General features: G+C 45.9%; 1 protein-coding gene and 1 long non-coding RNA gene across 2 annotated transcripts; one reads left to right on the top strand and one right to left on the bottom strand.

The window, feature by feature from the left end:
- Positions 1 to 54116: 54116 nt before the first annotated feature.
- On the bottom strand, positions 54117 to 486685 carry diaph1 (diaphanous related formin 1). The gene is made up of 28 exons (XM_085995955.1): positions 486581 to 486685; positions 401182 to 401208; positions 379151 to 379303; positions 377344 to 377445; positions 370226 to 370356; positions 364173 to 364259; positions 363146 to 363206; positions 362010 to 362149; positions 357560 to 357668; positions 353651 to 353761; positions 352350 to 352468; positions 338498 to 338614; positions 312826 to 312941; positions 312538 to 312602; positions 307312 to 307491; positions 288288 to 288770; positions 276216 to 276330; positions 271762 to 271770; positions 173297 to 173395; positions 172890 to 172984; positions 171065 to 171166; positions 168095 to 168334; positions 157978 to 158107; positions 150972 to 151096; positions 141979 to 142143; positions 137483 to 137615; positions 92498 to 92587; positions 54117 to 60347 (listed from the first exon to the last, which is right to left on the bottom strand). The coding sequence occupies exons 1-28, from the start codon at positions 486683 to 486685 to the stop codon at positions 60175 to 60177; spliced, it is 3582 nt and encodes a 1193-aa protein (XP_085852081.1). The 3' UTR covers positions 54117 to 60174.
- On the top strand, positions 485256 to 486705 carry LOC147114270 (uncharacterized). Its single transcript, XR_015079396.1, has 3 exons — positions 485256 to 485548; positions 486274 to 486464; positions 486611 to 486705. It is a non-coding gene; the product is annotated as an uncharacterized LOC147114270 (long non-coding RNA).
- The last annotated feature ends 25579 nt before the right edge of the window (positions 486706 to 512284 follow it).

Genomic DNA, 512284 nt, shown 5'->3' with positions numbered 1-512284 from the left:
GTGTCGGCTTTCCTCAATAAAGTGTCTATTCCTCCTGTGTGAGTCTGGATGGAGGGCTTTTAGCGTTATGCAGCCTTTAAGGGGCATCAAAACCAAGCCGGCTGCTGTCCTCATCCAGTGTCCACACAGCATAACAATCAGCCTTGGCTGGTCATTGCCCCTCCCTATCTCAAGGGGCGGGATTGAGGTAACTTGTAGAACTTCAAAGAGCTGAGATCTGTTAATTCGGCACTGATCAGGGATCAAACCATTGACCTTCTGGCCTGTGAGCCATAATAGTCCTTTGTGTGCCCTTTTACAGTACGAACCTTCGAAGGTTGTGAAATACTCTGGCACTTCCTCTGCTGCAGAATCTGCTCTTATTACATCGCAGGCAAGATTCCACAGCACTAGCTGCAACATAGAATCATACAGCACAGAAGGAGGCCATTTGGCCCCTCGTGTCTGTGCCAGCTCTTTGAAAGCACTATCCAATTAGTCCCATTGTCCCCTCACTTTCCCCATAGCCCTGAAAATGTTTCCTTTCCAAGTACAGGAAACTCTCGTTTAAACGGCACCTAAATATCCAGAATTCTTTATTAACCAGCAAAATTCTCACCCGAAAACAACACCTCAATAACCAGCAATGTTCCCGAGTCCAAGTCCGAGTCTCCCGCAGTGGCCGAGTTAGTCAGTGGGGGGTAGTTCTCCAAACTGCCACTACGCGGCTTCTTGGCGCTGTCGGAAGTCGGAACACCTCAATAACAGGAGTCTGACTCTCCCGCGCTGCTGGTAGTCTCTTCTGGTCCGCCATTTTACAGGGGTACTGTGTGTCTCCCACGCTGCTGGTAGTCATTGTATTGCATTACCCTCAACTGGCAGTACTGTACTTAATCAAGCATCTTCCACCATCCATTTAACACAACATTCTGTAGGTGAGTACCCAATTACTATATACTGCACATTTCTTGAATTTTTATTTTTGTTTGTTAAAAATAGCCTCGGTAGATAACCCTCTGCGTCATCTGGAATTTTTGATCAACCGGCAACACGCCGGTCCCGTCGGTGCCGGATACCAAAGAGTTTCCTGTATATATCCAATGGACTGGTCAGGTGGGCAGAACAGTGGCAAATGGAATTCAATCCAGACAAGTGTGAGGCAATGCATTTGGGGAGGGCTAACAAGGCAAGGGAATACACAATACAGTACATGGTAGGACACTGAGAAGTGCAGAGGAAAGGAGGGACCTTGGAGTGCATGTCCACAGAGCCCTGAAAGTAGCAGGACAGGTAGATAAGGTGGTTAAGAAGGCATACGGGATACTTGCCTTTATTAGCCGAGCCCACGGACAACCTCACGATGCTTCACTTCTCCAGCTTCCACCCTAACCACGTTAAAGAAGCCATCCCCTATGGACAAGCCCTGCGAATACACAGGATCTGCTCAGACGAGGAGGAACGCGATGGACACCTACAGACACTGAAAGACGCCTTTGTAAGAACGGGATATGACGCTCGACTTGTCGATCGACAGTTCCGACGGGCCACAGCGAAAAATCGCATAGACCTCCTCAGAAGACAAACACGGGACACAACCAACAGAGTACCCTTCGTCGTCCAGTACTTCCCCGGAGCGGAGAAACTACGCCATGTTCTTCGCAGCCTTCAACATGTCATCGATGACGACGAACACCTCGCTAAGGCCATCCCCACGCCTCCACTACTCGCTTTCAAACAGCCGCCTAACCTCAAACAGACCATCGTTCGCAGCAAATTACCCAGCTTCCAGGAGAACAGCGACCACGACACCACACAACCCTGCCACAGCAACCTCTGCAAGACATGCCAGATCATCAACACAGATACCATCATCACACGTGAGGACACCACCCACCAGGTACATGGTACATGCTCATGTGACTCGGCCAACGTTGTCTACCTCATACGTTGCAGGAAAGGATGCCCCGGAGCATGGTACATCGGCGAGACCATGCAGACACTGCGGCAACGGATGAACGGACACCGCGCAACAATCACCAGGCAGGAGTGTTCCCTCCCAGTTGGGGAACACTTCAGCAGTCAAGGACATTCAGCCTCCGATCTTCGGGTAAGCATTCTCCAAGGTGGCCTTCGAGACACACGACAACGCAAAATCGTCGAGCAGAAACTGATAGCCAAGTTCCGCACCCATGAGGACGGCCTTAACCGAGATCTTGGGTTCATGTCACGCTACATGTAACCCCACCTGATGCAGGGTCATCCAGACTTGAGTCGACATTGGCTTGTTCTCTCTACACAGATGCGGCTGGACCTGCTGTGATTTCCAGCCAAAAAAAATGTTTTTTGTCTGTTTTTTTGTTTTTCATACAGACCCCAGCATCTGCAATATTTGACCCCTTGTGACCCCACCTCATTGTTCTTTGATGTAATGTTTCCCTGACTGACCTGTTTGGACACCATTCACACCTTTGACTGCTGTGATTATCTCTCTGCCGAGGTGCGATAAATGGCAGTTGTAAAGGTTACCTGTAAACATCTGACATGATTCTCTGACTATATAAGCTGTGTCTTTATGCATTTCTCCACTTCACCTGAAGAAGGAGCAGCGCTCCGAAAGCTTGTGATTTCAAATAAAGCTGTTGGACTATAACCTGGTGTTGTGTGATTTCTTACATAGAATATAAGAGCAGGGAGGTTATGCTTGAACTGTATAAAATACTAGTTCGACCTCAGCTAGAATACTGTGTGCAGTTCTGGTCACCACATTACAGGAAAGATGTGATTGTACTAGAGAGGGTACAGAGGAGATTTACAAGAGCGTTGACTGGGCTGGGGAATTTTAGCTATGCGGAAGATTGGATAGGCTGGGGTTGTTTTCTTTGGAACAGAGGAAGCTGAGGGGAGACCTAATTGAGGTGTATAAAATTATGAGGGGCCGTTTCCCTTAGCAGAGGGGTCAACAACCAGGGGGCATAGATTTAAAGTAATAGGTAGGAGGCTTAGAGGGGATTTGAGGGGCAATTTTTTCACCCAGAGGGTGGTGGGGGTCTGGAACTCACTGCCTGAAAGGGTGGTAGAGGCAGAAACTCTCGCCACATTCAAAAAGAACTTGGATGTGCACTTGAAGTGCCGTAACCTACAAGGCTACGTACCAAGAGCTGGAAAGTGGGATTAGGCTGGGTGGCTCTTTGTCGACCGGAGCAGACACGATGGGCTGAATGGCCTCCTTCCGTGCTGTAAATTTCTATGATTCTATGGATTCCCTTTTGAAAGTTCCCCCACCCTTTCAGGCAGTGTATTCCAGATCATCACAACTCACTGCGTAAAAAACAAATGTCAGCTTTTGTTCGAGCGGCTGTGAAAACCACAGTGCTAAGTTCTGAGCCAACCAGAAAATATAGGTGGCACTGCCCGTGTCGAACATTCAGCTCTCATTCGTAATTTAGGACCGCTGAGGTAGGCCTTAGAACGCCATTCATTGAAGTGGCTGTCAGCTCCTCCAGAGGCACTGGCACCATCTCAAGGTAATGCTTCACAGTGATACTACAGTAGTGTTAATGCAGCCTGAATCAGAGCAATGCTTAAACTTACCTCCTTACTAACGGGAGAGTATGTCCGTAAGTCTGAAGAACCAGGAATGAAGCACAAAAATATTTACTGATCACATTTTTTTTTTTTTTATTTGTTCATGGGCTGGCTCGAGGGGCCCTATGGTCTAATGCTGCTCCTAATTCTTATGTAGGAAGATCTTGAGCTCGATTCCTGGTAAAGATTGTGAACCTTGCTGGAATCTGCATGTGGATCAGGTAAGGGCAGAGTTGGGTGCAACGGTGACGCCCTCCCTGCTCGAATAGCCTGCCAAATCTCACTGCCAATGTTCGCACAAGAATGGCCATTTAAGCAAGGAAAGCCGGTGCCTGTGAGACTGTACCCGGTACGGATCAATACCTTCATGAGAAGAAGCCAGGGAAAGAAAACGGTTTCGATCAACAGTTACTTTAACAGTTATTTCACCACATGGACTGCAGCGGTTCAAGAAGGCAGCTCACCGCCACCTTCTCAAGGGCAACTAGGAATGGGCAATAAATGCTGGCCTTGCCAGCGACACCCACATCCCGTGAACGAATCTAAGAAAAAACGATCAAGTTTAGGTTCTTATAGTTTCCACAGAATCACCTTTGTCTAGATTTAAGATGGGTTCACACAGATAACTTTCAAAACCACGCCCTAAACCGAGTACATGAATAGAACGCTGAGTTTTATCCTCCATGATCTTTTAGCGCTCCTAATCCCTCATTCTTATTTCAGAATAGGGGAAGTGTATGAAAGCAAAGGCACACCTGAAAGGGTTAACTATTCAAAGAACTAAGCAGCTTCTCATTTTAACTACCATCTCACCTTCACCCACATCAGCCCATTCATCATAGATTTAGACTGAGATCCAACAGCTACGGAAAAAAGCCAACTTTGAAAATCTCAAGAGAAAAGCAAGAAGCGTTTCTGTAAGTACCCAGCAAGACCAGAACCAAATACATCCTGCTTTATCACAACCTACTTTGACCTCGGTCCCTATCACATATTTATTTTCTTCTTTTTTTTAATCCACAATTTTTGTTTGGCTTTTTATTTCTTCCCTCCCACATGGCAGCTGTCTTTCATTCTGCCAGCGCAATTCACACCCCATCTAGAGCCATCCTTTATTCCTTAACCTGTCCCATTACCACCTCCTCTCGCCTTGAATATCTCTTAATGTCTCTCAATGTCTCTCAATCTCTCCTGCTTTCTATCCTATCACTGACCTTCCCTTTTGTTCTATCATCTCCTCCCCCTTTTCCCAGCCCCTAAACCTGCTTTCCATTTCCTGCTTTTTTTCCAGTTCTGACGAAAGGTCATCGACCTGAAACGTTGACTCTGTTTCTCTCTCCACGGATGCTGCCCTGGCCTGCTGAGTTTTTCCAGCATTTTCTGCTGTTATTTCGGATTTCCAGCATCCACAGTATTTTGCTATCCTACTTTGACCCCAGTTTACTTTGGCCAGTGGAAGAGCTCGATTCATTCTGTTCCTTGCAGATCATGATCCAGATATTGTATTTATATAGTGCCTTTTTAATGTAATTGAGAGACATGAAGGGAAGTGCTCCTAAATGCTGCAGCCATTATGGGGAGTCTGGAACCAGGGGTTCACAGTCTCAGAATAAGGGGTCGGCCATTTAGGACTGAGATGAGGAGAAATTTCTTCACTCAGAGGCGGTGGATCTTTGAAATGCTTTACCGCAGAGGGCTATGGAAGCTCAGTCGTTAAGTATATTCAAGACGGAGATCGATAGATTTTTGGATATTAAGGAAATCAAGGGATATGGGGATAGAGCAGGAAAGTGGAATTGAGGTAGAAGATCAGCCATGATCTTATTGAATGGTGGAGCAGGCTCAAAGGGGCCGAATGGCCGACTCCTGCTCCTATTTCTTATGTTCTTATTGAAGGAGGAATGTTGGCCAGGAAGCCAGGAGAACTACTTGGTCCTCTTTGAACAGTCCACCTGAACAAATAGAGGGAGCCTTGGTTTAATGTCTCATTGCCATCTCCCTCAATACTGCACTGGAGTAACAGTTTAGGTTATGTGCTCAGGTCCTGCGATGGGACTCAAGCCCACAGCTTTCTGGCTCAGCGGCAAATGTGCTACTAAAATCATAGAATAATACAGCACAGAAGGAGGCCATTCAACCCATCGAGTCTGCGCCGGCTCTTTCGAAGTGCAATCCAGTTAGTCCTACTCCCTCGCTCTTTCCCCATATCCCCTGCAATTTTTTTCTCCTTCAAGTATTTATCCAATTTTCTTTTGAATCTGTATCCACCCCCCTATCAGGCAGTGCATTCCAAATCCTAACCACTCGTCGCGGAAAAACCTTTTTCCTCATTCCGCCTCTGGTTCTTTTACCAATCACCTTGAATCAATGCCCTCTCATTCTCGACCCTTCAGCCATTGGAAACAGTTTCTCTGTATTTACTCTTATCTAAACCGCTCATGATTTTAAACACCTCTATCAAATCTCCTCTTAGACTTCTCTGCCCATCCCCAGCTTCTCCAGCCTATCCACGTAACTGTATTCCCTCTGCCTTGGAACCATTCTGGTAAATCCCTTCTGTACCCTCTCCAAAGCCTTCACGTCCGTCCTTCCTAAAGTGTGGTGCCCAGAATGTTTCATATAGGTTTCGCATAACTTCCTGGCCTTTGTTCTCCATGGGCAGGATTTTCATTGGGCCGTGGAGGCGGGATTGGAGGCACGTGGGGGGTTAAAATCTCAAAATCCAGGGGCACGAACCCATCCTGCCTCCATGCCAGTTTCAAAGGAGGCGGATACCCGACCTGTGCTGGGAGCCGCCTCCCCGAGGCGGGAAGGGGATTAGTGCCAATTAACTGCCTGTTAACAGATAATTAAGAGGCAGTTTTTAGCCTAATCCCTATTTTTATTCCTGAAGTGTGGGATTCCCGACGGCTCCAAACCACGCCAAGTTAGCGAGGCGGGCCGTCGGGCTGAAGGGCTTGGAGGGTTCGAGATGTCCGGTGTTCAGGTGAGTGATGGGTGCATGAGTGCAGAGTTAAGTGTGTTTGGTGTGTGTAAAGTGTTTAAAGAAGTTTTACTTACCTTTACAGCCTTCCTTCCTTCAGGTCTCGGGAGTCCCTCATCTCACCGGCACAGAAAGCAGAATGGCCGCGAGCTGTCAAAAGTTGCAGCATTCAGCTTTCTGTTCTGGAGAGATCTCTAAATCATCCTGAGAGGAAGGAATTAACTTAGTGTACACATTGTCAGTGTTTGACAGCGTCAAAGAGCTGATGTCATGAGCCTCCTAGTGGGCTGGTGAAGACTGGTATTGATGGAGGCCTGGTCCTCTCAACTGCAGCATGTGCTCGGCCCAACACAATCTGTTCTGGGGAATCACAGAAATCACAGAAACCCCACAGTGCAGATAGAGGCCATTTTGGCCCATCGAGCCTGCACCGACACATATCCCACCCGATCCCCGTAACCCCTACACCAACACATATCCCACCCTATCCCCGTAACCCCACATATTTAATCCCCCTAACACTAAGGGTCAATTTATCATAGCCAATCAACCTAACCCGCACATCTTTGGACTGTGGGAGGAAACCGGAGCACCCGGAGGAAACCCACGCAAACACGGGGAGAATGTGCAAACTCCACACAGACAGTCGCCCGAGGCCGGATTCGAACCCGGGTCCCTGGTGCTGTGAGGCAACATTGCTAACCACTATGCCACCGTGTGGATGAAGGGAAGGAGAGAAAAATAAAGGAATTATAACTCTCAAAATAAGTGCTTTCAGTTTTAATATTCTTGGCTTTTCCCAACTGATGGAAGTCACATCCCCTAAACTGGATTATTTTCTGGCATTACTCCCCATCCAAAAAATAAAGTCTTTAAGTATCATATATAAAATGGGGTTGTGCAGTCTGAGCCCTGTTATTAGTGGGTATGGGCCACAGCTGTAACTATCCCATTTCAACACCAACTGGCAACCTAACTGGCATGGGACAAATGTCAGATTTCGGAGATTGGAACAGACTAAGGGGGGGAAAATTCGGTTGCTTTGCCCCTCCTGTTCGCGCCCCAGCTGCGATCTTCGGTAGCGCCCCCTGACTTACCACCTGACGGCTATGTCCGATGAGGTCAGGGGGGGCCTACCTGCGGCCGGGGTGGCGCTATTTAAAGATGAGGTGCCGGGCGGCCATTGTTTTTGCTGGCCGCCTGCCAGCACCTGCCTCCGCTCCCATCCCCAGCCTCCTGACCCGCCCCCTCCCACCCCCCGCGGAGTGCCGGCTGCGCTCTGTGAGCCTGGCACTTCTCTTGAGTGCCGGGTTCTTTTGCTGGCACTCCCGACCCCTGAGGGCCCAGCTGGGCCCCGGGTCGCACTGCGCAAGGCCCCTCCCCTTTAAGAAGGGGAGGAAGGCCTGCAATACTGTGGCACATAGCGCCACGATATTCCCTCACAGCGCCCCAAGACGGAGGCGGGGCACTTCCAGTTGCTACCACTCAATTTTGGCCGCGGGGGCGCTAATTTTTCCGGGGTGCTAAAAGTAGCGTCCCAGTGAAGTTAGCGCCCCAAAGGGGACGTGATTCAATTTCTCCCCCAGGCTGTTTTATTCTGTATCTGACCTGGAAGTGCTTCAGGCTGACACCGGATGCCTGATATGAAGAACTGTTGTATTGTCCATTTCTAATATTCCTCTGCAAACAACACTTACTACTACAATTCACTACTGCAGGGAGTAGCTGAGGCGAATAGCAGAGATGCATTTCAGGGGAAGCTAGATTGGCAGGTGAGGGAGAAAGGAATAGAAGGTTATGCTGATCGGGTTAGATGAAGAGGGGCAGGGGGAGGCTGAGGTGGAGCATAAAAACCACTACGGACAAGTTGGGCAGAATGGCCTGTTCCTGTGCTGTAGATCCCATGTAATATGTAAGTTTTTTTTAAAAAATGAATTGAAGGCTTCATTCTCTCCCTCCCCAGGATGAAGCACAAAATGTTCCTTCGACAGACTTTTAATTAATTCCGGAATACTGCGTACAGCTGCTAAACATGACAAGAATTATGATTCACATCAGAATTATTTTTTCCACTCGTGAGTCATCACTTTAATGGGCAATCAATTTTCATTGAATAAATTTAAAATACACTCAGCAACAGCAGATTGAACATGGTACAGACAGCATTAGTCTGAGATCTTCCATGTTTGTTCCATTATTTAGAACGTATCTATACAGTTGAATGAAGAACTTTAAGCTGACAGCCCCAGAACTTAAAAAAAGAGTCAGTATAGAATGCAATATCTTTATATCTTCACATCAGTAAAACTATCAATCAGAGCCTTAGTGGGTTTTCTACTGCAAAAGTAAGATCATTTTGTTGGAAAATTATCCATATTTTGTGATTGGATATCATGATGCATGTAGTTTTATAAAGGTCACAGTGATGAGTCACCAATCTAATCCTGTGAATCTGATAAGGTCACTGTGTCTATAATGATGTAGAACAGAGACCATTAGCAACAAGGTCACATATTTTCTTTGGATCAGAGAAGGCTGAGGGATGATTTAATTGAGATGTATAAAATTATGAGGAGCCAAGATAGAATGGACAGGAAGGACCTATTTCCCTTAGCACAGAGGTCAATAACCAGGGGGCCTAGTTTTAAAGTAATTGGTAGAAGGATTAGAGGGGAGTGGAGAACTTTTTTCACCCAGAGGGTGGTGGGGGGTCTGGATCTCACTGCCTGAAAGGCTGGTAGAGGCAGAAACCCACATTGCATTTAAAAAGTACTTGGATATGCACTTGTAGTACCGTAACCTACAAGAGCTGGAAAGTGGGATTAGGCTGGATAGTTCTTCTTCGGCCGGCACAGTAACGATGGGCTGAATGGCCTCCTTCTGTGCCGTAAATTTCTATGATTCTATAAATATGCACACTGTAAGAAATCGTGAATTGGAATAAATTGTGAATTGTAAAAGAAATAATGGTTCTATAAAAGAAACAGGTTTGCCTCGTTCAGCAGCCAGGATAAGCTGATGACACAGAAGAATTCCAATCATGTCAGATAAGAAGTTGCACAAAGAGCTGAGGCCGTTTACAAGGGCATAATGCAGAAACAGGCCTTTGTGTAGGCATAGCTAGGCCTGATAAGAGGTCGAGTAAGGAGCCTTATGATAAACAAAACTGTCTAGGAGAAAGTGCAAGATGTCCAAACAGGAGATAAGCACAGGAGTGACCTCAAGAGTCTGGGAGGGTCTGCATAAGGTACCTACTCCTCTGTAATTGGACAATTGAATGGGTAAAAGTGATTAAATAAATGATTGACGCGAGGTATCCACTGACCCCCCCAACGATAAGGTATATAAATGGGCAGCTGAAAGGGAAAAACAGGCAGAGAGGGGAAGGGTTTCACCGAGGTGGATTCATGCTAGCTTCGGCTTAACACCACCGCCAGCCTCGGGAGAGGACCAAAGAGGAAGAGACCACTGCCGCAGGCTGCAGGGATCGGAGACCACCGTTCGGTCTCAACATCCGTCTGTCCGCCCATCGGTTCTGGGGCCAGTAAACCATTCTCATTTGTTACGGGTTGTATGTCTACTATGTCTATCCTGATTGCGTGCTGTATTTAATTATATTTGAACTGCCGCTCCTTAATAAAATGGCCTATGACTCCTAAGACCCTTTGGGCAATCTGTGTGTGACCTGTGATCCAAATCTTACAACACTTTATCTGATTTATTCCACAAATATCATTTCCAATCAGTCGCACAGTTAACATTTTAAACTGATGAGGAATTGAACACCTTTTGGTGCAGTAGGTAATGTTCCACCAGGAGTTATATTGAGTAATGCCAGATCAGATAGATATCGTGTTTAAACTCTGGTCTGTGCTCGGTTGATCGATCTCAGAATAGCTGTACCCTGTAAGGGCATTAAAATTGTCCCTAGGCTGGGGAAGAGAGTAATAAATCAGTCAGAAAAGAAAAAGAAAGAATTTGCATTTCTATAGCGCCTTACATAACCTCAGGATGTCCCAAAGCACCTCACAGCCAATTAAGTAATTTACTGAAGTGTAGTCACTATTGTAATGTAGGACTCCTGATCACTAGCCAGTGCCTGGGAAGGAACAGTACTGTCTGCAGCCTATACTCAATTATATGCAACCCCAAGAAAATATTCAATAGGTCAAATGCATTGTATAAAAATTGTCATGGCCAGTAAAGATAACACGATTTATATTAAACTCATGAGAACGAGCACAAATTACTTGCTCCTTTGTTGTCCCGATTCATGACTTATATAAACATCAGAATATAAGGAAGTACAGGGCGGGGAAAGACTATGCAGCTCATCTAAAACTAATACCTTTCAATCGTCCACTCCCTCAAATATACAGGAACATAGGAAAGTACAAGTCACTTACATTACCTGATCTGGTGTTCCCATATGGTAGCCATGTCATTTGGTCGAAGACTGTTCCCGATCTTAACCCTTCTAGCATTTGAAGTCGCTGACTACAGGCCAGTAGAAAAGGTTGTACAGTTCAGGAGGATGTAGAGTCTCAGAAAATCAAAACAATGTAGCAATCTAAATTAAAATAGACAAAACCATAGAAAGCATAAGAAGAAATACAAGAACGCACAGCAATGAAGGAGCAAATCTGCTTTCTATGCTGCTGGTTGAGGGAGGAATGTTGGCCAAGATGGTATTTCCTAAATGGTGAAAGATTGGGGAATGCAGATGCTCAAAGGGACCTGGGTATCCTTGTACATGAGTCACTGAAAGTGAATGCGCAGGTGCAGCAAGCCATTAGGAAGGCAAATGGTATGCTGGCCTTCATTACAAGAAGATTTGAGTACAGGAGTAAAGAAGTCTTACTCCAATTATATATGTCCTTGGTGAGACCACACCTGGAGTACGGTGTACAATTTTGGTCTCCTTACCTAAGGAAGGATATACTTGCCATAGAGGGAGTGCAACGAAGGTTCATGAGATTAATTCCTGGGATGGCGGGACTGTCGTGTGAGAAGAGATTGAGTAAACTAGGCCTGTATTCTCTTGAATTCAGAAGAATGAGAGGGGATCTCATTGAAGCATACAAAATTATTACAGGGCTTGATAGGGTGGGTGCTGGGTGAATGTTTCCCTTGGCTGGGGAATCTAGAACCAGGGGCCACAGCCTCAGGATAAAGGGTAGGCCATTCAGGACTGAGATGAGAAGAAATTTCTTCACACAGAGGGTGGTGAATCTTTGGAATTCTCTACCCGAGAGGGCTGGGGAGGCTCAATCATTGGGTATATTCAAAACAGAAGTCAATAGATTTCTGACTAGTAAGGGCATCAAGGGATATGGCAATGGGGCTGGTGAATGGAGTTGAGGCAGAAAATCAGCCATGATCTCATTGAATGGCGGAGCAGGCTCGAAGGGCCGAATGGCCTACTCCTGCTCCTATTTCTTATGACAACAGAACAATGGAATTTTTTATGTCAACCTGAACCTCCAGAAGAGGCAAGATGACATTTCTAACAAGGCAGCGCTCCCTCAGTACTGCACCGGAGTGCCAGCCTACATTGTGAGCTCAAACTACAGGTATGGGTGTGAAGGAAAAGCCATGATTCAGAGAAACACATGATACCATGAACATATTTCTAATATTATTAATAAAAGACATACTGGGTTTAAAAGACACAAGTCTCAGCAGACAGGCTGCAAACAGGCTTCTGAGATAAAGATCAGTTGATAACAAAGTTGTAAACAGGTTTTGAAATGGGAAAGGGATATTGACCAAGAAACTAAGACCCTATTGAAAAGCAAAGACTTGCTTCCAAAGAGTCTAGAGTTTGGAACGAACACAATGAGAATGCCCAGTTTAAGTGTTAAGAGCTAACACGTTGGAACAGAAACACAAACATTAAAAGAGGCATTTGCCTTTGAAAACATGACATCAAGTAAAATAAACATTTGCTGGTCAAATAGTTTTATGTTAAACTTGGAAAACAGGAACCATAAGATTAAATATGCAACCAATTGAGATAGCTAGAAATGCATGAAACATTCAGTTGAAGTGTCTTTAATTTATAGTCATAGTAAATGTGATACCAACAAGGACACTTTGAAGATATGACTCCAATAGAGACACCAAGCAATTGCATTGTGTTTGTATTGAACTTGGAGCAGTAAAGAAAGACACAATGTCTGGTAAAAAGCAGTAAAACCAATATTAAGAATTGAATGGAAAGCATTTTGTAAGAAGGACATCAAACAAAAACCATAGCTGTCATTGTTTTTATGATGGTTTTTGAAACACTTAAAAGGTAGAGAAATAATTATGCATGCAATAGTTGAATTGATAGAAAGAATAGAAAGCATTCGAAAGAGGTATCAATAAAGACAATTAGCTGACATCAGCAGAAAACATCAAAGAAGAAACCACTGCTAAAAGAGTATAAAATAAGAGCTTTTCAAACAGAATGTCAGAATTCGCTGAACGGGCCAAGCGTTTCTCAACTTTACAGGCACCATCTGTAAGTTTTTAACTTTGAGTCTCGGGTAAATCAAGGTATTGATTTTTGGTGGATGTTCTGGACTTAGAAATAAGTTAGAAATAAGAAATGTAACGAAGTAAAGATTTGAGAATAAGGATCTCTGAGAAATAAGAAATGTAAGCTAATTGTATTTTGAATTGTTAATGTTGCAACTGATTCAACAGATGTTAACTGAATGTCGGCTCTTAAATAAAATGATATATTTTTAGAATTGTCTCAAAGAGTAATTCTGTATAGACTCGCGAACCCACAAATTCTGTACACTCTTTTATAAGGAGTTGCAGAATTCTGGGGGGGTATTCCGGACCCTTATAATATCCGGAAGGTTACAGTCTAGTTCAACTTATTAAAAGTACTATCTGGAGGATGGTAACATCTTTAATTGTTCCGTTCCTTTAGGGAGAGATAGCCTGAACCTTTAGACCCATTTGAGCGTCTTATGGAATTCGGCTATCTCTATCTTAAGTTGAAGGTGAACGTCTGGGGAATACGCCTGATCTGGGGTAGCCCAAAAGGGCTAGGACTGTAATTATCCCTTCATGGGCTTCAAATACCTAACCTTCTGGCTCAGAAGCAAAAATGTTACCAACAGCACCATAAATAGAATAACTGGTCATTGCCATTTGAGTCAGCTGTGGCACAGTGGGTAGCACCCTCTCGCCACCGAGTCAGAGTGTTGTGGGTTCAGAGTCCCACTCCAGAGACTTGAGCACAAAAATCTAGGCTCACACTCCAGTGCAGTGCTGAGGGAGTGCTGCACTGTCGGAGGTGCCGTCTCTCAGATGAGACGCTAAACCAGGGCCCCCTCAGCTGGACGTAAATTGGCTTGCCACACTTCCGACATTACATGAAGCATTTGGCGACATCTCCAAGAGATGTGATGAGGTGTTACACAAATGCAAGTTAAATGTTGCATCACCGTGAAACGAAAGATGGTTAAACAGAAGGATAGAGCAATATCGCCGCCCTAGTGATGAAAATGGAACAGTGCAAAGTGGAATTCCCCTATGCAAGGTCAATACATTATGGGAGATTAATGACAGTATTACTGAATAAATTATTAACATGGTATTAGCACTGAATGGGAATTCTCTAATTCCTGACTTTGCAGCTGGCTTCCTGAAATAATGTTGGCGTGGGACGATCTTACTTGCAAACACGGGTCTCAGAGATTACAGAGATAATATTAAATACATTGCCCTTGAATCCAGGAAGGACACACCAATCCATTGTAGCACCACCCATCAGTATGTTGCTTTCATCTTGTGAGCTTTAAAGCTTTGATTGTGTTGCCCAAGATGACACTAAATCTACCAACACCACCTGTATTATAAAGCTTGAAAATAAAATCTTGGTCCTGCTGGCTTTATTTTCAGCAACCCCTCCTATCTCTATATTCGACCCCTTCCTGACTTCGGCTGGCGTTTGATTCCAAGGGCACCAGTCACCCTCCGGCTCCTTGTCCAAGTGGCCATTCTCCATGCATGAGCGTCGACAGGCTATTGAACCATGGGGGTTATCACAGCCTATCCTATCCTCACCCAATGCATGTTCAGGAGAAGTCAGTGGAAGGTCTTGGGGGTCGAGGCCCACTCCAGAGACTTGAGCACGTAATCGAGGCTGACACTCCCAGTGCAATACTGAAGGAGTGCTGCACTGTCAAAGGTGCCATTTTTCAGATGGAGCGTTAAACTGAGGTCCCGTCTGTCCTCTCAGGTGGCTGTAAAAGATCCCATGGTACTATTTGAAGAGCAGGGGCGATCCCCCCCGGTGTCCTGGCCAATGTTTATCCCTCAACCAACATCACTAAAACAGATTATCTCGTCATTATCTCATTTCTGTTTGTGAGATCTTGCTGTGCACAAATTAACTGCTGCATTCCCCTACATTACAACCGTAACTACATTTCAAAAGTGCTTATATGTTCATTCTCGGGATGTGGGCATCACTGGCAAGGTTGGCCTTTATTGCCCACCCCTCCAAGTTGCCCTGCGAAGCTGAGGATGGGCAAAACTGAGTGGGGATTGGAGTTTCATATAAGCCAGATCTGATGAGGATGGCAGGTTTCCTTCCCTAAAGGATATTAGCGAACCAGTTGGATTTTTTTTTTTTACGACAATCAGACAGCTTCATGGTCACTTTTACCGACACCAGCTTTCTATTTCCAGATTTTTCAACTCAATTCCATTTCTCAAACTGCCATGCTGGGAGTTGAACGCATGTTCTCTGGATTATTAATCCAGGCCTATGAATTACCAGCCTAGTAACATAACCACTACACCAGCGCACCAGTCATGATACAGTTCTGTGTGTACATCTTTTGCTGCAATCACGAATTTCTGGGGGTTTTTTGTTGTCATTTTGCCAACATTTTCCCAATGGAAATTAACAGAACATGATTGCAATGACCACAGTTCCAGGCATCATTTATTAATTAATTACGCTTGGGCACATTTAACTGTAATTTAATAGGGGGGAGGGAATTGAATCCAGTGTGAGTAACAGTGAACATGTTGCTTTGGTTTAATAGCTATTTGCTGCACCTAGTGTTAATCATCGAGGCAATTTGGTCCGTAGCAAATCATTAGATAGCATTACGAATGGGATCAGATGTGTGATTGCCGTGAAGAAATCGGAGTGGCAAATAGCCTATTGAGACCTGACGTGCCAAGTGACAAGATTATCTGCAAACGTCTGATTTCAATTTGTTGCTTTCTGCAAAATAACGTGTCAAATGCTTGTGCAGAGGATTTGTGGGGTGGAATATGTCTGAAAACGGTGCGCCTGGACGCCATAGTCTGGCGCAGTACTGAATCATACAGACCAGAAGGTCCCAGATTTAATCCCGAGCTCATACGGAGTTAGCTTTCCTCAGCGAGAGGGGCAGCGTAGGGAAGGAGCTACAACAAGAGGCCTCAATGCCCCAGGGCTTCAGGGGGTGGGGAGGGGGGAGCGGGGGGTGGGGAGGGGGGAGCGGGGAGGGGGGAGTGGGATGGGGGAAGTGGGGAGTGGGATGGAGTGGGGCGGGAGGAGTGGGAAATCAGCCATGTTTCCCTTTCCGAATGTTATTCTTTGAACCATACAGGAATCATGGAAAATGAAACTATTATCTTCAACTGTGAACCATCTACTCCAGTTCAATTTCCCTGCCTTATCTCCACATCTTTCTACTTCTCTATGCATGGAGGTAGAGGGTTTGGCTACAGAAAAGATTTACGAGAATGTTTCCAGGGATGAGGGACTTCAGTTACATGGATAGACGGGAGAAGCTGGGGTTGTTCTCCTTAGAGCAGAAAAGATTGAGAGGAGAACAGAAAACGCTGGAAAAACTCAGCAGGCCAGGCAGCATCGGTGGAGAGAGAAACAGAGTTAACGTTTCAGGTCTGGGACCCTTCATCAGAACTGGAAAAAGCCGGATATGTAACAGGTATTAAGCAGGTGCAGACAGGGGGGGAGGAAGGAATTGAAGGAACATACTGTGCTTTTCTAAGAGGCAGGAAAGATAAAATGTTGCAAATGGGAATGGCAAAATCATACAGCATGAAAAATGGGGGCAGGGGTTATAGTTTGAAATTGTTGAACTCAATGTTGAGGCCAGGAGGCTTTAAAGTGCCTAATCGAAAGATGAGGTGCTGTTCCTCGTGCTTACGTTAAGCTACATTGGAACAATTAACTCTGTTTCTCTCTCCACCGATGCTGCCTGGCCTGCTGAGTTTTTCCAGCGTTTTCTGTTGTTATTTCAGATTTCCAGCATCCGCAGTATTTTGCTATTATAAGATTGAGAGGAGATTTGATAGAGGTGTTCAAAATCATGAGGGGTCTGGACAGAGTAGATAGAGAGAAACTGTTCCCATTAGCAGAAGGGTCGAGAACCAGAGGACACAGATTTAAAGTGATTGGCAGAAGAAAATGTCTTTACTCAGCACGCGGTTAGGATCTGGAATGCACTGCCTGAAAGGGTGGTGGAGGCAGACTCAATCACAGCTTTCAAAAGGGAGTTGGATAAGTACCTGAAAGAAAAACATTTGCAGGGCTACGGGGAAAGGGCGGGGGAGTGGGACTAGCTGAAGTGTTCTTGCAGAGAGCCGGCACGGGCTCGATGGACTTCTTGCCATGGAGAGAGTGCAGTGAAGATTCACCAGGGATGGCAGGAATGACATATGAGGAGAGATTGGATCGATTAGGCTTATATTCGTTAGAGTTTAGAAGAATGAGAGGGGATCTCATTGAAACTTATAAAATTCTAACAGGACTAGACAGACTAGATGCAGGAAGGATGTTCCCGATGGCGGGGGAGTCCAGTACCAGGGGTCACAGTCTAAGGATAAGGGGTAAGCCATTTAGGACAGAGATGAGGAGGAATTTCTTCACCCAGAGAGTGGTGAACCTGTGGAATTCTCTGCCACACAGGGCAGTTGAGGCCAATTCATTAAATATATTCAAGAAGGAGTTGGATATATTTCTTGAGGCTAAAGGGATCAAGGGATATGGGGAGAAGGCAGGGACAGGGTACTGAATTTGGATGATCAGCCATGATCGCATTGAATGTCGGAGCAGGCTTGAGTGGCCAAATGGCCTACTCCTGCTCCTATCTTCTATGTTTCTATGATCCTACGTCCCTGCGGAATATGGGTGTGGGTTAAGGCTGATCAGCGACACTGGGAAGTCCTCTGCTGTTGAAAACCCTGCTGACCGTCATGGTTTCAGCTGGCACATGTGGGTGAGGTACTGGTCTGCCCCAGTGTCTACGCAGCCGTATCCCAGCATGAGTCAGCGCCTTCAGGAGGGGGATGGGTGGGGGGGGGGGGGCGACAGGGTAGAAAGAACCTAAGTTATGAATTTGAACAAAACACAAGCAATTTATCCTCCTGTTTTCCATTTATCTGCAATTGACTCTTCAGTCAGTTTACTTGAGGCAGTCTTAGGTTCCAGTTCAGAGAGGGATAAGGCATGTTTTGCACCCATCAGAAAGGCACATCTGCTGGTGATATTTATATCCGTTTGACAATAACCTTTGTCAAAATAAACAGGAGTAAAGCCTAACCCAATTATGCCACAGGGAATAAGGAACCGTGGGCTTATTTAATGGCTATTTGAATTCCTTTGTGACAACCACTTGATACTCTGTTCATGATTTCTGACAATCTTGCTGTTTCTATTACTGTAGTGAAGCATTCCCTTTGGAATCAGTCTCCCCAGCATGGATTTGTGAAAGGTAGGTCATCCCTGACAAACCTGGTTGAATTTTTTGAAGAGGTGACTAAAGTAGTGGACAGGGGAATGTCTATGGATGTTATTATATGGACTTCCAGAAGGCATTTGATAAGGTCCCACATTAGAGACTGTTATCTAAAGTAGAAGCCCACAGAGTTGAGGGCAAATTATTGCGGAAATTTGCTGAGTGGCAGAAGACACAGAGTAGGAATAATGGGTAGGTACTCTAATTGGCAGGATGTGACTCATGGTGTCCCACAGGGATCTGTGTTGGGTCCTCAACTATTCACAATATTTATCAATGACTTAGATGATGACACAGAAAGCCATATATTCAAATTTGCCGATGACACAAAGATAGGCGGCATTGTAGCCAGTGTAGACGAAAGCATAAAATTACAAAGGGATATTGATAAGATTAAGTGAATGGGCAAATGGATTTCAACTCCTCAGATTATGAAGCAGTCCATGCCCGCATGCAACAAGACCTGGATGACGTTCAGGCTTGGGCTGATAAGTGGCAGGTAACATTAGTGCCACAGAAGTGCCAGGCAATGACTATCTCCAACAAGCGAGAGTCTAACCACCTCCCCTTGACATTCAACGGCATTACCATCGCCGAATCCCCCACCATCAACATCCTGGGGGTCACCATTGACCAGAAACTTAACTGGACCAGCCACATAAATACAGTGACGACAAGAGCAGGTCAGAGGCTGGGTATTCTGCGGTGAATGTCTCACCTCCTGACTCCCCAAAGCCTTTCCACCATCTACAAGGCACAAGTAAGGAGTGTGATGGAATACTCTCCACTTGCCTGGATGAGTGCAGCTCCAACAACACTCAAGAAACTCAACACCATCCAGGACAAAGCAGCCCGCTTGTTTGGCACCCCATCCACCACCTTAAACATTCACTCCCTCCACCACCGGTGTACCGTGGCTGCAGTCTGTACCATCTACAAGATGCACTGCAGCAACTCGCCAAGGCTTCTTCGACAGCACCTCCCAAACCCGCGACCTCTTCCACTTAGAAGGACAAGGGCAGCAGGCGCATGGGAACACCACCACCTCCAAGTTCCCCTCCAAGTAACACAGCAGCCTGACTTAGAACTATATTGCCGTTCCTTCATCGTTGCTGGGTCAAAATCCTGGAACCTCCCTACCTAACAGTACTGTGGGAGTACCTTCACCACACGGACTGCAGCGGTTCAAGAAGGCGGCTCACCAGCACCTTCTCAAGGGGCAATTAGGGATGGGCAATAAATGCTGGCCTTGTCAGCGACGCCCACATCCCATAAACAATTTTTTTTTAAATGTGAGGTCATCCACTTTGGACCTAAAAATGATAGAACAGGGTAATTTCTAAATGGTGAAAAGCTAAAACCAGTGGCTGTCCAAAGAGACTCGGGGGTTCAGGTACATAGATCATTAAAATGTCATGAACAGATACAGAAAATAATCAAAAAGGCTAATGGAATGCTGGCCTTTATATCTAGGGGACTAGGATACAAGGGGGTAGAAGTTATGCTGCAGCTATACAAAACCCTGGTTAGACCACACCTGGAGCACTGTGAGCAGTTCTGGGCACCACACCTTAGGAAGGATATATTGGCCTTGGAGGGAGTGCAGCGTAGGTTTACCAGAATGATACCCGGACTCCAAGGGTTAAGGTACGAGGAGAGATTACACAAATTAGGATTGTATTCCCTAGAATTTAGAAGGTTAAGGGGTGATCTGATTGAAGTTTTCAAGATATTAAGGGGAGCAGATAGGATAGATAGAGAGAAACTATTTCCGCTGGTTGGGGATTCTAGGACTAGGGGGCAGAGTCTAAAAATTAGAGCCAGACCTTTCAGGAGTGAAATTAGGAAACACTTCTACACACAAAGGGTGGTAGAAGATTGGAACTCTTTTCCGCAAATGGCAATTAATCAGAGGTCAATTGTTAATTTTAAATCTGAGATTGATAGCTTTTTGATAACCAAAGTTATTATGGGATATGGGCCAAAGGCGGGTATATGGAGTTAGATTGCAGATCAGCCATGATCTCATTGAAAGGCGGAACAGGCTCGAGGGGCCGAATGGCCTGCTCCTGTTCCTATTTTCCTATGTTCCAAGGAGCCTTGACAGTATCTTGCCTGGATGAGTGCAGCTCCAACAACACTCAAAAAGCTCAACATCCAGGACAAAGCAGCCCACTTGATCTGCACCCTATCCACCACCTTAAACATTCACTCCCTCCACCACCAGCGCACCGTGGCTGCAAGTGTGTACCATCTACAAGATGCACTGCAGCAACTCACCAAGGCTTCTTCGGCAGCACCTCCCAAACCCGCAACCTCTAATGCCTAGAAGGACAAGGGCAGCAGGCGCATGGGATCACCACCACCTCCAAGTTCCCCTCCAACTCACACACCATCCTGATTTGGAAATATATTGCTGTTCCTTCATCGTCGCTGGACCAAAATCCTGGAACTCCCTCCCTAACAGCACTGTGGGAGTACCTTCACCACACGGACTGCAGCGGTTCAAGAAGGCAGCTCACCACCACCTTCTCAAGGGCAACTAGGGATGGGCAATAAATGCTGGCCTTGCCAGCGACGCCCACATCCCGTGAACGAATATAAAAAAAAACCGATCAAGATTAGTTTCTTTTAGTTTCCACAGAATCACCTTTGTCTAAATTTAAGATGGGTTCACACAGATAACTTTCAAAACCATACCCTAAACTGAGTACATGAATAGAACGCTGAGTTTTATCCTCCATGATAAGATCTTCTAGAGCTCCTAATCCCTCATTCTTATTTCGGAATAGGGATAGTGTACAGAAGCAAAGGCACACCTGAAAGGGTTAACTATTCAAAGACTAAGAAGCTTCTCATTTTAACTACCATCTCACCTTCACCCACATCAGCCCATTCATCATAGATTTAGACTAAGGAGAGTCTGCAGCCTAGCAACAGGGAGATCGAGGCAGAAACTAGTTCACTGTGTTGTTGGTACAAGCCCAGCTTTTAAAGGGGCTGCATTTTTAAAAAGAAATAGAAAATGTTCTCAATCAAATTCAAAATATATATTTTTTTAATTACTAATTCTTTCATGCATTTATATTTGGAGTCTGGCACTCTCGATACTACAGTTCTGGTGCTGTCTCGTGTCACCCGAGAGTTAGATATATAGCCAGTTGCATTGTTAAGCTGATTCCACCAGACATGTAGCCATACATCTTAAAAAAGAAAAACTAGGTCATACTAGAGGGAAGGACATGACATACCACAGCAGACTCCTACCCTCTGGCTCAATTCCAGAGCACTGAATGTACCAAAGAGGAAGGGGCAGCTCGCTCTCAGCTCATTTTTTCCAAATGGAAGAAAATAAAACGAGTGTTATCTTTCTGGATTCGACACGACATTGCAGCTTAATAACACAGAGAATGCACACACACGCTTAGAAGGGAAGGGAGGTCAGGGAAATATATGTCTGTCCCAATGAAGAGGCAAAATAATTTAATTATAAATATATTTCTAAATGGTTTTTTTTAAATGGTCAAATTCCTGCCTCACCAGAGACCTGTCATTGTGCATCTGCCTCCCTCCAGAGCTGCTCTCCTGATCTCACTGTTGCTAGGCTGAATGGTCCCCTTTTAAATCTATGCCGACTCGGTCCCCAAGCTCTGGTCTAGTCAACGTGCACCTGGGCTCGCTGGACTTAGGTAAGTGGGATATGTCCCAATGGGGAGAGAATGTGAACTCCGTAATGAGCAAAGAAAAACTCTACAGGTAAAGAAAGGAAGGCTTGCATTTATACAGAACCTTTCACCAACTCAGGACAACCCAAAAAGCGTTTTACAACTACATTTTTGAAGTGTAGTCACTGCTGTAATGTAGGAAATGTGGCAGCCAATTGTGCACAGCAAGCTCCCACGAACAATAATGAGATAATGACCAGATAATCTGTTTTAGGTGTTGGCTGATGGGTAAATTCTGGCCAGGATACCGGAAGAACTCCCTTGCTCTTCTGTGAATAATGCCTCACGACTGCACAGAAGTGTCAGCCTAGATTATGTGCTCAAGTCTCCGGAGTGGGGCTTGAACCCATAATAGGAACATAGGGGCAGGAGGAGGCCATTTAGCCCCTCGAGCCTGTGCCACTATTCAATGAGATCATGGCTGATCTGTGACCTAACTCCATATACCCGCCTTTGGCCCATATCCCTTAATACCTTTGGTTAACAAAAATCTATCAATCTCAGATTTAAAATTAACAATTGATCTAGCATCAATTACCATTTGTGGAAGAGAGTTCCAAACTTCTACCGCCCTTTGTGTGTAGAAGTGTTTTCTACTTTCATTCCTGAAAGGTCAGGCTCTAATTTTTAGGCTATGCCCCCTGGTCCTAGACTCCCCAACCAGCGGAAATAGTCACTCTCCATCTACCCTATCTGTTCCCCTTAATATCTTGAAAACTTGGATTAGATCACTCCTTTACCTTCTAAATTCCAGGGAATACAACCCTAGTTTGTGTAATCTCTCCTCGTAATTTAACCCTTGGAGTCCAGGTATCATTCTGGTAAACCTACGCTGCACAACCTCCAATATATCCTTCCTAAGGTGTGGTGCCCAGAACTGCTCACAGTACTCCAGGTGTGGTCTAACCAGGGTTTTGTACAGCTGCAGCATAACTTCTACCCCGGTGTATTCTAGTCCTCTAGATATAAAGGGCAGCATCCCATTAGCCTTTTTTATTATTTTCTGTGCCTATTTATGACATATTAATGATCTGTGTACCTGGACCCCCCAAGTCTCTTTGGACCTCCGCTGTTTTTAGCCTTTCACCATTTAGAAAGTACCCTGTTCTATCCTTTTAAGGTCCAAAGTGGATGACCTCACATTTGCCTACATTGAAATCCATCTGCCACAGTTTTGCCCATTCACTTAATCTATCAGTATCCCTTTGTAATTTTATGCTTCCATCTACAGTGCTTACAATGCCTCCTATCTTTGTGTCATCGGCAAATTTGGATATGTGGCTCTCTATGTGATCATCTAAGTCATTAATAAATACTGTGAATAATTGAGGACTCAACACAGATCCCTTCTGACTTAGAGGCGAGAGTGCTACCAACTGAGCCATGGTTGTAGATGACTCAGTAGACTTAATTAGAGTCTCGCTAACATCGTGATGATTTCTCCTTGTGCCAGACACCCCAGCTGATCAGATAAGGCAATTGTCTCTTAGCAATTGCAAACTCCCACTGAAATGATCAGTACAAGTGGTCACTTAGAATGATTGAAATAGTGTCAGATGGGCTATGGTTTTAGAAAAAGCAAAGTACTAAGATGCTGGAAATACAAAATTAAAACGGGAAATATGAAGGGTTGAGACAGAGTAAAGAAATCGAACTGTTTCCAATGGCTGAAGGGTCGATAACCAGAGGGCACAGATTTAAGGTGATTGGCAAAAGAACCAGAGACAACATGAGGAATAACCTTTTTACGCAACGAGTGGCTAGGATTTAGAATGCACTGCCCGATAGGGTGGTGGGTACAGATCCAATAATGGCCTTCGAAAGGGGATTGGATAGATGCTTGGGGGAGAGAAAATTGCAGAGGTATGGGGAATGAGCGGAGGAGTGGGACTAACTGGATTGCTCTTCGACAGGGCCGGTGCAAACTCGATGGGCTGAGTGGCCTCCTTCGGTGCTGCACTATTCTATGATTCTCTGTTTCTATGAAACACTCAGTCGGTCAGGCAGCATCTGCGGAGAGAGGAAGGTAGGGTTAATGTTTCAGGCAATGAACTTTCATCAGAACCCCGGTTTGCAAAGTAATATACACATGAAGAAAATTACATAATTGGCAAGAAAAGCATTAAAATGACCAGAACAGTTAACATTTTCTGTTTTTGAAATCACTCCGATAATATTTCTCCTGGAGGCCTGCCCTGCTTTCAGATGCCTGGGATTTGAGTTTGTGGGGTATCCCATGTCATTATATCAGTGGATAAAGCATGGAGAATGTAGTTTAAGGCTGCTTCCACATAGAATCATAGAAGTTTACAGCACAGAAGGCGGCCATTCGGCCTATCGTGTCTCGGCCAGCCGAAAAAGAGCTATCCAGCCTAATCCCACTTTCCAGCTCTTGGTCCGTAGCCCTGTAGGTTACGGCACTTCAAGTGCATATCCAAGTACTTTTTAAATGCGATGAGGGTTTCTGCCTCTACCACCCTTTCAGGCAGTGAGTTCCAGACCTCTGGGTGAAAAAGTTCTCCTCAACTCCCCTCTAATCCTTCTACCAATGACTTTAAATCCTTGCCCGCTGGTTATTGACCTCTCTGCTAAGGGAAATAGGTCCTTCCTCTCCACTCTATCTAGGTCCATCATAATTTTATACACCTCAATTAAATCTCCCCTCAGGACATCCCAAAGCGCTTTACAGCCAATGAAGTACTTTTTGAAATGGAGTCACTGTTGTAATGTAGGAAACGAGGCATTCTCCTGAAGGTCCCACCGAGGTGTGAGTGTCTGTGCTGGTGCTGGGTGCGCTTAATTCTGCTGACGCTGCGCCCTCAGAGGTTGCAGGTTCCTCTGAGGAGTCTTCTGGCTCAGGCTCTTCCTCCTGGACAGTGAGGAGGGGGGCTGTCGATGGTCCTGTGGGGGAGTAAAGGCATGAGGTGGACATGTGATATAAACGTTGCATGCACATGGAATTGTGCAGATGATCGTAAGTCAATCTGTTTGAGCATCAGAAGCCATATCAGTCACTTATGCAATGTAAATGAGTGAGTTGCAAAACTATTCCGTCACCAGCTTGCTCTGATGCGCCCATCTGTCCGTCCCCCACTTCCACATCCTCCTCGGCTCCCACGATCTCTCGGGCCACCTCCTCAGCGCTGGTGAGATGGGCTATTGAAGGTGACCCTCCTCCCGTCTTCTCCCTTTCCTTCTTATTGTGGGCTCTCTTTTCCTGCAATGAGGGACACAAGTGGAGTTTGAGTGAGAATGATGGAGTGAGTGTAGAGAACCCATAGCATAGATGATTAGAAGGACACAAAGGTGGAGTGAGGTCCCAATACCAAGGGCCCTCCCTGTGTGTTGTTAATTGTTGTCATAGCATCACAGTGATAGGGAGTGTGAGGGCAGCGTAGTCGAATAGTTAAGTGATTGTGTACATAGAGAGAGAGGGAATGGTTAAGGGTGCAAGGGTAAAGTGGGATGTGTAGGAGTAGGTTGACAATGCAGAGTGCTGGTGCTGAGAGGAGATGAGGAGCAGAATGAGGGTAAAGGTGATGGTATACTCACTTTTCCTGTGCGGACAAGGTCATTGAACCTCTTTGGGCACTGCAGCTAGGTTCTGCTGCACATCGATCTTGCACTGACCTCCTGAGCCAGTTGCAGCCACACAGCTTTGGTCTGGTGGGGAGGTTTTTTCCTCCCAGAGGAAGGAAACAGCACCTCCTTCTGAGCTCTGGCTCCATCCACCAGAGAATGGAGGGAGTCATCATCAAACCGAGGCGAGGCCTTGAGCCTTGAACTGGACATCTCATGAGCACCAAACAGTTAGAAGAGTAGCATAGATAAGTCTAGAGGCAGAAAATGAACCATGGCTGTTTGGAGCCCTTAAATGCAGCTGGATAAATGACGTCGTCAGAGGCGAGTTTCAGGCCCAAAAGACTCATTGGGCCAGGGGCGTGCACACACTGGGAATCAATTGTCCAATTAGGGCAAAATAGCGAAATTATTCCGCGTGACAGCGGAGGCGGGATCGGGACCCGCCGACCACCTGACCCACCACCAATGGCAAAATCCAGCCCACAGAGTCATAACGGCACAGGAGGCCATTCGGGCCATCGAGTCTGTGCCGGCTCTCTGTGGAGCGATCCAGTCAGTCCCATTCCCCTGCTCTATCCCCGTAGCCCTGCAAGTTTATTTCCCTCAAGTGCCTATCCAGTCTCCCCTTGAAAACATTGAGTATCTCTGCTTCCACCACTTCCATCGGCAGCGAGTTCCAGGTCCTCACCATTCGCTGCGTAAAAAAGTTTTTCCTCACGTCCCCCCCGTATCTCTTGCCCAAAACCTTAAATCTGTGTCCCCCCTAGTCCTTGTCTAGCCTATCCAAACCCATCATAATCTTGTACACCTCTATCAAATCACCCCTCAGCCTCCTTTGCTCTAATGAAAACAAATCCAGCTTCTCCAACCTGTCCTTGTAGCTAAGATCCCCCATCTTAAAAAAAAGTATATAAGAACATAAGAACATAAGAAATAGGAGCAGGAGTAGGCCAATCGGCCCCTCGAGCCTGCTCCACCATTCAATAAGATCATGGCTGATCTGATCCTAACCTCAAATCTTCTATCACTCTCCATCCACCCGAACCCATGTGATCTCCCAGGAGAGGCAAAAAACCAGATAAAGACCCAATGGCCAATTTGGGAGAAAAAAATCTGGGAAATTCCTCTCCGACCCATCTAGGCGATGAAAAGCAGCAGTGATTGGCATCAGGGCTGGAATACTTATAGCAATTAGACCTTGTGGCCTTAAAGAGTCAGCCCACATTATATAGTGCCTCAGCATCAGAATAATACGGTATGAGTTACATATTATAATACTCTTCTCGTAAGGTGACATTTCTGCCAACTTAGCATTAGTAACACCACAGGAGATCTGACAGCAATTATAAAAAATATTTGCTACCTTTATATTAAATGTCCTGTCCTTTTGAGTAAACCAGTTATTTTAACTCATCTAGTTTTACCCTAGCTAAGCTTTCTTTTCTTTTTTAATCTGTTGTAATGCAAAATTCTGCTGCAATCTCCAAAGTGTTAATAGCGCTCCTGTGTGTCGATTTGATGCGTTTCCTTCCTCCAACCATAATTTCAAAAGCATCGTGGCCTAACATGGAAGTCATAACAGTGAGCTGCGTTCCACACAGATTGTACAGGAAAATTGGAAACGACAGGCCGCGAACATTTCATCCGCTTAAAGGTTTTTCTGGGCCGAGCTCGTTAACAATTCAGCACTGCAGCAAATGAGGAGAAAGGGCGGAGTGAGGAGAAACAGAAAACTGGGAGAAATCAGAGGGACGGGCAGATGATAGGACCACATTATATTTTGTTACTAATGTAAATCGGTTCAGTGACAATGAATGAGAAGATTAATCAGGACAAAGAGTGCAGGTGCTGTAGTTCTCCTACTACCTGGATTTATTTCAACACACAGCACCCCCCCGTCTTCCACCTGATCATTTTCACTTTCAGTATTGATAATCCATCAGGACGAACAGTGCCCACCTATTGCATGGAATGTTCACCCTCCTCTTGATGCTTCGGTACACATGACAGAGCTGTAGTTGAGCACGCAGGCACAGCATAAGTTTACATTGTATTACATACATAGTATTACATAGGATTTACAGCACAGAAACAGGCCATTCGGCCCAACAGGTCTATGCCGGTGTTTATGCTCCTGCCACCCTTCTTCATCTCAGCCCATCAACATACCCTTCTATTCCTTTCTCCCTCATGTGTTTATCTGGCTTCCCCTTAAATGCATCGATGCTGTTCGCCTCAACCACTCCCTGTGGTAGCGAGTTCCACATTCTCACCACTCTCTGGGTAAAGAAGTTTCTCCTGAATTCCCTATCGGATTTATTAGTGACTATCTTATATTTATGGTTCCTGGTTCTAGTCTCCACCACAAGTGGAAACATCTTCTCTACGTCTACCCTATCGAACCCTTTCATAATCTTGAAGGCCTCTATCAGCCTTTTCTTTTCTAGAGAAAAGAGTCCCATCCTGTTGAATTATTCCCGATAGGCATAAACTCAGTCCTGGTACAACTGTCGTAAATCTTTTTTGCACCTTCTCAAGTTTATCGTGTGAGCCAGTGGTTCAGTGGGTAGCACCCTCGACTCTGAGTCAGAAGGTTGTGAGTCCAAGTCCGACTCCAGAGATTTGAGCAGAAAAATCTAGTACTGAGGGAGTGCTGCACTGTCAGAGGTGCTATCTTTTGAATGAGACATCAAATCAAGGCCCTGTCTACTCTCTCAGGTGGATGTAAAAGATCCCATGGCACTATTTCAAAGAAGAGCAGGGGAGTTCTCCCCGGTGTCCCGGTCAATATTTATCCCTCAATCAACATCACTAAAACAGATGATCTGGTCATTACCACATTGCTGTTTGTGGGAGCTTGCTGTGCGCAATTTGGCTGCCGCGTTTCCTACATTACAACAGTGACTACACTTCAAAATAAAGTACCTCATTGGCTGTAAAGCGCTTTGGGACGTCTGGTGGTCATGAAAGGTGCTATATAAATGCAAGTCTTTCTTTCTTTCTCGTGCATGCTATCTTAGTTGGTGTACTGATGTGTGCAGTGAAGCACCAAGCTCCTTAAACAGCCTAGCACAGTGCCGTATTCCGACTTTACAAGGTTAACCTTTGCTTCTGTTTAACTTAATTAGGATCCAATGAAGCGACTACTTCATAAGTAAACATCTCTGTTCAGCGACTTTGAACTGACAAATTATCTAGGCTCGTGTATATAGATATCTATAGATATATATCTAGATCTAGCTCTATACATAGATATCTATAGATCTATAGATATAGATATCTATCTAGGGATATATATATATATATATAGATATAGATATATAGATATAGATCTCTATCTAGAGAGAGATAGAGAGAGAGAGATAGATAGATATCTATATATATAGTGTATATATAGCGAGAGATAGATAGATATCTATTATAGAGAGAGATATATAGATAGATATATATATAGATAGAGATATATATAGAGATATATAGATAGTATATATATATATATATATATATATATATATATATAGAGAGAGATATATAGATAGAGAGAGAGAGAGAGAGAGAGAGAGATAAAAGTCTCTTGTGGGAGGTAGCCAAGGGCTCATGGCATCTATGACATTCTACCCAAGTATGAAGCAGTGCTATCAGCAAGCAGTCACATTGGGAGGGGGTGGAAAGATTGGGGGCAAGGATGGGAAAAGCCTAACGATTTCCACATCTAAGGAAAGCAATTTGAATATATAGGAAGGATGTGAAGGTTATAGAGAAGGTGCAGAAAAGATTTACCAGAATTGTTCCAGGGCTGAGGGACTTCAGTTACGTGGATAGACTGGAGAAGCTGGGGTTGTTCTCCTTGGAACAGAGAAGGTTGAGAAGAGATTTGATAGAGGTGTGCAAAATCATGATGGGTCCAGACAGAGTAGATAGAGGGAAGCTGTTCCCATTGGCGGAAGGGTCAGGAATTAGAGGACACAGATTTAAGGTGATTGGCAAAAGAACCAAAGGTGACACGAGTGGTTAGGATCTGGAATGCACTGCCTGAAAGGGTGGTGGAGGCAGATTCAATCATGGCTTTCAAGAGGGAATAGGATGAGTACCTGAAGGAATAACATTTGCAGGGCTACAGGGAAAGGGCGGGGGAGGCTTTCGATAAGGTCCCGCATAAGAGGTTAGCATGTAAAATTAAGGCACATGGGATTGGGGGCAAGGTATTGACTTGGATAGAGAACTGGTTGGCAGACAGAAAGCAAAGAGTTGGAATAAATGGCTCTTCTTCCGAGTGGCAGGCAGTGACTAGTGGGGTACCGCAGGGAGTGGTCCTTGGACCCCAGCTATTCACAATATATATTAATGATCTAGACGAGGGAACTAGATGTAATATCTCCAAGTTTGCAGACGACATAAAGCTGGGTGGGCGTGTGTGCTGTGAGGAGGATGCCGAGAAACTCCAGTATGATTTGGACAGGTTGGGTGATTGGGCAGAAGCATGGCAGATGCAATATAATGTGGATAAATGCGAGGTTATCCACTTTGGTGTCAAAAGCAGGAAGGCAGATTATTATCTAAATGGCAATAGATTGGGAGAAGGGGAAGTGCAACGAGACCTGGGCATCCTTGTGCACCAGTTGCTGAAGGTAAGTATGCAGGTGCAGCAGGCGGTTAAGAAAGCAAATGGTATGTTGGCCTTCATAGCGAGAGGGTTTGAGTACAGGAACAAGGATGTCTTGCTGCAGTTGTACAGGGCCTTGGTGAGGCCACATCTCGAGTATTGTGTGCAGTTTTGGTCGCCTTATCTGAGGAAGGGTGTTCTTGCCATGGAAGGAGTGCAGCGAAGATTCACCAGGCTGATACCTGGGATGGCAGGAATGACGTATGAGGAGAGATTGGGTCGATTGGACTTGTACTCGCTGGAGTTTAGAAGAATGAGAGAGGAATCTCATTGAAACTTATAAAATTCTAACAGGACTGGACTGACTAGATGCAGGAAGGATGTTCCCGATGGCAGGGGAGTCCAGAACCAGGGGTCACAGTCTAAAGATAAGGGGTAAGCCATTTAGGACTGAGATGAGGGGGAATTTCTTCACCCAGAGAGTGGTGAACCTGTTGAATTCTCTACCACAGAAGGCAGTAGAGGCCAAATCATTAAATATATTCAAGAAGGAGCTGGATATATTTCTTAAGGCTACAGGGATCAAGGGATATGGAGAGAAGGCAGGAACAGGGTACTGAATTTGGATGATCAGCCATGATCTCATTGAATGGCGGAGCAGGCTCGAGGGGCCGAATGGCCTACTCCTGCTCCTTTCTTCTATGTTTCTATGACTAGCTGAAGTGCTCTTTCAAAGAGCCGGCATGTCTTGATGGGCTGAATGGCCTCCTTCTGAAACATAGAAGATAGGAGCAGGAGTAGGCCATACGGCTCCTTGAGCCCACTCCGCCATTTAATGAGATCATGGCTGATCATCCAAACTCAGTACCCTGTCCCTGCTTTCTCCCCATATCCCTTGATCCCTTTAGCCTTAAGAAATATATCTAACTCCTTCTTGAATATATTTAATGAATTGGCCTCAACTGCCGTCTGTGGTAGAGAATTTAACAGGTTCACCACTCTCTGGGTGAAGAAATTCCTCCTCATTTCAGTCCTAAATGGCCTACCCCTTATCCTTAGACTATGACCCCTGGTTCTGGACTCCCCGGCCATCAGAAACATCCTTTCTGCATCTAGTCTGTCCAGACCTGACAGAATTTTATAGATTTCGATGAGACCCCCTCTCAATCTTCTAAACTCCAGTGAGTATAAGCCCAATTGACACAATCTCTCCTCGTACGTCATTCCTGCCATCCCAGGTATCAGCCTGGTGAATCTTCGCTGCACTCCCTCCATGGCAAGAACGTCCTTCCTCAGGTAAGGTGACCAAAACTGCACACAATACTCAAGGTGCGGTCTCACCAAGGCCCTGTACAACTGCAGCAAGACATCCTTGTTCTTGTACTCGAACCCTCTTGCTACGAAGGCCAACATACCATTTGCCTTCTTAACCGCCTGCTGCACCTGCATGCTTACCTTCAGCGACTGGTGCACAAGAACACCCAGGTCTCTTTGCACTTCCCCTTCTCCCAATCTATTGCCATTCAAATAATAATCTGCCTTCCTGTTTTTGCCACCAAAGTGGATAACCTCACATTTATCCACATTATAGTGCATTTGCCATGTTTCTGCCCAATCACCCAACCTGTCCAAATCGTACTGGAGTTTCATGACATCCTCCTCACAGCATACCCTCCCACCCAGCTTTGTGTATTTAATTGGTCTGCCATTTCTTTGTTCCCCATTATAAATTCCCCGGATTCTAACTGCAAGGGACCTACGCTTGACTTCACCAATCTTTTTCTCTTTACATATCTATAGAAGCTTTTATAGTCAGTTTTTATGTTCCCTGCAAGCTTACTCTCATAATCTATTTTCCCCTTCTTAATTAATCCCTTTGTCCTCCTTTGCTGAATTCTAAACTGCTCCCAATCCCCAGGTTTGCTGCTTTTTCTGGTCAAATTATATGTCCTCTCCTTGGATCTTATGCTATCCCTAATTTCCCTTGTTAGCCACAGTTGTCACCTTTTTTGTTTTATTTTTATGCCAAACAGTGATGAACAAATTCTGTAGTTCATCCATGCGATCTTTAAATGTTTGCCATTGCCTATCCACCGCCAACCCTTTAAGTAATATTCTCCAATCCATCCTAGCCAACTCGCGCCTCATACCATCATAGTTTCCTTTATTTAAATTCAGGACCCTAGTCTCTGAGTCAACTACTTCACTCTCCATTTTAAGGAAGAATTCTATCATATTATGATCGCTCCTTCCCCAAGGGGCCTAGCACAACAAGATTGCTAATTAATCCTTTCTCGTTACATAATACCCAGTCTAAGATGGCCTGATCTCTGGTTGGTTCTTCAACATATTGATCCAGGAAACTATCCCGTGTACACTCTAGGAATTCCTCCTCCACAGTATTGTTACTAATTTGGTTAGCCCAATCTATATGTAGATTAAAGTCACCCATGATAACTGCTGTGCCCTTATTGCACGCATCTCTAATTCCCGTTTAATGCCATCCCCTTCTGTGCTGTAACTATTCTATGATTTCTCAGGGAATAGGCTACCAGCAATGCATACATACAGCAAAAATACATCAAAGTGCTCACACAAAGGAAAATAAAGATATTTCTTTAAAACGATCGCATTCTTTATGGTTCACTTGATAATTCCATTGCCCAATGTGGCAGGGAGCCCAGATTACATCCCCAGCCTGTACGGAGTTAGCTGATCTCAACTAGGGTCCGGTTAGGGGTGTTGGTGCCAGAGCGGCAACATTCCCTCTCCTGATTGTTATTCACTGGCTTGCTGGAATGAATCTTGCTCAGGCAGGATTCCCACAATGGTTGAAAAGTCTTCCGTGCAGTACTGAGGGAGCGCTGAACTGTCGGATGTGCTGTCTTTCGAATGAGCCCCGTCTGCCCCCTCGGCTGGACATAAAAGATCCCATGGCACTATTTCGAAGAGGAGCAGGGGAGTTATCCCCTGGTGTCCTGGCCAATATTTATCCCTCAATCAACATCACTGAAACAGATTATCTGGTCATCATCACACTGGTGTTTGTGGGAGCTTGCTGTGCGCAAATTGGCTGCCACGTTTCCTACATTACAACAGTGACTACACTTCAAAAAGTTTAGGCACTGGTTTATAAAGCACTTTGGGACGTCCGGTGGTCATGAAAGGCGCTATATAAATGCAAGTCTTTTTTTCTTACACTTGCGTTATGAAGACTGGTCATTGGGGTGAGGTACAGGTGTGCACCGGACCAGTGTGAGTCACTAGCTTAATGAAACAAGTAAAGAAGAAGAACATTTACTGAAGAAAAAAATCAACCGCTAAGGAGAAACATTTAAGTGAGTCCAACTCTGTGGAGACCCAACAACCAGACTGAGCAGAGGATGCAACATCTCTGCAATCATTTAAGAAATAGTTTGATGCTACATTGGGATTCTTCCAGGATGGATTAATCAAGAGGGGAACGAATGGCCTTCCTCATCTGTAATTATCTAATTATTTGGATCTGGATAATAGTTTGCATTGAGGCAAAAGAGTATTGAACTTCTTCAACGAGCAGATGAACTAGAATGACAGATTTTCCTTTCTGAATGTTGAATGAATACATTGGTCCATTCTCCTTAATAAAGACCCTTTTTCTTCCTCACTCAACACAATTGCTTGGGATCCAGTGCCCCCAACCGGTGGGAAATGTCAGGTCTTCTCTCTCGGGATATTGGTGCGGAGGCTCCACAAAAAAACCATCTCTCATTGCAGGAAGGAGTCTTTTGTTTAAATCTGACCTCAAGTTCAAAAATAGGATGTGATTTTGCTTTGATAGTGTTTCCTTCCTTCCATAGTGCTGTTTCCTTCAAACTAATATTTTTTTCTCCCACCTTAATTGGATATTTTCACTTTATTTATGCAACGTCTGGGGTGGATCCAGCACGGGATGCCAATTTTTAAGAGATGGTGTGCCGCGATTGGAACAATGAGCCCCCTGGCACCAGCCCAAGAACTATGCTAGTTCCGCCTCAAACCGACACATTGCTCATTTTATTCTGCAAGTTAGTCGTTTTTGTTTTGCAAAGTGCATAGCCATATATATATTTTTTAAATTAGGATATCCCCATTGCACCGTTGCTTGGTCTGTTGCAGACAAGGTTCCAAGGATGTTTGTGTCGAGCGCTCTGATATCAATTGGGGAAGCAGTTGGCATGTTAAAACTAGGCCAAGTCAACCTAGGCTGGAGTTCCTGATCACTACTCAGTAGCGTCTGCTGGGAAATACATTTGCGTAGGATTACATAGGATATACGGCACAGAAACAGGCCGTTCGGCCCAACCAGTCCACGCCAGCGTTTATGCCCCACTCGAGCTTCCTCCCATCTTTCCTCATCTAAATCTATCAGCATAACCCTCTATTCCCTTCTCCCTCATATGTTTGTCCAGCCTCCCCTTAAATGCATCTATACTATTCGCTTCAACCACTCCCTGTGGTAGCGAGTTCCACATTCTCACCACTCTCTGGGTAAAGAAGTTTCTTCTGAATTCCCTATTGGATTTCTTGGTGACTATCTTATATTGATGGCCTCTAGTTTTGCTCTTCCCCACAAGTGGAAACACTCTCTCTGTATCCACTCTATCAAAACCTTTCATAATTTTAAAGACCTCAATTAGGTCAGCCCTCAGACTTTTATCAAGCGAAAAGAGACCCAGCCTGTTCATCCTTTCCTGAAAGGCATACCCTCGCATTTCTGGTATCATCCTTGTAAATCTTCTCTGCACCCTCTCTAGTGCCTCTATATCCTTTTTGTGTGAGCGCTGAATGAGAACAGATCAGGCTCAGCTCTGTTGCCTTCCACAGCTGAATAATCTGTCCAACACTCACTGTCCAGAGTCAGATATCAAGAACGGATGCTTAGGTGAGGTGCCATAGATATGCAAGTGTCCCAGGAACTGTATCCCAGTTGGTAAAAGGACTAAATGGAAGTAAATTACTTATAAAAATATATTTAAAAAGGGGGGATGTTCTTGAGGGGACAAGGACAGAATCCATTTGGTTAGAGTTGAAGAGCAAAAAGGGTATGATCATGCTATTGGGGGTATTCTACAGGCCTCCAAATAGTGAGAGGGAGGTAGAGGAGCAAATCTGCAGGGAAATCACAGAGATATGCAAGAGCTATAGAGTGGTGATGTTGGTGGACTTTAATTACCCAAATATCGATTGGGATAATGCTAGGGTAAAGGGAAAGGAGGGGGAGGAATTTCTGAAATGTGTTCAGGAGAATTTCCTTGACCAGTATGTTCTTGGCCCAACTAGGAAGGAGGCATTGCTGGAGCTGGTGCTGGGGAATGAGGTGGGCCAGGTCGGCCAAGTGTCTGTGGGAGAACACTTGGGTACGAGTGATCATTGTATCATAAGATTTAGATTAGCAATGGAGAGGAGCAAGGACCAATCTAGAGTGGAACTTCTAAACTGGAATAGGGCTAACTTCAATGGGATACGAAAGGATCTAGCCAGGGTAAAATGGAACCAATGACTGACAGGAAAAACTGTAATGGAAAAATGGGTGATCTTTAAGGAGGAGATGTTCCAAGTACAGGCTAGGTACATTCCAACAAGAAGGAAGGGTAAGGGAACCAAAGCAAGGGCTCCTTGGATGACAAGGGAGATAGAGAAGATGATGAAACAAAAAAAGACGGTGTATGATGAATGACAGGTGAATTCTTCAAGGGAGAACCAGACCAAATACAATAAGTTGCGAGTGAAGATGAAAATAAGATTGGCAAAGAGAGAATATGAGAGTAGAATGGCGGTTAATATAAAAGGGAACCCAAAAATCTTCTACTGGCATGTAAACAGTAAGTGGGTAGTAAGAGGCGGAGTGGAGCCTATTAGGGACAAAGAAGGTGATATATGCTTAGAGGTGCAGGGCAAGGCTAGAATACTCAGAGTACTTTGTATCGGTGTTTACTAAGGAGGTAGATGCTGACAAAATATCGGTAGAAGTGGAAAAGGAAAAAGCAATGGAAGGGTTGAAAATTGATAGACAGGATGTACTAGAAAGGCTGGGTATGCTTGGAGTGGATAAGTCACCTGGTCCAGATGGCTTGCATCCCAGGTTGCTAAGGGAATTGGGGGAGGAGATAGCGGAAGGGCTTCTCATAATTTTCCAACCTTTCCTAGATGCGGGGGAGGTGCCTGAGGATTGGAAAGTGGCAAATGTGACACCATTGTTCAAGAAAGGGTGTAAGGACAATCCTAGTAACTACAGGCCGGTCAGTTTAACATCAGTGGTGGGTAAAGTTTTAGAAACAATAATCAAGGAAAAAATTTACGGGCACTTGGAAAGGTTTAAGCTAATTAAGGAGAGCCAACACGGATTTGTAAAAGGCAGATTGTGTTTGACTAATCTAATTGAATTTTTTGGTGAATTTACAGGGAGGATTGATGAAGGGAATGCAATGGATGTTGTCTACATGGATTTTAGGAAGGCGTTTGACAAAGTTCCACATAGAAGGCTGGTTAACAAAATTGAGGCTCATGGAATAGATGGGTCAGTGGCAGCTAGGATAAGGAATTGGCTTAAGGACAGAAAACAGCGAGTTGTGGTAAATGGCTGTTTTTCAGACTGGAGGATGGTAGACAGTGGTGTTCCCCAAGGGTCAGTGCTGGGGCCACTGCTTTTTTTGATATATATAAATGACCTGGATATTGGAATACAGAGTAGAATTTCTAAATTTGCCAATGACACCAAACTTGGGGGTGTGGCAAACAGTGAGGATGATACCAATCGACTGCAACAGGACATAGAAAGGCTAGCAGAATGGGCAGATGGAATTTAATAGAGAAGTGTGAGGTGAAGCATTTTGGCAGAGAGAGGCAAAATACACTAAATGGCACAGTTTTAAAGAGTGTGCAGAAACAGAGGGACCTGGGAGTTAATGTGCATAGGTCCCTCAAGGTGGCAGGACATATTGAGAGAGTGGTTAACAAAGCATATGGGATCTTGGGCTTCACAAATAGAGGTATTGAGTACAAAAGTAGAGAAGTTATGCTGAACCTTTATAAAGCGCTGGTTAGGCCACAACTGGAGTATTGTGTCCAGTTCTGGTCACCACACTTTAGGAAGGATGTGAAGGCACTCGAGAGGGTGCAGAGGAGATTTACCAGAATGATTCTGGGAATGGGGGATCTTAGCTGCAAGGACAGCTTGGAGAAGCTGAATTTGTTTTCATTAGAGCAAAGGAGGTTGAGGGGTGATTTGATAGAGGTGTACAAGATTATGAAGGGTTTGGATAGGCTAGACGGGGAAAGGCTGTTCCCACTAGTTCATTGTACAAGGACTAGGGGACACAGATTTAAAGTTTTGGGCAAGAGATACGGGGGGGGCGGGGGGGGGGGATGTGAGGAAAAGCTTTTTTACGCAGCGAGTGGTGAGGACCTGGAACTCGCTGCCGACGGAAGTGGAGACACTCAATGTTTTCAAGGGGAGACTGGATGGGCACTTGAGGGAAATAAACTTGCAGGGCTACGGGGATAGGGCGGGGGAATGGGACTGACTGAATTGCTTTAAAGAGCGCCGGCACGGACTCGATGGGCCGAATGGCCTCCTTCTGTGCTGTTATGACTCTATGACCTTTACATAATGTCTTTCATGACCTCAGAACATCCCAAAGCACTTTACAGCCAATTAAGTACTTTGTTGTAATGTAGGAAACGCAGCAGCCAATTTGCGCACAGCAAGCTCCAACAAACAGCAATGTGAAAATGACCAGATAATCTGTTTTTAGTGATGTTGATTGAAGGATAAATATTGGCCCCAGGACACCGGGGAGAACTCACCAGCTCTTTTTCGAAATAGTACCACAGGGTCCTTTACATCCCCGAGAGCGGTGAAAAGTCCTCAAGTTTAATGTCCCATCCGAAAGACGGCACCTCCAACAGTGTGGCACTGCATTGAAGCGTCATCCTAGATTTTGTGCTCAAGTCCCTGCAGTTGGGTCTTGAACCTTGAACCTACAAACTTCTGACTCAGAGGCACGAGCGCTTCCCACCTGAGCCAAGGCTGACGTCTATGCATTACAGGGAGTCAGGACTTCCCGAAAACTATACCACATATAGCGTAGTTCATTCAGCAATGTTCCCGCTGGTGTTCTAAAAATGTCATGGTTTATTTTTGTGACCCATTGTTCCGTTTCACATATCCTGTACTGGGAGCTAAAATAGTTCCAGCCTCACCTGCTGCAACTCCTGTGTGGACGCAGCTGTTATCAGGCTGCAGCACTTTATTAGGCTGCGTCCCTGCAGCAACAACAACAACTTGTATTTATATAGTGCCTTTAATGTAGTAGAACGTCCCAAGGCGCTGCACAGGAGTATTAAAAGACAAAAAAAATTGACACCGAGGCATATAAGGAGAAATTAAGGCAGATGACCAAAAGCTTGGTCAAAGAGGCAGGTTTTAATGAACGTCTAAAGGGAGGAAAGAGAGGTAAGCGAGGTGGAGAGGTTTAGGCAGGGAATTCCAGAGCTTAGGGCCCAGGCAACAGAAGGCACAGCCACCAATGGTTGAGCGATTATAATCAGGGATGCTCAGGAGGGCAGAATTAGAGGAAGGCAGCTATCTCGGCGGGGGGGGGGGGGGGGGGGTAGGGGGGGAGTTGTGGGGCTGGAGGAGCTAACAGAGATCGGGAAGGGGCGAGGCCATGGAGGGATTTGAAAACAAGGATGAGAATTTTTAAATCGAGGTGCTGCTTAACCGGGAGCCAATGTAGGTCAGCGAGCACCGGGGTGATGGGCGAACGGGACTAGTTGTGAGTTAGGACTCGGGCAGCCGAGTTTTGGATGACCTCAAGTTTACGTAGGGTAGAACGTGGGAGACCAGCCAGGAGTGCGTTGGAATAGTCGAGTCTATTAGGCTGAAATGTCCAGAGTGTTAAACATCAATTCTCCCTGTAATGACAGTAATGAAGTTTGAGCATAAAGTAGCTCATCTATTGAACAGATCTTACTATTCTTTCACATTTATCTGCTGGTGACGTGTTGGTCTGTATAGAAGTATCTAAATCAGCAAGCACAAAGTGGAATGACTGCTGTGAAGATTTATCTTGGTTTGATTCATACTCAGCCAAGCCAATCTAATCCTGTGCGTGGGCTGCAACACGACAAAGACTCACTGAAGGCTTGAAGTGTGAGTCACCATTCAGACTCATTTTAGAAACCAAAATAGTCATAAGGAATTAACTCTAGAATAAAGATCATTTGATTTTTTTTATCATATTGTCGGTTTCCTTGAATGCTTTTGCACAAGCAATGCTGCACAGTCAGAGATTTCATCTTTCGGAGTAGAAGTTAAACCGATGCCCTCTCAGGTGGACATAAAAGATCCCACGACAGGCGCTATTTCAAAGAGGCACAGGGGAGTTCTGCCCGGTGTCCTGGCCAATGTTTGTCTCTCAACCAACATTAAAATAAAACATTATCTGGTCATGATCACGGTGCTGTTTGTGGGAGTTTGCTGTGCGCAATTTTGGCTGCTGCGTTTGCTGCATTGCAACAGCGACTACACTTCAAAAGTACTTCATTGGCTGTAAAGTGCCTTGGGACGACCCGAGGTCATGAGAGGCACTGCAGAAATGCAAGTCTTTTTTCCCAAACAGCAAAAGGTAATGCCGCCCTGGTGGTGGGGCTGTTGAATCCACGAGTGTGATGGAGATGAGTTAGCCTCCTCAATTTAAGCAGAGTCGCCCTTGGATTTAACCTTGGACTGGGTTTTACAGTAAGCAAGCGCCGAGGACCTCCTGCTGGATGCAAACAGTCGCTACCCACGGTAGCTATTTTGAGCTATTACTGAGCACTGAGCCCTTTTAAAAAAAAAGAAACACTGACCTTTTTCACTTGCAACATGCTCAAAATAAAGAGCAGTTACTACGCCAACTGCGGGCCTCAAGAATTTTATAAGCAGAACAAAAATATATGCAGATAAAACCATGAATGACTAAAACTGAAATAGAAATTAAAATCGTGGAAATATCCACCAGCATTAGTATGTAAAGAATTTTTTTGGTTTGCTCTCCTCCCGCCCCTTCGAGGGTCTGGACTCATGCCGGGGAAAGATCCCACAGGTGACTCGCCCATTCTTCATGCACAAGTCTAGATAATGAGCGGCATGGAGCTATTTGGCTATGTGGGGCATCATGCCGAGCCCCATCCAGCCCTCGTTTGACTTTCACCCACGTGCACTCTGGAGCAGGGATCACAAGTTGGCAATCGGGATGGGGAATTTGCCCCTAGCTAGCCCAGGAGTACCGAGGCCAGCTGTGGCATCCCTACTACTGCCCCTGCTCGACCTGTCTGCACCCTGTGACATGGTTGACCACACCATCCTTCTCCAACGCCTCTCTACCGCCAGCAAGCTGGGTGGGACTGCCTGGTTCCATTCTTATCTATCCAGTCGTAGCCAGAGAATCATCTGCAATGGCTTCCCGTACCATTCCCTCTGGTACCCCCAAGGATCTATCCTTGGCCCCCTTCTATTTCTCATCTATATGCTGCCTCTCAGCGACATCATCCAAAGACACAGCATCTGTTTATACACGTACGCAGACGACACCCAGCTCTACCTCACAACCGCCTCCCTCGACCCTTCCACTGTCTCTAAATTGTCAGACTGCGTGTCCGACATCCAGTATTGGATGAGCAGAAATTTCCTCCAACTAAATACTGGGAAGACCAAAGCCACTGTCTTTATCCCCACCACAAACCTGGTTCCCTAGCCATCGACTCCACCCCTCTCTCTGGCAACTGTATGAGGCTGAACCAGTCTGTTCACAACCATGGTGTTATATTTGATCTCGAGATGAGCTTCCGACCACATATCCACACCATCACTAAGACTGCCTATTTCCACCTCCATAACATCGCCCGACTCCGTCCCTGCCTCAGCTCATCTGGTGCTGAAACCCTCATCCATGTCTTATTTACCTCGAGAGTTGACTATTCCAATGCACTCCTGGTAGACCTCCCACATTCTACCCTTCCTAAACTAGAGGTCATCCAAAACTCTGCTGCCCGTGTCCTAACTCGCACCAAGTCCCGTTTGCCCATCACCCCTGTGCTCGCTGACCTACATTGGCTTCCGGTTAAGCAACCCCTCGATTTTAAAATTCTCATCATTGTTTTCAAATCGCTCTGTGGCCTCACCCCTCCCTATCTCTGCAATCTCCTCCAGCCCTTCCGAGATATCTGCGCTCCTTCCAATTCTGGCTTCTTGAGCATCCCCAATTTTCATCGCTCCATCAGTGATGGCCGCGCCTTCAGCTGCCTCGGCCTTAAGCTCTGGAATTCCCTCCCTAGACCACACCTCCTCTCTAACTCTTTCTTCCTTGCTCCTTAAAACCTAGCTTTTTGTCATCTGCACTATCTCTCGTGGCTCGGTGTCAAATTTTGTTTCGATAACGCTCCTGCGAAGCACTTTGGGGGCATTTTACAACGTTAAAGGCGCTATATAAATACAAGTTGTTGTTGCCGAGATCAACTCAACAACTTGCAGGAACTGCTGATCCTGGAAACTTCCTGGTCTATGTCTTGTCACCTCACTGGCCCGTGCATTTACTCACTGAGCGACACCGGGAGCTTTTGACGTATTCATGTATGATTCTGGGAGCAGCACAAGTACATAGAAACATTGAAGATAGGAGCAGGAGTAGGCCATTCGGCCCCTCGAGCCTGCTCCGCCATTCAATGAGATCATGGCTGATCATCCAAATTCAGTACCCTGTCCCTGCTTTCTCCCCATATCCCTTGATCCCCTTAGCCTTAAGAAATATATCTAACTCCTTCTTGAATATATTTAATGAATTGGCCTCTACTGCCTTCTGTGGTAGAGAATTTCACAGGTTCACCACTCTCTGGGTGAAGAAATTCCTCCTCATCTCTGTCCTAAATGGCTTACCCCTTATCCTTAGACTGTGACCCCTGGTTCTGGACTCCCCGACCATCGGGAACATCCTTCCTGCATCTAGTTTGTCCAGTCCTGTCAGAATTTTATACAGCTTTCGACATTGTATAAAGTTATGTTTGCAGTGATAAGCACCAGACGCCTCAACTGCTGTTCCCAATGATGGGTGAAACTAGAACTAGGGGGCATAGTCTTAGAATAAGGGGCTGCTCTTTCAAAACTGAGATGAGGAGGAACTACTTCACTCAGAGGGTGGTAGGTCCATGGAATATGCTGCCCCAAAAAGCTGTAGAAGCTACATCATTACATAAATTTAAAACAGAAATAGACAGTTTCCTAGAAGTAAAGGGAATTAAGGGTTACGGGGAGCGGGCAGGAATTTGGACATGAGTTTAGGTTCGGATCAGTCATGGCCCTGTGGGTAGCGGAGCGGGCCCAGGGGCCGTATAGCCTGATCCTGCTCCTATTTCGTGTGTCTAATTCTGTTAGATTCAGGAGATGGTTCTGTGATAGTGGATTGGCGGTTAGGATCAGATCAGCCATGATCTTATTGAATGGCGGAGCAGGCTCGAGGGGCCGATTGGCCTACTCCTGCTCCTATTTCGTATGTTCTTCTGATGCACTCGGTGCACTTTAGTTAAAATCAGCTATAATCACCTGCAGCTGCTGAGAATATCTCGAGGAAGAATGACGTGATCTCTTGCCGCTAACCTTTACTGTCTGATAATTATACTGAATTGTTCCAACAGGATCTGGGACAGGTTACAATTAGCACAAAGGAAAAAATATGCAGGGTGCAGTTTACTTGGCTGCCTCAGTGTAGGAGACAGCAACTATCAATTGGCATGAGATTATTCCTTGGAGAAGAGATCTCATCTGAATTAACACTATAGATGGTTCAACCTTTCAGGCTATAGCTCAGATTATCCAGGCAAATATTTCAATACTACATCTGCCATATTGCATAGGAGTGGAAGAGTGACAAGACATGTGAAGGTAAGGGGTAGGCCATTTAGGACAGAGATGAGGAGGAATTACTTCACCCAGAGAGTGGTGAACCTGTGGAATTCTCTACCACAAAAGGCAGTTGAGGCCAATTCATTAAATATATTCAAGAAGGAGTTAGATATATTTCTTAAGGCTAAAGGGATCAAGGGATATGGGGAGAAAGCAGGGACAGGGTGCTGAATTTGGATGATCAGCCATGATCTCATTAAATGGGAACAGACTCGAGGGCCCGAATGGCCTACTCCTGCTCCTATCTTCTATGTTTCTATAGGAGCAGGAAAATACACAATTCTAATGATTAGTAAATATTTTAGTTTTTTTTTTTAAGAATCACTCTTCCCATTCCTGCCCCCCAACCCCTCTTTTGCCTGAGGTACTGGCTCATCTCACACTGGAGTAATTTCACATACTCCAGCAGCTCTCTAACTTCTCCAAGTGGATGTCCTTCATGTATGAGCTGGGACAGTGATCGTCAGTGGGATATGTTCCATGAGAGTCATCAGAGTTAAGCCCAATCCCATTCTCCCCATGATCTCTACACATATTCACGACTAGCAGGGCTCCCCTGAAGAATAATCATCTCTGGGATCCCTGGCCAACTTTGCCCTTGGTAGCCTAGGAACACGGAGCCTATTTTGACATCTCACGTCTTCCATGAACAAAAAGGCTACCCTTCACACAGTAGCTACCTCTTCAATCCCACCAAAGTCTCCTGATCATGCGATTGTTCAACTAAAGGCATCCTCTTTGACAACCTAACTCCAATCTGTGTCTTCTCTGGCCTGCAACTCACCATGACAGCAATACCTCCATCGAACTTCTCCACTATTGTCTTAACTGCGCTCGACGCTCTGATTTCCGGCACCTACCTATTGCACAAGGTCATGACATGTCCACCTCCTTTCCTGCCTTCAAATCTTTGCTCTTCACCATGCATTTATTACACTGACCCTGATTTCCTCCCCGCATAACATAGATACAGATAGATAGGTTAAGGTGTGGCTATGGATGTTATTTATATATGGTCTTCCAGAAGGAATTCAATAAGGTTCCACATAACAGACTGCTAACAAAAATGAGAGTACACAGAACTGGAAGAAACCGATTGACATGAGTAGGGAATTGGTTAGGAGTTAGGAGACAGAGAGTAGGGATAATGGGTATGCACTCCAATTGGCAGGATGTGACCAGTGGTGTCCCCCAGGGATCTGCACTGGGGCCTCAGCTTTTCACTATATTTATGAATGACTTCGATGAAGGAACAGAGAGCCGTATATCCAAGTTTGCTGACGACACCAACTTAGGTGACACAGTAAATAGTGTAGACGGGAGCAGAAAGTTGCAAAGGGACATTGATAGACTAAGTGAGTGGGTAAAACCGTGGTGGATGGAGTTCAATGTGGGGAAATGTGAAGGCATCCACTTTGGATTCAAAGATAGATCAGAGTATTTTCTAAATAACAACAACAAAACAACTTGTATTTATATAGCGCCTTTAATGTAGTAAAACATCTCAAGGCGTTGCACAGGAGTATTTTAAGACAAAAATTGTGACACCAATCCACATAAAGATAAATTAGGGCAGATGAACAAAAGTTTGGTCAAAGAGGTAGGTTTTAAGGAGCGTCTTAAAGGAGGAAAGAAAGCTAGTGAGGCGGACAGGTTTAGGCAGGGAATTCCAGAGCTGAGGGCCTAGGCAACAGAAGGCACAGCCACCAAAGGTTGAGCGATTATAATCAAGGATGATCAAGAGGGCAGAATTAGAGGAGCGCAGATATCTCAGGGGGTTGTGGAGCTGAAGGAGATTACAGAGATAGGGAGGGGCGAGGCCATGGAGGGATTTGAAAACAAGGATGAGAATTTTGAAATCGAGGCTCTGCTTAACCAGGAGCCAATGTAGGTCAGCGAGCACAGGAGTGATGGGCGAACGGGACTTGGTGTGAGTTAGGACACGGGCAGCCGAGTTTTGGATGACCTCAAGTTTACGTAGGGTGGAATGTGGGAGGCCAGCCAGGAGTGCATTTGAATAGTCAAGTCTAGAGGTAACAAAGGCATGGATGAGGGTTTCAGCAGCGGATGAGCTGAGGCAAGGGTGGAGACGGGCGATGTCACAGAGGTGGAAATAGGCGGTCTTAGTTATGCTACGGATATGTGGTTGGAAGCTCAATTCAGGGTCAAATGTGACACCAAGGTTGTGAACAGTGTGGTTCAGCCTCAGACAGATGTTAGGGAGAGGGATGGAGTCAGTGACTAGGGAACGGAGTTTGTGGTGGGGACCGAAAACAAGGGCTTCGGTCTTCCCAATATTGGAGAAAATAAATGGCGAGAAGCGAGTCAAGATGGCGTCCGAGACGGTCCGGCGCTAGCGCGCTCTCCCTGCATCAGGCGGCCCGCTCTCGCCGCTCGCTCCCGCAACCGGAGCGAGGTGTTCGGCGAGTCGGGCGGTGGCAGCGCAGCGCATCGGGAAGCAGCAGCAGCCACGTCGACCCGCTAGGGCACGTCGGCTGGCTGCTCCTCAGCGGGAAGGCATTCCTGGGAGGAGGGGAGCCGAGCATGGCGGCCAGAGGCCGGACCGGAAGTGGGAGAAGCAGGCCCGGGCGACCGGCGGATGTGTTCGGCGAGTCGGGCGGAGGCAGCAGCAGCAGCCACGACGACTCGCAGTCCGACTGGGAGGAGGGGAGCCGGGAATGGTGGCCAGAGGGTGAGCGGGAGAAGTAGGCCACCACACGTGGAGCCTAGCCGGCAACAGCGAGGAGGAGGCCGCGGTGACGAGGAGTACGGAGCGGCTGAGGGACATTGTGCTCCCACTGCCACTGGATGCCAAAGAATTGACTTACTGAGCACGGCGCTGTAAAAATAGCTGACGTGTCCCCACGGGGAGTAAGCATTCCATTGTACTAGTACATATGGCAAATAAAAAAATTGAAATTGAACTGTGAAGGAGCAGAGATTTAGGGGCCCAAGTACAGAAATCACTAAAAGCTGGTGGACCGATACAAAAAATAATGAATAAGTTTAATGGAATGTTGGTGTTTGTCTCAAGGGGTCTGGAATATAAAGGAGTGCGAGTTATGTTAGTTATATCAAGCTCTGGATAGACCCCATCTGGAGCACTGTGTTCAGTTCTGGGCCCCGCACCTCAGGAAGGATATACAGTATTGGCCTCGGAGGGGGTGCAGCGCAGATTCACCAGAATTATACTGGGGCTAAAAGGAGTAAATTATGAAGAGAAGTTGCATAGACTAGGCTTGTATTCCCTTGAGTATAGAAGATTAAGGTGTGATGTAATTGAAGTGTTTAAAACAATTAAAGGATTTGATAGGGTAGATAAAAATAAACCATTTCCTCTGGTGGGGGGGTGGGGGGAGGGAGTCCAGAACAAGGGGGCATAACCTTAAATTTAGAGCCAGGCCGTTCAGGGGTGATGTCAGGAAGCACTTCTTCACACAAAATGTAATGGAAATCTGGAACTCGCTCCCTCCAAAAAGCTGTTGAGGCCGGGGGGGTCAATTGAAAATGTCAAAACTGTGATTGATAGATTTTTGTTAGGCAAGGATATTGAGGGTGAAGGACCCAAGGCAGCTAGATGGAGTTAAGATACAGATCAGTCATGATATGATCGAATGGCAGAACAGGCTCGAGGGGCTGAATGGCCTCCTCCTGTTCCTATGCTCCTAGATGAAGGTGGCATTTAGATTATGTTAGCTCATCCATCCAGAAGGATCCTACAGTCCACCCAATCACGATAAGCAACTGTTTCCTAACTGACTTCACAGTTTTTGCCTTCACTACTCTAACCAGAGGACCATTCCACATGTTGAGCTCTTCGTGTGAAGAACTTTCCTGACATCATTCTGAATTTGTCTTTTACTAGCTGGAACTTGTGCCCCCTTGCCTGTCAGTATCATCTAAAGTCATGTTCCACGTCAATTTTATCTACACTGATTACCTTGGATCCCTTTTCTATATTGTCCACCTTTCTGTAACGCGCTGAGACATGAAGAACACTATGCAAGTGTTGCTCCCTGCTGTTGGGGGCAGTCTGTTTTTAGTGGTGTTGGTTGAGGGATAAATATTGGCTAGGACACGGGGAGAACTCACCTGCTCCTCTTCAAATGGTGTCATGGGACCTTTTACATCAACCTGAGTGGGCAGACAGGTCTTCGGTTTAATGTCCCATCTGGAAGACGGCACCTCAGACAGTGCAGCACTCCCACAGCGTCTGCCAAAAATATGTGCTCAAGGGGGCGATTTTAACCCTACTCAGTCGGCAGAAGCCTGGCGGGTGGGCAGTTAAAAATCGCCCTGGCTCTTACCTGTCCGAAAGCCGCCATGACCGCAAGATCTGCAATTTTAACCTGCTCTCCTGAGCAGGCGGCAAGGACACACGCCCGGAGCCAACAGGGTCCTTCTTTACATAGGCACGTTGCGGCCCGATGATATCATCGAGACCCGACTGTAATTTCAACTCTGGCCTGAGCGGGGAATCCACCTGGAGTTAAAATCGGGGCCCAAGTGTCTGGAGTGGGGCTTGAATCCACAATCCTCTGACTCAGAAGCAAGAGTGTTACCACTGCCGAGTTAGATCAAAGCAAACAGGACTGAATCACCGGAGCTTCAAAAGCCAGGCTGCCAGAGATCAGGTCCACGCGTGGCCCGCAGGCTGCCATTTTGGCATCCCTGAGCTGTAGGTTACAACACAGAGCAATTCTGAGTGCACGTGGCAACAGGCATAACATGCCTTGTTACACAGTAGAAAACAGCTGGGTTAAATCTAACAAGAGATGAGTTCTTTTGGCTGAAAAGTCCCAAAAGCAGTTCCAACCTTTTAAATAATTCAGATATTTTCAGGGTCAAGCAAAGAGCATTTCCTCCTTCCTTCCACAATGCTGATCACTGGAGACGAGGATCGGAGTAAATACTTTAACAAGGACACAACGTAAGAACTCCAGAATTAGGATTTTTTTCCCCATTTCCCTCCAAATTTCACCGCAGAAGGCTAATATAAGACAGCTGCAGTGTCCATATAATTAAGCCCACATTGTAGGATGTGACCAATTGAAAAGAGGAGAGATGAGGAGGCAAGTCAAGGATTAGTGCTTCAGTGGCACAAAGGGTAGTGGCAATCTGGAACTCTTCCCCCTTCCCCCCCCCCCAAAAAAAAAGTTGTTGAGGCGGGTGGTGGGGGGGGGTCAATTAAACATTTCAGAACTGAGGTTAATTAGTACTCTGTTAGGCAAGGGTATTAAGCGATACGGAACCAAGGCGGCTGGATGAAATCAAGATACAGATTAGCCATGATCCAATTGAATGACGGAACAGGCTCGAGGGGCTGAATGGCCTCCTCCTGTTCCTAATGATTCTAAGCTTGAGTTTTAAAAGGCTGACCATTATAGGAAGAAGGGACGATTTGAGGGAGTTAAGATCCTGGGAAAGAATTAAACTGATGTAACAGATGGTGTGGTGAACCTTGTTTCCACACAGTGAGGATGCAAGGAGCAGAAACATAGAAGATAGGAGCAGGAGTAGGCCCTTCGGCCCCTCGAGCCTGCTCCGCCATTCAATGAGATCATGGCTGATCATCCAAATTCAGTACCCTGTCCCTGCCTTCTCCCTATACCCCTTGATCCCTTTAGCCTTAAGAAATATATCCAACTCCTTCTTGAATATATTTAATGAATTGACCTCTACTGCCTTCTGTGGTAGAGAATTCCACAGGTTCACCACTCTCTGGGTGAAGAAATTCCTCCTCATCTGTCCTAAATGGCTTACCCCTTATCCTTAGACTGTGACCCCTGGTTCTGGACTCCCCGGCCATCGGGAACATCCTTCCTGCATCTAGTCTGTCTAGACCTGTTAGAATTTTATAAGTTTCAATGAGATCCCCTCTCATTCTTCTAAACTCCAGCGAGTATAAGCCCAATTGACCCAATCTCTCCTCGTACGTCATTCCTGCCATCCCAGGTATCAGCGTGGTGAATCTTCGCTGCACTCCTTCCATGGCAAGAATATCCTTCCTCAGATAATTTGGAACTTAGGCGGGCTACAGAAGGATCAATAACGTATGGTCTGCCTATGATGGCCAGATTGGAGGGGGTCAATTACTGCACTGATTTTACAGATTCTTACTTCCATGACTGTGCAGACATCTAAAAAGGGCGTTGTAAGATTGCAAAACTTGCGTGAGAATCAATACAGCCACTAGGTTATTACCCTCCTGAGAGCTTCCATATGTACACAGGGAACACCCCGCTTTACCTTTCTCCAGCAACCACCAGTAGAGCTAGGACTGTGCTCTCAGACGGCCTGTCTTGACACAGAAACATAGAAGATAGGAGCAGGAGTAGGCCATTCGGCCCCTCGAGCCCGCTCCGCCATTCAATGAGATCATGGCTGATCATCCAAACTCAGTACCCCGTACCTGCCTTCTCCCCATATCCCTTGATACCTTTAGCTCTAAGAAATATATCTAACTCCTTCTTGAATATATTTAAAGACTTGGCCTCAACTGCCTTCAGTGGTAGAGAATTCCACAGGTTCACCACTCTCTGGGTGAAGAAATTCTTCCTCATCTCTGTCCTAAATGGCTTACCCCTTATCCTTAGACTATGACCCCTGGTTCTGGACTCTCCGACCATCGGGAACATTCTACCTGCATCTAGTTTGTCCAGACCTGTCAGAATTTTATAAGTTTCGATGAGATCCCCTCTCATTCTTCTAAACTCCAGCGAGTATAAGCCTAATCGACCCAATCTCTCCTCATACGTCATTCCTGCCATCCCAGGGATCAGCCTTGTGAATCTTCGCTGAACTCCTTCCATGGCAAGAACATCCTTCCACAGATAAGGTGACCAAAACTGCACACAGTACTCAAGGGGTGGTCTCACCAAGGCCCTGTACAACTGCAGCAGGACATCCTTGCTCCTGTACTCAAACCCTTTCGCTATGTAGGCCAACATACCATTTGCCTTCTTCACCGCCTGCTGCACCTGCATGCTTACCTTCAGCGACTGGTGCACAAGGACACCCAGGTCTCGTTGCACTTCCCCTTCTCCCAATCTATTGCCATTCAGATAATAGTCTGCCTTTCTGTTTTTGACACCAAAGTGGATAACCTCGCATTTATCCACGTTATATTGCATCTGCCATGCTTCTGCCCAATCACCCAGCCTGTCCAAATCATCCTGGAGTTTCTCGGTATCCTCCTCGCAGCACACACACCCACCCAGCTTTGTGTCGTCTGCAAACTTGGAGATATTACATCTAGTTCCCTTATCTAGATCATTAATGTATATTGTGAATAGCTGGGGTCCAAGGACCGATCCCTGCGGTACCCCACTAGTCACTGCCTGCCACTCGGAAAAAGACCAGTTAATTCTTACTCTCTGCTTTCTGTCTGCCAACCAGTTCTCTATCCAAGTCAATACCTTGCCCCCAATCCCATTTGCCTTAACTTTACACGCTAATCTCTTATGCGGGACTTTATCGAAAGCCTTTTGAAAGTCCAAATACACCACATCTACTGGTTCTCCCTTATCTACTTTACCAGTTATATCCTCAAAAAATTCCAGTAGATTAGTCAAGCATGATTTACCTTTAGTAAATCCATGTTGACTTTGTCCGATCCTGTCACTGTTTTCCAAGTGCTCAGCTATTACATCCTTTATAATGGACTCTAGCAAATTGGAACTTTTCCCAACATCACAAAGACCAAAGCCAGCTTACTTGTTTTTGTTTTACCAGAAACTTCCCATTATACCCCTTCCACCACCTCCACCCCCCAATTCCAAACCCGCTCTTGGTTGTTTCCCCTGGTTAAATTCAATGGTTCACCATCTCAGTAACCTGTTTTCACGTCAAGTTGAACTTCCAACCCCACGTTATCAATCACCAAGACCGCCATGGGTTAATCGCCTGCCTCCATCCCCACTTACTCAAACTCTCATCCATGCCTCAGTCACTTCCAGGTTTGATTTCTCCAACACGCTCCTGGTAAGGCTCTCGAACTCCATCCTACATAAACTACAGCTTATCCAGAATTCGGTTTTTGGCATCCTATCCCATACTAAGTTCCACTCATTTGCCACCCCCATCCTAATCGACCTCCATTGGTTCTTTGTCCCCATATTGCATTGCTCTTCAAATCCTTGTCCTTCTTTACCAATCCCTCCAGGGTCCTATCTCTGGAACCTTCTCCTGCCCTACATGCCAGCTCACATCCTCTGCTCTTTCGACTCTGGTCTGGAATCATAGAAATTTACGGCACAGAAGGAGGCCATTCAGCCCATCGCGTCCATGCCGACTGAAAAAGAGCTATCCATCCTTTCCAGCTCTTGGTCCGTAGCCCTGTCGGTTACGGCACTTCAAGTACATATCCAAGTACTTTTTAAATGTGATGAGGGTTTCTGCCTCCACTACCCTTTCAGGCAGTGAGTTCCAGACCCCCACCACCCTCTGGGTGAAAAAAGTTCTCCTCAACTCCCCTCTAATCCTTCTACCAATTACTTTAAATTTATGCCCCCTGGTTATTGATCCCTCCAAGGGAAATAGGTCCTTCCTATCCACTCTATCTAGGCCCCTCATAATTTTATACACCTCAATTAAGTCTCCCCTCAGCCTCCTCTGTTCCAAAGAAAACAACCCCAGCCCATCCAATCTTTCCTCACAGCTAAAATTCCCCAGCCCCGGCAACATCCTCGTAAATCTCCTCTGTACCCTCTCGAGTGCAATCACATCCTTCCTGTAATGTGGTGACCAGAACTGCACGCAGTACTCTAGCTGTGGCCTAACTAGTGTTTTATACAGTTCAAGCATAACCTCCCTGCTCTTATATTCTATGCCTTGGCTAATAAAGGAAAGTATCCCGTATGTCTTCCTAACCACCTTATATATATCTACCTGTCCTGCTACCTCAGAGATCTGTGGACATGCACTCCAAGGTCCCTCTGTTCCTCTACACTTCTCAGTATCCTACCATTTATTGTGTATTCCCTTGCCTTGTTAGCCAAATACATTACCTCACACTTCTCCGGACTGAACATATCCCACTACTGAATGTAACCCACTCACTGCACTCAGCCATCAGTAGCAGAGCATTAAGACATCTCACAGCTCCCCCCTGTACTGAATAAGTTAATGTTCAGTCAGTGTGAAGCAGTGATCACCCAGGCCGAGATGATTCTCGAGGGTATTTTACTACAAGTCAAAACAGGCTAGTCTGATGTGCATAGGTCACCCACTGTTGAGGCCTTGGAACACTGCGTTCAGTTTGGGTACCATACAATCATGGAATCACAGAAAGTTACAGCACGGAAGGAGGCCATTTCGGCCCATCGTGTCCGCGCCGGCCAACAAAGAACCATCAAGCCTAATCACACTTCCCAGCTCTTGGTCCGTAGCCCTGCAGGTTAGAGCATCCCAAGTGCACATCCAAGTACTTTTTAAATGTGGTTAGGGTTCCTGCCTCTACCACCCTTTCAGGCAATGAGTTCCAGACCCCGACAACCCTCTGGGTGAAGACATTTCCCCTCAAATCCCCTCTAAACCTTCCACCAATGACTTTAAATCTGTGCCCCCTGGTTTTTGACCCCTCTGCTAAGGGATTCAAAAGACAATGGAGAGGGTTTAAAGCAGAAAAGGAAGAATGATTCAGGATATAGTGCTCTAGGCAACGAGGAGAGGCAGGAAACATGATCGAGGTTTTTTTGAAGATGTTGAGAAGGAACAGTAATGCAAGCAGATTTAACTCGGACAGCGAGTGCAGAACCCGAGGACGTGAGCATAGAATTAACAAGCCGCAAGACTTACCTTAAGATTAGAAGAACTGGAAGAGGTCAAAGGGCAAATTCCAGTGAAGCAAGTAACTGCAATTGGTGCAGGATTGTATTTGTATTGTACCCTGCCGGCATTGAACGGGTTTATTCAGTGAAGGTTTTTCTATTCCCAATGTGGAAGTATACCTGTCGCAGATCGACTGGGGCTGAACTGCTCAACTGACCTTCGGAAAAGTGGCCACCTTGAATCTACCTTTCAGACAGGCCTTATTACCAAGACTGCTTTGAGAGCCTCTGGTGTTTAAGAAAAAAAAGAATTTCCATTTAAATAGCCATGGCCTCAGGATGTCTCAAAGTGCTCTATAACCACTAATTTACTTCTGAAGTGCGGTATCGAGAGCAATGTTCACTCTAATTTCACCCCCCCCCGACCCCGTGCGCGATCCCTTTAACTGGCCAAGCGGCCCATTCATATTTCGTGCAGGCGCGGTTTCTTCAGTGTAAAAGCTGGCAAGCAGCCTACTCGGGACCTACGGACCGCTGAGCGGCTTAACGGGAACGCTGATCGAGAGTAAACCTCATCGGCATCACGGCAGCAACCAAAAGCACAGAGGATTTGATGTGGGGATACTGAAACCTCGAGGGAGTGAGGAGGGAGAGAGAGAGGGAGAGGGAGGGAGGGAGGAGGGGGAGAGGGAGTGGGAGAGGGAGGGGTGGGGGGGAGGGTGGGAGTGGGGCGGGAGGAGGGGAGGAGGAGGGGAGGGAGAGGGGGAGGGAGAGGGAGGGGAGGGAGCGGGGAGGGAGGAGGGAGCGGGGAGGGAGGGAGCGGGGAGGGGGGGAGCGGGGAGGGAGGGAGCGGGGAGGGAGGGAGCGGGGAGGGAGGGAGCGGAGAGGGAAGAGGGAGAGAGGGGGAAGAGGGAGAGAGGGGGAAGAGGGAGAGAGGGGGAAGAGGGAGAGAGGGGGAAGAGGGAGAGAGGGGGAAGAGGGAGGGAGGGAGGGAGGGGGAGGGAGGGAGAGAGGGAGGGGGAGGGAGGGAGAGGGAGGCGAGTGCGGTGATAGGTATCTTAACAAAGTCAACCATATTGCAGAACAGTGCAAAAGCAGTTGGATTCCTGCTAATAATAGCACCAAGGTACCACCGTGCAAAGAACCACAAAACAACGGAGCAGTGTGATAAAATACTTTTTTTTTTATTATTTACAATTCAAATCAGAAATCTGATATAATTAGATTCCAAAGCAAGAAACAAATCTCTATGAAAAAACAAAATCCTTGCGGGGGGGGGGAAAAAAACATTCTACTTTACGTTTCGTCATTTTCAATATAACCCTAGCAACCAAAGTCTCAGCTTTTGGCCCATTTTAGATCTCTGTGCCTGCACTCTGAAGTGAGATGAATCTGCATCTGATTAAACAAGACGTAAATACCTCAGGCCTCAAGTTTTCTTACTCTTGTCAACATTCTGAACAAGTATTTCTGTCACTTTCAAGTGGTTTTAAAAAAAAGACAAAAAAAGTGATGCTCATTTAGCTTACAGCTCCAGTGACATTGCGAAGGACAAATAATACTCATTGAATCCTTACAGCTCCAGTGACATTGTTAAGCTAAAATAAAAAGGAACTAGCCCTATTACTGACAAAAACAGCATAACTTTATGGAAATTTCCTCCCACCCCATCCTCTACTATAGATCATTCAACCTGAAGACAACATTCCGATTACAAAGGGTAACGAGAATAGATGTATTATTTTAATTTTTTTTTAAAAACAGTGGTTTGACAAATGTTTAAAAAAAGTTCCTGAGTAACACAACACTGAATGAATATCAATCTGGACATGTTACCCCATGGTAAGTATTAAAGGAAGTATACAGAAATTGCCATACTTGCAACTCTTGTGTTACTTAGTGCCTGGTAAAGCAGTTGGATTTGCTTCTTAATTGGACCTACTTGAAAATTAGGGATATTAACAGGTAGTTTTGATGGCACCCTACAGTGTATTATATTGTAAAGTACTGATTCATGCTGTGCTACAGGCTCATTCCAGTAATGACTTCGAGAAAATGCGTCTTAAGCAGCATAAATCACATCATCCAGTCGCCACTACTGTGTCCCTTACATAGTAATCACCCCAAATCCTCTGAAAATAGCTAATACTAGATTATATACTTTTTTATTTGTTAAAAAGATGCATGAAACAGGTGGGTAAATGGCATGGGGAGAACATTTAAAGAGTTATGGTATAAGGAAGTTTATACTCGGGAGCTTCCCTCCCTCCTCCAGCGCTGGCGAGTTACGTGGGTCAAGGTCACTTGGTGCATTTTACGTAAAACTGCTCTTGAATTTGTAATCCGAAGTGTTAGGCGATCACGGTGCCAAGGAATACCATCAATCTGGCTGCTTCCCTGGAAACATACACCCACGTGGGTCCCGTTTCCCGAATCATGATTCTAGCATTTCAGAAAATGCCGAGACCGGGAAAATACTATCGACGTTACTGGGGAGATCCTATATTTATATTATATTGCTATAAACTGGGTGCGAGCATGACATTCAGAAATTCTAAATCAGCTGACCAGCAACCTTTGCTAACTTAGGCATGTTTAGACTGTGAATAAGCAGAATCAAAATAATACATATCTATCTATATATATATATAATATATATGAAATAAATGCAGAAAATAAAACACCAATTTACAACCTTCCAGTTTTTTTCTATAAGTCAAGGAACAGAAATGTTGCAGCCTTTACATTTTCTTAAATGCAAAGAAATAATTCTAGCCCTGGCACCACTCTTTCAATAGTACCATAAGCATGATGTGAAATTACCTATAATCTAAATTAACGTTCAGGTCTACAGAGTCTAAATGTGTAAACCTACAGGATTTATATATAAATGGAACACACATAACTCTGATCTTTTAAAAGCAACAGTCAGTATGATTAAAAAGTTTGATATGTTCATTTAGATGAATTCTTATTTTGATACCACTGTTTCTTATGATTACCTCATCTGTGCCCTCAAAGTGCTTAAAAACATTTTTAGATTCAGGGGGAATTCTGGCATTTCCAATAACTTAAGTCGACCATAGCCCTATTTACAGTACAAATTCATGAATCATTCCAGCAGCACCTTTGTAACACTCAGTGCAGCTTTTCAACATAATTCTGGTGCATCCCGTGTTTCAGTGCGCACAGGCCTTAGGGAATCGGCTCGGTGGCGATGCATGCCCCGCTGGAATAGCTGGCGGTCACTCACTGCCTAGGCTCGCGTATGGAAGAGCGGCCACTTGGGTAAGGTGCCGGAAGGGCTGCCAGTGCGCCCAGGGAACTGTACCCCAGCATGTGTCAGTGCCTTCCAGAGCGGAGTAGAAACAATTGGAAGAGATGTTCCCTTGTGTAACTCGCACTGGAGTTAAAATCAGATCCAGAGAAATAACCCCTCCCTCAGCCCAAAAATGCCCTGTGCATAAGGACCCAGATCCTTTCTAAAGACAGAAGTCAGTGTACTACCATTTGCACAGTTATGAAGGAATTATGTCAGAGCTCTGTGAATCTAGTTACCATAAAAACGAGTATATGCGGAATATGCACTGGACTTTACTGCACCAGGGATCCATGTGTGAATTTTTGTTTGATTACAGAATTACTAATGAACTGCTCACTATCAGCAGAGAGAGAGGTGATGGTGGCGTGCATTGATTAACAGGCTGAAATTAACCACATTGAAACCCTAACCCATGCCACCATACGAACGTGCACATCTACTGGCTGCTCAGTTACCGGTCCTAACCAGGCTGTCAGGTGCAGTACTAAGCTGAACAGGGCCAAACTGCACTGACATAGAACCTGCAAGCGCACTTTTGAGCAGCACAGAATGGCCAGATGCGACAGGCACGGTTTGGCCAGGGGTTTGGCGGGGGGAAAGAGGGGGAAATGAGGCAATAAAAGCAAAGGCAAAATACACTGGAAAAAGCTATCAAACCAATACCTGGTTCATCAGACCTGTTTAACCCTTCTCCAGAACATTATACCCAACCTACTAAATGTTTATGCCAAGTACCAGTCATGCGTTACAGAGCAAGAATATCTCCTCATGGACTAGTACGTGAAAGGGGATCGAGGGGCAATAGCCATGGTATTTTGATTCTAATTATGGTGCAGGACAGCGCATATTCATTGTTAGAACAAAATCACTGGGCATACAGAGCTGATCAACAGGAAAGGAAGGAAGCTCCAATTGCACCTGGTCTGAAGTGGTGCTCGTGGCCTCAGACTGAAGCTTCACACTGACCATTATTCAATCAGGTTTTAATTCTGTATTGGCTTCTGGAATTTTGCCAGGTAGAGAGCTAAAATTGCTCAAGTCAGACTTGGCCCACAGCATCATAACCTGACCGCACATTGCTGCCGGGGCAAGTGATTGGTTACTGCTCAGAAACTGGCTTTTTTCAGTGTCCCCTTGGACCTTTAATGGAATACTTGGACAGCAAATCAAGCTACATGTGACAAGTAGGGGGTTTGCCGCCCAGGCCTGGCCAGTCAGGGCTGATATAAAAGTCGCTTTTAGTTTTCAGTTACTGTATGAAACGGAACATTTCAAACACCCTTTAGAAATCTCTGAAAAAATTACTCGCTGAATGTATCAAATCTGATTAATTTTCATAAAATGGTGCAAGTACAGGGTGCTGGTAGCTGGAGGGATTTTGTTCAAACTGGTGCACACAGGTTTGTTTATACAGGTGAAAGGGTTACAATTGCCTGATTCAGCCAATATCTGGAAGCCAGCAAATCATCGTGAAGGGGAGTTAATCAGCCACCAGTGGAAGTCGGCAGTTAGTGGCCGTCTGCTACAATATAAATCCTCAGCAAAAATAACCTCGCTCAGAATGGCTCGAGTGTGATCATCCTTTAAACTACAGGAAGATTTTGTCAGCCAAACAAGTTTTTCTTTTCAAAAAAATTCTGAAGGAATTTCACTTGCAAAGTAGGCGGTAAAACTCGCTCGACGGTCTCGGTGACGTGAGGTCGCACCGAGATCACTGGATATTTTCAAAACTCAGGGAAGTGCCGTATACCGGGGGGGGGGCGGGGAAATTCGGCAAACAAACAGAAGAAGAAGCAGTTACACGTCGCGAGGGCAGCTGTTGATCAAACAGATGTGAAAAAGGTTCAACACACGCTCCAGAGTTAGTCTACACGTACAGTAGTTAAGATCCTATGAACTGGAAGGCAACTCCCGTCGCTTAATGCAACCGACGGGCCTCAACAGGGATCAATCCTCAATAAATACAGCAGTACGTCACCGAATTAGTACGTCAGAGCCACCTAAAATAAATTAGCAGTTGATCATTCCTTATGATCCTGCGTTCACTTAGCAGGGCTTAAAAAAAAGTCCTAATTGGGAAGGTTTTAAAATGAGCACATTCTCAAAAAAAAACACCCCAGTAGTGGTAACCATTTTAGTTAAATAATGGAAGGCACCATTTCCTTCCGGTTCATATTTCCTCTCTGACCTCATCTTATGAGAAAGTAGCAGAGTTACGTTTTTGAAATTGTGAACTAATTTTGTTTCTTCATTTCCTCTCCTGCCCAGGAGTCACCTGCAGCGTGGATTTAAGATTTTGTCAGTGGAAGGAAACAGAAGTGGGCGGACCTTGAAGGCATAAATAATATTTTCTCAGGCAGTCCGGATCAACATGTGTAACTGTGACTTAGTAACAGATGCTGCTATATTAAAGTTATGCACTAATATGTGTAGACGATCCTTTACTATACAGAACCCTAGCTATGTGAAACTTTACAAACCTGGCCTTGGGAGAATATTAAAAAGGGGGGAAATTTTCCACAGGCTACAGCATAATAAATCCTGCAATATAGCGGAACTCTTATTTGTTATTGAAGTTTGCTTTTGGATCGTGCTGAGGAAGGATGACCATAGATGGCATGGCCGGCACAGCTGGGGTGTGGGAATATTATCCTTCGGGATTTCATCAGCAGACATAAAGTGCAACTTAGAAATGGAATCTGGAGAAAAATAACCTGGGAAGAATGGTCCAGCAAAGCGCTTAGAACATTAACATGTGAATAGGATGACAGGAATCACTTAAGGAGGTTTGCCCATACTAATTCAGTGGCGGGTTCAAAATAAGTAAAAGTGATCTAACCATAGATTTCAAAGTAGTGTCTGACCTTTTGGCAGTGGCTAATTTGTTATCCTTTCCTCCTGCTAACAGTGACAATTCCAACTTGTGGTCCTTATAACCCAGTGGCAGCCACCTCCAGAAGCTGTGTGATGAGCAGCTCCGTCTCGCTCAAAGAGCAAATGTGTGAAACAATTCTAACTTGTGAACTGGCAGTCCCAGCGCGCCAAAGTTTGAGTGGGGAGGGTAGGAGAGAGATAAAAGCGAGGGATTAGCAAAGAGGCAGTAATGCTAAAACTGGAGGCTTTTGGCATATTCTTGAAAGTAGCTAAAACTGACTTGATTTCTGCCTCCCCAACAGTGTAACATATTGACCATCATTAACAATATTTAATTTTTAATCTTTTAGCTTTACAGCACATTAAAAAAAATACAAATTTGTTTTTATACACTATAACCTATATGATGTGTGTTTAACCAGTGCTGCACACTTAGCTGTATTGTCAGCTCTTGTCCTGCATAAGATATTAATTGTCACATGTGATCTATGGCACAAGAATCCCTCCCCCGCCCCCCAATAAAATATTGTGCAATACTTTTAAGAACAGACGTGAATAGAAACACCTACCAATTTATTTTAAGTGGCCTATGAGGTTGATGTGCTAACAAGTTTCTTTTTATCTCAGTAACTTGAGTTAGAAATGAAACCCATCAAAGATGGAAATCAACAGATATGTTTAAAACTTGAGAAAAATAATCAAAGGCACCCAAAATACCAGAGGGACGCCAACACGAGACAAAACCTGCACTGCAGCATTGCCAAAATTGATTATCGGAGAACAGTATTAGGTGTTGAAATCTCAGCCGCCCAGCCCCCTCCCCCTCCCCGAACAAACCCCTTTCAAATCTACAATAAGCCACCTGTACACCGTGAGGGGAGTGCCACCATTTTCAGACGAGATAAAATTAGTCCAAAAAAAAATCCAACTGTAACACATTCAGATTATTAAAAAAAAAAGCATCAAGCCAAAAAAATGGATTTATGGCACCGGATTTTAAATTCCAGATACTTCCTATGGGTTTAACTGGAGCGGGTAAGAATGTCCTCCAGCATCTCGTCTTGTTCCATCGGCGTCGCGACATTCTGGTTTCCTTTATTTACTTTCTGCTTCTTACTTACAGTCTGACCGATGGCATCGTCCTTGGTAAGTTCTTTGGCTAGAACAGAAGTCATAGCATTGCCTCTTCGATTAGCTGGGGAAGACAGAGAACAAACGGTGTCAGCCTTTCTGTTACATTGCAATAATAATAATATCCTACAGGTTTAGAAAATTGGAGATCAGACTCCTGAATCTATGAAAACCCCAACATTTCAGATGCGACACTAGGATCCGTAACGGGTGCAGGACAGAAAAAATTAAAAACTCAGTGACAGTACGGACAACCATAAAATGACAACTGGCCACCAAAGGACTACACAAGCTAGACCTGGCTGCTATGATAACTCATTGTCTTTGATTACTGTAAATTAAAATGGGCAATTACATTTACATACAATATCTCACTGGTGCGGTCACGTGAACCGGTGCATTTAAACATATTTGGGGAGTCACACCAGGTTGTGCGTTGACCATGCTTCACCCCTGATCTTTGCACACAATTGCAGCACTTGGAACGGCTGCAAGCTGTTTGTTTAAGATTATCTGGAGTGGGCAAGCTTTTGTCACCGTTGCTTGCTTGAAGATAGTTTCACATCTGGGAACAGGCTAGAGAGGAGATTAATCCTTTCACTGACTAGGCCCGTCAAGTTAATGGTTATCTTCTGTCAACATAAATGGAGGGTTCGGATAATCACTATACTTAGTACCTCTGAAATAAACATGCAGGCATTATCAAACAGTTAAGAGTCACTGTCAGTAAAGCATGCTGGGAGTAGAGGAAACACAGAAGGGGGGGGGGGGGGGCAAGTTGAATTTTAAAAGATTAGTGAAACCACACAAATGCACAGCACGCCATTTTTGGATACACTTTTCACCGGCCTTGACTTGCAGAACGAATCTGATAAAAGTCACAATGTCAAGTGAGCTAAAAAGACAATGGGTCAAATAACATCATATATATTCCAAATCAAAGGCTCTGGATTTTTGTGCAAACTCAATTTTCATCACCTTACTCTTCACATTTAATCATCGCGGAGGCATTTTCACCCGGAGAGGACAACGCAAACCCCTCATGGGTAAAGCTGCATTATGTCACAGTCGAGAAACATAAATTCTAGAGCTCATCGAGACTGAAGTGCACCAGTAACAAACGTGGTGAGCTTCGCCAGTTTGCGACAATACAGACTACTTCACGGTGACGGAACTTCGCACCTTGAGAAAAAGGGGAAAGCGGACACACTAATGGAGGCCACCTAGCCTCATGGAAATTACAGCGCCAGTTGACTAAGCACGAGAGACACACTTGAAAAGAAAGGGCTTCCAATTTCCAGTCAAGGATTTCTGCATACTAAACCTAGCTCTCGGTGCTGCATTTCTATCGAAGGCTTATTACAGACAGTGGTCATGAGGTAGTCCATGACTCGGGACTGTCCTGCTGCCCCGATTGAAATAAAATGGGGAACAGGATGGTAGGAGGGTGCGGGGAAATAGCCAGGTCTCTTGAGGTTGATTACTATCTAGTAACCCTTACTGTAAAGTATCTCTGTGTGCATTATCAGGAGAGGACAGCATTGGGCTTAGCTTGGGTGCTCCCGAGGGTCAAATATTCTGACGACACTTACCGTCTTGGGTCACACATGAACAATGGCCATTTGGTGAGGTACTGTAGAATAGCCAGTAATTTCTCACTCCTCTCCCCCCTCCCGGATGGTTTCCATCCCAGGGTTTTAAAGGAAGTGGGCGAGAATATTGCAGATGCCCTAACCATAATCTTCCAGAGTTCTCGCGATTCAGGAGCCGTTCCTTTAGAACAGTTCACTATTTAAGAAGGGTGAGAGGGGGAAACCAGGGAATTATAGATCAGTTAGCCTAACATCTGTTGTCGGGAAATTACTAGAGTCTATAATTAAGGACAGAGTGACTGAACACCTCGAAAAGTTTCAGCTGATGAGAGAGCCAGCATGGATTTGTAAGGGTAGTTCATGCCTGATGAACCTGATTGAATTTTTTGAAGAGGTGACTAAAGTAGTTGACAGGGGAATGTCTATGGATGTTATTTATATTGACTTCCAGAAGGCATTTGATAAAGTCCCTCATAAGAGACTGTTAAAGTTGAAGCTCATGGAATTGAAGGCAAATTATTGACCTGGTTAGAAAATTGGCTGAGTGGCAGGAGACAGAGTAGGGAGAATGGGCTGGTACTCTAATTGGCAGGATGTGACTAGTGGTGTCCCGCAAGGATCTGCGTTGGGGCCTCAACTATTCACCGTATTTATTAACGACTTAGATGATGGGATAGAAAGCCACATTTCCAAGTTTGCTGATGACAAAGATAGGCGGCATTGTAAGCAGTGTAGATGGAAGCATAAAATTACGAAGGGATATTAATAGATTAAGTGAATGGGCAAAACCGTGGCAAATGGATTTCAATGTAGGCAAATGTGAAGTCATCCACTTTGGACCTAAAAAGGATAGAACAGGGCACTTTCTAAATGGTGAAAGGCTAAAAACAGTGGAGGTCCAAAGAGACTTGGGGGTCCAGGTACACAGATCATTAAAATGTCATGAACATGTACAGAGAATAACAAAAAAGGTTAATGGAATGCTAGCCTTTATATCTAGAGGACCCGAATACAAGGGGGTAGAAGTTAAGCTACAGCTGTACAAAGCCCAGGTTAGACCACAACTGGAGCACCGTGAGCAATTCTGGGCCTCACACCGTAGGAAGGATATATTGTCCTTGGAGGGAGTGCAGCGTAGATTTACCAGAATGATACCCAGACTCCAAGGGTTAAATGAAGAGGCGAGGTTACACAACTAGGGTTGTATCCCCTGGAATTTAGATAGTTAAGAGGTGATTTGATTGATCTTTTCAAGGTATTAAAGGGAACAGATAGGGTAAAGAGAGAGAAACTATTTCCGCTGGTTGGGGAGTCTAGGACGAGGGGACATAGTCTAAAAATTAGAGCCAGACCGTTCAGGAGTGAAATTAGGAAACACTTCTACACACAAAGGATGGTAGAAGTTTGGAACTCTCTTCCGCAAATGACAATTGATGCTAGATCAACTGTTAAGTTTAAATGAGATTGATAGAGTTTTGTTAACCAAAGGTATTAAGGGATATGGAGTTAGGTCGCAGATCAGCCATGATCTCATGGAATGGTGGAACAGGCTCAAGGGGCTAAATGGCCTCCTCCTGTTCCTATGTTGAATCTTATCTCAGTGAGAAGTTAAACAAAACGGAAACCAATAGAATGTTATCACTCAAATTATATAATGAACGACCTTCACCTTGGTGCAGAACTGCCTTGTTTCTTAAAGCGGAAACAAGTCAATAAATCATCAACAGAATGCCAATAAAATCATTAATGTTCCTGGATGAGCACCACTGAACTTGGCAGCAGGACAGGAGGAATGGGGAAATTGATAGCACACCACCTGATAATGACATGCAGAATTTCTTAAAGTCAGCATTGCAGCTGTACAAATCATCAGTAGGAGCTTGTCCCACTGTAGTGATCGGCTTGTCAGAGAGTCCTCGCGTTGGGCCAACCGCCACCCAAAGAGTCCAGAGGAAGATCCATCACTAGAATTTCACTAAAGTGTAATGGTGGGTGTGTGAAATTTTTATTATATGCCTAAGTGAACTGTGAAATCCACCCAGTCATACTATAACAGACCCAGGCCTGATGAACTTGGGCTGAGTCTGTGGGCAGCATTAGACCTCAATGCCATTGGTAGTTACACGTCTGCCACTGGTCGTGGTAGGGTAAACTACTGATGGTTATAGGTCTGCCACTGGTCGTGGTAGGGTAAACTACTGATGGTTATAGGTCTGCCACTGGTCGTGGTAGGGTAAACTACCGGTGGTTATAGGTCTGCCACTGGTCGTGGTAGGGTAAACTACTGGTGGTCACAGGTCTGCCACTGGTCATGGTAGGGTAAACTACTGGTGGTTATAGGTCTGCCACTGGTCGTGGTAGGGTAAACTACTGATGGTTATAGGTCTGCCACTGGTCGTGGTAGGGTAAACTACCGGTGGTTATAGGTCTGCCACTGGTCGTGGTAGGGTAAACTACTGGTGGTTACAGGTCTGCCACTGGTCATGGTAGGGTAAATTACTGGTGGTCACAGGTCTGCCACTGGTCGTGGTAGGGTAAACTACTGGTGGTTACAGGTCTGCCACTGGTCGTGGTAGGGTAAACTGCTGGTGGTCACAGGTCTGCCACTGGTCGTGGTAGGGTAAACTACTGGTGGTCACAGGTCTGCCACTGGTCATGGTAGGGTAAACTACTGGTGGTCACAGGTCTGCCACTGGTCGTGGTAGGGTAAACTACAGGCGGTCACAGGTCTGCCACTGGTCGTGGTAAGGTAAACTACTGGTGGTTACAGGTCTGCCACTGGTCATGGTAGGGTAAACGACTGGTGGTCACAGGTCTGCCACTGGTCGTGGTAGGGTAAACTACTGGTGGTTACAGGTCTGCCACTGGTCGTGGTAGGGTAAACTACCCGTGGCTACTTGTATGAAACTTTAACTATAATTGAAGTTTCTGAACAAGCCTCTTCATGTTGTGTCATTTAATGTCTTTCATTTGCACACTTCCTAGGGATTATTCAATTAATCCAACTGTCGTGTGTATAAGAGTTGAGAGAAGAAAGCAAATTTACTCCCTTTACTTTTTGCAAAGTCTTCTAATACAGTAAAAGACAAACTTCATCCTTCAGCCCCAAGGCTTTGTGGTCAGGATTCACTGTTAGCACTCAAGGGACTGAGCAGGGGAATTAGGAACAATGCAAGTAGGAGGGACAAACCAAATCGCAGTAAGGCTGGGAAGAATTTGCTGAACATCATAAGATCAGGATAGCCAAACATTCAACCTGCCATCCTTTGAGAAGCTTTGTCGAAAGTGGAGAGGGAAGTCGTCCCTGGATTAAGGAACCACCCACGAACATGAGCAATGTAGTGTGCAAGCAAGTGAATTAACTGCTTAAAATAACAGTCAAGACCCTTGTTTAAGAATACAATGAGGGTACTTAGCAAACTATGTCCATCCATTGTGTATAAAATTATGGAGGGGCCTAGAAAGAGTGGACAGGAAGGATCTATTTCCCTTAGCAGAGAGGTCAATAACCAGGGGGCATAGATTTAAAGTAATTGGTAGAAGGATTAGAGGGGAGTTGAGGAGAACTTTTTTGACCCAGAGGGTGGTGGGGGTCTGGAACTCACTGCCTGAAAGGGTGGTAGAGGCAGAAACCCTCATCACATTTAAAAAGTACTTGGATATGTACTTGAAGTGCTGAAACCTACAGGGCTACGGACCAAGAGCTGGAAAGTGGGATTAGGCTGGATAGCTCTTTTTCGCCCGGCAGAGACACGATGGGCCGAATGGTCTCCTTCTGTGCCGTAAATTTCTATGATTCTATCTCCTTTACCTAAATTTTCACTAATTGGAATTTAGGCTATAATACCTGATGTAAGAAAACTACTAGGCACTTGGTCAACTGTTTTTCAACATGGAGGTCTAGTTATGTCCTTCACTAGTTCCTGTTAAGAATGTCCTGCGCAAGCTGGGCCTGTGCCCGAGTATTTATACTCTCCCTGGACAGCGCCACCCACAGGCCATCAGTATTATTTCATAAGTCTTTCTTTCATGAATGACTGATTCATGTCAATACCTGTAGACACCAGCAGGGTTCAAATGGCCGGGTGTGGGGGGGGTGGTTGTAGAGAAGAAAATGACCTCAGATGAGTGGACGATTGTGGACTCTTCACAGACAAATGGTGCACTGCCACTGTCCACGCTCTCACATGAAGGCCAGCCATGTGGCTAAGGTGTTGAAGAGCTGCGGGTGTCTGTGCAATTGTACCCCAGCAAAAGTCGACATTCTCAGGAGGGGAGGATGGAAAACCGGTGAAACCCACCCCCCCACCCAAACGCTACAATACAATGAGACCAACTCCACAATAAACATCTTTGGGTGTGACCAAGTCGTCGCTATTGACTGCTGAATTCTTACAGCAGCTTTCAATTACTGTCAGACTGAAAGGAGGCAATCATTTATAGACCAGTCTCTCTAGACTGGCGATATGTAGGGTGGGGAAAAAAAATAGCACAATAGAAGTTTAACAGGAACCAGCTCAACTCAATGCAGCAAGCTTTTCCCTTTACTTATCTTATCAGCAGTTTGGCCCCACCACATCATTATAAAAATAGTGCACACCCTTCTTCAATATCACCCGAGCATGCTTGGTCATTCAGCCAAGAGTGGGCATGCAACCAATTCCCAACCCGCTGGCATTGCAGTTCCGCATCTCAGACCTTCCCACCCTTAACAGTGGGTCGAATTTTGGAAAAAACATTGTGACGAAAGTGCCAGGCATCTCAATACTTGTTTACCGGTTACCATAACTACTTCCTTTTTTTTAAAATCAAGAATGTTATTTTCGGAAGACATCAAGGGTAAATTTTGAACTTTGTTGCCTGGGCAGTAACCTGGCAGAATGGAATTCGCCTGATTTGCATTCAATTCAAATGAAATCAATGGACAGATTCTGTAAAGGGCCAGATTACTACCCTGGTGAAGTTTAAAATTACGCCCGTTGGCTCAAAAAGTCTTTGATTAAATAACTTGTATTGTTTTATGCCTGCAGAACATTATCTGCGCAGGTGATGCCTCTTTGGTCCTGTTGGGGTTAGTTTTTCGGCACTAAATATACAAACTTGAAATCTCTTAAGATTTCTGCTGTTTTGTCAACTTTTTAGAAACTATTAAAAAAATGCCCGCTCCCCAATCCTTCTTTCTCAATGTCCAGCCAGGTTAACCATTCCAGTTAAATATGAGAGAACTTTTGTAGATTTTCCAAATATTATGGAACATGAATTTCGCTTCATTTATATTTTTCACATTAAGAACTGCACTCCTTACTTCTTCATACCCATCAGAAATACTCGATGCAAGCAACAGAATATTAGTATCAACTGATAGGCAGAGGAAACGGCTGCTAGGGTGCGAACTTCCACTCTTACCGGAAGCACTTAAACCAAAGGATGGAAGGATCACAGATTGGAGCTGCAATGCCAGAGGGCTGCCGACCGGGATCGAGAAAACCGGGATGTGAACAAACTTGTGTAGCTTCGAGGCCGGGACGTTCCGGTTCTGTGCTCGCCAGCCTGCAACTTTTCACCCTTTCAAGTGAATCGTAGAATGATACAGCACAGAAGGAGACCGTTCGGCCCGTCGAGCCTGTGCTGGTTGGGACGGATGGGAAATTGTGCAGAAGTGGAAAACTTGATCGAACTGTGCTCTGTGGTTGCTACCCACAATATTTTCGCTTTGCAAAATTAAAAAATAATGTTAATATGGCAGGTTATGTATGTAGAATATTTCACTCTTAATAGTTTCACTTTTTTGCTCCAATGATGTTAACCAGAAAATGGATTTCCCAGCATTACTGAAAGGGTTAAGATTATGGGATAGGGATCCGGAACAAGCAAGAAAACATTCTCATTTTTTTTTTACCAGGTCACTGTCGTCACTGATATCAGAGAGAGACAACATTGAGTCTAAAGGAAATAAAGAGAAAATGTTAACTGTGCAGAAAATTTGCAACAGACACTGAAGTAGATGAACTTTCAGGATAGTTCCGTTTTGCCTGGAGGGATGAGGGGGGGAGGAGAAGGAGAGAAGAAAGTATCAACCCAAAACTGATCAATCGCCATTAATTCTAAGTAGATAATAACAACTGCATCCAAATTAAACCCTGTAGCGTGAGCCATCCTTTTCTCAAATGCAGCTCATATCAGAAAATCATTTAAATGGATATGCAGGCTGGAAGCCAAAAAGAGCCTTTGTATTAAGCAACGCAATGAATACACAACCGGCACATTCCCGAGCAGATTCGAATGATTTTGCCGTGGACAAATACTGACCAGTGTGTCATGGAGATAATTCAGATTTCATCAGATTCATTAAACGGAATAACAATCATTTAAGGTATACTTTGGGTATTCTGTTTATGGAGTGCAACTCTTAACCTCCCTTTCTGACCCATCTAATTTCCTCCCTACCAACCCAGGAGGTGCCAACTTGCTGGAAATACAGTTCCACAGGTGCCGGCTAGTCTTCAGCAGGCGGCCAAAGTATTCATCCTGCAGCCCAGACAGGGAGTGTCTGTCCTCACTCAACATCCATGAGTATTCACTGGATAATGAAGAAGAGTAGGAACACTGCCCTGCTTTCCCCTTTACTAAGCCCAACTGTAGTGTCACAACTGCTACCCTGGCTCGGACTAGCCAACCTGAAGATTAAACCTGGGAGCTTCCTTATCTATGGCTGAATTCTGACTAATATGACACACCGTGTCCGCAGTGGGTAGCACCCTCACCTCTGAGTCAGAAGGTTGTGGGTTCAAGTCCCACTCCAGAAACTTGAGCACCAAAATCTAGGACGACAACTCCAGTGCCGTATGGAGGGAGTGCTGCACTGTCGGAGCTGCTGTCTTGCGGATGAGACGTTAAACTGAAAAAAAGCAGGGAGTTATCCCCGGTGTCCTCGTCAATATTTATCCCTCAAATCAGCATCACTAAAAATAAGTGAGACCTTGCTGTGCGCAAATTGGCTGCCGCATTTCCTACTTTACAACAGTGACCACACTTCAATAAAAGTACTTCATTGGCTGTAAAGCGCTTTGGGACGTCCTGAGGTCGTGAAAGGTGTTATATAAATGCAAGTTTTTCTTTCTAACATGAGCAAGGATATGCCTTATCAAATAAAACTTGGGCAACGTTTCCAGAATATTCTTGGTAAGGATCACAAAGTTTCTCCTTTTGTTCGGGCCCCAAATATTGACAGTGCTTTAGCTGGACAAGGATCAAAAATATCTCGTTCCGTGGCTAAAAAGAGTTAGAATAATTTGCAGTAATAACTCAGAAATTAAATCTTCTGTCGTGCTGTGAAATGCAGACAGCAAATAGCAACAGTGACCGTTTCTCGACTGCACTCAAACTTGTGCACTGTAACTGCCAGGACACATATTTAGAGTCCATGTTAGAATGGAAAATGATTAAATAAATAATTTCTGTGAATATTCGCCAAATACTGGAATGCTTCCAGTAGCTTCGCGTTCAGTATTTGGGAACCCGAGTTTAAATCGATCTCAGGCTGGCAGAGCTGAATTCTCCTTTAATGGTTTTAAGGGTCTAAAGTTTGAGAAGTCTTAACCTAAATCTCAGTGGGGGTGAAAGACTAAATAAACAAACAGCACATAACCACTGGTAATTCATCACGAATTGCTACCAAATGTGCGGTGTCGCTTAAAGGCCACAGTGATGGCAGGAATGGGAACTGGAACATTCCACTGCTGCCTTGGCAGCGCTGTTTACAGTGGGGTCACCATGGGGCATTTTTGGAGATGTAAAGGGAGCTTTAATCTGCGCTTTAACCATGAATGATTCATGCATAGAGCACAATAAATGGGGGAAACATTCTGTTCCCTGCCCCGATGAGTCAAATATTCCCTTAAAATAGAATAAACCACAAGTCAGGAGAAATAACTGGTAATGCAGTATTGGAACCAAGTCGTAAATGACATTTCTATAATTTTATCTCAAATTGACAAATTAATTGGATGGAGTTTTGAGACTTCAAGGGGGGGGGGGGGGGCTAAAAAAACAAAGCGAATTTATTTATAGAATTGTTTTTGTTCTTTTTAAAAATGTAGCTTAATTACAAAGTAGAAACTTTTCATATCAACCATCAAGTCAGTTCGAAGGAAATTACTAAACGGCACTTAGAAACACAGTTATTTTGTCTAGATAAATATAGGATTGGGAAAAAATAAATACGCAGTTTTCTAAGAACAGATGTTTTGAGTGGTTCTTGCAAGTAATCAAGGTGGGGATTAATATAAAAAAAGTGAAACCGATGGGAATAACTCACCATCCTCAAGAGGATCAACGAATTGCTCCGATCAAATTCAAGATCATGCACTTCTGCCCGGAATTCGCTGGAAAAATGTCGACTTCACGGCGCCCGTCATTATTAATGCGTTAAAAAAACAACAGCAATTTGTGGCGAGGAAAAGATACACCATGAGTCGCGTATCGCCACAAATTGCTGGACGATTTTCTCCGGCCCCACGGTTAGCCTCGTAAAAAAAAAACATGTGCTTGCTGTCAACCTCCCAGTGAGCATCGAGAAATTGTTGGATTGGCGCTGTAAATACGAATGAATCTCGCCGCAGACATTTAGGGCTGGTATTCCATGTCGTAAGGACCAAGTCGTAAATGACATTTCTATAATTTTCATCTCAAATTGAATGACGTATGAGGAGAGATTGGGTCGATTAGGCTTATACTCGCTGGAGTTTAGAAGAATGAGAGGGGATCTCATTGAAACTTATAAAATTCTAACAGGACTAGACAGACTAGATGCAGGAAGGATGTTCCCGATGGCCGGGGAGTCCAGAACCAGGGGTCACAGTCTAAGGGGTAAGCCATTTAGGGCTGAGATGAGGAGGAATTTCTTCACCCAGAGTGGTGAACCTGTGGAATTCTCTACCACAGAAGGCAGTTGAGGCCAATTCATTAAATATATTCAAGAAGGAGTTAGATATATTTCTTAAGGCTAAAGGGATATGGGGAGAAAGCAGGGACAGGGTACTGAATTTGGATGATCAGCCATGATCTCATTAAATGCCGGAACAGGCTCAAGGGGCCGAATGGCCTACTCCTGCTCCTTTCTTCTATGTTTCTATGACCCCGCTTGTGGCGTGATTTATAGTCCAGACATGAAACGGAACCGTGGAGGCCCAGAAAGGGAACATGAAAGTTAACAGGGTGGCCCAGAAACAGCTGGAGCGGCGCATCCGGTGGCAAGCACCATGAATTGGATTTTTCCCTTCACCCTTCAGAAAAACACATGGTCTCGTCATTTATTTCACTGCTGTTTGTGGGACCTTGCTGTGCACAAATTGGCTGTCTTATATCCTACATTTCAAAAGTACTTCAGTGACTGTGAACTCTTTTGGATGCCAGAGGTCATAAAAGATGTTATATAATACAAGTTCTTTCTTTCAGACCATATGTGAGTAACACCATGTGATATCGGCTAATTTTAAATTGGATTTATTTGAAATTACTCAAGCTCCTAAGACTGCGAGTATGCTGGTCTTATTCTAGAGTAAGGAACTAGGAGCTGATTGTAATCCAATGGTCCCATGAGCACAGAATTACCCTGATCATACACTAGATTATTTAGTAGATCCAGATGTTCATGGCACTGTGCGGAAATGTGAATTGCATTTTAGGAATATGGGAGTGAACTGAAAAGTCATGCCTGCTCCCTAATCAGATTGCTATATATTAATTGTATCCAAACTAGGAATTGTTGAAGAACTGATCAAGTTGGCTGCGCAGGACACAAGTAAATGTTCTCCTCATTGAAGCATAGATCCAATGGGTGCAAGCAGCTCTCTGGTACCCCAGCCAATCACCATTTGTCAGCGTACACAGCGAGTGCCAGCAGGCTATTCGACATTCAAAGGCATCACAACAGAGCCCAATCTTCTCTTCACCCGATAGCCACATATCTGACTAATTTTTCTCCTCTTTAGCCCAAAGTTGCTGTGGTGTCTCCATCACCACCCAGCTTGAACCAACCTATGAGATCAAACCTAGAAATTATTTTACAAAAGCAAAATACTGCGGATGCTGGAAATCTGAAACAGAAACTGCTGGAAATACTCAGCAGGTCAGGCAGCATCTGTGGCGAAAGAAACAAGAGTTAACGTTTCAGGTCGATGACCTTTCGTCAGACCGGGTTCCGACGACAGGTCACTGGCCTGAAACGTTAACTCTGTTTCTCTCTCCACAGATGCTGCCTGACCTTGGAACTTATTTTGTTTACCTCAGTACCAGCAATTGGAAGCCATCAACAGCCTGATTGTTAAAAAGGGAACAAGACAGTGGCATATTCTCCTTATGATGTAGTTGATTTAATCTTTACACCAAGTATGAGTCCATATAAAAACACTGAACTTGCTGCTTTCTAATTTCCATGCTACAGAATACTAGAATAACTTGATGGGCAAAGTACCGAGTAAAGGATGTTTCCCTGGAGGGTGGATCAATAAGACGTCCTACTGACGGATATGGGATTAGACGGTGATGTAAGAAAACTACTAGGCACTTGGTCTGAGTATTAAACAAAGCTTTAATCAACTGTTTTACAACATGGAGATCTAGTTGTGTCCTTCACTAGTTCCTGTTAAGAATGTACTGCGCAAGCTGGGCCCGTGCCCGAGTATTTATACTCTCACTGGACAGCGCCACCTGCAGGCCGCTCAGTATTATTTCATAAGTCTTTCTTTCATGAATGACTGATTCATGTCAGACGGTCTGTTGGCCTTCTTTGGAAATAGGGCATACCTTGTCTTGAAGAAGGTGACTCTCTCTCTCTCTCTCCAAACAAAAGCTAGCATAGCAAAAGAAATACATTAGCTATAAAATATTAAACTAAATAGCACTTTAGATTAGCAGATTGCTAAGGACCTGGTGTTGTTATGGATCAGTTGGTAACATTCCTGCTGGGTCAGTAAGTTGTGTGGTCAAGTCCCAGAGTAGGATCAGGAAGGGCATCTTAAGGTAGATTTTCTACAGCCTGTACATTTAGATTGTTGCTGGGACAATCCTTTCTCCTGCCACATTCTCCAGCTATTTTTATTTTTGTCAATTAACTTAGTTATTATCAGCTCTTGATTCAAACCCACATCAGGACTTGAGTTTATAATGTAGGTACTGAGGAAGTGTTCTTCTTCTTCTTCGGCAGTCCATCGGAACCGAGGATGACTTGCTTCCACACTAGGTGAGTTCTCAGGTGACTGATGAGTCCAATGCGGGACCTACAGTCTCTGTCACAGGTGGGGCAGACGGTGGTAGAAGGGGCGGGTGGGTGGGGTACTTGGGTTGACGTGCGCTTGGCTTCTGCTTGCTCCTGGCGAAGAGACTCGAGGTGTGCGGCGCCTTCCTGGATGCTTGGCCTCCACTTTGTGCGGTCTTGCGCCAGGGATTCCCAGGTGTCGGTGGGGATGTTGCACTTTTTCAAGGAGGCTTTGAAGCGTTTTCTCTGCCCACCTGGGGCTCTCTTGCCGTGTCGGAGCTCCGAGTAGCGCGCTTGTTTTGGGAGTCTCGTATCGGGCATGCGGACAATGTGGCCCGTCCATCGGAGATCATCGAGCGCGGTCAGAGCTTCGATGCTGGGAATGTTAGCCTGAGTGAGAACACTGACGTTGGTGCGCCTATCCTGCCAATGGATTTGCAGGATCTTGCGGAGGCAGCGTTGGTGGTACCTCTCCAGTGCTTTGAGGTGCCTGCTGTACATGGTCCATGTCTCTGAAGTGAGGAAGTATTGCACTGTCAGAGATGCCATGCTTCAGAAGGGACATTAAAAGTCAAATTCCTGTCTGCCCGTCCAAGTTGACGTTAAAGGACCATATATTCGAAGAGCAGCACGGACCTCTCCCAATGTCCTGGCCAACATTCATCGCTGAACCAATCCCATTGAAAACAGATTGACTGGTAATATATCTCATTCCGATTGGTGGGATGTTGCTGGTGCAGGGCAGCTGCTGTGCTTACCCGCACTCACTGGACTTCAAAGTAATTCATGGTGTGAAGTAATTTGAGAGGTGGAGATGACATGGTAAATTGTTAGACAGTATTTCTCTTCTTCCATTAACTTTCTCTTGGCTGGAGAACATTAAATTCCAGCTTTAGTAACACCCAAAAGCAATGCAGGCTGCAAACGCAAGCCTAGAGACACATGAGCAGCAGGTAGTGCAGTGGTTATGTTACTGGACCAGTAATCCTGAGGCCTGGACTAATAATCCAAAGAACATGTGTTCAATCTCGCCAGAGAAATTGAGAATTTGAATTCAGTTTAAAAAAGCTGGAAATAAAAAGCTGCCATCAGTAGAAGTGATCATGAAGCTGTTGGATTAACATAGAAACATAGAAGATAGGAGCAGGAGTAGGCCATTCGGCCCCTCGAGCTTGCTCCGCCATTCAATGAGATCATGGCTGATCATCCAAACTCAGTACCCTGTCCCTGCCTTCTCCCCATTTTTTTTCATCCTTAATCACTAAGGCTACTCCTCCCCCGCTACCATTTTCCCTGTCTGTCTTGTAGACCTTACAGGTCGTTGTAAATAAACAGCCGATTCACAAACGCCCTTTAAAAAGAAGGAAACCTGTCGTCCTTACCCAGTCTGGCTTATACGTGACTCGTAACTGCCCTCTGAAGAGGGCTATCAAGCCACTCAGTTGTATCAAGATGGTCCACCACCACCTGATCAGGGTAACTAGGGATGGACAACAAATGCTGGCCTCGTCAGCGATGCCCATATCCCGAAAATGAATATTAAAAAAATTAAGCAACATAATGACCCGATTATGAGAAAACAGTGTTTCATACGCCAAGAAGTAAGGTAGTTCTCAGTGGATTTCAGCCGTGAACATACTTTCCAAGTTAATGATGATATTTCAACATACTCCACGTTGGTGATTCTATCAAAGTAAATATAGTGCTCAGGACAATTAGTAAAAATTGTTGTATTATTAAACTGATGAATCTCACACAACGGAGACAAGAAATTAAGAGCTTAAACACAGATTTATACTGTGCGCTCAAATGTAATTCCTAAGAACTAAAAACGTCAGTCTTGAGTGAATTTCCAGGACAGAGGAGCCTATTTTGGAAAGTGCGACTGCTGACCTGACCCGAATCTGCTTTCTCCCCTACCCTTCCCTCTCCTCTGATATTAAAGGTGATGGAAAGCAACGTTCCAGTTAAGCTGCGCGGCCGTCTGGAGGTCCCGCACAAGATGCAGGAAGGAAGGATGTTCCCGATGGTCGGGGAGTCCAGAACCAGGGGTCACAGTCTAAGGGTAAGGGGTAAGCCATTTAGGACAGAAATGAGGAGGAATTTCTTCACCCAGAGAGTGGGGAACCTGTGGAATTCTCTACCACAGAAGGCAGTAGAGGCCGATTCATTAAATATATTCAAGAAGGAGTTGGATATATTTCTTAAGGCTAAAGGGACCAAGGGGTATGGGGAGAAAGCAGGGACCGGGTACTGAATTTGGATGATCAGCCATGATCGAGCAGGCTCGAGGGGCCGAATGGCCTACTCCTGCTCCTATCTTCTATGTTTCTATATATCTCCTGTTAATAGAGGGAAAACGATAAATTTAGCAGATTAATTTCATTATCTTTTCTGGAAATGCAAATTTTTCTGGAGACACGTAGTAGCTTGCAGTTGGGCTGTTTGCAACACAGCCAACTCCCAGATGTACAGTGCAGTCCCAGCAACTGACATCACCGGAGTGGCCAAGGATGGCGGGAAACCACCCTCGAGGGTTTCTGCAGCAGCAAAATTGATGTTTGTAGAAAATCAATTAATTTAAAAGTAAATGTACCATTATCTTCTTTGGAAAAAAAGAGGGTGGCTGAGACTTTCCTTCCCCTTTAATTGACGAAAGAAACTTGCATTTCTAGAGCGCCTTTCATGACCTCAGGACATCCCGAAAGCACTTTAAGCAAATTAAGTACATTCCAATTTGCACACAGCAAGGTCCCACAAACAGCAATGAGAAAAGGGCCAGATAATCTGTTTTGGTGATGTTGGTTGAGGGATAAATATTGGCCAGGACACCGGGGGAAAAACTCCCCTGCTCTTCTTCAAATAGTGTCGCAGGATCCACCTGAGGGGCCTCAGTTTAATGTCTCACCTGAAAGATGGCACTGCGACACTCTCTCAGTAGTGCACTGGAGTGTGTGCCTAGATTATGTGCCCCAGTCTCTGGAGTGGATCTTGAACCCACAACCTTCTGACTCAGAGGAGCAAGTGCTACCACTGAGCCAAGAATTACACCTCCTGATTATTTAATAATTCTTAGGACAGCATAAGTGCACCCCTTAGACTCTCCTTTCCCTTTAAGCCAAAGATGGAATAATCCTTAGGAGCAGGCTCAAGGGGCCGAATGGCTTACTCCTGCTCCTATTTCGTATGCTCTTAAAACATAATAAATATGAGAGAATGTGCAATTCAGTAACAGTTGGATAGGATTATCCTTTCTCAATCTAACAGGAGTATATTCTGCTCTTTCATTTAGTCTGCTTGCCTGTACCCTGTTCATTTGTTCCCTCACAAAAGCCATAATATCTCCCTACTTTATTTTTTATTCGTTCATGGGATGTGGAGGTCTCTGGCAAGGCCAACATTTATTGCCCATCCCTAATTGCCCTTAAAATGTGACGGTGAACCGCTTTCTTGAACCGCTGCAGTCCGTGTGGTGAAGGTACTCCCACAGTGCTGTTAGGGAGGGAGTTCCAGGATGTTGACCTAGCGACTATGAAGGAACGGCGATATATTTTCAAGTCAGGATGGTGTGTGACTTGGAGGGGAACTTGTAGGTGGGGGTGTTCCCATGCGCCTGCTGCCCTTGTCCTTCTAGGTGGAAGAGGCCGTGGGTTTGGGAGGTGCTGCCGAAGAAGCCTTGGCGAGTTGCTGCAGTGCATCTTGTAGATGGTGCACACTGCAGCCACGGTAAGCCGGTGGTGGAGGGAGTGAACGTTTAAGGTGCTGGATGGGGTGCTTTGTCCTGGATGGTGTTGAGCTTCTTGAGTGTTGTTGGAGCTGCACTCATCCAGGCAGGTGGAGAGTATTCCATCACACTCCTGACTTGTGTCTTGTAGATGGTGGAAAGGCTTTGGGGATTATTATATCGGTATAAAATATGCACTGGTTATAAAAGAAGTGCGTCTCATGTAAAGGCTGTCTGCTGGGAGTGCAATTCATTGTAGGATAAGATTGTACTACAGTTCATTAGCAGCCTCAGAACTGAAGGCAGGGAGTGGGAACTGAGCACCAGACAATTCTACTTCATCTTCAACCATTCCAATACCCCAAAAGACGAGCAAAGGAAGGAAGAAAGAACGGAACAATCACGATAACCTCAGTATGTGGGATGGCAATTTGTGAATTGAAAAATGGATTAAGCGGAAGCTTAGTTTTTTCTAACCCAACAAACTGTGACTTGTGCGAGCTCTCCCGAGAGAATTCTTTAAGTGCATTGCTTTGTGGATCACACAAACAAGGTCGAACACTGCAGTAAATTAAAGGCTCCACATCCACGCCCTCATGTGCAAGCCAGCCTAAAACAAAGGCCACTGTTTCGTAGCAGAATTATGGAATCGGACCTTTAAAATCCTGTGCAATAAAAATGGGAATTTTATTGAGTCACAAGCCAGTGGGCCTGATTATTAGGGAACTGCAGCCTTTTTCGTACATTATACATAAAGCCACTGGTTTCCCGTTTTCACAGAAAGATAGATACTGTAGATAGAATCATAGAATGTGATCCCAACAGCAGAATAATCCCAGTATAAAAACGGAAATTGATATATTCAGTCACAGTATGGGGTACGGTAGCGTAGTGGTTATGCTACTGAACTAGTAATCCAGAGGCCTGGACTAATGATCTAGCGACGCAGGTTCAAATCCCACCACGGCAGCTGGGAAATTAAAACTCAGTTAATTAAATAAATCTGGAATAAAAACCTAGTGTCAGTAATGGTGACCATGGAACTAACGGACTGTCATAAAAACCCAGCTGGTTCACTAATGTCCTTTAAGGAAGGAAATCTGCTGTCCTTACCCGGTCTGGCCTATATGTGACTCTTAACTCCCCTCTGAATTGGCCTAGCAAGCAGCTCAGTTGTTACCACACGGACTGCACCACCACCTTCTCAAGGGCAATTAGGGATGGGCAATAAATCCTGGCCTTGCCAGCGATGCCCACATCCCATGGACGAATACAAGTCAACCACGCCCTGCTTACCAACTAATGCGGGTTCCTTCTACACTGACTATTCAATAACTACTCAAATCTCTCATCGATTCTCCAAACTGTCAGAAAATTAAGGCTTCACTCAGGAGTTTTAGTTTTTGGACTGCCAATGAACTTTACGCAATTTTTAAGTGCACATGCCAGCTGAGCTTAACAAATTGCAGAAAATTAGCTGCTCACTTTGAGTGCACTCTACTTTAATGATGAACGCTATCAATAGGGAAAAGGAAAATAAGTAATGCATTGAGTGAAGAGCTCTCTCAAGGTGTCAGCTGTGGGTCGGTGGGTTTGCACTCCTGGCTCGGCTCAGAGTGAGAAGGTTGCGGAGTCAAGTCTCACTCCAGAGTTCCGAGCACAAAATCTAGGCTCCAACTCCAGTGCAGTACCGAGGGAGTGAATCATAGAATGGTTACAGCACGGAAGGCGGCCATTTGGCCCGTCGAGCCCGTGCCGGCTCTCTACAAGAGCACCTCAAGCTAGGCCCTCTCCCCCTGCTGCACCGTCGGAGGTGCCATCTTCCAGATGAGACGTTAAACCAACGTCTGTCCTCTCAGGTGGGTATAAAAGATCCCATGGCACTATTTCGAGCAGAGCTGGTAAGCTTTCCCAGTGTTCTGGCCAATGTTTACCCTGCAACCAACACCACTAAAACAAATTCTATGGATATTATCACAATGGCATGTTGGCCTTTATTGCAAGGGGGTTGGGAGTGCAAGAGTACTAAAGTCTTGCTACAATTGTACAGGGCTTTGGCGAGACCACACCTGGAGTACTGTGCACAGTTTTGGTCTCCTTATCGAAGGAAGGATATACTTGCCTTAGAGGTGATGCAACAAAGGTTCACTAGATTGATTCGTGGGTCGTGGGCTAAGAAAGTTATCCTATGAGGAGAGGTTGAGTCTATACTCTCTGGAGTTTGGAAGAATGAAAAGTGTTCTAACTGAAACATAAGATTCTGAGGGGGATTGACAGAGTAGATGCTGAGAGATTATTTTCCCTGGCTGGAGAGTCTAGAACTAGGGGGCATAGTTTCAGGATAAGCTTGGCTTTTTAAGACTGAGATGAGGAGGAATTTCTTCACTCAGAGGGCTGTGAATCTTTGGAATTTTCTACCCAAAAGGGCTGTGGATACTGAGGCGGAGAGAGACTTTTGGACTCTAGGGGAATCAAGGGATATGGGGATCGGGCAGGAAAGTGGAGTTGAGGTTGAAAATCAGCCATGATCTTATTGAATGGCGGAGCAGGCTCGAGGGGCCATATGGTCTATTCCTGCTCCTAATCTTATTCTGTCTGTGCGAGCTTGTTGTGTTTCCTACATTACAACAGTGGCTACACTTCAAAAGTACTTCATTGGCTGTAAAGCGCTTTGAGACGTCCTGAGGTCGTGAAAGGTGCTATGTAAATGCAAGTCTTTCTATCTAAACTGTGTGAAAATAGAGTCTGAAGGCTGTCCTTAATCTGGCTCATCCTTGAGCACAGAGCTAGCCTAATTTCTTTGAGGAGTAAGACAAAGGTGAAATAAGGGCATTGTTGTACTACACACACTGCTTTGAGATTCTGCTCAGGGAAAAATGGGAGCTGTGCTCACTGGCATCTGAATGCGAGTCCAATTTCCATGTCAGCAAAGAGCAGATTGTCCAATTTTCTCCCAGCCAGCATAAAAAAAAAGACGGTTCAAGCTGAACGGAAAGTTGCCAGGAGGTACAATGGACTGCTTGTGACCTTGTTTAAACAGCACTTTGTATCGGTAGCAGTCATACCGCAGTGGATGTGAAGTCGAAGCGAGATTATCCGGCTCACTGCACTTTGGCTGACTTTCGCACCCGAATTAGTCTACACAGCTTGCACTGATGCAAAGACAAAACCACTTTGTGATGAGATCATATATAAAAAAAAGTCAGCTCTGGGGTGCTTTATGGGTGATATACGAGTAGCACATGCAAGCCTTTTTATGTATTAATAGGTAATGCAAAAACCCAACTCAGTCAGCCCAATTTTAGTTAGCAATGTCAGGAAGGGTTATTCTGCTCAATCTGGGAAAATGGCCCTTGGTTCGTAGGCCTGTGTCACTGACCCTGATCGTGGCCACTAGCAAACTGGAAAATCACTGTGCAGAGACAAACATCAATTTTCCCGTTAATATTGCATCTAACTGGCCAACTTTACCATCTGTAACACTCCAGACGGTTGGGTCTCTCTCTATATGCTTTTTGAAATTACTTCCTAGATTCCAGAGCTTCATGAAAATAAATTATTCAGTGCAAAATGGTTCAGTGCGCAATGATTACACTGCAAATCTGTTACCTGACAAAAAAACATGCGCCTTTTTTGACCCATCTGTAAATTTCATTTCCTGTCAGTTTTTTTTGTAAATACTCTTAACTGAAAGTTCATGCCTGAAAATCTCCCCAGACTGCCTCACTTGCGTCGACGCCATGAATGCTCTTCCCTGCAGACAATCTGCAGACTGCGCACAGCCCGAGCATCACACCCGACAATGTGAGCGTGCTCTGGCAGCTGATGTGCAGTGGGTGTGTGCACTGCAGCAATGTCAAGCCGTGCGAAGCTACGTCGAGGCTGCACGGTGAAATATAGTGCTGCAGCAAGGGACTAATGCGACAGACTGTGGGGCAGACTGATGGGCAAAAATATAAAAAGAGACCTTGTGAAAGGTCTGGAATAAAAGCAGTGCGAATTGCAAATTAACTGTGAGCACTGTGGCACCGTTCAAGAATCAGCTTATTCACAATACAGAATACTGACACCACATTACTGCAAGGGGATCAGAAAACCTGGAAGCTGCTTACTAAACAATTACACAAATGGGGACACAGCACTGGTGATTTGAAAAAATAGACTGGTACTTTGCAGTGAATTGTAAATAAAATTGAAACCGTTCCAGCAATTCATAAATTTCTCTAATTCTTCTAAAAGTTTATTAAGAAATATTGCGAATAAAATCACACTGGCTATGCTGTATGGTAAATGCAGCATCAAAGCCTGTAATCTAGTCTCAGCTTCTCATGATTTATGTCATCTTAATCCATTTAATTAGGCTACAGTTTTACAACTCACTCCCAGGCATCTAACGCAGTAAATGTATTAGCAAAGTAAAAACTGGGTTTCAAACAGAACAACAAAAGGATTAATACAAAAGTGTGAGGGGGCATTGCTAACTTCTTAAAATGTCACTTGAATCTCAAAGAAAAGCCTTCATCCTAGCATGTTCTCTTTTGCTCTGACTGACTGTGTCTGCAGCAGCTTCAGTCTGTAATGGAGTGTAATCATTAGGGATTTTCAGTGTGCTCAGCTCTTCCTGATTTATAGTATCTACGTGTTACTTGCGCAGAAACTGAATTAGATTACAGTATATTGATTTTACTCTGATGATGGTGTTTTAGTGGAGGTTTGCTTTTAAGGAGACTCAATTTGTGTTATATGCATAATCAGCAGCACCTTGTATTGCCATGCAGCGCAATATAATCAAGGTTATGCGGTGTCGGCATCCGTGCTGTCTGGATCCGCCTGGAGAAGCTTTCTGATTGGTTTGTCACAGGATCATGACTTACCTTTCAATAGCTGGTGACTGTTGCCTTATTGGGTCATTTCTGATCCAATTAGTTCAGTCAAATAAACAACCAATCACATTTCAAAAACAAAATTCTACGCAGTACATCTGCTGTGAGTTCAGCATTCCCTGCTGCTGTTTGACATGCAGACTATGACATTATTTAAGTCTATGATTAGTATTTATATTGAACACAGTCTGCCTGTCCTTGCTCTCACTGTTGAATCACCATTCCCATCCCCAACCACCCCTCAGCACTGGGCTGTCCAGCATGGTACGCTTGCCCCGTGCTGCTTCCTTCCAGGATCTGGGCTGACGCATAGCCTCTGTGCTCACCGACCCCGCACCCCTAAACTTCAAGTAGCACCACGGAAGATCCACCAGCCTACATAAAAGATCAAAGAGGCGCTTGTTATATGCTGCACTAAGGACTTTGGCACTTAAGTCTGACAGTGAAGGACTTGATCTCTGGCCTTCGAGCTCATCGCCTCAGCTGAATTTACACATGTGGAGGTAATGATATTAAGAACCAGGTGGAGAGTGGATACCAAAAATGTAATCTAATAGGCCAATTATATTATACTGTTGGAATTCTTTTGGCTTTGCAAGGAAGCAAGATTTGTAGCTACAACTAAACTGAATTTAGGCAAGTTACCTCAAGGTGGTAGGGATTCATCTCCTCACCAGAGGAGAACTAACCGCAACCCTTGATACCTGATGGCCTTTTCGAACACTATTGTTTAACCAGTGTTTGATTTAAGAGCGTAAGAAATAGGAGCAGGAGTAGGACATTTGGCCCTTCGAGCCTGCTCCGCCATTCAATAAGATCAAGGCTGATCTTCTACCTCATCTCCACTTTCCTGAACAATCCCATATCCCTTGATTCCCTTAGCATTCAAAAATCTATTGATCTCTGACTTGAATATACTCAACGACTGAGCCTCCACAGCCCTCTGGGGTAGAGAATTCCAAAGATTCACCACCCTCTGAGTGAAGACATTTCTCCTCATCTCAGTCCTAAATGGCCGATCCCTTATTGTGAGACTGTGACCCCTGGTTCTAGACTCCCCAGCCAGAGGAAACATCCTCCCCGTCAAGCCATGTAAGGATTTTGTATGTTTCAATGAGATCACCTCTCATTCTTCTAAACTCTAGAGAATATAGGCCTAGTCTACTCAATCTCTCCTCATAGGACAATCCCCCCATCCCAGGAACCAGTCTGGTGAACCTTTGTTGCACTCGCTCTATGGCAAGTATATCCTTCATTAGGTAAGGAGACCAAAAGTGTACACAATACTCCAGGTGTGGTCTCACCAGGGCCCTATATTTCTGGTATGTACCAGTGTGTATGAACAGAGCACTGATTTCCCTGGCCATAAAGTGTTGCAGAGCTGGTAGTATAACTCAGCTCCACGTTCCATAAATTTCTCTAGACAAATACTGTTTGAAACTGCTCCCAAGTGGTCTTGGTAACCTATGTCTAGATACGGTCACTTTATGGTGGCAAGGAGAATATTCATTCGGGGCAATTTGTATGGAAAAAAAACCCCCATCAGAACGTGTAATTTTTTAATTCCTCCTTTTCCTGTAAATCGTCTCCTCCCTAGAGGGCACAGAGTCCTCGCTGATGACCTTGCACTGGGGTAGAGTTCCACATGTATCATCAGCCCTCTGGTATCTTGGTCATCCTCATCGTTTAAGCCTAGGCAATGTGACGTAAGAAAACTACTAGGCACTTGGTCTAAGCGTTAAACAAAGCTTTAATCAACTGTTTTACAACATGGAGGTCTAGTTGTGTCCTTCACTAGTTGTCCTGAGCAAGCTGGGCCCATGCCCAAGTATTTATACTCTCCCTGGACAGCGCCACCAGCAGGCCGCCCAGTATTATTTCATAGAAACATAGACAGAAACATAGAAGATAGGAGCAGGAGTAAGCCATTCGGCCCCTCGAGCCTGCTCCGCCATTCAATGAGATCATGGCTGATCATCCAAATTCAGTACCCGGTCCCTGCCTTCTCCCCATATCCCTTGATCCCTTTAGCCTTAAGAAATATATCTAACTCCTTCTTGAATATATTTAATGAATTGGCCTCAACTGCCTTCTGTGGTAGAGAATTCCACAGGTTCACCACTCTCTGGGTGAAGAAATTCCTCCTCATCTCAGTCCAAAATGGCTTACCCCTTATCTTTAGACTGTGACCCCTGGGTCTGGACTCCCCCGCCATCGGGAACATCCTTCCTGCATCTAGTCTGTCTAGTCCTGTTAGAATTTTATAAGTTTCAGTGAGATCCCCTCTCATTCTTCTAAACTCCAGCGAGTATAAGCCCAATCGACCCAATCTCTCCTCATACGTCATTCCTGCCATCCTAGGTATCAGTCTGGTGAATCTTCGCTGCACTCCCTCCATGGCAAGAACATCCTTCCTCAGATAAGGCGACCAAAACTGCACACAATACTCAAGGTGTGGTCTCACCAAGGCCCTGTACAACTGCAGCAAGACATCCTTGCTCCTGTACTCAAATTCTCTCGCTACGAAGGCCAACATACCATTTGCCTTCTTAACCGCCTGCTGCACCTGCATGCTTACCTTCAGCGACTGGTGCACAAGGACACCCAGGTCTCGTTGCACTTCCCCTTCTCCCAATCTATTGCCGTTCAGATAATAATCTGCCTTCCTGTTTTTGCCACCAAAGTGGATAACCTCGCATTTATCCACATTATACTGCATCTGCCATGCATCTGCCCAATCACCCAACCTGTCCAAATCATACTGGAGTTTCTGGGCATCCTCCTCACAGCACACACGCCCACCCAGCTTTGTGTTGTCTTCATAAGTCATTTCCACATGAATGACAAGATTCCTGTCACAATGTGTATCGACAGGGCGTTCCATTGGGAGGGGGGGGGGCACCACAGCCGACACAGGTTCTGACCAATCGCCATACAGGGGCACTTTCCGGCAGGGTTCACTCGATAGTGATCAAGAGAAGGAACATCAAAAGATGTTCCCCCTTCGTAGCCACGGCCCAAACTGCTGCCCCAGTTTAGATCAGCTAACTCGCGTCAGAACTGTGACCTTCTGGCATTAGGTGGATATCTGCTTTCAGTTTGGAACGGAGCTCTCTGAACAACTTGAAGAGCCAAAGTGTAATGGTGTAACAGATCTTATGCCATGTAATATTCCAGTAGTCTTCAAAAACAAAAAGTCAACAGGCTTTGCTCAATTGTCTAAGCCTAAGCTGTTATATTGTCCGATTTGTGATTCAAAAGTTGAAGCAAAGTCGCTTGGACCCTTTACATAGAAACATAGAAGATAGGAGCAGGAGTAGGCCATTCAACGAGATCATGGCTGATCATCCAAACCTTAGCACCCGGTCCCTACACTGACAGCCATCCCACCCAAGCCCTATCCCCGTAACCCCACATATTTAATCCCCCCTAACACTAAGGGCCAATTTTTATCATGGCCAATCAACGTAACCCGCACATCTTTGGACTGTGGGAGGAAACCGGAGCACCCGGAGAAAACCCACGCAAACACGGGGAGAATGTGCAAACTCCACACAGACAGTCACCCGAGGCCGGATTTGAACCCGGGTCCCTGGCGCTGTGAGGCAACAGTGCTAACCATTATGCCACCGTGCAGCCTGTACTGGAAATACAACACAAAAGAATTTGTCTCCTTGAATTTCACCCACATCACTTTCATGCTCAAAAAAAAGTGAAATATACTGCAGGGACCTTCGAGGACAGAACACCATTTCTGCATAATAGGAAATTAATTGAAAACACGGTTAGGAAGGCTCTCGGATTGCTAAGTAAACTAACTGGTACGGAACTGAACCGTAAGAATCAGAAACGTTCTAAGGTTCGATCTTGATCTGTGCTGACTTAGCTGGTTGTGGATGGAGCCAGAAAGGGGGGAGGGGGCAAAAATTGGCCTGGGCACTGTCAGAATGCTGATGGGGGGGGGGGGGGGGGGGGAAATCACCCAGGATTCCTTCTCCTGATCACAATCTGTACTTGTTGATTGAGGACTGGAGAGGGCCCAACTGAGACACCACACAATCAAATCGTCTGTTAACTCACAGCACAGAGCCATTGAGTTCAGGCGCTGGAAGTTTACTGTTGCCATTGAACTCACCACAGTAATAAAAAATATATGGCCCGTTCCTTCATCGTCGCTGGGGCAAAATCCTGGAACTCCCTCCCTAACGGCACTGTGGGGGCACCTTCACCACATGGACTGCAGCGGTTCAAGGCGGCGGCTCACCACCACCATCTTATGGGTAATTAGGGATGGGCAATAAATGCCGGTCTTGTCAGTGACGCCCACATCCCGTGAATGAATAAAAAAAAGTCAGTTACCTTCAGGAAAGGAAAGAAATTGGCTGAAGGTTAGAAAATAACAAATATTCGTTAGGCGAGTATGTTGGGGTGGGGGCGGAGTACTGAGTGGGGAGTTCGGTGCTGGGTCCGCTACTGTTTTAAATTTGCATAAATCACTTGGTTTTAGAAACTCAATGCAAAGTGGTCAAATTTGCAGATGATACCAAACTAGGAGGGGCCACGGACATGGAGGAAGCAGCTCAGAAAGTGCAGAATGTATAGGGCCGAATGGCCTCCTCCTGTGCTGTACTATTCTATGAAGTAAAAAACACCCAGCAACACAACCCCTTGCAAACCTGGGGTTATGTCTGGCGAGAGCTGCCTGAGCCATCTAACATTAGAGTGACGTTAAGGTGGTTAACAGGCCTGTCAGTGATGATGGGAGTAGTTTGAGGAGATGAATTATTATGAGTTTTGCATAAGCCTGTCACACAGCACTGAAGCAAATTGGCTTAAGTGCGGCATTCACCCTGCGGTATCATATCGTCAGCCTTTGGGTAAACAAGTCTACTGACAGGCTGATGCAGCTGATGTTTAGCAGCAGCATATTTAGAAGTGCAGCTCCATTATTTAATGCTATTAGAACGCCATCAGCTGTTTCCTGTAATGTTACTAATTCAGCCAGTACTCATCCATGCATGTGGCACTCTCAGAAAACCTGATTTGGGTAATGGTCGTGCAGCTGAATCCAAGACTGAAAACCTTTCATCTCATTCTCAATGTCAGAAGGCAGACAGGCAAATCCAGCAGTATTATTTACTTAACTTTTCCCTGAAAGCCTTTCACGGTCTTAGTTTTCTTACTTTTATTTATATATCAAACTTGCTTGTGATCCAGCTGCCTTTCCCCAGTTCCAGTCCATTGTAACGACACAATAGTCTATTGAGTCAGCCACCAGCCCAAGTGTCTGGAACACCCTTTGAACCCATCATTTCGTATTGATTCAGGAAAGACTATATTAAGAAATAATGGATACTCTGTCTTGCCAACATGAAGACAGAGTGAATGAATGAATGAATATTAAGTCTGTTAATCTTTCTGCCTATTATCATTTTGGCAAATCAGGACATGTATAATCGAAGATTGCTATTCAAGCGTACTGTAACATTTTCTCCACCTTCAAAATTGTCCTTTTTTAAAAATTAATGTGAGCATCAAGGAAAAATGGATTTTGTTGCATTGTCAAAGTTGTATATCGAGAGCTCCCTGTACACTTATCAGTGCATCTCAGTCACCCCTTATCATACTGGCCCAGAAATTCAGGTCTCCACGGGTGAGTACGCACGGGGTACTCACCCGTAAGCCCAATGGAAGTGCCGATTCCGTGCATGCACTGCGCATGCGTGGGAAACCGGCACTTCCGTTCCCCTGAAAGAAGGGGTTCAGAGGTGGAACGCATGCGCAGGAGAGGCTGCGTGTGCGCACTGAACTTACGTTTTTTTTCCAGGTTTTCCCGGGAGGGTAAGTCTCCAGCAGTTACACATATAAAAAGCAGTCGCAAGGCCTGCTTTTAACAAGGTAAGTGGTGAATTAATTAAAATTAAAACATTTTTTCCACAGGTTTATTATTTTTAAACACTTTAAAGAAAGGTAAGTTTATTTTTAGCCCTGTTAGAAAATGTAATTAACTTTTTCAAAAATTTAATTTGTTTAAAATAGTTATTTTATATAATTTATAGTTATTTTAAAAATGTGATGGTTTTTTAAAAATTTATTTGAAGTTTTAGTGATGTTTTGGGGCTTATAGTATTTATAGGTTTGACAGCTCTTCCTGTCAAACTTATGAATGAAGCATTCCCTGCTACCATTGGCTCTCCATGGCCCACGTGATCCCAGGGGACGCATCGAACTAACTGCGCCCCTGGGATACGCAAGCACTGCGCGCCGGCAGTTGGAGGAGGCCCAGGATCGGAATCCCACGCGGGCCCACAGCACAACGGCAGGCGCGCTAGGTAAGTGCAGGTCGGGGGCTTGCACCCGCGGGAAGCCCCCGACCCGAATTTCTGGGCCATTAGATGTTTCAAGTCACCACTTAGTGTGTTACTGAGCCAGAGAGTCCAGAAGGTCCTCGCTTAATTCCAGGTGTGTGCAGAGTTAGCCAATTTGACCAAGCATAGCTTTCTGTTCACTAGTGATCCCTGCCATACAAACAAAGTGCACCTGTACAGGAGAGTTTGGCAGTGTACTGGACTTGAGGTTGAGAGTTCAAATCTCACCATGGCAACTTGTGAGACTGAATTTAAATAAATCTACTATTCTGTGGGCTAGCACAATTGTTGTAAAAACCCAATTGGCTCACTAATTTCCTTTAATGCCGGGAACCTGCTATCTTGTCTCTAGTTCACACTATATGGTTGATTCTTAACGCCCTCTGTAATGTCCGTCACGCTGTACTAACAATTGCTAAACAGACCCACTGCCACATTTTTCAGTGCAACCAGCCTCCATGGTCTACATCCCTCCATGGTCTCGCCCCTTCCAATCTCTAATCGCCTCCAGTTCCACAACCCTCCGAGATCTCGACACTCCTCTAATTCGGGCCTCTTGAGCATCCCTGATTTTAATCGCTCCACCATTGGCAGTCGTGCCTTCAGCTGCCGAGGCCCTAAGCTCTGGAATTCCCTCCCTAAACCTCTCCGCCTCTCTACCCTCCTTAAAACCTACCTCTTTGACCAAGCTTTTGGTCAGTTGCCCTAATTTCTCATTGTCTCGGTGCCAAATTTTTTTTTATAATGCTCCTGCGAAGCCCCTTGGGATGTTTTACTAGGTTAAAAGCGCTATATAAATACAAGTTGTTGTAATCGCAAAAACAAACAGGATCGAGGTCAGCTGTGATACCCTTCCATGACTGAGCAGCCCGACATCAGTAATCGGGTAAGTTCTAGAATCTATTATTAAGGAAGTGATAACAGTGCACTTAGGAAATCATAATATGCTTAGGCAGAGCCTTATGGTTTTATGAAAGGGAAATTGTGTTTGACAAATTTATTAGAGTTTTTTGGGGATGTAACTAGCAGGGTAGATAATGGGGATGTAGTATATTTGGATTTCCAAAAGGCATTCGATAAGGTGCCACATAAAAGGTTGTTACACAAGATAAGGGCTCACGGGATTGGAGGTAATGTGGATTGAGGATGGATTAATGGACAGAAAGCAGAGAATTGGGATAAATGGGTCATTTTCATAATGGCAGGCTGTAACTAGTGGGGTGCCGCAAGGATCAGTGCTTGGGCCTCAGCTATTTACAATCTATATTAATGACTCAGATGAAGGGACAGAGTGTAATGTATCCAACTTTGCTGATGATAGAAAGCTAGGTGGGACAGGAAGCTGTGAGGAGGACACAAAGAGCCTGCAAAGGGATATAGACAGGTTAAGTGAGTGGGCAATAAGGTGGCAGATGGGGTTTAATGTGGGGAAATGTGAGGTTATTCAGTTTGGTAGAAAGAATATGTTTTAAATGGTGAGAAACTATTAAATGTTGGTGTTCAGAGAATTTAGGTGTCCTCGTACAGGAAACACAGAGAGTTAGCATACAGGTGCAGCAAGCAATTAGGAAGGCAAATGGCATGTTGGCCTTTATTACTAGGGGGTTAGTGTACAAGAGTAAGATAGTTTTACTACAATTGTACAGGGCTTTGGTAAGACCACACCTGGAGCACTGTGCACAGTTTTGGTCTCCTTATCTAAGGGAGGATATACTTGCCTTAAAGGCTGTTCAACGGAGTTTCACTAGACTAATCCCTGGGATGAGAGATTGAGCCTATACTCTTTGGAATTTAGAAGAATGAGAGGAGCTCTCATTGAAACAAATAAGATTCTGAGGGGGATTGACAGCATAGATGTGGAGAGATTTTTTCCCATGGCTGGAGAGTCCAGATCTAGGGGGCAGAGACTCAGGATAAGGGGTCAGCCTTTTAAGACTGAGATGAGGAGGAATTTCTTCACTCCGAGGATTGTGAATCTTTGGAATTCTCTGCCCCAAAGGGCTGTGGATGCTCAGTCATTGAGTATATTCAAGGCTGAGATAGATCGATTTTTGGACTCTAGGGGAATCAAGGCATATGGGGATAGGGCAGGAAAGTGGTGCTCAGGTCGTAGATCAGTCATGATCTTATTGAATGGCGGAGCAGGCTCGAGGGGCCGTATGGCCTGCTCCTGCTCTTAATTTTTATATTTATACTGACTTGGAGAAGATACCAACGAGCTGCCTTGTCAAACCCTATCCTACATTGCTACATTATGAAATAGTTATGCACATTTAGTAATTTTATGCTAGGAAAGCAGACACCTACGATAATACTGCAGTTTAGAGCAAGAGTCAGAATTTAGGGATAGCCAGAGTTATTAGTTTGATGTATTGACTAGGAATTAAAACATCTGTATCACAGAAGCAAACTTCTAAATGCAATCTGCCAGTAACTGGCTTTGTAGCGAGTTTATTGTTTAAAAAAAAGACAGACAGATCAACATCTTACCAATTTGAAGCAGGTTAGAAAAAAATAACTTGCATTTATACAGCTTCTTTCACAACCTCAGGACGTCCCAAACGCTTTACAGCCAATGAAGTACTTTTTGAAGGGCAGTCACCATTATAATGTAGGAAATGCGGCAGCCAATTTGGGCACAGCAACAAGATAATGACCAGGTCATCTCATTTAGTGATGTTGGTTGAGAGATAAATATTGGCCAGGACTGAGAGCGAACTCCCCTGCTCTACTTTGAAATAGCGCCTTGGGATCTTTCTGTCCACCTGAGAGGGCAGACGGGGCCACGGTTTAAAGTCTCATCCAAAAGACGGCACCTCTGACACTGCATCACTGGATTATGTGCTCAAGTCTCTGGAGTGGGACTTGAACCCGCAACCTTCTGACTTCAAGGAGAGAGGGCTACTACATAATTTTTGACAAAGATAGAAAATAAATAACTCTACAATGTTACTGTCTTGTTCCAAAGACGGACTGCAGTATTAGTGCCTAAGTGCTATGCTGAAATATGAAGGAATTAAATATCAGTAATCAAACAGTTGCTGATCAAACTCAAGTTGATTGAAATAAAAACAGAAAATGCTGGAAATACTCAGCAGGTCAGGCAGCATCTGTGGAGCGAGAAACAGAGTTAACGTTTCAGGTCGATGACCCTTCGTCAGAACATACTGATGAAAGGTCACTGACCTGAAACGTTAACTCTGTTTCTCTCTCTCCACAGATGCTGCCTGACCTGCTGAGTATTTCCAGCATTTTCTATTTTTATTTGATTTCCAGCATCCGCAGTATTTTGCTTTTGTCAAGTTGATTGACAGTCATTTGGAGCCTCTAAACGCAGCTTTTTTTCTGACAGTTTTGAATTCAAGTCTGAAATTGTGCTCGAAAATAAACTGAGTTTCACTGGGATCTGTAAACTGTAAGTAAATAAATATATAATTTAAAGGAAACACTGAACCTCATTGAGCTTACAGTCTTCAAATAAGTACAGTACTGCGACATTGCTGCAGTACTGAAGATTATGTGGTGATCTGATTGAGGTGTTTATGATTAAAGGATTTGAAAGGGTAGATAGAGAAACTATTTCCTCTGGTAGGGGGAGTCCAGAACAAGGGAGCATAACTTTAAAAGAGCCTGGCTCTTCAGGGGTGATGTCAGGAAGCACTTCTTCACTCAAAGGGTAGTGGAAATCTGGATTGCTCTCCCCCAAAAAGCTGTTGAGGCCGGGGGGGGGGGGGGGGGGGGGGGGGGGGGGTGGGGGAGGTGGTCAATCGAAAATTTCATAACCGAGATTGATAGATTTTTGTTAGGCCAAGGTATTAAGGGTATGGAACCAAGACGGGTAGAGAGAGTTAAGATACAGATCACCCATGACCTAACTGAACAGATTTGAGGGGCTGAATGGCCTACTCCTGTTCTTATACTCCTAATATAAAAAATTGAAAATAAGGAAAAATTGGATAGTTGCCTGGACGCTAAATAAATGTTTCCCTTGTTTAGCTTTTGCAAATTATTTCTGAAAAATGAAATCAATTTGCAATTGCCTGGCCAAATGATCCAAGATCCGAGTTTAGAATGCAACGTGATTTTGAAATATCCTACGGAAAACTCTGAAGAAATTATCATGTTTATACATGTTTAAAGCATGTAGAATAACAGTGGGCCACGCGAGCAACGCCAAGGTCTGCAGGCCTTTCCCACCGTGTCACAAAACAGCTGGAAAGTCATAGTTTGTCACTAAAACTCAATAAAACTCAATGAACTTCTTCAAACCACTGCTTTACAATTTGATCAATTATGGCTTTAATAATTCCTATAAAAGAGTGTAGAAATCTTTGTGTACTGTATTGTAGATTAAGAAGAAGCTGAAATGCGTGCGTGTTCTCGTACTTACCAGCTTGCCGTGGACCTCTCTTTCTCCTGAAGGCGGCTCCTGACTGAAGGGCCTCCATTAGGCTGTCCATCACTCCTGTCTCATCACCCTCTGTGTACGGAACAAAAAAACAAGAAACGCAGGTCAGGCAACAGTTAATACAGTGGCACCACGAGGCAAATCGTCAGAAATCACAGGTGAGAAAACTGATTCAGCAATTACTGTGGTATGGATCATGAACACATGTTGCTGAACCGACTCCTTGGAGAGGCCAAAATTAGTAGAAATAAAGTACAACAACTTGCACTGATGAACTGAGCAAGTTAACAAATGCCCGATTCTGTATATATTTCTACAATATGTAACGCAGAAAATGACAATGTCTTTCAATGAGTTACTCATATCCCAATCAGTCATCTAAATATTTCAATACTTTCACCAACCCCCTCCCCCCCCACCCAGTTTTCAACTCCATGCTCCTCTTTCTTGCAGGCACGGTGTCTTGTTGGGATATGAATCCATAGTTGCCAACACTACCTATCAATATCGCACCCAAGTGGCCATTCTTAAAGTGTACACCTCGGCAGTAAGTGCCCGTCAGCTTTTTGATTGAGGGGGGCCCATCACAGCAGAGCTGGGCTCTGTTGTCACCCGACATACACACAAGCTTACTTTCCACTTGTAATCACTGGATAGCGAGCAGGGGTGGGAACTATGGCAGATCGTTTTCCTTCCAAGGAGAACTGAAGTGCCCCCGGTGAAAGAAGATAATTCAGCACAGGCAGGGAATCGAACCTTTAGGGTTTCCTGGTCTTTGTGACCTAGTACTGCACAGAGCAGTGAATTCAATCCACTGAGTAGAGGGAAAGGACTTAATGGTTTAAGCAGGCTCATCACAACACTGTCTCCTTTGAATTAAAAAGGGAGCTCTATATTGAGAGAGTTGCTGCAATATTCAGATACATTTCTCAAAGACTATATCTGGAAACAAAGCAGTTTCGAATAAGATTACTTGATCTCATGGTGATGTATGTACCCTATGCAAACTCAAGTACAAATCTAATTTAACAGTAGCAGCATATCTGACCATCTGGACTGCCAGAACCATCCTTAGTATCACAGATCTTTGCCCTTCGGGGAAATTAAATCAATCAGAAAAGACAGAAAAACCTCCCCCCCGCCCCCCCCCACTAACAAATGTCATAAAATGCTGGGAATTTGGAGCAGGTTGATTGGCATTTGAAAGAAAAAGTTTAATGTGCCCTTTCGCCAGAACTGAGTTAACCTTTTTTCTGTCAAATGTTGCTCGACTTCCAATGCATTCCTAGCACACACTGTTTTTATTTCAAAATTTGATTTTTGCCTCTAGAAAGGACGAGCAAACTATTTTACCTCATCATAAAGGCAAAGAAATTAACAGGGTCTGGCCATTTGAGGAGGAATTTCTCCACTCAGAGGGTTGTGAATCTTTGGAGTTCTCTACCCCAACGGGCTGTGGAAGCTGAATCGTTGAGTATATTCAAGGCTGAGATAGATAGATTTTTGGACTCACGGGGAATTAAGGGATATGGGGACAGTGCAGGAAAGTGGAGTTGAGGTCAAAGATCAGTCATGATCCTACTGAATGGTGGAGCTCAAGGGGCTGTATGGCCTACTCCTGCTCCTATTTCTTACACGCTGAAACAAGACTTAACATAATACTGCAAGTTTGTACCTTCACTAGTGAAGTTGAAAAGAAAAATTGTCTGTTTCCATTACATCCCAGTTACTTTCTCTCACTTTTCCACACTAACGCACACCAAATGCCTACTTACACACAAAGGCAAATTCAACCAGGCTGCACTCCTGGTGTGAAACCTTGCTAGATGGGGGGGGGGGCAGGGAATAACTCTGGGAGTTCTCCCGATTCAAAGGAGTCTACATATATTTTTAAACAGGGTTTAAGAACGGATTTCTTACTGTGGAAATGGCTTCTCAGTTAATGATTTCCGCCCCTTATTATATTTGAAGGCGGCATTAGCATTCCTACAACATGACCCCAAATTACTGAAAGGTTAAGAGAAGGATTTACTATGAATACAGAAATGTTCCATATGTCTTTCACTTATTAAACTATCAAATTCCGATCGCATTTTTGATGGGAGTAGGTAACAGGAATCCGAGACTGCCCTCCCCTACAGAGGATCACCCAGCCAGCCCTCAAAGGTGCCAACCATCTGTCCAGTGCCCCTTTCTCTACCTTGCAGGCATCATGGAAATAATGGCCAATTAAACTGTAATTACAGGGTGAGCCACAATTAAGGATTGTCCCCATAATCCAGAAATTAACTGGTTTTATACAACAGACTATTTAGAATCCCAAGACGAAAGGGAAAAAGCAAACAAAAGCAGCTGGCCCCTGCTCCTCCAGGGTATTCGATTTCACTTTACCACTGCACAACTTCTGTTAATCATGGCACATGTCCAATCTAAAGAAACCTCAATTTTGGGACATCTAGCTTAAGCTGCTTCAAATGGATTCTGCAAGGGAAAACATGCTTAAAGTGGGCTTAAGAATAGCTTTTCTGGTTAATCGTGCTGTCAAATGTGGATCGGAGACCAGAAAGGTGCCAGACAATCAATTTTCTGTACTGAATGAGCTGATCTCGGTTGTGAACAGTAGGGTTGTTACAACTGGCCTCAATGCATGTGGGTTAGGGAAGGAGGAAAAACATTACCGTGAGTCCTTAAGCTTGATCACTAATTCACAACCCCTTTAGGAGCATGCACACCCCCAACATCAGTTGAGGGTAAAACCAGGCTCACTTCTGTTGGCGTCAACGCCCATGGGTGAATAACCTGCCAAACCTTAATTGTTAGGCTCATACATGAAGCAACAGCACCTGGTTGGGTACTGAGGGTTCCAAAACTCGACTGCCCGTGTCCTAACTCGCACCAAGTCCCGTTCGCCCATCACCCCTGTGCTCGCTGACCAACACTGGCGCCCGGTTAAGCAGCGCCTCGATTTCAAAATTCTCATCCTTGTTTTCAAATCCCTCCGTGACCTCGTCCCTCCCTATCTCTGTAATCTCTTTCAGCCCCACAACGCCCACCCCTCTCCGAGATATCTGCGCTCCTCTAATTCTGCCCCTTTGAGAATCCCTGATGATAATCGCTTAACCTTTGGTGGCCGTGCCTTCTGTTGCCTGGGCCCTAAGCTCTAGAATTCCCTGCCTAAACCTCTCCGCCTCGCTACCTCTCTTTCCTCCTTTAAGATGCTCCTTAAAACCTACCTCTTTGACCAAACTTTTGGTCACCTGCCCTAATGTATCCTTATGTATTTGTCTTAGAACACTCCTGTGTGGTGCCTTGGGACTTTTTACTACATTAAAGGCGCTATATAAATACAAGTTGTTGTTGCTGTTGAGGGTCACACGGAGGGCTGTCATGGTCTGGAACACACTACCTGAAAGGGTGGTGGAATCAGATTCCACAGGAACTTTCAAAAGGCAGTTGGAATGTATTTGAAGAGGACCAATTTGCAGGCTTACGGGGCAAAAACTGGGGTGTGGGAATAAATTGGACAGTTCTTTTCTAAGAGCCGGCACAGACACGACGGGCCGAATGGCCTCCTCCTGTGCTGTAAGTGCTATGATTCTATGAGTGTGACTGCATCTAGGCTTCCAGCGCTTTCCAAGAGAAGAGAGGAGAAAATTGAGGGGCAAAAAATACTTTTCCTGTAAAACAATTATTTTTCAAAGCACTGAGCTGACAAATCGTTAACACTACCTCCATAAGTTGCGCCCTTTCAGCTTGACAATCTATCACACAGGACATGAGCCTCTCCTTTACATGTCTGGTTGCAGCCACAGTAAGATCAAAGAAACAGATTGAATTTCAGTTTTGTTTGAAAGGGAACCAACCACATTTCACGTTGTGGTTCTACTAATCTGTGCCCTGCATGTTCCTGCCACAGAATTAAACGTCAATTATTCCTTAAAGTGGTAAAAGAACAAATATAGTAAACATATTAAATTATAGTAGTCCCATCATCTTCAGTCGCTCTTAATTGTAATTAAAACCATCTCAAATCCATCCAAAATTTCCTTCCGATTAATCTCTTCCAACACTGAAACTATCTGACAGCAGCCATTCTATGTCTGAAATTCATATGGCATTTATGTGCATAATTAAAAGCAACTGCCAAAATTTCCTGTTTAAAATCTGCACCAACATCTTTTGAAGTCTCTGAGTATTTGACATTGTGCTGTTTTAGTGTAAACTTAAAAAAGCGAATTAGATCTTTCCACTTTGAACTCCGCTCCGATCTACTAAAGCTAACCAGCCACTACCTCGGCAATCTTCCTCGTGTTTAATCGAGATTTGTGAAAAACCACAATAACTGCACAGTTAGTCGCTGCAGTCACAGGAACTGTATGTTTATGTACGATTATCAGATAGCAGGCGCAGGAGGTAAAATGGTTGATTGCAGGTCTGTTTGTGTGTGATGCACAGCCATAGCAAAAATTTATCTAATTGCTTTGGTGTCAGGAATCTTTTCTTATGCAGATTATACCAGCGATTTGTTTTGAAAACAGATAAATCATCTAGATGTGAGTTACGTTGGCGGGGTAAGTCAGGCAAATTGTGGCTGGCTAGCTAGCTAATCAGCAAGAAAAAACCCAACTGTCTTTGCTGAATCTGGCTGATGATTCCTCACTCCCCCGTACTGTATACCTGTGGAACAAGCTATTTTCCCAGTTGATGCAGGCAGCAGGCAAGCTCCTTTCACAGGCTCATGGAGACCGTTACTTAGCAACAGTCTTTCGCAGCGGAGTGCATTGGGTCTCTGTACCAGGGGCAGCAAAGGCGGCGCTGTTAAAGGGAGACTGTCTGCAGCAAACACTTGTTAAAACTAACAGAGCCCACCTCGGAGATGTCACAGTGAACCAATGTTCCCCTTTAAAAGCTGCACAGCGCTCCAAGGGGTGCAGCGCAGCCGGATTAGCCAGCTTTTAAATTGGAACAAACCGCGCATGTGCTCAATTTTGAATGGGCCACGCACCCAGAAAAATATTACAGGGAACATTGCAGTGAACCCTTTAATAGTGTGCTCCATATGGCTGATCCACAGCAGGATTACACGATGGGTTGTGGCTCACTGCCAGGTTACAGGGAAGCCTGATTTTTGTTTTTGCGACACCAATTACTTCACAGTACAGCTTGATTTCCCCCCCACTCTCCCTTTCCCTTCTTTCCTGAACCGTTGGTTCCATGGGAGCTTCCTGCAATCTTGCCCCCACCCCCCCCAATCCAAGTGGTCATTCTTCACGTGTGAGCCGAGGCAGGCAGTGCCAGCAGGCTATTCGACCGCGGGAAGGCATCACAGCCAAGCCCGATGTTGTCTGTGCCTGATCACACACGCGCACTTTCCAGCTGCTGTCATTGGACGATGACGGGGAGTGGCATCCCTGCTTTCCAGTGAAACGGAGGCCCACTTTAACACGTTTGCCATTATATCCCCCCTCCAATCAGCTAACCTAGCGCAGACCAGGAACCTGGGACCACCTTGGTCTATGAGGCTGAGTACCACACGAGAAAGCGAACTTAGCAACTGAGTAATTAGGGAGACGTAATGGCACAACTAAATTATTCTGTGTTGTTAAAAAAAAAACTAAAAAAGCCCAGAACCTAATCAGACCAGATTGTAGTGTTTCCAGCTGACCACCTCATCACTGGCCTGGAGTTCATGATCTATCCTATGTTGTGGGCATCCCCTCAACCCCAAACAACCATTCGGCTCCTATATTATGCTGCACATCTTTCCTGATTACCTATCGTGTTTAATGCACATTTTCGCTTTAATAAGCGAACAGTAGCATAGTGGTAATGCTACTGGACGAGTAATCCAGAGGCCTGGACTGATGAGCCATAGACGCGAGTTCAACTCCCACAAATCCCGGCGGCTGGGGAATTTAAATTCAGTTAATTAAATAAATCTGGAACAAAAAGCTAGTATCAGTAATGGTGACCATGAAACTACCGGATTGTCATAAAAACACATCTGGTTCACTAATGTCCTTTAGGGAAGGAAATCTGCCGTCCTTACCCGGTCTGGCCGATACGTGACTCCAGACCCACAGATTGATTCTTAACTGCTCTCCGAAATGGCCTAGCAAGCCACTCAGCTGTCTAGAAGGCAGCTCAAGGGCAATTAAGGATGGGCAATAAATGCTGGCCGTGCCAGCGACGCCCACATCCCGTGAATGACTAAAAAAATTTCCAATCAAATATATGCAAAACTTTTACTCCACCTGATAATCCTAAGAGCCTCCAAATCATGTTACTGAGAAACTTACACCCAACTTTGTTTACCCAGGCTCGAGTGCATACTCATCTCCCTCAGGTGATGTCCCACTTATCCAAGTCAGGAGGGCTGTGTTGAAAAGTGGCAGCGGGCCAAGACTTAGGGACATGTGTAGAGTGGGTAAAGTTGGGGTCTAACCAGCTAAATGGATCCTATTTGCTTTTTTAATTGCTTTGCCATATTCTCAATATTGAAAGTGATCCTCCGAGGTTCCTTTCTAAATCCCCCGAAGCTAATTCTATTCCTTTGTATTAACATTTGCAGGCAATACTTTACATTTGTGTGCCTAATTGCTTGACTGATTTAAATCCTGTACATCCTTAACTGTATCCTCCATTCTCCCCACTCTCCTGCTTTGAGTGCTATCGGCAAATTTAACAAGCCTGCAATTGGTTTCTGTATTCAGGTCATTTATGTAGGCGAGAAACTACAGAGGTCTAAGCAATGATCCCTGGGGTACTTACCTCAACACCTTCCCCCAGCTGACACAACACCTTTCACGAGTACTCTGCGCTTGCTATTTTTTTTATTCAACTTCTTATCCAGCCCAATAGTCTGGCCTGGATACCCATAGTTTTAGTTTCATCAGAATTCTGTCCCATGGGACCTTGTGAGATAAACAATATCAGAGTTCCACTTCACTTGCAAAGTCTGAAGACCTCAAGCAGACCTGCCCCTTGCAATTCCGCAATGACTGTTACTTATTAAGCAATTGTTTTGTAGGTGCTCCTTCAGCCTATTTCTTAGAATGGCTTCTTGCATTTTATCTGCTGTTCACAGGTTAATAGGCCTCTAGTTGCCCACCTAAGTTCCATCCTTGGGTTAAGTAACAAGTGTTTGCTTTTCTTTTGGGTAACTGAATGCTCCTACTGAAAGGACAGTGTTTGGTTCCCAAACTTTTGCGGTTGGTAACCTTTCTGATTTGTTTTTTTCTACCGTAAGTTTTAAGAATTGGGTCAACTGATTGGTGGAAATATCTTTCATTTATTAAGCCAGCACACATAGACAGCTACTGTCCTAGTAGGCCATTCGACTTGAGCACAAAAATCTAGGCTGACGCTCCCAGTGCAGTGCTGAGGGAGTGCTGCACTGTCGGAGGTGCCGTCTTTCAGATGAGAGGTTAAACTGAGGCCCCGTCTGCTCTCTCGGGTGGACGTAAAAGATCCCATGGCACTATTCCGAAGAAGAACAGGGAAGTTCTCCCTGGTGTCCTGGCCAATATTTATTTCTCAATCAACATAAGAATAAAACAGATTATCCGGTCATTTTCACATTGCTGCTTGTGAGAGCTTGCTGTGCGCAAATTGGCTGCCGTGCTTCCTACATTACAACAGTGACTACACTTCAAAAAGTACTTCATTGGCTGTAAAGCGCTTTGGGATGTCCGGTGGTTGTGAAAGGCGCTATAGAAATGCAAGTCGTCCTTTTTTAATTTCTATATGCCCAGTGCTGTATTTATCTCCCATCCCATTTTTCTAATGCAAGTACACTAAATAAAAAAAGGCATGGCCTGACTTGCGTTGGCTATACATTGAATGGATTAACAACTGAAATGATAAAGATTCTGTCAGTCCTATTTGGATAAAAAAAACAGTACACAGTGTTGGCCCAGACCTGTTTCAGAATGCACATCAATCACTGGGGAATTTTCATGCCTTAAAAACAATTAATATGCTCCCTGACAAGTTCTTTAGATTCACTCTTGGCAAAATTGGAAACGGGTTAAGACAGAAAGGGAAGTATGAAAGAAGTAGGTGAAAGAACTTAGTTAGTTTGTACTTGCAGAGCCGTAGAAGTTTTGGGCAGCCCATTACTGGAAGGGCGTAGAAGCAATGAAACGAGGTGTATTGTACATTCACGAGGATGTTATCAGGGATGAGGGGTCAGAGTTATGGAGAGAGGCTTGGGATGGCAGGACTTTTTCCACTGCAGCGGAGAAGAGTAAGGAAGGACCCGTTAGCCTTCTTTAAGATTATGAAGGGTTATGATGAGCTAAATGGTAATAGATTCTTGCCATTGGTTGGCAAGCCGGTAGCGAGAGGTCAAGATGATCACAAAAAAGTAGTAACGTAAGAAAACTACTAGGCACTTGGTCTAAGCGTTAAACAAAGCTTTAATCAACTGTTTTTCAACATGGAGATCTAGTTGTGCCCTTCACTAGTTCCTGTTAAAGATTGTCCTGAGCAAGCTGGGCCCATGCCCGAGTATTTATACTCTCCCTGGACAGCGCCACCAGCAGGCCGCCCAGCATTATTTCATAAGTCATTTCCGCATGAATGACAAGGTTCATGTCAAGTAGTAAGGGGGAAAAGTCAGAAAAAACATTTTCTGCCACTAATCATTGTTGAACCAGAGTCTATAAATTCTTTTAATAGGGAATTAGATGGTTGTTTGAAATGAAGGAATATTCCAGAAAAAGAACAACTTGCATTTATATAGTGCCTTTCATGACCTCAGGTCGCCCCAAAGCGCTTTACAGCCAATGAAGTACTTTTGAAGTGCAGTCACTGTTGCACTGTGGGAAACGCGGCAGCCAATTTGCGCACAGCAAGCTCCCACAAACAGCAATGCGATAATGACCAGATTATCAGTGATGCTGGTTGAAGGATAAATGTTGGCCAGGATGCCGGGGAGAACTCCCCTGCTCTTATTCGAATAGTGCCGTGGGATCTTATCCGTTCACCCGAGAGGATAGATGGTGCATCAGTTTAACGTCTCATCTGAAAGACGGCACCTCCGACAGTGCAGCACTGCCTCAGAGTGTCAGCCTGAATCATGGTGCATGAGTCGCTGGAGTGGGACTTGAACCCACAATCTTCTGACTCAGAGGTGAGAGTGCTACCCACTGAGCCACAGCTGGCCCATGAATTCACAGTTTCTATCAATAGACAGGAAATAGGAGACCATAACAACTGTGGCTTAAAATCTACCATCTTTACTGTTGAACAGTAGCCCTTTGAAGAATTCTGAAACTCTAGTGGTTAAAAAAAAACACAAAGAGCCCTGAATTCATAGCCATAGATGTGTACAGGCTCGTGATACTGATTCGCAAAATATTGATTTCTGATTGAGGTGACCTTTATGGTCATGACTGGCATATTTATGATTGAACCCTCTTGACTGAACAAATTAAATTGAAATGGGAATATTAGAGCTCTGCAGAGTCTCAGGAGTGCTCTCTCTGTACTGAATGTCTTTTCAATGCATCGTTATATGCGGTTTTCACTGCAGCACTCTCTATACCACAACCTCTGGCCTATGGCTGTCTCACCGGCGACAACAAAAATAGAAATGCCAGCATCTCTCAAGAAATTACCCTGCAAGAGACGATGGAAAAGGTTGTGTAAATCAAAATAACATAAGAAAAATACTCAATCACCATGAATATCAAAGCTAGATTTTCAGAATTACTGTATTAGTGAAACTGCTTTTTAATCCTGTATAATTTTACGTGGTGGATGTTATTGCTCAGAAATTTAACAACTTCCATTGAAGCCATCCAGTTTAATATACAACATTCACTGGTCAGATATCGTAAAGTCAGGCAAAGCTCCACCTGCGTTGCCCAGCAAGGTGCCTCGACACCGCCACCCCCCCCGCCCCACACCAAACGCAGTAGAATCAGCACTACTGAATATATGTCAATCTTCCCATTTTATCACCGGCAGGTGTGAATCAGAAATATATTTCCCTCCAACTTTCTCTGTCTCGCTGTAGGCAAGCTTTGCTTGGCAACAGAACATACCGGAACGTGGAATTTAGGGCATGTAGAAGCACAGACATGGACACTGTCCCTGTGCGCTTCTGTGTCATGTTACTCCTTGTTAAATTTGGAAAGAATGCAATGGTTAAGGAAAAAGAAAAGTCAACTCTAAATTTGATTATAAGCTTGATTTTAGGGATGGGTAATAAATGCTGGCCTTGCCAGCGACACCCACATCCCACGAACGGATAAAAAAAGCGCTAATGTAACAGAGATCAGATCAATACTTAAAAAAAAAAATTCATTGGATATTGTGATTTGACGGGAGGGCAGCAGAGAAGGGGCAGAGAAGAGAGGCAAAGAGAGAGAGGGAAGAGAGGAGAGGCAAGGAGAGAGAGAAGAGAGAGAGAGAGAAAAGAAGAGAGAGAGAGAGAGAGAGAGGGCAAGAAGAGGGAAAGAGAGAGAGAAAGCAAGGAGCGAGGGAAGAGGTGGAGGGGGGGAAAACAGGTGAGGAGAGCAGAGGTGAGGAAGAGAGGAGGGGGGCAAGGAGAGTGTGGAGAGGAAGGGAGGATGGGTGAAAAGGAATGGGTCAGGAAAAAAGGGGTAGGGCCAAGGCAGAAGAGGGAATGGGTAAGGTCAAGAATGGGGAAGTGAGCAGGGGAGGGGAGAAGAATTAACATTTCAGGTCGATGTCCTTTCCTCAGAACTGACAAAAAGTCATCGGCCTGAAACGTCAACTCTTGTTTCTCTCTCCACAGGTGCTGCCTGACCTGCTAAGTATTCCCAGCAATTTCTGTCTTTATTGCAGATTTCTAGCACCCGCAGTATGTTCAGAGGACAGGGACCATGGGTTGTTCAGGATGTGCCGATTCTGAAAATAAATAACTCTGGTTGAAAGGGCACACAATATTTGAGCAATATCTACAAAAGTGCGTTTAAAGAGTGCCCCCATCAGCATTCACTTTTAAAAATCAATTTGAAGAACATCATGCTGCTTTGTCTATTTTGTTTAAAATATTTATATTTAAACATTGGTGACCTCATTAAGAAAATGACTTGGATTTACTGAATCAGACAAAGCGAGAAGCGGATTCAACAAACCCGGCTGATGCTGGAGCAGAGTGAGCTAATGGCAGTATCTCTATTCATACTAATCCAGCTCACACACTGCTGGGCCTCAGTGGCTTCCTTCAGGGCAGCTCTGATGGGATCATCGATTCTTCCAACATAAATATTCAGAGACAAAATTAGCAGACGCAATCAAAAGAAACTGCCTTAATGATCGCTGTAACTGTTATTTACAAAGGGCACTGACTTCATACAGGCACATCACACATCCCTGCGAATACCCAGAACGTGTGGGCAGTTGCGAAAGGAATGTGTGCCTGATCAGAAGACACTTGCGCATTTTTGAAGTATTGAGAGGACAGGAGGTTCAAGTCAGTCAGCAATACCATAAATCTCATATTCAAAAGGATCTCCAACACATGCATTGCCAATGCACAAACCTTTGTGTGGTAAACCACTTTTATCGTCCACTATTGTTACACTATAGTTATCACTGTTATATCGTTACTCTATGGTTATCACTGTTCACACTGTTGTATCACTATACGAGGTCACCTCTTGTCACGCTGTTATACCTGGGCTGACCACTGCTGACTCCGCCCATGGCTCCACCTACCTGCCCAGGTATAAAGGTGGTCGACTGGCTGGCATTCCTCCTTGTTGGATCCGATCACCCACGAGGGTGGGCTCTGTTATTTAGCCAATAAAAACCTATAGTTACTTTCTTAACTCGTCGCTTTTCATTGGATGAATTGATAGGTATATCAATTTTAATGGCTAAATTTTAAAATGTCGTTACTTGAGTAGCCAAACGACCAGCCAAACGACCAGCCACAACAGCCACAGCAGCCGGCCTGGCTGCGAGCACTCCGACCACCGTACCTGGATCTAAACCCACAGGCAGCAAACTCAGCCCTCGACTTCGAACACTGGCTGAGCTGTTTCGAATCCTACCTGGGAGAATCCGGCGTGCCTCAGAGATCCAAGCTAAGAGTTCTGACCGCCCAAGTGAGCCCTAAAGTATTCGCACTCATCCGGGACCTTACTACATATGAGGCCGCCATCAACCTGCTGAAACAACAGTACCAGAGCCCGGTAAATTCCATGTATGCCAGACATCTCCTAAGATCCCGCCCGCAACAGCCAGGAGAGTCTGTAGATGAATTTTTACGGGCGCTACAAACACTCGGCAGGGACTGTGACTTTAAAGCGGTAACGGCGGCAGAAAATACTGAAGATAATATCCGCGATGCCTTCGTGAAAGGCCTGCGGTCCGACTACTCACGGCAAAGACTGCTTGAAGCAAAGGACCTCGACCTGAACACAGCTGCAGCCCTCGCTCGCTCCCTAGAAGTGGCCCATCGGGACCTCGAGGCGTACTCCAGGTACTGTAATTCGTGACCCTGGGACTCGGGACCGACCCCGGGACCGACCCCGACCGCAATACCCCTCGCAGTGCCGCCCCTGGGACCTACCTCAGCGTCGGCGTCCCGGACGCGATCGGGACCGCCACCCCCGGTACCGGCTGCGACATCGGAGCCCCGCGATCGGGCCGCCGGCTGCTTCTTCTGCGGCCAGGCGAAACACCCGAGGGCGCGCTGCCCAGCGAGAAACGCGACGTTCTCAAGCTGCCTGAAGAAAGGCCACTTTGCTAAGGCCTGCAGAGGGAGATCAACAGAGGCCAGCAGTGCCTCATGCGAGTTGTGGGGGCGGCCATCTTCCATCAAGGCCACAGATGCCAGCATCCCCACGTGTGAGTTATGGGGCGGCCATCTTTGATCCAGGCAACCGACACCAGCAGTGCCTCATGTGAGTTGTGGGGGCAGCCATCTTCTCCGCCATTTTGTCCAACCTCGTGGGCGCTGCCATTTTACCCACCACACTCGACCGCCACCTTGCCTCCAGGCCCGACCACCGCCTCACCCGCAGACTACAGCAGCTCGCTCAGCCATACACTAGCCTCCGTCACACTGGACCAAGCCCGCCCGCATCACCTGTCCAAGTCCATGATGGACATCAAAGTAAACGGCCGCGCCACGACCTGCCTGTTCGACAGCGGAAGCACGGAGAGTTTCATCCACCCAGACACGGTGAGCCACTACTCCCTCACTGTCCGGCCAACGCGCAACCGGATCTCGATGGCATCGAGGTCCCACGCCACAGACATCAGCGGCTACTGTGTTGTGACCCTGTCGGTTAAGGGCACGGAGTATAAAAATTTTAAACTCCTCGTCCTGCCCCAGCTCTGTGCTGCCGTCCTACTAGGGCTGGACTTCCAATCCCACCTCCAAAGTGTCACTCTAGCATACGGTGGACCCCTCCCCCCACTCACAGTCGACAACCAGCAGCTTTTAAACTGCCTACCGCGTAACACCTGCGGCCTATCCACCCTCAAGGTCCCGCCACCTTCCCTGTTCGCTAACCTCACCCCCGACTGCAAACCCGTCGCTACCAAGAGTAGGCGGTACAGCGCCGGGGACAGAGCTTTCATTAGCTCTGAGGTGCAGCGTCTCCTGAAGGAGGGCATCATCGAGGGGAGCACCAGCCCCTGGCGTGCCCAGGTCGTAGTCGTTAAGACCAGCAATAAAAACCGCCTGGTCATCGACTACAGCCAAACCATAAACCGGTACACCCAGCTGGACGCATACCCCCTTCCCCGCATATCTGATATGGTCAATCAAATTGCACAATACCGAGTATTCTCTACCATCGACCTTAAGTCGGCCTACCACCAACTCCCTATCCGCCCTGAGGACCGCCAGTATACCGCCTTCAAGGCGAATGGCCGCCTCTACCACTTCCTTAGGGTTCCCTTCGGCGTCACCAACGGGGTTTCGGTCGTCCAAAGGGAGATGGACCGGATGGTTGACCAGAACGGGCTGCACGCCACGTTCCCCTATCTAGATAACGTCACCATCTGCGGCCGCGACCGGCAGGACCATGATGTTAATCTGGAAAGATTGCTCCGTACGGCCCAACCTCACCTACAATAAGGAGAAATGTGTGTTTAACACCTCGTGCCTTGCCATCCTCGGCTGCGTAGTAGAGAACGGAGTCATCGGCCCCGATCCCGAAAGAATGCGCCCCCTCATGGAGTTACCCCTCCCCCACTGTCCAAAGGCGCTGAAGAGAACCCTGGGGCTCTTCGCCTACTATGCCCAATGGGTGCCCAATTATGCGGACAAAGCCAGACCCCTCATGAAGTCCACATCCTTCCCCCTTACGGAGGAAGCGTGCGCAGCCTTCTCCCTCATTAAGGGAGACATTGCTAAGGCCAAAATGCACACGGTGGATGAGTCCATCCCTTTCCAAGTGGAGAGCGATGCATCCGACTTCGCCCTAGCCGCTACCCTTAACCAGGAGGGGAGACCGGTGGCCTTCTTTTCAAGGACCCTACAGGGCCCTGAGATCCGACACTCGTCGGTCGAGAAGGAGGCCCAGGCGATCGTGGAGGCTGTACGACGCTGGAGGCATTACCTGGCAGGCAAACGATTTACCCTCCTCACCGACCAGCGTTCGGTCACTTTTATGTTTAATAACAAGCTGAGGGGCAAAATCAAGAACGACAAGATTTTGAGGTGGAGAATCGAGCTCTCCACCTACGATTATGATATCTTGTACCGGCCAGGTAAGCTGAACGAACCCCCTGATGCTCTATCACGAATTACATGCGCCAACGCGCAAATTGATAGACTTCAGACCCTCCACAACGACCTCTGCCACCCCGGGGTCACCAGACTTTACCACTTCATTAAGGCCCGCAACTTGCCCTACTCCATCGAGGAGGTCAGGACCATGACCAGGAACTGCCAGACCTGTGCCGAGTGCAAACCGCATTTCTTTAGGCCGGACAGAGCAAGCCTGATCAAGGCCACCCGCCCCTTCGAGCGCTTGGGCATCGATTTTAAGGGGCCCCTCCCGTCCTCTGACCGTAATGTGTACTTCCTCAACATTGTTGATGAGTACTCCCGTTTCCCCTTTGCCTTCCCCTGCCCAGACATGACCAGTACCACGGTCATTAAATGCCTGAACGACCTCTTCGCCTTGTTCGGGTTCCCAAACTATATACATAGCGACCGGGGCTCCTCCTTCATGAGCGAGGAACTCCGTCAGTTCCGACTAGCGAGAGGTATTGCTGCAAGCAGGACCACCAGCTACAACCCCCGAGGGGACGGCCAGGTGGAAAGAGAGAATGCGACTGTATGGAAGGCCGTCCTCTTAGCCTTAAAGTCTAAGGGCCTCCCAACCTCCCGCTGGCAGGAAGTCCTCCCGGCAGCGCTGCATTCCATCCGGTCACTACTTTGCACTGCCATTAACGCCACCCCCCATGAACGAATGTTTGTTTTCCCCAGGAAGTCGACTACGGGAACCACGCTACCAACCTGGCTGACCTCTCCGGGGCCTGTCTTGCTGCGAAAGCACGTGAGGGCCCATAAAACGGACCCCCTGGTCGAGAGGGTGAACCTCCTGCACGCCAACCCCCAGTACGCCTATGTGGCATACCCAGACGGGCGGGAGGACACAGTCTCCTTACGAGACCTCGCACCCTCGGGCATTCCGGAGACACCACCTTTACCCCCCCCACCACCCCCCCAATTCCAGCCCAGGTAGACGGCATGCCGGAACCCCACGAGCCTTCGCCGACCACGCAGACACCAGCATTAACACCGGATAATGCAACACCGCCGCTGCGACGATCAGAAAGGCTTACGAGGCCTCCGGACAGACTGACATACCAGAACTGGTAGTACACTTCACCCCGCCGGACTCAAATCTAAACAAGGGGTGAATGTGGTAAACCACTTTTATCGTCCACTATCGTTACACTATAGTTATCACTGTTATATCGTTACTCTAAGGTTATCACTGTTCACACTGTTGTATCACTATACGAGGTCGCCTCTTGTCACGCTGTTACACCTGGGCTGACCACTGCTGACTCCGCCCATGGCTCCACCTACCTGCCCAGGTATAAAGGTGGTCGACTGGCTGGCATTCCTCCTTGTTGGATCCGATCACCCACGAGGGTGGGCTCTGTTATTTAGCCAATAAAAACCTATAGTTACTTTCTTAACTCGTCGCTTTTCATTGGATGAATTGATAGGTATATCACTTTGCACGGCTTCAAAATTATAGGGGGGGGGGGGGGGGGGAGGGTTTCTACAGTATTTACAGTAAAAATCACAAGAATAATTTATCACAGTGCCATGTAAATCTGACAGAAAGCACTTACTGTCGCAATCCACTTGAGGAACACCCACATACATCAATATGGTCTAGACAGTCTGCAGCACCAGTATATATAGAGCATGTGTGGGAACAATCAATTTTATTAAGGGTTTACATTTGTCATGTAAAATAAAGATGTCCTTGAAATTAGACTCAGCATTTAAAGGGCTGGTTGCTTACCATTTTCCCTGCGAATAGCAGCAGCAATTAAGCCATCTGAATAATGGCCCAGTTCCTGCTGAATTCGCAAAATCGCTGCAGCGGTGATGAGAAAACTAGTATGGATTGAATGTTTAGGGGACTAATGTTGAAATCATGGCTTTAAAATAAATAGCGAGATTCTCACTGTTGCACAGTGCTCTGAAGGGCTTGTTACTATTTGAAAATGTTCTTTCACCTCCTATGTGGGTGCAGGGGAGGGCGGAGGCTTGCAGGGCTGTATAATGAGTTCTACTCGGAGCTCCGGCATGGCAAGAGAGACCCAGGTGGGCAGAGGAAACGCTTCAAGGACACCCTCAAAGCCTCCTTGAAAAAGTGTAACACCCCCACCGACACCTGGCAATCCCTGGCCCAAGACCGCACAAAGTGGAGGAGAAGCATCCGGGAAGGCGCCGAACACCTCGAGTCTCTTCGCCGGGAGCAAGCGGAAGCCAAGCGCAAGCAGCACAAGGTGCGCACGTCAACCCAAGCACCCCACCCACCCGCCCCTTCAACCACCGTCTGCCCCACCTGTGACAGAGACTGTAGGTCCCGCACTGGACTCAGCAGTCACCTGCGAACTCATTTTTAGCGTGGAAGCAAGTCATCCTCGGTTCCGAGGGACTGCCTAAGAAGAAATCTGTAATGAGTTAGTCTGCTGGGAGAACCAACCTTGGTTTGCACTCAGGATTCCCTCAGGCGCCAACTTTGGCAGGGTCGGGCGGGTCACATAACACAGTTAACGGCACGTCGAAAAAAATCCTAGGTCGCAGCTCAGGCTCTCTACTGCTGATAAGGGAGAGGAGCTGCTGCATATAGTAAAGATGTCCACAGATAGTCACGAATATCAGATGGTAAAGTCATAGCGAGAAAATGCGTAAAGTAACTGAGAATTATTGAACGTTACAACATAGAAACATGCCATTTGGCATAATTCTGTTCCGCTCCCTATACCGGTTAATTTTCTTCCTTTTCAAGTAATTATGCAATTCTCTTTTAAAAGAATTGACAGGCTCTGCTTCAACAATTGTTTGCGGCAGAGAATTCCAATGTTTACCCCCATTTGCACAAAGCTTTTTTCTAACCTTCCCTTTAATTGTTTTTGTAATCATCCGACATTGTTGCCCCCCCTACTACCATCTTGCTGGCCAGTGGAAACAACCTCTCAGCGTTTACCTCATCATAACCTTTCATGATCGTGAAGGCCTCCATCAGGTCACTCCTAACCCATTGGAACCCCAAAAAAAAATGCCCCAACTTCTCAAGGCTCTCTTCACAACTAAGTCCAAATCAGCGGTAACATCACAATGATCTACACTGCAGCTTTTTCAGTGCTTTTATACCTTTCCTATAACGACCTGCCTAACAATGTTTCAACTGCGGCCTAACTAAGGCCTTGTACAAGTTCAACATTACCCTGCTTGGTTTTGTATTCTACATCTCTGGATACAAAACTGAGGATTCGCTTTGCTTTTTGATGGCCTGATCAACTTGTGCAGCCCTCATTAATGACCTCTGTATTTACAAAGTCCCTCTGCTTTGTATTTGGTTCAAGATTGTATTCGCTTTCCTTGTTCTTACTTCCAAAATATATTATTCCATATTTTTCTACACTGAACTGAATCAGTTACCTATCTATCCATTTTGTTAACCAATTAAAAGACCTGCAGACTTTCACAGTCTTTGTCACAATTTGGCACAACATCTGACTTGGTGTCACCAGGAAATTTCAATATTGAGCCTTAGTCTTGATATTTTGTGTACATAGTAAATGGCCCAAACTGAGCCCTGTGCAATACGGATCACATCGTCCGAGGCCAAGAGACTTTCATTCACCATTACACTTTGCTTCCTTCTTTCCACTATCCATCTGCCCTCATTGCCCTCAATTCCATGTGCCATTTCTTAGCCATAAGTCTCTTGTGTAGTATCATATCAAAGAGAGTCATAGTGTCATACAGCACAGGAGGCCGCCATTCGGCCCATCGAGTCCGTGCCGGCTCTCTGTAGAGCAATCGAGTCAGTCCCATTCCCCCGCTCTATCCCCGTAGCCCTGCAAGTTTATTTCCCTCAAGTGCCTATCCAGTCTCCCCTTGAAAACATTGAGTGTCTCCGCTTCCACCACTTCCGTCGGCAGCGAATTCCAGGTCCTCACCACTCAATGCGTAAAAATGTTTTTCCTCACATCCCCCCCTGTATCTCTTGCCCAAAACTTTAAATCTGTGTCCCCTAGTCCTTGTACCATCAACTAGTGGGAACAGCCTTTCCCCGTCTAGCCTATCCAAACCCGTCATAATCTTGTACACCTCTATCAAATCACCCCTCAATCTCCTTTGCTCTAATGAAAACAAATCCAGCTTCTCCAACCTGTCCTTGTAGCGAAGATCCTCCATCCCCGGAACCATTCTAGTAAATCTCCTCTGCACCCTCTCAAGGGCCTTCACATCCTTCCTAAAGTGTGGTGACCAGAACTGGATGCACCAGCGTTTTATAAAGGTTCAGCATAACTTCTCTACTTTGGTACTCAATACCTCTATTTATGAAGTCCAAGATCCCATATGCTTTGCTAACCACTCTCTCAATATGACCTGCCACCTTCAGTCCTGGGACCTAAGCACATTAACTCCCAGGTCCCTCTGTCCCTGCACACTCTCTAAAAATGTGCCATTAAGTATGTTCCTATTACCATCTCCTCTCGCCTTGAATATCTCTTAATGTCTCCTCACCTCTCACAGAACTTCCCTTTTGTTCTTTCATCCCCTCCCCCATTTACCAGCCCCCAAACTTGCCTTTTAATCTGTTTCATTTCCTGCTTTTTTCTCAGTTCTGACGAAGGGTTTCGACCTGAAACATTGACTCTGTTTCTCTCTCCACGGATGCTGCCCTGGCCTGCTGAGTTTTTCCAGCGTTTTCTGTTGTTATTTCGGATTTCCAGCATCCGCAGTATTTTGCTATCGTGCCATTAAGTGTATATGCTTTGTAAAAAACAATTAAAAAACCCCCATCCACTGCATTTCCGTTATTACTCTATTACTTCTTCAAAGAATTTTAAGTGGTTGATCAAACGCAACCTAACTTTAGAAATCTGTGCTGATTTGCCTCGATTGTTTCCCTAAGTGTTTAGTAATTTCACCCCCATATTATAGACTTTAGCAGTTTACCAACAACTGAACTGAGACTATCTGGTCTATACTTTTGCCTTATCTCTGTCTTTTTTATAGCGGCGAGTTGCATTCGCCACTTTTCAGCCCTCTGGCGCAGTTTACAAGGTATTGGTGAGACCGCACCTGGAATACTGCATACAGTTTTGGTGTCCATACTTAAGAAAAGACACACTTGCTCTCGAGTCAGTACAAAGAAGGTTCACTCGGTTAATCCCGGGGATGAGGGGATGGACATATGAGGAGAGGTTGAGTAGATTGGGACTCTACTCATTGGAGTTCAGAAGAATGAGAGGCGATCTTATTGAAACATGTAAGATTGTGAAGGGGTTGGATCGGGTGGATGCGGGGAGGATGTTCCCGATGATGGGTGAAACTAGAACTAGGGGGCATAGTCTTAGAATAAGGGGCTGCTCTTTCAAAACTGAGATGAGGAGGAACTACTTCACTCAGAGGGTGGTAGGTCCATGGAATATGCTGCCCCAAAAAGCTGCAGAAGCTACATCATTACTGTACATAAATTTAAAACAGAAATAGACAGTTTCCTAGAAGTAAAGGGAATTAAGGGTTACGGGGAGCAGGCAGGAATTTGGACATGAGTCTAGGTTCGGATCGGTCATGGCCCTGTGGGTAGCGGAGCGGGCCCAGGGGCCGTGTAGCCTGATCCTGCTCCTATTTCGTGTGTCTAATTCTGTTATCAGGAGATGGTTCTGTGATAGTAGATTGGCGGTTAGGATCAGATCAGCCATGATCTTATTGAATGGCGGAGCAGGCTCGAGGGGTCGATTGGCCTACTCCTGCTCCTATTTCTTATGTTCTTATGTTTTCCTTTCCACAGAATTTTGGAGAATTATAGTCAACGCCCCTGCTACTTCTCCTCCAACTTCACTCAGGGTCTTCAGCCAGTAACCATCAGGTCGGAGTGCTTAATTTTAAATAGTACCACAGTGCACAGCATGGATTTCTGCAACGGGCATCTGCAAATATTGTACTATTTATTTGAGATTAAGGAAATCATAACTATTATACGCTTGTTCAAAGCAGCACCAGCGATAGCTCCTATAGGATCACTTCCAGACCGTGCATCACACTGTATGGAAATAAATACCTTAACCCATTAAATACCATCTGGGCAAATAGAGACAGGTTTTAGGAATGGTCTTGTTGCTTTTAAGTTTTGACAGCTGGACCGAACATGGTCATATCTGAGCACTTGGCTTCTGCACATCTTCAAAGAGGCACTGGCTTTGTTGCAAAATGTTTGATGAACTTACTTTTTTCTCTACTTGACAAACACTACCAGTATCGATGTTGGATCATGCCATTGTGTTCGTAAAAAACAGATTTACAAGAGAAATGCAAGGAACAGCACCAACCGCTGTACATGGCCTTCTTTGATCTCACAAAGGCCTTCGACACTGTCAACCGTGAGGGATTATGGAGTGTCCTCCTCAAATTCGGCTGCCCTCAAAAGTTTGTCACCGTCCTCCGCCTGCTTCACGACGACATGCAAGCCGTGATCCTGACCAACGGTTCCACCACAGACCCAATTCACGTACGAACCGGGGTCAAGCAAGGCTGTGTCATCGCACCAACGCTCTTCGCGATCTTCCTTGCTGCAATACTCCATCTCATCCTCAGTAAAGTCCCTGCTGGAGTGGAGCTAATTTACAGAACAAATGGGAAACTGTTCAACCTCTGTCGCCTCCAGTCCAGATCCAAGGTCTTCCTATCCTCTGTCGTCGAATTACAGTATGCAGACGACGCTTGCGTCTGCGCTCACTCGGAGGTCGAACTCCAACCCATCGTCAACACCTTCACCGAAGCGTATGAGAGCATGGGCCTTACACTAAACATCCGTAAGACAAAGGTCCTCAACCACATAGTGCTGCCCCCCGATTATCAAAATCCACGACAAGGCCTTGGACAACGTGGACCACTTTCCATACCTCGGGAGCCTACTGTCAACAAGGGCAGACGTCGACGACGAAGTCCAACACCGCTTTCAGTGTGCCAGTGCAGCCTTCGGTCGCCTGAGGAAGAGAGTGTTTGAAGACCAGGACCTCAAACCCAGCACTAAGCTCATGGTCTACAGAGCAGCAGTGATACCCGCCCTGCTGTATGCCTCAGAGACATGGACCATGTACAACAGGCACCTCAAAGAACTGGAGAGGTACCACCAACGCTGCCTCCGCAAGATCTTGCAAATCCAGTGGCAGGATAGGCGCACCAACGTCAGTGTTCTTGCTCAGGCCAACATCTCCAGCATCAAAGCTTTGACCACGCTCAATCAGCTCCGATGGACGGGTCACATTGTCCGCATGCCCGATACAAGACTCCCAAAACAAGCGCTCTACTCGGAACTCCGACACGGCAAGAGAGCCCCAGGTGGGCAGAGGAAACGCTTCAAGGACACCCTCAAAACCTCCTTGAAAAAGTGTAGCATCCCCACCGACACCTGGGAATCCCTGGCCCAAGACCGCACAAAGTGGAGGAGAAGCATCCGGGAAGGCGCCGAACACCTCGAGTCTCTTCGCCGGGAACAAGCGGAAGCCAAGCGCAGGCAGCGCAAGGAGCGCACATCAACCCAAGCACCCCACCCACCCACCCCTTCAACCACCGTCTGCCCCACCTGTGACAGAGACTGTAGGTCCCGCATTGGACTAATCAGTCATCTGAGAACTCATTTTTAATGTGGAAGCAAGTCATCCTCGGTTCCGAGGGACTGCCAAAGAAGAAAAAACAGATGAGCCCGTCACCGAGATGAACCAGTTTCTCTGCTGTTCTCCCTCCCCAGTGAGCAAGTTGGTACTTCATCAATAGATATCATACAGAGACCCTTACAAATACAAGTCACTGAGAGTAATTCTGTAAATACTGTGGCGCAGTAATGCTCCAGCACTGAACAACCTTGGCTTGATGTGTTTATTACATTGTGGAACAGTGGTCATTAATCTCAGTCACTGAAAAACAAACTCCATAAATAATGTGTTTTGTTTTGCTTCCAAAGCTCTAAGAGGCTACAGGTGCAAGTTCATGAGCGATAAATTGTATTTGTACAAGAATGGAATTCTGCCACTTTCGGCAATAGTATCAAAACATGGAAATATAATTTAATGGTAAGGAAAAAAGAAAAAATCAACTCGTCCTAAGATGCAGTCCCGAGTGTCAGCTGTGGCTCAGTGGGCAGCACTCTCGCCTCTGAATTCGAAGGTCGTGGGTTCAGAGTCCCACCCCAGAGACTTGAGCACAAAACTCGAGTGCTGAGGCAGTGTTGCACTGGCGGAGGTGTTGTCTTTCGTATGAGACGTTAAATCGAGGCCCCGTCTGCTCTCTCAGGTGGACGTTAAAGATCGCATGACATTATTTTGAATAAGAGCAGGGGAGTTGTTCCCAGTGTCCTGGGCCAATATTTATCCCTCAATCAACATAACAAAATCAGATGATCTGGTCATCATCACATTGGCTGCTGCGTCTCCTACTTTACAACAGTGACTACACTTCAACACAGAAACATAGAAGATAGGAGCAGGAGTAGGCCATTCGGCCCCTCGAGCCTGCTCCTCCATTCAATGAGATCATGGCTGATCATCCAAATTCAGTACCCGGTCCCTGTTTTCTCCCCATACCCCTTGATCCCTTTAGCCTTAAGAAATATATCCAACTCCTTCTTGAATATATTTAATGAATTCCTACTGCCTTCTGTGGTAGAGAGTTCCACGGGTTCACCACTCTCTGGGTGAAGAAATTCCTCCTCATTTCTGTCCTAAAAGGCTTACCCCTTATCCTTAGACTGTGACCCCTGGTTCTGGATTCCCTGACCATCGGGAACATCTTCCCTGCATCTAGTCTGTCCAGTCCTGCCAGAATTTTATAAGTTTCAATGAGATCCCCTCTCATTCTTCTAAACTCCAGCGAGTACAAGCCCAATCGTCCCAATCTCTCCTCATACGTCATTCCTGCCATCCCAGGTATCAGCCTGGTGAATCTTCGCTGAACACCTTTCATGGCAAGAATATCCTTCCTCAGATAAGGCAACCAAAACTGCACACAGTACTCAAGGTGTGGTCTCACCAAGGCCCTGTACAACTGCAGCAAGACATCCTTGCTCCTGTACTCAAGCCCTCTCACTATGAAGGCCAACATACCATTTGCCTTCTTAACCGCCTGCTGCACCTGCATGCTTACCTTCAGCGACTGGTGCAGAAGGACACCCAGGTCTCGTTGCACTTCCCCTTCTCCCAATCTATTGCCATTTAGATAATAATCTGCCTTCCTGTTTTTGACACCAAAGTGGATAACCTCACATTTATCCACGTTATATTGCATCTGCCATGCTTCTGCCCAATCACCCAACCTGTCCAAATCATCCTGTAGTTTCTCAGCATCCTTCTCACAGCACACACGCCCACCCAGCTTTGTGTCGTCTGCAAATTTGGAGATATTACATCCAGTTCAAAAGTACTTAATTGGTTGTAAAGCACTTTGGGACGTCCTGAGGTTGTGAACGGCACTATAGAAATGCAAGTTTCTTCTTCCAAAGTAATGTAAGAAACTTGCATTTACACTGCATCTCATCACATTTGTCAGAATCGTCTAAAAGCATTTCACATGTAATGAATTATTTGAAGTGCAGGGACCCATGTTATGTTGCACATGGCAAATCCCACAAATTGCAACCAGATTAATGCCCCAGGAATTTTTTTTTTTGCTGGTCTTAGTAGAGGGAGAAATATTGGTCAGGACATGGGTCCAAGTCTCTGCTCTTCTTCAAAGAGCGCTAGTGGACCGGTGATGTTTGCCTGAACCATAAGAACAGGAGGATGGTAAAGTTTCAGGTTAACGTCTCATTCGAAGGACGCAGTACCTTGCAGAGCAAGTTTCTAATCCAGGTCAATTTAGAAGAGTGAAAATTACAAAAATTCCCAGCCAATCAACCTCGAGTTTCTACACTTCCTATCAGCTAGCTCAAAGACGGCACAGCCAAAAGGTCTGGGCCCACCCTCACACTTCTCTAAGTCAAGAATAGAATACAACAATAGAAGGAAATAAAAACCTGAAATATAGGGATCAATGTAGGCGCATGCAAAAAATATTCTATGACTAATTCCATTGATTGGTTTTACAAATACAACAATTCGGCACATGGCCGATTGGTCTCCTTCTGTGCCGTAAATTTTTATGTTTCTATGAACTCCAATAAGGAATTCAGGAGAAACTTCTTCACCCAGAGAGTGGTTAGAATGTGGAACTCGCTACCACAAGGAGTAGTTGAGGCAAATAGCATTGATGCATTTAAGGGGAAGCTAGATAAGTACATTTGTGCAGTTTTGGTCGCCTTATCTGAGGAAGCATGTTCTTGCCATGGAGAGAGTGCAGCGAAGATTCACCAGACCGATACCTGGGATGGCAGGAATGACGTATGAAGAGAGATTGGGTCGATTAGGCTTATATTCGCTAGAGTTTAGAAGAATGAGAGGGGATCTCATTGAAACTTATAAAATTCTAACAGGACTAGACAGACTAGATGCAGGAAGGATGTTCCCGATGGCGGGGGAGTCCAGAACCAGGGGTCACAGTCTAAAGATAAGGGGTAAGCCATTTAGGACTGAGATGAGGAGGAATTTCTTCACCCAGAGAGTGGTGAACCTGTGAAATTCTCTACCACAGAAGGCAGTTGAGGCCAACTTATTAAATATATTCAAGAAGGAGTTAGATATATTTCTTAAGGCTAAAGGGATCAAGGGATATGGGGAGAAAGCAGGGACAGGATTTGGATGATCAGCCATGATCTCATTAAATGGCGGAACAGACTCGAGGGGCCGAATGGCCTACTCCTGCTCCTATCTTCTATGCTTCTATGAGGGAGAAAGGAATAGAAGGTTATGCTGATGGGGTGAGCTGAAGTGGGGTGGGAGGAGGCTCGTGTGGCGCATGAACGGCAGCATGGACCAGTTGGGCCGAATGGCCCGTTTCCGTGCTGTAAATTCTATGTAATGCACTTACACATTTTAAACTCAAGTTTAAATATTTGCGTCAGTTTGGCACATAGGAATATAAAGCATCAGAAGAAACTATTCCAGTCCATCTGCCAATTCAGAAGTCTCTTGTACTCCGGCCACCATCTCTTTTTTCATAAACGATCTTAAATTTGGCGACACGATCCAATGCAGCCCTGGACAATCTGCAAAATTATACACAAACTCTCATGCCCACCAAGATGCGCTACGCACAGCCAGCCCACTAACTGCTGTGCAGTACAGGAGAAAGAAAAACAATATATACCCTGTACAACTAATGGCAACTGCTGAACAACTCATGGTCAGACGGTCTGCTCTTCCCAGCTGTAGGAGAAAGCAGCAAAGCAAAGCTGGTGGGGAGAATCCAGTGACTTTTTGGGGGGAGGGGGAGGGGGAGCATCCAACGGCTCTGAGGAGAAACCAAAGTACGGACTGCCTGAACGACTAATTTCGTTGGTCGCAATGAAAATTCATGCAAATGGAGAGATTATGCTGGGGGTGAGAGAAAAATCTCAAACTGAACAGCAGACATACCAGAGAGTCTAATTTCACTCGATCAGAGATTGTAATATTGTTACTGAGAGGTGGAGGAGCAAAACAGGCAACACTGGGCTGCCGAGGGAGAGCATTTTAAAAAGGAAGGCATTCTAAATGAGTTAGTGAGTAAAGTAATTTTTAAAAATGTTTGCAGTGTTGATGCTGCTTGAACTTTCTTAATAACTGTAGCTTAACAAGGGGTAGTTGGACACAAAGGGAAAGCAAGTTAATGCTAACAATTTTAATTGCAGTCGTATCCTGCACATTAATCACACACTAATGGATTATCGGACACTGCAATCAAAGGATATGAGGAACACATCCATGATATATAGCGCATTACAATGGAAGGAAATGGTACTTTATACAATCATTCATTATAATAAACAGTTAATTATCTGACCACCCACAGGTCCCATTAGTTTAGTTCTGGGGCTTTCTTGTATTCTCTAAACAAAATAATCTTTTGGGAATCTATTTTTCTCTTTCAAATGCTTATCAAGAATTTTTTCTTGAATTTAGTATCTCCAGCGACTGCCAGAGCAACGTGCTTGTAGGTCAAATAATGAAATGATTCCTGAGTTTGAACTGTACTGTGCAGCAGGACTTTAATTATTCAGGAAATTAGAAATGACTAGGTGATAATTATGTAATAAACTCCACACTTCCTGTGCGCTTTACAGCTACAGTTTCCCCATTTTGTGTTAACTTGTGATGTTGCTTCATTCTTTGAGAAATTTGTCTCCACACCCCCTCCCACCCTCCTCCGCAAGATGCAGATTTCTGCTTGGGGTGGGGGGGAATGGTTTCACGTGGGGCCTGGCCGACCGCGGTACCTTGTCTTCGTGAGAGCCCGGACAGCGAGTGCGTCGGCGGACCATTCAACCGTGTTGTGCATCACAGCCAAGTCTGCACGAGCAACTTCCATCAGTGGCCACTGGTTTATGATCGAGAGTGTGGGGCCTGGTTGTTTTTTTTTTGCCTCTCTAGCCCAAGGTCACGGAGAGCGCTCGTGATCACCCAACTGACCCCACCCCCCCACTCCCTCCCCACTGAGATCAGCACAAAGCAGCAATTTAACTCAGGAACTTCTGGTATATGTGCTACATTGGATGGTGCCTTTGCACACTCGGACATCAATGGATCTATTCTGTTGTTCTTCTAGACACCTCAGAACATTTAATACAAGCACAAGGCTGGGGTGACGATGTTAATCCCACGCCATAAACTAAGCAGAAGGGGCAATGGAAAATACGATGAAAAGAACTGCGAGTGTAGTGCCAAAAAGCACATTCCTTAATGGAAAGCACGCTTTGTTACTGTGCTCAAACAGGTTTTACAACAAGGAGATCTGTACAGACTCTTGAAGCGGATGAAAGCCTTAAACAAAAAGACAGGAGAGCTAAAGCTCTATTCCTTTCATAATCCAAGTCTGACGCAGAACGGGACAAGATGAATCAATACCAGCCTGAGTAATCCTTTAATATCCACAATAAAACTGAAGCGTAGGAAAAATGAGTCTGCCAAGAAAATCGATGCCTTAAAGGAACAGAATTTTAACGCGAGTGAAAACAGACAGATCTCAAACAATCCTCGGCGTCTAATGAAACTCCTCATATATAGGAACAGGAGTACGTCATTCAGCCCCTCGAGCCTGTTCCGCCATTCAATGAGATCATTGCTGACTCCATCCACCCGCCTTGGCTTCATATCCCTTAATACCCTTGGGCTAGCAAAAAATCTATAGATCTCAGATTTAAAAATTATTAATTGAGCCCCAGCATCTACTGCTTGTTGTGGGAGAGAGTTCCACATTTCGACCACCCTTTGCGTGAAGGAGTGTTTCCTAACTTCTCCCCTGAATGGCCTGGCTCTGATTTTAAGGTTACGTCCCCTTATCTGAGACTTCCCCCACCAGTGGAAAAGGTTTCTCTCGATCTACCCCATCAGTTCCTTTCAAATCCTAAAACCCTCAATCAAATCACCCCTTAACCTTTTATGTTTTAGGGAATACAAGCGAGTTTGTGCAATCTCTCCTCATAATCCAACCCTTGGAGCCCTGGTGACATTCTGGTGAATCTGCGCTGCACTCCTTCCAAGGCCAATACAGGTAGACTACCCTTTATCCGAACTTCCGAAAACCGAAACCCTCTAAAAACCGAAGGTTTTTTCGTTCAGCGTAAGTCGTGCGCACGACATGACCAGAGTGGCGCACGACTTACGCTGAGCAGGGCAGAGGGTCACTGAGTTCCCTTCTGGGTAGGAGATTGCAGGCCGAGCCGGGCAGTTGTGAAGGAGGTATACCGGGAGAGTGAACCCAACAATACAGCGGCCTGTGCGATATTCTTTTTTCCCCCCCCGCCGACCCCCACCCTTTCGGATAAGGGATAGTGTATCCTTTATCCGCACTTCCGAAAACCGAAATCCTCTGAAAACCGAAAGTGTTTTCGTTCAGCGTAAGTTGTGCGCACGACCCTGACCCCCCCGCCGACCCCGACCCCCGCCGACCCCCCCGCCGACCCCGACCCCCCGCCGACCCCCACCCCCGACAAATTTCCCAGTCTTATAAAATACCTTCCGAAATCCGAAATTTTCCGAAAACCGAAACACGGTTGCTCCCGAGGTTTTTGGATAAAGGATAGTTGACCTGTATATCCTTTGTAAGGTGCGGTGCCCTGAACTGTGCACAGTGCTCCAGATGCCTTTCCCCTCTCCGCTGTTATCCTTATGGGGCAGTCTGTCAACCTTGTACAATAAATGTGGACTCTCTAACGGCTTCAATTTAAGATTGAAAGCACAGATTTAAGGTGATTGGGAAAAGAACCAGTGGCGACATGAGGAAAACATTTCTTTTACGCAACGAGTGTTTAGGATTTGGAGCACACTGCCCGATAGGGTGGTGGATACAGATTCACTGGTAGCCTTCAAAAGAGAATTGGATAAATACTTGAAGGAGGAAAAAATTGCAGGGATACGGGGAAAGAGCGGGGGAGTGGGACTAACAGGATTGCTCTTCGAAAGAGCTGGCGCAGACTCGATGGGCTGAATGGCCTCCTTCTGTGCTGTACTATTCTATGATTCTATGTGGTCTAACCAGGGTTTTGTTTGGCTAAACTTCATCCCCTTTATATTTTAGTCCTCTAGTTATAAAGGCTAATATTCCGTTAGCCTTTTAGATTATTTTTCGTACCTGACTGCTACATTTTAGTGATCTGTCTACATGGACCCCATAATCTCTTTGGGCCTCCACTGCTGTTCCCAGATTTTCACCATTTAAGTAATATGCGGATAATTCCTTTTTTGGTCCAAAATGGATGACCTCACACTTACCTGCATTGAAATCGATCCGTCACAGTTTTGCCCACTCACTTAATCTATCAATGTCTCGTTGTAATTTTATGCTCCAGTCTACACTTTATACTGTCCTATACTTTCTGCCTTCCCCCCCACCAGTTTTTCTATGGGACTGTGGGTGGGCAGAGGCAGAAAGCAGCTTGCTGAAGTGGCGTTCCCGCTGAGGGAAACTGATAAACAGAGGAGATTTACAAGGATGTTGCCGGGAGTAGAGAATCTTAGCTATGAGGAAAGACTGGATAGGCTGGGTCTGTTTTCCTTGGAACAGAGGAGGCTGAGGGGAGACCTTATTGAGGTGTATAAAATTATGAGGGGCCTAGATAAAGTGGACAGAAAGGACTTATTTCCCTTCGCAGAGGGGTCAAAAACCAGGGGGCACAGATTTAAAGTAATTGGTGGAAGGTTTAGAGAGGATTTGAGGGGAAATTTCTTTACCCAGAGGGTTGTGGGGGTCTGGAACTCACTGCCTGAAAGGGTGGTAGAGGCAGGAACCCTAACCACATTTAAAAAGTGCTTGGCTGTGCACATGGGCTGCTCTAACCTGCAGGGCTACGGACCAAGAGCTGGGAAGTGGGATTAGGCTGGATAGCTCTTTGTTGGCCGGCGCGGACACGAAGGGCCAAAATGGGCTCTTTCCGTGCTGTAACTTCCTATGATTCTATAAACACAAGCAAACTGGGCGAAATGCAGCCTCCGCTGCGTTACTCTCCATTTGGACTCTTCGATTGTTGGGCATACGGCTCGCCTATGGGACCCCACGTCCAGCATTCAGAGTTTGGTGGAGGGGGCTCTTGAAGAAAGTTTTTGTAAGTGCTCGCAGAGGATGGCCATGGACTGGTCCCATCAGTGACATTAAAAATTCTCCAGAGATTAATAACAGGCAACTTGCCAGCCACTTCTTTCTTGCTCTGCTGCAGCAGCACCGCACCACAGCCACCCACCCCGCCCCCACTGCCTCGAAGTCTATCGCAGCAAGATTCCGCTGCCAGACTGGAGACGTTACTTGGTGGAGGCTGTGGAAAACTCACTCCATATGTAAATGACTTGTGGCCAGAACCATTGTTGGGGTCATACGAACATACGAATTAGGAGCAGGAGTCGGCCACTTGGCCCCTCGAGCCTGCTCCGCCATTCAATAAGATCATGGCTGATCTTGGGCTCAAAGCCACCAATTAATGTGCATTTTATGGAAACCACCAAAAATACAAAAATCATCCCATTACTTGAAGCTTTGTCCACCATAAATCCACCAAAGCTTACAAAGAAAAGTGGAAAGAAGAGACACACTGGGGGGAAAAAATTCAGTTGTTTGCGCCTCCCGTTAGCGGAGGCGATAATTAGCGCCAGGCGCTAAACTTTGCGCACGGCCGATAATGGCGCCCCAAACGGGGCGATACTGAATTTCCCCCCCAAGGACTTCAGCTAATTATACCCCGGAATAGCAGCGTATTATAGAAAGTGTTCTACTCTGTGTGCATCCAGTATCACTAATTCCTAGTCACTGGATGATTCACATTCCATATTCTACCATTTTCTAACAAGTACAACATACACAGCAGTAGGCCTGAAACTTACCAACCAATATATCTAGCTCAGCTCAACAGTCACCCTTGGACAGAACCTAAATTTAAATAGTAAGTGTTATCTCACAGCTTCACAAGATATCAATCTGTAGATTTAAAGGGCTTCCATTTTGTTTCCCTGCAAGGAGTTAAAAGACAAATATCCTCTTCTACTCGATGAAGAATTAAAATAGAGCAATACTTGCTAAACTGCAAGTATTAGAATGCCTGCAGGGATAATTAGTGCGCTGAGGATGGGGATTGTACAGATGCTGCTTTCTGGAAAGCCTTTGGCTGTGGATGCCACTTGACATGACAGCTATATAATTGAAATTAAAAGACAACTATGTAATGTATAAAAAAATGTGAATGTTGCAACTCGTCTACAAAACCAAAAAAAACCCCTCCCAATCATTGCAAACTGCTGTACACTTACAGAATTTTTTTTTTGAAACCACTCCTCCCCTAAACATTAAAAGGATAAAATCGCTATTTATACAAGAATACTATGGAGGGTCAGGGAGTAAAATACTGGGTCATCGTCCTCAGGGTAAAACAGTCAATTATTTCAACAAAAGGGCTAACTTTTGGACTTAAAATCCTGTTAGTTCCAGCGAGTAGACTGCCTTTCAATAATGCCTCCGCTTTAGGTCAAAGAGCAGCATTAAGTTCTATTGATGTGAAGTTGTCTTTGAATGTTGAAGATGCACTATTATAGTTACAGTAGAATGTTTTAATTTTGACTAATCCTATAACTACTTTTAAATATGGTTAATTGAAAAGGTTTTGCAAGGTACAACATTGAGCCACAGAGATCAGGGTGATCCCAGATTTGGCCGATATGTGACTCCGGTCCCACAACATGGCCGACTCTCGACTGACTTCTGAAATGGCCTAGAAAGCCGCTTAGTTCTCTCAAAACGGTTCTGTTCAGCGGAGGTCGATATATTCATAGCCAAGTTGCACCCCCACTGCTATGTTTTAGGAAATACCTGTCAGAAAATGGTAGTATTGACTTGTCAAGCAGGTCAGGAAAAAAGGCCGACCACCATCTTCTCAGGGCAACTAGGAATGGGCAATAAATGCTGGCCAGCAGAGAAAAAACACTGGTCTGTGATCAAGGTGGCACTGGGGGACATGCAATTGGCTTTGGTCTACTCAGCATAGCAGGAATGTTTTGCTATGTTAAAAGGTGCTATATAAATGCAGAGTTGTTGCTTGTGTTGTTGAAAGGGGGCTTATAAAAAGGACAGAGACTGAACCTACGGCCACTATCTAGCGACCACAAGGGACAGCAAGGGCGAACCACAACCAAGGTTAAGGCTGCCCTCAGCCACTGTGGATGGACAGCGGCCAAGGACAGGGTGAGGCTCACACGTGGAGAATGACCATTTGTGTTAAGGTATCAGAGGGTAGGCAGTAGACGTGGAATTGAACTTCCAGCTGAGTTGTCACTTTGATAAGAGGATGGGTAAAAGCAGAAAACTGGAGAAGGTTAATAAAACAAACAAATACAACTGCATGACAATCAAACATCCAGATAGAGACACTGACCTCTAGCCAAGCTGTTCCAGTGCAGCTGGCATCTATCCGACAATGTGGAAAACTGCCCAGGTATGTCCTGTCACAAAAGCAGGACAAATCTAATCCGGCCAATTTCCGCCCCATCAGTCTACTCTCAATCATCAGCAAAGTGATGGAAGGTGTCATCGACAGTGCCATCAAGCGTCACTTACTCACTAATAACCTGATGCTCAGTTTGTGTTCCGCCAAGTCCACTCGGCTACCGACCTCATTACAGCCTTGGTCCAAACATGGACAAAGGAGCTGAATTCCAGAGGTGAGGTGAGAGTGACTGCCCTTGACATCAAGGCAGCATTTGACCGAGTGTGGCATCAAGGAGCCCTAGTAAAACTGAAGTCAATGGGAATCGAGGGGAAAACTCTCCACTGGCTGGAGTCATACCTAGCACCTCGCTGATGACTGCAGTGTTCAGTGCCATTCACAACTCCTCAGATAAGGAAGCAGTCCATGCCCGCATGCAACAAGACCTGGATGACGTTCAGGCTTGCGCTGATAAGTGGCAGGTAACATTCGCACCACAGGAGTGCCAGGCAATGACTATCTTCAACAAGTGAGAGTCTAACCACCTCCCCTTGACCTTCAATGGCATTACCATCACTGAATCCTCCACCATCAACATCCTGGGGGTCACCATTGACTAGAAACCTAACTGGACCAGCCACATAAATACTGTGGCAACAAGAGGTCAGAGGCTAGGTACTCTGCGGCGAGTGTCTCACCTCCTGACTCCCCAAAGCCTTTCTACCATCTACAAGGCACAAGTAAGGAGTGTGATGGAACACTCAAGAAGCTCGACACCATCCAGGACAAAGCAGCCCGCTTGATTGGCACCCCATCCACCACCTTAAACATCCACTCCCGGCACACCGTGGCTGCAGTGTGTACCATCTACAAGACGCACTGCAGCAACTCGCCAAGGCTTCTTCGGCAGCACCTCGCAAACCCGCGACCTCTTCCACCTAGAAGGACAAGGGCAGCAGGTGCATGGGAACACCCCCACCTCCAAGTCACACATCATCCTGACTTAGAAGTATATCGCCGTTCCTTCATCGTCACTGGGTCAAAATCCTGGAACTCCCTCCCTAACAGCACTGTGGGAGTACCTTCACCACACGGACTGCAGCAATTCAAAATGGCGGCTCACCACCACCTTCTCGAGGGCAATTAGGGACAGGCAATAAATGCTGGCTTTGCTGGCGACGCCCACATCCAATAAAAACAAATTTTAAAAAAATGTTGCGATTGGAGGCTTCGCGGGTGGAATGCCTCCGTACTGTAAAATATCTATGCATTTACCTGGTGGCCAAGGAGGTACGGAGGCTGGCGATTCTGGGCCTCTCTGGGTATGTGCGGGCAGAGGCCCACGTATCCCAGGGACGCATGCAGTTCGCAAGCGCACCTGGGATCACGTGGGCCAGCCCAACCAATAACAGAAGGGAATCCCCAGACGGCAAATTCTAAGTTCAGATGCTAATTAAGTCAGCAAGAGAATTCTTGACCGATCGCAAGTTCCGGGTTTTAGCGCAGCCCCTACGGGGTCGCTTTCCACGGATGTCTATTAGAAACCAACAGTCTCCTACAACTACCTGGATTATACTGGTTAATGTTCTCCAGAGTGAAGTCAGTACGAAACAAATACACATTTTATTTTATTTTATTTTATTTAATCATTCACGGGAAGTGGCTGTCGCAGGCAAGGCCAGCATTTGCGGCCCATCCCTAATTGCCCTCGAGAAACTGGTGGCGAGCCGCATTTTTGAACTGCTGCAGTCCGTGTGGTGATTTTTTGTAGTGATTTGCTAAGCCATTTCAGAGGGCAGTTAACAGTCAACTACATTACTGCAGGTCTGGAGTCAGATATAGGTCAGACCGGGTAAGGACGGCAGGTTTCCTTCCCTGAAGGACATTAGTGAAACAGTTGGGTTTTTAATGACAATCTGATAGCTTCATGGTCACCATTACTGACACTAGCTTTTTATTCCAGACTTATTTTTATTTAATTAACTGAATTCAATTTCACAAACTGCCATGGTGGGATTTGAACTCGCGTCTCCAGACTATGGGGTCCATTTTCCTGGAGCCGTCAGGCGGGGTTTCAGGCGTGTGGGGGGGGGGGGGGGGGGGGAATCCCGAATTCGGGGGTCCCGACACCATCCCGCCCAAAACCCGCCTCCACGTAAGTTTCACAGGAGGCGGGTACCCGCCCCGCACTGGGACCCGCCGACGGGAAGGGATTAGTGCCAATTAACTGCCTGTTAACAGGCAGTTTTTAGCCTAATCCCTATTTTGAGGGGTGTCGTGTGGGATTCCCGACGGCTCCAAACCACGCCAGGTTAGAGCAGGCGGGCCGTCGGGTTGAAGGACTTGGGGGGGGTCGCGATGTCGGTGTTCAGGTGAGTGATGGGTGCATGAGTGCAAAGATAAGTGTGTTTGGTGTGTCTAAAGTGTGTAAGGAAGTTTAAATTACCTGTACTTACCTTAACAGCCTTTCTTCCTCTAGGCGTCGGGAGTCCATCATTCAGCCAGCACTGAAAGCAGAATGGCTGCGAGCTGTCAAAAGTGACAGCCTTCAGCTTTCATTGCCGGTGAGATTTCTAACTGAGTCTGTGGAGGAGGACTCAGGTTAGAAGTCAGACTGTCAGTGTTTGACAGCTTCAAACAGCTGTGAAACACTGATATTTCATCCGTCAAGACCTCTTGACAGATGAAATTTCAGTCTGTGACGTCACCTGTTGCCGGGTGGCCCTTAATTGGCCTGCTGAGCCCGCTGGGTGGGCTCAACAAGTTCAATCAAGGGAAAATCACGTGGATTGGCCGGACGTCGATGTAGGCGGGACTATAACCCGAAAGTTGTAGTCCCTCCTTCCCGACAGCTTAATGAAAATCGACCCCTATGAGTCCAGTAACATAACCACTATGCTACCGTACCCAAGTAAGTTAAGTGCATGAGTTCTGCAAATGTTTTTTGCTCTGTATGATTTCTGTAGTTTGACAGCAAATTCTAAGTTCAGGTGCCAATTAAGTCATCAGGTTGAATGGAACACAGCCCACTCAAACTTACAAAAACAAAATGTAGAAAATGGGTCCAAATTGCCTCAGCAAAACAACTGTATTTGAGCCAACAATAGCAAGTTTAAGCAAACCCTTCCTTAGAAATTTCAAATCAACCAGAGGGCAGCAGGCGCATGGGAACACCGCCACCTCCAAGTTCCCCTCCAAGTTATACACCATCCTGACTTGGAAATATATCGGCCGTTCCTTCATCGTCGCTGGGTCAAAATCCTGGAACTCCCTCCCCAACAGCACTGTGGGAGTACCTTCACCACACGGGCTGCAGCAGCGGCTCACCGCCACCTTCTCAAAGGCAATTAGGGATGGGCAATAAATGCCAAATGCTGGCCTTGCCAGCGACGCCCACATCCCATGAATGAATAAGAAGATTGCAGGTGGCAAGTTTTATCTTTAGGATTGTTCAACTTAATGCAAAGTTATTCAATGTTGCACAACGTCACTTTTATTTTTAAAACTGATCTATATTTAAATTTAGTGACTAAGTCGCTCAGCTTATATCACATGCAGTCACGAAACTGATGATTCAGGTTTTAGATGCCCTTTTGTCAGATAAATGTAACAAATGTTGCAGAATGGGCATGTAATTGGCAAATGGATTTCAATGTAGAACAGTGTGCGGTGGCTCATTTTGGATGGAAGAATAAGGATGCCACATACTGCTTGGATAATAAGTAGCGATGCAGGTTAATAAGGCCATTAAAAAGAGCAAAACAAAGTACTGAGGTTCATTTCTAGAGGGATAGAATTGAAAAGCAGAGAAGTTATGTTAAGCTTGTATAGGACCTTGGTTAGACCACACCTGGAGTACTGTAAATAGTCCTGGTCCCCAGATTATAAAAAGGATATAGAGGCACTGGAGAAGGTGCAAAGAAGATTGACCAGAATGATACCAGAACTGAGAGGTTATACCTATCAGGAAAGATTGAACAGGCCGGGGCTCTTTTCTCCAGAAAAGAGAAGACCGAGGGCTGACCTGATAGAGGTCTTTAAGGTTATGAAAGGGTTTGATGGGATAGGAGTAGAGAAGATATTTCCACTTATGGGCGAGACCAGAACTAGGGGCCATTAATATTAGATAGTCACTAATAAATCCAATAAGGAACTCAGGAGAAATGTACTGTATTCACCCAGAGAGTGGTTAGAATGTGGAACTCGCTGCCATAGGGAGTGGTTGAGGCCGAATGGCATAGATACATTTAAGGGGAAGCTGGATAAACACACGAGGGAGAAAAGAATAGAAGGATATGCTGATAGGGTGAGATGAAGAGGGGTGGAAGGAGGCTCGTGTGACCGGCATGGACCTGTTGGGCAGAATGGCCTGTTTCTGTGTGGCAAATATTTTTGTAAGACTGTGAAAGCTGAAAGCAGCAAGCAGCATTTGGGTGGTGAAGAGTTAAACCTCCTGGTGACGTTCCTGTGAGCATTCAGAACAGCTGACCTTCATTCGCCTTGCAACAGGATGCCCATTTATTGATTAACATCCTGAGCTCTGAAAGGATTTCACAGCTGAAACTGTAAATTCATATTACACTTCAGGGCACAGTGCCTGTGAATTACCAGATAAAATATTCCAAGGACTGGTCGTATCAGTGAACACGAAAAAGGCTGTTTCTCCAAATACAGCTGTTTTCGATCATACATTTGTTAAAACCCTCAGTTCATTTTACATACTGGGGTAATGGCAAAAGAAAAAGAGAGAGATCAAAGGATGGTTATTCATTGTCCGTACTCACTGAGAGAACTACATAAATGGAATATAGTCCTTAAGGAGTTATATAAAAGCTGGCAGATTATTCCAAGATGGATAATATGGGAACATTCTAAATTATCTCAGATTTTTTTTTTTTTAAAGTCCAAATATTAAATCTGTTATTCAACAGTGATGACGACGTTAACAGAGACATTTTGCTCCTATTTTCTTTTCAAAGACTATTCAGTAAAGGATATATGGCCCCCTTGTATTTTTACTGTCGCATCCCTCTGAAAACCATGGTATGATCCGCTGAGCCACTGGGGGAGGGGAGGGGAGGGTGGGGACATGTTTTGTAACCTTTGCACAATTCGAACCTCAGCATTCTTACATTCTGCCACCCAGCTTATGCGCAATCAACTGCTGCATAAACTCCTATTTAAATACTCTTAATAATTTATTATGCGCCGCCTGCTTCAAATCATTTCAGTGGCAAACTGTTTTCCTGACTGTTAGGAATCATCCTCCTTGCTGGCTGCGAATACTGCACCTTAAAAATACATTTTAACTGGCGACATTAAATGCAACCAGTAGATTTAGGTGTTTGCAGGTACTGCGATGGCAAACTGCACGCGACACTTCAGATAAAAGAAAAATCACATTTTATGCGTCATAATACAATGAGATGTTACAGCACAATGGGATATCTTTCCTGGGAGTGGCAGGAAGATGGTTTTAAAGCCATGGTTAATCCGGGGGGTGGCGGTAAGAGAGGTCTGTGTGAATAGAAGCGGGCCATCTCCTGGCGAAAAAGATGGTGCAGGGATTATCTCCGACTGAGCTGCTCCCTCACTCTGCTGAAAAGCTCGTGACATCCCGTGGGGAAGGGGGCAGAACTGAACCAAGAAAAGCCATTAAAAAAATATATAAGGGGCCACAAACACAGTCCGGGGGGGGGGGCCTTAAAGGCAAATCTCTGCAAATTAAAAATATTTTGTGGGGTCCACAAATGTGAACCAACATGTTTTGTACAGCGATTGTTTGCTGTTAAATGATAACCTTCCAAAATAAACAGAAGCAACAGAACCTCACTTTACTGCTGCTATGTCACTGAAAGGGGCACGTCCCAATATATAAAAGAAACTGGTTCAGCAGTTAACGTGCTCGGTCGTGCACACTCGTGCTGCCACCCTCAGGAACAAACAAACGACATCTTTCCAAAAGATATCAAAAGCAGCATTATATCGGATCGATAAATTATATGAAAAAAAATAAAAATGCATTTAAAGATAAAAAATGCTACTTTCACTATATTGCAGCTTTAAAGGCAAGCTTTTCAATAAAAAAAAATTCTGGGTTTCCAATCAATGTTCCCTTTAAGCTGCACGTGGCTGCGCAGCGCTCTTCACCGTGTCAGAAAACCGTGCACGTGCGGATTTTTTGAAGGGGCCGCGCAGCCACCCCCCGCCCCCGTCAAAAAAATTATAAGTAGCGTCGTTTCCAATGAGACCAGCCAGCCATAAATCTAAGTAGCAACCAATCCCAATATTCATAATTGCTCAAAAGAAGTTACTGTTTTGTGACACAGCCATCTATTATAATGATTTTTAATACATTGCTGCGGATATATTTTTGGAAAAAAAACAATTTTTCTGTATTTACCACCCCCCCCGCCCTTTTAAAGCTATTGTTCGTGCTCGTGTTTGATCTGTGCAGCCTAGTCAGCATAATAAAGTGCCGCAGTCTCTATATCTCTTTCCCTGACCTTAACTCTTGCTCCACCTCCTTTTCCCAAGGTGTTTTATTTTGCTGACGAGGTGGGGCGGGGGGGGGGGGGGGGTGGGGGGTGCGGATTTTCACTTCCTCGACAGCTTTAACTGCAGCCTGCGTCAGATATTTATCACCCAGCAGCACAATCTGTGCAACGGTGATAATCACAGCTTGCTTAATCTTACTGCTTTCCTGTGTCAGATTCACATTGGAATGGAAAAAATAAAACACAGCTAAATTAAACAGCGAGACACCAAATGCACCCCCCCCCTCCCCGCCTTAAACCTGCATCCCAAACAGAATGCGCTAAATACGACAAATGAACAGGAAGGGATAGCTAAAAGCACAGTGTCCTTGAATGCGAGTAATTCTTGTTTGGATGTATACGGTATTGTTTTTGTGCACATTGAGATTAAAGGATTAAAAAGGACAAGCGAGGGGTGGGGAAGAGAGAGAGGAGAATCAGAACATTTTCTTTTCCCGATCTGCAGCTGGTGACAGTACTGAACACTCCCGCCCAGTTCAAGGATGGTGTCAATCAGTATTATACAGTACACCCCCACCCTTCCCCTCCCCTCGCTTCTTAAACCCCAGTGCAAGCACAGTGCCATCTGGTGTAGCAACTCAACCTTTCAATTTTCCTACAAGCCATGATCATAAATCTAAGTAGCAAACAATCCCAATATTCCTTCCTGCTCAAAATAAGTAATTGCTTTCTGACACAGCATCTACAATAATGTTCCTATTGATTCTTTTTCAAAAACGTAAATGATTTTCTGTATTTTCTCCCCGTTTTAAAGCTATTTTTGTGCTCATCAAGTTGAATGATACTGCAGTATTGCAAACAGAAAGCGCTGATAAAAACGCTGCAGCAATTTTCCCTCTAATGTTTTTTTCGCGCACGGTCCCTTCGCTGCACAGTATCTTTCCCGGCGGCAACAGCTGGTGAGCGGCCCGTGGGGGGCCTCCCGATTGGTGCGCGCCGCGCACCTCGGCGAACGTTGCACAGTAGGTCTATCAGAGTCTGAAGAGAAGGCAGGTTAATATTCTGAGGGCGAGCTTTCATCAGATCTCAAAAGGTTGACCCATTTTTTTCTACGTTCAGACTTGCTGGCTAAATCCAGCATCTGCTGTTTATGAAGGAGGGTACTGCTGGTGAATAGGACACTTTCTACGTTAGGTAGCCAGTGTCATAGAAACACAGAAGATAGGAGCAGGAGTAGGCCATTCGGCCCCTCGAGCCTGCTCCGCCATTCAATGTGATCATGGCTGATCATTCAATTTCAGTACCCTGTCCCTGCTTTCTCCCCATACCCCTGGATCCCTTTAGCCTTAAGAAATATGTCCAACTCTTTCTTGAATATATTTAATGATTTGGCTTCTACTGCCTTCTGTGGTAGAGAATTCCACAGGTTCACCACTCTCTGGGTGAAGAAATTCCTCCTCATTTCTGTCCTAAATGGCCTACCCCTTATCCTTAGACTGTGACCCCTGGTTCTGGACTCCCCAACCATCGGGAACATCCTTCCTGCATCTAGTCTGTCCAGTCCTGTCAGAATTGTATAAGTTTCAATGAGATCCCCTCTCATTCTTCTAAACTCCAGCGAGTACAAGCCCAATCGTCCCAATCTCTCCTCATACGTCATTCCTGCCATCCTAGGTATCAGCCTGGTGAATCTTCGCTGAACTCCTTCCATGGCAAGAACATCCTTCCTCAGATAAGGCGACCGAAACTGCACACAATACTCAAGGTGTGGTCTCACCAAGGCCCTGTACAACTGCAGCAAGACATCCTTGTTCCTGTACTCAAACCCTCTCGCTACGAAGGCCAACATACCATTTGCCTTCTTAACCGCCTGCTGCACCTGCATGCTGCAGTCGATATCAACTGCTCCCAACCCAGATACAAAAGTAAAGCCCCGTCTGTCTGTATAACTCAAGTTAACAGGCAGCACTAGTCTCTCTAAAATCTGATAGGAAAGATCTGACAGATAGATAGACGGTATCTTGGAATCTTATGCCTATGTAACACTTAAGCACTGACTTAAAACAGTTACCATGCAGCACAAGCCGAAGTAACTTGAGTTTCCAAGTCCACTCGTGTGCACGGTTTGGCTGCCACTCCGGATCCGAGCCCATCACTTCTAGCTCCCCCTCCTCCTCCTCCTTTTCTCTTTGTCCCTCCTAGGCCACCCCTCTCCTCTCGTCATGCCTCCTTTCATTTCTCCCCTCTCGAGTATTTTGCCAACCGCCCCCCCCGCCAATCCCTACCCAACCCCTCAGGAGTCCTCGACCTTCCTACTCTCCCTCCGCCGTCCCAGGCTTGACTCCCTCTTAGATTAAGCCCACAGCTTCCCTCCGCATCTCTCTTGGCACCCTCCATAGAGCCCATCAAGGCACTCGTCGCTGCCTCCTTACGAGCAGCAACCCCCCAACTACCCGAACCTACTCTCACCAACTTTCCCGCCCAGCGCGCTCCCTGGGGGCTAATCTGGCCAATCTCCTTCTCGTCCCAGTCACCCCCTCTCAATACTGACCCTGTGGACTCTGCCAGCGGACGGGCTATCATCGCCCGTCTCCGCATCTCCATCCAGAATGTCCGTTCACGTTTGAACAAGGCCCTTTGCCATCCATGAGCTTACTGTGGAAGATTGCATTGACATCATGGTCTTAACGGAAACTTGGTTGATGGGCGACGACACCTTCCCCCTTAAATCAAGCCTCCCCACCACTTGCTCCGTCCAGACCGCTGTGGTGGCAGTTTCGCCCTGATCGCCAAAAGACACCTTAGTCTGTCCCCCTTACTCCTCCGGCACCTTCGCCTCCTTTCAGCATCGCTCCTTGTTCCACCCCTCCTGTCTCACCTACAAAATCCTCGTTCTCTACTGCCCGCCCAGGTTTCTCACCAAGATAGCTTCACTGCTTTCCTCCCTCAGCGTCTGCACCGAGCAACTGCTCATCCTCGGTGATTTTAACCTCCATTTCAACTCATCGTGCCCTCTTTCCTTTGAGTTCACTGATCTCCAATCATCCCTTAACCTCTCCCTCCATATAAACTCCCCAACCCACATTCACGGCCACCCCCTCAACCTTGCCATCTCATGTGGCCACTCTACTCCCATCGTGTCAATCACAGATAAGGCCATCTCTGATCACTTCCTTGTATCCTTCTCCACCCGCATCCCCCTCCCCACTTCCTTCTATATCCGCTCCTGGAAAAAGCTCTCCAAGCCACTTACAACGGCACTTTCCAATTTCCAACTGTCTAGCCTTTGGCTCGCCATTCACCATAACATTTCTGCAGCTACCTATCTGCTCAATCAAACGCTCACCTCCACCTTTGATGCCCTTGTCCCCACTAAAACCATGACTTTCTCTCGCCCTGGTCATTCCCCTGGTACGGCCCCCATCTCTGCTCCCTTAATTCCAAGGGACGCAGACTTGAATGTTTATGATGGACAACTGGTTTAGCCATTCATTGCCAGATGTGGCTAGACCACATAAAGCATCATCGGGTCCTCCTCTCCTCGGCCAAAACTGCTCACTATTCCAGAATCATCCTGGAATGCAGAGATAACCCCCGGCTTCTCTGCTCCATTACAAACCGTCTTTCGAAACCCCTCACCTCCTACAAGTGCAAGGAACTCATCGACTTCTTTGCCAATAAGATTGTGACCATCTGATCAGCTACCCCTGCCGCTTCCCCTAGCCCACCAAGCCAAACTTCGCCTAAGGGTCCCCCCACTGCCCTTGCATCTTTCTGTAGTTTCTCCTCTATTTCCCCTCATGCCCTCTCCGAGCTCATCGTCTCCGTGAGACGCCCCCTTCTTTTCCCTCGACCCTACTCCCACCAAACTGTCGACCACCTAACTTCACTTCCTGGCCCCCCCGTTAACTGATATTGTTAACGGCTCCCTCTCCTTAGATACTGTCCCCTGTTATAAATCTCATCATCAAGAAACTACTTATGAAATAACGCTGGACGGCCAGCTGGTGGCGCCGTCCAAGGAGTATAAATACTCGGGCATCGGCCCCAGCTTTCCAGGGACATTTTGTAAGACAAGGAACTAGTGAAGTACAACTAGACTTCCATGTTCTGAAACAAGTTGATTAAAGCCTTGCTTTATACTCAAACCAAGTGTGTAGTGAGTTTTATTACGTCAACCCCCTTCCCTTCAAATCTGCCGTCAACACCCCATGCCCTCAAGAAAAAAAAGTCTTGACCCCTCTATCCTTGCAAACTATCACGCCATCTCCAGCTCCGTTTCCTCTCCAAAGTCTTTGAACGTGTCGTCGCTTCCCAAATCCGTGCCCTTCTTTCCTGCAACTCTTTTTGAACCCCTCCAACCATTTGAATCCCTCCAATCAGGTTTCTGCTCCTGCCAAAGCACTGAAACGGCCCCTCATCAAAGTCACAATTGACATCCTATGTGACTGTGACCATGGCAAGCTATCCCTCCCCATCCTTCTCGGCTTGGCTGCGGCCTTTGACACGGTTGACACACTATTCCCCCTCCAACGCCTCTCTCCTCTGTCGTCCAGCTGGGTGGAACTCTCTTCGCCTGGTTCCATTCTTATCTATCCAGTCGTAGCCAGAGAATCACCTGCAATGGCTTCTCTTCGCATTACCTGGAGTCCCCCAAGGATCTATCCCTGGCCCCCTCCTATTTCTCATCTACAGGCTGCCCTTCGGCGACATCATCTGAAAACACAGCGTCAGTTTACACATGTACGCTGACGATACCCAGCTCTACCTCACCACCATCTCTCTCAACCCCGCCACTGTCTCTGATCTGTCACACTGTTTGTCCGACACCAAGTTCTGGATGAGCAGAAATTTCCTCCGACTAAATATTCGGAAGACCAAAGCCACTGTCTTTGGGACCCGCCACAAACTCCGTTCCCTAGCCACCGACTCCATCCCTCTCCCGGGTCACTGTCTCAGGCAGAACCAGACCGTTCACAACCATGGCGTCCTATTTGACCGAGATGAGCTTCCAACCACATCAGCTCCATCACCAAGGCCATCTCCGTAACATTGCCCGTATTTGCTCCTGTCTCAACTCATTTGCTGCTGAAACTCTCATCCATGCCTTTGCTACCTCTAGACTTGACTATTCCCAGGATCTCTCGGCCGACCTCCCATCTTCTACCCTCCATAAACTTGAACTGACCCAAAACTCTGCTGCTTGCACTAAGTCCCGTTCACCAATCACCCCCGTGACCTACATTGGCTCCCAGTCTGGCAACCCCTCGATTTTAATATTCTCATCTTGTTTTTCAAATCTCTGTGGCCTCGCCCCTCCCTATCTCTGTAACCTGATCCGGCCCTACAAATCCTCCGGGATCTCTGCACTCCACCAATCCTGGCCTCTTGAGCATCCCCGATTTTAATCGCTCCACCATTGGCAGCCGTCCCTTCAGCTGCCTGGGCCCTAAGCTCTGGAATTCCCACCCTGAGCTTCTCCACCTCTCTCTCCTCCTTAAAACCTACCTCTGACCAAGTTACTGGTCACCTGTCCTAATATCTCTACATGGCTCGATGTTTGATAACGCTCCTGTGAAGCACCTGGAGACGTTTTACGATGTCAAAGATGCTATATAAATCTAAGCTGTTAATTTTGTTGACTTGGCAACAAAACTAAGTCTAGGATTAAAATCTGACTGCAACAAAAATCTACAAGGAAGGATAAACATGGGAAAATCTCCTACCGGCACTCATGTCGATGATCGAATTCTTCTTCTGTTTCTCCTGTCTCTCCTTCTCCGCTTTCTCTTTGGCAAGTTTGGCTCTCCTGATTTTCTCTTCAGCTTCTTTCCGTTTCTTGTTCTCCGCTACTGATTGCTGCGGAAGTTAGGAGAGCACTTAAAAGAATGAATTACAATTCTGTAGCGCCTTTCAGTGCCTCAGGACATCCCAAAGCGCTTTACAGGCAATTAAGTACTTTTGACTTACGATCATTGTTGTAATGTAGGAAACACGGCAGCCAATTTGTGCACAGCAAGGTCCCATTAACAGAAATGTGATAATGACCAGATAATCTGTGTTAGTGATGTTGGTTGAGGGATAAATATTGGCCAAGACACCAGGGAGAACCCCCCATCTCTGGCTCTTCTTCAAAAAAGTGCCATGGGATCTTTTATACCCACCGGAGGGGCCTCGGTTTAATGTCTCAACTGAAAGACAGCACCTCTTTCAGTACAGCACTGTAGTGTCAGCCTAGGTTTTGTGCTCAAGTCTCTGGAGCGGGGCTTGAACCCACACACAACCTTCTGACTCAGACACAAGAGTGCTACCACTGAGCCAGGGCTGACACTGAATATGTCACACGGACCACAAAGTTCCAGGTTGAAATATCAGGTGAATACAGCGCTAATTATTTCAGATTTTGTGGGCTGAGTAGTCTCGGTGTCAACAGCTGCAGGTTTACCATAACTTTGCAATCCGTAAACTTCAAATCGTAAGAGCTCCCCTGGATGAATCAGTGTGTAAATACATTCCCCTGTACTAACTGAGCCACACGAACCGGAGGATCCTAGGTCTGATTCCTGGTCTATGCCGAACAAGCTGATCTAAGCTAGGCAACACTTGGGATGCTACAGATGGCTTCAGCCCTTCTAGGTTATGGAGGAAATCAGAGTTCGCATTCCTCATCACAATCCAGTGATTATTGCTAGACATTGCACAAGTACCTGAAGCTCTGTTGTGAGGCCCTCTGCATTTAAACAGCCTCCTAACTCTCATTGCTAGGTTCAGACATTAAGAATGGCTAACTGAGTAAGGTACTGGGGAAGGATTGTCCGGTCTATAAAGAAAGAAAGACTTGCATTTATATAGCGCCTTTCACGACCACCTAACTTCCCAAAGCGTTTAACAGCCAATGAAGTACTTTTTAAAGTGTAGTTCCTGATGTAATGTAGGAAACGCGGCAGCCAATTTGCACACAGCAAGCTCCACCTGAGAGCGCAGACGGGGCCTCGGTTTGTCTCATCCGAAAGGCGGCACCTCCGACAGTGCAGCGTGGGAGCGAAAGTCCGTATTACCCGAATACCCCGCTATCCTTTCTGTGAGATCAGCACATGCTGGGTTAAAAGTTCAAACAGCTTTCTGCGGCGCATGGGTTGGAAATTGGCTAAGAGGATTTTGGGGAAAGGATGTCCTCAGGGGAAAGATAATGGGCCGTATTTTGCGACCCCTGCGGGTGCGTATGAGGCGTGTACGCACCAGTAGGGGCCGCGCAAGTTCGGGTTTAAGCATGAGAAGCGCGTGCGCTAAAACCCAGAATTTGCGATCTGTCCGCATCCCTGGGAGATGGGCCGCTGCGGGTGGAGAGTTGCGCTGTTTGCCCAACACCCGCCCGCTGAAAGGCCGAGACATTCTTACACCTGGTTTTAAAAAATAGAAAAATAAAATTATCGCTCATTTATACATTAAAAAACACTGTCCAATAAGGAAAGTTTATTTTTATCCCCATTAAAACATACAAAAAATTAAATTTGTTTAAAATATTTAATTAAGTGGCATTTTAATTAATTTTAAATATGTAATTAAAAAAACATTATTTCATGTGTTCGTGTATTTTTTAAGTGCGTGCGTGTGCGCGCAGTCTGACGTTTAAAACAACGGAATGAAAAAGAACACGAAAGCAGTCCAACGTGCAGCACTCCCTCAAGTACTGCACTGGAGTGTCAGCCTAGCTTCAGCATAGACCAGGAGCCAAACTTAGGATCCTCTGGTTCGTGTGGCTCAGTTCGCACCAGGCAATGTAATGGTGTAACACTGCACCAGGAAGTGCCTGTAGCCACTGGGCCTTCAGATGGGCTGCAAGGCTCTATTCGTGTTTACAGGAGTCACAACATGACTCCAGCTAGGAGATGACCCAGAAGCCTGCCGTGGGAAGCAGATCTATTCTCCCAATAAGCAGCAGAACCAGAGTGCCTCTGAAGAGGAGGAGAACCAAAATGGCAGATCTCCATTGGGCCTGCAACATTGAAGCTTTACTTAAAGGCTTTTTATGCAAACCGTATTACTCGACCATCAAATGATGCTACAGTTGGCAAGTGCAGAAATTCAAAGGATTTGTTTTAAGGTTTTTTTGGGGGTTAACTTATGAAATGCATGGAGTTTCCAAACCAAGCTATTGGATAAGTGCACACAGGTAGCATTTGCCAGATACAGAGTGCACTCACTCAGGGGCAGACACCATTTACAGGAAACTCTCTTTTTACCGGCACCTAAATAACCGGAAATCTCTCTTAACCGGCAAAATTCAGGAGTAGGTTCAGGTAAGTTTTACTTCATATTAGTGGCCGTGTAACCAGGGTTCCTGGATCTGTGGCCGTGTAACCGGGGTTCCTGCACCTGTTGCCATGCAACAGGGACGCCTGGATCTGTGGCCGTGTACGGGGCTCTCGTACCTTAGTAAGTATACCTCTCTGTAATCTGGACTTTTTGATCAACCAGCATCACGCCGGTCCCAGATAAAAAAGAGTTTCCTGTACTTAAGCCCAGACAGCACAGGCTACCAATGCCAAGGGTTAGGGACCCCCCGTCTGTGTACAGGGTACTGCTGGAGGTTGAGAGTGTAGTGGTAAGCTTCCTGTTGCTTGTCCAGCCAGGGCTGCCCTACTGTTATGCTTGCAGGATTATCTAGACCTGAAAGGGAAAAATAACAGGCTCCATATCCCATGTCAGCCACAGCTCAGTGGGTAGCACTCTCGCCTCTGAGTCAGAAGGTTGTACGTACAAGCCCCACTCCAGAGACTTGAGCACAAAAATCTCGGCTGACACGCCAATGCAGTACTGAGGGAGTGCTGCACTGTTGGAGGTGCCGTCTTTTGGATGAGACGTTAAACCGAGCCCCCATCTGCTCTCTCAGGTGGATGTAAAAGATCCCACGGCACTATTTAGAAGAGGAGCAGGAGAGTTATCCCTGGTGTCCTGGCCGATATTTATCCCTCAATCAACATCACTAAAAAAAAAATTATCTGGTCATTATCATATTGCTGTTTGTGGGAGCTTGCTGTGCACAAATTAGCTGCCACGTTTCCTACATTACAAGAGTGACTACAATTCACTGGCTGGAAAGCGCTTTGGGACGTCCTGAGGTCGTGAAAGGCGTTATATAAATGCAAGACTTTCTTTCTATTAGTGAGTCAGAGTGTCGTGTCAATCATCAACAGTGCTCTGGGCGACTACACACTTGTCAGATTACTGAGTGTGCCACAAAGGGCTGACTTGGTTGTGAACCTCCACTAAAAGTGCCATTCTGGAGCCACCTTGACCCCAGACACCCCGTTTACTTGCCCTGTTACCCCCCGCCCCCCACCTAAGGGAGATGGTCACTATTTGGTTGTAAAAACCGTTGGACACTATGTACCAGGAACTTTTCAACAAAAGTCACGGTGAACAACATAATTCCCCATAAAATGTGCGAGTGGACTGCCGCTGTCCTCCTGACGAAAGCATGGACACACACCAGGCTCCACTGAATGGCAGTTCCATCCATTGGAGCGGTGGAGTTTCAGTAGCAGCTGCTTACCCTGTGCAACCCAGTCATGGTCAGCACCGAGCTCTGGATATATGAGGCATGCGTTCTCATGCCCAACCTCCCGATAATGCCTTCCAGCTGCAGTTGCCTCAATCTTAGAACTTCATCAACAGCTAGACGAAGGACAAATGCCTCCAACAGATCATTTTCATGATGTGCAAGCCACATAGCACCAGTGCCGTGCATCAGAGATACACATCGTCAACCAAATATCCAGTTCCTCAAGTGAAAGGCTTTGTCAAAGAGGCACGCCCCCCCCCACCCCCACGGCATTCAGTGACATGTCAGTGTAGGCCAGAGCCTGTCCTCCCTCCAACCATTATTTCTTCTTGCCACAAATCCATCCTCCCAGCTTAGTCCTGAATCTCACGCATGGACCAGACGAAGTCTCTTTGCTGCATGCCTAAGAATTCTGAAGCATGAAAGAAACTGGAGATGCCATTTTTGCCACAAGCTTAGCTTACATTTGGACTTTGCCGTCATTAAAGCAAGATGGAAAAAAATCAAAGCGCCCTTGGGCTCTTCGCAGAACTGTCCCGATGGAAAGTGTCCAGGCTGAAGATGGCATCCTCCAGGCTGGGACAGATTGTAAGATGATGTCCTGTACCAAATCACACGGGTCCATATCGCTTTATCTCTAGGCAATTAAACACTTACCGAAAACATACTCTTGAAGTTACTAAGATCACCAAAGAACTCCTCAACAGATGTATTCTTGGTATTAAAAGCGAAGTATAGGCCAAGATCTTCAAACTCCTCCTCCATGGTTTTATGCATCCCTGATAACTTTTCAAACTGCTCCTTTGCAACCTGTACAAAACTGTGCCAAGGCTTTGATTAAGGAAAAATGATCTTGATGTCTAACGTGGAACTCATATGTTGCACAATTTCTCAAACTTCACAGGCCAGTGTTTTTATTTTCACTGGGACAATTTCATTTAGTTATCACTAATGGCGAGTTGTACCGTAAAAATGAGCAACATTCTGGTGAGCATGCTGATTAAATAACTGCTAACTCTTGAGAATAAACAAAGCTCGATTAACTTCAACAATTTTTTCTGATTGTCCTGCTACTCTCCCACTGCACTGGATTTACATGCATTCCCACATGCCTGACTGCGAAGGTCTCCTTAAAGCACATAAGAAATAAGAGCAGGAGCAGGCCATTCAGTCCTTCGAGCCTGCTCTGCCATTCAATAAGATCATGGCTGATCTTCTACCTCAACTCCACCTTCCGGCACTATCCCCATAGTCCTTGGTTCCCTTCGTATCCAAAAATCTATCAAAGTATACAGACCATTACAGCTCTTTCCATTATATTAATACCTACTTGCAGGAAATTAAACTCACTAGCTACGTCTGAGAAAGTGGCTATCATACATAAAGAAAACAAATCCTAGAAATCTGAAATAAGAGATTATGCTGGATACACAATGCAGGTCAGCTAGCATCTTGCAAAGATTATTTTGAGGTTTGTCTGTGCCAAGTGCACAACTCATTGAAAAATCTAGAGTCTCAATAATTCTATATTCAATAGGTTTTTCTGTACTTTTTGACCCACTAGCACATTAATTCCGTTGCTGCATACTAATCAAAACCTTCTCTCCAATGATCGTGTAATCCACTCAAAGGAAAAGTGCTATCAGAAGTTAGCATGGGGATCTCCAGGAGTGTGTCACTTCTACCAAATGGTCCTCTGCACAGAACATTTTGAAAACTACTGTCGTAGATTACATTACAGATCTAATCCTAAGCCATCTGTGGTGGGGGAAAATTTTGGAATCTTTAATGAAAAATGAAATGACTAACTATCTAGATGAAGAGAAAATAATTAGAAGCAGCCAAGACAGATATCAGAGTAGATGACTACCCTCGACAAACCCGATAGAATTCTTTGAGGAGGTGATTGCTATGGTGGCTGGAGGAAATATAGTAGGCATGGGTGCATGGACCTTCAGAAAGCCTTTGACAGTGTACTACACAGGAGACTATTAGAGAAAATTAATGGGTATGGAAATACAGGAAGGGTAGCAAATCTGTTTAAAACTGATTAGAAGAGAGGAAACAGAGAGTAGGAGTTCAGGGCAATTTCTCAGTGATTGGAAATGGGTAGCTGTGTCCCACAGGATCCTGTTCTGGTACCGCTTCTGTTCACCGTGTACATCAATGATTTGGACTGGTTGGGCTAAATGGCCGGTTTCTCTGTTGTCATTTCTATGTAATACTTTTTACTTAGTATTTCAGGCAGCTTAAGGAGTGTGACATTGTACGCTGTTGTCCCACTTTTAGACACGAATAAGAGAGCAGGTCTCAGTAGGTGCACAGAGCTCCATTTGTACACAAAGTCCCACGGGCAGCAAAGCCGACTTTCCCTGCATTTACACAACTAATCACGTGTCCCGACAGCAGAAGGACAGACCCACGTTGCGGTCGGGATAAGGAAGCTAATCTTGTTGGCTATGTAGTGCGGCTGTGAAGGACAGACTGGGACCCCCTTGGCCAGCTGCACGCGTACAATGTAAAAAATAGATATAAACTTTTATGTGTTAGAACAAATACTAAGGTATCGGTGGAACTAGTCCTTTTCTGCAAGGGGGTGGCAGGGGACTAAATAAAATTGCGTCTCCTGCCCTATTGTCTGCAGCCTGATTGTGCCAGTTCTGATGGCGAGTCCCATTCATAACACTTGGTTTCATCTGCTTACTGTGCCTGTTTTCAGCATTTTCTTTTAACATTCAAATTCCCAGTATTCATGGATTTTCTTTAAGAAGAAATGACGTAACCATACTAACAATGACAAAGTCACCAAGTTGACTGACTCTGGTGCAGATATTTTAATACTGCAGCGTTTGCATTATTTATATTTAACCGTACTGAGTGGGAGCAAACACGAATAGCAGATTTACATGGCTCTCATCCCTGTGTGACATTTCGACCTATCCACTTACTCCACTGTTAACACCTGCACCCTCAATCCCTTTGACCCTGTCCAATTAACACCTCATTTCCAATTTTCTCTATCTCTCTTAAGGTCTTTGAACCTATGACCCTGCCCACTTCTCTTACCGCTCCTTGCTAAAGTGCCTTCAGTCTGGTTTCCTGTCCAGCACACCTCCTGCAATGACTTCCCTTCCCATACCTGCACAGGTACGTTTGATGTGCTCCAAGGTGCCATTCTCAGGCCACTCCTATTCCTAACATATGTGGTGTTTGCCCCATGGAGACACAAGCAAGCATGCAGTCTGCGTCCGTAAGTACATTGACAACACGTAGCTTCACCTCTCCAAACCAGCCCCAATCCCACGACTGTCACAAGGATTTTCTGCCTGAGCAAGCCACGGATGAGCCTGAATCTCCTAAAACAAATCAATGGCAAGAGTAAAATCATCCTTTTTGGTTCTCGCCAGAAACTCCGTAACCTAGTCCTCAAATCCATTCCCCAATCAGATTGCTTGCTCGTGCTAAACCGGACAGCGTGCATGGCTGCTTGACGAAGCTGAGCTTCAAGCCCCATATTGCAGTCAATTAATGAGCTTGAAAATGCCACCTCCACAATATTGCCTGCCTCAATCCCTACCTTATTCCATTGCTGCTGAAACCCTCATCCATGTCTTTGTGTTCCCCCCCCGCCCCCTCCCGGCTTGCTTTCACTCACACTCTTCTCGCTAAGTGCCACTTTACACAAACTCCAACTATGTACATATCCACTGCTTACATCCTAAGTCCCACTCATCTATCACCTGTTTTCTTGCTAACCCCCACTGGCTACCACTCCCCAAACATTTGATTTGAAAATCCTTGACCTCACATAGAAACATAGAAGATAGGAGGAGTAGGCCATTCGGACCCTCGATCCTGCTCCGCCATTTAATGCGATCATGGCTGATCATCCAAATTCAGTACCCTGTTCCTGCCTTCTCCCCATACCCCTTGATCCCTTTAGCCTTAAGAAATATATCCAACTCCTTCTTGAATATATTTAGTGAATTGGCCTCAACTGCCTTCTGTGGTAGAGAATTCCACAGGTTCACCACTCTCTGGGTGAAGAAATTCCTCCTCATCTCAGTCCTAAATGGCTTACCCCTTATCCTTAGACTGTGACCCCTGGTTCTGGTCTTACCCCTATGGTATTGTTCCGACCCATCTCCGCAACCTCCTCCTTCCCCACATTCCAGCTTGCACCCTCTTCTCTTCTGAGTCAGCTCACTCTCCTCCCCTTTACTATATCCCAACATTGGCCCAGGGCACTCCGTCATTATGGTCTTGCATTCTGGAATTCTCTCCTTAAACTCTGCCTTGCCTTATCACAGAAATCACAGAAACCCCACAGTGCAGATAGAGGCCATTTCGGCCCATCGAGCCTGCACCGACACATATCCCACCCGATCCCCGTAACCCCTACACCAACACATATCCCACCCTATCCCCGTAACCCCACGTATTTAATCCCCCTAACACTAAGGGTCAATTTATCATAGCCAATCAACCTAACCCGCACATCTTTGGACTGTGGGAGGAAACCGGAGCACCCGGAGGAAACCCACGCAAACACGGGGAGAATGTGCAAACTCCACACAGACAGTCACCCGAGGCCGGATTCGAACCCGGGTCCCTGGCGCTGTGAGGCAACAGTGCTAACCACTATGCCACCGTGCTGCCTCACTTTCGAAAGCCTCCTCTAAAATCAAATTCTTCAACCCGATCTTGTCCGACACAGATCCTTCATCAGAACTAACAAGTGTAACATTAAAGCTATTGTTTCTTTTTACAGAAGCGGATGGAAACAGCCAAGATATATATATATATATATATATAAAAAAAGGCCACTGCAAAGCTTAACAAATTGGGCTGTTATATCATTTTGATTGTTTTTGTACACTGTTGCAGCTCTCTGAACGGCAATCAAGTGAACCTAGCAAAACCCAAGAATAAATGGACTTTTATTCAAACTTCCTCATCACTTCATAAGTCTCCTGTACTTTAAACCGATGATCAATTTAAAATCAGTCAATTTGCTTTATCATCAAAGCATTTTCAAAAAATTGAAAGGCAATCTTCTTAAAAATTCTCACATTATCTGGTCTTTGAAAAATTCCAGAGCATCTATTTTTAAAGTACACAGCAGTTCAAAAAAAGGATTTTGCTCTTAAAAATGCGAACACAGTACTTTGGTCTAAAACCTTACAGCACTCGTTTTAAATGTTAGACTTTACCCTTCAGGCACTTCGAATGCTGTGACCTCAATTAATTCTGTACAATGTTCTTCAGTGCAGAATTTCAAAATCACATACAAGAGGATGTTGCTCATTCTGTCTCGACTTCACTCGGATCCTTTTCCTCATTTCATTATTTTTGCCCACCAAACCATCAATTACCAAATTAACAGGGTCAGCAAGTTTAAAGCTCCTCGCAACTAAAGGGGAGACGAGAGAAATTCATTGCTCACCAACTGTTACATTGAACTTGACGACAAAAGAGACTCGTGATACGTCGCAGCGCGAATACAAATGTCATTTTCCTACAAAGCTTGCCCTCAAATACTGCAACTTCAGAACACATTTCACGACAACTGTGTAGTTTAAGGAAGCACTGAAAAGTTCTGAACGATCTATAGCATTGGCAAAACAGTCGCAATTTTAACGACAATTCAGTTTACAATGCATGAATCACAGCGACAGAAGGGAGACAGACTCCTGTACATACCGGTGAATCGAATGCACTGAAACAATCATGCAGAAGTCAATAAGTAATGAAATCATGAATGCGGGCAACACAAGTTGCAAATCCTTTCCCTGTTTGGAATCAGCTTTGCTTACGGTGCTATTAGTGTTACATAAACTATGCTTTTAGGGACACTCCAGCATAAAGGTGCAGAATAAATAATTACTATTTTGCAATGGGTGTGCAAAACCATTTAAGAAAGTCAAACAGTGAAAGCACAGAATGATGCATCAGCACAAATATAAGGATGATGATGGAACAAAGATTTAGCAATGTGGAGATTAAATCATTGCCCTGCATCAATGCTGAACTGCTGCTTTAGAAAGAGCACAATCCCCAGTTCCTATCTATTTTTGGAAGCTGTTTGATTGCTTATGGTGAGTTTCATGTATCCCCTTGTATATTAATCAACTTGTTTCAGATTCAGAATTACTGGTGTTCCTGACCTACATACCATCATCCGCAGTACTGGGTAGGGAGCTATCCGCCACAAGATGGTGGATATTTGACTCTGCTCCTAGATTACCTTTCTTTGTTACTACCGGTCATTTGTCTTGCACTTGTTCAAAGTTGTTACTGGGTTAAAGTTTCCCTTTTGCACTATGTAAAACATATTAATTAAAAAGTTTAAAAAAAAATAGAACAATGTCAAATAAATATGGAACAAGAGGACAGTCCAGAGCCAGCATCTGACAGGCTAACATTTTGGACAGCGACCATCACCAGGACTCTCACAGGACCCGGCTCTGAAGAACCAATATTTTGATCTGATGAAAGGTCATTGACCCTGAAACTTTACAAAGTATCACAGCGTATTTACAGCACACAAGCAGGCCATTCTGCCCAACAGGTCCATGCCGGTGTTTTATGCTCCACACGAGCCTCCTCCCTTCTTCATCTCACCCCATCAACATATCCCCTTCTATTCTTTTCTCCCTCATTTGCTTATCTAGCTTCCCCTTAAATGCATCTATGCCATTCACCTCAACTCCTCCCTGTGGTAGCGAGTTCCGCATTCTAACCACACTCTGGGTAAAGTAGTTTGTCCTGAATTGCCTATTGGATTTATTCGTAACTATCTTATATTTAAGGCCTCTGATTCTGGTCTCGCCCGCAAGTGAGACCTGTTTCATCCTGTTTCTCTCCCCACAGATGCTGCCTGACCCGTGAAATCCAGCATATTCCATTTTTATTTCTCTACCAGATGTTGACCTCCCTGTTGTAAAGTCACATTACAAAGACTTATGGTTCTCAACTAAATATCGCACTGCCTTAATGCTCAAGGTAGTTTTTAAAAGGACTACTTTAGAATCATGTAAAGATAGCCATTGGGAAAGTACAATCTATTTCTGGGTATTCTGTTCAAACACTTGTGTTTGACCAAATTTGTAATTTCACACACTACATGCTATCACTAAAAGCATGTGATATTGTCCTTAAATTACATCAATGCCTGCATGACTTCAAAATTCCCTGGAGGCATTTGATCTGGGATTGAGACACCAAAAACCTACATTATGCTGGGCTCCAAAGCCCGAATAATGGTGACGTCTGAGAACCACATGCCTTTCTCCTTTGGGGTCTCGCTCTGAATGTCAGGGCACCACTTCTTGCTCTGGAGACAACCAAGTAAACTGTCTTCTGTGTCGAATCTTTGTGTTTCTCCAGCAGCCAAACAGATTGGCAAACTGAGGACGGATTGTTTCAAAAGCCGATAGGAACTGCTTCACAGAAAACAGTAGCAAAAATGAATGAGCTACTGTTAATTTTTTTTTATTTTTTAAGTAGTATAGGTTAGGGCTATGCAAGTGGATCGTCTCCAGTTCATTAAAACAGTGAGAAATGTGTCCCGTAAACCTCTTGCTGTGTTCTCAATTTGACTGATAACTGCAGTGTTTGGGACATTATTTTTATGCTCAGTATAACACCAATGTATCCCAATTTTAAGTTTAAAAAAAGATCAGGAGCTACCTGATGCCACAGTGGACTTGCTGCCACTCAGACCATGGCCCTAGAATGTCCCAGTTTTGACTTCCACTATGCGCTGCGTTATCTGATCTCAGGGCTTCAAGCGGTCTACTGGCCCCACTGCCCCTGGGTTTGGGAAGAGTAGTGTGCATGTTAATTGAGGACAGGATTGGGTGAGCTAACCTGCTGACACACGAAGGATATCCAATTGTCAGTGGAATGGTATCCTAATAAAAGTCAGCGCATACTGTAAAGGTGGGAGAAATAGCAAAAAAACAAAATCCTATAATGCGTAAGATTTATTACTGGTAACTCAAAACTTCACAGTATTTTTCCAAGAACAGCTCATAGTTACACTGTTACATCGAGCGACTCCATCAGTTTGACTCTAGGTACATGCGATCTTAAAATTTTACACGGGATCTACAAGAGAAAAAACACTGCACGGCATGTTGAATGGATTAACGCATTCATTTCAAATCAGCACATTATCTGCACGGACACGAGGAAGGTACCAAGATGCACATCACTCATGTCAGTCAGCATTTCAACTGTACCACTGTACGGAACCCAGTTGAAGGAGTAGCTCCTATGTCTGGTGTAAAGGGTCTAATAAGTCTGCTCTGGAGTGATGCTAATACTAAAGGAACTGTATCACAAAATTGGCAGCATAAACAAGCAATGATTTTTTCTGGGGTAAAACAGCTTTGCATCATTTACATCCCTGCTAGAAACAAAACATTCGCTTATTTAGCAATACATTTTTCACAGCTTCATTAATACAGCTCTCACTGCCTCTATTCTTGGATTCTTCATCTTCAGTAAGAGATAAGTGCCAAGAGCTTTCTCCACGCTCCTCTAATCCACACTGTGTCGAATGTACAAGTTAGTCTTTGAGCTGATGAATCTTATTCGCAAGTACAAACACATCCAAGTGTTTTTTTGTTCTCTTTTTAAAAGAGGAACAATTTGTCGTCTCTTACTCTCCAAGCTACTTTCTCCAGTCAGGAGAGGATCTGTGCCCAAACTGTTGAGTCATCTTTGCTTTTCTCAGATGCTGACAGATCCCATTGGATAATTCCAACATTTTCCATTTGTTTTTGACATTTCCTGTATTTGCAGCTTTTTCCTTTTTTTATCTCTACTGTTTCAATTCACAGCTCATTCTCTCTCTCAGATGTGCACTATTCATAGTACGATGACCCTAGACCAATAGAGCATTGAAAAATTAGAGATAGCAGGATCAATGTGACCCTTGCTAACTTCTTAAAAAAGAGAAAGGTCACTGGAACCAGTTAATTATTTGATTGCACTGCCTGGCGACAAGTCCCATGAATGGAACATAGGAACACGAGCAAGCCATTCAACTCACTGCCATTCCGCCATGTAATTAGATCTGTACCCATTACCTGCCTTTGCTCCATAACCCTAGATAACCATACTTAGCAAAAATCTATTGAAAATTTCAATTGACGCTGCATCTAGAGCTTTTTCTTTTTGAGTTGAGTCTTGTTCGGGATTCCCTCCACCAGAGAAAATAGCTTCTCTGTATTTACCCTATCAAATCTCTATCATTTTACAGACCTCGATTAGATTGCTCTTGTAAACGCAGAATGAATACTTTATAGCTCAGAGTTCAAAAATGTGCTGCAGTTAGATTTTTTCCCCCCACATGGCATGTGGTCACTAGTAAACCTGTTTAAAGGTGCTGGAACTCAATATTCATTAAATCTACAGTACAAGAACAATTAGCATTAAGATAGATTTTCCAATCTGCGCTATTGCAATGCTGGCGGTAACTCTGGCGATATCATAAAGCGGTGAATGCTGAATGCTCCCACCCAAATTCTATGTTTTGTTAAACATGTGAAGCAAAGGCAGGCAGGCGGCCAATGGCTCGCATCAATATAAATCAAATATGAAGAACGGCTCTAATTTAATTAAGCAAAGCGAAAGGATATTGTCATTTTCTCTACAAACTTGTCTTGGCCGTCGCTGGATTGTGGAAAGCTGTCGATGTCTTTCTGCAATGTGGCAATCTGTTTCCCCATCTGTTCGAGATTCTTCTGCAGCATTTCTGCAGAAACTGTAAAGAAGACAAACACGTTAACCTATCTTGAGCACTATTTGTTTTGCAGCTTCTTAAACATGCAGTGTGGGGAATTACAGGAAGAGAGAGTCTGTGCTGAGCTAGATAAGTGTACAGGTTGCACGAGGAAAGGCTCAGCTTCAGCTCCATCAATGAAAAGCTTGCTGATGGTGACTGCGCAGGCTCACGCGTGAAGAACTGACATATGGCTGTGGCACCAAAGAGCTGTCACGTCTCGTGGAATCAATCCACAGGAAGCATCATATCTGAGAACGACTGTGCTCTTGACCGATGTCTACATACATATACTGCCCGGCGAAAGTCACTGGACAGAAGTGGCTGATTTATAGAAACATAGAAGATAGGAGCAGGAGTAGGCCATTTGGCCCCTCGAGCCTGCTCCGCCATTCAATGAGATCATGGCTGATCATCCAAATTCAGTACCCTGTCCCTGCCTTCTCCCCATATCCCTTGATCCCTTTAGCCTTAAGAAATATATCCAACTCCTTCTTGAATATATTTAATGAATTGGCCTCAACTGCCTTCTGTGGTAGAGAATTCCACAGGTTCACCACTCTCTGGGTGAAGAAATTCCTCCTCATCTCTGTCCTAAATGGCTTACCCGTTATCCTTAGACTGTGTCCCCTGGTTCAGGACTCCCCCGCCATCGGGAACATCCTTCCTGCATCAAGTCTGTCTAGTCCTGTTAGAATTTTATAAGTTTCAATGAGATCCCCTCTCATTCTTCTAAACTCCAGCGAGTATAAGCCCAATCGACCCAATCTCTCCTCATACATCATGATGTGCCTCAATAAATCCGAGACTCAATGTTAGCGGAACAAAACAAGGCTTTTATTAACTTAGAAGGTAACACACAGTGGAGAGGTGTCTTCCATCCAGAGGTCTGCAGTACTGGATGTGAGGCACGTTGAGCCTGCTTACATAGGGGCCAGGTATGGGCGGAGCCCTACACACAATACAATACAAGGTGAGGAAACGGAACTGAGGTAAGGGAAATGAAACTGAAACTAAACCACAGTCACAGGCACAATCACACAGAGAATACAGATGAGTGATGAATGGCATATTTCATCACACATCATTCCTGCCATCCCAGGTATCAGTCTGGTGAATCTTCACTGCACTCCCTCCAAGGCAAGAACATCTTTCCTCAGATAAGGCGACCAAAACTGCACACAATACTCGAGGTGTGGTCTCACCAAGGCCCTGTACTATCCTTTCTCCAGCCCCGCAGTTTGGGGAAGGGTGAAGCAAGCGGGTAAATAAATACAATAAATGTTTCTCTTCCCGCTCCCACACGGTTAACTCTGGAGTCCCCCAAGGTTCTATCCTTGGCCCCCTCCCATTACTCATCTACATGCTGCCCCTCGGCGACATTATCCAAACACACGCCAGGTTCCACATGTACACTAACAACACCCAGCTCCACCTCACCACCACCTCTCTCAACCCCACCACGGCCTCTGATTTGGTATGCTGCTTGTCCGACATCCAGTATTGGATGAGCAGAAATTTCCTCCAATTGAATATTGGGAAGACCAAAGCCAGTCTTCGGTTCCTGCCACAACTCTGCTCCCCAGCCACCGACTCCATCCCTCTCCCTGGCCTGAGGCTGAACCAGACCATTCACAACCTTGGCGTCCTATTTGACCCTGACTGAGCTTCCAACCCCATATCCGCTCCATCTCCGAGACCGCCTACTCCCATCTCTAACATCAGCCGTCTCTGCCCCCACCTCAGCTCATCCGCTGCTGAAACCCCCAGCCAAGCCTTTGTTACTTCTAGACTCAACCAATGGTCTCCTGACCAGCCTCCCAACCTTGCACACTCCGTAAACTTCAGCTCATCCAAAACTCTGGTGGTCGTACCCTGACTCGCATCTAATCCCGTTCATCCATCACCCCTGTGCTCGCTGACCCACATTAGCAACACCAGAATTTAAAAATTCTCATCCTGGTTTTCAAAGCTGAACTCAAGAGGTGAGGTGAGAGTGACTGCCCTCGACATCAAGGCAGCATTTGATCGAGTGTGGCATCAAGGAGCCCTAGCAAAACTGAAGTCAATGGGAATCAAGGGGAAAACTCTCCATTGGTTGGAATCATACCTAGCACAAAGGAAGTTGGCTGCGGTTGTTGGAGGTCATTCATCTCAATCACATGACATCACTGCAGGAGTTCCTCAGGGCAGTGTCCTAGGCCCAACCATCTTCAGCTGTTTCATCAATGACCTTCCCTCCATCATAAGGTCAGAAGTGGGGATGTTCGCTGATGATTGCACACTGTTCAGCACCATTCGAGACTCGTCAGACACTGACGCAGTCCGTGTCCATATGCAGCAAGACCTGGACAACATTCAGACTTGGGCTGACAAGTGGCAAGTAACATTCGCACCACACAAGTGCCAGGCAATGACCATCTCCAACAAGCGAGACTCTAACCATCTCCCCTTGACATTCAATGGCATTACCATCGCTGAATCCCCCACTATCAACATCCTGGGGGTTTCCATTGATCAGAAACTGAACTGGACCAGCCATATAAATACTGTGGCTACAAGAGCAGGCCAGAAGCTGAGAATTCCGCGGCGAGTGTCTCACCTCCTGACTCCCCAAAGCCTTTCCACCATCTACAAGGCACAAGTCAGGAGTGTGATGGAATACTCTCCACTTGCCTGGATGAGTGCAGCTCCAACAACACTCAAGAAGCTCGACACCATTCAGGATAAAGCAGCCCGCTTGATTGGCACTCCATCCACCACCTTCAACATTCACTCCCTCCACCACCGGCACACTGTGGCTGCAGTGTGTACCATCTACAAGATGCACTGCAGCAACTCGCCAAAGCTCCTTCAACAGCACCTTCCAAACCCGCGGCCTCTACCACTTAGAAGGACAAGGGCAGCAGACGCATGGGAACATCACCACCTACAAGTTCCCCTCCAAGCCACACACCATCCTGACTTGGACCTGTATCGCTGTTCTTTTACTGTCGCTGGGCCAAAATCCTGGAACTCCCTTCCTGACAGCATTGTGGGTGTACCTACACCATATGGACTGCAGCGGTTCAAGAAGGCAGCTCACCACCATCTTCTCAAGGGCAATTAGGGATGGGCACTAAATGCAGGCCTAGCCAGCCAGCGATGCCCACATCCTATCAATGAATTTAAAAAAAAAATCGCTCCATGCCCTCGCCCCACCCTGCCTCTGTAACCTCCTCCAGCTCTATAACCCGAGATATCTGCGCTCCTCCAATTCTGGCCGCTTGTGCATCTCCGATTTTAATCGCTTCACCATTGGCAGCCGTGCCTTCACCTGCCTTTAAAAAAAATTTGTTTATGGGATCAGGGCGTCGCTGGCAATGCCAGCATTTATTGCCCATCCCTAGTTGCCCTTGAGAAGGTGGTGGTGAGCCGCCTTCTTGAACCGCTGCAGTCCATGTGGTGAAGGTGTTCCCACAGTGCTGTTAGGTAGGGAGTTCCAGGATTTTGACCCAGCGACGATGAAGGATCGGCGATATGCTTCTAAGTCAGGATGGTGTGTGACTTGGAGGGGGACTTGGAGGTGGTGGTGTTCCCATGCACCTGCTGCCCTTGTCCTTCTAGGTGGAAGAGGTCGCGGGTTTGGGAGGTGCTGCCGAAGAAGCCTTGGCGAGTTGCTGCAGTGCATCTTGTAGATGGTACACACTGCAGCCACGGTACGCCGGTGGTGGAGGGAGTGAATGTTTAAAGTGGTGGATGGGGTGCCAATCAAGAGGGCTGCTTTGTCCTGGATGGTGTCGAGCTTCTTGAGTGCTGTTGGAGCTGCACTCATCCAGGCAAGTGGAGAGTATTCCATCACACTCCTTACTTGTGCCTTGTAGATGGTGGAAAGGCTTTGGGGAGTTAGGAGGTGAGGCACTCGCCGCAGAATACCCAGCCTCTGACCTGCTCTTGTTGCCACAGTATTTATGTGGCTGGTCCAGTTAAGTTTCGGGTTAATGGTGACCCCCAGGATGTTGATAGTGGGAGATTTGGCGATGGTAATGCCATTGAATGTCAAGGGGAGGTGGTTAGACTCTCGCTTGTTGGAGATAGTCATTGCCTGGCACTTCTGTGGCGCGAATATTACCTGCCACTTATCAGCCCAAGCCTGAACGTCATCCAGGTCTTGTTGCATGCGGGCATGGACTGCTTCATTATCTTGGAGTTGTGAATGGCGCTGAACACTGTGCAGTCATCAGCGAATATCCCCATTTCTGACCTTATGTTGGAGGGAAGGTCATTGATGAAGCAGCTGAAGATGGTTGGGCCTAGGACACTGCCCCGAGGAACTCCTGCAGCAATGTCCTGGGGCTGTGATGATTGACCTTCAACTGCCACAACCATCTTCCTTTGTGCTTGGTATGACTCCAGCCAGTGGAGTGTTTTCCCCGATTCCCATTGACTTCAATTTTACTGGGGTTCCTTGATGCCAGACTCGGTCAAATGCTGCCTTGATGTCAAGGGCAGTCACCCTCACCTCACCTCTGGAATTCAGCTCCTTTGTCCATGTTTGGACCAAGGCTGTAATGAGGTCGGGAGCTGAGTGGTCTTGGCGGAACCCAAACTGGGCATCAGTGAGCAGGTTATTGGTGAATAAGTACCGCTTGATAGCACTGTCGATGACACCTTCCATCACTTTGCTGATGATTGAGTGTGGACTGATGGGGCGGTAATTGGCCAGGTTGGATTTGTCCTGCTTTTTGTGGACAAAACATACCTGGGCAGTTTTCCACATTGTCGGATAGATGCCAGTGTTATAGCTGTACTGGAATGAAGGGTTGGGATTTGAACCAGTTGAATGTCGCAGTCAAGCGACACAGCACGACAACCTAGTTTCGGTTGAAACTAGTTGAAGCCACAAATGGAACAGATGGTCAGAAACTGAACTACAAAAGGGATTAAGCATGTGGGGATATGAGAAGCTGCAATAACAAGGTTAAAATTTGCAGAACAATCGGGTTACGAAGTAACAACTGTCACGCGGATGTATGTAAGGTATATTTGATTAACCTTTGAGCCATGTCCAATCACGAGTCACTGACTCAGATCGGCCAAAGCCACGATGAAGCAAGAATGGACCCTGCAGTCCAGATAACTGGACAAACTTAGATAAAAAACAGAACTGAAAGAAGGGGCTTAGCTAACGATGTAAAGTTATAATTAGGTTGTTTTCGAAGGAATATAATTTGGGGGGGGGCGGGGTGGTGGCTGTTGCCAGGGAGCCGGATTGGCCAAGGAATAAGTAATGTACGGCTATCGGTGTGCTCCAGTCTTGTACTGTATATAAGCTTGTGAATTTTGTTGATCGGGGAGAAGGTGCTCGCACAGACCGCGGGGTCTGAGGTGCTTCTCCCAGAGCTCGGTTTTCAATAAACTGCACCTTTTACTTTACCACAGATTAGATGTGAATTTATTTTCACCCAACATGGAACAGCTTGGCTGTCCATCTCCCCAGTGGCACTGAACTCTGGGCTGGGATACAGTTCTGCCTGAACACCAAACTCTGGAATTTCCTCCCTAAACCTCTCCACCTCTCTCCTCTTTTAAGACGCTGTTGGTCACCTGTCCCAATATCTCATGTGGGTTGGTGTCAAATTTTGTTTTGATGATCGCTCCTGTGAAGCACCTGGAGACGTTTTACGACGTTAAAGGCGCTGTATAAATGCAAGCAGTTGTTGTTGTAGAAACACACAGCAGGTCAACTGGCACCATAAAGAAACCAGGTCCCATGCAAAACATTTACTTGCGCGTTCTTTCAAATCGGCTAGTGTGGTGATTCTGACTCTCCCAGGAGATTACATGGCTGCGGGTGGGGAGCGTTCTAATGACGATGCTTCTGGCATCACGACTGCGTGGGGCTGGCTTGATGAACCAGATGGGCCTTCCCTGCCCGTCATTTTTGTATTTCCCGGCATCATCATCTTTTTTTTTCTCCATTTTTATCTGAAGAATTGTTTTCCCCTTCAGTCGAAACAGGGGCAGCACGGTGGCATAGTGGTTAGCACTGTTGCCTCACAGCGCCAGGGACCCGGGTTCGAATCCGGCCTCGGGTGACTGTCTGTGTGGAGTTTGCACATTCTCCCCGTGTTTGCGTGGGTTTCCTCCGGGTGCTCCGGTTTCCTCCCACAGTCCAAAGATGTGCGGGTTAGGTTGATTGGCTATGATAAATTGACCCTTAGTGTTAGGGGGATTAAATACGTGGTGTTAGGGGGATTAAATACGTGGGGTTACGGGGATAGGGTGGGATATGTGTTGGTGTAGGGGTTACAGGGATCGGGTGGGATATGTGTCGGTGCAGGCTCGATGGGCCGAAATGGCCTCTATCTGCACTGTGGGGTTTCTGTGATTTCTGTGAAAAAATGCCTCAAAAGGGTTAAAGCAAACACTGCATATTGAAGCGGTGAAAAGCTTTTGATGGAACCACAGTGGGCCCTAGCGATGATAATTTTTACTGCAAAATGGATAAGTTTTAAAACCTAGTGCTCTTATTACTAATTGAAGTGCGCACAAATCCCCGTCAGTCTCTAGACAGTCACCCCTGACATCAGTGGGTTTGTATCAATCTCAAGCTATATGTTCCTTTTAATGTGATCAAGCTTTTTAGAATACATTAGAGAAACCAGAAATCATTGTGCAATGCCTGTGCTTGTAAAACAAATTGAAAGCTGGAGGCAGAGCTTTCAATGCTAAGTAGGTCAGTGGCAGAGATGGCTGCTATACCAGCTCTGATCAATGGCTACGCACTTTGCAGCGAGCGTTAATGGATGGCGAGAGTAATATTTTCTCCCTCTTATTATCTAGGTCACTCTCTCGATTTAAAAGCCTTACACATCCCTCACCTCGGCTTGCTTTTTCCACGTGGTTTAGCTCTTCTGTGAAGTGAATGACTTCGGGGTATTGTTCTTCACACATTTCCGCTAAAAAGTGCATCAGTGTCATCTTCTGATCAGCTGATTTTGTATCTTTTAACTGTTAAGAAAAGGAAGAAAAAAGTGTGTAACATGAGTCATAGCTTAAAAAGAAAGTCAGGAGAAGCAGAGGCTGCACTTCATTATTTTGGGAAAAGAAAAATGTCCCATCTCCCCAGTGGCACTGAACTCTGGCTGGGATACAGTTCTAGAGGTGCTGGACTCCTTCAAGTGCTTTGCTCAACTGCCCACTCTTCATTGTAACTCAGCAGCCCTGATATTTATTGTCATTGACGTCAGTGGAAAATCAAAATCGGGAGAGACGCAAAACGGGCTGTCGGTTCGCTATCGCCCGCTTTGCACTATCGCACCAATCAAAATTACCCCCAGTGAGTCCAGATAAAAAGTCACAGCTGAGAAGCATCCCATCTTCACCTGTCATTTCAGCATCTCTCCACTGGTGGCACTGGATAGGAGAGCAGGAGTGTTGAATCTGGCTGTTTAACTCCTTCCCCGGCTCAGAGGTATCAAATCAAATCAAATCAACTTTATTGTCATTGTTAGTGCACAAGTGCAGTACAACGAAATGTAGGCTTGCGGCTCCCGAGAGTGTACATTTAGATTAAGACATTTAAACATTCAACATACATTTGGCTTGTAATACATTAACATAAACATAACCATAATAAAGTGCATTGGCAGATGTGCAGGCTTTCGAGTTTATTTGTGGAGTTCAGTAGGATGACAGCCCTGGGAAAGAAGCTGTTCCTAAATCTGGTCGTACGGGTGCGAATGCATCTGTAGCGTCTCCCAGATGGCAGGAGGGCGAACAGACTGTGGCTGGGGCAGGTAGGGTCTTTGATGATGGACCGTGACCTCCGTAGACAGCGTTTCTGGTATATGTGCTCTATGGTCGGTAGCCGGTAATGCTTTGGGCAGTTTCGACTACCCGCTGCAGGGCTTTCCGGTCATAGTAGCTACAGCTGCCATACCATACTGCGATACAGTTTGTCAGGATGCTCTCTATTGTGCAGCGGTAAAAGTTAGAGAGGATCAGGGGTGACAGGTTACATACCTTCAGCCTCCTTAGGAAATATAGGCGCTGCTGGGCCTTCTTCACCAGAGAGGAGGTATTGAGGGACCAGGAGAGGTCTTCTGTGATGTGGACTCCGAGGAACTTAAAGCTGTCCACCCTTTCCACCACAGCCCCATTGTGGCCTACCTTACTACCACCCTGATTGAAATCAGCTAACTCCGCCCAGATCAGGAATTGATCCTGGGGCCTTGCTGTTCTGTACGGCTCAGCTCAACACAATGCACATCATCAACTAAGCCATAAGGTAAAGCTACTGATTGTAATTTAAAAATTGCAGACACTTCTGAACGAACATAGACTTTGAAAACACACCACTAGCCCTGGTCAATAACTGCCCTGCTAACTCGGTCAGAAAGGTACTATTGTTATTTTAGAACACTCTTGTAATACAAGTCTCCCAATAATAAGCACAAAAATGATGAGTTTTGCTGAAGAACCGACTGGCGATTTGATTGCAATGTACAGCAGAACTCCCGTGTGATGCTACCTTACAGCAGCGAGCAGTAGAGTAGGGGTTGGGGAGTGGGGCGGAAGGGGCGGGTGCTATGGACATCAGCATCTTGGATCAGGGAGAGAAAATAGCCCAGGGATGCCATTTCTGATCACTATTCAGGGACTGCTGTTGCGGGAATGCACGCGCGATGACTGGGTGAGAACCAGGTGGAGTTTGGCTCTAATGATCTTCCCTCACCCATGGTCGAATAGCTTGCTGATGTTCACTGTTTCGGCTCACAATGAGGCGTGACTGGTGCCCATGTTACTGCAGTCCAGTTTAAAACCAGGAGAAGGGAGGTGAAAAATGGCAACAAAAAAAAGTGAGGAAGAAACAACCTGAGGGGGAAAAAACTTCAGAATGACATTTTCAGACAACTGCTGACATTTTCCCTCCCTTATGTTGAGCCATGCCGTGCACCATTCGTAATAGAGGTGTGGTGAAGGCAAAGGATCTGCTCCCAGGATTCTACTCTCACCACCTGAGCGGGCTGCTTGTTTAGATGGACGACTGCGTGGGGGGAATAGCATAGGCTATTTCGAGAAACCTTGATGTGCTCCATCTGATCAATAAATTATGCGCGAAAGTATTGCAAAGCCATTAGCATTATTGGTTCCTTGCTTATTTCCCGGGCACAGCTGCCGATTAGGATTACTGTAATACATGTGGCACTCCTGAGCTGCGTGGTGCTATTATATTCCTGAATCATGTCTGAATATTAAAAACAAGGCTCGATTGTAGACATGAGGAAGATTTTCTTTATGTGCTGTGTGTGAAAAATCACAAATTTGTTTCCAAAGAATTTGTTGATGACGGATTGATGACATAGGTACACTTGGTGCACCCGATGTCATCATATCTCTTAACAGCAGTACATATTGAGCAGTTATTAACACAGGTTAAAAACAAATAAGAGCTTGTAGAAAAAGCCCAAACCGTAACAAGGTTGCTCTCCTTAGAGCAGAGAAGACTAAGAGGTGCTTTGATAAGAGGTGTTTAAAATCATGAAGGGTTTAGACAGAGTAAATAAAGAGAAACTGTTTCCAATGGCTGAAGGGTCGATAACCAGAGGGCACAGATTTAAGGTGATTGGCAAAAGAACCAGAGGCGACAGGAGGAAAAACTTTTTTACGCAACGAGTGGTTAGGATTTGGAATGCGCTGCCTGATAGGGTGGTGGATACAGATTCAATAGTAGCCTTCAAAAGGGAATTGGACAAATACGTGAAGGAGAAAAAATTGCAGGGATATGGGGAAAGAGTGAGGAAATGGGACTAACTGGATTGCTCTACGAAAGAGCCAGGGTAGACTCAATGGGCCAAATGGCCTCCTTCTGTGCTGTACTATCTATGACTCCAGTTCATTGTGTTGTCAATTTTCTCCTATAACTAACTTGGTGCCGCAGCAGCAAAGTTTCTGTTGCAGGCTCCAGGAATGGACTCCCCTTGAGACTGCAAACAAAATAACAACTTACCTCAAATATTTGTGCTAACACCCACTAAATGGTTAGAGTTGGGGGGCGGGAACTTTAATAATAATGGGGTAATTCCTGTACTGGGGAGATCTTTCATTCTTAATGTGTTTTATTCAATTTATATGGCACATTATAACAAAATACCTAATTTCAAATTAATCATCATCGACAGTGCTATCAAGCGGCACTTACTCACCAATAACCTGCTCACTGATGCCAAGTTTGGGTTCCGCCAAGACCACTTGGCTCCCGACCTCATTACAGCCTTCGTCCAAACATGGACAAAGGAGCTGAATTCCAGAGGTGAGGTGAGAGTGACTGCCCTTGACATCAAGGCAGCATTTGACCGAATCTGGCATCAAGGAGCCCTAGTAAAACTGAAGTCAATGGGAATCGGGGGGGAAACTCTCCACTGGCTGGAGTCATACCAAGCACAAAGGAAGATGGTTGTGGCGACTGAAGGTCAATCATCACAGCCCCAGGACATCGCTGCAGGAGTTCCTCAGGGCAGTGTCCTAGGCCCAACCATCTTCAGCTGCTTCATCAATGACCTTCCCGCCAACATAAGGGCAGAAATGGGGATGTTCGCTGATGACTGCACAGTGTTCAGTGCCATTCACAACTCCTCATATAATGAATCAATCCATGCCCATATGCAACAAGGCCTGGACGGCATTCAGGCTTGGTCATAAGTGGCAGGTAACATTCCCACCACAGAAGTGCCAGGCAATGACTATCTCCAACAAGCGAGAGTCTAACCACCGCCCCTTGACATTCAATGGCATCACCATCGCCGAATCATAGTCATAACGGCACAGGAGGCCGCCATTCGGCCTATCGAGTCTGTGATGGATCGAATCCCCCCCACCTTCAACATCCTGAGGGTCACCATTGACCAGAAACTTAACTGGATCAGCCACATAAACACTGTGGCAACAAGAGCAGGTCAGAGGCTGGGTATTCTGCGGCGAGTGTCTCACCTCCTGACTCCCCAAAGCCTTTCTACCATTTACAAGGCACAAGTTAGGAGTGTGATGGAATACTCTCCACTTGCCTGGATGAGTGCAGCTCCAACAACACTCAAGAAGCTCGACACCATACAGGACAAAGCAGCCCGCTTGATTGGCACCCATCCACTACCCTAAACATTCACTTCCTCCACCACCGGCGTACCTTGGCTGCAGTGTGTACTATCTACAAGATGCACTGCAGCAACTCGCCAAGGCTTCTTCGGCAGCACCTCCCAAACCCGCGACCTCTACCACCTAGTAGGACAAGGGCAGCAGGCGCATGGGAACACCATCACCTCCAAGTTCCCCTTCAAGTCACACACTATCCTGACTTAGAAGTATATCGCCGATTCTTCATCGTTGCTGGGTCAAAATCTTGGAACTCCCTAACAGCACTGTGGGAGTACCTTCACCACACGGACTACAGCGGTTCAAGAAGGCGGTTCACCAGCACCTTCTCAAGGGCAATTAGGGATGGGCAATAAATGCTGACCTTGCCAGCGACGCCCAAATCCCACAAACGAATAAAAAAAAACATTGTTGGTAGCACTCTTGCCTCCGAGTCAGAAAGAAGGTTGTAGGTTCAAGTCCCACTCCAGAGACTTGAGCACATAATCTAGGTCGATACTTCAGTGCAGTACTGAGGGAGTGCTGCACTGTCGGAGGTGTCGGCTTTTGGATGAGACGTTAAACCGAGGCCCCGTCTGACCTCTCGGGTGAACGTAAAAGATCCCATGGTACTATTTCGAAGATGATCAGGGAAGTTATCCCTGGTGTCCTGGCTAATATTTATCTCTCAATCAACATCACAAAAACAGATTGCCTGGTCATTATCACAGTGCTGTCTGTGGGAGCTTGCTGTGCGCAAATTGGCTGCTGTGTTTCCTACATTACAACAGTGACTCCACTTCAAAGGCTACTTCATTGGCTGTAAAGCGCTTTGGGACGTCCTGAGGTTATGAAAGGTGCTATATAAATGCAAGTCTTACTTTCTTTCATTGAAAGATTTATTTGATCCTGTTGTTCTAAGGGACCTTCACTTTACAGAACATCAGAGTAGATTAAATTACCAAATTCATTCTGCTGCAAAAAGACTATTGATTACCAGGGATGAGTTGCCAGAGGTGAATGCTGCTTCCACCAGGTTTGGTCACAAGTGCAAACGGAAGTCTTAATAACGATCACCTTGACAATCAATTTCTGACCTGTTATTTTATAAATTGTGATTTAAAAGAAAGAAACTCACAAAAAGCATGGACAGAATGGGAAAGTCGGCTAAACTAGTAAACATGATGTTCACTGGAATAAACCATTTAAAAATTACAGGACAGTAACATGGGAGATGCAAAATTACAGATTTCACCATGCGCACTCTCTCACCCGAGGGAGAAATAAGTTATTTGCTCAGAGAACATTACATAGTGTAGCGGTACAAGAAGGCGGCTCACCACCACCTTCTCAAGGGCAACTAGGGATGGGCAATAAATGCTGGCCTTGCCAGCGACGCCCACATCCCGTGAAGGAATATTTAAAAAAAAATCAAACTCCAGATATTAAGAGTTTAAAAAGAAAACTTGTGAATCTATCCCCTTCCTATTTTTCTTCAAGTCCTGACTCACGCTGGATACACAGTTTCTCAGGTGCCAGGAGCCCACCTGTACTTCAGGTACAAGTTTTGGCGGTGAGCATCAGCAGTTCTTTCAATCGTTCAGGGCACTGCAGCAGAAGCCAATCCTATTCTCATCTGACGACCACATAGAAGCACATTCCAGCAGCGGTCACTGGTACGTGATCGGCGGGGGCGGGGGGTGGTGGAAAACACCGTTGAGTAGCCTGGGGACACTGATGCCAATTATAATGACTCTACTGTTGAGATCAATACTCATTGGAGTTTAGAAGAATGAGAGGTGATCTGATTGAAACATATAAGATTCTGAGGGGGCTCTCAGAGGGTCGTGAATCTTTGGAATTCTCTACCCCAGAGAGCTGTGGAGACGGAGTCATTGAATATATTCAAGGTGGAGATAGACAGATATTTGAGCTACAGGGGAGTCAAGGCCAAGGTCAGATCAGCCATGATCTCATTGAATGGCGGAGCTGGCTCGAGGGGCCAAATGGCCTACTCCTGCTCCTGCTCCTGCTTCTTATGTACTCAGTCTAGATCAGGGGTCAAATATGGGACATTCATGGTCTATCTGGTTCAGTGTCTCCTACAAACTACAGGCTTTTAAAGCCATAGCTTGGTATCACTTAATCACTAATTGTATCTGCTCATCTATTGTTTTCAAACTGTGGACAGCCTCGGTGACCTCCCTGATACACCGGTGAACTGTAAACTCCGTAACATCGCCCGTCTCTGCCCTTGCCTCAGCTCATCCACTGCTGAAACCCTCATCCATGCCTTTGTTACCTTGAGACTTGACTATTCCAATGCTCTCCTGGCCAACCTCCCATCTTCCACCCCCATAAACTTAATCTCATCCAAAGCTCTGCTGCCCGTATCCTGACTCGCACCAAGTCCCATTCATCCATCACCCCTGTGCTCACTGACCTACACTGGCTCCCAGTCCCGTAACGCCTCAATTTTAAAATTCTCATCCTGGTTTTCAAATCCCTCCATGGCCTTGAGCCACCCTATCCCAGGAACCTCCTCCAGCCAAAAGCGCTGGAATTCCCTCCCGAAACCTCTCGACCTTGCTCTCCTCCTTTAAGACGCTCCTTAAAACCTACCTCTTCTGTCCTATTATTTCCTTATGTGGCTCAGTGTCGAATTTTGTTTGTTAACGCTCCTATGAAGTGCCTTAGGATGCTTTGCTACATTAAAGGCGCTATATAAATGCAAGCAGTAGTTGTTGTTGAGATGCCGCTGATTTCACCTGCTGCAGCCTGAAAGGAACCCATGGCGTAAAAGTTAGAGGCCATAGAAACATAGAAGATAGGAGCAGGAGTAGGCCATTCGGCCCCTCGAGCCTGCTCCGCCATTCAATGAGATCATGGCTGACCATCCAAATTCAGTACCCTGTCCCTGCCTTCTCCCCATATCCCTTGATCCCCTTAGCCTTAAGAAATATATCCAACTCCTTCTTGAATATATTTAATGAAATGGCCTCAACTGCCTTCTGTGGTAGAGAATGCCACAGGTTCACCACTCTCTAGGTGAAGAAATTCCTCCTCATCTCTGTCCTAAATGGCTTACCTGTTATCCTTAGACTGTGACCCCTGGTTCTGGGCTCCCCGGCCATCGGGAACATCCTTCCTGCATCTAGTCAGTCTAGTCCTGTTAGAATTTTATAATTTTCAATGAGATCCCCTCTCATTCATCTAAACTCCAGCGAGTATAAGCCCAATCGACCCAATCTCTCCTCATACGTCATTCCTGCCATCCCAGGTATCAGCCTGGCAAATCTTCGCTGCACTCTCTCCATGGCAAGAACATCCTTCCTCAGATAAGGCGACCAAAACTGCACACAATACTCAAGGTGCGGTCTCACCAAGGCCCTGTACAACTGATCTCAGGCAGTGCTGTCTATGCCCTGGTGCGAGGCTCGAGCTGTGGCTGCAGCAGGTGACATAGCTCAGTGACCGCCTCCTTGGTGAAGCGAAGGTGCCAGATACATTGCTCCCGAGTAAAGTTAATGTAGGGCACGTGCTCCCTGAATACCCGCGGAGGGTATGGCTTCCTGCGCAGTGCCCTCTGCCACCCTCTTATGACAGCTGCTTCTGCTCTTCGCCATCTTCCTTGCTGCTCCCCCTCCTCCTCCAGCCCTGAAGGCAGCCCTAGGAGACCAACCATTAGGGCAGCCAAACTATTTTGGAGGCAGCCGACAACAGCACATCAGCAAAATCTTGCTTTGTTTCGACAAAGTGAACTTTCCAGAGTGGTAAAACAGATCAATAAACACCCTAAGTTAAACAGGCAGTCCTGAAATGACAAACCACCAACTAACCTGCATAATCCCATTAAATATCGCCGGTGAGGGAATCTTCCTGCTAGTTAGCCCCACGTGTTGCTGTGAGAGTACAGCAGGCGGTGAGTAATGCACTGGGGTACAACGATAGTTGATGTTACGGTCAACTGTTAATTTTAAATCTGAGATTGATAGATTGTTGCTAGCCAAAGATGTTAAGGGATATGGGGCAAAGGCGGGTATATGGAGATGGGTCACAGATCAGCCATGATCTCTTTGAATGGCGGAACAGGCTCAAGGGGCTAAATGGCCCACTCCTGTTCCTATGATCCTAAAATGGGCCCTGCAAGGTGCGCACGACCCTAATTTAAAGAAGATATTCTGCTGTTTGCACTTTCCAGACATGTGCTCCCGACGCCAACGCATCTGCCTACACCAATATGGCGGGTGGCGCACTTCCAGCTGGAAATGTGCGTGCGCTTCCTGCCCACCATATTGGAACGTTAGGCGGTCGTTTAGTGCCAGAAAAACGTGCGCTGCGCGACCGAATTTCTAGGCCAATTCAAATTATGAATGCATAACTGTGTGGGGCAATATATATTGTATGTCTCCCTTAAATGCTGGTTTCAGAATGTTTTTTTCCTATTATGTCTTGCCCTTTTGTTAAATTCCAGCTTGTTTACTTGCCATTTTTAACCTTTATCCGGCAAAGGGAAGTGCAAACGCATTTGGTTTCTGGCAGGATTTTTTTTTTGCATAATTAATTGTGCCCACAAAACCTGGCATTTTCTCGCTGTTTAAAACTCTGAACGTTGGACTCTGGCCATCGGATTAAAGAAAGGCGCTGGCGGAAAATATTGGCACCTTACACGCTTAAATCTCTAAATTACATACAATTACCCAATTCTATCCTATTCTTCGACTGAAGGGACAACACAGGATTTGGCAAACAAGTACCAGAAATATTTGGCACCTGAAGCTCCAGAGGGAAAAGAAAACAGAAACCCCCCCTCACCCCACTTGCATCATTAAAGGCGAATCAAACGAGCAACACGTTAGGAAAAGGAGAGAAAATGCAATGGGACAAGAGAGGGAGAAACAGAGCCAGAAGCTGCTCACTGTGCGATAGTTATCACTTCCAATCCAAAGGCCAATAGAGATTCGATTTGACATTCACAGTCTAAGGATAAGGGGTAAGCCATTTAGGACAGAGATGAGGAGGAATTTCTTCACCCAGAGAGTGGTGAACCTGTGGAATTCTCTACCACAGAAGGCAGTTGAGGCCAATTCATTAAATATATTCAAGAAGGAGTTAGATATATTTCTTAAGGCTAAAGGGATCAAGGGATATGGAGAGAAAGCAGGGACAGGGTACTGAATTTGGATGATCAGCCATGATCTCATTGAATGGCGGAGCAGGCTCGAGGGGCTGAATGGCCTACTCCTGCTCCTATCTTCTATGTTTCTATGACTACGACCATGGCTAGTGGTTGTTCTTGGCTATTGGGTCATTCATTGCATTAGGTGCTGGCCGTGGCTCAGTAGCAGCACTCTCATCCCTGAAGCAGCAGGTTGTGGGTCCAAGTCCCATCCCAGAGACCCGAGCAAAAATCTAGGCCGACACTCTAGTACAGTACAGAGGGAGCGCTGCACGGTCAGAAGTGCCGTTTTCTGGATGCGACATTAAACTGAGGCCCCGACTGCCCTCTTGGGTGGATGTAAAAGATTCCGTGGCACTATTTCGAAGACGAGCAGGGGAGTGGCTCCCTGATCTCCTGGTCCATATTTATCTCTCAACCCTTATCACAAAAACAGATTATCTGGTCGTTATCACATTGCTGTTTGTGGGCGCTTGCTGTGCGCAAATTGGCTGCCAGGTTTCCCTAAATGACAACAGTGACTCTACTTCAAAGGTACTTTATTGGCTGTAAAGTACGTTGAGACGGTTTGAGGTTGCGAAAGGCGCTACATAAATGAAAGTCTTTCTTATTAATATCAAACTCTTTTCAAGCAACCCATTTTGAGAAAACTAAATGTGCAGTAATCACATTTTGACGGTAGCACTTACTTTGCAAAGGAAGCTAATGCTGAACCCAAACGCTCCGCCATTCCGTGATCCGGCGTTCATGAAGTTCCCCACCAGTAGAACGATTTCCATCAGCTTGGAAAAATTTTCACTGCTCCTCACTTCCTCACAGGCTGCTTTCACCGATACAATGTCTGGCTTAATGTTATTAACCTGCTCTTCGAACTGGAGCTGAAACAGAATGGCGTTCAGTCGGGGCCTCAGACGTGTCACAGAACTGATCTGCAATTGAAAAGAACAAAAATGGTTCACTGCGACCGATAAGGAAAACAACAAAATACATTAATATCACACCTTTGTGACAGGTTGAAGCAGTTGTGATCCCGAGACTTGAGCACATAATCTAGGGCTGACACGCCAGTGCAGCACTGAGGGAGTGCTGCACTGTCGGAGCTGCCGTCTTTCGGATGAGATATTAAACTGAGGCCCCGTCTGCGCGCTCAAGTGGATATACAAGATCCCGCGGCCACTATTTCGAAGAAGAGCAGGGGGAGTTCTCCCCGGGGTCTTGGCCAATACTTGCCCCTCAACCAACATCACCAAAACAGATGATCTGGTCATTATCACATTGCTGTTTGTGGGAGCTTGCTGTGCGCAATTTGGCTGCCACGTTTCCTACATTACAACAGTGTAGTGACCAATAGCATGTCATTCTATAGTGGACACTAGGTGGAGCCGTAGAGCTGTATATAGCTGTATGTATATAAGACTACACTACCCAGCTGTATAGGTATTAAGACTACATTACCCATGAGGCACTAGGCTACCCACAAGGCAACAGTCAAGATGGCAGCCTGCACACAGGAGCACACATGCGGCATCTCTCCAGATACTGTACCTAGAGAACGTGTACTGAATAAATGACTAGCTAGAAGCTAGCTGTGTTCATAATAAGAATGTCTATTTATTAATGAACATAACAAACAGTGACTACACTTTAAAAGTATTTAATTGGCTGCAAAGCGCTTTGGGACATCCTGGGGTCTTGAAAGGCGCTGGAGAAATGCAATCATTTCTTTCTTCTAAAGCAACACATAGCCAGGTTTCCTCGTTAGTAGCAATGGATTTTTAAAAAGCTTCATTGGCTGTGAAATGCTTGGGATGTCCCACGGTCGTGAAAGGTGCTATATAACTACAAGTTCTTTCATTCTTTCTCTATTTTTAAAAGCTGTGATAAAGGTCTCAGAAGGATAGGGTAGGGAATCAACCAGAGTTTCCACTTGTTTCTATTCAATGATTCATACTGGAAAGAGCATGCATGGATGTTGGGTGAGAACAAGGCTGGGTTCAGCAGTGCTGCCCTTTATGGTTTGATAGCATGCGGACACTCAGGCCTCGATTTTAACTGACCCGTGAAGTCGGGATTGGAGGCGTGCGGGGGGTTAAAGTCCCGAATTCGGGGGTCCCGACACCATCCCGCCTCCATGTAAGTTTCAAAGGAGGCGGGTACCCGCCCCGCACTGGGACCCGCCTACCCGAGGCGGGAAGGGATTAGTGACAATTAACTGCCTGTTAACAGAGGATCAGGCTGAAAAGCAGGGCTGAATTACACTGAAATACAGCAAAGTATTGATTTTTATAAACCACATCATTCAGAAGCACTCAAATGAAGAAGAGGAAATAAAATGAATTTGCTGAAACGTTTCCACCTGGGTGGAAATCCAAACACGCCCAGAGTTTTCACAATACTCTTTTTTTTGTGTGGAATTAAATTTTCTCGCAATGAAAGGGCATATTTGTTGGGAGGGAAAACGATTTACAATATTAATGTGCTGCTAAGCTTGAGATAAGAGGCACGGCAATAAAAGGTGATCAACTAGAAGCCGAGTCCCACAGTGCTTCATACGGTCTAATGTCACAGCTCTGAACCAGTTCTGCTGGGTGCGATCCAAACAGTAGCAGAAGGGAAGGAGGGAAGCAATTTTCCTTTAGCATAATCAGTGAGCATCATCCTTCGGTGACATTGTAAAGTGCAATTAATTCTGTTCACAGCAGGGCTTCCTTGTAACGGTCACGGATCAGGAATGAAGCCTCTTAACATTTACTGACAGCTCGTGGGCCAGTTTCACTACTGCTCTTGCACCGACAGTGAGTGGCTTTGGGCGAGCATCAATGCAGAAGTTGTAGTATGACTCAGGAATAACAACAGTAAACGCTGGAAAAACTCAGCAGGCCAGGCAACATCCGTGGAGAGAGAAACAGAGTCAACGTCTCGGGTCGAAACCCTTCGTCAGGACTGAGGAAAAAAAGGCAGGAAATGAAACGGATTAAAAGGCAGTTTGGGGGCTGGGAAATGGGGGAGGGGATGAAAGAAGAGACATTAAGAGATATTCAAGGTGAGACGAGATGGTAATAGGACAGGTAAAGAAACAAACAATGGCTCTAGATGAAGTGTGAAATGCGCTGGCAGAGTGAAAGACAGCTGCCATGTGGGAGAGAGAGGAAATAAAAGGAACAGGCACAAACCAAAAGTGTGGATAAAAAAATATAAAAATATAATAGGGGCCGAGGTTATGATCTGAAATTGTAGAACTCGATATCGAGTCCGGAAGGCTGTAAAGTGCCTAATCGGAAGATGAGGTGCTGTTCCTCGAGTTTACGCTGAGCTTCTGTGGAAGCTTTGCCATCGTATGACTCAGGAGTTAGGTTAGTAACCAGAGTGTGAATCACGCTAAAGGTAGTCTCATTAACTGGTACGTTTCATGCTGACTGCAGCAGAGTGCAGGGGTAAGTTTACACCTAATTCTGAATAAAAGTTAACACACTGTCGCCGGTTGAGGGCAATACAGGGGGCTGCGAGAGCAATTGGGTTCTCCCAGTTCCATTATGGCACTCAACAGGTGTCAGCCCAAGAATGATACGTGCAGCATAACTGTCCAAAGATGACTAACTGGAGACTATTTTTTCCTGTTTGTTCAGTTGTCATGGTGTTAGCAACTGATGAATACATACCACTACGGCAAACTGCTCTGGCTCAGAGAGATCATTGTATTCTTCTTTCAGCTCGGCTAATGCATTCAACTGTTCCTGCTGAGGAAGCTGTTTAATGAGGTTCTGAAAAGAAGATCGATTCATGTTATTATCTATAGTTCCAGTAGTATCTTAAGTGTGCCAAACTACAAGCGTAAGATCTTATACTGCACTACAGTAAACATGGTCAGTTGACCAGCATATAACCACTGGTGCATGATAATGGCTAACACCATTATAGCAGCCAATAACAACTCAATGTTTAAAGTTTGTTGCAGAAATGATTAGGTGTTTTCAGGCTCATTTACGGCGCAACAGCTGCTAAATTACATTTTATAAAATGTATTGACGTTAAGAGTTGCTCACTCATCCAGGACATCTTTCAGCTGGCTGGTGATATCAAAGAGACTCCCTTACATAGTACAGGAAACTCTCGATTTACCGGCACCTAAATAACCGGAAATCTCTGTTAACCGGCAAAATTCAGGAGTAGGTTCAGGTAAGTTTTACTTCATAAATAGTGGCCGTTCCTGGATCTGTGGCTGTGTAACCGGGGTTCCTGCACCTGTTGCTAAGTAACAGGGACGCCTGGATCTTGTGACTGGGGTTCCTGCACCTGTTGCTAAGCAACAGGGAAGCCTGGATTTGTTGCTGTGTACGGCGCTCTCGTGCCTTTTAACTATACCTCTCTGTAATCCGGACCTTTTGATAAACCGGCACCACGCCGGTGCTGGATAAAAGAGAGTTTCCTGTACTACTGGGTGTTTATTTTCCACTGTCAGGTGTAGAGACAATTAACTAAGAATTCTACATATTTCCACTGTTGGCGACTTCCCAGCCTCTTTTAGCTTTCCATTGTATTTGCTGCTCTCAGAGTCTCCTGGTCCCTGGCTACAAAATGGGGCAGGAAGTGAAGAGACGAGGAAAGGGAACATGGAGTTGCGACAAGACCATCAAAGGGGTCAGTTAAAAATGGTTAATAAATGACTACAACCATAGATCATATACCAATTCTTGGTAGCACGACTATATCGTCCTATTTCCCCAGAGGCTCCACATAGCAAAGGCTGGCGGGCCACTTAAAAACGCAAGTGCTCACACAAAGTCAACACAGACTACCCTAAGGAAGCAGTACAGAAGGAGAACCTGAGCCACGTGAAGCTGACAGCGGTGCCGTGTTTTGGTGACAACCATTTTATTCGGCAATTGTGCCCCCATCAGCAATCGCCGTGTGTTTTGCCGAGTACCTAAAGCCTTCGGCACAAGTTGCCGTCGACATGCTGTTCTGCCCGTGGAGACTGTTTTGACACAGGCAGCATACTGTAGGGGTCAATGCTGACAGGTGTACCAGAGGATGACAGCTCAGTTAGGGGCACGCTCGCGTGTTGACTGCAAAACTCCAATATTGCCCCTATGTTTTGGGATCATGCTCTGTTTCCTTTGCCTGCTTTACGGTTATCTGTGTAAAGGACAACTGGCAAGTATTTGGTTAGCTGATGTTTGTTTTTCATTTGGCCTGAACAGAGCCTTGCTTATCACTGGTCAGATAGCTGATTACAGATTAGGAGCAAACCTGGGATCTTCCTGATCTGTACGGTTCAGTAGTACAACGTGTAACACAATTATCCACAAAAGTCAGTGGGGAGCTAAGTGATGTAAAATATTGAAGACGGAACACAATTTCGTTATTATTAAAGAGATGAAAATAAATACCAACATCGATAAATGCTTTGCATCCATCCCACTCTTAATACTTGTGGTAAAACCGACGCTATAAAGCAGATAAAGGAAAAACTTGAAGACTTGCCTGGATCAGTGATTCTGTCAGAACCTTCTCATCCACCTCAAGAACCAGTTTTTTGATCTGATCATATGGCAAGCGGAAAGAACCCAAGAATATAGCTATACAAAACAAAACATATTACGCATACATACACACAGTACAATCCACATGTGCATTTAGACCAAAACAGATTAAGCAGAAATAAATCTGATCAGTCCAAACAGATCTACACAGAACACATTTCCATCAGTTTAATCATCATGAATGACAGTTTCAATAGTCATTTAGTAAATCTATTAACCAGCTTCGATTATTTTGTTTTGTCACTGAATAAAACTATTTACATTATTCTATCAGAGGCAAAAGTGGATTTGACTCATCCATATCACAGTATACTAATAAATACTTCAGCATTCCCTCCATGCACTTACACAGATTCTGAGCGGTTTTCCCATCCAACACTTTTAGTTCTTTCACTTTTTTCTTCTGTGTCGTTTTCCTGTCATCCATGTCTTGTTGCTCCTTCTTAGCTGTGTAGAAAAACAGGCAATATTACTTGGATTTGAAGTTCAAACGTTAAAGCTCACCAAAAGAAAATGGCAAATGGATATATACTACACCCACACTGTGAATCTGTGTTCAAAGTTAAGAGGGAACACAAACTGAGATGGGGGAGACACAACGAGGCTGAAGAAATTGGGGCCTATAACAAAACTCATGGATGTGTGATAAGGAAATAAAGTAACTAGAAGCACAAAGAGGAGGCAGGAGAATTACATTCTCTATTTTGTGTGCACCCTGCTTCTCCCAACTCCCACCCTCTAGGCTCTCGAGTCAGCTGTGGCTCAGTGGGTAGCACTCTCATCTCCGAGTCAGAAGGTTATGGGTTCAAGTCCAACTCCAGGTGACTTGAGCACACAAAAATCTAGGCTGACACTCCTGTGCCGTACTGAGGGAGTGCTGCATTGTCGAAAGTGCGGTCTTTCGGATGAGATGTCAAACCGAGGGCCTGTTTGCCCACTCAAAAAGATCCCATGGCACTATTATGAAGAAAAATGGGGGAGTTCACCACTGGCTAATATTTCACTCTCAACCAGCATTACATAAAACAGATTATCTGGTTGTTATCACATTGCTGTTTGTGGGACCTTGCTATGTGCTCATTGGCTGCCGTGTTTCCAACATTGCAACAGTGACTACACTTTAAAAGTACTTAATTAGCTGTAAAGTTCTTTGAGACGCCCCGAGGTTGTGAAAGGCAAGTTCTTTCTTTCTTTCTCTGCTTTTTCATGAGTAGGAACCTAGGGACAGAAGTAGGCTTGTCTAATCTACTGGAATTTTTGAGGATGTAACTGGTAGAATAGATAAGGGAGAACCAGTGGGTGTGGTGTGTTTGGACTTTCAGAAGGCTTTCGATAAGGTCCCGCATAAGAGATTAGCGTGCAAAGTTAAAGCACATGGGATTGGGGGTAAGGTGCTGACTTGGATAGAGAACTGTTTGGCAGACAGAAAGCAAGAGCTGGAATAAATGGGTCTTTTTCCAAGTGGCAGGCAGTGACTAGTGGGGTACCGCAGGGATCGGTGCTAGGACCCCAGCTGTTCACAATATATATAAATGATCTAGACGAGGGAACTAGATGTAAGCATGGCTTTGTCAAGGGACGATCATGTCTGACCAATTTGATTGAATTTTTCGAGGGGGTGATTAGGTGTGTGGATGAGGGTAGTGCAGTGGATGTGGTTTACATGGATTTCAGTAAGGCTTTTGATAAAGTCCTGCATAGGAGACTGGTCAGAGAAGGTAAGAGCCCATGGGATCCAGGGTGCCTTGGCACATTGGATCCAAAACTGGCTTAGTGGCAGAAGGCAGAGGGTGATGGTGGAAGGTTGTTTTTGTGACTGGAAGCCTGTGTCCAGTGGGGTACCGCAGGGATCGGTGCTGGGTCCCTTGCTGTTTGTGGTCTACATTAATGATTTGGATGTGAATGTAAAAGGTATGATCAGTAAGTTCGCAGATGACACGAAAATTGGTGGGGTGGTAAATAGCGAGGAGGGAAGCCTCAGGCTACAGGATGATATAGATGGGTTGGTCAGATGGGCGGAACAGTGGCAAATGGAATTTAACCCTGAAAAGTGTGAGGTGATGCATTTTGGACGGACTAACAAGGCAAGGGAATACACAATGAATGGTAAGATCCTAGGAAAGACAGAGGAGCAGAGGGACCTTGGTGTGCATGTACATAGATCCCTGAAGGCAGCAGAACAGGTGGATAAGGTGGTTAAAAAGGCATATGGGATACTTGCCTTCATTAGCCGAGGCATAGAATATAAGAGCAGAGAGGTTATGATGGAGCTGTATAAAACGCTGGTAAGGCCACAGCTGGAGTACTGTGTGCAGTTCTGGTCGCCACACTATAGGAAGGATGTGATTGCTTTGGAGAGGGTGCAGAGGAGATTTACCATTATGTTACCTGGGCTGGAGCGCTTCAGCTATGAAGAAAGACTGGACAGGCTGGGGTCGTTTTCCTTGGAGCAGAGAAGGCTGAGGGGGGACCTGATTGAGGTGTACAAAATTATGAGGGGCATAGATAGGGTAGATAGAAAGGAACTTTTCCCCTTAGTAGAGGGGTCAATAACCAGGGGGCATAGTTTCAAGGTAAGGGGCAGGAGGTTTAGAGGGGATTTGAGGAAAAACTTTTTCACCCAGAGGGTGGTTAGAATCTGGAACTCACTGCCTGAAAGGGTGGTAGAGGCAGGAACCCTCACAACATTCAAGAAGCATTTGGATGAGCACTTGAAATGCCATAGCATACAAGGCTACGGACCAAATGCTGGAATATGGGATTAGATTAGACAGGGATTGATGGCCGGTGCGGATGCGATGGGCCGAAGGGCCTCTTTCTGTGCTGTATAACTCTATGACTCTAATACCTCCAAGTTTGCAGACAACACAAAGCTGGGTGGGCGTGTGTGCTGTGAGGAGGATGCAGAGAAACTCCAGTATGATTTGGACAGGTTGGGTGATTGGGCAGATGCATGGCAAATGCAGTATAATGTGGATAAATGCGAGGTTATCCACTTCCTGTTTTTGCCACCGAAGACAGATTATTATCTGAACGGCAATAGATTGGGAAAAGGGGAAGTGCAACGAGACCTGGGTGTCCTTGTGCACCAGTCGCTGAAGGTAAGCATGCAGGCAGTTAAGAAGGCAAATGGTATGTTGGCCTTCATAGCGAGAGGATTCAAGTACAGGAGCAAGGATGTCTTGCTGCAGTTGTACAGGGCCTTGGTGAGACCACACCTTGAGTATTGTGTGAATTTTTGGTCGCCTTATCTGAGGAAGGATGTTCTTGCCATGGAGAGAGTGCAGTGAAGATTCACCAGACTGATACCTGGGAAGGCAGGAATGACGTACGAGGAGAGATTGGGTCGATTAGGCTTATATTCGCTGGAGTTTAGAAGAATGAGAGGGGATCTTATTGAAGCTTATAAAATTCTAACAGGACTAGACAGACTAGATGCAGGAAGGATGTTCCCGATGGCTTGGGGAGTCCAGAACCAGGGGTCACAGTCTAAGGATAAGGGGTAAGCCATTTAGGACAGAGATGAGGAGGAATTTCTTCACCCAGAGAGTGGTGAACCTGTGGAATTCTCTACCACAGAAGGCAGTTGAGGCCAATTCATTAAATATATTCAAGAAGGAGTTAGATATATTTCTTAAGGCTAAAGGGATCAAGGGATATGGGGAGAAAGGAGGGACAGGGTACTGAATTTGGATGATCAGCCATGATCTCATTAAATGGCGGAACAGGCTCGAGGGGCCGAACGGCCTACTCCTGCTCCTATCTTCTATGTTTCTATTTAGCCACTCGAGCCTGTTCCACCATTCAGGGAGATCATGGCTGATCTGTGACCTAACTTCATATACCCGCCTTTGTCCACCATCCCTTAATACCCTTTGTTAACAAGATCCTATCAATCTCAGATTTAAAATGAACAATTGATCTAGCATCAAATGCCATTTGTGGAAGAGTGTTCCAAACTTCTACCTCCCTTTGCGTGTAGAAGTGTTTCCTAAGTTCATCCCGGAAAGGCCTGGCTCTAATTTTTAGACATAGTAATATCCCAATGGTAAGAACATAAGAATATAAGAAATAAGAGCAGGAGTCGGCCAAACGGCCCCTCGAGCCTGCAACGCCATTTAATAACATGGCTGATCATCGACCTCAACTCCACTTTCCCGCCCGATCTCCATATCCCTTGATTCCCCATGAGTCCAAAAATCTATCTATCTCAACCTTGAATATATTCAAAGACTCAGCATTCACAGCCCTCTGGGGCAGAGAATTCCAAAGATTCGCAACACTCTGAGTGAAGGAATTCCTCCTCATCTCGGTCTTAAATGGCCGACTCCTTATCTTGAGACTTTGCCCCCTAGTTCTGGACACTCCAGCCAGGGGAAACAACCTCTCAGCGTCTACCCTGTCAATCCCCTTCAGAATCTTGTATGTTTCAATGAGATCACCTCTCATTCTTCTAAACTCCAGAGAGTATCGGCCCATTCTATGCAATCTATGGTGATACCTCGTCAAGTCTAAAATAAAAGGAGCTAATCGTCAGCCAGCTCAGTCAAAAAAGTGTTTACGAAATGTTGACGAAGGACACATTACAAGATGGGCTTAAAGTTTGGGAGCTAGGAGTCAAGAGTTTAGTCAAGATGGAAGAATAAACTAGTCGGGTGCACGAAGGTTCAGTTTTCCTTTGTCCATGGACAGTAAAGAACAGCAGCAGCTGGGACAACTACCAGTCTTTGTGCTCTCCATATGACATTGAACACAGATGGTTTTAAATCACACACATCTTAGATGTTCCACAATATTTAATCCTACTTTTGTGAGAAACCATTTATCTGAACGCATTTTAGTGTGGTAAAGCACCACACATCATGAAGAACAAACTGTGATTCATAACCAACTGAGCTTCGCTAGATATTGAGCAAGTGTGCGAAGTGTGAGCGAAGTATGGAGCAAGTGAAAGAAATAAATTTGTATTTATATTGTGCCTTTCACAACCTCGGGATGTGCACTTCACAGCCAATTCAGTTCTTTTTGAAGTATAGTCATGGTTAATAACGTTGGGAATCGTGGCAGCCAATTTGTGCACAGCAAGGTCCCAGACATAGTAACATCAGATAATCTGCTGGACCGAATGGCCTGTTCCCGTGTTGGTATTGTTGTTATTTCTATGTAAAGACAAGTACTCCTACACAACACATATACAGGTTGAAAAGACTGGGCGAAACTAAAAGTTGAATCAATTAACTGATATTAACCATATATAGGATAACATGAAATAAAATACAAGAGCAAAATACTGCGGATGCTGGAAATCTGAAATAAAAACAGAAAATGCTGGAAACACTCAGCAGGTCAGGCAGCATCTGTGGAGAGAGAAACAGAGTTAAAGTTTCAGGTCGATGACCTTTTGTCAGAACTGGAAAAAGTTAAGAGTTACAACGGGTTTGAAGCAAGTACAGAGGCAGAGAAAGGGGGGGGGTGGGAGGAAAGAACAAAGGGGAAGGTCTGTGATAGGGTGGGTGGCAGGAGAGGTTAAATGACCAAAGGAACGATGGTGCAAGGCAGAAGGGGGACAAGTAAAGAAACAAAAAATGGGGTCTAGAAGAGATATAAATGGGAATAGCAGAATCATCAACAACTGCCATCTGAAAAAATGGGGACAGAGGTTATGATCTGAAATTGTTGAACTCAATTTTGAAATATACATAGAATGAGTGTTAAAATCTAATTATTTTTATTCCAAATTTATTTCAGAATTACTGACCACACTACATAACTGGCTGATCCCAGTAATCTTCTTGCCGATCCAAGACCAAATGCTTGATACAGCTTCGAAAAGATGACAGTCAACTACTGTATTAAGTTTGGTTCAATACAGAGGATTCAGTTCACACACACACACACACACATAGTCTTTCCAGAGAAGGCCCAAGGACAAATGGGTGTTCAGCCCTGCAGGGCCGAGCCTGCATTGCATTATATAGCAGCGCAGTTATGGAAATAGACTCCAGGCACTGTAATTATCTGCAGTGCTCGAGTTTTCATCTTATTTCAGAGCACAAAAACACGTTCTTACGCAAGTGTAAACTGCATTACCAGTAACCCAGTTATAAAAGCCAGGTGTCTGATATTTCAGCTTTATCGCATTGATCGCCTTTCAGGAATTGCAAGCTATCATGCAACCTGCAAGCATTTTAGGATCTGAAAGGACCTACTCTAATTGAGTACAATGTGAAGGAAGTCTTGTCTTTATATAGCACCTTACACAACATCAGGATGTCCCAAAGTGCTTTACAGCCAATTAAATACTTAGTGTAGTCACTGTGTTAATATTTCAGTCTCTTTCCTCCTATAAGATGCTCCTTTAAACCTACCTCCTTGACCAAGGTTTCGGTCATCTGCCCTAATATCCCCTTATGTGGCTCGGTGTCAAATTTTGTTTGATAACGCTCCCGTGAAGGGCCTTGGGACGTTTTACTACGTTAAAGGGGCTATATAAATGCAAGTTGTTGTTAATGTAGGAAACGGGAGCCAATTTACGCCCAGCAAGGTCCCACAACAGCAATGTGATAATAACCAGATCATCTGTTTTATTGATGTTGGTTGAGGGATCAATATTGGCCAGGTCACCAGAGACCACTGCTGTACTCTTCCTCGAAATAGTGCCATAGGACCTTTTTTATACACCTGAGGGGGCAGTCGGGGTCTTGGTTTAAGATGGCACCTCTAACAGTGCAGCATTCCCTCAGAACTGCACTGGAGCGTCAGCCTAGATTTTGTGCTGAAGTCTCTGGAGTGGGACTTGAACCCTAAATCTTCTGACTCAGAAGCGAGAGTGCTACCACTGAGCCGTGGCTGACACCTTCTGTAGTATGGTATTGAGCCATATGGAGCAGTGGGGTTCCCACCTTCAAGCTTTAGACTCGATGGCCGGAATTTTGCCTGCCTGGGTGGGTCCGGTGCGGGCTGTGGCCGTGGCAGGTCACGACCCCGCTGCTAAAAATGACACTCCCTTAATAGGGCCTATTAAGCCCGCTCTGCGTGTTACCCAGCCCAATGAAATGGTGCGGGTCTGGCGCATTTTCAGTCGGGATCTTTAAAGGGGCCATGGCCACATTGGATTTAAATGTCAATGTAGCATAGCGCTGTCAGTGCACTACAGCGTTGGAGTGCTGCAAACATTGACAATAACTGCACAGAGGCAAAGAGCTGCACCCAGGTTCTCCCATGACTCCCTCCATATGCTTATGGAGGGAGTCAGAGCACGCAGGGAGGTCCTCTTCCCTTCAAATGGGCGGAAGAGACCTCCCCAGGACATCAAAACAGCCTGGTTGGAGATTGCAGAGGAACTCACCAGCAGGTATGTGGTCAGGGGGACCTTGAGTACAAAGCCACACTCACCTTTATCCTGCTGTGCCTCTCATCACATCCCCATCACTCTGCCTTCCCGACCCTACCCCTGCACATCCTTACTCACACCAACATACCTTGCACCTCCACCCATCCCCTTCTCTCTATCTACATTATTACATCCCCATCTCACTAGCCACCCCCCACACTCACCCTCATTTTAGTGCAATCATACCAACTAGCAACACACAAGGAGGCCACTTGGGTGTTTTATATCCAATGTTTATGTAAAGTTTCTGTTAATGTGCTGTCAAAAGTAAAAATCTTTATTTTCAACACTTTCCGGTCTTGGACAGATTTGTGTGCACCTTTGTAAGTGGCTTAATGAGTTGCAGTGAATAGTGAGACATAATGGTACCCCTCACAATGGTGGTGAGTGTGAAAGGAATGGCTTGGTCATTGCAGGGATGCTTTATGGTGTTGGTGTGGGGTGGTGCCAACCTGGTGCAGCCATATGGGTGTACAGCGTCGAGTGAAGTAAATCTGGCCATGATGCCACCCCTGGCCTCCCAGGCAGCAATGTGCTCGGGTGCTGATGCCCTGTGTCCTGTGCAGCTTCAGGTGATTGCGGAGAAGGTTGGTGGTGTTGTTGGTGCCGCTGGTGTTGGGGCTCATCGTGGTCAGATTCTGAGGACCAAGGTGTGACAGTATAAACGGCATCCACGCTGATGGAATAGATGGCAGGTGAAGCAGAGATGATAGAAGCAATCTGTCAATGGTGAGGAGGTTCTTCCAATGAGGTGACACTGGATGGCACCTTTGCTGGAAAGACTGCAGCCTGCAGAATCTGTGCTGGAAATGCAGTGAGAAACAGCTTCTGCTGTGGAAAGTGATCATCTGCCCGATGGGCGCTTTTATAGTACCTTTTAAGCTGTCAACTAATCAGCTGGCAGATTGGCCACTGAACTCTCACCTCAGGTTGACAGACGTGGTTCCCGAGCAATGTGTTTCCCGTGGCCATGCAGTTAAATTTAAAAGGTAAGGTGATAACCACTCTTAAGGGTCTAACAACTAGCTACTAATAATTTAAATTGGGTCGCCCGCCTCTGCCGGTCGGGTCGGGTCGGTGCTGACAGACGCACCTGGGGGAAAGGCGTGGGCGTGGGATGACACTCCCAAAATTAACAACTTTCCCACCCGACCCGCCTCCAATCGCGCCTGCTGCCACTCCGGAAAATTATGGCCATAGAATGACACAGCACAGAAGGAGGCCTTTCGGCCCATGATGCTTGTGCTGGCTCTTTGAAAGAGCTGTCCAATTAGTCCCACTCCCCTGCTTTTTCCCCAGAGCCCTGGAAATTTTTTCCCTTCAAGTATTTATCCAATTCCCTTTTGAAAGTTATTACTGAATCTGCTTCCACCGCCCTTTCAGACAGTGGATTTCAGATCATACCAACTCGCTGCATAAAAAAAAATTCTCCTTATCTTGCCTCTGGTTCTTTTGCTAATTAACTTAAATCTGTATCCTCTGGTTATTGACCCTTCTGCCACTGGAAACTGAAAATAATTCTCCTTAGGACAGTGTCAGCCATGGCTCAGTGGGTAGCACTCTCGCCTCCGAGTCAGAAGGTTGTGCGTTCAAGTCCCACTCCAGGGACTTGAGCACATAAAGCTAGGCGGACACTCCAGTGCAGTGCTGACGGAGTACTGCACTGTCTTTCAGATGAGACGTTAAACCGAGGCCCTGCCTGCTCTCTCAGGTGGACGTAAAAGATTCCAAGGCACTATTTCGAAGAAGAGCAGCGGAGTTATCCCCGGTGTCCTGGCCAATATTTATCCCTCAACCAACATAACAAAAACAGATTATCTGGTCATTATCACATTGCTGTTTGTGGGATCTTGCTGTGCGCAAAATTGGCTGCCGCGTTTCCCATATTACAACGAGACCTGGGTGTTCTTGTGCACCAGTCGCTGAAGGTAAGCATGCAGGTGCAGCAGGCGGTTAAGAAGGCAAATGGTATGCTGGCCTTCGTAGCGAGAGGGTTTGAGTACAGGAACAAGGATGTCTTGCTGCAGTTGTACAGGGCCTTGGTGAAACCACATCTTGAGTATTGTGTGCAGTTTTGGTCGTCTTATCTGAGGAAGGATGTTCTTGCCATGGAAGGAGTTCAGCGAAGGTTCACCAGGCTGATACCTGGGATGGCAGGAATGACGTATGAGGAGAGATTGGGACGATTGGGCTTGTACTCGCTGGAGTTTAGAAGAATGAGAGGGGATCTCATTGAAACTTATAAAATTCTGACAGGACTGGACAGACTAGATGCAGGAAGGATCTTCCCGATGGTCGGGGAGTTCAGAACCAGGGGTCACAGTCTAAGGATAAGGGGTAGGCCATTTAGGACAGAAATGAGGAGGAATTTCTTCACCCAGAGAGTGGTGAACCTGTGGAATTCTCTACCACAGAAGGCAGTGGAGGCCAATACATTAAATATAATCAAGAAGGAGTTGGATATATTTCTTAAGGCTAAAGGGATCAAGGGGTATGGGGAGAAAGCAGGGACAGGGTACTGAATTTGGATGATCAGCCATGATCGCATTGAATGGCGGAGCAGGCTCGAGGGGCCGAATGGCCTACTCCTGCTCCTATCTTCTATGTTTCTATATTACAACAGTGACTCCACTTCAAAAGTATTTCATTGGCTGTAAAGCGCTTTGAGACATCCGGTGGTCGGGAAAGGCGCTATATAAATGCAAGTCTTTCTTTTATTTACTCTATCAAAACGCTTCATGATTCTGAACACCTCTATTAAATCTCCCTTTAACCATCTCTGCTCTAAGGAAAACAACCCCAGCTTCTCTAGTCTCTCCACGTAACTCAAGACCTGCATCCTTGGTACCGTTCCAGTAAATCTTCTCCGCACCCTCTCTAAGGCCTTGATATCCTTCCTAAATTGTGGCCTAGCCAGTGATTTATAAAGGTTTAGCATAACTTTCTTGCTTTGGTACTCTGTGCCTCTGTTATTAAAGCCAAGCATCCCGTATGGTTTTAAAACAGCCTGTGCTTAATTAGCTGATTTCATCAGCCAGGATGCTGACAGGGATATTATAATTGGCCTCCGAGCTCATGGACTAGAGACAAGCTAAAGTGAAATATAGAAAAAAGGACACATGGTTCCTGCTCTAGATTGCTATCTAATGAGTCCTGCTGGGAAAATGCAGATAAGAGGATGCCTGCGGAGAACAGAATCACACTCGCGTGACTCCCCCTCCCCTTGTACCCTCACCCCATTTTGAAGTCTGCCAAAGCTCACTATCCAGGAGCAGGCATTGCGCACAGTGCTAGATATCAGCCAGTGCCTTGGGAATGACACCCCATGGAGATTTTGCATTTTCAGGAGAGAAGAACCGAAAAATGAAACTGAGGGGATAAAAATAATCAGAAACCATCTGTGCTGCTAATACAGGCCACAAGTTTAACCCTAAGCGATTAACAAAAATGCTGGTATGACTTTTAGTTTTAGCAGTTAGCATTCCCATCACCAGCAGAATCTTCACAATGAGGTCCAAAACACAATCATTCAGTATCTGAACTTTCCTTTTGTCATCTTGACCATTAGTCTTGCTCTGCCGCTGACAATTGTTTGCTTTCCACTAACATTTATGAGCAGCTGGAAATGCTTTCTGTCCATATACAAAGTCTGTAAAGCACTTAGACTAATTTTGATGAATTAGGGCTCACTTAAAACTGCTTAAAAATCAGGACCCGGATTAACGTCGAATTGGGTCCTGTACAAATCAGAAAAAATGCCGCTCTGGAAACCCCCTCCTCACAACAAGCAGCCTTTTCTCCCCACAGATCTAGCCCACTGATGTCATTTCTCTGAACCCATCCCCTGGCTTAAGTAGTTTCTCAACCCTTCCCCCTCTAAGGGAGTCCTCCCTCTTCCGCCCCGCTTTCACAGGTGCTTTAATCCCCCTCTACCCTGGAGGCTCTTCCACCTACCCCCCCCCCCCATGTTAAGATAGAATTCTGACTGTCTCACCAACCCTCAACTAAGATAGCTCCCAGCCTTTGCCCCACATCCGATCTCCCCATCTAAGGAGTTTCCCACACATCGCCGCACTCCCTCAACCCCATCCTTGGTAGTTTCCAGAGCTCTACTCCAATAAGGTCGCTTCTAGATTCCCTCCTCCTCCCCTATCTCCCCATTGTGAGGAATAAAAAGAGTTGTAAAAATAGGATGCATTTGAAATGGTGAAATATCAGGCAAAGTAAAATGTGAGAATTGAAAATGACCAATTTACATTGAGAATATAACACTCTCCTCCCCCCTCACAATTGAGGTAGTTTTCCATCTCCTCACCCTGTTGAGAGGCAGTCTCCCACTGCCGAGGTAATTTTTCATCCCAGTCAAGGGAGTCTTCCACCGCCCCCCCCCCCCCCAACTGAGGTGGTGTTCTGCCTCCCCCACCCGCCCAGCTCTGATAGTTTCCTGACCTACGTCACCCCCCTCACCGCCTCCCCTCTTCCTCCCTCCCCTGCCTTGGTCCAATTATCCCCTCAACCTCTAACTCTGTTTGGCCTGTGTGCACCACAAGAAATCGACTAGCAAAGCCGATATTGGAATGTTCCCTTTCAAACCATTTCAAGTTACTCAGGTTACATTGAACAAAATATCTAACTATGGTGATGTACTAGGTAAGGGATCACAGAGATGCTGGACTGAATCATCAACATGCAGGATAAGAAGCCATAAATAATCAGAAGCATTCACAGTATTCCGAATTAGGATTATATATTTAAACATTATGCCTGCATCAGAAACGCCACACAAAAGGTGCACATAATCTGAAGTTGTTTTTCACAATGGCACTTTACGATTGCATCAGGAATGCATCTCATTTGGAGCCATATGCTTTTTTGTACAATGAATGCCTTAATAGTACCATATGGTACATTTTACAGCAAAATACCTTCTGCTAGGCAATTTTGTACAGGGAAAATAGATTCAAGGCCCCAGCCAGTCCCCAAAAGAGTCAAACAGTAAATAACCTGGAGACATCAATTCTCTGCTTAAGATACAACAGCGAGTTGGTATGGACAACAGATTTCACTATGAGCACCATTGATGCTATAGCCCGAGGTAAGTCTCGTGTTTATGGCATAGCACCAGCAACCCAGAAGTCATTCAAATCTCATTATGGCAAGTTTCTGAAAGCAAGCAATAAATCTAGTCATTTGCAGGCTAGAACCAGAACACGTGAAGGTTACATTCTGACATGTCGCAAACGGAAAAGAGTTATTCAGATATTTTGAAAAATGAAAATAATCAAGATTTTGCAGTCTAGCTGTATTTCTGCATGAGACTTAAGGAAGAGAAGTTCTGTCCTTTCTCGACTTGTTATTTTGACAAAGCAGAAACAAATCTGATCTCCAAGGAATTTTGGAAGTTAGCCCACATATAGACCAGTTCTGTAACACACTGCGTTCCAATTGTTTTGAACTTGTTTCTACTGCGCATCTGACAGAAAATATGTCAACTAAATTTAGATCACCATGAAAGTTTTACCAGCTGTAAGCTTGCATTACTTTTAACGTTTGGAAAGAACCTGCGTTTCTGTTCTCTTTAAAATGCAACCAATTTTTGGGTGTTGGTGATCGGGTCCTGTCAGAGAACAGCAAGGAAACTGCAGAAAATGCTGGAAAAACTCAGCAGGCCAGGCAACATCCGTGGAGAGAGAAACAGAGTTAACGTTTCAGGTCGAAACCCTTCGTCAGGACTGAAAAAAACACAGGAAATGAAACAGATTAAAAGGCCAGTTTGGGGGCTGGGAAATGGGGATGAAAGAACAAAAAGAGAAGTGAAGAGACATTGAGAGGTATTCAAAACCAGACGAGATGGTGATAGGACTAGTAAAGAGACAAACGAAGGAAACTGCAGGTTACTTGAACCCGTCAGAGCTGCATTACTCTAAGCAACTAGCAATCTCACAAAAGAACAACTGCACCCATACGTCATTCAATTTTGTGGTTCTGCTGATGTCCACAAAGCTCTTAAACTTTATGCTCTCTCTTTAAGTCCACTGAAAAGTTATTTGGGCAGTTCCAATGGCCTCATCCATTTTAGCTCACTCGGTGCTCGTGAGCTTGGCTTAGTTGACAGAGCTCTCAGCTCCAAGTCAAAAGTCATTCAAGCCCCACTCTGGAACTTGAGCATGTGATGGAGGCTGACATTTCGGTGCAGTAACACAGGAGGGCTGCACTGGTGGAAGTGCAGTCCATCAAACGAAATGCTAAAGGTCTGCTTGTTCAGGTGGGTGTAAAAGATCCCATGGCACTATTTGAAGGGGAGCAGAGATTTCTCCTGCTGTCCTGGCCAACATTTCTAACGCAAGCATAACCAAAAATAAAAAGATTAGTCAGTCATTTGCCTCATTTGAGTTTAACAGCAATAATGATTGAACAAACAAGTAATTTGCTGCTTGCAAAGTGCTGTGGCGGACTTGAGAGGGAATTATGTCATTGCAAGCGCTTGCTTCCTTTTGCCGCTGACTGCTTGCCTCTGGCAGACTCCCTCCTCAACAAAGGCAGCAGGAAGTTCTGGAATGTGACCTTCTCTATGGCCCCTGACCAGGTCACTCCACGATCAAGCAACAGGAAGTAAAAGCCAGAACTGCTTTCAACAGGTTTGAGTCCTGAATTTCAAAAGTTGAAACCACAATATCTTCAAAAACCCCCCCTCCCAAATGTGTTAATTAAGAACAAATGGCAGAGTCAGCCCGCCACCACTTTGGCTACGGCTGTATTTAGTTACTGCTGTTGTTTAGGCTGTTGAAAATCTCAGAAACCTCATAAGAGCAGGGCACGTTTAAAAGCAGCTTTTGTAGCATGATGTCGGTTTTCCTTTTGTTCCAACTTTCACCCTATTTTACTCCTAAAAGGGCCGACTCTTGCTGAGGCGCAGCTCTTTGAATACCACCCGACCTAGGTATCGTGCCTGAACGACCGTTCCCCAAGCGTGAGCCTAAACAGCAAGTGTCGACAGATTAACTGCAGCCAAACACAATCCTGTCCTCACCCAACATCCTTACACGGCACGTTTTAATATTGGATATCGAATAAAAATGAAATTATTCGGTCCGATTCTCCCCCCTCCACCACCTCCCCATACTGCAGGTCACTGAAGATGATTGCAGGCGCTTGATTGCTACCCTGGTTGAAGTGCACTAATTTAGCACAGGCTGTGGATCGAACCCGGGGGCCTCCTGGTCTGTATGACTGAGCACCACAGTGGGCAGAGCAGTGATCCACCAAACGATCTGGGACGCCAACTTTAATACTTCCTCTATTTTTTGTTGTTGTTGAGGGCAAGAGTATCTAACTGTCCGTCTACTGTCGCTTCAGTGTGGTTCAATTAATACCAGCCTTGCTTCTGAGGCAGAAGGCTGTGGCTTCAAGTCCTGCTTTCTGCACACAATCTGGGTTGACACTACGGTGCACAACTGCATCCTCAGGCGGTGCTGATCGGAGGTTAAACCGATCGGACTGCCGTTTGTGAGATCGTGCTTTGTGCAAAACGGCTGCTGCACTTGCCCCCACAGCAACAGCCACTGCACTTCGACAAAACTCATAGTAGGTGAAGCACCCGAGAAAAAAAATATATAAAAATGTTCCTTCTTTTCTCAACCACTCCTGAACTAGAGAGAACATTAGAGATCTGGGCCAGTAATTTGTAGATGCTTGTTATAGGAATTAAATATGTGCAGATATAAAAAGACCAAGGACAACAAAAGAAAAGGCACCCTTTCATCTAAGTCAAAGAGAATTTATCTTTGTATATGGCCAGCATTTTAGAAACAGATGATATGCAATTTCCCAAAGATCAAAAAAAAAGCCCTTGGAAAGTACTTCAGTGGAAGTATTAGCGAGAGTCTAATCTGGCCCCCCAGAGGCTGCTTTTTCTTCCTCTCCTCCTTTTAATTAAACTAATGGCACAGCAGCTAGGCAGAGTGGTAATTTACTCAGATCACAGGTCAGAAAAGAAAGATTTTAGTTGATTACTATATCTCATTCATTAGTCCATGCAGAAGAAAATTCATCAACAGGTCTGCACACTCAGGGGGGAGGATGACTGTTATCTTCATCAAAGCAAAAACCAATCAATTCACTTCATTAGAACAAGATTGTGTGCAGGAGACCCAAGGAGAGTCATTAGAATTTCAATTCTTTCCTTAATTAATCTTTCAGGCAAGTAGGTCAGAATAATTATGTAGAAGGCCAACAAAGATTAGCATAAAATCCAGCTTCAGACTGAAGGAAATCTATCTTATGTTGAGCACAGCAAGGCTTCCTGTAAAGTTTAACTTGAACTTTTTTTTGCCATTAGATGGAACTTCATCAGTTTCAGAAGCTGAAGGTCCCACATCACTGATGCACTCGGAGAATTTGTTATGCCTTGACTTTCTGTGGGCAAAAATCAGGGAAAATCCATTGGCCTGCAGGAAAATTATAAAATGAAGCATGCTTTTCTGTCACAACATTTAGGTGACGAGTTGAGAGTGGAATGACTTACACCCTCAACGACGAGACCCTGAACTCCCGAGCCAGTATGCTCTCCATCAGTAAAACCGGCTACTTCCACCTCCATAATGTGCCCGTCACCACCCCTGCCTGAGCCCGTCTGTTGCTGAAACCCTCATCCATGCTGTTGTTACCTCTAGACTCGACTATTCTGGCCTCCCATCTTCCACTCTCCATAAACTTGAGCTTATCCAAAACTCTGCTGCCCGTATCCTAACTCGCACCAAGTCCTGGTCATCCACCACCCCTGTGCTCGCTGACCTACATTGGCTCCCATCCTGGCAACACCTAGACTTTAAAATTCTCAAACTCGTGTGAAAATCCCTCCGTAGCCTTGGCCCTACCTCTGAAACCTCCTCCAGCCCTACAACTCGCCGAGATCTGGCTGCTGTCTTTCACTCTGCCAGCGCATTTCACACTTCATCTAGAGCCATTGTTTGTGTCTTTACCTGTCCTATTACCATCTCGTCTCACCTTGAATACCTCTTAATGTCTCTTCGTTCATCCCCTCCCCCATTTCCCAGCCCCCCAAACTGCCTTTTAATCTGTTTCATTTCCTGCCTTTTTTTCTTCAGTTCTGAAGAAGGGTTTCGGCCTGAAACGTTGACTCTCTTTCTCTCCACGGATGTTGCTTGGCCTGCTGAGTTTTTCCAGCGTTTTCTGTTGTTATTTGAGATCTCGGTCTTCCTTCAATTCAAGCGTCTTGCGCATCCCTGACTTCTTTCGCCCCACCATTCGCGGCCATGCCTTCAGCTGCCTAGCCCCTAAAAGCTCTGGAATTCCCATGCCAAACCTCGCCGCCTCTCTCTCCTCAAAGACGCTCCTTAAAGCTTACCTCTTTGACCAAGCTTTTGGCCACCTGTCCTAATGTCTCCTCCTTTGGCTTGATGTCAATTTTTTTTGTCTGTGATTTTGCTCCTGTGAGGCGCCTTGGGACGCTTTGCTATGTTAAGGTACTGTATAAATGCAAGAAGTTGTTGTTGTTCTAACATACACGGCAACATTATATTACAGATACCGGTTTGAGGTCAGTTCGTACTGATAGAGGAGTCAGGCTGGAAGATAAGAATTATAATGCTGACACCACATCACACTAGCTCCACGCATGTGTGCATACAACAGTCAATTCTCTGCCATTGTATAACAGAGAATGGAGACTTCAGAAACTTAATTTTGCACAGATTGCAGTTGGAATTCAGCGAGTTCAACTACTTCTCCGAGGTGGTCTCACTCCACTCGCTTATGCTTGATTCGGCTGGCTTCACATTCCAGTCGTCGAGCTATTTGATGCGAAACCAAAATCCACTTTACATCAATGCAAACCATGAGCTGTAACTGGCTTGGCATGGCTTTTTTTTAGTCCTAATTAGAAGTTGGCAGATTGTATTTTAAGCAGCAGCAAAAAACGAAGACTTTTGTAGAAGGAATGAACAAAATTTGCAGGTGTGAAGAAGGATGCAGAGGATAAATATATCGAGGCCTGCAGTGACCTCGGAAATGATGAAAGAAACATCTGCAACAGCACCATGAGGCCCATACCAAGATGATTACAACAGGCCTGACATAAAGCAGTGTTTCTCAAGTCATAGATGGCATAAATGAAAAAGAAAACTCTAACTCCAATAATATCACAATAGAAATTACTCCGCCTCCTCCAGAACTGGTACGTAATAGTGTTGCACCTGAAATGTTTTGGAACAGAATTATTAAAGAAATTGCTCTTCCCCGACCCACCCATACAGATCCCAACATGTTTCACACTGGGCAATTGACTCCCTGCTGAAAGTACTTCGATGGTAATATAGTGGTTATAGCACAGGACTAGCAACTCAGAGGTTGAAAGTACAAATGCCACCAAGGCCCACTGACTCATTAGGATCACCTGCCAAACTCATCTGGTCTGCACATGACTTCAGTCTGCATCACGTGCTTTTTTTTTTACATTCGTTCACAGGATGTGGGTTGTCATGAATCTTATCATGACTCATGAAGTAACACTGGGCGGCCAGCTGGTGGCGCTGTCCAAGGAGTATAAATACTCGGGTGTGGGCCCAGCTTAAGAACATAAGAACATAAGAAATAGGAGCAGGAGTAGGCCAATTGGCCCCTCGAGCCTGCTCCGCCATTCAATAAGATCATGGCTGATCTGATCCTAACCGCCAATCCACTATGACAGGACTATCTCCTGAATCTAACAGCATTAGACACACGAAAACAGGAGCAGGATCAGGCTACACGGCCCCTGGGCCCGCTCCGCTACCCACAGGGCCATGACCTATCCGAACTTAGACTCATGTCCAAATTCCTGCCCGCTCCCCGTAACCCTTAATTCCCTTTTCTACTAGGAAACTGTCTATTTCTGTTTTAAATTTATGTAATGATGTAGCTTCTACAGCTTTTTGGGGCAGCATATTCCATGGACCTACCACCCTCTGAGTGAAGTAGTTCCTCCTCATCTCCGTTTTGAAAGAGCAGCCCATTATTCTAAGACTATGCCCCCTAGTTCTAGTTTCACCCATCATCTGGAACATCCTCCCTGCATCCACCCGATCCAACCCCTTCATAATCTTATATGTTTCAATAAGATCGCCTCTCATTCTTCTGAACTCCAATGAGTAGAGTCCCAATCTACTCAACCTCTCCTCATATGTCCATCCCCTCATCCCCGGGATTAATCGAGTGAGCCTTCTTTGTACTGACTCGAGAGCAAGTATGTCCTTTCTTAAGTATGGACACCAAAACTGTATGCAGTATTCCAGGTGCGGTCTCACCAATACCTTGTACAACTGAAGCAATACCTCCCTATTTTTATATTCTATCCCCCTAGCAATGAAAGCCAACATTCCATTGGCCTTCTTAATCACTTGCTGCACCTGCATACTAACCTTTTGAGTTTCGTGCACCAGGACCCCCAGATCCCTTTGTACTTCAGTACTTTCAAGTTTCTTGCCATTAAGATAATAACTTGCTCTACGATTTTTCCTGCCAAAGTGCATAACCTCACACTTTCCAGTATTGTATTCCATCTGCCAAATCTCTGCCCACTTACTTAGCCTGTCTATGTCCCCTTGCAGGTTTTTTATGTCCTCCTCACTCACTACTTTCCCTCCCATCTTAGTATTGTGGTAAACCACTTTTATCGTTACACTATAGTTATCACTGTTGTATTGTTATCACCGTTATCACTGTTGTATCACGATACGAGGTCGCCTCTTGTCGCGCTGTTATACCTGGGCTGACCACCTCCGACTCCGCCCATGGCTCCACCTACCTGCCCAGGTATAAAGGTAGTCGACTGGCTGGTATTCCTCCTTGTTGGACCCGATCACCCACGAGGGTGGGCTCTGTTATTTAGTCAATAAAAACCTTTAGTTACGTTCCTAACTCGTCGCTTTTTATTGGACGAATTGATAGGTATATCAAGTATCATCTGCAAACTTTGACGTGTTACACTCGGTCCCCTCCTCCAAATCGTTAATATAGATTGTAAAGAGTTGGGGACCCAGCACTGACCCCTGCGGAACACCACTGGTTACTGATTGCCAGTCTGAATATGAACCATTTATCCCAACTCTCTGCCTTCTGTTAGATAGCCAATCCTCTATCCATGCCAGAATATTACCCCCAATCCCGTGATTTTTTATCTTAAGCGATAATCTTTTGTGTGGCACCTTGTCAAATGCCTTTTGGAAGTCTAAATACACTACGTCCACTGGTTCACCTTTATCCACCCTATATGTTACTTCCTCAAAGAACTCCAGCAAATTTGTCAAACATGACTTCCCCTTCATAAAACCATGCTGACTTTGTCTTATTAAATTATGATTATCCAAATGTCCTGTTACTGTCTCCTTAATAATGGACTCCAAAATTTTACCTACCACAGATGTTAGGCTAACCGGTCTATAGTTTCCAGCCTTCTGTCTACTGCCCTTTTTAAATAAGGGTGTTACATTAGCAGTTTTCCAGTCTGCCGGGACCTTTGCTGAGTCCAGGGAGTTTTGGAAGATTATTACCAATGCATCCACAATCCCTACCGCCACTTCCCTCAAAACCCTGGGATGTAAGCCATCAGGTCCAGGTGATTTATCCGCCTTGAGTCCCATTATTTTACCAAGTACTACTTCCTTAGTGATTTTAATCGTATTTAGCTCCTCCCCCCCTATAGCCCCCTGCTTGTCAAGTGTTGGGATATTCTTGGTGTCCTCAGGATGTTTCTGTAACCTGGAACTAGTGATGTCACTAGAACTCATGGTTGTGAAACAGTTGATTAAAGCCTTGTTTTATACTCAAACCAAGTGCTCAGTAGTCTTTTAACATCATGGGTGTCGCTGGCGGCCAGCATTTACTGTCCTTCCCTAATTGCCCTTGAGAAGGTGGTGGTGAGCAGCCTTCTTGAACCGCTGCAGTCCGTGTGGTGAAGGTCCTCCCACAGTGCTGTTAGGGAGGGAGTTCCAGGATTTTGACCTAGCGACGATGAAGGGACGGCGATGCATTTCTAAGTCAGGATGGTGTGTGACTTGGAGGGGAACTTGGAGGTGGTGGTGTTCCCGTGTGCCTGCTGCCCTTGTCCTTCTAGCTGGAAGAGGTCGCGGGTTTGGGAGCTCCTGATTGCAAACCTCTGCTCTCAAGTGTGCATCTTCAATGTCAGACTGCTATCACCGTCTCTTTACGGCATTTTATGGAAGCATAAAATTACAAAGGGATATTGACAGATTGAATGAATGAAAACCATTTGCCACAGTTTTGCCCAATGTAGGCAAATGTGAGGTCATCCAACTTTGACCTACAAAAAGGATAGAACAGGGTACTTTCTAAATGGTGAAAGGCTATACACAGTGGAGGTCCAGGTACATAGATCCTTAAACTGTCATGAACAGGTACAGAAAATAATCAAAAAGGTTAATGGGATGCTGGCCTTTATATCTAGAGAACTAGAATACATAGAGTCATAGAGTTATACAGCACAGAAAGAGGCCCATCGTGTCCACGCCAGCCATCAAGCCCTGTCTAATCTAATCCCATTTTACAAGGGGGTAGAAGTTATGCTGCAGCTATACAAAACACTAGTTAGACCACACCTGGAGCACTGGGAGCAGTTCTGGGCACCACACCTTAGGAAGGATATATTGGCCTTGGAGGGAGTGCAGCGTAGGTTTACCAGAATGATACCCGGACTCCAAGGGTTAAGGTACGAGGAGAGATTACACAAATTAGGGTTGTATTCCCTAGAATTTAGAAGGTTAAGGGGTGATCTGATCAAAGTTTTCAAGATATTAAGGGGAACAGATATGGTAGAGAGAGAGAAACTATTTCCGCTGGTTGGGGATTCTAGGACTAGGGGGCAGAGTCTAAAAATTAGAGCCAGACCTTTCAGGAGTGAAATTAGGAAACACTTCTACACACAAATGATGGTAGAAGATTGGAACTCTCTTCCGCAAATGGCAATTGATGCTAGGTCAATTGTTAATTTTAAATCGGAGATTGGTAGCTTTCTGTTAACCAAAAGGTATTAAGGGATATGGGCCAAAGGCGGGTATATGGAGTTAGGTCGCAGATCAGCCATGATCTCATTGAATGGTGGAGCAGGCTCGAGGGGCTGACTGGCCTCCTCCTGTTCCTATATTCCTACGGCAAGCTAAATTTCACATCCACAAGTACATTTGCAAATGACAGGCATTTAGTTGGGTCATGGTTTATTGACTCTCCGATCTGTCATTAACTCATGTACTGTATAATTAAAACACAGTAAGTTGTACGGTTCAGAGAATCCAGGCAAACCGCTCACTATGGCGAAGGGTTCAGATACAAGATGGGATAAGAAAGGGGAGTAGTGCTAAATTTTTGAATTCAAAGGGTAATAAAGTTGCTGGACGAAGTACCAAGGATGGTCACTGAAATTTACTTTATACAACAGCAGCAGCTTGCATTTATATAGTGCCTTTAACGTGGTAAAACGTCTCAAGGCTCTTCACAGGAACCTCATGTCTTGGTGTCGAGTTCTGTTTCATAATGCTCCTGTGAAGTGCCTTGGGACACTACCCTAAGTTAAAGGCACTATAATAAATGCAAGTTGTGGTTGTTGTAGAAAACACAAGGGATGAGTACAGGTGGATTGGGTGAACACAAAATAATGCACGAGCCAGCAAGAATGTGCGTCCTATGCTGGTAACTCTTTGATGTGATCTAATTCGAAAGGAAACGGGGCTGATTGGTCACAACCCCATGCCTGTGTCGAGCAGTGCAGGTTCACACACCAACCAGCTCACAAACATGGCACCAAAATGAAAACAGCTCACATCAAAATGCAAGCTCATACTGACCCCTTTCAACTGAAAAATGCATTGCACCCTTGTGAAGTAAGTTCGTCGACATTCCCCATATACAAGTGCCTACCTACCAGATCCATCATAAATAATTAGTTTGGCAAAGTTTGCTCATCACATTTGCTTGAGAGTTGTAACAAAAAGAAGCAGTGCGACAATTAAAGCTGCAAAAGTATTTCATTCTGAAATGCGATCACATTCGCACTGAAAGCAGTCGCTGTGAAACCATTGCTTCTCCCATTTTGACAGATGTGCTGCTAAAATCCCTGAAGATTAAAACTGCCTAACCTAAAAACATCACCAAATCACAGCGCTCGCAGTGGAAATTACAAAGGAGCCCTTCAATCAACAGTGGTCCCCGTCAGTAATGCAATCCTTGGTCCACAAAGCAGCTTTCAGTAACGTGATGCTCAGCCTAGGACTGTGCCCCAAGATGTATAAATGAGGATGATTTATATGTAGGCTGCAAGCCTACATTTCGTTGTACTGCACTTGTGCACTAACAATGACAATAAAAGTTGATTTGATTTGATTTGATTAAAAAGCGCTACAGGACTGAGATGCTAGACACATCTTATAGTCTTTGCTGTTGAACTATTACACATTGTACTATTGGCAGCAGTTTACGGCTACAAATTTCTAGGTATGACGTACCCAAGGCAGCTGCATGTTACACACTATATATAACATTACTCCTTTTGATATTCTTTATGTTCTTTATAGTGGGGAGGAGGGCGAAGGAAACCAATTTACAAACATCTGGTTTCAATAGGAAGTCAGTGAGCCTTCGAGCTTGATGAGCTCTTTCTGGTTCTTTCTAGTTCTTTGTTTGCTCTGTGTTCTGTAATAACTTTAACATGTTCCTTTGATCTTCCCTTCAAAACCAACAGTTTGCTTTCTGAGCAACGTTTGGTTTGAAGTTCTATCTATCTATCTAACGGCAGAAGATGTTCAAATTGTACGATACAACATTCGACAGCTACCCTGGCTTTGAACCCTTGCATTCCTGCAAGAATTAAAATCTACGCAGGGAAAACACAAGACATTCAAACACCAACCACAGCTTGAGATATAATTTGCAGCACCATATTGGGACACAAAAATTCACAATTCATTTATCACAAATTTACAGAAGAATATTCACAGTCCCCATAACATAAGAACTAGGAGCAGTAGTCGGCCATTTGGCCCCTCGAGCCTGCGCCGTCATTCAATAAGATCACGGCTGATCTTCGACCTCATCTCCACTTTCCTGCACTATCCCAACATTCCTCGATTCACTTAATATCCAAAAATCTATCGATCTCTGTCTTAAATATACTCAACGACTGAGCCCCCACAGCCCTCTGGGATAGAGAATTCCAAAGATTCACCACCCTCTGAGTGAAGGCATTTCTCCTCATCTCAGTCCTAAATGGCCGACCCCTTATTCTGAGACTGTGACCCCTAGTTCTAGACTCCCCAGCCAGGGGAAACATCCTCCCTGCATCTACCCTGTCAAGCCCTGTAATAATTTTGTATGTTTCAATGAGATCACCTCTCATTCTTCTAAACTCCAGAGAATATAGGCCTAGTCTACTCAATCTCTCCTCCTAGGACAATCCCCCCATCCCAGGAACCAGTCTGGTGAACCTTCGTTGCAAGTATATCCTTCCTCAGGTAAGGAGACCCAAAACTGTACACAGTACTCCAGGTGTGGTCTCACCAGGGCCCTGTATAATTGCAGTGAGACGTCTTCACTCTTACACTCAAATCCTCTTGTAATAAAAGGCCAACATACCATTTGCTTTCCTAATTGCTTGCTGTACCTGCATGTTAACTTTCAGTGATTCATGTACAAGGACACCCAGGTCCCTCTGAACACCAACATTTCCCAATCTCTCGTCAATTAAAAACGACCATGACTCTTTTAGAAAAAGGTAACCTTTTAAAAAAAAAGAGAACTAAGCAATGTTCCCTTTTAAGCTGCGTGGCCACGCAGCGCTCCAGGGAACCTGCGCAGAGTACTTTCAATGCTAAAACCGTGCATGCGCGGTATTTTGAATGGCCCGCGCATCCCCTTTACCGCGGCGGCGCCAATAATAATTACAGGGAGCACTGGGACTAAGGTACCAACAGAACAGATAAGGATCCAGTCGGAGGAGATTTATCCAATGAACAGCGAATGGACCAGATGTCATCTCATGAATGACTTTACCTTTTACTTCGGATAAGCCTGTGTGAAGTGCTTTCCCAGCTTCATTACATTAGCTACTTAACAGAGGAACAAACTTTTGCAGCAGCTGCTGGCACAAACACAAAGCAACAAAGGACTTTGGATTGTCAAAGGGTTAAAATGTCAGTCAGCTTCCATTTAGTACTTCAACCTGTGACTGGTTCCCATTAGCTCCATCTGCTGTTTAAAGCACACAGATGTTTAAAGCCAGAGACACTCCAATTCAAAAGGCTTCGACAAAAAGTGAAGTTTCTGTACCATACTGTGCATTACAATTCAAAAAATTAGCATTTTGCAAATAAATTACAGAAAACTTCATTATAGCATGTGAATCAAGGTCCTAACTGCATAGTTAAAACTATTTTTTTTTTTTTTTTAAGTCTCAACTTTCTGTTTGCTTTTATATTCTGTGAAAATAATCACGTAATCCTATGTGGTTTCTGATGAGATCTTTTTTATTACTGACCAAGAACTCATATGTCAAATAGAACTACAAGAAATGCCAACCACAAAACATAGAAATTTACTGCACTGAAGGAGGCCATTGTGTCTGCGCCCGTCGAAAGAGCTATCCAGCCTAATCCCACTTTCCAGCTCTGGGTCCGTAGCCCTGTAGGTTACCGCATATCAAGTGAAAATAATAAAAATAAATGCACTCCAAACATTGTCGGCATTGTAACAGAACTGCTCCCTGCTGTTTCACACGGCAGTTCATCGATCTTAGGCAAAATTCTGTTACAAGATGCCAAAAGTTCAGGCAAGATGTGCAACTTGTGATCATTCAGCGAGAAGTTTTGTCAGTCAGGAGATGGCCACCTGGCACAGATTCCTGCGGCGTGTTTAGCCCCGGTGCTGTGAATTTGTCTTGCTGCATTGCAGGGTGGGATGTGAGGCATCAGTTGCGATACCAAAGCAACGCGGCACGTGCAAGGTCGTACCTGTGCGTTTGTTCAAAGCTTGTAGAAGTGACCCGAAAATACGAGCCGTTGTTTATGTGTGTGTGTGTGTGTGTGTGTGTGTGTGTGTGTGTGTGTGTGTGTGTGTGTGTAACTTGTCATAACGAGGGAAGGTCCATACAACTCAGCAGGCAGGTTCAGGGTAAAACAACATGGCAGCTCATCTTCGCCTCTGGTGCCACTTTGCCCCCGAGCTGAAGGAACCATCACTTAAAGTGGGTTAGTCAAGACACCAGAGACCGCCGTTGACTCGTTTATATTGAAACGCTGGTTGGAGGCGGATTTGGCTCTGCTGACAGCGTTTCACTATAAGATGCAGTATTTAGCGTCAGTTTAACACCTACACTTTTGCTAACTATGAACTGCTACTCACAGATATCAATCCCTTGAGTTGCACATGTGTGAAATATCAATCCCGTGGGCAGTCTAATTACAGCTATAGGAGAGAGAGAGATTTATTCCATTGTTATTTTCTCACTAGACAGGAACATTCCACAATACTGAAAATAAAATTACATAGGGATGAAATAGCACTTCATTGTTTGCACCGTCTATTTTATTCGAGCTGTCTAAAGCTCCAACACAATTCCCAACATCAGAACATTGCACTGTGTGTGGGAACTGTGTGCATTCTAAATTCACCCATGGTAAAAAATCCTCAATTCAAGGAGCAGCATTTAGGAGTTAGATGCTGTTCAAATTCCCAAACTGTAGCCAAGCACCATTTATCCCCATAATGTTTCCCCTCCTCTGAAGATGCCGATCGGTGCCGAGAGACATAACAAAGACTTGCATTTCTACAGCGCATTTCGCGACCACCGGACGTCCCAAAGCGCTTTACAGCCAATTAAATACTTTTGAAGTGTAGTCACTGTTGTAATGTAGGAAACGCGGCAGCCAATTTGCCCACAGCAAGCTCCCACAAACAGCAATGTGATAATGACCAGATAATGTTTCTTTTGTAGTGATGTTGATGGAGGGTTAATGTTGGCCAGGGCCCAGAGGATAACTCCCCTGCTCTTCTTTGAAATAGTGCCACGGGATCTTTTACGTCCACCTGAGAGAGCAGACGGGGCCTCGGTTTAACGTCTCATCCGAAAGACGGCACCTCCGACAGTGCAGCACGCCTTCATCCAAGTGGCTCTTCTTGAAGTACGCCCTCAGAGCCAAATCTGCCTCCAACCAGCGTTTCAATATAAACATTCTTGAAGCATCCGGGAAGGCGCCGAACACCTCGAGTCTCATCGCCTGGAGCAAGCGGAAGCCAAGCGCAGGCAGCGCAAGGAGCGCACGTCAACCCAAGCGCCCCACCCACCCGCCCCTTCAACCACCGTCTGCCCCACCTGTGACAGAGACTGTAGGTCCCGCATTGGACTCATCAGTCACCTGAGAACTCATTTTTAATGTGGAAGCAAGTCATCCTCGGTTCCGAGGGACTGCCTAAGAAGGAGAAGACTCCCTCAGTACTGCACTGGGGTGTCAGCCTAGATTTTTGCGTTCAAGTCTCTGGAATGGGATTTGAACCCACGACCTTCTGACTTAGAGGTGAGAGTGCTACCCACTGAGCCACGGTTGACACTTTAAATTTCCATAAGGCACAGACCACCTTCCAAGAGCTCATCCAAGTGGCCATTCTTGAAGTGCTGGCCTGGACAGTGAGTACCAGAAAGCTATTCAATCATAAAGGGTATAATGGCCAAGACTGATGCTGTCTCCACACCATGCAATTCCCAGCAGGGGGGTCAGTGGACAGCAATTAGAAGTGAGAATCCCTCCCATTTTTCCCCAAGGGAGCGAAGGACATTTGTTGCACCTCAACAGCTGTCAGACAGATTAGAATTCCTGCATTTTGTTTGGAGAAGAGCAGGGAGAAAGTTGGAGCCGCAAAAAATATTTATTCAATCACGTCTGACTGATGTGAATACATTGAACACAAATGCCTGTACATTACTGACGTCAGGAAAAAAAACACAAGAGCACGGCAAACTGAAATATAGGTCAGTCTTGTCCAGAGGCATTTTGTTTCAGTAAGATCCAATTATTTATACCCTTTACTTAATTATCTCCCATTGCGATGCCTACAGACAAAAAATAAAATTTGTTTCCATCTTTTCCGGCTTTCCAAACTCCAATTAAAAACATTGAAGTGCATTAGTGCAGTCAAATCCACACAAATGTAGATAAACTGAATATAAGCAGGTCACTGGCATTCAATTTCCCAAGTCACAATTTGTTCCAGATTTAGGTTGTACCAGCATAGCTATCCCTGCACATGTCATGTGGCCTAGAAAATGTAGAGTGGGCCGGGGAGAACTTGAAGCAAAATAATCCGAGTTGACGGATCGAAGGGCTTGGGGCGACTTGGAGAAGGGCAAGGGTAGAATCACTTGGAGCAGAACTATGCTAAGCAACCAATCCAAAGAGAATATTCATGACCAGAATGCAGTCACACAGTTACCAATTGTTCTGTGCAAACTCAACGGACAGATAAACAAAAAGGTACCATATTTTGCATACAAGAATACTGTCGAAACGAGAATCTTCAGAATCCACAATTATACTAATACAAGTCAGAGCATACAGAAACAGAACTCCGGATCGACTCCCTCCTCCACCACTGTGGCTGCAGTATATACAGGAAACTCTTTTTTATCCGGCACCGACGGGACCGGCGTGGTGCCGGTTTATCAAAAAGTCCGGATTACAGAGAGATATAGTAAAAGGTACGAGAGCCCCGTACACAGCAACATATCCAGGCTTCCCTGTTGCTTAGCAACAGGTGCAGCAACCCCGGCCACAAGATCCAGGCGTCCCTGTTGCTTAGCAACAGGTGCACGAACCCCGGTTACATGGCCACAGATCCAGGAACGGCCACTAATATGAAGCAAAACTTACCTGAACCTACTCCTGAATTTTGCCGGTTAACAGAGATTTCCGGTTGTTTCGGTGCCGGTAAATCGAGAGTTTCCTGTACCATCTATAGGAATGCACTGCAACAACCTTGACAAGCTTATTCTGACCGCTCCTCCATCCCCGGCAACCTCAGTTACAGAATAGGACAAGAGCAGTAACATCATGCAAACACCTTCATCTCCAAGCTCCCCTCCAAGTCACACACCATCCTAACATGGACATGTACGGCCGTTGGTTCTCACGTCACTGGGTCAAAATCCCGGAATTCCCTACCTAACACCATCGTGGGAGCACCATCACAAGGAGGACTGCTGTGGTTCGAGGTGAAGGCCCATCACCACCTTCTTGGGGCAAAACAGGGATGGGCAATAAATGTCCCGAGAATTGTTTTATTTTTTTTTTTAAAAAAGAGATTACCGTAAATTTTTGCATGTTATTTGACAAAATCATGGCCATTTTATGACTACTGAAAGGTACTAAAAGGATACATGGATGTAGTCACTGAGTTAGTGAAACAGCAATAGTAACTGTAAAATATAATTCTATGCAGCACTCCATATTTTAGATATTTCGTTTGTTCGCTACATTTACAGAAATGGCTATGGGAACACATTTATTGCCATGCCCACAATTCTCAAAGCACTGATTTACCGCATTAACCCTGAAACAAAAATCATTATTTATGAATGCACATTAAATAAAAGAATATTTTAAGATCGCAAAGCAAGAGAGCAGCTTCCAGTTATTAAGTGTTGGTGCGTACAACCTCAGCTTTTAGTAGTCATGGCAACTCAATTTATTACTTAAAGTACTGTGGCCACCAGTCCAGACAACAGGAAGAATTAAGCAGTTAGATCGACAGAAACTGCAGCTTTAAGCCCCCGAGAGCTTCGCTATTTGGAGTAAATGGTAAAGCAACTGCTAATTTTGGTGGTTTTGAAGCAATAATTTTACTCCTGACAGATTGTTAAAAGGTTCCACAATATGAAGTGTCCTCCACCGTCTGGGAATTAGCAAAATAGCAGGTCATCAATTTAAAAAGACCATTAACGGAACACAGACTGGAAACACAGACACAAAACTAGATTATACTGACTCTGCCTCCCTGTGACTCGCGGGCATGGCGCTGGCTTGGTTAACCAACTCGATGCCGATGGATCTTATGACACAATATGTGGCTTTATTCTGGAGGGGGCTACAAGAGTTCAGCGTACTTGAGGTCAGCAGCAAAGAAGTCCACTGAGGAGGAGGATATTTGGCATTACCTCACACTAAAGACCATTGTGCTGTGAACCACAGGATGGCACAGAAACTCTATACCAAACAAGTGACCACCATTAGTCATCTCCCAGGCCCCTGATGAGTTGGCAGGCAAGTGCAACGCAGGATGGAGTGCTGAGCCAATGAGATTGGGAAGGTCAGGCTCCCGATCTCATCCTCAATCAGTGATGGGTTAGCTAGTGTCGAGCTACTATGATTGGTCTTTGCGCCCTTGGGCATGGGCGGGTGAAAAAAAAAGATCTACTCATGCTTACTCTCCATTGATCCCTTTGGGAACTGCATGTGCAGGGACAGGGTTGTGTATGGCCATTATACCATCCAAGGTGAGTAGCTGGAATATCCACCATCAAGGCTCACAGACAGCAATTTGAAAAATTAAAGACTTGCATTTATATAGCACCTTTCACAACTTCAAAACTTCCCAAAGCGCTTTACAGCCAATTACAGTAAGTATTGTTTTGAAGTAGTCACTGCTGTTATGTAGGAAGACACAGCAGCCAATTTGTGCACAGCAAGATCACACAAACAGCATTGTGATAATGGCCAGATAACATGTTTTTAAGTATCGGCTGAGGGATAAATAATGGCCAGGACACCGAGGAGAACTCCCCTGCTCTTCTTCAAAGTAGTGTCACGGGATCTTCTACGTCCACCAGAGGGGGCAGGCAGGGCCTCGGTTTAATGTCCCATTTGTATTTATATTGCATTTATCACATTGGAAAGACACCTCAGAGCAGAGAATGAAATCGACACAATATGGGATGTGAAAGTGTAGGTAAAATGGAGTCAAGGGGCGGGGTTTATTGATTGATCATAAGAAGCAGGAGCAGGCCAATCGGCCCCTCGAGCCTGCTCCGCCATTTAATGAGATCATGGCTGATCCGATCTTGGCCTCAACTCCACTTTCCTGCCCGCCCCCCATAACCCTCAACTCCCCTGTTACTCAAAAATCTATCTCAGCCTTGAATATATTCAATGACCCAGCTTCCACAGCTCTCTGGGGTAAAGAGTTCCAAAGACTCACGACCCTCAGAGAGAAGAAATTCCTCCTCATCTCCGTCTTAAATGGGCGACCCCTTATTCTGAGACTGTGCCCCCTCGTTCTAGATTCCCCGAGGGGAAACATCCTCTCAGCGTCTACCCTGTCCAACCCCCTCAGAATCTTGTATGTTTCAATAAGATCACCTCTCATTCTTCTAAACCTGCTCAACCTTTCCTCATAAGACAACCCTCCCATCCCAGGAATTAACCTTGAAGAATAGCTGTGCGTGTGTAGTACCAAAGGTGCCTAGCAATGGTGGAAACCCTACCTCAAGAATCAGGACCTTGATAGGAGGAGGCGGGGTTGGGGGGGCAGAAGGGAGAAAATTAGTAGGAAAATAAAAACACATCTAAATGGCAATAGATTGGGAGATGGGGAAGTGCAGAGGGACCTGGGTGTTCTTGTGCACCAGTCACTGAAGGAGAGCATGCAGGTGCAACAGGCGATTAAGAAGGCAAATGGTATGTTGGCCTTCATATCAAGGGGGTTCGAGTATAGGAATAGGGATACCTTACTACAGCTGTACAAGGTGCTGGTGAGACCGCATCTGGAGTATTGTGTACAGTTTTGGTCGCCCCATCTGCGGAAGGATGTTCTTGCCATGGAAAGAGTGCAGCGGCGATTCACCAGGCTGATACCTGGAATGGCGGGAATGACCTACGAGGAGAGATTGAATAGTTTGGGCTTGTACTCACTGGAGTTTAGAAGATTGAGAGGGGATCTCATCGAAACATATAAAATTATGGCAGGCCTGGACAGGCTGAATTCAGAGAGAATGTTTCCAATGGCAGGGGAGCACAGAACCAGGGGCCACAGTCTAAAAATAGCGGGCAAATCATTTAAAACAGAGATGAGGAAGAATTTCTTCACTCAAAGAGTGGTGAGCCTGTGGAATTCCCTGCCACAGAGGGCTGTGAAGGCTAATTCAATAAATATTTTCAAGAGAGAATTGGATATATTTCTGAAGGCTAAGGGGATTAAGGGTTACGGAGAAAAGGCGGGGACGGGGTACTGAACTGGTAAGATCAGCTATGATCTCAGACGAAGATCAGCCATGATCTCATTGAATGGCGGAGCAGGCTCGAAGGGCCGAATGGCCTACTCCTGTTCCTATCTCTATGAAAACATTAGATTTAGGGTTTTATGGTTTAGAGCCTGTAAATTTCCTGACTGATGCTGTGTTGCACCATCTCCTCACTGCCTGCGAGCTACATAAGCTTACATTACAACAAGATCCTGCTGCAGGCTGCATCCCGAAATTGGATTAATTGAAACTCAGAATTGAAAATCATCATCTATCTTACACGGGATTGTTCGATTTAGATCTTCTAAAGGATCTGGACTTAACCCACCCAAAGGGAGATAGCAGGATTTTAAGCGCCCATTCAAATTAAAATTAAGATACCAGATTTCAAAAGAATATGCGTGTGTATCTCAAGTCATCAACCACAAGAAAATTACATTTCCTCAGAGCTCCAAGTTACATTTCTAGTGACAAGACCAGCATTTTTCTGCCGCAGTATCCAAGAGAAACGGCTATCCACAGAGCTTCTAAGTTCAGAACTTCTCTGTTCCCAGCTAAAAAGCCTTGATATGCAAGCATGAGCCAAGAGAACGGTCTGACAGTTCAGTTCATAAGGGCACGGCTAAATATGGCTTAGAAAGGCCACCTGTTTTATCTGTACTGTGTGTTAACTTAGCTTTGTGTCAGCTGTGGCTCAGTGGGTAGCACCCTCGCCTCTGAGTCAGAAGGTTGTAGGTTCAAGTCCCACTCCAGGGACTGGAACACAAAGCTAGGCTGACACTCCAGTGCAGCGCTGAGGGAGTGCTGCACTGTCAGAGGTGCCGTCTTTCGGATGAGACATTAAACCGAGGCCCCGTCTGCTCTCTCAGGAGATCCCGTGGCACTATTTCGAAGAAGAGCAGGGGAGTTATCCCCGGTGTTTTGGCCAGTATTTATCCCTCAACCAACATAACAAAAACAGATTATTTGGTCATTATCACATCGCTGTTTGTGGGACCTTGCTGTGCGCAAACTGGATGCCGCGTTTCCCACATTACAACATTGACTCCACTTCAAGTAGTACTTCATTGGCTTTAAAGCGCTTTGAGATGTCTGGTGGTCGTGAAAGGCGCTATATAAATGCAAGTCTTTCTTTGCCATAAACAATTAGGAGGCTACAATTGGCCTCAGAACACTGGATCAAGGAATTGTAGGAAGGTTGTATTAAAAGAAATGGCCGTGCTAGAGTTACCACTTCTGCCAGATATTATTTGACTGCTTCTGGAAGTGCCTGTGTGTGGAGGCCAAGTAAGTGTAGGGTTGTTCACAGCTGCAATGCCTCCCTCTATCCAATAGCCTGTCAATACAGGAAACTCTTTGGTATCCGGCACCGACGGGACCGGCTGATCAAAAATTCCGGATGACGGAGAGGGGGTTATCTACCGAGGCTATTTTTAACAAAGAAAAATCAAGAAATGTGCAGTATAGTAATTGGGTACTCACCTACAGAATGTTGTGTTAAATGGATGGTGGAAGATGCTTGATTAAGTACAGTATGGCCAGTTGAGGGTAATGCAATGCAATGACTACCAGCAGCGTGGGAGACACACAGTACCCCTGTAAAATGGCAGATCAGAAGAGACTGCCGGCAGCGCGGGAGAGTCAGACTCCTGTTATTGAGGTGTTCCGACTTCCGACAGCGCCAAGAAGCCGAGTAGTGGCAGTTTGGAGAACTATCCCCACTGACTAACTCGGCCACCGCGGGAGACTCGGACTCGGCAACATTGCCGGTTATTGAGGTGTTGTTTTCGGAGTGAGAATTTTGCCAGTTAATAGAGAATTCCGGATATTTAGGTGCCGTTTAAACGAGAGTTTCCTGTATTAGACTCATGTGAAACTGTACCCCCAACACGTCAGTGCCTTGGAACAGGGAAGAAAAAGGCGAGAGAAAATATGGTGGAGCAGTGTGATAATCACAATTCACAAAAATCAGCCTTTAATTTTTTACCATCTGGGCTGTGCCCCTTATGGCAGCCGTGGGTGGCAAGGGACAGAAGTAGCCTCAAGCCAATCCACAAACTCCAGGGCTCTGCCACATCCAAAGTGCTTGCAGAACATAAGATAATATGGCTGGTGTATTTTGTTTCTTTTATGACCTTCCCGAATGGATTTGTTACCGGCGCAATTCAGTGTCTCAAAAAACGTTAAATCAGTATTAAAAATCACCGGACGGGTGTTAGAGATGAAGAAAGGAGGGGGCTGTTTATTTATTTGGAATGACAGATAGTTTCACATCCGAGAGCATGATTAAAAAAAATAAATGAAAGTCATTATTTACTACTTATTGGTTTTGCAGCAGTTTGGGATTAATTTGAAAGATGTTAGATGCTGGTTTGCTGTTATTTTCGAAAGAATGGAAAATCTTAGCAGTGGGCATGAACTCTGGTTTTTGTGTGTTAGTAAACGAGTTATTTTGTGAACTATATTTACACAGTGAAACACCACAATGAGTAACACCAAAACATTTCTCTCTCTTGTTGAATTGTTTCATCTGCAGCAAGATTCTATGGTAATACGGATCATAAGACAGCATACGGGGAAGGATTGGGAGAAGAGGAAATTTCCCAGGGAGCTTGCTCTTGAATGTTATCCAGTAACCCCTGCTCAAAAGTGGTTGTGTGGGGATTCTGGGCAAGTGCTAGGCTCGGCTGTGGCACTCCTGGTCAAATATGCTGCTGACACAGTCTGGGGTTACACATGAAGAATGGCATCCTAGGTATCAGAGGGTGTCCAGCACGGTGGAGCCATGCCTAGGGGGATGGGGGAGCGGAGGGATGAGAAAAAGGAGTTGGGGGGGGGGGGGGGGTGCGGAATAAAGTATTTTTAAAAATCATGGCTTTGGTACAGTCTAAAAATAGATTTAAAAATTCAGCCAGTGTCTATAAGGAGTACATAATAACAGTGACTGCGCTTCACAAGTAATCCATCAGTTGTAAAGCGCTTTGGGACGTCCTGTGGCTGCAGTTTGGTGCTATATTAAATGGAAATTCTTTATTTTCCTTCACAAAGTCATACTGTTCAATTAATATGCTAAATATTATTACAAAATCAATATAAAAACTAGGCAAAAATGACCATGTAACCATGTAAAAATAACTATCCCACTGCATTTAATTACAAAGTTTTTTTTTATTCATTCATGAGATGTGGGTGTCACTGGCAATGCCAGCATTTATTGCCCATCCCTAATTGCCCTCGAGAAGGTGGAGGTGAGCCGCCTTCTTGAACCGCTGCAGTCCGTGTGGTGAAGGTACTCCCACAGTGCTGTTAGGGAGGGAGTTCCAGGATTTTGACCCAGCGATGATGAAGGAACGGTCGATATATTTCCAAGTCAGGATGGTGTGTGACTTAGAGAGGAACTTGGAGGTGGTGGTGTTCTCACATGCCTGCTGCCCTTGTCCTTCTAGGTGGAAGAGGTGTGCGCATTCTAATGTTAATAAAAGTACTATTTTGAAATGACTATTTTGAATTATGTATCACTTAAATCATTTGGACTGGAAACATTTATAATTTAGATTAATTTTAAATTTATTCTTTCATTAATATTAAACCACAAAAATTACAATGCTGCAGGTGTTTAAATGATTGACGTTGACAATGGGCGCCCTGGGGACGACTTTCTCAGGTCAGTTAATGTATTTTTTAGTTTGAAGAGAATTGGCAATTTTTTTTTCTAAATTGAATTTTGGAGTTATAATTACCTTATGAAGTCAAACAGAGATAAAATTCTGGTAGCCAGACTGGTTTCTCTTTCCCTAATCTGACTGTGGTGAATCAAGCTGGGAGTACAGTTTCCCAGGTGCAGCACCCTTCCAGTATATCCTCCAAATGGCCATGAATGAGCCCCACTACACTGTGCAAGACATGACAGCTGAGCTCCAAACTGCCCTTCCAAATATACACACACACTTTCCAGTGGGAGTCGCTTCACCAGGCCAACGTAGAACCTTGGAGCCCTGCGGAGGGGAGCTGGGGCAAAGAGGAAGAGAGAGAGAAAACAGGGAGAAAGAGAGAGAAATGGAAAGAGAAAGGGAGAGAGTGAGTATGGGAAAGAGAGAACAGCTAGCCAATAGTTTCAAAATCCGCTTCCAAGAACAAATTGTTATTTTCAGCTACTGCAGTAAACAAAAACAAATTTAAGGCGGCACTATTAAAAAAACTGAGTGTTCTCCCCATCAGACATAAAAACAGTATAAAATAATGTTGTCCAGGGACGGGGTTGCGCCCTCTGATCCATCACCGCCCCCCGCCGCTCGAGATCCGATTTCTTTCTATTGCAAAGATGGCGTGTCAGCATCAACAGGCTGAGGTCATACACTGACCGAGAGCCTGTCAGGGTTTTTTTTGGTCCGACAGTTCAAGAACCTCGTCAATAAGCCACTGGAGCCGCCTCGCTATTAAAAGGGGAAAATGCACTTTTTGTACAGGTTTTAAGCAGCAGTCCTTAGCTTCGTTGGCCAAAGTGCTCGACAATGCTCGTGGCAAAAACATGAATAAAAGCACAGTGCTGCTTTTCTTTTGAGTGTTACCGTTCAATAAACAATGTGGATTGTGTGTCCCTGGCTTTTAACACCAATCCAGCTGCTGCACAAGGACTGAAAGTGCATTAAAACCCATGGTGACAAGTCAATCTCAAAATAAGATTAGCCTTTTCATGAGCAGTCTAATTGCGTTCAGGTTAAGATGCTTCACTTTACATGACTGTGGCTACTGAGTTGATCCACAACACTGCTAGGCACTAATCCGGAGGTATAAAATTGCAATCTTGCGGTGTCCGTTAGGCTAACAGAGGGCTCCTGGGGTCCAGACTATTCTGTACTGCTTGTGGCAGCACCGATGGAGTTTCTCAAATACAATGACTTCTTAATCCAATAATGTATATTTTTTAAGGAACAATTCTTGACATTCACTCGTGCTTAAGGTTGCCGAATGATGGAATGCGTGAAGTGAAGCCTATGAAGCAGCTCCTTTATTCTGAAGCACTGAATTAGGAGCGGAGTCTGCCATCTGTTCACTGATTCTCTAATCCATCAACTTAGATTGTATTCATTCAAGGGATGTGGGTGCTGCTGGCAAGGCCAGCATTTATTGCCCATCCCCAATTGCCCTCGAGAAGATGGTGGCGAGCCGCTGCTGTCCGTGAGGTGAAGGTACTCCCACAGCGCTGTTAGTCAGGGAGTTCCAGGATTTTGACCCAGCGACGATGAAGGAATGACGGATATATTTCCAAGTCAGGATGGCGTGTGACTTGGAGGTGGTGGTGTTCCCATGTGCCTGCTGTCCTTTGTCCTTCTAGGTGGTAGAGGTCACAGGTTTGGGAGGTGTGACGAGATGTGGGATCGTTCTCTCACTTTATCTTAAAGACAGAGGGGTAGTTTTGACTTTCGGTGACTTTGATTCAGCCGCCCGTATATAGAAATGAATAAACGGAAGAGATGTCGCCCTGTTTACACTTTCACCCAAAGTCAAAGTTACTCCCAGATACTCAATGTTGGGACAAAGTTCCAAGCAGGCTGACAGCCATCTGATACCTCACTAAGCGACCACTCTTAAGAACTTAAGAATGAGGAGCAGGAGTAGGCCATACAGCCCCTTGAGCCTGCTCCGCCAGTCAATAAGATCATGCTGATCTTTGACCTCGACTCCACTTTCCCACCTGATTCCCATATCCCTTGATGCAAAAATCTATCGATCACAACCTTGAATATACTTAACCACTGGGGTAGAGAATTCCCAAGATTCACAACTGAGTGACACAATTTCTCCTCATGCGTCAGCTGTGGCTCAGTGGGTGGCGCACTCGCCTCTGAGTCAGAAGGTTGTGGGTTCAAATCCCCACTCCAGGGACTTGAGCACATAAATCTAGGCTGACACTCCCAGTGCAGTGCTGAGGGAGTGCTGCACTGTCAGAGGTGCCATCTTTCGGGTGAGACGTTAAACTGAGGCCCCGTCTGCTCTCTCAGGTGGACATAAAAGATCCCATGGCACTATTTCGAAGAGGAGCAGGTGAGTTATCCCCGGTGTCCATGGGCCAATATTTATCCCTCAATCAACAGAACAAAAACAGTTTATCTGGTCATTATCACATTGCTGAGCGCAAATTGGTTGCCGCATTTCCCACATTACAACAGTGACTACACTTCAAAAGTACTTCATTGGCTGTAAAGCACTTCGAGACATCCAGTGGTCATGAAAGGCGCTGTATAAATGCAAGTCTTTCTTTCTCAGCTCAGTCCTAAATGGCCAACCCTTTATCCTGAGGCTATGCCCCCTAGTTCTGGGCTCTCATATGTCAGTCTTATAGTGATTGTTTGGGGGGAGGGGGCTATTCCACTATGGAAGGGCATTTCAGCCAAGTGCAATCTTATTGAATGGCGGAGTAGGCTCGAGGGGCCGTATGGCCTACTCCTGCTCCTATTTCTTAGGTTCTTATGTAATCCTGTCCCCACCTGCTTACACATATTTAATCATGGGTCACTGGACAGCAATCAGGGGAAAGAGCCCTGACTGATTTCTCCCTCCCACCCCCACTCCCAACAACAATAACTTGTATTTATATAGCGCCTTTAACGTAGTGAAACATTCCAGGGCACTTCACAGGAGTATTATAAGACTGTGGGAGACTGCAGTCTCCTGCGTAAAGAAATAGGCAACACAGCGAGCTACAAGAAATAGGTCTTTACTCCAACTCTCAATACAGTACTGAATTCGTAAAGCCCGCGAACCTGTGATGACTCACAGATTGGTCACCTGCTGGAACCTGATTGGTTTTCCTTCTCTCAGCAGCAGGCGAGTCTGAACATGCCTTATTCCTCTCAGCTTGCAACTGTCTTGCGGGGGGAGGGGAATACAGCAGTTAAAAGGGGATTATACAGGTTTATCTACATACACACAGGGCTGGATTTTCCTAAGCCCCTGGAGTCGGGTTGGAGGCGTGCGGGCGATAAAAATCGGAGATCCGGGGGTCCCGACCCCATCCCGCCTCCATGTCAATTTCATAGGAGTCGGGTTGCTGACAAGTGCTGGAACCCGACTCCCAGAGGCGGGAAGGGATTAAAGGCAATTAAACTGCCTGTTAACAGGTAGTTTTTTGCCTATTCGCGATTTTTATTGCTGGTTTGTGGGCTTCCCGACAGCTCCAAACCACGAAAAGTTTTCGAGGCGGGACGTGGGTCTGAGGTCTTGGAGGGGTCGAGATGCCCAGTGCTCAGGTGAGTGAGGGGTGCAGGAGTGCAAAGGTAAGTGTTTTGCAAGCGTTTAAAGTGTTTAAATAAGTTTAACTTACTTTTACTTACCTTTACAGGAGTCCTGCATTCCGGTGTCGGGAGTCAGCTGCAAGAACCACAGAAGCTCCGATTAAAAAAAATTCAGCTTCTTGGTTTCTGCAGCAAAGTGATTTTAAAGTTATCCTGAGAAAGGACTGAGGCTGAATTAGCAGTTTTTCAGTGCTTGACAGCTTCAAACAGCTGTTAAACACTGATATTTCATCTGCCAAAAGCTTTTGACAGATGAAATGTCAATCTCTGACGTCACCTGTTGCCGGGTGGCCCTTAATTGGCCTGCTGAGCCCACAGGGCGGGCTCAACAAGGTCAATCAGAGGAAAATCCAGTGGGTTGGCCACATCTCCATGGAGGCGGGACAACAAGCCCGAATGTGGGTTTCCCACCTCCAACCCGCCCCCGTAGCAAAATCCAGCCCACAGTGTTTCCCCAATGTGGTAACGCCACAAGACAACATTTTTGACACCGAGCCACATATGGATAAATTAGGGCAGGTGACCAAAAGCTTGGTCAAAGAGGTAGGTTTTAAGGAGAGTCTTAAAGGAGGAAAGAGAGGAAGTGAGGCGGAGAGGTTTAGGCAGGGAATTCCAGAGCTTAGGGCCTAGGCAACTGAAGGCACGGCCACCAAAGGTTGAGCGATTATAATCAGGGATGCTCAAGAGGGCAGAATTAGAGGAGTGCTGATATCTCGGGGGGGTTGTGGGGTGGAGGAGATTACAGAGATAGGGAAAGGCGAGGCCATGGAGGGATTTGAAAACAAGGATGGGAATTTTGAAATCGAGGCGCTGCTCAACCGGAAGCTGCTTAACCCCCAGCCCAAGAGTGTCAATGAAACTTGGCTGAGGTCATGTAGCTCAAGATGGGTTAAAGTCTGGGGCCTTTCTGGTCTCTGTCACTCAGCACGAAACTGAGCAAATCATTTACCCACAAAAGAATGTAGTTGTATCAAAAGCCGTGAGAGAACCTTTGCAAAAGGACATAGTGGACACGATCCTGAAATCATGCCACAGAACAGCTGAACTTATACTTGCAGCGATCAGGGTGCTTGTGAAAAACATTTCAATTTGCTCCATCCTACTCTCCTGGCTAAAGAAATGTGCATGGAGGAATAACAATTATAGGCGAGAAGCTGGGGAAGAATTGGAAAGCTACCCTCCTCCACCCCCCCCGCTCCCCAACCTAAAAAAACAGAGCACTTCTCCTCACGTGTTCCTGAGTCCTCTTTTCATCAATTTACATAAGGCTGAGTCCTTATCATCTAACTGCAGGCACTGAGTAATGAGAATACCACTTGGAAATGTCAGCCAAGACAGACTTTGCAAATTGACATTTGAAAAACAAATTTAAAATTACACAGATCAAGAGCTGTAGCACCAAATCAGCAAAAAAATATATATATATTTTCTGAAGTTCAGAAAAACACATTACAGATTTAACAAAATGTCAGTTCTGGTCACATCACCGACGGTGTGCATCTCTGTGACACTCTTATGAATTAAGTATAGATGAGATAGAAGTATTTTAAATCTAGCTGATTTAGTGACACCAAAATAAATTTTAAGGACACATTTTTAATGGCTTGCATTTCATGCCCAAGTATCTCCCACCTCTGCTGAGGGGCTTCATTCCACAGTAGCAGAAGCCTCCCGGGCCCTCTCTCAGATGACCATTCTCCTCATGTGCGAGTCGAGATAATGGAAGTTTTCAGGATGGTCAATCATGGGGGTGGGGGTGTGACGGACATTATAGCTGAAACTGGCTCGCTCGTTCACCGATATCCACACATACATTTTTCAGCATGGGTCGGTAGGATCTCTGGCTGATTTTTTCACTCTCGGGCCTGGAGTTGAGGGGTCAATTGTTGCACCACACTGCTTGCGCCAGCCGAAGTCAATTAACCCAGTGCGGGCCAAGGATCGAATTTAGGACCTTATAGTTCCATAGTGGGCACTAAATTTACCAAGAGCATAGCCTTTGTGACAGGAGTACATTAAAAAACAAATAACCATTAACCTTTTCCATCTGAGGAAAAAACCTCCTTTGTTATAAGGCAGCTTTAGCATGGGTATAAAACCAATAACTGCTATGTCAGGAAAAAAATGACTATAATCTCAGTAGCATCACACATTGCTATAAATGATGGCAATTTATTCACACTAGCACACAGGGAGTCATGGTCTGATTATAGCAAGTACTTAGGGTTCCACCAGGCAAGGTGACAGTGACAGTCCATGATCAGGTATGGCTTTTCCTTGAAGCTGCTCCACGGTCACGGTCTCGCCTGTTACTGCTCCCCTCTATGCCCTTCTTCCGCTCTATTTCTATCAGATAGCAGTGTGAATCTAATGAATGCAGGAGTCACAGAAACGAAACAGCACGGAAAGTGGAAGAGAACGAGGAATGGGTGCGAGGGAGTGGGACCGGGGAACGGCAGAAACTAGGCTTAGCTGACTGTTTAAAAACTTTCGACCAAATCCCAAAGAGAAAGTAGGAACAGAGCAGGGAAAGATTTGAATAAAATCAAACTCAAGAGCAGACAGCACACCCAGTAGGGGTATCAGTCGGCAGGGGAGTCCAGAACCAGGGGTCACAGTCTAAAAGAGAAGGGGTAAGCCATTTAGGACTGAGATGAGGAGGAATTTCTTCACCCAGTTAGTGGTGAACCTGTGGAATTCTCTACCACAGAAGGCAGTTGAGGCCAATTCATTAAATATATTCAAGGAGGAATTAAATATATTTCTTAAGGCTAAAGGGATCAAGGGATATGGGGAGAAAGCAGGGACAGGGTACTGAATTTGGATGATCAGCCATGATCTCATTAAAGGGCGGAGCAGGCTCGAGGGGCCGAATGGCCTACTCCTGCTCCTATCTTCTATGTTTCTATAACCTACCCATTAAGTAAATTTGGGTTTATTAAAGCGACATTTGTCAGTTCAAAATGATCCCTTTGAACATTTAAACATTCACCAATTCATTACATAATCAGCAAGTACAGTGGCCTATGGGAGGATTTAAGATAATTGGCAAAAAAGCCAGAGGGGAGATGAGGAGAATTCTTTTTACTCGGTAAGTTATGATCTGGAATGCACTGCCTGAAAGAGTGGTGGAAGCAGATTCAAAACAGCTTTCAAATGGGAAGTGGATAAATACTTAAAAAGGAACAATTTACAGGGTTATGGGGAATGAGCGGGGGGGGACTAATTGGGTCCCAAAGTGCATTACAGACAATGAAGTACTTTTAAACTGTAGTCACTGTTGCAATGTAGGAAACAGTAATCTATCATGTGATCTTGGGAAACCTGGCAGTCCACAGCTATACTGAGCGCAAGAATAAACCTTTATTACCCGAATACTGTACGACCCTGCTTTGTCGGGCAACAGTAATAACCGTCAAACAGTAGGAAAATGGCCAAGAATGAGAAAGGCTTGAGTTTTTGTGTAAAAGACAAACAGAAAATTTATTTCAACATTTCCTGTAATGATTTGTTAGAACTAATGTGGTACGCTGAATCCATTTTGTGAACATCTGAGAAAGCAATATTCTGTTGTACACCTAGGGCCAGTAATCAACTATTCATTGACAGTAAGTAAACTTTTAGTGATTCCATCACAGTTATCCATCCATCAGTAGTAAGAATATCACAGGGTTACCAAACTAAGCACGTCAGCGAGCTCCCACGAACAATAAACAAAAGTAACCGAAACAGAAATATACGCACCCCATGACCTTTCAAGACAGCAGTCTTGTCTCGGGGGATCAGCTAACAGTTCTAAATTGCCTGCACTTTATAACTTCTGAGCCCCTTAATAACAGCATGGCCTTGTAATCACTCCCAGGTATCCGTTATCCTACAACTCTCAAAAGTATCTTTTACATCGTGCCTACCCCCCCCACCCCGCCCCGCCAAACCCCTGTGGGCTCCACACACAAGGAGTCCAGGCTTCGTGTGACCTTCTCTGGCTGGGAGGGCAACTCAGGGCAGCATTGGGTCCAATTTCCAGGAAACGCAAACAAGATTAAACGGTTAACGTCAACATTGCTGCTCCCTGAGGTACAACATATCTGAGAGGTACTGGTCTTAGAAGTCCAGCAGTAATGAGGTGAAACGTATCCCAGCTGTGGTAAACAGCTTCAATCTGAATGACCCCTTCGTGAAAGCTAAAGGTTTTTTTATTAAAAGTGAACTTTTCTTCATGCCACAAGAAAGTTGCATTTTAAAAATGTACAATGGCCCAGAAATTCGGGTCCCCACGTGTGAGTACGCGCTGGGTGCTCACGCGTAGGCCCAACGAAAGTGCCGGTTTCGTGCACGCATGCGCGGGAAACCGACACTTCCGTTCCCTTGAAAGAAGGGGTTCAGAAGTCGAACGCGTGCGCCGGAGAGGCAGCGCGTGCGCATCGAACTTCCGTTTTTTTTGCAGGTTTTTCCGGGAGGGTAAGTCTCCAGCAGTTACACTTTTAAAAAGCAGGAAGTGGTGAATTAATTAAAATTAAAACATTTTTTCCACGGGTTTATTATTTTTAAATACTTTAAAGCAAGGTAAGTTTATTTTTAGCCCTGTTAGAAAATGTAATTAATTTTTTCAAAAATTTAAATGATTGTTTAAAATAGTTATTTCATGTAATTTATAGTTTATTTTAAAAATGTGATTAAAAAAAAAATTTATTTGAGGTTTTAGTGATGTTTTGGGGCTTATAGTATTTATAGGTTTGACAGCCCTTCCTGTCAAATTTATGAATGAAGCATTCCCTGCTACCATTGGCTCTCCATGGCCCACGTGATCCCAGGGGACGCATCGAACTAACTGCGCCCTTGGGATACGCAAGCACTGCACGCCGGCAGTTGGAGGAGGCCCAGGATCGGAATCCCACGCGGGCCCACAGCTCAACGGCCGGCGCGCTAGGTAAGTGCAGGTCGGGGGCTTGCACCCGCGGGAAGCCTCCGGCCCGAATTTCTGGGCCATTATATCTGGCTAAAGCTTCCTCCCATCCTGCAGCTCCTGACTAGTGTTGAATTACAGTCTTACTGACACCAACACCTCCTCCTTTCCCCAACCCGAGGCCAAATCACAACTTCATGTATGAAAGACAAAGAACTTGCATTTGTTTAGTGTCTTTCACGACCTCAGGACGGCCCAAAGCACTTTACGGCAAATTACGTACTTTTTGGACGTGCAGTCACTGTTGTAATGTAGGAAACGCGGCAGCCAATTTCCACACAGCAAGCTCCCACAAACAGCAGTGAGATAACTGTCCAGATAATCTGTTTTAGTGGTATTGGTTGAAGGATAAATATTGGCCAAGGTTCCTTTGGGCAAGGTGATAGCGACAGTCCAGGATCAGGTACGGCTTTGAAGTAATGACATGGGATCCTTTACTTCTACCCGAGAGGGCAGACGGAGTCTCGGTTTAACGTCTCACCCAAAAGACGGCACACCTCCGACAGGCGAGAGGGCTACCCACTGAGCCATGGCTGACACCTGGCTTAAGCGCATGTGGCTGGCTTGAAGAAGCAAACCACATGAAACTGAAGCAAATTGATACGCCGCAGCCTGACTACAAGCAAGCCCTAAACTGCGTGAAGCTTTCAGGATTAACACTGCAGGACATTTGAATTTGAAAACGGGGATGAGAAACTATATTTTCTATGAGGGGAGGCTTGAGATACAAGGACTAAATCCAATGAAAAAGAGTAAGCCAAGAGGAAATTTAATAGCTGTTTCTAAAATTGTGAAGGGTTTTGATAAGGCAGCAGGGAAAGATTATTGGCTCTGGTTGGGGAGGCAGTGACAAGAGCTCATCAATTTAAATGAGGTGAGAGGATAGGAGAAAGGCAGAGTTGTGGCAGGATAGAATACTTTGCCACAGGGAGTTGTTGAAGCAGCGGGCAATGCATCAGTTAAAGGATAATGGGGTAAGCATTTGCAGCAGACGTTGATACAGGGCTATGGGTGGGGTGGGGTGGGGTGGAGGTGCAAGGCGGAGCACAGGGCAGTGGGATTAGTTTTAAATTGCTCTAGCAAGCACAAAGGGGCGAGTGGCCTCCTTCTGTGCTGTGAAGTTTTATAATCAATGTAACAGGATTCCACTATATATTTTTAGTTTACAGAGACACCGGGAATCATTTTGATCAAAAGAACTTCCCCCAGACCACCTCCTGTGCCACAAGCTTCTTTCGTTCTATATGAAAGTCAGTGACTTTATGCAGTTTCTTTTGAAGGGGCACCACTTTTCCTCCCTGCCCCACTCCCAACGGAATCATCTCGCTCAGGCTACCGGTGACGTGTGTAAATACTAAATCGAAGACTGTGGAATGGGCGGAGGACACACACTTGCTGCCTCCATGTGCACCTCCGCCGACACTGGAAATGCTTGCAAATTGGCAGGATAGGGGTGATTTAATTTTTTTGTAAATAACTCGCTCCCAATGGGTGTTCCATTTAATCGCTTCATTTTTGTTTTCTCGATACAAGGCACGACGATTTATTTTCCGCTACTTTTGTGCCAGTTTTGGGTCATACAACATTACTTTGTGATAATCACTCCGCAGCCTCTCGACGCAGCTGCACCACTAAGTTGGACTAATATTAACAAAACAATCAAAGATTAAAACTCTTAACAGTGCCTTTTAAGCTCCAACCAACTCTACGAACACAATGCACAAGGGGCTAGCGGTTCACGTTGAGGCCGACGGAATTCACTCACGTTTTACGTGGTCAGCACCACTTGGTGGCTTATTTTTTTGGGCTTACCAGTGTACCCCTTTTTCTTTACTCCACTATTGGCGACAGTACTTCAGCCGTGGTTCAGTTGGTAGCACTCTCGACTCGGAGTCAGAAAGTGGTGGGTTCAAGTCCCACTCCAGAGACTTGAGCACCAAAATCAAGGCCGACACTCCAGTGCAGTACCGAGCGAGTGCTGCACTGTCGGAGGTGCTGCATTTCGGATGAGACGTTAAACCGAGTCGCCGTCTGTTCTCTCGGGTGAATGTAAAAGAGCCTATGGCACTATTTTGAAGAGGAGCAGGGGAGTTCGCCCCGGTGTCCTGGCCAATATTTATCCCTCAAACAACATCTAAAACAGATTATCTGGTCATTATCACATTGCTGTTTGTGGGAGCTTGCTGTGCGCAAATTGGCTGCCGCTTTTCCTTCATTACAACAATGACTACACTTCAAAAAGTACTTCATTGGCCTGTAAAGCGCTTTGGGACTTCCGGTGGTCGTGAAAGGCGCTATATAAATGTAAGTCTTTCTTTCTTTTTCTAGCATTCTCTTCCGAAACACCGTGACCTCTGCCGCCTCTCTCTCAACCCCAACAGCCACCTAAACAAAAAACCTACCCCTTCAGTCGAGTCTTCGGTCACCGAGCTTAACCTCTGCCCCACTACCTGATCATTATCTACCGTCCTCCCTGTAAACACCGAGACATTTTATTACATGAAAGATGCGATATAAATGTAAACCGCGTGTCTCCAACTTGTGCCCTGTATTTAGTTCAGTTGAGTTTTGAGTTGAATACTTCTCTAACAAGGCAAACACAAAATGACGACCAATATGGGAGCCCTTGGCCCTAGTCAACGTAAATACATATTTAGAATACTTTGGGCGGGATGTCCTCCACCAATGAAATTTAAAAATAAAATTCCACCGCATATTTAGAGGGGGGGGCGGGGAAGACAAATATGAGAAATCACGCACCCAGATAGTAGTGAGTATTTCTTGGGGTCAGATGACTACAGATCTGATCTTAAGTCACTCCAAAGGCCACTGTTGTGACAATATAGCTGCTCTAGCACTCCGCACTGCCCTTAAGATCACTGGGGTGAGGCGTCCCGCCATGTTGGACTCTCCATTTGGTAAAACTGTTTCATTTCTCAATACCCAGATTCTCCCTTCTCAACGTAACCAAAAGCACTTCATCCAGATTTTTCTTTCTCTTCTTCAATTTTTCAGCAGCATGCTCTGCGATGAACTCCTTTACTGATTAAATGCCACATGGTAATTACCTCACAGATGTAATTATAATTCAGGGCCACAGCTGGGAATTCTGTGCAGCAAGCTTTACTTTTTAGAATCTTTATAACTCAGGAGTACCTGAGGCCTTATGTTCCATCTGCACTAAAATATAAAGATGATCAATTTTCATAATCTCACAAGGGAAAGTGGGCAATTCTGCAGTCTGACATCTTTCTCATTAGAATAAATTTGCAGATATACGGTTACAACTTTAGGGTCTTCACTCAGGTACAGCTTTGCTTGTCACCCCCCTGTAAGCAATGAGTGTCTGACTTTTAGGGGGACGGTCTGTACTGCTCAATAACTAACTAACTGTACAATAACGCAACCCAAAGGTGCAAGAATAGTATCTCGTGACCCGAACTGGATATTCATGCTTTTCACACGTGCCCCCACAGACGCCTCTCCGGTCTTTTCGAAGGCGGATCGAGAAGGCAGTTGGCAAAACAAGGCCTATCATAAAGCTGCTTTATTTCAAGGCAAATTGAACACAGAGCAAGTGATGTGGGAGGACTCTAATTCAGTCAGTACAACTTGTCTTTGCGTAATATTACAAAATAATGAGCACGCTATGTTTCCCCACATCGATGAGTTGACTTAAAACAACTTGCAACAACCATCCTGCATTCTAACCACTGAGTCTCGCGAGAGCATGGCCTCACAGCTTTCGGTTTTAAAACATGAGCGATTCTGTCTCAGTTTTAATCTCTCTGTGTTCACAACCAGAGGGGAGGAGATAAAGCAGATAATCCTTGCCGAACAACAAGAACAAGGACTTCTTAACACAAAGGGTGTGAGGCATTTAGCAATTGCTGAGACAAGCTAACAAACTACTGCGAAAGCAGAGAGGTCATGCTCTCACCAGATTTAGAAGGTTAGAATGTAGGTGAGTTGTTCGCAGAAAGCACTGAGATGAACTGATAGCTAAAATGCTAATGGAAAGAATTAAAAGTTCTTTCCTCAAAGACTGAAATGAATATTGCAGGAATAAGGGGAAAGAGCCGGGGAGTGGGACTAACTAGATTGCTCTTTGAAAGAGCCGGCGCAGACTCGGTGTTACAGGAAACTCTCTTTTAACCGGCACCTAAATATTCGGAAATCTCTCTTAACCAGCAAAATTCAGGAGTAGGTTCAGGTAAGTTTTACTATGTATTAGTGGCCATGTAACCGGGGTTCCTGGATCTGTGGCCGTGTAACTGGGGTTCCTGCACCTGTGGCCGTGTACGGGGCTCTCGTACCTTGGTAAGTATACCTCTCTGTAATCCGGACTTTTTGATCAACCGGCACCACGCCGGTCCCGGATAAAAAAAAGTTTCCTGTATTTTGATTTTTTATTTCCGTCTTTGAGGAAAGAACTTCAATTCTTTCCATTAGCATTTTAACTGTTGTTCAGCTCAGTGTTTTCTTTTTAAAAAAATGTGTGTGTGAATACCCAATATTTTAAGGCAACTCCTTCTGCAAATCCTTTTCTGTGGGGAAAAATGGACAAAGTTCCCAAAACATGACACACTTCTGTCGTTTCCACCTTGCTGTTTAGAATATTGCAGTCACAAAAATGATCCATTTTGAAGAAATCTTTACAACCCTAACTCTGTATTCAACAGAATAAAGTTATGCTTCATCGTGCAGCGTTCCAATAGTTAGTAAACCTGCAGAATGTAACGATCATTTCATTGTGTTTTTTTTTAAATAAATGAATTCCTCCTCAGTGCCCGTGGGTTATAGAGGGTATCTAAAAAAAAAAAAAAATCACTGAAACAATTTCCACTCTTGATTGCTATCCAGTATTGACCCCTGATAGAAAGGGCTGGGCTTGGGTGTGATGCCTTCTACAGTAGAACAACCAATCAATCAGCATCTAAACTCACAAATATAAACCAATTGGGTGAGCCAGTGGAGCCATACTCTAAACAAGAATCACCATTTTCAGGACAAGAGAACATATGGGGAAATGTTCCCCCCCCCCCCCAATTACTTGAAGCAGCAGTCTTGACATTGCACACTTTGCAATTTTCTGGAAAAGATGTTCGAGATTATTACACAGAAGGAAAGGCTCTCTGGGACTCAAAATGAAAGGGTACAACATTTGTTTTCCAGGACAGTAGTTATTTAGATATGATACAATGCCCGTTCAATAGATTTTTAAATATCCTCTTCTACAACATGCTGTAGCAGCGGTAGTCTGCAGAAGAAAATCAATAAAAGGGCGAACCATGTTTGAAGTCTTGGAACTGATTACACTACACTGAAAGGTTGTCTAATCAGTTAGTTGGCTGGCCTTGAAAGCTTTAATAATGTTACCCCTGTAATTCTGCAGCTACTGTGGCACAAATTGCATTTTATCTGGGTTATGTGTATTCCACAAAATGACTTTTTTTCCCGTTCCCATTCCTTATTCGCTTGCTCCTTACAGAGAATTCAGGAAGTAAACATACATTTTATACGGCAATCTTGCCAGTTGCTCTCTTCGCCATTCCCAAGGCCAGTGTAATTTTTTTTTAAAGTATAATAATAATAATAAATCAACTTTATTGTCATTGTTAGTGCACAAGTGCAGTACAACGAAATGTAGGCTTGCAGCTCCCGAGAGTGTACATTTAGATTAAGACATTTAAACATTCAACATTCATTTGGCTTGTAATACATTAACATAAACATAACCATAATAAAGTGCATTGGCAGATGTGCAGGCTTTAGAGTTTATTTGTGGAGTTCAGTAGTTATACAACTAGTTATATAGTCCCAAATGAACAATAAATTGCTAGAGATAAGAAAGACATCAAAAGAAAGGCTTCAAAAAGAGTGCACCACCTTCATGTAAAAGCATTCTGACAAACTTTTTACTGTTTAAGGAGAGAAAACTCAGTATGGGGGTTACGTGTCATTTTGGTCACACACAAGTGAGGTAAATGCTTTTTTTGACGCAATTTGCATTGTGTTGTCTGTTTGGAAACGAAAACATGTTTTGCCAAGTACTTTGTTGTGACGCCGATAGTGCCCCTTTAAGACTTTATGTAAAGTACAAAGGACATTTAACGCCCTCAAAAGGGAACCTGGGTTCCCATGGAGAAGTGATTGAGATTGTGCCCTTTGCTGTGACACTTGGTGTGCCTTGAAAGCTTATTAGTTTAAAGTAATCTAATTAATCACGATTTGGAAATGGGTTCATTCAGTTCTATTTCTTTTTAATTTCTTTTAACGTATACTTTTGTGCCTGCAATTTACAGAACATTGCCATTTCTAAATCAAAGTAAATAAAATAAAATAGGACATTTAAATCACAGCTGCAAATTACCCACTTCAATCTTATGAGGACAAATGATTTTCACAGGGTTCAAAATATTTTGCTTCTTTCACCGTGCTCATGAATTGCTTCCTGGAAATTCTTACTGCCAACAGTATTTGAAGCACTCAATTTAGTCTTCGTCGGACTTGAAGCTAACAAATTATTTACTGTTGAATTTAGAGTTTTTTTGTCCGATTACAAAATGGTACATATTCTATGCTTTCTCCCTCCCACCGTCCCCCCAATTTTCTCGCTCCCTTCTAAAGATGCTGATTCCTACTGCTTTATGTTTCCATGGAGGGGGAGGGGGCTGGATCCTTGTCAAATGGTCATTGTTCATATGTGAGCCAAGGCGGAGTGTATTAGCAGGCTATTTGGCTTTAGGGGGCATCACAGCTGAGCCCGATCCTGTCCCTACCAGGTTTCTACATGTGCACTTTCCAGAAGGAAGTATTAGACAACAAATGGAGCAGGAACCTTACCTCTTCAGGTAAGGGACAATGACGCTTCTTGAAGAGCTCCCAATGCCACATTGGCTGAAACCAAATATTTTAATCTTTAACACTCTGTCTTCTTAATAGCGACAGACTTCACCAAGTCTGAGACAACTCGAGTTCTCCATCTCATTGTTTTCAAGAGTATTCTAAAATTACGTGGAGTGACACACCCACAGACTTTGACACAATCTTTGAACTACATAATAATTCAACCCTCTTACACCCCAAAATGTTCCATACTCTCTTTCCCGCTTCACTAAATTCAAACGGTACACAGCTTCAGATTTAAGAAATGATTGGGGGGGGGGGGGTGGGGGGGAGCGCAAAGTGTAAGATTGCTAAAAGGGCCACCAAACGGAACAGAACAGTCTGATTTCACTGTTCTTTTCTTGGTGCATTCACTTCTTCCTCCCCACTCCACTTCTTGCAAGATCAGATTAATCCTGTAGCAAGCACAGCATTCCCACCATCCGTAGGACAAGCACACAGGCGAATAGACACTTTAACTTATTCGCAGCACGACCGGAAAGCCCAGCTCCAGCAGCATTAACCCAATCCCTTTTCACCAGGAAAGGAAGCAGGAATTAGAAATGATGTCCAGAGTAGGGGTTCAGAGGCAGAGGAAAAAGCAGACTCGAGCATGTTTTGTTGCTTTTGATTCAACCGAGTCATTTCTTTAAAGAATATATATTTTTATCCTTTCAAAAAAAAATGCCTGTGAACTCCAAGGCTGCTGCCGTGGTAGCTGGCACCAGGGACCGTCTTGCATGTCCACCACATCCTTTGTTGGGAGACAGTGCAGCCTCCATTGCCATCTCCTTGCCCGATGTGGCTCAGTTCAGAAGCACAGCGACTCAAAGCTGTAACCATCACTCCTCCATGGCACTGAGCATTAGTATGTCAATGCGACACCCGATGGCCATGGATTCCTGCATGATGGAATTGAAAATGGCCAGTCCAATTCACTGTTTTATTTGGAGCCAGAAAGCTAACGCGAAATGGAGCACAATCCATCGTAAATTTCAGGAGTGTTTTTCTCGGTGGAATAGGAGTGCAGGCACAAGCCTTTTCAAAATGAACGCAACATTAAAAGGCTTTAAACTAAGGCAAAATTTCATTTAGATACTTTAGTTATTCAGCTGCGTGTACCCACAAAGACAAGGCTATAATTAAGGATGGGTGACTGAACACCGTGAAAATTTTCAGTTGATCAGAGAGAGCCAGCATGGATTGTGAAAGGTAGATCATGTCTGACAAACCTGATTGAATTTTTTGAGAAGGCGACTAAAGTAGTGGACAGGGGAATGTCTATGGATGTTATTTATATGGACTTCCTGAAGGCATTTGATATAAGTCCCACATAAGAGACCGTTAACTAAGGCTGAAGCCCATGGAACTGAAGGCAAATTATTGACCTGGTTAGGAAATTGGCTGAGCGGCAGGAGACGGAGAGTAGGGATAATGGGTCGGTACTCAAATTGGCAGGATGTGACTAGTGGTGTCCCGCAGGGATCTGTGTTGGGGCCCCAACTATTCACAATATGTATTAACGACTTAGATGATCACATAGAAAGTCATATATCCAAATTTGCCGATGACACAAAGATAGGCGGTATTGTAGGCAGTGTAGATGAAAGCATAAAATTACAAAGGGATATCGATAGATTAAGTGAATGGACAAAACTGTGCCAAATGGATTTCAATGTAGGTAAATGTATGGTCATCCACTTTGGACCTAAAAAGGATAGAACAGGGTACTTTCTAAATGGTGAAAAGCTAAAAACAGTGGCGGTCCAGAGAGACTTGGGGGTCCAGGTACACAGATCATTAAAATGTCATGAACAGGTACAGAAAATAATCAAAAAGGCTAATGGGATGCTGCCCTTTATATCTAGGGGACTAGAATACAAGGGGGTAGAAGTTATGCTGCAGCTGTACAAAACCCTGGTTAGGCCACACCTGGAGCACTGTGAGCAGTTCTGGGCACCACACCTTAGGAAGGATATACTGGTCTTGGAGGGAGTGCAGCGCAGGTTTACCAGAATGATACCTGGACTCCAAGGGTTAAATTATGAGGAGAGATTATACAGATTAGGGTTGTATTCCCTAGAATTCAGAAGGTTAAGGGGCGAGCTGATTGAAGTTTTCAAGATATTAAAGGGAACAGATAGGGTTGATAGAGAAACTATTTCCGCTGGTTGGGGAGTCTAGGACTAGGGGGGCATAGTCTAAAAATTAGAGTCAGACCTTTCAGGAGTGAAATTAGGAAACACTTCTACACACAAAGGGTGGTAGAAGATTGGAACTCTCTTCTGTAAACAACAATTGATGCTAAATCAATTGTTAATTTTAAATTTGAGACTGATAAGATTTTAGTTAACCAACGGTATTAAGGGATATGGGCCAAAGGCGGGTGTATGGAGTTAGGTCGCAGATCAGCCATGATCTCGCTGAATGGCAGAACAGGCTCGAGAGGCTCAATGACCTCCTCCTGTTCCTATGAAAATACATAGAATATACAGCACTGAAACAGGCCATTCGGCCCAACAGGTCCATGCTGCTGTTTATGCTCCACACGAGCCGCCTCTCACCCCTCTTCATTTAACAACTGAGCAAAAGCACATGAGGCCTCGTAGCAGTGAGATTTACAACATTTGTGAAGGCTGGAACAGCTCTCAGCTTGGTTAAGCTCGTAAGATTACTTTCAGCTGCTCAGTTATAGAAATTTTCAAACAAACTAAATAATTGGCAATCTATAGCGAATTTCTAGAGCATCTGTAGAAAATCGAAGTGTTGCAGCCACACTCATATCAACAAGAACCTCGTAAACATGAGAGTTTGGACAAAGCGCAAAAAACACAACGCTAGGCATTTGCAATTTTCTTTTTATCATCAAGCCTCAATACTTGTAGAAAGCATCACATTTACTAGTTTTTTAGGGTTTACTCTCCTCCTGGCTGTCCGAAAATTAAAATTTTACTGGTATACAACAGGCTTATGCGACACATGGGTCCAAATAGCCGTCCAACATTAATGTAGGTTACAGCTCTCACTGCAGTTCCAGAGGGGATTACTGGATACATCTCGGTTGTATTTCTACAAAAAAGGCAGTCAACCATTTTGACTCATCTGACAGCTATTTAATTTAGTTGCTCGGAACGTGTGGGGTGGGGGGCGCCGGGTGCTGAAGTCTACCTTTCAGTGCTGTGGCAAAGGTTTAAAAGTCTTGTCTGCAGTTTGACACAGGATTCCAAACCTTAAGTGTGGGTATTTTGTGCCGTTAGATTTACAGTTCGATAATTTTCATTATCTCTGTGAAATCTATGATTTCTTATGATCTGACTATGCTTTTTCTGTAGGAGGTAAACAGCAACAACAACAACTTGTATTTATATAGCACCTTTAATGTAGTAAAACGTCCCAAGGTGCTTCACAGGAGTATATGACAAAAAAATTTGACATCACGACACATAAGGAGAAATTAGGGCAGGTGACCAAAAGCTTGGTCAAAGAGGTAGGTTTTAAGGGGCGCCTTAAAAGGAGGAGAGAAAGGCGGAGAGGTTTAGGGAGGGAATTCCAGAGCTTAGGGCCTAGGCAACAGAAGGCACGGCCGCCAATGGTTGAGCGATTATAAATCAGGGATGCTCGAGATAAGAGGAGCACAGATATCTCGGGGGGGCGGGGGGGGGGGGGGGGCTGGAGGAGATGAGAGAGAGGGAGGGAGCGAGGCCATGGAGGGATTTGAAAACAAGGATGAGAGTTTTGAAATCGAGGCGTTGTTTAACAGGGAGCCAATGTAAGTCAGCGAGCACCGGGGTGATGGGTGAACGGGACTTGGTGCGAGTTAGGACACGGGCATCCGAGTTTTGGATTGCCTCAAGTTTACGTAGGTAAAAGGAAAACTGCAATCTGAGATTAAAAACAAAGTACTGGAATTGCACAGGTTGATTAGCAGGTGACCAGTTCCCTTCCCTGAAGGGCATTAGTGAACCACTTAGGGTTTTATGACCATCCGGAAGCTTCCATGGTTATTTTTCAGTTGCTAGCCCACAAATTGCATGATTTATTAAATTGGGTTTCACAACTTGTCAAAGGGCGATCACGAGCTCTGGGTTGCGAGTCCAACACCAAAATCACTAGGCTGCCATACCTGTACGATTTGACAATTAGTCAGTTCACAGAATCACAGAAACCCCACAGTGCAGATAGAGGCCATTTCGGCCCATCGAGCCTGCACCGACACATATCCCACCCGATCCCCGTAACCCCTACACCAACACATATCCCACCCTATCCCTGTAACCCCACGTATTTAATCCCCCTAACACTAACCCGAGGCCGGATTCGAACCCGGGTCTCTGGCGCTGTGAGACAGCAATAGAGTCTGAAACATGGAAATAGTACTCAGGGAAATAAGTTAAAAATGAAATCGTCATCCGGCAATCCAGGAATTGGACATACAAGAACCTAGGAAAAAGGAGCAGGAGTAGGCCTGCTGCACCATTCAAGAAGATCATGGCATTATTCCCGCACTATCCCCATAACCCTCGATTCCCTTAATATCCAAAAATCTATCGATCTCAGTCTTGAATATACTCAACGACTGAGCCTCCACAGCCCTCTGGGGTAGAGAATTCCAAAGATTCACCACCCTCGGAGTGAAGAAATTTCCCTCACTCTGAGATTGTGACCCCTAGTCCTAGACTCCCCAACCAGGGGAACGTCCTCCAGCATCTACCCTGGCAAGCCCTGTAAAACTTTGTGTTTCAATGAGATCACCTCCCATTTTTCTAAATCAGAGGTCTAGTCTCCTTGATACTTGGAAAAGGAAACATTTTCAGGGCTATGGGAAAAGAGCAGGGGAGTGGGACTAATTGGAGAGCTCTTTCAAAAAGCCAGGACAGGCATGAGGGGCCGAATGGTCTCCTCCTGTACTGCAAGATTCTGATTCAATCATTTCACTTTACTTCCTCTCTGCATTTGTCTGCTTGTTTATTATTTTCTTCTCTTTCTGTTCCTTATTCTGATTCTACCAACGAGCTTGTCTGCCTCTTAGGTTTCAGTTCTGAAGGGCATGAACCCGAAATGCTGATCGAGTGTTCTTCCCACAGATGCTGACTGACCTGCTCAGTGTTAACAGTTTTTATTGTTTTTGTTTCAGATTTCCAGCATTTACAGTTATTTTGCTTTTTATTTTAAAATGAGTAAGTTAGGAGTAAAAGTCATGCAATGGGTATTGGGTTTGTGGAATAAGGTAGTACTGTACAGAATGCCTCTGAGGTGAGAAGCATCAATGGGTTTAAGAAGCCATGTGCGTGAGAGCGAGCGAGCGAGCCAGTGCGTGAGTGAGGCCATGAGCGAGAGAGAGCAAGCGAGAGCAAGGCCATGAGAGAGAGAGAGAGCGCAAGCCAGTGCGCGAGTGAGGCCATGAGCGAGCGAGAGAGAGCAAGGCCATGAGAGAGAGCGCGCGCGAGGCCACGAGAGAGGGGAAGAGAGCGCGAGGTTATGAGAGAGCGAGCGCGCGAGCGAGGCCACGAGAGAGAGGGGAGACAGACATTGAGGGATATGGTTAGCAGGCAGGTGGGATAGGTTGATCCATCAAAAAGGGATAATTGTTTTTCTCTTTTCTTAAAACTTTTCGAATATGTTCTGGACCCAAGCTCCCCAAAACTCAACATTCAAGTTAAACAAATTAAACACCAACACACACCGTAGTCTGAGCTTCTCAGAACATCAAATACAGGCTTTGTAATGTTAACTAAACCACAGAATCGAAATGCCCCATGATACATAAGAATATAAGAAATAGGAGCAGGAGTCGGCCATTTGGCCCTTCGAGCCTGCTCCGCCATTCAATAAGATCATGGCTGATCTTCTACCTCAACTCCACTTTCCTGCACTATCCCCATATCCCTTGATTCCCTTAGTATCCAAAAATCTATTGATCTCTGGCTTGAATATACTCAACGACTGAGCCTCCACAGCCCTCTGGGGTAGAGAATCCCAAAGATTCACCACCCTCTGAGTGAAGAAATTTCTCCTCATCTCAGTCCTAAATGGCCAACCCCTTATTCTGAGACTGTGACCCCTGGTGCTAGACTCCCCAGCCAGGGGAAACATCCTCCCTGCCACTACCCTGTCCAGCCCTGTAAGAATTTTGTATGTTTCAATGAGATCAGCTCTCATTCTTCTAAACACTAGAGAATATAGGTCTAGTCTCCTCAATCTCTCCTCATAGGACAATCCCCCCATCCCAGGAACCAGTCTGGTGAACCTTCGTTGCACTCCCTCTATGGCAAGTATATCCTTCCTTAGGTAAGGAGACCAAAACTGTACACAATACTCCAGGTGTGGTCTCACCAGGACCCTATATACCTGGCTGCTAAATAATTTTCAGTTTTCTTTGACTTACCCACCCGAAGGTGCAACACAAGAGTTAACGTGCAAAGTGTTGGTTGCATCAACTATGCAAGAACTGTCCCAAAGTTGAGTTTAAAAAAAAACACTCTATAAAAAAAATCACTGTCCATCTTCAGAAACTGAACAGACAGTTCCATTAAATCTTGTAAAAACCTATTAAAGAACAGCACTCTGGCATATAAATCCCAATTGATGTAATATTTTTCTTAGGTTGGAAGTGCTCCACAGCAGGCTGCTACATGTGTGTTCAATTAATGCAGCCATTAATAGGAGACGGAGGCCAGCTTCCACTGGAAGGTCGCTTTCATCCGGCTGTACAGATCACCCAGCCACGCAGAGGAGGCTTAGCTCATATCCAGGAAAGCACTGAGCACCTTTTAGAAAGCGCAACCCTTCCCAAACCTAACAGGGGATGTATGACCTGTTCGCTTACTTAGATATTCCAACCATCTCTGAGAAGAACCAGGTCACCCGCAAATCCAACGAGTGAGCGTCTAACCACTGCCCCATGACATTCAACGGCATTACCATCGCCGAATCCCCCCATCAACATCCTGGGGGGGTCACCATTGACCAGAAACTTAACTGGATCAGCCACATAAATACTGTGGCAACAAAAGCAGGTCAGAGGCTGGGTATTCTGCGGCGAGTGTCTCACCTCCTGACTCCGCAAAGCCTTTCCACCATCTACAAGGCACAGGTCAGGAGTGTGATGGAATACTCACCACTTGCCTGGATGAGTGCAGCTCCAACAACACTCAAGAAGCTCGACACCATCCAAGACAAAGCAGCACGCTTGATTGGCACCCCATCCACCACCTTAAACATTCACTCCCTCCGCCATGGCGTACCAGGCTGCAGTGTGTACCATCTACAAGATGCACTGCAGCAACTCGACAAGGCTTCTTCGGCAGCACTTCCGCGAGCTCTTCCACCTAGAAGGACAAGGGCAACAGGCGCATGGGAACACCACCACCTCCAAGTCACACACCATCCTGACTTGGAAATATATCGCCGTTCCTTCATTGTTGCTGGGTCAAAATCCTGGAATTCCCTCCCTAACAGCACTGTGGGAGCACCTTCACCACACGGACTGCAGCAGTTCAAGGCAGCGGCTCACCACCAACCTTTTCAAGGGGCAATTAGGGATGGGCAACAAATGCTGGCATTGCCAGCGACGTCCACATCCCATGAACGAATAAAAAAAAAGAAAAATCCTGGGGTGCTGGAAATTTGAAACAAATTCACAGTGGGAAGGTTAGTCAGCCCCTGGAAGAGAAGGACAAGCTACTAGTAACAGCTGACAAACAATTGTCACCTGAAACATGAACACACCATCTCCGCCAGACTGACTGACCTGCCCGCCCTTGATTTCCAGCACTTTCTGTTTTGTCGCTCATTCTCTTGCCTGTCTTTATTTAGCACAAACGGGAAAGACGGTTCAGAATTTCTATTATAACTTTCTTGCTGGAATTGATTTGTTTGCAATCTTTCTTCTAAATCTGCACACTATAAGGGGATTGATTTTTATTAATTTCAAAATGCGAAAAATAACACACACTGGTATACACAGTGGGGCAGTTGTCTGGGACGAGGCAATTGGGCAGGGAGGCCACAGGAGCTTATCTACCTCTCTGATTCTATCTTTTATGGAGTTATTGTTGGATTGGGTTGGGTTATTATCGTGCCCCCATCTTCCCTCTTACATCAAGCCTGTTCCTCCTGCTGCGTGGGTGGTGTGGAAGGCCTTGCTGTGCAGCTCTCCAAGAAGGGGGCCCACACTGCTTGACACATTCTAAATTCCAGCATGGGCTGTACTTCACTGCTCGCACTGGTATTTATCACATTGCTGTTACACTGAATGTTGGCTATAGTTGGGACAGGTCTTAACCACAGCAGGGGGGGAGGGAATGCCTGGAGCTGTTCCACTCAAAGGGTGGATAGGATGACCCATTCTGCATCCATTACCAAGATTGCTTACTTCCAACCTCTTCATTCCGCTCTCACCCATGCCTCATCCACACCATTGCTAACACCATTATCCACATTTTCATTACCTCCAGCCCAGACTTTTCCCAATGCTCTCCTCTCCTGAGCTTCACCCTACCTGTACCATCCAAGGACCTAAATATAGAATGTTCTGGGTTGAGAGCAGCATTATACAATTTTCTTTAAAAAAATTCTTAATACTTGTTAGGCAAGGGTATTAAGGGTTACGGAACCAAGGTGGGCAGATGGAGTTAAGGTACAGATCAGCCATGATCCAACTGAATGGCTCGAGGGGCTGAATGGCCTACTCCTGTTCCAACGTTCCCACCCCTACCAGTTTTCTGCACTCCTGAAGGCACGGACTACATTTGGGATGCAGTTCCAAAGGCTAGCAGTCCTCTGTCACTCACCCAAGAGGCCATTTGTCATGCGGTTTTAGACAAGAGTTGACACCAAGTCTACCTGTGTAGGAATGTCTAGTTCCTATCCAAAAGACTGAGGTCCACTCAGGCGATCAAATAAACGAGGTTTAATGAAAACTAACAGAGTTTAACGGATAACTACAGGAGAACATCGAATATAGGTCTAGTCAGTTCGGAGGCTCCAAGAGGACTGCTTGGGCGGTCCTGTGGCTGACGTCATGATGTCATCACGTTTTTCCCGCCGGTGGGGGATCACGTGATGAACAGCGTGACGTCATCGCGTTTACCCGCGCTATTAAAGTGATCGCGCTCTGTACATGTAAACAGTGAAAACAAAGATACAGACTCAGGCTGTAGCTAACATATTATTAAAGGGAATTATATACAACTGATCGGAGTCCCTTACTGGCTCCGCCACACCTGCAACATTCCTACCACTATCCTGGCTCAGATCTGCTAACTTGAACCTTGGACCTCCCTGGTCCGCATGGTTCAGCTCTAGATCAACAATATGCTGAAGGTATCTCTGTACAGATGGCGACTCATTTCTGGACGAAAGAAACCACATATTCTACCAAAGCAAGGTCTGAATCAAAGGATACCAGTTCTCAACAGGTTACATCCTCTTTGATTCAAAGGCTGATGAGAAACAAATAAAAGTGTTATGTAAAACTATTTTTACTAGCCAAAACAAGCTAGAAGCAAATGCAATGTTCTTTCATCAAAACAAATGGGTTTTCTGCTACAGAAGCTCATACCCAGTAGGGTCGCTGGCATTTAAAATAATGCTTTGTGCTATTAGGCACTGTAAGATGAATGGTTGCTGCTAGGGAACCAAACAGCATGGAGCCACGGCAATGAGATTTCATTATTGTGTAAAAACCACTCAAGAGGCCTCACCAGCCCACATTCTGAACAAAAACAGAGAAATCAGGGAAACGATTAAAGCTACAGTGCATTAAACTAGATGTATACCTTGATTCACTGGAGCCTTGTTTAGGCCAGAAGCTGGGAGTCTTTTGTCTTTTACTGACCCAAATTACAGTTAGGAGGGAGCTATTTGTTAAGCTCGCTTGAATAAGTATTGCTGCCAGCCGTTTTTATTAGGGACTGTAGCAATGGATTATTTTTAATCAAAAATAACTGTTTATTTGAAGAACATGAGATTAACATGTTCATCATAGGCAACATGAGAACCCAATGACAGATTCACTTTATCCCTCAATACTACATCTTTATCATTTTTTAAATAAAAATTAAGTGTATGAAATATGAAACCCTCTCTTTCTCCATGTGCTTCCATTGTTTTTATTTGCTTTTGGGATCTGGGCGTCGCTGGTAAGGCCAGCATTTATTGCCCATCCCTAGTTGCCCTCGAGAAGGTGGTGGTGAGCCGCCTTCTTGAACCGCTGCAGTCCCTGTGGTGAAGGTATTCCCACAGTGCTGTTAGGGAGGGAGTTCCAGGATTTTGACCCAGCGACGATGAAGGATCGGCGATATGCTTCTAAGTCAGGATGGTGTGTGACTTGGAGGGGAACTTGGAGGTGGGGGTGTTCCCATGCGCCTGCTGCCCTTGTCCTTCTAGGTGGAAGAGGTCGCGGGTTTGGGAGGTGCTGCCGAAGAAGCCTTGGCGAGTTGCTGCAGTGCATCTTGTAGATGGTACACACTGCAGCCACGGTACGCCGGTGGTGGAGGGAGTGAATGTTTAAGGTGGTGGATGGGGTGCCAATCAAGCGGGCTGCTTTGTCCTGGATGGTGTCGAGCTTCTTGAGTGCTGTTGGAGCTGCACTCATCCAGGTAAGTGGAGAGTATTCCAACACGCTCTTTACTTGTGCCTTGTAGATGGTGGAAAGGCTTTGGGGAGTCAGGAGGTGAGACACTCGCCGCAGAATACCCAGCCTCTGACCTGCTCTTGTTGCCACAGTATTTATGTGGCTGGTCCAGTTAGGTTTCTGGTCAATGGTGACCCCCCCAGGATATTGATAGTGGGGGATTCGGCGATGGTAATGTCATTGAATGTCAAGGGGAGGTGGTTAGACTCTCGCTTGTTGGAGAATCACACAGAATCACAGGTCATTAACAGATTAACAAAAATTTGCATTTATATAGTGCCTTTAACAAAGCAAAACATCCCAAGGTGCTTCACAGAGGCAGAATTGAACACCAAGCTGAAGGAGGAGATATTAGGAAGGCTGACTAAAAGCTTGGTCAAAGAGATGGGTTTTAAGAAAGGTTTTAAAGGAGGAGAGCGCTGGAGAAGAGGTTTAGGGAGGGAATTCTAGAGCTTGGGGCTTAGACAGCTGGAGGCTGCTAATGCTGGGGCAAAAGGTGTGTGGGATGCACAAGAGACAAGAGTTCTGGGAAGGTTGTAGCGCTGGAGGAGGTTACAGAGATAGGGAGGGGCGATGCCATGAAAGGGTTTGAACACGAAGGTGAGAATTTCAAGATCGAGGCGTTGGTGGACCGGGAGCCAATGTAGGTCAGCGAGCACAGGGGTGATGGGTGAACGGGACTTCGTGCGGGTTAGGATAGGGAGCAGCAGCGTTTTGGGTGAGCTCAAGAGCCTGGCTCAACCTGAGGCAGTGGCCAGGGAGAGGAGTGGAATGGAATTGGTGGTGAGGGGACGGAATTTGTGGCGGGGGCCGAAGACAACAACTTTGGTCTTCCCAACGCTTAATTGGAGGGAACTGCGGCTCGTCCAGGACTGGAGCTGTCTAACAACAGAGGCAATGGAAGCGTCGAGAGAGGTGGCGGTGAAGTAGATCTGGGCGTCATCAGTGTACGAGCTGGCGTTATGTCTTCGGATGATATCGCCCAGGGGCATCAAGAAGACTATTTGACACATCGTGCCCATGCTAGCTCTCTGAAAGAATTATACACTTGGCAAAAAGAGTGAGCGACCTTCTCCCTCACTAATGCTGCTCTTCAGATGACGTGCTAAAGCTGCCTTGTGAAAACACTCGCTCTAATTTTCGCATCTCTAACTACTAGTAATTGCTAAAGCAGCACTATAACCAAAATCAGGCGGGCAGGAGTGTGAGGGACAAATCCACGATGACGCATTTCATTTGTATACTGCACCACCACAATACTGATCAATAAAGGACCCTTGAGAAGGAGGAGAATGACGCGCGTATCATAATGACCTGCCACATGACTTGCACAGCGGTGAGCATACCAAGGAATACTGAGCAAACCCACCTTTTTGCAGGCGAGAGCATGTGGCAGCATGAAACCCAAGAGTATATCTGCTTTAGAAAAAAAAAAAAAATTGGAGGCTTAGGCTTTGACTCCAAAAGCAGAGGATTGAAAACAACACGAGGCCAAGCCGATGCAGATTGCAAGGCAGTTCCTGTAATGAAGAGCTATTTTTATACCATACTATTATATTATCAGTGATTTACTTGAGACTAAAGCCCGAAATTATTGTTGGTGAAATTAGCAGACACACACACACACACACACACACACGATAGGTTCATATGACATTCCTCTGTCTGCTATCTTAACAGAGGCGTTAACTGGTTTAAATTAAATAGGTTAATGCCTGCTTTAAAATACTGGACAGAGGAATGTCATACTAATATCTCTAATGGTCATTTCTCGGCTCAAAAAAGTGATACAGCAAGAGTCAACACATTGGTGCAGTAATTTGTTAATAGAATATGTACATACAGGAAACTTTGGTTTATCCGGAGGTTAACTGTCCGGAATGCTCGAGCCACCGGCAAAAATCAGGAGCCGTTTCGTTAGGTTTTTTTTCTTTTCGTTGCTTTTTTTTCCACCGGTCAGGCTCTGCAAGGTCTCGCTGAAGCTGTTGCTAAGCTACAGAGACGCTTGCAAGGTACGGCCGACTGTTTAGAAGCTGTTGCTAAGCAACAGGGTTTGTTGCCAGATACGGAGCTCAAAATCTCCGTATGTTTCAACATTAGCGCTGGTTTGTTCGGCAGTTTTGATCTAACGGCAACAGCTCGGTCCCGTCGGTGCCGGATAGCACAAAGTTTCCTGTAGGTGAAAGGACGACTCCAGAATGCAGGAATATGTACCAAATAAGGTACCAAAAAAAACCAGTATTTTCAAGGGGGAGAGGAGCATACCTCCAGAACCCCACACCCTTAAAAAAAAATCCTGTACTTGATGTATAGTATATGTTTCCCACATTACAACAGTGACTACACTTCAAAAGTACTTCATTGGCTGTAAAGCACTTTCAGATGTCTGGTGGTCGTGAAAGGCGCTCTATAAATGCAAGTCGTCGTCTTCTATACTCTCACAAAATTACTTTAAACCGCTAATTACAAGCATAAAGAAGACCATCAACCCCAATCAATAATTCAGGAGTTTACAGGTGCTGGCTGGCCTCCCTCCAATACCTCACTAGGTGCCAATTCTTCATGTATGAGCTTAGACAGTGATTAGCAGTGTATTCAAGTTTAATCCTGTCCTCAATTGACTTCCACAGATGCATTTTCCCATAAGGCTCCCAGGGTAGTTAGGCCAGACACATGTTGGCTGATTTTTACTCTTCCACAGACACCCGAGGCCAATTGCAGTCCCGGCTGAGAGCCACGAACTCAGCACACATCCTTAAGGATCAAGCCTGGGTCCTTCCTTGGTCGCATGGCTTCTCACCACTTGGGCAGTGCATTTATTCGCTAAGCCATCTGGCAAGCTAATAAAGGGGATAGTTCAACAGTTGTACAGTTGGTCGGCAACGAGAGTTGCATGGCTGCCATGTTGTTGCAATCTCTTTTCACCTCCATTCCCAAGGCAAAGGAAGTGTTTCGGAAAAGATGTTGCTGCACCAAGTGATTATATAGAATTTACAGCATAGGAACAGGCCATTCGGCCCAACTGGTCTATGCCGGTGTTTATGCTCCACACGGGCCTCCTCTCACCTTACTTTATCTCACCCTATCAGCAAAACCTACCTATCAGTACTGTGAGAGTACTTTCACCACACGGACTGCAGCGGTTCAATGCGGCGGCTCACCACCACCTTCTCAAGGGCAATAGGGATGGGCAATAAATGCAGGCCTTGCCAGCGATGCCCACATCCAGTGAATGAATAAAAAAAAAACCTTCTACAGGAGACTTTGGTTTATCCGGAGGTTGTATGTCCGGAAACCTCGATCTACCGGCAGAAATCAGGAGCCGTTTTGGTTTTTTTTCTTTTCGTGGCTTCTTTTTTTTCAACAGTCAGGCTCTGCAAAGTCTCTCTGAAGCTGTTGCTAAGCTACAGAGATGCTTCCAAGGTACGGGCCGACTGTTTGAAGCTGTTGCTAAGCAACAGTGTTTGTTGTCAGAAATGGAGATGAAAACCTCCGTATGCTTCAACATTAACGCTGGTATGTCCGGCAGTTTCGATAGATCGGCAACAGCTCGGTCCCGTCGGTGCTGGATATAACAAAGTTTCCTGTATTCCTTTCTCCCTCATGTATTTATCTTGCTTCCCCTTAAATGCAGCTATGCGATTCGCCTCAACAACTCCTTGTGGTAGCGAGTTCCACATTCTAATCACTCTCTGGGTAAAGAAGTTTCTCCTGAATTTGCAATGGATTTATTATTGGCCATCTTATATTTATGGCCCCTAGTTTTGGGCTCTCCCACCAATGATTAATTTTATATTACACAATTTCAGCCTGTGATTGCAAAATGTCATCTGTATTAGTCTTACTGGTTTGGCTTGCAAACTTTTTAAAATTAATATTTCAACCAGCTCCCACTGGACATTTTTATCTGCACATCTGGTGTTTGGATTTAAGAAACCAATGAGGTATGTGTGTCTGGCATCAATTTAAACTCTGAATTTCATATTACCGTTCTTAGACTCAGTATCCAAAGGAGCAGGAAGAAAGGAAACTGGCAATGGAGTGGGTCGAGCTCACTGACTTTTTACCTCAGGAACTTTGGCTTCATTGATGGTGTTTGTGTAAAATAACCAGGCAATTCACAAGCAGTACTTAAAAGCGGGTGTGGGTCGATTACACAGAACTGCAATTATATAGGGCCCTGGTGAGGCCTCACCTGGAGTAGTGTACACAGTTTTGGTCTCCTTACCTAAGGAAGGATATAACTGCCATAGAGGGAGTGCAACAAAGGTTCACCAGACTGGTTCCTGGGATCGGGGGGGGGGGGGGATTGTCCTATGAGGACAGATTGAGTAGACTAGGCCTATATTCTGTAGAGTTTAGAAGAATGAGAGGTGATCTCATTGAAGCATACAAAATTCTTACAGGGCTTGACAGGGTAGATGCAGGGAGGATGTTTCCCCTGGCTGGGGAGTCTAGAACCAGGGGTCACAGTCTCAGAATAAGGGGTCAGCCATTTAGGACTGAGATGAGGAGAAATTTCTTGACTCAGAGGGTGGTAAGCCTGACATCAGTAATGGGGAAAATGCTAGAGTCTATTATAAAAGGTGTAATAGCTGAGCACTTGGAAAACAGTGACAGGATCGGACAAAGTCAACATGAATTTACAAAAGGTAAATCGTGCTTGACTAATCTACTGGAATTTTGAGGATGTAACTGGTAAAATAGATAAGGGAGAACCAGTGGATGTGGTGTATTTGGACTTTCAGAAGGCTTTCGATAAGGTCCCGCATAAGCGATTAGCGTGTAAAGTTAAGACACATGGGATTGGGGGCAAGGTATTGACTTGGATAGAGAACTGGTTGGCAGACAGAAAGCAAAGAGTTGGAATAAATGGGTCTTTTTCCACGTGGCAGGCAATGACTAGTGGGGTACCGCAGGGATCAGTCCTTGGACCCCAGCTATTCACAATATATATTAATGATCTAGTCAAGGGAACTAGATGTAATATCTCCAAATTTGCAGATGACACAAAGCTGGGTGGGCGTGTGTGCGGTGAGGAGGATGATTTGGACAGGCTGGGTGATTGGGCAGAAGCATGGCAGTTGCAATATAACGTGGATAAATGTGAGGTTATCCACTTTGGTGGCAAAAACAGGAAGACAGATTATTATCTGAATGGCAATAGATTGGGAGAAGGGGAAGTACAATGAGAGCTGGGCGTCCTTGTGCACCAGTCGCTGAAGGTAAGCATGCAGGTGCAGCAGGCGGTTAAGAAGGCAAATGGTATGTTGGCCTTCGTAGTGAGAGGGTTTGAGTACAGGAACAAGGATGTCTTGCTGCAGTTGTACAGGGCCTTGGCGAGACCACACCTTGAGTATTGTGTGCAGTTTTGGTCGCCTTATCTGAGGAAGGATGTTCTTGCCATGGAAGGAGTTCAGCGAAGATTCACCAGGCTGATACCTGGGATAGCAGGAATGACGTATGAGGAGAGATTGGGTCGATTGGGCTTATACTCGCTGGAGTTTAGAAGAATGAAACTTATAAAATTCTGACAGGACTGGACAGACTAGATGCAGAAAGGATGTTCCCGATAGTCGAGGAGTCCAGAACCAGGGGTCACAGTCTAAGGATAAGGGGTAGGCCATTTAGGACAGAAATGAGGAGGAATTTCTTCACCCAGAGAGTGGTGAACCTATGGAATTCTCTACCACAGAAGGCAGTAGAGGCCAATTCATTAAATATATTCAAGAAGGAGTTGGATATATTTCTTGAGGCTAAAGGGATCAAGGGGTATGGGGAGAAAGCAGGGACCGGGTACTGAATTTGGATTATCAGCCATGATCGCATTGAATGGCGGAGCAGGCTCGAGGGGCCGAATGGCCTACTCCTGCTCCTATCTTCTATGTCTTTGTAATTCTCTACCCCAGGGGGCTGTGGAGGCTCAGTCGTTGAGTATATTCAAGCAGAGATCGAAATGTTTGAATATTAAGGGAATCAAGGGATATGGGGATAGTGCAGGAAAAGTGTGGATGAGGTAGAAGATCAGCCATGATCTTATTGAATGGTGGAGCAGGCTCGAGGGGCCAAATGGCCAACTCCTGCTCCTATTTCTTATGTTCTTAACCCCCCATAAAGTTTCTCTCCTACTCCCGTTTGGATCGTCACCCCCACCACCACCTTGGGATGATTTGCTATGTTGAAGGCACGATGCAAGTTGATGCAGTGAAAAGAAAAAACAGTAAATACACAGCGGGCCAGTCAGCATTTGAAAGAGAAAGATCCAAACAAGAAGCATCTAATATCATTTAATGGATGAAACCAGAGCATCACTGAACTGTGACCACCCCCTTGAAGATTCATCTGCTGAAACTTTTAAGGCTTAAACATTTCTCAGGGCAAAGTGACCAGGGCAAAAGAAGCATGTTTCACTCCAAGAGCCATCAATTATTTACATCTTTTTAAAAGAGGAAATATGGATTCCTTGTGATTCCCAAGCTTGAAGTTTCAATTTTCCTGGCAGAAACTAACCTGACTTTTTTTTTTAGGGAAGTACGGTGATACAGAATGCTTTGAGTGAAGGACAGAACAGGTACCGCTAATGATTGTGAGAATTACATGTTCAAATTAGCCGCTAAACAATTGAGCTTCGTCAGATATATCGCAGCTTTGTGATTTTGTGTGACACCGACAGTCGCTAATAGTTTAAATCTTTGACTAAAGGAGTTTCAGGTGCTGGGAAAGAGCAAAGAAACTGTAGTCATTTTCCCCAAATAGTTTTAGTAAAATTCATGAACATAAACTTTAAAAAAAAAAATGCAGATTAGTTGAAAAAAAGTTATAAGCGCAACAAAATGACTGTGTTGGTTTTATTTATATAAAAAAACACACAAAACCAGTTGTTATTTCCCCCCCCTCCCACCCAAGGGCTGCAGAACAACTTATGAACCAAAATGAAGTTACTTTACAAAAGATTGAGTGAAAGTAATAGAAAAATCTTTCCCTTCTCTTCATTCATTCTCAGGATATGGGCATCATTAGCAAGCAACGTTCCCGTTAAGCTGGTGGCTGTGCAGCAGCCTAGAAGTCTCGCGCACGCCGCTCGCCGGCTTTTAAATGGAAAAAACTGCGCATGCACGATAATCTGAATGTGCCGCACATCCAAAAAAAAACATTAGCTGGAACATTGCTGGCAAGGCCAGCATTTACTGCCCATACTTCGTTGCTCTGATTTGATACAACTGAGTAGCTTGCTAGGGCACGTGAGAGGGCAGTTTAGAGTCAATGACGATGTGGAAATGGAGTCATGTATAGGCCAGCAGGTTTCCTTCCCTAAAGGACATTGGTGAACCAGTTGGGCCTTTACGACAATGGTAACTTTTGTTTTTACCCTGACTCGACCGTCTTCGTAAAGCAGCTCGTTATTTCCAGATCTTGTTTTTTAAAAACTGAATTCATGGTGGGAATGGAACTCACGATCTCCGAATTATTAGTAGAAGCCTCTGCTGGAGTACCCGTCCAGTAACATAACCACGACGCTACCAGAGGCAATCGATTTAACACAGCAGCTGGTAAAACTGTACGTTTGTGCTACTGATTCTCAAATAAAATCCACATGGAGGGAAGCTGGAAATAAACAACCATTTTATTAAGTCCCATGTTGTTTCTAATTTATCTCAATATCAAACTGATGCATTAGGTGCCAGCTGTATATTCAGCACCATAAGGGATGTTTAGTAATGTACAACTTCATGGGTAAGAAATTATTTTTGTACACCTGTTAAGTGTATGGATGAAGAATATGAGTATCAAATGCATTTTCCCTGAAATTATCACCCAAGATCTATAGCAAGAATGCTTTCTGAAAGAGAGACAGGTTAATCTTCAGGTACAACCTATTTTAGTAAAAGGTCATACTTGAAACTTTAAACCACCTCTTCTCTTTCAGATGTTGAGGGACCTTGCTAATCTTTATTGTAGATTTCCATTATTTTTATTTTGTTTTATCCTCTCCACTCAGAATGGTTTCATTAAATCTCTCTTCAGACATCTAGGCTCTTTTGTGAAAGCAATGCAAAATGAATGAGTAAAGATCTCAGCTGCTTTGTATTAAGACTGAAAACCTGCCACCGAAGAAAAATGCATATCCCTTAAAATTAAACGGTACTCTCTGCTTTCTTCATAAACCACTGATGTTGGACCAATGCAATTGATTGCACGGAGAAAGGCAAGGCACCAGGACATGATGGATTATTGTACAAATTTACCATTTGGAATGGCCCCGAGTAATTACTTATTGAACTGGTTGAGAGTCGGTGTCCACTAGCTGTGACGAAGTATAGCAACTGGCAGCCAACGGCCAAATGGGAACAAGGGTAGACGGGAGATAGAGCAGAAAAATTGAGCTGCCCAGCAAAGCTTTTGATGTTGAAAACAATTAATAGATTCATTTTCTGGCCCAGTGTACCACAAAACTAACAGCAGTACACTTAGTTAACTCAAGTTGAACTGAAAGAATAAAAACCTCCCATGTTAAGTTTATTTATTTTCTCATGGCACTGCATGGTCAGTGTGTCATGGAACGATTAGTGTCCACCTCTAGTCACATGGCAGATCACCACCACAATGGCAAGAGTAGATGTAATGCACATCCCTGCAGCAAAGTCGAGTGTACTGATCTGGCCCAGTTCGTGCTTCTTCAAATCCTCAGTGAAAGAGTGCCATCAGTGGAAGCTTAAATCAAAGCAACTCTCACCTGTTTGCTCCCTTATGCTTGGGAACGGTGCCTTACTGCATTATACTGGGATACCTCGGGGAGCAGGAGAAGGCAAAGCACGTCCTCTCACCAACAGGGAAATTTGGAGCAGGTCAACTTGACAAGAGTATGTGCATGGGATCCTCTTGATAATGGGTTACAAGATTCCAGTTATACTCCAATCAGACACCATCACCTGGAGGTAGTGTCACGCCACTTGTCTAAATGCAATTTGGGTGACTTCACATTATAATGCAGAAGTTGCACCGATGGAAAGCCGAAGCCACAATGCACCAATATGTATAACTGGCCCACAAAAGAGCATCACAACCATTTGAAACTAGAGCCCATATTTTAACAGCGTGAGTGAGGTGTGTGAGGGCTGGGGTGGGCGGGAGGCACCAATAATGGCGCTGGCCTGAGGTCCGGCCTATTTAAACGCCCGGGCCTTTTACCACCTTCTGGTACAGGTGCCCGCCCGAACGACGAGGAGGCCGGCGGGTAGGTGCGGGATTTCACGTGGCAGGAGGCCACTGCCTGGGGGGGGCCCTAGGGATCAGCACCAACATAAGTAGTGGTGGAGGGAGATCCGGAGGTGAATGTGGTTGGGGAGGGGGGCGGGGGGGAAAGAGAAAGGAAAATCCAGGAGGCAAGGGAGACCCAAGGTTTCCTTGTGGGGCACAGACTAGCCCTTTTACTCCAACTGGCCAACAAGGAAACCATCAAAACATTATATATATTTTAACTTACCTGGGCCTCTTCCAGCCACCAGGTTTCACTGGTGAACTCGGCAATGAGTGTCACTGCTGCAACTGGCAGTAGAAATCACGCTGGGGTCCCAGTGATGCCATTGACACCGATAATTAGATATTGAGACCCCCGCCTGCCTGTATCGGACAACCCGGACGCTGGCGAAAACCCCCAGTTAAAATGGCGGCGGGTGCGGCCGCGTCAAGAATGTGACAGGAAGTGTCTGACCACCATTTTAACCGCCCGCCCCATTCCCGGGGTTGAAATGGGACCTTCGGAACTTGAAACTAATCAGATGACTAAGCATACAATTTAATTCAGTCGGCTCCAGCTATTTTTGAAAGAAAGAAGCTATTCACTTACTCCCACTGACACTCAGTCATCCTGCTGTCGCAGGCCAACTGCAGCCGAGATAGCATTCTTCCTTGCACAAAGCCACTCTGAGCTGGTCATGAGATGGCAGCCTGTGGCCAAGTTTTTCTTCCCCCGCCCCCCCATTCCACTCCACTCCCCTTCCTGGAGTCCACAGAGAGGAAATGGTCTGTGCTTCCAATTTTTGACTAGAGAAGAACAGAGATAGCAAACTTGGTGAAGTCGGGGAAAATGGGACCAAATGTACCAACCCTCACTCATGTCCCATGCTGCTGGTTAGATCAGCTTTGGATACAAATTGATTAATACCATGATAAGCTGGCAGACGAAACCAACACATATCCTCCCCTCTTAACCAGAATATTTGAAGCAAAATATTCTTCTGTAACTCTCTGTAGTCGTCAATATTTGAACACTTGATTTTTTTTAAAATTTACATTTCATTCACTTAACTAAAACTAGGGCATTTGAATAATGTTCAGCTCATCAAGTTTGTAAATTATTTACAACTTAATGCTAAAACTGAACAATGTCAGCTGTACAGGAAACTTTCGATTAACCGGCCACTAAATAACTGGAACGCTCTATCCACCGGCAAAATTCAGGAGTCGGTTCAGATAACTTTTTTTACTCATTTGTGGCTGTGCAAGCGTGTAGCTGAAGCTGTTGCTAAGTTACAGAGACGCTTGCAAGTTGTGCCGATTGTTTTGAAGCGGGTTTATTGCTTTAGACGGAGCTCTGAGCTCCGTATCTTTTAACTATAGCGTTCGGTTATCCGGCATTGTTGATGGACCGGCACCAGGTCGGTCCCGTCCGTGCCGGATACCAGAAAGTTTCCTGTATAAGGAAATAAACTCTACTTATCAAAATTAATCTGACATTGCACTTTTTAAAAACAATTTTGATTTACACACCATTTCAGTTTCTGTTGCCATTGGCAACTGATGAAACACAAAACCACAATCGGTTTCACTCTGTAATCTATTTAGTGCAATGATATATGTTTCAAAATTTTTTTTAAAAGCCAAAAAAGAGAACATAGGAACAGGAGTAGGCCATTCAGCCTGTTCCGCCATTCAACGAGATCATGGCTGAGATCTGCATCTTAACTCCATCCACCTGCCTTGGCCCCATATCCCTTTATACCCTTGTCGAATGAAAATCTATCGATCTCAGATTTAAACGTATAAATAAGCATTCTTCCCTGAACCTGGTCACAATACACAAATTTGCAACAGCTACTATACAAGGCTTTCCTCTCGCCCAGCTCTGTGAAGGATCCTGAATGAAATATTTAGCTGTATTGTCACTCCATTGAAACAAATATTTTTGCCCTTAGCTCCTGACAAGGTGGATTTGATGTGGTAGGTGAAATTTACACCAGCAATCCAATTGTACAAGGGCATTGTACAAACTGTGGCCTAAACGCATGGTGGACCTAGCTTTAACCAACAGCTCAGTTGATAGACTTAATGGCCAATGTCGAACTCAACCTTACAGACCAGAAGATCCCATTTCGAGCCCCAATTTTTCCAGAATTTGCCAATTTCACCCAGGTTGGCCTCAGCAACCCTTGCTCAATTCATCTACTTCACCGTCCATATCCATGTCCGCCCCCCAACACACTCCAGGTCACAGAGCCATCAGCCACCTTGGCCCTACTCTCTGTAGCTCTTAGCCTGAACAACTTCACCTCTCCATCTTTAAAAGTCTTCTCAAAACCCATCTTTTCTGTCGAAGCTTCAAGTCCTCTCTGAGTTCTCGCCCCGGGGCTTGACATCTGCTCCTTTGTTCCTTTTGTCCATTATTTTTCTTATTTTCTTACCCTCCCCTTCACGTAAAGTGCCAAGAGATATTTTCTCCATTGAAGTCACTATACGACGACAACATGCATTTACATAGCACCTTTAACGTTGTAAAATGTCCCAAGGCACTTCACAGGGGCGTTATCAAAAAATTTGACACCGAGCCACATAAGGAGATATTAGGAGGTGACCAAAAGCTTGGTCAGAGGTAGGTTTTAAGGAGCATCTTAAAAGGAGGGGAGAGCGAGGTAGAGGGGTTTAGGGAGGGAATGCCAGAGCTTCGGGCCCAAGCAGCTGAAAGCACAGCCACTAATGGTAGAGCGATTAAAATCGGGAATGCGCAAAAGGCCAGAAGGAGGAGCAGAGAGATCTTGCGGAGGGTTGCAGGGCCGGAGGAGGTTACAGAGATAGGGAGGGGTGAGGCCTTGGAGGGATTTGAAAACAATGATGAGAATTTTAAAATTGAGGCGTTGTAGGTCAGCGAGCACCGGAGGTGATTGGTGAACGGGACTTGGTGCGAGTTAGGATACGGGCAGCAGAGTTTTGGATAAGTTCAAGTTTATGGGGGGTCGATGATGGGAGGCCGGCCACGAGAGCTTTGAAATAGTCAAGTCTAGAGGTAACAAAGGCATGGATGAGGGTTTCAGCAGCAGATGAGCTGAGGCGGGGGCGGGGGCGGAGACGGGCAATATAAATTAAAGTTATTGTTGTTGTTGACGATATGCCTCCATACTATTGAATTAGATCCTGGTCCTACTCCCCGAGTTCCACAACCGGAGATTAGTAGCACGCTACAGGCAAGGACACGACTAAAACTTAGCCACAGAACTCCTTTCAGGTCATTTTTCAGGAAGCATGTACGTAAGCCAGAACTGTAAACTTACGCTTTTTAAATTAAAGTTCCACAAAAGGAATGCTACAATAGTCATCTAATTCGTGTAGTTAATTTTTAATCAATGTGCAGAAAATTTTTAATCAATGTGCAGAAAACTTAAGGCACAATGCAAGACCTGTGGGCAATCATGGATATAGCAAGGTTAATTAACAATCGTTTTCCATTTATTAAGTTGAGTATACTGACATCGAAAAAACTTAGCATATCGAGGGATTTATGGAAAATGTAGAAACAGTGATTCATTACTGAAATGCCAAGACGTTCTGAAAGCTGAAACATCAAAAGTATACCCCCAATTGGCTTTGTACACGTGCAGACATAAGCCGATCATCTCTCAGCCAAGTTTAAGGAGCAGGGCTTTGGAACAGCTCAGTGACTACAAATAGGATCGCAATGATCCAGGGGAGAGAGGGGAAAGAGAAGGAAACGGGGTAAATTTATTACTTATTAACATAATCCAGGTAATTTTCACATTTGAGATGAACTACTTGTAATGAAAAATAAAAGTTTTAAAGGGGGAATTAAGTAGCTGAAACAAAAGTAGTTTTACTATTTAGGATATGATTCACTCCACGGGCCTCCGCAGCAGTGGTTACCCTCTACTCAAATTGTTTGGATATTAGAAAATGTACATCTGCTTTAAATGTGGTCTATGCTTTCTCCTTACTTTAGATAGGTCCTCTCAACTGAGAGGTAGCTGCAATTATTGATGCAAGTTACTGCGGTCCCTGGAGCTTGCTTGGTTGCCTTTGAAGTTCGGAAAGAAATTTCTCAAGAGTAATTTTTCTTAAATTAGACCAAGTTCTTTTTCTCCTTTGTTTTGCCTCTCCCAGTTAACGGTCGGCAATACATTATTGAGAACAGCCCTGAATAATATATTAGAAATAAATGTAAAAATGTGGTTAGTCTGCTTAATGACAACAGTGGGGTTCAGAGAAAAGCGTGTACATGTGCGCAGATTAACCGGCACTGAAGGCAGTGCTGCATTTTTTATTTTAATTTATTTAAAAATTAAAAACCTTACGAGAGTCAAGATTAGCCTGAGCTCACCTGAGTGACATTGGGGGGTTGTTTAAAGTAGCACTCTAATTGCTGACTGTCACAGGAGCCAGCGCACGCCAAAAGATGGTTAACTCCATCTGTCGGGTTTGGTCTCCTCCAAATGAGCCACATACAGGAGCGGGGGGGGGAGGGGTGGGGAGGGGAAGGGGTGGGGGGAGGAAAGAACATAAGAACATAAGAAATAGGAGCAGGAGTAGGCCAATCGGCCCCTCGAGCCTGCTCCGCCATTCAATAATATCATGGCTGATCTGATCCTAACCGCCAATCTACTATCACAGAACCATCTCCTGAATCTAACAGAATTAGGCACACGAAATAGGAGCAGGATCAGGCTACACGGCCCCTGGGCCCGCTCCGCTACCCACAGGGTCATGACCGATCCGAACCTAGACTCATGTCCAAATTCCTGCCCGCTCCCCGTAACCCTTAATTCCCTCTATTTCGGTTTTAAATTTATGTAATGATGTAGCTTCTACAGCTTTTTGGGGCAGCATATTCCATGGACCTACCACCCTCTGAGTGAAGTAGTTCTTCCTCATCTCAGTTTTGAAAGAGCAGCCCCTTATTCTAAGACTATGCCCCCTAGTTCTAGTTTCACCCATCATCGGGAACATCTTCCCGCATCCACCCGATCCAACCCCTTCACAATCTTATATGTTTCAATAAGATCGCCTCTCATTCTTCTGAACGCCAATGAGTAGAGTCCCAATCTACTCAACCTCTCCTCATATGTCCATCCCCTCATCCCCGGGATTAACCGAGTGAACCTTCTTTGCACTGACTCGAGAGCAAGTATGTCTTTTCTTACGGGGAAAAGAAGTTACCCATTTGAAATACGTACACGTCATCAGTTTGAGGTTCTGAAGTGGTGATTCTGATGAGGGAAAAGATTCAAAACACCAGGAGACTGAAATAAAATCAGAAAATACTGGAACTACACAGAAAGTCAGTCAGTATCTGAAAGAGAAAAAAGACAGTTTCACATTTCAGGTGCAATCCTTCATCAGAACTCCTGAAGGGTCTCGCCTGAAACATTAATCTGTCTTTTTCTTTCAAATGTCGACTGGTCTGCTCTGCACTACCAGGATTCTCTTCACATTTTGGGCACTCAATGCTTCCCGAAGCGGTGAATTTAATATTTTGATTTTGCTACAGCTGAAATATCTTTCCTTGCGTTGTGCTGGAAGGCAAAAACCAGCTTTACTTTCCAGAAAAAAAAAAATCAGTAAAAATGAAGCATTAAATAGGACTAGTGAATCGGGCTCAGTGTGTGCTCAATGTGTATTGCGGAGGTTGAAACAGACATTTTCTGGGACAGAGAGGCTCTCTATATGGGTAAACGGCACCAAACAACAACCCTACTGTTTGAAACGTAGTATGTGTAGTGTAATATTTTGACAGCCTGCGGTCATGCAGCTGCAGTGAGTTTCATCCCCTGGATCATGGTCAATCTTAAATTCAAATTAAAAACCTAACTTCCCTTTCCTCTCTCTTGGGCTGCTGCCTTTGTGTAACTAAATTCGGCTTAAAAGCTGAAGCAAAGGACTGTCGGCATTTACAACTACAATGGCAAGTCTGCAGCGAGCAACGCCAGTGAGCATTTCCTTACTCAAACAATGTGACCTTTACTGGGTCTGATTACTCTCTCCTTTTCTCCTCTCCTCTCGAAGGTGCTGACCCATGCTGAGGATCAGATACATGAATGTTCTCTGGTAGTTCACCCGACTGGTCTATTATTCACCACACACACACACTCTGCAGGCGGGCTAACTCACCAGATGTCTGCACTTGAGACCTTTGCAGCAGGAGTTACATAGAAACATAGAAGATAGGAGCAGGAGTAGGCCATTCGGCCGCTCGAGCCTGCTCCGCCATTCGATGCGTTCTCTGCTTTCTCCCCATATCCCTTGATCCCTTTAGCCTTAAGAAATATATCTAACTCCTTCTTGAATATATTTCATGAATTGGCCTCAACTGCCTTGTGTGGTAGAGAATTCCACAGGTTCACCACTCTCTGGGTGAAGAAATTCCTCCTCATCTCTGTCCTAAATGGCTTACCCCTTATCCTTAAACTGTGACCCCTGGTTCTGGACTCCCCCGCCATCGGGAACAGCCTTCCTGCATCTAGTCTGTCTAGTCCTGTTAGAATTTTATAAGTTTCAATGAGATCCCCTCTCATTCTTCTAGACTCTAGCGAATATAAACCTAATCGACCCAATCTCTCTTCATATGTCACTGAGTTACTGGACAACGGCTAAGGAACAGGACCAGCAACACTGACATTCCAAATACCACCCCAACTAAGATCGACTAACCAAGCACAGACTGGGACTGTGTGGCTCAGTGCTAGAAATTATATTTTCTCAATAACAAATCATCTACATGCATCATGACAGAATGTATCTAGGTTATGGTTTTAACCACGTTTCTGTAAACACACTCGAGATTCAAATCAATAGGGGAATATGCTAGCAGCAGGATCAAACACGCCACGTCCATTACCCTTTTTAACCCACATACCCCACCTGCTCAAAGAGTCAGCCACAAGCTCAAAGTTTAGCAGGCCGGTGATAAAATGAGAAAGAAAGCGCCGAATAAAAACACAAACCTTGCGTTTGAACTGCTGTTAGGAATCTGAAGCAAGTTACACCAGCTCAAAATACAATTTTAGTTATTGTATATCTGCTACAAAACTTATTCAGGTCTTCAAAAGTAACCTGTCCCTGATACCCCTGCTTATGATATGGAGGATAGGAATATAAGTGATGGGAATTGTATTAGGTACAGCATCAAGCAGGCAATGCCGTTCTTCACATTCTACTTTAGTGGATTCTCAGAGGCAGCTAAGTTACTGGACAAAAGTCAGTCCAATAAAATGCTGATACAAGGGCAATTCAGTTTAAGTATCACCGCTGATTTAGCAGTAGTCAAAGCCTTTAGTTGTTTAGCTGCTCATACGGCTATTTGAGGCCAGGGGGGGGAAAGAGGGGGGTGCGAGCCTCTCACATGCCCGATTTATCGGCCACCCATTGCAAGCGAACTTTCTACGGATTTTATGAAGGGACTGTTGGCTCTTTTTAGTCAGGAACTAGTGTCAGCCGTGGCTCAGTGGGCAGCACCCTCGCCTCTGAGACAGAAGGTTGTGGGTTCAAGTCCCACTCCAGAGACTTGAGCACAAAATCTCAGCTGACACTCCCAGTGCAGTGCTGAGGGAGCGCTGCACTGTCGCAGGTGCCATCTTTCGGATGAGACATTAAACCCAGGCCCCGTCTGCTCTCTCAGGTGGACGTAAAAGATCCCATGGCACTATTTCGAAGAAGAGTTATCCCTGGTCTTGACAAAGGGTTTGATCTGAAACGTTGACTCTATTTCTCTCTCCACGGATGTTGCCTGGCCTGCTGAGTTTTTCCAGCATTTTCTGTTGTTATTTCGGGTTTCCAACATCCGCAGTATTTTGCTATAGTACTAGTTATCCCTGGTGTCCTGGCCAATACTTACCCCTCAGTATCACTAAAAAAAAAACATTATCTGGTCATTATCACATTGTTGTTCGTGGGAGCTTGCTGTGTGCAAATTACAACAGTGACTACACTTCAAAAGTACCTCATTGGCTGTAAAGCGGTCTGGGATGTCCCGAGGTTGGTGAAAGGCACTATATAAATGCAAATCTTTCTTTCTGCTAAATTTATTTTTAAAAAGTAGATAAAAGGTAAGCTCCGCAGCTGGCATTACGCAGCAGGTGGGGACGAAGCAAATGCAATGCCAAGTGACCACTTGGAGGTAATCCTCCGAGACCAGGTTGGCACCTTGCCCTTTAACGCGCCTGCATAAAGATTTCAGAGCAGCATTGAGGCACACAAACAAAAAACAGCCTAACAGCAGCATTCCAAGTCTCTGTACTTCGCTTCAACTGAATACATTAATGGAAATCACAAATCGTTTAATGGCTTTTCAGCCTATTACACTGGAAAATCAAGTGCAGCAACAAAAAACAATGTTGTCGTTTCTTTTTTCCCCCTCTGCAATCCCCATTATTCACAACAGTCCAAGGGAATCATTGCATATTTTTTTCTAAACACACTAGACAGGTGCAGAGAAGTGAAAACATTATTCTTCTCCAAGCGTTATTTGAATCCACAGGGCTGTCTGCAGCACCACTGCACTGAGCCACAATATCAAGTTAGCACCATCCAGCCTTACAAAGAATATTAATAATGTAGCAATACTGCCACTTTGTCTTCATCAGCTACTCCAACGCGGCTTCTCAGATTGCTCAGGAGCAGCATGCAACAGCCATCTCCAAAATAACCCAGAATTATAATGCCACTAAAACCTCCTCTGCTTTACAGGCCGTCAGGTGGCTTAGTATTAAATGCTGAAGTAAAATCGGAATCATTCTTTACAAACTCCATGCAATTTAAGTGTATTTTAAAAAGTTCTCAATGTACAGGATAATTATCTGAGGAAGGATGTTCTTGTCATGGAGGGAGTGCAGCAAAGATTCACCAGACTGATACCTGGGATGGCAGGAATGACGTATGAGGAGAGATTGGGTCGATTGGGCTTATACTCGCTGGAGTTTAGAAGAATGAGAGGGGATCTCATTGAAACTTATAAAATTCTAACAGGACTAGACAGACTAGATGCAGGAAGGATGTTCCCGATGGCGGGGGAGTCCAGAACCAGGGGTCACAGTCTAAGGATAAGGGGTAAGCCATTTAGGACAGAGATGAGGAGGAATTTCTTCACCCAGAGAGTGGTGAACCTGTGAAATTCTCTACCACAGAAGGCAGTTGAGGCCAATTCATTAAATATATTCAAGAAGGAGTTAGATATATTTCTTAAGACTAAAGGGATATGGGGAGAAAGCAGGGACAGGGTACTGAATTTGGATGATCAGCCATGATCTCATTGAATGGCGGAGCAGGCTCGAGGGGCCGAATGGCCTACTCCTGCTCCTATCTTCTATGTTTCTACGTATCACATACCTGCGATTAGGACGACATTTACATGTACTTTATCACAAGATTAATACAAACTAGATGACCAATACTTTGCACTCAGCTTTCTGCCTTTAGTTTGAGAGTTGTATAGTTCATGAGATGCAACCAACACTCAAGTACTCCCCCCCTGCCCGTATTCTTCATCTGTGAGTTTAGAAAGTGAGCGGCTGTGGACGATTTGATCATGGTGGACACTACAGCTCTGATCTATTCCTGCCCAATATATACCCACGCACACCTACGTCCCCACAGCAATCACTGGACAGCAAGCAAGGGATGCAAAACATCACGGAGTTATATCTTCCCAGGCCCGAGTGTACTGAGAGAAACTGTACCGTCCCCAGTCACCAGCCAGGCTAAGACTGACCAACTCAGCACAGGCCAGGGATTCAATGTGGAACCTTCTCAGTTTGCATGTCTCCGTAACATATCATGTGCTGCACGTCCACTTCACGTCACTGGGATGCATTGTTAAGTAGATATATAAATGTGAAGATGGAGATTGGCAAAAATATAGATTGGTTTAATGAAATACCAATTGCTCTGGACTTGGTCTAGATTCAGAATTGTAGATGTCAGTGTGGCAGTATTTTGTTGACCTACTGACAGATCAATATTTCATCCACGGGATGAAAGGAAGAGGTCTGTAGGGAAAAAATGTAAAATATTTGCTCCCTCATGTTTCACATGGGTTAAATCTTTATTGTAAAGATAACTCTTAGTGAAAAGTTGCTTTTGCGTTATGTTTCTATAGCTTGTGTTACAGGAGTGCAGTGTCCATGCGGCAGTTCCCTGCACTTGCATTGCAGAAAGAGACTCCCTGATCCCGATGACGAGACTTGGGTCCACGATTCTGCCACAGGGATACGGTGGCCGGTTTTAGCAATGCAAACACAGGTAATCGGTCGCTCTCTGTCAACTCGAACTCCGGGAACGGCAACGGTGAGCGCGCCAGAGCGGAACGGCAGCACGCCACGAGAGTGGAGGCGGCTAGCCGACGCCAGCCACGGGTATCGAGCGATATGAAGATTACCATCCAGAAGAACATTCCGTGCCAAATCTGCGGCTGCAACTCATTTCCTGAAACAGCACTGTCCGTGATGTGCTGCTGGTTAGATGCAAATGGAGCAACACTTGGGTTAATGATGCTAGTTACTGCACTCGATTGGCATGAGAACATTTTTTAAAAAGGCAGGAAAAATCTGCAATTCCCCAAAGAGATGCTCCCTGACCGAACAAGTGGTGGCATCAATTGAGCACATCTGTTCTCATCATGCCTGTCTTCCAAAACTGTGGATAAAGGATTAGCACACAAGCACTGCTCCACAGAAAAAGAAAAGGCTTTTTTCTCCCCCCATTCAACAGGGTGACAAAAGGAGATAAATACTTTATGTGGAAAGGATCTCTTCACCCCACCACGCTCCAACATTTTTCTTTTTTAAATCGATTACAACTCAGACTGAGTTTTATGGAAACATTTCTTTACAGCACCGCCGTTTTCTACAAAGATCAGCTGTCCCCATCACTACATCACTCTCACATTCCCAATAGAGCCATTTAACCTGAACAGACCCTCCACTGCTACCCAGATGCTGCTCAACTTGGCAGGAGGCTGACGCACTGAATGTAGAGTTCAACAGAAGCAGCTGTCCAGAAAAGATGTTTATTCAAATCAGACTGTATTGTCCTAATAGGCTAGGGAATACATTACGTTGTCACCATTTTGTTTCGGTCATGTAACGAACAAAAATGGGAACACTTAAAAAAAAAAAATTAATAATGAATAGAAATTCAAGCTTACAACAAATATTTCTACAAGACCAACGTATTGTTTGCATCAACTCCTTCCTCCCTCCACTACCAAAAATACTTTCCTCGTGAGCTAGATTTTTTTCGATGGATTGAAGAATTTTTTTAATGTAGCAGGCTAGTGTGGAGCTTGGAATATAACCAAGGGACCACTCTGACACATGCTCATGATTTTATGATACTTATAAAAGAGTGACGGTCCTGCAGCTCTAGCTTGGAGTGCAAGTGTTTCAGGGCAGTGTTAACCTGATGTAGGATTTGGCACACAACAGAAGATCACGTTTCCTAAAATATACCAGGATGGAGGATAATTTAAACCAACTATCGTCTCTCTCAGTGCTCCAGTGTTTGATCTGTGCCAGGTTATATACTGTAGTTTTATATTTAAGATTGGGAAGCTACGTTCCAAGCATTAGCGCTACTTTTTTGTTTGAGGCTATGCTACCCATTTTGTGAATGGGCATATCCTTCCCCACCCTCTTCCATCTTTGTGCACAGTTGTTGCTCCAGGTTATGTGGATAAGCATGTGTGGCCAAATGTGTGACCGCTTTGTGGAACACCTCCATTCGTTCAGTCCGTAAGGATGACCCCGAGCTTCCGGTCGCCTGTCATTTTAATTCACCGCCCCATTCCCACTCAGACCACACCGTCCTCGGGCTCTTGCATTGTTCCACAGAAGCTCAGCGTAAGCTCGAGGAACAGCACCTCATCTTCCGATTAGGCACTTTACAGCCTTCCGGACTCAATATCGAGTTCAACAATTTCAGATCATAACCTCGACCCCTATTACATTTTTACTTATATTTTTTATCCACCCCTTTGTTTTGGCCCTCCCCCCTCCCTTTTTTTTCTCTCCCATATGGCAGCTGTCTCCCATTCTGCCAGCACATTTCACACCTAATCTAGAGCCGTCTTTTGTCTCCACTAGTCCTATCACCATCTCGTCTCGTTTTGAATACCTCTTAATGTCTCTTTACTTCTCTTTTGTTCTCTCCCAGCCGCCAAACTGGCCTTTTAATCTGATCATTTCCTGTGCTTCTTCAGTCTTGACAAAGGGTTTCGACCTGAAACGTAGACTGCTTCTCTCTCCACGGATGTTGCCTGGCCTGCTGAGTTTTTCCAGCATTTTCTGTTGTTATTTCGTGGCCAAATTTAGGTTAGGCATCCTACTTCCTAGCCATAACGCTACTCCTGACCGGCCATAGTGCCCTCTTTGTCAGCCACAACAGCCTCTTCTTCCAGAAGCACTACAAGAGGTAGTTTAGAAAGATAGTCTGAAGCTTTTATATTGTGGGGCAGATGCTACATACCCCCTCACCCCAACGTACAGATACCTGCACAGAGTTGTTCAATCAGCAACTTTGTTTTTCCGGCTGTCGGACCTGCTCCTATGGCTGAGACGGCAAATACAAGCCAGCGAGTGAGAAACCGTATTGTTGGCCTCGATGAGTGAGCTGGTTACTCAGCTGGTGGTCTGTTCCTCCAACAACAGTGTTAACAATTGCCAACAGGGGTTCAGCTGCCTTTGGAGCCACTGGGGAAACCTCCCTCTTTAGAGGGGTCTCAGCACTGTCTTATTTAATTTGCCGAATGGCTGCTCACAGTGCGCTGAAGGCGCTACAAGAGTCAGTTGACAATGACAGTGCAAATATACATGATCCAGTTTGGCTCCCTTTGCTCCATGGTGCATAGAATCATACAGCACAGAAGGAAGCCATTCGGCCCATTGTGTCTCCGTCGGCTCTTTGAACGAGCCGTCCAATTTAGTCCCACACCCAGCTTTTCCCCCATAGCCCTGCAAATCAGTCCGCTTCAAGTACATGTTCAATACTATTTGCTGTTCAAGTTTCAGCTTGGCTTAGCTGGTAAAAGATGTACCTTCTAAATCAAAATTGGTGAGCATAAAAATATTGTTTGAGCTCATTAAGGACTCAAGAGGCTTGGGGTATGCAAAGGAAATACCTTTAATGTTGCAGTCATTATTTTAATTGAAGTTGTTCTCCAGCGGGCTTACCGCAAGTATTTGCGTGAAAAATATTTCACTTAATTAAAAAAAAAAACCCTCAACAAGCTGAGTTAGGCAAACGTGTTACGCAGCATCATAGAAACTCACAGCACAGAATGAGGCCATGAGGCCCGTCGTGCCTGTGCTGGCTCGTTGAAAGAGCCGTCGTGCTCAGTCCCACACCCCCGCTTCTTGTCCGTAACCCTGTGAGTTCCTCATCCTCAAGTGCCCGTCCGACTCCCTTTTAAAACGATTGATGGAATCGGCTTCAGGTAGAGCGTTCCATGTCCCGCCAACTCGTTACCTTTCTACACCACATCTCAGAAAAGCAATTACGAGGTGGATGTGTCAATCAGCCTGCAGTGAGTTTCAAAGATTGTTTTTTAATTACATAGAGCAGCATTTCTCACATGAATACTTGAGGATCGTGAACCTATAGGGCTCTATCCTTGAGTACAGACCGAATATTGCTTTAAACCGTCTACCATAACCCTTACCCTACATTAAAGCTCAGGAATAATTAATTTCATTCACTATTTTCAAACCATAGATCTTCCAGCATCTATATTACTGTTCTGGGAATTACACACCAGACCCGCGATGAAAAAAAGCAACCACAAAACAGGTTTATATGTACAGCAGTCTTTCAATAAACGGAAAACCTGGTCAGCTTGATGCACTTTGGATGGAAACACATTGATGTAACCCTCAAAGGAACATAATTCAGACAATTTGCACTAGGCAAATGTATCATGCTATCTGCATAATTGAATTTTGTTTTAACCACTGTTCCCCAACATTTATCCCCTACACGGTTGTGCGAACATTGAAAAGATGAAAGTTAACAAAAATTATATTCAGGAGATAAAGAGAGATGCTAAAATGAATTGGCACTTCAGAAAAGAAAATGGGAAGTCAAAAGGGATCCCATTGTGGAGTCTCTGTGTAACGTCTCTGTGTAACAGTATAAATAAGTAGCATACAAGTAATATTTCGTAATCATAGAATTTTCTCAACTACGCTTTAACACTATTGTACAATCCAATTAATTGCCATCCAAAATTCAGAATTTGGAGTGCAAAAACAAGCGATGACAACGAAAGACAAAAACATTGACAAGAACAAGAAGCCATTCTAAAGCTTGGCATGGCCTGATCACTGCTTCAAGAATCACTCCAGGGATTTGAACACAAAATCTAGGCTGACACTCCCGTGCCAGACTCGGGGAGTACTGCACTGTCAGAAGTATCGTCTTTCAGATGAGACGTTCAACTGGAGCCCCGTCTTCCTTCTCAGGTGGGCGTAAACGATCCCGTGACACTATTTCGAAGAAGAGCAGTGGAGACTTTCCCTTTCGAAGGAGAGCAGGACTGTCCTGGCCAATATTTATACCTCAACCAACATCACTAAACATAGAAGAAACATAGACATAGAAACATAGAAGATAGGAGCAGGAGTAGGCCATTCGGCCCCTCGAGCCTGCTCCACCATTCAATGAGATCATGGCTGATCATCCAAACTCAGTACCCTGTCCCTGCTTTCTCCCCATATCCCTTGATCCCTTTAGCCTTAAGAAATATATCTAACTCCTTCTTGAATATATTTAATGAATTGGCCTCAACTGCCTTGTGTGATAGAGAATTCCACAGGCTCACCACTCTCTGGGTGAAGAAATTCCTCCTCATCTCAGTCCTAAATGGCTTACCCCTTATCCTTAGACTGTGACCCCTGGTTCTGGACTGCCCCGCCATCGGGAACATCCTTCCTAAAACAGATCATCTGGTCATTATCGCATTGTGCTTTGTGCGATCTTGCTGTGTGCACATTGGTTGCTGTGTTTCCTACATTACAACAGCGACTCCACTTCAAAAAAGTACTTCATTGGCTGTAATGCACCACTGGTACAGAACTACTGATAAATGTAGCATGTCCGAGATAAAAAGGCAGCAACAATATGCATTAAAAAAACCTGAGATTTAGTTTCACATTTATATCATCACCCAAGCTATGCGACTGCTTGTAACTTGTGCCTTGCTAATAAATCTTTTACAAACCTAATAGCCCAAGAGTTAGCCTCATTCATCAGCACAGTTTGCTCCACAAGGGCATTGCGTCTTGTTTATTATCCTGCTGTAGTTTGCCAATTAAAGCCTATGTGGACTCAACTGGCCTTGTGGTCAGGTGCTGGATTTTTCGACACACATCCAAATCCAAGCCGCCAAAGGTTCTTGCCCCAGTAATCTCCTTGAGCAAGGGACTCGGTATGAATAGGCTCCAGTCTACTCAGCTGCTAAAGAGGCATCAACAGAGATCCTGCGTGAATCACTTGCCCCTGCCTGTAGCAACGTCAGGACCTATAAAGCAGACATGGGCATTGCACCTGCGGCCTACCTCTGACTAAGAGCTGGCTGTGGGAAACTTTGAGTTCAAGGCTATGGCAGTATTTCACAGAATCACAGAATCACAGAAACCCCACAGTGCAGATAGAGGCCATTTCGGCCCATCGAGCCTGCACCGATATGTATCCCACCCTATCCCTGTAACCCCACGTATTTAATCCCCCTAACACTAAGGGTCAATTTATCATAGCCAATCAACCTAACCCGCACATCTTTGGAGTGTGGGAGGAAACCGGAGCACCCGGAGAAAACCCACGCAAACACGGGGAGAATGTGCAAACTCCACACAGACAGTCACCCGAGGCCAGATTCGAACCCGGGTCCCTGGCGCTGTGAGGCAACAGTGCTAACCACTATGCCACCGTTCTGTATTATGAGGAGAGGTTACATAAACTAGGCTTGTATTCCCGGGAATATAGAAAGTTAAAGGGATGATTTGCTTGAGGTTTTTAGGATTTTTAAAGGAATTGGTAGGGTAGACAGAGAAACTTTATCCTCTGGTGGGACAAGGGGGCATAACCTTAAAATCAACCAGACCATTCAGAAAAGAAGTTAGGAAAATGGTAGAAGTATGAAACTCCCTCCCACAAAAAGCAGTAGATGCTAGCTCAAATTAATAATTTGAAATCTGAGATCGATAGGTCTTTGCTAACCAAAAGTATTAAGGGAAATGCAGCCACGGCAGGTAAATCAAGTTTAAAAAAAATTCATTCAATGGCAATTAGGGATGTGGGCGTCGCTGGCAAGGCCAGCATTTATTGCCCATCCCTCATTGCCCTCGAGAAGGCTGTGGTGAGCCACCTTATTCAACTGAGTGGCTTGCTCGGCTACTTCAGAAGGCAGTTAAGAGTCAACCACATAGCTGAGAGTCTGAAGTCACATATAGGCCAGACCAGGTAAGGAAGGCAGATTTCCTTCCCTAAAGGGCATTAGTAAGGATACAGATCAGCCATGATCTGACTGAATGGCATAAATGGCTCTAGGGGTTGAATGGCTTACTGTTGTTCCTCTGTTCCTCCAAAATAGATTTTTACTCATTTCCAAATGCACTTTGATTCATTAAGCGCTAGAAAACATTTCTACTTTGTGTAAATCAACAGTATAATTTTGTAACGACTTGATGAGGCACTACTTGAAAACTGCAGGGTGCATTAGGCAAAGTGCTAGCAATAAAAGTGTAATTTGTCTAAAATATAAATAATCAAAGTTACACATGCATTTTCTGTGTATTTAAAATACTTTAGTAGAAACTGGTACTCCAAAGAATATTATTGACTCAACCAAAACCCGTCAGCTGACTATGAAATTGCACTGTGTGTCTGACTTAATTTCAAATGTACATGGAACTCGTAAATTGTAATTGGGACACTGAGCTCTATTTTAGTATCTGTCCCAATCGTGATACACATCGAAATTATTTCCACCCACACATACTGCTGTTTTATTTGGCAAGTCAACTTGGCTCCTAACCTTGTTTTCAAATTAATATTTGCATGCAACAGATGAGGCCAGATTACCGAATCAGCATGGTAATGGAATTGCTTCAGGTCAATTCATAAAATTAGATGTGAAGTCTTTATAAATTAAACCTATCGATGACTTATTTAATTTTAAATGCATTTGTACATGCAATCCATTTATATTCTGATACTTTGTAAATCTGAATCATTCAGGGCTCCCACAATTGAGTGATATCCATTGTCCCTTTAGAAAAATAGTGAGCATTTTGGACACTTGATACATAGAGGATCAGGCTCATAGAATCATACAGCACAGAGGAGGCTATTCGCCCCATTGTGCCTGGGCCATCTCTTTGAAAGAGCTATCTAGTCCCACTCCCCTGCTTTTTTCCCCATTGTCCTGCAGATATTTCCCTTTCCAAGTATTTGTCCAATTTTGAAAGTTACTACTGAATCTGCTTCCACCGCCCTTTCAGGCAGTGCATTCCAGATCACAACAACTCACTGGATAAAAAAAAAATTCTCCCCTCCCCTTGCCAATTCCCTTCAATCTGTGTCCTCTGGTTACTGACCCTTCTGCCAGTGGAAACAGTTTCTCCTCCTCTATTCTGCCAAAACCCTTCATAATTCTAACACCTCTATTAAATCTCCCCCATACCTTCTCTGCCCTATGAAGAACAATTCCAGCTTTTCTAGTCTCCCCACATAACTGAAGTTCCTCATCCCTGGTATCATTTTTGTCCATCTTCTCTGCACCCTAAGGCCTTGACATCCTTCCTAAAGAGTGGTGCCCAGAATTGGACACAATACTCCAACTGAAACCTAACCAGTGATGTATGAAGTTTTAGTATAACTTCCTTGCTTCTGTACTCTGTACCTCTATATATAAAGCCCAGGACCCCATATGTTTGTTTAACAGCCTTATCAACTTTACCTGACACCTTTGAAGATTTGTATCTGTGAAGCCCCAGGTCTCTCTGTTCCTGCACCCCCTTTAAAATGATACCATTTAGTTTATATTGCCTCTCCTCATTCTTCCTTCCAAAATACATTAGTTCACACTTCTGTAATGTCCTTCACTGTCAAAAGATCCAACACCGCAACATTTAGAATGCTCTCCTGGGTGAGGAGCTGGAAGGCTGCCAATGTTCATGGAAGTACAGGTGGACTATCCTTTATCCGAACTTCCGAAAACCGAAAACCTCTAAAAACCAAAAGTTTTTTCGTTCAGCGTAAGTCGTGCGCACGACATGACCAGAGTGGCGCACGACTTACGCTGAGCAGGGCGTCACGCCTGGGTAGGAGATTGCAGGCTGAGCCGGGCAGTGTGAAGGAGGTACTGGGAGAGTGAACCCAACAATACAGCGGCCGGTCCGATAGCTGCAGCGGCCCGTCTGATATTCTTTTCTCCCCCCCCACCACCCGACCCGACCTGTCCGATATTCTTTTCTCCCGACCCGCCCGATATTCTTTTCTCCCCCCCGACCCCGGACCACCCCCCCCGACCCCGGACCCCCCCCTCGACCCCGGACCCCCCCCCCCCACCCCGACCCCACCGACCTGAACCGCAGCCCGTCCTATATTCTTTTCTCCCCCCCCCACCCGACCTGATTTGCTGGCCAGCTTAGTAGGAGTCAGCCGATATCCAGCTTTCCAGAGAAGCAGGAAGGGGAATGAGACATGGAACAGTCGCAAGAGGTAGCCTGAACTTTTAAAATTTATATTAAATACAAATTTCCCAGTCTTATAATAATACCTTCTGAAATCCGAAAAATTCCGAAAACCGAAACTCAGCTGGTCCCAAGGCTTTCGGATAAGGGATAGTGTACCTGTATCTCTCAACAAGAGTCTTGTTGGGAAAATTAAAATAAAACAGAAGGAGTATTCACTGAGCTTCCATCTAGCATTGCTTCTTGGGGATAGCTTGTCGATGGCTGCCATCTTGCAGCTCCTGCCAGTTCCAATGTAAGTGGCCTCACCATGCCCAATTCTCATTAATGACCATCAGCTCATTGCTCTCAAAACCACGGGATGCAATCAAATCAACATTCGTAAGAAATTACATAATGGAAAATCCAACCATTAGTTAAAAAAAAAAGAAACTATGCAAACATTAGCAAGAAATTCTGGAACAAAAATGGTCAGCGGGGGACACTAAAAGCCCAACAGGCTTCAGCTGAATCACTGAACAAACAACTTAACAAGCAACAAAATTCTCTCATCATCACACAATTATTAAACATATATAAAAGCACCAAGGGTGTCGACAGCACTCAAGATATGTTCCATTACCAACACAGCCTGTTTTGATAGCCATTGGCCTGGCAAATTTTGCAATCCTGCACTCAACATTTTTTGACATAACAGACTGTGAATTGTTTTATTCTCAAAGTGCTGTTTAGAAGATCGCTCTGTTCTAGAAGTGTTAGACTTACAATTTAAGCTGCACTTTTTAATTCTATTTCTCTCCCTTGATGGCTCAGTCAATCAATGAATCACGTGGTGTGGTAATGATCTACGCACAGCCCAGGAAACACCCAGGTTCAACCGCTATTGTGTGCCGATGTGTGCGAATCTATCCAGCAACCCCCGTTGGCGTCAGACTTGGCTCAGTGGTCGTGTCCGAGTCAGAAGATTGTGGATTCAAGTCCCTCTCCAGAGATTTGAGAACATGGTCTAGGTTGACACTTCAGTGCAGAACTAAGGGAGTGCCACACTGTCAGAGGTGCCGTGTTTCCGATGAGACGTTAAACCAAGGTGGGCCCTCGTAGGTGCACGTTATAAAGATCCCATGGCGCTATTTGAAGCAGAGCAGGAGAGTTATCCCCAGTGTCCTGGCCAATATTTATCTCTCCACCAACATAATTAAAAAACAGATTATCTGGTCATTATCTCATTGCTATTTGCAGGACCTTAACGTGCACAAATTGGCTGCCATGTTTCCCTACATTGCAACAGTGACTGCCCTTCTAAAATACTTAAACAAAGGCAAAACACTGCGGATGTTGGTAATCTGAAATATAAAGAAGAGCTCTGATGAAAGGCCATCGACCTGAAACGTTAACTCAGTTTCGCTTTCCACAGATGATGCCTGACTTGCCGAATATTTCCAGCATTTTTTGTTTATACTTCTAAAGTACTTAATTGGCTGTAAAGTGCTTTGGGATGCCTGGAGGTCATGAATGACATCATATAAGTGCAAGTTCTTTCCTTCTTCCTTTCGCTAGGAGTGAATGCATCTGGATAGCAGTGAGCTCATTTGTGATTATCTTCCCGTTGATGGAGCTAGCGGCTGACACTCACTGTCCAGACCTGTACATGAAGAACGCCTAATTCCACAAGGTAAAGGAGACTGATTGAGCCAAACCTTAGTATGAGTCACAGATTTCACAAGGAATAAGGGGAAAGAACTAATGGGAAATTGAAGGATGAGAGAGAAAAAAACATTTGTCAGAAAATAAAGTCTATAGAATTTTTTTTTAATTTTTTTATATTCGCTTATGGGATCTGGGCGTCACTGGCAAGCCTAGCATTTATTGCCCCTCCCTAGTTGCCCTTGAGAAGGTGGTGGTGAGCTGCCTTCTTGAACCGCTGCAGTCCGTGTGGTGAAGGTGTTCCCACAGTGCTGTTCGGGAGGGAGTTCCAGGATTTTGACTCAGTGACGATGAAGGATCGGCGATATACTAAGTCAGGATTGTGTGTGACTTGGAGGGGAACTTGTAGGTGGGGGTGCTCCCATGCGCCTGCTGCCTTTGTCCTTCTAGGTGGAAGAGGTCGCGGGTTTGGGAGGTGCTGCCGAAGAAACCTTGAGTTGCTGCAGTGCATCTTGTAGATGGTACACACTGCAGCCACGGTACGCCGGCGGTGGAGGGAGTGAATGTTTAAGGTGGTGGATGGGGTGCCAATCAAGCGGGCTGCTTTGTCCTGGATGGTGTCGAGCTTCTTGAGTGTTGTTGGAGCTGCACTCATCCAGGCAAGTGGAGAGTATTCCATCACACTCCTGACTTGTGCCTTGTAGATGGTGGAAAGGCTTTGGGGAGTCAGGAGGTGAGACACTCGCCGCAGAATACCTAGCCTCTGGCCTGCTCTTGTTGCCACAGTATTTATTAACTAAGATATTTCCACAATCAGGACACTTCAATTCTGCATGATAATTCAGCTCCCTCACACTATCAAAAGGCAACTTCTTCAAGCTAGTTTCCCCAATCGTGTCATCTGTACTGAACAGAAAATGAAAAGAAAAGAACAAATAGGACTAGGTTTCTTGAAACATACAAGGATGTTGAAATTCTCTTTTTTAGGATATGGTATACACCAACTGCTGGACAACCCTATGATTTATACCCCAAAATAAAACAACAGAAACCTCCAATTCATCTTAAATACTGCGATTACCGTGATGTTTTGGTGCCATTACCTCTAGAGTCTCAGTCAATCGTTTGGATATGAATTACAACAGAACTACTGGTCAGAGAGAACCATTTGATCCTAATCATAATTGCAGGTTTAACAGCCAATACCAGATGTGGACAAACTTTGCATTATATCATCTTAGAAATTAAAGGGGAGTGGTGGTTTTGTATTTTAAGTTAGGATTATTTTAAGCCTTAAAACTGAAGAAGAAAAAATTGTGGTGTCACATGGAACTAAATCATTGTATCGAAAGCCAAAAAAACTTTTAGCGCAGAATAAGCTCACCATCGTAAATAAACCCACCCAAAAATAAGCAAATTCTAAACTTGTTTAAATTCAACAAAATACACCAGAAGGAATGACCACAGACCAGAGGCAATTCCAGAGAAATGTGCACACTAGCCAGTATAAATAACAGGCGTAGCCTTGCATGCGAATCCATAGTAGCACACCATGGCTGCCAATACCCCAATTACTCATCTTCCGATTAGGCACTTTGCAGCCTTCCGGACTCAGCATCGAGTTCAACAATTTCAGATCATAACCTCGGCCCCCATTACATTTTTACTTATATTTTATCCACATCTTTGTTTTGGCCCTTTCCCCCCTTCCTTTTTTCTCTCACCCACATGGCAGCTGTCTCTCATTCTGCCAGAACATTTCACACCTAATCTAGAGCTGTCTTTTGTCTCCACTTGTCCGATCACCATCTCGTCTGGTTTTGAATACCTCTTAATGTCTCTTCACTTCTTTTGTTCTCTCCTAGCCCTGCCTTTCGATCTATTTCATTTCCTTTCCAGTTTTGAAAAAGGGTTAGACCCGAAACGTCGACTCTATTTTCTCTCCACGGATGTTGCCTGGCCTGCTGAGTTTTTCCAGCATTTTCTGTTGTTACCCCAATTGCTGGACTAGATTAGTAACACATCAGCTCTCCCCCCAACAGTCTTCTGCTCCTTTTAACACTGGTGTGCATCTCTCGGTATATGATGCACGTACAAACACAAAAATATGAAAGCAGGTCCATAGATTCTTAAGAAGCAGACAGGTAAAATGTGGGTAGAAATTTGCGAAGCAATGCAACTAGATTAGATAGAATGGCTTGTGGAACTGGCCTAAAGTGCAAATAGTCAATCGAATTCAGAGTCTAGATTAAAGTTCCAGGATTCAGGATAAATAAAATACAAGACCACTCAAAAGCTGAAACATTGACTTCATTTGCATCCAGGATGAAGATATAAGGGGGTAAAAATTCCCCTGATCGTGATGTGAAGTGACACAAGTCTATTTGCGAAGATTTGCTTTACACTGTTTCTCACAAGCAAGTAATAAAAGTAGTTGTTTTTATTTGTTCCTGGGATGTGGGTGCCGCTGGCAAGGCCAGCATTTATTGCCCATCCCTAGTTGCCCTTGAGAAGGTGGTGGTGAGCCACTGCAGTCCGTGTGGTGAAGGTGCTCCCACAGTGTTGTTAGGGAGGGAGTTCCAGAATTTCGACCCAGCGACAATGAAGCAACGGCGATATATTTCCAAGTCAGGATGGTGTGCAACTTGGAGGGGAACTTGGAGATGATGGTGTTCCCATGCAATACAATACAATACAAATCGCTTTATTGGCATGATAAGGTACATCTTATGTTGCCAAAGCATCAAAATACATTTATGGTTGAACACATAAACGCGGTTCCATTCATACAGTTCATGCACCTGCTGCGCTTGTCCTTCTGGGTGGTAGAGGTCACGGGTTTGGGAGGTGCTGCCAAAGCCTTGGCGAGTTGCTGCAGTGCATCTAGTAGATGGTGCACACTGCAGCCATGGAGCGCCGGTGGTGGAGGGAGTGAATGTTTAAGGTGGTGGATGGGATGCCAATCAAGCGGGCTACTTTGTCTTGGATGGTGTCGAGCTTCTTGAGTGTTGTTGGAGCTGCACTCATCCAGGCAAGTGGAGAGTATTCCATCACACTCCTGACTTGTGCCTTGTAGATGGTGGAAAGGCTTTGGGGAGTCAAGAGGCGAGACACTAAAAATGAATTTGTGGAAATTTTCAAAGCTCCTTTATGATAGTATTACACATAAGGTCGCTTATCCTACCAAGGCATGCCCACTTCACAAACTGAATTGGTCAAGGAATACAGTATAAAAGCTTTTTTCACCAGTTATTAAATTTCATATTTAAGCAATTTCCTGTGCACCTGAAGTAGGAGGAATCTAGGAACTCGAGTAGGTCATTCAGCCCCTCAAGCCTGCTCTGCCATTCCGTGATACCATGGCTGATCTGCAGCTCAATTCCTTTTACCCGCCTTGCCATATCCCTCAATACCATAACCTAATAAAAGTCTATCTATCTCAGTCTTGAAAGCTTCAGTTGTCCCCCAGCATCCACAGCCTTTTGGGGGCGAGAATTCCAGATTTCTACTACCCTTTGTGGGGAAAAATTTCATGTCACAGAATACGCAGACTGACGATTTTCTCTAAACTTCCAATATTAATGATCAAAGCAGTAGAATTAGTGAAAAGGGCATCCTGTTCATTGTTCAAATTACAACACCTTCCTTATACAACAGAACAGTCAGCAAACCAGTGTGGAGTGAACACCGCCTTCAGTGTGCCAGTGCAGCCTTTGGTCGCCTGTGGAAGAGAGTGTTTGAAGACCAGGATCTCAAACCCGGCACCAAGCTCATGGTCTACAGAGCAGCAGTGATACCCGCCCTGCTGTATGCCTCAGAGACATGGACCATGTACAACAGGCACCTCAAAGAACTGGAGAGGTACCACCAACGCTGCCTCCGCAAGATCCTGCAAATCCATTGGCAGGTTAGGCGCACCAACGTCAGTGTTCTTGCTCAGGCCAACATCCCCAGCATCGAAGCTCTGACCATGCTCAATCAGCTCCGATGGACGGGTCACATTGTCCGCATGCCCGATACGAGGCTCCCAAAACAAGCGCTCTACTCGGAGCTCCGACACGGCAAGAGAGCCCCAGGTGGGCAGAGGAAACGCTTCAAGGGCACCCTCAAAGCCTCCTTGAAAAAGTGTAACATCCTCATCGACACCTGGGAATCCCTGGCCCAAGACTGCACAAAGTGGAGGAGAAGCATCCGGGAAGGCGCCGAACACCTCGAGTCTCTTCGCCGGGAGCAAGCGGAAGCCAAGCGCAGGCAGCGCAAGGAGCGCACGTCAACCCAAGCACCCCACCCACCCCTTCAACCACCATCTGCCCCACCTGTGACAGAGTCTGTAGGTCCCGCATTGGACTAATCAGTCATCTGAGAACTCATTTTTAATGTGGAAGCAAGTCATCCTCGGATCCGAGGGACTGCCTAAGAAGAGTGGAGTGAATAAGTGAAAAATCAGAGGCAGTAGAACTTCGGTAAATTTTAGTGGTTTGAACCTAGGGCTTATAAAATTATCTCCTTTCTACCTCATGTATAATCCGATCACTGGACTAGTCTCCCAGCTTTTTTCAACAAGGGAAGCAGAAATTAAGCAACAAGTTAACAATTTTACAATACTAGTATATTTCGCGAGGTGTTGCTCACAGGGAGAGGAGCAAAGGCAGAGATGATGGGGAGGGGAGGGGCGGGGGAAGAGTTGAAATAGTCCGAGGTCGGATGTCAGATGGCCAGGAATTTGCTATATGAATGAGATAAATTTGTTGAATGAGGAAAGTCACACTAGAATGTATGTCATTAACTTTGTTCCATTTTACTCATCTTACAAGTGCCACTGTATTCTTGAGTTGGTAGAGGCGGCACCCTTAGATCTGGGCCTTATGCCCATATCCTGGCCTGATCTGTTAAAATACTTACTTTTTTTAAGCTTTCAAATTCAAACGATGACAGCTGATGGATGTATGAAGAATACTTCAAGTGGTACCATGTCAGATTGCACAAGATGCAACCCCCCAGAGGACTCTTTAAACATAGATCATCACTTATAAAACCCACTAAGTTGGCCTCTAATATTCATTCTATGCCCACAGTAGACTAATGACCGGACTTATGACCTCACTGCTGAACCAACTTCAGCAGTTTGCACATCTCCCTGCATCGTGGAGCTCCAAGCTCTGCTAAAAATAACTGCAATCTCGGCTATCTACTTCCACCCTAAGCTTTTGGAACACTCCTCCAACTCTCCCACTCTCCCTCTCCTCGTCTCTCTCTCTCTCTCCCTCCCAGACGCTCCAGTTCTGTGTGCAAGCAACAGAAGAGATATTTAGAAAAATAACTTTCTTTCCCTCATTCGCAGGAAACAGAATCTGGTTAAAATGTCGGGGATAATAGAAACAGATCATATTTCAGTTATTAGGTTTATAAAAGTATAGAGAAACAAATGTCAGTTAATTTACAATTTGAAGTTGCTGCTACAAAGAACAAAGTCCACATAGACCAAGATATTCATACTTTAAATACGAAACATATACAGGCTCTTTTCTGAATTAACATCCCTGGATCTGCTTCGTTTTGATAAACAACATACTGAACTTCACAGTCAATTATATGCATACTGGGGTACCAGTAACACTCCTAACCTTAGTGAACAATAAGCTCTTTGTCACAAGCTGGCAACACTGAGGTGCATTTAAGTGCGAAATCTAAATCTTTCTGATAATTTATATGGATCCTTAGGGATTCTGGAATTCTGTCAGACAGTTCAAATGCAATAGTTTAACCTCTACAGAGAAAGCAGACATGCAGGCGACTCTGAAAACAGTGGGGGGGTTTACCCTAGTTCTAAATACAGGGCACTCACTGAAGAAACTGCTGAAACACCACAAGTGTCAGACATTCATGGCGCTGGTATCAACCCCACTGATAGACTAAACCCCTCCCATCTCCCCTCACCCACTCCTCAGGGTGAACTTCAGTTTAGTGTTAAACTTTCAACAAACCTACCTCGTGGAATTGAATGCTACTGGATCCTTTCCAAAACACGATGAAGCTAAATTCTCACATTTCCTTCACAATCCAAGCCTAGAAATTGCACTGTGCTATACCATATAAACTCATATTAATGAGACGCAAGAAATTCCTCTATCCGATATTTTAATGGAGGTGTTAATCAGTTTATTTTAATCAGGGCAATGCCTCTCCAAATAGCAGCCAAGATAAGTTGACCAGAACAACGTTAAGTGCGCACACTGTTAAACAGTGCAATTTCCAGGCTGTATTTTTAAATTGCATGACCCGAATCAAAGGTACTGTGTAACATAGATGTCAACGAGTTTGTACTCAAATGTGGAATCGCAGTGGGATATTACAATGACATTACAAACCAGCTTCAAGCGATTTTCTTCAGCGGTAAAACAAAAAGACTCCCTCCTGCTCCAAGTCAAAAACCTACAAGTTTTATAAACAGAATACCTCAAGGCTAGCCACAACATACAGCTGCCTTGGAATGCATTCACACGCCACAAGTTTAGCAGCGGTGCGAAGCTCAAAATCGCTTTGCACCAAAACTAAACTCCGAATGCGAAAGCCCAAATTAACTCCAAGGTGAAGCAGAGCGAGACCCTCTCCTCCAATGAATCTCCCTCCGCCGGGTTCTGACGTCAGGTTGGACCCGAAGAGCCAGATCCGGCCATATTTATACTATAACCGTAGCATCTGAATGAAGGAAAACCGCTTGGAACCACAGCTATAGCTGCAGTGTAAATACAGCGTGATTCTCAAAGTAACTATAACCTTTGTCATTAGCTTTCACCTTTAAACAAATACTAAAGTCACCACAAACCTGCATGTAAACTATTATCCAACACAATCCGTAATAATATTGGGATCAGTCATTACAAACATCTCCTCAGTAGCCAACTTTTCTTGGGCTTGGATGATGACAAGGGGGACAAAATAAGTTGATGAAAGTTTGGATTAATTTATTTTCATTTAAACACTACCATTTTGTGCAAGTCACAAACTGCAGTGGAGCACTTAAAACAAAACGTTCTAAATGAACGTACACCTGTAAGACCCCTGTGAGCGGTTCTATATCACATCCAGGAAAAATAGATTAAATATGAAACATAAAATGAAATTTCAGCCAGCCGAGCCATCCTCTTCACCAAAGACTCGGATACCTCCTGCTTAAACCATTGGCTGTTTTGGACAACGCAAGTCATCAAATAGCAGCTAATAGTATAATCAATCCAATATATACTTCAGAAAAAATCAATAAAATCAGGATGAGAAATATGGAGGACAGATTTAGCTCCAGACTCATGCACTAGGCAATCCCTGGAGGACTGGGGACCAGTCAAAACTGAATTACTTTGTCTAAGCTCCCTCCCACACTTCATGAAGGAGCTCAGGTGCAGATTGGAGCTTCAAGCAACTTCTTTTAGCTCTTGTGCCCACTTGTTCAATCAAATTGGTCTTCTTTTTGGCTATTCGTATGCTTAAAGTTGTTTTAAACACTGGCACAGTCTTTTTTTTATTGCAAGTATGAAAGAGAAAACAAATTATAGACCAGCATGATGAAACGCAGCTGTTTTCATACATGCGCAGTGTGCAGGGGGACCTTTTGAACAGTGCTGCTCTTGAAAGCTTTTGTCTGTTCAACCAAACTACTGCATCCAACCCAACGTATTGGGGGGAATCAAAGAGTATCTTGGCACAACCAGTTTTAAAAAAGAAAACCCATTCTCTTACCTTTACTAGCTGCACGGTTCACCATTGGAAAATTTCAAAGAGGGAAAAGAAGAAGAAAAATCATCATTAGTGCCAGGGCAGAACACAGTCAGATATACTAAACTTCAACCTGTAGAGTTACTCATTACAATGGAAGCCGGATCATTACATGATGTAATTTCTGCGGAGGATTATGGCCGTCACAGGTATGATACTGTGCTGGTTATGGTACTGGACTCGGAACCCAGAGGTTGAGAGTTCAAAGAAACCACCACAGCGCGTTGTGAACTCGTAACGTTTGGACTAGCATCAGAAAGAAAAAGTGACCAAAGCTGCCGAGTTGTCACAAAATCCGAACTGGTTCATTAACGCCCCGTCAATCGTAGAAGTCACTCTAACCCACACTATGTGATTGGCTCTTAATGCCCTGTGAAGTGGCCTAGCTATCCACTCAGTTGGACGTACAATCGTTACTCAAGAAGGGAGCCTACTAGCATCTTTTCAGGGGCAACCAGGAATGGGCAATAAATGTGGCCTTGCCATACCCCGTGAGCAAATAAATAAAAATAATCTAATATAAAAACAGACAATGCTGGAAACACAGATCAGGCAGCATCTGTGGAGAGGGAAACAGAGTTAACATTTCAGGTTGACGACCTTTCATCAGAAATATTACAGGTTTGAAGCAGGTGTAGGGGCAGGAGAGGGGAGGAAAGAACAAAAGGGAAGGTCTGTGATAGGGTGGAAGGCAGGAGAGATTAAATGACAAAAGGGATGATTGTACAAAGCAAAAGGAGATGGTAATGGGACAAGTAAATGAATAAAAGAAGGATCTAGAAGAGGCGTAAACGGGAATAGCAGAACCATCAACAGCTCTCGTCTGGAAAAAAAAAAATGGGTGCAGCGGTTATGATCTGAAATTGTTGAATTTGATATTATCTCCAGAAGGCTGTAAAGTGCCTAATCGAAGGATGAGGTGCTGTTCCTCGAATCTAATGCAGGCTCCAGATGATATCTCAATCTGCAAGAGTGGAACTTTGTCCTGCATCTGAACTCCAAGATTGCATTACTGAATTAGGGGATCATTATACTAGAGGTAGCTTCCGAGAGTGATGTAGGTCCTCCACACCAGGGTTATGATGCTGCATCTACAGGGCTCTCTGGCCACAAAGCATTGCAGTGACAGCCTTTTAACTCTACATTATTTTTAAAAATTCATTCTCGGGATGTGGGCGTCGCTGGCAAGGCCGGCATTTATTTCCCATACCTAGTTGCCCTTGAGAAGGTGGTTGTAGGCCGCCTTCTTAAACCGCTGCAGTGGTGTGGTGAAGGCAATCCCACAATGCTATTAGGTAGGGAGTTCAAGGATTTTGACCCAGCGACAATGAAGGAACGGCGATACATGTCCAAGTCGGAATGGTGCGTGACATGGAGGGGAACCTGGAGGTGATGGTGTTCCCATGAACCGACTGGCCTTGTCCTTCCAGGTGGTAGAGGTCGCGGGTTTGGGAGCTGCTGTGGAAGAAGCCTTGGCGACTTGCTGCTGTGCAACCTATTAGGTACTGCACACTGCAGCCACAGTGCGCCAGTGGAGAAGGGAGCGGTTGTTTGAGTTGGTGGATGGTCTGCCGATCAAGCGGACTGCTTTGTCCTCGATGGCATCGAGCTTCTCGAGTGGTTCAAATTCCAAGAAGCGTATCTGCTATTGTTTAATAATGTGCATTCGGATGCATGTTCGAGCACCAACCGCCCCATCAGTTATAACTGCAGCTAGCGAGAAACCATAGTGGCGAGGGAGTCTCTCGAGATGGTCTCAACAGTTGCCTAAATTTGATTTGGGCTACTTCACACCTGAATTCAACTATACACATCTTGTGTTGATTCAAAGCAGAAATTGCTTGGCATCAACTTTGCGTGTATAACTTGTGCATTAAATTGACAAAGCAGCAGCTGTTACTGTTTTCTAACATACGAGGCACACAATTTTCTTAAGTGTTGCAGTGCTGTGCTTCTGTAGCTATTGTAATTTCAAGATACTGTGCGACGTACCGCATGAAAACAATAGCGTATGTGACAGGGCAAACAGTCGCTTTTGATGTGCAACAAGTATGCTTGTAATTAACTACTTTAAGTGAAAATAAATCACAATAACCCAAACAAATGCAATTCATAGCATAGCGCTCTCAGAATAAACCAAATAATGGAAATGTTGTCATTCTTCAGCACTTAAACAATTAAATACAATGTAGAGATCAGTCCATCGAGTCCTACTGCGAGACCTGGGATACAAAGGGTTCGCAGTACAAGCAATTGTCAAGTAAATTAACTAGGAATCAGTACTGCATTAAGACCTACCTGTTTTAATTGAAGATGTAACTTCTTAAATTGGCTACCAGTTTAAAGCTGCACAATCAACAAATTTCTATTGTTTAGCTAATCACCTATTTACCACCAAGATTATTCATTAAAATAATGTGCTGGACAATGAAGATATTTAAAATAACAAGATAGACTGATTGTGAGTGTCGCGGTCAGGCTGAAAAAGACAGAAGTTCACGGCAAGTGCAAGCACTGGAACGCGGATTGAGGACAAAAAGTGCAAACAACCCTTCAAGGTCCTCAGCCAACTGTACCTGTACCCAATATAAATGGGTCACTATTAATTATGTCGCATTTCTGAGTTATTTTGTGCTGTCAAATTCATCCACCCCTAACCTGGCTGCCATTCATTTCAACAGACAAAGACCTCCACCCATTCTTCTTGACTGCACTGAGGCTAGAGAGCCCAGATGAAGATATGGCATTCTCAATAGCACACAATTCTGCTTGCCCTGGACCATTAATGTGCACTGAGTTTCCAGTGCTTTATTGAACACTTAGTCACAACTCAATGTAGAAAAGATTGAGCAATTTTACATTAAAGACATGCAATACTGGTTAACCAAGTACAATAGCAAAATACTGCGGATGCTGGAAATCTGAAATAACAACAGAAAATGCTGGAAATACTCAGCAGGCCAGGCAGCATCCGTGGAGAGAGAAACAGAGTTAACGTTTCAGGTCTGGGACCCTTCATTAGAACTGATGAAGGGTCCCAGACCTGAAACGTTAACTCTGTTTCTCTATCCACGGATGCTGCCTGGCCTGCTGAGTATTTCCAGCATTTTCTGTTGTTATTTCTGGTTAATCAAGTAATGGATTGAAGCTGAAATCAGCTTTTTGCTCCCAATGGATTAAGAACATAAGAAATAGGAGCAGGAGTAGGCCATTTGTCCCTTCGAGCCTGCTCCGCCATTCAAAATAAGATCATGGCTGATCAATGCCCCAATATCTGGCAGCGGTGGGATGCACACTTTTATCCACCACTATAGACGTGGCTCCTGAACTGAATTCAAAATGTGTGGTGCAAGTACAAACTTTACAGCCAAGACTTGTCACTCGTTTAATGACAACTCCACAGCCAGAGGCGCATGACCCAGTTTCTAAATTAGGAAAACACAGTTTAATCACACCAGAGAATGGAATAGTAGCCTGCCGAATTATTCAGAATGTCCAGGTCTTGGTAGGGCAAAAGCTTAGACAGCAAGCAGCGAACTCAACACGATTATAACATTTACAAGCCAGATCATAACTAGAAGTTCTGACGAAAGGTCGCCGACCCGAGACGTTAACGCTGTTGCTCGCTCTCCGCGGATGCTGCCCGACCTGCTGAGTATTTCCAGCGTTTTCGGTTTTCATTGTAGATTTCCAGCATCCGCAGTATTTGGCTTTGGTCACAAAAAGAAGGTTCAGATCAACCACCCCACCCCTCCCCTTCACAGAATAGTGGTGTGTGGAACATTGGACCAGAAAAAGCAGATCATTCTGGGTCAATTGATTTGTTATCGTTGAGAAGGAAGTGGATCAATATTTGTTGAGAAAGGCAATTGAAGGTTGAAGAGATATTAATAGAGGTTTCTGATTCAACTGGGAATTAAGGACAGAGTATCGAGATCTTGGGTGAGGTAGAAGAGAGTTCCTGATTGAAGTATGGGCTGCGGAAGGAGCAGGCTTAATGGGCCAACTAGCTTTTTCCGTTTCCGAGCTGTATATTTCGAAGGCATGTATTAAGTACAATTGTGGAGAAGGCTCGAGGGGGCCAAATGGCCTACTCCTGCTCCTATTTCTTATGTTCTAGCTCATCTCCTCAGTAATTCCATTATTTGGCAACAGGAAAAGGAGAATGACAATATCATCAAGTTCTGTAAAATTCTTCCTTCTCAAATTTGCCTTTTCTTCATTCCCAGCCCCAGAAAAAACAGAGTTGATGCCAAACTTGTGAATATTTCCAAGAAACTCGTGTCCATTGGAACCTGAATTTGAGCGTGTCCAGTTTTAGTTTCTTATCACATTTATTCTTTGCCTGGGATGATACCAAATCTAAATCAGGCTGATACAATTGAATTAACAGAATTAAAGGCCAGTTAGTTACTTACACTTTGTCTGTGCACAGAATGTAACTGTGAGTTTCGCAAAGAGCTCTTTACTTTCATATTTGTCCTCCTTCACCTTGACCCAGAAACACTTCTCTGTCAAATCTTTAGGCCCAAGCTGAAAGAAAAAAATAGGTTTATGATATAGCCAGCTGTAATAAAAAAAAAAAGGATTAGATAGTTGTCAAGTATTTGTTTTACAGAGAAGATACGTTAGTATTTACAAAAGTAATAACCCAGTAGGATACAAGTCAGAGAAGGTTGTCGTCGTCGTACGTGTCTTCACACTGTTCCCTTTGGGGAACTGTATGAAGTGGTGGAAGGATTTCTGGCCGCGTTAACGCTCCTTCCGTGACCGTAACCATCTACATACCAGCCATTAGGGTGGTTAGTCCTATGGCGGGAGGGTTTTACGGGCTCCCACAACCCATACGAAGGGACCCACGGACGCAAGTATCCCGCTGGATGTCAACCCAGAATTTAGAGCCGGAGCTCCGACTCCACTTGCCGGGACTGTCTGGAGCGGGGTTCGAAACCCTACGCCTTCTGGCCCAGCGGCGGGGATGCTAGAGAAGGTTGTAATTAAACCACACAGTGGGCTGGTCACTGAGTGCTTGTCCACTTCTGTCACTGAGTAACAAGGGAGACATTCAAGGTCTGGAGGCAGTGCAAAGAGCCATGAGGCTGATCTCTTGTCTCAGGGGTCTGAGTTACGAGTAGGGATTGGAGAAACGCTGGCTTTTCAGTCTGGAAAGGAGGCATGCGAGAGGCAATCTTATTGAGATAAAACAAATTGGTTGAGCGTATGGAAAATCTGGACTATTGATTTAAATTAAACTGTCAAGAGCCGGACAAGGGACTACAGGTTCAAATTAGTACAAGGCAAACGTGGGACTGATAGCAGTAAGTTCTTCACACAAAAAGAGTGGACTTGGAAAAAGAATGGAGAGAGATCAAGGAATGGAAACAAAACCCCTTAATCAGAAGCAACTGAATACTAGAATGGACAAAATATAGCATCTTTCTGGATGGATGAATTTAGATGGGCTGAATGGCCGCTCCTCATTTGTAATTATCTTATGGCTCAGCTGCAAGTGTCACAATACTTGATTCCCAAACAGCTTTCAGGGAACGGTAGCATAGTGGTTATGCTACTGGACTCGTAATCCAGAGGCCTGGACTAATGATCCGGAGACGTGAGTTCAAATCCCACCAAGGAAGCTGGGGAATTTAAATTCAGTTAATTAAATAAATCTGGAATAAAAAGCTAGCATCAGTAACGGTGACCATGAAACTGCGGGATTGTCGTAAAAACCCACCTGGTTCACTAATGTCCTTCAGGGAAGGAAACCTGCCGTCCTTACCTGCTCTGGCCTATATATCGGCCGTTCCTTCATCGTCGCCTGGTCAAAATCCTGGAACTCCCTCCCTAACAACACTGTGGGGGTACCTTCACCACACGGACTGTAGTGGTTCAAGAAGGCAGCTCACCACCACCTTCTCAAGGGCAATTAGGGATGGGAAATAAATGTTGGCCTGGCCAATGACACCCACACCCCAGAACGAATATTAAAAAGTCAGATAATGTTGAAAAAATGTGCCCCTCAATATGGGATCCTGGGCTTTATAAATAGAGGCATACAGTATAAAAGCCAGGAAGTTAGCTAAACCTACACACTAGTTCAGCCCCAGCAGGAGTATTTTGTCCAATTCTGGGCACCACACCTTAGGAAGGACGTTAAGCCTTTGGAGAGGGTACAGAAGAGATTGACTAGAATGGTTCCAGGGATGAGGGAATACTGTTAGGTGGACAGACTGGAGAAGCTGGGGTTGTTCTCCTTGGAGCAGAGAAGGCGAAGAGGAGATTTGCTAGAGGTGTTTAAAATCATGAAGAGTTTAGATAAGAGTAAATAAAGAGAAACTGTTTCCAACGGCTGAAGGGTCGATAACCAGAGGACACAGATTCAAGGTGATTGGCAAAAGAACCAGAGACATAGAAACATAGAAGATAGGAGGAGTAGGCCATTCGGCCCTTCGAGCCTGCTCCGCCATTCAACGAGATCATGGCTGATCATCCAAACCCTAGCACCCGGTCCCTACACCGACAGCCATCCCACCCAAGCCCTATCCCCGTAACCCCGCGTATTTAATCCCCCCGAACACCAAGGGTCAATTTTTTTAAATCATGGCCAATCAACCTAACCCGCACATTTTTGGACTGTGGGAGGAAACCGGAGCACCCGGAGAAAACCCACGCAAACACGGGGAGAATGTACAAACTCCACACAGACAGTCGCCCGAGGCCGGATTTGAACCCGGGTCCCTGGCGCTGTGAGGCAACAGTGCTAACCACTATGCCACCGTGCTGACGGCATGAGGTAAAACTTTTTCACGCAACGAGTGGTTAGGGTTTGGAATGCAAGGGCAATTAGGGATGGAAACAAAAACCCTTAATCATAAGAAACTGAATATAGTACTAGAATGGACGAAATAGGATGGTGGGTACAGATTCAATAGTAGCCTTCAAAAGGGAATTGGATAAATACTCGAAAGAGAAAAAATTGCAGGGATATGGAGAATGGCCTCCTTCTGTGCTGTACTATGAAATCTTAAAACAGCCTTTGCCTATCAATCACTGAAAACATGAGCGAGATGCAGTGTTCTTCTCATGTCCTCAAATACTTCACTCAAAGTAAAACGTCAAAGGTTATTTCTTTTCCTTCAGTCAACACCTTGTTTAAATTGTCGACAGTACCCAGTAAATCCCCTACAGGGCAGTGAATGTATCCTTGCAAAAGGCAAGGGGCCACTTAAGTTTCTGTACTCAACAGCTATTGTACTGATTAAACTACTTCAAAGCACTCCAGAGTCAATGCAGAAAAGTCAAAAAGCCCCAAATATGGCTTAAAAGGTCAGTGTCGATTCACAAGATGCAAAGAAATACGCTCCATCCATTAAACCAATTTCGGAGGACTCGAAGCAGAGTGCATTTTTGCATTCATTACAGCTTGCACACACATTCAACAAAGTGCCAGCCTTAACCCTCTGTGTCCTCAGATTGTGCACAATGTTTATCACAATATCTGCAAAAACAATTTGCTGTACATTTAGAAAAGTCACTTATCTAAAGAAACTGAGTGGGGGTGAGAGAAGAGAGAGGTAAATAGGCCAGAATCAGAGTGAACACTCCTTCCCTTTGATTCCAATCTATTTATTTCTTTCCCTAGCCCTTTGTCTCACCACTGGTGGAATGGCCATCAGCCATTATGTCCTGATTTTTAGAACTTTTCACCTTTCCAACCCCTCTCTCAACTTTTAAAAACCCCAGCAGCCATCTCTACGGACAAGTATTTCGGCACATCTCATAGTCTCCGCCTTCTTGGCGCAACATTCATCTCAACGCCCTACTGTAAGTCCCGTCATGTTTTCGGACATTTTGACCAAGTTTCTGTTACACACTGGCCTTTCAGCTGAAGGCTTGGTCTCAATCCAGCTCCAACTGACGCTCTGCTTTGGTTGTTCCTTTATTCGTTTCTGGGATGTGGGCATCGCTGGCAAGGCCAGCACTTATTGCCCATCCCTAATTGCCCGTGTAAAGGTGGTGGTGAGCCGCCGCCATGAACCGCTGCAGTCCGTGTGGTGAAGGTGCTCCCACAGTGCTGTTAGGGAGGGAGTTCCAGGATTTTGACCCAGCGACGATGAAGGAACGGCGATATATTTCCAAGTCAGGATGGTGTGTGACTTGGAGGGGAACTTGGAGGTGGGGATGTTCCCATGCGCCTGCTGCCCTTGTCCTTCTAGGTAGTAGAGGTCACAGATTTGGGAGGTGCTGCTGAAGAGCCTTGGTAAGTTGCTGCAATGTATCTTACAGATGGTACACACCTCAGTCACAGTGCGTCAGTGGCGGAGGGAGTGACTGATTAAGGTGGTGGGTGGGGTGACAATCAAGCGGGCTGCTTTGTCCTCGATGGCGTCGAGCTTCTTTGCTGGCTGGGAGGGCCCTACGTGAAATTAGTTTGGTCAATTTTAATCCATTCCTTTGCACCCTTAATTGGGCATAAATTGATAATCTCAGATGCCACAGATTGGCTCTGTGAGACGAATGGACTTCAAAACTCTCACTGTACAAAAAGTATCCGATTCGGCACAAAACGGGTCTTGTATAGTCAATGTCCCATGATGCTGTACATTATTGCTGCACATGAGTGCTCTTATACATTACCACAGTGACTACACTTCAAAAAAAAGGACTTCATCAGCTGTAAAGTGCTTTGGGACGACCTGGGGTCATGAAAGGCGCTGTATAAATTGCAAGTCTTTCTTTCTAGGTTGGGACTGAGGCACACTTTAGCAGCAGATTCTAGAAGTTTTGCATTGCATCAAACCATGCTATACCTTACATGGAAGCCTGAAGTGGATATGTGCTCATTTCTAGTCCGAGCATCACCTTGAGAATTAAAATTCACACAAAAAAGTCGTGAATAATATTCTAGATAATATGGAATCAAGATATATTTTTCTGGTGATGTGAAAAGAAAAAAAAATTCTATTCAACATTTGTTCTGTGCATGTTTTATATTGATATACAAGCAGTAGAATAAACATCAACAAATAGAAATTTAGGGTTTCTTATTAGCAAGGCATTTCAAAACTCTGTACAAAAAGTATCTGAACGGGTCTTGTGTAGTCAATCTTCCACGATGCTGCATGTATGGGAATCAGGACCAAATATAGTCTTCAGGTGAAGCTGAGTTGGAGGCCAATGGATAATTGGAGTAGGGCACATAAAAGTAATGTAGCCCACATTTGAAAGTCATCAGTTCTGACCCTATTTTTATATTCCCATGCCCTGCCTTATATCCATGCCATCACTAAGACCGCTTATTTCTATCGCCGGAACATCGCTCGACTCCGCCCCGCCTCAGCTTATCTGCTGCTGAAACCCTCATCCATGTCTTTGTTACCTGTAGACTTGACTATTCCAATGCTCTCCTGGTCAGCCTCCCACATCCTATACCGCGTAAACTAAACCTCTGCCGCCCATGTCCTAACTCGCACCAAGTCCCGTTCACCCATCATGCATGTGCTCGCTGACCTACATTAGATCCCAGTTAAGCAACGTCTCGATTTTAAAATTCTTATCCTTGTTTTCAAATCCCTCCATGGACTTGCCCCTCCCTATCTCTGTAATCTCCTCCAGCCCTACAACCCTCCGAGATGTCTGGACTCCTCTAATTCTGGCCTCTTGCACATCCTTGATTTTAATCGCTCCAGCATTGGTGGCCGTGTCTTCAGCTGCCGAGGCCCTAAGCTCTGGAATTCCCTCCCTACACCTCTTTCCTCCTTTAAGGCGCTCCTTAAAACCTATCTCTTTGACCTAGCTTTTGGTCACTTGCCCTAATAGCTCATGTGGCTCGCGGTGACAAATTTTGTTCGCTAACGCTCCTGTGACGAGCCAGGGGACGTTTTACTACGTTAAAGGCGCTATATAAATACAAGTAGTTGTTATAATGGATACAATGTAAGTAAACTTGCCACACTTTAATTATAGACTTGCATTTATATAGTGCCTTTTACGACATTGGGATGTCCTGAAGTGCTTCACAGCCAATTAATTACTTTTGAAGTGTAGTCACTGTACCGATGTATAGAAACATAGCAACCATTTTGCGCACAGCAAGGTCCTGCAAACAGATGATCAATGAGATAGATGATCAATTAAACTATTTTAGCAGTGCTGGTTCAGGGATAAATATTGGCCAGAACAGTGGGAGAACTCCCCTGCTCTTCTTCACATAGTGCTGTGGGATCGTTTATGTCCAGCTGATGGTATCGCGGTTTAATGTCTCATCTGAAAGACAGCGCCTCTGACGGTGCAGCATTCCCGTGGTACAGTACTGCACTGCAGAGGCAGCCGGGGGAAGTGGAAAGAAAAAAAGTAGGAAAATGAAACGGTAGGAGAGAATTTTTGGACTCTTGAGGGAATCAAGGGATATGGGGATCGGGCAGGAAAGTGGAGTTGAGGTCAAAGATCAGCCATGATCTTAGTAAATGGCGGATGAGGCTGGTGAGGCCATATAAGAACATAAGAACATAAGAAATAGGAGCAGGAGTAGGCCAATCGGCCCCTCGAGCCTGCTCCGCCATTCAATAAGATTATGGCTGATCTGATCCTAACCGCCAATCTACTATCACAGAACCATCTCCTGAATCTAACAGAATTAGACACACGAACTAGGAGCAGGATCAGGCGACACGGCCCCTGGGCCATGAGCGATCCGAACCTAGACTCATGTCCAAATTCCTTCCCGCTCCCCGTAACCCTCAATTACCTTTACTTCTAGGAAACTGTCTATTTCTGTTTTAAATTTATGTAATGATGTAGCTTCTACAGCTTTTTGGGGCAGCATATTCCATGGACCTACCACCCTCTGAGTGAAGTAGTTCCTCCTCATCTCAGTTTTGAAAGAGCAGCCCCTTATTCTAAGACTATGCCCCCTAGTTCTAGTTTCACCCATCATCGGGAACATCCTCCCCGCATCCACCCGATCCCAACCCCTTCACAATCTTATATGTTTCAATAAGATCGCCTCTCATTCTTCTGAACTCCAATGAGTAGAGTCCCAATCTACTCAACCTCTCCTCATACGTCCATCCCCTCATCCCCGAGATTAACCGAGTGAACCTTCTTTGTACTGACTCGAGAGCAAGTATGTCTTTTCTTAAGTATGGACACCAAGACTGTATGCAGTATTCCAGGTGCGGTCTCACCAATACCTTGTACAACTGAAGCAATACCTCCCTATTTTTATATTCTATCCCCCTAGCAATGAAAGCCAACATTCCATTGGCCTTCTTAATCACTTGCTGCACCTGCATACTAACCTTTTGAGTTTCATGCACCAGGACCCCCAGATCCCTTTGTACTACAGTACTTTCCAGTTTCTTGCCATTAAGATAATAACTTGCTCTACGATTTTTCCTGCCAAAGTGCATAACCTCACACTTTCCAGTATTGTATTCCATCTGCCAAATCTCTGCCCACTTACTTAGCCTGTCTATGTCCCCTTGAAGGTTTTTTATGTCCTCCTCACTCACTACTTTCCCCCCCATCTTAGTATCATCTGCAAACTTTGATATGTTACACTCGGTCCCCTCCTCCAAATCGTTAATATAGATTGTAAAGAGTTGGGGACCCAGCACTGACTCCTGCGGAACACCACTAGTTACTGATTGCCAGTCTGAGAATGAACCATTTATCCCAACTCTCTGCCTTCTGTTAGATAGCCAATCCTCTATCCATGCCAGAATATTACCCCCAATCCCGTGATTTTTTATCTTAAGCAATAATCTTTTGTGTGGCACCTTGTCAAATGCCTTTTGGAAGTCTAAATACACTACGTCCACTGGTTCCCCTTTATCCACCCTATATGTTACTTCCTCAAAGAACTCCAGTAAATTTGTCAAACATGACTTCCCCTTCATAAAACCATGCTGACTTTGTCCTATTAAATTATGATTATCCAAATGTCCTGTTACTGTCTCCTTAATAATGGACTCCAAAATTTTACCTACCACAGATGTTAGGCTAACCGGTCTATAGTTTCCAGCCTTCTGTCTACTGCCCTTTTTAAATAAGGGTGCTACATTAGCAGTTTTCCAGTCTGCCGGGACCTTTGCCGAGTCCAGGGAGTTTTGGAAAATTACCAATGCATCCACAATCCCTACCGCCACTTCCCTCAAGACCCTAGGATGTAAGCCATCCGGTCCAGGTGATTTATCCGCCTTGAGTCCCATTATTTTACCGAGTACCACTTCCTTAGTGATTTTGATCGTGTTTAGCTCCTCCACCCCTATAGCCCCCTGTTTGTCCAGTGTTGGGATATTCTTAGTGTCCTCTATTGTAAAGGCTGATACAAAATATTCAGTGTTTTTGCCATCTCCATATTTCCCACCATTAATTTCCCGGTCTCATCCTCCAAGGGACCAACATTTACTTTAGCCACCCTTTTTCTTTTTATATAACTATAAAAACTCTTACTATCTGTTTTTACATTTTTTGCTAATTTACTTTCATAATCTATCTTCCCTTTCTTAATCAATCTTTTTGTTATTTTTTGCTGTCTTTTAAAGTTTTCCCAATCCTCTATCCTCCCACTAGATTTGGCTACCTTATATGCCCTTGTTTTTAGTCGAATACTATCCTTAATTTCTTTACTTAGCCACGGATGGCTGTCTTTTCTTTTACACCCTTTTCTTCTCAGTGGAATATATATTTCTTGGAAGTTGTAAAATAACTCCTTAAATGTACACCACTGATCATGTATCGTCTTACACTTTAATCTATTTTCCCAATCCACTCTACTCAATTCCGCTCTCATACCTTTATAGTCTCCTTTATTCAAGCTTAGCACGCTTGTTTGAGATCCAACCTTCTCACCCTCTAATTGAATATGGAATTCAACCATGTTATGGTCACTCATTCCAAGGGGATCCTTTACTAGGACATTTTTAATTAATCCTGTCTCGTTACACAGGACCAGATCTAAGGTTGCTTGCCCCCTGGTCGTTTCAGTTACATACTGCTCAAGAAACCCATCCCTAATACACTCAATGAACTCATCCTCAAGGCAGCCCTGCCCAATTTGATTTGTCCAATTAATATGATAGTTAAAATCCCCCATAATTATAGATGTTCCCTTATTACAAGCCTCAACTATTTCCTGATTGATACTCCGTCCAACAGAGTTGCAACTGTTCGGAGGCCTATAGACTACGCCCACTAGTGTTTTTTTCCCCCTTATTATTCCTTATCTCCACCCAAACTGTTTCATTATCCTGATCTTTTGACCCAATATCATTTCTCTGTATTACAGTGATTCCTTCCTTTATCAACATAGCCACCCCACCTCCCCTTCCTTCCTGCCTGTCCTTCCTGATTGTTAAATAACCTGGTATGTTTAATTCCCAGGCATTGTCACCCTGTAGCCATGTTTCTGTAATGGCCACAAGATCATACCCATATGTAGTTATTTGTGCCATTAACTCGTCTATTTTGTTACGAATGCTACGTGAATTCAGATAGAGAACTTTCAAATATGTTTTGTGACACTTAGTTCCTGCTTTTGCCCTTTTTATTACTTTACCTTTTACTCCATACCTTCTGCCCCTTCCTGACATGCTCTGGTTTTTAATTTCCCCACTGCTACCTAAGTCTATGACCTTCTCTGTTGTCATTTTTATTATTTGCTCTATGAACCTCCTCCCCACTAGTTAGTTTAAAGCCCTCTCTACAGCCCTAGTTATATGATCCGCTAGGACTCTAGCCCCAGCACTGGCCAAATGAAGCCCGTCCCAACGGAACAGCTCCCTCCTGCCCCAGTACTGGTGCCAGTGTCCCAGGAAGCAAAACCCATTTCTCCCACACCAGTCTTTGAGCCACGCATTTAACTCTCTAATTTTATTTGTCCTAGCCAAATTCGCTCATGGCTCAGGTAATAATCCAGAGATTATTACCCTTGAGGTTCTGTTTTTTAATTTGACCCCTAGCTGCTCATACTCCTTTAACAGAACCGGCTTCCTAGTCCTATCTACGTCGTTTGTACCAACATGGACCACGACAACTGGATCCACCCCCTCCCAGTGCAAGTTTCTTTCCAGCCCAGAGGAGATGTCCTTAACCCTGGCACCGGGTAGGCAACACAGCCTTCGGGACTCTCGCTCTCGGCTGCAGAGAACTCTATCTATCCCCTAATAAAACTATCCCCTACCACTACAACATTTCTATTTACTCCCCCCTCTTGAATGGCCCCCCGTTCCACGGTGCTGTGGCCAGGTTGCTCATCCTCCCTGCAGTCCCTGCTCCTGTCCCCACAGGGAGTAAGAACCTGAAACCTGTTGGTCAAGAGCAAGGGCTGCGGCTCCTCCAGCTCTACCTCCTGGGTCCCCGTACCTGCCTCACTCGTAGTCACACCGTCCTGTCCCTGACCATGGGCTACATCTGAATTACTTAACTTCATAGGTGTGACCACCTCCTGATACACAGAGTCCAGGTACTTCTCCCCCTCCCTGATGTGTCGCAGTGTCTGAAGCTCAGACTTCAGCTCATCAACACGGAGCTGGAGTTCCTGTAGCAGCAGACACTTGTCACAGACGTAATCACCGTGAGCCTCAATGGGGTTCACCGGCTCCCACATCTCGCAACAGTAGCACATCACCTGCTCCATTCTATGTAATTAATTAAATGTTTTATTGTTAGTTATGGACACCCTCTGCCCGATTTTAGATGCTAGTATCCCCTTTAATTAATTGGATTTAAATTAAATCAATCCCTCTAGTTACACCAGTTAAATGGTTTACCAACAGTCACTCTGCACCAGAAAGGCCTTATTAACTACAACCCAGAGATAGAGTTTGAAAAGAGCACCTAACACCCCACTTACCCTCTCTCACACTTACCCAAACTCACAGCACTCTCTGCTGACCTCGCACTCAGTGCTTGCTCGCACTAGCAATGGTCTTTTTATACTGTTTGTTTGTTTACAGCCAAATGAGTCACCCCTGCTGATTGGTTCGAAACTCCTGCTCCTAAATCATATGTTCTTGGAACTCACATTTAAAACTCTCAGTGTGAATGGTCGATAGATGAACAGAGTTCTCACTAACATCCCAAATCACTTTTTATATAATAAACCACTTTCAAGTGCAGTCACTATTGTTAGGTAGGCAAACATTGTACAGCTATTTTACATACACCAAGCTCCAAAAACATAGCAGGTAGAAGAATCATCTTTTTTGGTGGAGTTAATTGGGGCGGGGGGAAGAAATGTTAGCCAGGACATCCTGCTCCAAAACTCAGCACCGTTACTCAGTACAGTACTGCACTGGAGTGTCGGCCTAGATTTTTTGCTCAAATCCTGGAGAAGGGCTTGAACACACAATCTTCGGAGTCAGAGGCGACGGTGCTACCCACTGAGTCAAGCTAAGTGTCATCAACGAGAGAACAGACTGATTGATTTAAGATGAAACTCGATACCCGTGGGAGAGGATGCAACTGTATGATTCAACATCTGGTCAAAGATTCTGAAAATGTCCAGAGATTAAGGAGACTGCATGTTAAAGCCAGTGGGAGGAGAAGACATCAGGACAAGAGGCCTTATTGACGTTACAAAGAGGGTCAGACAGATTTGGGAGACATAACATTTGATGTTGGTCATAACAGAATAGAATAGAATTCAGCAAGAGAAAGAGGTTTTTAAAAAAAAAAGATCACTGGAAGAGAAAATTGAGTCATAAAAGTCAACTTCCTTTAGGACAGCTGGCAACTGTACCTCCGGGGTGTAAGCAGCACAGATATAAGAAATTAGATAGGTTATGAGACAAGGCACTGGCAAGGAACCAGATACAATGACTGCTGGAAGAGCAGCAGCATAATAGAGGCCACTTTTCAATAAACTTATGTTTGGCAGCTCGAATAGTGGATCTCCGTAGGTTACAAGCAAAGACCTCAGGTGCACTCGGCAGTACGAAGCAGGTGGTTAGGCGTGATTCAAGCAAGAAGCTGTGCACAACCCACCAGACGGGGAATGAATGAGGTACGAAACCTTCCATACCAGCGCTCAGAATGCAAGTTACTTCACTGCGAGAGAGAAAGATGGAGACAACTAAAAGCAACGGTTTGAGCAGAAGAAAGCAGCAAAGAATTACTGAAGGTGCCCCGCTTGACCAAATTATAATGCCAAAAAATAGACGGAATGCCAGGTGTTGTTGTGTTGCAAGGTATTCTCTCACATAAGGCATGTGAGAGAGCAGAAAGAAGCCAACAGCAAAGAAAGGAAGTATAGTTTAGAATTACAGATGAGCAAAAGTCCACATCATACAATTGCTTGTAATTATAATGTGCTTGCTCGGATGGAGAAAAGGAATTAGTGCGGATTCTGAAGTTATGAATTAAAATTAAAATTACAGTTTATCTGTAACAACTGCCAATAAAACACTCCTAAAACACCAACTGCAACTATCAATTAAATACGCTTCTTCAACCTTGAACAAGATCATTTGAGGATATCCACTTACTTTTGGCCAGTTAGGTCTTTTGAGTTGAACTTCCGGCTTGTACTCCTTTTTAGGGGCCAGTCCGAATGGCAGAACGGGGGCGGCTGGAGGAAGGGGAGCGCCAAAGAACCCAGGCGGAGGCGGAGGTGGAGGCATTCCAGGTAACCCAGGAGGCGGAGGTGGAGGCGGAGGCATTCCGGGTAACCCAGGAAGCGGAGGTGGAGGCGGAGGTGGAGGAATTCCGGGTAACCCAGGAAGCGGAGGTGGAGGCGGAGGCGGAGGAATTCCAGGTAACCCAGGAAGCGGAGGTGGAGGCGGAGGCGGAGGCATCCCATATTGTCCTGGTAGCGGAGGGGGTGGCGGTATTTCCATTTGGCCCGGTAGCGGAGGTGGTGGAGGTATTCCCGCTTGTCCTGTTGAAGGAGGTGCTGGTGGGGGCAATTCTTTCGGAATGTTGGCCAACTTTGTCTTTGCATCTTCCAAGTCCTCAGATAATTGTGTGGTCTGTGGCAAAATTAAAACATAATGAACATGTTGAACTCATGAGGTTTGTGGTGATTTAAAAGAAAATCCAATTGTTATTACATAGTTTTCACAAAAGAATTAGTTCAGCTTAAAAAAAGGTGCTGCATTAAAATTCAACATAAATTGTATAAATTCAGTAAGAAACACTTAAAATCAATAGTTTAAAGTTACACTTAATACTACAATAATGCCACCAACAGCATAGCAGCTCTAATTGTCTATATATTACAGTAACCCTCAAGTAGGACCAGGGTAGAAAGGATTTGCAAGGAGAGAAAAATACCTTTAGTCAAGATAAATATATAGAAGACTCTTGACAGATCTCTAAGGGCAGAGCACTATACAGTGTGACGTAATAAAACTCACTGCGTACTTGGTTTGAGTATAAAGCAAGGCTTTAATCAACTTGTTTCAGAACACGGAAGTCTAGTTGTACTTCACTAGTTCCTTGTCTTACAAAATGTCCCTGGAAAGCTGGGGCCCACGCCCGAGTATTTATACTCCTTGGACGGCGCCACCAGCTGGCCATCCAGCGTTATTTCATAAGTAGTTTCTTGATGAGATTTATAACACTGTGCAAAGTACTTTGAAGATTTAAGCCAAGATATCTGCCATCAAGATCTTATCTTTGATGGTGGCTTCTTACTAACAATTATGATTTGAACAAGGACAGGAATGGACCTACAGCAATAAGAACCTAAGAAATAGGAGCAGGAGCAGGCCATTTGGCCCCTCGAGCCTGCTCCACCATTCAATAAGATCATGGCTGACTTTCTATCTCATCTCCACTTTCCTGCACTATCCCCATATCCCTTGATTCCCTTAATATTCAAAAATCTATCGATCTCTGTCTTGAATATACTCAACGACTGAGCCTCCACAGTCCTCTGGGGTAGAGAATTCCAAAGATTCACCACCCTCGGAGTGAAGAAATTTCTCATCTCAGTCCTAAATGGCCGATCCCTTATTCTGAGACTGTGATCCCTGGTTCTCGACTCCCCAGCCAGGGGAAACATCCTCCCTGCATCTACCCTGTCCAGCCCTGTAAGAATTTTGTATGTTTCAATGAGATCACCTCTCATTCTTCTAAACTCTAGAGAATATAGGCCTAGTCTACTCAATCTCTCCTCATAGGACAATCCCCCCATCCCAGCTAGATATGAATAGTTTCATATCCAACTGAGGTACATAATCACATCACTACTGAATGCCCTCTACTTGTACTCAAAGACAGCCACAGAGGCTACCAAAAGACAAAGATGATCTTTAACAGTGTGTATGTTAATTTGACTACTGCTTCTTCAGCAAAACCTCTAGTCTCCAAACAAGAGTTTATTTGACTTAATATTTTAAATCAAGTTGACATAGCCCCAATTTTGCGAGAATGGTACAATGGGGTCGCTTCACGGCACAGGTGAACCAGCGCCATCAATTCAGAGGGAAGGCTGCACCAAATTTTGCAACAGGAATCTTTCCTCTCAGTTTGAGTAAGGTACTGGCTGGCACATGAAAGACTTGCCCAGAGAGCTTGGTTCTGTAACACACTTAGCTGGGAAAGTGTAAAATCTAGTGACTAGGCAGCTCGTCCTAAAAGTGGGGGTAAGAATGGAGACACGTGGGCAGCGTTACTAGCGATACTGAAGAGGTGCAATTCCCGCTGCAGCAAATGCACTGAAAGAGGATGGCTTGTCCGAAGCTGAAGGCTCTGTGGAGCCATAGCAGTTCTGCAGAGAAGGGTTGCCAACTAAGCCAACGTAGTCACTCGGGTCCCTCTTACTCGGTCCAAAATAAGGAAGAAGTTTGATCGAGTCAGAAGGATGCTCCTCAATTTTGTTTATAACTTCTTGTGGTGGGGCCCTTCACCATTGGCAGAAACCTAGGTTGGGCATTGCTGCCCTTCCATTTGAAGCACTGCGCACAACCATTGTCCCTTTGTAGATACCCTTTTCATTGGGCCAAGGCAGCACGGCAAACTTTGAATGAAGGTGGAGGTACCAAGCCAAGGAGCAGCATACAGATGCCAAGGCATTCAGACAGAACTGCTCCTCTGCTATCAGGAGGCTGCTCAGTGGAGTCAGCACCCATTGATAGAGGATATCCAGGCTCTCCTAAGACCTTCCCACTAAGTGCTTCTTTTTCGAAGAACGTGGGGGACCACTGATTGCTAGACTATGAAAAAAATCATGGCTGCTTCCTGCACAATGGCGCCTCTGTGGTCAGTTACTATCTGAATGTGAATTGAGTGCAAACCCTTCAGTTCTTGTAGGCCATGGGGTTGATATGAAGATCCAGATGCCCAATTGGATTACATCTGCAATGCCCTCCACTCAAGCAAACCCTGCCACTCGGTGAAAGGTGTGCACCCTGTCCAGCGGGCGCCTCCTTTCTATAAGAAAGGGGATGAAGGTGTTATCTCTTGTAAACGCACGAGTATGGCAGGATAGGCGCACCAACGTCAGTGTTCTGGCTCAGGCCAACATCGAAGCTCTGACCACGCTCAATCAGCTCCGATGGACGGGTCATATTGTCCGCATGCCCGATACGAGACTCCCAAAACAAGCGCTCTACTCGGAGCTCCGGCACGGCAAGAGAGCCCCAGGTGGGCAGAAAAAACGCTTCAAGGACACCCTCAAAGCCTCCTTGAAAAAGTGTGACATCCCCACCGACACCTGGGAATCCCTGGCCCAAGGCCGCACAAAGTGGAGGAGAAGCATCCGGGAAGGCGCCGAACACCTCGAGTCTCTTCGCCGGGAGCAAGCGGAAGCCAAGTGCAGGCAGTGCAAGTCAACCCAAGCACCCCACCCACCCGCCACTTCAACCACCGTCTGCCCCACCTGTGACAGAGACTGTAGGTCCCGCATTGGACTAATCAGTCACCTGCGAACTCATTTTTAATGTGGAAGCAAGTCATCCTCGGTTCCGAGGGACTGCCTAAGAAGATGTCACTTGCTTGAAACAGATGTGCACTCTCGCCTGCCTGAAATGGCAGATTTCCCTTGTGATGGACCGGAAGGATGCTACATGAAACCTTCGTCTTGCGATAGCCTTCCTTTCCTAGGGAAGAGTGATCAGTGTTCCAGATGTTGCCTGCAGGTTATCCAGCAGCAGCTGTGGTGAAGCAGAGGCAGCGAAGACAGATCTCAAAGTAATGATGAGTGCAGATAAAACATTTCAGATGTTGCTGCACTTGCATTTGCTGGACACTCATGAGCTCCTCTCTCTCCTTCTGAATCACGTTGTGGTTTGGGAACTCTCAAAGGAATTCCCATCTTCACCACTTCGAACAGTGCTATTTAAAGGACAGCAGCAACCTAAAATGTATAAAGGAATGTATTACCAAGAATAAAACCCGCAAAAATGTTGGGCTTCCCAGCAAAAACAATTAATGCATGAATTTTAACAGGAAACACACCAAAAAAAACCCACACACTATTCATAAGAAATGCAGGGGAGATATATCAAAATGGTACCAGGGATGAGGGAATTCAGTTCCTTAATGCAAAGCAGGTTAAGGGGAGATTTAATAGATGTGTTCAAAATTGAGGGGTTCTGATAGAGTAGATACAGAGAAACTGTTTCAACTGGCAGGAGGGTCAATAACCAGAGGACACAGATTTAAGATAATTGGCAAAAAAGAGACAGAGTTGTTTTTAAAAAAAAAAAACTCGAGTTATGATGATCTGAAATACACTGCCTGAAAAGGTGGTGGAAGCAGATTCAATTATAACTTTCAAAAGGGAATTGGATATAAACTTAAAAGGAAATATTGGCAGGATTATGGGGAAAGATAGATCTTTCAGAGAGCTGGCACAATGGGTCGAATGGCCTCCTTGAACTGTATCATTCTATGGTATTAATCTGTCTTTAAATAGCTTCTCAAACCGGCCAGATTCCAGAATCCCTGATATGCTCTTTTTATACCACCAGGCTGCACGCTGTGAGTAAACCCTCTCTCGAAGTCAGGAATTTCAGCATGGAATGTGATTTGAATGCGACTGGCTCGTTAATGAAGCTCGCACTGGCCAGTAAGCACACACTCTAATTTTCTCCTCCCAGACTGCACGCCACAAAATGTGGTACAATGTGAACCAGATGCTCCATACTCTACCAGCACCATAGAGCCTCCCTTATGAATCACATATTTCATATCAACATCAAATGGAAATGGTCTCAAATGCTCTACTTGCAAATTTTTTGAGCCTTAGTCAATGCACGAGTGCAATGGTTCTAGCTTATAGCACAGGTCTGCTTTGCAAGCTAATTTTTTCAGCTCCAAAAACAAGAACTGAGCTCATCAGGGTTTTCAGTGTCCTTGTACACTAATCACAGAAAGTTAACATGCAGGTACAGCAAGCAATTAGGAAGGCAAATGGTATGTTAGCCTTTATTGCCAGGGGGTTCAAGTCTAAGAGTAAGGAAATCTTGCTGAAATTACATAGGGCTTTGGTGAGGCCACACCTGGAGTACTGTGTAGAAAAAATACTCGGCAGGCCAGGCAGTCTCTGTGGAGAGAGAAACAGTGTTAACATCTGAAACATTAACCATGTTCCTCTCTCCACAGATTTTGCCTGGCCTGCTGAGTATTTCCAGCATTTTTGGTGTATATTTCAGATTTCCAGCATCTGCAGTATTTTGCCTTTTGTACCATGTACAGTTGTGGTTTCCTTACCCAAGGAAGAATATACATGCCTTCGAGAGGCTGCAACGAAGGTTCATTAGATTGATTCCTGGGATGAGAGGGTTGTCCTATGAGGAGAGATTAAGTAGAATAGAAACATAGAAGATAGGAGGAGTAGGCCTTTCGGCCCTTCGAGCCTGCTCCGCCATTCAACGAGATCATGGCTGATCATCCAAACCCTAGCACCCGGTCCCTACACCGACAGCCATCCCACCCAAGCCCTATCCCCATAACCCCACGTATTTAATCCCCCAACACTAAGGGCCAATTTTTATCACAGCCAATCAACCTAACCCGCACATCTTTGGACTGTGGGAGGAAACCAGAGCACCCGGAGGAAACCCACGCAAACACGGGGAGAATGTGCAAACTCCACACAGACAGTCACCCGAGGCCGGATTTGAACCCAGGTCCCTGGCGCTGTGAGGCAACAGTGCTAACCACTATGCCACCGTGCTGAATGGGCCTATAGTCTCTGGAGTTGAGAAGAATAAGAGGTGATCTCTTTGAAATGTATAACATTCTTAGAGGCTTGACAGGGTAGATGCTGAGAGGCTGTTTCCCCTGGCTGGAGAGTCTAGAACGAGGGGTCACAGTCTCAGGATAAGCGGTTGGCCACTATGGACTGAGATGAGGAGAAATTTCTTTACTCAAAGGGTTGTGAATCTTTGGAATTCTCTACCCCAGAGGGCTGTGGATGCTCAGTTGAGGAGTATATTCAACACGGAGAACAATAGATTTTTGGGCACTAAGGGAATCAAGGGATATGGGGATGAGGCAGGAAAGTGGAATTGAAGTAGATCAGCCATGATCTTATTGAATGGCGGAGCAGGTTCATCCAAAACCCAGCTGCCCGTGTCCTAACTCGCACCAAGTCCCGTTCGTCCATCACCCCCTGTGCTCGCTGACCTACATTGGCTCCCGGTTAAGCAGCGCCTCGATTTCAAAATTCTCATCCTTGTTTTCAAATCCCTCCGTGGCCTTGCCCCTCCCTATCTCTGTAATCTCCTCCAGCCCCACAACCCCCTTCTGTTGCCTATGCCCTAAGCTCTGGAATTCCCTGCCTAAACCTCTCCGCCTCTCTTTCCTCCTTTAAGACACTCCTTAAAACCTACCTCTTTGACCAAGCTTTTGGTCACCTGCCCTAATTTAGCCTTATGTGGATCGGTGTCAAATTTGTTGTCTTAAAATACTCCTGTGAAGCACCTTGGGACGTTTTACTATGTTAAAGGCACTATATAAATACAAGTTGTTGTTATTGTTCGAGGGGCCGTATGGACTACACCTGCTCCTATTTCTTATGTTCTTATGTAAACTAAATTCTGAACTTTCTTTTCAATTGAGGGATGTACCTAGCAGTCCAGAAAGGAGAAGAGAAGTAGATCAAGTGTAAATTATACGAATGCCAAGTTCAGGTTTTAAAAAGACCTAACTGCAGGAGAAAGGGGAAATTAAAGAAGGTATAAAGCTTTGAGGTCCTAGGGAAAGAATGGGTTAAAGTAGGACATGATGCAATGAGCCTTCATTTCGACATGGTGAGTATATGCAATAAGGTATGCATGTAGTGTCATGAATCTTACCATTCATGTAGAAATGACTCATGAGATAACACTGGGCGGCCAGCTGGTGGCGCCGTCCAAGGAAAGTATAAATACTCGGGCGTGGGCCCAGCTTGCTCAGGATGTTTTTGTAACCAGGAACTAGTGATGTAACTGGAACTCATGGTTTTGAAACAGTTGATTAAAGCCTTGTTTTATACTCAAACTAAGTGCTTAGTAGTTTTCTTACGTCATGTAGCATGGCATATTTGGAGCTTAACAGCATTGACCATAGTGTCACTGATAAAATGGAAACACATTTGCCGCTCGCTAAGAGAATGTCACTTTGCTAACATCACAGGAGTGGAGAAAATCAAATTCAAAATTGCTCACTAAATGGTCTTTTTTGTGCGCAATGGAAGAACAGTGCGAAGAAGCAGTTAATCGGCTCAATGGTCACAAAGAGCAACAGTATTTTTAAATCAACATAGGGATTCTAGCAGGAGCCAGAAGCTTCTCATAACAATGGTAGAAAGGACGGTTTTTTCGCGCATTAACTAAGCTGTTTTAGTTGATTCTTCTTTGCTAAAGCAAAAAAAAACAAGCCGTCATTATTCCTCTCTCCCACCACCTCCCAAAAAAAAGTGATCGCTTGATGCACGTAACGAAAAGAAAGAAAAAACAAAGTGTTTATCACTCCAGTCACCAGGACTGCAGTCATCAGTCTTACTGCAATAAAAAGCTTCGAGCAAATGAGCCACTGCCTCTCGAAGGACACTGTGTAAGTTGGCTGCAGTGCCGATCTAGCATATTGAGGTAATGAGTCGAGACAGTGTTCAAGCTCCATCGTGTGTGGACAGACTGCGCAAATGCAGCAAAGAAAAAAAATGTACATTGCTCTGCTAGTTCCTCCAGGGCAGCTCATGAAACAGCTCCTGTAATGAAATCCTTTCGCAGCTTGCAGCTCATAGCGATAAAATTTCTATATGAGGACATCAATATATAATAATAGCTAGAGGGTATAAAATGAGACACTAGTAGGATATGGTGGTTCAAACAGATGGTCTACCACGTGTCAGGGCAGAATTAAAACTGCAGGAAACAAACAAAAATCTGAATTAACTATTTTCAGAAAAGCAGGTAAACTCAATCCATCAATCTCAGTTTTGACATTTTTAACTGACCCCCAGTCCCAACAGCTTTTTTTTTTGGGGGGGGGGGGGGGGGGGGGCGGGGGGTGGAATGTTCCGGATTTCCACTACCCCTTGTGTGAAGAAGTCAAAATACTAAGTAGCTTTCACTTGAATTGGAGAATCGCCCTTCAGAATAACCTCAGCAGGTGGAAAAATACATTTTATACATCATAAATTACATGACTTTCGCTCGTATTATATCACACAGCAGAATGTTAGGTTGGTCTCTTAACAGCTACATTGGAGAATGATGATATTTAAAAATGCATGCAAGGTTTATGGGACGGAGGCTAAACACGATATTTCTTTCCTAGTTTTCAACAGTTCCTTATATTGAAACGTAATTTTGAATCTAAATATTTTACTTTTGTTGTCTTTTCTGATGGATATTTCCCCATGAAACCAGCGCAATAGATGGGCACACATCTACTTGAGTACAAGATGATCGATATACGCATGCCCTATCTTCAACTTCTACGTTCAATGTAAGATATTGAATAGGTTATTCTATATTCTGTGCAGATCGAAAACAACAGCTTTTGGAACTTAAGTTATTGAAAAAGTCGAAATCTGAGAAGGAGCTTCACTACATCTGCTGTGAGATTGCTTTCATGTTCAGATATTCTGAAAGGGAGACTCTCCAATTCAAGGGAAAGGTACAGGAAACTTTGTTATATCTGGCACCGACGGGACCGAGCTGTTGCCGATCTATCAAAACTGCCGGACATACAAAGTTAATGTTGAAGCATACGGAGGTTTTCATCTCCGCATCTGACAACAAACACTGTTGCTTAGCAACAGCTTGTAAACAGTCGGCCCGTACCTTGGAAGCGTCTCTGTAGCTTAGCAACAGCTTCAGAGAGGCTTTCCAGAGCCCGACTGTTGAAAACAAAGCCACGAGAAGAAAAAAAACCTAACAAAACGGCTCCTGATTTCTGCCGGTAGATCGAGGTTTCCGGACATACAACCTCCGGATAAACCAAAGTTTCCTGCAGTTAGTATTTTGAATTCTTCACACAAAGGGTAGTGGAAATCTGGAACTCTCCCCTGCAAAAAGCTGTTGAGGCTGCGGGCCAATTGAAAATTTCAGAACTGACATTGATAAGATTTTTGTTAGGGAACCAAAATGGATAGATTTAGAAGTATATATAAAAAGCACATCAAGTGTGATCAGCCATGATCGAACTGAATGGCGGAACAGGCTCGAGGGGCTGAAAGGCCGACTCTTGTACCTATGACCCAGCTTTGTGCATTTTCGGGACTCAATCTCGATACCTAGGGTGGATTCCAAAGCTATCACGGTCCTCTTGGGTGGGGTAGAGGTGTGTAAAATTGTATCAAGTCCCTGGAAAGAAGTTGTGGCTACTCCCATAAAGAGGTGTTTATTGGTGCTGCAATCTGCCCTCTTGAGCATCCCTGATTCTAATCGTTTAATCATTGGTAGCCGTGCCTTCTGTTGCCTAGGCCCTAAACTCTGGAATTCCCTGCCTAAACCTCTCCGCTTCTCTATCCTCCTTTAAGACGCTCCTTAAAACCTACCTCTTTGACCAAGCTTTTGATCATCTACCCTAATTTCTCCTTATGTGACTCGGTGCCAAATATTTTGGGGGGCTGGAAGAGATTACAGAGATAGGGAGGGGTGAGGCCACAGAGGGATTCGAAAACAAAGATGAGAATTTTAAAATTGAGGCGTTGCCAGGCCGGGAGCCAATGTAGGTCAGCGAGCACAGGGGTGGTGGGTGAACGGGACTTAATATATGATTTATAAGTCAGGGTAAAAGGCAGAAAGAAGAACAATTATAAATCATATATTATATATTTACACCGTGATTTCATGGAATTCTTTCTTCTACGTACAGAAGATACAATCTTTCACTTCAATACCAACATCTCCTGCAATGCCCATCGTTAGAGGAACCCTGCACTGTTGCAGATCTTGCCGAATTCAACAACAAGGCGCAAAAATGTGTCCAGTTCTGGCTGGGCTATGTATCGACTGTCCGTGGACACGATAAGAAGAAGACTTCAATAACGCTCCAGGAGCATTGCCAACAGTTGCTGTTCATGTCACCTTGGTAGGGATAACGCGACCTGCACTAAGTAGCAACATAAGATCCGGTCTACAATCAATCCATTTGTTGACCAGGTTACCCAGTTTTAATTACAGAACACGCTTCCTTCTCCTTGCTGTGTTGAAATCAGGAGGTATTGGCCCGGATTTTGTGCTCGGCGGTCGGTAACTAAGGATTAAGCCCAGGCATGGAAATTCTGTCTAGTAAATTGCCAGTGCAACACATTTACTTGGATTTGTCAGGACTAATTGTGGTGAGCAATATATTACCAAAAGGTATTCCCCCTCCTGCACCTCTGCACCAGCTGTAAAATTTTCATGCGTAAGTGCTGGGCAGTTTGTGGGCAATTAACCCAACTCTGCGCCAGCAATTAGCATTTCAGCATCGGTGCCGACGATCTGCCAAGTCGGAATTTGACAGATCGCAAGTTCAGGATTTAGCGCGTGCACTTTCCCGAACTTGCTGTCCATTTCAAAGGCGGGATGGTACCGTACTGAGAGCCGTCATCATACTGACTTCAAATTCTCCCCCATTATACCATCTATTTTAACTCATTGCTTCCCCAAATCCCCAAATTGCAGAAATCCTTACGTCATCAAGTCTTTTCTTCTTCCTACAATCTTTTAAGGCTTTTAAAATCAGAGCCTAGCATCACCTAACCATTTGTTGATTTTTCTTGTTTTTAATTTTCCTTTCAATTTCAACCTCATCCATACCTTGTTTACCTCTCGACGACTATTCCAACGCATTCCTGGCTGGCCTCCCATGCTCCACCCTAGGTAAACTTGAAGTCATCCAAAACTCGGCTGGCCGTGTCCTAACTCGCACCAAGTCCCGTTCACCCATCACCCCCTGTGCTCACTGCCCCGTGTCCTAACTCGCACCCAGTCCCGTTCACCCATCACCCCTGTGCTCACTGCCCCGTGTCCTAACTCGCACCAAGTCCCGTTCACCCATCACCCCCTGTGCTCACTGCCCCGTGTCCTAACTCACACCCAGTCCCGTTCACCCATCGCCCCGTGCTCACTGCCCCGTGTCCTAACTCACACCCAGTCCCGTTCACCCATCGCCCCGTGCTCACTGCCCCGTGTCCTAACTCACACCCAGTCCCGTTCACCCATCATCCCCTGTGCTCACTGCCCCGTGTCCTAACTCACACCCAGTCCCGTTCACCCATCACCCCGTGCTCACTGCCCCGTGTCCTAACTCGCACCAAGTCCCGTTCACCCATCACACCGTGCTCACTGCCCCATGTCCTAACTCGCACCCAGTCCCGTTCACCCATCACCCCGTGCTCACTGCCCCGTGTCCTAACTCACACCATCCCGTTCACCCATCACCCCCTGTGCTCACTGCCCCGTGTCCTAACTCGCACCAAGTCCCGTTCACCCATCACCCCCTGTGCTCACTGCCCCGTGTCCTAACTCGCACCAAGTCCCGTTCACCCATCACCCCCTGTGCTCACTGCCCCGTGTCCTAACTCACACCCAGTCCCGTTCACCCATCACCCCCTGTGCTCACTGCCCCGTGTCCTAACTCGCACCCAGTCCCGTTCACCCATCACCCTGTGCTCACTGCCCCGTGTCCTAGCTCACACCCAGTCCCGTTCACCCATCACCCTCTGTGCTCACTGCCCCGTGTCCTAACTCACACCGAGTCCCGTTCACCCATCACCCCCTGTGCTCACTGCCCCGTGTCCTAACTCGCACCCAGTCCCGTTCACCCATTACCCGCTGTGCTCACTGCCCCGTGTCCTAACTCGCACCAAGTCCCGTTCACCCATCACCCCCTGTGCTCACTGCCCCGTGTCCTAACTCGCACCCAGTCCCGTTCACCCATCACCCCGTGCTCACTGCCCCGTGTCCTAACTCACACCCAGTCCCGTTCACCCATCACCCCCTGTGCTCACTGCCCCGTGTCCTAACTCGCACCCAGTCCCGTTCACCCATCACCCCCTGTGCTCACTGCCCCGTGTCCTAACTCGCACCAAGTCCCATTCACCCATTACCCGCTGTGCTCGCTGACCTACACTGGCTCCCGGTCTGGCAACGTCTCCATTTTAAAATTCATCCTTGTTTTCAAATCCCTCCATGGCCTCACCCCTCCCTATCTCTGTAATATCTTCCAGCCCCACAACCCCCCACCCGAGATATCTGCGCTCCTCTAATTCTGCCCTCTTGAGCATCCCCGATTATAATCGCTCAACCATTGGTGGCCGTGCCTTCTGTTGCCTGGGACCTAAGCTCTGGAATTCCCTGCCTAAACCTCTCCGCCTCGCTACCTGTCTCTCCTCCTCTTTACCTCTCTCTCCTCCTTTAAGACCCTCCTTAAAACCTACCTCTTTGACCAAGCTTTTGATCATCTACCCTAATTTCTCCTTATGTGGCTCGGTGTCAAATTTTTTGTCTTATAATATTCCTGTGAAGCGCCTTGGGATGTTTTACTACGTTAAAGGTGCTATATAAATACAAGTTGTTGTTGTTGTTATCCTGCACTATAGGCCTTAACCTTTTACCTCAAAAAAAATAGGCAAGAGAAATCTCCTGGCAACCACATGACACAAGCAACTGTTCAATTATTACTTCTACAGGGGCTAGAAAACAATATAGAGAATTTTTTTTTTGGAGAATGATGGAGTTTAGACTCAACTATGGGCATATTTTATTTTTACATTGTCAGGTAAGAGAGATATTTAGTGAATGAATAAGGCATGCAAATTCACTTATGCTCCCAGCTAACACGAAAGCCATCAGGATGGTAATTTTTCACATCAGAAGCTGTGGTGGAAGGTGGCCCGAGAGCTAGGCTCTTCTCATTAATCTGGACACAAAATAATGTTTCCAAATTAAGGTGGGCTGGAATCTGATACAACCTAGTCTCAGTCGATTGCCATGACCTAACAGCAGAGTTCCTTCTTTCTCCCAGATTGTCCATCACCATGGCGAGCAGCCAGGTTTCCAAATTCTCTGTTCCACAAGACGACGCATCTTGGAGCTACTGAATGGAGCAGATCGATTCTTCCCAAGAGCAGAAGTTTGGTCAAATGTTAGCCGAGTAAAAACAGAGAGGTAGCAGTCCTGGCCAAACATATGGATGGAACATGATACAGCTGTGTCTTCATCCAATGAGGTCTGTGTGTGGAAAGCGTGTCGTTTGGGGACGGACACACACACACACACACACACACACACACACACACACACACACACACACACACACACACACACACACACACACACACACACACACACACACACACACACACACACACACACACACACACACACACACACACACACACACACACACACACACACACCAAGTTAATGCCTAGTTTATTATAAACATTGAGCAGTAGGCTTTCTGGATGCCACAATGGTACCACAATAGCTAGCTTGCAACAATTGGCCAGATGCCCTGTGTCTGACACTCTGAAGTTCAGCTGCTTGTTGCAAGCAGCGTTGTGGGGGGGGCGGTCAAGGGCACAGCATATGGAAACGACTCTTTAAAAGAGTTGGAGAACAGAAGGGGAAGGAATGCTCAACTTTCAACACATTTAGGAAGCGTGACTTAAACGTGAACTCAGATTGCGGGTACAATAGACCTCATTAATTCCTTTTTAAAGAAACAATTGTTAAACTTGTTTCTCTTAAAAGTTATCTTTCCAATTTTAACTCTTGATTAAATGCCCTTTTCAAGTTTCAAAATTAACACGGCAACGACAAAAAATTCTGTACCCTTCTGAAGGAAATTATGGTGGTTTAAAAAAAATACAATAAAAATCCGGGATAACTTAAAAATTCCTGCTATTTTTCAGGCTGCAGTGTCCAGTGGTTTAAAGAACTAATTTATAGTCCACTCCTATTCATGTCCAAGTGATTTTTAGACTTAAAAAAATGGAATTATCTAGCAGTATGAAATGAGCAATTTGACTAAAACAGCAGTTTCAATTTGAATGAGCAGAAAATTCGAAATAAGAGTGAGAAAGTCGAGCCTAGTCCCGAAAAAAAAATCCATCTCAAGCCAGGAGCTACTTCAAGATGAAGTTGTTTTCGAAACGGTAGCTGAAGCAGAAAGAAAAATGCATTGAAACATTACTGGCAGCACGTTAAGTACTTTTTTTATTTTAAAAAGGCACAAAAATAAAAGCAGCACTGTTCCTGATCAGTGAATAGAACAGCTGCTAAAGCAAACATTTGTTGGATAATTGTGTTGGTTCTGCCTCTCGTATCTTTTCAGCAACATTAGGAATCAGCTGCTCCAAAAACATCAGCAGTGAAGTACAAATTACAAGCATGCACTAATCACGCCGATACACTGAAAATTAGTTTTTGGCTTTTAAAAAAAAAAAGCAGCACATTATCAGACTCAAAAAACATAACTTTTATCTTTGAAAACTCTAAGGCAGCACATTGCTGCATTAATCGTACGAAATCCACACATCTTCAGCAGAATAAGGGATAACAATGCAGATTTCTGCTTCCCCTTCACTGGGTTGTGTCTTGAAAGGAAATATCGAGCACACCGAAAAGGAAATAGCCGCAGGAACAGACCGAGCATTCTTGCTGCAGACAAGGAAGTTGCCCCGGAGGAAAAAAGACAATCTCCTTTAGTTAGATTTCCATACGGGATGTTTTTGTACAATACATAAACTCCTGGGAGATAATCCCACTACCCGTGCCAGACTTCAAGTTTGGAAGTAGTAACTCGCGCAGAACAGATGGGAAAGGTTTCATCTGTAAAGGACGAAGTCCATTTGGGGGGATGGGGATGGTGGGGGGGGGGGGGGGGGGGCGGTGGGGGGGGGAGATCGGTGCTGCATCAGAATGGCCTCACAGCAGGAATCTTGGGTCTCTGAGGATCTGAACGGAAACGGGGAAGAGAACGGATATCCAATCCCTTAAATACCTACACATTAAACCGTGAATAATGGAAATGTGTGTCAGGATCATCAGCATCCACAAAGAGAAAAGGCAGGTTAAGGTTCCAGGTGATCCCTTTGCCAGAACACGGGAGAATTGCCCACAGTTAATCAGTAAAGTCCGCAGTTCTGACAAAAGTCTCCTCCCAATGTATTAAACTGATCTATTTTTGGAAGATACCAACTGTCCTCTTGCGTACTTCCAACTTTTGTAGTTTTTCTTGATATAAACATGAAAAGGAAAGTTCTGAGGGTTTCAATTTCCATTGGCAAGTACACCTCATTTTGACAGATGGTTTAAAAACTAATAAAACACTGGACATCTGTTTCCAAATACCCGCAGGATCAAACATCCAGAGCAGTAAGAACAGCTACGGCAATACTATGCCTCGGGGCGGAACAGCGACCTAAAAGCTGGACATGTATTGGCACCAGTGTGACTTGCAACATCAGTTTCCAATTTAGATTTAGCCGCTGCGACTGGCCACCTTGTAGGTCCTGACAAATGTTGTGCTTGTCGTCTGCAAGGGGGAATGCTCACTAAGCATGTGCCGAGCATGACTGCGGTCCACTAAGGAATACAGGTGGTTGCACAGAGTTGCAAACCAGGGCTCCAACATGTCCAAAGAGATCGACGGTTGCGTTAGAACACTTGCCTTAGGAAAAAATGGGTTCAACAGCAGCCACAGAAAGCTGACTCAAAAAAGGAAGTCAAGATGAATATGAACCCCAACAACAGGCCAACTGATGAACAGCAGAATAGAAACCATATAAAGGGCAGTGCCTGCTCCATGGTTTCAGCCAAGTCATCTTGTGGCAGTAGCTGGACTTTGAGAGTAGTGTGTCTGGTCAGGATTTTGGGATCAGCGATGGCTTTTTGTTTTGCAGCGAGCAGTTTAGCCTCAATCTTAGGAGACCAAAACAAAATAATGTATCTTGCCAGAAGACACATTACCAAATCTCTGCCGCTGTTGACCGCAGAACTGAAGTATGCGGGTTGAGAAGAGTTCAAACGACCACTGGATGATTTCCCAGCAGCACTGCAAGGGGTACTGGCGATTGGCCCTGGGATTATGACAAATGTCCAAACCCAAGTATTTATTTTGAGTGCCTTTCAACCAATGCTGTGCAACCATGTGGTTCCATAAGATGGCTTCTGTCCTGATAAAACTCTTTGCAAACTCATGATTTCACATCAAGGTAGTCGCTGCCTGCTGCCCTGCCAGACTTTCACAAGATGCACGGAGGACAGTCAAGGAGAAAAGAAGCCCATTGTCACTTTGCTCACTGTTTGGAGACAGGAATCATAGAATCATACAGCACAGGAGAAGGTCATTCGGTCCATCGTGCCTGCTCTTTGAAAGAGCTCTCCAATTAGTCCCAATCCCCTGCTCTTTCCCCATAGCCCCGCAAAATTGTAGTGATCAATAGCATGTCATTCTATAGTGGACACTAGGTGGAGCCGTAGAGCTGTATATAGCTGTATGTATATAAGACTACACTACCCAGCTGTATAGATATTAAGACTACATTACCCATGAGGCTAGACTACCCACAAGGCGGCAGTCAAGATGGAAGCCTCTACAAGATGCTGTACAAGTCCACATGTGCTCAATAAAGTAACTAGCAAAAGCTAGCTGTGTTCATAATAAGAATGTCTATTTATTAATGAACATAACAAAAATTTAAAACATTGAATAGAAAACTTAGAATCTAACGCGTTCTTCACCTATGTGGAAAACTACACAGGTGGGATCTGCTTTAAAATCGGTGGGAGAATTGGCAATGCTTTTTTTTTTTAACCTGGAGATTCTCTCAGAATCCACAATCTTATAAGGAGGGCCGTTTTGGCAAGCAGATAACCTTGGCTAACCCTCGTGGCAAGTGGGCGATGTAAAGGAACAAAGGCACATACCTGAGATCCTGCTTTAATATGTAGGCCAGATAATCAAAGGTGGGCTGGGACTGCTACTGGGAATCTATCAGGGCTCCAAGCACCCAGGAGGTGTGTAGTCAGACCAACCACAAATACAGTGAACAGAAATTCTGCTGGGGAGACACTATTGTACATGGGGGTTGAGAAGAGACATGTACTCGTAAAGCATATGACTGCAATTTCCTGACACTATTAATAGGCAGCTTTTTAATAAACCTTTAAAAAGAATGAACACTTGCAACAGCCCCAGGCTAGCGAAATATTAGTTGGCCTTCGAAACTATAAAGTGGAAATATAGTAAGCTTCCAGACACAGTTTTACCATGTGTGGATTATTAGTATGAGAGGAATGTCTGCATAAATGCCACATCATTAAAGCAAAGTGTGTTAAGGAGATCAAGTTTCTGTTACATGCAGATCGGAAGAAATGTTCCACATAAGCGGTCAGCTCTTTCGATATCCACTCCAATGAGAATAGAGGCAGCCATGGTGGGACAGGCAAGCCATTAACTATTAACTGAACTCAGGTTACAAAATTAACAAAAAGCAAAAAAGAAAGGCGGCAGATGGTGGAAATCTGACAAGAAAACCCCCCCGCAAAATGCTGGAAACACTGAGCAGGTGAGGCAGCATCTGTGCAGAGAGCAGCAACGTTAACGGTTCGGGTGCGGTCAAATCTGAAACCAGTTTTTGATGGCGGATTCAGATCCGGCTCGTTAACTTGCTAACTTCTCTCCACAGATACTGCCTGGCCTGCTGAGTGTCCTCGGCACTTTCCCTTCTTTTGTTTCCAATTACAAAATACTTGGCAGGCTACATCTGATGGGAGCCCAATTGACTGGTGATAAAATATATTTTAACTCTCGACAGCCCAACATTCTGATATTTGAAGCGGGTAGTTAAAACGTAAAGACAACAAGGGGGGTAAAATACAACTTCGGCAGGGGAGGAAAACGCACAGTAGAAACATAGAAGATAGGAGCAGGAGTAGGCCATTCGGCCCCTCGAGCCTGTTCCGCCATTCAATGAGATCATGGCTGATCATCCTAATTCAGTACCCTGTCCCTGCCTTCTCCCCAGTAGTGGACGGGCCACCCGTTGTACATTCCCTCCGCCCAGATTTTACTTTCTAATGACTTAAATGCAAAGACCAATGGACGGAGTTGGGGGGGGGGAGTGGAGAACAGGCTGTAAAGCACATGGTCGATCAGTTGCGGCACCATTTTGTGCCCCTGCCAGCTGAATTTTACCCCCAACAACCGTTGCTCATTCGGCAGTTTTAAAACCACATTTAATGATCCAACGACTGTGCATGTATTTGTGTAGGATCTACTGTCAGATTATTTTTAGGTTAAGGGACAAGTTACAAATGTCTATTTATACCTTTCTTCCCATCCACTCCACTAGTAGTTAAGGATATATTAAACTATTTAAAAATTACAAAATGTGGAAACATAGGAACTGGAGGGGGCCATTCAGCCGCTCGAGTCTGTTCTGCCATTCAATTGGATGGACTGATCTGTTCCTCAACTCCATTTACCTGCTTTTGCTCCATAACCCTCGATATCTTTACCTAACAAAAATAATTTTGGGCAGTTAACAAACGTGCGAGTTCCAAACAACATTCAGTACTCAAAAGGGTTAATCTGCGCCATTTCATCTCAGTATTTTCAAAAAGATGTTTCAGTCTTGAAAACTCCAATTGTCTTCCAGCATCCACAGCCTTTTGGAGGGAGAGTGTTCCAGATTTACTGAGATCGATGGATTTTTGGATTCGAGGGGAATCAAGGGATATGGAGATTGGGCAGGAAAGTGGAGTTGAGGTCGATGATCAGCCATGATCTTACTGAATGGCGGAGCAGGCTCTCGAGGGGCCGTATGGGCCTGATCCTACTTATGTTCCTATATTTCTACTACCCTTTGCTTGAAACAATGCTTCCTGATTTTACCCCTGAATGGCCTGGCGCTAATTTTAACATTAATCCCCCCCGCCCCCACCCCTATTCTGGATTTCCCTAACAGAGGAAATAGCTTCTCTGTATCTGCCCTATCGAATCAATTTATCATTTCAAACAACTTGCTTAGATCAGCCCTCACCCATCCCGACATGCACTTGGGATGGGTGAGGGCTGACTCCAGGGAGTTAACACGCAGTAGGTTATATACTATTTGAAGTGAATTACCTCATCCTTTAGTTGACTAATTTCTTTCAGCAGTTTCTTGTTATCAGTCTCCACCTGGGTTTTATCCGTTTCTAGCGCCTGTTGCTTTGTTTGTTGCTCAGAGAGCTTCACTTCAAAATCGGTTTCTTTCTTCCTAATTTCCACCTGTAGCTCATGTCGAGTTGTTAACTCCAAATCAAGCTGTTTAAAAGGGGGGAAAAAAAACAAATATTTATTAAAAACAGAACATAGGATCGTACAGCACGAGGCTGCAATTTGGCCCATCATGCCTGTGGTAGAGCTATCCGATTAGTCCCACTCTCCTGCTCTCTCCCCATAGCTCTGTATATAGGATTAAAAACTAAAACTATATGGAAAGGGGTGGCGTGAAAGAGAATTAATAAGATTGGTGGGGGAAATTGGCAGACACATATTGCACTGACCACCACTGAACCATGATAAGCTTATGAGGAATTGTCCATTCCTGTTAACATGCAGGCTTTTAATAAAACTTTAAAAAGCAAAAATAGGTACTGAGCCATAAGGCCAGCAAAGTTGGCGGTTTGATCTGTGGTGATTGAGGATGTCAACCAGAATGGCAATAGGAACACTCCAATTAGGCAGAGCATCCTTAGGTTAGGGAGGGGGGGGGGGGGGGGGGGGAGCGCAGGGGGTAATCCAGCGCTCCTATTCCTAACAACTGTCCGGCGGCGTCTGTGGGAAAGTGGAACATGGAAAATGCATATAAGATCGGGCTCCACTGCAAAGTGGCACTCCCACCATGGTCGCATAGTCTACCGACACTCAATGTCACGTACGGAGATTGGCCACTTGTGTGAAGCATCAGAGCCCAGGCGGTACTGATGGAACTATACTCCGTAGAAGTTTGTATCATCAAGGGAGGAGGGAATAAAAAGGGAGGGGAAATACTGACATGAGCCCAGGCTGGCAAAACATTAGTCATCTTGAGAAATGATAAGGTGGTGGAAAAACAACGGGGAGTTCAAGAGACATGATGTGCACATCAGAATAGTCAAAAGATTGGAGTGGGGGGGAACAAAGAGAGAAAGAAACAAACAGAGAGAGCGTGACAGAGAAAGAGGGAGAAAGAGATAATAAGAACGAGATAGGAGAGAGATAAAGGAAAAGGAAAAAAAAAGACAAATAGAAAGAGAAACAAATATATGCTAAAAATAACCCTCTTATAAAAGTAAATATGGTGTACCTAGCTCACAATAAAGGTGTAAAGGCAGAAGTATTTTCAATTACTCTGGGTTAGTTCGGTTTAGTATATTTCCTTCCTGAGGATATATATAGTAAAAGCACCTCATGATAATGGAGGCTACACCAGAATGACTGGGCATCTTTATCAGTCTCCTATTTCAGCTGTTCCTTCCCGACTGCATTATTCCACTGAGGTCAGTGAAAGCAGGCTCGATACAATCAAGTCAATGCCACAGAATATAAAGTGATGGATGATCCTGGTTTTTACAGCCTCTTAAATCATTCAGAATTTGGCAGCTCGCTCCAAACCGTCTCATGTTCACCTATTTTCCCAGCTGACTCACTCCTTCCATCCCAGCCTGGTTTATTTCACAGGAGCAGCTGATTGATGTCATGCCTTCAGCCCAGACTATGGGACTATCTTGCTACAGATCGCCCGGTCCGGATGGGATGCATCCTAGGTCTCTGAGGGAAGCAAGGGTGGAAATTGCAGGGATAGTGGCCACGCTCTTCCAATCCTCCTTAGATACAGAGGCGGTGTCAAAGGACTGGAGGATTGCAAATGTTACACCCTTGATCAAAAAAGGGAGAAGGATAAAGCTGGCAATTACAGGCCAGTCAGTTTAACGGCAGTGGTGGGGAAGGTTTTAGAAACAATAATCCGGGAGAAAATTGCCACTTGGACAAGCAAGGACAGCCAGCACAGGTCTGATAAGAGAAAATCGTGTTTGATTACCTTGATTAAGTTTTTTGATGAGGTAGCAGAGAGGGTGGATGAGGGCAGTGCAGTTGATGTTGTGTATATGGACTTTCAAAAGGCATTTGATAAAGTACCACATATTAGGCTTGTTAGCAAAATTGAAGCCCGTGGGATAAAAAGGCCAGTACAGGTAGACTACCCTTTATCCGAAAACCGAAACCCTCTAAAAACCAAAGGTTTTTTCAGTCAGAGTAAGTCGTGCGCACGACATGACCAGAGTGGCGCACGACTTACGCTGAGCAGAGGATCAGCGTAAGTCGTGCGCACGACCCCCGCGCCGACCCCGACCCCCGCGGACCCCCGCCGACCCCGACCCCCGCGGACCCCCGCCGACCCCGACCCCCGCCGACTTACGCTGAGCAGAGGGTCAGTGTAAGTCGTGCGCACGACCCCCCCGCGGAACCACCTGACTCTCTTCCAAAGGCTCGAAAGCAACGAGAGCTCTGAGCCCGCGGCGGTGCCGGCCCCTGTTCCGACCGAGCAAGACGACCTGTTGGTGGAAATGCGGAACTTCATTGCATTCCAGGCTAGCAGCGACGGACAAGCCACGACTGCGGACCCCCCCGCGGACCCCTGCCGACGCCGACCCCCGCCGACCCCGACCCACCTTCCGAAATCCGAAATTTTCCGAAAACCAAAACACGGCTGGTCCCGAGGTTTTCGGATAAAGGATAGTCTACCTGTAGCAGCCTGGATACAACATTGGCTAAGGGATAGAATACAGAGTTGTGAATAGTTTTTTTTGGACTGGAGGGAGGTATACAGTGGCGTTCCCCAAGGTTCGGTGCTAGGACCACCGCTGTTCTTGATATATATTAATGGCTGGGACTTGGGGGTGCAGGGCACAAGTTTGAAATTTGCAAATGAAAAGAAACTTAGAAGAGTAGTAAACTGTGAGGAAGATATAAATAGACCAGGACCCGAGTCCATAATCTAGGCCAGCAAGTCCGTGCAATACCGTGAATGCTGCAAATGCCACGGTTTGGATAAGAAACATAGAAGATAGGAGCGGGAGTAGGCCATTCGGCCCCTCGAGCCTGCTCCGCCATTCAATGAGAACATGGCTGATCATCCAAATTCAGTACCCTGTCCCTGCCTTCTCCCCATATCCCTTGATCCCTTTAGCCTTAAGAAATATATCCAACTCCTTCTTGAATATATTTAATGAATTGGCCTCAACTGCCTTTTGTGGTAGAGAATTCCACAGGTTCACCACTCTCTGGGTAAAGAGGTGTCAAACCGAGGTCCTGTCTGCCTGCTTAGGTGAACGTAAAGGATTTTGCTACACTACTAAAAAGGAGGGTATTTTCCCCTGTGTGCTAGCCCACATTCATTCCTCCGCCAACGCCACCAAAACTGGCCATTTGTGGGATGCTGCTGCACGCAAACTGGTTAGAATCATAGAAACTTACAGCACAGAAGGAGGCCATTCGGTCCGTCGTGCCTGTGCTGGCTCTTTGAAGGAGCAGTCGAGCTCAGTCCCACATCCCTGCTTTTTGTCAGTAATCCTGCAAGTTCCTCATCCTCAAGTACCGGAATTTCTCCTCATCTATCCTCTAGATCTATTGCCAATGAGTTAAACCTATGGGCCTAGAAATTCGGGGTGCCAAGATCGCCTGGGCGCCGGAATTACTGCTCCGGACGGAGCCGCTTGCGCCAGCCCTATATTCAGTTTCAGCGCCCCAAACGGAAGCGGGGCGCTGCTCGAAGTGCCCCGCGTCCCTCTTGGGGCGCTGCAAATGAATATCGCAACGCGACGTGCCACAGCGCCACACGCTGCGGCACGGCGCCATGCGGTACTGCAGGCCTTCCACCCCTTCTTAAAGGGGAGGGGCCTGCACCAGCGCGATCGGAGATCGCGAGTGCCGACAAAAGAGCCCGGCACACAGCCGGCACTGCCCGGGGGGGATCAGGAGGCCGGGGAGGGCGGCGCGAGGTGGTGCTGGCAGGCAGCCAGCGAAAAAAATGGCTGCCCCGCACCTCCCCTTTAATTAGCGCCACTACCGCCACAGGTAGGCCCCGCTGAACCGGTCACGAATTGCGACCGGCGCTACAGGGGTGGGGGGGGGGCGCGACCCAATATCGCGTTCGGGGCGGTAGCGGGGCGCTGCGCATACCGATGATGTCATCGGTGGCGGCGCAGCGCTACAGGCTAACGCCGCCATTAGCGCCCTGCTAAATTTCGCGGGAGGCGTGGCCAGTGGCGCTAAAACCACTAGGTGCCCTCTTTAGGCGCTAACTGGTGGCGCAGCCCACTGAATTTCTAGGCCATGATCTCTAGCTATTGATCCACTCGCCAGAGGGGACAGTTTTTCTCGATCAACGCCGCTCATCATCTTGAAATCCTCCAATAGGGCACCTTCTCTGTTCCAAGGATAACAGTCCTAACTTCTCCAACCTCTCCTCATAACTGAAGTCCCTCATCCCTGGTAACCTCCTGATAAACCTCCTCTGTAGCCTTTCTAAGGCCTTTACATCTTTCCTGGTTGTCACATTTGCCTGCACAACAGTGTTGGCTGTGAGGGCCTCGGGATACTTCAAAAGCACATGGCAGGGACGGTATAAACGCAAGCCTCTTTTCCTTTCTTGAAGGGATGAAAACAGGGGGGGGAATTCGGCAATTTTCACAGCATACCACCCGTATTCCACATCTAGCGTGCTTCCAATACAAAAAATATATATAAATTGTCAGAACCTTCGATCAGATGCATCAATAAACAATGCAGGCAGCGCTGATAAAAGGTCATCGACCTGAAACGTTAACTCTGTTTCTCTCTCTCTCTCTGCCTGACCTGCTGAGTGTTCCCAGCATTTTCTGTTTTATTTTTCAGATTTGCAACATCTTGATTTTGAATAAACAATGCATCTTAGCGGTCATCGAATCAACGTCTGAATTAAAGAGAGAGAGCGAGCAATGCAGGGATTTTGTGCAGCGGATGCAGACCAGAATCACCTTGTAATGAAATTACAGCGGTCAGTCAGAAATATGCCAGCATCGACAACTAAATTAATTATTTTTTAAAATGAAAATGTACCGTGTTATTTCCTACGCACTGCTACAGCTAACCTTTTTTGCCAAACTATTAAATACAAACACCGTTTTATAAAACTATCAGCGGCCAGCTGGTTGAGTGTTCCGACAGGCGTGTTATTAAAAGCCTGACATCACCACAGCTGATTGTGGGTGGGCCTGTCTATCTCGCACTGTACAAAGGCCATATTTACCTTCAAAACTAAATCAACTTTCTTTTCTGCTGCATTACCTTTTTTTCCAGATCTGTGGCTTTGGTTTCGCTGATTTGCACTTTGGTTTTGTCAATCAAGTGGTCTACAAAATAGAAGCCCAGCAAAGTGTTGTTAGGCACCTCCAATCTGTCACATTGTGCGGTTCCAATATTGGAACAAAATACAGAGAAGTGCTTACATTTCTACAATATCTTACATCATTGATAAGCCTCAAAGCACTAAACACAATGAATTACTTTTACCGTGCTGTGGCTGTTATATAGGCAAAATAAAATCAGAGGAAAATAATCCGAAAATGTGTTTACCTATTAAATGTTCGACATCCAGAGTAAATTTTCTGCATTTGAAGTCGGGGTCAGATCCATTTTTCTGCAGGACTACCTGAGACACACATTCATCTAAAAGCTTGTAATACTGCGGCCTGCAAACAAACAGGAAATGTTAGTCAAGTAATCCCTCTTAGACTTCAACACCTTCAGTTTTTTTTAAAAATAAGCTAACCTGCACAGAGCCGTGACTCAGTGGGTAGCTCTCTCTCTCGCCTCGAAGTCAGAAGGTTGTGGGTTCAAGCACCGCTCCAGAGACTTGAGCACAAAGTCCAGGCCGGCACTCCCTGTGTGGTACCGAGAGAGTGCGGCACTGTCGGCAGGGCCGGCACTCCCTGTGTGGTACCGAGAGCGCGCGGCACTGTCGGCGGGGCCGGCACTCCCTGTGTGGTACCGAGAGAGTGCGGCACTATCGGAGGGGCCGGCACGCCCTGTGTGGTACCGAGAGAGTGCGGCACTGTCGGCAGGGCCGGCACTCCCTGTGTGGTACCGAGAGAGTGCGGCACTATCGGAGGGGCCGGCACTCCCTGTGTGGTACCGAGAGCGCGCGGCACTGTCGGCGGGGCCGGCACTCCCTGTGTGGTACCGAGAGAGTGCGGCACTATCGGAGGGGCCGGCACTCCCTGTGTGGTACCGAGAGAGTGCGGCACTGTTGGCGGGGCCGGCACTCCCTGTGTGGTACCGAGAGAGTGCGACACTGTCGGCAGGGCCGGCACTCCCTGTGTGGTACCGAGAGTGCGCGGCACTGTCGGCGGGGCCGGCACTCCCTGTGTGGTACAGAGAGAGTGCGGCACTGTCGGAGGGGCCGGCACTCACTGTGTGGTACCGAGAGAGTGCGGCACTGTCGGAGGGGCCGGCACTCCGTGTGGTACCGAGAGAGTGCGGCACTGTCGGCGGGGCCGGCACTCCCTGTGTGGTACCGAGAGAGTGTGACACTGTCGGCAGGGCCGGCACTCCCTGTGTGGTACCGAGAGTGCGCGGCACTGTCGGCGGGGCCGGCACTCCCTGTGTGGTACAGAGAGAGTGCGGCACTGTCGGAGGGGCCGGCACTCCTTGTGTGGTACCGAGAGAGTGCGGCACTGTTGGCGGGGCCGGCACTCCCTGTGTGGTACCGAGAGAGTGCGACACTGTCGGCAGGGCCGGCACTCCCTGTGTGGTACCGAGAGTGCGCGGCACTGTCGGCGGGGCCGGCACTCCCTGTGTGGTACAGAGAGAGTGCGGCACTGTCGGCGGGGCCGGCACTCCCTGTGTGGTACCGAGAGAGTGCAGCACTGTCGGAGGGGCCGTCTTTCGGATGAGACATTAAGCCGAGGCCCCCGTCTGCCTGCTTACTATTCTAAGAGCAAGGTATTTCTCCCCAGTGTCCCGGGCAACATGTATCCCTCAACCGGCATCACTAAAATAGATAGCGCATGGCTTTTTGTGGGAGCTTGCTGTGCGCAAATTGGCTGCTGCGTTTCCTGCATTACAACAGTAACGACACTTCAAAAGTACGTCATTGGCTGTAGAGCGCTTTGGGACGTCCGGAGGTTGTGAAAGGCACTATAAAAATGCAAGTTACAGGAAACTCCCTTTTAACTGGCACCTAAATATCCAGAAATCTCTCTTCACCGGCAAAATTCAGGAGTAGGTTCAGGTAAGTTTTACTATATATTAGTGGCCATGTAACCGGGACTCCTGGATCTGTGGCCGTGCAACAGGGACTCCTGGACCTGTGGCCGTGTAACCAGGACTCCTGGACCTGTGGCCGTGTACGGGGCTCTCATACCTTGGTAAGTATACCTCTCTGTAATCCGGACTTTTTGATCAACCGGCAGCACACCGGTCCCGTCGGTGCCAGATAAAAAAAGAGTTTCTTGTATTTTTTTTTAAATCGGCAGAAATGACACATTTTTGTTGACGTGACGGAAACTTGTACTGTCAAGCCACTATTCAAATAAGCCAGGATCTAATTGAATGGGGGAACAGGCTAGAGGGGCTGAATGGCTTTACTCCTCTTCCTATGTTCCTACACTAACACGGACTTCAATTACTGATTTGTAAATTGGGACAAAGAACGCAGCAGTACTAATGGTGGTAATGAATGTAGTAGTAAGGAAAACGATCCACTACTGCCATAACCAGTTAAATTCAGGCCCCCCACCACCCCCCCCACATTAGCCTAAGCCTCCTTGCCCGGCACGAGCAGGCAACATTTACAGGCAGCTTCTGGTCCTTCTGCTTGAACCAGTGGTCTAAATATTAGTCACTGCTCGCAACAGAAATCCAGAAAACCCTGCTCCTGGGACTAGGGACAGGGTCACTGGCAAGGCTTGGAAGCTAAGCAGAGCCAGGCCTGGTTAGTACCTGGAGGGGTAACCATCAGGGAAGACCAGGTGCAGAAGGTCACGGAAGGAGCCCCGAGGAGGGGCGGTTGGTGAGAAGGTCACGGAAGGAGCCCCGGGAGGGGCGGCTGGTGAGCAGGCCCGGGCGTTGGGCTGAAGATAGGAGGAATGGTGGAAATGGAATGGCGGCGCGCACAGACACACCGGCTTTGCTTCTCCCAGGACGGTGCTATTTACGTTTAATGTTAATGTTATTTGTACAGGACTCATGGGAGCTTGCAAGATCACATTTCGTTGTACAATGAAAATAAAGTTGAATTATTATTTTAAATATTTCAGTCTGTCAAGCTATTAATAACAGTCAATATTTCTAGAGGCCAGGTTTGATTGATCATCTGTGCAGTGGAAAGTGCAATACAATTATTCTATGTTCCTTGACCTGGGAAGGGAAGAAAAGGACACAAGCCATCAAACCAGGGTTGTTCTTCCTGATCACGGCCCATCTATTCACCCTGGGAAATGAGGCTTGGCTGTGACATCATCTACACCAGGAACTGCTGCCAACATTCACTCCCTGAGTTCGCCCATGAAAAATGGTTACACGGGTATGAGATAATCAAGGGCAAGTAGCGCCCACAGAACTGCACCCCAGAAAGTATTAGCGCCTTTAGGGGGGCAGGGGAGACACGAAAATATTCCTCATTAGGTTTTGTGCCACTTTATAGTCAACAAGTTCGTCGATTAACCCAAATCGCCACAAGCACGCTGGGTGAAAAAGTTCTCAACCCCCCTTTTTTGAAAAATTTGTTTCTGGGATGTGGGCGTCACTGGCAAGGCCAGCATTTATGGCCCATCCTTAGTTGCCCCTTGAGAAGGTGGTGGTGAGCCGCCTTCTTGAACCGCTGCAGTCCGTGTGGTGAAGGTGCTCCCACAGTGCTGTTAGGGAGGGAGTTCCAGGATTTTGACCCAGCGACGATGAAGGATCTAACTGGATGAAAAATGACGAGGAAAAATATTTTTTTCAGAATAGCCACAATCACTTTAGGTGGTCTCCAATGCTACTAAACAGCCGAGGACTTATTTCTCTTTCGGTGTCCTGATTGGCGTGCAAAAACTCAGCACTCTGCTCAGCTCCCCAGGGTTTAGAATGGGACCACGCTGAGCATCATAAACCGTGTCGCAGCCCTGGACTACACACAGAACGTCTGGTAATAGACCATCAACTCCATCCAACCCAGATATTACATAGAATTACACAGGAGTCTACAGCACAGAGACAGGCCTAACTACTCTATGCCGGCATTTATGCCCCACACGAGCAAACTCCCACCCCTCTTCATCTCACCCCATCAGCATTTCCTTCTATTACTTTCTTCCTCATGTGCTTATCTAGCTTCCCCTTAAATCCAACAGAAAATGCTGGAAAAACTCAGCAGGTCAGGCAACATCCATGGAGAGAAATTTGAGTTGACGTTTCGGGTTGGACCCTTCTTCAAAACTGGAAAGAAAAGAAACTGGATCGAAGGCAGGGCTGCGATCAGACAAAAGCATAAAAGAAACAAAAGAAGTAAAAGAGATTAGAAGCTAGATGAGATGGTAATAGGCTGGGATTAGGTGTAAAGTGTACTGGCAGGGCAAAAGATAGCTGCCAGGTGTGAGAAACAAAAGGAAAGGGGGGGGGGGGGGAAAAAAGGAGTGGAACAATTACAAGAGAAAATGAAATGGGGGCCGAGCTTATGATGTGAAATTGTTGGACTCGATATTGAGTCCGGAAGGCTGCAGACTGCCTAATCGGAAGATGAGGTGCTGTTCCTCGAGTTTACGTTGAGCTTCCGTGGAACAATACAAGAGGCCAAGGACGGTGAGGTCCGAGTGGGAATGGAGCGGTGAATTAAAATGACAGGCGACCGGAAGCTCGGGGTCACCCTTACGGACTGAACGGAGGTGTTCCACAAAGCTTCTTTTCTTTCCAGTTTTGAAGAAGGGTCCAACCCGAAACGTCAACTCAAATTTCTCTCCACGGATGTTGCCTGACCTGCTGAGTTTTTCCAGCATTTTCTGTTGTTATTTCGGATTTCCAACATCTGCAGTATTTTGCTATCCCCTTAAATCCATATGTGCTGCTCGCCTGAACTACTCCCTGTGGTAGCGAGTTCCACATTCTAACCACTCTCTGGGTAAAGAGGTTCCTTCTGAATTCCCTATTGGATTTACTGGTGACTAGCTTATATTTATGCCCCTAGTCTTGGTATCCTCCACAAGTGGAAACATCTTCTCTACGTCCTATCTTATAAAACCCTTTCATAATCTTAAAGACCTCTATCAGGTCACCCCTCAGCCTTCTCTTTTCTTGAGAAAAGAGCCCCAGCCTGTTCGTCCTTTCCTGATAAGTATATCCTCTCAGTTCTGGTATCAACCTTGTGAATCTTTTTTTTTACACCTTCTTCAGTGGTTCTGGTACAGCCACGTATACAATTGGCTAATCACACAATCTCCTGGGAGGGGTAAGACAGATGAGGAAAAAAACGTGAGCCTAATTTAGATATAGCTCTGGTAAATTCCCCAAGGCAATCAAGCAGAGCCCCAGGAGGCCACAGTAAGCCAGAAATCCTTGTAACCTCAGTGAACCCACAACCTGAGCTCAGGCGGTCAGCTGGTGTGTGCAAAAAGACAACTTGCAAACAACAGAGGACCAGGGCAGACTGGTGAAATGGGCAGACACCAATGTTCCCTTTAAGTTTTTTTTTGGGGTGTGCGGCCCCTTTAAAGGGGCTGCAGGGCCCATCCAAAAAATACGCACATGCGCGGTTCTTCCAAGTTAAAAGCCGGTGAGCCGGCTGCGCGGGAGCTGCAGAGCGTACCTTAAAGGGAACATTGGCAAACACATGGCAGATGAAATTTAACACCAGAAGTGTGAAGTGCTGCATTCTGGTAGGAAGAATGAGGAGAGGTAATATAAATTAAATGGTACAATTTCAAAGAGACGGCAGGAACAGAGAGACCTGGGGGTGAATGGACACAAATCTTGGAAGGTGGCAGGACAAGCCGTTAAGGCTGCTAAAAAGGCATCGGTAATCCTGGGCTTTATAAATAGAGGCAGAGAGTACAAAAGCAAGGAAGTTATGCTAAGCTTTTATAAATCACTGGTTAGGTATTCTGCGGCAAGTGTCTCACCTCCTGACTCCCCAAAGCCTTTCCACCATCTACAAGGCACAATTAAGGAGTGTGATGGAATACTCTCCACTTGCCTGGATGAGTGCAGCTCCAACAACACTCGAGAAGCTCGACACCATCCAGGACAAAGCAGCCCGCTTGATTGGCACCCCATCCACCACCTTAAACATTCACTCCCTCCACCACCGGCGCACCATGGCTGCAGTGTGTACCATCTACAAGATGCACTGCAGCATCTCGCCAAGGCTTCTTCGGCAGCACCTCCCAAACCCGCGACCTCTTCCACCTAGAAGGACAAGGGCAGTAGGCGCATGGGAACACCACCACCTCCAAGTTACACACCATGCTGACTTAGAAGTATATCGGCCGATCCTTCATCGTCGCTGGGTCAAAATCCTGGAGCTCCCTCCCTAACAGCACTGTGGGAGCACCTTCACCATACGGACTGCAGCGGTTCAAGAAGGCAGCTCACCACCACCTTCTCAAGGGCAATTAGGGATGGGCAATAAATGCTGGCCTTGCCAGCGATGCCCACATCCCATAAACAAATAAAAAAAACATAGAAGATAGGAGCAGGAGTAGGCCATTCGGCCCCTCAAGCCCGCTCCGCCATTCAACGAGATCATGGCTGATCATCCAAATTCAGTACCCTGTCCCTGCCTTCTCTCCATATCCCTTGATCCCCTTAGCCTTAAGAAATATATCTAACTCCTTCTTGAATATATTTAATGAATTGGCCTCTACTGCCTTCTGTGGTAGAGAATTCCACAGGTTCACCACTCTCTGGGTGAAGAAATTCCTCCTCATCTCTGTCCTAAATGGCTTACCCCTTAGCCTTAGACTGTGACCACTGGTTCTGGACTCCCCGACCACCGGGAACATCCTTCCTGCATCTAGTCTGTCCAGTCCTGTTAGAATTTTATAAGTTTCAAAGAGGTCTCAGCTGAAGTATTGTGGGACACCACACTATATAAGAAGGATGTCAAGACCTTGAAGAGGGTGCATACGTTTACCAGAATGGTACCAGGGATGATGGGCTTCAATTACAGGGAGAGACTGGAGAAACTGGGATTGTTCTCCTTGGAGCAGGGAAAGTTAAGGGGGGAGTTAATAGAGGTGTTCCAAACTATGAAGAGCTTTGATAAAAGTAAATAAGCAGAAACGGTTTCCACTAGCAGGAGGGTCAGTAACCAGAGGACACAGATTTAAGATAATTGGCAAAAGTACCAGAGGGAAGATGGAGATTTTTTTTTTTTTTTTTTTTTTTAAAAACACGGTGGCCTAGAAATTCAGTCGCGTTTGCGCCCACTTATTGGCTAAAGAGTGGTTTGCGCCGGAAGTTTTTTAGTGCCCGAAATTCAGTTGGTCCCTAAAATCGGCGTTAGCCGGTAGTGCTGCGTCGGCACCGATGACGTCATCGGTGTGCGCAGCGCCCCGGTTCCAACGCGATTCCGTGCCAACGGCCAAATTCAGTTGCGGCTGCCTCGCCCGTAAACAGCGTTTGAAAAACGGGGCCTTGCAGCTCCGAGAGGCCGGCGCATAAAGGTGGAGGGGCGGCCGGCCGCTTTCCCGGCGGCCGCCTGGCCGCACCTCCCTCCCCGGACTCCTGCACCACCCCCCCCCCGCGGCATTGGTGTCTGACTCCCGCGAGCCCGGCACTTCTCCGTGGTGCCGGGCTCATTTGCCGGGGGAATCCAGCGGCGATCTCACGGCTGCAGGCAGCTCCTCCTTAAGAGAAGGAGGAGGCCTGCAGTACCCCAGCCTGCCGCACCGCATCGGGTGCCGCAGCGGCAGCTGGACGCCTGAAATTGACTTTCATCGCCCCAAGCGAGGCGGCCAAACCCTGCAATAGCGCCCGCCTCAGTCTTGGGGCGCCGCAACTGAATTTCAGGCGGGCGCTACGGGAATCCGGGCGAGCGCTAAATTTCGGGCGCTAAAGACCTGGTGCGGCGATAGCGAATATCTAGGCCAGTGAGTTATGATGATCTGGAATGCGCTGCCTGAAAGGGCGGTGGAAGCAGATTCAATAATAACTTTCAAAAGGGAATGGGATAAATACTTGAAAAGGAAAGAATTGCAGGGTTATGGGAAAGGGGTGTGGGACGAATTGGCGAGCTCTTTCAGAGGGCTGGAAAGAAACTTGGAGTGGGAGGGGGAGGATCCAGTTGTCGTGGTCCATGTTGGTACAAACGACGTAGATAGGACAAGGAAGACGGTTCTGTTAAAGGAGTATGAGCAGCTAGGGGTCAAATTAAAAAACAGAACTTCAAGGGTAATAATCTCTGGGTTATTACCTGAGCCACGAGCGAATTTGGCTAGGACAAATAAAATTAAAGAGTTAAATGCGTGGCTCAAAGACTGGTGTGGGAGAAATGGGTTTTGCTTCTTGGGACACTGGCACCAGTACTGGGACAGGAGGGAGCTGTTCTGTTGGGACGGACTCCACTTGGCCAGTGCTAGGACTAGAGTCCTGGCGAATCATATAACTAGGGCTGTAGAGAGGGCTTTAAACTAATTAGTGGGGGGGAGGTTTCTAGAGAGCAAATAATAGAAATGACAACAGAGAAGGTCATAGACTTAGGTAGCAGTGGGGGAATTAAAAAACAGAATGTGTCAGGAAGGGACAGAAGGTATGGAGTAAAAGGTAAAGTACTAAAAAGGGAAAAAAACAGGAACTAAGTGTTACAAAACATATTTGAAAGTTCTTTATCTGAATGCACGTAGCATTCGTAACAAAATTAATGAGTTAACGGCACAAATAATGACATATGGGTATGATCTTGTGGCCATTACAGGAACATGGCTGCAGGGTGACCATGACTGGGAATTAAGCATACCAGGTTATTTAACAATCAGGAAGGACAGGCAGGATGGGAGAGGAGGTGGGGTGGCTATGTTAATAAAGGAAGGAATCACTATAATAGAGAAATGATATTGGGTCAAAGGAGCAGGATAATGAAACAGTTTGGGTGGAGATAAGGAATAATAAGGGGAAAAAAACACTAGTGGGTGAAGTCTATAGGCCTCCGAACAGTTGCAACTCTGTTGGACGGAGTATTAATCAGGAAATAGTTGAGGCTTGTAATAAGGGAACAGCTATAATTATGGGGGATTTTAATTATCATATTAACTGGACAAATCAAATTGGGCAGAGCAACCTTGAGGATGAGTTCATTGAGTGTATTAGGGATGGGTTTCTTGAGCAGTATGTGACTGAACCGACCAGGGGGCAAGCAACCTTAGATTTGGTCCTGTGTAATGAGACAGGATTAATTAAAAATGTCCTAGTAAAGGATCCCCTTGGAATGAGTGACCATAACATGGTTGAGTTCCATATTCAATTAGAGGGTGAGAAGGTTGGATCTCAAACAAGCGTGCGGAGCTTGAATAAAGGAGACTATGAAGGTATGAGAGCGGAATTCATTAGAGTGGACTGGGAAAATAGATTAAAGGGTAAGACGGTACATGATCAGTGGTGTACATTTAAGGAGTTATTTTACAACTTCCAAAAAAAATATATTCCACTGAGGAAAAAAGGGTGTAAAAGAAAAGATAGCCATCCGTGGCTAAGTAAAGTAATTAAGGATAGTATCCGACTAAAAACAAGGGCATATAAGGTAGCCAAATCTAGTGGGAGGATGGAAGATTGGGAAGTCTTTAAAAGACAGCAAAAAATAACTAAAAGATTGATTAAGAAAGGGAAGATAGGTTATGAAAGTAAATTAGCAAAAAATATAAAAACAGACAGTAAAAGTTTCTATAGTTATATAAAAAGAAAAAGGGTGGCTAAAGTAAATGTTGGTCCCTTGGAGGATGAGACCGGGAAATTAATGGTGGGAAACATGGAGATGGCAAAAACACTGAACAATTATTTTGTATCAGTCTTTACAGTAGAGGACACTAAGAATATCCCAACACTGGACAAACAGGGGGCTCTAGGGGGGGGAGGAACTAAATACGATTAAAATCACTAAGGAAGTGGTACTCGGTAAAATAATGGGACTCAAAGCGGATAAATCCCCTGGACCTGATGGCTTGCACCCTAGGGTCTTGAGGGAAGTAGCGGTAGGGATTGTGGATGCATTGGTAATAATTTTCCAAAACTCACTGGACTCAGCAAAGGTCCCAGCAGATTGGAAAACTGCTAATGTAACACCCTTATTTAAAAAGGGTAGTAGGCAGAAGGCTGGAAACTATAGACCTGTTAGCCTAACATCTGTGGTTGGTAAAATGTTAGAGTCCATTATTAAGGAGACAGTAACGGGACATTTGGATAAACATAATTTAATAGGACAAACTCAGCATGGTTTCATGAAGGGGAAGTCATGTTTGACAAATTTGCTTGAGTTTTTTGAGGAAGTAACATGCAGGGTGGATAAAGGGGAACCAGTGGACGTAGTGTATTTAGACTTCCAAAAGGCATTTGACAAGGTGCCACACAAAAGATTATTGCTCAAGATAAAAAATCACGGGATTGGGGGTAATATTCTGGCGTGGGTGGAGGATTGGCTCTCTAACAGAAAGCAGAGAGTTGGGATAAATGGTTCGTTCTCAGATTGGCAACCAGTAACTAGTGGTGTTCCGCAGGGGTCAGTGTTGGGTCCCCAACTCTTTACAATCTATATTAACGATTTGGAGGAGGGGACCGAGTGTAACATATCAAAGTTTGCAGATGATACAAAGTTGGGACGGAAAGTAGTGAGTGAGGAGGACATAAAAAACCTGCAAAGGGACATAGACAGGCTAAGTGAGTGGGCAGAGATTTGGCAGATGGAATACAATACTGGAAAGTGTGAGGTTATGCACTTTGGCAGGAAAAATCATAGAGCAAGTTGTTATCTTAATGGCAAGAAACTGGAAAGTACTGTAGTACAAAGGGATCTGGGGGTCCTGGTGCATGAAACTCAAAAAGTTAGTATGCAGGTGCAGCAAGTGATTAAGAAGGCCAATGGAATGTTGGCGTTTATTGCTAGGGGGATGGAATATAAAAACAGGGAGGTATTGCTGCAGTTGTACAAGGTATTGGTGAGACCGCACCTGGAATACTGCATACAGTTTTGGTGTCCATACTTAAGACATACTTGCTCTCGAGTCAGTACAAAGAAGGTTCACTCGGTTAATCCCGGGGATGAGGGGGTTGAGTAGATTGGGACTCTACTCATTGGAGTTCAGAAGAATGAGAGGCGATCTTATTGAAACATATAAGATTGTGAAGGGGCTTGATCGGGTGGATGCGGTGAGGATGTTCCCAATGATGGGTGAAACTAGAACTAGGGGGCATAATCTTAAAATAAGGGGCTGCTCATTCAAAACTGAGATGAGGAGAAACTTCTTCACTCAGAGGGTGGTAGGTTTGTGGAATTTGCTGCCCCAGAAAGCTGTGGAAGCTACATCATTAAATAAATTTAAAAGAGAAATAGATAGTTTCCTAGAAGTAAAGGGAATTAAGGGTTACGGGGAGCGGGCAGGAAATTGGACATGAGTCTAGGTTCGGAATGGTCATGGCCCTGTGGGTAGTGCAGTGGGCCCAGGGGCCGTGTAGCCTTGTTCTGCTCCTACTGTGTTCTAATTCTGTGTTAGATTTCAGGAGATGGTTTTATTCCTGTTCCTGGCTGGGGTGGAGATCGCCTTTACAGAAGGTAAGTACTGTAGAAAATATATGGACAGAGTGATCTCCTGGAAGAATTTCGATCGCCTAGATGGGTCGGAGAGGAATTTCCCAGATTTTTTTCTCCCAAATTGGCCATTGGGTCTTTATATGGTCTTTCGCCTCTCCCGGGAGATCACATGGGTTCGGGTAGATGCAGAGTGATAGAAGATTTGAGGTTAGGATCAGATCAGCCATGATCTTATTGAATGGTGGAGCAGGCTCGAGGGGCCGATTGGCCTACTCCTGCTCCTATTTCTTATGTTCTTAGAGCTGGCACAGGCACGACGGGCCGAATGGCCTCCTGCTGTGCTGTAAGATTCCATGATTCTAAAACAGCAAAGCGCTGGTTTTCTGCAGGCAGTCGGTGAGCGTTGCTAATCTGAATAACCATCGGTTTCCACGGAAAAACTAAAACGATATACTTCAAGGGCGGCTGACAGAAAAAAATAAATCCTGCAGCGATCCTTCCATTAGGAAATAAAAGCTAAAACAGTTGAAAGACAGCGACGCACGCTGAGGAGGTAACATTCAGAACACAAAGTTTACTGGGAATGAGCGATCGAATCTACACAGGGTTGCCAAGTGCTGAATCTGGCTTCTTGCACTCCTACCTCACTGTGCATCAATTCAAGGTCCTCACGGTGACGGGGATTTGGCGGCAGCTGCTCAGTAAACAGGACGTGGCCGGATGATTGAGAAATGAAATCATTTTTCCACATTCAGCTCAAACTTGATTTTAACTATCATCCTCCCCTGTTTAAGGGAACAATCGTTTCCTGGAAGCAACTGCTTTGTATTATTAAAACCAAAACAATTGCCAAAAAAAAGAGTGCCTATTTCGAAATACTGATACAAAGCACTGTAGAAAGCCGTTCTTCCAAACACCTCAAGGAATTGTGAATGCACGGCACACGGTCTGGTACTCGGACGTACAGATGCGTTGCCGGGACAATATTAATCCCTCAAACAACATCACTAAAAAACAGCTTATCTGGTCATTATTTCATTACTGTTTATGTGAATGTGCTTTACAGCCAATGAAGTACTTTTGGAGTGCAGTCACTGTTATAGCGCAAGAAACACGGCAGCCAATTTGCGCGCAGCAAGCTCCCACAAACAGCAAACATAGAAACATAGAAGATAGGAGCAGGAGTAGGCCATTCGGCCCCTCGAGCCTGATCCGCCATTCAATGAGATCATGGCTGATCATCCAAACTCAGTACCCTGTCCCTGCTTTCTCCCCATATCCCTTGATCCCTTTAGCATTAAGAAATATATCCAACTCCTTCTTGAATATATTTAATGAATTGGCCTCAACTGCCTTCTGTGGTAGAGAATTCCACAGGTTCACCACTCTCTGGGTGAAGAAATTCCTCCTCATCTCTGTCCTAAATGGTTTACCCCTTATCTTTTTTTTTATTCATTGATGGGATGTGGGCGTCGCTGACTGGCTTGGCCTGCATTTAGTGCCCATCCCTAATTGCCCTCGAGAAGATGGTGGTGAGCCGCCGCCTTGAACCGCTGCAGTCCATATGGTGTAGGTACACCCACAATGCTGTTAGGAAGGGAGTTCCAGGATTTTGGCCCAGCGACAGTGAAGGAACGGCGATACAGGTCCAAGTCAGGATGGTGTGTGGCTTGGAGGGGAACTTGTAGGTGGTGATGTTCCCATGCGTCTGCTGCCCTTGTCCTTCTAAGTGGTAGAGGTCGCGGGTTTGGAAGGTGCTGTTGAAGGAGCTTTGGCGAGTTGCTGCAGTGCATCTTGTAGATGGTACACACTGCAGCCACAGTGCGCCGGTGGTGGAGGGAGTGAATGTTGAAGGTGGTGGATGGAGTGCCAATCAAGAGGGCTGCTTTATCCTGAATGGTGTCGAGCTTCTTCAATGTTGTTGGAGCTGCACTCATCCAGGCAAGTGGAGAGTATTCCATCACACTCCTGACTTGTGCCTTGTAGATGGTGGAAAGGCTTTGGGGAGTCAGGAGGTGAAACACTCGCCGCAGAATTCCCAGCCTCTGGCCTGCTCTTGTAGCCACAGTATTTATATGGCTTTAGACTGTGACCCCTGGTTCTGGACTCCCCCAATGAGATAATGACCAGATAATCTGTTTTTAGTGATGTTGATTGAAGAACAAATATTGCCCCAAGACACCGTGGGGGAACTCCCCTGGCTCGTCTTCGAAATAGATGCCGTGGGATCTTTCACATCCACCCGAGGGGGCAGACGGGGCCTGTGGCTTAATGTCTCATCCTAAGGACGGCACCTTCGGCAGTGCAGCGCTCCCTCAGTACTGCGCCGGGGCGTGTCAGCCTTCGCTATCCACTGACTCCTGATGAACAGGCAAATATACGAAAAGACAGGCAGAGGAAGACCAGTGGGGGTCCGCCGAGTCTGTCCCACTCAGCCACGTAGCAAGTAACCAACACGAACACCAATACTCCCCACCCACAGGCAACAAACATCATTTTAGGAGGGGGGGGGGGAAATAAAGTAGACAGAAAGCAACAACACATGAATTAAACCCCCCTCAGTAAATGTTCCACTTTGGCTGAAAGGCGAATAACCTTTTATAGAAACAGTCTGCGTCTGGGGTTGTAATTAAACTCGCTGCTTGGTTGTTAAAGCTGTTTTGGGTCTCAAAGGGTTAAACGCTGGATTTCGTCTGGGGCTTAGCAGCACTGTCCTTTACCTCACCTCCCCGCAAAATGTTTTTTCAGCCGTCTTGAGGGCGACGTTCAATGAAGAATCAACTTTGCACAAATATTTATGTAACAGGAGTCTCGGAAAAATCCTCAACTGCTTAAAGATATATGAAAAGTTGGATGAATGCGAAAATACTGTGGTGGCCACAGAGAACAAAGCAGGGAGGGGCACTCAAGCAGAGGAATACAGGCTGCCTGCAGTATGTGCGGCACAAAGAACAGCACTTCATTCACCAGTTCATTTTATGAAAAATACATATGTTCAAGATTTCATATGCATAAGACACACTGATGTATTTATATGAAGATCATTTTAAAAATCAATCGCAATATATTATAATGTAATGGGTATTTGCTGCATTTTTGCCATTTAGTTTACTTTTTTTTGCAGTCTCAAATGATTTTCAATTTGATTTATTACGGTCTGTGTGATTTAAAGATGCGCAGAACGGTGGCGAGGGTTGAAATCGGCTTTAAATCGAGCTGTCCCACCATTTCATTTATTGCAGAGGCTCTCATCGCAGTAAGCCTTTGCTCAATAATCCCTGAACAAGCTCTCTCACAAATTGAAGCCGGCAGGGTCCTGGGAGATCGGAGAAAGAGGTCGGGCGGGTGGTGGTGGTGAGGGAATGGGTTTCGTCGTACAGTACTGTACTGCAGCATGCTGCAAAATGGGAGTACGTGCAGTGAACACAAAGGAAACTGAATCACAAACACACACACAGGAGCTTGCTGGCTTTTTAAAAATAAAACACACACAAAAAAAAAACACACTTTCCAGAACATACTTTCCAGAGAGGGGGAAAAAATAAGGACGGCTGCAAGCATTTAAAAAAAACACAAATTTTTTGAAACATTTTTTTCCAAGCTTATAAAAACCAGAATGTGGTTTGGCAATGCAGCTGTACTCATTGTTAAGGCCATCTGTTCAGCATTAGGGACGTGCATTTTGGTTTAATTCGGGAAGATAAACAACATTTTGTAACGGGCCGTTTAACTTGCTTTATGAGTTTTGCAAAGTGAAAACACCGAATAAAACATTTTGATCTGTAAAATTGTGAGGAAAAATTAAAATTATATTGTGCTGGTTTTACCGAGACAACACCCAGCCTTTAATTACAAAGGGCAATGGTGACACCTACTGTTTCAAAGCGGTCAGTGCCACAGCCGTGCCGCATCTGACAGCTGCCTGTCAAAAAGAAGCCTCGCCCCCCAGGCCCTGCATATATTATTTTTTAAAGCTAGGCTGCCACCTGAAAATTTTTTCAAAAATATTTCTAAATCTGACTTGAAACGATTAGGAAGGTCCCTCATTAATAATTTACTGAAGGATTTCAACAAATTGTGAAATTTGATGTTAAATTCCCCTGGCTAAGCACTACACGGTGTGGTTGCACCCACCGCCATTTCCCACGTTAACTTGGAAACGGTCTCGGGCGCACCTCGAGATAGAAGCAACGGGAGAACGCGGCAGTCAGACTGTCGGTTCGACTGTGGATTACAATAAAGCCGAGAGGTGGGAGACTACTTCCCAGGTTCTTTATCCCTAGCAAACCTGTGTGTCCAAGTCCTCTAAAAGGAAAAAAAGAACTTGCATTTGTACAACGCCCATCACGACCTCAGGACGTCCCAAAGTGGTTCACAGCCAATTAAGTACTTTTAAAGTGCGGTCACTGTTGTAATGCGGGGTAACGTGGCAGCTAACTTGTGCACAGCAAGCTCCCACACATAGCAATGAGATAATGAGCAGATAATCTGTTTTTATAATGTGTGATGTTGATTGAGAGATAAATATCGGGCAGGAACCCGGGAAGAACTCCCCTGGCTCTTCGTCGCACAGTACGAAGGGATCTTTTACATCCACCCGAGGGGGCAGACGGGGCCTCGGTTCAACATCTCATCTGAAAGACGGCACCTCCGACAGTGCGGCACTCGCTCAGTACTGGCACTGAAATGTCAGCCTAGATTTTGGGCTCAAGTCTCTGGAGTGGGACTTGAACCCACGACCCTCTGACTCAGAGGCCAGAGTTGCTACGGACTGAGGTAAGGCCCTCCTCTGGGCTCAAGCAGGTGGCATGTATTCTTGGGCAGTGTCTGCGTACTGCGAACCAAAACACAAACTCGGTGTGATTTGGAGAATTAAAAAAAAACGACAGTAAGTCGCGGAGTAGATCAGAAGTCCATCAGACCAAAATAAATATCAAGAGGTACGGAATTCACTGCAATAATACACCGTCTTCCACACTAAATTATTTTGTTTGTATTAAAAAGAAAACTGTACTTCAGAACACACAGTTTAAAAGGTATTTTTCTATGCAGGTTCAGAAGCACATTAGATATTGTGCGAAAACTTGTACTCGTGGTCCTGAAGATGGAGCAACAGCACCACCTACAGGCTGTATCACTTACAACAGTTAGTTTGAAATGGAATGAATAATTCACTTAAAATTTCTAGCTACCACAGCCAGTACTGGAAACAAAAGCACCTATTTTACAGTCACTCAGACGGAAACTGTACTTTTCTCCACCGATCAGCACCTACGACACTAATGCAGTATGTCAGGAGCAGCCAATACCCTCCCCCCACCCCCCTTTTGCTTACAGCTATTCTGACTGAAGCTTAGGAATTGCAAGGCACACAGTTTGGAATGATGTAATGTGCAATTCGTCTCAACTGCATCCTGCGTGCTTGGACAAGAGGAATACTGTATCGTTGAAGATTGGCACAAGAACAGCCGTGACGCATCAAGCCTGCAGTCAATTACTGTAATCATAACTGACCCGACACGTACTCAGAACAATGAGAAAATGTTTTCCGACAGTCTGAACTCTGAGTTCGTCAGATATTGAAACACTTCCTCCATTAAAAAAAAATCCCTTTTTCTTGCCAGTTAAAAAGAAAAACAATTGACAGCGTCTGGCAAAGGGTGTCACACTATGTGGAAAGTATAAAGGGTAAGAAAGACCCACGCGGAAGAGAGAAAGAAAGATGCATTTGTTACATCCTGGGGCAGTGATCTCATCGTACACAAGGCTAGTCTCTTTATAGATAATGCTTGGTCAGTGTGATCTCCTAGACTGCTTTCAATCGCCTGAGGGGGGGGTCGGAGGGGAATTTTCCACAGTAGCTTTTTCTCTTATTGGCTCTGGATTTTTTTTTTTTGCCTCTGCCAGGAGATTGCCTGGCTGCAGATTGTGTGTGTGGGAGGGTTGGGGGTGGGGAGAGGGGGCGGAGGGGGGAGCAAAGGGAAGAAGTGTTTGGTAACAATGCTCCGGCCACATCATGGTGCGGGGCAGCTTTGCTGGATCAGCTGGTCTTTCCCTGCCCGTCAATTTCGCAGGTTCGTACGTATCCTGCTGTCGTCCTACCTGGAGCCAGAGTTCAGCACTCACCTTCCCCAGTGGGCAAACCAACTTCTCCAACATCAATCACACATTGGGGCATTAACTGGACAGGTGCACCTCAGCATCAGAATAATGCATTTCATGGCAGAGTGTTCTCCTGGCTAGCCTCTCACCCACGCTCTGTAAACTTCAGCTCATCCAAAGCTGCTGCCCGCTTTGGTAGAAAAAACAGAAAGGCAGAGTATTTCCTAAATGGTGAAAGATTGGGGAATGCAGATGCTCAAAGGGACCTGGGTTGTCCTTATACATGAGTCACTGAAAGTGAATGCGCAGGTGCAGCAAGCCATTAGGAAGGCAAATGGTATGCTGGCCTTCATTACAAGAGGATTTGAGTACAGGAGTAAAGAAGTTTTACTCCAATTATATAGGGCCTTGGTGAGACCACACCTGGAGTACTGTGTACAATTTTGGTCTCCTTACCTAAGGAAAGATATAGTTGCCATAGAGGGAGTGCAACGAAGGTTCACGAGATTGATTCCTGAGATGGCGGGACTGTCGTATGAGAAGAGATTGAGTAAACTAGGCCTGTAGTCTCTTGAATTCAGAAGAATGAGAGGGGATCTCATTGAAGCATACAAAATTATTACAGGGCTTGATAGGATGGATGCTGGGAGAATGTTTCCCTTGGCTGGGGAGTCTAGAACCAGGGGTCACAGCCTCAGGATAAAAGGGTAGGCCATTCAGGACTGAGATGGGAAGAAATTTCTTCACAGAGTGTGGTGAATCTTTAGAATTCTCTACCCCAGAGGGCTGTGGAGGCTCAGTCATTGGGTACATTCAAAACAGAAATCGATAGATTTCTGACTAGTAAGGGCATCAAGGGATATGGTGATAAGGCCGGTGAATGGAGTTGAGGCAGATTAGCCATGGCCTACTCCTGCTCCTATTTCTTATGTCCGATGCCGCACTAAGTCCCGCTCACCCCTGCCCTTGCTGACTTACATTGGCTCACAGTCCTCCAATGCCTCAAATTTAAAATTCTCATCCTCCTGTTTAAATTTATTTTTGGCCATGATCCTCCCTCCCTCCCTCTGTACCGTCCTTCAGTCCTACATCCTCCCCTCGAACTCCGGCATCTTGCACGTGCTCCTCTCCCTTTGGCCCACCACTGGCAGCCGTGCCTTCAGCCGTCCAGGCCCCATGCTCAGAAATTCTCTCCCAAAACACCTCAGCCTGTCCTCCCTCCGTCTCAAAACCCCTTTCATCAACGCTTTCAGTCACCCTTGGCGATATAACTGGAAAAGGAGACATTTGCAGGGCTGTGGGACTAACTGGAGAGCTCTTTCAAAGAGCCGGCATAGGCACGATGGGCCAAATGGCCTCACTCTGTCCTGTACGATTCTATGATTAGACAAGTAACCTTTCCTTGCAACTCATCAGCTGCAAGATAGACGGCAGATAGTCGCAACACTCAAGCGTTGGATGGGCAGGTTATATTTGCTGGAATATTACCACTGTAAGCAGTTAGAGTGACAGACTTCTCAACAGTGAATGTAAAAATACATACTTTGAAAGAGGCTGCAACACCGCTATAATAAGGAGATCAGTATGTCCGACTCAACTTGAATAAACCAGATCGCACCTCTATTTGAAAGAGCAATACTGCCACCTACTGCTCCACATCATTCACTACGATCACAACTGAAATTACTCCAATGCTCAAACTTTTTTTTGCGCAGCAAGGGGAGGAATAGTGCTAGTCTACAGGGGAGGGAGCGAGAGAGGGGGACACCGCAGGGGTGAGACAGAGAGCGAGGGGGGGAGAGGGGGAGAGCGGGGGGTGAGACAAAGAGCGAGGGGGGGAGAGGGGGAGAGCGAGAGAGGGGTAGAGCGGGGGGGTGAGACAGAGAGCGGGGGGGGAGAGGGGGGGGTAGGGGAGGGAGCGAGAGAGGGGGAGAGCGAGGGGGGGAGAGAGCGGGGGGGGGGGGAGAGGGGAGGGAGCGAGAGAGGGGGAGAGCGGGGGTGAGACAGAGAGCGAGGGGGGGAGAGGGGGAGGGAGCGAGAGAGGGGGACACTGCAGGGGTGAGACAGAGAGCGGGGGGGGTAGAGGGGCGGGAGCGAGAGAGGGGGACACCGCAGGGGTGAGACAGAGAGCGAGGGGGAGAGAGGGGGAGGGAGCGAGAGAGGGGGACACCGCAGGGGTGAGACAGAGAGCGAGGGGGGGAGAGGGGGAGAGGGGGGGGGGAGAGCGAGAGAGGGGGACACCGCAGGGGTGAGACAGAGAGCGAGGGGGGGAGAGGGGGAGAGCGGGGGGGGTAGAGGGGGGTAGCAAGAGAGGGGGACACCGCAGGGGTGAGACAGAGAGCGAGGGGGGGAGAGGGAGAGAGGGGGAGAGCGGGGGGGGGGGGGGAGAGCGGGGGGAGCGAGAGAGGGGGACACCGCAGGGGTGAGACAGAGAGCGAGGGGGGGAGAGGGGGGGGTAGAGGAGGGAGCGAGAGAGGGGGACACCGCAGGGGTGAGACAGAGAGCGAGGGGGGGAGAGGGGTAGAGGGGGGTAGCGAGAGAGGGGGACACCGCAGGGGTGAGACAGAGAGCGAGGGGGGTAGAGGGGAGGGAGCGAGAGAGGGGGACACCGCAGGGGTGAGACAGAGAGCGAGGGGGGTAGAGGGGAGGGAGCGAGAGAGGGGGACACCGCAGGGGTGAGACAGAGAGCGAGGGGGGTAGAGGGGAGGGAGCGAGAGAGGGGGACACCGCAGGGGTGAGACAGAGAGCGAGGGGGGTAGAGGGGAGGGAGCGAGAGAGGGGAACACCGCAGGGGTGAGACAGAGAGCGAGGGGGGGAGAGGGGAGGGAGCGAGAGAGGGGGACACCGCAGGGGTGAGACAGAGAGTGAGGGGGGGAGAGGGGGACACCGCAGGGGTGAGACAGAGAGCGAGGGGGGGTAGAGGGGGAGAGCGAGAGAGGGGGACACCGCAGGGGTGAGACAGAGAGCGAGGGGGGGGAGAGGGGGAGAGAGGGGGAGAGCCGGGGGGGGGGGGGGTAGAGGGGGGAGCGAGACAGAGACAGACAGAGAGCGGGGGGGGGGTAGAGGGGGGAGCAAGAGAGGGGGACACCGCAGGGGTGAGACAGAGACAGACAGAGAGCGGGGGGGGGGTAGAGGGGGGAGCGAGAGCGAGAGCGAGACGGGGGGGCGAGCGAGAGAGGGGGACACCGCAGGGGTGAGACAGAGACAGACAGAGAGCGAGAGCGGGGGGGGGGGGGGTAGAGGGGGGAGCGAGAGCGAGAGAGGGGGACACCGCAGGGGTGAGACAGAGACATACAGAGAGCGAGGGGGGTAGAGGGGGAGAGCGGGGGGGGGGGTAGAGGGGGGAGCGAGAGCGAGAGAGGGGGACACCGCAGGGGTGAGACAGAGACAGACAGAGAGCGAGGGGGGGAGAGCGGGGGGGGGTAGAGGGGGAGAGCGAGGGGGGTAGAGGGGGGTAGAGGGGGAGAGCGGGGGGGGGGTAGAGGGGGGCGAGCGAGAGCGGGGGGGGTAGAGGGGGGCGAGCGAGAGAGGGGGACACCGCAGGGGTGAGACAGAGACAGACAGAGAGCGAGGGGGGGAGAGCGGGGGGGGGTAGAGGGGGAGAGCGAGGGGGGTAGAGGGGGAGAGCGAGGGGGGTAGAGGGGGAGAGAGGGGGGTAGAGGGGGAGAGCGGGGGGGGGGTAGAGGGGGGCGAGCGAGAGCGGGGGGGGGTAGAGGGGGGCGAGCGAGAGAGGGGGACACCGCAGGGGTGAGACAGAGACAGACACAGAGAGCGAGGGGGTAAGCGGGGGGGGGGGTAGAGGGGGGAGCGAGAGCGAGAGAGGGGGACACCGCAGGGGTGAGACAGAGACAGACAGAGAGCGAGGGGGGGAGAGCGGGGGGGGGGGTAGAGGGGGGAGCGAGAGCGAGAGAGGGGGACACCGCAGGGGTGAGACAGAGACAGACAGAGAGCGAGGGGGGGAGAGCGGGGGGGGGGGGGGTAGAGGGGGGAGCGAGAGCGAGAGAGGGGGACACCGCAGGGGTGAGACAGAGACAGACAGAGAGCGAGGGGGGAGAGCGGGGGGGGGGGGGTAGCGAGAGCGCGAGCGAGACGGGGGGGCGAGCGAGAGCGCGAGCAAGACGGGGGGGCAGAGCGGGACGGGGGGGAAGAGCGGGATGGGGGGGAAGAGCGGGACGGGGGGGGAAGAGAGAGAGAGACGGGGGAAAGAGAGAGAGACGGGGGAAAGAGAGAGAGACGGGGGAAAGAGAGAGAGACGGGGCGAAGAGATCTGCTTTTATGTGTTAAACGATAAATGTTTTTTCGCTGCTTTGGCAACATAAGATGTACCTTGTCATGCCAATAAAGCAATTTGAATTTGAAAAAGAGAGACGGGGGAGAGGCAGTGGCAAGAGATAACACGGGAGAGAGGGGGTGGATACGGGGGGAGAGAGGGAGAATGTGTTGTACATCATGTGTGCTGAAAGGGACATTGAGGCCAACCTTCAAGCCAGAGACATCTCTGTACGAAGGAGACAGCTTGAGCATGATGAGGTCTAAAAGCAGAACCAAATGCAGCTGGTGTAAATGTAATTAACTGTGTTCCTGTAGATCTGCGTTTAGACAAAAGAATCTTGGATGAAACTTGTATTACAGGCCTTCAGTGTACAAGTCAAAACAGTCATGTGGCAGGGGGCAGTGGGGGAGGGGTGTTGAGGCACCATGAAACAGACAAATAAGTACTGTGTAGAAGTACTTGGAAAAACTCAAGCAGAACTTTGCAAGTAAAACAAGAGACAGCAACCTTGAGAAGAGACAAGGGTTGGGGCTCGCAACATTTCCAGACAAAGGGATGGCACAAATTGCTGGAGCTACATCATATCCTATGACCAAAAGTAGGTGCGCGATAGTAAAGGCATAAATATAGAATGCCTACACTCCTGACCAGGAACCGGCCTGGATTGGTGAGGCTCTTGACTCCCGATGGGTATCCCACTTGTGAGTATAATAGACGTGCATGCTTGAAAGTTTACACGTCTCTAGAGTCCGAGCCTTTGTTCGGAGTGGACTGGAAGCCCTATACGGTATCAGTCGAACAGTAGTCAGGTTTGGCCATGGTTAACTTCAAACATTCGCTGACCAAAGTTGTGCATCAAGAGTGGCTGTTGGATGAAGCGGAGGGAGTGGCCGCTTGAACTATGGAACTGCATCCAACATAAATTACTGTGATGACAGCAGAAAGTAGGAGGAATTGTTTAAACCCTGCAACTCATTATCAGCCTTTTTCACTGCCGAGAATTCTCTCAATTTTTGTAACACTCTCATCACTAGAGGTTAGCAATCCTCGTCACTGACCTGGGAAACACTGACATCCATTATTCTCTCTGTAAGTAATGTAATGCACAAAGCTCATTCACCTCGAGGGGGACGGCAATCTGTCTGCATGCTTATAAAATCATAAAGGGAATATTTGAGAGGGAGACTGAAAGAATGCTTTAAAGTTAGCAATGCCAGTTGGGCGCAAACTGATTGCAGACAAAAGGTGGTTTAAACACACACAAAGCTGAGAAGCAAGTATTGAATGAAAATAGATTTTGAAATTTTTTTTTGCATAGAATATACAGCACAGAAACAGGCCATTTGGTCCATGCCGGTGTTTATGCTCCATATGAGCCTCTTCTCACCCCATCAACATATCCATCTATGCCTTTCTCCCTCATGTACTTATCATCTTCTTCTTAGGCAGTCCCTCGGAACCGAGGATGACTTGCTTCCACATTAAAAATTAGTTCTCACGTGACTGCTGAGTCCAATGCGGGACCGACAGTCTCTGTCACAGGTGGGGCAGACGGTGGTTGAAGGGGCGGGTGGGTGGGGTGCTTGGGTTGACATGCGCTCCTTCCGCTGCCTGCGCTTGGCTTCCGCTTGCTCCTGGCGAAGAGATTCGAGGTGTTCGGCGCCTTCCCGGATGCTTCTCCTCCATTTTGTGCAGTCTTGAGCCAGGGATTCCCAGGTGTCGGTGGGGATGTTGCATTTTTTCAAGGAGGCTTTGAGGGTGTCCTTGAAGTATTTCCTCTGCCCACCTGGGGCTCTCTTGCCGTGTCGGAGCTCAGAGTAGAGTGCTTGTTTTGGGAGTCTCATATCGGGCATGCAGACGATGTGACCCATATCCATCGGAGCTGATCAAGCATGGTCAAAGCTTTGATGCTGGGGATGTTGGTCTGAGCGAGAACACTGATGTTGGTGCACCTATCCTGCCAATGGATTTGTAGGATCTTGCGGAGGCAGCGTTGGTGGTACCTCTCCAGTGCTTTGAGGTGCCTGCTGTACATAGTCCATGTCTCCAAGGCATACAGGAGGGCAGGTATTACTACTGCTCTGTAGACCATGAGCTTAGTGCCGGGTTTGAGGTCCTGATCTTCAAACACTCTCTTCCTGAGGCGACCGAAGGCTGCACTGGCACACTGAAGACAGTGTTGGACTTCGTCATCGACATCTGCCCTTGTTGACAATAGGCTCCAGAGGTACGGAAAGTGGTCCACGTTGTCCAAGGCCTTGTCGTGGATTTTGATAATCAGGGGGCAGTATTGTGTGGCGGGAGCAGGTTGGTAGAGGACCTTTGTCTTACGGATGTTTAGTATATGGCCGATGCTCTCGTACTTATCTAGCTTCCCCTTAAATGCATCTATACTATTCACCTCAACCACTCCCTGTGGTAGCGAATTCCACATTCTCACCACTCTCTGGGTAAAGGAGTTTCTCCTGAATTCCCTATTGGATTTATTAGTGACTACCTTTTATTTATGGCCCCTAGTTTTAGACTCCCCATAAGTGGAAACATCTTCTCTACGTCTACCCTATCAAACCCTTTCATAATTTTAAAGACCTCTATCAGTTCACACCACAGCCTCCTCTTTTCAGCCTGTTCAGTATTTCCCAATAAGTATAAACTCTCAGTGTTGGTATGCATTTAGATAGCACATCGTTGAAAATGTCTCAAGGCACTTCAAAATAATTCCTCGTCTGTGAAGTCCAGTGATTATGTAGGAAAACACAACAGCTATTTTGCACAAAACCACAATACGATGATTCACGAGTTACTCAGTTTTTTGTGTTACTGGCTGAGGGCAGAGTGTTGGCCAAGACACCAAGAGAACGCCCAGTTCTGAGTCAAGTATTGCTATGGGATCATTAACATCCAACTCCCCCCCAACAGATCAGGTAGACAGTTCAACATCTAAACCAAAGGACAGCGCCTGAACGATGCAGTGCTCCATCTGTACTGCGCTAAAGTGCTAGAATAGATTGCGTGCTCAAGCACTGAACTTGGGAAGGCGGATTTCAGGTTGGAAGATACTTTCAGTGCTAGTGAAATAATTTCATTCCACTTGTTCCCCAAATGAAGTGCTTAAACCAGTTCTGAATTCGATAAAAATCAATTTTTAGCGTATGAATTTTTCCTCAACAGAAGAGCGAGTTTATTCCGCACTTACAAAAGTCCTGAAGGGACAAACCCCATTTTGATGAGTGTAAAAGTTTGCCATGAATACAAAAAGGAGCAGTAATACATTCACTTGAGTGCTGGTTGAGTGTTAACTTGTCCTTTGAGGACCAACTAAATATGACCATTAGCTCTACTTGTCCAAAGGCCCGTCTACCTCGCTTTAATTCGCCAGGCAATGAGTAGGTGGCAAAAAGTATTCATAGTCTCTCTAATGCAATATATCACAGGTGTCCCCCTCTTTTCTTTTAGTCCCTTCAACTTCTCTCCGATTAGCATACCGGTTACATGCTTGATTGAGCTCGAGCTACATGAATGAATGAGACAAAAAATTTCATTCACGGGATGTGGACGTTGCTGGCCAGGCCAGCATTTATTGCCCATCCCCAGTTGCCCTCAAGCAGGTGGTGGTGAGCCACCTTCTTGAACCGCTGCAGTCCGTGTGGTGAAGGTGCTCCCACAGTGCTGTTAGGGAGGGAGTTCCAGGATTTTGACCCAGCGACGGTGAAGGATCGGCGATGTACTTCCAAGTCAGGATGGTGGGTGACTTGGAGGGGAACTTGGAGGTGGTGGTGTTCCCATGGGCCTGCTGCCCTTGTCCTTCTAGGTGGAAGAGGTCGCGGGTTTGGGAGGTGCTGCCGAAGAAGCCTTGGCGAGTTGCTGCAGTGCATCTTGTAGATGGTACACACTGCAGCCACGGTGCGCCGGTGGTGGAGGGGGTGACTGTTTAAGGTATGTGTTGAGTAATCTGTACTAATGCTACCACACATATAGGACAGAGAACGAAAACCCAGAAGATGGAAAGACGCAAATTACAAGGGAGCACTACGTCGAAACAGCCACTGAACCCCCAAAAAATCCTAGTGTGCTGCATTTGAGAGACTTATTATTTCATGAAATTATAAAATGTTTGTGAGCAGGCAGCATAGCAAATTAGCATTAAAGAAATCACCTACCTGGCTTGGTAATCATTGCGTATCAGAAGCAAGTGCTGAAGAATAGATAGGAAGTACAGTTCTGCTTTGGAGTCCTTCACGGTGTTCAGAAGCATCTGGAAGACTTCGCTCACATCTGTGCGGCTACTGTTAAGGAGACACGCCAGCAACACCTCAATTCCCCCAGATAAAGCGCTCTACTAGGCTCCACATCACTGGATCCCGCAGCCTGCTGCTGAAAGTAAATGTAGGGGGAAAGGAATGCTTCCGACAGAAAAGAACTCTTCCCCCCCCAAAATAAAGTACTGACAAAAAAGGTGGGAGAGAACACTATCTGACGGAAGACACGCAGTTTTCATCTGCTCCCTTTCTCCACATTCCCCCATCGCCTTCCGGTGAAATGTCTAAATAAAAAGAACCGTGCATATCTGAAACAGGAAGTGTTGGACACACGGTGCTGATCCAACCTTCCTTCAACAACCACAAAGATAAAAGGGTAAGTTAAAGTTTCAGGTATTGGCCCTTCTGATCGCTGTCAGTAACAAGACCACCAACTGTTCATGGAGCAGCATCTAGACCACTCCTGGAGGCCCACAAGGAGGAAAAGTTTGACATCAGTTCAATTCTGGGGAGGGGAGCGGGGAGGGGGGGGGGGGGGGGAGGAGCCACCAAATTTATCTCTTCAACGCATGAGCTATTTCACACTATCTACGAAATAGGTCAAGCGGTAAAAGGGAGAACATTGCCTGCACTTCCTTCCTGTTGCTGATACTCCTGCCTGCACTTCCTTCCTGTTGCTGATATTCCCACCTGCACTTCCTTCCTGTTGCTGATACTCCCTCCTGCACTTCCTTCCTGTTGCTGATATTCCCGCCTGCACTTCCTTCCTGTTGCTGATACTCCTGCCTGCACTTCCTTCCTGTTGCTGATATTCCCACCTGCACTTCCTTCCTGTTGCTGATACTCCAGCCTGCACTTCCTTCCTGTTGCTGATACTCCTGCCTGCACTTCCTTCCTGTTGCTGATATTCCCGCCTGCACTTCCTTCCTGTTGCTGATACTCCTGCCTGCACTTCCTTCCTGTTGCTGATATTCCCACCTGCACTTCCTTCCTGTTGCTGATATTCCCGCCTGCACTTCCTTCCTGTTGCTGATACTCCCGCCTGCACTTCCTTCCTGTTGCTGATACTCCCTCCTGCACTTCCTTCCTGTTGCTGATACTCCTGCCTGCACTTCCTTCCTGTTGCTGATATTCCCGCCTGCACTTCCTTCCTGTTGCTGATATTCCCACCTGCACTTCCTTCCTGTTGCTGATATTCCCGCCTGCACTTCCTTCCTGTTGCTGATACTCCTGCCTGCACTTCCTTCCTGTTGCTGATACTCCCTCCTGCACTTCCTTCCTGTTGCTGATACTCCTGCCTGCACTTCCTTCCTGTTGCTGATACTCCAGCCTGCACTTCCTTCCTGTTGCTGATACTCCCTCCTGCACTTCCTTCCTGTTGCTGATACTCCCTCCTGCACTTCCTTCCTGTTGCTTATACTCCCTCCTGCACTTCCTTCCTGTTGCTGATACTCCCTCCTGCACTTCCTTCCTGTTGCTGATATTCCTGCCAGCACTTCCTTCCTGTTGCTGATATTCCCGCCTGCACTCCCTTTACCTTTACGACACTTTTAAAACGAGTTCCAGTTCAACTCCGGAAATAAAAACATAAAATTCTGGAAATGGGGAGTTCTGATGCGAAGGGTCAAACCCAAAACCTTTTCTCCTTCATATGCAGACGGTCAGACCTGGTCTGCATTGGCAGTATTTTCCACATTTATCTAAGAATTTTCAACAATTTTCTTCATTTCATCCTTTTTCTTTAAAAAAAAATCTTAGCTCAGTTCCGAGAGGGTGCAAATCAGCGCTGCCCTCGTGGAGGGAACCATTTCAAAAGGCAAAACTTAACTAAAGCCATACCGCCGACAAGCAATTAGTTATCCCTAGCATTTAACGGCTGCTTTGGAGCAGCTGATTGTCTGTAAATGGGTTTCTCTCAGTTCAGCCGGCCAAGATGACCTGAGTGTGGGAGTACACCGGAACTAATGGAGCAGCGCCATTGAGACACAAGCCTTTCCTTTTTATGCAAAATTAGTAATTTGCTGTCACAGAATAAGCACTTTATTTTGGGAAATGTATGCATGAGGCAGACACACTGATTGGTAATCACATTAGGTTGTTTGAAGGATCCATATTTAGTCCACCCATTATATACCGATTACCAATCTTCAATGCAAAATTGAGAGAGAAATGTACCACAAATATTATAATGCCACAGAATTAAAATGATTTAATATGAACTACAGTCATAATTACAAGGTCTTGCATATCCCCCCCCATTATCAATGCACAATCCTTCCATCTGCATGTGAAATAGCAACATCCTTTTTAATCTGCACCCAATTTATTTGCAATTATAATTAAAGGGGACAATATGTCTTACCTGAACTAGATACATTTTCTTTCGAAAGAACAAATAACATCTACATAACAATTATTATCGTCTCAATAGCCTAATCACTTCTCCCAACCAAAAATACCATCCAATGATTAAAACTTTTAAAAGAAAGTGCGACAAAGTTTTATTAACTCTTAATATCTGCGCAGGGGCTCAATTTACATTCAGGAAAACTGCAAATACAAAAAGAGGATTTAAAATCTTCGATGATGGTGTTAAAGCAGATATGCAGATTCCCCCGACAAATCGGACAGCTCTTTCAAAGAGCCGGCACAGATGCGACAGGCCGAATGGCCTCCTTCGGTGCTGCAAGGTTCTCCGATTTAGTGGGTAAACTGCATATTCTAAGTCACGCAGATCAAAATGTCCCAGTTTTATTCCCTGGATCGCCTCGGGGAGTATTACTACTTTAAAGACGCTATATAAATGCAAGTTGTTGTTTATGCGGTCTGAGCCGAGTTAACTGCTCTCAGCCCGACCAACACATGGCCTCAATGTCCACGGACTATGCAGTGACCCCCGTTAGCATGTGGGGGACATCAGATGAGGATCGGATGGGGTTCATTTGGGGCATCCTCCTACAATGGAACCTACCAAGTAGGCTCGCCCAGGCAGAATGATCACTTGGGTGAGGTTCGGGGGTAGGGGAAATTGCCTTACCCTGGGGAATTGTAACTCAGCGCGAGTTAAGAACATAGGAACAGGAGGAGGCCATTCTGCCCCTCGAGCCTGTTGTGCCATTCAATTAGATCATGGCTGATCTGTATCTTAACTCCATCTTCCCGCCTTGGTTCCATATCCCTGAATACTCATGCCTAACAACAATTTATCAATCTCTGATTGACACCATCTGGAGAAATGGGGAATGAGAGAACAATTAAAAGGGAGAGAAAAACGGAAATACAGCTGTACAGATCATTTCCTCATTCATCAGTTCCCCCAACTTATTTTAAAAATGAAAAAAAAAGTTTTTTTTAAAACCCATTTTTATTTTCAACAGCTTTTAGCAGTGAAGATGTTTTTTTTTGGCCTCTCCCAGGGGATGACATGACTGTTGGGGGTTGGAAGTGTCTAGTCATGTTCCAGGCATCATGAGTGAGGCGCAGCCTTGATGGACCAACTGGTCATTTCCTGCCCATCAATTTCGGATGCTCATAACCATTTTCCATATTCCATTCCTCTGCTATGCGGTTGGGGTTTTTAACGTGGTTTGTTTTTGTTGCCTTGCCCAGATTACAGGGCTGCTGGTTGGAAGGAACACAGCTGGTCACATCATGACTGTTTGGGCAGTCTTGACGGGCCAGCTGTTTTTTAAATATTTTATAATACTTTGAAATTTCAATTGACTGCCGAACGATTTGTTCACATCTAACTCATAGAATGTCATACAAGAATAAAACTGCACTATTCAAATCCCAATAGTACAAAGACTCAACACTGTCCAACTTTTGCCGATACCTAAAACCCAAAAGGTAAAAGGTAAAAAATAGTATCTCCATCTAGAAAAACCTAGTTTCCCTTTCCCCATCCAACTATCTCTTCAATAATGCCTCCATGGCCTTGCCCCCTCCCTATTTCTGTAACCTCCTCCAGCCCGACAACCCTCCGAGAACTCTGCGTTCCTCCAAGAACTCTGCGTTCCTCCAAGAACTCTAGCTTTTTGTGCAACCCCCTACCATTGGCGGCCGTGCCGTCAGCCATCTGGGCCCTCGAGCTCTGGCATTCCCTCCCTAAACCTCTCCGCCTCTCTACCTCTCCTCCTTAAAAGCTACCTCTTTGACCAAGCTTTTGGTCACCTGTCCTAATGTCGTCTCCTTTGGCTCGGTGTCAATTGTTATCTCATTACGCTCCAGTGAAGGATGGATGTTTTACTGCATTAAAGGCGCTATGTACATGCAAGTTGCTGTTGTTGTTATATCCATGCAAGTTGTTGTTATACCCAGAAGTCCATTCCGGAGTGTTGATCTGATCACATTTGCCTGAAAACGCTTCTGTGAAGAACTTACTTGACAATACAAGATAATTATGGAAGAGGAAGGCCATTCGGCCCATCTTTATGCATCCATCCAAAAAGACCTTACAGTCCCCACTGCAGGAACCAATTGTTCTTTAAATGATTCCAGGGCTTTTGGTCCCACTGCTCTATCTGGACATTCCATTCATTCTGTTGATCACTCTGAAGAACTTCCAGGTTGAACAGTCCCTAAATTTCCTTTTACCACTGATGACCTGTGTCTCCTTGTTCTACTCTCGTAATTCAATTTTTTTTAAAAACTTTGATTTAACTTTCTCGTACCCTAATTGATTTTATATACTTCTGTAAGATCACCTCTCAGATGTTGGCTTTCCAGGTCGGAAAGCCCAAGTTTCTCCAATCTTTCCGCGCAATGCAGCCTCGTAATCCTTCTCTTAAGTTTTTAATCTGTTCTTCTGCCTCTCCGAGGAGATTACATGGTTTTTGGGTGGGGTGGGGAGTCTATATATTGTGCTGCGTGGGGCGGGTTGGATGGACCAGAGGGTCTTTTCCTGTCCGGCATTGTTTGTACGCACTGCCTCCAACGCTTGAATATCTCCCTTGTTTCTTGGCAACCAGAACTGAACGCAATACTCGAGATGCGATCTGACCAGAGCACTGTACAGTTTGATTTACTCTGCCTTATATTCTAATATTTTGGCTGTGTGTTTACCGGCCCCAAACCTTTATAGTTGAAAGGGATAAAACAGAAATACTATTGAAACACTCCCAATGAGTTAATGGAGGCTGCTTACTTTCCCAAAGGCCCCTAATGGCCATGTAATCTGTCGTTAAAGCCTTCACTTAAAATTGCAATTCATTCACAATACCATGCATCACTTGCCATGATAGCTTGAACACTTTGTAAAACAAAACTCAAACTCCATCACTATCATCTAACACAGTTTTAACAAAGAACTCTCAACTAATACCACTGATCAGTTACAAAGCCACTATGACTATGCTCTTAAATTTGATCCCAGCAACATTAACAACTGCCGACAACGGCAGGCAGATATGTTTTACTGTGATTTCCTACAGGAATTTTTTTTTTTTTTTTTAAATCAAGGAAAGGTTTGGATTTCGCGGTGTCCATTACATTTGTGACTCCTGTGATATTCTCCATTCCTCAGTATTAGTGAAACACTCTGTTAGCAGAACTGCTACATTGGCCTGGCATTTTGGAACACACATTAAACGTGTCTCAATACTAAAAAAAAACCTGTTCATAGAACCATACAGCACACAAGGAGGCCATTTGGCCCATCGTGCCTATGCCGGCTCTTTGAAAGAGCTGACCACTACCTTGCTCTTTTTCCACACAGCCCTGCTAATATTTTCACGTGTATAGCCAAGTCTCCTTGCGTAAGTTACTATTGAATCTGCTTCCACCATCCCCTCAGGTAGTGCATCCCAGATCATCATAACTCGCTACGTTAAAAAAATATTCTCCATCTCGTCTCCGGTTCTTTTGCCAATTATCTTAAATGTGTGTCCTCTGGTTACCGACCCTCCTGCCAGTGGAAACACTTTCTCCCTATCTATTCTATCAAAACAGAACAGGTCTGTTTTGTTCCGATTTAACTAATTTCAGCTGAAGTGTCAGAAGGGGAGTTACAAATGGCCGCAGCACCCTCAAGTGGTTGGGGGGGAGGGGGGAAAAGCACAGCCGAGGTTCGTTCGCACGCACGTCAACAGCGGCCCCTGCTGGAGCTGCATGTGACTGCGCCTCAGTCGCGCACAGGAGCAGCACTGGCTGTCATCATTCCCCCCGCCACAAATAGCTCAACAGCCCGTCAACATTCAACCAACCAGACTCGCACCTGGTGAACGAATACTTGGGTGAGGCACAGGGTCCACGGGATCCTGTCCCAACAAGGGTTAAAAGCGATGTGGGGTTAGATCACAGATCAGCCATGATCTCATTGAATGGCAGAGCAGGCTCGAGGGGCTAAATGGCCTCCACCTGCTCCTGTGTTTCAGAAAGTGGGGCGGGGGAAGAAACTGGTGGTAAAAAAAAAATCATAATTAAAACTGACTTTTGATTCTGTTAAATAAATGTGCGAGTAATTGATGTTTAAAAAAAAAACTAGTGATGCTGTGCACGTCTTTCTGTCCATTAATTGCTACCCCAAAGGTATTTGAGAGATTCGGGGTGATGATGCTCAGCATCAAGTGAATTCTGGATTGCTGCAGCTGAAAGACGTCGGGCACGATCGATGCCTCAGTTATGGCTAAATGCTAGTAGCCAAGACCAGGAAACTCCACGGACGAGATATGTGTGTCCATTTTGTGCAGGCGCCACTGTGTTTATGACTTGCAGATCAGTTTTCACCACAACATGGCTCCTAACGGAGAATGAAGATTCGAACCAGATGTTTCCAACACAAAGTCATGAAAGTTACAGGGCGTGTGGTGTGTTTTTTTGTGTGCTGTGGTTTTGCTGCCCCCCTGTGGTACTGGCTCATAATAGCAACCAGTTCCAACTCGACCACTCGGGGATAATACACTGTGGTTGACAGCACTGAAAACGTTAGCTGCTTTTTCGCTAATGGGCCAAGGGGGGTGAAGTTTGAATAATTGACAGCTGTACACTGCACTATCTGTTTGAACTGTGCACATCATTTAAAGGGCAGTTTATCTCCGCGTCTACTTCGAAACTGGAGTAAAACCGCAGACAAAACTAAAATAAATTCTCTTTCAATTCTGGAGACGTTACATTCATTGCAACCCTGGAGGGTGTCGCGAGAATAGAAATGCAAAGGGATCAGGCAAAAATAAAAACCACCACAGTCGCACCAGAGGAAAGAATGTGCGTAAGAAGTGGTTTGGTTGGAGAATCCTTTAAAAGACCAATACTGCATGAAGTGTTCAGACACACGAACACAGACATACGAAAAATAAAAAATAAAAATCTGCAAAAAAGTTACTCATAAAAAAATAAAGGTGTACTGGACCTGTAAAGACCACTGCAGTCCACCGAGTCAATCTCGAAGTTAAAGAAAAATGCCACACCGTATCTCTCTGATGTTAGTTTTGGATTACGTTAGCAAAGAGCCAGCACACAAACATCACGGGGTGAATCTCTTCCTGCTGTGCTGTAAACATCTACAGTTCAAACTGCTGCTTTTGCTAAAAAAAAAAGCCCCACTATTCATTTGCTGCCATTACCTGTGTTAGGATTAGTTTCTGGGCAGTTCGTGTTAAGTTTTTAAACCTGTTCACTTTCTCTCTTCTGAGTTCAAGTCCATGTCAGAGTTTACAGCTTGTGGTCATTAAGGTTCGGTTTATAATTACCTAGAATCATAGAAGTTTACGGCACAGATGGAGACCATTTGGCCCATCGTGTCTGTGCCAGCCGACAAAGAGCTATCCCGCCTAATCCCACTTTCCAGCTCCTGGTCCGTAGCCCTGTGGGTTACGGCAGTGCAAGTGCACATCCAAGTACTTTTAAAATGCGATGAGGGTTTCTGCCTCAGCCACCCTTTCAGGCAGTGAGTTCCAGACCCACCCACCGGGCCACCATCTCTTAGAACCTTGAACATTGAAGTCGCCTCTGAGCTTTCCTTTCTCCAGTGTGCCTTAGTCTTTCCTTGTATCTCACGTAACTAAGATCCAGCAGCAGTTTAGTTGCTTTCTTTGGTACCTATTTTCAAAGCCAGGTTGTCTCCATTGGAGTAGGGTACTGTAAGTGAAACGAAACCTGTGCTCTATACAAGCTGACCATTACAACTTGGCCTTGCACCCGAGCTACTAACGCTCCACGATCCGGTTTGCCTTCCTTACTGCTATCGCACACTGTGCAAATAGCTTCAGCGATCTCTCTCGCTCTCTCTCCCTCCAGTGTCCTACTGCTCATCTCATATTCCCACTGGTTACTCACCTTCCCTTTCTGTCTCGAGAGCGTGGAGTTGTCCACATTTGTCCAGGAGAGATTGAGCCTATACTCTCTAGAGTTTAGAAGACTGAGAGGTGATTTCATTGAAACACAAGAGATTCTGAGGGGGATTGAGAGTAGACACTGAGAGGTTGTTTCCCCTGGCTGGAGAATCTAGAACGAGGGGACATAGTCTCAGGATAAGGGGTCGGTCATTTAAGACTGAGATGAGGAGGAACTACTTCACTCAGAGGGTTGTGAACCTTTGGAATCTCTGCTCCAGAGGGCTGTGAATGCTCAGTTGTTGAGTATATTCAAGGCTGAGATCGGTAGATTTTTGGACTCGAGGGGAATCAAGGGATAAGGGGGATCGGGCGGGAATGTGGAGTGGAAATAGAAGATCAGCTATGATCTTATTGAATGGCGGAGCAGGCTCGAGGGGCCACATGGCCTACTCCTGCTCCTAATTTCTTATGTTCTTATTAAACGGTAGCTGTCATTTGTCAGCCAATTCTCCACAATCTATCTGGATCGCTCTGTGTTGCATCTGTTGGTTCTATTATTTGCAGCCACTCTCCTGCACCACCGCCAGTTTTGAATCAGCATACATATACCTTCAAGAAATCCCACTTTCCGAGTTCCAATTCAGAAACCAAAGCCTGAAAAATTGTGAATATTTGGTCACTTTGTTTCCACTTGTGGGCGAGATCAGAACTAGAGATCACAAATATAGGATAGTCACGAATAAATCCAATAGGGAATTCAGGAGAAACTTCTTTACCCAGAGAGTGGTTAGAATGAGGAACGCGCTATCGCACGGAGCAGTTGAGGAGAACAGCATCGATGTATGTAAAGGGGAAGGGGAGGTACTAGAAAGGCTGGCTGTACTTAAAGTAGATATGTCACCAGGACCAGGCGGGATGCATCCTAGGACGCGGAGGGAAGTGAAGGAAGAAATCGCAGAGGTACTGGCCATAATCTTCCAATCCTCCTTAGAAACGGGGGTGGTGCCAGGGGACTGGAGAATTGCAAATGTTACACCCTTGTTCAAAAAAGGGTGTAAAGATAAACCCAGCAACTACAGCCCAGTCAGTTTAACCTCGGTAGTGGGGAAACTTTAGAAACAATAATCAGGGACAAAATTAACAGTCACTTGGACAAGTGTGGATTAATTAAGGAAAGCCAGCACAGATTTGTTAAAGGCAAATCATATTTAACCAACTTGATCGAGTTTTTTGATGAGGTAACAGAGGGTTGAGGAGGGCGATGCGGTTGATGTAGTGTACATGGATTCCCAAAAGGCGCTCGACAAAGTGCCACATAATCGGCTTGCCAGCAAAGTTGAAGCCCATGGAATAAAAGGGACAGTGGCAGCATGGATACGAAATTGGCTAAGTGACAGGAAACAGAGTAAGGAAACAAAGTAGTGGTGAACGGTTGTTTTTCGGACTGGAGGAAGGTATACAGTGGTGTTCCCCAGGGGTCGGTCTAGGACCCCTGCTTTTCTTGATTTATATTAATGACTTGGATGTGGGTGTACAGGGCACAATTTTAAAATTTGCAGATGATACAAAACTTGGAAGTATAGTGAACAGTGAGGAGGATAGTGATAGATTTCAGGAAGACATAGACAGGCTGGTGGAATGGGCGAACACGTGACAGATGAAATTTAACGCAGAAAAGTGCGAAGTGATACATTTTGGGAGAAAGAATGAGAGGACATTTAAACTAAATGGTACAATCCTGAAGTGGGTGATGAACAGAGAGACCTGGGGGTATGTGTGCACAAATCATTGAAGGTGCCAGGGCAGGTTGAGAAAGCGGTTAAAAAAGCATACGGGATCCTGGGCTTCATGAATAGAGGCACAGAGTACAAAAGCGTGGAAGTTATGATGAACCTTTATAAAACACTGGTTCGGCCTCAACTGGAGTACTGTGTCCAATTCTGGGCACCGCACTTTAGAAAGGATATGAAGGCCTTAGAGAGGGTGCAGAAAAGATTTACGAGAATGGTTCCAGGGATGAGGGACTTCAGTTACGTGGATAGACTGGAGAAGCTGGGGTTTTTCTCCTTAGAGCAGAGAAGATTGAGAGGAGATTTGATAGAGGTGTTCAAAATCATGAGGGGTCTGGACAGAGTAGATAGAGAGAAACTGTTCCCATTGGCGGAAGGGTCGAGAACCAGAGGACACAGATTTAAGGTGATTGGCAGAAAAACCAAAGGTGACATGAGGAAAAACTTTTATTACTCAGCGAATGGTTAGGATCTGGAATGCACTGCCTGAGAGGGTGGTTGGAGGCAGACTCAATCATAGCTTTCAAAAGGGAGTTGGATAAGTACCTGAAGGAAAAAAATTTGCAGGGCTACAGGGAAAGGGCGGAGGGAGCGGGACTAGCTGAAGTGCTCTTGTAGAGAGCCGGCACGGGCTTGACGGGCCGAATGGCCTCCTTCCGTGCTGCAACCATTCTATGGAGCTGGATAAGCACAGGAGGGAGAAAGGAATAGAAGGATATGCTGACAGGGTGAGATGAAAAGGTGTGGAAGGAGGCTTATGTGGAGCAGAAACACCGGCATGGACCTGTTGGGCTGAAAGGCCCGTTTCTGTGCTGGAAATCCTTTGCAACACTACATAGTTTAACATTCGTTTGCCAGAACCTGCATAACTGCAACTGAAGCTCAAAGGTGGTATCTGTGAACCGTGTAAGTAATTATGGGCTGTCATTCATCGCAACTGCGCCTCGTTAATCCCTTGCCTGCTTTCTTGACGTTCGAAACAACAGATTTTCTCTGAGTTTAGCCTGGTTATTTAGGCTCTAATAATTAATCACCATCCCAAGCCCTCTCGCTTTTCTCCTGGATTTTAAATGCTGAAAATAAAGCTGAAAAACACCTGAACCGACCTTGAGCTTTTAAGATCGGCAATTAAAACTGGCTGTAAAAAGTCCCTTCACATGTGTTCGAGGCAGATTAGGAAACGCTCAACTTGTCGACAAGTTAAAAAGAGGATATGCAAAGAAAACACAATAATTACAGAGTTCGCCTAAATAAAGGAAGCCCATTGAATTTTCTTTTATCTGCTGAAGCTACTTCAGCTGACACAGTATTTTTTGATGACTCGTCGACAGAAACACACTTGGCTGGGAAGCCTGTTTTGAAAGGAAACCAAGTTTAATACCAGCCCTTCAAATTGCCAGGCAGGAACTATCTATCCCAAGAGTGTTGACAAGCAGCCGCTTTCAGTTTTTTTGACACAACGCTGCAATTCTTCCACAGTTTGCGTATTGTAAATTAGCTGAACAGGAAAGAATGAAGAGCTCTCCTCTCTCCTCTCTTGAAAAGAGAAGGCTGGGGGGGGGGGGGGGGGGCGGTGGTGACCTAATAGAGGTCTTTAAAATTATGGAAAGGTTTTGATAGCGTAGATACAGAGAGAATGTTTCCACTTGTGGGGAAGAGCAGAACCAGAGGCCATCAATATAACAATAGCAAAATACTGCGGATGCTGGAAATCCGAAATAACAACAGAAAACGCTGGAAAAACTCAGCAGGCCAGGGCAGCATCGGTGGAGAGAGAAACAGAGTTAACATTTCGGGTCGATGACCTTTCGTCAGGACTGAGAAAAAAAGCAGGAAATGAAACAGATTAAAAAGCAAGTTTGGGGGCTGGGAAATGGGGGAGGGGATGAAAGAACAAAAGGGAAGGTCTGGGAGGTGAAGAGACATTAAGAGATAATCAAGGTGAGACGAGATGGTAATAGGACAGGTAAAGAGACAAAGGATGGCTCTCGATGAAGTGTGAAATGCGCTGGCAGAGTGAGAGACAGCTGCCATGTGGGAGAGAGAAAAAAAGGCACAAACCAAAAGTGTGGATAAAATATAATGGGGGCCGAGGTTATGATCTGAAGTTGTTGAACTCGATATCGAGTCCGGAAGGCTGTAAAGTGCCTAATCGGAAGATGAGGTGCTGTTCCTCGAGCTTCATCAATATAAGATAGTCGTCAAGAAATCCAATAGGGAATTCAGAAGAAACTTCTTTACCCAAAGAGTGGTGAGAATGTGGAACTCGCTACCACAGGGAGTGGTTGAAGCGAATGGTATAGATACATTTATGGGGAGGCTAGACAAGCATCTGAGGGAGAAGGGAGTAGTGGGTTATGCTGATAGAGTCAGATGAGGAAAGACGGGAGGAGGTTCAAGTGGAGCATAAACGCCGGCATGGACTGGTTGGGCCGAATGGCCTGTTTCTGTACTGTAATATCCTATGTAATTCTATGAAACTATAACCAATTTGATTTCCTGGAGGTCTACTGCAGTCCTCCCATCAACGAAGATTAGCATAAAACTATGCCATAACAGTAGTGGTTGACCTTTGATTGGCTCATTAACCCTGATAATTTAAATAACAAATGGGCTAAATTTTAGCGAGGTGAATCCCATGATGGAAAGCTTGAGGAAAAACACAGCCAATGACTAAAGCTACCTTGGAGACCTATACACCACGCACCAGGCCTGATAACCATCATCTAACACTAATTGGATTTTTGCAGCACGTCCCATTAGAGTGCTCTGTTCCCACTCGAACATCCAAGTATGTATGCACGTATATACACTACTTACCAAAATGTACACGACCAGTACCTCCTGCATCGCTCCCATTCCTTCTAGGCAGTAATGCAACAACAACTTGCATTTATATAGCTCCTGTAACCTGGTAAAACATCCCAAGGCAGGCATTTGTGTTGTCACTTTTTTACCCAGATTCAGAGAGATACAAGCGGTGGCACAGACAGGAATACAAAGCAGATTGTTCCACGTGTATGCTGATGATACCGAGCGCTACTTCACCACCTCTCAAGACCCCTTCACTGCCTCTGTGCTGTTAGATTGCTTGTCCACCGTCCAATCTCGGAGCAGCCACAATTTCTCCCAGATAAAACATTGGGAAGACCAAAGCCATTATTTTCAGCCCCTGTCACAAACTCCGTTCCCTCGCCACCAGCTCCAATGGTGCAGGCCATTCCGTGGGAATCAGAGCAAGGAGAGTGCCACTGGGCAGTACTGCGGGGGTGAGGGAGAAATACAACAGTATTTACACCAGGCAAATCAAGCTAGGTTTAGAAAAATTACTGGTACTTAGAGCACCCCAAGAGGATAGGAGAGCAGGAATGGACCAGGAGCATGTGAGAGTAACCGAGTGGCCTTATTGCGATGTATATATGGTTTCAATATAATTTGATCTTGGGAAGCAGGTATTCAGAGCTCCTGTCGAAAGCAGATTGCTGCCTAGCCTGATCACTGCGTGCAAAATGTGGGCAAATTTAACTGTTCAGCTCTGCGCAAAGAGGGAAGCTTCAACACCTCGTCTGTTGCCAAGGTTACGGTTTTCTTGAGAAACTAAAATTAACTCCACGAGAAAAAGACACGCAGACAGGCACATGCGCACACAAGCAGCTACCCAGCACCACCAAGCACCATTGAAAAGGATATTCCATTTCTATCCGAATATCATCCAGACGATTTTTCAAGTCATCCGAATCTTCCTCCCCGTGTTCATCAAACACATTCAGTTGCACATTAAGCTCTTCATTTTCAATTTTCCTCAATTCCTGGAAAATAGTAAGTGAGACAATATAGATTGTGGATTCATCAATACTTGTGACGCTTGAACACTTCATGTCCTAGGGTACCACGATGTGTGGACACTAATATGAAGGTTTGGGTCGGGTTCCCGGTAAGGAAGTAAGTTCTTTACAAGAAGTCTTTAGATGCACGAGGAATTAAACTTCCCATGGGGTCAACTTCCACGTGTATGCTGATGATACCGAGCACTACTTCTTCACCACCTCTCAAGACCCCTTCACTGCCTCTGTGCTGTTAGATTGCTTGTCCGCCATCCAATCTCTGATCAGCCACAATTTCTCCCAGATAAAACATTGGAAAGACCAAAGCCATTATTTTCAGTTCCCTCGCCACCAACTCCATCCCCATCCCCCCAGTCTCAGGCTGAACCAGATGATTTGCATCCGCAGCATCGGACGAAAGCCCAAGTTGGGCTTCCAACCCCATATCCTCTCCACCACAAAGACCAAATATTTCCACCCCAATAACATTGTCCAGCTCCGCCCCAACCTCAAGCCATTCTGCTGTTGAAACACTCATCCGTGCTAGTGTCACTTCCAATGCTCCCGACAGGCCTTCCATCCTTCACCCTCCATAAACCCCAGCTCATCCAAAACTCTGCTGCCCATGTCTCATTCCGTACCAAGTTCCATTCGCCCATGAATACCCCTGCGCTTGCTGACTTACACTGGCGCTCAGTTCCCCAATGCCTCAAATCTAAAATTCCCATTCATGGGTTCAAATCCGCCCCCCCCCCCCCCATTAACTTCACCTCTCCAGATCTCTGTAACCTTCTCCAGCATTACCACCTCCCCCACAATCCCCAAACTCTTCTGACGCTTACCTCTTGAGCATTCCTCCTCCCTTTGCACTCACCATCGACGGCCATGCCTTCAGCCAATTGAGCCACGCACACTGGAATTCCCTACCGGGGACCCCCCAACGTCTCTCCACCTCCCCCTCCTCCATTAACACCCTCAGTACCTACCTCAGTGGCCAAGCATTTTGAGCAACTCGCCTAATAACTCATCCTGCGGCTTCGGAGTCCAATTTTTATTTCCCTTACAAGCCAGCTACCCACTTTAAATTGTTGCTAGCTTGCGTGCACATAGTTAATTTAAAATTTCATCGAGGCTGAAAACCCCCGTGGATAACAGAGCGCGGCTCACCGGTAAGATTTGATTGAGTCCTAAACGCATGATTTCGCTCCGCAAGTGAATCCTGAAGTCGAGTTCGTCAGCGGGAATGATGAGGGCATTAATGAACTGCATGCATGCCACCTGACGAGAGAAAATTAATTCCAGATCAGTTCAAAAGAAAATTATATCGTTGATGCCTCGTTACTAAAAACCCAATCGTTATTACAAAAGAAACATAAACAACAGAAATAATTTAAAGAAACAGCATTATAAACCAGGAAGATCCCGGGTCTGATCTACACCGAATCAGCAGATCTCAGCAGGGTGCTACAGTTAACCAGCAGCAGAAGGCGACAAGAATCAGCCATGGTTCCTGCACCTGACTGCTCTTAAGAACAGGAGGAGGCCATTCAGCCCCTCGAGCCTGTTCCGCCATTCAATTAGATCATGGCTGATCTGTATATTAACTCCATCTACTTGGTTGCCTAACCCTTAATACCCTTGCCTAACAATATTCTACCAAGCTCATTTTTGACATTTTCAATTGACCCCCCAGCCTCAACATCTTTTTGGTTGAAGAGAGTTCCAGATTTCCACTACCCTTTGTGTGAAAAAGTGCTTCCTGACATCACCCTAGCTCTAATTTTAAGGTTACGTCCCCTTGTACTGGACACTCACCAGAGGAAATAGTTTCTCTCTATCTAGCCTATCTTGAACACTTCAACTAGATCGCCTCGCAATTTTCTATATTCAAGGGAATACAAGCATAGTCTATGCAACTGGTCGTCATAATTTAACCCTTTTAGCCCCTTCGGCGAACACGGTTAGAAAATAGGCGTAAGTGTTAGCTGTGGCTCAGTGGGTAGCACCCGCGCCCGAGTCAGAAGGTTGCAGGTTCGAGCCCCACTCCAGGCTCTTGAGCACAAAAATCTAGGCTGACACTCCAGGGCAGTACTGAGGGAGTGCTGCACTGTCAGAGTACTGCGCAGCGCCAAACAAAATTACAGGGAACATTGGCCTCATCTGCTCTCTCAGTTGACGTAAAAGATCCCATGGCACTATTTTGAAGGGAAGGGTAGTAATCCCCGGTGTCCTGGCCAATATTTATCCCTCAATTAACTCAAACAGATCACCTGGTCTTTCTCAAATTGCTGTTTGTGGGAGCTTGCTGCGTGCAAACTGCTGCCGCATTTCCGACGTTACAATAGTGACTACAGTTCAAAAGTACTTCATTGGCTGTAAAGCGCTTTGGGACATCCTTTGGTCATGAAAGATGCTCTATAAATGCAAGTCTTTCTTTCTTTAGGATGCAGTCAAGCCAGATCAGAACAGGGCTCAGCTGTGATTCACCCCATGGTCTGCCTATTCTCACTGTCAAGGCTCACTTATGAAAACTTGGGCAAGGTACTAGAGAGCTGCCAGCGTTCGTCAGCAGAGGAGGGAAAGAAAGTTGTAAAAGGCAAAAAGAAATATAAATGGTGTAAAACTGCGAGGAAACTGGTTGTTCCAGACACTGTCACTCTTAGCAGAGTGAATTTTTAAAAAGGGATGTGGGCATCGCAGGCAAGGCCAGCATTTATTGTCCATTTAGTGCCAGTTGTGGCTCAGTGGGTAGCACTCTCGCCTCGGAGTCAGAAGGTTGTGGGTTCAAGTCCCACTCCAGGGACTTGAGCACAAAAATCTATGCTGACACTCCAGTGAGTGCTGCACTGTCGGAGATGCAGTCTTTCAGATAAGACGTTAAATCGAGGCCCTGTCTGCTCTCTCAGGTGGACGCAAAAGATCCCAATGCACTATTTCGAAGAAGAGCAAGTTGGTTATCCCCGGTGCCCTGGCCAATAGTTATCCCTCTGTCAACATCACAAAAACATTGGCTGTAAAGTGCTTTGGGACATCCGGTGGTCGTGAAAAACGCTACAGAAATGTAAGACTTTCTTTTTTATCCCTAGTTGCCTTGAGGTGATGGTGGCAGGTGATTTCTTGAACCGTTGCAATCCATTCCTTGTAGCAATTTGATGCATCAGAGCAGCTTTCTAGGCGGTTAAGATTCAGCCAATTGAGATCCGGACTCAATATCGAGTTCAACAATTTCAGATCGTAACCTCGGCCCCCAATTACATTTTTACTTATATTTTTTATCCACACCTTTGTTTTGGCCCTTTCCCCCCCCCTTTTTCTCTCCCACATGGCAGCTGTCTCCCATTCTGCCAGCGCATTTCACACCTAATCTAGAGCTGTCTGTTGTCTCCACTAGTCCTATCACCATCTCGTCTGGTTTTGAATACCTCTTAACGCCTCTTCTCTTTTGTTCTCTCCCAGCCCCCATACTGGCCTTTTAATCTATTTCATTTCCTGCGCTTCTTCAGTCTTGACAAAGGGTTTCGACCCAAAACGTCGACTCTATTTTCTCTCCACGGATGTTGCCTGGCCTGCTGAGTTTTTCCAGCATTTTCTGTTGTTATTTAAGATTCAGCCACGTCGTTGGTGTGGGGCTGGAGGAGGTCTACCAAGTCCCTTTGTGTAGGCACAAGGGGCGATTTCAAGGATTTCCTTCTTTAAAATGCAGTCCCTCAGCCGAAGGAGCAACAGAATGACCAGGCTTGGAAACACCACATAAAACCCGTGACCTGTAATGGAGTTCGGAGTTCGATCAACAACAGGTGTAACTTCGACGGAGAAGATCCAAATTAAATGATAGTATTGGATCTCTCACTCTTGGCCCATTCCTCCACCCGTATGCTGTTGGCAGAGACTTCACTGATGTGAGATGTTCCACCAAAAAGGTCCAACTGAGAAACAGTGGCCACTTAAGTCATGGCGACAGACTTACTAGCCTACATCCAACAGATCCATATACAGGAAACTCTCTTTTAACCGACACCTAAATATCCGGAAACACCTCTTATCCGGCAAAATTCAGGAGTAGGTTCAGGTAAGTTTTACTATATATTAGTGGCCGTGTAACCGGGGTTCCTGCACCTGTGGCCGTGCAACAGGGACTCCTGGATCTGTGGTCGTGTAACCGGGGTTCCTGGATCTGTGGCCGTGCAACAGGGACTCCTGGATCTGTGGCCGTGTAACCGGGGTTCCTGGATCTGTGGCCGTGTAACCGGGGTTCCTGCACCTGTGGCCGTGCAACAGGGGCTCCTGGATCTGTGGCCGTGTAACCGGGGTTCCTGGATCTGTGGCCGTGTAACCGGGGTTCCTGCACCTGTGGCCGTGCAACAGGGACTCCTGGATCTGTGGCCGTGCAACAGGGGCTCCTGCACCTGTGGCCGTGCAACAGGGGCTCCTGTACCTGTGGCCGTGTACGGGGCTCTCGTACCTTGGTAAGTATACCTCTCCGTAATCCGGACTTTTTGATCAACCGGCACCACGCCGGTCCCGTCGGTGCCGGATAAAAAAAGTTTCCTGTATTTGATATTTAATTGCATATTTACAAAGGAGTACAGCAATAAAAACCATTTAGAAATCGCACCAGCTGCCTGGAATATTTTTTTTGCTCTGCTAGCCTCCAAAGGTTGATGATCTCAGGGACGAGTTTGGTGTTGGTGCCACTACAATGTCCCAGAATTTGCTGGTCATTGTGATGCATCAATACCAATATTAAACATGTCCAGCGCTGAGAATCTAACAAGTTACCACCAGGCAGGTTAAAGTGCTATCTGTACTGGCTGAGTAATATCGCTGGGGGATCCGCGATGCTCAAACTTTCTCCTGTATTTCCATTACTACCACCAGGCATGTGTACACACCTCGTGTGTTGTGAAAATAATAAAGGACACACTCGATGTAGAACAGCACCAATAAAAGAGGTACTAACTTTCCATCAAGAGCAAATTTAGAACACCAACACAAATCGATGCAAAGCCAGTTTTTTTTTTTTTTTTAAATGGACGGTGTTTTTGCCCTATTTGTCTTTTCAGGAGTATGACTTGCCTTCAGTGGTATGCTCTGTTCAATCTTCAATCCAACCAACAGGGCTTTGAACCTTTCACTGTCCTTTTGCTCTGCTCTCTCTGTCAGTGCTTCCAGTACTTTTTCATGTCTGAAAAGGGAGAGTTATAACAGAAATCGGTGTTAAGCAGCTGCTAATAATTCCACATTTCCAATAATCACTTCGCAACGTACAGCTAACCTTTCTCATTTCACCTTCCTCTTAACATTCACAGCTTATTGCACATTTTATGGTGAGCAACACCCCGTCACAAAATGGAAATTAAAAAAATAATAATTCTGAGTTACGCATGTGCAAATATTAACAGAATTCTGAGGGTTTAAACTGCAACCTGGGTGAGTTGTGGAGACTGGTTAACACTCCAGTGCAAGGGACGATGTCTACAGGGAATACCATTCTTTGAATGAGATGTTGTGCACAGAAAAGATCCTATTGAACTAATCAAAAAGAATAGGAGACAGCTCCTGGATTAGAGCCAATGCTGCCCCCAAAGCTCCCAATATTCTGAACTCCTATAGTGCTAAAGGAAGCAAACTATTGGAGTGAAACATTGCACGATACACACACATATAACTGTATCGCCAAATCAAACACATCAGAACTGATTACAGTACCATCATTCAGACTAAATGTAGAGCAGACTAGACGAGATCTATACTTAGCCTTAATAATCATTGGAAAACAGAGTGGGACTGCTAGGTAGCTCGTTCAGAGAGCCAGCACAGGCACGGTGGGCTGAATGGCCTCCTTCTCTATGATTCTATGATGTGCAAGCAAACCTAATGTACACACAGACTGTAATATACATAGTGTGTTGGTGCTGCAATGCTCGAATTCAACAAGTCTTCTGTACATGTTGTAAAACAGGAAAAAGATTTGAGCAGTTAAATGCATTGTGTCACAGCAACCTTCAATTTGAAGAGGTGAGCAATGCTGCTCAGCAGTACAGTATACATTGGCAATCACCTATATTGACCAATTGGCTATATTAATAATTTCTGCTACTGCTGCAGTTCACTGGATACATTATTTTGCAATTTAATTAACTGATGTGACGTTCATTTCAAGCCTCAGATCTGGTAGCTTATTGGAGAGTCCAAGTAGATAGTTACCGCCTTAAAGAAGTCCATAAGAACATAAGTAAACATAAGAAATGGGAGCAGGAATAGGCCACTTGGCCCCTCGAGCCTACTCCGCCATTCAGTAAGATCATGGCTGATCTAGGGCTCAAAGCCACTTCCCTGCCCACTCCCCATAACCCTTTACTCCCTTATCTTGCAAAAATTTGTCTCTCTCCACTTTAAATGTATTTAATGACCCAGCCTCCACAGCTCTCTGGGGCAGAGAATTCCAAAAGCTTACGACCCTCAGAGAGAAGAAATTCCTCCTCATCTCAGTTCTAAAAGGGCGACCCTTTATTCTGAGACTGTGCCCCCAAGTTCTAGATTTCCCCACGAGGGGAAACATCCTCTCTGCATCTACCCTGTCGAGCCCCCTCAGTATCTTACATGTTTCAATAAGATCACCTCTCATTCTTCTAAATTCCAATGAGTATAGGCCCAGCCTACTCAACCTTTCCTCATAAGTCAGCCCCCTCATTTCTGGAATTAACCTAGTGAATTGTCCATTTGATTTGTGAGCCATGAAGCCATGGTTTACTATTCCTTATGGCATCTGTGGTCTTTAGATGATCATTGATAGATAGTAGCCCATAAAATGATCAAGTGCTTGTTAGACTAATGGGACCATCAGCTGGCTGATGTCTTCACCGCCATCTTCAACCTGTCATTGGCCCAGGCAGTAGTCCCTACATGCTTCAAGACCGCCACCATCATTCCTGTGCCTAAACAAGCGGCTGTGACGTGTCTGAACGACTATCGACCTGTCGCACTCACACCCATCATAATGAAGTGTTTCGAGAGACTGGTCTTAGCCCACATCAAAGCCAGTGTTCCTGCCTCCCTTGACCAACACCAGTTTGCCTATCGGGCAAACAGATCAACGGAGGATGCAATCACTACTGCTCTACACTCGGCACTGAATCACCTAGATGGTAAGGAGACCTACATCAGAATGTTGTTTATAGACTACAGCTCAGCATTCAACGCTATCGTCCCCAATAAGCTGGCCACCAAACTCCAAACTCTTGGCCTGAACACTTCCCTCTGCAACTGGACCCTGGACTTCCTAACAAACAGACCCCAGTCTGTCAAATTAGGCAACCACACCTCCCCCCCCTGACCCTGAACACGGGGGCCCCACAAGGATGTGTGCTGAGCCCCCTCCTCTACTCCCTCTTCACCCACGACTGTGTGGCTGTTAATGGTTCCAACACCATCATCAAGTTTGCAGATGACACCACGGTAGTAGGCCAGATCACCAACAATGATGAGCCAGCCTACAGGGAGGAGGTCCAGCATCTCGTGAAGTGGTGCGCCGACAACAACCTGGCCCTTAACACCAAGAAAACAAAGGAAATAATCGTGGACTTCAGAAAGTCCAAAGGCGGAAGTCACACCCCCATCCACATCAATGGGGCGGAGGTGGAAAGGGTGGCCAGCTTTAAGTTCCTCGGAGTCCACATCACGGAAGACCTCTCCTGGTCCCTCAACACCTCCTCTCTGGTGAAGAAGGCCCAGCAGCGCCTATATTTCTTGAGGAGGCTGAAGGGATGTAATCTGTCACCCCCGATCCTCTCTAACTTCTACCGCTGCACTATAGAGAGCATCCTGACAAACTGTATCACGGTATGGTACGGCGGCTGTAGCTCCCATGACCGGAAAGCCCTGCAGCGGGTAGTCAAAACTGCCCAACGCATTACCGGCACCCGGCTACCGACCATAGAACATATATATCAGAAACGCTGCCTACGGAGGGCACGGACCATCATCAAAGACCCTACCCACCCCAGCCACAGTCTGTTCGCCCTCCTACCATCTGGAAGACGCTACAGATGCATTTGCACCCGTACGACCAGATTTAGGAACAGCTTCTTTCCCAGGGCTGTCATCCTACTGAACTCCACAAATAAACACTAAAGCCTGCACATCTGCCGATGCACTTTATTCACTTTATTATGGTCATATTTATGCTAATATATATGTACAAATGTATGTTGAAATGTTTAAGTGTCCTAATCCAAATTGTACACTCTCGGGAGCCGCAAGCCTACATTTCGTTGTACTGCACTTGTGCACTAACAATGACAATAAAAGTTGATTTGATTTGATTTCTAAGTTTATCTATAGTTGAATGTCAAGCTAACATTTGCTATTGTTCACTATACAGGTACAGCTCTTCATATAAAACTTCAAAAAATATTCCTCAGAACCTCACCCAGTCCCCCCCCCCCCTCATGTTCTTGACCATTCTAGAGAGTGTATACTGTCTGATCTAGATGCCTTCTACACATATTTTGTTTCTTCGTAACTCATAATGAACTTATCTAAAAAGCATTACAGGCTGGAGCTAAAATAACTGGATTCACAATTCGTCAACAATCTGTTAACAACTGAGCAAAAAATACATCCTTTGGCGCTCTCGCCATTACCTATGATCCAAGCTTCTTTTGCCCTTTTAGGCGTATATTTTCCTCCTTTCATTAGCGATAGCAAAACCTGCAGTACGCGTAAAAAGGCGGGCAACCAGCTTTATACTCGCAATAACATTAGTGAACAAACGCAAGTATATTCTTTACTTCTATTATTTCTCGCGGTTACCCTGACTTTGGCAATTTTCCCTGTTCAATTCTTGTGCCTTTGGTTTCCTCTTTCAAATATCCGTTTGAGCTCGTCGATCCCCCAACACGGAGTTTGCCCAAAACTGACCCTATAGTTATTGAGCCTTGCTCTACAATTTTGCATCTCATTGAAACTTATAAAATTCTATCAGGTCTAGACAGACTAGATGCAGGAAGGATGTTCCCGATGGCGGGGGAGTCCAGAACCAGGGGTCACAGTCTAAGGATAAGGGGTAAGCCATTTAGGACAGAGATGAGGAGGAATTTCTTCACCCAGAGAGTGGTGAACCTGTGGAATTCTCTACCACACAAAGCAGTTGAGGCCAACTTATTAAATATATTCAAGAAGGAGTTAGATATATTTCTTAAGGCTAAAGGGATCAAGGGATATGTGGAGAAAGCTGGGACCGGGTACTGAATTTGGGTGATCAGCCATGATCTCATTAAATGGCGGAACAGGCTCGAGGGGCCGAATGGCCTACTCCTGCTCCTATCTTCTATGTTTCTATCAACTCGAAGAGATAGCTTGCAGAAAGTTAACTGCAAATGACCAGGAGCGATAGTTCAACTGAGAAGCAGGCGCTATCGTACCAAGATACGTGCACTGGTTCACGTATCAATGAATCTCTGCTGTTGAATTTGCAAACAGAGTTTGTGCAACAAGTGCTGCTTTTAAAGAATCGTATGCTTACATGTTCTCCGGATGTGGCAGGATACAGATAGCAGACAAGAGCTTGACAGCATCAATCATCATGGCTGGAGCATTGGGATCTACAGCCTTCACCAGCAGCAGAATGCCATCTTCTGAATCCAACATCATTTTTATCCCATACTGCATAGTGAAAGTTGAAAGAAAATTACACCGTTAACCTGTCTTATCTCTTTTCAGATGCTAAAGGGCCTACTGTTCATGACCAAATTACTTTTCTTCTTCTGAACATTCAGAGTACTGACGAAGGGTCATCGACCCGAAACGTTAACTCGGTTTCTCTCTCCACAGATGCTGCCTGACCTGCTGAGTATTACCAGCATTTTCTGTTTTTATTTCAGATTTCCAGCATCCGCAGCATTTTGCTTTTGTAATTTTCTTCTTTGTTGTTTTATTTACAAGTGTTCAATACCTTCCCTCAGAAGGGGTGCTGGAAATCCCAACAGAGCCCTCCCTCAGGTGTGGAGCTAGCTGGAGACCTCATACCCACCTGATGCTGGGGTGGGGAAAGAGGAGAATTACAGGGGTTACAGCCTGGGTCCAAACTTGGGCAAACAAAACAGTGTCCGCTGCACAAACCATGGCAAGAACCAAGGTCACCTTGAAGCCTGCCTATAAAACATACATTAACCTCGGGAGGGAAGGAGTACCCAAAATGCAAGGTACCCATGAGATTAGTTCAAAAAAGGTATTTTCCAATAGGAATTCAGAGAGAAGATGGAGGGGGGGGGGGGGGGGTGCGCGGAAGGAGAGCAGAAAGCACTCTACCGAGTCTTTATTCCAACCCCTTGGGTGGATTTTCTCCACCTTGTGCGCTCTCTTTAGTCTGCAGTCAGTCAATGAACTTTACCTCAACTGCTCAAGAAACAACGAAAAACTCGACGAGCCACAGCACTGATGAAGCTTCGGATTCTTTTGGAAAGCAAAAATGTCCCAATGCTACATTCCTGAGTTAGTCTATAGTTGATAATATTTGGTGCTTACAGGCACCAAAACATGGTGAATGAGGATCTACATAAACTGAAAAGTCTTTAAAAAAAAAAGCTGAAGTCCTATTAAGTGGATCCAACGCCAATCCATCCAACGTTACGCATTCTGTAATAATATTAAAACACGCACCTTGTTGTTCATAAAAGCTTTGAGGCACCTAATAATTTCATGTTGAACTTTGTAGTTTATACTGCAAAAGAGAACAATGCGATTATTAGTACAGCGTAAAACAAGCTGGCACGGCACACAATTAAAAAAAAATCCTGCGACCAATAAACACAGAAAAAGCTGCAAATACGCAGCAATTCAAGACAGCGTCTGTGGGAAAACAAGTGTCTGTTCACTTTTCAGGCCTTAAGACCCTTCCCTCAGAGCTCAGTATTGTCCCCAGCAAACATCCACACATATGTCTAGACCCATCTTTTATTTCTTTACTAGTCCCATTTACCATCTCCTTTCGCCTTGCACCAACATCCCTTTTGCCATTTAATCACTCCTGCCTTCCACCCGATCACACACCTCCCCTTTTCGTTCTTTCCTCGCCTCTCCCCTTTCCCTGCCTTGGCACTTGCTTAAAGCCTGTTACCGTACATCGATAGCATTTTCCAGTCCTGACAAAAGTTCATCGACCTGAAACCTTAACTCTGTTTCTCTCTTTCCACAGATGCTGCCTGACCTGCCGAGTATTTCCAGCATTTTCTCTTTTTATTCCACACACATGTAACCCTCCAGCATGGGTCGCTGGATATCTATTAGGAGAGATGTCCTGGTTGATTTTTTTTTATCCTTTCCCAACCCAAGAGTTTCTGATGCCAATTGTAGCATCTCAGCACAGACCAGGGATGGAGCTTGGGACCATCCCAGTTTGTATAGTTCAGTGTCTTTACCAAATGAACAAGCGGACGAGCCCCTGGGCGTACTTCAGATTACCTTCCAATTTACTCGGGCATTACCAAGTTTCCAGAGAAGGTAACCAGCTGGATTAGTCACGAGATTTAAAATGGGTCCGTTTTAAGAAATTGAGAAACACAGACCATTTAAATGCCTAGTTTTTAATAAGAGATATTTGATTCAAGAAGGGCAAGCTAGCAAAGAGAACTTCAAGCATATCTGTGAAAAGACGGCCACTAAAAATAAAGTGCTGTGATTACTTTACCTTGAAGGATCCAGCTGCTCATCCTGTAACCCTTTCAATATATCCAACAGTGTCGCTAGCCCCTCTGCACCAAAGTTCTGCACCCAACTGTTTGAAGGAAAAACAAACAGATTTATTCTATACAGTTTGCGAGCCGAGAGCACAATGCTGGGTTTGTTTCAAGATACTTTCTTGTGTTATGGCTCAGTAGACTACCTCCGGAGGAGGACAACCTAAAGGCACTTTGTTCTGCGCTGCCAGTTTCTTTCGATGCGCGGTCCCTTTAAATTTCTGCACACGCGCGGTATTTCCGAGGTAAAAGCTTGTGAGCGGCCTGCGTGGGACCTTGCAGATTACTACGCGGCTGTGCATGCGTGCAGCTTACAGGGAACACTACCCGAAGGAAACCCAGTGCCAAGGCTTGCTCGGCAGCGGTTGTTGCTAGTGACAGCTTAATGTTACTAAATGCCAGTGAATCCCCAGGGTCGACTGAAGGCATCAACTCCTCCAGTGTGGCCACGACACCAATGGCTACCGATGTACATTCAATGACAACCAAACACGTGTCAGTGGATTTCTTCGGTTTACTGTTCTTGCCCTATCTGGATCTGAATGATACGAGAAACAGGCTACAACCATTCCTTACAGGTTCCTGTTGCGAACTCAAAACAGATTTGGCAAGTTGTGGTATCGTGTTTAGGGAACAAACGTTTAACAGGATTGTGAGCGACCACATTTTGCACATCATTTAAAGCTTTACAAAAGGTGTCAGTGCAGGCAAGAATTTGGCTAAGACAAATAAAATTAGAGAGTTAAATGCGTGGCTCAAAGACTGGTGTGGGAGAAATGGGTTTTGCTTCCTGGGACACTGGCACCAGTACTGGGGCAGGAGGGAGCTGTTCCATTGGGACGGGCTTCACTTGGCCAGTGCTGGGACTAGAGTCCTGGCGGATCATATAACTAGGGCTGTAGAGAGGGCTTTAAACTAACTAGTGGGGGGGGGGAGGTTCCTGGAGAGCAAATAATAAAAATGACAACAGAGAAGGTCATAGGCTTAGGTAGCAGTGGGGAAATTAAAAACCAGAGCGTGTCAGGAAGGGGCAGAAGGTATGGAGTAAAAGGTAAAGTAATAAAAAGGGCAAAAGCAGGAACTAAGTGTCACAAAACATATTTGAAAGTTCTCTATCTGAATGCACGTAGCATTCGTAACAAAATAGACGAGTTAATGGCACAAATAACTACATATGGGTATGATCTTGTGGCCATTACAGAAACATGGCTGCAGGGTGACAATGCCTGGGAATTAAACATACCAGGTTATTTAATGATCAGGAAGGACAAGCAGGAAGGAAGGGGAGGTGGGGTGGCTATGTTAATAAAGGAAGGAATCACTGTAATACAGAGAAATGATATTAGGTCAAAAGATCAGGATAATGAAACAGTTTGGGTGGAGGTAAGGAATAATAAGGGGAAAAAAACACTAGTGGGCGTAGTCTATAGGCCTCCGAACAGTGGCAACTCTGTTGGGCGGAGTATCAATCAGGAAATAGTTGAGGCTTGTAATAAGGGAACATCTATAATTATGGGGGATTTTAACTATCATATTAATTGGACAAATCAAATTGGGCAGGGCTGCCTTGAGGATGAGTTCATTGAGTGTATTAGGGATGGGTTTCTTGAGCAGTATGTAACTGAACCGACCAGGGGGCAAGCAACCTTAGATCTGGTCCTGTGTAACGAGGCAGGGGATTAATTAAAAATGTCCTAGTAAAGGATCCCCTTGGAATGAGTGACCATAACATGGTTGAATTCCATATTCAATTAGAGGGTGAGAAGGTTGGATCTCAAACAAGCGTGCTAAGCTTGAATAAAGGAGACTATGAAGGTATGAGAGCGGAATTGAGTAGAGTGGATTGGGAAAATAGATTAAAGGGTAAGACGATACATGTTACAACTTCCAAAAAAAAATATTCCACTGAGAAAAGGGTGTAAAAGAAAAGACAGCCATCCGTGGCTAAGTAAAGAAATTAATGATAGTAATCGACTAAAAACAAGGGCATATAAGGTAGCCAAATCTAGTGGGAGGATAGAGGATTGGGAAAACTTTAAAAGACAGCAAAAAATAACAAAAAGATTGATTAAGAAAGGGAAGGTAGATTATGAAAGTAAATTAGCAAAAAATATAAAAACATATAGTAAGAGTTTTTATAGTTATATAAAAAGAAAAAGGGTGGCTAAAGTAAATGTTGGTCCCTTAGAGGATGAGACCGGGAAATTAATGGTGGGAAATATGGAGATGGCAAAAACACTGAATGAATATTTTGTATCAGTCTTTATAGTAGAGGACACTAAGAATATCCCAACACTGGACAAACAGGGGGCTATAGGGGGGGAGGAGCGAAACACGATCAAAATCACGAAGGAAGTGCTACTCGGTAAAATAATGGGACTCAAGGTGGATAAATCACCTGGACCTGATGGCTTACATCCTAGGGTCTTGAGGGAAGTGGCGGTAGGGATTGTGGATGCATTAGTAATAATTTTCCAAAACTCCCTGGACTCAGCAAAGGTCACGGCAGACTGGAAAACTGCTAATGTAACACGCTTATTTAAAAAGGGCAGTAGACAGAAGGCTGGAAACTATAGACCGGTTAGCCTAACATCTGTGGTAGGTAAAATTTTGGAGTCCATTATTAAGGAGACAGTAACAGGACATTTGGATAATCATAATTTAATAGGACAAAGTCAGCATGGTTTTATGAAGGGGAAGTCATGTTTGACAAATTTGCTGGAGTTCTTTGAGGAAGTAACATATAGGGTGGATAAAGGGGAACCAGTGGACGTAGTGTATTTAGACTTCCAAAAGGCATTTGACAAGGTGCCACAGAAAAGATTATTGCTTAAGATAAAAAATCACGGGATTGGGGGTAATATTCTGGCATGGATTGGCTATCTAACAGAAGGCAAAGAGTTGGGGTAAATGGTTCATTCTCAGACTGGCAATCAGTAACTAGTGGTGTTCCGCAGGGGTCAGTGCTGGGTCCCCAACTCTTTACAATCTATATTAACGATTTGGAGGAGGGGACCGAGTGTAACATATCAAAGTTTGCAGATGATACTAAGATGGGAGGGAAAGTAGTGAGTGAGGAGGACATAAAAAACCTGCAAGGGGACATAGACAGGCTAAGTAAGTGGGCAGAGATTTGGCAGATGGAATACAATACTGGAAAGTGTGAGGTTATGCACTTTGGCAGGAAAAATCGTAGAGCAAGTTATTATCTTAATGGCAAGAAACTGGAAAGTACTGAAGTACAAAAGGATCTGGGGGTCCTGGTGCACGAAACTCAAAAGGTTAGTATGCAGGTGCAGCAAGTGATTAAGAAGGCCAATGGAATGTTGGCTTTCATTGCTAGGGGGATAGAATATAAAAATAGGGAAGTATTGCTTCAGTTGTACAAGGTATTGGTGAGACCGCACCTGGAATACTGCATACAGTTTTGGTGTCCATACTTAAGAAAAGACATACTTGCTCTCGAGTCAGTACAAAGGAGGTTCACTCGGTTAATCCCGGGGATGGACATATGAGGAGAGGTTGAGTAGATTGGGACTCTACTCATTGGAGTTCAGAAGAATGAGAGGCGATCTTATTGAAACATATAAGATTGTGAAGAGGTTGGATCGGGTGGATGCAGGGAGGGTGTTCCCGATGACGGGTGAAACTAGAACTAGGGGGCATAGTCTTAGAATAAGGGGCTGCTCTTTCAAAACTGAGATGAGGAGGAACTACTTCAATCAGAGGGTGGTAGGTCCATGGAATGTGCTGCCCCAAAAAGCTGTAGAAGCTACATCATTACATAAATTTAAAACAGAAATAGACAGTTTCCTAGAAGTAAAGGGAATTAAGGGTTACGGGGAGCGGGCAGGAATTTGGACATGAGTCTAGGTTCGGATCGGACATGGCCCTGTGGGTAGCGGAGCGGGCCCGTGTAGCCTGATCCTGCTCCTATTTCGTGTGTCTAATTCTGTTAGATTCAGGAGATGGTTCTGTGATAGTAGGTTGGCGGTTAGGATCAGGTCAGCCATGATCTTATTGAATGGCGGAGCAGGCTCGAGGGGCCGATTGGCCTACTCCTGCTCCTATTTCTTATGTTCTTATGTAAGCCGACAACTTGAGGCACCGAGCTTCTTTTGGTGCAGCTATTGTCTTGCATGGGTCAATACTGAAGGATGCACCGGTCGTCAGATCAACTCAGGTACAGAATCTGCATTCAGTGTACAAATCTAATTTGTGCATCCCCGATTCCCTTTGCCCCTCCCTAAACCTCACTCTCCTCCTTTAAAAGCGCTCCTTAAAATCTGCCTCTTGACCAAGCTTTCGGTAGCCTGTCCCAACGCCTCCTTCGGCTCGGTGTCAATTATTGCCTATTACACTCCTGTGAAGTGCCTTGGGTAGCTTTACTACGTTAAAGGCGTTCTATAAATGCAAGTTGTTCCTCACCTGTTTTCTACATTACAACAGTGACTACACTTCAAAAGTACTTCATTGGCTGTAAAGCACTTTGGGACATCCTGAGGTCATGAAAGGTGCTATATAAATGCAAGTTCTTTCTTTACCCCCTTATATGTCAATGTTCATGTTTGATTTTGAACACTTTATCGTCCTTTATTTGGCCATCTAGGGACCATACGATTGTCCAGTGGTACTACCATATCAGCTAAAGAGCACGGCTTTTCATCCTTTTACTTGTTCTGAAATGAACAGCCTAGTCTATTTTAGAGAGCCTGCTTGCGTGATGTCAACAAAATTAAGCACTGTAGGCTCCTGGGAAACCTCAAAAGGAAAGCATAAAAGTCCCAGAGAGGCCAGATTAATCAACACAATGCTTGCTAACTCAATGTCTCTCTAAGCTGTGGAGGATGCCAGGTACTTTGTCTTAAAAAATGTCTGCCTTGGCTCAGTAGGTAGCGCACTCTCCCCGGAGTCAGGAGGTTCAAGGCCCACTCGAGAGGTTTGAGCACTAAATCTAGACTAGCACTTCAGTGCAACACTGAGGGAATGCTGCACTGTCGGAAGTGCCGCCTTTCAGATGAGACATTAAACCTGACGTCTGCCATCTTAGGTGGACGTAAAAGGTCACATGGCATTTTCAAAGAAGAGCAGGGGAGTTCCCAGAGACTCAGCCAACATTTAACCCTCAACCAAACAGATTATCTGCTCATTTACCTTGTTGATATTTGTGTGACCTTGCTATGCACAAACGAGCTGCCACTTTTCCCCACATTACAACAGTGACTATACTTCAAAAGTATTTAATTGGCTGCAAAGCGCACTGGGGCATCCTCAGGTTGTGAAAGGCACTGTATAAAGAATATTCAGCTGGTGAACATGAACTGGCACATGGTCAGAGTTTTTATACACTATGGGAGTAGGGGACTGTGTACTGCACCGCACCGCATATCTATGCCAGTAGTTATACTCTCACGGTGAAAGCGGAATGAGGAATATCCTGATTCATAGTCTTTAACGAGCAAAATACATTTTGCATTTGTTTTATAAACATTATTGAAAAGTAGATACCAAATATATTGGGCTCACTCTCTGTTTCATATTGAAACTGTACACATTATATTGCTGCATTATGAAGTACAATAGCTCTAGTGCCTTGTCTGGAAACATTCAGGTGACTCGCGTTTTTGATGGATGGCAGAGACTGGAATCAGCTACATTTATGGAGTGCAGAGGATGGTTAGTTAAAAGCACAAACATTGTTTGCTGTTATAAAACTTTAGAAGGCAGATATTCTCATTTTGTTTAAAAATAGCACATTCATTCCATGAAGAGGAGATGAACTAGAAACACGTATTGAGACTAGCCATTCTTCCAATGCAGCATTTCAATCGAGTCCTCTTGTAGGTTTCCATGATCTGTATGCACAGACATGGGATTTCTTTTTTTAAACAGACATCAAAGCTTAAACCTCAGCTGCAACCTCTGAACGAGATCTGACACTACGCAAAAATCGCTTTCAAAATTAGTAACCCACACGTTGGTGAATCCCTATCGTTTCTATTACCTGACTGGGTTATTGTTCAGAGAAACCCGCAAGGACTCCAAACAACTTAGCAGCTGGTGCTCTCGTACTCCCGACTTCAATTCTTGGATGTACATCACCGCTGATCTGGAACTTTCCTTCTGACTTTGCCCCTAAAAAAGGGAAAAAAAATTCCACTTGAGAAAGACTTCACCCCAGGTCGAGGGAGGTAGAATTCAACACACAGCAGGACTTCGTGCTACTGTGGCGGAGCCACCACAGGACTCAGAGCAGTTGTACATAATTCCTTTAACAGCAATATAGTTACTGTCTGTGCCTGTACCTTTAATTACACTGTTTGACTGTACAATGCCCAGTTACCTTTACAGCACGTGATGACGTCATGCCGTTAGTCACGTGATGCCCCAATGGCAGGACGAACGTGATAATGTCATGACGTCAGTCTCCTGATCAGGGGATCAGTCCTCGTGGAGCCCTCAAGGAGAATAGACCTGTTATTGATGTGTCCTAGCAGCTTCCAGTTTAAACTCGTTTGATTTCATTAAAGTTCATTAATTTAATTACCTGAGTCGAACTCAGTCTTTTTGATAGGAACCTCCGTTCCTACAATACCTCTATTTTAACCGGAAATACGCATCAGTCACTTACTCATCGAGGTATCCCTGGCTTTCGCTGGCTGGGCGAAAAAATGCATTGAGTTGACTTGCTCGCTATTTTAAGAAGCTAACATTCTTTAATAAAGCTCTATGACCCTCAGTACATAACTGAGTGTCCAGAAAATAGCAGCCAATGACTATTTGACAAATCTTTGGCTGAACTCTGCACTGTTAAACTCAGAAGAGGAGCAAGCCCCAATCAGCAGATGACCTACCACTTAACAAGGGTCAACCAATCACCGTTAACTTGTGTGTATGTTCCTTCCGTACAAGAAAAGACAGCCATCCATGGCTAAGTAAAGTAATAAAGGATAGTATCCGACTGAAAACAAGGGCATATAAAGTAGCCAAATCTAGTGGGAGGATAGAAGATTGGGAAGCATTTAAAAGCCAGCAAAGAATAACTAAAAGATTAATTAAGAAAGGGAAGATAGATTATGAAAGTAAACCAGCAAAAAATATAAAAACAGACAGCAAGAGTTTCTACAGTTATATAAAAAGTAAAAGGGTGGCTAAAGTGAATGTTGGTCCCTTAGAGGACGAGACTGGGAAATTAGTGGTGGGGGAACATGGAGATGGCAAAAACATTGAACAAATATTTTGTATCAGTCTTTACAGTAGAGGACACTAAAATTATCCCAACACTGGACAAACAGGGGGCTATGGGGGGGGAGGGCTAAACACGATTAAAATCACTAAGGAGGTGGTACTCGGTAAGATAATGGGACTTAAGGCAGATAAATCCCCTGGACCTGATGGCTTATATCCTAGGGTCTTGAGAGAAGTAGCGGTAGGGATTGTGGATGCATTGGTGGTAATTTTCCAAAACTCCCTGGATTCAGGAACAGTCCCAGCAGATTGGAAAACTGCTAATGTAACGCCCTTATTTAAAAAGGGAGGCAGACAAAAGGCTGGAAACTATAGACCAGTTAGCCTAACATCTGTGGTTGGTAAAATGTTGGAGTCCATTACAGGAAACTTTCTGGTATCCGGCACTGACGGGACCGAGCTGGTGCCGTTAGATCAAAACTGCCGTATAATCCAGCCCTAATGTTGAAACATACAGAGCTTTTCAGCTCCGTGTGAATCAACAAACCCTGTTGCTTAGCAACAGCTTCAAAACAGTCGGCTGCAGCTGCAAGCGTCTCTAGCTGAAGCTGTTGCTTAGCTACAGACCTTACAGAGCCTGACTGGGGAAAAAAAAGCAACGAGAAGTAAAAAAACCTATAGAAAACGGCTCCTGAATTTTGCCGGTAGATAGAGCTTTCCGGACTTTTAACCTCCGGTTAAATGAAAGTTTCCTGTATTAAGGAAGCAGTAACAGGACATTTGGATAAGCATAATTTAATCGGACAGAGTCAGCATGGTTTTACAAAGGGGAAGTCATGTTTGACAAATTTGCTCAAATTCTTTGAGGACGTAACAAACAGGGTGGATAAAGGGGAACCAGTGGATGTGGTGTATTTGGACTTCCAAAAGGCATTTGACAAGCTGCCACACAAAAGATTACTGCACAAGATAAAAAAATCACGGGATTGGGGGCAATATACTGGCATGGGTGGAAGATTGGCTATCTAACAGAAAACAGAGAGTTGGGATAAATGGTTCATTCTCGGGTTGACAATCAGTAACTAGTGGTGTTCCGCAGGGGCCAGTGCTGGGACCCCAACTCTTTACAATCTATATTAACGATTTGGAGGAAGGGACCGAGTGCAACGTATCCAAGTTTGCCGTCGATACAAAGATGGGAGGGAAAGCAGTGAGTGAGGAGGACATAAAAAACCTGCAAAAGGACATAGACAGGCTAAGTGAGTGGGCAAAAATTTGGCAGATGGAATATAATGTTGGAAAGTGTGAGGTTATGCACTTTGGCAGAAAAAAATCAAAGAGCAAGTTATTATCTAAATGGAGAGAAATTGCAAAGTGCTACAGTACAAAGGGATCTGGGGGTCCTGGTGCATGAAACACAGAAGGTTAGCATGCAGGTACAGCAGGTGATCAGCAAGGCCAATGGAATCTTGGCTTTTATTGCAAGGGGGATGGTGTATAAAAACAGGGAAGTCTTGCTGCAGTTATACAGGGTACTGGTGAGGTCACACCAGGAATATTGCATACAGTTTTGGTTTCCATATTTAAGAAAAGAAATACTTGCTCTCGAGGCAGTTCAGAGAAGGTTCACTCGGTTGATTCCGGAGATGAGGGGGTTGACGTATGAGGAAAGGTTGAGTAGGTTGGGCCTCTACTCATTGGAATTCAGAAGAATGAGAGGCGATCTTATCGAAACATATAAGATTGTGAGGGGGTTTGATCGGGTGGATGCGGTGAGGATGTTTCCACTGATGGGTGAGACTAGAACTAGGGGGCATAATCTTAGAATAAGGGGCTGTCCTTTCAAAACTGAGATGAGGAGAAACTTCTTCACTCAGAGGGTAGTAAATCTATGGAATTTGCTACCTCAGAGAGCTGTGGAAGCTGTGACATTAAATAAATTTAAAACGGAGATAGACAGTTTCCTAGCTGATAAGGGAATAAGGGGTTACGGGGAGAGGGCAGGGAAGTGGACGTGAGTCTAAGATCGGATCAGCCATGATCCTATTGAATGGCGGAGCAGGCCCGAGGGGCCGTACGGCCTACTCCTACTTCTTATGTTCTTATGTTCTCCTTCCCCGAGTTGTATAACTGTAAGAAAGCTATTTGTGCATGGCCAGTAATAAACCAATTTGGTAAGAGTTTTAAACTGCACAAAATTCAGTAACTTCTTTCCAAAGTAATTACTACGTTAACCAAGTAGTTGGCGATTCTTCCTCTGCAATAGCTGTGAAATGAGGATAGTTGTTGAACTGAAGGCCAAGAACAATCTGTGCTCAATTCCCCAGTACAAGCAGCTGTCCTTTTGCAAATGACATTCCTAAAAAGGACTTTTCTGTGCTCAAGATTAGGAAGGCTACTGCTGGACAATGGTATCTTTTCCTTCCAGTTTGGCATCAGTTCCTTCATCAAGCTCATCGCGCTAGATTCAGATTAAAGTTCTCTCTACCCTCACAATGTATCTTAATCTCAACCATAGACAAACAAGCCCCATTTAACTTGGATGCATCTTTCCATTTCTTGTACTAGTCATCCTACAATTCCCGAGTGAGACCGTCCCATTCCCAACCTCTCCTTCTCCAAGAAATGCAGTCGCCTCTCAAATAATTGCTCACCTTTCTCGCAACTCCATGTTTGAATCTCTGACCCTGCCACAGCACTGAAACAGCCCTATTCAAAGTTACAAAAGGCACCCTCTGCGACTGCCACGGTGAGAGTGGTGCATTATCCAGCCTCAACTTCCCTGTAGCATTTGACATGGTCAACCACACCATCCTCCCCCAACTTTCCAGCTTAAATGGGACTGCCCTTGCTTGGTTCTACTCTTACCTATCTGGTCAGAGCCTGAGCATCTCCAGCAACAGCTTCTCTTCAAAACTCTGCACCATTACCTCTAGAGACGGTCCCCACCCACCAAGGATCTAACCTTGGCCCACTCCGCATCTTTATTTACATGCTACCACCTGATGACATGGGTTCAACTTCCACATATATACTGATGACACCCAGCTCTACTTCACCAGCACCTCTCTCGACCCTTCATCTGTCTCCGTGATGTCAAACCATCTGATCTTGGATGAACTGTTATTTCCTCCAGTTAAACTTCTTAGGCAGTCCCTCGGAACCGAGGATGACTTGCTTCCACACTAAAAATGAGTTCGCAGGTGACTGATGAGTCCAATGCGGGACCTACAGTCTCTGTCACAGGTGGGGCAGACGGTGGTTGAAGGGGCGGGTGGGTGGGGTGCTTGAGTTGACGTGCGCTCCTTGCGCTTGGCTTCCGCTTGCTCCCGGCGAAAAGACTCGAAGTGTTCGGCGCCTTCCCGGATGCTTCTCCTTCACTTTGTACGGTCTTGGGCCAGGGATTCCTAGGTGTCGGTGGGGATGTTGCACTTTTTCAAGGAAGCTTTGAGGGTGTCCTTGAAGCGTTTCCTCTGTCCACCTGGGGCTCTCTTGCCGTGTCAGAGCTCAGAGTAGAGCGCTTGTTTTGGGAGTCTCGTATCGGGCATGCGGACGATGTGGCCCATTCATCGGAGCTGATCGAGCGTGGTCAAAGCTTCGATGCTGGGGATGTTGGCCTGAGCAAGAACACTGACGTTGGTGTGCCTATCCTGCCAATGGATTTGCAGGATCTTGCGAAGGCAGCGTTGCTGGTACCTCTCCAGTGCTTTGAGGTGCCTGCTGTACATGGTCCATGTCTCTGAAGTATACAGGAGGGCAGGTATCACTACTGCTTTGTAGACCATGAGCTTGGTGCTGGGTTTGAGATCCTGGTCTTCAAACACTCTCTTCCTCAGGCGACCAAAGGCTGCACTGGCACACTGAAGGCGGTGTTGGACTTAGTCATCGACGTCTGCCCTTGTTGACAGTAAGCTCCAGTTAAACATAAGGAAGAGTAAAGCCATTGTCTTCAGCCCACCACCCAGTCACAAATTCTGTACCCTTGCCACCGGCCATTGTCTCAGGCTGAGCCAGACTCTTCGCAACGACAGTGTGCTTATCGACCCTGAGCCGAGCTTCTGATCCCATATTTGCTCCATCGCAAAAACCGAATACTTCCACCTCCGTAATATCACCGGTCACCACCTTTGCCTCATCCCATCTGCCCCATCTATACAATGGTGTCACCTCCGGACTCAACTATTCCAATACTCTTCTGGCTGGCCTCCGATGCCTCACCCTCTGTAAAAACCCACCTCATCCGCTGCTTCCCGCACCACGTCCCACTCAGCCAACACTGCTGCCCTAGCCGACTACATTGGCTCCCGATCCCCCACGTCCCACTCAGCCAACACTGCTGCCCTTGCTGACCTACATTGGCTCCCGATCCCCCACGTCACACTCAGCCAACACTGCTGCCCTCGCTGACCTACATTGGCTCCCGATCCCCCACGTCCCACTCGGCCAACACTGCTGCCCTCGCTGACCTACATTGGCTCTCGATCCCCCACGTCCCACTCGGCCAACACTGCTGCCCTCGCTGACGTACATTGGCTCCCGATCCCCCACGTCCCACTCGGCCAACACTGCTGCCCTCGCTGACCTACATTGGCTCCCGATCCCCCACTTCCCACTCGGCCAACACTGCTGCCCTCGCTGACCTACATTGGCTCTCGATCCCCCACGTCCCACTCGGCCAACACTGCTGCCCTCGCTGACGTACATTGGCTCCCGATCCCCCACGTCCCACTCGGCCAACACTGCTGCCCTCGCTGACCTACATTGGCTCCCGATCCCCCACTTCCCACTCGGCCAACACTGCTGCCCTCGCTGACCTACATTGGCTCCCGATCCCCCACGTCCCACTCGGCCAACACTGCTGCCCTCGCTGGCCTACATTGGCTCCCGATCCCCCACGTCCCACTCGGCCAACACTGCTGCCCTCGCTGACCTACATTGGCTCCCGATCCCCCACGTCCCACTCGGCCAACACTGCTGCCCTCGCTGACCTACATTGGCTCCCGATCCCCCACGTCCCACTCGGCCAACACTGCTGCCCTCGCTGACCTACATTGGCTCCCGATCCCCCACGTCCCACTCGGCCAACACTGCTGCCCTCGCTGACCTACATTGGCTCCCGATCCCCCACGTCCCACTCGGCCAACACTGCTGCCCTCGCTGGCCTACATTGGCTCCCGATCCCCCACGTCCCACTCGGCCAACACTGCTGCCCTCGCTGACCTACATTGGCTCCCGATCCCCCAGTGCCTTCAGTTTAAAATTCTCATCCTCCTGTTTATATTGCTTCACACCAATTGCTATATCTGTAACTTCCTCCAGCCCTCCAACCCCTCCTCAGAACTCTCCGTTCCTCTGACTTTGGCCTTTTGTGCATCTCCCCCCACATCGAGCCTTCAGCCCTCTCGGCCCTAAACTCTGGAATTCCCTCCCTAAATCTGTTTGCCTTTCCACCTCCCTCTTCTCATCCATTTGACCAAGCTTTTTGGTCACGTCGCCTGCTTTCGCTCGATGTTCATTTTTGTTTGATCTGTGAAGCACCTCGAGATGTTTTCCTAGGTTAAAAGGTGCTATATAAAATGTATGTTATCGTATCATTCAGGCAGATGTCAATCAATTATTACTGTCATTGTAGGAGTCAATGCAACAAGACCAAGCAATTAAATGTTAATTAATGTTGGGGACTAATATGTCCACTCAATGGTGATGAGCTAAGTTAACTTGTGTGGGGACATCCCTCTGAAATGCATATAAATCACAAGTTTAATCCCTCCACAACTGAAATACGTCTGTGGAAAAAGTCTGAATATATTAAGAGTGCAAAAAAAACAGGATCCCAAAGTGCATCTTAATGAAGTTATGACATGGACACATAAGTCTTGAAATTAGAATCCACAGAACCTCAAGTTCAATATCGGTTAGTAGTACAGTACTTACTGCTTTGGAGGTATGCAGGTACTGTGAAACCATTTCTCTTTTTATCATTATATCTTTGTTTCTCAATGGCCGTTGTTTTTCTTCATTCAAATTCATGTCAAGCTGTTAAAAAGAATAAAGATCACAAAATTACTTCTTAAATGGAAATTAGCGGTTGGGATTATTGATATCTTACAACTGTTTCTAACTCACACCGAGGTACAAATCTACAGGGCCGACTGCCCTCCAGCACTTTGCCTGTGGCCAGTGCTCGGGTGAATCTAGTCGGAGAATGCCTTCAGGCTATTCAACAGTAGGAGCATCACTTCCGAGCTTACACAGAATTTATACAGCACAGAAACAGGTCATTCGACCCAACTGGTCCATGCCAGTGTTCGTGCTCCACACGAGCCTCCTCCCACCCTTTCTTCCTCTGACCCCATCAGCATAACCTTTTATTCCTTTCTCCATCGTGCTTATCTAACTTCCCCTTAAATGCATTTCTGCTATTCGCCTCAACTAGTGGAAGCGAGTTCCACATTCTTACCACCTAAAGCAAATCTGATTATCACTGTTATTTAGCGTTATTTGTCAAACAACGATATTTACACAATAAACTGAAGGGCGGTTGCAAGTTTTGGGCCAGCATTATACATTTTCCCAGATCCTGTTCTTACCAGGCCCCAATCAGGGTTTGAACCCAAGACCTTCTATGTGGCTCAATAGTGGCCTAGTTACCCACTGAGCCATCTAAGGCATTCAAATTGGTTTGCTTCAAAGTGATTAGAAGCTCACTTCATAGAATAATACAGCACAGAAGGAGGCCATTCGGCCCATCAAGTCCGTGCCCGGCTCTTTCAAAGAGCAACCCAGTTAGTCCCACTCCCCCGCTCTTTCCCCATATCCCTGCAATTTTTAATCCTTCAAAGTATTTATCCAATTGCCTTTTGAAGGCTACTATTGGATCTGTATCCACCGCCCTATCAGGCAGCGCATTCCAAATCCTAACCACTCGCTGCGTAAAAAAGTTTTTCCTCATGTCGCCTCTGGTTCTTTTGCCAATCACCTTAAATCTGTGCCCTCTGGTAGTCGAGCCTTCTGCTACTGGAAACAGTTTATCTTTATTTACACTATCTAAACCCTTCATGATTTTGAACACCTCAATCAAATCTCCTCACTTCTAGAACACTGGTAATTTACAGCTGAATTTTTCTTGTAATATAAATTCATATCTTATCTTATTAAAAGGGATGTCCTGCAATTTTATGTAAAACATAAAATAAGAACATGGGAAAAGGCTGGAAAAATACCATCAGGTCCATTAATGCTCACGCTATCTGTTAGCTGTTTCATGCATCACCCTCCCAGAGTAAACAAAATAAAAGGAGATAAAAACTCTAACCAATTACAGGAGGGGGAAAAAAAAATCTGGGAAATCCGCACCACCCACCACCCCCCAATGCCACAAGATAATTAAGGAAACTTCAGGAAACCATGGTTATTCAGGAATCATCACGAGGGGAAACTCAACTAGCTCCTTCCCCAAATACAAGACAATATCCTCGTCACTCAAAAACTTAACAATTCAAAATGCTGCAAATGCACGACGAGTCTGCCAGCATGCGGAGAGAGAAAAGACAGGTTAATGTTTCAGGTGGCGAGCCTTTGTTGAAGCTACCCGTCTCTACCTCAAACGTCAACCAGCCTTCTCTCTCCTCTGCTCGCCTCCGCTCTTTGATGCTTATATTTCAAATTTCCAGCATTTTTTTTTTAAGGTTTTAATCCATCCAATACCAAGTTATGAAAGGCCAACGAGCAAAGCACCTACCAACATCTGCTCAAACAGGTCGAGCACCTCTTTATCGGTCAGCGACAACAGCGCAGAAGATTGGGTTTCGTAAATTGCCGTTGCTGACGGGTGTCTTGCATGAACGTACGGCTTCTCCTTCTCCTTCTTCCGTATGCTGGTGAACCGTTCCAGCTGCAAGACAGGGTCGGAAAAGAATTAAACGTACTGTAGATTCCCCCCCTTAGCCTTTTCACAAGTACATCTCTGCAGCAAAATCTGTGTCTATCTGGGTCATCACCATCTGTGCGTCACTTTCCCGCTGCCTCGTTGGTTCAGCTCGTTTTTATCCCTTCTAACTGGTGAATAACAACATTTAAAAAAAAAACAATCATACCATCCAAACCCCTTTCCCCAATTGTATTTCTCAAATAAATTATACACAATCAAGAAAAGAATATGCACAACTGCCATGGCATAGCCTTACCCTAACCAACTATGTAACCTTAAAACTTATAACAAAAAAAATTCAGGAAAAAAGTCAAACTTGAGTATCCCAGCTTCCAATTACCGTAACTTTCCTGTATTATGATCCAAGCTGCCCAGCTCAGCCCTATGCCGTATTCAGCAACGGAATATGGCAGAGCTGAATTATACAGAGTGTACAATTTGGGAATTTGGAAAGAGTGGGAATTCGGAGAAGAGATTGCTGCTTTTTTGTCTACACTACTTGTAGTGCTTTGTGATACAGGTAGATATTTAATTTCATTACCCATAACTTAATCTAGATCAATTAAGTAGTCAAGAAACTAACCTGTAAACCAAGTTACTTAAATACAAATTTAATTAAATAGAACAAGGTCATGTCGGGATGGCAGTGCATGTGGGAGTTTGTGGAGAGCATTGTGATCCCGGACAACCACGTTTGCAGTAAGGGCCTGCATCTTGAGGAACTTCAGCTCAGAGTTGTTGAGCTGGAGTCTGAGGTGCAGACATTGCGGGGATTCAGGGATGGGGAGAGTTACCTGGGCACTTTGATCCAGGAGGCAGTCACACCCCTGAGGTTAGGTAGTGGTACAGGTCTGGTTAGTGGTCAGGGACAGGAGGGTGTGACTGCAACTCAGGCAGGTAAGGGGGCCCCAGGTGAAGTGCTGGAGGAGCCTCGGTCTTTGCCCTTTTCCAACAGGTATGAGGTTCTTGCTGCCTGTGTGGATGAGGGAAAAGCCTGCAGGATGGATGAGCAAGCTGACCACGGCACCATGGTGCAGGAGGCCATTCAATTGGGGGGGGATTGAAAGGGAATGTAGTTGTGGTAGGGGACAGTATAGTCAGGGAGATAGATACTGTTTTCTGCAGCCGCGACCGGGAGTTCCAAAGGTTCTGTTGCCTGCCCGGTGCCAGGTTAAAGACGTCTCCTCGCAGCTGGAGAAGAGCTTGGAGTGGGAAGGGGAGGATCCAGTTGTCGTGGTCTATGTAGGAACCAACATAGGTAGAACAAGGAATGAGGTTCTGCTGAGAGAGTTTGAGGAGTTGGGGTCCAAATTAAAAAGCAGAACCTCAAAAGGTAATAATCTCTGGATTGTTACCTGAGCCACGTGCGAATTGGCATAGGGACAAACAGATTAGAAGGTTAAATGCATGGCTCAAAGAGTGGTGTGAGAGGCAGGGGTTTTGCTTCATGGGGCACTGGCACCAGTACTGGGGAAAGAGGGAGCTGTTCCGTCGAGACGGGCTCCACTTAAACCGGCTGGAACCAGTGTCCTGACGAATCGAATAACTAGGGCAGTAGACAGGGCTTTATACTAATGGGTTGGGAAGGATTCAGGAAAGAGTAAATTTAAAAGCAGCGAGAGAAATTCCAAGGCTCTAGAGCAGAGCAGAGTTTCGGGTAAAAATAAGCAGAGTGGGTCAGGAAGGGACAGAGAGAGCAACAAAGGTGGCTACGGTGACATCAGGGAAAACTAGAAAAAAGTCAAAGACAAAGGCACTATGTTTGAATGTGCTAAACATTCGCGACAAAATAGATGAATTAATAGTGGAGATAGAAATTAATAGGCTTGATCTAATAGCCATTATGGGGGGGTGGATCCAAAGTAACCAAGGTTGGGAACTAAATATTCCAGGATACTTAACTTTTATAGGCAAAATGGAAAAGGAGGAGGGGTAGCCCTGATCATAAAGGATGGGGTAAAGAAAGTAGAGAGAAAGAATCTTAGCTCCAAAAATCAAGAAGTAGAATCAATTTGGGTGGAGCTAAGGGGCAGAAAACATTGGTGGGAGTTGGTTATAGGCCCCCAAATAGTAGGTGTAATGTAGGGCAGAGTATAAAGCAGGAAATTAGAGGCGCATGTAACAAGGGTAATACATGTAAGAAGTCACACAACACCAGGTTATAGTCCAACAGCTTTATTTGAAATCACAAGCTTTCGGAGCGCTGCTCCTTCGTCAGGTGAAGTGAGGAGTTGCATATAAGCACAGCATATATAGTCAGAGAGTACTGCCAGATGATTACAGGTAATCTTTCTAACTGCCCTTTATCGCACCTCGGCAGAGAGATAATCACAGCAATCACAGGTGTGAATGGTGTCCAAACAGGTCAGTCAGGAAAACATTACATCAAAGAACAATGAGGTGGGGTCACAAGGGGTCAAATGTTGCAGATGCTGGGGTCTGTATGAAAAACAAAAAACAAACAAAAAACTATTTTTTGCTGGAAATCACAGCAGGTCCGGCCGCATCTGTGTAGAGAGAACAAGCCAACGGCGACTCGAGTCTGGATGACTCTACGTCAGGTGGGGTTACATGTAGCGTGACATGAACCCAAGATCCCGGTTGAGGCCGTCCTCATGAGTGCGGAACTTGGCTATCAGTTTCTGCTCAACGATTTTGCGTTGTCATGTGTCTCAAAGGCCGCCTTGGAGAATGTCCTTGACTGCTGAAGTGTTCCCCGACTGGGAGGGAACACTCCTGCCTGGCGATTGTTGTGCGGTGTCCGTTCATCCATTGTCGCAGTGTCTGCATGGCTTACCCCTTATCCTTAGACTGTGACCCCTGGTTCTGGATTCCCCGGCCATCGGGAACATCCTTCCTGCATCTAGTCTGTCTAGTCCTGTTAGAATTTTATAAGTTTCAATGAGATCCCCTCTCATTCTTCTAAACTCCAGTGAGTATAAGCCCAATCGACCCAATCTCTCCTCGTACGTCATTCCTGCCATACCAGGTATCAGTCTGGTGAATCTTCGCTGCACTCCATTCATGGCAAGAACATCCTTCCTCAGATAAGGCGACTAAAACTGCACACAATACTCAAGATGTGGTCTCACCAAGGCTCTGTACAACTGCAGCAAGACATCCTTGTTCCTGTACTCGAACCCTCTCGCTATGAAGGCCAACATACCATTTGCCGCCTTAACCGCCTGCTGCACCTGCATGCTTACCTTCAACGACTGGTGCACAAGGACACCCAGGTCTCGTTGCACTTCCCCTTCTCCCAATCTATTGCCGTTCAGATAATAATCTGCCTTTCTGTTTTTGACACCAAAGTAGATAACCTCGCATTTATCCACTTTATATTGCATCTGCCAGACTTCTTACAGAAACTCAGCACCCACGGACCAGTTGAACCAGGAACACTCCTCGCCACGATGACGACATCGCTGCGACAGCCTCAGTACTCAACACCAACAACAGCCAATCTCCAGACGCCATCCTACAACTCATCCTTGACCACAATGTCTTCACCTTTGACAACCAGTTCTTTACCCAAACACACGGAACAGCCATGGGGACCAAATTCGCACCCCAATACGCCAACATCTTCATGCACAAGTTCGAGCAAGACTTCTTCGCTGCACAGGACCTCCAACCAACGCTATACACCAGATACATCGACGACATCAAAGGTTGTAATCTCTGGATTACTCCCCGTGCCACGTGCTAGTGGGTATAGGAATAGGAAGATAGAACAGATGAATGCGTGGCTAAAGGGATGGTGCAGGGGGGAGGGCTTTAGTTTCCTGGATCACTGGGTCTGCTTCTGGGAAAGGTGGGACTTGTACAAGTCGGACGGTTTACACCTGAACCAGAGGGGAACCAATATCCTTGCGGGGAGGTTTGTTAGCACTGCTGGGGGGGGGGTTTAAACTAACTTGGCAGGGGGATGGGGTACAGAGTGGAGCTATAGTAGGGGGTGATTTACAGCCAAATACAGAGGAAAAAACAAGTCAGCTGGGAAGGCAGAGCAAATATGTAAAGGCAAAAGGGAATATGGCAGGGCTGGAAGGCATTTATTTTAATGCAAGGAGTCTTGCAAATAAGGTGGATGAACTGAAGTTGTTGTTGAACACATGGGAGTACGATATTGTTGCTATCACGGAGACATGGTTGAGGGAGGGTCAGGACTGGCAGCTCAATATTCCGGGGTATAGAATCTTCAGGCGAGACAGAGGGGGGTGTAAAAGGGGAGGGGGTGTTGCAATATTAATTAAGGAGTCAATTACTGCTGTAAGGAGGGACGATATATTAGCGGGTTCCTCTAATGAGGCCATATGGGTAGAACTTAAAAACAAAAAGGGGGCAAGCACTTTGCTGGGAGTGTACTATAGGCCCCCAAACAGTCAGGGGGAGATAGAGGAACAGATATGTAGGCAAATCTCAGAGAAGTGCGAAAATAATAGGGTAATAATAGTGGGGGATTTCAACTTCCCCAATATAAATTGGGATAGTCAGAGTGTGAAAGGCTTAGAGGGTGCAGAATTCTTAAAGTGCATCCAGGAGAGCTTTTTGAGCCAACATGTAGAAAGTCCCACAAGAGAGGGGGCGGTACTGGACCTAATTCTGGGGAATGTAGCCGGGCAAGTGGTGGAAGTATCAGTAGGAGAGCATTTTGGCGACAGTGACCATAATTTGGTGAGATTTAAGGTGGTCATGGAAAAAGACAAAGACGGCCCGGAAATAAGGGTTCTAAATTGGGGGAAGGCCGATTTTAATATGATAAGGCAGGATCTGGCCAAAGTGGACTGGGAGCAGCTACTTATAGGAAAATCCACATCAAAACAGTGGGAGACTTTCAGAAGGGAAATAGAGAGAGTACAGCGCCAACATGTTCCTGTAAAGGTCAAGGGTGGGACCAACAAGCAAAGGGAACCTTGGATGACAAGGGATATACAAAAATGCATTAGAAATAAAAGGGGGGCTTTTGGCAGTTACATAGATACATAGATACATAGAAGATAGGAGCAGGAGTAGGCCATTCGGCCCTTCGTGCCTGCTCCGCCATTCGATGAGATCATGGCTGATCCTTTAATTCAGTATCCCGTCCCCGCCTTCTCTCCGTAACCCTTAACCCCTTTTGCCCGTAGAAATATATCTAATTCCCTCTTAAATATATTTAATGAGCTGGCGTACACTGCCCTCTGTGGCAATGAGTTCCACAGGTTCACCACTCTCTGAGTGAAGAAATTCCCCCTCATCTCTGTCCTAAATGGTTTAGCCCTTATCCTTAAATTATGTCCTCTAGTTCTGTTCTCACCCGCCAAGGGAAACATTCCTTCTGCATCCAGTCTGTCTAGACCTGTCAGAATTTTATACACTTCTATGAGGTCCCCTCTCAATCTTCTAAACTCCAGTGTGTACATCCCTAAACTACATAGTCTCTCCTCATAGGTCATTCCCGCCATTCCTGGTATCAGCCTGGTGAATCGCCGCTGCACCCCCTCCATGGCAAGAACATCCTTCCTCAGATGAGGCGACCAAAACTGTACACAGTACTCGAGGTGTGGTCTCACCAGTGCCCTGTACAGCTGCAGCAAGGTATCCCTGTTCCTGTATTCTAACCCTTTTGCTATGAAGGCCAGCATACCGTTTGCCTTCTTGACCGCCTGTTGCACCTGCATGCTCGCCTTCAGTGACTGGTGTACAAGAACACCCAGGTCTCTCTGTACTTCCCCCTCTCCCAATCTATTGCCATTTAAATAATAATTTGCCCTCCCGTTCCTGCACCCAAGGTGGATAACTTCGCACTTGTCCACATTATAGTGCATCTGCCATTTATCCGCCCAATCGCCCAGTCTGTCCAAATCGCTCTGGAGCTTCCTGGTCTCTTCCTCTGAGCCCACCCCCCCTCCTAGTTTAGTGTCGTCTGCAAATTTGGAAATGCTGCATCCGACTCCCTGATCCAGGTCATTAATGTAAATTGTGAACAGCTGGGGGCCCAGGACAGATCCCTGTGGTACCCCACTTGTTACTGCCTGCCATTCAGAAAATGAGCCGTTTATTCCAACTCTCTGTTTTCTATCTGACAGCCAGTTCCCTATCCACGCCAAAACTTTCCCCTTTATCCCATGAGCCTCAATTTTCCATGCTAATCTTTTATGTGGGACCTTATCGAAGGCCTTTTGGAAGTCCAGGTACACCACATCTACTGGCTCTCCCCCATCTATTCTACCAGTTACTCCCTCAAAAAATTCCAATAGATTAGTCAAGCACGATTTACCCTTTGTAAATCCATGTTGACTCTGTCCTATCCTGTCCCCATTTGCTAAGTGCTCCGCTATTTCATCCTTAATGATGGACTCCAGCATTTTGCCCACAACTGATGTAAGGCTTACAGGTCTGTAATTACCTGCTTTTTCCCTACCCCCCTTTTTGAATAGTGGGGTAACGTTAGCTACCCTCCAATCCATCGGTACTGTTCCCGAGTCTAATGAATTCTGAAAAATCATCCTTAGTGCATCCGCTATCTCTAGGGCCACCTCCTTCAGTACCCTAGGATGCATGTTATCAGGCCCTGGGGATTTGTCCACCTTCAATCCCTTTAGCTTCCTTAACACCATATCCTTAGAGATATTGATTTGCGTCAGTTCCTCCTTTGCCAATGTCCCTATTTTTCCCGATATCCCAGGGAGGTTTTTTGTGTCTTCCTTCGTAAAGACTGACCCAAAGTATGCATTTAGTTGATCTGCCATTTCCTTATTTCCCATTATATATTCCCCCGTATCTGACTGCAATGGACCAACTTTGGTTTTCACCAGTCTTTTCCTTTTGATATACTTATAAAAGCTTTTGGAGTTAGTTTTTATATTTTCCGCCAGCTTGTTTTCGTAAGCTATTTTGCCCCTCTTGATTATGCCCTTTGCCCTCCTTTGCTCTATCTTAAACTGTTCCCAATCTTCCGCTCTGGCGCTTTTTTTGGCTATTTTATACGCCCTATCTTTGGATTTTATGCTGTCTCTAATTTCCCCTGTTATCCACGGTTGAGTCACCTTTTTAGATTTCCTTTTATGCCAGATTGGTATAAACAATTTTTGCAATTTTGTCATTCTATCTTTAAATGTTTGCCATTGTTTATCTACCTCCAGTCCTCCCAGGAACGTTGTCCACTCAGACCTACTCAGTTCCCGTCTCATGGCATCATAATTCCCCTTGTTTAAATTCAGGACCTTAGTCTCTGAGTCAATTTCTTCGCTCTCCATTTCGAGTGAGAAATCGATCATGTTATGATCGCTCTGACTAAAGACTAAAGACGAAAGAAGCCCTAGAGGAGTATAAAAAGTGCAGGGGCATACTTAAAAAAGAAATTAGGAGGGCGAGGAGGGGCCATGAAATAACACTGGCGAGCAAAATAAAGGAAAATCCTAAGATGTTTTATAAGTATATTAAGGGCAAGAGGATAACCAGGGAAAGGGTAGGGCCCATTAGGGACCAAAGTGGCAATCTGTGTGTAGAGCCAGATGATGTAGGCGGGGTTTTAAATGAATTTTTTGCATCTGTGTTCACTATGGAGAAAGACGATGCAGACATAGAAATCGGGCAAGGGGACTGTGACATACTTGAACATATTAGCATCGAGAGGGAGGAGGTGCTAGCGGTTTTAGCAGGCCAAAAAGTGGATAAATCCCCAGGCCCGGACGAGATGTATCCCAGGCTGCTGTGGGAGGCAAAGGAGGAGATTGCAGGGGCTCTGACACAAATTTTCAGAACCTCTCTGGCCACAGGGGATGTACCAGAGGACTGGAGAACAGCTAATGTAGTACCATTATACAAGAAGGGTAGCAGGGATAAACCAGGGAATTACAGGCCAGTGAGCCTAACATCTGTGGTAGGGAAATTATTGGAAAAAATTCTGAGGGACAAAATTAGTCTCCACTTGGAGAGGCAAGGATTAATCGGGGGATAGTCAGCATGGCTTTGTCAAGGGTAAATCATGTCTGACAAATCTGATTGAATTTTTCGAGGGGGTGACTAGGGGGGTGGATGAGGGAAATGCTGTGGATGTGGTTTACATGGACTTCAGTAAAGCCTTTGACAAAGTCCCGCATAGGAGACTGGTCAAGAAGGTAAGAGCCCATGGGATCCAGGGTGCCTTGGCGCGTTGGATCCTAAACTGGCTGAGTGGCAGGAGGCAGAGGGTGATGGTCGAAGGTTGCTTTTGTGACTGGAAGCCTGTGTCCAGTGGGGTACCTCAGGGATCGGTGCTGGGTCCCTTGTTGTTTGTGATCTACATAAATGATTTGGATGAGAATGTAAAAGGTATGATCAGCAAGTTCGCAGATGACACGAAAATTGGTGGGGTGGTCAATTGCGAGGAGGAAAGCCTTAGGCTACAGGACGATATAAACGGGTTGGTCAGATGGGCGGAAAAGTGGCAAATGGAATTTAACCCTGAAAAGTGTGAGGTGATGCATTTTGGACGGACAAATAAGGCAAGGGAATACACAATGAGTGGTAGAACCCTAGGAAGTACAGAGGGTCAGAGGGACCTTGGTGTACATGTACATAGATCCCTGAAGGCAGCGGAACAGGTAGATAAGGTGGTTAAAAAGGCATATGGGATACTTGCCTTCATTAGCCGAGACATAGAATATAAGAGCAGGGAGGTTATGATGGAGCTGTACAAAACGCTGGTGAGGCCACAGCTGGAGTACTGTGTGCAGTTCTGGTCGCCTCACTATAGGAAGGATGTGATTGCTTTGGAGAGGGTGCAGAGAAGATTCACCAGGATGTTACCTGGGATGGAGCGCCTCAGCTATGAAGAAAGACTAAACAGGCTGGGGTTGTTTTCCTTGGAGCAAAGAAGGCTGAGGGGGGACCTGATTGAGGTATACAAAATGATGAGGGGCATAGATAGGGTAGACAAAGAGGAACTTTTCCCCTTAGTAGGGGGGTCAATAACAAGGGGGCATAGATTCAGGGTAAGGGGCAGGAGATTTAGAGGGGATTTGAGGAGGAACATTTTCACCCAGAGGGTGGTTGGAATGTGGAACTCACTGCCCAAAAGGGTGGTAGAGGCAGGAACCCTCACAACATTCAAGAAGCATTTGGATGAGCACTTGGAATGCCATTGCATACAAGGCTATGGACCAAATGCTGGAAAATGGGATTAGACTGGACAGGGATGGATGGGCGGCGCAGACACAATGGGCCGAAGGGCCTCTTTCTGTGCTGTAAAACTCTCTGACTCTAACTCTATGACATTTTCTTCCTATGGACCCACGGCGAAGAATCACTGAAAAGACTACACGATAACATCAACAAGTTCCATCCCACCATCAAACTCACCATGGACTACTCCTCAGAATCGGTTTCATTCTTGGACACACGAATCTCCATCAAAGACTGACACCTCAGCACTTCACTCTACCACAAGTCCACGGACATCCTCACGATGCTCCACTTCTCCAGCTTCCACCCTAACCACGTTAAAGAAGCCATCCCCTATGGACAAGCCCTGCGAATACACAGGATCTGCTCAGACGAGGAGGCACGCGATGAACACCTACAGACGCTGAAAGATGCCCTCGTAAGAACGGGATATGACGCGCGACTCGTCGATCGACAGTTCTGACGGGCCACAGCGAAAAATCGCATAGACCTCCTCAGAAGACAAACACGGGACACAACCAACAGAGTACCCTTCGTCGGCCAGTACATCCCCGGAGCGGAGAAACTACGCCATGTTCTTCGCAGCCTTCAACATGTCATCGATGACGACGAACACCTCGCTAAGGCCATCCCCACGCCTCCACTACTCGCCTTCAAACAGCCGCCTAACCTCAAACAGACCATCGTTCGCAGCAAATTACCCAGCTTTCAGGAGAACAGCGACCACGACACCACACAACCCTGCCACGGCAACCTCTGCAAGACATGCCAGATCATCAACACAGATACCATCATCACACGCGAGGACACCACCCACCAGGTACATGGTACATACTCATGTGACTCAGCCAACGTTGTCTACCTCATACGTTGCAGGAAAGGATGCCCCGGAGCATGGTACATCGGCGAAACCATGCAGACACTGCGACAATGGATGAACGGACACCGCACAACAATCGCCAGGCAGGAGTGTTCCCTCCCAGTCGGGGAACACTTCAGCAGTCAAGGACATTCAGCCTCCGATCTTCGGGTAAGCATTCTCCAAGGCGGCCTTTGAGACACACGACAACACAAAATCGTCGAGCAGAAACTGATAGCCAAGTTCCGCACTCATGAGGACGGCCTCAACCGGGATCTTGGGTTCATGTCACGCTACATGTAACCCCACCTGACATAGAGTCATCCAGACTCGAGTCGTCGTTGGCTTGTTCTCTCTGCACAGATGCGGCCGGACCTGCTGTGATTTCCAGCAAAAAAAGTTTTTTGTTGGTTTTTCATACAGACCCCAGCATCTGCAACATTTGACCCCTTGTGACCCCACCTCATTGTTCTTTGATGTAATGTTTTCCTGACTGACCTGTTTGGACACCATTCACACCTGTGATTGCTGTGATTATCTCTCTGCCGAGGTGTGATAAATGGCAGTTAGAAAGATTACCTGTAATCATCTGGCATTATTCTCTGACTATATAAGCTGTGTCTTTATGCATCTCTCCACTTCACCTGATGAAGGAGCAGCGCTCCGAAAGCTTGTGATTTCAAATAAAGCTGTTGGACAATAACCTGGTGTTGTGTGACTTCTTACATTTGTCCACCCCAGTCCAACACCGGCATCTCCATATCAAGGGTAATACAGTAATCATGGGGGGGGTCTTTAATCTACATATAGACTGGGCAAACCAAATTTGCAGTAATAGTGTGGAGGACAAATTCATGGAATGTAAAGAAGATAGTTTTCTAGATCAGTATGTTGAAGAACCAACTAGGCAACAGAGAAAGGGTTAATTAATAACCTTGTAGTAAAAGGGCTCCTAGGAAAGACTGACCATAATATGATAGAATTTTATGTTAAGTTTGAAAGTGATTTAGTTAAATCCGAAACTAGGGTCTTAAATCTAAACAAAGCAAACTATGTAGATATGAGGGGGCGAGTTGGCTAAGGTAGATTGGGAAACTAAATGAACAGGTAAGATAGTAGATGAGCAATGGCTAGCATTTAAAGAATTAATACATCATTTACAACAAATATACATTCCTTTAAGGCACAAAAACCCCACAGGAAAAGTGGTCCAACCGCAGCTAAGAGAAGTTAAAGATAGCATTAGATCAAAAGAGGCTTATAATGTTGCCAAAAAGAGCAGTGAGCCTGAAGATTGGGAGAATTTTAGAATTCAGCAAAGGAGGACCACGAAATTGATAAAGAAAGGGAAAATAGAATACGAGAGTAAACTAGCGAGAGACATAAAAAGACTGTAAAAGCTTCTATAGATATGTAAAAAGGAAAAGATTAACGCAAGTAAATATGGGTCCCTTACAGGCTGAGACAGGAGAAATTATAATGGGGAATAAGGAAATGGAGGAGAAATTATACAAATACTTTGGGTTGGTCTTCACGGAAGATGCAAAAAACCTCCCAGAAATAGTGAAGAACCAAGGGTCCAGCGAGAATGAGGAACTGAAAGAAATTAGTATTGGTAAAAAATAGTACTGGAGAAATTAATGGGACTGAAAGCTGATAAATCCACTGGACCTGATGGCCTACATCCTAGAGTTTTGAAAGAGGTGGCTATAGAGATAGTGGATGGATTGATTGTCATCTTCCAAAATTCCATTGATTCCAGAACGGTTCCCGCAGATTGGAAGGTAGCAAATGTAACCCCACTATTTAAGAAAGGAGAGAGAAAACGGGGAACTACAGACCAGTTAGCCTGACATCAGTAGTTGGGAAAATGCTAGAATCCATTATTAAGGACATGGTAACAGGGCACTTAGAAAATAGTAGGATTGGGTAGAGTCAACACGGATTTATGAAAGGGAAATCGTGTTTGACAAACCTTTTGGAGCTATTTAAAGTTGTAACTAGCAGAATAGATAAGGGGGAACCAGTGGATGTGGTGTATTTGGATTTTCAGAAGGCATTCGATAAGCTGCCACACAAGAGGTTATTAAACAAAATTAGGGCTCATGGGATTGGGGGTTATATATACTAGCATGGATTGAGGATTGGTTAGTGGACAGAAAACAGAGAGTAGGAATAAACGGGTCATTTTTGGGTTGGCAAGCTGTAACTAGTGAGGTACCGCAAGGATCAGTGCTTGGGCCTCAGCTATTCACAATTGATATCAATGATTTGGATGAGGGGACCAAATGTAATATATCCAAGTTTGCTGATGATACAAAGCTGGGTGGGAATGTAAGTGGCAAGTAACATTCGCACCACACAAGTGCCAGGCAATGACCATCTCCAACAAGGTTCCACACAAAAGATTACTGATCAAGATAAGAAATCACAGGATTGGGGGTAATATACTGGCATGGGTGGAAGATTGGCTATCTAACAGAAAACAAAGAGTTGGGATAAATGGTTCATTCTCGGGCTAGCAATCAGTAACTAGTGGTGTTCCGCAGGGGTCAGTGCTGGGACCCCAACTCTTTACAATCTATATTAACGATTTGGAGGAAGGGACCGAGTGCAACATATCCAAGTTTGCCGACGATACAAAGATGGGAGGGAAAGCAATGAGTGAGGAGGACATAAAAAACCTGCAAAAGGACATAGACAGGCTAAGTGAGTGGGCAGAGATTTGGCAGATGCAATATAATGTTGGAAAGTGTGAGGTTATGCACTTTGGCAGAAAAAATCAAAGAGCAAGTTATTATCTAAATGGAAAGAAACTGCAAAGTGCTACAGTACAAAGGGGTCTGGGGGTCCTGGTGCATGAAACACACAAAGTTAGTATGCAGGTGCAGCAGGTGATCAGGAAGGCCAATGGAATCTTGGCTTTTATTGCAAGGGGGATGGAGTATAAAAACAGGGAGGTCTTGCTGCGGTTATACAGGGTATTGGTGAGGCCACACCTGGAATACAGCGTGCAGTTTTGGTTTCCATATTTAAGAAAAGATATACTTGCTCTCGAGGCGGTTCAGAGAAGGTTCACTCGGTTGATTCCGGAGATGAGGGGGTTGACGTATGAGGAAAGGTTGAGTAGGTTGGGCCTCTACTCATTGGAGTTCAGAAGAATGAGAGGCGATCTTATCGAAACATATAAGATTGTGAGGGGGCTTGATCGGGTGGATGCGGTGAGGATGTTTCCACTGATGGATGAGACTAGAACTAGGGGGCATAATCTAAGAATAAGGGGCTGCCCTTTCAAAACTGAGATGAGGAGAAACTTCTTCACTCAGAGGGTAGTAAATCTATGGAATTTGCTACCCCAGAGAGCTGCGGAAGCTGCAACATTAAATAAATTTAAAATGGAGATAGACAGTTTCCTAGCAGATAAGGGAATTAGGGGTTACGGGGAGAGGGCAGGGAAGTGGACGTGAGTCTAGATTTGGATCAGCCATGATCCTATTGAATGGCGGAGCAGGCCCGAGGGGCCGTATGGCCTACTCCTGCTCCTATTTCTTATGTTCTTATGTCCCCTTGACATTCAATGGCATTACCATCGCTGAATCCCCCACTATCAACATCCTGGGGGTTACCATTGATCAGAAACTGAACTGGACCAGCCATATAAATACTGTGTCAACAAGTGCAGGCCAGAGGCTGGGAATTCTGCGGCGAGTTTCTCACCTCCTGACTCCCCAAAGCCTTTCCACCATCTACAAGGCACAAGTCAGGAGTGTGATGGAATACTCTCCACTTGCCTGGATGAGTGCAGCTCCAACAACACTCAAGAAGCTCGACACCATTCAGGATAAAGCAGCCCGCTTGATTGGCACCCCATCCACCACCTTCAACATTCTCTCCCTCCACCACCGGCACACTGTGGCTGCAGTGTGTACCATCTACAAGATGCACTGCAGCAACTCGCCAAAGCTCCTTCAACAGCACCTTCCAAACCCGCGACCTCTACCACTTAGAAGGACAAGGGCAGCAGACGCATGGGAACATCACCACCTACAAGTTCCCCTCCAAGCCACACACCATCCTGACTTGGACCTGTATCGCCGTTCCTTCACTGTCGCTGGGCCAAAATCCTGGAACTCCCTTCCTAACAGCATTGTGGGTGTACCTACACCATATGGACTGCAGCGGTTCAAGAAGGCGGCTCACCACCATCTTCTCAAGGGCAATTAGGGATGGGCACTAAATGCAGGCCTAGCCAGTGACGCCCACATCCCATCAATGAATAATTTTTTTTTTTTTAAAAGTTGTGAGGATGATGCCAACAGGCTTCAAGGGAATATAGACAGGCTAAGTGAGCAGGCAAAAACATGGCAAATGGAATATAATGTGGAGAAATGTGAAGTTATCCACTTTGGCAGGAAAAATAGAAAAGCAGAGTATTTTTTAAATGGAGAGATTGGGAAATGTGGGTGTTCAGAGGGACCTGGGTGTCCTTGTACACGAATCACTGAAAGTTAACATGCAGGTACAGCAAGCAATTAAGAAAGCAAATGGTATGTTGGCCTTTATTACAAGAGGATTTGAGTACAAGAGTGAAGATGTCTTACTGCAATTATATAGGGCCCTGGTGAGACCACACCTGGAGTATTGTGAACAGTTTTGGTCTCCTTACCTAAGGAAGGATATACTTGCCATAGAGGGAGTACAACGAAGGTTCACCAGACTGATTCCTGGGATGGGGGGATTGTCCTATGAGGAGAGATTGAGTAGACGAGGCCTATATTCTCTGGAGTTGAGAAGAATGAGAGGTGATCTCATTGAAACATACAAAATTCTTACAGGGCTTGACAGGGTAGATGCAGGGAGGATGTTTCACCTGGTTGGGGAATCTAGAACCAGGGGTCACAGTCTCAGAATAAGGGGTCGGCCATTTAGGACTGAGATGAGGAGAAATTTCTTCACTCAGAGGGTGGTGAATCTTTGGAATTCTGTACCCCAGGGGGCTGTGGAGGCTCAGTCGTTGAGTATATTCAAGGCTGAGATCGATAGATTTTTGGATATTAAGGGAATCAAGGGATACGGGGATAGTGCAGGAAAGTAGTGTGGAGGGCGAAGATCAGCCATGATCTTATTGAATGGCTCGAGGGGCCGAATGGCCTACTCCTGCTCCTATTTCTTATGTTCTTAAAACACAAAAGAAACTGTTATTCTTTCTCTCGAATGGCTGCCTTTTGCGCCTGTGCAAGGAAACTAACGTGCAAAATAAAATGCTCCCAGATCACAGCTCCCACCCAGAGTCCTGCTGGATCTCACGCCCGAGCTGGACTAGAAAAAGTGGGGATGTGTAAAGAAATGACATTAAAGAAAACAAAACGAGAGCTGGAGTTAAGGGTAGCTCCTCAGACTGGAGAAAGGTGGGAAGTGGTGTTCCACAAGGATCAGCTCTGGGACCACTGTTGCTCACAATTTATACAATGCATTTGGACTCAGGAATTTAAAGCACAATTTCAAAATTTGCAGATGACACCAAATTGGGGGTATAGTAAATACTGAGGAAGACTGCGACAAAATGCAAGAAAATATTAATAAACTTGCAGAATGGGGTGTGCAATTGGCAAATAAATTTCAATATAGTAAGTGAGGTGTTACATTTTGGTCGGAAAAATAAGGAGGCCACAGACACTTTGGGTAATAAGTGTCTAAATGAGGTAGAGGTGCAAAGCGATCTCGGGGTACATATACACAAATCACTAAAAGTAGTGGCACAGGTTAACAAGGCCATTAGAAAAAAGCAAACCAAACAATGGGGTTCATTTCCAGAGGGAGAGAGTTGAAAAGTAGAGAAGTTTGTTAAACTTGCACTGAACCTTGGTTAGACCACACTTGGAATACGGTGCAGAGTTCTGGTCTCCCTGTTATAAAAAGGATATAGTCACTGGAGAAAGTACATTAAAGATTCATAAGAATGATACCAGAACTGAGAGGATATACTTTTCAGGAAAGGCTGAACTGGCTGGGGCTCTTTTCTCAAGAAAAGAGAAGGCTCAGGGATGACCTAATAAAAAAGGTCTTTAACATTATGAAAGAGTTTGATAGGGCAAATGTAGAGGAGACGTTTCCACTTGTGAGGGAGACCAAAACTAGGGGCCATAAATGTAAGCTAGTCACTAATAAGCCAAATAGGGAACTCAGGAGAAACTTCTTTACCCAGAGAGTTGTAAGAATGTGGAACTCGCGACCACAAGGAGTGGTTGAGGTGAACAGCGTAGATGCATTTAAAGGGAAGTTAGATAAGCACATGAGCGAGAAAGGAACAGAAGGAAATGCTGACGGGGGGTTGATGAAGAGGGGTGGGAGGAGGCTCGTGTGGAGCATAGACCAGTTGGGCCGAATGGCCTGTTTCTGTGATGTGGACTCGATATAATTCTATGTATGTAATGAAATTTCATCATCCGTAACGAGACTGAATAGCACTAAAATTCTGTTGTTCTGATTGACTGCCATTAAAACATTGTAACATTGGTATCAAAAGCTATGTCACGCATTAGATTCTGTGATAATGGATCTGAGACACTGATAACGTGGATTTGTGAAAGGTAGGTCATGCCTGACGAACTGGATTGAATTTTTTGGGAAGGTGACTGAAGTAGTGGACAGGGGAATGTCTATGGATGTTATTTATATGGACTTCCAGAAGGCATTTGATAAAGTCCCACATAAGAGACTTAACTAAGAATTGAGGGCAAATTACTGACCTGGTTAGGAGATTGGCTGAGCGGCAGGAGACAGAGCAGGGATAATGGGTCAGTACTCTTAATTGGCAGCATGTGACTAGTGGTGCCCTGCAGGGATCTGTTTTGGGGCCTCAACTATTCACAGTATTTATTAACGACTTAGTTTATGGCATAGAAAGCCATATATCCAAATTTGCCGATGACACAGATCGGCAGCATTGTAGGCAGTGTGGCTGAAAGCATAAAATTACAAAGGGATATCGATAGATTAAGTGAAGGGGAAAAACTGTGGCAAATGGATTTCAATGTAGGCAAATGTGAGGTCATCCACTTTGGACCTAAAAAGGATAGAATAGGGCACTTTGTAAATGGTGAAAGGCTAAAAACAGTGGCGGTCCAAAGAGACTCGGGGGTCCCGGTACATCGATCATTAAAATGTCATGAACAGGTACAGAAAATAATCAAAAAGGCTAATGGAATGCTGACCTTTATATCTAGAGGACTAGAATACAAGGGGGTAGAAGTTATGCTGCAGCTATACAAAGCCCTGGTTAGACCACACCTGGAGCACTGGGAGCAGTTCTGGGCACCACACCTTAGGAAGGATATATTGGTCTTGGAGGGAGTGCAGCGTAGGTTTACCAGAATGATACCCGAACTCCAAGGGTTAAAATACCAAGAGAGATTACATAAATTAGGGTTGTATTCCCTAGAATTTAGAAGGTTAAGGGGCGGTCTGTTCGAAGTTTTTAAGATATTAAGGGAAACAGATAGAGAGAAACTATTTCCGCTGGTTGGGGAGTCTAGGACTAGGGGGCATAGTCTAAAGATTAGAGCCAGACCGTTCAGGAGTAAAATTAGGAAACACTTCTACACACAAAGGATCGTAGAAGTTTGGAACTCTCTTCCGCAAACGGCAATTGATGCTAGATCAATTATTAATTTTAAATCGGAGATTGACAGATTTATTATTAATTTTAAATCTGAGATTGACAGATTTTTGTTCACCAAATGTATTAAGGGATACGGGGCATAGGTGGGTGTATGGAGCTAGGTCGCAGATCAGCCATGATCTCACTGAATGGCGGGACAGGCTCGAGGGGCTCAATGGCCTCCTCCTGCTCCTACGTGTAACCACCAGAGATGACGCTAGGTCAAATCCTTCTGCCAAGCACTCAAGACAGTTCCAATCAAATTAAGCAGCAAAAGGGATCAAGGGGAAATGTCAATAACTCCACCGCTTCAGATGACTTGCTGTAATCCACTGATTTAGCCTTCGTTACCTGACCAATAATAGCATGCATGGTTTAGGAGAAGATCTTATAGTCTCAAGTCACACAGATCTTGTCGGGGGGCTAAATTTGCCAGAGTCGGCGAGGGTCTGTTCTTTAAGAGGACGAGTGGCGATTCCAGGCAACAAACTTCAACAGTGCTGTGACGTCATCAGCAAACTGCAGAGAGACCAACATTCTGTTCATGGTGGGAGGGGGGGTTTGCAGGAGTCAGGTCTAAAGGACACAGACCATTTGCTGCAAATGACCAGATGCTGACAACTGGAACAGATCTTCAATTTGTATACATAAAACTAGTGAAACTCCTGTGGTGTTATTCGTGGAGAGTTGCAGGATAGGGTAGAAGTTCAATATGTGTTATATAGAGAAATGGAGAGATCAGGCAGCAATCAAATTTGGAATGAACTGAGAGCTGTGCACTCAGAAACCGTTTTTCAGTTGCTCAGAAAAACATTTATTGTTCAAAACGGCAGGTGCGCTTCAATATTCCATTTCAAAATTCATGAAAAACTCCTATGGGAGATTGCTAGAAAATATTAAATATTGATTTGGGGGAGGATAGCAAAGTGGATTAAAAATTGGTTAGAAGGGAGAAAGAGTAGTTAAGGGCACTTTCCAGAGTGTTGGAATGGAAGTGGTGCTCCACACGGTTCAGATCGGATTTGGACACAGGCCTAGAGGGAGTGCCGTGCGGATTTGCCGACGATACCAGAATAAGAGGCTTAGTTAATTCTTTAGAAGACCAAAGAAAGCTGTAGAGGGATGCTGATAAGATGGGGGAAATGGGCCAAATGGTGGCAGATGGAATTCAAAGCGCACGGAATTGGAAATAACCTTGTTGGCCTTCGTAGCGAGAGGGTTCGAGTACAGGAACAAGGATGTCTTCCTGCAGTTGTGCAGGGCCTTGGTGAGACCATACCTTGAGTATTGTGTGCAGTTTTGGTCGTCTTATCTGAGGAAGGATGTTCTTGCCATGGAGGGTGTGCAGCGAAGATTCACCAGACTGATACCTGGGATGGCAGGAATGATGTATGAGGAGAGATTGGGTCGATTGGGCTTGTATTCGCTGGAGTTTAGAAGAATGAGAGGGGATCTCATTGAAACTTATAAAATTCTAACAGGACTAGATGCAGGAAGGATGTTCCCGATGGTGGGGGAGTCCAGAACCAGGGGTCACAGTCTAAGGATAAGGGGTAAGCCATTTTGGACAGAGATGAGGAGGAATTTCTTCACCCAGAGAGTGGTGAACCTGTGGAATTCTCTACCACAGAAGGCAGTGGAGGCCAATTCATTAAATATATTCAAGAAGGAGTTGGATATATTTCTTGAGGCTAAAGGGATCAAGGGATATGGGGAGAAAGCAGGGGACAGGGGACTGAATTTGGATGATCAGCCATGATCTCATTGAATGGCGGAGCAGGCTCGAGGGGCCGAATGGCCGGCTCCTGCTCCTATCTTCTATGTTTCTATGTAACCTTCTGACATGTGTTGGCTGGTAGGAGACAGAGCATCGGGATAAAAGGAACATTTTTGTCATGGGTGGGATGTGGTGTTTCCCCAGGGACCCGCACTGGAGCTGCAGCTTTTCACCATATGACGTGGGAGGCAGGAAGACAAAGAGTTGCATATCCAAGTTTGCAGATGGAGGGGGTACAGCACAGATTCATCTAAATTATACCAGGGCTTAAAAGGCAAAATTTTACGGACAGGATGTCTGAACTAGGCTCGTATTCCCTGGAGTTTAGAAGGCTAAGGGGTGATCAAAGCAGCTGCTTAAAATGATAGAGAGATTCAATAGGGTAGCTACAGGAGAGACTATTACCTCTGGTTGGGGAATTTAGAACATCTCAAGTTAGACAGCATAGAAAGTTGTGTAGATAGAAGCAGAAAATTACAAGGGGTCATAGACAGGCCAAGTCTGTGGGCAAAACTATGGCATATGGAGTTCACTTTGGATCCAAAAACACAAATCGGATAATCTTAATGATACGAGACTAGCAGCTGTGGTGGAGCAAAGAGATTTAGGGTTTTTATGTACACAAATCACTAAAAGCTAGTGCACATGTACAAAAAGTAATCAAAAAAGGTTGATGGAATATTGGCCTTTCTCTCAAGGAGGTTAGAATACAAAATGGGAGGTGGTTATGTCTCAGTTGTGGAGAGCCTTGGTCAGATCCCACCTGGAGTACTGCGTTCACTTTTGGGCACTGCACCTCCGGAAGGATATGCTGGCTTTGGAGGGGGTGCAGCACAGATTCACCCAAATTATACCAGGGCTTAAAAGGCAAGATTTTACGGACAGGATGTCTAAACTAGGCTTGTATTCCCTGGAGTTTAGAAGGCTATGGGGTGATCAAAGCAGCTGCTTATAATGATAGAGAGATTCAATAGGGTAGCTAGAGAGAGACTATTACCTCTGGTTGGGGAATTTAGAACAAAAGGGGCACAACCTTAAAATTAGAGCTCGGCCACTTTCGGAGTGATGTCAGGAAGCACTTTATCACACAAAGGGCAGTGAAAATCAGCAACTCGCTCCCAAAAGGCTGCAGATGTTGGGTCAATTCAGATTTTCAAGACTGAGATTGAGATTTCTGGTAGGTAAAGGAAGGGAAATACCAAGGGATGTGGAGAAAAGTCGGGTAAATTCAGATGAGGCAGGGATCAGCCATTATCTAATAGAATGGCGGAACAGACTCGAGGGGCGGAATGGCCGACTCCTGTTCCTATATGGAGGGTAAATCCGAGACAGACGGTATCCCAGTTGCAACTTCTATGTAGCCTGGCCCTATGGACAATTCCATTATAAAGCTGGCCATATTTCCCTGCAATACCCATTAAGCCTATAGGCGGCATTGTGATGGCGGTTTACAATATTAAACTTTGCTATTGGTACCTCATTAACATCGTATCCCGCAGCACCCAATCTCCGGAAGAAATTCAGAAAAATTATCTACACAGGCATTTGTAGGTTTTTAAAAAAAAAAATCAGGACCTCTTCAAGTGCAGCGTGCTTGGGATGATCAGGTGACTTGGGACTTATAGTTCCCAAAGCTCTCAACCACTGGGGGTTTTCCTCGCCTTATATCTGCAGACTAACTGATAAGAGATCCATTGTGATGATTCGTCGAAGAGCTGGCACAGGCACGATGGGCCGAATGGCCTCTTTCTGTGCAGTTTGATTCTATGATCAAATGTTCGGAAAAAATCAGGTCCTCCTCACTGGCAAATCGGAGCCTGAGTCGCCTCCCCCTCAACCAGAGATACTTTCCCAACCCACATCCCCAGCTGAGGGACTAGTCCAATTTCCCTACTCCCAACCCCCCCAGTCAAGTTTGTATCCAACTTCCTCTGTTAAGGTACCTTAGCATCCCATTGCCATGCTGAGGTACTTTCCCAACTGAGAGTTTCCTCCCTACCCGCTCTGAGCCTTTTCCCCATAACCCTCCCCTCGGTCCAACTCTCCCCCTCCACCCCCACTCTCTAATCCTGCTGGACCTGAAAACAGCACACGCTCTTCACTGCCTGCGGGTAACGAGAGAGTGACTAGTTAATATATAGCAGTAAAAGAAAATAACCTGTTCACTGAATGTTTAACGTAGGAAATCCATTTGTAAATAATGCTAAGAGTTCTACACTCCACAATAATGGACTTCACAGTATTTATCTTCACCCACATTCAGCAGTTGATCACAGAAGCAAGCAAAAGCAATTCAAGTCCGCATAAAATAGTGTTTGAGATTAATTTACGAGGTACAAAAACACGGAAGTGCAGCAAAGAGCAGCATAAAAAAAAAAACCATGCAAGACGCTCACCTCATCGGGAATCAGCTTCTTAAAAGTCTATAGGTTGGAAGTAAACAAAGAGAAACAGATAAGTTTCTGCCCACCACCAAAGGGGAAAAACCACCTCAGGAGACACCCAAGAAACACACGTGCAAAAAAACAGTGCAGTCACCCTTTCAGCACTTTTAACCCACTCACCAGTGTCATCAAGTGTATTTAGCATTTTGGCACCAATGCACAATTGGTGGGACAGGGATAGAGAAAGGGAGCACTTGAGCCAGCGCATTTCGTATGTATTGCCAACTTATCCCCCTCAAAATCGCTCCCACCACCAGAAACCAAAATAGAGGAACAGGAGGAGGCCAATCCGCCCCTCGAGCCTGCTCCGCCACTCAATGAGAGTATGGCTGATCTGTATCTCAACTCCATCCACCTGCCTTGGCTCCATCCTCGTTCATACCCTTGTCTAGCAAAAATCGATCGCTCTCACCCGATTTAAAATTATTAATTGAGCTAGCAGCTGCTGCTTTCTGTGGGGGAACGTTCCCCACTTCCACCACCCTTTGCATAAAGAAGCGTTTCCTAACTTCGTTTCTGAATGGCCTGGCTCCGATTTTAAGGTTTTGGCCCCTTGTCCTACACTCCCCCCACCAGCGGAAAAAGTTTATCTCGATCTACCCCATCAATTCCTTTCAAATTCTTAAAATTCTCAACCAAATCACCCCTTAACCTTCTACAGTCCAGGGAATACAAACCTAGTTTGTGTAATCTCTCCTCATTAATCTAACCCTTGGAGCCCTGGAGGTCCCGCGCAGGCTGCTCAACCGGCTTTACAATGGTAATAACCGTGCATGTGCGAAAAATTGAATGGGCCACGCAGCCAGTTAAACGGGCCCGCGCACCAAGAAAAAAATTATAGGAAACATTGGCTGCCGAGTATTTAAGTGATCATAGTCCAAACGTTTTTTAAGCCTGCTATTACATTGTATTCAAATGCTAGGGACAACACTGACCACCATATCAATGATATATTGAAATACTGGCTGCAGTGCTGGCTTGCTTCCACCAGAGGGGGATGGTGCACTTTGAAATACATAAATGCTGCACAAAGTATTTCATGAGTAAGTTTCATTTTATTTCGATTTACAGAAAATATATAGATTTGTAAAAATAATTTGTGGGCAATTATACATTTCTTCTCTCCCCCCCCCCACCCCGACCCCCGCACCTCCAACCCCACCCCACCCCACGTACCAGGTCATATCCAATTCACCAGCTTTGTTTTCAAGTGTCGGTTGATAGCATTCTCATCCCGACGCAGATGGTATGTTTTTAAACCCCACTCCAGTAACACATAACCTAGGCTGATACTCCAGCGTGTTGTGCTGATTAACTGGTCATTCATCACATTGCTCTCTGAGACCTTGCTATACACAATTGGCAGCCCATGCGCGCACAACAACAGTAACTGCACAATGGAATTCATTCTATTGTGAAGCAGTTTGAGATACTTTTGGGAAGTGCCTTATTATAAATATATATTCATTCTTTTGTTTTCTTTTTGCAACAGTTAACACACTTGAATTATTTTCAATACAAGTAATAAAACAGACTAAACCAGGTACAGGAAACTCTTTTTTTTTTTATCCGGGACTGGCGTGGTGCCGGTTGATCAAAAAGTCCAGATTACAGAGAGGTATACTTTACCAAGGTACGAGAGCCCCGTACACGGCCACAGGTGCAGGAGTCCCGGTTACACGGCCACAGGTCCAGGAACCCCGGTTACACGGCCACAGATCCAGGAGTCCCGGTTACACGACCACAGATTCAGGGACCCCGGTTACACGGCCACAGATCCAGGAACCCCGGTTACACGGCCACAGATCCAGGAACCCCGGTTACACGGTCACAGATCCAGGAACCCCGGTTACACGGCCACAGATCCAGGAGTCCCGGTTACACGGCCACAGATCCAGGAACCCCGGTTACACGGCCACAGATCCAGGAACCCCGGTTACACGGGCACAGGTGCAGGAACCCCGGTTACACGGGCACAGATCCAGGAACCCCGGTTACACGGCCACAGGTGCAGGAACCCCGGTTACACGGCCACAGATCCAGGAACCCCGGTTACACGGCCACAGGTGCAGGAACCCCGGTTACACGGCCACAGGTGCAGGAACCCCGGTTACACGGCCACAGGTGCAGGAACCCCGGTTACACGGCCACAGGTGCAGGAACCCCGGTTACACGGGCACAGATGCAGGAACCCCGGTTACACGGGCACAGATCCAGGAACCCCGGTTACACGGCCACAGGTGCAGGAACCCCGGTTACACGGGCACAGGTGCAGGAACCCCGGTTACACGGGCACAGATCCAGGAACCCCGGTTACACGGCCACAGGTGCAGGAACCCCGGTTACACGGCCACAGATCCAGGAACCCCGGTTACACGGCCACAGGTGCAGGAATCCCGGTTACACGGCCACAGATCCAGGAACCCCGGTTACACGGCCACAGGTGCAGGAACCCCGGTTACACGGGCACAGGTGCAGGAACCCCGGTTACACGGGCACAGGTGCAGGAACCCCGGTTACACGGCCACAGGTGCAGGAACCCCGGTTACACGGCCACAGGTGCAGGAACCCCGGTTACACGGCCACAGATCCAGGAATCCCGGTTACACGGCCACAGGTGCAGGAACCCCGGTTACACGGCCACAGGTGCAGGAACCCCGGTTACACGGCCACAGGTGCAGGAACCCCGGTTACACGGCCACAGGTGCAGGAACCCCGGTTACACGGCCACAGGTGCAGGAACCCCGGTTACACGGCCACAGATCCAGGAACCCCGGTTACACGGCCACAGGTGCAGGAACCCCGGTTACACGGCCACAGATCCAGGAACCCCGGTTACACGGCCACAGGTGCAGGAACCCCGGTTACACGGGCACAGGTGCAGGAACCCCGGTTACACGGGCACAGATCCAGGAACCCCGGTTACACGGCCACAGGTGCAGGAACCCCGGTTACACGGCCACAGGTGCAGGAACCCCGGTTACACGGCCACAGATCCAGGAACCCCGGTTACACGGCCACAGGTGCAGGAACCCCAGTTACACGGCCACAGATCCAGGAACCCCGGTTACATGGCCACAGGTGCAGGAACCCCGGTTACATGGCCACAGGTGCAGGAACCCCGGTTACACGGCCACAGGTGCAGGAACCCCGGTTACACGGCCACAGGTGCAGGAACCCCGGTTACACGGGCACAGGTGCAGGAACCCCGGTTACACGGGCACAGATCCAGGAACCCCGGTTACACGGCCACAGGTGCAGGAACCCCGGTTACACGGCCACAGATCCAGGAACCCCGGTTACACGGCCACAGGTGCAGGAACCCCGGTTACACGGCCACAGATCCAGGAACCCCGGTTACACGGGCACAGGTGCAGGAACCCCGGTTACACGGGCACAGATCCAGGAACCCCGGTTACACGGCCACAGGTGCAGGAACCCCGGTTACACGGCCACAGGTGCAGGAACCCCGGTTACACGGCCACAGATCCAGGAACCCCGGTTACACGGCCACAGGTGCAGGAACCCCGGTTACACGGCCACAGATCCAGGAACCCCGGTTACATGGCCACAGGTGCAGGAACCCCGGTTACACGGCCACAGGTGCAGGAACCCCGGTTACACGGCCACAGGTGCAGGAACCCCGGTTACACGGCCACAGGTGCAGGAACCCCGGTTACACGGGCACAGATCCAGGAACCCCGGTTACACGGGCACAGGTGCAGGAACCCCGGTTACACGGCCACAGGTGCAGGAACCCCGGTTACACGGCCACAGATCCAGGAACCCCGGTTACACGGCCACAGGTGCAGGAACCCCAGTTACACGGCCACAGATCCAGGAACCCCGGTTACATGGCCACAGGTGCAGGAACCCCGGTTACACGGCCACAGGTGCAGGAACCCCGGTTACACGGCCACAGGTGCAGGAACCCCGGTTACACGGGCACAGATCCAGGAACCCCGGTTACACGGGCACAGATCCAGGAACCCCGGTTACACGGCCACAGGTGCAGGAACCCCGGTTACACGGGCACAGGTGCAGGAACCCCGGTTACACGGGCACAGATCCAGGAACCCCGGTTACACGGCCACAGGTGCAGGAACCCCGGTTACACGGCCACAGATCCAGGAACCCCGGTTACACGGCCACAGGTGCAGGAACCCCGGTTACACGGCCACAGGTGCAGGAACCCCGGTTACACGGGCACAGGTGCAGGAACCCCGGTTACACGGGCACAGATCCAGGAACCCCGGTTACACGGGCACAGATCCAGGAACCCCGGTTACACGGCCACAGGTGCAGGAACCCCGGTTACACGGGCACAGGTGCAGGAACCCCGGTTACACGGGCACAGATCCAGGAACCCCGGTTACACGGCCACAGGTGCAGGAACCCCGGTTACACGGCCACAGATCCAGGAACCCCGGTTACACGGCCACAGGTGCAGGAATCCCGGTTACACGGCCACAGATCCAGGAACCCCGGTTACACGGCCACAGGTGCAGGAACCCCGGTTACACGGGCACAGGTGCAGGAACCCCGGTTACACGGGCACAGGTGCAGGAACCCCGGTTACACGGCCACAGGTGCAGGAACCCCGGTTACACGGCCACAGGTGCAGGAACCCCGGTTACACGGCCACAGATCCAGGAATCCCGGTTACACGGCCACAGGTGCAGGAACCCCGGTTACACGGCCACAGGTGCAGGAACCCCGGTTACACGGCCACAGGTGCAGGAACCCCGGTTACACGGCCACAGGTGCAGGAACCCCGGTTACACGGCCACAGGTGCAGGAACCCCGGTTACACGGCCACAGATCCAGGAACCCCGGTTACACGGCCACAGGTGCAGGAACCCCGGTTACACGGCCACAGATCCAGGAACCCCGGTTACACGGCCACAGGTGCAGGAACCCCGGTTACACGGGCACAGGTGCAGGAACCCCGGTTACACGGGCACAGATCCAGGAACCCCGGTTACACGGCCACAGGTGCAGGAACCCCGGTTACACGGCCACAGGTGCAGGAACCCCGGTTACACGGCCACAGATCCAGGAACCCCGGTTACACGGCCACAGATCCAGGAACCCCGGTTACACGGCCACAGGTGCAGGAACCCCAGTTACACGGCCACAGATCCAGGAACCCCGGTTACATGGCCACAGGTGCAGGAACCCCGGTTACACGGCCACAGGTGCAGGAACCCCGGTTACACGGCCACAGGTGCAGGAACCCCGGTTACACGGGCACAGGTGCAGGAACCCCGGTTACACGGGCACAGATCCAGGAACCCCGGTTACACGGCCACAGGTGCAGGAACCCCGGTTACACGGCCACAGATCCAGGAACCCCGGTTACACGGCCACAGGTGCAGGAACCCCGGTTACACGGCCACAGATCCAGGAACCCCGGTTACACGGGCACAGGTGCAGGAACCCCGGTTACACGGGCACAGATCCAGGAACCCCGGTTACACGGCCACAGGTGCAGGAACCCCGGTTACACGGCCACAGGTGCAGGAACCCCGGTTACACGGCCACAGATCCAGGAACCCCGGTTACACGGCCACAGGTGCAGGAACCCCGGTTACACGGCCACAGATCCAGGAACCCCGGTTACATGGCCACAGGTGCAGGAACCCCGGTTACACGGCCACAGGTGCAGGAACCCCGGTTACACGGCCACAGGTGCAGGAACCCCGGTTACACGGCCACAGGTGCAGGAACCCCGGTTACACGGGCACAGATCCAGGAACCCCGGTTACACGGGCACAGATCCAGGAACCCCGGTTACACGGCCACAGGTGCAGGAACCCCGGTTACACGGCCACAGGTGCAGGAACCCCGGTTACACGGGCACAGGTGCAGGAACCCCGGTTACACGGGCACAGATCCAGGAACCCCGGTTACACGGCCACAGGTGCAGGAACCCCGGTTACACGGCCACAGATCCAGGAACCCCGGTTACACGGCCACAGGTGCAGGAACCCCGGTTACACGGCCACAGATCCAGGAACCCCGGTTACACGGGCACAGGTGCAGGAACCCCGGTTACACGGGCACAGATCCAGGAACCCCGGTTACACGGCCACAGGTGCAGGAACCCCGGTTACACGGCCACAGGTGCAGGAACCCCGGTTACACGGCCACAGATCCAGGAACCCCGGTTACACGGCCACAGGTGCAGGAACCCCGGTTACACGGCCACAGATCCAGGAACCCCGGTTACATGGCCACAGGTGCAGGAACCCCGGTTACACGGCCACAGGTGCAGGAACCCCGGTTACACGGCCACAGGTGCAGGAACCCCGGTTACACGGCCACAGGTGCAGGAACCCCGGTTACACGGGCACAGATCCAGGAACCCCGGTTACACGGGCACAGATCCAGGAACCCCGGTTACACGGCCACAGGTGCAGGAACCCCGGTTACACGGGCACAGGTGCAGGAACCCCGGTTACACGGGCACAGGTCCAGGAACCCCGGTTACACGGCCACAGGTGCAGGAACCCCGGTTACACGGCCACAGATCCAGGAACCCCGGTTACACGGCCACAGGTGCAGGAACCCCGGTTACACGGCCATAGATCCAGGAACCCCGGTTACACGGCCACAGGTGCAGGAACCCCGGTTACACGGGCACAGGTGCAGGAACCCCGGTTACACGGGCACAGATCCAGGAACCCCGGTTACACGGCCACAGGTGCAGGAACCCCGGTTACACGGCCACAGGTGCAGGAATCCCGGTTACACGGCCACAGATCCAGGAACCCCGGTTACACGGCCACAGGTGCAGGAACCCCGGTTACACGGGCACAGGTGCAGGAACCCCGGTTACACGGGCACAGGTGCAGGAACCCCGGTTACACGGCCACAGGTGCAGGAACCCCGGTTACACGGCCACAGGTGCAGGAACCCCGGTTACACGGCCACAGATCCAGGAATCCCGGTTACACGGCCACAGGTGCAGGAACCCCGGTTACACGGCCACAGGTGCAGGAACCCCGGTTACACGGCCACAGGTGCAGGAACCCCGGTTACACGGCCACAGGTGCAGGAACCCCGGTTACACGGCCACAGGTGCAGGAACCCCGGTTACACGGCCACAGATCCAGGAACCCCGGTTACACGGCCACAGGTGCAGGAACCCCGGTTACACGGCCACAGATCCAGGAACCCCGGTTACACGGCCACAGGTGCAGGAACCCCGGTTACACGGGCACAGGTGCAGGAACCCCGGTTACACGGGCACAGATCCAGGAACCCCGGTTACACGGCCACAGGTGCAGGAACCCCGGTTACACGGCCACAGGTGCAGGAACCCCGGTTACACGGCCACAGATCCAGGAACCCCGGTTACACGGCCACAGATCCAGGAACCCCGGTTACACGGCCACAGGTGCAGGAACCCCAGTTACACGGCCACAGATCCAGGAACCCCGGTTACATGGCCACAGGTGCAGGAACCCCGGTTACACGGCCACAGGTGCAGGAACCCCGGTTACACGGCCACAGGTGCAGGAACCCCGGTTACACGGGCACAGGTGCAGGAACCCCGGTTACACGGGCACAGATCCAGGAACCCCGGTTACACGGCCACAGATCCAGGAGTCCCGGTTACACGGCCACAGATCCAGGAACCCCGGTTACACGGCCACAGGTGCAGGAACCCCGGTTACACGGCCACAGATCCAGGAACCCCGGTTACACGGGCACAGGTGCAGGAACCCCGGTTACACGGGCACAGATCCAGGAACCCCGGTTACACGGCCACAGGTGCAGGAACCCCGGTTACACGGCCACAGGTGCAGGAACCCCGGTTACACGGCCACAGATCCAGGAACCCCGGTTACACGGCCACAGGTGCAGGAACCCCGGTTACACGGCCACAGATCCAGGAACCCCGGTTACATGGCCACAGGTGCAGGAACCCCGGTTACACGGCCACAGGTGCAGGAACCCCGGTTACACGGCCACAGGTGCAGGAACCCCGGTTACACGGCCACAGGTGCAGGAACCCCGGTTACACGGGCACAGATCCAGGAACCCCGGTTACACGGGCACAGATCCAGGAACCCCGGTTACACGGCCACAGGTGCAGGAACCCCGGTTACACGGGCACAGGTGCAGGAACCCCGGTTACACGGGCACAGGTCCAGGAACCCCGGTTACACGGCCACAGGTGCAGGAACCCCGGTTACACGGCCACAGATCCAGGAACCCCGGTTACACGGCCACAGGTGCAGGAACCCCGGTTACACGGCCACAGATCCAGGAACCCCGGTTACACGGCCACAGGTGCAGGAACCCCGGTTACACGGGCACAGGTGCAGGAACCCCGGTTACACGGGCACAGATCCAGGAACCCCGGTTACACGGCCACAGGTGCAGGAACCCCGGTTACACGGCCACAGATCCAGGAACCCCGGTTACACGGCTACTAATATAAAGTAAAACTTACCTGAACCTACTCCTGAATTTTGCCGGTTAAGAGAGATTTCCGGTTATTTAGGTGCCAGTAAAAAGAGAGTTTCCTGTACCTTTAGACGCTCTATGTTGATGCTGAGACACCAAGTAATGCTTAAGAAGTTTAGCCCTCCCACTTTTCTTCACAAACACGCCATCACCCCTATTGGGTCAGTTGGGGGGCCAACAGTAAGGGTTCCACATCTTGCATTGCCTCCAACACACATTCTTAAGAGTCGCGTGGATTGGCGGGGGGACGGAGGGGGCGAGGAGGAAATCAATCAGGTTTGGACGGCAGAGCTTGCGCCCTTAATATCAATGGTGTACATTACCAGCGCTATCTTCAGTGGGCACAAGACCAGCATCTCAAGCAGATGTCTCAAACACAAGGGCCGTCACTTGAATCTGCTCAAGTTGGGAGCGTATTCACCATTTCACGCCTGTGTAGGTGTTGGGAGAGCCTCAAAGCAGCAGCATCCCACTTTTCCAAGGTGGGGGGTGTAAAGAGGAGAAAGTCGAAGCTTTCTTTCGCTCCACTGCACATTGACGAATCTGCCACAGTAACAGAAAGTCATCTAAACACTAAGCAGGTCAGGCAGCATCTTTGAAAAGAGGAAGGTAGGGTTAACGTGTCAAGGTTCTCTCTTTCATAGAATGATACAGCGCAGGAGGCTATTCGGCCCATCGTGCCTGTGCCGGCTCTTGGGTAGAGCTATCCAGTCAGTCCCACTCCCCTGCCCTTTCTCCAGAGTCCTGTCAATGTTTTCCCTTCAAGTATTTATCCAATTCCCCTTTGGAAGTTACCACTGAACCTGCTTCCACCGCTATCAGGCAGTGCACTGCAGATCACAACAACTCGCTGGATAAAAAGATAGTTTCCTCATGTCACCTCTGGTTCTTTTGCCAATCACAGTAAATCTGTGTCCTCTGGTTACCGACCCTTCTGCCACGGGAAACAGTTTCTCCTTATTTAATCTATCAAAACCCTTCTAGAATTTGAACACCTCTATCAAATCTCCTCTTAACCTTCCAAGGAGAACAACCCCAGCTTCTCCAGTCTCCACACATAACTGAAGTCTTTTATCCCTGCCACCATTCTAGTAAATCTCTCTGCACCCTCTCCAAGGCCTCGACATCCTCCCTAAAGTGTGGTGTCCAGAACTGAACACAATACTCCAGCTGAGGACTAACCAGAATTTTATAAAGGTTTAGCATAACCTCCTTGCTTTTGCACTCTATGCCTCTATTAATAAAACCAAGGATCCCACATGCTTCGGTCAGTCCTTGGACCCCAGCTATTCACAATATATTAATGATCTAGACAAGGGAACTAGATGTAATATCTCCAAGTTTGCAGACGACACAAAGCTGGGTGGGCGTGTGTGCTGTGAGGAGGATGCCGAGAAACTCCAGTATGATTTGGACAGGTTGGGTGATTGGGCAGAAGCATGGCAGATGCAGTATAATGTGGATAAATGTGAGGTTATCCACTTTGGTGGCAAAAACAGGAAGGCAGATTATTATCTGAACGGCAATAGATTGGGAGAAGGGGAAGTGCAACAAGACCTGGGTGTCCTTGTGCACCAGTCGTTGAAGGTAAGCATGCAGGTGCAGCAGGCGGTTAAGGCGGCAAATGGTATGTTGGCCTTCATAGCGAGAGGGTTCGAGTACAGGAGCAAGGATGTCTTGCTGCAGTTGTACAGAGCCTTGGTGAGACCACATCTTGAGTATTGTGTGCAGTTTTAGTCGCCTTATCTGAGGAAGGATGTTCTTGCCATGAATGGAGTGCAGCGAAGATTCACCAGACTGATACCTGGTATGGCAGGAATGACGTACGAGGAGAGATTGGGTCGATTGGGCTTATACTCGCTGGAGTTTAGAAGAATGAGAGGGGATCTCATTGAAACTTATAAAATTCTAACAGGACTAGACAGACTAGATGCAGGAAGGATGTTCCCGATGGCTGGGGAATCCAGAACCAGGGGTCACAGTCTAAGGATAAGGGGTAAGCCATTTAGGATAGAGATGAGGAGGAATTTCTTCACCCAGAGAGTGGTGAACCTGTGGAATTCTCTACCACAGAAGGCAGCGGTGGCCAATTCATTAAATATATTCAAGAAGGAGTTAGATATATTTCTTAAGGCTAAAGGGATCAAGGGATATGGGGAGAAGGCAGGGACAGGGCACTGAATTTGGATGATCAGCTATGATCGCATTGAATGGCGGAGCAGGCTCGAGGGGCCGAATGGCCTACTCTTGCTCCTATCTTCTATGTTTCTATGCTTTTGTTTTTAAAAGCCTTTACAATTCGTCAGTTCCTTTCTCGTTCCTCTCCTCACAGATGCTGCCCGGCCTGCGAGGGTTTCCAGCCATCTCCGTTTTTATTTCAGATTTCCAACAATTGCGGCATTATGTTTATTATTTAATCAGGAAGCTGCCGTCGAGATTGTGCTGCTTTGTCAGTCAAAGGGAGTTGCAGGAGAGAGAAGGACGCGACTGAAAAACAAACGGAGCTGCGATAACTTTTGAAAAGAAAAAAAATCGTGCGGTGCTTCTACGTTACAACAGTGACTGCACTTTAAAAGGTACCTCACTGGTTGCAGAGCGCTTTGGGGCGTCCTGAGGTTGTGAAAGGCGCTACAGAAATGCAAGTCTGTCTGGCTTTTCAGGAGGAGATTAAATTCCAACAGTAACAACACCTTCAGAAAGTGATTCACAAAAGCACCTTTCAGAACAAGAGCAAGAGGCGGAGCCCTCGCAGCAGATCACACACTGCAACATCTCAGTGTCAGCGTGAAGCAGAATCACTCTGTACGGATACTAAGGTTGCAGTGCGAGTAATGTAGCCACGCCATTAGCGCCACAAGACTGTGGCAATTTTATCAGGCAATTGGAAAAATATCTAAATCTATGACAAAGGCTTCAAATTACGCACGTCAAACTGGAGGGTTGAGAGCGAAGATCAGCCTTGATCTTACTGATGGCGGAGCCGGTTCGAGGGGCCGTGTGGCCTACTCCGGCTCCTATTGCGTATGTTCTTATGAGGGGGCAAGGGCAATGTTCCCTCCCCAAGGTGTGCGGGCGCGCATCAATCGATAGGTCCCGCGCAACCTGCTCACCAGCTGCTTCTGCGCAGCGTATTTGAAAAGGCACGCGCAGGGAAAAGAAACAATTTAGAGGGAACATCGGGCAAGGGTGTAAAGCGTACCCATTCCAATTAGGACCTTCTCAGAAAGATGGTTTTTATCCAGTCAGTTATGGGAAAACTATAGATATCTTGGACACGCTAAAGGGCTAATACTTTACATGCTGGAAAATCCAGTTTACACAAATAGTCATAAAGTTATACAGCACAGAAAAAGGCCCTTCGGCCCATCGTGTCCGCACTGGCCATCAAGCCCTGTCTATTCTAATCCCATTTTTCAGCACTTGGTCCATAGCCTTGTATGCTATGGCATTTCAAGTGCTCATCTAAATGCTTCTTGAATGTTGTGAGGGTTCCTGCCTCTACCACCCTTTCAGGCAGTGAGTTCCAGATTCCAACCACCCTCTGGGTGAAAAAGTTCTTCCTCAAATCCCCTCTAAACCTCCTGCCCCTTATCTTGAAACTATGCCCCCTGGTTATTGACCCCTGTACTAAGGAGAAAAGTTCCTTTCTATCTACCCTGTCTATGCCCCTCAATTTTGTACACCTCAATCAGGTTCCCCCCTCAGCCTTCTCTGCTCTAAGGAAAACAACCCCAGCCTGTCCAGTCTCTCTTCATAGCTGAAGCGCTCCAGCCCAGGTAACATCCTGGTGAATCTCCTCTGCACCCTCTCCAATGTAATCACATCCCTCCTATAGTGTGGCGGCCAGAACTGCACACAGTATTCCAGCTGTGGCCTAACTAGTGTTTTGTACTACAGCACCATCATAACCTCCTTGCTCTTGTATTCAATGCCTCGGCTAATGAAGACGTATCCCATATGCCTTCTTAACCACCTTATCTACCTGTCCTGCTGCCTTCAGGGATCTGTGTACATGCACACCAAGGTCCCTCTGTCCTTCCTAGGGTCCCACCATTCATTGTGCATTCCTCTGCCTTGTTAGTCCTCCCAAAATGCATCACCTCACACTTTTCAGGGTTAAATTCCAAAGGATTCATGCGTTCCAGTTTCACCAGATGCTTACAAGCAAGACGCTGCTGCCAGCTTGAACTGAGCCTGACCAAGGTTTCAGACCAACAGACAGCAACTTGCATTTATATAGCGCCCTTAGCATAGCAAAACGGTCCAAGGGGGCTTCACAGCGATTATAAAACAAAATCTGACACCGAGCCACATATGCGGATATTAGGGCAGGAAGAGGTAGGTTTTAAGGAGCGTCTTAAAAGGAGGAAAGAGAGGTAAAGAGGCGGAGAGGTTTAGGGAGGGAATTCCAGAGCTTAGGGCCTTGGCAGCTGAAGGCACGGCCGCCAATGGTGGAGCGATTAAAATCAGGGATGCTCAAGAGGTCAGAATTAGAGGAGTGCAGAGATCTCGGGGGGTTGTGGAGCTGGAGATTAGATATAGGGAGGGGCGTTGCCATAAAAGGATTTGAAAACAAGGATGAGAATCAGACGGATCAATGCACTGTGGTTCTTCAGATAAACGAGGCCAACATCCTTAAAGTACCCTAATATCAGAAACCTGTCTTCCTCGCCATGTTTTGGACACCAGTGGAAAGTGAAGTATCTAAATGAAAACTCTGTTCTTTCTGAAGCTTATTTAAATCTGACATTCATAGATTCGGAGCAATGTTCGTCCAGTTCAACGACAGACACCCGACAAAAGGGTCCACGTGAATACCTTGATCATAGTGGTTTGCCGTGGAGAGATTTCCTCGGTGAAATTGAAAAGATATGCTTTGCCCATTCAAATCAGAAAGGTTTTTTTCCCCCAGAAAGACGAGAAGGTTAAAGGAAGTGGTAAATGGCTCTTTAAGCGGGCCTTCCAACAGTACAGAAAGTGTTAAAATTAGATGGCTAAAATGAAAGGCTGGCATTTCTAGAGCACCTTTCACGACCTCAGGACGTCCCAGGGCGCTTTACAGCCAATGAAGTACTTTCGAAGTGTAGCCACTGTTATAATGTCGGAAACGCGGCAGCCGATTTGTTTAATCCAACAGAAATTAAAAGTGTAACTGTTAGCTTAATGGTTTACGTCTCTGAATACGGAGAGGAAAGTATAGTAAAACCCGAGAGGGAAAGGATGTGTAAGCTAGATTATGCTGCGCTGAGATGACCCAAGAGGACAATGGCCACGGACGGTGCTTCACACAAACGTCCCCACAGGTGGAGCTGAGTATTGCAGAGGAAGGCAGAACGGCTCGATGCCACAACACTAGAGAGGGTGCAGCGGAGATTTACGAGGATGTTGCCTGGGCTGGAGAATTTGAGCTACGAGGAAAGATTGGAGAGGCTGGGGTTGTTTTCTTTAGAACAAAGGAGGCTGAGGGGAGATTTAATTGAGGTGTATAAAATTATGAGGGGCCTGGATAGAGTGGAGAGGAAGGACCTATTTCCCCTAGCAGAGAAGTCAATAACCAGGGGGCTTAGATTTAAAGTAATTGGTAGAAGGATTAGAGGGGAGTTGAGGAGAACTTTTTTCACCCAGAGGGTGGTGGGGTCTGGAACTCACTGCCTGAAAGGGTGGTAGAGGCAGAAACCTTCATTGCATTTAAAAAGTACTTGGATATGCCCTTGAAGTGCCGTAACCTACAGGGCTATGGACCAAGAGCTGGAAAGCGGGATTAGGCTGGATAGTTTTTTCAGCCATCACGGACACGATGGGCCGAATGGCCTCCTTCTGTGCCGTAAATTTCTATGATTCTATAAGCCTACTATACTGGACCAGGTTGTATATCACACGTTCAAGTCGCAGAGGGATAATCCAGATCTTGGAACGCATGACACACTGACTGGAAGCAATCTTGCTAAGCTGTACTGCAATCTTGTACATCGAATATAACTCTATTATACTGTTACTAAGTAAAACACAGCAGATGCTGCAACAATGTGATACACTTACTGCTGCGCCGGGCACAATTTGGGTTCTAAATATTCCGTCATTTTACTGTAATCATTAAGATGACAATAAAAGTTGATTTGATTTGATTGTGATGGCATTAACTGCGTTGTTACTTACAGATGCCGCTAAATAAAGTAGCGTCAGTTAATCCAGCTCCGTATCTGACTTTATCATTCATGACTCTGGAAAGTGCATTTCTCAATGCTGCACTGCAATTCAGTCACGATTTATTTCACTTATCTAATTATATTGATATAATTTAGACTGGTGTACAGGAAACTTTGGTTTATCCGGAGGTTATATGTCCAGAATACTCGATCTAACGGCAAAAATCAGGAGCCGTTTTGTATAAGTTTTTTTTAGTTCTCGTTGCTTTTTTTCCCCCACCAGTCAGGCACTGCAAGGTCTGTAGCTATAGCAACAGCTTCAGCTAGAGACGCTTGCAGCTGCAGCCGACTGTTTTGAAGCTGCAACAGGGTTTGTTGATTCACTCGGAGCTTTTCAGTTCCGTATGTTTCAACATTAACGCTGGTATGTCCGGCACTTTTGATGGTACGGCACCAGCTCGGTCCCGTCAGTGCCGGATATCAGAAAGTTTCCTGCAGTTAAAACAGTCCAAAAACGAACTCATTTTAACATCTTATAAACTTTGGCTATGGATGGTACTTTTTAAGTATTTATCCAATTCCCTTTTGAAAGTTACTATCGAGTCTGCTTCCACTGCCCTTTACAGGCAGCGCGTTCCAGATCATAACTCGTGACAGAACTATAATCAAAACTACTTCCAGGGCCTCACCCCTAGCTTTACAACGGTTCAAATGCTCTTTCCAGACACAAGCTGTGTTTGGAACAACCCAGATCAAACAAACAGAGGGCAAAATCTCACACACCCACTGTTGAATCAAACAATAGCAAAATACTGCGGATGCTGGAAATCCAAAACAACAGAAAATGCTGGAAAAACTCAGCAGGCCAGGGCAGCATCCGTGGAGAGAGAAACAGAGTCAACGTTTCAGGTCGAAACCCTTCGTCAGGACTGAGAAACACAGAACATGAAACAGATTAAAAGGCCAGTTTGGGGGCTGGGAAATGGGGATGAAAGAACGAGAGAGAAGTGAAGAGACATTAAGAGGTATTCAAAACCAGACGAGATGGTGATAGGACTAGTGGAGAGACAAAAGACGGCTCTAGATGAGGTGTGAAATGCGCGGGCAGAATGAGAGACAGTTGCCATGTGGGAGAGAGAAAAAAGGGGGAAGGGCCAAAACACTGTTGAATCAATACTGGTGACAACGCCGTAATCTCTATCCCATTGCACATCTGCAAAACGGATTTCTGTGAACTAGTAATGACCATTAATTATACAGAGCCACATAGCATTCCGTAACTCAGAATACACTGGTGCTGAACTGTGCTTGCTGGATATTACATTCCATTTTGGCACTTATGTTTTTAAATCCGCCTTTATTAGAAAAACAAGAGCATATAGGAAATAGTAAAAGGGGCAACGACTAGCTAGCAATTCAAACATGCCGAGTCTGAACAAATACTGACACAGGACTATTCGTCTGTCCAAAAGAACTTCAACTTTAGAATGAGTCAATCTGTTGTGTCAGAGCAGGGCACTGACCGCACCGCCTCACAAAACAGAAAGCAAAGTCATTCACCAGACTGTGCAGAGTCCGAGAAAACAAAAACAAGGAAAACTTAACCTCTTTCCCACCCCCCAAAGAGAGGTTACAAGAAAAAAAGCAAATTGCAAATACTTTTTATAAATCACAACCCCGATCTGTATTACACTCAAAACTTCAACCTGTCTTTTACAGATGCAGACGGACCTGCTGTGTATAGAATCAGACAGCACAGAAGGCGGCCATTCGGCCCATCGTGCCGTTGCCGGCTCTCTGAAAGAGCTATCCAATTAGTCCCACTCCGCTGCTCTTTCCCCATAGCCCTGCAATTTCCCCCCCCCCTTCAGTTACGCATCCAATTCCCTTTTGAAAGTTACTATTGAATCTGCTTTCACCACCCTGTCAGGCAGCGCGTTCCAGATCACAACAACTCGCTGCGTAAAAATAAATTCTCATCTTTCCCCTGGCTCTTTTGCCAATTATTTTAAATTGGTTTTCCAACATTTTCTGATTTTATTTTAGGATTAAAGGATATTTTGAAGCCATGTAAGCCCTTACAAAACGTTTTCATAAATTATGTTTTCTAACTACCGATGAAGAAGTGGTTTGTAAGAAGCCAGTTTTCCAATGTAGAATAATACAGCACCGAAGGAGGCCATTCAGCCCATCATGCCTGTGCCGGCTCTTTGAGTTATCCAATTAGTCCCACTTCCCTGCTCTTTCCCCATATATTCAATTTATACTTTAAAATGCACCCCAAATGACGACACTAAATATTGGACAACGGAATGAGTGAATGCCGGGAACATATCTGAGAGAGCAACTTGAAACAAAACAGACCAAAATCATCTCATTGAAACGTATAAAATTCTTAAGGGGCTTGACAGGGTAGATGCTGGGAGGTTTCCCCTAGCTGGAGAGTCTAGAATTAGGGGTCACAGTCTCAGAATAAAGAGTCGGCCCTTAATGACCGAGATATGGAGAAATGTCTTCACTCAAAGTAATGTGTTGTGAATCTTTGGAATTCTCTGCCTCAGAGAGCTGTGGATGCTCAGTCGTTGAGCATATTCAAAACAGATTTTCGGATACTAAGGGAACCAAGGGATATGGGGATAGACAAGCCCCCCCCCCCCAAAAAAACTGGCTGGGGGGCTCTAGAACGAGGGGCCACAGTCTCAGGATATGGGGTCGGACATTTAGGGCTGAGATTTATCCACGTTATATTGCATCTGCAATGTTTTTGCCCAATCACCCAACCTATCCAAATCATCCTGGAGTTTCTCGGCATCCTCCTCACAGCACACACTCCCACCCAGCTTTGTGTCGTCTGCAAATTTGGAGATATTACATCTAGTTCCCTTGTCTAGATCATTAATATATATTAGTGGGGAAAATGCTAGAGTCCATTATAAAAGATGTAATAGCAGAGCACTTGGAAAGCAGTGACAGGAGTGGACAAAGTCAACATGGATTGACAAAAGGTAAATCATGCTTGACTAATCTACTGGCATTTTTTGAGGATGTAACTGGTAAAATAGTTAAGGGAGAACCAGTGGATGTGGTGTATTTGGACTTTCAGAAGGCTTTCGATAAGGTCCCACATAAGAGGTTAGCGTGCAAAATTAAGGCACATGGGATTGGGGGCAAGGTATTGACTTGGATAGAGAACTGGTTGGCGGACAGAAAGCAAAGAGTTGGAATAAACGGGTCGTTTTCCGAGTGGCAGGCAGTGACTAGTGGGGTACCGCAAGGATCGGTCCTAGGACCCCAGCTGTTCACAATATATATTAATGATCTGGACGAGGGTATTGGATGTAATATCTCCAAATTTGCAGACGACACAAAGCTGGGTAGGAGGGTATGCTGTGGGGAGAATGTCGTGAAACTCCAGTACGATTTGGACAGGTTGGGTGATTGGGCAGAAACATGGCAAATGCACTATAATGTGGATAAATGTGAGGTTATCCACTTTGGTGGCAAAAACAGGAAGGCAGATTATTATTTGAATGGCAATAGATTGGGAGAAGGGGAAGTGCAAAGAGACCTGGGTGTTCTTGTGCACCAGTCGCTGAAGGTAAGCATGCAGGTGCAGCAGGCGGTTAAGGCGGCAAATGGTATGTTGGCCTTCGTAGCAAGAGGGTTCGAGTACAGGAATAAGGATGTCTTGCTACAGTTGTACAGGGCCTTGGTGAGACCGCACCTTGAGTATTGTGTGCAGTTTTGGTCGCCTTACCTGAGGAAGGACGTTCTTGCCATGGAAGGAGTGCAGCAAAGATTCACCAGGCTGATACCTGGGATGGCAGGAATGATGTATGAGGAGAGATTGTGTCGATTGGGCTTATACTCACTGGAGTTTAGAAGACTGAGAAGGGATCTCATCGAAACCTATAAAATTCTGTCAGGCCTGGACAGACTAGATGCAAGAAGGATGTTTCTGATGGCCGGGGAGTCCAGAACCAGGGGTCATAGTCTAAGGATAAGGGGTAAGCCATTTAGGACTGAAATGAGGAGGAATTTCTTCACCCAGAGAGTGGTGAACCTGTGGAATTCTCTGCCACAGAGGGCGGTGGAGGCCAGTTCATTAAATATATTCAAGAAAGAGTTGGATATATTTCTTAAGGCTAAAGAGATCAAGGGATATGGGGAGAAGGCAGGGACAGGGTACTGAATTTGGATGATCAGCCATGATCTCATTGAATGGCGGAGCAGGCTCGAGGGGCCGAATGGCCTACTCCTGCTCCTATCTTCTATGTTTCTATGTTTCTATTGTGAATAGCTGGGGTCCAAGGACCGATCCCTGCGGTACCCCACTAGTCACTGCCTGCCACTCGGAAAAAGACCCGTTTATTCCAACTCTTTGCTTTCTGTCTGCCAACCGGTTCTCTATCTAAGTCAATACCTTGCCCCCAATCCCATGTGCTTTAACTTTACACGCTAATCTCTTATGCGGGACCTTATCAAAAGCCTTCTGAAAGTCCAAATACACCACATCCACTCCTGCTCCTATCTTCTATGTTTCTATGACAACAGGCGAGGACTGGGCCAGGCCAGTTTGCAACACCCCACTCACTCAAATATCCCAGCGACATTCATGCCCAGACTTTCTGCCCCCTTGGGTGGAGTGCGTCTCTAGCGGGGCGGAGCTTTCGCCCCGCTGGACCCCTGCCACAATTCCAGCCCAAAGGGTTTATTTACTCCGCCTCCGCCAGACAGTCGACCAGCGTGGAGGCTCGCTACAATGGGAGATAGAGGCGGTTCTAGTGAGTTGTCTGGAAATTTATGGGCCTAAGCATTTCACACTTTGCTGACGGGGCCGTGCAGTTAAGATCACAGCGGGTGCGACGGTGATGTGGCGCAAGGGCCGCCTCTCGCTATGACATTGTGCCGCCTGCCTAAATACAGCTCGCGCTCCTTCGCACACGGATTACACGCCATGGTTTGTATCAATCAGCAGTTGCTTCACAGCAATGTAAATTGTATTAGTAATACGGGCCTACAGAGGTAAACTTCTTGAACAGACTGAACAATATAGGAGGAACTACAGTAGTTAAAGAGTTAAAAGGGCACTTTAACCTGGTTACATTTTTTTTGGTCTTGAAACGCTCCAGCAATCCGCATTACAACAAATCCCTGGTGACACCGAGTGTACGTTTATCAAATCACTTAAAGCAGCTGCTGTACCAACTCGGACCGTGCGGATTGAATGCACAGCGTAGTTCTATTCATCCAACTTCTTCTCACCCAAAGCATCTTTTTTAAAACCATATTTGTACCTCCTCCCTCATACACACTTAATTTAACTGACGTTTAACTCCTGCTGTCCCAATAAGTCAGTTATCACCGCGCCAGCAGAAATAAATGGAAGGTACACAGCGATCGATGGCCAAAAACATTTTTACCGACAAAATCAACCACTCACTGCGCCATCAAACCAATCGAACTTTTTTGTTGGTCACCAATTCAGAAAGTACTGACACGATGACGTACTGCACGTGCAGAGCAAGGGTTGCACTCAAATCCACGACTGCTGGCATCATTCTAACAAAGCAAAGTATGCTACTTGCGGTCAAGGTTGCACAAGCGGGGCAGCCCAAATCGACATAGTGAAGATGTGCAATTCCCCCAGCAGTTTAAAGTCTCACTCATCACATCAAATCGAGTATCACAAATGATGGACACACATTTAACCAGCAAATTACAGCACTTTCTACAATCAATTATTTCGGTGAATCACAGAAATTATCCGAGGAAGGACAGGTTGGGTGATTGGGCAGATGCATGGCAGATGCCGTATAATGCGGATAAATGCGAGGTTATCCACTTTGTTGGCAAAAACAAGGCGGCAGATTATTATCTGAACGGCAATAGATTGGGAGAAGGGGAAGTGCAACGAGACCTGGGTGTCCTTGTGCACCAGTCGCTGAAGGTAAGCATGCAGGTGCAGCAGGCGGTTAAGAAGGCAAATGGTATGTTGGCCTTCATAGCGAGAGGGTTTGAGTACAGGAACAAGGATGTCTTGCTGCAGTTGTACAGGGCCTTGGCGAGACCACATCTTGAGTATTGTGTGCAGTTTTGGTCGCCTTATCGGAGGAAGGATGTTCTTGCCATGGAGGGAGTGCAGCTAAGATTCACCAGACTGATACCTGGGATAGCAGGAATGACGTACGAGGAGAGATTGGGTCGATTGGGCTTATATTTGCTAGCGTTTAGAAGAATGAAAGGGGATCTCATTGAAACTTATAAAATTCTAACAGGACTAGACAGACTAGATGCAGGAAGGATGTTCCCGATGGCGGGGGAGTCCAGAACCAGGGGTCACAGTCTAAGGATAAGGGGTAAGCATAGAAACATAGAAGATAGGAGGAGTAGGCCATTCGGCCCCTCGAGCCTGCTCCGCCATTCAATGAGATCATGGCTGATCATCCAAATTCAGTACCCTGCCCCTGCCTTCTCCTGATATCCCTTGATCCCTTTAGCCTTAAGAAATATATCTAACTCCTTCTTGAGTATATTTAACGAATTGGCCTCAACTGCCTTCTGTGGTAGAGAATTCCACAGGTTCACCACTCAAGTTCCTAATTCTTATGTTTTTATGTTCTTAGAACACAGTTATAAAAAGTAAATTAGCACAACTCTGCTCACACTCTCACCCAGGCTAAGAGTTGATGTTTTCTGATGGCTGTGCAATGCAATCTTGAACACAACAAAAATAATCCACTGTGCTGTTTAAATTAAGTATGTTCTGTATGAAAAGAACTTGCATTCATTTAGTGTCTTCACGTGTCTGCAGAATGTCCCAAAATGTTTTATAGCCAATGAATTACAGTCAGATGGGAAAGCACAGCTGCCAATCTGTGCACAGCAAGATCCCAGCAAGAGGAAATGAATGAATGACCAGATAATCTGCTTTTGGTGATGTTGCCGGAGGGTGGAATGTTGGCCAAGACATTGGGTGAACTCCTCGCTCCTCCTCCTTAGTGCCACGGGATCTTGTAGATCCACCTGGGCAGGCAAGATGGACCCTTGGCTTAACATTTCATCCGGGATGACAGTACCTCCGGCATCGCATGTCTTGCTCAGTACCACAGTGACACGTCAGCATAGATTGCGTCACGGCAGCAGAAATCCACGTCCTCGGCGGGGGGGGGGGGGGGGGAAGATGGAAGGGGAGAATATTTAAGGGGCAAAATTTAACAAAACAGAAAGAGGAAGAAATATCCCACATAATCCCAATAACTTTACAATGGAATGAATTGGCAGTTCAATAATGGGAGTAAATGGAATCCACGTCCTCGGCGGGGGGGGGGGGGAAGATGGAAGGGGACAATATTTAAGGGGCAAACCGGCACTTGCGTTCCCCTGAAAGAAGGTGTTCAGCGGTGGAACGCATGCGCCGGAGATGCAGCGCGTGCGCATCGAACTTACATTTTTTTTTGCAGGTTTTTCCGGGAGGGTAAGTCTCCAGGAATTACACATATAAAAAGCAGGCGTAAGGCCTGCTTTTAACAAGGTAAGTGGTGAATTAATTAAAATTAAAACATTTTTTCCACAGGTTTATTATTTTTAAATACTTTAAAGAAAGGTAAGTTTATTTTTAGCCCCGTTAGAAAATGTAATTATTTTTTTCAAAAATTTAAATTATTGTTTAAAATAGTTATTTCATGTAATTTATAGTTTATTTTAAAAATGTGATTTTTTAAAAATTTATTTGAGATTTTAGTGATGTTTTGGGGCTTATAGTATTTATAGGTTTGACAGCCCTTCCTGTCAAACTTATGAATGAAGCATTCCCTGCTACCATTGGCTCTCCATGGCCCACGTGATCCCAGGGGACGCTTCGAACTAACTGCGCCCCTGGGATACGCAAGCACTGCGCGCCGGCAGTTGGAGCAGGCCCAGGATCGCAATTCCACGGGGGCCCACAGCTCAACGGCCGGCGCGGTAGGTAAGTGCAGGTCGGAGGCTTGCACCCGCGGGAAGCCTCCGACCCGAATTTCTGAATATTATAAATAAAGATGCAATGCATTTTTACATCCAGCAGGTGGCAATTTTGTCAGCTGCGTGCAATTTTTAAAAAATGTAATTGCATGTTCAGCAAAACCCCCACTTGAGCAACCCCGTACTAAAGCAAAATACTGAAGATGCTGGAAATCTGAAATCTGAACAGAAAATGCTGGAAATACTCAGCACTGCAGGCCAGGCAGCATCATGGAGAGAGAAACAGAGTTAACGTTTCAGGTCTGGGACCCGGGTCCCTCACCACAGGTGCTGCCTGGCCCACTTCAACACAGTTAACTTGTTGATTCAAAAACCTGGGTAGTCAGAGTGTCTTACGCGCTAAAAGAGCCTCTTATGCTGTGGGCCAGAAATTCGGGTCCCCACGGGCGAGTACGCGCTGGGTGCTCACCCGTAAGCCCAATGGAAGTGCCGGTTTCGTGCATGCACTGCGCATGCTCGGGAAACCGGCACTTCCGTTCCCTTAAAGGAAGGGGTTCACAGGTCGAACGTGTGCGCCGGAGAGGCAGCGCGTGCGCCTGGAACTTCCGGTTTTTTTGCAGCTTTCTCCGGGAGGGTAAGTCTCCAGCAGCTACGCTTTTAAAAAGCAGTCGCAAGGCCTGCTTTTAACCAGGTAAGTGGTGAATTAATTAAAATTAACACATATTTTCCACAGGTTTATTATTTTTAAATACTTTAAAGAAAGGCAAGTTTATTTTTAGCCCCGTTAGAAACTGTAACTAATTTTTTCAAAAATTTAAATTGTTTAGAAGTTATTTTAAAAATGTGATTTTTTTTTTTTTTTTTTTAAATTTATTTGAAGTTTTAGTGATGTTTTGGGGCTGAATTGTATTCATAGATATGACAGGTCTTCGTGTCAAATCTATGAATACAGATTTCCTGCTACCATTGGCTCTCCATGGCCCACGTGATCCCAGGGGACGCTTCGAACTAACTGCGCCCCTGGGATACGCAAGCACTGCGCGCCGGCAGTTGGAGGAGGCCCAGGATCGGAATCCCACGTGGGCCCACAGCACAACCGGCCGGCGTGCTAGGTAAGTGCAGGTCGGAGGCTTGCACCGGCGGGAAGCCCCCGACCCGAATTTCTGGGCCAATATTGTAACTTTGTAATTCGAGTTACTGGATAATATGAATTTTTTTTACAGCAAAAAAAAAGGGCTTTGAATCAATTGCACCTGCCAGGACAGAATCACACTGCAGCCGAATCTCAATGGGACATCAGCGTCTAACAGACTGTAATATTAGACTCTCTCACCTATGTAGAGATTAAATGTCTACCCATTCTTATTCGGCTGTACCAGCGGCACTAAACAGGTAAATAAAACTGGACAGAAAACCTTCTTTACCCAGAGAGCGGTTAAAATGTGGAACTCATGGAATAGTTGAGGTGCACAGCATAGTTCCAGTTAAAGGGAAGCTGGACAAGGACACGAGGGAGAAAGGAATGAAAGGTTATGCTGATAAGGTGGAATGAAGTCAGGTGGGAGGAGGCTCATGTGGAGCACGAACACCGGCAGACCAGTTGGCCCGAATGGCCTGTTTCTGTGCTGTACATTCTATGTAAAATTCCTCTCCTCCCTTCAACTAAAGGCCCGGAAAATAATGGTATATGGTAAACTAATATCAAGGTTCCAAAACAAAGGGTTTCATTTCTCCCCCCCCACCGGCCTTCAAATTTTCTCCATATCGCTACTGAAGCGGCGGACCCCTGCTGGGGTACTTGGTAGTTCAATGCAGTGGCAGGGGTCGTCCAGTATCTTACCCAAGTGGTCATGCTTTACGTGTGGGCCTCAAGTGTCGGCAGGTTATTCCGCCGTGGAACCACCCCAACCGAGCCTTATTCCAGCTTCCCAGCAGAGGTCCCCGCACCGTGACGAGGAGTGGGAACCTTGGCCGATCTTCCTTCTCTTACGACAACAGCAACAACCACCTGCATTTACATAGCGCTGTAATGAAGTAAAAACAACCCAAGGCGCATCACAGGAGTGTAATCAAACAAAATGTGATACTGAGCCACAAAAGGGAGATAGTAGGACAGGGAAGGAAGTATGTTTTAAGGAGAGAGAGGCAGAGAGGTTTAGGGAGGGAATTCCAGAGCTTAGGGCCCAGGCAGCTGAAGGCACGGCCACCAAAGGTGGAGCGATGGAAATCGGGGATGCGCAGGAGGCCAGAATTGGAGTAGCACAGATATGTCGGGGGGGGGGGGGGGGGGGCTGTGGGGCTGGAGGAGGTTACAGAGATAGGGAGGGGCGAGGCTATGGAGGAATTTAAAAACAAGGATGAGAACTTTGAAATCAAGGCGTTGCAGCTTGCGGAGATCAATTAACTCTGCACAGACCAGAAATCGAAGCTGGAAACGGCTCAGTATCACGTGGGGCATGGAGGCGGTAGAGATAAGAGCTACAAGACTGATCCCGGCACTAAAAGGACTGAATTATGAGAAGAGACTGGGTTCTTCAAACTTAAAAAGGAAGTGACTGCGACAGGACCCAGAAGAAATCAGACATAAAATACTGAGTGGTATAGAAAAGATAAGCCATCAAAGTAGACAAGCAGGTGCTGGTTCAAACTGGTGAACAACATATTTAAAATCAATTCCAGGAAGTTATCATTCACACACACTGATCTCACACTTGAAATGGGCTTCCAGGTAAGGTAGTGGATCAGTAAAAGATGGCCCAAATGGCCTTTCTCGTTCTTTTTATTTTGTTCCTCTGTGAGAAGAGGAGGAGAGAGGAAAAGATAGATACAGCAACATCAGTTTGGGTTTTATGAGGAGGAACACTGACCATAGCAGTATTTACAAGCTGGAGTGGAGCTAATTTACAGAACAAATAGGAAACTGTTCAACCTCCATCGCCTCCAGCCCAGATCCAAGGTCGTCCCATCCTCTGTCGTCGAATTACAGTATGCAGACGGTGCTTGCGTCTGCGCTCACTCGGAGGTCGAACTCCAAACCATCGTCAACACCTTCACCGAAGCATACGAGAGCGTGGGCCTTACACTAAACATCCGTAAGACGAAGGTCCTCTACCAACCTACCCCCGCCACACAGTACTGCCCCCCGATTATCAAAATCCACGACAAAGCCTTGGACAACGTGGACCACTTTCCATACCTCGGGATCCTACTGTCAACAAGGGCAGACGTTGACGACGAAGTCCAACACTGCCTTCAGTGTGCCAGTGCAGCCTTCGGTCACCTGAGGAAGTGTGTGTTTGAAGACCAGGACCTCAAGCCTGGCACTAAGCTCATGGTCTACAGAGCAGCAGTGATACCCGCCCTCCTGTATGCCTCAGAGACATGGACCATGTACAGCAGGCAACTCAACGCACTGGAGAGGTACCACCAACGCTGCCTCCACAAGATCCTGCAAATCCATTGGCAGGATAGGCGCACCAGCGTCAGTGTTCTTGCTCAGGCCAACATCCCCAGCATCGAAGCTTTGACCACGCTCAATCAGCTCCGATGGACGGGTCACATTGTCCGTATATCTGATACGAGACTCACAAAACAAGCGCTCTACTCGGAGCCCCAACACGGCAAGAGAGCCCCAGGTAGGCAGAGAAAATGCTTCAAGGACACCCTCAAAGCTTCCTTGAAAAAGTGCAACATCCCCACTGACACCTGGGAATCCCTGGCCCAAGACCACACAAAGAGGAGGAGAAGCATCAGAGAAGGCGCTGAACACCTCGAGTCTCTTCGCCGGGAGCAAGCGGAAGCCCAAGCGCAGGCAACGCACGTCAACCCAAGCACCCCACCCACCCGCCCCTTTAACCACCGTCTGCCCCACCTGTGACAGAGACTGTCGGTCCCGCATTGGACTCATCAGTCACCTGAGAACTAATTTTTAATGTGGAAGCAAGTCATCCTCGGTTCCGAGGGACTGCCTAAGAAGAGAGAGATTTACAAGTCTTACTCTGCCATTCTGAGCAAGTTAAAGTAGAAGAGATAAATAAATTGACATTTCTGAATCGAGACAATCTTTATGCTGTCTGGTGTCGAGTGTAAGATTGGGTGACTGGGGTGAGACTGACTTTTGAAAAGCCACTTATCCTTTTCACAAAATCGGTGTGTATGTTGAGATTAAGTTTGAATACCTTAATGTAGGAGCTTCGCTTTAAATCTTCAATTGTAGCAAAATGAAAATCGAAGCATGATCATTCCCTAATTTCGCTGCCATCCAAAGTAAGATGTGCAAAATATGTTGGAATGAATTTACCAGCTCCAAATATGTAATTCTCACTTCTTTTGCACCAGGGGATCCTGTCAATGTCAATGAACAGTTCAAGGTAAATGTTGATATTTGACTGTACAGTGCTCATCTATTATTAATGAAGTGGTTATATTTATCCATTTCTGTTTGAAAAGAAAAAGACTTGAATTTATATAGCACCTTTCACAACCACCGGACATCCCAAAGTCTTTATAGCCAATGAAGTATTTTTGAAGTGTAGGAAACGCGGCACCCAATTTGCTCCCACAAACAGCAATGTGATAATATAAGAGCAAAATACGGCGGATGCTGGAAATCTGTAATAACAGAAAATGCTGGAAATACTCAGCAGGTCAGGCAGCATCCGTGGAGCGAGAAACAGAGTTAACGTTTCAGGTCTGGGACCCTTCATCAGAACTGGAAAAAGCTGGAGATGTAACAGATATTAAGCAGGTGCAGAGACGGGGGGGGGGGGAAGGACTTGAAGAAAATACTGTGCTTAGGGAAGGCAGGAAAGATAAAATGTTGCAAATGGGAGTGGCAAAAATTCTACAGCATGAAAAATGGGGGCAGAGATTATCTGAAATTGTTGAACTCAATGTTGAGGCCGGAAGGCTGTAAAGTGCCGAATAGAAAGATGAGGTGCTGTTCCTCGAGCTTACGTTGAGCTTCATTGGAACAGTGTAATAGGCCGAGGACAGAGAGATCAGAGTGGGAGTGAAGCGGTGAATTAAAGTGGCAGGTGACCGGAAGCTCAGGGTCACCCTTACGGACTGAATGGAGGTGTTCCGCAAAGCGGTCACCCAATCTGCGTTTGGTCTCCCAAATGTAGAGGAGACCGCATCGTGAGCAGCGAATACCCTATTGTGGTTCTGGGAGGGAGGGGAAGGGGTGAGAGCAGAAGGGCACCTGCTTAATATCTGTTACATCTCCAGCTTTTTCCAGTTCTGATGAAGGGTCCCAGACCCGAAACGTTAACTCTGTTTCTCTCTCCACGGATACTGCCTGACCTGCTGAGTATTTCCAGCATTTTCTGTTGTTATTTCAGCATTGTGATAATGACCAGATAATCTGTGTTAGTGATGTTGATTGAGGGATAAATATTGGCCAGGACACCGGGGGGAGAACACCCCCACTCCTCTTCAAAATAGTGCCATGGGGTCTACGCCCTCCTGAGAGGGCAGAGGGGACCCCGGTTTAACGTCGCAGCCGACGTTGAAGATGGGCCATTTCTATACACAATTCCATGGAGGAAACCAACTCTGAATACCGGTAAAATAAAATCTTTTATTCAACCATCTACATTGCGTTGCTAAGTACCGTTGCTATCAGGAGACAGAAACAGCGAAAATTACACTGGGAGTTTCCTAATCTCGTTGCCAGGACATGTTCCATATGCAGTTCCATTGTTAGTAAATTGGACACAATAAACCCTGGCTGTCTGTTTCCCCAAAACTCTTACAGCCAGGAAACTTCTGCAAGTCTGTCCCTTGATAGTCAATGAATTCCAAAAGTTTTGACGCACTCAAGCAAAATTTATTAGAGGGCAAAGGTAAAACCCGATCGTGGCAACGGATCCTCGAACCGATTCCTTCGCCACACATCCTGGAGAACTCACAGCCGACGACATCTGAGACAAATGATATTAAACATTTCCTGGAACATCTCCATTACTGCTTTCAGAACAGATGTTTACTAAATGAAATAAGGCATAGCATCACCGAAACAACCATTTTATTTTTAAAGAGTGCCGTTTACATGTCACGTGGATCATCCAAAACTTTCCACTCAATTTATAGTGAATACCATTATAGGGACAGGACGAGGCCATTCAGCCCCTCAAGCCTATTCTGCCATTGAATTAGATCATGGCTGATCTGCAACTCAACTCCATATCCATGTGATGTAATAAAACTCACTACGCACTTGGTTCGAGCATAAAGCAAGGCTTTAATCAACTTGTTTCAGAAAATGGAGGTCTAGTTGTACTTCACTAGTTCCTGTCTTACAAAATGTCCCTGGGCAAGCTGGGCCCACGCCCAAGTATTTATACTCCTTGGACGGCGCCACCAGCTGGCCGTCCAGTGTTATTTCATGAGTCGTTTCTTCATGATGATGAGATTTATAACATCCATATTGATGCATATCCCTCGAGACCCTTACCTAATAAAAATCTGTCGTTCTCAAGTCTAAAACATTTCAGTTGACACAGCATCCACAGCCTTTTGGGGGGCAAAAAAATTCACATGTCCACTACCCTGTGTGTGAAGAAGTGCTTCCTGATTTCACGCCTGAATAGCCATGCTCTAATTTTATGATTGTGTCCCCACCGGAGGAAATAGTTTCTCTGTACCTACTCTAACAAAACCCCAATTAGATCCCCCTTCAACCTTCTAAACTCAAGGGAATCCAAGCCACGATTGTGCAACCAGTCCCAATAACTTAACCATTTAAGCCCTGGTATCATTCTGGTGAATCTGCGCCGTACCCCCTCAAGGACCAATATACCCTTCCGGAGGTGCGGTACCCAACACTGAACCCAGTACTCCAGATGGGGTCTGACCAAGAACTTGTACAACTGAAGCATCACTTCCACCCCTTTGTATTGCATTCCAACTGCTTTCAGATAAAGACCAACATTTCATTAGCCTTTTTGATTATTTTTTGCACCTGTGCGCCAGCTTGTAGTGATTTATATACCTGGGCACTCAAATTCCTTTGCTCCTCCACAGTTTCTAGTCTCTCGCCATTAAGAAAATATTCCGATTTGTCTTTCTCATATCCAAAGTGGATTGCATCATAATTCCCCAAGTTGAATTCCAAATGCCAGTTATTCCCATTCAGTCTGTCTATGGCCCTTTGTAACTTCCGGCTCCCAAATACTGTACACAACTTACTGTGCCTCCTAACTTAGATATAGAAATCTGTAATCTTGGATATAGAACCCTCTATTCCTTCATCCAAGTCATTGATAGGTATGGTGAAAAAGCTCAGGCCCCAGTATTGATCCCTGGGGAACCCCACTTGTCACAGTCGCTGATCAGAGTACGTTCCCTTTATCCCTATATTTCATCCCTACTTCCTAACCATTTCCTAACCCATGGTCCTTGGCTGCTTCCAGCAATTTTTCCAATAACCATTTCCAGCTTCTGACAAATCACACAAATTAACAGAGCACTGCAATTCGACTCGAAATTCTCCTGCTTTGAGAGATTCAGTTCCACACCAGGCAGTGCATTTACCCACTACACAAGCTTTGGGGTTCAAATGTCAAGTCCCAGAGATGACCAAGTATTTAGAGCACAGAAACAGGCCATTCAGCCCATGCCGGTGTTTATGCTCCACTCGAGCCTCCTCCCACCCCTCATCATCTAACCCCTTCAACATATCAAGATCTACGAGGAGATCAGAAGGTTCATAAGGTCATCAGATTGCTGTCCTTGCTGGGAGAGGGGAGGGGGCGACTCAGAACATATACAGAAGAGGGACCAAGGCATCGGCTCCACCCAGAAAATAATTCCAAACTTAAAAAAATATATTTTGCACTGGCTGCCTCCTGCTCACGCTATAGCAACATGCTTAAAAGAACATAAGAAATAGTAGCAGGAGTAGGCCATACGGCCCCTCGAGCCTGCTCCGCCATTCAATAACATCATGGCTGATCTTCGACCTCAACTCCACTTTCCTGCTCAATCCCCATATCCCTCGATTCCCCTAGAGTCCAAAATATCTATCGATCTCGGCCTTGAATATACGCAACGATTCAGCATCCACAGCCCTTTGGGGCAGAGAATTCCAAAGATTCACGACCCTCTGAGTGAAGAAATTCCTCCTCATCTCAGTCTTAAAAGACCGACCCCTTATCCTGAGACTCTGCCCCCTAGTTCTGGACTCTCCAGCCAGGGGAAACAACCTCTCAGCATCTACCCTCTCAATCCCCTTCAGAATCTTATGCTTCCACCTCCAGACTAGCGTGATTCTCCAGTAGAGGCCAGGGAGCCTACCTCATGTAGGGTAATGACTCCAGGAACAGAAACACGGCCCGAGTCAGGAAGGTATTGCTGGGGTGGGTGGAAGTGTCTGCCCACCTCCCTTCTGCCTGCACAATGGCAGACTCAAAGGTCTGTCGACCCCACTTTGAAAACCTGCAGCCTAGCACAACCAAATAATTGATTGTTTCTGTATCAACAAAATTTTACATTCGTAAATCTGGTGGCTCAGTGAACTTAGCGAACTTTCAGCTTGTATACTATTTACAGATTACATGTTCATGAACTAGATGAGGTTGCACAACAGACGGTTCTTCAGTTAGCTTTACAGCTTTGTTATTTTTGCCAACCATCTCTTAGTGAGATTTTTTAAAAGTAATCACAGCAGTTAGTTCAGCAGGAAGTACTGGGGGGAAGAGGGGTGCGGAAGGGAGTTATGTTCCATTATAGTTAAAAAGGAACATAAAAGCTCCAGAACCACATTAGTGGAACTTGGCAGATTATGTTTGGGACAAATGCTCAGTTTCTAAACAAATCTTGAAACATATCCAAAGTTTGCAACGGGAACTTTCTCGCCTGTGTCCAATCACGATTCTGAGATCCAAGTCTTATAGAAAAGTTGCTTCCTGAACTTTGACAAAATGGACATCTGAAGGTTTAATAATTCAAGATTCAAGGGGAGGCTTGGATGCTTAATATTCCTGGATATAAAGTATTCAGAAAAGATAGGAAAGGAAAAAGAGGAGAGGTAGTAGTTTTGATTCAGGAAAATATTACAGAGCTAGAAAGAGGGAATGTCCTTGAGGGGTCAAAGACAGAATCTATTTGCTTGGCGTTAAGAAACAATAAAGGAGCTGTTACGCTTCAAGGTGTATTTTATAGGCCACCAAATAGTGGGAAGGAGATAGAGGAGCAGATCTGCACAGAAATTACTGAGAGGTGCAAGAACTATAGAGTAATGATAATGGGATACTTTAACTACCCAAATACTGAATGGGGCAGTGATTGTGTTAAGGGCAGAGAAGGGGAGGAATTTCTGAAGTGTGTTCAGGAGAACTTTCTTGATCAGTATGCTTCATGCCCAGTGAGGAAGGAGGCATTGCTGGATCTGGTCCTGGGGAATGAAGTAGATCAGATGGAGATGTCACAGTCGGGGAGCATCTCAGGAATAGTGATCACAGTATCGTAAGGTTTAGATTAGTTATGAAAAGGACAATGAGCAATCTGGAATAAAAATACTTAACTGGAGGAGGGCTAATTTCAGCAGATTATGGGGGGATCTGGTCTGGGTAAACTGGAGTCAAAGACTGGCAGGCAAAAGTGTAATGGAGCAATGGAGAGCCTTTAAAGAGGAGCTGGTTCAGGTACCATCATCAAAGGAGGTCACAGACCATCATCAAAGACCCTACCCATCCCAGCCACAGTCTGTTCGCCCTCCTGCCATCTGGGAGACGCTACAGATGCATTTGCACCCGTACGACCAGATTTAGGAACAGCTTCTTTCCCAGGGCTGTCATCCTACTGAACTCCACAAACAAACTCTAAAGCCTGCACATCTGCCAATGCACTTTATTATGTTTATGTTAATGTATTACAAGCCAAATGAATGTTGTATGTTTAAATGTCTCCAAATGTACACTCTCGGGAGCCGCAAGCCTACGTTTCGTTGTACTGCACTTGTGCACTAACAATGACAATAAAGTTGATTATTATGATTATTATTACATTCCCACGAGGGGAAAAGGGAGGGCATCCAAAGCCAGAGCTCCATGGATGATGAAGGAGTTAGAGAATAGGACAAAGCAGAAAAAGGGGGCGTATGACAGATGTCAGCTTGATAATACAAGGGAGAATCAGGCTGAATATAAAAAGGTACAGAGAAGTGAAAAAGGAAATAAGAGGGGCAGTGACAGTACGAGAATAGATTGGCATCCGACGGCCTTCTAAAGGCATAGTAACAGTAAAAAGGGTTGTTAGAGGAGCGATGGGTCCAATTAGAGACCAATGGAGATCTACTGATGGAGGCAGAATGCATGGCTGAGGTAGTAAATGAGTACTTTGCATCGGTGTTTACCAAGGAAGAGGACTTTGCCAAAGCTATGGTAAACGAGGAGATTACCAGGATACTGGATGCAATAAAAATAGGTAAAGAGGTACGAGAAAGGTCGGCAGTAAAGTGGATAAGCCACCCGGTCCGGATGGAATGTATCCTAGGTTGCTGAAGGGAGTACGGGCAGAAACTGCGGAAGTGCTGGCCAAAATCTTCCAATCCTCTTTAGATACAGGGGTGGTGCCAAAGGACTGGAGGATTGACAATGTTACACCCTTGTTCAAAAAAAAGAGAATAAACCTGGCAATTACAGGCCAGTCAGTTTAACGTCAGTGGTGGAGAAGCTTTTAGAAACAATAATCTGGGAGATAATTAACAGCCACTTGGACAAGCATGGACTAATAAAGGAGAGCCAGCACAGATCCGTGAAAGGCAAATCGTGTTTGACTACCTTGATTGAGTTGTTGGATGAGGCAAGAGAGGTTGGATGAGGGCAGTGCAGTTGATGTTGTGTATATGGACTTTCAAAAGGCGTTTGATGGAGTACCACATATTAGGCTTGTTAACAAAACGGAAGCCCATGGAATCAAAAGGGCAGTTACAGCGTGGATACAAAATTAGCTAAGGGATAGAAATCAGAGAGTTGTGGAGAATGGCTGTTTCTCAAACTAGAGGGAGGTATACAGTGGAGTGCCCCAAGATTCAGTACTAGGACCACTGCTGTTTTTGATATACATTAACGACTTGGAGGGTACAGGGCACAGTTTTAAAATTTGCAGATGTCAAGAAACTTGGAAGTGTAGTAAAGAGTGAGGAAAATAGTGATAGACTTCAAGAGGACACAGACAGGCTGGTGGAATGGGCGGACACGTGGCAGATGAAACTCAATGCAGGAAAGTGTGAAGTGATACATTTCAGTAGAAAGAATGAGGAGACAATACATGGTTAATGGGTACAATTTTAAAGGGGGTGCAAGGAGTGAGAGACCGGGGGGTGCTTGTGCACAAATCTTTGAAGGTGGCAGGACAGGTTAACAAAGCAGTTAATGAAGCTTGTGGGATCCTGGGCTTTATAAATAGAGGCAGAGAGTACAAAAGCCAGAAAGTTATGCTAAACCTATATAAAACACACGTTCAGCCTCAGATGGAGTATTGTGTCCAATTCTGGGCACCACACTTTAGGAAGGACATGAAGGCTTTGGAGAGGGTACAGCAGAGATTGACTAGAATGGTTCCAGGGGTGAGGGATTACGTGGATAGACTGGAAAATTGGGGTTGTTCTCCTTAGAGCACAGAAGGCTAAGAGGAGATTTGATAGAGGTGTTTAAAATCATGAAGGGTTGAGAGAGTAAATAGAGAGAAACTGTTTCCAATGGCTGAAGAGTCGATAACCAGAGGGCACAGATTTAAGGTGATTGACAAAAGAACCAGAAATGACATGAGGAAAACTTTTTGACGCAACGAGTGGTTAGGATTTGGAATGCGCTGCATGATAGGGCGGTGGAAACAGATTCAATAGTAGCCTTCAAAAGGGAATTGGATAAATACTTGAAGGAGAAAAAATTGCTGGGATATGGGGAAAGAGCGGGAGTGGGACTGACTGGATTGCTCTTCGAAAGAGCCAGCACTCAATGGGCCGAACAGCCTCCTTCTGTGCTCTACTATTCTATGATTTCTTGAGAATGAAACAGACTTCATAACCTGGGTTGGTGCACCTTAGACCAGGCCTGGAAAAGCACCGTAAATTAATCAGTTGTAAGTTGCGTTTTCACCGAGCCATAGCGGTGATTGAGGAGGAAGAGGAGGAGGAGGAGAACAGCAGCAGCTTGGATTTAGAACAATTATAATGGGGCTGCTATGCCACCTTCTCGAGACTGCTACCCACTCAGAGTCGTCTTCTTCTTAGGCAGTCCCTCGGAACCGAGGATGACTTGCTTCCACACTAAAAAATGAATTCTCAGGTGGCTGAGGAGTCCAATGCGGGACCTACAGTCTCTGTCACAGGTGGGGCAGACGGCGGTTCCAGTCTGTCGCTGTTGGAGTTGTCCATGAGGGTCCTGACGTTCCAGGTCCCGAACTTCATTTTAAAGGGTGGAAGATGCCTGTGCGTGAATTCTTTTAACGTGGGCTGGCCGTTGCACACCAGCTACCACACGGGCTCGACAGAGCAAGGATGCAGAGCTGGCAGTCATGAGTAATCAGGTTTGCCAACACCCTACATTTGGCAGGAGTTTCACGCCAAAGCATGATCACGAGCCTACATAAACTGTGCCAATAACTCCCAGTACAACTCTTGGCTTCCCACACTGCGTAACTTGATAAAGCACCAAGAGGGATAGGGCCACAGGAACCATATTAGCAGTAAAAACCTATTCAAACTATAAGACCACGGAGCAGCACACCCACTGGTGTTGGAGGGCAGGGAGAGGGTGGGGAAAGAGAACGAGGAAAAACTGCAAATACAAAAATTTCTAATTATGAAGAAAAATATGGGTAAGAGTCCAATTTCTCTAAAATCAATTTTGTGTTAGGCGCACACATTTTATAAAGTATTTATAACCTCATTAGCATTACAGGAATGACCTGTAATTACATCACCACTCTAACTACAGGTGCTGTCCAAGAATCAACAACAACTTGCATTTATATCACAGAATGATACAGCACAGGATGCCGCCATTCTGCCCATCGTGCCTGTGCTGGTAGAGCACCGACAACAGAGTGAAAACGTCCCAAGACGCTTCACAGGAGCATTATCAGACAAAATTCGACACTGAGCCACAGAGATATCGTGACAAAAAGCTTGGTCAAAGTTTTAAGGAGCATCTTAAAAGGAGAGAGTTAGAGAGGTTTAGGGAAGGAATTCCAGAGCTTAGGGCCTAGGCAGCTGAAGGTACGGTTGGCAATGGTGGAGTGATAAAAATCAAGGATGCGCAAGAGGCCAGAATTAGAGGAGTGCAGAGATCTCAGGTTGGCGGGTGGGGGGAATGGGAGGGGTAGCGGTCGTAGGGCTGGAGGAGGTTAGAGAGATAGGGAGGGGGCAAGGCCATGGAGGGACAGCTACAGCAGTGGCCTGAGAGTTACTGATCTGCCTATCCTCTGGAACGGGAAAACAAACAGTCATCTGGTGAAATGGTTTCCTGGATCAGTATGTGGAGGAACCAACCAGGGAACAGGCTAGTCTGGATCTGGTACTGTGTAATGAGAAAGGGCTAAGCAATAATCTTGTGGTAAAAGGGCTTTTAGGGGCAAATGACCATAATATGATTGAATTTTACATTAAGTTAGAGAGTGATGTACAGTAGTCCAATCTGAAACTACGGTCTTCAATCTAAACAGAGGAAACTACAAGGGTATAAGGGACATGTTGGCCATGGTAGATTGGGAGACTACACTAAAAGGTATGAAGGTGGACATACAATGGTTAACATTCAAGGAAATAATGCATAATTTGCAACATTTATTCCTCTAGGGCATAAAAACCCAAAAGGAAAAAAGTGATCCAACCATGGTTAACAAAAGAAATTAAAGCTAGTATTAAGTCAAAGGAGGAAGCTTATAAAGTTGCCAGAAAAAGCAGTCAGCCTGAGGATTGGGATCTTTTTAGAAATCAGCAAAGGGGGAACCAAGAAATTGATAAAGAAAGGGAAAATGGAATAGGAACGCAAACTAGCGAAAAATATAAAAACCGATTGTAAAAACTTCTATAGGTATGTGAAAAAGAAAAGACTGGTGAAGGTCCTTTACAGTCAGAGACGGGAGAATTTATAATGGGGAATGAGGGAATGTCAGAGAAATTAAATAAATACTTCGTTTCTGTCTTCACGGAGAAAGACACAAAAAACCTCCCAGAAATACGAGAAAACCAAGGGTGTGACGAGAATGAGTAACTTAAAGAACTTATTAGTAAAAAAACAGTACTAGCAAAATTAATGGTGTAGAAATTCCGTAGGGACATTGGAAATGCCGGTTTCAGTCATGCACTGCGCATGCGCTGGAAACCTGCATTTCCGATCTGTCAAGAAAGTTCTTCACAGATCCTCCGCCTGCCCGGGAGCTGGGCCTCTGCGGATGGAGAGTTCCGTTTTTTTTGGGAGACCCTCCACCCGCAGAAAACACTTACAATTCTTGCGCCTTGGATAAGAATTGAAAAAAAAAAGTTTTTTTTTTTTTTTTTTTTTAAATTTCCACTGATTTATCATTTAAAAATACTTTAAAGGTAAGTTTATTTTTAGCCCCATTATAAACTTTAATTATTTTTTCAAAAAATAAAATGTTTAAAATACTTAATTTATTGTAATTTAAAGTCATTCTAAAACTGTGATTTAAATTTTTTTTATTTAATGCTTTACTATGTTTTGGGGGTGATCTCTATTCATATATTTGACTGGTCTTCCTGTCAAATGTATGAAGGGAGATACCCTTCTCTGATTAGCTCCCCATGGCCCACGTGATCCCAGGGACGTTGCGAACCGCCTGCGCCTCTGGGGTACGTGGGCCCTGCGCACTGGCAGTTTGGAGAGGCCCAGGAACGGAACTCTGCGCCTCCCAGGAGCCCTCTGGTCCAGGCGCAGATTTTTCCAGACCGCAGCCCTCCGCCCGCGTCGGCTGTCATCTTCCAAAATTCTATAGGTTCTGGAACGGTTCCTGCAGATTGGAGGATAGCAAATGTAACCCCGCTATTTAAGAAAGGAGGGAGAGAGAAAATGGGGAACTACAGACCAGTTAGCCTCACATCAGTAGTTGGATAAATGCTGGAATCTATTATAAAGGATGCAATAACTGGATACGTGGAAACTAATAGTAAGATTGGGCAGAGTCAACATGGATTTATGAAAGGGAAATCCTGTTTGACAAACCTATTGGAGTTCTTTGAGGATGTAACTAGTGGAGTAGACAAAAGGGAACCGGTAGATGTGGTGTTTCTGGAGGCCTTCGCTAAGGTCCCACATAAGAGGTTGGTGAACAAAATTAGGGCACATGGAATTGGGGGTAATATACTAGCATGGATTGAGAATTGGTTAACAGACAGAAAACAAAGAGTAGGGATAAACGGGTCTTTTTCAGGATGGCAGACTGTGGCTGGTGGGGTACCGCAAGTATCGGTGCTTGGGCCCCAGCTATTCACAATCTATATCAATGATTTGGATGAGGGGACTAAATGTAACATTTCCAAATTTGCTGATGATACAAAGCTAGGTGGCAGTGTCAGTTGCGAAGAGGATGTGAAGAGGCTTCAAGGGGATCTCGACAGGCTCAGTGAGTGGGCGAGAACATGGCAGATAGAATATAATGTGGATAAATGTGAAGTTATCCACTTTGGTAGAAAAAACAGAAAGGCAGAGTATTTCCTAAATGGTGAAAGATCGGGGAATGCAGATGCTCAAAGGGACCTGGGTGTCCTTGTATGTGAGTCACTGAAAGTGAATGTGCAGGTGCAGCAAGCCATTAGGAAGGCAAATGGTATGTGGCCTTCATTACAAGAGGATTTGAGTACAGGAGTAAAGAAGTCTTACTCCAATTATATAGGGCCTTGGTGAGACCACACCTGGAGTACTGTGTACAATTTTAGTCTTCTTACCTAAGGAAGGATATACTTGCCATGGAGGGAGTGCAACGAAGGTTCACGAGATTGATTCCTGGGATGGCGGGAGTGTCGTATGAGAAGAGATTGAGTAAGCTAGGCCTGTATTCTCTTGAATTCAGAAGAATGAGAGGGGATCTCATTGAAGCATACAAAATTATTACAGGGCTTGATAGGGTGGATCCTGGGAGAATGTTTCCCTCAGCTGGGGTCTCTAGAACCAGGGGCCACAGCCTCATGATAAAGGGTAGGCTACTCAGGACTGAGATGAGAAGAACTTTCTTCACACAGTGTGGTGAATCTTTAGGATTCTCTACCCCAGAGGGCTGTGGAGACTCAGTCATTGGGTATATTCAAAACAGAAGTCGATAGATTTCTGACTAGTAAGGGCATGGCGATAGGGCCGGTGAATGGAGTTGAGGCAGAAGATCAGCCATGATCTCATTGAATGGCGAAGCAGGCTCGAAGGGCTGATGGCCTACTCCTGCTCCTATTTCTTATGTTCTTATGTTATGAGAGGGGGGTTACAATACAAAAAGCTCAGAGATCTATCAAATGCCAATTGTGTTCCTTATTGGATAGAAGCCCATTTCCTATGTTAACAAATACCAACAATTAATCTTTTGGCAGAATGTCTGTCTCAACTCAGATGAGTTCTCAGTTAAAGACACAAACAGCAATGCATCCTCTTCAAAGATTTTATGGCTTGGTTATGCTGCTCCTGAACTGCACGACCCTTGCAGTCAACAGCACTGGTCAATAAAACGTACCAAACTCCACACAACCAGTCACCCACTTTTTATGTGATCTGCCACTAGCGCTAGGGCCTCCCCTACTGGCCTTGGAATGGTGTCCAGGCTGTCAAAAGCATTAGCATTCATATGTCATGATGCAAATGCTTCACATTGCACCTAACAGAAGATCAGCCATGATCTCATTGAATGGCGGAGCAGGCTCGAAGGGCCGATGGAGCATTTGCATTCAAGAAGGAGTTAGATATATTTCTTAAGGCTAAAGGGATCTGGGGAGAAAGAAGGGACAGGGGCCAGGGTACTGAATGTGGATGATCAGCCATGGTCTCATTGAATGGCGGAGCAGGCTCGAGGGGCCGAATGGCCTACTCCTGCTCCTATCTTCTATCTATCTATGTATCCTGAACCAGTTCAGCACCAGATTCCTACACATCACATGTGTGCAGTTTAAAAAAGATCACAGCGGCGATAGAAGGGAACAGCAGGTTTGTGTTTCAAGAATCAGCCTGCGTGGAATCCGCTACCTGCTAACTGTGCAAACATGGGCGTCTTGTCGACTGCTCTCCAGACAGCTGGACCCAAACCCGCTGAGTATTTCCAGCATTTTCTGTTTATATAAAAAGGTAAAATGCCTCTGGATAAATCCAGCCACAAACTGATAACTGTGACTGCACCAACTCAAGAAGTACAGCCAGTCTGGGGGAGGGGAAGGGGGGTAAAACAATCTGGTATGAGAAATTGCAGCCATCAACTGGCCTGCAAAGAGACTGATTACTTTCATCCGAAGCTAAATGAAAACAACACTCTTATCATGGAATCATAGAATAATAGTACAGCACAGGAGGCCATTCGGCCCATCAAGTCTGCGCCGGTTCTTTCAAAGAGCAAGCCAGTTAGTCCCACTGCCCCACAACTTTTTCTTCAAGTATTTATCCAATTCCCTTTTGAAAGCTACTATTGAATCTGTATCCACCACCCGATCAGGCAGCGCGTTCCAAATCCTCACCACTTGTTCAGTAAAAAGGTTTTTTCTCACGTTGCCTGATTCAGCGATGGTAATGCTGTTGAATGTCAAGGGGCGGTGGTTAGACTCTCGCTTGTTGGAGATAGTCATTGCCTGGCACTTGTGTGGCGCGAATGTTACCTGCCACTTATCAGCCCAAGCCTGAATGTCGTCCAGGTCTTGTTGTATGTGGGCATGGACTGCTGCATTATCTGAGGAGTTGCGAATGGCGCTGAACACTGTGCAGTCATCAGCGAACATCCCAATTTCTGATCTTATGATGGAGGGAAGGTCATTGATGAAGATGGTTGGGCCTAGGACACTGCCCTGAGGAACTCCTGCAGCGATGTCCTGGGGCCATGATGATTGACCTCCAACCACCACAACCATCCTCCTTTGTGCTAGGTATGACTCCAGCCAGTGGAGGTTCCCCCCGCCAGCCCACCCCACACCGATTCCCATTGACTTCAGTTTTACCAAGGTTCCTTGAGGCCACACTCAGTCAAATGCTGCCTTGGCGTCAAGGGCAGTCACTCTCACCTCTGGAATTCAGCTCCTTTGTCCATGTTTGGACCAAGGCTGTAATGAGGTCGGGAGCCGAGTAGTCTTGGCGGAACCCAAACTGGGCATCAGTGAGCAAGTTATTGGTGAGTAAGTGCCGCTTGATAGTACTGCCGATGACACCTTCCATCACTTTGCTGATGATTGAAAGTAGATTGATGGGGCGGTAATTGGCTGGATTAGAATTGTCCTGCTTTTTGTGGACAGGACATACCTGGGCAGTTTTTCACATTGTCGGAGAGATGCCAGTGTTGTAGCTGTACTGCAACAGCTTGGCTAGATGTGCGGCTAGTTCTGGAGCACAAGTCTTCAGCACGACAGCCGGGATGTTGTCGGGGCCCATAACCTTTGCTGTATCCAGTACGCTCAGCCGTTTCTTGATATCATGTGGAGTGAATAGAATTTGCTGAAGACTGGCTTCTGTGATGCTGGGGACCTCAGGAGGAGGCCGATATGGATCATCCACTCGTCACTTCTGGCTGAAGATGGTTGCAAACGCTTCAGCCTTGTCTTTTGCACTCACATGCTGGGCTCCACCATCATGGAGGATGAGGATATTCATGGAGCCTCCTCCTCTCGTTAGTTGTTTAATGGTCCACCACCATTCACGACTGGATGTGGCAGGACTGCAGAGCGTTGATTGTGGGATCGCTTAGCCCTGTCTATAGCATGCTGCTTCCGCTTTTTAGCATTTTTAGTCATTGCCTGGCACTTCTGTGGCGCGAATGTTACCTGCCACTTATCAGCCCAAGCCTGAACGTCGTCCAGGTCTTGTTGCATGCGGACATGGACTGCTGCATTATCTGAGGAGTTGCGAATGGCGCTGAACACTGTGCGGTCATCAGCGAACATCCCCATTTCTGACTTCCGCCTTTTAGCATGCATGTAGTCCTGTGTTTCAGCTTCCCCAGGTTGGCACCTCAATTTTAGGCACGCCTGCTGCTGCTCCTGGCATGCTCTTCTGCACTCCTTATTGAACCAGGGTTGGTTCTGCTGCTGCTGCAGATGGCCCGCAGCGCCTCATGGATGCCCAGTTTTGAGCTGCTAGAGCTGCTTTGTTCTGAATCTATCCCATTTAGCACGGTGGTAGTGCCACACATGATGGAGGGTGTCCTCAGTGCGAAGACAGGACTTTGCCAGTGGGACAGGATGGTGATGGAGGTGTTTGGAACATTGGCTGAAAAGTGTGATTCTGTGAGGCTGCTGCTCGACTTATCTGTGGGACAGCTCTCCCAATTTTGGCACAAGTCCCCAGGAGGACTTTGCAGGGTCGACTGGGCTGGGTGTGCCGTGTCCGGCTTGGTAGGCCATTTCAGAGGGCAGTTAAGAGTCAACCACATTGCGGTGAGCCTGGAGTCACATATAGGACGGCAATTTCCTTCCCTAAAAGGACATTCGTGAACCAGATGGGTTTATACGACAATCCAATAGTTTTATACTAGCTTTTTATTCCAGATTTATTTAACTAACTGAATTTAAATTCTCCAGCTACCATGGTGGAATTTGAGCTCACGTCCCTGGATTATTAGTCCAGGCCTCTGGATTACTAGCCCAGTAACATTGCCGTTACCTTAAATCTGAGCCCTCTGGTTATCGACCCTTCAGCCATTGGAAACCGTTTCTCTCCATTTACTCGATCTAAGCCCGTCATGATTTTGAACACTTCTATCAAATCTCCTCTTAACCCCAGCTCCTCCAGTCTATCCACGTAACAGTATTCCCTCATTCTTGGAACCATTCTAGCTAATCTCTGCTGTACCCTCTCCAAAGCCTTCACGTCCTTCCTAAAGTGTGGCCACCGATTTCTGGTGACTGAAGTCACATTCTATTTTTGTTACGTGGGATCCCAGGCTAGTTACTATTCTTTTGGGGAATCCTATTTCATACTTCCCTCAATTTTTCCCGTAAAAACCCTAAGCCAGACAAGAACATGTGTTTAAACTCGGATTGGAAAAAAAATAATCAGGAGTGATGTCAGGAGGCACTTCTTTGAGCAACGAGCGATCAATATCAGGAATGGTCTTACAGGTAGAGCGGTGGAGGCAAAAGCTCTGGAATCATTCGATGTGATGGGGGATCCAGGTTTTTAACGGGAGGATAACCCAAAATGGGTGTTCTCATCTGTTCTTACAATGAGGTTACAAATACAACCGGGAAGTGTACGGCACAGAGAGAGTTCTCATCTGGCCCCTCGTGTCTGTGCCAGCTTTTCCCTAGAGCAATCCTAAACTGCTCCCACTGCCCTGCTCTGCCTCTTACCCCCACTATCCCCCCGCCCCCATCCCATAGCCATGTATCTTCCTCCACTTCAAATATTTATCCAATTCTGCCTTAACAGAATGAAACATTCACGGACATGTTACTGCTGGGGAGGGGGCATACAGCTTGTGTCACTCAGTCTCAATAGCATACATTAAGCAGCTAAATCTACTGCATTGCTTACAAAAAATCAAATCAAATCAAATCAACTTTTATTGTCATTGTTAGTGCACAAGTGCAGTACAACGAAATGTAGGCTTGCGGCTCCCGAGAGTGTACATTTAGATTAAGACATTTAAACATTCAACATACATTTGGCTTGTAATACATTAACATAAACATAATAAAGTGCATTGGCAGATGTGCAGGCTTTAGAGTTTATTTGTGGAGTTCAGTACTTTAACTTCTACTCATTTAACACTTCAATTTCATCTGGGTAACGTGACTGAATAAAAAACACATTGCATGGACCTTTTTTGGTTTAAAAATTGCAAATTCTGATCAGTATGTACATCTGTTTTTGAAATTCTGGTTACTTTTAACATTCACTGCTCTCATTTCCTGTCATCAGTTCTGCGCATCTTATTTTGAATTTCCTATATTTTATGGACGGAGATGACGGCTGTTAGCAAATCCCGGCAGCATCAAGCACTCCTGGGCCAAGTGCAGCAAGGTTAAAAGAGAAGTAAAGCTCTCCTTGCTCAGCCTCCTAACCAAGTGTTTCAAATCCAACCTCAAGAACCAACCTGCTGGCACAGGCACGTTGGGCCGAATGGCCTCCTTCTGTGCTGTACCATTCCATGATAACAGCGCTCCCTACTGCACCAGAACACATTTTTCATGCCCTGTACATCCTGTGGCTTCTTTTGAAAATTCCAATTTTGCAGCAAATTAAGGGACTGTTTGGTGCAGTACGAGGGACTCAATTGGCCCTGCCAGAAATTCATTTCACACCATACCGTTACAGTCAACAGAGAGGACCATCATCCCGTTAAACCTCGCCTCTCTCAGGAAAACTGCCGATCCTTGAGGAATCCACAGTCTCTTGAATCCAGCCCCACCCAAAAGAGAGAGAGAAACGGCATGAGGGCAGCAACAGTGCTTCAATAAGGTTTTGTGAAGTTTCTCTGAACTCCTTTGGCGTGCCTCTCATAAAATGACTCAATCACCAAGCAAAGAAGCCACGCCTTTTTTGCAGTTACTCAGAGTACAGGAAGTGAAGAGGCTGGCAGACATCATGCAAAAATTAGTTATTTTAATTCTTAAAACACCTAAATATAGTAAAGCTCATTTGTTGCAAGCATGAAGCAAAGACCATTTTAATCTGATTGGTGCTGGTTAGATTGCTAGTGACAGTTTGAATATTTAACCTGAAAGCGCCATTTATAACACTTACAGCAAGTAACTAAGAAAACCACAATTAGTCAGAACTTTTACCTTCCGGTACAGAACTCTCGTTATCTGTGGCAGAAAACTGCCAAATAATATCGTGCAAGAATACAATGTTATGTGTATAAGGTTTTGCAATAAAAGATGAAAATACATTACTAGTTTTCTTTATCTAATCCTACTGTTAGGTAGACCTCATTCAGGGTTGCGAGTAACTTAGGTCAACAGGCGACCTGATGAGATACAGAGCTGTGTAGCCTGGGAAGGTGCTGGGAGGGGACTGGGGACGGCAGTGTCGTGGGACTAGTAATCCAGAGGCCCTGGACTAATGTTCCACAGAGCGAGTTCAACTCCAATGATGGCAGTTTGAGAATCTGTATTCAGCTAAAACAAATTTGCAGAAAATAGCTGGCATCAGTGACCTTCCAACCACATAACCACTCCATCACCAAGACCGCCTACTTCCACCTCTATAACATTGCCCATCTCCGCCCCTGCCTCAGCTCATCTGCTGTTGAAACCCTCATCCATGCCTCGGTTACCTTTAGACTTGACTATTTCAATGCTCTCCTGGCGGCCTCCCATCTTGTACCCCCATAAACCTGAACACAACCAAAGCTCTGCTACCCATATCCTAATGTGCAACAAATCCCGTTCGCCCATCACTCCTGTGTTTGCTGAGTTACATTGGCTTCCGGTCCAGCAACGCCTCCATTTTAAAATTCTCATCCTTGTTTTCAAATCCCTCCAGGGCCTCTCCCCTCCCTCTCTCGGTTACCTCCTCCAGACCTACAACCCTCCAAGGCATCTGCGCTCCTCCAATTCGGGAGTCCTACACATCCCCGATTATCTTTGCTCCACCACTGGCGGCCATGCCTTCAGCTACCTGGCCCCTAAGCTCTGGAATTCTCCCTAAACCTCTCCGCCTCTCTCTCCTCCTTTAAGATGCTCCTTAAAACCTCTTTGACCAAACTTTGAGTCATCTGTCCTAGAATCATAGAATGGTTACAGCACGCAAGGCGGCCATTCAGCCCGCCGAGCCCATGTCGGCTCTCAGCAAGTCCCACTCCCCCGCCCTTTCCCCGTAGCCCTGCAAATTTTTTTCCTTCAGGTACTTATCCAACTCCCTTTTGAAAGCTATGATTGAATCTGCCTCCACCACCCTTTCAGGCTGTGCATTCCAGATCATAACCACTCATTGCATAAAAAAAGCTTTTTCTTATGTCACCTTTGGTTCTTTTGCCAATCACCTTAAATCGGTGTCCTCTTGTTTTTGACCCTTCCGCCAATGGGAACAGTTTCTCTCTATCTACTCTTGACCAGGCCCCTCGTGATTTTGAACACTTCTATCAAATCTCCCCTCAATCTTCTCTGCTCCAAGGAGAACAACCCCAGCTTCTCCAGTCTATCAACGTAACTGAAGTCCCTCATCCCTGGAACCATTCTCGTAAATCTTTTCTGCATCCTCTCTAAGGCCTTCACATCCTTCCTAAAGTGCGGTGCCCAGAATTGAACACAATACTCCAGTTGGGGCCAACAAGTGTTTTACACAGGTTCATCATAACTTCCACACTTTTGTACTCTATACCTCTATTCATAAAGCCTAGGATCCCGTAAGCCTTTTTTTTATTCTTTCGCAACCTGCCCTGCCACCTTCAGCGATTTGTGCACACATACCCCCAGGTCTCTCTGTTCGTGCACCCCCTTTAGGACTGTCCCATTTAGTTTATATGTCCTCTCCTCATTCTTTCTACCAACATGCATCACTTCACACTTTTCGGCGTTAAATTTCATCTGCCAAGTGTCCGCCCATTTCACCAGCCTGTCTCTCTCTTCCTGAAGTCTATCACTCTTCTCCTCACTGTTCACTATATTTCCAGGTTTTGTCTCATCTGCAAATTTTGAAATTGTGCCCTGAACACCCACGTCCAAGTCATTAATATATATCAAGAAAAGCAGTGGTCCTAGTACCGACCCCTGGGGAACACCACTGTATACCTTCCTCCAGTCCGAAAAACAACCGTTCACCACTACTCTCTGTTTCCAGTCACTTAGCCAATTTCCTATCCATGTTGCCACTGTCCCTTTTATTTCATGGGCTTTAACTTTTCTGGCAAGCCTATTATGAGGTACTTTGTCGAACGCCTTTTGGAAATCCATGTACACCACGTCAACCGCATTACCCTCATCAACCCTCTCTGTTACCTCATCAAAAAACTTGATCAAGTTGGTTAAACACTATTTGCCTTTAACAAATCCATGCTGGCTTTCCTTAATTAATCTACACCTATCCAAGTTGTTAATTTTGTCCCTAATTACTGTTCCTAAAAGCTTCCCCACTACCAAGGTTAAACGACTGGCCTGTAGTTGCTGGGTTTATCTTTACACCCTTTTTTGAACAATGGTGTAACATTTGCAATTCTCCAGTCCTCTGGCACCACCCCCGGTTCTAAGGAGAACTGGAATATTATGGCCAGTACCTCCGCGATTTCTACCCTCAATTCCCTCAGCATCCTAGGATGCATCCCATCCGCTCTTGGTGATTTATCTACTTTAAGTACAGCCAGCCTTTCTAATATCTCTCCTTTATCAATTTTTATCCAATCAAGTGTCTCCACTACCTCCTCCTTCACTATGTCTATGGCAGCATCCTCTTCCTTGGTGAAGACAGATGCAAAGTACTCGTTTAGTACCTCAGCCATACCCTCTGCCTCCATGCATCTGCCCCACCCCTCCTCTTACTATTTATATGCCTTTCGAAGACTTTTGGATTACCTTATATGTTGGCTGCCATTCTATTCTCATATCCCTCTTATTTTCCTTTTCGCTTCTCCTCTGACCATTCCATATATAGCCTGATTCTCAGATGTATTTGCAACCCGACATCTGTCATACGTGCTCTTTTTCTGCTTTATCATATTCTCCATCTGTTGTCTCATCCAGGGAGCCCTGACTTTAGTTGCCTGGCCTTTTACCCTAGTGGGAATGTACATCAACTGTACCTGAATTATTTCCTCTTTAAAGGCAGCCCATTGTTCCATTACAGTTTTGTCTGCCAATCATCGATTCCAATTTACCCGGGCCAGATCCCTTCTCATCCACTGAAATTGGCCTTCCCCCAGTTAAAAATGTTTTACTCTAGATTGTTCCCTGTCCTTTTCCATAGCTAATCTAAACATTATGATATTATGATCACTGTTCCCCAAATGTTTACCTACTGACACCAGAACAAGATCCAGCAAAGCCTCCTCCCTCGTCAGGCTGGAAACATACTGACAAACATATATTCCTCTAGAGCATAAAAACCCAAAAGGAAAAGTGATCCAACCATGGCCAACAAAAGAAATTAAAGCTAGCATTAAGTCAAAGGAGGAAGCTTATAAAGTTGCCAGAAAAAGCAGTCATCCTGAAGATTGGGATCTTTTTAGAAATCAGCAAAGGGGGACCAAGAAATTGATTTTTTTAAAAAGGGAAAATGGAATAGGAGCACAAACTAGTGAAAAATATAAAAACGGATTGTAAAAGCTTCTATAGGTATGTGAAAAGGAAAAGACTGGTGAAGGTAAATGTAGGTCCTTTACAGTCAGAGACAGGAGAATTTATAATGGGGAATGAGGAAATGGCAGAGAAATTAAATAAATACTTTGTTTCTGTCTTCACGGAGGAAGACACAAAAAATCTCCCAGAAATACGAGAAAACCAAGGGTGTGACGAGAATGAGTAACTTAAAGAACTTATTAGTAAAAAAACAGTACTAGCAAAATTAATGGGACTAAAAGTCGACAAATCCCAAGGACCGGATGACCTACATCCTAGGGTTTTCAAAGAGGTAGCCATTGGAATAGTGGACGCATTAGTTGTCATCTTCGAAAATTCTATAGATTCTGGAATGGTTCCTGCAGATTGGAGGATAGCAAATGTAACCCTGCTATTTAAGAAAGGAGGGAGAGAGAAAACAGGGAACTACAGACCTGTTAGCTTCACATCAGTAGTTGGGAAAATGCTGGAATCTATTATAAAGGATGCAATAACTGGGCACTTAGAAACTAATAGTATGATTGGGCAGAGTCAACATGGATTTATGAAAGGGAAATCCTGTTTGACAAACCTATTGGAGTTCTTTGAGGATGTAACTAGTGGAGTAGACAAAGGGGAACCGGTAGATGTGGTGTATCTGGATTTTCAGAAGGCCTTCGATAAGGTCCCACACAAGAGTTTGGTGAACAAAATTAGGGCACATGGAATTGTGGGGTAATATACCAGCATGGATTGAGAATTGGTTAACAGACAGAAAACAAAGAGTAGGGATAAACGGGTCTTTTTCAGGATGGCAGGCTGTGGCTAGTGGGGTACCGCAAGGATCAGTGCTTGGGTCCCAGCTATTCACAATCTATATCAATGATTTGGATGAGGGGACTAAATGTAACATTTCCAAATTTGCTGATGATACAAAGCTAGGTGGCAGTGTCAGTTGCGAAGAGGATGTGAAGAGGCTCCAAGGGGATCTCGACAGGCTCAGTGAGCGAGAACATGGCAGATAGAATATAAAGTGGATAAATGTGAAGTTCTCCACTTTGGTAGAAAAAACAGAAAGGCAGAGTATTCCCTAAATGGTGAAAGATTGGGGAATGCAGATGCTCAAAGGGACCTGGGTGTCCATGTACATGAGTCACTGAAAGTGAATGTGCAGGTGCAGCAAGCCATTAGGAAGGCAAATGGTATGCTGGCCTTCATTACACGAAGATTTGAGTACAGGAGTAAAGAAGTTTTACTCCAATTATATAGAGCCTTGGTGAGACCACATCTGTAGTACTGTGTACAATTTTGGTCTCCTTACCTAAGGAAGGATATACTTGCCATAGAGGGAGTGCAACGAAGGTTCATGAGATTGATTCCTGGGATGGCGGGACTGTCGTATGAGAAGAGATTGAGTAAACTAGGCCTGTATTCTCTTGAATTCAGAAGAAATGAGAGGGGATCTCATTGAAGCATACAAAATTATTACAGGGCTTGATAGGATGGATGCTGGAAGAATGTTTCCCTTAGCTGGGCAGTCTAGAACCAGGGGCCACAGCCTCAGGATAAAGGGTAGGCCATTCAGGACTGAGATGAGAAGAAATGTCTTCACACAGAGGGTGGTGAATCTTTGGAATTCTCTACCCCAGAGGGCTGTGGAGGCTCAGTCATTGGGTATATTCAAATCAGAAGTCGATAGATTTCTGACTAGTAAGGGCATCAAGGGATATGGCGATAGGGCCGGTGAATGGAGTTGAGGCAGAAGATCGGCCATGATCTCATTGAATGGCGGAGCAGGCTCGAAGGGCCCAATGGCCGACTCCTGCTCCTATTTCTTATGTTCTTATGATCAAGAAAGTTATCCTGAACACACTTGAGAAATTCTTCCCCTTCTATTTCGATCCTAGTCTATATTAGGATAGTTGAAGTCCCCGTTATTACTACTCTATAGTTCTTGCACCTCTCTGTAATTTCTCTGCAAGTTTGCTCCTCCATATCTTTCCCACTATTTGGTGGTCTATAGAATACACCCAGTAGTGTAATGGCACCTCTATTATTTCTTAACTCTAGCCGTGTAGATTCGGTCCTTGACCCCTCCAGTACTGTATCATTCTCCTTAACCAAATACTGTCACACCACCTCTTATCTTTCCTGAACACATTATAACCAGAAATATTTAATACCCAGTCCTGCCCTTTTTTTGAGCCAGGTCTCCGTTATTGCCACAACATCATATTCCCATGTGGCTAATTGTGCCTGCAGCTCACTTACCTTGTTTACTACACTTTGTGCGTTCACATACATACACTGTAAACCTATCTTAGGCCATCCCGTATTCTCTTAGTTTGACCCCACCCAATACCTTACTATTTCTTACTTTACTGCTCTCTGCCTCTCCCAATTCTTAGAGCGCTTTATTTCCCCTTTCTAATGTTACATCCTGGTGCCCATCCCCCTGCCAAAATAGTCTAAATCCTCCCTAACAGCGCTAGCAAACCTCCCCGCGAGGGTATTGGTTCCGGCCCTGTTGAGGTGCGACCTGTCCGGCCTGTACGGGTCCCACCTCACCCAGAACCTGTCCCAATGCCCCAGGAATCTGAAGCCCTCCCTCCTGCACCATCTCTCCAAGATATCTCCTTATACGGCTCAGTGTCAAATTTTCTTTGATAACGCTCTCATGAAGCGCTTTGGGACGTTTTACTATATTAAAGCGCTACATAAATGCAGGTTGTTGTTGTTGGATTGTCAAGGGGGGGGGAGTCAATCACCTCAAAGAAGTCAGTTCGAGCAGAATTCCTTGGCTACTCTTGGGCTAGGGAATAACATGAATGAAGAAAGGGCGGGGGGTGAAAATAACGTGAAGAAAAAAAAAAAATCAGGAGCGAAGACCTTTCGAAACACATCTTCAAAAACACTGCAATGAAGAAAGATACTATTGATATAGCCAGTGGCATCTTGGCTGCTGGGTTTAGAAGATAAATTTCTTATACCCAGAAAAAAATCCCGACGAGGGACCTCATCTCATTCTACGAAGTTAACAAAAGTTTCCTGCCATCAGTGCGTGCACACTATAATTTCCCTCAATCACAAAATGCACGAGCAACAACTTTTAGTTTGCAAATTTGCTGCAGCCCATGCTGCAATTGGAAATGATTGCCTAACCCTCAAAGCACTGACACATTTCTCATTTGTAGTTCCTACTCTTTAAATCAGACAACAGTTCAGTTGTGAAACACCATCAATTTATGCACACTTTAAACCAAGAGAAAAGCGGGTTGATGATCACAGTTGCAACTTGCTGAAGCAAACATTGTACGATGCTGCGTCTTTGCGCTGTGCTGAATGTTAGAACTCTTGTTGAGTTCAGTAAAGGAGCCGTTTTTGCTACTTCTCTATTGTGGTTTCGAGCACAGGAAATATCAGCTTCAAACTTTGGTGCTTGGATCCGAAAATATATGCAGGCTTTTACATCCTCTCACCAAGCATGCAATTTCAGTGTCATTTGTCAATAAGCAGACTAGATCCTTTGATCTGCAGTCCAGTTATTGAGGATTCTGACCAGATTAGAACAAGTCATGAATTTCCCTGAAATGTTGTATCCGAGTTCTTAAAATTAGTCATCTTATGTATAAAGAAAAATCCACGATCTTCTTTCTTGCTGTGATAAAGGTTTGACTAGCACCAACACCCGCCTAGTATCTAACCCAAGTGATCAATCTTCATGTGAGCCTAGGCAGCAAACATTGACAGCATATTCCACTGTGGAAAAGGTCATATTCAATACAATCCTGTCTTCAACCAATACCCCGTATCAGGTTGCAGAGGAGGACACAGGGTATCTCTGATTCTTCCCTTTCTTTACAAAGGCCCGGAGGGCAGCTGTATCTTCCAACTGCTACCCTTTTGAGATACGTGTGTCAGCTGTGACTCAGTGGGTCGGTCCCGCGCCTCCGAGTCAGAAGGTTGTGGGTTCAAATCCCACTCGAGACTTGAGCACAAAAATATAGGCTGACGCTCCCAGTGCAGTACTGAGGGAAACATAGAAACATAGAAGATAGGAGCAGGAGTAGGCCATTCGGCCCCTCGAACCTACTCCGCCGTTCAATGCGGTCATGGCTGATCATCCAAATTCAGTACCCGGTCCCTGCTTTCTCCCCATACCCCTTGATCCCTTTAGCCTTAAGAAATATATCCAACTCCTTCTTGAATATATTTAATGAACTGGCCTCCACCACCTTCTGTGGTAGAGTTTTCCACAGGTTCACCACTCTCTGGGTGAAGAAATTCCTCCTAATTTCTGTCCTAAATGGCCTACCCTTTATCCTTAGACTGTGTCCCCTGGTTCTGGACTCCCTGACCATCGGGAACATCCTTCCTGCATCTAGTCTGTCCAGTCTTGTCAGAATTTTATAAGTTTCAATGAGATCACCTCTCATTCTTCTAAACTCTAGCGAGTACAAGCCCAATCGACCCAATCTCTCCTCATACGTCATTCCTGCCATCCCAGGTATCAGCCTGGTGAATCTTTGCTGAACTCCTTCCATGGCAAGAACATCCTTCCTCAGATAAGGCGACCAAAACTGTACACAATACTCAAGATGTGGTCTCACCAAGGCCCTGTACAACTGCAGCAAGTCTTCCTTGTTCCTGTACTCAAATCCTCTCGCTACGAAGGCCAACATACCATTTGCCTTCTTAACCGCCTGATGCACCTGCATGCTTACCTTCAGCGACTGGTGCACAAGGACACCCAGGTCTCATTGCACTTCCCCCTTCTCCCAATTTATTGCCATTTTGATAATAATCTGCCTTCCTGTTTTTGCCACCAAAGTGGACAACCTCACATTTATCCACGTTATATTGCATCTGCCATGTTTCTGCCCAATCACCCAACATGTCCAAATCATCCTGGAGTTTCTCGACATCCTCCTCACAGCACACACGCCCACCCAGCTTTGTGTCATCTGCAAATTTGGAGATATTACATCTAGTTCCCTTGTCTAGATCATTAATATATATTGTGAATAGCTGGGGTCCTAGCACCGATCCCTGCGGTACCCCACTAGTCACTGCCTGCCACTCGGAAAAGGACCAGTTTATTCCAACTCTTTGCTTTCCGTCTGCCAACCAGTTCTCTATCCAAGTCAATACCTTGCCCCCAATCCCATGTGCCTTAACTTTACACGCTAATCTCTTATGCGGGTGCTGCACTGTCGGAGGTGCAGTCTTTCGGATGAAACGTTAAACCGAGGTCCAGTCTGCTTTCTCAGGTGGACGTAAAAGATCCCATGGCTCTATTTCGAAGAGGAGCAGGGGAGTTATCCCTGGTGTCCTGGCTAATATTTATCCCTCAAATCAACATCACCAAAACAGATTATCTGATCATTAACACATTGTTGTCTGTGGGGAGCTTGCCGTGTGCAGATTGGCTGCCGCGTTTCCTACACTTCCGGTGGTGATGAAAGGCGCTATATAAATGCAAGTCTTTGCTTCTGGGAAAGGTGGGACTTGTACAAGTCGGACGGTTTACACCTGAACCAGGGGGGAACCAATATCCTTGCGGGGAGGTTTGCTAGCACTGCTGGGGAGGGTTTAAACTAACTTGGCAGGGGGTTGGGGTACAGAGTGGAGCTATAGTAGGGGGTGATTTACGGCCAAATACAGAGGGAAAAACAAGTCAGCTGGGAAGGCAGAGCAAATATGTGAAGGCAAAAGAGAATATGGCAGGGCTGGAAGGCATTTATTTTAATGCAAGGAGTCTTGCAAATAAGGTGGATGAACTGAAGTTGTTGTTGAACACATGGGAGTACGATATTGTTGCTATCACGGAGACATGGTTGAGGGAGGGTCAGGACTGGCAGCTCAATATTCCGGGGTATAGAATCTTCAGGCGAGACAGAGGGGGGTGTAAAAGGGGAGGGGGTGTTGCAATATTAATTAAGGAGTCAATTCCTGCTGTAAGGAGGGATGATATATTAGCGGGTTCCTCTAATGAGGCCATATGGGTAGAACTTAAAAACAAAAAGGGGGCAAGCACTTTGCTGGGAGTGTACTATAGGCCCCCAAACAGTCAGGGGGAGATAGAGGAACAGATATGTAGGCAAATCTCAGAGAAGTGCGAAAATAATAGGGTAATAATAGTGGGGGATTTCAACTTCCCCAATATAAATTGGGACAGTCAGAGTGTGAAAGGCTTAGAGGGTGCAGAATTCTTAAAGTGCATCCAGGAGAGCTTTTTGAGCCAACATGTCGAAAGTCCTACAAGAGAGGGGGCGGTACTGGACCTAATTCTGGGGAATGTAGCCGGGCAAGTGGTGGAAGTGTCAGTAGGAGAGCATTTTGGCGACAGTGACCATAATTCGGTGAGATTTAAGGTGGTCATGGAAAAAGACAAAGACGGGCCGGAAATAAGGGTTCTAAATTGGGGGAAGGCCGATTTTAATATGATAAGGCAGGATCTGGCCAAAGTGGACTGGGAGCAGCTGCTTATAGGAAAATCCACATCAAAACAGTGGGAGACTTTCAGAAGGGAAATAGAGAGAGTACAACGCCAACATGTTCCTGTAAAGGTCAAGGGTGGGACCAACAAGCAAAGGGAACCTTGGATGACAAGGGATATACAAAAATGCATTAGAAATAAAAGGGGGGCTTTTGGCAGTTACAAAAGACTAAAGACAGAAGAAGCCCTAGAGGAGTATAAAAAGTGCAGGGGCATACTTAAAAAAGAAATTAGGAGGGCGAGGAGGGGCCATGAAATAACACTGGCGAGCAAAATAAAGGAAAATCCTAAGATGTTTTATAAGTATATTAAGGGCAAGAGGATAACCAGGGAAAGGGTAGGGCCCATTAGGGACCAAAGTGGCAATCTGTGTGTAGAGCCAGATGATGTAGGCGGGGTTTTAAATGAATTTTTTGCATCTGTGTTCACTATGGAGAAAGACGATGCAGACATAGAAATCGGGCAAGGGGACTGTGACATACTTGAACATATTAGCATCGAGAGGGAGGAGGTGCTAGCGGTTTTAGCGGGCCAAAAAGTGGATAAATCCCCAGGCCCGGACGAGATGTATCCCAGGCTGCTGTGGGAGGCAAGGGAGGAGATTGCAGGGGCTCTGACACTAATTTTCAGAACCTCTCTGGCCACAGGGGATGTACCAGAGGACTGGAGAACAGCTAACGTAGTACCATTATTCAAGAAGGGTAGCAGGGATAAACCAGGGAATTACAGGCCAGTGAGTCTAACATCTGTGGTGGGGAAATTATTGGAAAAAATTCTGAGGGACAAAATTAATCTCCACTTGGAGAGGCAAGGATTAATCGGGGATAGTCAGCATGGCTTTGTCAAGGGTAAATCATGTCTAACAAATCTGATCAAATTTTTCGAGGGGGTGACTAGTGGGGTGGATGAGGGAAATGCTGTGGATGTGGTTTACATGGACTTCAGCAAAGCTTTTGACAAAGTCCCGCATAGGAGACTGGTCAAGAAGGTAAGAGCCCATGGGATCCAGGGTGCCTTGGCGCGTTGGATCCTAAACTGGCTGAGTGGCAGGAGGCAGAGGGTGATGGTCGAAGGTTGCTTTTGTGACTGGAAGCCTGTGTCCAGTGGGGTACCTCAGGGATCGGTGCTGGGTCCCTTGCTGTTTGTGATCTACATAAATGATTTGGATGAGAATGTAAAAGGTATGATCAGTAAGTTCGCAGACGACACGAAAATTGGTGGGGTGGTAAATTGCGAGGAGGAAAGCCTCCGGCTACAGGACGATATAAACGGGTTGGTCAGATGGGCGGAAAAGTGGCAAATGGAATTTAACCTTGAAAAGTGCGAGGTGATGCATTTTGGATGGACAAATAAGGCAAGGGAATACACAATGAGTGGTAGGACCCTAGGAAGTACAGAGGGTCAGAGGGACCTTGGTGTACATGTACATAGATCCCTGAAGGCAGCGGAGCAGGTAGATAAGGTGGTTAAAAAGGCATATGGGATACTTGCCTTCATTAGCCGAGGCATAGAATATAAGAGCAGGGAGGTTATGATGGAGCTGTACAAAACGCTGGTGAGGCCACAGCTGGAGTACTGTGTGCAGTTCTGGTCGCCTCACTATAGGAAGGATGTGATTGCTTTGGAGAGGGTGCAGAGAAGATTCACCAGGATGTTACCTGGGATGGAGCGCCTCAGCTATGAAGAGAGGCTGGACAGGCTGGAGTTGTTTTCCTTGGAGCAGAGAAGGCTGAGGGGGGACCTGATTGAGGTGTACAAAATAATGAGGGGCATAGATAGGGTAGATAAAGAGGAACTTTTCCCCTTAGTGGGGGGGTCAATAACAAGGGGGCATAGATTCAGGGTAAGGGGCAGGAGATTTAGAGGGGATTTGAGGAGGAACTTTTTCACCCAGAGGGTGGTTGGAATGTGGAACTCAATGCCCGAAAGGGTGGTGGAGGCAGGAACCCTCACAACATTCAAGAAGCATTTGGATGAGCACTTGAAATGCCATTGCATACAAGGCTATGGACCAAATGCTGGAAAATGGGATTAGACTGGACAGGGATGGATGGGCGGCGCAGACACGATGGGCCGAAGGGCCTCTTTCTGTGCTGTAAAACTCTATGGCTCTATGACTAACTCTGCTATAAGATCCAAGATTAAACTTTGGATCTCTTAGTGTATGCATGTCAAATATATATATCAAAGTGAATAAAAATATATTTAACTAGCTCAATACCACATCAGGCAGCAGCAGGCCGACACTCGCAATGCAGTAGCGAAGGATTGCTGCATTATTGGAAGCACTGCCCAGCGGATGATCTGTTAAATCTGTTAAACAGGCTCCATCTATCTGATTCATTGGTTCAAGTCGATGCTAATTAAGGTCCCATCGCACTATTCAGAGCCAACATTCCACCTTCAACCAATACTGTGACAAAACTGTTTACTAGTGAGTCATGCATTCGTTTGAAGGGTGTGGCTGTGTACATAATCGTGATTGCACTGGTCTGCACTGTAACGGTCATTGCAACGCAAATGCTTGAAGTTTCTTGAGCTGCTATACAAATTCAGTTTTCTTTTTCATTTATTTTTTTACCCACCAGGCTATGAGGGTATCCCAACTACAACATTTAGTGAATAGGTACAAATGAAGCAAGTGTTCCCAATGCACTTGGTTAAATCTTGAGTAATTATACTGAAAAATGTTGGTTCAGAAAAGGAGATACTACCAACGGTAAAGCATTACGTAATAGGAGAAATACTGGGCCAGAAATTCGGGTCTCCACGGGTGGGTACGCACGGGGTACTCACACATAGGCCCAACGAAAGTGCCGGTTTCGTGCATGCACTGCACGTGCGCGGGAAGCCGGAACTTCCGTTCCTCTGAAAGAAGGGGTTCAGAGGTCGAACGCGTGCACCGGAGAGGCAGCGCGTGCGCATCGAACTTCCGTTTTTTTTGCAGGTTTCTCCGGGAGGGTAAGTCTCCAGCAGTTACACTTTTAAAAAGCAGTCGCAAGGCCTGCTTTTAACAAGGTAAGTGGTGAATTAATTAAAATTAAAACATTTTTTCCCACAGGTTTATTATTTTTAAATACTTTAAAGAAAGGTAAGTTTATTTTTAGCCCTTAGAAAATGTAATTAATTTTTCAAAAATTTAAATTATTGTTTAAAATAGTTATTTCATGTAATTTATAGTTATTTTAAAAATGTGATTTTTAAAAAAAAATTATTTGAAGATTTAGTGATGTTTTGGGGCTTATAGTATTTATAGGTTTGACAGCTCTTTCTGTCAAATCTATGAATGAAGCATTCCCTGCTACCATTGGCTCTCCATGGCCCACGTGATCCCAGGGGACGCATTGAACTAACTGCGCCCCTGGGATACGCAAGCACTGCGCGCCGGCAGTTGGAGCAGGCCCAGGATCGGAATCCCACGGGGGCCCACAGCTCAACGGCCGGTGCGCCAGGTAAGTGCAGGTCGGGGGCTTGCACCCGCGGGAAGCCCTCGACCCGAATTTCTGGGCCATTAAGTTGTAGTTGAAGTACAAAAATGCATTCAATCTTGCACAATACTTTGTTTCATGCCTCCGATGACTCACACAAGGCACACAACGTTTTATCAACATGAACTTTGTGATCAGATCACGGTGATGTCAGAATTACCAATGAAGATCAGTGATTTGTGAGTTTTGTGCCTGGATAAGTGGAATTTATAGCGTTTAAGCAATCCAGACACAACAACGCAGTCGCTGTGGCTCAGTGGGCAGCACCCTCACCTCGGAGACAGAAGGTTGTGGGTTCAAGTGCCACTCCAGAGACTTGAGCACAAAAATCTAGGCTGACACTCCCAGTGCAGTGCTGAGGGAGTGCTGCACTGTCGGAGGTGCCGTCTTTCGGATGAGACATTAAACCGAGGCCCTGTCTGCTCTCTCAGGTGGACGTAAAAGATCCCATGGCACTATTTCGAAGAAGAGCAGGGGAATTCTCCCTGGTGTCCAGGCCAATAGTTATCCCTCAACCAACATCACTAAAACAGTTTATCTGTTCATTATCACATTGCTGTTTGTGGGAGCTTGCTGTGTGCAAATTGGCCGCCGCGGTTCCCACATAACAACAGTGACTGCACTTCAAAAGTGCTTCATTGGCTGTAAAGCATTTTGGAATGTCCAGTGGGCATGAAAGGCGCTATATAAATGCAAGTCTGCCTTTCTTTTAAATGGCCATCTGGCGCTATCCAGAAACAAAAAAAATTGTTTGTCGCTTGGTCTGTAACGCTGGCAAAGTTAAGTCTTGCGTTGTGATGCCAAAAAGTATTCCTACTCAAATGGTACTCATGCGGCTAAACACCAGCTTTACAGAAAGAGCATGTATCTATGTACTGTAGCATCTTTCACAACATCAGGACGCCCCAAAGCGCTTCGCAGCTAATGAAGTACTTTTGAAGCATTGTCACAGTTGTAATGCAGGGAAATGTGGCAGAATAGTTGAACACGGCAATGAGGTATAATGACCAGATAATCATCTTTAGTGATGTTAGTCGAGAGATAAATGTCGGCCAGAACACCAGCTGGAGTAGTGTGTCCAATTCTGGGCGCAACACTTTAGGAAGGACATGAAGGCTTTTGAGAGGGTGCAGGAGAGATTGACTAGAATGGTTTCAGGGATTAGGGATTGCAGTTACATGGATAGACTGGAGAAGCTGGGGTTTTTCACCTTGGAGCAGAGAAGGCGAAGAGGATATTTGACAGAATTGTTTAAAATCATAAAGGGTTCAGATAGGGTAAATAAAGAGAAACCGTTTTCAATGGCTGAAATATCAATAACCAGAGGGCACTGATTTAAGGTGTTTGGTCAAAGAACCAGAGGCGACATGAGGAAAAACTTTACGCAACGAGTGGTTAGGATTTGCAACGCACTGCCTGACAGAGCGGTGGACAGAGATTCAATAGCAGCCTTCAAAAGGGAATTGGATAAATACTTGAAGGAGAAAAAATTGTGGGGATATGGGGCAAGAGCGAGGGGAGTGGGACTGACTGGATTGCTCTTCGAAAGAGCCGGCGCAGACTCGATGGGCCGAATGGCTGCCTTCTGTGCTCGACTATTCTATGATTCTACAAGAATTCTCCTGCTCTTCTTGCAACTGTGCCATGGAATCTTAGACATCCATTGAGGGCAGATGGGGGGGCCTCAGTTAACAGCTCACCCGAAAGACGACGCTTCCAACCGTGCAACTATCTCGCAATACTGCAATGAAGTGCAGCCTAGATTATGTGCTCAAGTCCTGCAGTGGAGCTTGAAGCCACAACCCCCTCACTCAGAGGAGAGAGTGCCACCACCGAGCCAAGGATTACAGAACCTGAACAAGTACGGGATTCAGCTCCCATTTACCACTCAATGCAACAATCTTACCAAAAAAACGGACTTCAGTTTTCTGAAAGCTGGGGACTGCAATGAGACTCTTGAAGTCTTCTTTCCTGCCACTGTAAACCGGAACAGCACTTAAAAGCACAGGCAACATGGCTAACAAATCAGTCAGGCTGGATCAAACACTCCTGCTCCCTCTGACCCCCTTGACTGGTAGTGAAGCAGTTCCATTCCAAATACTGGTGTGTTGCCCGAGTTAGAAAGGATTGGGGGGGGTGGGGGGAGAGTCAGGAGGCGAGAGGGGGAGAGTCTAGAGCTTGGGGGGGGGGGGGTCATAGTCACAGGATAAGGAGTTGGCCATTTAGGACAGAGATGAGGAGAAATTTCTTCAGTCAGACGGTTGTGAATCTTTAGAATTCTCTACCCCAGAGGGCTGTGGAGGCTCAGTCGTTGAGTATATTTACGACTGAGATCGATAGATTTTTGGGCGCTAAGGGAATCAAGGGTTAAAAGGACAGGGCGAGAAAGTGGAGTTGAGGTAGAAGATCAGCCATGATCTTACTGAATGGCAGAGCCGGTCCCAAGGGCCATGTGGCCTTTCTCCTGCTCCTATCTTTTTTTTTTTTTAAAAAGAATTTAAAATTAATGTTAACGCCATCTAAAACTTCTCACATCACTGGAGAACCACATTAACAGCAAGTGTGAGCAAGACTGGCTCTCGGAAAGTGGTGTCGATGGGGCGGGGGTAGGAGAGGCTCGCTCACTGGTGGCTTTTGGAGGGGGGGGAGGGGGGGACGACTGGCAATATCGCACCCCTGCCAGTAAAACTGGTCGGCACAAAACATGGGGCAGCACAAGTAAGCAGAAGGAATTACTTTCTTAAAATAGCCAATTGCTTTTAAGCCCAACCCTGTACTACAAGTGCAGCGTCAAGCTGCTTCTTAGAGTCTGGTTACTGGAACATCACAAACCTCGCAGACACAGCAACGGGGATAATACGACCCTTTTGCTCTTGCACCATTATACAGTACAACAAAGGTATTCATTAAGTGTTTACAGACATTCCTCTGCAGGAGTACGGTAACCTTTCAAATTAACACATATTCCACTCAGCAAAAAAAAAAGGCCACCCCACCCTCTGCAGTTTCTTAAACAACCAACACCTTAAAATTGTTCAAGTTTAGCTGTAAACCCTGAGCCTTACCCTGTGAGCTCATGCACTGCAACACTAGCAACTTGTAACACCACTAAACTGTTTGCAGACAACAAAAGCGCCCTTACACAAATCAATCAGGCGATAAGGCTTTCTGCTGCAATTGTAATCGACAGCAGGCTTTGCCAACACGAAGCACCGTGCTCTTAACTCCTTGGTACAGAGTTTAGGAAGGATGTCAAGGCCTTGGGGAGGGCGCAGAGGAGATTTACCAGAATGGTGCCAGGGATGAGGGAATTCAGTTGTGCGGAGAGACTAAAGAAGTTAGTAGGACAAAGCAGCCCACTTGATTGGCACTCCATCCACCACCTTAAACATTCACTTCCTCCACCACCGGCGCACCGTGGCTGCAGTGCGCACCATCTACAAGATGCACTGCAGCAACTCGCCAAGGCTGCTTCAGCAGCACCTCCCAAACCCACGACCTCCACCGCCCAGAAGGACATGGGAACACCACCACCTGCAAGTTCCCCTCCAAGTCACACACCATCCCGACTTGGATATATCTCGTCTGCTCCTTCATTGTCGCCGGGTCAAAATCCTGGAACTCCCTCCCTAACAGCACTGTTGGAGCACCTTCACCACACGGACTGCAGCGGTTCAAGAAGGCAGCTCACCACCACCTTCTCAAGGGCAACTAGGGATGGGCAATAAATGCTGGCCTTGCCAGCGACGCCCACATTCTGCAAATTAATAATTTTAAAAAAAACTTGGATTGTTCTCTTTACAGCACAGGTTAGGGGAATTTAATAGGAGGTGTTCAAAATGATGAAGGGATTTGATAGAGTCGATACGGATAAACTGTTTCCACTGGCAGGATGGTCGGTAACCAGAGGACGCAGATTTAAGATAATGGGCAAAAAAAAGAATGTGTTTTTTTTACACAGTGAGTTGTTATAATCTGGAATGCACTGCCTGAAAGGGTGGTGGAAGCAGATTCAATAGTAACTTTGAAAAGGGAATTTGATATATATTTGAAAAGGAGAGATTTGCAGAGCAATGGGGAAAGAGCAGGGGAGTGGGACTAATAAGACAGCTCTTTCAACGAGCCGGCACAGGCCCGAAGGGCTAAACGGCCTCTTTCTCTGCTGTATGATTCTACGATTGAAGGGGAACAATTCATGCTGTGAATCTTTCAACGAACTACCACCAATGTCTGCCAACAAGACACCATTTGTTCTCAGATGACTGATGAGACCAATGGGGGACCTACAGCCTCTGTCACAGGTGGGGCAGATGGTGGTTGAAGGGGTGGGTTGGGGTGCTTGGGTTGACGTGCGCTCCTTGCGCTGCCTGCGCTTGGCTTCCGCTTGCTCCCGGCGAAGAGACTCGAGGTGTTCGGCGTCTTCCCGGATGCTTCTGTAGAGATAGAAATAAAGTTAACGTTTCAGGTCGATGACCCTTCGTCAGAACAACTAACGAAGAGTCATCAACCTGAAACGTTATTTGTTTCTCTCTCTACAGATGCTGCCTGACGTGTTGAGTATTTCCAGCATTTTCTGCTTTTATTTCAGGTTTCCAGCATCCGCAGTATTTTGCTTGTGTATCTGTTCACCACCAGCTAGCTTTTGTATAATCAGCAAGAAATGCAAATAAAAACCAAAATTTTAGAAAAAATTCTAATAAACCTCCAGTGTTCGAGCAAGTAATGGGTTAATCAACCTAACTGTCCAGTTCAAAGAATGCTCTGGTACTGTCTGGGGCTTGGTAGGGCACAACACTAATACGCTGATTGGGAGCAAGCCAGTCACAAGGCTCCAGTTCTATCCTCACACCACCCATTGTGGTCATGTTAGTGACCTTTTATACTCACTCAAACATTTGTACTCCTTAAACATCCCAATGTACACACCAGGCAGAAAAAAGGGCTAAATTATGACAACAAATGTAAAATTGGTGGCAAGACACTGAACATCTTTTAAACAATTTGTCTTCTCTATTTTTAAAGAACCATTAGGAAAATGTAAGATTTTGGTTTTTTTTTAAATAAATTTTGAAGTTTCATTATAGCTCAGAGCCGGCAATGAAACTCACTCCCGGCAAAAGGCAATGGGAGCTGGAACATACTGCTCTCTTTGATCTGATGACCTTTTAATTGGGACGTTTTTGGTCAAGTGATGCAGCCGGCGGGACTATCACTACCGTACTATTCCTCCCCACTAGGTTGCTCACCTTTGCTGTTCCATCTGAGGGTTTCCACACCACAAACTCCGGAGCCTTGCCACAGATTCCGTCTGCCTTTCTGGCCACTATCTCAGGCTGAAGCAGAGAGTTCATAGGCTGGGCATCCTATTTCACCTTGAACTGAGTTTCTGAGCAGATATCTTCTCCATCACAAAGGTCGCCTACTTCCACAATATTGCCCGTCTCCGCCCCTGCCTCAGTCCATCTGCTGCTGAAACCCTCATCCATGCCTTTGTTACCGCCAGGCTCAACTATTCCAGTGCTCTCCTCACTGTCCTTCCATCTTCCACCCTCCGTAAAGTTGAGCCCATCCAAGGCTCTGCTGCTCGTATCCTAGCTCACACCAAGTCCCGTTCACCCATCAGGCTAAAGGGATCAAGGGGTATGGGGAGAAAGCAGGGACAGGGTATTGAATTTGGATGATCAGCCATGATCTCATTGAATGGCGGAGCAGGCTCAAGGGGCCGAATGGCCTACTCCTGCTCCTATCTTCTATGTTTCTATGTTTCACCCCTGTGCTCGCTGACCTACACTGGGTCGCGGTCCACCAACCCCATAATTTCAAAATTCTCATCCTCATGCTCAAATAACTCCATGACTTCGCCCCTCCTTATTTATGTTACCTGCTCCAGTCCTACAACCCTCCTAGAACTCTGCGCTCCTCCAATTCTGGCTGCATTCCCCCCCCTTTCACCCCACCATTGGCAGCCCGTGCCTTCAGCGCTCTAGGCCCCAAGTTCCGCAATTCCCTCCCTAAACCTCTCCTCCTTCAAGACACTCCTTAAAACCTACCTCTTTGACCAAGTTTTTACTCAACCCTGACTAATATTCCATCTTTAGCTCAGTGTCCATTTTTTTTCCTCATTACGTTCCCGTAAAGCGCCATGGGAGATGTTGCCACGTTAATGATTCTATATAAATGCAAGTTGTTGGTCATAAGGAGGGAAAGAGAAAAGAAATGATTGGGCAATTGGCCATCAGGGCTGCTGTTATGCATCTCCTGTTAGACAGTTCCAAAGCAGTAAGGCCTAAACATCCTCTCCGTCTAGAAAAGATGGGCACCCCTTTAGTCTGTAAAAACTCTTTACCATTCTTATAGTAAAAGTGAAAGACTGGGGGGTGCGGGGGAACATGTGGAGCAAAGCTATCCTTACCCTCTCTGCATTCAAACTGTTCTCTTCCCACAAAAAAGAGGAACCATTTCCATATTGCATGGGAGGATGGGTTGGTCCCAAATGGACTGGGAAACAAAACGTAATCTGGGACAATTTTCAGATGATACCGAGATGAGGGTACAGTCAAGTCTGATGAGGCAACCAAGAATCTAAAGAAAGGCTGAAGTCAACTTTACAATGCAGAACAATGGACATGAAATTCACAATGAACAAGTGCAAGGTATTACACACTGGAACAAAGAATGGGACACTCACTCACTCATTGTGGCGCTGGAGCTGCGATTGGATGCATACTGGAGCGTTCACGATGCTCGGGACGTCGTGAATAGCACGTTTACAGAGTTGGACACACCGCAGGTAGAGGTTGGACAGGCAGAAAGGGAATGGGTGACCAACAGGCAGAGTACTAGGCGCAGGCAGGTAGTGCAGGGGTCCCCTGTGGACATCCCCCTCTCAAACAGATACACCACTTTGAGTACTGTTGGGGGCGGGGGGGGGGGGGATGGCTTAACAGAGGAAAGCAGCAGCAGCCAACTTCCTGGCACCAGGGGTGGTTCTGCTGCACAGGACGGGAGGAAAAAGAGGGGTAGAGCTATAGTAATAGGGGATTCTATTGTAAGGGGAATAGATAGGCGTTTCTGCGGCCGCAAACGAGACTCCAGGATGGTGTGTTGCCTCCCTGGTGCAAGGGTCAAGGATGTCTCAGAGCGGCTGCAGAACATCTTGGAAGGGGAGGGTGAACAGCCAGTTGTCGTGGTGCATATAGGTACCAACGATATAGGTAAAAAGCAGGATGAGGTCCTAAAAGCTGAATATAGGGAGTTAGGAGGTAAATTAAAAAATAGGACCTCAAAGGTAGTAATCTCAGGATTGCTACCAGTGCCATGTGCTAGTCAGAGTAGAAATAGACGGATATTTCAGATGAATACGTGGCTAGAGGAATGGTGCAACGGGGAGGGATTCAAGTTCCTGGGACATTGGAACCGGTTCTGGGGGAGGTGGGACCAGTTCAAACCGGACGGTTTGCACCTGGGCAGGGCTGGAACCGATGTCCTAGGGGATGTGTTTGCTAGTGCTCTGGGGGAGGGTTTAAACTAAAATGGCAGGGGGTTGGGAACCTGAGCAGGGAGACAGAGGAAAGGGAAACAAGGATAATAGCAAAAGATAGGAAGGAGAAAAACAAAAGTGGCAGTCAGAGAAACCAACGGTTTAAATCAAACGTGGCCACAGTAAATAATAATTCCAATAGGTCTAAGAGCGTTAAAAAAACAAGCCTGAAGGCTTTGTGTCTTAATGCGAGGAGCATTCGTAATAAGGTGGATGAATTGGCTGTGCAAATAGAGGTAAACGAATATGATTTGATTGGGATTACGGAAACGTGGCTCAAGGATGGCCAAGGCTGGGAACTCAACATCCAGGGATATTAGATATTCAGGAAAGATAGGCAAAAAGGAAAGGGAGGTGGAGTAGCATTACTGGTTAAAGAAGGGATTAACACAACTGTAAGGAAGGATATTAGCTCTGATGATGTGGAATCTGTATGGGTAGAATTGAGAAATACCAAGGGGCAGAAAACGTTAGTGGGAGCGGTATATAGACCTCCAAACAGTAAGGCGGAGGTTGGGGATGGCATTAAAAGGGAAATTAAAGAAGCGTGCAATAAGGGCACAGCAGTCATCATGGGTGACTTTAATCTACATATAGATTGGGCTAACCAAATTAGTAACAATACTGTGGAGGAGGAATTCCTGGAGTGTTTACGGGATGGTTTCCTGGACTAATATAAGAACATAAGAAATAGGAGCAGGAGTAGGCCATATGGCCCCTCGGGCCAGCTCTGCCATTCAATAGGATCATGGCGGATCTGAATCTAGACTCACGTCCACTTCCCTGCCCTCTCCCCGTAACCCCTAATTCCCTTATCTGCTAGGAAAATGTCTATCTCCATTTTAAATTTATTTAATGTTGCAGCTTCCACAGCTCTCTGGGGTAGCAAATTCCATAGATTTACTACCCTGAGTGAAGAAGTTTCTCCTCATCTCAGTTTTGAAAGGGCAGCCCCTTATTCTAAGATTATGCCCCCTAGTTCTAGTCTCACCCATCAGTGGAAACATCCTCACCACATCCACCCAATCAAGCCCCCTCACAATCTTATATGTTTCGATAAGATCACCTCTCATTCTTCTGAACTCCAATGAGTCCCAACCTACTCAACCTTTCCTCATAAGTCAACCCCCTCATCTCTGAAATCAACCGAGTGAACCTTCTCTGAAACGCCTCGAGAGCAAGTATATCTTTTCTCAAATATGGAAACCAAAACTGCACGCAGTATTCCAAGTGTGGCCTCACCAATACCCTGTATAACTGCAGCAAGACTTCCCTGTTTTTATACTTCATTCCCCCTTGCAATAAAAGCCAAGATTCCATTGGCCATCCTGATGACTGCTGCACACCTGCATACTAACTTTTTGTGTTTCATGCACCAGGACCCCCAGATCCCTTTGTACTATAGCACTTTGCAGTTTCTCTCCATTTAGATAATAACTTGCTCTTTGATTTTTTCTGCCAAAGTGCATAACCTCACACTTTCCAACATTATATTGCATCTGCCAAATCTCTGCCCACTCAGAACCAACCAGAGATCAGGCCATCTTAGACTGGGTATTATGTAACGAGAAAGGATTAATTAGCCTTGGTGAGACCACATCTTGAGTATTGTGTGCAGTTTTGGTCGCCTTATCTGAGGAAGGATGTTCTTGCCATGGAAGGAGTTCAGCGAAGATTCATCTGGGATGGCAGGAATGACGTATGAGGAGAGATTGGGTCAATTGGACTTGTACTCGCTGGAGTTTAGAAGAATGAGAGGGGATCTCATTGAAACTTATAAAATTCTGACAGGACTAGACAGACTAGATGCAGGAAGGATGTTCCCGATGGTCGGGGAGTCCAGAACCAGGGGTCACAGTCTGAGGATAAAGGGTAGGCCATTTAGGACAGAAATGAGGAGGAATTTCTTCAGAGAGTGGTGAACCTGTGGAACTCTCTACCACAGAAGGCGGTGGAGGCCAGTTCATTAAATATATTCAAGAAGGAGTTAGATATATCTCTTAAGGCTAAAGGGATCAAGGGGTATGGGGAGAATTTGGATGATCAGCCATGATCGCATTGAATGGCGGAGCAGGCTCGAGGGGCCGAATGGTCTACTCCTGCTCCTATCTTCTATGTTTCTACTGAATGAATGGCGAGACTACAAAAGACACAATACTTAGCCTAGATTTTCTGATTAATTCCAGCGCCAGCCCATAAATCTGTAATATGTTAATGTTGCCGTTAAAACAATGCCACTGGATAATCTAAACAAGCATGCCCAGTTGGGCAATCAGTAAAGCTAACAGAATGCTGAACTGTACAGCCAATCAGTAAAACACCAGACTGTGACCCTCCTGCTGAAACCATGCAGTGCTTTGGTCAAGCCACACCTTGATTAACTGCGTTCAATTGTGGTCGCCAAGACACACAGGAAACTTTCAAGCCCTTAAATCAGGGAAGAGTCTCAATGCTAAGACATAAGAACATAAGAAATAGGAGCAGGAGCAGGCCATTTGGCCCTTCGAGCCTGCTCCGCCATTCAATAAGATCATGGCTGATCTTCTACCTCATCTCCACTTTCCTGCACTATCCCATATCCCTTGATTCCCATAATATTCAAAAATCTTTCGATCTCTGTCTTAAATATACTCAACGACTGAGCCTCCACAGCCCTCTGGGGTAGAGAATTCCAAAGATTCACCACCCTCTGAGTGAAGAAATTTCTCCTCATCTCAGTCCTAAGTGGCCAACCCCTTATTCTGAGACTGTGACCCCTGGTTCTTGACTCCCAGCCAGGGGAAACATCCTTCCTGCATCTACCCTGTCAAGCCCTGTAAGAATTTTGTATGTTTCAATGAGATCACCTCTCATTCTTCTAAACTCTAGAGAATATAGGCCTAGTCTACTCAATCTCTCCTCATAGGACAATCCCCCCATCCCAGGAACCAGTCTGGTGAACCTTTGTTGCACTCCCTCTATGGCAAGTATATCCTTCCTTAGGTAAGGAGACCAAAACTGTGCACAATACTCCAGGTGTGGTCTCACCAGGGCCCTATATAATTGCAGGAAGACGTCTTTACACTTATTATCAAATCCTCTTGTAATAAAGGCCAACATACCATATGCTTTCGTAATTGCTTGCTGTACCTGCATTTCAGTGATTCGTGTACAAGGACACCCAGGTCCCTTTGAAAACCAACATTTCCCAATCTCTCCCCATTTAAAAAATACTCTGCTTTTCTATTTTTCCTACCAAAGTGGATAACTTCACATTTCTCCACATTAGATTCCATTTGCCATGTTCTTGCCCACTCACTTAGCCTGTCTATATCTCTTTGAAGCCTCCTTGCATCCTCCTCACAACTTACATTCCTACCCAGCTTTGTATCATCAGCAAACTTGGATATATTACATACTTAGTGCCAGAGCACAGAGTTATGAAGATAGGCAACTAAGTCTGTGAATAAGAAGGGATCCTACAAGATCGTAAGGCAGTCAGTGGAATAGAAATGAAATAAATTCGAAGCACTATTTTAAACCTCAGCTCAAGAAAGCAAGTGACAGAGGTTTGCAAACAAACTATTACTCTAGGGAAGCCAGTGCCCAATGCGACCAGAACATTAATAAATATTGACGCGTCGGAGGTTTGGGTGGGGAGACAGAGGGAAGTGAAAGATTAAAACAATGCAACAAGCATCCTGGTTTATTTGGCAATCTACAAAGACTGTATTCAAATCAATAGGGCTGGCAATTTGCATATATGAATTAAGAGACGAGAAAGTAATATCTCTTTGAAGAATTCCCTTCTCTCCTCCGACCATGACTTCATGCAACCCCCCCCCCCCCCCACCTGCAACCAAGAAAAACTGAAGAACTTATTTAGGGAGAACAAAACATTTGCAATTTAAAGAAAGGCTTGCATTTCTATAGCGCCTTTCATGACCTCAGGATATGCCAATGTGTTTTACAGCCAATGAAGTACTATTGCAGTGTAGTTACTGGTGTAATGTAGGAAATGCGGCAGCCCATTTGCGCACAGCAAGGTCCCACAAACAGCAATGTGATAATGACCAGATAATCTGTTTCTCTTATGTTGAGGGATAAATATTGACCAGGACACCGGGGATAACTCCTCTGCTCTTCTTTGAAATAATGCCATGGGATCTTTTACGTCCACCTGAGAGAGTAGACGGGGCCTGGGTTTAACGTCTCATCTGAAAGACGGCACCTCCAAAAGGTGCAGCGCTCCCTCAGCACTGCACTGGAGTGTCAGCCTAGATTTTTGTGCTCAAGTCTCTGGAGTGGGACTTGAACCCACAACCTTCTGACTCAGAGGCGAGCGTGCTACCAACTGCGCCACGGCTAACATTTAGGGTACATTTAGATCATACAATTATGGCAAAATACAGGCAAATGCTCAAGCCAAACAAGACGATGACTATCTGCAGAACAGCTGCTAATGGAACCCAGCTGCAGATGTTCCTTATTCATCCTATGTATCTGTACGTAAGCTTGAAATACCAGTCGCAACATCTGAACAATTGCGTATGGCGTGTATTGCAGTGCTTTGTCCGCTCGGGAAGTGGGATTCTCTGCCTCCACCCTCTTTATATTGGAATGCTTCATCCCAAGCCACCGCTGTAACTGTAAATATGCCATTAGTGGTTAAACACTGGACTGACTCCCAACCATTGTCCAAGTTTCAAATCACAGTCCTAACAATATTCAAATTGGTGTTCCTGTAACGAGCAAGGCACCATTTGTTTAGCCTGACCGGTAGATGATCAGTATATAGATGCTCAGAAGGTAGAAATACTATCAGGACCAAACCCTACAGAGATGCCAAATACATGACAGCCAATTGCCAAGTGGCTATGAGCATTCCTCTATCCTGACATCTGGCAATGATGGGAAATGGTTCCTTTACGAAACAATAGCCAAATGATTGGGTGGGGGGCGGATTACAAACATGCCATCTTTGAAAAACATAGCTGAAAAAAAAACAACTATGTGCCGATTAACTATTCGTGACTCAGAATGGCCATTCACGGCTGTTTCAAGGCCAAGGAGCAGTTCACAAAAGGAAAAGCGGCCCCACCATGGTTAACAAAAGAAATTAAGGATAGTATTAGATCCAAAGAGAAGTCATATAAAGTTGCTAGAAAAAGTAGCAAGCCTGAGGATTGGGGGCAGTTTAGAGTTAAGGAAAAAAGGACCAAGAGATTGATTAAGTGGGGAAAAATAGAGTACGAGAGTAAACTTGCAAGGAACATAAAAGCGGATTGTAAAAGCTTCTACAAGTATGTAAAAAGACAAAGATTAGTGAAGACAAATGTAGGTCCCCTACAGTCAGAAACGGGAGAATTTATAATGGGGAACAAGGAAATGGCGGGGCAATTAAACAAATACTTCGGTTCTGTCTTCACACAAATAACTTCCCAGAAATGCTAGGGAACCAAGGGTCTAGTGAGGAGGAGGAATTAAAGGAAATCAGTATTAGTAAAAAATAGTGCTGGAGAAATTAATGGGACTGAAAGCTGATAAAGCCCCACGGCCTGATAATCTGCATCCCAGAGTACTAAAAAAGAGGTAGCCATGGAAATAGTGGGGTTGTCATCTTCCAAATTTCTATAGATTATGGGACAGTTCCTGCAGATTGGAGGGTAGCAAATATAACCCCACTATTTAAAAAAGGGAGAGAGAAAACAGGGAACTACAGACCGGTTAGCCTAACATCAGTAGTAGGGAAAATGATAGAGTCTGTTAAAAAGGATGTGATAACAGGACATTTAGAAAATAACGGGATTAGACAAAGTCAACATGGATCTATGAAAGGGAAATCATGTTTGACAAACCTACTGGAGTTTTTTGAGGATGTAACTGGTAGAATAGATAAGGGAGAACCAGTGGATGTGGTGTATTTGGATTTTCAGAAGGCCTTTGATAAAGTCCCACATAAGAGGTTAGTGTGCAAAATTAAAGCACATGGGATTCGGAGTAATATATTAACATGGATTGAAAATTGGTTAACAGACAGGAAACAGAGAGTAGGAATAAATGGGTCTTTTTTGGGGTGGCAGGCGGTGACTAGTGGGGTACTGCAGGGATCAGTGCTTGGGCCCCAGCTATTCACAATATATATCAATGATTTGGATGAGGGAGCCAAATGTAATATTTCCAAGTTTGCTGACGACACGAAACTGGGTGGGGTTGTGAGGAAGATGCAAAGATGCTTCAAGGCGATTTAGACAAGTTGAGTGAGTGGGCAAATACATGGCAGATGCAGTATAACGTGGATAAATGTGAAGTTATCCACTTCGGTAGGAAAAACAGAAAGGTAGAGTATTATTTAAATGGTGATAGACTGGGAAATGTTGATGTACAAAGGGACCTGGGTGTCCTTGTACACCAGTCACTGAAAGCAAACATGCAGGTGCAGCAAGCAGTTAGGAAGGCAAATGGTATGTTGGCCTTCATTGCAAGAGGATTTGAGTACAGGAGCAAGAATGTCTTACTACAGTTGTACATGGCCTTGGTAAGACCACACCTGGAGTACTGTGTGCAGTTTTGGTCTCCTTACCTAAGAAAGGATATACTTGCCATAGAGGGAGTGCAGCGAAGGTTCACCAGACTGATTCCTGGGATGGCAGGACTGTCGTATGAGGAGAGATTGGGTCGACTAGGCCTGTATTCACTAAAGTTTAGAAGAATGAGAGGGGATCTCATTGAAACGTATAAAATTCTGACAGGGCTAGACAGACTGGATGCAGGGAGGATGTTTCCCCTGGCTGGGGGGTCTAGAACGAGGGGTCACAGTCTCAGGATACGGGGTAGGACATTTAAGACTGAGATGAGGAGAAATTTCTTCACTCAGAGGGTGGTGAACCTGTGGAATTCTCTACCACAGAAGGTTGTGGAGGCCAAGTCAATGAACATATTTAAGGAGATAGATAGATTTCTAGACTCAAAAGTCATCAAGGAGTATGGGGAGAGAGCGGGAATACGGTATTGAGACAGAGGATCAGCCATGATCATATTGAATGGCGGAGCAGGCTCGAAGGGTCGAATGGCCTAATCCTGCTCCTATTTTTCTATGTTTCTACCTTAGCCCAATTCAGCCTACTTGGATATTCTTTTTGCCTTGTGTGCTCTTACCAATCTTGCTCAATTTAGAATAACTTTGCATCTTATTAAATTTCTTTCCATGCTGGTATTGCCAATTCTGGATGTTCTGGGGTCACCGCTATTGTCACCATTTGGCAGTGTTGATATAATAGCAGAACAATTGCTCTGGTCACTACATGCATTGTACATAGTGGCATTGCAAATTCATTCAGCTTGTTACACAAAGTGACCGGAACAGTTCTTCCCCATATCTCTACCCACCCTCACAAACCCCTTCTTGTTTACACTGTCTAAAAACTAATTGCACAAATATGAAATTAAGTTTTTGACAAACCATGATTTTTAAATCCTGCACAGTTGTGGAGTAGTATTCATCGTACACTGCGCTTTAAACATGAAAGCCACAATATTATGGAGGGATTAAAACCATCCGTGATATTTAGATTGAAAGACATCAACTAAAACAAGGGTACTTTCCATGATCCAGGAAGGATCATAACCAAAAAAAGACAACTTTATTAACTAAATGCAAAAAACAGAAGCTAAGTAATAGGATAATATGGTCATCTATAGCACGACCCATTTATGGGATAGGGATCTAGTCACAAATTCCACATAATCCTTGGTTTATCATCCTTTTACAAGAATAAACAGATCAGTAAGCATCGACATGAAATCCTTCAACCAATTCCTTTTCATTTTTCATCCGCAGTATTTCCACCGTTTTTTCCCACACCAAGGGGTACAGTAGCACAGTGGTTATGTTACTGGACTAGTAATCCAGAGACCTGGACTAATTATCCAGGGACAGGAGTTTAAATCCCACCACGGCCGGCAGGTGGGGAATTTAAATGCAGTTAATTAAATAAATCTGGGGGGGGAAAAAGCTAGTTTCAGTAATACCGGATTGTCGTAAAGACCCATCTGGTTCGCTAATGTCCTTTAGGGAAGGAAATCTGCCGTCCTTACCTGGTCTGTGACTCCAGACCCACAGCAATACCTTCTCAAGGGTAATTAGAGATGGGAATAAATGCCAGCCTTGCCCATATCCGATGAACCAAAAAACAACTCCGTTCTAGCCAGCTAAAATTTTTCATTTTCTTCCTAATGCAGTTCTTAGAGGAAGTCGACCACAATTACAGGTGGACAAGTAGATCCCAGCCAAGAACCATATATTTCAAAGAGGCTCGTAATTAATCAACTAAACCGACACCAGTATAAGTAGGCCAAACACAACAGCCATGAGCCCTTCTAGATAGTGATTTATCAAGTGAATTGCTGAGCCGTGTAACAACAACAACTTGTATTTACCTGCAACGTAGTGAAACATCCCAAGGCGCTTCACAGGAACAACAACTACATTTGGCACCGAGCCACAACAGGAGATATTAGGACAGAGGGCCAAAAGCTTGGTTTTAAGGAACATCTTAAAAGGAGGAGAGAGAGGCGGAGAGGCATCGGAAGTGAACGTCAGAGCCTAGGGCCTAGGCAACTGAAGGCACGGCTGCCAATGGTGGAGAGATTAAAATCGGGACACGCAAGAGGGTTGTGGGGCTGGAGGAGGTTACAGAGATCGGGAGGGGGGGGTGAGGCCACGGAGGGGTTTGAAAACAAGGAGGAGAATTTTTAAATTGTGGGCGTTGCTGGACAGGGAGCCAATGTAGGTCAGCGCGTGACCAGGAAAGCTCATTCCCTGTAGGTGCTGAATTTGTAGTAGTGGAGGTGTTCCAAACAACCGTGGGTTAGGAGAAGTAAACTGGCCAGGGTTCCAGCTCATGAACACAACCTCTGCTAGAAGCACAAATATGGGCGCCAGATAATGGTAGTAGGGGTCAGCTGCAATGCCCCTTGGCCAGGTCAATTAGTCAACCTGTATCCATTGTTGCGGCTCACACATGAATGGTCATTAGGGCGAGTTACCGGAGGGCAGCCGTCAACCATGGAACAATAGCTCACAGCAAGGAGTTACTGCCTACAGGAGGGATGGTAAGAAAAAAAATATACAGAAATGGCAAGTGTCTGATGGCCCAGTAAACATATACCAATGCCAACCCATCTTTCTTGTAGACACTTTATAATCCACAGCAAGCCTAGTTCATGTCATAGCAACATACCAGTTTTGTCTTTAAAAAAAAGTCATAGAGCAGCAACGCTTGTCAGTTACTGCCCCTGGTCACTCGTGGTTCTATACCCTGAATCTCAAGACCACTTTATGTTTATAATAATCTCGGTATTTTAACGAGGAATCAGAAACCCTGCACAAATTGAGTTATATGTTGCAGAAATTGATTTCAGAATACTTCACGTACTTTGCGGTTTGTTAACCCAGTTTAAGAATGATCCTCCCACAATAGTTGCATTTCATCTAGCCGATCTCCCGAGTTATTGCTCACAGGTACCATGGTGTAGAATGGTGATGCTTTGCTGATAATACTGGAGCTACATTTAGCCTGGCCTGTCTTGTTCAGTTATTGCCACTGCCCGAGTACACGCTGCAAGGAATTAATCTGCGATGGGCAAATCCAATTGCCTACAAAACAGGACATGTGCTTAAGCTTGGAAGAAGGGCCTCTAGTTCCCCCATAACAGGTCTATTCCCCAGAACAGCTGTGTCCCTCGGGTTCTACGAGGGAGCCAGGTTATCTGACTGGGATATGAGATTACCAAGGAGGGTTGACTTGATTCTGAACTCCCATTGCCAGGTTCGACCTCAAAAAGACTCAGCTTATCTCGTCTTCCTCCTCCAAAAGGAGGGCAGTTACTGGCTGGTTTCTACACAGCTGACAAATGTGGGCATAAACCTTGCCGGCATGACAAGCAGCAGGACTCACTATAAGATGTGATAGCAAAATACTGCAGATGTTGGAAATCCGAAATAACAACAGAAAATGCTGGAAAAACTCAGCAGGTCAGGCAACATCCGTGGAGAGAAATTTGAGTTGACGTTTCGGGTCGAACCCTTCTTCAAAACTGGAAAGAAAAGAAACTGGATCGGAGGCAGGGCTGCGATCGGACAAAAGAATAAAAGAAACAAAAGAAGTAAAAGAGATTAGAAGCTAGACGAGATGGTAATAGGCTGGGATTAGGTGTAAAGTGTACTGGCAGGGCAAGAGATAGCTGCCAGGTGTGAGAGAGAAACAAAAGGAAAGGGGGGGGGGGGGGAAAAGGAGTGGAAAAATTACAAGACACGAGAAGGAAACTGGTGGCATAGTGGTTAGCACTGTTGCCTCACAGCGCCAGGGACCCGGGTTCGAATCCGGCCTCGGGTGACTGTCTGTGTGGAGTTTGCACATTCTCCCCGTGTTTGCGTGGGTTTTCTCCGGGTGCTCCGGTTTCCTCCCACAGTCCAAAGATGTGCGGGTTAGGTTGATTGGCTATGATAAATTGACCCTTAGTGTTAGGGGGATTAAATACGTGGGGTTACGGGGATCGGGTGGGATATGTGTCGGTGCAGGCTCGATGGGCCGAAATGGCCTCTATCTGCACTGTGGGGTTTCTGTGTGAAAGTAATGAAGATGAACAAGGTTGAAGAGCCAAACGGAGATCCCGTCGAAGAGAAGAACTTCTTCAAGGTTCTAGTTTCTTTTCTTTCCAGTTTTGAAGAAGGGTTGAAGAAGGGTTCGACCCGAAACGTCAACTCAAATTTCTCTCCACGGATGTTGCCTGACCTGCTGAGTTTTTCCAGCATTTTCTGTTGTTATTTCACTATAAGATGTGATCAGTACAAATCACCTGCTCAGAAAATCAGCAGCAGGACCAGGTCGAGGAATGAGATCAAGGATGCTCATATACCCCATTTCCATTGCACAACCACTTTGCAAATGGTTTATCGAACTTGAGCAGTTTTAATGCAAGAGACTTTTGGCCTTGTGAATATGGCATGTTAAAACAACGGTGCAAAATGAGTGAATCTTTACTTTAGTCAGCCGTGGCTCAGTGGGTAGCACTCTTGCCTCTGAGTCAGAAGGTTGTGGGTTCAAGTCCCACTCCATGGACTTGAGCACAAAACTCTAGACTGACAGTGCAGTACCGAGGGAGCGCTGCACTGTCGGAGGTGCCGTCTTTTGGATGAGACGTCAGAGAAGCCGGGGCCTCAGTTTCTCAGGTGGACGTAAAAGATTCCATGGCACCATTTCGAAGAAAAGCAGGGGAGTTGTACCGGTGTCCTGGCCAATATTTATCTTTCAATCAACACCACTAAAACAGATTGTCTAGTCATTATCACACTGCCATTTGTGGGAGCTTGCTGGGCAGAAACTGGCTGCCGTATTTCCTACATTACAGCAGTGACTACACTTCAAAAGTACTGCACTGGCTGTAAAGCGGTCTGGGACGTCCGGTGGTCAGGAAAGGCGCTATATAAATGCAAGTCTTTCTTTCAATTCATTATAACCTGGTTTGCAGTGTGTCTAATTCACTCTGTTTATGCTTGGGCCTAAATTTAGTCACGCCCAATCTTTTGAGCATCAATCAAATCAAAATCAAATCAACTTTTATTGTCATTGTTAGTGCACAAGTGCAGTACAACGAAATGTAGGCTTGCGGCTCCCGAGAGTGTACATTTAGATTAAGACATTTAAACATTCAACATACATTTGGCTTGTAATACATTAACATAAACATAACCATAATAAAGTGCATTGGCAGATGTGCAGGCTTTAGAGTTTATTTGTGGAGTTCAGTAGGATGACAGCCCTGGGAAAGAAGCTGTTCCTAAATCTGGTCGTACGGGTGCGAATGCATCTGTAGCGTCTCCCAGATGGCAGGAGGGCGAACAGACTGTGGCTGGGGTGGGTAGGGTCTTTGATGATGGACCGTGACCTCCGTAAACAGCGTTTCTGGTATATGTGCTCTATGGTCGGTAGCCGGTAATGCGTTGGGCAGTTTTGACTACCCGCTGCAGGGCTTTCCGGTCATAGTAGCTACAGCTGCCATACCATACTGTGATACAGTTCGTCAGGATGCTCTCTATTGTGCAGCGGTAAAAGTTAGAGAGGATCAGCGGTGACAGGTTACATCCCTTCAGCCTCCTTAGGAAATATAGGCGCTGCTGGGCCTTCTTCACCAGAGAGGAGGTATTGAGGGACCAGGAGAGGTCTTCCGTGATGTGGACTCCGAGGAACTTAAAGCTGTCCACCCTTTCCACCACAGCCCCATTGATGTGGTGTGGTGAACAGCCACTGAACGGTTACTGAACAGCCTCATTCACTGAAGCAAAAGCAAAATACTACAGCTGCTGGAAATCTGAAATAAAAGGGTCCCGATAAAAGATTATCGACCTGAAACGTTAACTCTGATTCTCTCTCCACAGATGCTGCCTGACCTGCCAAGTGTTTCCAGCATTTTCTGTTTTTATTTTAGTTTAATGCACTATTTTTCCTATCCTGGCTTTGGATCGTACCCAATGTTTGGGGATGGGTGGGGTGTAGGAACCAGTCTTCCACTACAGGCCAGCAATGCTGACTTAGGAAGACTAACAAGCTCTTGAACTTGAAATAAACTTGATGGCAGTAATTTGAAAAGGGACCTTGCTAAAAAAAAACCCTGCTCCCGACAGAAATACAGCAAAAGTGCAATGCTTAAAACAACATAACTCTGAGAATTCATAGAATCATACAGTACAGAAGGAGGCCATTCGGCCCATCATGTGTTTGAAAGAACTATCCAATTATTCCCACTCCCCCTCCTGCTCTTTGCCCGTAGCCCTGCAAATTTCTCTTTTTCTGTATATATCCTTTCGAAAGTTACTATTGAATCTGCTTCCACCACCTTTTCAGGTAGTGCACTCCAGATTATAACTTGCTGTGTGAAAAACATTTCCAGGGCAGCACTAGTCTCAAAACTTTATAACAGTTGAAATATGGTAAACGCTGCCGGTATTTTCTCTCATTTTGCACATTACTACCACTTGAAAATGCACAGCAATCCATGCTGCAACGGCCTCTCTGTACAGAAATCACAGTCAGTGCTTTTAAATCAAATCCAACTACCACTTATTTGAAGCAAAATAAAAAGATATGTCTTAACAGTTCAATTTTTTTAAACTACCTATACATGTTTCCATCTGAACTCTTGCAAATGAATTCTGTCATTGCCAAAGAAATTCAGATAATTAGAGATATATTGGATACAGAGAATACAAAATAAATCCAATAATCAAACACTTAGCACTGCCAGGGACAGATTTTCTTTTGAACTCAATAAAGCATTCAAAATATAAACCGAGTGGAAGAACATTTTTCAGTATCAAATACTGTTGCTGTATAAGGCATCGGATGCACCTCATCTGCATGCATCTTGCCAACACTCACGATTCTGTTAACAATTCACTAATGTTTTAACGTGCCACATTCACAAGGACATTCGCCAAGAATCTCACACGTTAAAGCTCTTAACAGTCCCTCGGAAACGAGGATGACTTGCTTCCACACTAAAAATGAGCTCTCAGGTGACCGAGTCCGATGCGGGACCTACAGTCTCAATGTAGGACCTACAAGTCCATTGGCAGGATAGGCGCACCAACGTCAGTGTTCTTGCTCAGGCCAACATCCCCAGCATCGAAGCTTTGACCACGCTCAATCAGCTCCGATGGACGGGTCACATTGTCCGCATGCCCGATACGAGACTCCCAAAACAAGCGCTCTACTCGGAGCTCCGGCACAGCAAGAGAGCCCCAGGTGGGCAGAGGAAACGCTTCAAGGACACACTCAAAGCCTCCTTGAAAAAGTGTAACATCCCCACCGACACCTAGGAATCCTTGGCCCAAGATTGCACAAAGTGGAGGAGAAGCATCTGGGAAAGCACCGAACACCTTGAGTCTCTTCGCCGGGAGCAAGCGGAAGCCAAGCGCAGGCAGCGCAAGGAGCGCACGTCAACCCCAGGCAGCGCAAGGAGCGCACGTCAAACCAAGCACCCCACCCACCCGCCCCTTCAACCACCGTCTGCCCCACCTGTGACAGAGACTGTAGGTCCCGCATTGGACTCATCAGTCACCTGAGAACTCATTTTTAATGTGGAAGCAAGTCATCCTCGGTTCCGAGGGACTGCCTAAGAAGAAGGATTGAGTCCAATGCGGGACCTACAGTCTCTGACACAGGTGGGGCAGACGGTGATTGAAGGGTGGGGTGCTTGGGTTGATGTGCGCTCCTCCTGCTGTTTGCGTTTGGCTTCCACTTGCTCCCGGCGAAGAGACTCGAGGTGCACAAGATCAATAAACCATTTGCAAAATTAAGTGTTGTCAATGTAGCACACACTGCACTTATACAGCCTCTTTCGGGACATCCCAAAGTGCTTTACAGCCAAGAAAGTACTCTTGAAGTGTAGTCACTGTTATAATGTAGGAAACGCGACTGCCAATTTGCGCACAGCAAGGACCCACAATCAGCAATGTGGTACTAACCAGAAAATCTGTTTTTAATTGAACAACGTTTCCTTTGACACGACTCACTTCCTCCAAATTAAAAGGTATTGCTATGGGAAACCATAAGAACATAAGAAATAGGAGCAGGAGTCGGCCATTTGGCCCGTCGAGCCTGCTCCACCATTCAATAAGATCATGGCTGATCTTCTACCTCATCGCCACTTTCCTGCACTATCTCCATATCCCTTGATTCCCTTAATATTCAAAAATCTATCGCTCTCTGTCTTGAACATACTCAACGACTGAGCCTCCACAGCCCTCTGGGGTAAAGAATTCCAAAGATTCACCACCCTCAGTGAAGAAATTTCTCATCTCAGTCCAAAATAGCCGACCCCTTATTCTGAGACTGTGCCCCCTGGTTCTAGATTCCCCAGCCAGGGGAAACATCCTCCCTGCATCTACCCTGTCAAGTCCTGTAAGAATTTTGTATGTTTCAATGAGATCACCTCTCATTCTTCCAAACTCTGGAGAATATAGGCCTAGTCTACTCAATCTCTCCTCATAGGACAATCCCCCCATCCCAGGACTCAGTCTGGTGAACCTTCGTTGCACTCCCTCCATGGCAAGTATATCCTTCCTTAGGTAAGGAGACCAAAACTGTACACAATACTCCAGGTGTGGTCTCACCAGGGCCCTATATAATTGCAGCAAGACGTCTTTACTCATACAGAAATCCTCTTGTAATAAAGGCCAACATACCATTAGCTTTCCTAATTACTTGCTGTACCTGCATGTTAACTTTCAGTGATTCGTGTACAAGGACACCCAGGTCCCTCTGAACACCAACATTTCCCAATCTCTCCCCATTTAAAAATACTCTGCTTTTCTATTTTTCCTACCAAAGTGGATAACTTCACATTTCTCCACATTATATTCCATTTGCCACGTTCTTGCCCACTCACTTAGCCTGTCTATATCCCCTTGAAGCCTCCTTGTATCCTCCTCACAACTTACAATCCCACCCAGCTTTGTATTATCAGCAAACTTGGATATATTACATTAGGTCCCTTCATTCAAATCATTGCTGTAGATTGTGAATAGCTGAGGCCCAAGCACTGATCCTTGCGGTACCCACTCGTTACAGCCTGCCAACTTGAAAATGACCAGTTTATTCCTACTCTCTGTTTTCTGTCCGTTAACCAATCCTCAATCCATGCTAGTATATTACCCCCAATCCCATGAGCCCTCATTTTGTTTAATAACCTCTTGTGTGACACCTTATCGAATGCCTTCTGAAAATCCAAATACACCACATTCACTGGTTCCCCCTTATCTATTCTGCTAGTTACAACCTCAAAAAATTCAAACAGATTTGTCAAACACGATTTCCCTTTCATAAATCCGTATTGAACCCGCATGGGTCCCAGCTATGCCTGCCTTTTCGTGGAATAGTGGAACATTTTTTTGTTCCAGTCCTACTCGGGTCCCCTTCATCACCTCTTTGTCCGGTACATTGAAGACTAATGGTGCCGTTTCCTGCTCTTGCCCTGAACTAGAAAATTTCATTCACTTTGCTTCCAATTTCCATCCTTCCCTCACATGTTCCATCTCCGACTCTTCCCTTCCTCGTCTTCTCTGCAATCGACAAACATCCACTATAAGCTCACTAACTCCCACAGCTACCTAGGCTACACTTCCTCCCACCCCGCTTCCTGCAAGGACTCTATTCCATTCTCCTAGTTTCTCCATCTCCCGTTGCATCTGCTCCGATGATGCCACCTTCCATACTTGTGCTTCCGATATGTCCTTTTTCCTCAACCGAGGATTCCCCTCCAACGTGGTTGACAGGCCCTCAACCGTGTCCGTCTATTTCCCGCACTTCTGCTCTCACCCTTTCCCGTCCCTCCCAGAACCACAGCAGGGTTCCCCTTTTCCTCACCTTTCACCCCACCAGCCTCCACATTCAACATACCATCCTCTGCCATTTCCACCACCTCCATTGTGATCCCACCACCAAACACACCTTCCCCTCCCTTTTCCTTTCAGCATTCTGAAGGGACCGCTCCTGGTCCACTCCTCAATCATCCCCAACAGCCCCTCCCCTCACCACAGGACCTTCCCGTGTAAGTGCAGGAGATGCAACACCTGCCCTTTTACCTCCTCCCTTCCCACTCTCCAGGGCCCCAAACACTCCTTCCAGGTGAAACAGCGATTTACTTATACTTCCTGCAATCTAGTATACTGTATTCGCTGCTCACGATGCAGTCTCCTCTACATTGGAGAGGCTAAACGCAGACTGGGTGACCGCTGTGCCAAACACCGCCGATCAGTCCATAAGCGTGGCCCCGAGCTTTTGGTCGCCTGTCACTTTATTTCTCCGCTCCACTCCCACTCTGACCTCTCTGTCCTCGGCCTCTTACACTGTTCCAATGAAGCTCAACGTAAGCTCGAGGAACAGCACCTCATCTTTCGATTAGGCACTTTACAGCCTTCCGGATTCAATATCGAGTGCAACAATCTCAGACCATAACCTCTGGCCCTATTTTTTCACGTGGCAACTGTTGTGAATCTGCCATTCCTATTAACACCTCATCTAGACTCATCTTTTGTTTCTTAACTCGTCCCATTACCATGCCCTTTTGCCTTGCACCATCATCCCTTTTGTCTCTTAATCTCTCCTATCTCATCCCTTTTGTCCTTTCCTCCCCTCTCCCCCCACCCTTCCCTGCACTTGCTTAAAATCTGTTACATCTCTAACTTTTTCCAGTTCTGACATCACAGTATCACAGAAACCCCACAGTGCAGATAGAGGCCATTTCGGCCCATCGAGCCTGCACTGACACATATCCCACCCGATCCCCGTAACCCCTACACCAACACATATCCCACCCTATCCCCGTAACCCCACGTATTTAATCCCCCTAACACTAAGGGTCAATTTATCATAGCCAATCAACCTAACCCGCACATCTTTGGACCGCATGCACTGCGCATGTGCGGGAAACCGGCACTTCCGTTCCTCTGAACAAAGGGGTTCAGAGGTCAAACGCGTGCGCAGGAGGGGCTGCGCGTGCGCATCGAACTTTGGTCTTTTTTACAGGTTTTCCCGGGAACGTAAGCCTGCAGAATTTAGAAATGTAAAAAGCAGGCATAAGGCCTGCTTTTTACAAGGTACGTGGTGAATTAATTAAAATTAAAACAATTTTTCCACAGGTTTATTATTTTTAAATACTTTAAAGCAAGGCAAGTTTATTTTTAGCCCCGTTAGAAGATAAAATTATTTTTTCAAAAATTTAAATTATTGTTTAAAATAGTTATTTCATGTAATTTATAGTTTATTTAAAAAATAAATGTATTTGAAGATTTAGTGCTATTTTGGGGCCGTAGCATTTATAAGTCTTGACAGCACTTCCTGTCAGACTTATGAATGGGCATTTCCCTGCTCCGATTGGCTCCCCATGATCCCAGGGGACGCATCGAACTAACTGCGCCCCTGGGATACGCAAGCACTGCGCGCCGGCAGCTGGACCAGGCCCCGGATCGGAATTCCACGGGGCCCCACAGCTCAACAGCCGGCGCGCAAGGTAAGTGCAGGTCGGGGGCTTGCACCAGCGGGAAGCCCCCGACCCGAATTTCTGGGCCAATTTGGACACCAGGGAGAACTCCCCTGCCCTTCTTCGAAATAGTGGCCAAAGGGATCTTTTACATCCACTCAAGAGGGCAGACAGGGCCTCGGTTTAACGTCTCATCTGAAAGACAGCACCTTCAACAGTACAGCACACTCCCTGTACTGCACTGAAGTGTCAGCCTAGTTTATATGCTCAAGACTCTGGAGTGGGACTTGAACCCATCTTACCCAGAGATGGGAGCGCTGCCATGGAGCCACTGCTGGCACCTATAAAGGAAGAGATTGTCAAAGTTCCGTGTAGTACAACAAAGATTATACTAGGTCATAGGAATCTGAAATATGAAGAAATGTGATGAAATATGAGATAACTCTCATTGGAAAAGACAAGACTTCCAGGTGACTCAACAAAGTTTAAAGTTATGAAGACTTGCATTTATATGGTGCCTTTTATATCCTCGGTCCTAAAGTGCTTCACAGCCAATTTATTCCAGAACACAGTCACCGAAGTTTTGTAAGAAAATCTATACACAGCAAGGTCCCACAAATAGCAAGTAGACGAATGACCGGTCACATATAGACCATATATGGAATAATTACCATGGAAGATCATTAAAACAACAGAACGAATGATAACTGGATGCAGCTGGAGAAAGGAGACTGGGGGATGTGGTGTGAAGGTAAACTGAAATCTACCAAAAGCAGCAGGCGCATGGAGGTAAATAACATTTTGTTCCTAAAATTTCTATATATACACACACACAAGATAGATACAAGCATAACACAACATTTGCAAAATTATGTTTTGTTAATTAGACAAAGTACGAGTGAAGACATCTATAGTAACAAACATTAACTTGTAGTGTTTGCCTCTGTTTGCTCAATAAAATGGTCTAAACAACGACAGTGGAACAAACAGCTGGCAATACAACTGGCCACACAACACCTTCACTACACCTCACTGCTGCACCTGTCTCACTACAAGACAGCGGTCAAACATGCAAAAGTAATCAAAACACCCATAACCTTTCTATCAGTTAGTGCTGCGGAACAGTGAATAACTACATAGTAGCACCAATTCTAATCATTTTGAAGGAGCTTGAGACTCGAGAACCAAAATGTTCAAATTAGCACATAAAATGCCCGAAAAATAATTTTTTCTTGCTAATTCAAATTTAACGCAGTGATCTGATGCTGCAGAAATCTATAAAAGTACTGAACAAAATTTACAATATTTGCACAAGTTTTTTTAAACTTCTGCATTGAACGAGAGTTCTTGAGCAATTACACGTACGGCACAAAATACATAGCAGAAGTGTGTCGACAGTAAAAACAAACCAGCATTTCTTCTACAAGAAATAGGAAGTACAGTACAGCACGACCAGACACCATCTCAACTACACTTTGCTGCCAATAAATAACCTTCCCCTCATTGAAATCTAGGGCAGCAAGATTGCCATCAAAACACAACAGTGGCCCCAACCACCTACATTTCCTTGACTTTGGTATGTGTGTGCGTAAATGACTGGGGAGAAAATGTCTTGTAACAGCACCAGCTTTAGCTCATGGATTCTTCTCAAGACACCTGGAGGCTCTTTAGGCGAAGCGAGGGCCTGGACTACCTGCACAGACAGGTAAGCGAGATGCTTCAGCAAGTGGTAGTGGTGGTGGTTGGGGGGTGACCTGCTAGATTTTTTTCTCCAAGTCAGTCAATTAACAAAAACAAATTCGAAAAAGATTAAAGACTCACAAATTTGGTTCTCTTTTCTCCTTCCTCCAGGTTCTTCTTCACCTTACTGGACTTCTCCTTGCCCCTGGAAGGAGCTGAAGCCTCACTCCTCTGATGTCCCTCCATGGTTTTCTTTTTCAAATTAAACTTTCTCTTTAAAAAAAAGGTTGGGGTTGGGGGGGTGGCGGTAGAATTGAATTTTTGTTGTTGTTGAATAAATTTATATTTATTTTAAAAAAGGTTTTTTTTTTGTGTGACCTTTTTTTGGGGGGAGGGGAATTTGTTCCTTTCCCTTTTTAAAACTCAACCCCCTCAATCGTCGAGGGCGATGGGGTTGGCCTCCGCAAGCCCGGGGCCTAGGCGCAGGCTGCCGGCTGGAATCCCCACGCGAGCCCGCTGTCGCAAGACGGCGGCTTCTCTTCTTCAAAATAAGAACATCCCGCCGCCTTCCCGAGGAAGAACAAAAAAAAAAGTGGGAGGGGAGGGAAGGGAAGCAAGGATGGAGGAGAGCGACGAAGGAAACAAATAATAATAATAATGATTATTATTATATATTCTAATATAAGGTCCCGCCGACGACAGCCGATCCCTGACGCCCTCTGCCCGCTCACTGACTGACTCACAACTCCAGCCCGCCTCAGCAACAAGTGGCTCAGAGCAGAGAGGTGGAGACAGCCTACACTGACAAGCAGAGTGTGACGGGCACAGGCTCTGGCAAAAAAACACACTCAACCACAGCTCAGCTCACAACACCAGGTTATAGTCCAACAGCTTTATTTGAAATCGCAAGCTTTCGGAGTGCTGCTCCTTCAGAGCAGACTTCACCTGACGAAGGAAATCTTGTGATTTTCAAATAAAGCTGTTGGACTGTAACCTGGTGTTGTGTGACTTCTCACAATTGTCCACCCTAGTCCAACCGGTACCGGCATCTCCACATCATAGCTACTTGACAAACTTTGTTTTTCTTTTTTTTTTGTTTTAATTATTATTACTTTTTTTAAAAATCCCATCTAGTTGACGGCACAAGGACTAAGGGGGACGCCGATTTAAGATTTTGAAAGAAAGACTTGCATTTATAGAAACATAGAAGATAGGAGCAGGAGGAGTAGGCCATTCGGCCCCTCAAGCCTGCTCCGCCATTCAATGAGATCATAGAATCATAGAATGGTTACAGCATGGAAGAAGGCCATTTGGCCCATCGAGCCCATGCCGGCTCTCTGCAAAAGCACTTCAGCTAGTCCCACTCATTCGCCCTTTCCCCGTAGCCCTGCAAATTTCTTTCCTTCAGATACTTATCCAACTCCCTTTTGAAAGCCGTTTCAGGCAGTGCATTCCAGATCTTAACCACTGCCTGTGTAATGAAGTTTTTTTTTAACGTCACCTTTGGTTCTTTTGCCAATCACCTTAAATCTGTGTCCTCTGGTTCTTGACCCTTCTGCCAATGGGAACAGGTTCCCTCTATCTACTCTGTCCAGACCCCTCATCATTTTGAACACCTCTATCAAATCTCCTCTCAATCTTCTCTGCTCCAAGGAGAACAACCGCGGCTGATCATCCAAATTCAGTATGATGTATTTTGTCTCCACTAGTCCTATCACCATCTCGTCTCGTTTTGAATACCTCTTAATGTCTCTTCTCTTTTGTTCTCTCCCAGCCCAGCCTCTTAATCTATTTCATTCCCTGTGCCTCTTTAGTCTTGATAAACGGTTTTAACCCGAAACGTTGACTTTAATTTCTCTCCACAGATGTGGCCTGGCCTGCTGAGTTTTTCCAGCATTTTCTGTTGTTAATCCAAACTCAGTACCCTGTCCCCTGCCTTCTCCCCATATCCCGTGATCCCTTTAGCCTTAAGAAATATATCTAACTCCTTCTTGAATATATTTAATGAATTGGCCTCAACTGCCTTCTGTGGTAGAGAATTCCACAGGTTCACCACTCTCTGGGTGAAGAAATTCCTCCTCATCCCTGTCCTAAATGGCTTACCCCTTATCATTAGACTGTGACCCCTGGTTCTGGACTCCCCGACCATCGGGAACATCCTTCCAGCATCTAGATCTAGTCTGTCTAGTCCTGTTAGAATTTTATAAGTTTCAATGAGATCCCCTCTCATTCTTCTAAACTCCAACGAGTATAAGCCCAATCGACCCAATCTCTCCTTATACGTCATTCCTGCCATCCCAGGTATCAGTCAGTTATCTAGTTGACGGTACAAGGACTAGGGGGACGCAGATTTAAGGTTTTGAAAGAAAGACTTGCATTTATATCACGCCTTTCATGACCACCGGATGTCTCAAAGCGCTTTACAGCCAATGAAGTACTTTTTTGAAGTGGAGTCACTCTTGTAATGTGGGAAACGCGGCAGCCAATTTGCGTACAAACAAGGTCCCACAAACAGCAATGACATAATGGCCAGATAATCTGTTTTTGTTATGTTGGGTTGAGGGATAAATATTGGCCAGGACACCGGGGATAACTCCCCTGCTCTTCTTCGAAATAGTGCCGTGGGATCTTTTATGTCCACCTGAGAGAGCAGATGGGGCCTTGGTTTAACGTCTCATCCGAAAGACGGCACCTCCGACAGTGCAGCACTTCCTCAGCACTGCACTGGAGTGTCAGCCTAGCTTTATGTGCTCAAGTCCCTGGAGTGGGACTTGAACCACACAACCTTCTGACAACCATTATATTGGGGCAAGAGATGCAGAGGGGGGATGTGAGGAAAAACTTTCTTTACGCAGCGAGTGGCGAGGACCTGGAACACGCTGCCGACGGGAGTGGTGGAAGCGGAGACACTCAGTGTTTTCAAGGGGAGACTGGTTGGGCGCTCAAGGGAAATAAACTTGCAGGGCTGCGGGGATAGAGCGGGGGGCGGGGGGCGGTGGGGAGGAATGGGACTGACTGGATTGCTCTGCTTGGATATGCACTTGAAGTGCTGTAACCTGCAAGACTACAGACCAAGAGCTGGGAAGTGGGATTAGGCCGGATAGCTCTTCTTCGGCCAGCACAGACACGATGGGCCAAATGGCCTCCTTCAGTGACGTATATTTCTATGGTTCTGACTCACTTTCCAAACTTGCAAGAAAGTTTGCAATGTAGTTTGAAAATACAGACACTGCACCCACTCACAGCACAGATATCAGCTGCAATATTGTTCATTTTTTTCTGTGTTTTTTTAATAACTCTCTAAACTTGTGAAAAATTTGCAATACAGTGTGAAGGACAGGCACTGCACCCACTCACAGCACAGTTATCAGCTGCGTATATTTTTCCTTTATTTTTTTAAATAATCCCCTTCTTTAATTTATAAAAAGAAACAATCTCTTTTTTTTAATAACTCTCTCTCCAAACTTGCAAAAAAGTTTGCAATACCTTTTGAAAGTATAGGCACTGCACCCACTCACAGCAGTTGTCAGCTGGTAACATTTTTCCTTTTTTCTTAAATAAAAATCCTTTTTAATTAAAAAAAAAAATCCCCTTTTTTGCTGTGTTTTTTTTTTTAACTCTCTCTCCAAACTTGCAAAAAGTTTACCAATGCAATGTGAAAGTACAGGCACAGCAATTACACCGTTAATAACATGGCTGTTAGGTTCTCACATTATCCGTATTGCAAAACCCGATGCAGTGTGGTGTGAAGCTCAGTCATATGTATCGTTTTTAAAATATGTAAATGTATTTATTAATAATTACTTTTTTCAACTAACTCCATGTTCCCAGGAGGCTTGCAGCGCAGTGGGAGTACAGGGACAGTAATTACACCACTAATAACATGGCAGCTGCAAATGTTTAAATATATGGTTTCAATATCTGTCTCTATCTCTCAAATACATTTAAAAATGTATTTATTTTGTGTTTCTTCTGTCTGGTATATATCCTTTACTAACTCTCCCCCTGCTGGCTGGAGTGGCTTTCCAATGTAATGTAAAAGATAGAAAGACTTGTATTTCTACAGCGCCTTTCCCAACCTCAGGACATCTGAAACCGCTTTACAGCCAATTAAGTTCTTTTGAAGTGTAGTCGCTGTTGTAATGGACCGACAGCTAAATTAATAACACCGTTAATAACATGCCAATTAGTTGCAAATGCTTTTACAACTGGTTTAAAAAGTGAATCAATCAATTGATTTATTTACTTTTGCAATATTTTCAGTCTGTTTCTTTTGTTTTTAGACTCACTCTCTGTGTTGCGGAAGGAGGCTAGCAATGTAGCTCGAAGCACAGTCATAGCAACTATACCATTAATAATACGGCAATTAGTTGTAAATTTATTTTTGGAACTTTATTTTGGTAGTGTTATGCCTGATGCTCTTGTTTTCACTAACACCACCCCCCCCCCGCAAGAATGATAAGCAGAAGCTACAAAAACAGTGAGAGAGATGAACAGACCTCCATCTTTGATCATAAGATGGCAATGTTCAGTTTTTTTAATAAGTTTTTAATGTATGTTTAGCAGTATTTTTTCTCTCTCTTTATTTTTCTCGTCTCTCTTCCTATTCACCGGAGAAGGCACTGAGATGCCACTATTGAGCAGAACATTTAAGTAGGTTTCTTTCCTCATTATTTTTCTCTCTCTTATTTTTATTAATCGCGTTTTTGTTAGAACAATGTAGATGACGGGGTGATATAGGGGTGTTTAAAATTATGAAAGGATGGGACAGAACAGACTGTTTCTGACAGTTAAGGGGTCAAGAACGAGGGATCGTAGATATAAGATTAAGTGTAAGATATTTAGAAAAGAGTGCAGGAGAAACTGGTTTGCACAACGAGTTGTGAATCTGTGGAAATAACAACAGAAAACGCTGGAAAAACTCAGCAGGCCAGGCAACATCCGTGGAGAGAGAAACAGAGTTAACATTTCAGGTCGAAACCCTTCGTCAGAACTGAGAAAAAAGCAGGAAATGAAACAGATTAAAAGGCCAGTTTGGGGGTTGGGAAATGGGGGAGGGGATGAAAGAACAAAAGGGAAGGTCTGAGAGGTGAAGAGACATTTGTAGGAATGTGGGTCCCTAACTAAAAGACTGAGTTCTACTCAGGCGATCAAACAAAATGAACTTTAATGAAACAAACAGGTTTTAACAAGAAACTGCAGGATAACATCGAATGTAGGTCTGCTCTCTTTGGAGGCTCCACGAGGACTGCCCCTGCAGTCCCGTGGCTGACGTCATCACGTCATCACGTTTTCCCGCCAGTGGGGAGTCACGTGATGAACGGCGTGACGTCGTCACGTTTTAGCCGCACTGTTAAAGTAACCACGCTCTGTACAGTTAAACAGCATAAATAAAGATACAGACTCAGGCTGTAGCTAACATGTTGTTAAAGGAATTATATACAAACGATCTGAGTCCTTTGGTGGCTCCACCATATGCGCCCCCCCAGAATTGTCTTTAACAGCAAAAGTGAGGCGTCGAGGAGGCCTGACAAGCCTGTCCGAGCGACTTCGGTAACCCTGCAGAGGAAGCTGATGGACGGTGGTCGAGCTGGCGGGCAGTTGTGGTTGAGCTGGCACGGCGAGTGTGGTCGAGCTGGCGGGCGGCTGCGGTTGATCTGGTACGGCGGCTGCGGGCGGTCGGCCACGTTTCGGCGGTTGAGCGATGACGACTGGGCGGTCCAGGTCCAAGTGAGCCGGCTTCAACCGGTCCACCGAAATGTGATCCGGCTTTCCTCCGATGTCGACCGAAAAGGATTTGTCTCCTGATTCGATGATGCGGAAAGGACCAGTGTAAAGGGCCTTGAGCGGATCCCGGTGAGCGTCGTGGCGGATAAATACGTACTCGCCGTTCTTCAGCTCCGCTGGCACGTGGGAGCCCTGTAGGCCGTGATTTGATGTCGGCACCGGAGCGAAGCATCTGGCCGCTTCCTGGTGGCTGACGAGTTGCTGGGAGGCGGACCATGGCTCTGTGGGAGAAGGGAGGAAATCCCCTGGTACTCGGAGCGGCTGGCCATAAACGGGTTCTGCCGAGGACGACTGCAGGTCTTCTTTGGGCTCCGTACGAAGACCCAAAAGGACCCATGGGAGTCTGTCCACCCATCCCGCACCTTGAAGACTGGCCCGTAGGGCGGCTTTAAGCGACCTGTGGAATCGCTCGCACAGGCCGTTCGCCTGTGGATGATAGGCGGTGGTGCGATGAAGTTTGGTGCCGAGCCCCTGAGCTACAGCGTTCCAGCGCTCCGAGGAAAATTGTGGCCCACGATCGGAGGAGATGTCCGCCGGTACCCCGAAACGGGCAACCCAACAAGAGATGAAAGCTCTAGCGACGTCTGCCGAAGTGGTGGAAACCAAAGGAATTGCCTCTGACCATCTAGTGGTGCGGTCCACCATGGTGAGGAGATGCGTATAGCCATGGGAAGGCAGAAGTGGCCCCACAAGGTCACATGCACGTGGTCAAAACGATGCTCCGGAACAGCGAACGTAGCCACTGGAGCTTTTACATGACACTGGACCTTGGCCTTCTGGCAGACCACGCAGGTGTTGGCCCAGTCACGGACATCGAGGTGCATACCCTTCCAGACGAACTTCGCCGACATTAGCCGTTGTGAAGCCTTCATACCAGGGTGCAACAACCCGTGCATGGCGTCAAACACACCTTCTGGCGCCATGCGACTGGCACGATAGGTCGGGGAACGCCCATGGAGACGTCACAAAGGAGCGTGCTGCCTGCGGCCTGGAAACTGACGTCGGTCGCTTGGAAACTAGAGGGGACGGTTCTGTATGATTGGACCCCTGGGTCCGAGGCCTGATCCGCAGCCATGAGGGCGTAGTCAATCCCAAGGTGAACCGCATGGACCGTCGCGCGGGAGAGGCAATCCGCTACCAGGTTGTCCTTACCAGACAAATGTTGAATGTCCGTGGTAAATTCAGAAATAAACGTCAGGTGACGTTGTTGACGAGCTGACCACGGTTCGGTGGTCTTGGCCATGGCGAACGTTAGAGGCTTGTGGTCGACAAAAGCCGTGAAGGGACGTCCTTCTAATAAGAACCGGAAATGGCGAATGGCTAGAAAAAGGGCCAGCAACACCCGATCGAAGGTGCTGTATTTTCTTTCATTTTTCCGTAGTTGACGGCTGAAAAACGCCAGCATTTGCCACGTGCCGTTCACCCACTGCTCCTGCACTGCGCCGATGGCGTAGTCTGACGCATCTGTGGTAAGGGCGATGGTGGCACCTGGAAGTGGGTGCGCCAGCATGGTTGCGTTGGCCAAGGCGCTCTTGGTGTTGACGAATGCCTGGTCCATCTCGGCCGTCCAGCTGATTGGACCCTTGAGGGCCCCGTACAAAGGCTGCATAAGCTGAGCCGCCTTAGGGATGAATCGGTGATAGAAGTTGACCATCCCAAGGAACTCTTGCAGGACCCTGATGGTTGGCGGGCGCGGGAAAGAGGTAACAGCTTCCACCTTCGTCAGTAAGGGGACGGCGCCGTCTGATGTTATGCGGTGTCCCAAGAAATCGATCCGCTGCAGGCCGAACTGGCACTTGGCCGGGTTGATGATCAAACCGTGCTGACTGAGGCGTGTAAAGAGGGTACGCAAATGGGAGATGTGCTCTTCCTTGCTAGTGCTGGCGATGAGAATGTCGTTGAGGTAGACGAAGATGAAGTTTAGGTCTCGGAGCACGGAGTCCATCAAGCGCTGGAAAGCCTGTGCCGCGTTCTTCAAGCCAAATGGCATGCGCAGGGACTCAAAAAGGCCAAAAGGGGTGATGACTGCGGTTTTCGGGACGTCTTGCAGGTGCATGGGAACCTGGTGATACCCCCGGACGAGGTCGACTTTTGAAAAGATAGAATTTCCCGCCAAATGGGCCGAGAAATCCTGAATATGCGGGACTGGGTACCGATCAGGAGTAGTGGCATCGTTCAGGCGTCGGTAGTCACCGCATGGCCGCCAGCCGTCGCCCGGTTTCCGAACAATGTGGAGAGGTGAAGACCAGGGACTATTCGACCGGTGAATAATCCCCAGCCGCTCCATCGTGTCGAACTCTGCTTTCGCAGCCGCGAGCTTGCCGGGTTCAAGCCTTCTAGCCCGTGCATAAACCGGGGAGCCAGTAGTGGTGATATGATGTTCAACACCATGCTTCGTGGCCGAGGAGGAGAAAGTGGGCCTGGTCAGCTCCGGGAACTCTCCGAGGAGCCGAGTGAAGTCATCCGGAGATGGGAACGCGCAGGCGATAGAGCGCGACACGGCGGTACCGTGGTGGCATGGAATCGAGTGGAAGGTGGCTGCGTTGATCAACTGGCGGTGCCGGACATCGACGAGGAGGCTGTTGGCACACAGAAAATCCGCCCCTAGGATGGCCTGCGAGACTGTGGTCGTGACGAATTCCCAATGGAAGCGCTGACCGCCGAAACACACTTGGATCCGCCGTTTTCGGAAAGTTCGAATGGCTGCGCCGTTAGCCGCCACGAGGGAAAAGCCGTGGTCCCCAGCCTGCATATCAAGATTCGACGCAGGTAGGATGCTACACTGCGGCCTGGTGTCACAAAGGAAACGTCGACCCGATAGGGAATCGGTGATGTAAAGAAGTTTCCCCGAAGATCCGATGGCCATCGCAGCCGCGGAGTGCCCGTTAGACCCGGTCCTCCTTCACCAGGAACGCTGCAGGAGTTTTGGGGTTTTTTGGGATGAAAAGCTGCAGGGAGAGCGGCAGCATCATGCTTTCACGCCAAAACGGGCGTGGTAGGAGCACCAGCCCGCTGCAAGAGAAGCTGGAGCCGCGTCTGTGGGGGATGGGCGTCTCGTGGCAGCGCAGCACTGCTGGGTTACTGTGAAAATCTTAACTGCTTCGGCAGCAAGCTCGGCGCAGTCTGTGACCTCAGACCTGGCTAGGGCAGCCTGTACCTGCTCCGGCAGTTGGCAGAGGAATAGCTCCCGGAAGAGGAAGCATTCCGGTTCGGCACCTAAGAGCATGAGCATTTGGCTCGAGCTCGGACGGTTTGGAGTCCCCGAGGCCGGGCACAGTGAGGAGCCGGTGAGCGCGTTCTGACTTCGAGAGCCCGAAGACTTGTAGCAACCGCGCCTTTAACGTATCATACTTGCGGTCAGTAGGAGGACTACCGAGGAGGCTGATGATCCGCGAGGCAGTGGCGCTATCGAGGGCGGAGACCACGTAGTAATAACGGGTCTGATCCGCGACGATGTTCCTGATGGTGAACTGGGCTTCAGCCTGGATAAACCACGCGGCTGGTTGTTGCTCCCAGAACTGTGGCAGTTTCAGAGTCACGGCGTTCGTTTCCATGCTGAAGATCTTCCGCGAAAACCGTTCACGAAAGTTGGGGTCACCAATGTAGGAACGTGGGTTCCTAACTAAAAGACTGAGTTCTACTCAGGCGATCAAACAAAATGAACTTTAATGAAACAAACAGGTTTTAACAAGAAACTGCAGGATAACATCGAATGTAGGTCTGCTCTCTTCGGAGGCTCCACGAGGACTGCTCCGGCAGTCCCGTGGCTGACGTCATGACGTCATCACGTTTTCCCGCCAGTGGTGAATCACGTGATGAACGGCGTGACGTCATCACGTTTTAGCCGCGCTGTTAAAGTAACCACGCTCTGTACAGTTAAACAGCATAAATAAAGATACAGACTCAGGCTGTAGCTAACATGTTGTTAAAGGAATTATATACAAACGATCTGAGTCCTTTGGTGGCTCCGCCACACATTAAGAGATATTCAAGACGAGACGAGATGGTAATAGGACAGGTAAAGAGACAAAAGATGGCTCTAGATGAAGTGTGAAATGCGCTGGCAGAGTGAGAGACAGCTGCCATGTGGGAGAGAAAAAAAGGAAAAGGCATCAAAGGTGTGGATAAAAAATGTATAAAAATGTAATAGGGGCCGAGGTTATGATCTGAAATTGTAGAACTCGATATTGAGTCCGGAAGGCTGTAAAGTGCCTAATTGGAAGATGAGGTGCTGTTCCTCGAGCTTACGCTGAGCTTCCGCGGAACAATGCAAGAGGCCGTGGACGGTGAGGTCTGAGTGGGAATGGGGCGGTGAATTGAAATGACAGGCGACCGGAAGCTCGGGGTCACCCTTACGGACTAAACGGAGGTGTTCCACAAAACGGTCACCCAATCTGCGTTTGGTCTGCCCAATGTAGAGGAGACAACATCATGAGCAGCAAATACAGTGTACTAAATTGCAAGAAGTACAAGTAAATCGCTGTTTCACCTGGAAGGGGTGTTTGGGGCCCTGGATAGTGGGAAGGGGGGAGGTATAACGGCAGGTGTTGCATCTCCTGCGCTTTACTTCATTTCCAGATTTAATGTTTGAGGTGGAAATTAAACATAGAAACATAGAAACATAGAAGATAGGAGCAGGAGTAGGCCATTCGGCCCCTCGAGCCTGTTCCGCCATTTAATGAGATCATGGCTAATCATCCAAATTCAGTACCATATCCCTGCTTTCTCCCCATATCCCAGAAACATAGAAGATAGGAGCAGGAAAGGAAAGAAGGACTTGCATTTATATAGCACCTGTCACGACCCCAGGACGTCCCAAAGTGCTTTACAGCCAATGATGTACTTTTGAAGAAAAAATGCTGGAAATACTCAGCAGGTCAGGCAGCATCTGTGGAGAGAGAAACAGAGTTAACGGGGGCGATTTTCCCATTGGAGGCGGGTTGTGAGCGGGTTTCGGTTCGGGTGGGTTCCGAAGCGCCTCCACTATTAGGTGGGAAAAAGTTGGGATTTTCCCCTAATTGGCCAATTAACTCCGGATGTGTGAGTTCCCCTGGGCCAATTACTCTTTTTGGACTGAAACCCGCCTCTGCTGACGCCACGTAGGCAGCTTCATTAAAGGGCTGCTTGCTTCCTTGGCTCATTTCACTGCTGTTTTGTGGCTGCTGAACACTTTAGCGCTGAGAAGAGATGGCCAATTCCAGAGCCAAGGCCTCCCCGAGGTTCTCAGTTGACTCCCTGAGTATTCTGGCTGAGGGGGTGAGAGCTGGCAAGGAGGTGCTCTTCCCCTAATCTGGGAGGAAGAAGCCTCCCAAACAAACCAAGGCTGTGTGGGTGCAGCTGGCATGGGATGTAACCTCCAGGTCTGTGTGCAGCAGGACATGGCTGTAGTGCCGCAAGAGGTTCACTGGCCTTGTAAGATCAGCCAAAGTGAGTAGACCATCAGCTTGACCCACATTCTGCTCCCCTTCTCCTCTCATCACCAGCACTCTGCATTGTCAAACTCCTCCTCCACATCCCACTTAACCCTAACAACCCTTGCACCCTTCACCATCCCTCTCTCTCTATGAACACAATCACTTCACTATTCGACTATGCCGCCCTCATACTCCCTATCAATGTTATGAAATGACAACGACTAACAACACACAGGGAGGGCCCGTGGAAATGGAACCTGTAGTGTATGTGCCTTTAAGAGCCCCCTGTGTACTGTAATGCCGGTAATGGCCACTCGGGCTATATAAGCCTGTATATTGTGTTGTATCAGTTAGTTCACCTCCAGACTTTGTTCAGTAAACACCTGTGAAACCAACTCCTGCCTTCAGTGTCTCTATTAACACACGGATACAACAGAACATCACTCCATCTTTATCTCCTTCTAAGCATCTATGCTCTGGACTCTCTACACTCACTCCATCATTCTCACTCAGCCTCCACTTGTCTCCCTCATTGCAGGAAAAGAGAGCCCACAATAAAAGGGAAAGGGCAAAGACTGAAGGAGGGCCACCTTCCTTTGCCCATTTGACCAATGTTGAAGAGGCGGCCCTGGAAATCGTTGGCGCTGAGGTGGAGGTGGAAGTGGGGGACGGACAGACGGGCGCAGCAGAGCAAGCTGGTGACAGAATAGTTTTGCTTCTCTCTCTTTTACATTGCAGGAGTCACTAGAATGGCTGCGAATGTACATTTATAGAATGGCAATTGATCGTCTGTGCTATTGCATGTGCATGCCACACTACCGTCACAACTTTAACTCATTCCTTTACTCCCCCACAGGACCATCGATAGCCCCCCTCCCTGTAATGATCAATAACATGTCATTCTATAGTGGACACTAGGTGGAGCCGTAGAGCTGTATATAAGACTACACTACCCAGCTGTATATATATTAAGACTACATTACCCATGAGGCACTAGGCTACCCACAAGGCAGCAGTCAAGATGGAAGCCTCTACAGATACTGTACCTAGTCCACATGTGCTCAATAAAGTAACTAGCAAAAGCTAGCTGTGTTCATAATAAGAATGTCTATTTATTAATGAACATAAGACTCCCCACTGTCCAGGAGGAAGAGCCTGAGGCGGAAGACTCCTCAGAGGAACCTGCAACCTCTGAGGACTCAGCATCAGCAGATGTAAGAGCACCCAGCACCAGCGCAGATACGCACACCTCGGTGGGACCTTCGAGACATAGAATAGTGTTGTCACCTGGTGGATCACAGCTCACAAGTGAGCATCAGCAAGTGGTGGAGACAGCGACAGCAGTGGAGCATCCTCGTCGGAGGTCGCAGGACTCTCCTAGCTCTGCTCAGCTGCATGTGGACCCTGTGCCTCTGGGTCCATCCAGAAGGAGAGCGGTGCTGGAACTCCAGGAATAGGTGCAGGAGTCTCTGGCAGGTTTTGTCTCCAGGGTCACTGCGTGTGTGGAGAGGATGGAGGAGTCCATCGCTAATATGAGCAGAGCCTTTGTGGAGGCATTGGTGCATGAACGCATCTCCTCGGAAAGGTTGGCTACCTCCGTGGAAAGGATGGCTACCTCCGTGGTATCGATGGCTGCCTATCTGCAGACGGTGGCCAGGGCCATGGAGGAGATAAGTCGCAGAGTGTTGAAAACATGGTCAATGTTCAGAATAGACTGACATCTCTGGAGGAGCGATGGCCAGCTATTGATCTGAGAGACCAGAGCTTTATGGAAGTTCTCAGCAGTAGGACTGCCAGTGCAGACACGGGCCCTCATGGCCCCCCTGATGTGCAGCAAGGTGCTGTCAAGCCACTTGCGAGCGCTGAGGGGGACCTAACCCATGAGAGGGATATTGGTGGCAGAGAACAAGGAAGTGGGGGCTCCTCTCCAAGTGCTCACACTTCCATGCCACTGCGTTGCCCTCGGTCAGAGCCCCACCAGAGACCTCACCCAACTGAGATGGGCGTCTCAGCCCCTGCACAGCCGCAGGAGGAGCAGGCTTTTGTCACAAACCCAGAGGACGCCCGCCAAAGGTGTCCAAGCAGGAGCAGCATAAAAGTGAGCAAGGGGCCTCCACTTCTGCTGAAGCCACAGGGGAAGCACCACGTAGGAGCATGCGTAAGAGGAAGATAAAGCACAATTAGTCACAAGGGCAGTCACTTGGGTGTTTTTTTGTGTTTAATAATTAAATGCCATCCCTTTGTGAATGTAGTAAACTCTGGTGATGGCAAACTGTTGACGTTATGGCCTCTGTGATTTCGGTTTTGGAAGTTCCACATTGCGGCCTCAGTGATCTTATGTTCATTAATAAATAGACATTCTTATTATGAACACAGCTAGCTTTTGCTAGTTACTTTATTGAGCACATGTGGACTGGTACAGTATCTGTAGAGGCTTCCATCTTGACTGCTGCCTTCTGGGTAGCCTAGTGCCTCATGGGTAATGTAGTCTTAATATATATACAGCTGGGTAGTGTAGTCTTATACATACAGCTCTACACAGCTCTAAACAGCTCTACGGCTCCACCTAGTGTCCACTATAGAATGACATGTTATTGATCATTACAAGCGAGACCTGCTTGGTCAGGTTGGTGGTCAGAGTGAGAGGAAGCCAGAGAGTCATGTCCATTGTGTATCTTGTGCTAAGAAGGAGCCAAGCATATGTGCTAGAATGGGCAGCCTAAGCAAATCTGGCCAAGATGAGTGCATCCCTTGCATTCCAGCCAGCAATGTGCTCGCGTGCTGCTGCTGCTGCTGGTTGATGCACCTCCGCTCGGTCATCCTCCTCCTCCTCTTCATCTGAGGAGGCTAAGTACTGAGCCACTTGCTCCTCAGGAAGCTGCAAGCTACGATGCTGTGTGATGTTGTGCAGTGCACAGCAGTCCATGACCATTCTGGAGACCCTGGTTGCTGAGTACTGCAGGGCTCCACCTGATCGGTCAAGGCATCTGAATCGCATCTACAGTAAGCCGATGGTTTGTACGATGATGGACCTGGTGGAAATGTGGCTGGCGTTGTAGTGCTCCTCAGTTTCGTTCGCTGGCCTCCTGATCAGCGTCATTAGCCATGTCTTCAGGGGGTAGCCCTTGTCTCCAAGTAACCATCCGTTAAGTTGGTTTGGCGGCTGGAAGAGCAGAGGAACTCTAGACTGCCGCAGGATGAGCAAGTCATGGCAACTGCCAGGGTACTTGGCGCAAAAATGCAAAATCTCCTTTTTGTGGTTACACACCAGCTGTACATTTGCTGTGTCTCCCTCCTTATTTTTCCTCACTCTCTCCCTACTGCCAGTGCAAGGGATTTCTAAAACTGAGGTCAAGTAAAGCCATGTTATTCAGGTTGGAGGGGAAAGCTGTTGCACGACCAACTTCTCCAGCGTTGGGAGACAAGATGTATTTATCTTTGCTTTTATTTCTCCAACAACCCCAAACTTCTCAATGAAGATGTCTGTGAAATGATTCAGTAGGGTGGATGTGGAGAAATTGTTTCCACTTGTGGCTGAGCACAGAACAACGGGGCATAAATACTTGAAGGGGAATGATTTGCAGGGCTCTGGGGAAAGGGCAGGGGAGTGGAACTAATTAGAGAGCTCTTTCAAAGAGCCAGCACAGGCACGATGGGCCGAAAGGCCTCCTGTTCTGTATCATTCTATGATTCTAAATATAAGATAGCCACTAACAGATCAAATAAAGAACTTAGGAGGAATGCATTTACAGTAGCACAGTGGTTATGCTACTGAACTAGTAATCCGGAGACTATAAATTCAAATCCCACCAAGGCAGCTGGGGAATTTAAATCCAGTTAATTAAATAACTGACGTGCGTGAATGACTATCGACCTGTCGCATTCACACCCATCATAATGAAGTGTTTCGAGAGACTGGTCCTGGCTCACATCAAAGCCAGTGTTCCCGCCTCTCTTGACCAACACCAGTTTGCCTATCGTGCAAACAGATCAACGGAGGATGCAATCACAACTGCTCTACACTCTGCACTGAATCACTTAGATGGTAAAGAGACCTACATCAGAATGCTGTTCATAGACTACAGCTCAGCATTCAACACTATCGTCCCCAACAAGCTGGCCACCAAACTCCACATTCTTGGCCTGAACACTTCCCTCTGCAACTGGACCCTGGACTTCCTAACAAACAGACCCCAGTCTGTCAAATTAGGTAACCACACCTCCCCCCCCCCGACCCTGAACACGGGGGCCCCACAAGGATGTGTGCTGAGCCCCCTCCTCTACTCCCTCTTCACCCACGACTGTGTGGCTGTTCATGGTTCCAACACCATCATCAAGTTTGCGGATGATACCACGGTAGTAGGCCAGATCACCAACAACGATGAGTCAGCCTACAGGGAGGAGGTCCGGCATCTCATGAAGTGGTGCGCCGATAACAACCTGGCCCTTAACATCAAGAAAACCAAAGAAATCATTGTGGACTTCAGGAAGTCTAAAGGCGGAAGTCACCCCCCCATTCACATCAATGGGGCTGTGGTGGAAAGGGTGGACAGCTTTAAGTTCCTCGGAGTCCACATCACGGAAGACCTCTCCTGGTCCCTCAATACCTCCTCTCTGGTGAAGAAGGCCCAGCAGCGCCTATATTTCCTAAGGAGGCTGAAGAGATGTAACTTGTCACCCCTGATCCTCTCTCACTTTTACCGCTGCACAATAGAGAGCATCCTGACGAACTGTATCACAGTACGGTATGGCAGCTGTAGCTACTATGACCGGAAAGCCCTGCAGCGGGTAGTCAAAATTGCCCAACGCATTACCGGCACCCGGCTACCGACCATAGAGCACATATACCAGAAACGCTGTTTACGGAGGTCACGGTCCATCATCAAAGACCCTACCCACCCCAGCCACAGTCTGTTCGCCCTCCTGCCATCTGGGAGACGCTACAGATGCATTCGCACCTGTACGACCAGATTTAGGAACAGCTTCTTTCCCAGGGCTGTCATCCTACTGAACTCCACAAATAAACTCTAAAGCCTGCACATCTGCCAATGCACTTTATTATGGTTATGTTTATGTTAATGTATTACAAGCCAAATGAATGTTGAATGTTTAAATGTCTTAATCTAAATGTACACTCTCGGGAGCCACAAGCCTACATTTCGTTGTACTGCACTTGTGCACTAACAATGACAATAAAGTTGATTATGATTATTATTATTAATAAATCTGGAATAAAAAGCTAGTATCAGTAATGGTGACCATGAAACTACCGGATTGTCATAAAAACCCCTCTGTTTCACTACGATCCTTTGGGGGGGGGAATCTGCTGTCCTTACCTGGTCTGGTCTGTATGTGACTCCAGACCCACAGCAATGTGGTTGACTCTTAACTGCCCTCTGTAAATGGCCAAGGGTAATTAGGGATGGGCAATAAATGCTAGCCTTGCCACGTCCTGTGAACAAATTTTTAAAAAGTACTGAGAATGTGGAACTCACTGCCACATGGAATGGTTGAGGCAGAGAGCATTGGCACATTTAAGGGGAGGCTTGACACATAGGCGAGGGAGAAGAGCATAGAAAGATATGGGGGCAGAGTGGGAGAAGATTCATGTAGAGTACATATGAACCACTTTGGCCAAATGGACTGATTCAGTGCTATAAATGCTAAGTGATTCTATGTAAGAAACTGAATCGCTCTAAGATGCATGGCAGTGAGAAGGATTAGAACGAAGGATGGACATCGTTAATCCTGCCACATACAATGACAAGAATGTCAGATGGTGCCACTTGAGTAACTCATAAACGTAAAAATTGCAACTGCTTTTACCATTTTTATAATTCTCAGAAGAACTTGCATTTCTGTGGCGCCTTTCACAACCTCGGGACATCCCAAAGCGCGTTACAGCCAATTAATTACTTTTGAAGTGTAGTCACTGTTGTAAAGCAGGAAACCTGGTAGACAATTAGCGCACAGCAAGCTCCCACAAACGATAATCTGATAATGACCAGATAATCGGGCAGATGGGGCCTCGGTTTAACGTCTCATCTGACAGATGGCACCTCTGCCATTGCAGCACTCCCTCAATGCTGCACTGGAGTGTCAGCTTAGATTTTGTCCTCAAATCTCTGGAGTGGGCTTGAACCCACAACCTTCTGACTCAGTTCATTCCAGGACATTAGCACATATCTAAACTAGCACTTGTTAGGTTTAGGATAGTACCGAGGTATCTCCCTTCTTTCTTCCACAGGAAAAGTGCTTGCCCGTGTCCTTGCTAACAGACTTTTGCCATTATCTGAGGAGGTGCTTCCGGAGTCGCAGTGTGGTTTCCGACCACCCAGAGGAACAGCTGATATGATCTTCACAGCACGTCAATTACAGGAGAAATGCCGTGAACAAAAGCAACCACTGTTCATAGCTTTCATAGACTTAACTAAAGCTTTTGACACCGTCCACCGCCAGACTTTATGGCACATCTTGTCTAAGCTTGGTTGCCCCGATAAATTCATCTTAGTTCTGAGGCTGCTACATGACAACATGTCCGCAGCAGTTCTCAGCAGCAGCGGTTCTATTTCAGAGCCCTTTACAGTTGAGACAGGAGTAAAACAGGGCTGCATCATTGCTCCAACCCTTTTTGCAGTGTTCATCTCAGTTATCCTCCATCTCATCGGCAATGATCTGCCCACCGGAATTCAAATCCTTTACTGTACTGATGGCCAACTTTTCAATCTCAACAGGCTTAAGGCCAAGAGCAAAGTCTCCATCACTACCATTATGGAGTTACAGTATGCAGATGATAACGCCATCACAGCTCTTTCCGAGCATGATCTACAAAACACCTTGAATGCTTTTTCCAGAGCCTACAAACTTCTGGGCCTCACCATGAATATAAAGAAAACCCAGGTGCTCTACCAGCCATCACCTAATCAGCTTGCAACTCCTCCCTCTATAAAGATTGATAATAACACCCTTGAAAATGTCAACACTGTAGTGCATGTACCTTTAAGGGGAGAACTAATTTTTACAGCTCCTGTATACTGTAGTACCGGCAGTGACCACACCTGTATATAAAACCTGAGTAGGGATCTGTACGTTTAGTTTTAGAGTAACCCTCATCCAGTAAATACCTGTTGATTGTTCCTGCAGTCTCGTGTCTAGTTATTGAAGGACACACAACATCAAAAATACACGGATCTAACAGTGGCGACGAGGCAGATTCGAACCTACCTGCAACTCTGCATTACCTCCCAGGGATTCGCTCCTGGAGAACAGTGGAAGAAAGTTGAGGCCAGAAGCACGGGCGTCGACCACGAGCAACCGCCCAGTCATCCAGCAGAGATTGAACATCGCAGGGGAGGCTGTTGAGAGCTGGGCTTGGTTCTCCAGTCACGGTGGTCCAGCGAAATGGGCTGGCAACAGGTACGGCGCAGACCCTTCCCGGACAGCGGCGGCTAGAGCCAACCGATGGCACAGAAAAGGCTGAGCAGTGTCGACGGGAGAAGAGAGAGGGTAGAGCGCACAGGGCGCAGACTGTGTTCAGGACCGAACGGCGTCGATGGGAGAAGAGAGAGGGTAGAGCGCACAGGACGCAGCCAGTGTTCAGGACCGAACGGCATCGACGGGAGAAGAGAGAGAGGCGCGAAAGAAAACGCGCAGAGCGCAGCCGGTGTTCAAGGGATGAGCAGCGTCAGCGGGGAAGAAAGGGAAATGCACAGAGCGCAGACGGTGTTCAAGGGCCGAGCAGCCGCAGCGGAGAAGAAGGGAGAGCGCGGGAAACGCCATTTTGAGCCGCAGCAGAGAAGAAGGGAGAGTGTGGGAAAACGCCATTTTGAGCCGCAGCGGAGAAGAAGGGAGAGCGCGGGAAAACGCCATTTTGAGCCGCAGCGGAGAAGAAGGGAAGCGCGGGAAAACGCCATTTTGAGCTAGTCTAACCACACCCAGGGATGCCGAAGAGTGGCAGTATCACAGCGTTCGACAATGAAGTCGAAGATTGGACGACATATGTCGAACGCATAGAAGTGTACTGCAAGGCGAATGAAGTGCCAGATGAGAGCAAAGCGCTGGTATTAGTTTAGTTTTAGAGTAACCCTCATCCAGTAAATACCTGTTGATTGTTCCTGCAGTCTCGTGTCTAGTTATTGAAGGACACACAACATCAAAAATACATGGATCTAACAAACACCTTTCCATATCTTGGTAGCCATTTACCCTCCAAAGCTGACATTGATTCTGAAATCCATCACCGCCTGAGTTGTGCAAGTGCAGCCTTTTCTAAACTGAGGAGGAGAGTCTTTGAAAATCATGACCTCCAAGTCCAAACTAAAATTCTTGTATACAAAGCCATCATCCTTCCCACCCTTTTATATGGAGCTGAAACCTGGACTACGTACAGTAGACATCTCAAAGCCTTAGAGCAATACCACCAACACTCTCTACGCAAAATCTTGAGGGTCAGCTGGGAGGACAAGCGTACCAACTGGAGTATACTTGAAGAGGCCAATATCTACAGCATCACTACACTCATTATGCAGCATCAACTCCAATGGATTGGACATGTCATTCGCATGTCAGACTCACGTCTCCCAAAACAGGTTCTGTACTCTCAGTTGAAGGAAGGGCAGAGGTCTCCTGGTGGTCAAAAGATGCATTACAAAGATAACATCAAAGTAATCCTTAAAAAGTTCCATATCGATATTAATAACTGGGAGGAAATTGCACTGGACAGAGACAATTGGAGAAAATGCATCCACAACGGTGCCGCATTACATGAAAAGAATCTCCAGCGTGTCGCTGAGGATAAACGCCAGTGCCGTAAGGAGAGACAACAACTTAAGAAGACCCATACTCCAGTCACTACCAATAGTCTTACATGCCCACACTGTAGTAGAGTCTGTGGATCTCGGATTGGCCTCCACAGCCACCTGAAGACCCACAAGTAGATGACTGATGAAGGACATACCATACTCGAATTCGAGTGGTCGCCGATGATGATGACTCGCTATCCTTCACTTATAATTCAGACATGTGGACTCAAGAGATAGAGAGAGACACCTGATACAATGCATTATATGCAGTGCTAATGAGATCAGTACCAAGATTTCATACAATCACAGTACTCATTGGTACCAATGACATAGGCAGACATATCAGTACCAACGACATAGGGAGAAAGAGGGATGAGGAACTGCAGGCAGACTATAGGGAGCTAGAAAAGAGAATAAAAAGCAGGACCTCAAAGGTAGTAACCTCCGGATTACTCCCGGTGCCACGTGCTAGTGAGTACAGGAATAGGAGGATGGAACAGATGAATGAGTGGCTTGAGAGATGGTGCAGGAGGGAGGGCTTTAGATTCCTGAGGCATTGGGGCCAATTCTAGGGAAGGTGGGACATGTACAAGCCGGACAGGTTACACCTCAACAAAGCTGGGACCAATATTCTCATGAGGAGGTTTGCTAGTGCTGTTGGGGAGGGTTTAAGCTAGCTTGGCAGGGGGATGGGCACCAGCATGTAGGAGTGGAGGGGAGGAATGGGGTGCATGGAAGAGTGAGTGTGTTGGATGGTACTGGAGGGCAAGGTAGTGCTGGAGGCGGAAGTAGTACCATATTAGATAGGTGCAGACTAAGAAAGACTACAAAAAATTCAAAAATGGGTTTAGAATGCATGTACGTACGTGCACAAAGTGTGTTGAATAATGTTGGTGAGCTACTAGCACAATTAGCCATGTGGCAAAATGATGTTTTGGCAATAACGGAAACATGGCTTAAAAATGGTGAGGTGTAATGTATGTACCTTTAAGGGGGAGAACTACTTTTTACAGCTCCTGTATCCTGTAGTACCGGCAGTGACCACACCTGTATATAAACCCTGAGTAGTGATCTGTACAGTCAGTTGCAGTTTGAACCACGTTGAGTAAACACCTGTTGTACCGTTCTCTGCAGTCCTTTTCTTATTATTACACAGACGTAACAGTGGCGACGAGCAGATTTGAACCTACCTGTAACTCTGCATCACCTCCCAGGGATTCACTCCTGGAGAACAGTGGAAGAAGGTCGAGTCCAGAAGCATGGGCGTCGACCACGGGCAACCGCCCAGTCATCCAGCGGAGATTTGAGCATCGCAGGGGAGGCTGTCGAGAGCCAGGCTTGGCTTTCCAGTCACGGTGGTCCAGCGAAACGGGCTGGCAACAGGTACTGCGCAGACCCTTCCCGGACAGCAACGGGCTAGAGCCCGACCGAGCGGCACAGAAAAAGGCCGAGCAGCGTCGACGGGGGAGAGAGAGAGGGCAGAGCACACAGGGCGCAGCAGGTGTTCAGGATCGAGCGGCATCAACGGGGGAGAGAGAGGCGCGCAGGAAAACGCAAGGCGCTGCCATTGCCACGAGGACCGCAGAGAGTGGCATTGGCAGCAGCGCAGGAGCAGCGCACGAAACCCACAGGGCGTCGCCATTTGCCACGAGGACCGCCGAGAGCGGCGTTGGCAGCAGCGCGCGAGACGCCATTTTAAGCCGCAGCGGGGAAGAAAGGAAAGCGCGGGAGATGCCATTTTAAGCCAGTCTAACCACACCCAAAAATGCCGAAGAGTGGCAGTATCACAGCGTTCGACAATGAAGTCGAAGATTGGACGACATATGTCAAATGCATAGAAGTATACTGCAAGGCGAATGAAGTGCCAGAAGACAAGAAAGCGCTGGTATTGTTGAATTCAATGGGTGCAAAAACGTATGGCTTACTGCGAAACCTAGTAACCCCAGAGAAGCCAGTGGACAAGGATTTTGGAAACATAGTGTCAATCCTACAGAACCACTTAAACCCCACACCGCTGCTGATAGCAGAAAGATTTAAGTTTCACAAAAGGAACCAGCATAAAGATGAAAGTAATGCTGAGTATTTAACGGAACTGCGCAAGCTATCGAAACACTGCCAGTTTGGAACGAGACTAGCAGATACTTTAAGGGACAAGTTTGTGTGTGGGCTTCAAAGTGAAGGAACCCAGAAACAGCTTCTATCAGAAAAGGATCTTACGCTGGACAAGGCTTTCAGCATTGCAGTATCACACGAAGCAGCAGCACGGGGCGCTGCTGAGATACAATGGAGACCGCAAGAATATGGCACAAATGAAATGTCATACAGAACAGTGAAGTGCTATTGCTGCGGCAGAACAACACACGACCATAATGATTGCTGGTTCAAGGACAAAGTGTGCAGACAGTGTGGAAAGATGGACACATAGCAAGAGTCTGCAGGTTGGGAAAGAAAACCAGCAGCAAGAAATCTCCACAGGAGAAGTACAAGAAGGTACATAAGGTGACGGAGAGTAGTTCAGATGAACAGAAGAGTGATACAGACTCCGGAAGCAAGGAGCTGGGTTGTCTGAAACTACATAATGTGATCAAAACGGAGGAACACCAAACTATCTGGGTCACGCTCAAGATAGCAGGAGTCCAAGTGAAAATGGAATTGGACACAGGATCAGCCCTAACAGTCATAAACCGAAGGGACTGCAAGCGGCTATTCTCACATATACCCTTGAGAGATACAAAGATTGTCTTGAAGACGTACACGGGGCAAAAAGTCTACCCCAAAGGAAAAATAAGGGTGAACGTTATATATAACGGCAAGGAAACACCAAAAATGGACCTATATGTATTGCCAGATGGAGGACCACCACTACTAGGACGTGAATGGATCCGGAAGATACAGCTAGATTGGCATTCCATACAAACACTGGCTGTAGATGCCAAAAAGGATGACGACGTCACACCTGGACGGCTGTCAAAAATGCTAACTGACGCACAAGAAGTGTTCCAGCAGGGACTCGGAACACTAAAAGGCATAACAGCGACGATCAAAATAGAGGAAAATGCAAGCCCAAAGTGTTTTAAGGCCAGACCGGTACCTTATGCGATCCGCCCAGCCGTCGAAGCAGAGCTGGAAGGTTTGGAACGTTCAGGAGTACTGTCCAAAGTGGACTGGAGCGAGTGGGCTACATCCATCGCTCCTGTAATGAAGAGGTCGTTGAGTAATATGCCTGGGGAACCAAAGAATGTTCGTATCTGTGGGGACTTTAAGGTGACAGTGAACCCAGTCCTTCACACTGTACAATATCTGCTTCCGCGGATTGAAGATATTTTCGCCTCGCTATCTGGAGGGAAACGCTTCACTAAGATTGATCTGGCCCAGGCGTACCTGCAAATGGAGGTAGAAGAAGCCTCGAAACAGTGCCTCACGATCAACACTCATAAAGGTCTCTACCAATACAACCGGCTGGTGTTCGGGGTAGCATCAGCTCCGGCTACTTGGCAAAGGGCAATGGAACAAGTCCTGCAAGGGATTCCAGGGACCCAGTGTTATTTGGACGGCATCCTGGTCATGGGCGAAAAAGACAGTGATCACCTCGCCAACCTGGAGCAGGTGCTCACTAGATTGAAGGAACATGGGCTCCGAGCTAATCGCCAGAAATGCGAGTTTGTCCAGAAGCAGATCTCGTATTGTGGCCACGTTATTGATAAAGAGGGGTTACATAAGTCCCCTGAAAAGATTGAGGCAGTAGTCAAGGCTCCAGCACCGGAAAATGTGTCACAACTGAGGTCGTTCCTCGGGCTGGTGAACTACTACCACAAGTTCTTGCCGAATTTGTCCACCGTACTACACCCACTGAACACCCTACTGCAAACGGGGGTACCATGGAAGTGGAGTGACGAATGTAAACGAGCTTTCCAGAAGAGCAAAGCATTGATCACATCAAAAGAGGTGTTGGCTCATTTCAACCCAGCACTACCAATTCGGTTGGCGTGTGATGCATCACCCTATGGCATTGGAGCGGTGCTGTCGCACAAATTCCCGGATGGCTCGGAGAAGTCAGTAGCCTTTGCGTCTCGGTCACCAACCTCAGCCGAGCGTAACTACGCCCAGATTGACAGGGAGGCCCTCAGCCTAGTGTGGGGAGTGGAAAAGTTCAATCACTATCTGCACGGGCAGAAGTTCACCTTGCTGACTGACCACCAACCACTTGTCTCCATCTTTAATCCAAAGAAGGGCGTTCCGGTGATGGCTGCGCAACGGCTACAAAGATGGCCCCTTTTTCTAGGGGCGCACCAATATGAAATCGAGTATAAGGGCACGAAACAGCATGGAAACGCTGATCGGCTATCACGCTTGCCACTGCCTACTGCGGAGGAAGCACCAGCAGTGGATCCTGTCGAAATATTTCATTCGACTATAATTGAATGCTTGCCAGTAACTAACGCTGGTATAGAGAAGGAGACCCGAAATGACCCGACACTGTCTCGGCTATATGATTTGACGGTGAAGGGATGGCCAGCACATGGCGACTCACTGTTGCCAGCATTCTCATCCAGAAGAGAACAGCTGTCAGTATGCCAGGGGACCTTGATGTGTGGATCCCGAGTGGTAATTCCACCCAAGTTAAGGGAGAGAGTGCTCAATGAACTTCATGAAGGTCATCTGGAAGGGGTGAAAATGAAAAGCCTTGCTAGGGCTTATGTGTGGTGGCCGGGGATCGATCAGCAAATCGAGGACCTGACAAAGAGCTGCTCAGGATGCCAGAAGTTCCAAAATGCACCACCACATGCCCCTCTGCACCCATGGGAGTGGCCCTCATCTCCATGGCAACGGGTGCATATTGATTTTGCTGGTCCATTCATGGACTCAATGTTTTTAATAGCCGTGGATGCACACTCGAAATGGCCTGAGGTGATCAAAATGTCCTCCACCACCACGGAGAAAACTATTGCAGTCCTACGGACCATTTTTGCCAGGAACGGCTTGCCAGAGCAGATTTGCTCTGATAACGGACCACAGTTAGTGTCCGAAGAGTTTCGAAGATTTATGAAAAGGAATGGGGTAAGGCATTACACATCCGCCCCGTATCATCCAGCCACAAATGGATTGGCTGAGAGGTTCGTACAAACCTTTAAAAAAGCAGTAAAGGCCATGTGCGATGACGACATTCCACTGCAGCATAAGGTGGACAATTTCCTGTTAGCCTACAGAAATGCGACACATGCAGTCACCAACCAGGCCCCGGCCATGATGTTCTTTAACCGAAGGTTGAGATCTCGTCTGGATTTGCTCAGACCAAATGTACGAAGAGATGTTGAGAGTAAGCAATTCCAGCACATCAATGAGAAGCCGACAAGGAGCTTCAATGTAGGGCAACCAGTCTTGGCCCGTGACTACCGAACAGAGAAATGGCAACCAGGAACGATATGCACACGGCAGGGGCCAGTAATGTACACATTGGATGTTGAGGAGAACATTGTGAGATGCCATGCTGACCAGATCCTAGAGTCACAGGAACGAGTCAACCCCATGTCTTGGCCATACGTACCTGGTGAGGAACCCGACGTACAGGTCGCATCTACCTCAGAAACAATAGCATTGGAAGCTGATGAATCAACTGATGACAGGGTGTTAGAATCGCCTCCGCACCAAGAGCGAGACACTCGGGAAAGGCGTTATGCAGAAAGAATCAGGAAGCCTCCCCAAAGACTGAATTTATAAATAGACTATTTTCAGTTAATGTTGCATGTTAAAAATGTTAATTGTAATTAGTTTGATATTTAATTGTTAAATGAGTGTTATGGTACTGTTAATCTAATAGGGGAGGAATTGTAATGTATGTACCT

The sequence above is a fragment of the Somniosus microcephalus genome, chromosome 8 (genome assembly GCF_052327205.1).
Source record: "Somniosus microcephalus isolate GS21.2 chromosome 8, FLI_Smic_1.0, whole genome shotgun sequence".
Classification (NCBI taxonomy): Eukaryota; Metazoa; Chordata; class Chondrichthyes; order Squaliformes; family Somniosidae; genus Somniosus; species Somniosus microcephalus.
The sequence above is the reverse complement of the archived record's forward strand: the minus strand, read 5'-3'. Positions and strand labels throughout refer to the sequence as shown.

Coding starts and splice junctions, on each gene's coding strand:
- diaph1 (XM_085995955.1), bottom strand. CDS start 486,685: ATGGAGGGACATCAGAGGAGTGAGGCTTCAGCTCCTTCCAGGGGCAAG. Junction 363,207..364,172: donor GAGCAGCTGGATCCTTCAAG/GTAAAGTAATCA, acceptor TCTCTTTTGCAG/TATAAACTACAAAGTTCAAC. Junction 142,144..150,971: donor AGTTTGTAGAGAAAATGACA/ATATCCTTTCGC, acceptor AAGCCTTGGCAC/AGTTTTGTACAGGTTGCAAA.